We start from the raw sequence: 576,716 nt of genomic DNA on the forward strand, positions 1-576,716 counted from the left end.
TGAGTGGAGGTGACCGCATCCTTCCTGGGGAGCTGAGCTGCTCCAGTTTGAACTCCAGGCCCCTTTCCACCTCTTTCCTATCCACTTTTGGGTTTTAGAATTCAGAGAGGAGAAGGACTCTGAAAGGGACTGGGGCTGCAGACAGGTGCTATCGTGCCCCAGCAAGGTGCTTGCCACCTGTCCTGCTTGGGAAAGACTGCATGAACATTTTTCTCTGCCTGGTCAGCTGTGTAGTTTTGCTTTGGCATGACTCAGGAGCAACTGACTTTGCCTGCAATAAAGACGCCTTGCAAGCAAGCATCCCTCATCCAGAAGGAGGTGACTCACTGGAGATGTGCCTCCTCCCTTTTCAGATGTAGCCCCAGCTGTGATTCTCTTCAGAGCCCTTTTTGGGTTTCTTTCACCCCAAAACATGTGCTGACTTTGAGAAGCAGTTTTCAACATCCTGGGCCAAATTCTGCTCCCATGCACCATGTGTGGGCCAAGTTACTCCTTGGTCCCCTGCAGGCCACACCCAAGGTCTCCATTTTGGATTGAGTTCACGTGTCAGACAGGGATTAAAAGGCACTGTTGTGAGCATTTACTCTGATTTTCTGTGCTTACCATGCACCCTAGGATTTCCTCCAGTATTTCTGCTCCAAGTCTGTAGTCTGTGGCTGGTAGAGGACACAGGTCTGCAGCCAAGATCTGAGGCAAGGGCCTGTCTCTGTAACCAAATATTGGCAGCAGCTAATCATAAAAGTTCTGCACATGGAAAGGCTTCCAAGGCTTTTAAATTACTGACTTCATTGCTGTTCTCACTGACAAAAACTTCTGTTTCTGCAAGATGTGGATGCTGAAACTGGGCAGGGGGAGAAGATGCTTGAGACAAGGAGCCACAGCTGCCTACAAGCAAAGCAACGAGCCAGTTTCGGGCTCTGAGACCCAGGACCTTGCTGAAGGGAAGAGCTGGCCCAGGGTCAGCACCTAAACCCATTCCCATTCCCAAACACCAATCTGCTCCCCAGCAAAACACCTTTCTCACTGCTGTTCTCCAAGGATCCCTTCCGAGCTGTGCACTATTGCTCAAAGGCAAGGGTCTCCTTGGTGCTCAGAGATGCCCCATGAACACTGGGCTTTTAAAAGTTAAGTATTGCGATGCAGAAGTTTTTAAAAGATAGTGTTTCACTCCCATAAAGTGTCACTAATGGTGACAAAAATCAGCACTCATAGCCATTTCTTTTCCTTGCAAAAAGGTGGAGGCTTGGCTGTAAATTACAGCCAGGGAAATGGTTATTTTCTCACCCTAGACATGTGCACCATGGCTTGGCTTGTTGTCTTTCCAGTGCACTTTTACCAACATAAACAGTGCCCATGGAGATAGACCTCTACAATAAACTGATTAGCTTAGAATCTGATTTAGCTTTATATTGACTTTGTGTGGGAGTAGCAGCTGTATAATAACTTTTCCATATTAACATAATTATATTTTGTCTTAAAGGCTCACAAACGTAGGGCTTGCGTTTGTAAAAAACCACACTAAATTAGTGTATAGCACGTCTTAGTCTTTTTCTGCCTCACACTGAAGTACTATGTCAATCAAGGACATAGCTGCAGCAGGCAACAATGTGAATAAAGGAGGTTGCTTTATGTAGTCCACTGAGAAAGGAGAGCATGCTCGGGCGGAACAGCCCCACCAGTGCTAAGATGTTCGGGTTACCTTAGGAAGCTCAGAGATGCTCTGGAAAACAGCAAGAACAAGTTAGCTCACTTCTGAAATGCAGCATCCTCTTGATTTCCTAAAGGAATGGTGGATCCTCAACATTGCAGTGGAAGGATGGAGGTGATTTCATAACTGCCCAAAAAGTAGGTGTAACTGTGGCCTGCAGCCCAAAGCGCGGCTCCCCCGGCCTTGGGTGGGAGCTGGTGACGCCCCACCCACATGGTACCCCCGGGCTGTGCATTGCTTTGGTGGGGTTAGCTTTCTCTCTGATAAACTGACTTATTCAGCATGCCCAGCAGCCCCAGAGAGGCCCTATGTTGGGTTTGCAAGGGAAATGGTAGTCACCTGGGACTGGAGCTGGGGCAAGACCACACCTCACCTATTCCCTCTTGCCAGGGACCTGCAGGTACACCAGATCGGTGTCAGATGAGCATGGGGATGTAATAGGAGCATTTCCTCTCTCTCTCTTTCTTTTTTTTTTTTAATAGCCCTATCTGAAATTGTAGTGACATAAGAGCTAATCTGACTATAAACCATTTAAATGACAAATGTTTAAACATCTGAAGTTGGTTGTAAATGAAGCAAAACCACATGAGAAGCAGCAGTCACTGTTTGTGACTTTATAACCTGAAAGCCAAATGACCTTGGTCACAGCAGAGTGTTTTCACAGGGAAAAACGAACGTTCCCTTTTTTTCAGGCAGTGCTGCATCTTCGTGTGAAGATTTGTCCTCAGCTGGGAAGCAAATTGAGGCATGAAAGAAGACGAAAAGCTCAATTTCTTCCCTCTGTCCATGGAGGGAGAGGGGAATGTGCATGGCTGAGCTTTGCTGCTGTTGAAGCACTAAGAGACAAACAAACGGCAGGATACCGGATCAGCCTGTTGTTCTATCATTTGCGTATGTGGCTCAGATTTGAATACACAGATTTTGATAGTGTCAGGCAGAAAAATATCTGTGGCATAATTGCTGCAGCTACTTGTATTCTTGTACTTAGCTAACACTTAAAAAAAAGTGCTCTGACGTGAACATTGAGAAATGTCTGAGGTGGTGGGCAAAGAGATCCCTGGTGGTCCTCGGTCCTGGGTTGAGGGTGGGTATCATCCCTGCTTGATGGCCAAGCGGCAGCACCACGGGAATGCGGTGCTGCTTCTTGTCCCTGTCTGAAAAGCTGGAGTCTGGTGAGGGATGATGTGATTTTTTTCATGCTCTCTGCTTTCAGTGAGTCCTTGGTCCAGAGTTGCCCCTTATTGGAACCAGGCTGCAGAGAGCCCCAGACCAGGACTCATGGTTGTTGTGTTGGTGCAATGGGGCAACGCTGGTGGGACAAGACTAAATTATACACCCTGCTCTGGAAGGATTTCTGGCAACATGAAAAATCCTGCAGAAGGAGGAAAACATCATTAATTACAGCGCTAAAAGTACATGAAGGGAACTCCAGCTAATGGAGAACCTGGTCATCTCCATTGTACCACATACAGGTGATCTACACTAGTAGCTTATTTTGCTATCCCTGTTTCTGCACACTTGTGTGACTTTAAATAATTACACCTCATCTAATTGTGTCTTTCTGGATAGTTAGTCTGATACCTTGCTGCCTTTGCTGAGCTTTTTGTGCTACGTGCCCTCATTTTAACCTTCTGACACTCAGTCTGCAAGGATCCCTGCTTCTGCCTGAATAACATGCTAACCTTGGATGCCATATGCTTGTTCTACACCAAGATCCTAAATTATCTCTGGCAAAGGCTGGTATTGTCTTAAGTCCACTGAGTCTAATATAAATAATGCTCTGGCCTTGAAAACATAAGGCTGCTGGCAGATGTGGCCTCAAGCTTATCCTCTTCCCCATTTGTGAAGAGAAAGACAGAAATGCTCCCCACCTTTTCCAGCCCCCCCATCAGCTGCCTTGGACTTTGAGGCATCATGAAGGTGGTGGTGGGGGAACTCTGTGAAATGCCCCAGCTGGAATGAGTTTATACTGATTTTGCAAGGCTTTTGGAAGACTTAGAAACTGGTGGTCCAAGGCGTGCCCTTCAGTGGTAATGAGACTCATGCAAGTAGGAGTCTTTGAGGACACGTCCAACTAATTAGGAGCAAACACATCATGGTGGATAATAAGAAATCTGGAGAGAATTTAAAAAGTATATTTAAATATTTAATAATGACAAAGTGGATCAAAAAATTGCCAGGGGAAAAGCTTGCAATCCTACCATTGAAGTGTTATTTGCTAAGAAAGGTCAAATAGCAAACCACTGAGGACACACATACTTAGCCAAAAATCATGTTATCTTTCAGGATGGTGTCTCTGATTTGGTCAGGTCAAATAGTCATCTATGTTTTTGTCTGCTTTCCTTAGACATGAACATTTTAGGAAGCTAAAGCTATGACAAGTATTCAAAACACGTCAATGAGACTCCAAACTGTCTCAAACCTGATTTCAGAGAAGACATCAAAAATTACTATTCTTTTCTTTGCCTTATGGTATTTTAATCCTTTGCTTGATTTGTGTCATATTTTTAAAACTTCGCCTGCAACCAGAAGGTCTGGAAACTTCACTTTAAAAGAATGGGAAAATTTCACCTAATGTGGTCTCCAAACAGACTTTCATGATCATTGAATGCAAACTGAGAGCTCCAAAATCAATAAGCTGGAGTTCAGAAGGGGAAAAAACCCTGTTTCATCATTTATGATTGGGGTTAAGCATACTGGCAGCTTTTCCAGGTGCTCTGTGCTCCACTGTCTTTGTTGGTGTGTCATTATCTAGACAGGTACCTTTCTGAAGTGCTGTTAAATCAGACAGGAATTTCTCAGTTTGCTCCAGTCTAGCCTGAGATTTAAGGAACTGGTCAGTAAGCCATCCTGGACTTCAAATAAGATCTTTGATGTTACTAGGTTTCTCAAGCAGATGTTATGACAGCTATGTAGGTCCATGGTGAGCAGTGACAGTCATACAGGTTATTTCCAGCTATTTTTGTAGCTTGGAGGTGAGAATTTGGAGCCAATTCTCACCTTCTTTCACCTGAAATGTTCCCCAACGATGAGGCTTTAGTTTAGATATTAGGAAGAAATTTTTTAATATGAGGTTGGTGAGACACTGGCACAGGTTGCCCAGAGCAGCTGTGGCTGCCCCCTTCCTGGAGTGTTCAAGGCCAGGTTGGACGGGGCTTTGAGCAACCTGCTCTAGTGGAAGGTGTCCCTGCCCATGGCAGGGGGGTTGGAACTAGATGATCTTTAAGGTCCCTTCCAACGCAAACCATTCTGTGATTCTATGTTGCAAGACACATGCAGGCCCTGCTTGCATTCACCTTGAGTACAATCTAATGTCATACTTCCCAGAAGGTCAGGATCTACAGTGTCATCTCACAGAAGCCTCATATATATTCAACAAATAAGGGCAAGCCACACCTTTGTTTTTTAATGATTTTGTCCAACACAAATGGACACAAGCATGCCATTTTCTTGTGTACTGTATGTAGAGACCAGTGGTTTCAGAGATGGTATTGTACAAACCCGTATATCATATAGGCATAATCAAATACTCTCTGTCCACAGCAAAACAAGGATGCTGGGTTGCATCAACAAGGGCACGACCAGCAGAGATAAAGAAGCCATTACTCCACCCTACTCAGAGCCTGTCAGGCCACACCTGGAATACTGTGTTCAGTTTTGGTCCCTGCTGTATGAAAAAGATGTGGACAGGCTGGAGAGGGTCCAGAGAAAGGCCACAAAGATGATCAAAGGCCTGGGAAGGCTGCCATATGAGGAAAGGCTGAGAGAATGGTGTTTGTTCAGTCTTGAGAAAATAAGGTTTAGGGGACACCTTGTCACCATGTTCCAGTATTTAAAGTGTGGCTACAAAGAAGATGGAGACTCCCTTTTTACAAGGAGTCACGTGGAAAAGACAAGGGGTAATGGGTACAAGTTAGTCCTGGGGAGATTCTGATTGGACACAAGAGGAAAATTTTCTCAATGAGAACAATCAGCCTTTGGAATAATCTCCCCATGGAGGTGGTGGATTCTCCAGCATTGGACACTTCTAAGATTCAGCTGGACAGGCTGCTAGGCTCTCTTGTCCAGACTGTGTTTTTGCCAGAAAGGTTGGACCAGATGATCCTTGAGGTTTCTTCCAACTTGGTATTCTATGATAAGTATGGCCAGAAGTAAGGGTAAGCAGAGCTTTGGCAAGGTGGGACAACACCAGAGTGCAACAGCTCTGCCAATTTCATCTTGAAAAATCTTAACCCCAGCTGTCACTGAGGTTTCACAGGTCTTCTCAAGCCTAGAAATGTAAAATGACCTTCTGTGAGTCCTGCCCTGTGCATTTCTTCCCAACCACCCTTGAAGAATTGGTTTGCCAGAGGTGAGGTACTTGTCCACCTGGAAAGGTAGAGCCTGAAAGAACTCTTTGGTGGATGCAAGACCTGTTTTGGGGAAGGGGGAGGAACAGTCCGCTGATGAAAGACACGGTGGTAAAATTATTGGGTTTCTTCTGTTTTTTACTGGCAGGAGCAGCTGACAAATCCATCCTGCTTGTGCTTTTTGTGTGGCATTACAAAATTAGAAAGTTGTTTTTCAATGAACATGAAATTGCACAAGAACAGACACGGAAGTGCCATAAATAGTGTTGGGCTCTCTGAAGCCACAAAGAGGACGTTGTTCTGCACAGAGATGCCAGTCCTGGAAACACCATTATGCAGCAGCTAGTGTACTTTGAGCATGACTCCCAGATTTGTTTGTGCTGTTAACTTGGGATGAAGAGGAAATAGAACATGTTGTGAGTGGGGGCCTAGAGAGATCCAAGTCCTTCAACCCACCTGGCTCAATGGGTAAATGGTCTTCTAAGGAGACATATGGTAGGGTAAAGAACAGGTCTGCAAGTAAAATTCAGAAGGAGCAAATAGTTTGAGCCCCCTCAAGAGTATTATGTCTCTGTCTTGTCTCAGAAGGGGTAAAGAAGTCCCAGTTCTTTCTCACAGGAGGTATGGCTTGGTCTCCAGTGTCCTTGTAACCACTGCCAGTGGGTTCTGTATTGGGGATGGTGGCAGCTGACACAGTGGAGCGCTCACCTGTAGGTTTCCACCCCTACTGAAACCAACATTTTAGTGCCCTGTTTGAGCTCTTTGGCTCAAAATGCGGTTGAGGAAGCAACAGGCACTGAAGGGGTTAGTGCTGAGCTGGGCTGAAGCCCCTCCATAGTTATACCCCAACACCAGGAAAGGCAAATCACTGGCAATTTCAGTTGGACACAACTTCCAAAGGTGTCACCTAATAAAAGATGGTTGAATTGAGCCCAAACACACACAAGACAACTGTAGAAGTCTGTTATATTTTATCTGGTGCAAATGGGGAATCAAGACTCTATCCTACACCCTTGTCTGCTTTCTGGATGGGTGATGTCTTGGCTTGAAATTCGGAGCTGCTTTGACCCCCCTGGCTGTCCATGACTGTGCCTTGGCTTTGCACAGCTCCTGCTCAGCTTTTGCCACAGGAAATGAGGATGGTCATTGAAACCCGCTGACCTCAAAGGGGGCCCAAGCTAAACCCCAACAATGTTTTTAATAAAAGGTAAGGTGCTGGCCCTGGAGGCTTTTGTCTCATGTACCTCATGCTCGATAGCGACACAAGAGATGCTTGTAAATGGGAACTTTAATAAACTTTATTAAAGGCCTCACAGGAGTGAGGGCTGGGCCTTTCAGCCTCATCATGGGAGAACCACTGCAATAAAACTTAGGTTTTAAACTAGGTTATAGAAATCAGGTTTAAACTCTGGCAGCGTTTTTATTATATGGGTATGCACGGAAATGTTTTCTTAACTAATGAACCCATAGTGAAGTTGTTAATTGTTTTTAGGTGCCTGCCAGCCTCTGTGCATTGTGCTGTTTAATTGCTTGCTCAATTTTTAGTCTATGAACGGTGCAGGAATAAATGCCCTGTGGAACCAAGCTTGAGGTTGGACAATCACAACTCAAGAAGGTTAGACACAGTTTCTCCAAGGAATAGTAGCCAATATCTGGGGGAAAAATCTGCCAAAATCATCAACTGAAGTAAGTAACTCAAGAAAGAGCCAGGCAGGTTTCCAGATCTGTAGGGTATGAGGTAAAGCCATTAGCAGGAATTTTGGTTTTAAGATAATGAGAGATTGCTTTGTGACTGGGACTTCCTGGACTCATGGGGCTTAGGAAATGCTAGAAACATGAACATGAATGGCTTGCCTGGGTAAGTGGGTGCAGGGGCCCACCACCGGCTTTGCCTGCTCCAGCACCCACCCAGTTCCCTGGAGGAGGATTTGCCTGGCAGGGGGATCTGCACCGCACTGGTGCTTCCCCAGCCAAGGGAAGGGTGAGCTTCCCTGTTTGGCCTGGCCCACCTGCCCACTTGACAGCCATGAGGCAATGGCTTGTGGTCTGCACCCAGAAGAGGATGGGGTATTTTTGCAATAGTCCCTATTCCTCCAGTTATTTGGACAAAGGAGCTGGTTCTTTTCAGGAACAAAACTCACAAAACTCATCTGGTGACCATGAGAGCACAACAGGGTGTCTGCTTGCAAACTGCAATTTCTGGGGTTTTTAATGCCAAACTCTGTCCTTGAATTTGGAGCAGCTGGAGAGAAACTTCTGATTTTAAGGGTGTTCTGACAGGGTTGTGCTAAAAAGATGGAGGAAAGCATAAAAATGAATTGGCCATCGACTATCAAACCCAGAGACAGGTTAGTGTGTGCTGGCACCCTGCTGAATAGCCAGCAGCACCTTGGATGATGGATTAGTCATTTTATTGAGCTTCTTATTTGTCTGTGCCCTTAGGCTACTCCTGCTTTTCTGCATGCTGGGGGCTGGAGCTGGCCCTCTCAGATCTGACCCAGAGGGCTGCCATCCTGCTGCCCTCTTGTGCCTGGTGGGCCCTGGGTGATGGGAGCCAACGTTTGCCATGCCCACCAGGAGAGAGAAGATATCCCCTCAAAACCCTCTGCTCTCTCCTCATCCTTTTTTTATTTTTTCAATATGCATGAGGTACACATAGCATAAATTAACAGAGCCAATCAGCCTAAATGAAGAGAGCTATCTTCAGATAGGCATGCAAGATGGAACTGGACCTTTCCTAAAGCACTTTGTTGCAATTAAGTTATGCCAAAACTGTCATGTAGATAGCATCACATCTGGCTGCACAAGTGTTAATTCCATCGTAAAAATGTCTCTTTGCTTTAGGCTCTCTTCATAAGCAAATGAACATTGCAAATCTATTGGTGTGGTAATCACCAAGAGATTGAATAAATAGTAATAAAATAACTAGCTTCCCAGAAAGATAAGGTTAAACTGCACTACCAGATGTGTCTTCACAAACACCACAGCATCTGAACTGAAATAATGTTCAAACCCAAACTACGTGTAATGGAACTAGTTAATTTTATGCCTATGGGTAAACTTTTTCTGTCTGTACCTCCCTGAAGAGTTGGCTTCATCTTGGTGCCTTTCAGGTTAACCAAGGCTCCACAGCTGATGCAAAGATATTGGGCGTTTCAGTTACTAGAAAGGGAGATTAAAATTTGTATGCACTAGTGCTTGTTAAATTAAAACTGTCTTAATCACGGGTTTGTTGCAAGAATCTTAATTCCTGTCTTGACTTAATGTAATCCTGTACCATAACACTTTAATGCCCTCTGAGAAAGCCCCTGCTTGTTTCATTTTTTTCCCACCCTTTCCTGTATGAGGCATGCCTGCCTTACAGGGGCTTGGGATTGTATTGATATATCTTCTCTGGTGTGGACAAGGCTGGCTGATTAGCATCCACAAGAAAATATCCCAAATAACAAGGTTAAAACCAATGAATTCTCCCCACTCGCAGTGACCCTGCTCAAGCAGGAGAAAAGAAATGGGAAGAAACAGTGTATGACGTGAGCTATACTCTAAAGCAGTGGAGGACAATGTTAATGGCTACATCACTAGTGAGGTACACGGGTGGTTCAGCACATTAGCTGGGTGGAAAGCCAGTTACAACAAGTATCACTGCCTGGAGAGAAGTGGAGACTCAGGCCTGGAGACTGGTCCTTTATAGTGAGGGTCCAGGTTCATCCAAAACTCAGGAGGTTAAGAAAAATTTAAGGGCCAAGTGAATGACACTTCCCTAGTTTTGGACAGAGTGTGAAACTTGAGCAAATCAAAGGGGGTTGTGTGATTTTTTTTTTTGAAACCCATAAAGTGTTGGATTCCTATTTTGAGGAAAAATGACTAAACTTTGACATTCACTGTCTTGCCAGGCTGAGTTTCCCACATTCACACACATGTTTTTCCTAGAAGAAATCATTCAGAGAAACAATGTGCCTTTTGTTAAGAGCAGACAGTTGAGTTAAATAATGCTGCTTTCAGACTCCTCCACGATAATGGAAAAAGCTTCGTGACCCTTTGGTTTGCTATCTGCCATCATCTCAAGTTAGGCTGGGCTTTGCAGGCTTTGAAGTGACAGACAGAACGTCCCAGGGCCTCTGAAGAGGTGCATTTGGTTTCTGGAGTATGCACTGAGCAGGTTTCAGCCAAAAGCACATGGAGACACTGACCTGTAAAACCCTGGCCAGGGAAGAGCTGCGGGGTGGGATGAGGAGACACCAAGTCTACCAGCTGACACCTACTCAGAGCCACTCTCCACAGCACTAGAGAGGATTAGAGATGAAAAAGAGGTCTTTTAGGGTCTCTTCTGTCTCAGTCTGTGCCTGGCCACACTTATTCTTGGCCACTGGCTTTTGTTTGCCTCAACTTGTCTTTGGATCATTTCCCACCTCTTTCTCGCCAGCCTTCTCGCATCTATTTCTGCTCTCATTTCTTTTAGCAAAATCAGTTCTTCTCTCCTGTGTTCCCTCCTCTGTCTTCATCGTTTTTGATGGTGGTGTTCGTGAAGGGAAGGATCTGACTTTTTTTTGGAGAATAGCTGTTTCCTCTTTTTTTTTTTTCTACCCTGTAAATCACATTACTGAGACACATTAATGAGGGTGCTCACCAGTGCTAGAGAAATAAGAAGCTTCTAAAACTCACACACTGACGACAATTTCTGTAACAGATTTTATCACAGGTGTGCTCTGTTCGTTCACATAATGTCTCCAAAGGCTCATGTGATAGTTCATTACAAGGGTCATGCTTAGGCATTAATGTAACGGCTTGCTGAAGACGCTTAGAGTACATTACTGGCTTGCTTTAGCAAACTGCTTGTACGATCTGGATGATGCTGAGAAAGGAACTGGGTGTCTCACTTAGGGGACTTGCACATACTGGTAACTGAGATTTAACTTGTGTATAAAGTAACAGTCTATCCATCCTGAGACACCTTAGATGGTGTACTAAAGAGAAGGTATGATTACAAAAGAAAAAGGCTTTGACCTGCTTCTGACAAGTTAAAGCACCAGAATCTTTCAACTGCTTTGTAGATCATTGAGGTGCATTTATAGAGATGTTTTGCTTATATTTTTGTGATTCCAAGTATTAGATTAACAACACAAGATACTAGTTTCAAATATCTTGGTCTCTGGTAGTATAGCCCTCTTCTAACTGAATAATTTTTCTATTCATTTACACGTGGATCAACATTCACAGTTGATGAAGTAAAAAGCAGAGCAGAAAGGAAGCTTTGATTTCATTGCATTATAAAACTTATAATGAGTTTAGAGCTATAATATTGCATGCTAAAAAACCTAAATAAAAGAATTCCAGTGCTGTTCGACATCTTTGTCCAGCACTGTTTAAATCTTTGTTGGCAACATGGACAGTGGGATGGAGTGCACCCTCAGCAAGTTTGCTGGCAATGCCAAGCTGTGTGGAGCAGCCAACACACTGGAGGAAGGGGATGTGCCATCCAGAGGGACCTGGACAGGCTGGAGAGGTGGGACTGTGCAAACCTCATGAAGTTCAACAAGGCCAAGTGCAAGGTCCTGCACACGGGTCAGGGCAATCCCAAACACAAATACAGGCTGGGCGATGAGTGTATTGAGAGCAGCCCCGAGGAGAAGGACTTGCAGGTATTAGTAGATGGAAAACTGACTATGAGCCAGCAATGTGTGCTTTCAGCCCAGAAAGCCAAACGTATCCTGGGCTGCATGGGAATGGCAGGGAGTAGTTTCAGATAATTCAGATGGAAAAAAGTATGTAGTGTTTGGTGCATCAAATTTCCTCTGTGCTTTCTGCTGCTAAACAGAGAGCTTGAAGGCTTTTCACTAAAATGGACTTTGAGCTTTCCCATGAGCCAGAAGCAACGAATTTGGCTGGCAGAGTCCCAGGTGGACACAACCCCCAGATGGGGGGAAAGAAGGGCCAGGAGAGGAGCAGCTGGTGGGGTCACCAGCTTGGATGGAGGTCAGCAGAGGCTCCTAGGTATCCTTCCCCCTACCAAATCTGTCCCTGTAGTACCCTTCCCTGCACTGCCCGAGCAGGAGGGCAGTTACTCCTTTGCTACACCAAATATTTCTGGGATGGGGACAGCATGTGCAGCACTATGATAACAGGGAGGCATGTTCCTTGCTTCAACACTGCTCTGTAAATCATGGCAGGGGAGCATCCCTGTCCCTACCCAAATATATTTCTTTTAAAAATCCAAAACTTATTCTAATTGCCAATTTGGAAACAGTAGTAGGTGACCTTATGGATGTTGAACCAATCCAAGCTGAAATGCAGATGTTGGTACAGATGGCATGGAGCATGATTTAGTCATGACGACAGCAGAAATATCTGTGACACCATTCCTCATATCACTCTCCCATATAACACACTTGCCTAACCAAGTAATGCTATTTCTGGACTTTTTCCAAACCACTGTCTGCATGTAATATTGTCATCTTACTCAGAGAGCCTGGCCAGAGAAGTTAACATAAAATGCTCATTTAATGATTTGAACTGAAAAGGCTGTTGTCAGGAATGGGTTTTGTATCAAGACCTATTTTTTTTTTTTACTTATTTGTGAGATGCATTTAGTTTATAGGTGCTCAGTGAATGTTTCCATCCTCAGAAAGAGGTTCCAGGGAGTTTATAATTTTGGCTTGTGCTAGAAAGAACTAACTTGCATGCATTTAAAAAGAAAAAAAGCTCACAAAATTAGTATTCAGGGAACATACATGTTTTAGTCCAGTCCCCACGCCACTGTTTGTCTGATGATGTTAACAAGCCTCAATTCATCCTGAACATGTGCCTGGGGTAGGGGAGGAGTTTATTTTCTGCCTGTTACTGATGAGTATGCTTACACACAGGGTTGAAGGGCTGAATCTAAAGGGACGATAATGGTTCTGACGTGGTGCTGACTTTAGAAGCAGAGATCCATCTCTGAGCCTACTTGTCCTGTGTGAGGACGGTTTTGTGTTGCGTGGTCCCTGCAGCAGGTCATGGCCATGACATGGCGGCATCCTGCTCTGTGAGCTGAATGTGCCCCCTCTGCCAAGTCTCTCCTGGCTTTGGGATGTGGTTTTTATTGTGGGTAATTTTATTACTGTGGCCATGCCTGGTAGATCTTCCCAGCCCCACTCCTTCATCTGCATGTTTCTACATCTCTCCTGACCATGCTTGTACTGGTACTCAAGACAAGACAATTCAGGAAGCTGAGCAGGTTGAGAATGAGGAATTTGTCCTTTTTTCCCCCTTCCTGCTCTCTCCCCTTATAGTTGTATTGGTACTGGGGGAGCTCTGGTGCCAGATTACACCCAGTTGGCAGGGATCTGCAGCCTTGGGCAACAAGGATCAGCATCTAGTTTCCAGCCCTACCTGGCTTTGCACAGCTCAGCCTGTCCAAAGCAAAACTTTATGTGATGGCTGGAGAATCCAGGGTGAAAATTTGAGATTTTTCTTTTACATTTCCAACTATCAGTATACTTACTGTGAGCTGTTTCTTGAATAGGATCATGCTACAGCTGTAGAGTGGAGGAGACAGAGTTTTTCTGCATGCAATCGCACCAGATGTTCAGACTGATGATGCTGTGAGTAATGTTAAGGGCATCTGTTGGGTTTTTTAAATTAGATTTTCATATGCCTATTTGTCCTGTCAAAAGTTGGAGAACACATAGTCATGAAAAAGAAGTTATTCAAATTTTATAATGTTGTCCTCATCTTTGAAAAAACCCATCACTTTCACCCTGAAGAATGTTGAATCTCTTCCTCAAATCTTGCCACATACACTTAATTGCCAGAAAATGTAGTTATTTTAAAAACATTTTATTCAGTGACAATGCTGTTCAAATTGTCACAAGAATCTCAAAAGCAAAAGCACTTCTGAGTTAGGCAAATTGTTACCTGTTTATTTTGATGATAGTGAACTCTAGGGTTTTTTTAACTGGTTTGAAGACTGAACAATACAAATAAACTTTTAATGCTTGTAACATCAGAGAATAACTTCGTTTTTCTTTCAGGATTGCTGGTGCAGAATAGATACTGCACCAATGTGCACAGCAAGAAATAAACCACTGATAGAGTTGCATTGTAAAGCTTGTCTCCTAGAGATGAAGTCCTTCAGCTGAATGGTTTGCTTTGCAAGTGTATTTTTTTCTAGGGGAATTTGTTCACTTCAACCTGTTGTAAACAATCACACATTGTTGAGTTAGAGACCATCAACATTTCCAGCAAAGAGAATGGTCACATCAAACAGCTACACTGAGAATTGTCTTTTTCCAAGTATCCCTAATAGCACAGTCTCATATGGTATGGAGGGCATCTCAATTCGGCTGATATGGGAGGGTCTTGATGTCACTGGACTATTCCAAAATGCTCAAATGCTCTGGACATCAATATCTATCAATATCTATCGCTCACTAACTAAACACTCAGAGCACCCAGGGTTAAAGATTGTAACTTACATGTGTGATGTTCAGGGACTGTTGGACACTTATTATGTTGGATAAAATATCTTTCACACATAATGGACCATGTAAGATGCTTCCATGTGTTGAGTGCTGTTACTATACAGCACAGACAGGGGCTGAGAGGGAGAAACCTTGAGAAAAGGTTCATTGACAGGACAGGAAAGCGTGTTTGCTCTCCCCAGATGCTGGCAGAATGAATAGTGAATATAAAATGCAAGTTATCGGGCCAAAAGAGACGTTTGCCCCAGAAGCAGAATTATCTAGGAGCTGAACAGCAACTTCCGTTATATTTACAGCAGAAAACCTGAAGAGCTTTACCTGTTTTCACTAAAACAGGCATTTAAAGCACTAACTAAACCCTGAACATTTCCTAATCTAGAGGTTATGCACAACAACGTATTTTGAAATCAACTTTCTAGATTTGATACATGGTCAGGAATTGTATTTTTATTTCTCAATAAATATCTTGTATATTCTCATTTTTATAGGAATGTTACTTATTAATGAACATGATAATGTGCATTAGCCAACACAGCACAAGGCTTGTTTTTTAAATTAATTGTCCAAATAATACTTGTCTTGTAATAATAAAAAAAAATGTCTTAACTATATAGATTAGAGAAACCTTTGGTATTCTTGCATCTCTTAACTGTACTCCCAGCTAGGCATCAGGGTTTTTTGGTTTGATTTTGCACATATAGTGCAGTGTCTAAATCTCCTGTTGTATGCTTGTTTGCTCAAATATTACATCAGTATATTTGATCAGGGACCAGGATCTTTAGTCTTAATTTTATCAGGCTAATGGATAAGCTTTAGCACGACATTCGCAATCATGTTTGACACCTAGTGTTGGTAAAACAAAGTGAGAAAAAAGACTGCTGGGGTCAAAGATTACGAGTCCCTCTTAACTCTCCTTGTACTTCATGCTAACCTATCACTTTTACACATGGTTGTGTGAAGCTGCTTATGTCTCTAGATGTTGAATGTGCTTTGCTCTGGCTGAAATCACATCTGCCTGGGCTTTCTGTACTTTTTTTTTTGCACCTCAGTTACACAGTAATCCTAAATGACTGTGTACTGTTACTAACTGGTTAGTGAGTATGAACGCATTACATGTATAAACAGAACTAGACCAAAATCTGCATTATAAGAGGTATTTAAAATTCACTACTGCTGATGTGACTAATGCTATTAAAGCACTGGCGATAGGTCAGGACCTGTTCCAACTGGCAGCTCTATTCATTCGTCCAAACAGTGCCTTTTCATAAAAACCGGAGTGTGAAAGTGCCTTAGTAAACTATGAGAAGAGATGAAAAATACCTTAGCGCTCTTTCAGAAGGAATGAGTGACACACAATGCTGATGCACACACTGCAATGAGAGCAGCCAGGGGTGCTTCTGTTACACAAAGACACATTACTTGTAAGCATTTTACTAATTTAAAATAAATGCATATTAAGAACTTCTGCAAGTCCCAGGGACATGAAAGAAGTGTTTTGGCTAAATTTCTGAGCAGTGAAAAAACACCGTCGTCCTTGCGAGACAGGGAAAAGCACAGCTGCTGCTTTGATTTCCCTGGTGTAGCAATGGGTATTAAAGCAGGTGAGAGATGCATGGCCTGGGGAAAATTTTGCCCTGAATTGTTACAATTTAGAGAGACACTGTCGGGTCAAATATGCTTTGCAATGAAGTGTTGTTAAAAGCAAAACCCACCCCCTCCTCCTTCTGAACTGAAAAAACCCCATACTTTCATTCATTTCTTCTCCCTTTCTCTCAAAACCTACCAGGAACTGCTTCCAGCCTTTCCCAGCCACCCTCCCGACTGGGCCTGGCCCTGGCCACGGTCATATCCTGTGGGCCCGTGAAACATTAACTGAAACACAACAGACATCTTCTGAAACAAAGAATTAAACCAAGCACTACAGAAAGGTACCTAAATAGCATGACATGAAATACAATTTACAGGGATAATCAAACAAAAGGTTTAGAATTGGATTTACCTCAGTTTCCCTTAAATAGCTCTATTTTTTTTTTACAATAAAGATAACAGTATTATACTGCATGTAAATCTGAGGTGAGAAAGTTTATCCACTCAAGTGATCTAGAAAGTAAAGAGTAGAGTTGCTAATTAACTGTAATAAAATGTTTATTTTCTGAAGGACTGCTGTCAATAAAAGCAGAGGTGGTGAAGGAATTTCCATGTAAAAACACATTTACTAACAGACTTATTAGTATGACAATTTTTTATTCCATTTAGTATCTCATGATATGTTTACAGGACCAAGATATTTATATTTTGAAGTGTACTTCCCCTTAGTAGTTGCATCTGTGTTTATGTGGGTGTACATGTGAGTCAAACCATCACAACATGCATTTGTCCCAGCCAGGGATAACCTTCTCGACCTTCTCCTCCCAATTCCCTTCTCTCCAAACAGGAATTGCATCTTCAACCTCTTTGTTTTCACATACATAGTTATCATAACAATACTAACAAGTCTTTGAAAAATGTCTTCCGTCCTCTCTTGCCATAAAGAGTGTGAAAGCTAGCCAGACTTTGAAACACATCCTAAAGATGGGACATTTTGATGCTCTGGTAAAGATTTTTGATGAAGGAGTGATGGAGTAGAGAATGATCACCAGAAACTGGACCCTTTAAAACACCAACGGTTGTATTTAACAAGATCAAATTAATTTGCCTCCTCCCCTCCAAATCTACTGCTTGCAGTGGGGTTTGAGCAACTGTGGGATTAAGAGAAATATTACAAGTGAACTACTTAAATTCCTCCTTCAGATTTTTATACGTACTCTCCCTTGACTTTTTAAATTCAGTTACTCTCAAATAAATATCGGCAGAGTATGGGTGATGATGTACATCCCCTGCCCCAGCTTAATTAAATCATACATTTAATTTGTAAGTATTCCAGAGTTCTTGATGCACTACAAGGTATCTGTTCTTCAGAAAATAAAGAGGAATTATCACCTCATGGAACAAGTCAAACACCAGACGATTGAATTACAAATTAAGTCTTTATAACTATCCTGGATATCAAATATACCCCAACACAGATATCTTGCTAAAATAAAAATATTTTTTTTCTCTTTTCTTTTATAATAAAGAACTTATTTTCTCATGCTTAGATCTCTCCTCCTGTTTCATTTTTAAGAGACCCAAGCAAAACAGATCATGAAGGAGCTCTAGCAAAGTGTTAGTAACTTTTTTGTCTCTTGACCGAAAAGGCACCTCCACATAATGAGGCCATCCCAGGGATTCTGGGCAACAGTGCAGCAGGACAGCATCATCGGTCATGCAAAGAAGACACAGCAGTAGTTCCCTCCTTAGAAATGCTGGCTGTTGGGCTTTTAAGACCATTTTGACCCTTTCCCCTTAATTTTCACAGGCAGAACTAAAAGAACCTATTTTTGTTTTGTTTTCCATCTTAACAGCCACTTTCTCTAGATCTGACAACTCTGAGCACCGTGCCTGATCAGATAATGAATGTTTACACGCGACGGTCAGTGTTTCCAAACCGCTCCATTGTTTTGAGAATCCAGTGGTGAAGCGCCGATGCCTGTCAGAACAAGAAAGCAACAGCAGAGGAAGGAAGGGTTTCCTGCCTGCAAGAGCAGTCCTGTTTAAATTAGACATGGAGTTAACTACCCATTCAAACATATGCACAAAAAAAATACTGAAACAGCTTGCCTGGCTCTGCCTTACATAATATTCTCGAATCCCAGCAAACCGTGTTTAACAAAACAGGGTGAGATGATCCCATAGTGCTGGTAACATGGCAGGCAGAGGAATGATCACAAACTGTCCTTTATTTATTTGGCCCTCTGGAAAAACATTCGCTCTGTTGTCATCCTGCTATTTACCTCCGCACTGCTGCAACTCTTTGAACGTGCTAAATTGGTGGAGAGATTTTGACTGAAATTTTACAGCCCGGCTGTCGTGCAGATTTGGGTTGCTTTGCTGATTAGAGAACAGTATGTATTTTATTAATAACTGTGTTTATCCTCAGCTTTTGGGTTTATATCTCCAACAGGAGTGGGTTTCTTCTTTGAATTCACGCGCCGTGACATCAGTGATGCTTAGGCACTTGACAACATTGTAGATGTGAAGATCTGCTGCAAAATCTGAGGGATCTCTTTGGTATCCATGGCAATAAAAGACCGACCTGCTGGTAGTGTCCTCTGCAGCCTAAGGAGCAGAATGAGGGAAAAGACACAATTACCATTTCAAATTATCTTCCCTATGACAAGCCAAGGTTCCTTAAGAATGGATGCTTTTCCTTTTAAATACCTTCCCAATCCACACCGTTCAAGTTGTTGTCGCAATGCAGTTAAAGGCTTGGGAAAACAGCAGTGGGAGGAAACACTGAGAGCAGCTAAGTCACAGAGGTCCTTTCATCAAGACAATCAAGTGTGTTTCTAGAGATTTCTGTTCATGTCCTCTTTCTGACGTGCAAAAACTCCACTGTGATCAAGGTATCAGTGACCCCATGGGGTATTACCACAACTGTTTTTCTGAGGGCAGCTAGAGATTTACTCTGGAAATTAAGGTATTTACTTACTCTAAATAGATTACCATGAACCCCCAGATTTCAGTTCAACACCTTCAGTGATTCTAAATGTGCTCTGTGTTTCCTCTTAGAGATCACAGCAGATTAGATGGAAAGATATTTTTCTGCCAGTATTAGCCTGACACATTTTTATTCCCAGCTTAACCTTCTTTAAAAAAGCCAAACAAGATACATATTACAAACCCCATCTCCCTCATGTCCAGTCAGCAGTCTTGGAATTTATTTTTTCACTGCTTTTAAAGGAGGTTATGCTCCACACCATTTCTCCAATGCTAAGTTAAGTCTCACTTTTAAAGTGAGTTTTTAAAAAAGCTGCAGACAGAGAATTCCCTTCTCCTTCCCCCATAGCAGTTACAGGAAGGCTTTGTCTAACTCTGCATTTCCACATACGCAGAAATGCATTTCAGTGACAGCATTGTGTGGATTTTCCATACCCAGCGAACTAGGCAATTATGAGATCTCTTCTTACACAGCAGGATATGGTCAATGCTTTTTTTTTTTTTTTTTTTTAATTCCTAGCAGAAGTAAAAGGACTTTCTGTAATTATAATCTTTCAGAATGGATTCTCTTTTCAGCCATAATGCAGCCCTGATGTACAGACCTGCAGACACAACTAATGGTGGCTGTGCAGCTGCATCTTTCAACGCTTTTCCTGACTAAAACTATGTACCAAGGGCCAATTCCCTTTGGGCCTTCTCTCGTTCTGCTCTAACTGAAGACTCAAACAGAAACAGAAAAGGCTCTGTTGATATCTGTGGCTATACCAGCTTTTTGCTGCATGTACTGGTCAGTCCTCAGTGCATGTGGAACCGAGGGACACCTGGGAGAGAGTTTCCTTCTTTTCCCCTATGCCCAAACAATTTAAAGTTATGTAGAAGCACTATAAAAGGGCATATTGGCTCAGGCTCTTCAAAGAATTTATGTCTCTAACACAAGGGGAGTATCTGAGCCAAATCTTTGGCAGTTTTGAAGACCATTAAAGTCCAGCTTCTCTTGCTTTAATATCTTTTCTTAGGCCCACACACATTCAAACCACATACTGGGCAATGGTAAAGGCACCATATCTCTGACATGATTATTACATATAGGGACAGTACGTATCCTCCAGTGAGAGGATGGCTTTATGTGCTCCCTTCAGATGCACAGAATGCTCTGAGCTAGCAGGCCGTAAGGGATGTATGCAAGGACCCATGAACAAGCCTCCTCCATGACACAAGTCAGAAGCTACTGCTTTTTGATAGTAGATATATAAAAAAAAAAGAGATTGATGAAAAGCTGGACATGAGCTGGCAATGTGCACTTGCAGCCCAGAAAGCCAACTGTATCCTGGGCTGCCTCAAAAGAAGGCCCTGTAGTGACAGGACAAGGGATAACAGTTTTAAACAGAAAGAGGGTAGATTTAAATTGGACATAAGAAAGAAATTTTTTATGATGACAGTGGTGAGACACTGGCACAGGTTGCTCAGAGAAGTTGTGGATGCCCCATCATTGGAAGAGTTCAAGGCCAGGTTGGGCGGGGTTTTGAGCAACCTGATCTAGTGAAAGATGTCCCTGCCCATGGCAGGGGGATTCGACTACATGATCTTTAAAGATCTCTTCCAACCCAAATGATTCTATGATTTTATGATCAAAACCTTAGTACAGAATAGCAGCATGGGCAACTATACCTAACTTGACTGGAATAAAAGCATAGTTTAGATTTATGACAAATGGAAACAAAGAAAATTATATAAAGCATAAAAAAACCCCCAAAACTTACCTATCTGCCTGGTCTCCTAAGGATCCTATAAATATGGCAAAAGCATTGACTTGAGCATTGGTGGTCAAGACCTGGGCAAACCTTGATGGCTGAATACCGTATCGCTCGAGATTTGCATCACTCAAGACGATAACAAAATATTCATCAGCCTCTTCCTTGGTGATTTCACGAACGGCATGTTCTGTCCCTTCCAAAGTATGGTCTCCACTCATGCAGAACTGAGCATGGGCGTGCATGATCTACGTGCAAAGCGTAACCAAGTGGAAATATGTGAGATGACTTTAGGAATAAACATTAATTTCAGCTGGCACAGGAGGGAGTAAATATTCAGTTATGCTATATTAGGGTATACTTCAGAAATGTGGACAGTGCTCCACATACAGCTTTTTGTACACAATATGTCTTATTTTAATGCAGGCATCACTTCTTAAAAACGCAGTGGGTCAAACAATCAAAACCCACACATGGACGTAATTAGCTTGTGCCTTAAAACACTTTGATCAGCTGCAGTTTGAGTAGCTACATTCCTATGTATTTAAGGAAAAAAACAGGGTTTAGTTTCCTAATACTGTGACCAGCTCCTGCCTGTTTATAATTTGCACTAGACTTCCAAATCTGTTTATAATTTGCACTAGACTTCCAAACCCTAGCAGTGTCACAGTTATTACCAAATATCTGACTCCTGACACTGGCAGCAAGGTTTAAAAATGTTGAAAAATTTTGTTTGAGCTTTTATGAAAGAAATACACTGTTTTCACTGATGAAGATGTTTCCTATGCAGAAGGCAAGGAATTGTAGACGTTAGAAAATCCAGTCCTTCTAACCCAAGTAACTGCCGATCTTTTAAAAGACTTTTTGAAGGAAGATCAAATACACAGTTATAACCTATCAAGCTGCCAACCAGGTATATCCTGAATATACTCAATTTTTCTTCATCCTGTTACAGTACAATCTTGATGAATACACTCACTTTGCAATTGTGATTTAACATGTTTTCAATATAGCATTGACACATTTTCCCACTGTTACGCATAACTTCTTGAAGATACCAGGTTAAATCACTGACCTGGGATCCCTCTACAGTTTAAATTGGTCACTTTCACACTAATAACATGACCACATGATTTAGGTGGAGCTATCTATATCACTGTATAATGCTTGGAACTTCCTATATCCTTTGACAGATGGTCAAAATGACTATTTATGACACAGCAGTCCAGAAAAAGCTTCTACTATTTTGGCATTATTTGTTTTCTGGTATGTTTCTGGAAGGTCCTGTTTCAATTTTATGCAGATATGTAGATTTTGATTTCTTGTCTTTCTTTTATTTTATGCTCCTTATGTTTTGCATTCTGTGACCCACCTATAATTTTAACTTTGCAGTCATAAAATCCTTAATTATCCACCATCACTTATCAGTAGGATTTACCTTAAGAATCTCTAATCTTTGCTTATTGTTCTTGGGAACTTTGTCACTCTCAACCAAGGTGATGTCGAAGCCATCTCCTGAATGTCCAACAATATCGTACTGCAAGAAAGAAACTTTGTCAGTCATCTGTTAGTAATGAATGGCCCTTGGGTCACAACGACAAGAGACAGATCAAAGGCAATTTGCTTTCAACAAGAAAACCCAAATACTGTTCCCTGCATCTGTTTATGAGCTGCTTAAGTGAACTACTTGCATTTATCACCAACATGAAAACATGGGAAAGAATTGCTAAATAATAAAATTAAAGAACAGTTACCTATTTCCATGGTCTGTTTTTCACATCATCCCACCAATTGCAGAGCAGGGATGAATAAGATCTAGACCTTGCCCTCTCACATTGTCTGTATTTTTTTAAAGTAGCAATTTTTGTCCTTTTGAGTCTGACAAACAAGAAGGGCATTGTTTGAGAGTAGCCCCCATGTTTGATGGTTCTTTTTGTGACCTCATTCTGCTCTGAAAAAAAAGTACTACAAGCCATCTTTTCTGAAAATCAGCACTCCTTATTTTTGTGCACAACAGATCAAAGTAATTGCTGAAAGTATGTAGAGAAGTAAATTCCAAGAATACCTTTGTGTACTTTTTCAAAGGAGATGGTGTGCACATCATTCTCCTGTAAAAGTTACCGCAGAAATGACATGTAGAGCTGTAATAGTTCAAATAGCCTGTTGAACAAATAATGTAATATTGGAAAGGCCTTTGTTTTATGTGAGAGTTTTATTGTTGTTACATGAAAACCAAGACAAGCTGAGTTATGGCAAGGTCCTGACCTGCCCTTTGTGTTGTGGATGTGGCAGTCACCCCAGGGAGAATTGATGAGCAAGACAGAAGTGGATATAAGAGCTGTCTACACCAAGTAATAGAGCACTGTGCAGAAATCCTGAGCCTGGAGAGACTTGAGCTGGCAATTCCTCAACACGAACATGCCTGTGTTTCTTCCTGACTAGCTGGCACAGATCCGTCTTTGGTTGACAGGGAGCCCTTGTGCAATATTTTGCCTTTCTGTTATCTTTTATTCAAGTACTGCCTACAGGTCCCTGCCAGGTTCACCATCCCTAATTCTCACATAATCATATGGTACAGGGCAAGTCTATTCCTCAAAGTTTTTCTATCCTATTGAAGACCACTTTATTTGGTATAAGTTGGGTCCTGGAGACTGGAGAAATGGCATTCTTTATTGGTAAACCTCTTTTTGTTTGTTTTCATATCACTAATTTGCTTAAAAATACATCCAGAGTGAAAGCAAGCTATAGCAGCTGGAACAATTTTAAAGGGGACACCTCTCTCTGCAAAACAGCAAACATGCCACATACTATAGATTATTTCACTCAAGGTCAGACCGTTTTATGACAGCCTCATATAACCCAGGCCTCCTTCCCCTAGAAATATAATTTAGTCCCCTCGCAATCTCATTTCTTTCTGCTCTGTTGGCTTTTCCATTCTTGTTCTCCTCAGCTCTTCCATTTCTAGTATTCGCTACCCAGACTCACATAAGGCTTCCAGTCTGACACATGCTTTCTCTTGAAAACCTATTTCTTATCACCAATAATGCTTCAGACGAAAGAATATTTAGCTGCTGCTTCTGTTTTCCTCAAACTGTTATCTTTCCCGGAGAAAAGACATGGCAAATGAAAACACACATATTTTGATAATAACGTTGAGGTTACATTCAGTATACTTCTGAATTAATACAGGAGTAAATCCAGAATGTGAATTGCACACAAAGAGAGCATGCATGCATAACTGCTTTAAAAAATAGAGGTTATTTAAATCAGAGGAACTAAATAAATCAGTGGTTTAATGGAGCAGAAAATATACAGAGCTAACGTGGTTCTTAATGTCAGAGATGTCCACAGATCTTCAGGGTAGGCTCTTAAGTGTGAAACCCTGCACATCATTTGCTGAGAAGTTTTGTATTTGGTATCACTTTACAGTCAACAGTTTAATTACGTAAAGCAAAATGCTGTCATTCCCCTGTGTATAAAGAAGACCAATTCCTTTGTAATGAGCTCCTTCTCAGCATTTCACAGACCTCTCCCACAGGGCGTCCTGGTATCAGCTCGGCCATGCTGAGTTCATGCAAATAGGCCAAACTTTTCTCGTTAGGAATATAATTTTGGTTCTTGGCACACACTAATAATACAGCAACCTTACATCTCAAAAAGGCTGGGTTTAAACTCAGTGTGACAGTTTGTGTAAAGGGAACTGCTGTAGCTCCTAAATGAAACACCAGAGGTTGACCCTATGGTTGGGACCCCTCCACATTCTTGCAGAAGGAGGGAACATACAACCTGGGTATGGGCAAGGTGAGGCTGAAATGACCTGAGCAAACTATCACAGGCACGTAAAGGCGTTCACCTGGGAACATGATGTCCTCTCTGCTCCCTCCTCAGCTAGCTGCTTATTATTCTCCGTGTGTGCCCATGCATGAGCCCGAGTATGTACACTTACTTTTAACAGATGTTATCTGTTTTCTTGTTTCTGCTGACAGTTTACTATGCTATCTGTGATCAAAAAAAGTGTGGTGAGGTAGCAGGGAAGAAGTGGCTGTTTGCTTTGTCCTGGCTGCTTCATTCTGGGTCAAGTAGGATCTCCTGAAAAGCAGGGTGAGATCCTGCTGTTCTGTGGAAGAGAAGTGCTGCAGTCACCAGACTTCATGTGCTGGTCCTTATGGTCCTCTGATCCCCCTGGAAGTCAAGTCAAGGGCCAGGAGCATCCAAAACCTAACAAGTATGAGGTTGCTTTTGGGCAGCTTACTCGCCAAACTAGGAGGTTGGATGAGTATTTGTGCCCCAGCGAAGGAGGGGACAGGAACATTAGCAACACTGACTTGGATTGACTTAAGTCACCATAGGACTGGAGCCTGGGACACCCTCCCTGAGAGGGAGGGATGGGAGCAGGCTCGCAGCCAAGCTTTAGAGGTGACAGAAGGGAGACATTTGCCCAGGGAAATATATGGAGTCTACCACAATTCACGAATACAGAGTTTGGGACAGGAGTAGAACTGGAGTGAAGAAGGGCAAGGGCAAAGGGCAAGGGCAAGGGCAAAGAAGGAGGATTTAAGTCTGTCACCCAGGTTTTCTTTCAGTAAATTATTACCTCCTCCTGATTTGTGTCCTAGTAAAATGAATCCTTAGTGTAACCGATGTTATCTTGGTGCGCTCATTTTAAAGAAAAGGTGCAGACAGCTCCACAGCCCTGGCGGACTGGGAACCCCAACACATGCAGGCACATGCATGCTTTGTCAAAACCAGTTTTCTTCCTTTGCGCTAGTTAAAGATGAGCACCGAAAAAAGGCCTCTGAGGAGCTAGGATCCGATGCATTCTTCTCATAAATTTCCTAGGAGAATTTATGTGGATGGAGTTACAAGTGAGAGAAGAGCTGTGATACGATCTCACTCGGAACTGACTTTTGTTTTTCAAAACAGATTGCAGGCACAGGCTCTCGGGACAAATCCAGCAGCAAAATATATGTTTGCTACAGTGCAGGCTTAATTGAATGAATATATTATTGTGGTACACAGCAGCTCATTTCCCAGTAGCCTCAGGTACATTGAGACAAGAACTGCTCTATTCAGAGCTGCGAGTACACAACATGTAAACACATCTCTTGAAATAGCATCATTTTGTTGGTTTCCTTCCTTACAGGTTAAAACTATCCTTATTCCACTGTCATATTTTGCACTGAATGGATGGTTACTGATGCCTAAAATGGGTAAAATGGAAGACTTTGTCTTCTGCAGCTGCCATGCCAAAAGGTTTAATTTCTGAAGGCATTTACAAAGCTGAAAGACGCATGCTGAATGTAAAAGGCCGTGTGAATCAGACAGGCCTCTGCTGGAGGGCTAGATCTTTATAAATTCACTTCTTCTTTGGACAACACTGAATGTTCTTTTTTTTTTTAATTTATTTCAAACCTTTTGTTTATTATTTAAAACAAACTATTCTGCCAAGCATGTGGAACATTTCTTCTTTTTCTGAATTAACAGTGCTTCACATCTGTACATACACACGAATGTGCATGTACATTCTCAAATAACTGGCACCTAAAATGAGATGTACAGGGATGTAAGAACTTTAATCTTGCAAAACAACTTGTTTATTATAACATACGTGTAAGTGATGCTTCCTCACATTTAAAGGGGTCAAGGGGCATTTTTAGGAACATATTTAACCTCCATTATCAGGATAAGACTGAGAATGTGGCTTCTATTATCTCAGTCACTCCCACTCTTCTTTAATAAAGCACTTCAGAGGAAGCGTGGATGAGATGACATTGGAGGAGGGCTTTGAAACACGGCTGTTAATTTAAATGGATTTCCCGACTGTGGGATGAGCCTCCCATTTCCCCCTTGACAAGGAATGATTCACTGCCTGCACTTATGGGAAATGGAAGCAGGTAGGTTGTCCTACACAAGCATAAAAAGCTGACAAATACCTGTTGGCACTTGTCTGACTTTATGAAGGACAACTTTATACCTGATTGGTACAGTCACACATAGTCTTCTGTATAAGAAAGCAGGGAGAAAGTATTCTCTACCTTCACTCAGTGCTGTAAAGACCAATCACACAATCAGCATCATCAGTGATACCAAGGGGTACCACACATGGGGAAGCTCAGCTGGTAGGATAACTTCACAACCAAGGAAAAGCCTATCTGATTAATTCACAACCTTATTTAGCAAAGAATCAAACCAAGCACCAGCAGAAAAGTGATCTTGAGCAAAGGCCAAGATTTGATTTCCAAAGTTTGTACTGCAGTCACATAGCAGAAGGGAGCTTAACTATGTAAATCCCCTTTGAATGCTTTGCTCAACAAGACTGATGGTCCCCCAGGTTCAACATACGTTGTACAAGAAACCCCTCAAATTTGCAGCACATGTTGTTATGACCCTTGCAGCTGGGGCTACAATAGGGACAGATAACAGCAAAAAATTCTGTTTTAATAAAACCGGGTAAGAAGAGGATAAGGAATAGAAAGAAAAAAGTGTTAAACTGCAGATTTCTCATTGCAAACTACACAGTTGTGAGCTCTTTTATCTTTTTTCAACAGTTCCTCTTTTAGAAATGAGAAATGTATGCTATTTTTGCAGACATACCGAAACTTCAGCTTTGTCCTGAGAAAAATTAGCAGCATCTTGCAAAGTGTCAGTGTTTTATAGACTGGAATCAGTGGTATTTTAGAACACTCACTGGTGCTCTTACTTTCTGAAGACCTAATTACACTTGTTAGAAACTGAGGAACTGTCATGAGCTCTGGTTATCGATCACATTCATGCGGATGTAGCAACTGCCAAGCCAGATTATACACCAAAAAAATCCATATTTTCGAGCTGGAGATTTCAGAAATGCTATTTATTTTTATCAGAGGAATTACTCAGAGTCCATCAGCACATGCATGGGAGACTTCTCATATGAGAGGACTGTGTAATGTAGGTTGAAAAGAGATACTTTGGCCTAATCATTGGATCATGTTAAGAACACGGTTCAAACGTAACTAGTTATTAAATGCCTCTTTTTGTGCTCATTTTGGGGGATGACCTCAGTGGTCAGTGAAACATAAGGCCACATATTGTTTGCTGTTATAGACACCTCTGGTTTAATCTTGTCGGTAGTATGCTTTGAATTAATCAAATCCCAATGAGGCAGCACAGAGACGTGTGGAGGAAGAAAAGTATTTTTGCTTGTGCAAAAGCAGCTCTGAAGTTGACAGAGCTCATGCTGGATCTGGCCAGCCTTGAATCAAGGGGCTATTACTGCCCTCACCAAAGTTCTCTATCCAGTGGAAGGAGCCCTTATAAATGGAGGACAGTTGCTCTAGAGACAATCAAAGTCAAACAGCTCTAGAAGCTGATGACAACATTTTTTCCTTGGCACCTCACTAAAATTTCCAGCATCTTCTTCACCACTGGTCTTTTAAGTATAAGCTTATATATAAACTCTCGAATCAAAAATTGTAAGGATCACATTACTACTCCTGTCTTACCATGATAAAGAGTGGCAACATTCACATTAATAACGGGATATGGTTTTTGTGTAAGTGTTTTTATAAATGGTCAATGGCTGTTAGAGAGATACATTTACAGTTACAACGAACTGCATTTCAAGCTATCTGGTTGGCCAAATATGGGCTTTCATCTATGTGCAGGGCAAAACACTGGCCAATAGCAACTATTACCAAGGAGAATATAATAATCTGTAATAGACACAGAGGGATTTGAAAGCTAATGAAACATAACTTCAAAATCCCAGAACTGAAGACAGCTCCTAATGATCTTACTAATTCTGCACAGTGGGCTTTCTGTCTGCCTACTCTACATGTTATTCCTTTACCATGCACCTGAGGGTCATGTCTGGGTTCTCAGCTATAGAGCTGCACTGGAAATAAGGACAGCTGGTTATCTACCACTATGCTACAACTTTTTTCAGTGTCGTCACCTTCTAAGCCACTGTCCTCTGTTGTGGAAATGTAAAATAATTCACAGTTCATAACAAGCGCAGAATAGCTGTAGCAGAACAGAATGAACAACTGTGCCCTGGACACTGTTTCCATTTTACTCAAGATTTTATCAGCTCCTTGATTTTTTACCTTCTCCAAACTGAGCAGTTCTTGCCTACTTAGACATTTCTTGTACAGGGACACTTCCATACCCTTTGTAATCTTTGTCATCTTCTCTTGTTCAGCTCTACAAGAACTTTTGTGAGATGGGGTCCAAAGTTGCACACATTACTCCTGATGTGAATGCCCTATGGATGTTTACAGTGACATTCTGATGCTTTCTGCTTTGTTGTCTGTTCTTCTGCTAATAGTTTCTAACATTTAATTAGCTCTTTTTTTACAGCTGGTGGACACTGAATGTTAAAAAGAACCATACACCGTAATTACAAGACTTCTTTGTTAAGCACTAATGTATAGCAGAGACTGAGCACTAACAGATAGCTGAGACTTTCTCACTGTGTATTTAAAATCAGAATTGTTTTATTCCATCTGCAGCACTTTACATTTAATAGCACTGAACACCATCTGCCATTTTATTTCCCAGTCACCATTTGTGGCCAGGTCCTTCTCAAACTTCTCGCACCTGGATTTTCTTTTTTGTTTTCCCAAATAACTTAATACAACTAACAACTTTAGGCACCTCATTATCCACCCCCTTTTACAGATCACTTATGAATATGCAGAAAAACATAACAACATGGGGTCTGGCACAAATCCCAACACAGTTCCACCAGTGATCTTACTTCACTTCTTCACTCTAAAAAAAATGACTTAGTCTGTTTTCTACATTTTTAGCAGTAGTTAATTTATCTGAAGGCTTTCCCTTTTATCCCCAAATAGTATCATTTCTCCATGAGCCTCTGGCGAGGGACTTTGTCAAATGCTTTTGGCTAAGGATCCTATCAACCAACCTTGCTTGTCACATACACAGAGATTCTTCAGAATGCATTACTTCTCTTTACAAAATCCATGTTGACTATACCCCACTATATCATATTTATCCTTGTGTCCACTACTTCTGTGTCACCTTCCTTTGTGGAAGATCCTGCATTTGGCCATACTAATATGCGTGTTGCTCAGATATGCCTGATTTACCAAGCTACACAAATTGTGTTGTATAATTACACTGGCCCTTTTAATATTTTTCCTTAACTTTTCTGTTATCAGTAAGCAGGAGATACACGAGCAGCTGAACCAATAAACTCCTTGTTTCCCATGATCTTCTTAATTATAGTTGAGTTCCCACATGGCTTCTCTGGGCTAAGTTTACAGTTACCACATTCTTCTCCAACAGGAATACAGAGAATTACTCCACCTGACCTATTATCATGACATTTGAAGGAATTTAGTGTCTTTGGGAAAAAAAACACGGTTTCAAGTTTGTTTAAAAATGTGCAACATGCTCTGTTTAAGCATGTTTAAGGGGGACAAAGCATTACTGTCAAAGAGTATGGCAGTGGACACCTTGTTTCCTTAGGAAAGTAGGCTAAAAACATAATGCCTGTCTCCCTTTCACAGCTTTTTCCCTGACAAATGGAAGTTTGCATGATTGCACTTTAGAAAGCATTCTAGAATTGCATGCCTCTGTATGGCCTGTTTTTGTACAGGAGATTCTACAGAACAGAAACCTGTAGGATTATGCTGTCAGAGGAACAATGTGAAGTAGACCTGGCTGAATTGATCTGGACTAAGTTTTCTACTAATTTTCACAGAATCACAGAATCATCCAGGTTGGAAAGGACCCTGGAGAACATCTAATCCAACCATTCTTCTAGCACAGTTCCCACCTACAGCATATCCTTAAGCTCTAAACCGACCCTACTCTTGAACACCTCCAGGGATGGGGACTCCACCACCTCCCTGGGCAGCCCAATCCAACACACAACAACCCATTCTGTAAAGAAATACTTCCTAATATCTAGTCTGAACTTTCCCTGGCGCAACTTGAGGCCATTCCCTCTTGTCCTGTCATTTTCTACTAGGCTAAAGAGGCTCATCCCCAGCTCTCTGCAACCTCCTTTCAGGGAGCTGTAGAGGGTGATGAGGTCTCCCCTCAGCCTCCTCTTCTCCAGATTAAACAACCCTAGTTCCCTCAACCGCTCCTCATAGGACATATGTTCCAGACCCTTGACCAGCTTTGTAGCCCTTCTCTGGACATGTTCGAGTAACTCTATGTCCTTTTTGTATCGAATTTTGTTTAGGAGTATTTTTGTTCAGATGTATTTTAAGTCTTATGTTTGAGATGCTCTTCAGCAAAAGCATTGGACCTCTTTATTCTTCCATTAAACACTAAGTCTGTCAAGAACTAACTTGACACTGGCCATTCCTGTCTTTTTTAAGGTCTTGTTTAGGCTTACTGAGACAAAAAAAGGTATAAAACTTATTTACATTTCTTTCGCGGGCTACCATTAAATAACATTTGGAACCTAGTATCTTTCAGTACAAGAAATTATTTTCTTGCTAAGTTTGGTCTTTTCCCATGACAAAGTACTACTGTCTGTACTCTGGGCAGAGAGAAAGGAAGGGCATCTTTGCATGTCCTGAAGCTCATACTTGTGTTCTGTAGGCTTAACTGTTTCTGCTCAAAGAAGGAAATAAACAGATAAATACAGAAAAAGTAAGCAAATTTCACTAAATCAAAGTCTTAAAAGTCTTAGATTGAATTCTCCCCTGCTGAAGCTTGTAATGTTTCTTATCTATTCACTAGTATTATTATTCAGGTTGCTAGAAATAGATTAATGTCTTTATTTCCTTGTGGGAATGAATAATGTTCTTTGGCTAGACTGACTGCTGAACCACTTTTTCCACTGCTCCACACAGCCTGTTCAATAACCACAGAGCTCCCAGCCCAGCTGTAATTACCTTGAATTTGTGCTCATAATTCTCAAAAGCTTCCATGACCATGCAGACAGCCTCCATGGAGCGTTCCAGTCGTCCATCCACCCCGTTAAAGCGGTACATGCTACCGGAAACATCTACCACCAGGCGCAAGCGTTTAGGTTTCTGCTGGGGGCTCCCAGGCTGACAGGGAAACATAGCAGAAAGAAATCCAATATAACTGGGAAAGCTAAACATCGGTAACGATAAAACATTCCAGAAAGAGAACCCAACGCACTTTGCGAAGCAAGAAACTTTTATGCAGCAAACACTGATTATGTTTTAGAAAAAGAACAAAAACATTTTAACCTTTTTTCTAACTGTTTCAAACCAGTTACTTGGCAGATACCTCAATTCATTCTTTCCCCTCACCTTCAATGACTGGAAACAAAATACCTCAAAAAATTCCACACATGTTTGTCAGGAAAATACTTTTTCTGTCTCAGTTTTGAGTCTTAACATTTTGTTTCAGGAGAAAGACTCTCAAATTTGATCTTTCTGCCAAGGCTCATAATGGATATGCTTTTCCTTGGCTTATGGTACTAACAGAGACCCGTATAAGACTGTAAAAACTTGTCTGCTGGGGTTAATAACATTCCAAAAATGTTTGAAGTCTTGTTCTGATTAACTACTAGTTTCTTCTTCATTCTGATGTTGAAATGATTATTTTTTCCTGAAAACAATCTCCATCTGTTTTAACAATTTTTGGCACACTACATTCAGTGGAGGTGTTTTATTTAGTGTGCAATGAGATGAGTCTGGACTCAGGTATATGGCTATTAAAGATCATCTGACAAAAAACCAGTCACATTAAAGACAAAAAACTAAAATGTTTCTTTTACATGTAAAGGGTCGCGAGCATTTGTGTGGTTTATTCTTTTAATTATTTCTTAACAGACTGTGGTATCCCTGTTCTCTGCAAAACAAGGGGAGAGAGAGTGTCCATTAAATCCTACATTTACTTTTTAATTCAAATCTTAAAGGTGTCCCTTTTTTTTTTTCCCTAATTAAGCTATTTTTACAAAGCCTTATAACTGATACATTGAGTAAACACATTTTGAAAAAAATGAGAAATGAAGATCTAATCACTTTTCCCTTATTGATCTTTCACACAAACAGTACCAGGTTCCAGAAACTGTTCAAAGCAACAAACATCAGGACCAAGTAGCATAAAAAATAATACCAGGGATTCATCAGATGTGGGTAGCTGACATGCAAAAAGATGTTGCATTCAGCTATTTAAAAAAAGTTCTTAGTGTAGTCAAAAATTGCAATCTGTCATTAAGTAATACTGTTAATATTATGGACCAGCCCCACCAGTTTTGGCCAGGTTTTGTTGGTCTGATTCAAGTGGTTTTTCTGTTGCTGACTCACATAAGCCTAACCATAATGTCTTCTAAGGCATGGCTGAACTGAGTCATAGGGCAGATGATTTTATTGTATGTTAATAGCTTTTCCTCACACTTTTTTCCCATTATCATTTTTCTTCTTGTAAATCCAAATATTTGTGAAAGCTGAAATTCTTTGCATATCACAGAAGGGGAGGACATTTGTAAAACACTTGTTTTTTTAAACTTCCTAGGACATCAAGGTATTTATTAAGAAAAATTAAATTAGTGAGAAAATATTTTCCTTTTTCTTAGACAAACTTCTCTGCTAATTGCATTAATCTCATTAAAATATAAAATATGAACTTAAAAACATAGCACTGTCTGGATCAGCATCCTCCCTCTGAGGGTGGCCAACAGCAAATAAGTGTGGAAGATTATAAGAAGAGGTGAAGCAAATTTTCCACCTTGTGGTTGCCTCTGTCTCAGGGACTTCAAGAGCCAGAGAAGATTCTTAAGAGTTTCTCATCTCTGTAACTTACTCAAACTCCAAGCATACATATAGTGCAGCCCGTATGAAACCAGCTGACTGGATAAGCTCTTTTCTACTCTTCCCTGCTACTTCTTGGATACTTACTTGTGGCTCAAGTTCTCCCCGTCGTTTATATATGGCTTTTTCTCCTGTCAGCCCATCAATGATTTTGGCATCATCTAGCTCTCCAACAGCTTGGTGTCTCAGCCATTGTCTTTCCTTACCCTTGGCCTAAAACAGAAAAGATGCCTTAATTCACTCAGTAATGCAAGTGTATGCTAGACAATTTAAGACCTACCGAACATGACATATGCATGAATTTTCTTTGTAATGATGTGATAGTTTTGACATAAGTCAAAGAAATCCAAATACATTTTCATAGCCGTCCTGCTCTTTTTCTCTGAAGGAAAAAATAACACTGACAAAGAATATGTTCCCTCTGTAATTCTGTCTTTTTTAAGTTGTTTCATATATGGGAGTTTAACTGTGGACTGCAGAAATGTTAACCTTTTTTCTTGCGAATATGCTGGAAATCTGTGTAACGAGCCTCTGCAGAAATACATACAACCAGAAGGACATGCATAACTGACCATTTGTTACCTGTTATCCATTCAAGCAGTGCAAGAAAAAAACACTGTGTGACTTAAAGGTAAAATCAAGCAGTATTCACCTTAGGTAACGGTAAATGGTATATTTTAAAGTAATATTCACAACAGACTATATTTATGTTTTAAAATAAAAACCTTGAAAATTGTGATACTCATGAGACAGTACACTGAACGTTTCTATTATTTCCTTTAAAAGAACATTGGTTGTCTACAGTCTGGCTTGATGAACATGCAATACAATCCAGGAACTCAAATATGGAACCCCTGTACACAGAAGAAAGTACTTAAGAATGAAGACTCAAGTGTTTTAATATCATAAACAATATATTTAAGAATGTTTTCAATGGATAGCTTCATCGTGGTTCATGTAAGATCCATCTAAAGACAGCAAAGTCTGCCCATATGGGTTTCATAGTTTATTTCATTTCTGCTTAAATCTTCAGGTTGAGGTTGCTCATCCCAGTAATAAGCCCAGCATGGAAAGAAGATTTTAAATTTGTATATGTATAATGCATTTGTACTCTCAGCAAACTACTGGTCAGCAGCTGAAGGCAAATCAAATACCCAGCAGGACATAAACTGCCTTCAACATTGATTCTCAGGAATAAAACTCAGTTGCTCTCTGTTGAGCAGGAAGTGTTACATTACAAAACCCCAGTAAACTGCAGGCCTGGGATCTGAGAGGACAAATCATTACAATTTTGATCACTCTGAGCAGTCAGCTGATGGCTTCTTAAGCCTCAGAGAATCTTTAATTTTGTTTTGGTCAAAATTTATGATTTTTTCTTTTTGTTGTATATGGTAGAAGGATTTTTGCACTACTGTCTATTGCCTATAGTTACTTAAGATAATGGACTACTTACCTATGAAAATAAGTGTGCACAAAGAATACAAAGCCACAGTACAGAATTTTCAAGCTGTGACGAACACAGTGTCAAAAACTTTACAGATGCTTCCTGATGGGAGGCAAAACAATGGCAATACAAGGAAACCTCAGCCTTTTAGTAAACCACAGAAGGGGAAAGTGGAAAAGATTTCTTAGGTTGTGAATTCAGTCAGTTGTGCCCTCTGATACATATTCACGGTGCTACAGTCAATCTAGCTTTAACCCACTTTGGCAGTGGGGCATCTGTGAGTTTCTTTGCACCACCAACTAGTAGTTTCTACTACCACTAAATATTCTTGGGATGAAATTTGAAGTCCCTTCTTCCATAGGATCATCGATTCCTTTGTTGCCCGAAGAGTTGTGTAACATCACAAAAAGCTACCTGCAAATTCCAGGTGACCTCTACATGTTCCACCAAAATATCACACTGTAGGAGTTTTCCTGCTGTGAAAAACACAGTAGGATACCCATGGCAAATTTCAACAACACTCCAACTAACCATTAAAAAATTGCTGCTGGAGACAGTGTGCTGCTGAGTGAGCAGAACCTGTCTGAAATGGGTCACGCATCTTCCAGGATGATGCAGATGAGATGACTGTTCCTAGTCACCTTAGCCACTATAAGTACTGGAACAGAGGTAGATCCTGATTGCCTCCTTACGGCTGCTGTTTTGTCAAATTTTTGTCAGTTGTTTCCTTTCAGTAGGCAGGAGGGACAAACAACAGAAGGTTATAAAGTTTAAGCTTCATTGAGCAAATTCTCCATCAGTTTCACCACTGTTTTCATAGACAATGCTTTATCTTTGTGGCTATTTGCCGTTCAAGGAACAGCAGTGGGAGGAGAAAATTGTTTTAACTATGGGAATAGTTAAAAAACATTTAATACCTTTTGAAGCTTATGCAACAAAAGACAGTATTTGAGCTGAAATTTTACTGGAGGAACACAGAGTTGACATTGTCTCCTAAAACAGGAAAGAATGCTGACAAAATCTGACTTAACCTCTTTACAAAATAATGCTAAAATTATTTAGACTACTTTGCATCTGCGTCTCCCATGCAAAATTCCTAAGAATTTATTTCCTTTTATAAAAGCTGAAAAAAATCCCCTTAAAAATGTGTTGTACAGTGCATGTATTTATTACAGAAAAGCTTCAAAGCATTTTCAATATATAATTTTCATAAACTTGAAAGCAACATAAGTTTAAAAGCATTTGTAATTTTAAGAAAAAAACAGAACTATTACATATATACCTTGCTTTGATATTTTACTGGAAAGGGCATACAACTCATTACTACTGCAATATACTGCAACCATATTGATGAAAAAATATTGTGTATATATTAATTGTGCCGCTTTCAAAATTAGAAAAATGTGCTAGACACCATATGTTATCAGCATGGCAATGGCTGACCGCAATTCTGCAGGAATTCTTTTCACTGAAAGATATCAAACACATATTTACAAAAAAACCTGCAAAATGTAACTGTGATGTCTGTAAATACCACAGAAAAAGTTGTGTATGTGAAGTGATCACAAATAAATATGTAACTCGTAATGGTATAGGTTGGTATGAAATACTCCCATTTGTTTCTGGGAAAACATTATGCATATGTTCCCTTAGCTGCTGAAATCAGAAAAGTACAACTGACAGGGCAGAGGGTTTTCACATTGTCAGCTCTCTGAGCCATGTTTATTATAATAGGACTGCTACTGTTTTATTCTTGCTGCTATGACCAGACAGTTCCCACACGGTCTAAATCAGACAGAGCCCTATTAGGGTCAGTGACTCAGGCTCAGGTTTGCCCAGTTTAAACGTAGGGGCCTAAATGATGCTTAGAAGCTACAGAGACAGTAACTTCTAAGCATCAGATTCCCTCTCTAATAATCAATAGAAAGAGAAGTACCTTCTGGAAGGTAAGTCATCTAAAATCTAAGGCCTTTCTGAGTGACTGTCTGACTGTAAGCTTTTGAGTCTGGAGTTCAGACAGACAAGCTTTACTCAGGGTTTGGCCAGCAAAAGGGGAGAAAAGAAAGCTCATAATTGACTGTATTTCCTGGACTTCCAGCTTTGCTACTTCTACAGAAGATAAACAACAACTTGTAATGTTTTGTTAATGTTGTTCAAAGACCTGACAGAAATCAGTGCAACGCAAAATGAACAATGAAATTACATTCTCAGACTGTATTTATCTATCACTTTCAAGGATCAGCCTATTCCAAACATCTCTTTCTGCTGCTACTAATTTTTGTGAGCCATCAACAACTGGACCTGAATCCCAGCCTCTGATTCTTGGGATGTAAAATTTAATCAAAGGAACATGTTTTAAAAAACCCCACAAAGCTAACAAAAAAAGACATATGTTGAAAAGAAAATCCAGGTTAAATAAACATGGACTATATATTTCCATTATGTGAACACATTAAGTTTCAAATGAAGCAAACTCAAAGATTTCTAAAAAGCCAAAAGTGTTCTCTAATGGGAAGGTAATATGGGATTTTCACAAAGTTAAAAACACACAGCTGCAGAGTTTACTGCAACTAAATGTGCCACTGACTTCTTGTTTGAGAAATGAGGAATGTGTGACTGATAACAGAAAGAAAGTATTTTTAGCTAAGAACCACTGGTGTACATAGCACTATCCAGAAAAAAGGGGAGACAGAGGCACAGTCCTTCATCAGGGTTCAAAGACTTAACATGCTGAAGAATTCAAGATTTGTTGTTGTTTGGTTTGTTGGTTTTCGTTTGGTTTTTTTTTTTTTTTTTTCTTCCTCAAAAAAATAACAGGAAATGTGCTTGGACTCAGTTTCCAAACTAATGGCAAGCATTTTGCAACTAAATAATTCCTGTTATAATTTATCTTAATCTTTCTACTGCATCTTCCAATTAAAAAACCTACCAAAATCTATATAAAGATTTATAGTTAAAAACTCGCTTTCAATATTGCTTTTATTCTATGAGCTACCTTTTCTAAATTCAGTGAATTTGTTTTTTCATCATAAAGTACATTTACTATCTCCATGGTTCGCTGCTATAGATTTTGCCAGGAAGCTAGCAAAGTCTCATAAAATACTGAGGCTTATAAGATTTTGCCTTGATATTAAAATGACCTTTTTAACAAAGAAACAGGATATGTCTCCTTATATGAAAACATGTTGTATTTTGATTATGATTAACGTGATCCCTTGGCTCTAAGGGACAAGGCAGACTAAAAAAAGACTTTAAACTGAAGATTCACTTATTCACTTCACACCTAGAATGTGCTTCCAATGGCATGTCTACTAGAAATATGGTAAAGAAAGCACATAGATATAAATGATGCAAGGAAAACTGAGATTTATATCTAAAATTTTTCAGTTGAAACCTACCTTTACAAGCAAAGCCTATATCCTGAACTGAAACACATATTAGGTGCATGAATCACCTAATCATGACCATCTTAAATGTTCATTCTATGAGGATCTCTCTGAATTGATACATTCATAATAAAACTGGCTAATGGTTCTCTGTGTATGTATGTGATTACAGTAGCATTGTTGTAGTCACAATACCTTAAAAATGCAAGTAAGACAAAGAAAAATGTACCTTTCTTACTTGCAGTACCAGGGGATTGGATTTTTTGACACAGGAGGAGTCTGTTGATATACAAACTAATTTCTTTCTCTCTTTCTGTTTTATTGCTGAAGTAAGGAGACAGATTAGACACTGCACAGTGACTACCTAATAGACTAAGATATATGTATACCAGTGGTTGGTAGCCTTCAACAGAAATATTTTTAATCAGAGATAAGGAGTAAAATTAATTTTCCTTCAATTTTCACTGAAGATCAGCAGATTCCTCCTACAATCAATTTACTTTTTATTTTATTTACCCCATATATGAACACCAGTGTTAATAAAACCTGGAACAATCGCAGGACCAATTACTAGAAGAAAGGCAAACTCGTGGTTCTGGTCAACTTCCACTTAGATTTGGGCTACATCTATTTTTATTAGCAAGAGTTAAGAGTTAAACCTGCAAAAAATTCATGTTTTCAGCTGTATATGCAGTAAAGCTCTGACCTGGAGTGTTTCTTTTAAGGTCTATAGCATTTGCACTTCTAAGCTAAAAAGTCTTCTGGACAGGAGGTAAAGACAAAGGCTGTGATCTACACACCATCACATATTCTTTTAATAATGTATAGTATTTTCTTTCACAAAATTGTGCTCCTGAATAAGTAAACTCTGTAAGCTGTGGTATGGGAATGCTGTAACTTGTAGAAATGAGCACTGGGACCCACTTAAAAGCTGCCTTTGAAAAAGTAATATGAGACTGTTTTTCCTGACGATGCTTATAACCTGAATCTGCTTTTAGCCCTCAAAGGTATGATCGTCAGATGGTAACAGGATATTAGCAGGATAGTATCTGAGGCCTAATGTAATGAGCTCACCATGTTCCTTATCAGTGAATCTAAGATTACCTGCAGGTTGTCTAAAATGATGCGGAGTGACTGAACTTGACGTCGGACTGCTCCAGAAAACTTTTCATAAGTTGATGCATCATATTCACTCATCTGAATCTCTTTCAATCTAAAACAAAGAACAGGGAGTTAAGAACAGTTTAGGAAACAACCATATCATCCATTTTTGTATGTAAATTACAAGTTTATTTACTTGATAACAGGGAAATTCAGGCTGTAATAACCACACACAAGAGACAACTCAAAGAAGTGGCAGCTGCTTTTTTAAATTTTTGACAAGGCAGGTGATCACTGATGTCTACAGGGATTGCATCACATTAAAACTTATTAAAGTTACTAATCTTTTGTCTCTCTCCTAATCTGCTTTAATGTTTTGGAAGTAAATCAGATGTTTTAAAATCTGTGATCAAATTCTAAAGGTTTTATTGGTTCAGGTGTTGCCATCTGTACATAAAAGGATCATGAGTGCCTATTCATTACTTCACTGTCTGAGTATTTTAAACATATCACGATCCACGCTTTTTAACACAAAGGTTAAGTAAAGACACACTATAAAATCTGTCCTTGAAGACCTACAACTAGTAACTCTGTCTCAAATACCTATCTTTGTGCTTCATAAAATGATGAAACCTTGAAACAAAGAAGTTTTAAATAAACATTAACAAAAATGTACTCTCCCACAAAAAAATGAGTCATGTCACCAAACACTATCCTGTCCAGAAGCCTAACAGAGAGTACACCATCTGCACCATATGCTTTTTCTATAAGTTAAGATTTGCTCACAGTTCTGTGTCATTATTCTCAACATTGTAGCTAAGCAGATACTCTTAACCTGGTGAAACTCACAACTGGAATGTAATTACAGAGGTCTAACAGTGAAGAATAAGCTAGAGGACAGGTGGGTATGCTGGGTGTGTGCACCACTGGACATTTTCCATGATCCAGCATCATGTAGCAAGGCAGCAACGGTGTATCTGGCCACGCCAGCATCCAGCATGCGGCTGGGTTGAGTCCTGAGTTAAAAGTTGGCCTATCTGTGCACAGCTCATTTCAAACAAGCACTTCCTAACAGCATAATTTTGCTCACACTGTTTGGAAAATACTGATTTTTGAATGAACTATAAATGTAAAGTATGTATAGACTAGTCGTATTTCTACTGACAAGTGTTTTAATACCATCACAAGTTACTTGCCTGGAACATACAGTATACATGAGAAATGTTGTTTAGACTAGTCCTTTAATGCCAACATTAAAATCAAACATCAAATCTTTGTTGTCTTTAATATGACTATAACTTTTCCTATTTTGAATTTTGCATAGACAGTCATTATAGCCAACTATTATTCATTAGAGGCAGGACAAAGCAACTTTCAGTGCTGAAACTTTATTTCATGGATCCTGCAATGGAGTTCAGTATCTTCACATCAATGACGAAAACATTTTGCTTCAAACAGAAAAAACCTCACATGTAGTTCTACTTTGTTAGACTTTACATCAATCCACAGTGAAAGCTAGTTCAGAAAAATACCAAGAAAAATACTGCATCTATTCAAGAGCAGTTTCTAACTTCATTCTAGTGAAACAGGGCAATTTAAAATGTTTTCCACTAGAAATACTATCTAGCCAGGAAAGCAATTAATAGCTTTCATATTAAAATTCCCCCTTCCAGAAAATCATGTATAAACACAGCAGTGAAGTCAGCAGTACCCCTTGCTTTTTTAGTTCAGCCTGAGGACTCCAACCTCACTATTCTTAATTTTATCTGTTCCCACAACTATCCAAGAGGTAAAGAATAAAAATCCATGTCAAATGTGGCTTCAGAATAGGCTACATTTATAGCTGGTAGATGCCAGGTCACTGGTTTTAGCAGGACATGAATTGTTAACTCATGTACAGATACTCAGAATTTACAGGACACAGCTGCACTGTTTCAACAACATGTAGCAGTATTCAGGAATTTTCTCTAGCAAGAATTTTGTAAATCACCATACAGGCAGGTAGAAACTCATCAAAGCATGCCATGTGTGTCTATGTGCATATGCACAGAGATGTACAGTAGCCAAGACCATACATATTGTTTCTGTTATGAAGCAACTGATAAGCACTTTTGAAGAAAGGGGATGCAGAAAGGGTTAAAAGTAGTCCTCCCCACCTGCTCCCCATAAAGCACTAGGAAAAAAGACAAAACAAGCTCTGCCTTCCCCCTGAAAACAAAACCTTAAGTGACTATTTATAATTTAAATTTCTGTATGTTGCTTGTGTAAATTAGATCAGTATTAAAAGTTTTTTTCTTTTCAGGATCTTTTCCTGTGAAGCACTGACATAATCTATACATTTTCCTTGTCTTTATTAATCACTAATGCTCTAATGGCAATGTTAAATGCTCCAGGTAATTCAGTAATAAACCCATGATTAAGAAAGAAACTTGACCTGAATGCAATAGGTAATAGCTGTTTTAAATACAGTGGTGCACGTACAGTGTATGCTCTATGCTTAACAGCCTAATTACACATCAGTTGAAGCAAACGGCAATCTCACCTGCTCCTCACAGCATCCACATTTGCCCCTCATTAGAAATTACTCCATTAATTGCAACAAAATGTGAGCTGATTAAGCTGCTTCTAAATTTATTTGGTCCAATGTTTTAATCTGTGTCTAGTATGCTCTGCTTTCAGCCAGATACAAACATTGCAATATGTTTTGAGCTAAAAATTCATTTGGAATGACTGTCAATACACTTTGCTTGTTTTAATGTGAAGTATCAGAGGTTGACCTGAGAGTTCAGCTGGTGGAAGAAATCTGAACCTCTGTGCACAGTCTGGGAAACAGTTGATTAGTAACCATGCATTACCCTAATGCTGGGAACATCTGTGGTTCGGGGAAAAGTGTCTGCTGAGGTTTGATAGTTCAAATCATCTCATCATTTGGCTACTGATCTTTCAAACAGAAGCAATTTGCTCGTAATGGTTCATTCTGAAAGACATTTGTTAGGTGATTAACTATTCCTAACAACACACAATCTTGATTCAGCATAATTCAAAGAAATTTTCATACAGTAGATCTCTTTTTTAAAAAGATAAATATTGACATCAGTCTCCTTATCTGCCTAGCTATGTTTTAGTCTACCAAATCACACAGTCATTTTAATAGTGTGGCTTAGGTCAATAAAACATTCTATACATCTTGTCCAGAATAGTTAAACATGTGCTGGTAAACTTTGTTAAATGATAATGAATACTGAAAGGCAATTGATAAATGTAGCTGAGAAAGAAAATTCTTTTCAGTCATCTTTTTCAAATTCTTCTGGGAAATGGAAGGGAAAATAAGGACTTTCACATTACCTTTGTTTAAAGGCCTTTTCACCCATCTCTCGAGCAGCTCTCTTAACCTCCTCAGGAACAGCATCCTTTTCAGCTTGAGATATTTGGTAAACCCTGTGGCCAGCATCTAGTCGATACGGCCCACCTTTGCCACCTAACCCAGCAGTGTCTCTCCCACCTAACATGATTGAGAAAAAATATTAAGAATATGCCTTTGATAACAAATAAGAATACATTTTCTTTAAAGCTTCCACTATCATATCTACAAATGCTCCAAAAATGTTGCCAACAATTCCCAGCAGAAATTTTTATTGCCAAAGATTTTCAAAAACAAGCAGCTCTCATGGTAAAGAAGAATTCCAATGGAATACTTTCTGGAGACCAGATTCATAATGATTTCCGTTTTGTACAAAGGGGACTAGAGATCATGTAAGTCTTGCACTTCTTAAAGCTCCTAGTCCTTAAAGTCATTCATTCAGCCTCTGTCTTCTCCCTAGAACTTGCTGATTTACACCTGTTCCCAAACCACTTTATCTAGTGATCCCTATCATGCTCTTTCAGAATTAGGAGGCACTTTGCCTATTCTGTGTGCCTCTTACCTACACGATCTAAATTGCTGCAGCTACAGAGACATCTGAGAGAATGGCAAATGACTCAGCCCAGTTTCTGTGGCTGCAAGCTTCTGGTCCTCTATGTGGCCGATGTAAAGATACCACAAAATGTAACTGAAGTAGAGATCTGCTATACACAGCTTAAGTTAGACAATTCAAATACTTCTTACTGGCAATAAAGCAACCTTGTATTGGGCAAAATAGCTCTAAGCAGAAGGTGGCTGTGGCAGGTGCACCCGCCCAGTGAGAGCAGAGCTTCTTGGCTGCTGAAGTGTAGCACCTCGGGGCTGCCTTTGCTCTCAGGGCCTCGTGGCAATGGGGGCCCTCGGCCAGTGGGAGCCACTATTGACTACAGGTCAGATTGGGCCTGGGGATAAATGGAGTCCCCTGGGGGAGCCATTTTGAGCTCGTCCCCTGGAGCAGCATGCTGTAGTAGAGGACTCTCCCCTTGGGTTAGGACACCACCCAAGGAAACTCCTTGAGGTGACTTGGATGGGGACACTGCCCTGAGCAGGTCCTCGAGGTTGAGAGCCCTCACTTGCCAGGTGAGTGATAGAGCGTTTGGGGTTGTCGTTAAACCCCAGGGAGTGGGGCTTTGTCTGCGTTTTGGGTTGCTTAAACCCTAAGGAGTTGTGCTTTGTTATGCATTTCAGGTTGCCGTTAAACCCTAGGAAGTTGTTCTGTTCCCCTCTCACAGACATCTGAACCTGTAATTTACAGAGAGCTAGTTAATTCTGTTAATAATAAATTTTTAATTTTTGGTGGATGGTTGTTTATTTGAGAGCCTCTGTAACAGTGGCCTTGTATAAATCCATTTTTTGATAGTCACAGCATCTCCTTTAGACATCTGTCAATGATACATTAAAAAAAACAGAATGAAAAACCTGTTCCACCAGCCCAAGTATTTCCACCAACATGTGGCATGTTGTCTGGATCCACTTTTCCATGTTTGGGGGAACTGACATCCAAACCACTGTCCCTCTGAATGGTTATCTGTAAAATAAAAAATAGAGCTGTACATCTGTCATAGCAAGGAAAGCTGCTCTAACAACCTATTAATAACATATTAGGTCTGCTAAAGAGCTGTAGGAGCATTCAGTAAATGCAACATCCCACCTGATGAGGAAGACAGGATAAAGCAGAGTAAAAGAGGGCTCCTGAGTGGCATGTTAGACCCACACCAGATCTAAGATTACTGCCACATCCAAACTGCTCAGTGCATACAGTTCTTATACACACTAGAAAAGTGCATACTGGTAATAGCTAACATAATTCTAAATCCCTCTGCAGACAGGATCATCTGCAGTTTGAATGCTTCTCATAGTACTGCATAACCATAGTACTGTACATCCATTTACAAATTTGATGAACACAAAACTACAGCTCTGCATTCTTTACTGATGGGAAGATTGATCTTCCTTTCATGAGCAGGGACTAAAGAAATGACATGCTCTTCTCTGAGATTCATCAGTAAATGGCTAGTTCAAATGACATGCTCATGCAATCCTTAACTTCCCTGTCATGACCACAATAGTCTACAGCAGTGGGTTTTCTACACCTGTCTGCTGACTGTACCTTCCCCATCAACTCGCTGCACAGCTGAACAGCTGTCAGATGGTCAGGCCTGAGTCACCTCAGGCTGGGGCTAGATTTAAGTGGGTGACTGGAGGTAAAAATACTCCTTCCCATTACCAACTCTGAGTCATGTAGCGAATCAATGATTCATGTGTAAACTGCCCTTCAGTTACTAATTTTCTATAATTTAATGCCGCTTTATTTTTTTAATGAAACTTAGTGACAGATATCTAAAACTGATGTCTTTAACCTCTACAAATTAACTTTCTTCTCATCTACCATAATACATTTAATTCTCTGATGAATTTATGTGCCCCAATAACTACAATTTATTGCCTTCTCAGAAGTTCCCTGGTACTATCAGGTTTTTCACTGGGACTATAGAGCAGTTTAATCCTTGAATTCACTGTCTTGCAGACTCAACTTCATGCTGACATGAATTCCATACATGTTTCTGAACTGAAAACATGTGCTCTAACAACAGTGTCTTGGCAGCTGTTCAAAATATCATTTTCTTTCTCTTTATAGAATTTATATTAGTTCAAAGAGCTACAATACATCTTCTGTGAACCATGTCATTAGTGTAAAATCAAGATCTAATCTGATAAATTACATTAATTTATCGTTTGTATAGGAAGAAAGACACTTAACCACAACCGCATGTTACCCTTAGGGTTATATACCTTTTTGGTTTAAGGGATTTCCTCCAAAATAAATAGGGTTTTTCTTCATAACTGGTAGATTTCAAAACTATCAGAAACACAGGTCAAAAAAAATAGCTGAACTTAGTTTAAAATAAAATCATAAAACCAAAATGGTAGTGTCAGCTTCATGAATCAAACCAAAATATTATTCTGTAAAGAGAAACAATAAAATGGAAGATTTTTTTTATATGTTCATCCTTCTGGGTTCTTCATGGACAATTACCCAGAATTCTGAAAAAGGAAGCTCTGTGGGGCAAGCATAACCATAATCAGTGACACTAATGTCATATTCTATTTTTGTCAATTTTTTCCGTTGAAAAATTTCACTAAATATTTTGAAATTAGAAGCATTGTTTAAATTTTAAGTGAAAAGTTCTGTAGACAAAAGAGCTTTATCACTCACATATTTGTCACATGTAAGTTGCTCAAAAATAACACTTCTAGTACATATGCACAAGATAAGGTTTTCATATAAACCTATTTTACAGTGGTGTTGATCTGATTAAAGCAGGTATTTGTAACTTTGAAACAGCATGTGGTAAATAGAAAATCTTTTATTTTATAATGATTTGTGACTTTTTCTTGTTAAAAGGACAGCAAAACATCCAACATTTGATTTCTATTAAAATCAAATTTGAAAAAGATTGCTTGAGAGAGAGAAAAAGAGACAAGTGGCATAATCCTATCATAGCTTTAAGAATCAGTCTAGTAGCCTTGAGTTTCAGCTATGAGTTATGGTTCAGAGTAGGATAGCTAGAAAATCTATGAAAATTTCCTTCTGAGATTTCCGTTTGATTTTCAAAATAACCACCATTTCCAAAACACTCACAGCACACATATTTCAGTTGTACATTATCTAAACTTGTTTATATATATATATTGGTAATTCACCAGCAGAGCATGAAGGCACTTTTCCACTGCCTGTTTGGACAGGTTCTTCTTCAAAGTGTTCACTACACAAGAAGCACAACTGCCATCCTCTCCTGGGATACACGTGATTCTTATTTTGTTCTCTATAGAGTCCAAATTCTCAGTAATCATCAATGATCTTAAGTCCCTGGTTCAAAATATTTTTGTTCTCTTCTTTTCTTTGACTATATTATATTCTCAGGCACCAATGGGTAACAGGTGCATTTGAAAGGACTGTGGATGGAGGCTCTGTAGGTCTTCCAAAGTCAATGAAGCAAACAAACAACAATTTTATGTGAGAAGAATACGAAGACTGCAGGTCAGAAAGCTGCTAAAGGAATGTGCTTTTCTGAAGGGTCAGTGGTATGAAAGAAGTGCTTGAGAGAAAAGGAAATGAAGAAACAACAGCAAATACCAAAACTTGTTAAAGCTTTGACTTAATTTTCTGGTTCTGCCTCTTACACATCCATTCACTCCTGACAGCAAGGGCAATCATGCCCGAATAGAACTAAACGCTCATTTGACAGTCAGTGAGATACATGGTATCTGAACAAGTCCCTCTGTATCAGTTCTTTCTGACATACATGAATAGCTGCCAAAACAGCCAAAATGGCTACACTTTTTTTTTTTTTTTCCCTGACAACACTGGGATTCTAGGATTGAACTGAATAAGAGAAACTGACACAAACACATTCAGTTTGGAAACTAATTGATCATATCATCCTTCATGTAGTAATGCAAAGAAGATAAAGAGGCTCAGAGAAGCCAGTTACATGATTTAATGCACTCAACACCACAATGAAACCAGCTGTTTCACATCTGTGTCATATTTATGCCAAACAGCTATTAAATTCATACCAACCTGCAATAGGGGCCGGTCTGAAGATGAGTCAAAAGCTGGTAGTTTTGTCTAGACTTCAGCTGGTCAGGCAAACTATGGTAAGGGAAGTTTATATTGTGTACTAACCAAATCTTAACTATGTATGGAAGTGGATCTAGAACCACAGTCATGCCACTTAAGTGAACATGGAATGGAATTCTATTGAATTCTGATGTGAATTAATCTAATTCAGTAAAATTAACCCCTGCAGAGTAAGAAAGGACTGGCATACAACACATTTTGATACTTTTATCATCCCTCAGTAAAAGACAGCAGTTGAATTTGTTGAGGATCACACAGCTGACCCAGATACACCATATATTGTCTCTGTAAGACTCTGTCACAACTATGGGAAGAAATGAGCTTGAAATAACCCATTAACAAAAGTGTGTGAACTATGGAGAGGGCTGCTATACACTATTATTAAAATGATTTATGTTCCACACTTATATCAGTATTTCATTCTAATATATGAGCTGTTTTCACAATTACAGTACTTCCCTTTTGAGCTCAGAATTAATTTTCTTCTAATATATTTCAAACAAATCTCTCTGACTCTATGAATAAAACTAACCAAAAGCATTATAAAATTTAGCTGCACCTGATTTCATACAAGTGAGCTTAACGATATTTTAGCACCCAATAATCTTAATTATATATTTCAAATAAAACTGAGAAGAAAAAAATGTCTTTAAAAAGAAGCTTCACCACCTCAAAGGCAGTCCCAAGTAGCACAACTGTGTATTTCTGTATCTTAACAAGTGTTGGTTGCACCCAATTTACTTGTGCCAAGCAAATAAATAACATAAAAGAAACAACAGACAGTCTTCAGTATGTCACATTTATATGTCTGATGGCAATAAAACCATTGTTAGGTGACTTTTTATGAGAAGCTTTTAAAGAGATATTCAAGGTACATTTAGACCGAATAGATATGAATATCTCTATTATTAACATATTTATAATAGTATTAAGTTTAATGAGTAAAAGACACTTAGCAAAGTCAACTGAAATGAACATTTCAGTATATCTATTATTCAATCATACATGTGTCAGAGTATTCATGACCTTCAACACTGCCACCTCTTCACCAAAGCTTTTTAAGCCCATACATACATCAGCTCCTCATTGTTCAAGTCTGTTACAATAAACTAAAGACTAAAATTCCAGGATTTATCTTTATTATGGAGACAGGGGAAGAGGAAGGGAATCTCATCTCCACCTTTATTTTTCTACTTGAAATTCTCTTTACTTCTACGAGTTTCATGCAGGAGATCTAACCAACAGCTCTCACTGTCTTAGATGCCCATACCTCCATTAGAGTCTTGTAAAAAGCTGAATCTCTAAAACAAGGGACAGAACATGTACTTAGACTTAACTGCTAGCAGAAGAAGAACATGCGGTTAGAGGTTAGGAAATATCTTTTAAACTTTGTAAGCAGAAGTCAGATAAGGTTGAAAATATTTCTGGCTTTGAACAGAAAAGTAATAAATGAGTGATGACTTCCAGTAAAATGAGAGTTTTTCCTTGGTACAGTCGGGGATGTGTCTCTGTTGTAGATTGTTTTTTCAGTCTTAGATATTGTTGTCATCCTAGCCTGTACAGGACAGGCTTCTGTTCAACATGGCAAGCTCGCTAGAGAGTATATGGTCTTTTAATACAGGAGCTTACTTTTGTATTCCGATGCGGTTAACCTCATTAGAATTCCTGAAGGGCACAGGATGTGTCAGTGCCTCCCATTCAGGAGTGCTTTCCAGAAAAGCTCCTTTCCTGTGCTCACAGCAACAAAAGCAAGTTTCTGCCTGAGGACTGGCAAATAAACTTGTTTCCAATGGGGGAGAGCTGCCTCATGTACAGGGAAACAGACCTTTCACCTCTTAGTTCTAATATCTCTGGCTGTGCCAGGACTAACTCATATCTAGTCGTGTTATCCAAAACACAGTGCTTATTTTAATAACCCAGATACAACTTAAAAAGGGGGAAAAAAACAGAAAAAAGACTCTAATACCAGGCTAACATCCTGCAGGTGTAAAGGGATGTAATTTGTACTTTAAGAAATGGACTACATTTCCATTCCCCAAACCTCCCCAAATAAAATTTTTCTTATCCTATCAGGTATATTTAAAGAGAGCTGGACATTCCTTATAGGATTTTACATCTTCATAACAGAAATAAATGGAATTCCTTCATGTTGTATGCAGTGACAAACATGTACCATCCTTTCTACTAAGCCCTTTTAAGCATTCAGTGGATCATTCTACACACAAAACATTTACTAAAGCTGAAACCAACATGATTTCATTTGTTAATAAACACATACAATTGGGCAAAACATCATTTTAAAAAATACAAGCAAACAGGGTCAGAGCTGCAGTATTTACAGCTGTGGAGAATATTTATGTAAGAGGATTTTTGAAAAGAAAAACACTAAGATGCCCAAACAATAATTACTTTCACAACTATTTTCACTTATTCTAGTATTAGTAATAATACTGCATTGTTCAGTGTTTCTTACTGTTGATTAGAAGAAAAGAGGAAAAAGAATGTGTACACTAAGATTTGAGGTAGTATACAATTTGCACGATTTAGGTGCTTAGTTTAATGTAAAGTAAGGAGTTGTGCAATCGATTAATTATTTGCATGATTAGACAGTCCTGGAAAGTAGGCAGATGAAGTCAGGACCTAGGCTGGCAAGATCCCATTCTTTATTTACTCTTTTTATCATAAAGCAAAGAACCCTGCTAAAAGGCAAATTATCCTAACATACCTGGGACATGGAGGGAAAGAATTAATCTGCTATTCTGCCTTTTCTTTAATAAACAATATATTAAACAGGACAGTTTATAGTCAGTGAAGAATATGGGTTACTTTCCATACAATGCACTGAATTATTGTCGAAAAATACGAATTACATTAATACAAATCCACTATAAATACTATGAAGTTTAAATACTGATGTTTTCTTAAATAGCTTGCTTTCTTCATTAGCACTGTGGACAAAGACTGGGCATGTATTAGAAGAGCATTGCAGGAAAAGAAATTAAAACACCTTAGACTTTTCTCCTGTAGGTGATTTGAGAGTTGTTAATTTTTTCATCAAAATCAGTGAAAAATCTTTTAAGAAAACCATATAATATTATGACAGAAGATTGACTTTGGCTGTAACAAAACATGACTATTCTCGGTGTGAAAAAGACATTAAGTAATCCATTCCACAGTGGCACAAAGGATTAGGAAACGTGTTCCATGGAATGCAGAATGTATTTCAGCGGATGTATAAAAACCTGATTTTTTCCTGAAACAAAATCTTTGTTTTCTTTTACTCCCCCTCTCCTCCTGCCAATAACCTTAAAACCTCAGTGTTACCCTAGGCTGCATTTAATAGGTCACAAGAACATCCTTTCCTCCAACAAATTCTTTATCAGCAGCATGAATACACACATTATTTTCTCAAAGAGTATATAAAAGTTCCACATCAGACAAATCAAAGGCTAATCTGCCTGTTCCATGGTGGCTTTACATTCTATCGTAAAACTGATTCTACCAAAGACAGAAATAAAACATTTTATAATCTACTTACACAAAGTAGTGAAATGCAAAAATAGGCAAAAAAAAAATAAATCTAATAGCTTCTATTACTTTTACTTGAACCGTATCATGTACAGCTTTTTGTTATGTGTTAAAAACAAATAGCACAATTTCTATTCACAACAGCACAAAACTGACCCCACAAGTCATTCTTCCACAGAAAGGAATATTCAGTATTAGATAAGAAATAATAATGTATGAAATACATTCTGTTTCCTCAATTGTAACCTGAAATGAAAAAAACATGTCGCACTGCAGTATAAAACATTTAATAGTTTTCTTCATTCATTTGGCCTCATTTTGATTTTCTATCTTGTCTGTAAAACTGCAAGAATTGAAAATGAACTAATGAAGCTTCATGCATTATCTGACTCCTGTGAACATTTCTCTCTAAAAGCAGCTTTTGAAATTCACACAGGCATTAAACTTCTGTCTCAAATAGCAAAACTGTTCAAAGCAACATAGCTTTAATGGAATTTTAGAGAAGTGCATCTGGGTGGGGAAAGAGGTGGAGATTTGGAATGAAACACATAAAAATGGGTATCTGCCTTGCAAATGAAGTTTTTATACACCAGCTAAAATAACTGAAACTACTATACAAAGTGCAGCCATTGCTGCTGTGGGTCTTCTTTTGAACTAAATGCTGGCACTATAAGAACCAACTCAGAAACTCTGCTGCAGCAGCAGATGCATTAGAGTCTTTTGTCCATGAGCATGCACTTTGTGGCTTAAAAGCTGGACAAACTAAATGAAGTAATGAGAGAATATCACACATTCGCTTCTGTCTAACAGACCCTCTGCTATGTTAACGCCTGTGTAAAGTCCAGTTTCCTCTGTTGTTATTAAAAATTGCCTAATTAATTCTTTTCAACTAAAAAAGGTGAGGTCATTACTTTTTTAGTGTGTTGATCCACTACAAAATATTATCAGAGCAGACAGACAATATCTAGCTTGATTATTTATCATGACTACTACACACCTCCTAACAGCACTGAACTCAGAAAACACTGAATTTGGTTGCTTCTGGAGTACCCTGAATAATCAACAGCTAGGAAGATGGGATAAGTGAACAAATCATGACAATTTGGAATAGTCTCAATAGAAAACCACAGGGACATTGCATGATCAAAAGTAAGTTGAAAAAAAAACCACATGTGGAAGCAGAAAAAACCTTATTTTCTGTAGACGGAGGACCTTGTGAAATCTGTCCTTAAGCGTAAGTTATTAAAGATCAATGATGCTGGTTTTTTTTCTAAAGGAAAGCCTCCTATATTTAGCACTACTGTAACAGATCAGATGATTTAAATTTTCATTACATTTGTCCTTTCACTAATCAGGGAACAACTTTCATAAGGGCATAATTATTAATATGCATTTATCTCACTGGGACAGCAGAATTTCACCTCTGTTAGGAGCTCCAGCCTTTAAGTCAGCAATGTGCACTGCTGCAGAGTTTTGGAGATCTGAAAGATGGCATCTTGAGGTTATTATATCTTCTCCCATGAGAACTGTAGGCTTTCACAGGAAGGTCAAAGGAAGAAAGGGGAACGTTGTGCTGGATCAACGTGCTCTAACAGAAAATTAAAGTTATTTCCACTCCTGCTCTTAGTCTGCTCTAATTAGACTGGAATATCTTTAGGAAAGAGAATGTATTTCAGACATGTTTGTATAGTGCTTCCAACAAGGGTCTCATTTCAGCTGAGGACATTCATATAAGAAAAAATATCTGATAGAGAACCAAGGATCTTTATCTGAGTTGCTTTATCCAGTGGAGACTTTTAGAGATATGAATTTCTTGAGCTCTGTGGGTTTGTGGCTTTCTAGTCTTACGCATCCCCATACTCATGCTTTGATTCAAGAGGGGGTATACGCCTGCTATTCTTCACTTTGCTAAAATGAATCATGAAGTCCAGGGAAAGGTCACAGACCTAAACTGTATTTGGGGTTCATGGATCTCAGAACTGCAAACATTACCAAACTCTACCTTGTAATCCACTTATTGACTAGGTAACTGTAATCTGCAGTATTTCACGTTTTTCAGGATTCCATGCAGGACTGCAGAATGCCATCAGACAGTTATTCCAAACTTACAAAAACTCTCCACTGCATGTATTTTTCATAATTTATGGGGTTTGCACCACCAGCATTTAAAAGATAAGAAAAATCACTGTTATTAGCTCACCGATGCCCTCACGTGGTCAGAAAAAACTACTTGGTCTAAAGTAGAAAATACAGAACTGGGAGTGGTGGTGGGGAGGACTAGACACTCTTGCTATAGGTCATGCTTTTATCTCGAATCAAGAACTGCAGCTTTGTCCAATTCAGTCTTAACATCAGGAAAAGGCCGGAGTTTTGTGAAAGTGTTACAAAGTAAAATGTCACTTTCAAAAAAAGGAAAAAAAAAAAAAATCATCAGTGTAAAGTAGATCCTGAGCAGTAAATATAAACAAGTTGAGATCACTGAAACTCCTGAATCAACTATTCTTCAGATAAATAGCCAAGCTAAAAAATAAATTTCATCACATGAACTTGTATTAACCTAAACTTTCAAGTACAAATTGCAGCTTCAGAAAATCAAAAGGAAAAAAAAAATGTATTCAATAAAAACAAAATATTAATTCACTGGAAGTTTGAATAATTCATGTAGAGTTCTGTGTGATTAGTTGAGTGGAATACAGATAGAATAAACAAGACTATTTAAGGAAGGGAGTAAGATGATCATCACCCAAAGATGACAGAGAATCAAACAACTATGGATTTTCTGGTCTCAGCCCAAATAACAGAGAGAGGCATAAAGGAAACCCCTTTCTATTTCTAAGAATCCATTTCCTTACATTCTTAAATAAGGCCTTGCACGTTGAGGATGGGGTTTGGATCCAGACTGTAGACAGCTAAAGGGTAGGTATCTCCCAGGTAAGTCAGGTGTCTGAGATGCCACTACAGGCAGTTGTGTCTGAAGAGCCATACAGTGTCTCCTTCAAGGTGAGCTCTTCAGGTTTTCTTGATCAGAATGGAGCTCACACGCTTATGTCAGAAGTAGACACTGTAATGCCTATAGGTCTGGAGTTGGACCCTACTCCTCCTCCTTGTTGTTACTCTTCAGTATTTCCAAGCACAGCCACAGCACAACCTGCCTGAGCTGCTTGCATCCAAGTACATGCAACCATTGTTTAAAGAAATGAAACTGAACTGCTTTTGCCTGTAAATCTAAGCCTTATTTATTAAGTACAATATACCTGCTTCTTTTTTTGATCTAATACAGTCTTTAAAAGAAACAGGGCAAAGGGTATAGCTGACCATGTCTATCCTTCTTTGGGAGGTAAATGATTATCTCCTGACACTCCACTAAGGCTCATGGAAGGCTGTGTGGTGTTTAGAGAGCATAGGTTTCAGAGAAAAATTGTAACAAAGAAAAGGTGACCCTCTGTAAACAAGCTAAGATTTTAATAAAACAGTTTGATCAATGATCTCCTACGAGTTAGCTGAATTTGAAGCATGTTTTCAAAGGGTTTATCCATTAATAAACCAAGGCATGACTGCTGTAAAGGAAAACTGACATTCACTTCATACAAACGACAGCAATCTTTTTGTTACTGTTTTATTTCCACAACTGTACAGGTGATTCTCAAAACCCTCTAAGGAAAGCACCCACATCATATTATGAAAACTCAAAGGCAGCTACACAATATTACTTTTGTTCTGTATACAGCACTATGATGGAATGAGAGAAACTAATGGGAGTCCTTCCAAAAAATCAACTGTAATTAATTCAGCACTGAAAGCTACTACTACCTATCAGCCACATTCTCCTTGCCCTTGTTCTGGCCATACAATGGAGAAGTCAAACTGTAAAAATTGTTAATAACTATGACCTTTTTCCCCCCCCTCTTTTTAAAAAAATTCCCCTGTAGATTTTACTAGACAGTCTTTTGTATATGTATCATCCTGCATTCCTGACAATCGATCTCCACATATTTAACGATGATTGCTCTGAACCTCTTGATGTTGCTATTGGAGGTCAGTCCAACTGTATCCACCCTCTTCCATACTGAGATTAAAATGCATCTGGGAAAAGGAGGCTGTGAATACATCCATGGAAAGTTTCTCATTTTCCAAGGCTGGGTAGGTATCTCAGTTATATTCTAGCTCTGTTATCAGGCACACACCAGCTAAAATAACACCTTGGGTGCAAAAGCCAGACAAGGAGCAGGACTTGTGCCAACAGGTCTGTTACCTGGCTGACTACAGACAAGGACCTGACAAAATGAGGGAGAAGTATTGTTACATTACTCATGGCTAAGTATGTCTGTAACACAGGGATCCCAAGATCTTTTTCCTAAATTGCTCTAAAATCTCTTTTGGAAAATCCACTTCCAATTCCTGTTCATTATGAAATGCAGTCCCGGAGGGACTGTGTACCTGCAAAGTTACGATGATCTCCTGAGGTAATTCTAATTCAAGAGAGTCAACATCCAGGTATGATATCTGGGCAAAAACCTGAACTGTGTGTGTACCAACATGTGTATGCATGTGTGCCTATACATAAATATATATGTGTAAATATATACACACACACACACACATACAACTACATATGCACAACACCCCCACCTAATTAAACATGAATGTGTTTCTTCTAACTTCAACAATAAATCTGACATTTTTGGTGTTATGATTACTTCAAAAATGCACTCAAATTTGACTCCAGTTCAACACAGGCATTATCTGAAGTTTAGCTAGGATAGGAACACATTTTAAATATATTTCTAATGATGGACCTGGCATCCCATAATAGCTGCTTAGCTTTTGCCTTTGCCCTCAACAGATCTAAAGGTTAACCAATGGATTGCAGAAGTCTGAATGTTGGGAACTACTGCTGAGTGCTGCTTAACTCATCAAAATGCTGGTTTTGGCAAAAAGCCCTTTCATCATGTATGATTTGAGCAGTTAAAACACATGAAAAAAAACCACACTTAATTTTTTTAGCTATTGGTGATGAACACATATACATTGCTCTTTTACGTTACTGACACGAACCATATGTTTCTGTCTTCTAGCTATTTACAGGACATAGAACAACTTATGTGTTCTGTGACAATTTTTGAGTGCTGCTGTAAGACTGCAAAGACAGCCATTTAAATAAGAGAAAAATATCTATTTATTGCATTTCTTGAGTTTTGCTGAATACGTCTCTACTCATCGTAGCTAAGCATGTTTCAACCCCAAGCTATCTATAGTTGACATTTGTTTTCTTGGGTGGCCGCACTGCATTTATATGCAATTTTTTGCCCAATTTAAGGTAAGTTCATACTGACTGCAGCATTCAAGGACATTCAAGCTACTCAGCTTGGCAACACAGGTACAAAGTATGTTTATATCTCCTTATGGGTGTATACTGCATTTATCCCACCTCTGACACTGCAGTGTGAACATACAGCATGAACCTAAAAAAGTGACCTGCCTCCTTATGCCTCAGGTTCCTCCTCTGGAAAGCAATGATAATGCTTACTGGCTCCAGATATTGCAATAATAAATTTTTAAATGTTTAGGGGTGTCTAAATGGAAACGGTTAAGGATTGATTAAGTAATTTTTTTTTCATTTCTCCATTTAGCTAGTTACAATAGTTCATGCATTGTGAAAACACTATATCAGTAAAATGTTAATTAGTCACAGCACAAACAAAGGAAAATGCCTCTAGCACTACTGGGAAAAGGAACAGCAATGTAAGATAAAAGCATTCATTTCTGACAGAAAACTATTCTCTCAGTCAGTTCCCCAGGGCAGAAGATCTTGAATGAAATTCCCCCAAACCTTAACTTAAAGCCTTCCCTATTCTTACATACATTTCATTCATGTCTCCTCTTAATGCCAAAGCCTGAAACATATCAAAAATACATCCAAGTCATGCTGAGCTGCCCACCTCTAGGATCTCTTTGAACAGAATGAATCTGGGTCAGTACTGCATGAATTTCTACACATTTACTGCAGAACTGTCCCTTGTGCATTTGTTGTTCAAACCACTGGTGAGAAGTAAAGATTTTTTTTCTCATTCATGTGTTTTTCTAGATTCATTCCACCATCTCAGTTTTGTTATTCTGTGAACTCTAACATGACTTAACTGTTCAGTTGGCTTTTTCCTAGAAAATAGACAGATCAGGTCAAGTCACAAAAGCAAAAAGGGGAAAAAAAAAAAGGGAGAGAACATTTCCAGGCTGCTTCTTGTCTCTGGAAGGGCTTGGTTTTATATTGAGGAATTGTCCAAATAAAGGTATGCCCCCAATAGATGGACTATTATTGATAGACACTATGTGAATGGTCTTCAGTGACATGGGCTGTCAAAATATTTTGAGCTGTTGACCAGGTAGAAACCCGCCCTGAGCCGGTTTCAGCATCTCTCTTACACTCTTCCTTCGGACTGCCCACCTACATAATTTAAGCTGAATGTTGCTCATCAGTCTTGAGACTAAACAGCTGGGATGATGGAGGTGTTGTTCTACGCTGCACATGCACGTGCTCATGGGTGAGTATAGGTGTAATTTTACTGCCTGAAGCAGATGAAACTTCTGGTAGATGAACTATCAATGCCAAATACTTTAACTATTTTTAAACAGCTGGTAGTAGCAAGGTTGGTGCCCACTCAATTTGCATTTGCTGTATCTTTCCTCTGTTCTGTCCTACAGTACGTGATCTTAACATTATATTGGCTGAATATGGATCATTTAAGAAACCCACATGAGCTCTTATAGCAGACAAAACCTGAGCCAAACATTTCAGAGTTTTGAGTTTCTGAGGAAAACACACATTATACAAAACACCTATGTAGAGTGGGCTTCTGTCATAGGCCAAAGCGATGTAAGCAATAACCATTCTTGAAGAAGCAGAGTACTGTAGAACAGGCAGGCCTTGAGCTGTAAGATCTGGGATCTTCCAGGAGACTGTGACCCTGCTTTAGGATTACAGGAGAAAGATGGGAAAATGGAAAGAAGACTCTTTGTTGTTGTTGCTGTTGTTGTTGTTAACTATTCACTTAAATGAAAATATGATTTAATTTCCAACTAGGTACCTGAATGTTTATGAACAAGGCTTGCTATACTGAAAATGAGAGAGAAGAGTCCACAGGAAATCAAGAGTTGCAACTACTTAACTCATTAGGCCTTTATATATAGCCACAAACACACAACACTGCAATTTCAGAAACTTATCTCATGCACATGAGACGATGCATCTACTGCAGGTTCCACACATACATCAAACAACATGGATACCAAAAAACTCGACAAAATAAGCCCCAAAGAAATCTCAGGTTACAACAATTTGGGGTTTTTTGGATCAATCAGATCACTTCTTTGGACAATCTTGGTACTGAAATAACATGAGCCTATCCTCAGCTTTGGGATGTCATTTTGCATGGTGGTATTGTCTAGATCAAGACCACACAAGAATTGCCAAAAATGTTGCGATTCAATCTCAAGGTTCGGATACATATTATCATTAATTAGAAGCCAATGCTTTTGTAATCTTTGCCCAAGTACATTTCTATGTACTGAACAGGTTTGGTTATGTCCTGGGACTTCTGAAAACAATACTATTATGAGTATAATCTTTACATAGCATAAAAAATTTTGGGCAACATTCTACAGCAAGAGAACTTTAAATGGAACGAATACAGAAAGAAATGATTTTTCTGATAATCACGGATAAATGAAAAAAGATTTCATTTTTGAGATTTCAAGTGTCTAAAGGGCATGATGCTTTACCATCTATTGAAATACCTTTAAATGATGCACCTTCTAATTATTTTTATGTAAGCATTTTACTTTATCTAAATGAGACATAACAGTAAACAATGCTTACTGAAAAACAACAGCCCAACTATATAAGAATGTAATCAGTGTTTCTTCTATTTAATTTCTATCAATAACCCTTTGATGCAAAAAGTAACACAACTATCAGTGTCTGACTACTACCAAGAAACATTTAAGGCAAGATTTTAAAAAACAAATTGACTTTCAAATTCTTTTCAGATATTTGTTAATGAAGTGACCTTGTTCTTAGAAACACCAAACAGTGAAAACGCTCAACAATTTTTGGATTTCAAATAAGAGTTTATAACTTTAGGAACTCCAGCAATTTGTCTGGGGTTTTGTATTTTAGGCACTCCAACTTAATAATTTCAGAATATTGTAGTCATACTTGGAGTTCAATAAATGAAGAAAATTTCTGACCTGCCTATATAAATGCAAAATTATGTAAACATAAACTGTATTTCCAGAAACTATTTTTGTAGCCTCAAGACTTCAGCAGTTTGAACTCTGCTGAGTATATCAACAATATAAAACAAATGTTGACTATTTTTAAGACTGCCACATTATATCAAGGGAACCTAATTACTGTTTATAAGTGGAACAGCTGTTTATTTTGTGTTTCATTGCTTATGTACATCCAGCCTGTTTATAAGATCTAATGTGTTTGTGAAAGTCAAAATGCAGCCCTAGAAGACAGTATGAATAGTTCCAACTGAAGCCTGGTTGAAGATTTGTTTCCAGTTCTTTGAATCTATATTTATATTGAAAGCCCTCTTAATTGTTTTTCTCTCAACAGCTAGGAAGATTCAGAGAGATTCTGTGTGCTTTTGCAGAACAGTGGTTACCAACCACCTAGACAGGTCCTCTGCTGGTCTAAGAACATTACCCTGAAGGGCTAATAAGCTTTGCTAAGCCTGTAGTAGCTTTGTGTGATGCATCAATGACAGCTTTCAGGGAACGGAAAATTGGGGGTGGGTGGGGAAAGAATTCTAGAGATATGTGAAACACTGACAATTTTCTTAAGTGAGCTTGTTGCAAGATGATTTGGAATGATAAGTTTAGTAAAGGAATTAGAGATGTATTATTAGACTCCAAGATACTTAACATGAGCATGAAACATTATACAAAAGAAGATGATTTTCATACACTTGAATGAACAGATCAAGACGTAGCTGTAAAATATCTCAAATTATGTAAAAGCGGGTATCAGGAAGTATTTAGCTGCAGCTTTCTTAGAATAGTAATAGTCTTTAGGACAGGAAACACTGGAGTTCTTGCTATGATTACCTTACACAGGGAATCTACATGAGTATGTTTTCAAGCTGACAAAATGCTTTCATTTCCAGAAATTAATGCCTTCACAAAGTACTGCTTTTATATCCAGGTCCATTGAAAATCTGAGTTAGTAGGAAAGGTGAAGGCCATCATCTCCAAATAGCAAAGTATAGAGTTTATACAGCAATGGCATATCTATTATCTTATTGGAGATGTACATAAAATAAAATAAGATTTAATTTATTGCTTATTGCTCTGTAATGCCTTTGTAAAAAAAGTTTCTTAGGTCTCATTATCTTCCCACTTAAAGCAAAGTGTGTAAAGTAGAGAAACAGAAGTTAGTGATAATCACTCAAATCTGAAGATCATATAGATGGGTTTGTTTCAGCCCTTTAGCTCAAATCAAATAGTATGTCAGTTTGAGTTCTGACAAAACACGGACTTGAGCTATACTGTGTTGACAGAGAAAACAAGAAAGATACTCTAAGAAGACTTTACCCTGGAATATGCCTACTAATTAGAGAGGCAGGTGGTCAGGATTGAGAAATTCTGTAACTGAACTTGAAAACTGCTTTGTGACTGTGGGAAAACTCCTTTGCCTTTTTAAAAAATGGTTACTTGACATTAGTAGTTAAACAACTAGTTAAAAGTTTCTGATGATATGTACTTTCCAAGTCAATATTCTCTAATATTTAGTTGACTATGATTGACAGTACAGTAATGCTGTTGAATAAAACTACAAGTTAACAAAAAAAAAAAAAAAAAAAAAAAAAGGAAAAACAACTATTAAAACAAGTATAACTCTTAACTCTTTCTCCTGGCTCTTTAGTTTTCTACTAATCAACTTTATCAGTAGATGAAACTGGGCTGGTGTAAGCTGACTATATCTGACCATAAGATGGTGCTAATGCTACTGCATTGGTAATAAAAATGGCACTGGTAAAGCAACAAGCATCTGCACAAACATGCTACTGGGTAAGTTTCCTTTTCACATTACTTTTATAAAAGGCATTTGCTGACATCCAGTAACAAGAACACGTCAGTTCTTGCACAAGTCTCCGTAACTGCAGAATGTCTTGTAGAAAGGGAGCTCAGAATGGGAAAAGAAAGGGAAAGAAAAGCTATGTTTTTGACATAATAGATCTCATTCACACTTGAGAAACCTGGACACCTTGTAAACAAAAATATAGAGACATCTAATTCCAAAAAGACTTATCCTGTTTTCCCATTCTAATGTACCGTGAAACTGGTTACAGAAATTAATGAAACTGAAATAACTGCAATGGTAGATAGAGACAGGATCTTCCTCGTCAAAAGTGGAGAAGCACACTAAAGCATACTCTAGTTCTTTCAAGTGAAGTGATACCTTCTTCAATCATTAACAGAAATTAAAGATGCAATTGAACAGTCCTGAATTTTCCCTCTGTATTGCAATGATGATCATACATTAGCACTTGTGTATACATACACAGAATAAATGTATATGCTTATGTTTTCAACATCTACGTAAACACCCCACATAAGAACACGGCTGTATGGAGACCCTTGTAACTCTGCTCAGCTGGAAGAATTTTTAAAATTATCAAAGGCACTACTGTGAACGCAAAGCATCTTACACCTAGGTTTCAAGTTTCTTTTCAAACAGACAAACACAGTAATTTTTTCCAAGTATCTGAACACTGGAAAAGTATACACTTTCCTTAAAAATTAATTTCATTATTCTACATTTTGAAAGTTGCAGTTAAAAATCAGCAGGAGATAAAGAATTGATTTGCATTTAAACGTACTGGAATTTGGCAAAAACACAAACACTGCAAGACAAAGAGACTGTCAGTAACCATAATTACAGGGGTCACAAATAAGCTTTTTAATTAAGCTGTTGTGTCTTTTTTTTTCAGTGAAGACGTCTATTCAATTTTTCTCACAGGCATATTTCTAGTTCACTGTGTTTTTTGACACAGTTCTCATCAACCATCTCCCAGCTGAAAACTCATCTGCAACTCGTTTTGTTAAATCTTTTTCACTTCAGCTTTGTGAACACCTACCTGCACAGGACGACCATCTTCTTGGCCAATCATGTTCCTCCAGTCCTGCAGTGAGCGCTGAAGGCTGTCCAGCCCTGTCTCCCAAACCCTCACACCGCCTCCCATGTCCACACTAACCAAACCTACTTTGCCCAGTGGTGCCAACAGGGCATCAGCATCTGAGATCTTAGAGAGCCAAGATGTATATGGAGAGAGAGACTGTGATCTGAAAAACAAGAATTAATTAATCTTTTCCTTGAAACTGTAATTAAAAAAAGGATGAATATTTCTGCAGTTAAGGTGACAATTAAATGAAATTACATCCTCATTCCATGAAAGACTATAACTAAGCCCTGCAGACCCACTATTTTTTCTGAAACATTCCACCTGCTGAAATTGCATATGACCAAAAGATACTTGTCAGTACAAAAAGCAGTATTAAAGACCAGGCTGAAGGCGAATGTGTTGCCTAACCCACTGCTATATTTCATCTATCTGAAAATAGTCAGTCTTTACAAAAAATTATATAACAAATATGAAAAATTTAAAAATTTGTTATAAAAAAATATAAAACTACAAAAGAAAAAGGAAAGAATATGACCTGGGCACTGAGGAAGATGCCTTTCCATCAACTTAAAGTAACACCTTTCTCTAGTGCTTTAATAAAAAGCGAAGATTTAAGCACTCATTTAAAGATGGCACAGCTTTACGCAGAGAGAATTTTAGTACTGTTTTACCCAGTCATCTTGCAGACAAAAATTTACTGCTGAAACAGAGGGCCTAATAGCTACATAAAATGAAGGGAAATCTAGATAAAGTAGGAAAGATTCTTTGTACTTTTTCAGTACTGCTAATGACATGCATAATGACTTGGCAACTTGCTCCAATACTACACCTAATAATCTTCAAAGATAAAAGAAGCAGTAACATATATGCCTCTACCTATGACCGAAACTGCCATGTATTAATTCATCCGAAGAAGAATTATCTTAGGATCTGACCAGGCTAACTATGCCAGGAGAAAAGGTTGTTAAGATTTTAGCATACAACTGTTCATATACATGAAAAGTCCTTAATGAAGTACATTTTTAAATCTTGACTTGTGCTCAGATATGCCATAAATAGACTAAAACCTCACAGTAGGTTAAGGGTCATGATGTTGAAGTTTGGCTTTGTAATTTTTGTAGTTTCTTATAGAATCCTAGTGTAAAAGAAAGTGGGATTCCTTACTATTTCTGTGTTAATGTCTTACATTTTTGAATGACTGTGTAAGATGCAAGCCAATGGATCAATTATAAAATGGTGAACAGTCCAAAATTAATTCTCTACTAAATCAAAATTCCCCAGATTTTTTAATGAAGTAGAATTAATTTAAATGAAAATCAATGTTGTTAAAATGACCACGAAATGGGTAGGAAACAAATAGTATAAAATTCTTGATGTGTGGGTTTCATACATGTGCTATTTAAACATGTGAAGTTGAGAGATAGTTAGTAAAACAAAAATGTTTATTATTATTGCAATGGAAAATGACGATTTGTAAGCAGAATGTATGTTTATATGATAAGAATTTTCAAATATGCTCTACAATGGCAAGAGATAGATGTTAAAACCAAACAGAAGCCACATAATCTGACTATTTTAATGTATCATACAAGATGCTTGAGTACCATGCAAGATACTTTTGAGGGAATGTATACTTTCCCTCAAAAACATAGAGAAGCTCAAGTTATTTTAAAGGTGAACTTTATACTGGACCAGAATTTGATTCCTGGTTTCCCAACACCTAGCACTGGATCATTCTGCCTGTCTTTGTTAGATCTAAAGATAGAAAAAAGGATGAGAAAATAAACATAGCAAAACAAAATGAAAGAGGGTAGATGATGAAGTGGGTAAAGAGGGGGAAAGAGCAAAGGGAATGAAAATCAGAAGGTAAAGTTACCTTTCATATTTACTAAAAAAAGCTACATTTTCATTGGTAAACACATAAAAATGTTGACAAAAACATGCTGCAACAGTTGCAGAATTACACATGCTGGGTATGAATTATTCTTACTTTCCACATCAGAAGAAGTATTTACTTATCCTGAAGTAATAATACACACTAAATTCTCTTTGCTCTTCCTGTAAGACAGAAGCTGCTCTAATCAATAAAATCAGTTACCTAGGAATAGCAATGTATTTGATTTTCTTTGAATTAAGATCTGTTACTTCCAAATATCCAGCAGCTTGTGGAGGAGTGACATCTGAAAATAAACAAACATGTTATTTTCCTGCTGCATGTTTAACTGGTTATTACATTTGCATTTAGCAGATTAAATTTAAACATTTCATTATACAGTACCTGTCAGAAAATGATAAGCTTCCACATTCAACACAGGAATATAACTTGCAAATACAGAATTGTTTTTACTGTTATGATAGTGAACACCCAGACGGGCACAATTACAGAAGAACAATGCATCTGTATAGCAAATGTCAAAATTACACACAAATATAGCACTACTCACAAAAACACTAATCAGGCATTACTGCAATCCCTAACTCACAGCTTTTATCTGTCACTAAAGACAATGCCAGCTGTATATCTGGCTTTAAAATCATATTGAGGAACATTTCAAAACATTGTGCTTATGATTCCCACTTGAAAATTTGTCAATAATATTAACCTAAATGTTGTTACCTTAAATTGAACCACTCTTTTTTGCAGGTAGATTCTCGGTACGCAAAGATTTTATAATTTAGCAGTGAATAGCCCTAGACTATCAGGCATTTAATATTCTGTTTATAGACAGTTTAATGAATAGTGCTAATACTATGGTCCCTCACTCAGAAATAGTTGTGCATGTGTGTGTGTGCCTACACTGGCTTTTGCCAACATATGAGTACACTCTGCTGGGGCTCAGAAGTGAATTTCAGTTAGGAGCTGACTTTCATCTGTCTGGAATAAATTGAGGAACTTAAGTTTTTCAGAAAAAAAAAAAAGGAAGACTGAATTACACTGCATAGTATGGGCACAAAATATCATCGTCACAAGATGCAAACAAGTGTAGATTTCCTTCTAAAACAACGTATCTTTTACCTTTTTGAAATGGAAAGCCTGATGTGACCTGCAGAAGTGTTAGTGATTGCATACGGCACACTCAGAAAAGACCAGTAAGATCAGCAGTAAAGAGGATCAAATGAGCATAAAGAATAACCTATAGCAGCACTTCATGCATATCACTGTATCCACGTATCTACAGTATGCATATCTACAGTAGCACATCTGTTGACTTTAGTCATCTTCTTAAAAATGGAAATATCAAACATGTGGGAAATAGGAGAAAATAGTCTGGAAAAATGCAGGTTGTGGGCCACAGAGCACTTTTTGTTTTGCCTAGGTTTTGTTACTGGTTTAAAATGTGCACTCTCTTATGGTACTAATGGAGAATAAGATACACATTAAAAATTCTGATAAAGATCTAGAACATAGAGCTGATATTGAACTAGAAGGAGTAGAAATGTGGGATAAGAATTAAAAAATAAGTTAATAAATTAGAGAGAGAACACAAAACAACCAAATTAAATTATGAAAAGACAAAGGATTGCAAAGTAGGAAGCTGAAAAAAAGGTAATCAAATGTTTAAATGCAACACAGAAACAACTGGCCAGGCCCCAGAACTGCAGTCAAGAATCTTACAACAAAACATGAACCTCAGACCTAAACAAGTACATCTTTTTCCTCTTTTGACAAAGCCTGATGGAGAAGAATAGCTATGCGCAGCTCTAGACATCAAAATTCAAGGAAAACACAGACACACAAGATAGTCCTGGGGGTGACAAAGAGGCTAGAACAGATGAGCTATAAGGACAACTGTAAGGAATTAACTTTCCTTTTGGTCTAAAAAGAGACTTTTTTTTTGAAAAACGCATGTCCCATAATATCGAAAAGATCCTTATAAAGAGAGCAGTATTATCCTGACTGAGTGGAGGTGACAAGAAGTATTCAGTTTTGTTTACAGCAAGAAAAGCTGGATACTAGGAAAGTATCACAAGGAGAGTGAAGCATTGCAATAGGCCAATTGTTTGACAAGTGTCAGTTAAGAAGAGTCTAAACATGTGTCATCCTGTCCCTGTATAAATAGGTGGACCAGATGATGTGTTGAGATTATTTCTGTAACTGTGTTACACTACATGTTGTTCCAGTTCCTGTCACACTAATAGAGGTACACACTCAATAATAGACTGTTATTTTATATTCATATATAGAAAGTGCTGAGAATCTAAGTAAATATTTGCTCTCAAGTAGTGCTCATTTCTATAGCCTTGTTTTTAGAATAAACATTAATATTTATTTGCTACATTCTGCCATGATCTCTTGTCTGAGTTTATATTTTGTGGCCATACATCTATTTGTCAGCTTTTGGGGAAATTATTACTTGTTGTAGTTTCTTTTCAAACATAACTATTATCCTGGTTTGCAGTTCCAATAAAACATAAAGGAAATTATATCTTTGCTTGTTGTTCCTGGAACAGTTTTGGTAATATATACTGGAGTATGCTAGACTTTGGCTGAGTACTCTGAATTATTAATAGAAATGGAAGGCTGTGTGCCAGAACTGACCAGTTGTCCAAGAAGATGAGAAAGAAAGCCTGATAGATATGCAAACTGAAGTAAAAATATAAAACAACTCCTCAAAGGCAACAGAAGACACTAGTGGAAGATCTTCAAAGGACTGCTACATCCTCAAGTTTATGTCATAGGATGCCTTTACTTCCCTATACCATCTCCCAGGAAAGGATACAAAGACTTACAAAACTTTTGTATGTGTCTAGAGGTTTCCAATGCAGAAACAAAGCACAGACAAATCACCGAACGTCCAAAGGACCCCATGAATAATGCAGCACAATCAGGAATAAGCAACACTGAATCTCCAAGGGACCAAGACTGTTAAGCAGCTACTGGTAGCAGTTAAATAAATGTGCATTCAATTAAATACTCTGTCTACTAGTGAGATTGAGAGGCAACTCCAGCAGAAACAATAGCCCAGCAGAGAGGGTTGCAAATACTGGATCTCACATAGGCACAGTAAGGACTAGTACCTTATTATCTCACCTTCCAAGTGAGTACCTGAATGCATGTCTCTCTTCTTCTGTCTTTACTTTTTCACTTGGAAAGATTTTGGATTCATGCCATAACAATGGCAATACTGCATCCCTCTAATCTAGTATCCTGTCTCCAACAGTAGTCAGATGCTTGAAAAGTGTAAGAATAGACAAGTACATGTGGTATTTTCCTTAAGTCAGCAACCAGTTCCAATCTAGGGGCTTCTTAAGCTGAATGTGGTGTCTATGTTTGGTTTTATGTCTATGTATTTAGTAACCATTCATCAGCTTGTCCAGTTTTCCTTTGGATCCATGTTTCCTCATCCACAACATCCTCTGGGAAGCAGTTTCACAGGTTGGTTCCCTGCTCCGCAAAGAAATGCCTTTTTAAGTTCCTACTAGCTTCATTAGCTGCCTAACTCTTGTACCAAGTGTAAAAGTGTCGCCTTTTCGGCATTTCCATGCCATACATGTTCTTGTAAAAGTCCACCATATGCCCCTTTCTTGATCTTGTCTCCACCTGCAGGAGATTTGGCCGATGTAATCTTGCTCATCCTTGTTGGCCTTTTCTGAACTTATCCCAGTTCAGCCTTCTCCCACCTTGAGATGGAGTATCAAAACTACACAGTGTTAAGGATACATGGATTTACACAACAGCACAAAGACCTTCTCTGTTTTTTTCTCTGTTTATTCCCTTATAGTTCTTAATAATGGAATTGCTTTTTTTTTGGACTGCTACTGAGCTTTGAACTGACACTTTAATTAAGCTATCTGTTATAACACCAAAATCATGTTCCTGAGATGCACTGATCTGCTCCATCATTTCAGATGTAAGATTAGGGCTCTTTCTTTTTTCCTTCATGTACATTATATTTTTCTATACTGAATTTCACCTGCCATTTCTATTGCAGTCAGCACTGTAGTCTTTCTGAATCTGTCATGGTGAATGCTTTCTACCATGAATAACAACCAGTATCATCATCAAATACTGTCACCTCACTCTTCATTCATTTTTCCCTTTTTTTTCATGACCATGCTGAGTAGCTGGTCTCTGTAAGACTCTGCTCATAACTCCTCCTCCACTAGAAAAACTGATCATTAAGTGATAAATGGAAATATCTGAAGTCCTGAAAAAAGGCTGTGGAATAGAAAAACTAGCGTCTTGCTCAGGTCCAATTTAATTGTATCAGTAAGGTCAGATTAACCATGATTCCATTAAGATCAGTTTTGGTAACTCATAAATTAAAATATCATTTAGAAAATAAAAATCAATGATAATGATCTTCAAACAGGCCTTAAATCTTGCAACTTAAATGGCCATAAAGCACTGTACAAATACATTTAAAGCTATCAATCACTAGTCATTAATATAATTCACCATAGTTGAGGAAAAAAAATTATTATCTTGTTCAACTATAACAACAGATATAAATTAAATTGGTCGGTCGGTCAAACAGAAGTCAATTCACAGACAGAAAATTTGCTCAGGTCACTGGTATCCAGGATTCATAAAGAATGTCCCTTGGTTTTTAATTATATTAATCTAGCATTATAAAGTGTTATATACCACAGCAACTTAAAAGACTTTTAGAAATAACTGTCATCATCTCAATTTTAGGTATCATTTGGAAGCACTCCCTCCCAAATTAATAAATTAATTTTAACAAAAGCTCAGAAGATTTACCTTCTGAATTTTTATACCATTCACTTCAGAGTCAGATTATTTTTTTTACCACAAAGGCCTAAAAAAAAAGACCCAGTCCAGCCCTTCAGCAGTTTATAAAGTATGTGAAGACTACAGCCTGAAGTGGCATAATTAGTCTCAAGATCATCATGCTAACTCTATGTTTTATTAAGCTGAGTATTTTTAAAAGCTAACCTTTACTACTGTAGGTAGCTTCAATTTTCTAGCCTGTTTATATCCTTGACTTCACTTCTTTAGTCAGGTAAATGTTTTAACTTTTTAGTAATAGATAAAAGGATTTCTCTATACAGGGCAGCTAATCTGTATTAAATGAGGGCAGACATATGAGATCATTTATTTTGTGAAAGGGAGTTAATTTAGAATAAAGCATTTATTCTGGGACAGAGAGGTTACATACAGAAAAATCAAGAATAGCTTCTTGTGTTAATGAATTAAAAAAACCCTGCCATTCTACCATATACAAATATTTTGGGGGTTTTCTCTTTTGCTAGTGACCTTTCCCTGGAGATTTTTAGAGGTAATTAACGCAAACTCACAAATGCTGTTATTTAGCACTAACTGGTATATTTTTAATTACTGGCTGAAGAAGCTAAAGATGCAGTGACAACAGAAAGCTTGGCATGGCAGCACAAAATTCTGAAGGTCTGTAGTCTATACCTGCTTTATTAGTGTACAAGTGGAGGATGGTTTTGCTGTACATGAATGTTGCTCATGCAACATTCTCTTGGACAAGAGGACTAAAAAGTCTGGGTCTCTTCAGTTTGGAGAGAAGGCAGAAGTGACTGAAGCCTTGAGAGTCATGAAGGTGATGGTTAAGGTGAATGCAGAACTGTTATTCACCCAACCCTACAATGCAACAAGCGGCACTTGATAAACCTCGTAGATCACTTGATCACAGAGAGCAGTGAACTTGTGAGCTTGCTGTGGAGACACACAAGTTCAAAGAGGGACCAGACAAACCTTTGGACAACAGGTCCATAAAAGAAGATTTCAAGGCTGAGGCAGGGATGCCCCCTCCAACATCCCTAGCAAAACAAATGTTGAGGAAGTATAAAGGAAAAGACACAGATGTGGCCAGGCTCACATGCGTTCCCCAAATAATCTTTCTACTGGCCCTGCTGGGGACAGCATACTGAACTAGATGGACAACAGGTTTGTCTTATCACTGTGTGGCTGTGTGTTAGTGAGCAGAGGTTGGAAATAGTGGTGAAGGCTGTTTGCTGACCTGGAACGATCATATTCCTGTAGCTGGTCCCCAGTGCAGACAGAATGAGATCCCATCTACTGGGATATTCACACCTTAGGTAGCCTGTTAATCCTTCAGAAGTATAATTCAGCATGTTAATAAGATCCAAATTATTTTTAAAAATGAGGGCAACTACTCTTGTTCCTCCTCAAATGCTTGCTTTGTGATTCTTTAAAAACATTTTGGAAAAACTCATGAGTGACTGCGGTTCACAAACCAAAAACAAGTGAGTACAGTTGTTGCAGCACAAGTATATGAACCTCTTACCTTTTGGGTAAATGTCTTTCAAAGGCACATCTCCAGGTGCTAAAATTCTGACTATTTGATTAGAAGCCAATAAAGTTACACAATTGGCTTGTTTTGCAGCTCCTGTTTTCCTCCGGGCTCCATAATAAAATTGATCAGAAGGAGAAGCACGTTTGTGACTCAGAGAGGAATTTCTTTTCCAGCTATACACTTCACTAGGAGACTGCAAGAGAGAAGGAGTCTACTGAACAAAATGTTACTATTATTGAGCCCCAAACCAAATGTTTCTTGATAAGCTCTTCTTACCTAATTTCATATCAAACCTACTGTGGTTACCTCTCATGTCATCACATGACAAGGAAAAGACCTGGATTATTTTGTCATTAAAAACTCCTATCAGAGTTAAAAACAACAGACCACCTACACAAATTTTAGGAATTGAGACTCTTTGAAGATCTGAAGTAGAAACAACACTTTTTTTATGCTGAACCAGGAACAGAAAGCATTGAAATAATCTAACCTGGAATCAAACTATGTAACAAACTGTTACCATAATCTAAGTTTACACTAATGTAGATAAATGCAAACATGTATTTCAGTAATTAATTCAAAGCTAGGCATTAAGGCTAATGTCTAAGGGATTTGCCTCCGGGTTCAGAGACATAAATGCAGGTGTCCACATGTGAGCCACATGCTTCATCGCCCCCTATAGAGACTAAACAATAAATCATCTCATCTTGAAGAAGGTCTCTATGTTTGATCAGCTGAGCATTTCTACTAAATAGTTCATATTAAATATCTATACCATTAACAGTAAACATTAAATCTGAGGCTTTGTCCCATCATCCTCACATTCACCTTTAGCGCTCCCTCTTTGACATTCACATGGATGTCAAAACCACATATAAGGAAAGACAGGGCTTCAGTCGATATCAGGGAGAGCAAAATGCTTCATCACGAGTTTTGGTATTGAAATGCGTAGCATCTTTAGTACTCTCTCCTCTAGACTAACCCCCTTTTCCAGCACTAAACTCACATCTATTATAAATAATATAAAAAGCTAATATTACCAATCTGGTAATATGAATCCAAATCAAATAAAACTCAAAAGCTATTTGCAAAGACAGGGAATGTGTTATTGACAAAAATATATTTTTGAATCATTTTGGATTCCAGAGTATTTTCTTCAGTCGTTTGGCTTTCCCAAAATTCATGTCTGTTAACAGTTACATTTTTTGATTTTCCCCAATTTTTTAAGAAAAATGACATAGAATTATTTATTCCATAAGCATCTTGTGATATTAGTAAATATAAATAAATCCAAAGAATTAAATGTGCTGCTTTTATTTTCCCTGTGTTTGCCTTCAGTCCTTGCAAGAGCCTTAGTTGTTATACTGTTAAGTTTCACTTCCTTTTCTGGACCTTCCCTAAATTGTGTCACAGAAGTGAGCAAAATTACATGCAGTATTTACACTTAACTACATTATTAAATAGTGAAGGGGCTGTAAAGCTTTGTTTCCATTTTCTGTGTCTTTTTTCTTTTTCTTAAATCTAGAGTCTTGCTAGCTGCTACACACTGAGTAAACAGTTCACACTGAACAGTCCAAAATGATACTGATAACCTTTTTCTTAGTGATTATATTTTAGTAAAAATCTATAAAATCACATGCTTTAGAAAATATTCCTCTAGCCAGCAATATTCAGAACTTATCTACAACGAATTTTGTCTGTGCTAGATATTATGTTGTCCAATTTCTTATTCTTTCAAACCCCACTGAAATTGCTCTAGATTAGACTACTCCACCAAATGGTGTACTCTACATGGATTTATCATTTACTGCCATTCCTTTCTTTTTCCATATCATTTGATAAACAGGTAATTAATTGGTTACAGAATAAATGAGATCATATTACTTCATTGTATAATAATGCTGAGTATTTACCAAGAGGTCTGGGAAACCAATAACAATAGTAGCATAATTATGTTCATCTGAGAAAATCCTGTTGGGGGAGCTGATCTTTTGTCCCACAGCTGCACTGAGGTTTTCTGAAGATAGCTGGTCACTTGAAACTGCATGTGGCACACACAGTTCTGACTCTAAACAGGGAAATTAAACAAAATGAAAGTCATTAAATCCAGATGTGCAATCAAAACCAATATTAACTGTAAAAGCGTTGAGCACTGACCATCGTTATTACTTTGAGCATAAAATTACACAAAAGCAGAAGATTTGATTATACTATACTATAACACAGAAAAGAAGTCAGGAAAAAAAGTTACTTTTTAAAAGTTAAATACTTAAAATCAAGAAATACTAGCTTTGTAGTTGCTTATACCACTTAATTTTGCCCTCTACTGTGCAAATGAGGCAGGAAGCCTATGGAATAGAACAGCATGGGATCTCACTGAAGACTGTTATAATGCAAAGGCACAAAAAGGTAAAATGTAGGTTTGCACTGGTAAGAGTCAACGTAACATTTCTTGGTAGCTGGCTTGCTGTCTTTGCAATTTAAATAATGTTATTTGTAACACATTTCTGGTAAATAATGGCCTAGTTTTATTTTTCTTCAAGCTATGGAAAACTAAATTTTATTCTGTGCAACTTTAACAGCCCTTTACCTTGCCTCAAATTATCCACACAGTCAGAACCTGCTATCTTTAGTTCTGCAGCATACACTGTTTCCACTTCAATGAGCAGACTATCTCGTTTACCTGGCAGCAGGAGAAAATCTTTCCTCCCTCAAAGGATGAATGGGCTACTGGTTTGGGTCAGTGGCAAACCCACACTGGGCTACTTTTTCTTAGTTCTCCTGCCATAGGTTCTGCCTCAAAGAATGAGAACAGGCTGAAGATGTTACATTTGGGGATTGCTGGATGATTTGGAAAAAAGCGGAGAGGGGACATCTTTTTAGGTTGGAAGAGAAGAAATAAGATAACAAAGGATAAAAATAGCACAAAAAGCATGCAGCAATAAACTGTCCACAAATACTTTGAGAATCGAGATTATAATAACTTTTCTACGCATCTGAGGAATGATACTCTATCATGGTTTCTAAATAAGGTAGCAAGAGGAAGGAAACTACTGTGCTCTGATGAAGCTTGATAAGTTCATAGAGTAAACTGTACAAGAGAGAAAAAGGGTCCTATATATTTAAGCTGTGGTTAGAGTCTTTGGTACCCAATTTGTTGCTGTTTGTATAAAAAAAGCTGTATTTGTTACTTATCAATAACATTTGCTTGTATCTTGTTTACACTGTATTAATCTCATTCTTCATACTTACGCTAGCCACAGGATCAGGACAAAACTTTTTCTCTCTTTAACACATATAAAGTGGTTTCTCTATTTTTTTCCTGTGTCTCTCTGAGACACACTGGAGATAAGCCACAGCCTATAAACTGTTTAGGTGGGATGCACATGTACTTCCAGTGTTATTAAGCCAGGTAGACTAAAGATTTTGTGCACCGTGATCAAATCCTCAGGGTTGAAAATGTCATCAGATCTGAAGACAGACAGACCTTACCAGGCAGAATGATGACTACTGGAGATTTCTGCCTTCTGTAGCTCAGACATGCCTCAATGCCTACCAATATCTGGGAACTTTATTGAAAAAATTCCCCCTATCTTTTAACAGGAGGCCTCAATGGCCTCCTGCACACTATCTGCAGAACTTTAGAAACTGTGACTTCTGTTCTAATAGTAGGTCTTTTGTAATTTTTTAAGTGTTGGGAAATGTTTTCTAGACCATCTGAGTGTGTGCAACAGACCTGCAACAGTCTACAGACTGGACTCATCAATATATTTAGTCCCTTCTATTCCTATGTTCTAATTCGTGCCCAGTTGTCTTTTTTCCTTTTCTATTCTGTATGCTTGTATGTCTTCTGAAAGTTCATGGCTGAGGGTCTTAAATGCTACAGTGAAACAAAGATGCTTCATTCAAACAACCTGAAGTTTGAGCATGGAATTTGCCATGCTTTTGTAAAAGTTATTATTAACGAAACATGATAAGGGGAGGACAAAAAGAGAATCAGAGAGAAGGTTACCCAGACCTTTAAAGTAAAAGAGCCTTGTTTGTGCAGCTGCAAGCACAGAAATTATTTAAAAAAAAGAACAAGCCAAGCTTGCATTCAATACCCATTGTTAAGCCAAATCCCATGTCAGCTGGCTCTTCAGTCAATGCATACAGCTGGCAAACCTCACTGTCTTCAGCTTCCATATGGGCACGCTTGGTTAAAAGAAATTTCCTGTAAAGGATACACATTTATAATAATTGCGGATTAGGCTTGTAAATCTAAACAAGGACTTTTATCTTCTGAAATAGTGAAAACATGCTGCATTTATATAAACAAAGTTATCAACACCTTTTTCTAAAACTAAATGCGATTTACCAAACATCTAAGAGATAGGACAGGATAAGCCAGCAAGTGGCAGATTTGTCTTCTGGTAACTATTTACACACTTTTATTTGCTGTGCATTTATAAAAATAAGACAGCAGAGTAATATTTCTTTCATGTGACTGTGAAAGTAAAGCAAGTAGGCACTAACTCTGGATGATGTGGCTCTATTTCCAAAGCTAGGTCCACCAACATTCTCATTTCTAAAGATCAATAGCACCTCAGTAAAAACAGTATTAAGATGTATACAATTAAAGCTAGTCTAGATTTTCAGAGCCATGAATTTAGACAGGCATATCTTGTTTATTTCCTACTCTAAAAGCCTACCTGCACTTTCACCAGAGGAAATCTGCATCTTAAACACCAACTGTTTAAGTCTAGCCAGTCTCACAAACTGAAAAAAATACTCTGAGACCAGGAGTGAAGCTCCTGAACATAAACAAGACACAAACAAGAAATAATGCCATAAAGAAAACTAGGTTTAACTAACCGATTTGTTTCATTTTCCACCAAGAGCCACCGGTCTTCAGCTGCCAGGAAAACAGATTTCAGATTGATCGGAAGTGAGATGGTATGAGTTTGACCCTCTAATACATCCAGTACAATAAGGCGGTTTCTGTAAAATTGGAAGCCAAGGAAAGCATGATCAGATAGGGATGTACATGAAGAGATCTGTTACAATACAAGAATATAATTTACTCTCACCCTGTTTCTTTGTAGAACACCAGCCAGTTTTTGTGTGAAAACTCTCGGCACATTTTGTAGTTGCTCTGTATAAAATACATCATACAGCAATTAGTATTTGTTAGATTTGTCCCAATGAGTTTCCCTGACTCCCCTGAAAGTGAACTACATTTTTCCTTTATTTAGAATAATCCATGGCATTAATTACCTTTCAAAATGCTATCTAGCCTGCCTTGTCATATAATTGCATCATAATCGGGTTCATTATTTTGGACATAATCCCTTGTAACAAAATGTTCCATTAATTCCAGTTCTAGCTCCAAGGAGGGATATTTTAAAGATACATATCCTCAGACAGTACTCAACTTACATTTTTCATATCACTATTCCATAAAAATGCTAGTTTATGTGAAAGGCATTTAAACATACATAAGAGTAAACAATTAAACTTTTGGGCCGTAAAAAGAAAAGGTAAATGATCTTGGGGCAATTTATCCAATACTGAGCTTTGGTTTAAAAAACCCACTTAGTATAGTAGAGGCAGGTGCTATTCCTCACCATCTCTTCTTTGCTACTCCACCAAGACGTTCTCTTAGGAGATTCCTGAGCATCTGGTAAGAGCAAAAGTCGGCGAAGGGCACCACTGTTTGTATCCAGCAACAACACAACATTGCTCTGTAAATGAAAAGCAGATCCATGCACATCTCAAGCCCATTTAAAAGACTACAACAAATCTGTCTGAAGCACTTTTGCAACTCTAGCAACTTAGGAAATTTTGAAAAGATGATCTAGATTTTGTTGGAAAACACAGGCTGAATCTTCTTGGTTAATTTCAAAGCTCATAGAGAAATTTAATTGTAGAAGTTCAGTACATGCATAAAGGGCTGGAATGATATTCTAGTTTTTCCATAATGTTTTATCTATACATCTCACATTCACTTCTGCATAAGCTTTAGGAACTAAACTACTATGTCTTACATGTCCAAGCTGTAGTCAGCTAGATGTGAGAAACATACCAATTTAGTTTTGTCAAGTCACTAAAATATTTCAGTTTTTATGTTTTCTTAGCATTCCTCTAAAGTACCCATTACTTAAGCTACACTGAAGGTGAAAAACTGGTGAGAGAAGAAATGGCTTAGTACTTTCTCTCCAAGTTCATACTTCTGATATTGTGGAGCCTATTAAATATCCCAGTGTGTGACAAACCTTCTGTGACGTGCACACTCAGACAGCTTACAGTGTCAGAGCTAGGACAGCTGTTGGAGGACAGCAGGATAGCTCAAAAGGATGGAAATCAGAAGCAGACAGGATATTGAACAGAGTGGTGCAAGTGTCCTCCACATATCACATGTGAAAATACAAGTATGCTCAATTTTGAACTTCGGATTTTGGTTTGCTACTCAATGCCCCAGGGTTCACACATGATGTCAAATGACAGTGACATTTATACATTTCTTTTTACAAAGTACTCCAGCTGCTCCTAATGTGTTTAACTAAGAAAAATCATTCAGGGCCAAACTTAATCGCATCAAATGAAATTTAAAAGGCACAAAAGAACAAGTTAACTAAGCCGTGGGTTGATTTTTGTTTGCCATTCAAGGAAATCTTAAGTTCTGCAAGTACATTAGGTTCTGCAAGGACTTACTAAAAGTAAACTGTCTACGTACAACATCTGCAATAACGCATGATAGACGTTAAGGGAGTAAAACATAAATTCCCACAAATTCTCCTAACTAAAACAAACACAAACAATCTGAGCCACAGCAGTTTTGTTCTTCTGGGTATGCTTCATACTTTCACTAGGATCATTTGGGAGAATGAACTTTAATAATGACAGACATTTGAAGCTAAATATGGTAAAACATTTAAAATATTACCATATTTTTTGCAGCATTTGGGAATTTCAGCTAGAGTTCAGTACCTCTAAAAAAAGAAGTTTGCTTATGTATTACAAACCAAAATTATAGAAATGTGGTTCAGGAAAAAAAAAAAATAGGGCATTTGCTTTGGATGTTGGTTCTCTGCCATGTTTTATTTATATAATTCTGCAACAGCACTGCTGAACCAAAGCAATGCATTAGCCTTCCATGTGAGATAAAGAACACATACAAATCAATTACATTCTTCCACTTAGCATTAAATTTATGAGAGCAGTTGGTAATATAAAAAGCCTCTCTACTCCACCCCTTTTGATGTTAATGGTTTCCTTCTGTGCTAAGTGACTGATGTATATTCTGTCTGTGTTTAAGAATAGATTTTTGCGTCACTTGTGAACACATCCAAGAGCAGCTTTGGCAACTCTTCAAGTGGGCTGGGAAAAGACATTGGTGTGCAATTCCGCTGTGTTTGTTCTTGACTGGGAGAAAAGTAACCTTTGGGCGACCTCCCGACCCCAATGTCTGGAATTCCAAACTCTGGACAGATGCAATAACCAATCTCGTGAAGTGGTGTGCCTTTATTTTTAGTTACTGCAAAGTTTCCCTTTCCTTACTGCTGTTTTTATTTTAGCCGGCATTTTCCTCTTAAAAGTCCTTAAACCAAACAGGGCTGTGATTTCACTTTGCTGGTATGGGAAGTTGTTCCTTATGGTTTCACAGACAGAGAGAAGAGTTAGGGGAAGGAATACACTCCAATTTCAGAGTGTGACAGAACAAACAATTCAGTTTAACCATCTTGTATTCTCCTCCCTGTACTCACTCTCAGTCTTGTTCTCTTCTGCCCTTGATGCTCACATCCTGAGCAAGCAAGCTCATAAACACAGGTTCTTCTTCATTGTCAACTTCAGATGAGGATGATTCTTAGCTTGGGAGAGTAACTCCTCTGTACACTCTACACCTTGCCTCCTGTCCCATAAGCACCTTTCTATTAGTGCAACTCAACGACTCCTTGAGTGGTTCACATGTAACAATCCTGACACTAACTATTAGACACAGATACAGAGATATCATATTGTTCATTAGGTTCAAATGAAAAAAGTCTGTGCAAGAATTTATGGTTTGGGGCTCAGACCTCCATGTCTTCAGAGGTGGGGAATGTATGCAAGTAGATTATTGGTGTTCTAGTTAATGAGTGGCGTCTCGTAGATTATTTGGGAGACTTGTGCTTATAGAAAAGGGAAGTCTTCACCTTTTCTATAGAAGATGCGCACATTTCAATATAAGCACACCTTTCCTTTTCTATAAGGAAAAGGAAACCATTATATAATATCCAAAAAATAAGAGTATTTAATAACATTAACTAGTTTTTGAAGAAACTACATTCTTTTTTCTGAAAACATAAATCAGAATATTATGGGGACTAGAGGTTTCACATGTTACTACTAGTAGGTTGAAGGTTCTTCCATACACAGGTCCCCACTTGTGTTTCAGGCCAGATCACAAACTATTAAAAAAAAGTCTTCTCCTAAAGGATGTTTTCCATCTTCTACACATAGTGAGCAAGGTGGATATCTGTGTCAACTTCTGTGCCACAGAGTCCCTCACTCCTTTGCTATCTGAGAGCTCTGACAAAGAGCTCCAGCAGCATATGGGACAGAGAAAAGCACTTCCTTCCCTCCCTACCCCACTTCCTGACCGAGAAAGATAAAAGCAGAGTTAAAGGATGCTGGCAGGACACTGCCCGGGCAATGCTTGTTGTGCTCCTTGATGTACACTGTAGGTTACTCTGTCTGTCCAGTTGTAGCTTTTCAACAGAGCAAAGTGTTTGTAAGAAAAAATATGTAAGTGTGCAGTTAATTTATATGCAAATCAATTCTCCATGTGCATTTTCCCCTTACAATCCCACATAAAATCATACATAAAGATATCAAAATTATTTTCAGTCTGTATTCGCTCTCCTTCTGAGCAGCAAAAGCAATAGGTGCAGAAAAAAAAGTAAAAGTGAAATAGGCAGGCATGAAGCTTTATAGGATACACCCTGAAGTACTTGCGGGGAGGGCAGAGGCATTGCTGCTTTGAAAAGATGAATGCAATTCCCATCTTATGAGGAAATGACTTGAGATTTCTGAAAAGTCTTTTCAAAGTCAATCAGCTTAGTCTGAACAAAAAGATAAAGTCAAAACATGCTGTGCTCGCTGACACCAATGGCCACCGTGAAAAACAGAATAATCTATTCTTTCTTCCAAGAAGATGTAAAAGTGGCCTAAAAGTAGATAAACCTCTGATTTGTGCTGCTAACTTAAATCCCGGAGGAGTTCAGTTTTAGTAAAATTTTATTTAAAAAGACAAGAAGGAATGGTAACTTTTATTTCACTGGAGGTCTCAATCCAGATGGATGTCATCTGAGAAATAAATCAAACAAGCTTATTTGAAGAACCACAATATCATCATCTCATCCTTTCCAATAAGGTTATAATCTGTTTAAAATTGTTCTTTTTTACAACTTAGTCAGAAACATTCATCTCCAAAGACCTTTGTTAAAACTCTTCAGCTTTTGGTATTGTGTGATTAATGGATTATATTATTTATGAAGATGTCAAATGGACTTTTTAAAATTTAATAAATGCAACTTCTTATCTCTAAAAATATCGTTAATACTTCTTGGTCTTTTTGCAAGTACACATAGACAAGCCTCTAAAGCATCACATACATCATTTACAATACTTGTTTTTCTTGAAGATCTGTTTGATGTACCCTTAGCACAAGTAGCCGACCCTTGGAGCCTTGCCCAAAATACAGATGTGCCACTAATCCTCTTGTCTTAACATGTGAATGCTGCAAATTCTGAGCTTATGGCTGCTAGTGACCTTAGTACATTTGAAGGTAGGCATCTTGACTATATGTCAAGGCTCCTTCTGTAGTCAGTCACAAGAGAAGTGCTCCTCCAGAGGGCGATTCCTCCAGATGGCAATTCAGGATGCTCTACCTTGGCTAAAATGGATTGCTTTTGCAGATCACCTTTATCCTCATAACAGATACAGGAGGTACTTGGATGATTAGCTTAGAGTATATGCTTACCTGCTAACATCAATAATAATGGATTTAATTTCAACAATATCCACCTCATTTCACAGGTGCACAAAGAAAGCACCTGATTTTTCCATGGCTCCACTGCAGGAAGAGTTGGGACTAAAACCTAAGCTCTGTGTGGAAAAATGAAACTAGAGAATCCTTCTTTTGATTCAGTGGGAACTAGAAATGCAGAGATCGTAACACATAAGCTGTAAAGTAAGGAAGGAGAGCAGTAGCTGTGAGGACTACAACAGCAGCACTTGTCTGACCTGTGAGTTGGTGCCTCATTTGAAAACCAATCCCAAATAAATTATTGATATGATCCACTGATATGAACATAAAATACACAAAAGAATCCTCTTTCATAATTTTTTTCTGTGTAAGGCGCTTACTTAAATTCCCCAAGAAGTCTAAAATGACTTCTGAATGGTGTCCTAAGTATACAATGACTTTTTGCAGCATAGTTTATCGAAACGTATTTTCACACTCAGTGAGTAAGATCTATCATAATGTTAACTCTATGTAAAAAGTCCTAAGATAATGCAAAGAATTCAGAACATTGGAATTCTGTATCATTTTCCAGCAGCATAAAATGGGCTTATTTTCAGACAGGATTTGTTCACCTGTAGCACTTGCTAAGAAAGGCAAGACTCAAACTGGCAATGTTTAAGCTTTGCCAGAGAAAAAACATGAGGTTACAGCTCAACTGAAGTAAGCTGGAAAGGGGCACTGAGCTACCATAGTCTCTCCACAGAACAAACTTTATTTCAGAGTTTAATTCACAATGTCACTCAAAAATATATTCCACAAGGACAGGCAAAACTAGCCATAGAGTTAACCACCTAAAGCTTCACAGATGAACCTTTGATAAAAACTTAATTACTGACACTAAATGCTACCATGATTTGGTTAACAACAAAATTAGCAGGACAGTTATTTTCATGGTAGGAAATTCAGAGACTTAGAAAACAAAGAATATTGATGGGCTTTATATTAAAAAACCGGAGACATTATAAACATTCTTAGACATGAGATAGACTGCCATCTGTTTTACAGTCTTCTGCATTGACTTCGCCAAAAAAGGCCAAAGATTGTTTATAACCAAACAAATGTGTTATGTGCATCTCAAAATAGCCCGAATTGTACTTCTATAGCTGTTCAAGACAACCGCACAGGCAATCACCACAAGCAGGTAACTTCACAATCATATTTTTTCCAGTTGGCATTGGAAAGTGTCCAAGACAAAATTAAAGAAGTCATAGGCAGTTCTACTAAAGGTGGAAGAACTGTGTTTCTCATAAGGCATTAACTATAGTGTTTGAGACCAGAAAGTGGCATCAACACTTGATAAATGTTCCTGGAACAACAGTATTGTAGAGACACTAGTTATGAAATGACTGAAAACTACTCCAACTCCAATACCCCAACTCAGTGTAGGAAAGGTTCTTCTAGATCAGTCTCTCACCTACTGAAATATGGGAAGAAATTCAGAACAACGAAAGGAAAAGGAAAAACCAATCAACAATAACAAACAGATTATATGCCCATGTCAAACCACTATGACTGGTAGGTAACATAATAAACCATTATTAACATTAAAAAATGAACAGCAGCAGCACTGTATCAGCTGTTAACTTTTCCCACTCCTAGGCAAAGAAGTTTTGAATTGGAAATATTCCAGTTAGTTCACTGATAGTAATGGAAAGTGGAAAGTATGTGGAAAGCATGCAATACTTGACTTTAAAAAAAAGGATTTGAGTCAAACCAACACTGAGGTTGTCAGTGGTTCTAAATTCTCATTGCTGATACACTAGATGTCAAGGCTTACATAGCCTTCTTTCTAGCCTCGGTACTTCAGATGTTACAGAATGAGAAATAACAGGATTCACAAAACAATTCAAAAATAGTGGCATGAAGAAAATACAAGCAACATTTTACTTTGTGACTCAGAAAATATCTCTTTCATATACTATTAGAAAAGTAAAAAAGGGACAAGATCGGAGAAGAATTTAAGTTCACAGCATTAAAGACCTTACTTCACACTTTGCAAACATATGCTGCTTGACTGAGACTCCTGAACTCAACTCACTATCTCCTTTTCTCCCTTGAAGGTCAATTTCCCTCTTATCGGTAAAAGAAATTAAGATAATCCAGTAGAACCCAGCTAAAAAGTGAGAGAGGAAAATCTCCATATAAAAACTAAAGTTGAATTCAACTCCCAAGCTTCAAATATAGTAAAAAAGGGAATATTCAGAAGAAGGTAGGCTTGCCCAGGTTATTTTAATCTACAGAGGTAGACTCCTCAGCGATCCTACCCTTATGATACTACTTTGCTCATCACTAAACATTTAGCTATATTTTAGGGTTTTTTTTACCTCCTCCTCATGTAGAACCACTTGACCTTTGAGTGGATTTCCCAGAGGTGCCACAGTCACAAAAGGTTGCCAGACACTTCCAACTGTTCTTGGGAAGAGGTCATAAAGATCCAAGAAGTATCCACTCTTACTAGAAATGTTCATGAAGTACAAGGAAACAGGATTGCATGTAGTAACATAAAGAACATTTTCAGCTTCCTCTTCTGAAATAAGAAAATAAAATTAATGAAAGCCTACTGACACAGTGCATTGCTCTTCTTAAAAATATGTATATCATAAACTTGGTAGATGATATAGAAAAATGTACAGAAAAATTATCACCACTGACACAAGGAGATAAGTACAGCAACAGTCTCTTGATACTAACTAAATGTTAACAGGCAGAATCTTGCCACAACACTGTTAACTATTTAAACAAGTAGTCCAAGGCACAATTGTGTAGACATGACTGCAGCCAGCTGCTAATATATACAAAATCCGTACAAATGTTTTTGTTTATAATCATGGTTCTCCCTCTTTCTCTATCCCAATCTCCCTTCCAATTCATGTATTTAATAATTAAACATGGGATGAAAGCAAACTTTGTATGGAACTTTTCACATATAATGCCTTCCTGACTGATTTCAGACAAATCTTGAAATCAGTACAAAGCCACCTAATTTCTGGTTTGCTGTCATAAAAATCTGTCAATATATTTAAATCTAAGGCTACAAGCATAAAAAGCAGGATTCCAGTATTGATCATTAGCAATCTGTTTATAATACACAATAAAGTTTAAACATATTTAATGATGAGCCCTAAAAACGTTTATGAATATTCCCAATGATGCAATTCATGTTGGGACATAAGTAATATAGGTAACTAAAGCAGTATTGATCTAGTGAGAAAGAATTTTTTAATCAGTATAAGCACAGGGAGAAAAAGCACAGCACTCTGCAAGTTAAAAATTTTGTATTAAAACTGAATTGAGAGAGGAAAAGTCAAAGAATCATTTTTGTAAAGTAATACAGTGTTGAACAGACTTGTAATTTTGTGGCTGTGTTCTACTTCAATTACATATATTTCTCTTTGTTTGAGAAAGATTCATATCCTTACAAAGACCACAATGACTCAGTGAAGTTATGCTCCAATTTCAGTGGCTGATTATTTTTGTATTTTGCTTACTGTTAAAAAAGTGGAAAATTATTATTCTTATACTCAATTCCCATTCTCTGTATCCTCCATTCCCATATTGCAATTCCTAGTTTTATTCCTATACTCCATTGCAAACATACTTAGAAATACACACTACTGTAAATGCACCAAAGTGTTGTTATTACAGTTAGAATCCCTCATATTGCCCTTTTATATTCTGTCACTGGCTATTGGCAAGCGCTTATGAAATCAACAGCCTAAAGCTTCCTCACTTTGAGTATACTTTATGTATTTATTTTACATATATATATATATATTTATAATATTAGGGATCATTACAAAAGTTAGTAGTTTCTCTTACTGCACCTTTTGTTACTGTGACATCGCAAACTAAGTTAACTTCACCCAAAGGCAGTGTCCAAAAAGCGAGCTCTTCTGTGAAACTGAGGGACCTGGCTTCATGTCGTTCCAGTGGAAATCCTTGAATATTTAAGTACACAGGGCCCTAAAACAAATGATAACAATGAGGCTTGCTAAAATATTCAACTCACCATTCTTTATGAAAATCTACAAGTCTTCTTCAAGACTCAACACAATTAACAATAGAAACAGACCAATTACTAAACAAATAAAAAGGAAAAGGAAATGCTTTTCTGCAAGCTCTCTGAATGACCATACTGACATTTTTTTTACAGTATAGAAACCATCATGTCTTTCCTCTTTAGTCATTTATTGGTTTCAAACCCTTGTGCTCAGTGGCACGAAGGAGGTATCATGTACTGATACAACACAGATACTGATACACATGTACTGATACATACAAGATAAAAATCAGAATATTTTTGTTTCAAAGAAGTTCAGTGGAAATGTCTTATTATATAAAATTTGAATCACACCCCTAAATCATATTAGCAGTTCAGGTTATTCCTTATTCACTGAAGTAATAACTACTGAAGTTAAGCCAAGAACTCAAAGATGAAAAGGACTTAGAAGCTTTGGCTGCAGGTCAAATTGTACCAAAGGTTCAGATTCAAACTTGGCAGCACCAAAGACCTGTAAGAATTCAGCTGCATGAAAAATAGAAACAGAAAATAGTTTTCTTTTCAGTCTCTGATCTTATCCAAAAATTGAGATCTGGAGCTTGAAACTGGTCACCTCCAAGCATACAAAACAGCTACAAAGTTCCTTCAAATATGGTATTTTCAGCATCCTTATAAAAACCTCTTTTCAAGAACTTCTGAACAAACTTACTGATTTTACATTGTGAGGGCTAGGTATACAAAAACGTTCTTTTTCTAGTCAGTATAAAAAAGCCCAAGAACAGGTAACAAGGATCATGCTTTGTATATACTCTTTTTTCCTGAAGAAATTAATCACATTTTAGATTCTTCTCATCCCGATGCATAAAAACGTTATTATATGAATTTAAAAAAAATTAAAAGACAAACCTTTACATCTATTTTTTGTGTTTCTGTTGAACACAGCAGTTTCTGTTGTGCATTCTGCGGCTGATTGACTTTCCAGTAGCCCATAAATTTATGATCTGGTAATGGCAGTCTGTCAAACAATGTAGGGACAAATGAATTTTTACATTCATTAACCAGCAATTGATATGGAATAAATCATTTAAACAACTGCATTTTTCCAATGAGACCTATCTGAAGATTCTCTTGTAGAAAATGCTTCCTCACTAAAATATTTAAATTTTTTACATTTAAAATCATAAAAATTTTAGCCTTCTGGAATACCAATACAGTCACAACCTAAACAGCATCATAAAAGAAGAAGCAATTCACATAACATGGCCTCAAAAGGAAAACTTTTCCAGTCTGAATTATCTGAGATATGTAATAAAATATATCCAAACCATCTCTTGCTTGGCTTTATTCAGATCAGGCAGGGTATGACAGTACCACTTAAAGGAACTCCTGCCAGTGGCACACACATCTTAAAACCCAGCAGAATAAGCACAGTAAACACTGTGGCAAGTTAACCATGCAATAAAAGTTCAACAAATTATTTCCATATATTTTGTCACTGCTTACATGAACAAAGGCAAAGGAATACAGACGTGAGAGTATCCTGTTGCCTTCTGGCCAGTACACTCTACAGAAAGGACAGGGACATCTTTGAAAGCCTCAGTTGCTTGCCTTGGTCTAATTTCTTCATTTCTGTATCTTTTATTCAGGGAAGAAATATATGGGCCACAGCAAAGCTCATTTATATAGGAAAAGAAAATGCTTGTGTATGCCAAAGTAGCTTGACAGCAAAATAGGGACAACACAGTTTTTACTTCTTTCCTCTGAAGTGATTTGCAACCACTGAAAGCGGTTTGACTTCATTAATTGGCATGAATACCTTCAAGCTAATGAACTAATCACTTTTGGTTTCTTTTGTTTAGGATCAGTTGCTCCTAAGGAGACCTCCTATCAAAACAACATTCTGTGTTACACGCCACTGCACATTATTGTACAGCTACAGGACTTGGCAAGAGAACAGAAGACATTCTTTCTCGCAGTTTCTATAAATATATCCAAAGTCTATTTCAAGGAAGTTCTCTTAGACTGTTTGTTAAAAGTCTGTGCTTGGACTCTTCTGTCCTGTCTGATGATGTTCATTCCTACCATTACAATTATTTCTCCTCTCCCAATCAGCCAACTTGGCCCCTCTAGATATCAGAGGTTTGTTTAATTTCTTATTGATACTCTTTTCAGAATAATAAGGGATCCTGAATCAAAAAATCTCAGTTGGACTATACATGAAACTTGGGGAATTTTATTTTATTTTTTCCACTGAGAACTTAAAGGAAAAGTGAGGGAATGAACGCTGATATCCTCTCATCTCTGCAACTCACGCAGGGAAGCTGCATTAATATTTGCTATATATTGACACCAAACCTCATGCAACCAGGAGAAGCCAGTACTCATAGGCAGGTAGTCACTCAGTTTCCATCACCATTCTGCATTTGGACCATCTGCCAAGGCAGTCAGATAGCCAAAGACACTTTCTGCAAACAGAAAACGGCTTGGAAATGTGCATCTCATGAATTCCCTTTCTTAGTCAAAGAAACAGTAAAGTCTTCACTGCCTGTTCATTGCCTAATTAAGAATATCAATAGATACTAATGTTTGAGGAGTGATTTATTATTTTGCATTCTTCCTCACTTCAGTTTGCATTTTTCCATTCTTTATACCTAGCTAATCTAGCCAGATTCTTCTCAAATTAAGAAGAGAAATTAAGACAGATTAAAAAAAAAACAATGCAAGTACAATATATTGTAGATTTCAATATTCAGTGTCATTAGGAGAAAGCATTCAGGATGCACTACTTCAAAATATACACAATTCTTAGAAAAATTTATTCATGCAGGAAAAAAATGGGTGAACAGTCAAATCACTAGACTAAATGTCTGTTTATCCATGAGCTGGAATTTTATGTCAGACTTTCATTTGGGTTTCAAAATTATTTGTTGGCAAAACGTTGGTTATGGCTTGAGCCAAAACTGCCTTGTGTACAAAAAGAAAGTGGAGAAATTTTTTTTTTTGCTATGTGACTCTGAGTGCTATAATCTCTGTATACCTATAATCAGCAATAATTTTTTCCCATTAGCTCAATGGAACATTAACTTCCACAAGGATTTAGACTGTGGTTTTAATTCCTTACACATTACTTCCATGGACAACATCCAAGAAATCAACAGGTTCACTAATAATCATGAACACTTACAAAATTTTAAAACAAAACATATGTTAATAACCAGCTCTAACCAAATAACCCTGCTTTATATAGTAAAAGAATTAGAGATTGCATTCCCAAAGAAACAAAACATTTCCACTCTGTTTCAGCTTTCTGGAGATTTGTTTTGCTAATAGCTCCTCTCTTCCCTCAGGAAAACTGATTTCTCCTTTCTCCTAGATTCTTGAGGTTTTCTTTTCTTCCCTGTTTCTGAATGATTTAGTTTCTCTGGCGCAGCAGACCAAGTCATCATGAACAGCGAAGAGGAGGGAAAGGTAGATCAGAATTTAAGAATAAAACAGAAAGCAGAATTCATAATACAGAGTTCTCTGTCAAGAGTAACAAGGATCTTGTTCTTCCAGGGCCTGACAATTTTTTTTTACTCTATCTCACTGCTCTCTCATACAAATCTGGTCTAAGAAAGACTAGGAGTATTGAAGAAGCTAGTGGCATTAAAGGTCTGATAACCAGTTTGCCTCCTTAATGATTTTCAGTAGAGAGTGAGGGTGCAGAATGACTGGAACAATGAACACACTGAAAACATGTATACATCCTAGCAGTTTTTCTCTAGTGAATATATATGATACGCAGTGAAGGAGGTAAATTATCTTCTTTTCCCAGGGCTTATAAATAACGAGCAAATTTTGAAGTGACAGTAGTAGTAAAAAGCTTTTTAAGGCATTCCTGACACACTGCTTGTTTCAAATTAATTAAACAAATACGGTTTACATAAAAGGTGGACAGAATACCATGGAAATGCCACCACCAGCAAAAATCTGCTAACCAAAGAGATCTGATGGGTGTAACAAGTGAAGTGGCTAGGTATGAACAGTACTGAAACTCCACTGCTCTCTCCAGCTGGGATGTACACAATGTTCTGTGATTTTTGCTTTCCTCAAAAGCTGGAAAGGGTTTCTAGAACAGAAAAACTACACAACAGACTAGCCATCTTGTAAGAAAGCCAAGACTTAAAATCAAGTTCTAAGGAATTATTCCTGATGAGTTCTTTGATTATGTATCTGTCAAAGCCCATTGCTTAAGGAAAATTTAGAAATACTTCTTAATGTTTATTTACTCTTTAATTTTACATCTTGGTTTTCTACAAGATCACTGCTATCCATGAAATGGTTATATAGGCAGGTATTTTTAGAAGAGGTGGTTGCATAGGACCTACAATTGATGGGACAATTCTACAAAAAATTACTATTTAGCCTGATTTTCTTCATGCATGGTGGTCTAAGGGGAGACAACTTGCCAAAAGGTAATTCTCTAGCATCTTCTGTTTCTGGAAAGCACTACAGAACACAACTTCTTTTCATTTGTATCTTTTTGATTTTAGAAAAGAAATTAATTTTAGATTGATAAAAAAAAAAGACACCAAACAACTGTGTTCAAAAAGTCAATAGAGCCTGCTTTATAATATTTAGTTTTCTGAGAACATACTGGAGAATGGCTACAGAGATCTTGTAAGACTGAAGTTCCACTGAATGCAAATTCTCTATAGCCAGCTATCATACTAGTACAGCTGTGGACATGAACTGTGACAGGCAACAAAGCTGCTTAATACATGATCTTGTAAACCAGCTCAGTGCCGGCACAGAATGTATCGTTCAAGGACTTCAGTAACGGCCTGCGCTCTGTCTAGCTGAAGAGACTTCTATCACACCTAACTGGTTTTGACTTAAATAATGATATAGTTTGAATTCAGGAAAATTCCTTACCAACCAGATCTCCATACTTTATTTAAAACTTTTTGATTAAGAATATAAGCAGTAGACATACAGAACAATCTTATGTTAGGCCTCCCGTTCCCCGACAGTCAAGTGCAGACTCCCCTCACCCTCCATCTTCCCCTGCAATGCACAGAATGGCCAAGAGACACACATGGTATGAGACAGGCTCAACAATTAACTACAGATTATCCAGGGGAAAAAAACCAACCCATTTCAAGAGAAAATTAAAGCTGTTAAAATTTACCTTACATATAAAAAATTCAGTTCACATAAAATGAATACTCAACTTATAGCAAGCACCTGGAAGTGGACAGTGTCAGGAGGAAAAATATGGAATGGCAATTTCATCACGGATAAATGCCAGAATTACAGCTGAATGCTGTTTTACCTACGAACTGCAAATGGTCTGAACTGTGCACCACAATGGCAGATCAACATGAGTTCAGACAAATGTGACGTAACAGATGTCAATGGGAAAAGCAATGTGAAATTGTACATAAAGATAATGATTTAGTACAATGAGCAAACCATTTGCCCATTATGTCTCAGCAAAGCATCATAGACAAGCCATCTGCTTTACATACAATACTGATAGAAATTATATACTATTAAAGAGGTGATTACCAAGAGATACAGACAATAGCATGATGTTATAACCTGACAACACTGAACATGTCAGTGCCTTGAAAAATGGCCATCCTATTTGGAAAAAAAAAAAAAAAAACAAAACATGAAGGGAAAAAAAGCCCAAATAAAGCATTACATTACAGGTCTAATATGTGATAGTAATTGTGGAAATAAATTAAATAGTACCTACAAATTAATCTGTCTTGTGAAAACATAACTACTGAACTACTGCAAGAATTCTTTTCTAAAGGGTCATTAGACACCACCTAATCTTTCCTTCCAAGATAAGGTATATTAATTTCAGAGCTTAAGCTAAAATTCTCATAATGATCACTGGTACCATCTGTTAAACTTCTCCTGAAATTTCAGCTGATACAATTCTTGAAGTTCCTTCTACTGAGACCCTGTATTGTAGTGTGTTGCTCGTGTCTCTCGTGCTTTTGTTCCTATATTTACATCAGTTATGTTTCAGCAGCAACTTAAATAATTCTGATTTATTCAAGCTTTCTTTTAGATCAAGTAATAGAAGATAGACAGACTTTTCCCAATCTTACTAAAATAAAATCAAGATTCACAAATTGTTTGATGCAAGACGTGCCAGTGAATACTTGTATAAAGGAGTCAGCATTTCAGTATAATCATTTTCTTGTTCCAGAATCTCCTGGAAATGCTTATGTATCACAAAATTTCTTAATTCTACAGGATTTGTATTCTTGTCAATAGCAATAATTTTGTTGCAGGACTAACATCCTCAGGAAGAATAGGTTTGGATCATTATCCTAGTTTTTACGTTACTTAATAGAAACACAGAGCAATTTATTATGCTAGCTAGTAAGTCTTAAAAGTCTTGCAAATTAAGACTGGAGCACAGAAGTGAACCTCTGCGGGGCTATGCTGTTGTCACTAGGACACTGCAGAAATCACACCCAGTAAGCCTTCAGATTGCCAACTTGTGAGAGAATATAAACAGGTAGGAAAACAAGCTTAAAATTGAAAGTGATGTTGACAAGCCAGAGAACTAGTCTGAAAAAATACAGGACAGTAAGAAAAGTGTAAGCATGAAGGAAATTGATTACATAAAGTGAAGATGAGGTAAGCGCTATGCAGGATTCTGCAGAAAGGATCTGGAGGTTTGTGTTTAGAAAACCAGACATGAGTTAAACATTGCAAGAAATGCAAACATACTGAGGTTTTTAAAAAGGGACTGCCACGTGAAATACATCTCTATTCTATGCTCTCGTACTACTCTTCTCAGCTCTAGCAGAAACTAAACTGTCCAGTTCCATGTACAATGCTTAAAACCAGACATGAATTGAGAGGGGAACTGTAAAAGAAAAATTAAAACAACCAAAGGCCTTAAAAGGGGGAAGATTAAGAGAAGTGGATGTGTTTAGTCTAGAGATGACTTTCTAATGGCAAGGATATTTAGAAACAAGACTGACTTGCTTTGGGAGGTTATAGAACTCCATCTCTGAAGGTTTTCAGGTATGAATCATGACAAAAATCAGGTTAAGAAGGTTTTTAGATTAACTTGCATCTTTTCTGACGAAAGTGGAATGGACTAGATTAGCACCATTTTCTTACTCTCAGATTCCTGGAAAACAATATAGAAGAGGTCACTACTCTAGTTCTAAACACATAGCAGCCTCAGGAAGTACTTTTTCTTCAGTGGTCCAAACACCATACAAATTATCCTCAATATTTCCATCACGAGAGCTTGCAATAGGGGCTGGAATAGAGTTGGAGAGTTTATCTAGATGTTCTTTTACCCCAGGCAAGTACCCAAGGCAGAATCAACGATCAATAAAAAAATAAATAAACCATTCCTGAAAGATGTGTCTGTAATTCAAGGTGATCCACCTGTTATTTAAAACCTCCATAGAGTTAAATCTCATGATGAACAGCAGGACTGCCTTGGAATGGAGCAGTAGGATATTTGAGGGTATCATATTTGAAAAGTCGTGGCAGTCTGATGAAGTTCCTGCTGACTGGAAAAGGGGAAACATAAGCCTGATTTTAAAAATGGGAAAAAAGGAAGACCCAGGGAACTACATGCCAGTCAGTCTCACTTCTGTGCCCAGCATCATGCAGCAGATCCTCCTGGAAACTGTGCTAAGGCACATGGGAAATAAGGAAGTGATTTGTCACAGTCAACATGGCTTCACTAAGGGCAAATCGTGCCTGAAAAATTTGGTGGCCTTCTATGAAGGCACTACAGCTTTGGTGGAAAAGGGAAGAACAAATGATGTCATCTACCTGGACTTCTGCAAAACATCTGACACTGTCCCACGTGACATTCTTGTCTCTAAATTGGAGAGACATAGATTTTATGGATGGACCACTTGGTGGATAAGGAATTGGCTGAAAAGAGTTGAGGTCAACAGCTCGATGTCCAAGTGGAGAGCAGTACAAGTGGCATTCCTCAGGGGTCAGTATCGGGACCAGTGCTGCTTAAAATGGACAGTGGAATCAAGTGCCCCCTCAGCAAGTTTGCCAACAACACTGAGATGCATGGTGAGGTCAACACGCTGGAGGGAAGGGATGTGCCATCCAGAGAGACCTAGACAGGCTGGAGAGGTGGGACTGTGCAAACCTCATGAAGTTCAACAAGGCCAAGTGCAAGGTCCTGCACATGGGTCAAGGCAATCCCAAGCACAAATACAGGCTGGGCGATGAGTGGATTGAGAGCAGCCCTGAGAAGAAGGACTTGGGGATAGTAGTAGATGAAAAACTGACTATGAGCCAGCAATGTGTGCTTACAGCCCAGAAAGCCAAACGTATCTCAGGCTGCATCAAGAGAAGTGTGATCAGCAGATTGAGGGAGGTGATTCTTCCCCTCTAATACACTCTTGTGAGACCCCACCTAGAGTGCTGTGTCCAGCTCTGGGGCCTTCATTATAAGAAGGACATGCACCTGCTCGAGCAGGTCCAGAGGAGGGACACAAAGATGATGAGGGGGCTGGAACACCTCCCTTATGAGGACAGGCTGAGAGAGTTGGGGTTGTTCAGCCTGGAGAAGAGAAGGCTCCAGGGAGACCTTACAGCAGCCTTCCAGTACTTAAAGGGGGCCTACAAGAAAGATGGGGAGGGACTCTATTGGGGAGTATAGTGATAGGATGAGGGGTAATGGTTTTAAACTGAAAGAGGGTAGATTTAGAGTAGATATAAGGAAGAATTTCTTTCCTGTGAGGGTGGTAAGACACTGGCATGGGTTACCCAGAGTTGTGGATGCCCCCTCTCTGGCAGTGTTCAAGGCCAGGTTGGACGGGGCTTTGAGCACCCTGCTCTAGTGGAAGTTGTTCCTGCCCATGTCAGGGGTGCTGAAACCAGATGGTATTTAAGGGCCCCTTCCAACTCAAACTGTTTTATGATTCTACGACAACCTGAAATGCCAGCTGTGTTGGATGCAAGTAAGGTACTTAGACCAAGATTGCTGGATCATCAGAACCAGGTGGTCAGCCTAGTCCGAAACTTGCATGGTGAGATTTAAGAAGAAGGTGCTTTTATCAACTGTGTGTGAACTGCTCCTGTAGTTTCTCCTCCTTTTGTTTTTCAGTGTACAGAGTATGCACTCATAGCTACCAGTCAAGTGAAGTTTTTGTGGTGGGTCTTCTGTCATCATTGGTGTAAACTGTTGTATAAAACCTCAGTGGATTCAAATGATTGGGTGATTATCCCTAATTCAATATGACCAGATCTTTCTTCTCCCTTCTCACTTCTAGACTGAACATTCCCCATTAGAACAATCCTTCTCTTCTGTTTCCTAAACTGCTGATCTTCTCATTACAAAAGAGTCCTCTCCAGTGCATCCATGTAAACCCACATTTAATACTTCTAAAAATTATATAAAGTGGAAATTTCTCAAAACTTATGGCAAACATAATAATTCTTTAAAATAGAAATTACCAAGTGGCTTTTAGCAAAGAAACTATGGCAAGAGTTTCAAGTGTGTACTGTCAACTGTAGTTGCTCAAGTACTGGTTCCCTAGGCACGTAATTCTTCTGTCATCAAAACAAAAAGGTACACCACAATCATTACACTGCCAATCTTCTTCTCATAGTTATATATAGGATGTTAGATATGATAACAGTGGTGCTCCTGCAGGAGAAACCTACACATGCAGGTAATATCAAGACGCTATGTCATAAGAATCAGTCCCTCCTTAGCAAATATAAAATCTGTATGTCACATGGAAACTCGATTTTCCATATATCCATAAAGCTTTCTTCATGAAAGGGAAATATTTGTTTCTCCATAAATAAATTATGTATTAGAGTTCAAGCCAGAGTAAGTTTTGTAATTGTTTTTCAATATGATCTACTTAAGCCTGTTATCTTAAATTGTATAAGAATGACTTAAATCTGTTCCATAATTTAGTTTTATCTTAGAAAAAAACCCCTTTTTAGATTCTAACCTCTGAAAAAGTATATGGTGTAATATGTCAACTGGTAACATAATTAAAGAATAGTGATATACAGACACATACAAAAACGGTTCTTAGAGCTTACATGCATTGTCCTATTCTGAAAAAGTATTTTTGTAAAGCCTTTTGTGAGTATGTAAGACAAAATCCCCCTACCACTGAAGATAACTTTTTTTTCCTATTGATTTAGGTGATAAATAACAGGACAGAAGTGTGTTGCAGTTCAATTAAAAACACAGGAGAAGAAACAAGTATTTCCCTTTATTAATATATATCTGTTTACCATACAAGCTATCAATATGAACATAGACATTAAAGATTAAGTATTAATAATAAGCAAATACTCTATCATAAAGTAATTAATATTGTTGTAACTTATTTGGAGGAATATGAATTTGAACCAGCGGAGTATTGCCTTCAAGTATTCCAGGTTGTTTTAAAATCAGTTAGCAGCAAGATAACACACTATAAAAAAGTTATCATGAGAGACCTGTCTTCTTAGTATATATCTTATGCTATTCTTACTCCTTGGCCAGTTGTACATTGGTCGGTTTTGCTCCAATAGGTATTCCATATTTGTGCAAAGTGCTGATTAAAATTTCACGCATTTCGTTGTTGTAGGAGTCAAAGTCAAAGACATTTCGAACAACACTTGCCAGTCCTTCAGCTGGAAATTTCTGTAAAGAAAAAAGACCCCCAAATTTCTTTTACTGAGTATCTGTTAAGTAACAGCATATCATTAAATACTTCTAAAATGAGCAATTATAACAGTAACTTTGCTGAACTTAGTGCTCAAGTCATCTTTTTTTTTAGTTTCCAGAATAAAAAAGGCACATCACTTCAAGTCAGAATGAAGCTAGACACCAAACCTGAATTAAACAAACTAGCAGGATACAATTATTTAAACACTCAGCATCATGTTTTAAAGAATTGTTTTCATTATACACATAACAAGATGGTGTAATTATTAGAATATGTAATTAAATATAGCCTGTATTTTTTAAATTTGGAACTACTTTCTGCTAACCGAAAATCAGATACAAATACATATATTCATATAATTCAACTATACAATTCATTTAAGAATTCTGATTCTTAACAATTAATATAGAAAGCAGAAAACACACTGCTTACTAAAAATGACTTTAGGCCATGATGGATTTTAGTACAAACAGAAATTCACTTAAGATTTGCAAACATTTGTTTTCTTAGTGAAGAATACTACTTGAAATGTGCTGTGTACATTAAAAAAAAGTTTATCAAATTTCATTAGCATTTCCAACAAAGAAAGTTTTGCTCCTAAACTGGAGTGATGATTTAAGGCCAGTGTGCTCTTCCAAATTTCAGAGCTGCCACTCATATATTCCCACACCTTATAATTATTGTTGTTCTGCCAAGAAGAAAACATATTTTCCTGCCTCTCATTTCCCACTATGATCTCAAAGACATTAAGACTTAAAAGCCTTGACTGAGCAGTCAACTCATGGAATGGGAATAAACTGAAATGAAGAAGGTTTTTTTGGTACCTGTAAAGACACTATAGGAGTGAAAAGCTGGTTTAGCCTTTCCGCAAACTGATTCCAAGGGCTTAGTCAGTAACTTCCACTGTCTTTTGATTTACCCTGAAACTCCAACAGCAAACATGTACTTGTCCCCATTTAGATTAAGGAAGATTTCAATAAGCATGGACCTTAACATAGGCAGCCATAATTTCAGGCTTAAAACCCCCTTATTTTTTAAAGGAACATTTAGGTAATTTAAACAGAGTATATATTGTGCAAAATTTAGATTTTACCTGCCATTGAAAAAAACAGCTGTTTAAGTTGAACATGTTGACACAGATAAGTCACTCAGCCTTTTGACAGATACTCTTCAATAAAACAACTGAAAAAATAATTCTATTCTTGTAATTTGTAAATGGAGTAAATCAAACAAAAAGTCACCAAATTACTATATAGCCTAGAACTTTACCACCTGTTTTATTTTACATTTTTGGCAAGATATGGGAGTGACAACATTTTAGTTTTAAACTTCTCTCTCTTTCTTTATATGCCTTTTATTCTCAAATACTAGATCTCAGACAAGGACCTGGACACCCCACCTCAGTATGGCACATTTACAGTGATGAAGACAACCATGTGAAGAAGTATTTCAAGGAGTTGAAGTCTTAATGTTTTTTTTCACCATTAGTGAGCAAGGCTGGTAGAAAAACCTTGAAAATCAGACTTAACACAAGTGTCAGAGAAATATAAATGTATTAAAAGTAAATACATTTGAGTCTTAGATAAAAGCTAAAGTAGAAGAAACTAGAAATATTTTGTAAATATTTTGACCTAGACTCTTCATCAAATATCATTCTTAGTCAGGAGTTTAAAATTTTCCCAACTTCATAAATATCTAATCTCTGAAATAAAATTTCTGTGACACAAGCAATACTAAAATTAGCTAGTTGCTGTAGTAGAATGGAATACCATTTCTAAAAATGTTGTACAAACATTTTTTTCATCTGTGGTGTACATATCACAGAGTATTTCAGTAGTAGTGTTGGTATAAAGCACGCTAAACTATGTCCTGCTTTTTAAGCCTGTCCATGAGGAACCTATTAGAAGTTCTGCATTATCACAGCTTAGCAAAATACAAGTTATTGTGGGATAATGTTAAGTTGTCCTACAGCCTGTGCCATTCTGGTTACAATGTCCCTTCCTTACTGAATGAAGCAGGTAATAAAAATAAAATTTCTCACAAAAGCTATTCTAACCAAAGACTTTATAAACATTTCACTTGTAACGTAAATGTGAAAAAAAGTTTTCTGACAATGTTTAGTAGTGAGAGTCCTAACTTCTATAATGTAAATTGCACCTTGGAGGTAAAGTAATAATCATATTGAAAAAAAAAAAAAAAAAAAAAAAGCCCACAAAATTATAAAAATGTACGTCACAGTTAAGTTTAAAAACATGTAAAGCTACTTAGTAATCAGTGTGCGCAGGAGCCTATCTCAGTCTGTTTTCAAGCATATCTTCTTTTTGACAAGAACAAAACATATCCAGAATTGTGCATACTCTATATAGCCAAATCCCTTCCTTAAGTAATTATTTTAGAACATTTATGTTGATCAATACTGCATTTCCTGTGTTCTTTCCTTCTCACTGCTAAGCACAGCCAACAAATTGGCACTAAGATATCTTCTTCACTCATGACTTACTCTTTTACCTGCCCTGCACTAGATACTACAGAAACCTTGGCCAAGTGCTTCAATATCTGGTTTCCCAGTATGTCCATGGTTTACCTGAAATCATTGCATGACTTCTGACATTGATGCCCTTCTCCTCGGTGAATTACCTTAACAGTTCCATGCCTCTTGTACCAGTAGGACATCATAAAAAATTTATTTCCTCAGGTACAACTTATCGCTGCTGTCAATAAAACCTGTCCTGAACAGAAGCCACTTGTCAAAAGGCTCTCTACTTCAGTTATTAAAAAAATCACAACTCTTCTGTTTCAGTCAGAATAAATCCAACTACTTTTTAATAACTGCCTGGACAACTACTTACTGAAGAAAGGCAATGACAGTTCACTTGAAGAAAAAAAGAAAAAAAAGTTGAATGTTTGAGTTGAACATTAAAAAAAAAATCATTTGGTTTATATTGATTTTTAAAACCAGATTACTGCAGAAAAAATTGATCTCTCGTCAGTCTGTCTGGTTCTCATTCATTGATTCCTCCCCTCATAAGTAACACCTCTGTGTGTACCTTGGAGTATTTTCACAGCTTAGATTCTTGACTATTCCTTAAAATAGTAACATAGGTTTTGCTTCTAACAATTTTGTATTTTTATATACATGTATATTTTGTTCTTTATTACAGACTTGTGACAGAATCCTGCTTGGTGAAAAATACATATTTCTATGGACCTAACTTTCCACGAGTACATGTATTTCTATAGTCTGCTTAAAAGCTATCAGCAAAATAACAGTTTCCTAGTACAAATACGGAATCTTAATTAAAATACACTATACACATTGAGGTCTACTGTACTTCTACCAGTGTCCTGAAAACAAAGTGACAAATTATCTGGTATCCAATCTGTAAGGAGTCCAGATTTTAGTTTTAGACTTCTCTCTTGTGTTCTCACTTTCACTCACTTCCCTACACATCCTAGCGCCTTCAGATGCCTGCACATCTCCCATCCTGCCAGCACCATCCCAAGGGCCACCATGCTGTCCCTACCTGCTCATTCCTCTGTGCCTGTGGCTTCCCCCTGTAACTCTGATGCCTTTTCACTGAACACTGCCAGCTCTCTTTGTGCCTCCTCGGTTGTCCTGTCAGCGGGGCAAGAAGCACCACATCTACGGCTCATCCTGCTCGACAGGTATACTAATCGATTAACCAGTGGTCACGTCTTTAGCAGGCATCATCTACTGCCAAGCAAAACAGCTGAATTCTCCCCCTGCCTTTTACTTCACAGGGACACTAATTTCAATCTGTTCTTCTTTGTCACATAGCTGCTGATTTTGATTAAACCAGCAGAAACCTAATTATCTTTGAAAACTGGTAACTGAGATACACTGTGGTTGGCCAAAAGGGTAGAAGGTCATTATTGATGTGCGTTTGGCAGCAAGGTGAGAAAGTGATAGAAGCTATGATCTGATAAACTTAGTTTCCGTCTGAGATTAGGCTGAACAGAAAAAAGTACTATCTTAGCACAAAAGCTTACTGAACGCCTGAAAGCCTGATGATTAGTAGACTTCAGGGCCAGAAAGTACCTTAGACCTTTACTGTTTGAAAACTGAAAGTAGTGCCTACTATTAGAAAGCAATCTTAGATACAAACAAGAAAAAAGGCCTATCATAAGAATCTCAGCTTTCCCAGACTCAATAGAGTTAGCAAAAAAGCCATTTTATTTTATCTGGACTAATGAGGCTTGCCTGATTAATCTACCAGGGACATCGTGAATCTTGACTCTGCAAAACAGCTTACAAAAGGTCTCATGAAAACTAGCAGATTAGATTGCAGAGAAACAGTCACCGCATACACTGGTAGTTATGGGGAGGATATGGTAACCCGACAGAGCATCAGAAGAGCTTCTTAGCTTGCCCATAAGCCACTATTAGTATCAATACTTCTGACATGTGACACAATTTGAAAACCGCAGGCGAGACAAAAAGGCCATATTCAGGTCACCTGCAATCTAGAGCTGCAAGATCCAAATTCCCTACTCAGTCTGTGGGGTGAAACAGTTGCAGCAGCCAAGTTAGGCACCTGCATTAGACAACTTTCCCTATGCCTGCAGTTTCAGGTCTTCAAATTACTTTGGCATCTTGAGCTTCTCCAAAAAAACACTTTCCTTAAGAAAAAGTTAGTATAGAGTCAACCTAGCTCTGAATGCACTGTCTAAGCTACAATTAAATTGCTACAGGTTCTTTACTTGAATAATCTTTATAGGAAGATGCTCTTGTAACTACACTGCAGACACAATCCTATATGTTGAAGACCACAGTTAATCCGAGTGCAGAGATCAGCCTAATAATACGTTGTCGTCACAGTAATCAGAATATTTTTTTACTGAATAGCCCTGATGCTCAGATGTGCTCTCAGATAACAGTAATCAACAGCATTTTTTCTTCTCCAAAACATCCAACCCTTTTTTATAGAAGCAAAAAATTCCAAAATTATGTGAAAGAAATCGACACAATAGTACAAAGAGAGTGGGGCTGTGGAACTGCTGTAAGGGAAATTGTTTAACAGCATGACTAACTTCCCTCCTTCCTTCCTAAGGACCAGCAATTTTATTGACTCATTTCCCTCCTTCCTCTTTCTTCTCTACCTGAAGACCTAAAAGCTTCTTACTTTGGAATAACCATTATGTTTATATTCATTGTTTACATTTGGCTACTCCCAGCCTTTTTATTAATCAGATTGAAAAACAAGTTACAGTAAACAAAATGTTGCATCCTTTCAAAAAGACTGGGATCTTGAAAACAAAAGTTACAGAAGAAATCAAAGCTGCAAGTTTGAGATTTATTTGGATATTTACACTTGGCTTTGAAAGAGCTGAAAACTTAGCAGACAGGAAACTTCCCTGCTGATCTGTGCCTTATGTCCAGGTTGAAGTGACCATACTAATCTGATTAAGTGAAGGAGACAGAAGCAGAGAGTAAGTGTCCTCAAAACAATTAGCAATGCAGCTCTTCCAATATTCAATTAGATGCTGTTCACACTCAAAAAAAAAAAAGAATTAAGCACTATATTTCTGCACCAGTTGGTGACAGAAGACAGTGCAACTTCAGGTTACTTGTAGGTAGATGATGAAGGAAAGAACCTATGAAGGAAGGGAGGAACACCCAAAGAGTATGAAGACAGGAAGGAGTTCATTTAATGAAAACCCTAAAGCACCAGCTTTTCAGCAGCACAGCAACTGTTCCTCAAGCCTGTAATTTTTCCACTTTCATGTCAAATGTAACTCTGTGTTTAGAGATCAGCATGTACATGTTCTATCAGTTTGGTAAACTATCAATTGATGAAGGATCCTAACAAACCACTTTGTTCATGTGTTTGGCTAGATTCCTCAGATTTTAGGTCTGAATTTTGTTAATCCTTAGTACAAAGTTATAAAGATAGCGTTATTTGTTCTTTATATTATTAATATCATAGTGGCACCAATTTACTTCGTCTCAGGATCCTGTTACAGGCTACAGATCACAGAGCACAAAAATTTATCCTCCCCAGAAATCTAGATGAATTTAGGATTTTTACAAGTAGTAATTCTAAGATGCAGGATCTAAATATCTGTGTATATGGATGAATGTATGTGAATACCTTCATAAGCACAAACACGAAAGCACCATGCAACCCCGTTACACTATGCAGTGTTAAACATGAGAACAGTAGGTCAAATAATTTGTGAGAAATTATATTCTAATTGTAATAATTACATTAATATTGTCACTAATTTTTTTTTCAATCTAGGATTCAGTAATTCAATAAATAGTCTATAACTTCACAAATTACCGACTTTATGACTGCAAACAGAATAAAATAAAACCACTGCCCCTTCAAAGAACATTAAGATACTTCATATTTTAAACACTGCAGACAAAAAAGTATTCTTCAATTTATAAAGAGAGAAGGCAGGATCAACTGTAATCTTTAAAAAAAAAATCACCATTAAATCAGAATTCACAATTTCACAGTTAAAATGTGTGTAGGAAGCAATCATGGATCCTAAGTACCTGTTTGCTAAGTTGTTATCCACCTAACATTTTCCAGCAGTGCTGTATTACTGTTATGCAGCAGGAACTTGTTTTCCCCCGGGAAATGATTAAAACCAAAAATTTTATAGTGGCATAAAGTGAACAGTTACACTGCCCTGGAAGTATTTTATGCTGAATATAGAGTTTTATAATGAATGCTAGTATGAAGATTGCATACTGTATTCACAGTAGGAATGTGATATTTTCTCACACAGTAGAAAAAAAGGCTCTCATAGTGGTTTTATACCTATAAATAGACATATAGAAAAAATATCTGCCTGTGTACATCTGCAATTCTTACCCGCAGACTATCTGAACATGCGAATATGATGATTCCGTCAAAATGCAAAACTTGTCATAAGAATGAAATAAAAAAAGCATGAACTATAATGGCATTTTTTTTCTAAAACCTTCAAGCATTAAAAAATTAGTAGCAATGAACTCAAATTTTGAATGAAATCTGACATACTGTACCTGTAAGTGTTTTACAATATTCACAACTTCTCTAGTTGAATAGGGATAGTTAATAATTCCTTGGTCAGCTAAGCTCCTGAGTTCTCCAAAAGCAGCCACCAATTTCTGAAGAATAGGCTCTGGAACATCAGGACCGTATTGTCTAAGCATAGCCAGTTCAGACTGTGGTTTGGGATTATCAACAGCATGGCAACTAAAAATGTCCCCTAATAAGAAAAAAAGGCATAGAGTTAAGTAATTTATAAAAAAATAGCATCACAACAGCCCTTTTAAATTTCATACATCACCTTAAATGGAAAATCAATGGCTCAAGAGGATGCTGAGTACCTGCTTGTTAAAAGAAGACAAAAACTACTTTGAAAAATGTGAAGGACAAACTCGTGACAAAAAATATCAAGGTTCCTGGAAACATGGAGATCTCTCCTGTCATTCTAATGAAGATGACCACAAAGGAGAAATTGACTTCAAGAAGAAACACAAGTCAAATGAATGCAGAAAAAAAGAAAAGAAAAAAAGACTAACAGGTTGAATGGGATCAATTTGTGAACAGCTTCAAAATACCACAGGATGCAGGGAAATCTTGACATGCAGGAATGCCCTAATGCAAACCTAGTGGAGAGGTCTAGAGGAAATACCAGTTTTATCTTTTCTCTCTGCCTGTCTTGAAGTATGGTAAGAAATATGGCAAGATACTGAAACATCTTGAGGCAACGTAGCTGTGTGAATTTCAGATCCAATGAGTCTTTGACACAGAATGCCCATTCACTGGGAACTACATCTACCATGCAATACAGAATTTGGTTTGTACCTGCTTTTCAGTACATTATTATTTCTTGCAGAATAAGCATTATGGTCAAGGCTTACAGGTAACAACAGGTAAATTAAGGTGCCTGCACATAAATGTCTAGGCTAACACAGGTAACACAGTCAGTGGAGTCTGGGGGGTATTCAGTTCACAGCACTGGTGTCACACTGCCAAAGCCTTGCCAGAGGCTCACTTAGGCTAATGCTGAACTCTACAGGCAAATGAATTCTTCAACACTTGCTCCTAAGCAACGTAAATTCTTGCTTTTGCTGTGAGATGAAGCTGTGTGGAATCTTGGGTGATACACAGGATTTTTAGAACCTACCAGCAGCTTTCTGAAATGAGGCTGCTGTTATTAAAAGAAAATGTGATGTGAAATTTGGACGGCTTTACCTGAAACTAGGATGAATTCTATATCTGGTTAAATATATATATTTCAAAAAGGCCTATCACACATGGCCACATGCATGGGGAGGCTAACGAGGAGTAAGAAGCATGTAGCATAGTGCTAACACTAAAACACACAGTAGCCTCCACTGCTGAGAGGAAAGAACCATCCACCAAGCTCCCATCTCTTGTACTGAAGAGGATACCACCTGGCTGTTTGATATGGGGAAAAAAGAAATGGTGAGCAATTCTGTTAATCATCAATGTCAGGTATTAAGCTGCTTACAACTCATGTTTTTGCTATATTTGTAAATAATATATGAGCATTAACAAAGATTTCTTATAACGTTGTCTGTCTGCTGAGTTTGACCAAATCCCATAAAACAAAATAGCTGTAACACAGCTGGCCACATATAGCTGTTCTCTTCAGGCTAAGTTTGGGCACTTTCGTTAAGATACGTAAATTTATACAATAGTCTTCAAGCTGAATCTCACTTCTAGTGTCTTATGTGAAACAAAGTATCAATATGTATAAACACCCTTTCTCTTAATGAAATATAATACATAAAGACAGTTATTGTATTCATTTTATTAAAGATCACCATTTAATATGAATCACTTACCTAATGTGCCAAAAAAGTCATTACCCAAGAAAGGAAATCCAGGTCTATTTGCTAGAACTATCATTCTAAAATCGGGATGAATAACTATTACATTTTCTCTCCCCTCTACATGAGCGTGATCTGGAAAAGAAATAAAATTTATTAATTGCATATTTAAGCTCTGTGATTATGAATGAATTAAATGCACATAATTAGTTTTAGAATTCTTCTTAGAAGAATTCTTCTAATCTAATTATGCTGTTCTTAGAATTAGAAGAACAGTTACAAAAAAAGGCTCAGTAACTTCTTAGCACATCATTCAACTATGAGTGTTCTAGGTTTTATTTTAAAGTTTCATAATTTGTTTCATGAAAATTTAACCAAAGCATTTAATTTAAAAAACATGAAAAAGCATCTGCTCTTCTTGAGGTGGGGGCTACATGTCCTGTCTATATTTAATTTCACCAAAATGCTGAATGGTGAATAAAATAATAAAATGTGGTTTTATATAGGTCTGCCATTATCTGATCTGGGAACATGGAACTGAAATTCCTCCTGGTTATTACAAAAATCTGTGAGAAGCCAGAGACACATGATTCCACACATGCGAAGACTTGTTTCTCCAAAATGAGTCAGACTGGCCCTACTTGTTCTCTTGCAGCATGTTTCCAGTGGCATATGATGTTTGGGAATCCTTTTACCTCCTCTAAAAACTTAACAGTAGTAAGTGAGACTGGCTAGCAACGTTTTTACAAAAATGCCCGCCTACAGTTTATGACAAACAAAACTCAAGTGTTGTGCCACACAAGTGCTGAATGATTGCTCCACTCAGCCATTGTTCCCAATATTGTTAAAGAGAAACTAATTACGTACAGTGTCTACTAACATCAAGAGGGCATCTCAAACATGGTCTCTTTAAAAAAATAATGAAAAATATTTAGTTGCTGCAATTCACATGAATTAAATTCCATTAAATTACAAAATACTCTCATCCTGCAGGATATATATTGAAATAATATAAGCATATGCAATATTTGATTAAGTGAAACCCTAAACAATTCAGCCTTAGATATACTAATATCTTCAATTCTAGATCCGATCAAATTATACCCCAACTGTCCAGATGTCCATAACCAAGATTGTAATTTGGTCAGTTAGTTCTTTATTTATTATGGTGAATGAGAAGCAGAGAAGTCAACTTTTGTTTTGTTTGTTTGTTTTTAATTTTTCAGCAAAATTCATGGAATGCTAATTTAAGAAAACCCTTCTGGCTATTGTAAAAGTAATAAATAAAATGACTGTAAATTTTTTAATTCTTAACCTTTTAGCATAAAGTACTTTTTCCATTTCTCTGGGTCTCTACTTAGTAGTGCAATTGCTGAAAACCAGCAACACATTACATTGTACTGTAAATGATCAAAAAGCTTTCTATCTACTTACTGGCAACAATTCGCCTTCCATCTGACAAAACCATTTCCCCACTTTCTACTAAAGTCTTTAAGATACAGGTAACATTTGTTGGTGCTTTGTCTGCCTCATCAATTACCAAAATATGTCCAAACTTCACCGCTTTTACCTAGAAGAGAAAAAAATCAAAACAACACAAGCCCCCAAAAGACTTGCAAGAAACTGCATTACTGATTTCTCAGTCAGTAGTAGTGACATCTCAGTGGCACTGAGACACAAAAGGGACTCAGAACAGGGATAAGCTGTGACCGAACTATAGCAGAGAGGAGGTTGTGCTAGGGAGGGAAGTGAGGAGCCTGAGCATGAACTGGAGTGCTGAGAGAGAAGTGCAAAAGCAGTTTGCATCTAGACTGTCAACATGTAGCTGAAAACTAAAGAATGGCTGCAATAGCTGTTTGGAGTCCAACTTAGCAGGTAGGTGTGAGATGCTACAAAAGAGGAGGAGGAAAATACCACTCCACCAGTTAGAATGTGTCAGGTTAATACTGAACTATTTTCCATACTCATTTTGTGCATGCAGACTCCCAAGACTATCATCTTCTTTGCATGTGGCACAGCAAACATGAGTAAAAGTTAACAAAACGTTACCACACTCACTGACTGTGACATAAATGTATTCAAATCACACGTAATTTTCTTATTCAAAAAGGCAGCATGTTTAACAACTTGTTTTAAATGAAAAACATTTCCAAATATACAATCCAAATGTTACTACTGACCAGTGGTGAATCTTCATATATAATAAGACCATCTTTAACAGAAGGTTGTAGGGTAAGGCTTTGTACAGTGGTATCCCTGAAATGTGGAAAACCAGACAATATTAATTAAATATACACAGGAATTTTAGCTGCAATAAAATACAAAATGAACAAATGAAAAACTGAAGGCTCGCTTTTTCTAAGAGGAAGAAGTATCTTTTTTTTTCTTTAGAATTCTCGAAAAACTTGAACTGAGAACAACGCCCTGCCAGCTTAGGGATCAAAGGTGAGTATCCTTGTCTCTTGACAGGGCTTTCACAGTAGCTCTCAATTTCTCATAAACCCTGGAAACAAAAACACTGAAAAGTGCATCTCTATCTTTTGCATGGAGGCACTTAACTTTCTAGTTAAGCATGCTTAAACTGTCATTTACATGACAAACAGGTGAATCTCCCCAGAATAACCAAACAGGGATTTGCAGTATAGTATCATAGTCAAATCATTAATGTTTTCGTTGCTCTTTTCCACATACAACCAAGAAAAAAAAAAAGACTAAAAATACTTGTGGAATTCTAAAAATCAGTTATTTTTAGCTCTATCTAAACCATACCAGATGGAATAATTTTTACTAGCACTTACTACATTTTATATCACGGACAGTGTAAGCTCTTAGATGGCACAGAGGCTTTATTCTATTTATGTTTTAAGGGCTCAAATGATTTTTTTCAAATTTAAAATAGTGTTAATTAAAATCTGTAATGAGAATATTCCTTAATCTTCACTATTTTCACCTATTTCAACCTCCAATGAAAGTAAGATAAATAAAAACCAGTTGCAATTCAGAAAGGTTCAGCAACAGACATCACCACATTGGATTTACCTATATAAATTATGTCCATAACCCAGGGAAAAACACTCCTGATTGTATGAAATACCTGTCAAAACCTTTGTCAAGATCTGTAAAACCAAACCCATTTATCTTGGGGTTCAGAGGGACCAATGAGCTAAGAAATAATCCAGAGGTGGGAGATGACAGGTCCCCATGACTCCCACAATCTCATGAGCAATGGGATATGCAATTCAAGCTTAGGGCAAGAAGGTTACATAATGCCTTTCCTCCTGTATTTCAAAATTTGGATTAATCTGCATCAGCAGAATGATGGACTATTCACATGACAAATCCATCAGAAAAGACTCATTTACTCTGCTTGCTTGATAGGTAAGACTGGTAACCTTTGCATTGCATGTGAGATTTGATGCAACAAAAATCTCTTACCTTTCACAGCTATGCTGTATAACAAGACTGTTTGCTTAAGCTAAGCTGACTCACTGTTCTAAATACCCACCTTAGTTCTATCTTTAATTTTATAACACCTTGTAAAAACCCAACAATATTCTGATAAGCTCCATGGGTACAGGAAATCAAACACAGTACTATTTGCAGCAAACTATTAAATGGCCAGTTTCCAACTAGTTTTAAACTGACAGCATAACATGCACATTTCCTTTATTTGAAACGGCTGTCAGCAGGATTTCTGTCCCTAACAACGAATAATTTATTATTTAGCTTTAAACTCATGACTGATTTATGCCAGTGTGGCCCATGCACAGGAATAAAGCATAGGGAGGGAAGAGAGATTTTTAATGTTCAGCTACTTCATCTCATCTTTAATTGAGGACGGGAAAGGTTACAAAGCTGAGACTACCTTCACTTCATTTAACCCTGTCAAATGCAGTCTGTCACAAGCAGCAACTCTCCCCAAAACAGTTATATTCATATTGTATTCACTTGCAACATATAGATTTCAAACCACTAAAATAAGCAGTACCATTAATCTATTATTTTAGAAATCCTAACATGGACATAAAAAAGAGCTTCTATTGTAATCCTGCTTATCTATCCACTGCTATGCTGGGCAGAGAAATCAATAATGGATCCAAAAATAACAATAAACCAACAACTTTTCTTTCTTGAACACAGACTATTCAGGGACTAAATTCTTAGACTGTATGTATCAGCCTACCTCCATTACCAGTTATCATTTCTGGTTGAAGCCTATACAGTTGCAGATGTAAAAGAATTATAAATTGTGTAAATCAAACCCTAGAGTATATGAAGGCACAGTCACAAGTTACTAATTAGTCAGAAATAATGAATGCAAAAGTGTTCTAAGTAATTAATCCAAGGAGTAAAGGGGAAGGATTTCTCAAACCCAAACTGTGATTGTTTTAAAGTAATAGAAAGGTGAGAAATGGGAGGATCTAAGGAAAGCGTAGGGCAAGAACAAGGTAAAGGAAGATGAAGCATTACAGGATGCTTTACAGATCATGAATTTGAACTTAACCAATGCATGAAAAAAAATAAAGTGAACAGAGCATGGCAGGAAAGTAAGATCTCTAGTGGTGGTGTGGATGGGCACAGGTGGCATTAGAAAAAAAGACACAAATGTCAACTGTTTTACTGTAACACAAAACAGTATATTTTACTTTTGGTGAACTAGTTAATCCTCTGGCTCTGCAGAGATTACTTACAAACCTCTGATACAGAATACTAACTTGCACTTTGTATTGCCAGCAGCCCACACAAATCCTTAGGATGATCTAATTCTTCATGGAAGACAGAATTGAACATATCTTTGGGGGAAATAAACACTAGAAGAGTTTAAGGTTTACTTAAGCGCCATTATGAAAGTTGCATTAAATCAGAAAAAAATGTAGAAGGTATCAAAATGAAAGAACAATTTACATCCTAAATCTAGCTTCTAACTTTTAAAGAAATTTTATCTGTGGTTCCCTTCTTTCTTCTACTCTGTTGTTATTCAGCCCTAATATTTTAAGGAAATATTTCAGGGGATTTGCAATGTATTATAGAAGCTAAATATACAGCGAAATATGAATTCCGTTGGCTTCATGACATAAGTAAATGCAAAACTCCTGTACTTTCTTAGGCTATTACATTCAGCCATGTATATAAGCATGATTTTGCCAGGGTTAGTACAGATAAATGTTATTTGCCTTTCAGAATTATAAGTTATGCAACTGGATGTCATTATTTTTTGTTCCTCAGAAACCTCAGAAACACAGTGAAGAATGTTAAAAATAATTTGCCTCCACAGGGATTTTTTCCTTCTTAAATTTCCAGTTTGTAATGAATTATGTAAATGTAAAGACACTGAAATATAGAATAATAAAAATACGGTAAGTCTGAAATATTTCTGAACAATACGGTATGCAGATTTTCCTAAATGTGTCTGGCACTCAAAACATTAGACTGAAGAATTTCACTTCTACAGGGAAGGAAATAAAAACTGTAATTCACGTTCACTTAATAATATTAGCATTTTAATATTAACCAGACTCTTAACAAAAAGACATGAATATCAAAACCTCCTAATTTCATCACATTTGACACCCAAGATGAAAACAATTCTGACACAAAGAAGCAAGACTGTGGGAATGTAGAAGCAAGTGAGAAAAGCTGTCTGACATACTGTCAATCCTACTCAACTAAACTGATTTGTCTTCTCCTGATTGTAAAAGAAAAATATGAAAAGCTTGCTAATGTCTTTCTTAAGAACGCTGTTATATTTTTATCAAGCAAGCCATTCTCACAAGCTCTCCATAAAAAAAAAAAAAAATAAATCTGCTGCTGAAACTCTGCAACTATTCTGACAGTACCACTCAATCTCAATTCATAGAATTCATAGTAGGACTTCCAAAAATTCTTTTGATGATTTTTTGTTTATTAGTTCACATCATTACCTTTTATTTATTTTTTGCTACTAGTGCAGTGCATTGTTTACCCTAAAGGCAGTTCTGTGTGAGGTCTACAGACTTACTTGAGCATATTAGTCAGTGATAGATACTATCTCTTTGACAGCAATGCCTTCTTTCTGGGGAACAACTGTGAGATGTGGCAGGAGAAATTTCTATCAACCACAGAGACTTTCAGTCCATTCTGTACCTGTCAATCTTCAAGATTTACCCAAATTCTATTAACTGAATTTTAAAAAGTACTGCAAAAAGAGAGGAGAGAAACTGCACCTGATACTTATTTTGTTGCTTAGAATAGAATTCTTCTCTACACAAATCCAATCAATGAGTTCAGCATTTATTATTCCATTCATGGAAGACAGAAACTTTCTTCAAGGCTCTTTTCACATGAATATTTGGAGTTGTTTGGAAATGCTGAATATCTCTATCAACAGACCCTGAAACAGGGCAGGATGGGAGGCAAGATGGAAAGAAAGCAAATCTCCAAGCATTCTGCATGTCCTGTGGTGAGACACAGGAGCTGAAACTAGCCAGGAAGAAAAATTAAGGAACAAAGGAGAACGATGTTCCTCTTCAGAAATTTGTGATAGTTCATCTGGAGTTTCACCTGGCTGAAAGATGCTTCTTTGGAGAAATGAAACCAATGCATGCAATTCTTCATTCTAAATGTTAATTCTGTCTATATGACACATCTGCAAATATTCACCGTATGTTTTGACACTTGGCCTCCCCAGAACATTGAAATGTAAACACCAAAACAGAATTTGATCACTGTATAGGTATACTCGTTATCATCTAACTTAAGAAAAGGAAAAGGTATTCCAGTGCTTTATTTTAAGACTTGAGTCCCCAAGGAGGCTCATGCCCAAATACAGGACACAGTGTCAGGACCTCAGTTAATGTTATTCCATATTCAGTGGAATTATTCCATCTTGACAAGTGCTGAAGAATACTGTTGTGGCTTTTGTGTGTACTTACACTGAGGTTGAAAGGGTAAGAAAGTATCTATGGAAGGCAACCTTGGGTTTTAAGGTTTGGTGCTCATAGTAACAAGCTTAGATAAACCAGATTCAGGTTTGGTCTTTCTCTTATTCTCCAAATGGAACTTTATGGTAGTTGAAAGGAAAAATCAGAGGCATGGAATATATACTCTAATAATTGTTGTTCTTTATTTCTCTGATATATCTAGCTCTCTAAATACCTATGTACATAGAGATGGATATATAACTTCTCAACTACATTTCAATCAGACATGGATATGTCCATCTGCTGTGACCTGATTTTAAGAGTATTTGAAAACTAATTAGGCCAAGGGCCATCTGAAGCTGTTAATTGGTTAGCTAATCCACTCATGGATTATTTTAATGAACAGTAGGCGATCTTAACACAGAAGTCTGCACGGCTTTGACATTTGCAAATGAATTTCTTTAGCCAACCTATCATACAGCCATTGCATTTCATAATCTGACCACTATGTTAAGGAAATTCTGAAATATCTGAAAAGCCAAACAGCTTTTCTCTGTTAAAATGACACTGTAAAGCCTTTTTGACTTATCTATACACACTGTTAATTACATCTCTGGATTTTTTTTTCTGCTAGGCCATTACAGCTACTCAGCAGGACATGTATTGGTTTAAAATCCAAGAAATTATTTGGAGTATAAAGGTACTCATTACTCAGCATGACTGCAGGTGGCAGAACAAAGGCCAAAGGAAATTATATGTTTAATTCAAGTTATATGCTTAAATCAAGTTATAGAATTACTTATATGTGATCCATCTTTCAAAACAAGATGCAATATTTTCACATAATTTGTTATAACAACATAAGAAATTCACTAATCCTAATTATAAAATCCATAAATGAAGAAACATGACACCCTACAGATCCTCTTATTGTATATAAGAATGCATTTCACTGAGTAAACAGCGAGAAAAAGTTACTTCAGCTTTAGGGGACAATGAAACAACAGGGTCTTCTAACCTAAGTTATTTCTCCATAACAGCCACACAGCAGGATACTCAAGCTGATTTCAGTTCCTACACAAAGACAAATGAAGTAGCACTCTCACACCTGGAATCTGACAATAGCAGAGCTAGTCAGCCAGCTTATGAAAAGCTAATGTTGGAAACAGAGACCATTAGCTTGCATGAACTGTTGAAAGCTTTGCACTGCAACTTCATATTGATTGAAAATGTATTTAAGAAAAGGGGAAAAACCAGTAAGAGTAAAAAACTATAAAGACACCTATTATATGCTAGCAAATTCATTCAGTGCTTCACAACATAAATCTTCATAACAAAAAACATGCCATCTTAATTATTTCCAAACCTGAGCTGCATAAAGAATAAAGCACATGCTGTAAGGTTACTGGACAACATTAAAATAAATTATTCTAGACATATACATTCAAGACTCAGAATCATCAGGAAAAATTACCTAACCTTTTATTTCTGGCTGCCAACATACAAATCCACAACACAAACACACCTTCACTGTGTTCAGTGTATTCCTCCAATAAACCAGTGCAGCTTAAGACCACTTGCTTCAACAACAGAGATAGCTTTCCTTGGTTATTCATTTTTAAAAACAGACCTGCAGAGCTATATCAGCATTAAAATTGTTTTACGTGGACCTATATTCTTTCAAGAGACAAATGAAATTCTGAGACCAAGTACACTATAATTCTACAGTATCAGGTGCTCATCTGGGTCTTGGGCAAAGGAAGTTATTGCTTCTGAAACAACTTTTTAAATTAGAATTTGAAATATCTGAACTCAATAAAGCTGAAAGGCTAGTTTTAAATTATCCCAATAGGGGAAACAGGTAATTAGATTTTACACTGATTATGTGTGCTGAAAAAGAGGGAAAGAAAATTAACATCTAAAGATTAATGGACAGTTTGTAGTTAAGTATTGCTTGTAGGGAAACCATAAGCTCATTTTCCAATCCCAAACCTCTTCATTAATTTGGTTCTTAAAGATCACAGCAAAATTACGTTTATTTTGAAAACGGTAACATATGCAAATTCAGTTTATTTTGGAAGAAAAGATCATCAGATTACCGTAATTTATTGGGGAACTAGAAAAGGCACAACAAAAAATGTAGTAGATTTTTAAAATGAACTGTGTGTGTATCACACTTTCCACACTAGAATAAACACATTAACTTTGACAGGAAGGTGCAATACCATACGTAAATTCTTTGAAAGGAAATGTAGCATTAGGAAAAACAGAATAACATAAGGTAGTGTTACATCTTCCAAAAAATAGTAAGATTATCAGATAACAAATATAATTTCTATATTAGCATTCTGTTGACAGCGGTGAAGTGTCAAATTTACAGCAAAACTGAATAGCTTTAGCATATATGTTAATGCCTAGAGAAGTGGAAAACAAGTTATCTTAACTTGAAAGTAAAGATATCACATGGAGAACTAAGACTAAATACAGCTAATTTAAGGGCATAAATCCTTTTATTATCATGCTAAAGAATAAAACTTCCTACATTGTCTATTTTCATGAAAAGGCATCAAACCATATTTATTAGCAGTTCTAACTTTTTCGACCTTACAGAGAACAACCATATAAAGATTCATATTCTCTTTTTTGACAATAAGCTAATATCCTATAAGGTTATTTTCTTGATACACAGAAGGAGAACACTTCAAGAGAGCTAAGTTCCATATCTTCTGCAGATTCACTGAGTCTCTGAGCAGCAGCAAATGCTTTCATAATCCATCAATAAATTATTGATGTAGATTACACTGCAGTCTACTCATCAAAAGCTTCTATTTCTGTAAGCAACAGCAATGTTCTTACACAACTAAATAACTGCAGATCTACATACTGAAGACTTCAGAGTTGAGGCTGATAAGTTTTACTTATCACGACTTCAGTGGCTGCATTTGCAGTAGATCAGAGGGGGTCTGGTTCTCCCACTAGTATAATCAAGTTCCCATCACAAGGGAAAGGATCAGTCCTTTTCATCCCTGAACATTTTGAATTGTGTAGAGGAGCACCTGTGATGACACTCTGAAGAGCAGATGGTGAGATGCAGTTTTTGCACTTCCTATGGCTGATCTATGGTGGAGACAGCATAAAACCAGAAAATATCGCAAGAGAAATTTTTGCTCATTATTTACAGTCATAATGATAAATAAGTGTTCTAGAAGTTATCAAATTTACACAATCTAATCTATCTAATTACACAAAAAGTTCTCATTTTTCTTGTTCTGAAAACAATGATGAGTCAGAAGCTGTTTCTTAGTTACCTCAACTTTAAAAACCAGTACATACTGACACATTTGGACATCAGCTAAGGACAGTGAAAATGCTCTCCCCACATGGAACAATCACTGCTGGATTATCTAATTTTATGAAGATAAAATAGCAAACTAATTTTAAACTTCCCCTCCCCGTACTGAACAATTTTGATTTAGCAAGGCATGTTACTACAACATACCCAGCATAAGAGCTAGCTGGGGTCATTCACCTGCTACCTTGCAGAAACTGTTGGTGAATCACAGAGTGGTTGAGCTTGGAAGGGGCCTCTGGAGGTCATCTGGTCAACCCCCCTGCTCAAGAAGAACCACCTAGAACCAAAGTGCCCAGGACCATGTCCAGACAGCTTCTGCATATTTCAAAAATCAAGGAGTATAATGTACACTAAACTTTAAAGAAAAGGTACTGACACAGAAAAATTAAAATTGTGCCTTCCTAAACAAAGCACATGTGCTGTTTGAAACAGAGACATTCTTTCCACAATTAATTTTTCTTAAATCTCTGACTACCCAAGACAGAGAGGGTTTTGTTTGCTGTCAGAGCTATTAAGAGCACAACTCATGATGGCAGATAATAATTTCAGAGGATTCCTGTTGGCAGTTGCTCTTTTTGGCCAATCCAACCCCAGGAGAACAGGGGTCTCGGCTTTCACAGATCTTGAGTTGACACTACGTTCTCCCCAGTAGTTTTCCAGTTCTCTTTAGTTGCCTAAATTAAGATTTCAGATGAGAATAAACTGCATGTAAATATTTTTTCCATTTTTTTAAGCTCATGTATTAAAGACTAGAAGTGTATTTTAATGAAAGCTGAGATCAGATAACATCATATGACTCAAAAACTTGATGTATGTATTAATCCAAATATCTTTAGCATGTAAAACCTAGTGCCTCATTTATACTAGCAGAAACTACTACAAAAAGTGAGTCACTGAATTTTACATATTCCTAGACAGAACCTAAGCTTTTAGGAAACTTTTCTATTAGAAGTCTCTTCACAATCCAAAAAAAAAAAAAAAGCAAGCATCATAAATGAGGCTTGCATTAGAATCAAAAGGATAAATACTGTAGTTCTGTAATCTGTAGTCTACACAAAACCAGTAACTTCAAGGAGGATAAATCATTGTCATCAAAATTTATAAAATAGCTTGTCAGTATGACTTAATTCCAAATAGATGCAAACCTGAATGTTTAAATGTCAGGTAAAGGACATTTTACTCCATCAAAATCATTCTTTGAGCAATTAGTTACTAATTTGATGATAAGAGAAGTAAAATTAATCTTTTTTTCTTTGATCATATCAAAGGAGCCAGCAGTCTGAAGTCCATGATACTTTCTTCTCACATTCTTATGCAGGGGAGCTGGGAACTTTCATTTTTGTATGTATCTATTGCTCTCATCAGTGCTAAGAAGGATTTTACAGTCTTAACAGGGCACATGTTCTTTCCTGAATCTTCTCTAAAGCTTTAATTTTTTTTTCTTCATTTAGTGGAATCTTCTTGGTCCAAGAGACTTCATAATTTAAAGCAAGATATTATCAGTTTCCATGAAAATATTTTTCCTCATTCAATGAAATTTGTTTTACAGACCCACAGTTTACCAAATTTAACTTCAGATTTTTGTATAGAACCATTGGTAATTTTTTTTTTCACATCACTCACATGAGAGACAGCAAAAGAAGTAACAGCAAGGTTCCTAAAATGATGAGGCTTTCCAGGGTTCATGCTTTAGGTGCAACACAAATAGCTGACTCTACGTTACATTTATTTGGAGAACATCAAAGCTTCTAAGAAAATCAGCCAGTATGTGTTTAATTTCTATACAGACCTCTCATTGGCCTATGACTGCACAGGCATCATAGCTTTTCCCTTTTCTAGCAGCATGATGAATGCACACTCAAGGTGAAAGCAGTAAAACCTTGAAATTTTATATTAGGCAAGGTAGCACTATTGTTTGTTCTGTAACATGCAGCTGGTGTCCTGGGTACACAAAATAGAGACAACCATCCCAGAAGGGTAAACAAAATTTAGGATTTCTCAGCTAAAAGTCTTGTAGGAAAGGAGTGACTGGGAAATCCTGGCAGATGAAAGTTCTTCCTTAACATGGAAAAGCAGCAAGATGTTTCTTAAGCATGGTCCTAGGGACAGGCTGTGCAGAGCCTATGCCAAATCACCCGTTTCAGAAAAAGTCCTATAACCCCACAATTAATACAATGAGAGAATAGGGCAACTCCTGATCATCTTCTGATATCAGGAAGTATGCAAGAGGAAGCAGCCAACTTTTTCAATAATTTATAAGTAAATATTTTTCTTGAATTTAATCACAGCTTCCTTCCAGTTACAATTTTTGTTTTTATGGTCCCAAAATAACTTTTAACACTTAACAATTTCAAGATTATAAAACTTTTCAATAAGGTGCTGTAAGAAAGGTTAAGAGACAGGATTTATAACCTCCACAAGCAATCAAAACCTTAAGGTCAGGCTGACCCTTGCCATGTGAATCAGTGGTAGAGCAAGTAAATACAGATGTCAGAAAGGATGTTTGAGGAAAAGCACTCTATTTTTTCCTGTACTCTATCTACTCTCTTCATCTGGAAGTATAAGACATAGAATGTGAGATTTAAAAATTACTCCTGGTAATAGCTCATTGCTTCCAAGGGAAATATCCCCTGAATGTCATTGGACATACATAGTGTTAGACTGGCAAAACTCCTTATACGATTTCATCAAGACAGTAAAAACAAAACAAAACAAAAAAAACACAAACCAAAAAAACCCCCATCCTAACCAAACAATTAAAACCCAAAACCAAGCCAGCAATTTTAGTTCTTTCACATTCCTGTTTGTTGGCAAAAGGGGTGAGGTATTCTTCTATACATGTACATCAATTACAATGCATAACAAACTTTACTATACTACATCACAGCATATTTCCCCCCTATTTACCTCACAAGCTATTCACAAGAAAGTAAACATTTCTGGAATAGCTTCATGATTTTGGCACTTAAATATCACTAAAAAAACTGTTTTTGAAAAATTACAATTAGATTCATAAATCAGAATACTTCTGAAATTTAGTCTAATTACTTTTATCTATTATTTATTCACTACTTTTATTTATTACATAACACTACATTTTTGTAAAGTTCATCATTATATTGACTTTAAAGCTCTTCTTACAGGTCTTCATTATATGAATTTTAAAGGCCTTCTTAGCTTTCCACTTCAGCAGTTTCTTCTCTGACTACACCTTAATTATAGCCACAGACAAGGATATTTTATAGTTAAGGATATATCTCTTTACTCCAGAACAGTTGCAACACCCATTCTGTACTGGCATTATTATACATACATGCATATTACGTGTTTTATAGATAATTATATGAAGTGACAGTTAACATGGATGAATTAAAGAATTCATGATGCCATCATCAGCCATTTTCTGACAGATTCACTACTTCACTAGAAACTCAAAGCCTCAGGATATGCAGCTGACAAGTGCACACTCATTTCAGAGAGACTATTTGAGGTGGAACTAGAGAGTCTGCAACCAAATTGCAAGGACTAATGAGGTACCACCTGTCAGACACATTTCTGAAAGGGCAGAGAGTGTCCACCTTCATCTGACACTGAACTGCCTCCACATTTTTCATGAAGAAAGCATTAATATTATTCCTTTCCCTTACAAGATAATCAACTAAAATGCATTCTTTGAATGTTCAGTTTCTCAAGATCTGTAATTCAGATATAGAAGCACCATTAAAAGTATGATATTTAGAAGTACTTTCCTGTTGGCATGCTTAATGGTATTGATGGTAACTAGCTAGGAAATCTGCAGAAACACCCAGGGCTATCAAAGATGAGGTGCACATTCTAGCATATTTTTTAATAATATACATCAATGCCATAAGCTACTGACTGCATATCTATCCACAAAATATCTAAAAGCTTAGTAATTAACTGGTTTGGGGTTTTTTGTGTATCTGCTCTTATTGTGTTTTGCAATCCAAAAGTGTGCACTAAGAATATCATAGTCCTTGTTTAAATATTTACCCTGTGAAGTTTACCAAGGTACTACATAGACTTGAGTTCTTCACAAAGTATTTCAAAATGCAACCCAGGAAATAGAAATTTCTGATTTTTCTATATTCAGGAATTATTTTTGTAGAACTGCACAGGACTGCTCATAATTTTCTACTTCAGTCTATATCTAAAAACCCTGTAACTATAAACAGTACTTTACAGAGACTACAGAAGTTTGTCTTGACTAGAAAAAAAAGGCACATACATTTTTCCTAGAGATGCATAAACTAGCATGCTCTAACTAACACATTACAGAGCTCCATCATCACCCAAACATTGTTTATACAACATTCTCCTGAGCTACCCGAATTTATGTTACTGTTCTGCTTGACCACACCTCACTGGGGAACAATTTTTCAGAAACACCCAGAAAGACAGAAATACTGTAGTATTTTGTGAAGTAATTAGGATTTGCAAAAATGATACTGTATTTTATTCAGGAGCAAGTGCCTGCTCCAAGAAGAGAAGATGACAGGAAAGTTAACACAAAGCTGAAAGTAGCAGGTCACACACAAAGTGGTATTTCACAAAGAAGTGATGAAAGTCTAGGAGAGGCAGTATAAAGGAAAACAGCAGTAGAGAAATGATGAGAGCGAGCTATCTAAATATCAGGAATACAAAACATTTGAAGACAAAAGCTTCCCCCCAGCTTTTGTCTTCAAATGTGAGAGAAGTGTTGCGGAGACTGTGTTACAGGGCAAAATATCAAAGATGTACTTTTTATTAGTACTGTTTAGAAAACAGTCATTATAGAAAGATACAGGGTGATGAAGCTAGGAAGTTGAAGACAGAGAGATAAAGATTAGGAATGAAGCTGAAAAAAGATGCAGTTCAATTGAAAATTAATCTTCTAGACTTTAGTTTTTATTTCAATCTATTTTACTTCTAGTCTTTATTTCAACTTATTGATTTAAAGTTCATGTCATAAAAAGCAGGCAAATAATTTGATATTATTTCAGCTTTTGAATTGTTTTCAATTGATTTGTTGTCTTGAAGTCTGTTTTCTAGCTTGCATATGAAAAAAAGAATTTTCTAATCCAAATGTTTCTGGGTGAGGAAGAAATACATGTGCTTAGCAGGAGTGCCAAAGGAAAAAAACAAAAAGCCTTTACTATGTAAAATGTTTCTTGTCTAACAAGTGAAATATTCAAACAACCACCTTTGATTTATTTCCCCTCACACAGTACCTCATGCTTAGGGAAATCTCTTCAGAAATGACAGCAAAATATTGCTCTCTTCTTGAGCATAGTTTAACACTCTGACTTCTACTTTCTTTTATATTAAGCAATGTGAATGCATTAGATTCTTGTACCCCCTCCTCAACCTGTCAGCTTATTGCCTCTGCCTATAAAATGGATATATTCCTGTAGTCTGTGTGCCACCTACCACAATAGGGTCTCTGTTCAAACAGTAAGAACACATTAAACTTCAGAAACATAAGTTTTAAAACACAGGAAATCAGATTATAAACACCAAGTATGGAAATATAATGCATTCTTACCTATGCAGCTGTAAATACTCTCTGGGCCTGTTTAGAAGGTGAAGGAATCTGTCAACAATCTTGTTTTTCCCAACACCCTGCAGTAAATAAATATAATATTAAGACATAATATAGATGTACACATTTAAGAGTTATAAACAAAGAAAACTTCTCCAAACTGTTAAAATACTCTCCATATTCCTTTATAGACAAATACAATCTCAATCCACATCTAAAATTTCTGAACACAATTTATTTTACGTATATATATTTGCAAAATACTTATCTGTCTTACTAGGAACAACCAGAGATAGGATTGTGTCCTTTGAGTTCTGTCACACATGACAATGCATCTTTTTAATTAACACCAGCTTTTTCCAGCTCTTTATTTCACAAAGGTATTGAGAGGCTGTGAAGGCTAGGAAGTTGGCTTGCACTTAATAGGAAAAGGTAATTCTCAGTGGTCATAGAAAATATTTTGTAACTGTCATGTGGAATTAGAGCATTGCCTTAGTAGTATTTGTTAATACCTTTCCTCAGAAGTTACCAAAAAAAACCCCAGATGGAATAAGAATTTGGTTGGAGATCAAACTGATCTTTAAGTCTCCTACTGCCGGATGTCTAGCCTTAGCTAGCTGTGTAGAATGATGACGGTGGATTTATGAAGTGAATCGGGTGTTGCTATCACCCTGGTGTGTTTTGTACAAGCAATTCAGAAGCTGGTACTTTAGCCCAGGCCTAGCCTGGTCCAATGGAAGGACTTAGCAGACAGCATGAATTAGGTGTGCTGCTGGAGAACATCCTCCACTTTAGTCTCTTCCTAAGGGAATCCAGGTCATACATCACTTGACACATATCAAACTGCAGAAAAGGAGATTCCCTTCAAAAGCAGATTCATGATCAGATCTAAAATGCTAATGTAGATGCAGACCAAGATGACAGTTCAGATGCAAAAATTATTATCCTTCCTGCAGGGATGTGGCTGCAGATTTGGGAGCTCAGAATGACAGTGAGGGTCCAAAGGAAAAAGGAAAAGAATTTGTAGAAAGAAAAGCTCAATTGTAAACCAGTCAAAAGCTGACAAGACATTGTCCCTCTGCTGAGATTCTCACTCTGATTGCATGAATGCATCTAGTACTTCACACCAGTGTAAAGCAAAGCAGATAAATATAACCCACCGAAAGAATAAAGAGATTAGATTAAACCAACTTGACACTCACTAATGTTTCATCTGGCATTGAAACAGAATAGGAGCAGAGCTGCAAGTTATGACATTTATGACCAAGTTATAGCTGAAGGATGGCAACTGCCAGCTGCAGAACTGCAAACTGTTTAAGCTTCTCAAAACGGGACCACAGTCTCTCATCTGACTACATTTATGAGAACAGAGAATCATGCACGTATGTGTAGTAGTTGAAATCAAAGTCACCACGAGAGCAGAGTTAAAAATACCACAAAAATAGAACTACCTAGATTCTACTGCAGACTCGACTCCAGCACAAGAAAGCCAACTCAAGTTAGTGCTCTACCACACACCTCCTCACGAACCTTCTTCCATCCAATCTTCAGAAGAATCTACAGCTTTACACATAGGTGCAATAAGAAGCTGCAACACACTTAATACCTATCACCAGTCATGTCTGAAAATTGTCACTGGAAACAGTTCTTCACTGCTTTGAAACAGGGGATGAAATTGTGTAACAGATTCTTCCAGGAACTCAAAGAACATATCCATTTGGGGGGAAATATGCAACTTCAGGAATAGCATCAGAAGCATCAAAAGTAACAAGAAACAAGGTAAGAATCCCCTAGAATTGCACACAAATTAATTTATTCCCATGTTTCCTGCTACTTGCAGTCAGATACTTAAAATCATGAATGAGTGAACAAATTGGAATACTCCTAATGTCAAGCACAAAACACCCATGCTGAAAACAGCTTCATTTACTTTTCCTAAGAGAGCTAGGGCAGATGACTGCATGCAGTTTCTGTACCAATACCAAGTAGATCGCATATCCTTTTTGCTGCAGAGTGGGACTGCAGCCAGCTGTGGCAAGTACAAAGATGAAGAAATAGATCAACATATTGAATCAATGTAAAACATACTTAATATCAAACGAAATGGTTACTGTAATTTAAAAAAAAAAATTGGCTTTCAAGTGCATTAACAGGAAGCGCATGTGGTTTTTATGTTTATGACAGATTCTTAAAATTATGCCTGTAAAGAATATTTTCCCAACTATAAAAAAACACTGCTAGATTTTTTTTCTCCCTCCCTGGTCCAATAGCAAGATGACCAAATAGCTGATTTTGTGTATTTCTGTCCATGCTGTTATCACCAAGGGTATTAAGAGGAGTGTACCACACTTCTGCAAGAACACTGAGAGGACACAAGCATGGTCGAGGACCACTGTGGAAGAAAGAAAAGAGTTACCACAGTAACACAGTGAAGTGAATGGGAGTTGTGCCATGACCACATCTTGCCTTTTCTTCATTTGTATTTGTGCATCTCGCCAGAGTCCCCATACACGTTATTTTATTTTATTTTAATTTTATTTTATGTATACCTTGATTTCAAAACGTGATACATTTTTTAAAAGGTGCATGTGGTATTCAAAAGCCAAAAGGCATTCCCACCAGATTTTAGCTATTATAAACACGTTAACATTGCCCAACTTCTAGATTGAACTGCTTCAGAGAGTACATTATGTGCCTTCACAGAGACTGTGGTGTACCACATAAAATCCTTGGCTGGCAACACTAGCTGGAGCAAAGTTCAAGTCAAAGCTTTTTGATTCCATCCCTCCACATTCCTACTTCATGACAAGTTACTACTTTCTTTTTGTCTCAGTTACTCCATTGAGAAGGCACGATATAACAGAAAGGAAGGAAAAGACCAAAGCTATTCAGAAGGCTCTTCAGCACCATTAAAAAACTGAAAAAACCAGCTTGGATGAGTTCATTCCTTATTCATTAATGTAAGGCCAAGAAAAGCAGGTTTACTCCAAATCCGCCTGACCTTCATGGGATAAAGAATATGCCTGGTAGTCTTCTTCAGGTGAACAAGAAATGTGGAAAATGCTAACCCATTTTGGAAAAAAACCCTCTAAAACGAGTTACTGGCACCTTGGAAACAAGAAATGATAAAAATGGCGACAAAGTCACCCCCTGAGTCTATACACAGTGCCAAGGATCAAGCTGGATCTTCTGGATACCCACATAGCTAGCAGTCAACTACGTAAACAGAAAGAATCAGAACCACCTTTCTTATGAACATACTAAAAGACTAAGTAGAACTTGGACTGGATTCAGAATGTAATCATACGTAATTTGCAATTATTGCAGCCTAAGGTAACATTCAGAGGACAAAGTAGTCCGCCATTAATACTTGCTGTATGTTATTTATATACACACTATTGCAGTTACTTAATTTAACAGAAATATAAACACATGCTAATTAGAGTGAAAAGAACATCTGTGTTGGTGTTTTGGCTGAACTGAATAAAAATATTTCAGAAAGCAAATATTAGACAATTTTTATTCTGTCAGACATATGGGACAACCAAAATAGAAAAATGGGAATAAATATCTGCACTAATGAATAACAAAAAGGAAATCATGCAATTAGAAGGCAAAATAATCCCTTAGTTAAAAATTCTCCTAACTGACATCATAAACACTTGTTACCAAGGATAAAATTACTTAATCTTCTAGCAGTAACTGCAGTTTCAAATATAAACGAGGTTGTTACAGGTCCCAGGAGGCATTTTGCAATTCAGGATGCAGCCTTTACAGTAGTGGGACAAATTTCTCCCGGCACAGCCCAACTAAAGTCAATAAAGTTACAGTCCAAAAGAACTGGACTCATGTTTTTGAAATTAATAGTTTGCCTCTTAGAAAAACACACTACTGGAAAAACGATCTAAACCATGCTGTCTAATTTTTATTTCCTTTTAAATGATTTGCAATTCATACTGAAGCAGTTAAACAGGTTGCATGTTGTGCTCTTCAGTACTGGTCTTCAGCTGAGACACTGCAATCACGCCTTTTCCATTTCAGCACACAGTCATCCTTTATAGCAGACCATCTATTTCATTACAAAGGAATGAAAAAATTTTTTAAACTGGTGAAAATGCAGTTTATCACTTTTTTACCTTATGAAATTTTATTTTATAATTAATTTTAAAATTGTATTATTAGGGAATTAAAGACAATATTGACTTTTCATTAAATTTTAGTATACAGAACCCTCACATGAGAGTTCTCAGTTTGTGACTTCCTAGAAAGAGTTATAGTGATAGTGTCATTGTCACAGAAACTTATGGCTGAACAATGAAAATGAAGAAAATGAAAACACTGTTGCTAATATATGGTTTCTAACACTGGGTCTGGCACTGAATCACCTTCCAGGCCCACAGATTGCCTGTTTCTGCCACCAAAAACATTTGCAAGAATGTACACATTTTGATCGAGGCTGTACCAGAGGATGTATTTCTGATTTAAAAAAAAAATGTACTGTTACTACCACAGCAACAAGCAGCACCTATACAGAACTCTCTCACACACTCCAGATGTTATTAAGCTCATCACTCCCTGCTTGGAACAAACATGAATAATGCAGTGTAGTAACTGCAGAAAGTGTGTCACCAGCAGACACCAGAGGTCCACTGCAACAGACATTGCCACTTCACTCAGATGGTAGTTATAAAGAAAACAGTTGTGCAACAGCAGTAGTGATTTAAGTCTTGCCCCGGCTGCAATCTATATGTTCAGTGGTTACAACATTAAGTGTTCTTTTCATTTAGTATGTCTTTATTTTATTATGAGATTATCATCTGGGGCATGTAAAAATTATGGTGATGGTAAAATAATAAAATCTTGTCATAAGAACAAATAAACTTAATTCCCTGATGGAAGTCATGAATGGAATGTTTTGGATATATCTTTGACTAAGCTTGTTGAGTTTATGCCTTTTTCTGACTTGAAGTACAACCTTCAACCTAGAGCCCTGACAGACTAAGTACAATCTTGACATTTCCAGCAACATAAGACAACTGTGGTTCAATGGAAAGGAGCATATGAAAAATTTACAGTAGAAAGAATCTGTGGGAAGAAACATCCAAAAGCAAAATCAATTAACTGATCCTTTTAAAATTCTGGTTCTTCACTGTAACTAGTAAAGGCAGAAAGCAATACTATAAGAACAGACACATTTAAAGAGCGTGCTTATTCTCACATGTGCACATACTGTTATGACTGCATCAAGAGAAATATTTTCCAAGTTTTCCATAAATGTCACACAGAATTCCTTAGGCAAAAATATCATAGTATTTGGCCCAATTTAGCTCATTTGGACTCAGTTTCTTCATGATCATAATAATAAAAAATTGATTTAGGATAGTACATTCTTGCTTTCAAGAGGAAGCTGTTGATTTTTACACAAATTTAAGCAGGGAAACAAAGTCCTTTATTTTTATAAAAGTTAAAATACCAAGCATTTGCTATTTCAAGTTTTCTGGTGGCTGATACACTCAGTATCTACTTAATTCAATTTCACAATGAGATAAGAAGAATATTATCTTAGAAGGAAGATCTATTCAAGCATGTCCTTTTAAATATCTTCAAGAAAGACTCAATCATTTGTTCTACTAAATTTTTCAAGAATAAAATAAATTCCTAGAGGGAGTCCAAGAGTTCATTTGAGTTGATCTCTCAGTTAAAGAAAGGAAGCAGAAAGGATGAAATTACATTATATCAAGGAAATAAATTATTAAATGTGCCAAAAGGCCATTACATTTCTAAGCTATTTTAATGCATTTGTGACAGTCTACTTACTGTGGGCTTACATCAACATTTTTACTAAGTTTTGGCAGAGATTTTGTCATGGTCTTCTTTCAAATTATTCATAACAGTATTTATCACCTTTATAGAATTCTTTCTTATTCTACTTCATATTTCTTTCCGATTTCCCCTTATCTATACATTGTCTAATTAGACTACAAGCTATCCAGGAACAGGCTTGTTTTATCACCTTGCAAAGAGTTTTCCTTCTACATGGGGAAGTAGAGAGGGAGCAATTTTGAGTAAGAAGTACAATCTGAATTGCCACACCATCAAATGAAGGAGGACGTAATTTAAATGCTTTCTGTGTTCAGCAGTAATTTTATCAGTAACTGAATGGGATTTCTGATTATTCTTATTGATTATCAACTTTGTGTTTCTTGTTGAAAAAGAGAACATAAGCAACAGGAAAGCCAGAACAAGATGTGGAACTCCAGTATCCATTAATAATTAATTGTTGAAGACAAGAAATTTATTATTTCTTGTCCTTTTTTTTTTTTTTTTTTTTTTTTAAATGTAGCTCTTCCTTATTAAGTAATTTATCATAAAAGCAGGATGGATACTGGTAACACAAGTATTTCATTTTCAAGGGTAGACCAGCCAGTATCAAATACTGAGAAATAACCATAAAGGTTGCCAGTGAAGAAAACTATAAGACAAAAGAGAAACTGGGAATTCTGGAAAGAGAAGAACAAGGAAAAGATGACAAACAGGGAATGGTCCTGATGAACACTGAGGCTGTCCCAATGTACACTGCATTTTCTCTGTCCACCCTTCAAGAAGACTGACAAAGAGAACATTCCTTATACTTCCAAGAATGGTTATATGATATGGACAGTAAAGTTCACTCAGCCACTTTTCATTGCTATGCTCTACATTTTGAAAACGGTGAAGACAATTTAAGTAAATGTAGAAGGCCAAGCACTGTGTGCCAAAGCTGACAGGTACAGTCAAGCAGAAGGGCACATGCTGACTAAAATGCACCTAAGAATATTGGCTATATGTATTGAAACTTGAATCAAAATTAAAAAATATGTGTTATTTAAAAGATACATTATGGAATGGATAAGGGCTAGTGAAGCATTAATGAAGACATTGCCAGGGACAACATGCAGTTCTCAAGGCATAGCAGAATGCCTGGACCTTGTACAAGCTGCATCTGTCCGGCTACATAAAAATGCAATTGTGCTGTTCTAGATAACTTATGGTAAATAATGGTAGAAGTGTATTTTAAAGATATTTATACACTATATTAAAATTTATAATATTTATGGTTATATTTATACAGTGAATGAAAATAGAGTAACTCTTAAAGTCCAAATGAAGAGAAGTTACTATTAAATACTTCCTGTATGCTAACTATGCTCCAAACCAGAAATGTTCAGAATTCCTTGCTATGACAAAACCTCTTTAATTTATAAGATCAGCTATCTGAACAACTCACACTATATATCATGGAAACAGTAATGTCAAATAAAATACTTCAGTTTTGTTTAACATGTGGTTAGATGTTTCAGAACTTCAGGGCTATAAAGTAAGTCATATGGGACAAAGTTGTGAGCCTTCTCTCTTCAGAAAGCCACAAATCCCTATCAAGTAACTATGAGTATTTTTTTTGGATCTTCAAAGACAGTTGATATTTGACAAGACTTCACCTATGACCAATAAAGGTGAAAACATCCAACACCTCTCTTTACACAACTTCCAAATGCAACAATTTGGGAAACGTTATATGTAAAATTTAAAATTGCAAGACAAAATAAAAGTGTTTCAGCCGCTGCTATTTTCCAAGTTTTTCCACATAAAGAAGTTCTATTTGTTAACATAGCTTCTCTCCTATTTGCCAAAGATAGGAAATTCAAGGAGACAGTAAAAGATACCAAGTAGTGGCCAATCCATGAACCACACAGTGTCCATCACGAAAAATTTCATAAAAACACAGCCTAAAAATTTTCCTTGGTACTAAGAGTAAATACTCCAGAAGAAGTCTCAAGAAGCTCAGGAGCAGCTGTATGTAGTGACTAAATAAACACTCACTGAAAAGTTTGGAATAAGTAACCTTTACTAAGCAGGACTCTTGCTGTTGTTTGCCTGTTGCTTTTAGAGTAATAAATAGCTGCTTATTCTCAGCCAAGTTAAAAGCTGCTTTGAGAAACTATAGATGGTCATAGATAGTCTCACATTCAGACTACAGGCTCATTCAGAAAGCAGTATCAGCAGCCATATTTAAAGTACAGGTATTTCTGTTAATTGGAAGATATTTCATAGCTGAAAATTCATATCTAACCACTGCCTTTCCCAAGGACCCAGAGAAACATGTTTGCTTATATATGAAATGGAAGCACATTCCAGTTAGCATCTAAAATAAATCAACAACCAATGTAAACAAACATTTAGACAAAGCTGTATTTCATGTAATACATTTATGCTGTTAAACCTGGGCCATATAAGCTCCAGGAAACACACACAAATGAAGCGGGTTATAAAGTATTTACTTTAGAAGCTGAACACTTCTGAAGATATCTATTGGTATCTAACACTTGTCTTCAAATTCTCCTTGTTTTCATTAAGAATGCAAGTCCCTAACATTCACCAAGATAATTCAGTTCTGATTTACTGAATTGCAAATACTAACTGTCAAAGTTCATACCTTCAAAATAATCCTGGTAAAAGGACTCTCACCAGGCAGCTCTTAACTAAAAAGAATAGACAAAAGAGACTATGTTTACAGACTCTGAAATAGAGAGCTCTTAAAGCAACAGGAATTTTGTGTCTGTAGATGTGTTACGAAAACAAAAGAGGCAAAAGAGGAAAACGAAGTCAAACAAACAAAACCAAATCCAGTCTCTAAAAGAAGGTCTACAGGTCAAACCTGGTACATTTAATCACAACTGAATGGAGATACTTATACAGTCATCATTTTTATGGACCAAATTATGTTCTAAGGTATATGCCAACTCATTTAAATATCTAGGAAATGACACAAGCATTCAAAGGGGTCTTAGTCATGTATTTTGAAACACTCAGGTTCAGAGTATCTGAATTATTTACACTGAATTTTCATGATTTACTCATTCACCAACAAGAAGTAGAACAGAAAAGAACTCAAAACAGCATTTTGTATCTTCACAAAAAAACAATATATATTTTCGCAAAATGTGAAACACAAGTACACACAGCTATATCAAGAAATCATAAAACCCAACCTTCTTATTACGGAATGAACTGTTAAAGTAACTGAACAGCAAAAAATTCTATTTTTTAATCATTTGCTTTACAAAAAGAGGATGAAAATTCTAATATCTTCAAAGGGAAGGTATCTGCACACATAGTACGAAAGTTTATTGATGTAATACGATTGCTTTTAAAGTACTTGAACGGGATTGATCACATGCTGTAGAAAGTTACAGCAGTATATTTAAGGAATTAGCCAAGCAATTTCTAAATGGTTAGCCATCATCCCTGAGAAATTAAGGATGATTGCTGCAGTCCTAACAGAATGCAGAATGACAAAGTATTTCAAAAAGTCACATATAAGAATAGTGGAACAAACTAGTAAAGAGTAAACCTGGAAGTACTCAGATGTATGTTAGGAATTATAAAACAAAACCTGTAAGTATTGCTGATTTGCCAAAGAGAAATCACAGCAAATCAATCGATTTTCCAACTTAATGGTACAGCTGAGCTGATGTCTAGAATCAAAGCAGTATGTTCCAGTACTTCAATCCAGTTAAATCTTTTAATGCTGTTTTCAATTAGTTTCATAAGCTTGGAGAAAACGTGACACACGTTATATTATTAAAAATGAGTATACCACTGCTGGGAAAATACCTTATACCCTAAAAATCGTACTCACATAGCCTTCAAAAATTTTTGCTAAATTAGTAGAACATACAAAGCATCTGTCAGGGCCCTGAGTGTTCCACTGAGCTCTGCAAGCTCTCCCGCTCGCATCTAGGATTTTACTTGCTGGTGTTGAAGGTCAGCACTGACATGGTGTTGCTGCCTCACTGGGGTCCCCTTTGCCCCCCATGGCTTGGGAGCTGTGTTTACACTCAGGCCCCTTCCTCAGTTCCTTCCAAAACTACACTGCAGTGATGCTGTGCCTGGCCCTGTACCTTGCTAATCCTAGCCTGAACCTGTTGGCTTGACCTTCTAGCTTGGCCTCAGACCTGCCTCATCACCACAGACCTGTCTGGCAGCCACCTGGCTGACCACAGCTGCTGTCCCCAGACCCGCTCTTCTTGCCTGGACACTGAGGGACTGTGAACCTTGCCATTAAGGACACTGCCCCTACCTTCATTCCCCTCTTGCTGTTCCCTGACAGCACGTCCTGCAGGCAATCTGTACTACGAAATATTTTCAATACCAACTCAGAAACTGGCATAGAGAGCACTGTTTATGAAATAGAATAAATAGATCTTTCATTTATTAACCAGATTAATTTCTATTTATGAATAGATAAAACCTTTTGGGAGAAGCTGGCATCATACAAAAGCCTACAGAGGTTAAGTATATCTTCGTAATTCAAGCTGTTAACAAGGACTCTAGATAGATGATACTGTATATAACTATATACTGTAATTTTAATATATGCACATTAATAACAATCAGTATTTTATATTCCTTGCCATGTAGGTTAGACCATTACTGTTTCGTGACAGACTTTTTCCAAAGGGTATTGCAAAACATAAAGAGAAACATCTGCTAGAAAACTATTGTATCCTTGCTAAGGAAAAGCTAAACTAAAGGGAGATTACTTTATGAGGGAAAAAACAATTTGGTAGCTTGGGAAGCATCACATTCCTAAACACTTCAAACATACAGAAATAATCACAAAAGCTCTCTTCTTTTTTTCAGAGCTATCTGCAAAGCATGTAATTCTGTTCAAGTCACCTAACAGCTGCAGTAATATTTTAAGATGGTTCTGAAGAACAAAGACTTTGAAACACCCAACTGGAGAACATCTGCCCATACCTCATATTAGGGAGCCTATAAACTGTTAGAAGGCATCATGAAACAGCAATGACCAACTGAAGAACACAACAGCCCCCATGATCTTGCCAATAAAGTCTCCAGCAAAAAAGATACTAGCCAAAGAATAAAGCAAATCTTTATCTATTTTAGAGAAAACTGATATTTTGCTACCAATAAATAAGATTTAGATAATATTTATGTGTACACCTCTTATCTACCACTGTAGATTTTAAAGGAGAGATTTGATACATGGCCAAGAAGGATAACCAAAGCCATTAACTGAAGATTTTAATGGTAATGATGTTACATATTAACTATTAATGCTTGATTTTTTTTTTTTTTTTCTGATAGCAATGCAAAAAAACATTTAAGATATTTTCCACAGATATGTGCCCATCAAACCCAAGGAAACTAGTAGATAAAGAATCAAAAAATGGGTCAAATACCTCAGTAGTGAAAATTAATGCAATTTCAATGAAGCAAAACAGAGATTTAGTTTCATTATTAAATAATGAGTTTGTTCCATGCACTGTAAGAGATGTTTAACTCACCTGATTGCCAACTAAAAGAAGATGTTCTCCCAGCAGAAAGTCCTTTAGCATATCTTCCATTACCATCATGTGCTAGAGAAACAAAAACACAATGTTTACCCCTGTTTCTCTACAAGTTTATGCATTCACTAATGATAGTAGCACAAGAGGAGCTTTACTTTCAGAATGCCGTATTTATACAGTGGGGGCCAAAATTTTGTTAACTTTATACTTAACAGCTATTTATTTCATAGCATGAATCTCTCAGCCAGTAACAGCAGAGGCAATCTATGCCGTGACTAAAACAATGAAACAAAAATACTAACTGTCCTTATGTATTTCCTCTGCTCCAACTGATTCTGGGTGTCTGACTTCCCTAAATATATTTAATTCTCCGTAATCACTCCTAATGCATTTCCTTTTAGCCTAGTCAAATGCTTGTCACCCAGAGTTTAAGAACTTTCATTAATATGTGTATGACAATTTTCCAGCCATTGTACTGGCAGGAATCAAAATGCATCCTGGTAGAACTTTACAGAAACCAAACAGAGGGAATAGAAGGCAGCTGACATGAATATGTAAATTACACACATTTATTTTATTAAAGATTAATCACTAGGTCTAGCTTAATGACAAATACACTTCCTATTCTAATCAAACTTTATTTTCAAGGAAAACAGACAGAAAAACGCAAGCTCAAGTCTAAAAGTGTTTATTATGTGCCTTACAACTTCTAAATTAGACTGCCTAATTGAAGCCAAAATGCTTGAGATGTATTTTATATATATCCAATATCATAAGAGATAACACACACTGTATATCCTTTAACCTTATCTTGTTCCTCGCAAATAATTTATTTAAAAGGATTGAAAGGATTTAAGGATAATGTGGCAATGCAGACTACTCGCAATAAAGTCGTGTATATTTCTCCACTGTATCTAGTAAAAATAGGTCATCTGTAAGTAGGTCAGACAACCTACTTAGAGAAATGAATGCTTCCCTTTAGATAAACATATAATTTTTTTCACATTATCATCTCATTTTTACTACTTGATTTAAAAAAAAAATCAAATCAGTAGCTTGCTTGTAATTTCTGAGCACAGAAATGCTCAGTTTCCAACTGTGTGAAAGATGTTTTAGGTTTTCAGATCTCTCCAGAACAGAGGCTGGGGGTGGGGGAAGAAACTCTTGCAAACACAGCTTAATACCACAAAATCCTAACCAGGCATGTCAAAAGACTATTGAATACTCAATGCACAATTTAAGGAGAGGACTTCAAGGCAAATTATTGTATTTTTTGGCATGTGTACACACTGGAAATTTATGAATTGATGAGAATGACCAGATAGCATAAATTCTAGGAAGTCAGTTTTTGTACACACACTGATTACATTTTTTACTTTTATTGCTAAAGGCATGAATACTTTCCTCCGATGACTTCTTTTTTTTATCCTAAATTGCACAAATATCTGTACATTATATTTCTCCTGCAGAACAGATTTCCCACAAGAGACAGAACGTACTGAAACTTTTTTTTTCCACCGAGACTTAAATTAGCATTGTATTAGGATGTATGCAGGCATTTCAGATTAATTATTTACATAAATGACTTGTAAGAAGACATATCAATATCACGTCAACTTTAGCAATCCATGCTCCCCAAAGCCTGACTTGAATGTAGCATTTGGCATATCACTTAAAAAATTATTTCCATCCCTACACCTGTTGTGGACCAACAGCAATTGTCTATGGCAATGCCAAATACCACATGTTTCAAGACCAAACACACCATGTATTTCATTACATTGTACAGCACTGCAAAGGGCTGAAGATATATTTCTTCTCTGTTTCAGTTTATTTTTGTAGTTCTTAGATAACAGAGAGGAAGTATTGCACTAGACTCATGAATCAAATTGTTCTTCAGTAGGTTTTGCTGAACAATCATTACAGCATTTGAATGACCAAACCACAAACTAACAATAAAGAAAATCAGAGTAGAATTAATTTATAAATAGGAACAGCTACCCTGACTAGTATTTGGTTATTGTTTCCTTCAGCATTCAGAGTGCATAGTTATCATGGATGAATACAGAGCAGTTCATTCTCCACAGCATTTTAAACACACATTGCCTAAATAAAACATGCATAATTTCTGAATATAGGCTGTGTGCAATTTTCTGAATCTATAAATAAGAAGGTGGAAAAGTAATTCAGGTGTAAGTCCTAGCAAGACTCAGGATTTCTTTTCCAACAGACGCAAATTAAGTACTTTACCAAAATGGCAACACAGAACAAAATCTCACATGAAATTTTAGTGGGGAAGATGAAGGAGACTGTCATCTGTTCCCCTTGCACAGCCTGTCATCACCCTCAGTAGGTGATACCCATGTAGCATAGTCTTTCTGTGGAGAAATTACAAGTGAGGGAGGAAAAAAGGAAAGGAAAGGAAAAGTAAGCAAACCCACACTAGGCCCCTGAAAGAAAAATATTTCACAAGATCATGCTATCAGTGTTACCTTTCAGAGCAAGATATTCTAAAGGTGACTCAGAGAGTAATACTCCTGCTAAGGATACCCCTGTCTGACAGTTTTGAGGCTTCCATGCTAGATGGAGAAGAAAGCTGCAGTACACCTACGTCTACAAAAGGCTGGGGGGGAAAAAAAAACCACCAAAACCCACAGACACCAAGACCTTCCCCCTTTCATTGTGTTCATTAATTACTCTTCACTACTACAAACTAGTTAATACTAGTAACACTAATGACTAATTAATAAGCTAATCTAATTAAAATAAATAATAGCCAATTAATTAATAAGCAATTAACTAATTGCTTTGCTTTTCAAATGTGCAGTGTTAATTCTAATAAAAGGTAGGTACAACTTCATGCGATAAGCCTGTAAAACATGGTCTCAGGATGGACTTGGTAATGTAGCCCTAAGACTGGATTAGTCCAGCAGCAACAAAAAAACAAAACCAAAAATCACTTAAGACAACATCTGATCAAATCATTCTAAACAAAATTCAGTTTCAGTTGCTGTTACTTCATATTTCATGAATGTTCAACAGGATTGTTACAATCTCTTCACAATGGGATGGTGAAGACACATCTGAAATAAGCACCAACTCCTAAAGAAACTACTTCAGAAATATACCCTTAAAACCTAGTTAGCACATTATTTAATATATATGAGCATGCACATTAGTACACATTTAACAAACTTTTTGTACCTCACAAGACAGAGGTTTGTACTTACTTGTGCATTTTCATAAAACAAAACATCAGGCACTTTCATTTTCTCGGTTGAGTTACAAACTGGCATCATCACAGACCCTATCCTCAGAATCCCATTGTTTATTTCACCTAGACATTTTTCAGGAAGCAAGCAAATGCATTACTTACAGCATCCTCTGAGCAGACATTCAATCAATCCCCAATACTCACAAGTGACAATTTACAAATTTTAACAAGGTGTAAATGATTTCTATCTAAAGAAAGTTAATGCTTGAAAGAATATCCATTAAAAAGAAGTTGCATTACCAAGAATTTGAATTCTCTTTAAAATTGCAAAGATGTCTATTACAATTAAAGATGAATAGGTGATCTTAAAGGAAAAGTACCCAAAGAAACACTAGAAGTTGTGACCACTGCCTTGGTTTAATTTCATAATCTCATTTTATTATTGGAATATCACTAATGTCATTAGGCTACATTTCCTTAAACCACAAGTTTTCCCACTGGGAAAACTGTTGTCTCTCCCTGTCCCACTGGGGAGTAGGGTGCAGAGGGAACTGAGGAAGTGGCTGTGTGGGTGCTTGACTGAGAACCACGGTCAACCCACCACAACAGTATAGAGTCACTGTTGATTCTTCCTTTCAGCATTGCATTTTTGCTCAAATGGGTTGATGCCAGAATGTAGATTTAGGTAAACATTTGGTAATATTTTGGTAAAAACTTGCTAAATTTGCAGTTGTTGAAATAACCTTCAACTACAGCTCTGAGAGAAAAAATACATTTCAAAAAATTCTTAGATCAAAAGAACCATAAATTCTGTCCTTAGGAAAATAACAACTAAGTGTAAACAATATTACTGGTTTTATTGCACAATATTGGGGTTTTTTTTGCCACTAATTTCTTAATTTGGTATGGTGCAAAACTGAAAAGAGCCTAAGTTCTAGACAGATGTTTTCAGTTGTTCACCTATTATTCTACATGGTTCTATGAATGTAGAATATTATGAAACAGAGAAACATAAAGAAGCTTCAAGGGATGTGTCCAAATAAAAAAGAATGGTAAGCAGGTAGTATCACACAACTGTCAAGAGTTCAAATTATTTTATACACAAAAAATGCAAATACAGAAACAATATTACATGGATGGCTGCATATGTATGTGTCTGTATATATGTTACTGTATACAGCATGTTAACTGCACATATATATTATACTGTGTATTAGAGATATATTAATGTATCTGTATTTATATACTTTTTTATATATATACACATACACACACAAAAATAAAATCTATAAACCAGAATTCATATTAACTGAAACCAAAGATGTGTTTACTACTGCAGAGATCTAACAGTAAAAACACAGAAGTCAAATACATCACAAAGCTGAGAATAAACATACAGAAGAGTGACAGCGGAGGTAACACTGGTGAAATAAAGCAAAGCAAAAGTTTAGCGAATGGAAAATGGCAAATTGCTCAAAGTGTGCTGCCTGACAGAAGATATGAAAAAATATATAGCTAGCATGAAGACCAGGGGTCATGCGGGAAGGAGAAAGCAGAAGTGAAAAAATGGCAGAGGCAGAAATATATGCATAGCACTGAAGGCTACTGCAAATGAGTACAAGCTGGATGAGGTAAAGAAACAAACACCTGCTTGATAAAGATGACATGTAACAACAGCAGCAATTTAAAGAGAATAAAAAGAAGGGAAGCAAAGAAGTGTGTACCAGAACGAAAGCAAAACATAACCCATGACTTTTACAAGAATCTCGGTGAGAAAAAGGGTGATTTTAATAGTGGAGGGAAAGAAGCGATGGTAAAAAAAAGAACAGAGAAATATTAAGATCAAAACAATGCTGTAACTGTACAGAAGAATAGTTATCAATGATGAGGAAGAAAAAAAAAAAAAGCAAAAGCAGTCCAAGAAAGCCTGAGGCCATGGATCCTATAGACTGGGAAACACTTAAACATGATGGAGAACAAAATTCCATGAGCTGGGAATACAGCAGACAATACAAAATTATCAATATAATGAGAGCAACACTGCATTCTGATAGAACAAATTCAAAGGCATATAACTGGTGCAAACTACATTTAATTTGGGGGATAATTAATACACCTTTATATGCTCAACCATCTGAGTAACATACATGAAGAGCAGCACAAAAGATGGCAGAAGCTTACATGTATATTCCTTTTCCTCTAGTTTCTTCATGTCATCTGGACTTGTCTCAATACCAGCATCCTGCAAATTTTTATGTAAAGCTGATCTGGCAAGGTTTGGTAAAAACCTAAATGAAGAAAAATAATAGGGAGGTTGTATTTTAAGGATTTTTTTTAAAAAAAAAGTTCAGTATTTGTAATCTAAAATCAGTATGGAGCTTTACTTGGACCTCAAACCCTGAATGTTTATTCCTTTCACGCTCAAATAGTCTTCAACATTTCACCCACCCCTGTGAAAGTGAAAGAGCTTCTTCCATAGGCAATGAACTACACTTGTGGCTGTGTGCTCATTTTAAAAGGCTTCAGTGTTACTGATTATTGCAAGGGGGTTGTAATATAGGATAGATTAGGACTGGAAGTATTTAATATCCTCATTCCACTGTCAGTAAGAGCTACAATAGAAACAATGTTTTTCTAGAAATACCTTTACTCTTAATTCAGTCCACTTAGACTCCAGGTTCCAAAGAGAAAGAGTGAGCTCTGATGTATCCAGAGCTAGGCCCTTTCAGTTTTCCAAACCTTTTGATAACTACTACTTTTGGAAAACAATAAAAAAAAACAACAAACCAAAGCAAAAAACCCAACAGAAAACCTAGATGTTCATAACTTCTCTAGATATAGCTTTTAGAACTGAAACCAAGCCACCACCAAACATTTAGTCATACTAGATATTAATATAACTCTGCTTTGAGTGTTTTGAGACAGTAAAATAATGCTGATAATGGTAACCCAATTTATATAATGAAATATCTTCATAAAGATGAGAAAAGAGTACAAAGTCATTTTTACTTACCTCCTAGGTTTGAGAATATCACAGAAATACTTCTAAAGAAATTACAGACTTTAAGGAGCAAGACAGCGACTGTATTATCTACTAGAACGCATTAAAAACTATCTTACATATTAGCAACTGACCAAGAAGCTCTTGAATTTAGACCAAAACTGGCACTTCTACCTGGAAAGGCAGGCTTTATTAACAGCATAGTAAAGGCTTTCATCTGGATGTTGTGACAGTCGACGACAAATTCGCAACAGCTGTCGAGTAGATAAAGATGAAGCCAGTGACTGTGCCTGTCAAAAAATGCAAGGTATTTTAATTATTTGATCTCTGGGACTGGATCTCACGGATTTAAATTGAACAAGTCAGGAGAAAAAAGTAAAAAAGGAATTATTTCCACTTTTCTCCTAATTCATAGGTGCTTTCTGCCTCCTACAGCAGCTTGTGCTTTTTAATCTACAAGCTTGTAATTCTGTAATAGTTGCAGTAATTCACTGCCATGGAAATCATGATGTCATCAAAAGATTAGCCTTATGATTTCACTTGATAAGCAACAGGAAGAAAAATGTGCTGATAACTGAATTTTATTTTCTGTATAAAACCTAACACTAAACAATATCCACAAAAACAAGGAGGTTAGCCACTGTAAAAACATCAGTGTCCTCAAAAATCATTTGGTCTTCACAAACTGAATATGAGCTCCACATGTAATGCTCTGGCAAAAGGGTCTGGCAGGATTCTTGGATGTATAAACAAGACAACACTGGGCAGCAGTAAGTAGATTGTATCACCTCTGCACACGCCTTCTGGGCAGGCTGTTACTGGAACACTATGTCCTTCTGTGTTGTCCACACGTTAAAATAAATGCTAAAAACTGGACACGATTCAGCGATGAATTACAACATCGATTCAATGTGAAGGCAGACCTCAGACAAATACAGCTATATTTAAAAAACAAACAAAAAAACAGAAGTCCAAAACAGGTGACCACGTATTTAAAGAAAGATATAAAGACTAAGAAATAATTCTATAATTATGTCTACCGGATGAAGGCATCTAACACAAATAGGTTCCTTATTTTAGCAGGAAACACACAACAATGACCATGATCTGATAAGTCACACCATGCTTTGCCTGGGTCAAGTGAAATATTTTAATTAGGTAATTTCAAAATGTTTTGTTTTGGTTCCTATAAATGACTTCTAACTGTATTACAATTATCTAAATATTATGCTGCTTCAATTGGAAAAAAATCCTGAAATTTGCCATCCAGGGGAAAAAAATAGAAAGCAACACTTCATGAATTTCAGACCCAATTTTCCCCCTTAATAATTTTTAAGCCTGAGAAATGTCTTAACACCAATTCTTTCCCCTGGAAAACTGCAGTTTTGACAAAGAGGAATTAATATTTGAAAGAAAAAAAAAATCACTTCTATGAAATTGTACATAACTTTCCTCAAATGCTAAGAAAATAAAGGATAATGCTTTTTAGCATAGCTCGGAGCAATGAGCAAGAATGATTTAGATTGAGCTAAGTGCAAAGATGACTACTCCTGCTCCTCCTGCTTTCACTGACAGAAGACTGTGAAGCATCTTCTGAACCACTGTAGTTTACCACCCAGCATTATGGACACTGTGATGTAAATGATGGCATTTCAAGTGTCATTTCAAGACCTACTCAGCCATGTGTGAAGCATGGGCAAAGGAGAGGGGTGAGTGCTGTATCCTTGTTATCCCTGTTCACCAGCCAGAACCCTCACTGCCTTTGGAGATGATATTATCTTTCCAGAAGTATTTTAAACAGCTGTAAGTTTCCTGAATAAATTTTGACAGGTCAGCAATCGTTCGAAGTCACAACCCGTGAGACTGCACTGATGGAGAATGGCAGCTGAGTATAGTAACTGAGGTAGTGTATTTCATACATTTTTCCACCTTGGTAGAGTACAATCTCTAAGGACATGGGCATTTTAAAGTCTAAACAATATATAGCATCAAATCCTGCACTGAAATGAATGAGCATAGAGGACAGGACCACAGAGGAAAAGCTGTATCACATCTTCTGAGTATTTGCAGCTAGCAGTTACAAGTTTCGGGAACAAAATTTCCTCTTTTCTTTTACCTGTTTTTTAAAGTATTTTGTATTTAACAACTGTAAACTCAAAACTGGGTTAGTGACAGTCTTTGTAATACGTATCTATGAGACATCTAATTCAACAGGATCTCGACTGCGTTCCCTAGATTGTATTGTATATCAAGCAAACTCTAACAATGACGCAGACAACACTCACAAGCTGAATAGTCTACAGGTATTCTTCTATTGTTAACAAAATAACTTTAAACAATGGTTAATATTTCAGGATAATTTCTGTCAGAGCCTTACCTACCTAGGCAACTCTATAAATAGCCTGACATACCTAAGGCATATATTTCAGCTCCCTGGACAGGTGTGCTATTCCCAACATCTCTCATGTCACTGCTGATCTACAGGAATCCTCACTCAATCCATACTGTGACTCACTTCTCATTCAACATCATATACTTCATTTAGGTATTTCACAATGCTATAGACATCCACATATTTGGAAAGGATTTTTGTAATGCTCTGTTCAGGCATGGTATGTCTCCATATATGTCAAAACCAATACATTTGCACATTATGTGTAGGAAGCTAAAGAGATAATAATAACAACACTGTCCCAAAGGTGTACCTAGAAGTCAACCTTTTTACTTACTTTTTTTAAGCTCAGAAGAGGACAACAGCCTCTCTCAGCTTCTTAAATAGTAATACTGTAAAAACTATTACCCATGTTAAAATCATTAAAACTAAGGAGAATGGATTACATTTGCATAGCAGTTGAACTGCTGGATTCCACTAAAAATGTTTTACATTTTAGTTACATTAAAAACATCCAGTGTTTTAGTTGCCATAGCAATAATTTCTTTTTCTTTTCACCATGATTTGGCTGTATCTTTTTAAAGAATTCTGTGGTTACTGTCAGCAGAACTTATTTTTCTTGACAAGACTGCTTTAACAGAATAGCCTGTAGCAGTAACCAGGAGCCAGGAGCAACTCCTGTAGCCACGAGTTTTAGAGCTTCCCTTTTTCAAAGTCTTTGCTGTTGCCCGTTGGCATTTTAGAATGGCTAGGGTAGTTCATATTGCCCTAAAAGCCCCAATAATTTCAGCCATCAAAGCTCCAATGATTACAGTGAAGTAATCAAAACATATTTGGGGACACATCTTTATATCCATACCTATTCAAAATGCACCTCAAGCATGTTTCACTGTGAGTCATGTATCTAAACTCACCGACAACATGTGTACTGTTCTGCCTGACTTCTCTACGATATGGGCAATTTCCTAAAAGCTTTACTTATGCAGATTCTAAAAACGTACATCATAAATCAAAAAAGTTTACAGTACGCAGTGCAGTAATTGCCAGCAATAATTTTCTGTGGCTGGTTTTCCAATCAGGAAGCCTTTGAAATAACACTATAGCTTAGCATGCTTCACCCAGTCTTTGTTAAAACAAACAGTCACAGTAAGAGAAAGTAAATTTAAAAAAAAAAAAAGGCTCACCGTGGCATCATTTGTCTCCCGAAGCTTGTGTGTTAGTGACAACAACTGCTCCACAGCCACACTGGGTACGTTTGGAATCTGCTTGAAATAAAAACAGTATTAATCTTACTGCAAGATATGCAAGTTCCGTATATAGCTACATCCAGATGCAATGAGCATACAGTTGCTGCAGTTGCTTTATGTCAACCAAAAGGAATACAGTTTTGACAAAGAGCATTTTTCTATTACAGCACCGTTTAATATCACAATAAGAGTGTTAATTTATGTCAGTACTGTTAAGAGATAAGCAGATATGCTGCTTTGAAAAGCTCTGAAAATGAAGACTCATTTATGCTACACTGAAATAGCAAAATATTTTTAATGTAGTAAATAGTCATGTTCAGTAAGCATAGTCAATAATGTGTAAAACATTGAACATGCTTACCATTTCTTTAATAACTTCTATTTCTTCACTCTTGCTTAGAGATCGAACATTATGAAAAAGAAACAGTGTCAGAAACTCTGGACCCAGCCATTGCTGAGTACTACTTCCAATGACAGGAGGTTCTGCTAAGACCACTATTCTGAAAGAAGGATGGATAGGAAAAATAGACCTGCAAAAAAAGTTTAAAAATGCATTATCTGTCTTAAACAGTGAATATGAAATTTAATTTTTACATTATATAAAAAAATAAATTATTTTTAATATAAAATACTATTTTATATAAAATAGTCTATACAAATAATTTGCAATGAAACTTTATTTTTTAAAAAAGACTGCAAAATGTGACTTGTGATTTTATAAATCTACAATTTTTTAATGCTCAGAGGGGTACTCAAGTCTCCTTATCTGCAACAGTACCTGCATGCCTCAAGATGAACAAACACCAGCAACTAAGGTACAGTCTACTGCATAGTATGTCTGAAATGGTCACATCTCATTCATCTGATGGACTTTACAAGTGCTTTATCTAAATCAGGATATCTCACAGGCAAATTAGGGAGAGAGCACGATCTACCAGAGCTGCAGTAATGAGCAACTTCTTTTACTCAATTAGACTGACAGAAAGGATGACACTGTAAAGATTGCCCTAGATACCATGAAGAGCTGGAATTAGTAAGAGTTTCAGAACATTCTCCTTACTGATGCTCTTTGTGGCCCTTGGAAAATCGCCTGGACTCTTGGGGTGGGATTAATATGCCTAACTTCATAATATTCCTTAAAGTTATAATTCAAAGACCAAACCAGTCACCTCACCCTTGGCTCATTTTAGAGTCACCAGGGGGAGACAGGTGCCTCCAATGGCAGATTAAGAATTTAAGAAATGCCCTACTGGGTGCTTCAATCTACCCATCTCAGCTGGAGATACTCCTTAAGAAAAGCACATAAGCCTAGCCACTACCGGTAGTCTGTCCCACCCACACTCTCCCAGTATCCACAATTGTATCTTCAAAGACATTGGAGGGTAGATCTCTATTTGCTTTAATGTCTGTTTACCCACAAATTTTTCTAATCCCTTTCTGAATTTCATCCTATCTGCATCCACAACCTCCTGTGGCAACACATGCACTGCTCACAGTGGTAGAAGGTACTGACCTGCTAGCTTCAGTCAGTGTCCCCTAGTTCACACTGCAGGATTTGGTGACTGTCTCTTAGACATCTGCCTGTTTGATTCCACTGAAGGTAATAGGAGCTTACTGTGATTAACACAAACCTGAATATACAACTTTTAGATGCATGTGTTAGGGCAGTAGAAGACTGCTGCCTTGTTTTTTGGTGTCTTTGCCTTCTTTACATCTTTTGTCTCCCTTATCTATGTAATACTATCACCTCTTTGGACTGGAAATTCATTGGTACTCATCAATCACATGAGTGACTGATGCAGATCAGATTGATCTAGAAGCAGCAGAAATAACAGAGAGGAACAAATCAGATAGAAAAGCCAGCCAAATTGTGCAAGGAGGACCAGTTTTCAACAGTCAGTTTCAAAGTACTTATTAAAACAGGAGACATTAATTAAATTTCATTTGCTTTTCCCAAATTAGACAGCTTACATTGCTAAATATTCCTGGTATCGTGTCATTTCCCATATAAATTGCTACATTTGAAATCAGAACCTTGGGGGCAAGTATTCTTCCTGGTTAAACTGAGGGAGGAAACGATAGCATAAGCAAGAAAATCTGAAGACAGGCTATTACTATTAAACATAAATTAACAAATCTATTGCATAGTGGGCTCATCTGTTTATCTCAACAATAAACCTGTGATACAATAGAGCAATTATAGCAAACAGTCTCTTGTATCAAAGCAAACACAGGGGGAGGTATGAGTTATTCTCAGCTGAAAGTCATAAGCCTAGAAGCTACTCCCTGATTGATAAAAATAGAAATAGATGTCTGAAAACATCACATGAAAGAGGAACCAATGGGAATGTCACTGTCACTAAGCATAAAAGAAGGTCAGGGAACATTAGCCAACTTTATTATAGAAGAAAACATTTCCTAGATAGGTTAAATACATATACTTCCCGACTCATGTCTCCCCCCATTACTGAGAAGAAAAACAAGCCTCCTCCAGAAATGCACCAAATTCAAAGGACCAATTCTGGTCCTTCTGCAATACCATAAGAGAACACAAGAAGCAGTCAGCTTGCCCTAGTAAAAAGAACACATTTCTCTTGTACCACTTCCATATCACTAACTCGAAGGGCATGGTAGAGACAGCCAGGGAGGGCACGGGGAAAAGTGGGAGGAGAGGAGATGCGAAGTAAGGGCAAGCTGATTTGCTGATATCAGTTAAAGACACTGAAATATTCTCTAGACTTGGACATATCACAACATCACTGCTGTGTTTCCAGTTTGTAAACATGAAGAAAACAATCTGGCTACTTCAAAAGCCAATTGTTTGGACTGATGCGATGCTGAAAATGTCAAGCTAAGTGTATTTTTAAAGCAAATGCCACAAATGAATCAATCCTGCAATGCTCTGAAAGTTCCTAGCTTCCATTAGTGCAACTGAGAAGCCTCAAAATTGCTCCATCATAATACAGATCAAGACTCTAAAGGAATATAATATGGAGCTCCTACATGGAGCTGTATTTTATAAAAAAAGAAATTCTTGACATCTTGTGTTCTTTACAGATGGAGGCCAAGTAAGCACACCTTGTTAAAAACTTGACACCTTTTAAATTAATGAGCCTCAAACACAGTGGGAAGATTTGGTGTTAGTTGATTAATACAGAGGCTCTATCCTTCTCTCTATTAAATGTTTACTGATAAAACAGGTAGCAGAACGTTCTCCTAATAATATGTGTGTCCTTCTTTTGACATCAGTGTTTAATTCCAGACAAGGATTATTGCCACTGTTCTTGAGAGGAAGATCAGAATGCAGTCTGTTCAGGGTGATTCTAGGGAAAGATTTCCTTGTTATTGACACATGGTTCTGAAGAATTGAAGCCTCTCCTAAAGAAAAAAAAAAAAAAAAAAGGAGAACAACATTCCTAATGCCACCTTGCACGACCAAACTGGTTTTGGTCATCTCTTCCTGTAACGTGATTTAATACATCTCATTTTCTATCAAATTTTATGAGTTGAGAATTGTTATTACTAGGACTAGAATGACCTACTGTTGTTTTCTTGCTGTTTTTCTTCCAGTCTAAAGTCAACAGATTACCTGAAAATTTACAAAACTGGGGAAAAAAAAAAAAAAAAAAAAAAAAAAGTAAAAGCTAGAAAACGTAAGCAATTAAAAACTTTTATTGCTTGCTAAATTCACCCCCTGCCACATTTTTTATCTATCTCATCTACCGTGTGTTCCCTTTCAACCTAATCACATAGAAAATAATCTACTGTCTGCAGGGCATTAAAACCACCCATGCATTATGAGTGACTTCTTTTAGCTTTTGAACAATCCTATTATATACCTACTTCTAGATTTTCCTATAATAGCTGCCTTTCTGCTCACTACACCAAGACTTATCATCTCTCCGTGGATGCACGCATGTTGTGGGGGGATATGTACCCAAACAGGTTAAAATACTGCATCATAAGACAAACCAAGACATCACTGCTCATCTTGTAAAGGCTGTGTGCTGCCTTTACAGTATCTGTCTCAGTGAATTAATGGATGATTACAGAAGAAATTCTATGCAGATATTTTGGATATGCACAGTTCTTGAATGCACTTTCTCTTAATCTCTGAACCTGTTCAGGAAAATGAATCATACAATAATTAATTGAATAAGGAATCAGCAGCTGTAACTTCCTTCTATGTAAAAGATCTTTAAGGACCATCTGTCACTTTCTCAAGGGCAACTTTTTTTTTCTTCTCCTCAAACAAAAATACTTAGTTTTCTCAAATGAGTGAATGTCATCTTACTGTGACTGTTTGCTAACTTACCTCCACAGCAAACTGGCACAAGAAAGAATAGAGGAAAATGTACACTGTGCCCTATGCTAGTTACCTTGTAGCTTAGAGGCTTTCAGCAGGCCAAGGAGTATTCCAAAATCTCACATGGGTAAATTTACTGCTTGCACTTGTCAGAGCTGACAGAGCTATTACACCCACCAGCCTGAAGCCTCTCTCAGAAAAATGCTAGTAGGCACAACAGATGTAGAAATGTAATGAAATAATAGTGAACATATAACTCAGTAACAATAATTACCATAATTTAAAATAAGAATATATTTTATTAACTCTTACAAAGATAAAACTTTTAAATGAAGTTGTCCAAAAGTATAATTTATGAATAATACTGCTCTAAACTGCAAAACTTGAAAACAATCTGAAAACCAAACAATAGTTTCCTCTTTGTCCAGCACTGCTAATATCTGCTAATCACTACCATGATTTAAGCACTTTCACATTCACTACTGTAATACTGTTTACACTCATATACAGAGGCATGTGATTTCTTTAGACCATACTGTAATCTCTGAAATACTATCCCTTTAATTAAAAAAAGAAAAACTCTTGATTTATCAGGTTGGAAATTATGTGATGGATTGTGCAGTGTTCTTCTTTCTATTCTATTACACATACTAGTATTATTACCCTTGAAGCACTAAAAATTAAAGGCACTAAAACTGTGAAAAAATATTCACATTTTTTTACTATCAAATATTTTCATATAAGAGCATGAAAGCTCAGTACAAAATGTGTCTTGCTTGTCTGAAGAAGGAATCCCCTAAAACTTCTCCACTAATACCTCAAGTTTTTCTCTTCATAGAAATGGGAAAAATCTTTGGGTGTGTCAAATCCTTTTACTAACACAGACTAAAAAAAATGTTTACAGAAGTTTTGGCTCATTGATTAGGAACAGTACTTCTTTTCTCTAAAACATATTTATATGGAAATTCTGTTTTAAAATTCCACTCACAAAGTACTGAGTTCAAGTAGTCTACTAAAAAGCATTATCAGTCGTTCTTTTCCATTATGAAATAAATATTTGTATTTATGTAACTTACAACAGCATCTGGCCACCACGATCATTAGTGAGTCTTGAATAAAGGGAACAGAGAGTAACTGAGTTATTTTGTATTTATGAATGATTAGAAGTAGCACAGAAGACAGAAACTGCCAACTATACTACAAATAGTCACTGCACTCAAGAACACTCATGCACAGCAAAGCTGACTGAGAGCAGGGGGTAGGGGAGAACTATATACTCCATATTCTCAGTTTCTCGGACATATGGCAGTAAGGGATCAGTCCTTTATCACAGCTGCCTTTCAGGTTCCATCTACTGCTTTTTCTGAAATCCTGAAGATGGCCTTGCCCTCTCCTAAACTAATGATTTTTTAATGAAGTTTTTGGCTTCTTTCTTTCAAATTCTAGTCCATCAGAAATACTGCTTTTTCTCTTGATCTTATATCTCCTCTGTTCATGACTATTTTCAGTTACTTCATTTAGGCCCTGCCTGACTGTTTAGACATTAAAAACTGTCATGCACTTCCACTGAATCACTGATGTGCCTCTCAGTATGTTTTTTCCTCCTTCTATGTTTCATGTAAGAACTACATTAGTACACGAGATCAGATAGATAATAAAAAGGTTAATAACAAAATAAAATGTTACTTTTGTAACTTAATATGTGTTCTATGTACCATATTGATTCCCAATATACAAAATGAAAGGGATTTCAGAAGAAAAAAAAAAGTCAGAATAATCTGATTCAAACAAAACTTGAAACCACTTTCCATAAGGAGCTCTCTTATTGAAAAATTAACAGTAGTGTTAATGTGTCACTCATCAAACATCCCAGATTCAGTCCCAGCAGAACTGGGAATGACAGCATATATTCTCCAAGCCTGGCAAAATGCAACTCTACCGAAATGACTTTAGTCAAATCCAGTAAATCAGTGTAAGTAAAGCTCTCTTTTCATCTTACTCTAACATCAGAAATAGAGCCAAGGACACTAGCCACAGCCATTGACACACAGCAAAAAGAGACAAGATTTCTCATTGATATGGATAGCATCTCCTAATTACAATTCAGAAAGTAAGAATTTGCCCAGTCAATCTGCTAATAAATCCAAGGTACAACATATTCTATATAAGATCTCCACAAGGCAGTATTTTGCAGGCAAATGAGGGATAGCTAGCACCATCATGTTTTCTTAGTCTGTGATTAAATCAGCTGTCAATACCCTAGTTATCATTTGATGAGAAAGTGTCTGTAGAGAAGGGCTAATTCTGCACAGCCATTCTGCAACACTGGAAGGTACTGAAGCTTGCAGTGACAGGTAACTGTTGTTGAAAAGGACAAGTAGCAGGAAGAAATGTAGTTCTGAAATCAAAGAGCTATTGACATTGCATCTTGGAGCCAGTCAAAGGTAGTGATGTTTTCAGAATATGTAAGGGACCAAAACCAGGATGAGGTCCTGAAACACATTCAGTTCCTCAAGGGCTGACAAGAACAGTGCCCTCTCTGCAGAGGAGTGGTTCACCAATGCCAAAGAAGCCCACAGCCAAAACCAAAGCAGAAGATACATGTCTGCATTACTATACCCTGACTTCTTTTCAATAAGTCAATACAGAAGAAAGATGAACAAGGGCCAGATTGAATGTTTCACCTAGGAGAAGGTGGGATTCTCAGCACAATGGATTTCAGCTAATTTGGTACCAAGAATTTTCATGTGTATCCAAGATGGTACTATACGATCACACTAGGCTTCCAGATGCAGGAATGCCTACACAGTGGGATTCTGTTTGTCTGTTTGTTAACATCAAGTACTAATTAGAAATGTATTCCTAAAACAACAGACACCCCTCATTTATGGATCAGAAGGTGAAAGCTCATTGTCAATCAACTCGCTAATCCAGGGCTTGGCAATTAACAACACACTATGTTGCAAAATATTAAGGTGGCCAGGTACATTGCAGTACATTGCAACCTGAAGGAAAGGGGGACAGTCTTCTGAGGAAAGTCAAAAAAACGCTTTTAGAGCCTCCAAAGTAGTCAATAGCAATGCACAGTTAGCACTGAACAGTGGAACCAAAAGGTTATTTGATGACCCTGAAGGGAAGGAAAGTGGGTACAGAGGTGGCACAGTAAGGAGATGGGTTTGCAGAATAGTCATTAAGGAAGACAGCTTGGACAGTTCTCATACAATAATGAAGGTTATAATGGAGTCCACTGACAAAACAGCCATCGTTAGAACAGGGAGACACAGGATCCAGATGTAAAGCTCTAATCTTGTGAGAAAGATTTGATTCAGGAAGAGGGGCAGTACTAAAGATGAATGTTTGATGAATTGTCTAGATTTTTGGAGTATATTGGCATGAACTAAAGGGTACCACACAGTAAGCAAAACAGCACAGTCACTGCCATTCTGCCTGACAGCACCTCTGAGCGGACCATGAACACAAAGCAGGGAGAAGACTCACAAAGACTAGATGTATTTTTAAGTACAAAGTCCAATGCAAAGTTGGGATACATCCAAGATAGCTCCTTGGAGCTTTTTTACGTCTCTTTTCAAAGTCTGGGTTTAAAAACCTGATAAACAGAGCACTTCCCTGATATATATTTCTACACTCAAATAAAACAAGTGCCCATCTAGCTGGGTGTATGGCCTCATCAGTGTGGATACAATTTGCAACAGTAGGCTTAGATTACACCATACCTACAAAAAAAGTCAAAATAAATGCTAGGGAGACTTAAAATTAAGTTTGTTTTGTTGCTGGCTTAAAAAAAAAAAACAACAAAAAAACACAACCCAAACCCCACAGTATTTTGGATCAAAAGGGAACCAGAAATATCAAAACAACCAGGCAGGAGAAGAACAGCTTTTCTAAAGGGTGGACTACGAAGGAGGTCAACAAAAAAAATTGTATTCAGCAAGACAATTGAGAGAAACGGCGTGGCACATCATGAATGCATCCCCACTATAACTGAAAAGACCTCTTCAAAACCTGGGTACATGCACACCCTGCAACGTAAATATGAGCACGGATATCTGATAAAACTTCACCTGTTTTTTCAGAGGTTAGAGCCATTTAATAATCACAGTGTGTTTAGCTCCTTATATATTACTGAATATTAGCTTTTATTTGTTTTGACGTACACTCAACAATATCCCTCCCATTAACTAAAATTGGTCAGCAGTGTTTGACTACAGAATAAGTATGGCCTCAGAGGACTAGAAAACTTTTCTATCCGTGGAATGTTTCTAGCAGACAAGTGGAAGTGAAGAAACAAAAAGAATAAGCATAATGGGTCCCAACCCATCCTTAGGATTTCCTGCCCCATATTAGTTGTAAATTAAATACCAGCTTTCTAGCTAATGAGGCAAAGGAAAGTAACAAGTTGTATTTAACTTCAGTTTAGCTTTATTTTCCAACACTCTTCATAAAATGTTCCAAAATTAAATATTATATACCTTTATATCTATGTTTTTATGAACTTAGAATGTCTTTTCAATTTCTTACTCATTCTGTTAAAGGATATTGAATGTTCTCCTTTTAGTTCAAGCACTCTAAACAGGATATAATTTTCTCATGCCACAAAAAGGAAAAAAGCTCATGAGGAAACTGATGTTTACGTTTCTCTTAGTGATTAGAAGGTATCAATTTAATAGGGAAGCATTTTGCATGATATTTTTGCAAAAAAAAAAATGAGATTAAGTTCTTTACAGGATGAAATGCTGTTTGCATTCTAGAGTCATAGCTGAAGCTTTACCTTTCCTGTAGCTTCTCATCAGAGATCTGTAATCCTTCTTTTAAGTTTTGGTATCTATCTTCCCTTAACAATCTGGTGCCATCATAGAGAGTCAGTTCTCTGTCATGTATTAGTCTGTTTGAAAACAAAGAAAAAGCTTTATTTAGCCTTTGCTTACTTTTAAAAATAATTATATCAACTAATGCTTTTCTTAAAAGCTACCTCAGTCAACATGGGTCATAGTAAAAAAAAAAGTTGTACCAATTTAAGATGCACCCAGGTGTGGAGGTAAAATAATGTGCATAAGTAGTTCCAGTGCATACTCAACGCACTGAAATGCACTGTAACGAAACAGCCATTTTGTTATATGCCTATCAAGTAACATACTTCTGGTTTGCTTCTTGAAACAATATATTTCAGTTGGCTTTAATGATTAACATATATATTGAACCAGTCTTTAATTTTTTTATGCTGAAGTTGATTAAATCTAACGCATGCACGCCGGAAGAAAAATCAGAAGGCAAAGCTAAAATGATTAAAAAGGGAAAAAAAGGCAAGCGTAATTCTCTCTTCTGCCCTTCTGCAGGCATATATATAATAAAATAAGGCACAGAATGTTTTTGCTACAACATGCTTTTAAAGCAGGTGATGTTCTTTTAAGATTGTAAAATTATGCAGGCACATGAAAAAGCAGAAAAATTTGACCTGACAGTACAGATTATTATTAACATAGTATTTGCTATTACTACTTCTGTTCTGCAAAGTTGAATTTACTTTTTATTGAATTATGAAATAATGTTTAGAAAGAGTTCTTTGCAATCAATATAAAGTATGATTTTACATAGAACTGTAATAATTGCGTTTTATTTAAAAGCAGAATGCATTCAAAGGATTTTAAACTTTTCCTGACATCTTCCATTTTCAAATCATTTCAAACTGATGTTTAGATTTCGTAAGTTTAGAGTACAGTCTAGCTCATTCTTTAATTCTGACTTAAATTCTGTATTTAAAAAGAGCTGGAATTTCCTTTAGTATTATAGACTTACAAAGAACATGGAAGAATTGCTTCTGCTTGTAAGTATGTAAAGACTTAAAAGTCAATGATCAGATTGATCTTTACAGTATTCTTGAAGTTATAAAGTGGTATTCACCAGAAGGAACTTAATTTCTCAGCATGCATGGGCTCAACAAACAGATCACGTGCACCCAACTTATCCACATTCACATCCTGTACCTTTGAAGTACAGCTAGAGTGCCAGGGTTAATTCGATGAATGCCATCAAGAATAACAAGCTTTCCTTCCAGGGCAGCAGTAACAAGTGGCGATGGTCTCCAAGCAGTGTCTCCATTAGGAAGAGTATACCTTTGCTGTAGCAAATCTCTAGCCGTCATATCCTGTAAGCATCAATTCATCAGAATTCATATGCTCTATTTTCTTTATCTACAAGTACATGCTTTCTCCTTAAAAAAACTGCATTCTGTTTTTCCTGAGAACATACCCAAAAAAGATTAGCAGGAAATCTTCAATTACTTTTCCAAAGAGTATTAGAAATATGCACTCAAATCTACACACACATTATGTTAAATAGTCTTTGGACGTTCTAGATTTGCCAATATCACCTCTTTGAAGCCAGAACAAAAGCTTTTTTTTCCCCCTTAAATGTAATTCAAGCATATGACAACTTGTACACAGTTTTGTGTACAGAAGGGGGCAGTAATTAAACCTGGAACAGAGTAATTTGTTTCATACAGAAGTCCCCTGAAAGAGCAAAGATTTCATCATTAGTCTTGAACACAAACCAGCATGACATTCCACCTCTCAGCAGTGCACATCGAAGAATAAAGGACAGAGTAAGAAAGAAGCCAGTAGCACACAAAATATCAAAAAAACATAACATATCACAAAATAATGCTTAAGGGAAAAATAAAAACCAAAGGCAAAATCTAGCATATCCTCCAGCACACATATTTTAGCTGTTCCATTTTATCAAGTAAGCACGAGAACAACAACGACATAATAGCCATTTTGTGACCTGAAAGATAATATTCCTTCCTCAGGCTGTGCTGTGAACAGAACTTAACCTAAAATCAGATGAGAAAAATATTTTCTATCATAGCTGTAGCTTTTGCATATGTCCTTTTCACAACTATAAACCCTTTGAACTTTAAAAAATAAAAATAGAACACATTACGTCATATGCCCTGAATCATTTCCTCTTTCTACATTTCCTTAAAAGCCTTAAAATAACAGGACAAAGTGTGGTTCCTTCAGTGCTTCCACATTTGTATAATTTAAAGTCCCACACTGAAATCCACAAAACCAGACCATATTTTTATTGTTGTATTTCTGTTTTTTTTTTTTTTTTTACTGCTGTATTTGCTCTTTTTTATTAATGAATTAGACTAATGCTAGAATGTGAAACGTTTTTATCAAAGCCAGACAAAAATGTGTTTTTAGGACTTGAATCAGAAGTGTGCATTCAGTAGCTAGAAAATGCTGTATAACTGAAGTTTAACTAACACACCTGCTGATAATTCACCTCTAGAGGAATGAAAGAACATACAGTATGAATTGACTGGGAGCCTAGTATGCTATATAGAATGTCCATTTGTAATGCTAACAACCACTTGAGAACCATGCCTTAATTTTCTGGAGATAAACTCAGAAGTGTATTTTGCTGCAAAATATTTTCTGAAATATAAAATGAATGTTTATATTGTGATTTTAATGGCTGAATGAGATTCAATTTAGTGAAGCATTAAAAAGAAGTATCATTTGCTAACACCTGAGCAGTTACTGTAAGGGATTTGTTTTATGGCTAAAACATATGGTATATGTACCTGTGCAGTGATTTATTGTTTCTATTTACTTACTTGAAACCAATTTTTAATATATGATATTAAAAATATAACAGTATGAGATACAGTGTTATAATACTCTAACACTAAAAATCCTCCCTTTGGAGAGGAGGTAATAGGAGTATATGAATTAATTTTTTTCTCCTTATTTTGGGCAAAGGAATGGCAACATTATATTGCCTTGTGAAACAAAATGCTTATTTTAATTTGTAACAGTCATTGTAACTTATATGTTTTACAGTGCATTGTTTATTTTCTAAAATATCTTGTATACAGGAAAAAAAAAAAAAAGTTTAGGAGAGAAAACAAGTAGGATAACTTCTGTTCCACTCCCTTTAACAGCTATAGCAATATAAGACTCCAACCTAGTCATTTTTCATGGCTCGCAGTGCTAATCATGTTCTTGGCAATTATAAGGTGAAAAATCTATGTTTCCTGCTTTTCATGCCAATTTGGACTCATATTTTGTTAGTATTTCTCAAATAAAAAATTGGAAGGAATTTGTAAAGAAAAATTATGAGGTCATGCAAAAAAAAAGAAAAAAAATCCTAGAAACAAAAACATCACAATACACAAACACTAGTGATGTGCTTAAAATGCTACTTTTGCTGGGGAAGAGAAGGAGCAAGTCATGAGAAAACTCTTCTAACATCACTTTGAATACTGCCCTTTTTTTTCTCCCCTGAAACTCTTTGGGGGAGAAAATGTTTTACTTTAAACAATTTAAACCAAAAGTTCCCTAACTACAGTCCACAAAGACCTCTCTGGCTGCTGCTTCTCATTTGCTGTTGCTTAACTGCGGTAAGAGACACCTTAAACCCAAACCTTTCCTAATCAGGATGAGTTTCCTTTGTCAACAATTTGCCTACATGAAATTGCATATCACAAGAAATCCGTATAATGATATCAGATATCACAAATGAGACAGGAATTGTTCTCTGAACCAACTGTTTGTATAAGAGATGATCTATGTGTTCAGAAGGTTTGAAAACCCTTGGTTTAGGTAAATTTGTTTCTTATCTCACAACATAAAAGCTTTTAGAGGCTTTTTTCTGTGAAGTGAATATAAAAAGAGCCATGCCTTTTCACACTATTCAAGCCTTTAAATCAACTTCAGATGGAAAGAATGATGAAGCAAATATTAAAACTAAAAGTAAACATTATATATATTAAAAAAATCTAAGAATTAATTTTGTCACAAAGCCTGAAGAGAAACAGTGCTATTGTTTCAGACCAAGAATAAGTGCCCCACTACTTATTTTTGTGCCTTCAGAAATTATTGGAAAACAAAAATGAACCACAGGACAAATAAAAGCCTCCTTAATTTTAGAAATGGATTTAGGACAATATGGTGTCTCAAAAAAATCAAAAAAACACTTTTTTGAACCAAAGTAGAAAAATCTGATAAACTTATAGCATTATCAAACTTCTCACAGCCTTCATTGCTGAATTATTGTATGAATGAATACATTTAACATTTATTCTGTCATTAAATTCTCCTATTACCTTGCCAGGCAAAGCCCCTTATATGTTATTAGATATTTTAAGAGAAGCAAATAAATTCTTAAAATTTATCAGAAGATTTATAACTCAGCTACATTTCATCATTTTTTTATACACTGGTTCATGTAAAAACTGGTCATTTTTTTATACACTGGTTCATGTAAAAACTTTTGAGATTATGTATGACATTGTACATAGGAAACATCTATACATATAGAAACGTGGATCTTAGGTAGACTTGTCTACACAGGAATTTATAGGGAACAATGAGCTCACAGTCATCTATTTGCCTTAGTGATACTGTTTGACATCACCAAAAAACCTCTCTATAAAAACCCTCTGCCCTTTGAACTTGATCAAAACCTGGTGAAACCAAACAAAAGGTTCACTTCAATGGGAAATACTTCAAATCATTGGCCTAGATTTTATTTCTGTAGGAATTACAAATCCCTCTGAAAGGAAGATGTTTACTGAATAACTAATACCAGCTCTTCTCATGTGTCTCCAAAAAGGAAGTCTTCTGCTCCTATTCAGAGAAACCATATTAATTAAAGGTAGGATGTTGAAAAACAACAGTTATGTTTTTAAACAAATAATGTAATTTTGCTGGTGAATACCCAATATTGTATCATGTACAGCAAAACAAGGATTAGGGTCTGCCTCTCCTTAGGCAGGTTTGTCAAGTTGCAGAAGTTGTTTTCCTGGGATGATTTAAAAATAAGTTAAAACTGAGAAGTGCAGAGAGAAGTATGCAGGCTAGGTGGACACACTCAGTTCTGGCTCAGAAACTATGCACCTCTCTTATTATACCACTGGACAGAAAGTAATAGGCGCTGCTGGGAATATGACTATATTACTACGAATATAATACTGCATTGATGAGGCTATGTAGCATTGGAATCAACATCTGCTTGCACCTGGCCATGTCAAAGCGTAAGAAAAGAGCACAAATCATCTGTCTGACACAGTTTCAGAGTCTGCACCTTTATCAGCTGAAGCCACATAGGGGAAAGGAAGAGCAGTGGGATCCTGTCTGGGGACGTTCTCAATAGTGCAGGAAAACATAAAATGGCCTCTCTTTCTTTTTTTTCATCATCAGTAATATTTCTGATTCCTATCTTCTCTCAGTTTTTGTCTGTTTTAACCCTTCAACCTCACCACCAATTTCTTTCAGTGTATTTGTCTCCCCCCATGCCACTGCACTTCCAAATCAGCTGCCACTGCCACTTCTTCCTTTGGAGGTCTCCATGTTGCCTGACAAAAATTTAAAGCAAAGGGATGGAAGAAAGAGATCAATATGTTGCATTAAATCTGATGCTAATGTTCTCCTGCAGCATTGCCAATTATCACTTACATCTGTAAATCCTGTGATATTTGGTATATTTTGACTCACAAGGTCAAGGACTTCATATTTTATTTGACAGTGTTTTCATTCCTCAAGGTTATGGAGAAAATCTGTGATCTCCACTGTGAAAAGCTAGCAAATTAATTAATTCTACTTTTTAATCTTCTAATTTTTCACTTTATGTCATGAAGTTACAGTGTATCAAGATCTAAGACTGACAATTCTTTCCAGACATGTAGTGAGTGACCACTGGCTGTAGGAGATCACTGTTAAGCATTACAGAGCTTGGGGTTTACAAAAAAATTCCAGTGCCATGAGAAAGCCTGAAGAACTATCCAGATGAAATCAAAGGGAAAAGCCCTAAATGCACAGCAGCCCCACTGTGACACACTTACCATAGTCCAAGACAATTGACAGCTCCAAAACCTTCACTCCCTTATTATTCTGCATGCATGTCCAGTCTTTCTGGAACCAAGTACTGCTACTTCTTTGTTAGTATTTTTAAATACAAAATTACATTTTACTCAGTAAAAACATCCACTCTGCCCTTACTTTTTCAATAACCATAAATTGCTTCTTCCAACTCATGAAAAATGCAGCTACAACAAACTCCTTGTCACCACCTTCAAAGCCCATGGAAATGCTTACCACTTCTCCACTTCTTCCTTCCGGTCATTTTACCCCATGGCTGCCATTTTAAGGCAACTGTGTCAACTGTCTATGTGTGTCTCACACAGTGTTAATGCATGCTTCTCCCCAGATTTATCTTTAAAACCACATCTGTGCTAAGACACAACGTAAATAAATTAGCAACAATTAGGCTAAGAGTGGAAGGTTACTGTCTGTTTGTTCTAGCACCTATGAATAATGAAGTTTATTCATTGAATGTCATATGTATATAAAACAGTAGCCCTCATATTTCTAGGATGCAACATTTTTCAACATGGAACCTTATCTTCTAATCTCTGCTGCAACACAGTCCCACCACAGCTGGTAATCATCAGACTAAAGAGAAATGTAAAAAAGAAAAGTCACAGAATTTATAATATTGATTTATAAAATTCTGCGTTAGACATCAGAAAAAATAAACATGCAAGAGGATATTAGGTGATCTTGACAGAAGAAACACATCAAAAAACCAGAAGAAAGATTAAGCCTATGGAATATGAGCAGTAACTAAAAAAATTCTCCAGAAACATAAAACCCATTATGTATTCTCAATACAATAAAGAAACTGTCTTCCATAACAATAAAAAAATAGTGTTGATAATGAAGAATTTCATTATAATATTAAATAGCATATGGCAAAAAAAAAAAAAGGGGGGAACAATAAAGATCTTCCAGAGGCATTCAACATGCATGAATTACAAGTGGTCACCACTCTGAGCCAAAGGCAGGAAACATACTTCAAAAAAGAAATCCAAAAAGGAGAAGACACAAAAGACAAAGTTTTCTCTATGACATTCAGTAACGCCAAATCACAGAATGAGTTGTCAGTTCTCTGTGGCTAGAAGAAAGACCACTGTGTTGAAAGATCCTACTCACATTTTATGTAGATTACCTCTCTTTCACATTTACAATGAAGTCAATAAAATCAAAGGAAAACAGTATCAGGGCTAGTTTATATGCAATAACATTGTACTATCTATATTGCTGCACAGTACCCTCTCTGTTTAGACCTGCAACAAGAAGAGATTTTAGATAAGCATTCTAACAGAATAAAAAATGCTCTACAATGATCAGAAAACTTTGCTATATTTGAAAACTTCGCTATCTTTTATTTTTAAACTTATATTGGAGATTATCAGTGATTTTAAAAGCTACAGCTACATTGATACTCAGCTGCAGCTTTTAAAATAACTGAGACAGAGAATATACACAAAGAATCGATGTCTGTGCATTATATTTTAGATCATATTTAAAGCACAACCATCAGCAGATAGTTTACTTACCTGGTACAGCATGATAGGTTCTATGCTGTATCCTAGTGTATCAGCAAACTCCTTAGCAATAACTGTTTTGCCACAGCCCTAAAAAGTTAAAAAATAAGAACTAGATTATGTTCTAAGAAACATGGGGAAGGAGGGAGAAAAGAAATTTCAATTCTTACTTTTCCTCCAATTAAACACATATCTTTAACCATATGGGATTGCATCATTTCTGCCAACAGCTGATTATGGCTGGAAGTCTTTATGAAAGTATCTGATTGACGATGCTTTTTTAACAGCCCAGTCCCAGCTGGAACCTGTAAGGGAAAAAAAAAAAAAAATCAAAATGCCAAATAAGCTATACTGTGATAACTCTAGGCTTTGTGTGGACTGGGTTACGTTTCTCCAAAACTATTCTAATATTTTGCTGATGATTGTCATCCATCAAACTTAAATATTTCTGAACTTAAATCTTTTTAAAAAACATTCAGTCATATAACTTCTAATAGACAACCTCCTTCACACCTCCTTTGCTCACTCTTTGTGAAAAAGAAATTAACAAAATGTCAACCAATTCAGTTACAGCATTGGGCTACGCAAAGAACTTGAGGCTGTTCGTGCTAAAGACAAAAATATAAAGATCACCAATATTTATTGCTCATCAGAGAAACACGGAAGAGCTATTTGTATTGTGAAAATATGAAGGAGCTACTTTAACCAGAACTTTGGAAAGTTTCAATCATTCCCCACGTTAAAGCACTTCCTCTTCTAGTCTGGGAGTCTTTGCAGTTTCATCTGCAAACTCATTATGCCCTCCTGTTCTCGCAGAGACATTCTTCAGACCTGTTTTCAGAAGGTATCACCTTCAGGTCAAACAAAAGCAAAAATCTTCACCTCAAAGAAGAGTTGAATTAGGTTCCTATAGACTCAGCTTTTTCTGACAGATTCCCATTTGTCATTGTTCCCCTTTTCACTTTGTCATGGTACAAACTCTATGAGGATATTCCTCACCAATGTTAATATGAACTCTCTTTGACTCCCACTAATTCACCTTCTTTACAGACTCTCCAAATTCAGCATTAACTTCAAATTCTCAAATCAGCATCTGTTTCCTGAATAAGACCTTATTTCACCACCTAGCAGGTCATAAACTTCACTGGAAGAAACTCAAACTAATAATATTTGATGTGATTACTTTTGTTCCATTTTCCCAACATCCTGTGTCGGAACATTACCAAGCACTCATTAGATTTTATTTGAAGTGTAGACAAAGACAGACTATTGTTTTTATTAAAAGAAAAAGGGAAAGCAGCACCAAGAGCATCCTAAGTACTCTCTGTTATTCTAATCCAATAAAAAAATATGAAATTTAGAGGCTTTTCTTTCATCCATTCTTTAGCATTTCTTTTAACACAAGAAACTTAAATGAATCATATGTAGGAAAGTATGAGTTTATGAAGAAAGAAAATCTTGTGTATCCATAATCTAATATTCTGGTATCTAAATGCTTTTCTAATAAATATCATGTGATACTCTACCAAAAAATATTGAGTGCAAATGTGTTTTAGTATCAAGTGTAAATGTCAAATTCTTGATGAGATGAAAACAAGTTAATGATATCTAAAAACATATATAATTTGATGAATATATAAATTCATACCTGGAATGTTACTTCTTTTTCACCAATCTGGACAGTTACATCAGCCTTGAACAGTTTGTTTCCATGTACACTTTCTACTTTTGTAATCCTTCTAGGAAGCAAGTGGCTTTCTGAATCTCGAAGCTCAAAACGCTGTAGAATTAGGGGGTGGGGGAAATTAATTATTCAATACAGATTTCTGTTTTTTAAAAATGTTTCTTCTGAAAACAAGGCCAGAAGTATATTCAAGATTAATTGCTTGTGAAGTCCTAAGTCCTTTTACTTTACTTCAACTTCAACTCTGTCCACATTCTGGATGGCCTATAAATTTTACATTTAAAACCAAAGCAAAAAGATTGTATGCTATGTACTTATTCTGATTGTAGTAGAAGATGTAAGTGAAAATGTCATTTGGTGACTTTGCCAAGTCTTAGCCTGACAGACCAAACTAATAAGAGAAACAGATGATAGCCTTTAGCATGTGTAATAATAGAGCACCTATCTCTGCAGGTCATTATAACCAATTGCAGATTTCAACATCTGGCTACCAATAAAAACAACCATCAAACATTATGTTTACTTAGCTCCACAGCCTTATCATACAATGAAAATTGAGGACAACCTGTACAAATTAAGCCTTCAGCGTGTTCTGGGTACATCAAAGACAAAAACCAGGACATTTGTCTTCCCAATCCTCTTTTGAGCATTATATTCTCTATTTTATGCTGTATATAGAAAGTATGAAAACCATTTTAAAAAATCCTGTAAAAAGTCTATTTTGCTGGGGAAGGGAAAGTCGTATCAGGGGGGGTTTATGCACAAAAAAGCCACTAATTGAAATTAATGAAGTCACAGAGCTATTTTATTCAACAGTGGGAAAGCTGAGTAAACAAGAGAAAAAGGCGTATTATCCAACTCCTTAGATTTTTTAGAAAAAAAGATTTTTTTCAAACAGAAGTGACTAATGTAAAATAATTCTTAAAAGGCCTGCAGTTTTATTACTACCAGGATTCACAGCACCACCTACTAAAGTTTAGAAAGAAAACTCAGATGGATTCATACAAATGCTTTGGCTCATCATCTCTTTGTAAATTCCCATTCTGGAACAAGAGCCTACAAAAATTTCATGTTTAAACATGAATTTAAGACAAATGTGCTTTAGTAAAGGGCTGCACCAAATTACATTATTGTAACAGCTGAGCCCACTTCAGATACCATTAGACGTTCAAAGAACAAGAGAGGACAGGAATGCCTACTGAGTAGTATCTCAGACGATGATTCTGAGAAAAGCTCCAACTATGATTCTGTGAAATTAGCTACAGATGTTCTCACTCTTATGTTCATTAATAAATTGTAATGTTCTTACTAAGTTAATTGCATTTTGGATAGGGCCAAAGCTGCTCATACACAGAATTGCAAACCTGCTTATACACTAAAATCCGTTAATCAGATACCAACAAAGAAAGTAACTGTGAGCAAGCAACAAGATTATCTGCACCAGCAGCCTCTGTATCAAACAAGGAAGATTTGGAGATAGCAGCAGCAGACCTCGTACACAAAGGTCTTGGGAGTCTAAAACTTTTAAGGTATTTTTTGGTTTGGGTTTTTTGTGGGTTTGGTTTTTTTTTTCCTGAGATGTTGTTGAGAGTTCTGCTGCTAGCCTTTTAGACCCAAAATTAGGACAGTGAAAGAGGACTATCTACCTCTTTGCAGATTGTTACTGAATTTATGTAACCTGAATTCATCTAACTGAATTTGTACAATTTTAATTCATCACATATAATCATGGAGATGCTGCTGAACTGTAGTAATTAAACAATATGTAATGCAGTAATTAAACAAGTTGCCACACTTATACCTGAACAGAAGCAACAAACAAAACTGTGGCTTTCAGAGTAAACAGATCTCTCTGACACAGTTCTTCATTTAGAGTTATGATCGCTAGATATGTAATCAGAGAGTGGCATGAAATGAAAGCGCAACACATTCAGCATGCTTCTGCCTGAGCCAGAAGTTGATAGCTACAAAGGAAAAATATTTGTGGCTTGGGAAGGACAACTATTGAGCACATTCAGTATCAGAAAATTTGGGACATACTTAGTGAGCCAGAAGTGGGCAGCATCATTGCCTCAGACATAAGAGAAAAAAGAAAAGACTAGCCACCAAAAACAAGGGAAGTGGTTTGGCAGTCCGTAATCATCAGGCCATATTCTGCATGCCTAGAAGCATGTGAGAAAAGGCAAACTGTAAAAATCAGAAAAAAGGAAGAAGAGGAATTCTGACCACTTCAAAGTATCTAATAATCAGTAATGTCTCAGCATATAAACTGCAAAGAATACACTGGTGACCCAGCTGGTCAAAGGAACAGAGAGCTTAAATGAGGCGTATTTGCAGATAACCCCTATGCTGAACCCGCAAGACAGCTAAGCTATCCAGAAGAGGCTTGCAAAGACAACTGATTTTTCTTGAAGATTCTCTGCATGGGAAGGAAAGAGAATCTTCAAGGAACAAGAGGGCTGAACTGTTTTCACAAGAAGCAAAATACGAACTGCAAGTGCAAGACAGGATAGATAGATAGATAGATAGATAGATAGATAGATAGATAGATAGACAGATAGATAAATAGACAGAGGAAGTCTGAAGGACAAATTCCAGTACAATGTATGCATTGGCACTAAGAGCATTCATTAATGCAAACCCCCAAAGATTATAGATTACTCTGGGGGGAATAAAAGAGAAACAAATTTTTTCTTAGACCAAAATTTGCAACAGAAATATCTTAGAAGTGAAGAGAGTTGTCTAGACAAGACAGAAGATTTCAGTTTTCTGAACTACTAGCCCGCTCTCTATGAGAGAGTGCCTATGTAGCCTGAAGATTCCCTACTGTGAGGCAGGGAAACAGTTTTCAAGGGGAGATTTAAATTATGCAAAAATAAGTCAAAGGGAACAAACAAGCTTTTATTTGATATAAGATCAAGACACTAAACACATAATTAATCAAGGCATGAAAAGAATGAAAAAAATTCTATTAGAAGGGTCTTAGAGCAAAGTTAAACACTTGGATAGTAGGCTGAAAGGGACTTGCTCATTTATTAAGACAAATCTGACCTATATGTTGTTTCTAAAATCTGATGGGGAGATTCTCTTGATTAGAAGATTAAAAAAATGCATGTTTCCAACACTAAGAAAAAAAACAGCACACAAAAATCACGTGAGAATTAAGAATCTGAAATAAAATCCTAAAAGCTTATGGAACAATTAATAAGTATAGAACAGTTGAAGTCTCTTATGAGACACCAAACTCATCCTAAATGAAGATGGCCAGTTTTATAAATGCCTATTGATAGGATACAGGAAAGAAAACTTCAGTGTGGTGGGAGATATCGTATGTGCTTAAGCTTATTGTTTGGGAATGTTAAACTGGAAGCTGTTTTTCTGGAAAGCAGTCATTTCTCTGTATCTAAATCTTCAAGAGAAAAAGCCTAAATAAATTTTTACTTAATTTTTGCAATCATATTTCAAATGTTCATTTGTCAGTCAAAAAATTTGTCATGACAGTATTTCACATAGGTACAGAATAATTTTAAAGGCCAGAATTCAAACTAACTCATATTTTCCTTTTCAAGATATTCTAAATTTAGGATCTTCTTTAAGAATCAGAACAGAAATTGATAGTTACCAAAGTGCAGAAACCTCAAATAATGGTACATAAAGGCACATCATTCTCAAGTTTATTTTGTTACTTATGTACTGTCTGTTGCAAGCTGATGAACTAGTGAGTACTGCAAACTGTAGCCCTTGTACAAATGTTCTGTATGATAAACAGCTCACCAGATCACTGCTGACGCCAGATTAATGTGCAATCCATATGTATTTTTATCGATGCTAACTAGTTTGACGCAAGGAATCCCATTTGTATCAAATGAAAAAGTTGGTTGATAGAAAGAGTTAAGCCTAAGAGGCTTTAACTCTATCTAGATCTGCTCAACAAGATATTTGCAGTTCAAAGCATCTACACATCCAAGAGTAACACCATAACAAACTACTTTCATTCCCAGAGAGGGTGTAAGTCAGTATTTCATATGGAGAATAAGGATTATAATAATACCTAGGTCTTGGTGGAGTCTCAGTGAGGAAGGAGGCACATAAGGAAAAGATTTACCCAAGTTGAACATGTTTGGGAAGACAGTGCCTGAAGAATATGATCTCAAAGAGAATATGCACAGGGTCTAAACAGCTGCCAAAACTAGCTGTTTAGCCTAACTGCTGGCTACCTCACTTCTCAGCTCTGACAGCTGACTGGAAGGGAAGACATCCTGAAATTAAGAAATGTTATCAACTAGATTTACTACTTCCCCGTATCTGTCTCCAAGTCTGATGCCTAAACTCTAGTTTTTATTATATGGACTTTGTTTTCATTTTCTTTAAATGTTAGCTGATGTTAAGAAGTGATCCAATTCCCACAAACTAACCCATCAACTGCAAATAAACTTCAAGTATTTATTTTTTCAACTCTCAATACCTCCCAGTTAAGATTAGTATTTCCTAACTGTATTCTGTTACACTGACAGAAGTATTCAGTGGCAAATATTAGCTGGAAACTCTTTGGAAACCGGCAGGAAGGCAGAGTAAGAATCACCTTGCTTCTGCTAGACTCCTCTCTCTCACATTTCTTACGGAATCTGAAAAAAATAATTTCTTATCCATATTTAATACAGTTCTGGCACTGCTATTACTATAATGTCATTATAAACAGAAGTTTTTCAGTACAAACAAGTTATTTTCTGTATTTCTCAAGGTTTATTGCTTAAAAAGATTTGTTGTGTGCAAACAGAATACAATTCCAAAGATTATATGTACTTCTTGACATAATGAGACAAGTTCATATAAGTAGTGATGAGGAAGAGTATCAAAAAAAAAAAAAGAAAATTAACACAGAAAAATATAAATGAAAAGGAGGTATTTAAAAACAGATGATCATTGAGAAAGAAGATTTTACCAGTCAAATCAACCTGTCTTACAGAGGAAGCAAAAGCATGCACAAGACATAAAATTAAATAAAAGAAGTGCAAAACAGAGGAAACTAAATGTAAAGACATTTACCATCCATAACCAATAGCAGAAACAAAATGACACGAAGGATTTAAAATAAAGGCATATTAACAACAGAAGTGGCTGTTACTGCTCTGTTAACAGATACGAGTCTGTATTTCCACCCAGACAATGGTTTTATGGACAACTTCAATCACCCACACGTGTGGTGGAAGGGCAACACAGTGTGACACAATCAATCTAGATTTCTGACGCTGCCCGGAATAACATCCCAACACAGGCACTACACTGGCTAGGCAGGGGTGATGCACAGACAGCTCCTGCTACTCACAAACAAGGAGCAAGTGGTTGTAGATGTGGCAATCAGTGTCAGCATTGGCTGTAGCAACCATGAAATAACGGAGTTCAAAATCCTGAGGGGGAGCGATGAAGGCAAGTAACATCAACTACAGATTCTAGATTCCAGGCCAGACTGGCTTATTCAGAGAAGTGGTAGGTAGGACCCCACAGGAGGTAGCTTTGAAGGTTCATGAAAGCTAGCAGGTTATTCAGGACAACTTCCTTCAAATGGAAGGACTATCCAACACAATACACAGGAAGACAACCAGCCCAGTTGAACAGGGAATACAGGACTGAGCTCCAATGCAAAAAGGCCATGAATGGGAAATGTCTGCAGCAACGGGCTACAAACATTTCCCTGACATGTAGGCTTGGTTTTAAGAAAAACAAAAATTCACTAGCTACAAAGTTGTTTTTTTATAAATATGCACGTACAAATAACTTCTAATTTTCAGGACTGAAAGATTTGTTTAAGATGCCCTAGGTTGCAAACACTAATCTTCAACAACATATGTAACTCCTACAACATATTCAAAGATGAAAGAAAGCTGGCACCGTGATGAAGTTTTAAAAGGATAAATGTAATAACCAAGCATAATTATAGGCTTTATAAATTATTATTAAGCATAGACAAAACAACAAAACAGATCAACAACAAGCAACAAAAGGCTAACACAAACCAAAACCAGAGACTAATAACCTATAATCATACTATACTGAGTGTATTTTGTGCATGTGGTCTCTATTGTCATTTTAGTATCTCCTCTAAAAAGTCAAGTGCCAGAGGTATTTTTAAAGCATTTGACCACCTAAACCATAGAGGTAGCTACTTTCAAGTTAATGAACCACTTATATAAGAAAAGTTTTTCTGTAGTCTTGAATGGAGCTCGAAACAATCTACAGACCATAGCGGTTTCACCTTTTACTATAATGAATTCTACTACCTTATGAAGTTTGGGGTTTTTAAAATACTGCTTTAGCATCAGCAATAATGTAGCTGGTTAGTTTACTTAAGATTTCTTTTTTTTTACAGAAGTAGCAAAGTAACATTAGTCAGGGGAACTACTGTCATAACCCATAGCTCCCTGGTTTTACAATATATATGTGCAGTACTTACTTTTAACACACCTTCGACTGCAGTCCTGCCTTCCTTTCCAAGGAAAACATTGTAGGGGTAAAGCCGATCAATAACATGCTGGACTGACATCATAGGAAAGGAATCCTAATTCAAATTAAAAAATATGCATTAAAAAGCTTATTTGCTCATTCTAGCATCATCTATTAACCTGAAAATCCTATATAGCGCTGAACTTCAAACTATAAGGGCAATATACAAATGCAGTATTTAATTAGATGTTAAAACAGGCATTTCTCAGGTGCAATTCATTATAACATAAATGTCTAAAATAGATTAGAAGAACTATGTCCTAAAAATTACTTTCTTTCCTGTGCATAAATGGAAACTAGTGACTGGCTCAGATGCCTAAAGACATCTAAGGTTAGGAGAGACAAATCCCACCACAGGAATTCATACAGTTTCATAGTACTACTAGAAAAGAATCAATATGACGGGAAATCTACATTAAAAACATGATCATTCACACCAATTACTAGTATTTAATTTTTATTCTATTACACTGTACAGATTCTACTTAACAAATCAATTCCTAGAAATTTCTGAACAGTTTGATCAAGGCTGTTTTGTTCTGAAATTAGTTACTAAGTATGCTTGCACTTTCTACACAAAGTCGAAAACAACTTTTTTTTTTTAATTATCTCCTTGTTAGTTTTAAGTACTCTTTCGTCAGTTGCTGCCTGAACTAGACAGAGTCAATTCTATTGCTGGTGTAATAGAGAAAGAAATGGAAGTGCCTTTATGAATACTGAAGAAACATATGTGTAAAGCCTTTCATAGTGGAAAAAAGTGTTTCAAAACCCTAAAGCAATGCTTGATTGTTTTTAAAAAAGACTTGCAAATTTTTAAGGACTACTTGTGTGTAAAACTAGTGAAAAACCATCAGTGGACTGGCACTACGTTTTTAAGCCTTCAAAGGAAGTAAAAAGTAACATAATTAAAATAAAATCAAGCAATTTTCAGTTATACACTTGGATTTACATAGGCATCCAACTGAAAGAAGAGTTGCTTAGAAATAAAATTAGGAGATGCATATTTTATGAAATGCATAATTCAATTCATACTTATAATCAGTAATACTATTTATAATGTTCCAGATTAAGAAAAGATCAGCAAAAATAAACCATTTAAAGCACTGTAGTAAATGTACGGCTTAAAGGATCAGGGAGCCCTTTATTTCATTTTAAAAGCCCTCTGTCTATATGTAAAGACATATGATTTGTCCATATTATCTCAAATTAATAATAATTCCAATGGCATGTTTGAAATTAGTCTCTTCATAACAGCATCCTACAAAAAATTCTCCCTTACAGCAGGCAGGAGTTTTCAGCCTAAGAAATACATTTTGGGACTCTGTAAATCCATGATAGAAGATAAGGAACTAGTTATTACAATGCATTCCCCTCCATGCTTTTAAACGGTTAAATCAACCAAGCTAGAAGTAGAGGATGGCTGTGACCCAGAATGCGAAGGAAAAATGCTGTAGCTAGAATCACTCAGAACAGTCAGCTTAGAAAACCTAGTGATTAAAACTAATTCTAAAAGAAACAGTTCTTGTCTACCTAAAAAAGACACTGTCACACAATGATAACACTTCACATTCTGTAATGTAAAATAAAATGCTTCCTTCATTCCATAGCTTAGATAATAGCTTAGGGCTCATTTTCTCTCCATTACTCTGAAAGCCATCTGGCATTCATTTAAAAATAATTTTTCACTACAGGGCTCAAAGAATAAAAAGTTGCAATTTATTTTAAAATCCAACATGTATTTCTTCCTTAAAGCCCTCCAAATACTGTTTCATTTCTCTGAACTTGAATTTTAATCACTTCTTAACATCTGATGTAGTACCACTAATTCAGAAAAAAATGATGTCTGTAAGTATCCAGCACAACTAATGGCACTGAGCATCACAGCAACACAAGTAATTGGTATGTTTTAATGTATATAATTCAATAAAAATATGTAGAAGTAATCTGTCACTGCTAAGTACCATACATAAAATGATTGCACAGGAGACACAACAAAGAATTATCCTAAGAGTCCTTTCTACAGACACCTGCACCTGGGAGAGTGGGTTTGAGAAGCTGTCCTGGTATTTGACCCTCCTGGGTTGACCTCATCTGCCTGCATGCAAAAGGGTACCAACTCCTCTCTCTCTTTATACAGACCTCATCTCCCTGACTTCCTTCAGGAGGCACCTTCTGGTTTCCTTTGACTTTTTCCCATGTAATTATAAAGTCCAAGGGACAAAAATCTGTCAGGGAAAGCAGAAAGACTTCCACAGCTTTAGTCCTGATCTGACAGATCTGCAACTGTGAACTCGGCAAGTGTACAGTTATATTTCCCTATAGACTGCAGCTGTCAGGAAGTATTGCATCTTCAAGTGTGCACAACCTGCAAGTAACCCTCTATGTCTATGTTTATTCTAAATCCACCAGCCAACCCAAAGACCTAATGTAGGCTTCATCTCATACAACTTACCTGTCTCCTATACCCACATTTGAATAGTTGGTTTGGGTCCTTTTAAGTGTCAATGGGGAGTAATAAGTGTCTTTGTAATGCAATCTATTTGATTTAGATGTATACCATTAAATCAGCACTTCTAGGCTGTGATTTTTAATTCTCTCCACTGACTGACTACCTCAGTGCCATCAGGTAAACTACAGATAGCCCTGAAGCCAGCTAAAATGATTTAGCAGAATAAAACTCATTGTTTTGAGCACTAAGATACATTTAATCACATCACAAATCTTGTGTTATGCCATACTTTGTCCTTCAGTATTATGCTACATACTTGGTTAAAGTATTATCCAGAGATATCTGACTGGGGCTTTTCTCCCTCAAACCATTCTTAGTCTTTTCAGGTTTATTTTTCAAATGTTCATGTTAATGGCTTTCTAACAACACGAACAATCCAGATCTAATTTTGAGAAATTTTAAGCCCATACAGTTTCACAGCACATGTGTATGCACATACCAAAATCTGAACTGCAGCCGATAAGCTGTCTAAAGGAAAATCTGGAAGTCCCAATGTAGAAGATTCTTGAGAGCAGAGAGTTGTAGCAAAAGACAGGAGCTGAGAAATTCTGCATAAGAAAAAGTAATTACAGAGTTTTATACATGCTATCTATATTTAAAATACTAAAGCCTAAAATGTTAAATACCGTATAAGATGCTGAAACTATTTCTGAGTGCAAATAAGCAAGGTGTGATTGAAGTTCTAAAGCATTAAGGATTCATTATATGAAGGCTGTATATGAAAAGCTGTGCGAGCATACACCCACACATATTAAAAAATCTTCAGTTCTGGTCTCTATGAAGTGATAGAAGATACAAAAATAGCAAGGAATCCTGAAAGGACATCGCTTTTCTTCATTCATTCCATTTTTTTTTTTTTTAATTATGAAAAATTACCTCTCTGTGGAAATGTTTGATCCAATTGAATATAATAGCTGAAGATGGTCCTGAAAATAGAACATAAAATCACAGAGTAAATTAATTTTGAGATCATACTGTGGGTCACAGCTCATGATCTATGAGGCATTTTCTATTTTTCCCTCTAATTCAGACATGAGGAGTCTACTTGCTTCTTGATACAAAATTAATTTTATTTAAAAAAAAAATAATCATCAAATCTTTCTTTTAGGGTTATACTGTTTTACGGAAGTTATTTTTCTGCTGCAGCATTGCTTGGCAACTCTAAGACTGCTTTTCAGGAATTTATTAGCCCCCAGTATGAACAATACCCTTTAAGATACATTTATTACTCAAGGATTCTTTTCAGAGGTAAGTAAAACATAACATCAAAATATTACCTCTACACAGTACAGATAATCCAGCTCTTCTGCTTCTTACCTTAAAGGGCAGATGATAAACATCTCTAGCTTGAAATCGAGAGCGAAGGGGTGGATCCAAAGGGTTACCAGAGTATTTAGGTACTGGCAGGCCCAATGCAATCACTCGAAAATCTTCACTAACACGAACAATCTTCCATGCATCTAACTCTGATTTTGTATGATCCTAAATTAATAAAAATAAAGCAACAAGAAGAAAAATAACATTATAGCGTTAAAAATTCATGTAGATTGACCAACAGCCCTGTTCCTTCAACCAAAATGTGGTAATGTTCTCATCTTTCATTCAAGGGGGCTAGGCTAGAACTAGTCAAATTTGTGGATGGTAAAAGCAAGTATTTCCAAAATGAACATAGATAGAAGGCTCGATCAGGTGCAGCTTTCAGGCCTGTAGCAATTTGACTGAAGACCCCACAGATGGTCAAAGTTAAAAAGGTATCATTACAACACTGTTTTCACAAAGAACAGAAAATAAACAGACTACAAAATTTATTTTATTCTAAATCATTAGAAGGGGGTTACCATGAGCAAGTTTTCTTCTTTCTTCCCCTCTTATAACTTTAAAGGGGACTAAAATCTGCATTTAAGAAGTTTCATTTACAAATTATCATAAGCAGTAACACAAAAGTAGACTCCTTCATGAGGACATTAAATGCTGTATTTCACTTATAGTCATGCAAAAGATTCACTGCATACAAAAAAATGCTGTCTTTAGTTTTCCCACATCACAGTTAATTCTTCCTTGAAATCACATATGAGTGCATTTCCTGCAGACCTAGATGTACAGCAATTATTCACACAGGAGAAAAGAAAATGAACATTAACTTATATAACACAATATTCCCCAAAAAACAAAACTACAGTATTAGATTTAGTATTGTAGCAAGAGATTTATTTAATTCATATTCTATTAGCAGCATGCCTGAGGCACTCATTTTGAAACATTTTATCATTAGAAAAGTGTTAAAAAGGAAAAAAAAGGAAAGAGGAAGATGCTTTGCATGATTGCAAACTTAATGTCTAAGTTTGAATTTTCATTTTCAGTCTTTAAATACAATTACATTTTTAAAGCTTACTTTTAAAATATAATAATAATGCTTTCAACAACTGCATCTACTAAATAAATATCATTAAAATGCAAAGGCATGGATCAGAAGAATTTTAACCACTGATGAGAGGCATAAGAAATAATGATATATAGAAATCCACGACAGTACTTCACCATAGTTGGCAACTTCGTACAATTGGGATCAATGACAGAAGGTTTATTGCAGATTTCCCTCCTGTTCCACATGGGCCTGAATTATATACCTAACCACAGTTAGGTATGACAGACAGAAACATGAGCAAGCAGGTGTCAGACTGAAAGACTGAAAGGTATGTGATCAGAAACTACAGTACATGAAAGATGCAGAGTACTGCTGGAAACTGACAATATTTTCTGAGGTCCCCAAAAGCCTAAAAAGTATCCACTCATATTTAAGCAGTAGGACTCAAAGCCAAAAAAAAAGGCAAATGGCTAAAGTAGAAATAGCAGCAGACACTAAAATCCCATTTCCTATCAAAAGAAAATTCTCTATTTCCTATATCTTAGATTGACTGCTTACATACACTTCTGTAAATTAAAAGCAAGACAGCACTAATGAACATAGTGACATTCATCTTGACCTCATTTTTTTGGTATCCTAACATTTTAAAAGCTTAGCAACAAGACTATTGCAATGTTGAAGCATTATCTGAACTTCACAGGAACAATTGCAACTTAAATATCTTTTCACAAGTATATTTTAGTTACTCTCACATTGTGGCTTTCACATTTTAGAAACATACAGGTTTCATAAAAGATTAACATGGACTACTCTTTTTCATGTGGACAGACAAGATACAGATGAAAACTTTTTGTTGTCGTTGCCAGCAGTAGTTTGACTTCTTGCATAACTTCACCCTGCCTATTTTATCCTATGTAATAACCCATAAAAAACCCCACAGAAATCTTGGTGAGATTTCCCCCATTTGACTTGTAAGTACTCTCCCCTTCATAATGGTATTCCAGCACTACCAACAACAGGAAAAAAAAAAAAGGAAAATCCAAACAGCATTTCCATACCTGCAGAAGTTTGTCATAACGCTCTGCAGACATGAGAAAACGACCATCTTCAAGCTGCATTTCCCTATTCTCCAGCAAATTGTTTAACACTGGCAGGACGTTCCGCTCAGCCTTCTCTAAACCTTCCAGCACAAGGATTCTACCTTCAGTAGCTGCACGAACTGCACACTTTAAAACAAAACAAAAACAAAACGACCCCAATATTACAATAGAAATAGACATTACACATGTCATTAAATCCTGCTGTAAAAGAAAACCTTCAGATGCTTCCCAAACCAGTATTTATTTCTGTAAGAATCAGTAAGATTCACATCAGTAGTGATGAGGAAGAGTGACAGCTGACTGCCTTAACAGTGCTACACATTTGTGAGCTGGACTTTTTCTCCTAACAGAAGTATGTATTTTGTACCAACAGAATAAAATGTAAAACCTTGAAGACAATTTAGTGTATACTCAGTATATATTAATGTGGCACCCTTTCTTTTTGATGTTGCAAAATATATTGTATTTTCTGGTATTTTAACACCATCTAACAATTCTGGGATAGCTATTTATACAGAAAATATAAAAATCAAGGTGTTTACAGTTGTATTCAGAAAAAGGTCTGGTATTCCTTCGGATTGGCCTGGTTATGCACCAGTGTAACTCACCCTCAGTACATTGCTTTAGTCTGATTAGAACATAAATCTACTGAAAACAAACATGGATGACAAAAAAAATCCTAGTGCTATAAATAATCAGACATTAAAAAATGTGATAAAATTAAAAATATTTAGAATTACATTCCCTCACTGAAAATAGTCTTCTACAAAACTGGGAGAACTTTCTAGAGTAGGGCTGATGGTTGGACTCGATGATCCCAAGGGTCTTTTCCAACCTGAATGATTCTATGAAAATCAGAATAAAAATGTAGACATTAATTTGATAATTCTTTGGATGCCTTGGGATAGAAAGTTACTTCTTTTCTGTATTTCATTTTATTAGTTGTTTATATGTAGCTGTTTATTTAAGAGCATAATGTAGAGCCAAATGTAAAACTAAACTCTGGTGCTGGTAATTTTGTGCAACTTTCTTGCAGTCAATGGCATTCACTCAGGTAAATTAACTACACTTCATATCAAATATTCACAATTACTGTCCAGTAAAAGACTCTAAAATTCAATGCATACTTGTCTACTTCCAATTTGCAGAAGTTTAACTGGATAATGATGGGGCACGTTTAGGCACAGGCAACATTTAGAGGCACCAAAGAGTCTTCTTTTGCATTCCTATTACATTTCAAAACAATTTAGAGACAAGCACAGTTGCAAAGGGAGAACAAATGAAATCTCTTCTCTGCATGTCTCCTATAAACTACTACGGAGGAACCTGTCATATAAAGCCAGATGGAAATTTCTGATGAATACAATAGATGCCAAAAATTAGGACAGAGAGAAAGAAGCAAGATACAAGAAAGAATAATGAAGAAGTACCAGAATAGAAAAATAACAAGGAAAATAAAGAATTACATATGAAAGCAGATGTATAAAAGACAAAAGCATAAGCATAAACTAGAAAGAACAGTTCAGCACAACAAATGTATTACTACATGGTACAAAGCATAAAACAGAATCAGAGATCCATCTGAGAAGATAAAGACACAAAATGATAAGACTAATTTAGATGCTTCTTACATACAATTGAAGCATAAATAACTACTGGCAAATTAGCCATAATGTAAGTTTTTCATATAATTATTAAAATGGAAATAATTCCTGGCTCTAATCTGGATTCAAGCAAACATGACTGAAAAAAGGCACTCACAAATCCTGGTACACACCTCCATAACAAGTTCCCTCTCTGAAAGACATTCTGTATAACATTTTAATATCCAGCCTCATAATCACTATCTGAGGAACCTGGAATAATCCCATTACACAAGTAATAGTCGCAGATTATTTCTCTTCCACTGAATCACCAATTCTTTCAAAAAGCAATCAGTATGTGAACTCTTTTTTTTTTTTTTTTTTTTTGTTAATTCGGGACATCATAATCTACTAACAAGCAATATAAAAGTCCTCTCTCCTCATCCCATAAAATTTGTACAAAGGACAAATTTTGTACTAACATTCTTCTCTGGGAAGGTCACTGATCAAGTCAAAAATCTGCTCCAACTTTCTTGAATAGAAAACCCGAGTCTTCAGCAGTCAGTTCAATACCTGGCATGAACAAAATGCTATTTTGTCTAAACGCAGTTTGAAGAATACGCTTTAACAAACAAATTATTTGCCAAGTTGGTTGGATTCTGCATATTATAAGTCTACGAAAACTTTATGACTGAGTTTTACTAGCCAGAGGAAAATACACATTATGTTCATATGGTTTCAAAATATTTTGAGTATCCATAGACTCTTGTTGACTCATGTTGAGACACACACACTACGGAAGAAGGCTTGCTGAAACAACACGCTTCCAGTATCAACACAAATATCTCTCCTGAACTTGTATATGAATATGATCTGCTGTAGGGGTAGACAGCGCCTATCAGAAAGTATATAACAATCATTAACTTCAAGAAAGAAGATGCTCTCCATTAACAGTGCAATCTTGAGAAGCAGCCTAGTACACTATGTTGCCTGCTGATCATCAGCTTACAGGATTCAAAATTTAAGAGGTACAGAGCTTCTGGAGCTTGGAAACTATTTGAAGATTTTATTCAAAATTCTATTGCTTACTACAATAATATTTCAAAAGACATGCTACAGATGTTCTTTGCCTACCTATATGTACCTTTTATAATCAGCTTCAGGGGTAGCTGAATGAATAACCATGGTTGTTCACTTCTTAATCAAAGACACCCCATAACAATGATAATACCACCAACACCTGGGTGCTAATTTACTCTGTTCAGCTTTCTTCCAAATTGTGTTCCTCATATATCTTCAAAGCATACCTGACATATTGGTAATTGTTCTCCAAAATACAATGAAATAAAGGCACAATTATCTACCTCTGAAGTTCTTGTGTTAAATAGCATAAAGTCTGCTCTTAAAACCAAACCAGCTACCTATCTCTGGCTGAACTATGATATTTCTGCATTCTGGTTGGTAATGAGTAATAAGTTTTTGCAATAAGCTAGGCATACTACAAGGCATCCTCTGAATCATTATTTCAGTTTTATCTGTGTATTGATGGATTGGTATGGCAACTAAAGTGCATAAAAAAATCAGAGGAAGGAAAGTAAGTTCGCAATCTGTCACTGAAAATCATTTTTTAAAAATGCTTCCAAGAAACAAATCTTCATAATTCTATAATGAAAACCCAGAAATAGCTGTGCTGCCTTCCTCTCTCACTAGCCTTGTTCTAAATATTTAACATAAACCACAATTTGACAGGGGGGCTTACATTGTGCAATCTTGATGACAAACCTGAGATTAAAAGTATTAATTCTTGTTAAAAGTCTGAGAGGGATTTGTTAAATGCTTACTTTCAGATTTTCTGTAACTGGAGAGAGGGACTATTTTGTTCATCAGAGGAGGACAGACACTACTGCCTTCCACCCTGCTCCTAGGGCTCTGGGAGCACAGTAACCTGGATATCTGCTCCAGGGAATACCTACAGCTACCACAGGCTGGGAGTAGAAACCCTTCACACAGTGCTGCTCTCCTAGCAATGGCTTTATGCAACACATACGTGATGCAGAATGCTTATCTCGATTTCACACTGCACCTACAAAACCATATTTTTAACTTTAAAGGCAAAACTATCTAAGGAACAAGACAACCCTAAGCGGACCTTCATTGTCTTTCTTGTAGCTGAACCATGGTGAGCTCCTCCACTTGAGCAGTGCAAAACATGCAACCCCAATTTTGACACAAATCAGAGTGTATAAACATATGAAGTTCTACAGTGTCAAAAAAGGAAGACGGAAAGAAAAAAGCCCACCACAATGTATGTACTGAAATGCACAAACACCAAAGAAGGACATTTTAACAAAACTAACCAAAATAGTTCACAAAGGCACAAGAAATTTTAACAGTATAGTTTAAAATACCAGAACTGAAATGGTAGTTTTCTTCTCTCAAGAAAATGCTTATTGTAAACCAGAAAACTCTGGTCATCCTGAAAACCATAAGGAAGGTTCTCAGGGAACTCTAAAGGGCTTTAATTTTTCAAACCCAGGCATCAATCTGCATATGATGTACAGGCTACGTTTCAGAACTGTATTAAAAAAAAAATCTGCTAGAAATTGCTCAACACTAATCAGTAATTGTCTCTCTTTCAGGAGCTACCTCGAGTTAAGCTTGGGGTTTTTTTTTTTAGATGATGACTCGCCCCTGCTCTGAAAATTGGATCCTTGTAATGACATCTCAAGCACAGCAACCGCAACTACAACGTGGAAAAACAACAGTACAAGTAGCTCAGTGAACATGAGAACTAGTGAGGTAAGGTTTCCCCACATCTGCAGCCTACATTTCAGATGTCCCTTCCAATGCAATATCTTGTTCCCACCACCCACACAATATCCCACACAGACTCATCCACCCAAGTCTTTCCATTCACTCCTGTATTTCCCAAAACATCCCAAAAATGTAATGTCCAGATGTCTCTTATGGTGAAAAGAGATCCTTAACAACCATCTGGTAAAAACAACACAAAAGTTTGGTTAGTTTTGAGTTAACACGATGCTGATTGGCTGCAGCAAGTTAACAGAACTTGAACTATTAAATCCATAGTGCAGTCTGTCTTCCAGGGATGGGAGGTGAACATTAATTTGAGTCCCTGTAACTTACCAAGCTACCAAATATCACAAAACTCAGAGGAAATCGATATCTTCTAAATTTCTTTCCATGGGTCAAATACAATTAAATTTTTCAAATTTAAATCATCAAAATTAACAATTAAAGATACCAGGAAAAGAAATGACAGACATGCACAATGCAATATGTTACAAGCTTTTACTCCTCATTTTACCAGGGAAAAAAGAGAACATTGACCAAGACTTGTAATTTACTGTAAGTGCCTCAGGTTATTCTTTTAAGAAGATGAAACAGAACTAATAAGATCATAAATTTTTTTATAATACTTATATGAAAATAGCAAATTATCTAGAAATTTAAAGACAGTCTAAAGACAGATGCTGAGGACAGTGTGGTATATAAGGCTTCTATTAGGAAATCTACTTTGCTAGATTTTTAAAATATTTGCAGAATAAACAGCACATCTAATGGTATGCCTCTACCAAAGATTATCTTTCAAGATTTTTCTTCAGTTTTAAGGCCTTTTAATTCCTTAGTTATTGTTTTCCGTCATGAGTTGAGCAAACGGGAAAGCTGTTGAGCAACGCTGAAATGGGTGAATATTTAATAGACTGAAGTGGTAACATACTTCCTCCAAAAGAAAAGTAGTATCAAAAATTCAGTACTAAGATCAAGGGCTATTAAAAGCTGTGTTCAACCATTTTCAAAGCAAAAATGTCAACTTTTTATAAAAACTCACTGTTACCTTTTTCCTTAAATATTCATAAAATCTTGTTAGGTGTTTAAAATAACATGTATTCAATAAAAAACTTCTGTATGTATAACACCATACAAAGATAGGATTACAAACAGACCTACTATTCATCGAAAATGTGTATTATGGTTTTTGTCACAAAAATTTTCACTTCATAGATGATGACAAACTATAGTTTTGCATTTTACAATTTAGGTCACAAATATACTGAGTGACATATATTCCAAATGCGACGTTCAGGTTTTATTAAAATCAATATAATAACAGCTAATGGAGTTAGTCAGATTTAAAAAGTAATTTAAGAACTAAATAATGTAACCTTTTTCTTCCTCTGTAACAGAGGGGGACAGGGGGCTACATCTTCACTATTCAGCCTGCCTCCCATTGAGTTAATGAAATGTTTTATGGGTGGGTTTTATAGCAAATTTTTCCCCATGTTGTTAGCAAAATTACAGGACAGGTTCATTTACATTGTTAGTCACTCCTTTTTTATTAAAAAAAAAAAAAAAGATGACAGAGAAACTGACATATACCAGAACACTGTCAGCCAGGTTAGGCAGTATCCAAAGAGGGACTCCAGCTGTCCGCAGTTAATGCTTCAGTGAGGAAGTATGGCCTGAACTAGTAAGCACCTAATTCATGATGCAACACTATGGCACAGAATGAAAAGAAACCACCTGAATTTATTGGAGATTCGAATCAGAAAACTAGGCTAGAAAAGTTTGCACTAGGAAGTGAATCGACATATGATAAGATCATAAATGTTAATGTGACAAGAAATGGAATAGACTTTGATTTTATAGTCATTGATTTTAGCTTCCCCAGTCACTGATTTCAGCTTCCTCCACAGAACTTCTTTTTCTTTATTTGAACTACCACACGTCAAATGATCTGTTTTATTTCCATCATCCCTTCCACTAACATAACAGTCAGGTGTTTTTTTCAGCAGTGCCTGCAAACTGTATTTACAAGAGATTATGTCCCCACCTAGGCAGGGTCCAGCCATTTTAGCCACTTTTCACCAGGTAATTAATACAACAGTATATTTATGTCAGGGATGTAAAACATTTTACATCTTGGGCAGAGAGCAGGCCCAGGAACAAGCAATCTGAGTTTCTGAACAGATTTACCAGTGCAAGTATCCACAAAGAAACCTCGGGGGTTTTATCTTCATTCTTGTCTTCCGGACAAGAATAAAGGAGATGGGTTATTTAAATTTTTCTTCCTGATAAGTATCAGAATAAAAAGAAAATTAAGTACTTGATAGATATCTAAAAATGATGAAGTTACTTATCACTTGTAAATCACTTTGACTGAGAGCACCATACATCAAGTTCATATCGCCTATGAATGTTATGATCCCACATATTACAAAGTATTGCCCCTTCCTGCACTGTAGGAAATAATAGCTGAAAAGTGCAATATATATGTAACGACACAAACATAAGAAAAAAGAGCCCCACACCTTTGATTTTAATCTATAAGGAATTATAAATACCCAGACCCTATATTCCTTCTACAAGTTAAGAGGCTACTATAGAGGGGTCCTTATAATGCATTTTCTTTTTAGATACAAGATATACTATGTCAACATTAATAGAGATTACCTTCATCCAAATACTGTTGGTTTCTGGCTAATATTTCCTTCTGTGCAATGTTGGATACAACAAGAAAATTAATAGTTAACATTCATACTGCTGGAGCATTGCATTGCTTGTCTCTTCTTTCTACAGACTTTGCTATCCAGCTCCCTGTACTAGACAGACATATACTGCAGTAACAGTTAGTCAACTAAACTATACTTTCTGACAATGCCTTTGCTGTGGCTAACTTACCAGCTCATCAAAAATCCACTGTCACCTCCAAGGCAGTAAGTTAAAAAGTCACAGAATTACACAATTGAACTCATTGGTTAATTTTTTTTAAGCTGAATTACTTTTACCCATCTCTTTGCTAGGGTACAGAAAGATTTTTGATATGTGTACACAGACTTACATACATCTGTATACCCTCAAATATTATTCTAATTTCATTAAATTAATCTCACTTCTTATTTTATAATTCTCTTTCTAATCTTTTTTGATTAAAAAAACCCAAACTCATGTCTGTGTAGTATTACTCCAGGGGATTTCATGTCATGTCCATTTTACATATAAGATAGTTTAAGCTGTCATTTCTGTCATTCTGGGTGTTTAGTTGATTACTACATGAAGACTCTCAAGCCACAGTAAAAGACCATTTTTCTGGTATCTTGACAATCAATTTTACATTTTATCACTGTATAACTTATGACGGTGCAGTTAGGGATGCAAAAGTATTCTATTAAAATGAGTATGTTCACACAGTTCAAAGATACACCAAAACTGAGTCTAATTCTGTATATACAGAAATGACAGTGATATACATACTTATCCTCTCAGTGGATAAAGCTTAATCAGCAAGTCTTCAAAAACATAACGCTGTATTTGTAATTTTTCAGCAGATAAACACACAATATTTATGTACTTATTCCAACCTCAGTTAGTTTGATTGCCCTGAACAGAAAAGACTGTATACTTAATAAAGTGATCTGTGTTTAGGAAGCTTGTTTCATTTAATGTAAAAGGTGGAAGAATCAGGGTAAACAAAACCCAGCATTCCAGGCAACATGGTTTGTGACACAATCCTGGAGTGATACCCCTCTCAAGCACTAACAAAATGGCTTAGCTGCTCTCCCAATTGCATCCACTATGTTAAAATAATGTAGGATTTTCTTAGATGCAATAATTAATAATGTAGGAGGCTGTAGTAATAAAAGTGTAAACCAGAGGTGTGCCTTTTATAGCTGTACAGATACAATAAAAAATGCATCAGAAAAAAAAAAGAAACAGAAAAACACTCTGCAAGACAAGCTCTTCTATCACTAAAAGCAAAATTTGAAGCTGACTTTTAAATATTTAAGTAATATCAAGTAATTCTAAATAATTATTTGATATATAACATAATTAACCATACAATAAATTACAGAATAAAACAAAAAAGTTACTTGTCTCAATAACATCAATAATTACATTTCTGAGGCTTTTAACAGTGAATTAACAGCTGCAAACCAAAATTGATGGCACAAGGTAAAGACAAATAAACAGAATTTTCTGCTGTCAGTACTTCAATGAAAACAAATAATTCAGCATTACCCCATTATAAGTCCTTTATTTCACATGATTTTAATAGGGAATGAATTCAATGTCTACCTTTATTTTAATGGCCCCCTACTTCTGCAGTAAATGAAAACCTGTTTTTTTTCCCCCTCATCAGATACCTCTTCTAACTTCCTAACTCCAAATCTCCCATTTGCTTCAATCAAGTACTAAGAAATGCTAATATGCAAGGATATTGGATACACTGGCCCTTCAATATACATTTCAATATGGAATTTTAAGTACTGCTTCCAAACCACCATCTTCCAAATCTGTCTTAAAGAACTAATTGCAATCACATTCAGTAATTTCATGTTAAAATACATCAGATGTTTTGAAACTTCTGAGGTATCAATTTACAGTATTTAATCTGTCAGTATTAAATGCAGAGCTATAAACAACTGTAATATCTTAATTACTCACAGACAACTTTGCAAACCTTTGTGGGTCTACAAACCTGATGGTTCACTATATTAAAGTTATTTTTGGTAACAAGATGCCAGCTTTCATTATAATATATTATTACTCAAAGTGTAAGATAACTACATTACTATATTATGATTTGTGTGCAAAGACTCAGACATCTTAAACAACAGCTAAGTTTTATTTGACCCACAGGATTCATACAGTGGACCTTCTGGAAACCAGACTTTCAAGCTTGGCTGTCTTCTCCTGGATCATAAAGAGCAAGCATGAGATTCCACAGGAAGGGAAATGGTATGTAAACCTGAAAAGCATAGCCTGTATCTTCAGTCCCTCATATGAGTTCACTTGCTCTTTAGTTCACCTATGGCAATGAGAGCAGTCCAAGTTCTTTTGGAAATAACTTGTTAAAACTACCTACTGATAGCCTTCTTTGTCTTGAAAGTTCATGGTCTGGTGTTTAAGGAGTAGTTTCTGGCATCTCTAATGTTCTGAATCAGTATAGCCATCTGCAAACCTCAAATTCATTAAATGAACTAATTAAAATTCCAACTCCAGAGTAACCTGTAAAACTATTCCCTTTTATTATTGAACTATAATTAGATCTGTGATGGTTCTAAACATAACTATGTATGATATTTTATGTGTTTTAACTACATTGTAGGATTAGAAAACTTCAGCTGAAATATGAGATTCATCTTTCATGTTTCCAATATTTTAGAAGTGCTCATCTAAATATCAATGATTAATTTTCTGATTTTCCCTTCAGAGCTTAAACATATATGATACTCATCATATGATGAGTAACACACGAGTTGAGAGAAGACATCATGAGTCCAGCTGATTTTAGTACTTTGGTATCTTGCTAAAGGAAAGTCTTGGTCTGAGGTACTGCTGTGCTGGATTCTGGTAAAAACCTTATAACGAAAAACTTCCAACAAATTGAGGAAGAAAGGTAATCGTAGACCTTTACCTTGCAACACTAATCTTAGAGTGTTCTTATTGGAGTGGGATCACTCAAAATAGCTCGTATAAAGTGAAGCAAGCTGCCTCATACTTAGATTGGGATCAAAGTCTTCCAACAAATACAGAGTTAACAGACTATCTTGCAACTTTGTAAGCTTCTTACAGTCCCTAATACAGTGTCTTTTACAAATGTTAGTTAACTAACGCTTTTACACCAGGGGTAAATTACCTTGACTTCCTGTGACAAGCATGAGGATAATGCTGTTCACAACAACAGTTAGGCATGGAGCTAACATGAGTTAATGAGTTAATCCCACAACCTACATAAATGATCTTATCCTCTGGTAAATGAGAAGCCATGTACAGCCCTAATCAACAGTACAGTACTTTAAGTTATCTCATATTGTGCAACCCCCATATTTCCAAAAAAGCATGAGATAATTTGAAGTCAAAGAAGTAGCTAAAAAATCCTGTTTAGTTAGTTGCTATCCTTTCTGAGGATCTTCCATTGCTCAGTCATTTTCAAGAAAATCTTTCTAAAAGTTTCTCTAAAGTTTGAAGGCTGAAAAAGAGATCACTGGGAATTTAAAAAAAAAAAAAAAAAAAAAAGTTTCTTTAAAACAGAGATCAAAGCTTTCAGATTCTCTTTCCTCTCATGTTCCCTTTCCACCCACAAATCACTCATATGATGGTGATATCATTAACCTCTATAGCATCACCAACTGAAAGCTGGTTTAGATAACACATTTAAACTCATACTCATCAGTGGAACTTACTTCTAATTTAATTAGAAACCTAACTTGTATACAAATTTTATCTATCTAGGAAAAGACACATTCTCAATGAAGTTTATATTGCACCTGCATAATCAAAAGGGAGACATGCTATTTGTAACTTAAAAGAGAAATCTTACCTAACCTAAGTCACTCTATGATTGTACTAAATCAGCTAATGGAATGGGGCAATACTGATGGCAGAAGTGTTTAAATCATTATTTTAGTCCAGATCAGCAGTGAGCTTTCAAATAAAATCTCACAATTGTCTCCATTTACTATGCTAGGGTTTCACAGCACAGAGCAGTCTTAAAATACATGAACTAGACTCTTCTTCAATGAACTAGATCAAAAAATTCATTTCAGGAATACATCTAATGTGATATAAGTGTTAGGGAAGAGACAGTCCAAGAGAAGTGCTTGTCTAACTTGCACAGAATAGATCTCACTCGTTGTTACAGAAGCATATAAAAAATAGTCTACCTAAATCAAGCCTGTAGTACTCTTAAGAGACACAGTAATCTTGGATTTGGGTTAAGATTACATTCTTGATAATAACAAGATCAAGAGTGTTACATGAGACTTTCTAACTACATCAGAAACATGTCAGTCAGTCTGTAATTCACATATTTTTTCATCATATAAATCACAACTTCCTTTCAAACTATTTGTAAACAATAATTAGGTGGTGTGTTAAGTGCAACTTGCCTGATCAAGATAAAAAGCACTACCATCTCGGATCTCTCGTCGCTGTTTGAGGTCAGTTTCTGTGGTGTCCCTTGATAGTGCAATATATTCAACCTCCCGCTTTGTTAGCTCCTGTGGACAATAGTCTGAAGTTACTACAAAAATAAGACTATAAACCCAGTAAGTGAACTTTAACAATAGGTCTAGTCACATAATTGTACAAAAGAACTCTAGGCAGCACCATAGTGATCTGAAATAACTGAACAAAATCTAATAGCTCTTATTTTTAAAATGTTTACAGTGTGTTCTGCCTCAAACAAAATGGTTTAAATTTCTGCTCAATAAACTTTTATTTTTCCCAAACCTGTTCTAAAAACATAATAACGAGCTATATATTCTTTCCCTTGAACATCTGTAACACCCTGTAAGTTAATCTTCTGATTCTGGATTCTGAAAAAGAATCAGCATCTGAAAATCATGAATAAAAATCAGAAGTTTTCCATAGAAGTTTGAAAAGTTACAACTCTCACTGTTCAGTAACATCACATGGTGATGCTGTTGTGATTATTACCTGTTCAGGCTTTGCCAGTGCACTGATGAACTAATTGTTCTTATCCTCTCTCCCTTTAATGTTATGAGATGCATTCTGCATCTTTAAAATTCTAGACTACTTAAAGAATGAGAACCCTTGGGTTACTGTTTTCTTTGATTCAATATGAGATATACTTAGAATTTTCTACCTTAAAGGAAAAAAAAACCCAAACCATGTCTTTATACCTGGTGTTCCTGCCACTTCCATATCTGGGTTATCATGTGTTCTGCTAGCAAACAGATTCATGCTGAAATGCTCTTAGCCCTTACCCCTCAATAAAGGTAAGACATAACAGATCTCTCTTAAGAGGCTGCTTTTAACTGTAGTTGTATGAAAAAGTCAAGTAGATATAAAAAAACCCCATGAAAATTATTTCCTTTCCACTTTTTCAGTGGGTTGGTGGAATTACAAAGCCACTAATTCCTTTATGCTGCAGGTAGATACAATTGTATTTTCTTACAATTAAAGGAAAAAAACCAAAAGGTGAAGTAGAGATTTTTCTTCAACAGTCAGCCCTGTGTGTGAACACACAGTAGTAGCTTTGAGCAACAGCAGGTGAAAGTTTTCCAGGCTTCACTAAAGGGACCACAGCATCTATCAGCTCACATGTGAAGACCAGTCTTCACTTAATTGTTTGGCATGGCATTGAACCAGTAAGCTGGAGCCTTTCTAATATAGCTCAGGTGCATACAAACAGGGGTATAAATAACAAGACACATTCTAAGCCCCATGCTTAGATATCGGCTGTTTCCTAAATCCTCTTTTTAGGTTATACCAAAGTCTTCTCATTTATTTTAAGGAACACACTGAGCTATCAAGTTCGTTGAATTAAGAAATCTTTGCTTTCCTTTCCAGAGTTCAAACTCTTGCAGCTTTCTCCTGTATGCTTTGCTTCTGAGAGCTAGTCTTCAAATAATATCTTTTGACTTTTAAAGGAATGGCTGATCTTTATGACAATTGTTAAAACCAGATCCTAGATAGAACTCATGGCAGACAAAATCCAACCCACATCACCTTTTGGGGCAGACAACCCCCTCTTCCTGATCATTTAAGGGCAGCAACAATTTAAACATGAAATTCTGCACATGGTGCTGCCATGGTTCACGCAGATGGACGTAGGCAAGTCCTTCCCACATTCCAAGAGAGGATCATACACACATCTACTCTTTCTAATCACTGACGATAACTGTTCCCAAATGTTACTCAGAACACTCCTCTCTCAAATCCTTTCTTCATTTCTTTTTTTATATAACGAAGCAAAAAACGATTTGTTGTCTGTAACAGTAGGCAGATATCTTAATCTTCTAACATACATAATGCCTAGAACAAACTGTTTCTCCATTTGTGATAGCATATGGTAACACAGTTTTCCAACTCTTTTTTTCCCCCCCTGGAGTTTAAGCAAAAACCCATGTATTAAAATGTCTGTACTTTCTATTCGTCTATAACAAAAACTGAACTTTGGAAAGCACATATATGAAAAAACTTACTTACCTCCTAAGTAGCTTGCTGTAAGATTTTCTAGGACTACCTTTTACCATTTGGATAGTAGATGAATGACTGACTGACATTAATGACCATGCCTCCAAGTATTTAAACCAACATACTTACCAGATATTGCATGGCAATAGATCGCCGGAGAGGCCCAGGAGGACCAATAAGAAAGACATCTTGGCCAAGAAGATCTTTCTGCATTATCCATCTTAAATGGTGGACTACAGACTGGGCCAAAGAATCTGTCACTTTGAAACACAAAGATATGAACACATTATTTAATTTTGAAGAGTATTAAGATACCTGGCCATTCACACATTTCTTTGTTCTTACCTCCGAAAATAAACCAAAGGCACAAAAATGTGCTGCCCTAAAGCTCAAGAGCTGAAAACCAGGGAATTTTACACACAATTTATATTAGACTACTTAATTTACATATAAGTTTATATACCTATCTTACCCATTGCCTTTTTCTCTGCCCAACTTCATCCTTAAGAAACCACCTCAACAAACACCAGAAAAAAAATGTTGATTCTCATTTCACATTAAACTGATCAACACAAAGGCTGGTTTTTATTACCCAATGTTGAGTGGACTTCTCAGCATCAGTTAGCATAATATAGACATGTTATTAATAATTTGTAAAAGATTTATCCAGCTTATAAACCCAATCCTTCTGTGAATCATGAATTTTAAAAAAAAATAGAATACTGTGCTTACATCAGACTAAGATTAATGTTCAGGGACATATTTAATTTGTTATTTTCTTGAAAGACAACTGCACTCCTTTTTACATTTTGACACAATAAAACACAGAATTAAATTACCAAAGAAATACAAACCTTGCAATATCACTACATCAACAGCACGTAGCTTCCAAAATCATAATTAAAAAAACCCTCAAAGCAGATCCACTTATTTCTATTAAGAATACTATACCTTTACTATTTTAAAAAGCAATAACCTGACTGTAATTAAACTAAAACCTTTACCACACATATGCAAATGTTGGCAGCACTGGAAAGCATCATCCAGAAAGCACACACTGAAGGAGGGGCACCGTTCTTGCTGCAGTACATCAATCTATCCCCAGAATAGTCCTTCACATACCCCCTGTAGTGAAGCCTGCCTCTTTCTCAGACATAAGGAAAAAGCACTAGTGCAGGAGGAGAAGAACACAAGCAAGCCAGGAGGGAGATTTATGTATGCATGTATGTATATGGTTGCTTTCAGAACAATCTCACAAGACCGATGATGGGGTTTGAAGCTGGAGCCTCAAGGGTGGTGTCTGGGATGCTGAAGTGCAGTAAGAAAGGAGCAAGAGGCGTTGAAATCTCCAAATTAATACTTGGTTATTTACCTTTTTACAGTGCGATTACTGGAAGCCAACATTTTAAAAAACAAGCCTTAGTTCTACATCAGCTTTCCTGAGACAGGGGAGACAGTATGTGCAGGGCAGAGTTAAGGACAGCAAGCAACAGTGCTCCTCAACTCTGAGGGGTTTCAGTTCAGTGTTGAATCTTTGTATAACAGAATTAAAATCAAATTTTGTAAGATCACAGAAACAGCATTAACTGACTGTATGAAAAATAAGGAAGATTTTTCAAGCATAAAGGTGGCTAAGGAAAACTTCATCAAAAATTTTAACGGAATGTTTTGGTCTGGCACTCAGGAAAAACATTTGATATCTTCCACTTCCAGAGAAATCTACTCTGTCCTTACCACCGATATGAACAGGAATATCATACACATGTAGGTGAACAATCTACGGATTAGGATTATCAAATTAATTGTAAATAAACATTTCAGGTTTGCTTTTTTGTTTTGCTTTCTAAAGAACTGTCATTAATGTGCCCAGGATTAGTTTTTTGTTTACGGTATGGTATGATCATATGAACGTAAGAGTATTTTCTTCTTCTTTGCTGCAATACTGTTTTCCAAAAAGCAATGCACATCACGCGTACCCTGCACAACAGGCTAAAGGAAAATAAATTCCTCACAAATAATAATGTTCCTTTCTACGAGATTTTCAAGAAAATTAAGAAAGTTCCTGTTACATATATTATTTGGGAAATAAATGGTAATACATCACACCAGAAGAACTGCTCTGTCCAAATGGCTACTGGACAGATATGGTAATTTGAAAAGCACCACTCAAATAAGAAGTATTATATTAAAGGTACTATTAGAATTGCAAGACAGGTATCACTGAGAGGCACAGTCATTAATCCTTCTACCTGTTGTATCAAGTTGTCAAAGTGCCTCTAGTTTATTTTTATAATAGATATTCTCCAAAAAAAAGTTACTTAATGTGGACAAATAAGCTTGGAAATCTTGCTGAAACACTGAATTCTTTCATGTCAAAAGTAATGCATTAGAAGCATGGCAAAATCAGCTTTGACATGTCACGACTACAAATGCTTCTGGTGTAATTCACATTAGTATGTGTAGATATCTTTTCTATTTTTAGGATGGTCTCAAGAAAAAACTCGGGTTGGACTTTAAAGCAGTACTATAAATAGAAACAGGATTTAAGAATGTTCATCAACATCTGCAAGACAAACTGTCATGTAAAAGAGAACATGAGTGTACAGCATTCAAAAAACTCCAAAATTTTAGGAATCTGATCCCCCTGCAAACTTTAAGGAATTTGAGGGCACTTATATTCTCATAATTGTGTTTAAACAATCTAAATTCACTCTGAAATTTTAGTTTGAAGAATGCAACTTCAAAAGTCTCCTATAATTTCCTAACTTTGCTTTTTTTGAGAAAAGGACATGAAAGACACAATTCCTTATCGCTAGATTTTCCAGAAAATTGTTTCATTGCTTCACCATTCATATCATTCTCCTCACATATAGATTACAGCTGGATCAATTATAATACATGTTTTCAATCACAAAGTCAGCATGCTGACCATCTGCAAACTCACTCAAAGCCTGTTACAAATAATGCTGACAATTCAAAGCAAATATACCCTAAGGTGAACTGTCACGACAGCAGCTTCCACTTGTCAGTTCCTTCTATTCTAACATGTAATATCTGTACATTGCTCCAGAAATTAAGCCTACTTCAGCTTCCCAGTTATATCCTTCTAAAAATCAGAATATAAAATTTTCTTTGTATGTGCACTCTGTGCTATATGAACTGTTTGCAAAGGAGAGTATGCTTTTCAAAAGCAACTTCAGATGCACATACACACTATCTTGTATATTATTTCTATGCATTTAGACTACTTGTACAGTGGTATCTGCATTGCAAAGCTTTTACGTTTTCTCTAACATAACTTGAAAAAATTCCTCTCTGTTTAAAGAACTGAACATTAACTTTACTATAAGCATCTCATAATAATTTTCTATGACATTTAGGAGACAGGACGAATTAGCTGAAAAAAGCATCAGCATGTATATTACAGCAATTTTTATTAATTATCCCATGAGTCAGATAGCATCTCATGCAAACTGGGCTTGCACAATCTGTTTAGTGGCACTCGGCTGATTTGCAGTAGTTGAGTAGCTGGCCCTACATTCTTAATCTGCAGGATGGTGCGTAGGAAGCTTCTAAAGTGTATTCTCAAAGACACCATCTGGCTCATGCAGGATAGTAGTCGGTGCTACAGTTTGCTATTACTGTGTATCTAGGATGGCCAGTTGAAAGAAATTGCATTCTATTGCTTTGTAATATGTAGGACAACACCTAGCAGAATCTGCTCAAACACTTTGTAAAGTGAGCAGTTGAAGCTGAATGGAGAAATCCCCGAATAAGAAAAGAAGAAAATGTTGTAGATAGATTTTGAAGCAAATGAAGCAGCTGCTCCTGTTTGATCCACAAATCAGCTTTTGATAAAACCAAGACTAAAATGGCTATGCTAGCCTCAGAAATTTTCCAGTTCACTCATACTTAAATTCTTGGCACATTTTACACACACTGAAGCCGTAAGATTCACTGGAGATAGCAGACAGCATCTGCTGGCAAGTCCTTGTGTCCCACCTACAGAAGAAATCCCACAAATGAAGGAGACACCTACCTCTTCCCAGAGACAGACAGTTAAATGAACTGATTTCCAAGAACATCTATTCCAGATGTGGTACAAAATACATTAGAGCTCATGTCCCTGTATGACTCTAGTTTGGTCATCACATAATAACCAACAGGCCTTTAGAAGACATCAATATATATAACTTTCAATAGAATAAGAAGACTTCAGCATACCCTGAACCTTTGCTACAGTGCACATTCAGAGATTGAGAATGGCTTTCTTTATCAGGGGAGTCAAAAGTTCATGAAGGGAAAAAGACCTTCCTCTCATCCAGTTACCAAGGGGGTCCTTCAGCTTTCCATGACAGTTTGCAGTACATACAGCACAGGGCACAGCTGCCATAAAATATGGCTAAGGAAGAAAGATCATCTCCTCCAAGCTGAGGAGCGATGCATCCCAACAAAGAGGAAGTCAGGCAAAAATTACAGGCCTGCGTGGATGAACAGAAGTGCCTGGACAAACTCAAACACAGAAAGGAAGCCTACAGAGGGTGGAAGCAAGAACAGTTAGCCTGGTAGAAATACTGAGAAATTGTCCAAACAGCCAATGACCAGGTTAGGAAAGCCAAAGCCCTGATAGAATAAAATCTGGCCAGGGATGTCAAGGGCAACAGGAAAAGCTCATATAGGTACACTGGTGATAAAAGGAAGACTAGGGAAAATGTGGGCCCTCTCCTGAAGGAAATGGGAGACTTGGTTACGTGGGACATGAAGAAGGCTGAGGTACTCAACAACTTTTCTGCCTCAGTCTTCACCAAAGAGTGCTCCAGCCACACCACCCAAGTCACAGAAGGCAAAGGCAGGGACTGGGAGAAGGAAGAATTGCCCACTGTAGGAGAAAATCAGGTTTGAGACCATCTAAGGAACCTGAAGGTGCAACAGTCCATGGGACCCAATGAAATGCATCCACAGGTCATGAGGGAACTGACAGCTAAGATACTGTCCATCATATATCAAAAGTCATGGTAGTCTGGTGAAGTTACCACTGACTGGAAATGAGGAAATGTAAATTTTTTATTTTTAGAAAGGTAAGAAAGGAAGACCTGGGGAACTACAGGCCAGTCAGTCTCACCTCTGTGTCTGACAAGATCATGCAGTGGATCCTCCTGGAAATGGTGCTAAGGCACATAGAAAACAAGGAGGTGACTGGTGACAGCCAACATGGTTTCAGTAAGGGCAAACTGTGACTGACAAATTTGGTGGCCTTCTATGATGGGGTTACAGTGTTGGTGGATAAGGGAAGAGCAACTGATGTCATCTACCTGGACTTCTGCAAAGCATTTGACACAGTCCCACATGACATCCTTGCCTCTAAATTGGAGACCTGGATTTGCCGAATGGACCACTCAGTAGATGATGAATTGGCTGGATTGTTGGACTGAAAGAGTTACGGTCAATGGCTCTATGTCTAAGTGGAGACCAGTAAAGAGTGCCATTCCTCAGGGGTCAGTATTGGGACCAGTGTGTTTTAACATCTTTGTGAGTGACATGGACAGTGGGACTGAATGCACCCTCAGCAAGTTTGCCAACAACATCGAGCTGTATGCTACAGTCAACACACTGGAGGGAAGGGATGTGCCATCCAGAGGGACCTGGACAGGCTGGAGAGGTGGGACTGTGCAAACCTCATGAAGTTCAACAAAGCCAAGTGCAAGGTCCTGCACATGGGTCAGGGCAATCCCAAACACAAATACAGGCTGGGCAATGCGTAGATTGAGAGCAGCCCTGAGAAGTACTTGGGGGTATTAGTAGATGAAAAACTGACTACGAGCCAGCAACATGTACTTGCAGCCCGGAAAGCCAAACACATCCTGGGCTGCATCAAGAGAAGTGTGGCCAGCAGGTTGAGGGAGGTGATTCTCCCTCTCTATTCTGCTCTCATGAGACCCCACCTGAAGTGCTGTGTACAGCTCCGAGGTCCCCAGCAAAAGACAGACATGCACCTGCTCAAGCGAGTCCAGAGAAGGGCCACAAAGATGATGAAGAGGGGCTGGAGCACCTCCCTTATGAAGACAGGCTGAGAGATTTGGGGTTGTTTAGCCTGGAGAATAGAAGGATCCAGGAAGACCTTACAGTGGCCTTCAACTTAAAGGGGGCCTACAGGAAAGATGGGGAGGGACTCTTTATTAGGGAGTGTAGTGGTAGGATGATAGGATGAGAGATAACGTTTTTTTAACTGAAAGATGATAGACTTAAAGTAGATAGAAGGAAGTAATTCTTTCCTGTGAGGGTGGTGAGGCCCTGGCACAGGTTGCCCAGAGCAGCTGTGGCTGCCCCCTCCCTGGCAGTGTTCAAGGCCAGGTTGGACGGGGCTTTGAGAAACCTGACCTAGTGGAAGGTGTCCCTGCCCATGGCAGGGGGGTTGGAACTAGATGATCTTTAAGGTCCCTTCCAATCCAAACAACTTAAATTCTATGAAGAAGGGAACAAAAACGCAGATCTTTATACATTTCAAAAAGGGAAATTGTTAAAAAAACAAACTGAGCTCACTGAAACTTATTTCACAGTTTATTCACCCTGAGAGACAATGGAGTGAGTTGCCCAGAACACAGTAAAGGAGGCAGCATGGCCAAGGTGAAGAGTGAGGTACTCCTATGTGACCTGCTTTCAGCTGCTTTCATTTAGCCCTTCGCAAGTAAAACATTGCCGCTCTTCCAATTCTATGCTAACGTACAAAGCTCAAAGTGTTTTCAAAGTCTTATAACATGGTTACATCAGAGAGTTTTAACTGGAATACTATTTTTCCTCATAAATTTTTCATGGTAAGAGTCTTCATTCCAAAAATTTTTGTTCTTGCAGTGGTAAGGAAACAAGTTCCGAGTCTTTGCAGGGGCTTAGAAAGGGGGAAGGTACTTCTTGGATGAGACTGTAAAATCATTTATCATTAATTACCCTGAGTCAATTGCTTCACAGGAAGGTATAAGATGTACATCGGTAAATCATATTTCTCCATCTGAGTATAAATGAAAAGAGAATATAAAGGAATCATGTAAAACCAAATAGCTTTCTGGAAGGAACCCTTAATGGAATTCAGAAGTCTAAGTTTCTCTTAGTGACATATAAACATGGAATAAATGAAACTATTCTTAGTTGGATGTGCAACTCATATGGAAATACACAGCCAGAACAGTTATCTGTAGCTCAGACTCCAACTGGAGGGACATATTGTGTCTGCTTTTGAGCACAACAGCTCAGTCCAGCACCGAAAAGTTTGAGAGATTCTAGAAAAGAGCAGGAATAATTATCAAAAGAAACTGGACTTCAGTCTAGAAAATAATTGACTGAAAAATAATAACTACTGTTTTCCAATATGCAAGACAGAATCAGAGGCATCACAAAAAGCTTTTTTCATAAAAGAATCACTAATTCCTGGAGCAAAGCGTTCAGAGAGGTTCTGGAATCTATGTCACCAGCATATCTGAAGAACAAGGAGTACAAACATCTCTCAGGAACAGGTTGGATTCTGCTGACCTTGCTTTGAGGCACAAGGAACAGTGCAGACAACTCCCTGAGCTCCACACAGACCTTTGCTGTAGGTTTCCATGTTCCCGTGTATCCTGGTGCCTCACTCTCTGTATAGACAAAATGGGGATAATGGTCTAAAACATTCAGAGCTCTACCGACAAAAAATCCACTATTTCAGATTCTAGATTAGGTGGTAACAGCCAAGTAGCAGATCAGCTGGCAAGCGTACATGAAAACTCAAACTGCTGAAATAATCACCATCTCTGACAACAGACATCTTTCCTTAGGCTAGGAAGGAACAAATGTAGTGACAAAAGTCTTTGTTAGCATAAAATTACAGTCATCCTGCAACACAACCTGTCTCTGTAATGTATTGCACTCTGACACTCTAAGATTTAAAGTTAACAGAAAGAACACATGTTCCAGCACAAATCTGAACCTACTTTCCTGCTCTGAGCAACAACTGAACACACATGCTTCTCCCTGCTTTAGCACGTGGTGCTTATCATTCTGGGAGAAGGACACGGGGCTATCTTACTGTTAAGGCAATAGTGATCTTTCAGTTGAAGAATAAATAACAGGAACTTCTGGTACCACTGAGCCCACTACAGAGAAATAACCCCAATTTCCTCAACGTTAAAACAATTCACTTTCAAGTACAGAAACCCCTTTAGTGCTACTTTTCTTCTATTTCACTATTATATGCACAAACCTGTTTAAATTCCCCATGATAATTAGTCTTCCATGTATCTCAATTGACAAAACTGACAGGATTTATCACTTAACGCCTTGTATACACGTATGTCACTTTTGATGACACATTGGGGAGTGTGGACTCCGGACACCTGGCACAAAATCACACAGTGTTTGAAAGTAATCTTCCACAATTCAATGCAGTTGCATTTAATATGACTACAGCCCAACTCCCAAATGCACTTGCACCTTCAGAGAGAAGCAGAGCCAATGTGGTGTTGCAAGAGAACATCCCTTTTCCTGTCTTAACAAGGATTTGCTGTCATGAACAAAGTGTCCTGGAAGAGCTATGTTAGGAACAGTTCTGTCAAGATTAATAAATACATGAAATATCAAGTACATTGTCATTTTCATAAAATTTACAGAAATCATTAACGAAAGTAGTGCACTGATATGAACGTAAAAAAAAAAAAAATAATGTGCGTTCTCACAATTCAATTTTGGATCTAAACTATCATGGAAAGCCATATGAAGTTTCTCCAAAGTACAATTAAAGAAACAATTGGGCTTTTCAGGTGAGATTTCAAAAATGTAGGTGTTCTTTTTACTGCTAGACAAACAATCAGTGCAAAAGTTAAGTGCTCTCTTTCTAGATCGTGTCAGACACAGTTATGACAGAAATCCCATTAACAAAATTGCCTTGTGTATGACTTGGTTTTACTTGTCATTTACAAAAACAAAAAGAACAATGCGTATTTTATGTACTTTTAATTATCATCTTCCAAGAAAAAGCCATTTGCCAACAACAGCAGAACAAATGAGTATTTTACACTAACAGACAAAATGGAGTGCATCATACAGAACCTGCCATGTATTTATCCCTAAGGTAACCAGCAGTACCTATCCTATCCATTTCTGCAAAATCTAACAAGGTTCAATAAAGGTGTTAAAAATCAGTTTAATTTGGTAACACACAGAATGAAATATTTTGGTACCAATTATGTGACCAAATGACAAAATGTAAAGCTTTTTAGGTACTTAATACATTTATATTCCTTCTTGTGTTACGATTTTTTTTCCAGATTTTTAAGCCTAGAATAATAATGCTGAGTTTAGAATAAGTTATAACATCCTTAGAATTTGCTGTAAAATATAGATAGGCACTGTCAAAAATCACTGAATTTTAACATGACTTTTATCTGGTAGAATAACAAAAGCAGAAACATTCTATTCTACACATATGATGAGCTAAAAAACAATATCATATGGAATACTAGTAAATTGAGTGTAACTGCTTCAATTCCCTCCTCTTTATTCTTATTCTACTTCAACGCAGACATTACAAAGTCTGAGACCTTTTCAGGGATATTTTCCACTTAAGTGGATGACCAAATTATTTCTAGTCTTAGTTTAAAAGAAATCAGGTAAGTACCTTGGTTATTTAAATGTTTAATTTATTTAAATGTAATTTAAATGAAATACAATTTCAAAATATACATTTCAGTTTATAAATTAGTATATACATGAAACTAAGTTCATCTACTTCACACCAAAACATTTTATATCTACAGCAGTCATTTAAAGAGCAAAACAAAAAGTACTCTTAAAACAAGAAAAAATGTGTTAAGTAATGCACATACTCTCTAAATGACTCACAAAAAGGAGATAATTGACATGAAGCCAATACAATTTACTTAATTTCACTAAAGGAATGTAACTTTGTTCTCAACAGTAACATAACCATAGAACTTAAGCACTAAGGGATAAAAAATCTTCTACAATTTATACAAAGAAATTGTATTGATTTAATTGATTGAAATTGATTTTCTGCTACTAAATGCATGAGTATTTTATCTTACTTAATTTTAACTAATTTAATATTTACATTTATAAGCAAAATTTTGTATGTTAAGTAATCCTACTGTAAGCACATGAATACTGATGAACAGTATCCCAAGCATGACAAAGGCTCCTTTCAGTCATGATTACTAAAAAATCCAAAGAGAAACAACTGATAATACACCCAATATGTGCTAATAAACATCACATTTAGTTGTAGTATTAGATTTTAGCTATCACATCACCCTAATAACTTTTCTGCTATCAGATTACTTTTCAACCACTTTTTCCTTCTTATAATCATTAACTAGAAAAATATCAGATTCTTTGATTCTATTAAATGTTTTCACAATTCTCTTACCTTCCCAGTGCAAAGAACCAAAGAGATGCTGTTATAGGAACTTAAAGCTAACCTTTATCTCACTGAAAAGTGTGGATTGACCAAAAAATGTAGTAGTGACTGGCATGGTGTGGAAGAGTGGAAGGCAGGGAAGCATTGTTAAAATTAACACATTTGGTACAGCACAGAAAAAAAAAACAGAAAGCAAAAAAATCTACAAGAAATGTAAGTAAGTGATGCAGATCATGTTGGTCATTGACATAGAGAACTGATGTCCTTCATTATCAAAATGAGAAAACAGTCATACAAACTAAATGCGGAAAAGCAAAAATCTATCATTTAAGCTATAAAAAGTAATAATACAAAGCAGCATTTCTCAACTGTTTGGCCATATTCCCAGGGAACTCACAAGGTACGGGAAGTGTCATTACAGTCTCAAACAGAAACCCTTTCCTCATGGGCTACCCTGTAACAGCAATGGCTGATACCCAGCATCTTTGGTACCTTAGATTACCTGGTAGGAAAGTGTCACAGTGTGATGGCTACTGGGTTATGGGGAAAAGCAGCCCCCTATTCAGATGCAGATCAGTGATCTGGCCTGCCAGACTACTGGCCGACTTCACACTAGTCAAAGACTGAAAGCAAACAAAATTTTCCTCTCTGTATTGCTCTCTGAGCAACTTCATCTAGTTGAAAATGTCCCTGCTCATTGGGGGGGGGGGGGGGGGGGAGGGCGGGGGGGGTTGGACTAGATGACCTTTAAAGGTCCCTTCCAACCCAAACCATTCTATGATTCTATATTCCTGCTACACCTCTCAAAGGACAAACGTTTCAGAAGAAATACTGCACATTAGAATAAAGAAACAGTAATCTAAACATGTCAGTAGTAACACAGGTCTACAGAATGGCTGAGATTGGAGGGGACCTCTAGATGTCATCTTGTCCAACCCTCCTGCTCAAGCGGGGCCACTTAAAGACTGATGAACTTAAGTACTACTGCCTAAGAACACAACAATATAAACCTTCACACAGCAGCTCCTGACCTTTCTGATACCGTACCAGTAGCAGTAGCACTCCCTGTGCATGTGTAACATCCTTCTTGTCCTCAGCATCTCTCTCCCAGCAGGGAGATTGACATCCTGCCAGCTGTGCAGTGGCAAATCATATTATCAATGCCATCCTTCTAAAAGGATAAACAAAACCAAAAAACCCCAGTGCTCTAGGAGTTTTCTTGGTGTCTGCTTCAAAACTCATGGAATGAATTTAGACGTGTTGAAAAGCAAACTCACTTGAAGTGAATGACTACAATCAGTTTCCAGCTGTAGAACCCTGCAAGCCCAGCAATGACAGTCACTGGGCGCTCTCAACGCTTGGCCCTGTCTAAGTGTAGTACAAGACTTACGTACCCCTTCAGAATGCCATGTGTTCTTGGTTTTGGTCTGAAATTTTTATCTGGGTGGAAAAATTGTTTGTCGGTGGGCTTTTTTTAATTTAAATTTCAGACATCCAGCAGCCTACACATGAAAGTGCTGAAGAAATGGCAACTGATGATTTTGGATCCTCAGGAAACAGTTGGCCTGTACTGTCCTATGAAATGCCACAACGAAAACATGATTCACTTCCTGATTCACGGTGCAAAAGAAGCAGCTCAAGAAGCATGTATTCTCAACAAACAAACAGGAAATACAGATGGCTGCAAATCCGTGGCATTTTTAATAAGGCATCAAAACATAATGTGAATTAATTGTAAGTACATGTATGCACATTGTTAATGTGCATAATTGGCTGTGTCTTTGTAAGTAATTGATAGCATTCTTTATCACTATGCAATTGACTTCATTAACTTGACAGATTCCAAAGATCTGTATGTTTGCTGACAACAATAACATGACGATCTCAGAATACTAAATAACACAGTAGAAAAACACCATAAATCTGCCATACAGCAGAAAACTTCTAGGACATATAATCATATTGTCATGGAATCATAATTTTAAACTACCACAGTTTTATGACCAAACAATTTCAGATTACTGTATTATTTTTAGAAGTAATTGCTAGATGAGACCCATTCTAAACAAAATATTTAAACATAGACAAATGGCCCTTTTACTGTCCCATTGATGAATGGGACAAGTTACATTCAAAGTTAAGAGATTCCTATATAACCAGCTGAACCAGAGATACAGTAAACTCAGCAAATACAACCTTCCCCAAACTTAAAAATGCTTTTTCAAAATATATTTCTTAGATAACTTCAGTTAAAGTCTGTGGGGTAACTTGAGTGAGTAAAAGTTTTTTGAATAAAGCCTTGAAACTCATTCAAAAAGAGAACAGATTCTTACTGTAGTTCTGTGGAACAAGTTCGGGGTTCTTCGGTATTTTGAGTTTAAAAGACACATCTCCAATAGTGACAGTATCACCTAAAAAAGATAAAAGAAGTCTTTTAGTTCCCAGATACTTCTAAAGTGCTTAATGACCTTATATTAAAGTTTAAATCATAGGCCTGGTGTGGTAAGGCTGACTGAATTCACAAGGCAGCATCTAATGTGGTTGAGAAATATTAGTTTACTAACTAGGCTCTGCTGCTTTTCAATAGATCAGGTACCAGAACAACTTACATTTAATTAGTATTCCTTTTTTCTTTTGTTGCTGCTGTTATAATCATAACTTACTTTTTCGGAAGCTATGAAATTCAAGCTATATAACCCCTATCCATAGTGAACCCCATTCCAGTTACCATCGTTGATTTATTGAAATTAAATCTTTAGCCTGCCTGTCTGCAGAACTAGCATTGAGAAACACTTGTAGGGGTGATGATTTTCAAGTTTTCAAGCAGCCTGAAACAGTATCTCTTGGAGGTACAAAATGACATATTCATGTCAAGTGTGCCCTTCCTGCACTCTCTGACTGTATGGCTGAACCTGGCACCCTTCCAAGGTTTGAGAAGTCTCAAGCACGTATTTCTTGTTCTGGATTTCACCAAAACTAAAGCACCTGGCCATTTTACTTACTGGTGTATTACTAGGACCTGCCTGTCTTATCTGTCTTTCTGCAACCACAGGCTTGAACTAAATTGCAGGGCATGCCCCGAGTCTTTTCTCATGGAAATCAGAAGTGAAACCGTTTGGGGCCAGGAAATGGGCAAGCACCAAGGTGGCAGTGTTCACATGGAAAACAGCACAACATCCAAAACCTGTGAAACCAAGAAAATGAGCTGCAGACAGGTAACAAACTCAAAGTTTGTATTTTTCAAGAGACCATCTGGGCCATGCAAATGAGTTCACAAGTATTAAGACCATGAAACTAAGATGACGCTTGTAAAATGATGGGTTTTTTCCATTACAGTTGCTGAAGATAACACCACCTTCACTGCCCAACAGGCTCTGCAGTGCGTGCATGAGGATGGAGGGGATTACTGGAGTAAGACAGGTGCACAGAGGTGCAGTTTTGCCACAGCACTGATTACACTACCTTTCCATGAATTGAGGCAAAGTTTTGGAACTGTTTCTTGTGCTTGTGCATTTCTCAGAAACAGATGTAGAACATACAGAGCCCAAAACCAAGATACAACTTCTAAAAATCCTTTTGTAGATCTGCACCTTGTCTGACTCCATCCCAAGAGGACCCAGTCTACAGCTGCCTATCTCCAGCACCACATAAGGAATCAAAGAGTTTGGAAGACCAGTGCTGGAACCAGAGAGTGAGATGCTGAAGAGGAAACCTGTCCAAATTAACAGAGCCAACTAAAATTCCTCCCATACAAACAGCGGCTCTCCTTTCAGTCAGCGGTGACGCTAGTTTTGCATTCAAATGCAGTTCTCTTCCAGCATACCCAGATGTTACCGCTTATCTCACAGGACTGAGAATCCCCAGGTTCTGACATGACTCACACAATCTATAGGAAAAGTAACATATCTAGGACTAGATTTATAGCAGCCAGAGAAGAATCACCTACAGCAACAAACTGGAAATGGTGAAGAAAGGATTATAGCTGATTTCCTCCCAAATTTAGAAGTTTAACAACAATGTTGAGACTGGGATTCACAGCCTGTCGTACATGCTTGCACATGCGTCTTTATGTTGCTCCTGAAGTCCAAATAATCAGCCCCCTATTTTTAAATTAAAATATTGGCAGAAGGCAGTAAAAGCTGATGGTTGTTGCCACATGTTACGCAACATTACAGTGCTTCAATGGCTTGTCAGAAAGTAGGAGAGTTAAGCAACAGCAGTACTGCCAAAGTTTTATCCCTGGTCCTAAGGACAAGCAGCACGAAGCAGTTCCCACTCTTCCTGCTAGAGCTAAACACTCTTCTCTGGCAGACCTATGAAGCAGCCAAGAAGTAGAATGGTCCCAAACAGAGCTGGGGCTAAACTAAGGATTAGGCAGGAGTCTAGGGCTCATTTCCTAGCTCTCATGGAATTTGCAGTTCAAAGGCATCTACTGTGCCACCTTCAGCCTGAAAAATTCACAGACACACAGAATCATCTAGGTTGGAAAAGACCTTGAAGATCATCCAGTCCAACCATTAACCTGACAGTTCCCAACTACACCATATCCCTCAGCGCTGTGTCAACCTGACTCTTAAACACCTCCAGGGATGGGGACTCCACCACCTCCCTGGGCAGAAAATTCCAACGCCTAACAACCCCTCCTGTAAAGAAATACTTCCTAATATCCAGTCTAAACCTTCCCTGGTGCAACTTGAGGCCATTCCCTCTTGTCCTATCACTTTTTACTTGGTTAAAAAGGTTCATCCCCATCTCTCTGCAGCTTCCTTTCAGGGAGCTGTAGAGGGCGATGAGGTCTCCCCTCAGCCTCCTCTTCTCCAGACTAAACACCCCCAGTTCCCTCAGCCGCTCCTCGTACGACCTGTGCTCCAGACCCTGCACCAGCTTCGTTGCCCTTCTCTGGACACACTCGAGTCATTCAATGTCCTTTGTGTAGTGAGGGGCCCAAAACTGAACACAGAAATCGAGGGGCAGCCTCACCGGTGCCGAGTACAGGGGTAAGATCCCTTCCCTGTCCCTGCTGGCCACGCTATTGCTGACACAAGCCAGGATGTCATTGGCCTTCTTGGCCACCTGGGCAAACTGCTGGCTCCTGTTCAGCCGGCTGTCAATCAACACCCCCAGGTCCCTCTCTGACTGGCAGCTCTCCAGCCACTCCTCCCCAAGCCTGTAGCGCTGCTGGGGGTTGTTGTGGTCCAAGGGCAGCCCCCGGCATTTGGCCTTATGGAAACTCCTCCAGTTGGCCTCAGCCCATGGCTCCAGCCTGTCCAGGTCTCTCTGCAGAGCCTCCCTACCCTCGAGCACATCAACACTCCCACCCAACTTGGGGTCATCTGCAAACTGACTGAGGGTGCACTTGATCCCCTCATCCAGATCATCAATAAAGATGTTAAACAGGAGTGGCCCCAAAACCCAGCCCTGGGGGACACCACTCGTGACCCGCCGCCAGCCTGGATTTAACTCCGTTCACCACAACTCTTTGGGCCCGGCCATCCAGACAGTCTTTTACCCAGCAAAGCATGTGCCCATCCAAGCCACGAGCAGCCAGTTTCACTAGGAGAATGTTGTGGGAAATTGTGTCAAAGGCCTTGCTAAAGTCAAGGTAAACAACATCTACAGCCTTTTCCTCATCCAATAAGCAGGTCGCCCTGTCGTAGAAGGAGATCAGGTTTGTCAGGCAGGACCTGCCTTTCATAAACCCATGCTGATTGAGCCTGATCATCTGGTTGTCCCACATGTGTTGTGTGATGTTACTCAGGATGAGCTGCTCCATCAGCTTTCCGGGCACCAAAGTCAAGCTGACAGGCCTGTAATTTCCCAGATCATTCTTCCGACCCTTCTTATATACGGGTGTCATATTGGCCAATTCAAACTCACTCCAAAAGAAAGTCCTGCAACAGCTTAGGAGCCTGGTCCCCATTCTGGGAACTGCTATATATCTTAAATTAAAGAGTTACCGGACAACAGACAGAACCACTGCAGGGAGTAAATTCTAAGCTTTGGTTCTCCCACAGTTTTGCCCACTTCTCTAAGTTTTAAAGTAAGAAAAAACATTATTTTCTTTTGAAGCCTAAGCTTTATCTCCCTTTCCCTTTGTTCTGCTGCAGCTCCAATCACTCTTTCTCACTGGGGAACAACTAAAGGATTGACCAAAACGCCTCCAAGTTGATGAAAACATCCTAGGAGCCCACTGCTTCCTGCAAAAGTTGACACCTCTTTCATTAGCTGAACTAGGAAGAATTTTAACATTCTAAAAAGAGCAGGTTGCCTGATATATCCTTAGGAAAGTAGTGCCAGTTTATTTTCTCAGCATTCCTCAGCCAACATGCAATGAGACAAGAGTATATATGACTAATTAGCTCCTAGCTTAAATCACCTCAGCTCAAGCTGTAAATATTCTTTCATGTACGCAGTCTTCCAAAACACAGTAGGGACAAGATGCCGAAACAACAAGGTGTCAGACTTTTTCAATACATTGGAATGATGATATCATCGCAGGAGAGAATTTTAAATACCTATTTTATTAGCACAGTACTGAAAAAGCATAGTTGATTTCCTGTACTCCCTAAAAAAAACCTCAAACCCACAACTGAGTTTGGTCTAGGCATGCATCTCTTCTGGTGGTAATTATGTCAGTCCATAACATGCTAACCCTTGATCATTTAATCATGTCCAAAAATTCCACAAATACTCTAACCATCAATGGACTCTACAAACTTTCATGAAAAATGGGCAGGGAGGGAACTATATGCAAGATGTGGAGAGAGCTGAGCACACAAAATCCCTAGCACAGAGTCAGGTCTTACAGCTTTTAACAGGTTTGTTGCTGCCTGGAGACAAATGTTGCCTCAAACTTGCATCTGTCCAAAAAGTAAAAATAATAGCAGTATTTAATAGAACTTTAAGCAACAATAAACCAACAGCAGAGTCTATTTTCCTAGAAAAATGAGCACAGGGGGGATTAGCTCACCAATCTTATCACACACTTCCACCTGAGCTACATTTTCTTGTCTCATTTGTTTCTTCTGTACTTGTTTAAAATCACATGTTTTGTTACTCCATTTCCATGGCATTTCCAAACTCTTTGAACAGAGATGTCATCCCAGACAGGCTCTTTCCAGTGTTTTACCAGCTGGCAAGGAACTGACAACAGCCTGCTTAGTAAAATGGTAGCATTAAATCACCAAGACTCATAATTTGAGAACACATATCCCAAATTATTTGGCTCCACTGCAAATTATGGAATAGCCCATGAATACTCCAACCCATCTCACAAGCTACTACCACACTATTGTGGACAAAAGCTATACACACAGAGTTTTGCAGTGGAGACTTAGTAGCTTGTATCAGGCTTGCATAGGCAAGCAATGAGAATGTGCCCCTGGTTTCTTATCTCTCACACAGAAAACAGTAATCTTAGGTATCACGGTCTTTGGGAGGAACAGCGGGATACAAGCAGTGCTTGATGTACACAAAGAGATTGTGAAACAAAACAAGTGCCAAATAAGCCAAAATCCAAACAGGAAGGGGGACATCCCATTCAGTGGGCAGACAACATACAGGCAAAGCATGTCGTTTAAGAGCCCATGCAAAATGAGTCAGAAATTGGCAGCACATAAAGATTGTGACCCAGTGATGGGACACTGAAGAAACTCTCTGAAACAAGGAGATACGAAGACAGCCTCAATACGTGCAACGAGCTCTTTCTACTGCATCTGGAATAGACAGGTGTGAATTGCACCTCTGGCAGAATGGCAATTGGCACATGCAGCTAGCCAGTAACTGCAATGCACAGAACCTGATGTGCTCTCTTCTTTAGAGCTATATTTTAGACAGAAAACAATATTAATACCTACATCTGATTTTTACAATAACTGACAAGGGCTCTTCAGGCGAGCAGGCCCATTTCTTCTATAATACTTAGTCCACTGAGGGCTGAATAAAAAGGCACCACCTCCAGCTCCAAGCCCCTGAGCTGCAGAGGAGGCAGCTGGAGGCTGGGAGAGCACTTTGGCAGAGCACCCCTGCATGAATACCCTGTGCTTTTACTCTCCCCCAGAATCTCTAACTCACTGTTCTCTGATACAGAATAGTAAGACCCAATGGACCTTTGTTCTGATCCACTGTGGATGCTTTTATGTTATAATTTCAGTAAAAAGGCTTCCTGAAGATGCAGCTTTACTGGTACAGTTGGCACCTTTGACAGGTCTTGTATTTAAAAGCTAGTAACACACCAACTATCTCAACTACAATTTAAGAACTTAAGAAGCAGGAAAAAAGTTTTATTTCTTCTACTCACCATTTTTCTGGTGAAATAACACATTAAGAAAAAAAGAAGGACATGAATAAATCTGAAATGGCTATTTTCCAATAAAGAAATCCTACAGCAAAAGAAAACATCCTGCACAGATCTATATGTGTGTTTAGTTTTTTGAGTGCACAACAGAAACAGTTCCAATCTCACTTGTAAATCTTTATATTATCAGGGGTTTTATAAGACACTACAATGAAGTTTCAGGAACACTGAGTTTTTAGGTGGCTGAAATTACGGCATTTTGGCCTCTTTAGTCCTCAGTTTATGTTAGATTAACAAACTCTAACAGTCATTTTAGTATATTACACATTCACTTGTACACAGACCATCCATCTGGTCTCAAAAGCCAGTAACAGCAAGAGCATATTAAAACTGTGAAGGTGCTAAGTTCTGCTAACATTAATTTCTGTGTGATAAGATCACACCTGTTAGAGGAAAGTTCAAAATCTATATTATGTTCAAATGTATATTTCCAGGTCTTTATTTCATTCTAATGCAAAAGAAAGAAGGAAAAAAAAATGCTTTTAACTGATATTTATCCAGCACATTTCCATAAGGGCACAGAAAAGAGTGCCAGCCTTCATCCTTGAAGAGCCAACTTGTTTTGAAGAAACAGAAATAACAAATCCTGGAAAGTGTCTTTTCTTTTTCCTTAACTTTTTTTTTTTTTTTTGGGGGGTGGGGGGGGGGAGGGGGATGCAGCCCTACCTCCACAACTTACCTATTTCTCTCATTTCATACCAGCTCTTACTGACCATCTTCATGGCTGCAACCATTACACACAGTCACTGGCTAACAGGGTAACCTATTCCACATCTTATGTTGGTACTGGTGGCCTCCCAAACACGAGTATGAGGGACAGAAACCTATTCCCCACACTCAGTAGGTTTGCTCCTTGACCACCACTGCCTTCACATACAGATGCTGACAGCTGATGCTGACTGAAATAGATGGAGGTTTACACAACAAAGGCGATCTCCAGTCTAAGCAAAAAAATCCATTTCACTGAATTCACTTTTTTAGTGAGCAAAAGAAGGAAAGTCTTTCCCACTAAGAAACCAAAATAATTACTTCAAACATAAAATTTGAATATTACTCGATTTCTACTTAACATTATTGTTAGACCCTCTATTTTTTTAATTTTCAGTTTTGACGCTAATGCTTGATTTTTCAGTTGTTTACTTCAGGCTAACGATTTTCTTCACTGATTAAAGTCCAAAGTGTCATTAAAACAAAATCTTAGTATTTACTCCAGGAAGTAAACCTTTTCCTCCATTTTTCTGCATTAGTAGAAGTTCAACAATATGAAGGGGCAATCTTATCTGACATCCAGTCATGTAGGAAGCTTACAGTCATTTCTTTACAGTGAGCTATTTTTCATTTGGGCCAGTAGCATACCCTGAAGGTAGAGAGTCTGACGATGATCAATTACAAAAGTGTTATAACGTGAAAAGTCAGTTTTAAATTATGATCTCACATATACTTGATACATAAATTTCAGAATATCTCTTAGTAATACACTTACCACAACAAAGAAGTGCTAAGCTGCCCATTTCATCAGTTACCAAACCACTTTAGAAATACTGGTCATCTTTTCCATCAGCTTACCACAAAAACGTGATCTGATGAGCTGTGGCTCTGGCTGACTGAGTCTCAAAAGCCTTCAGGGACGGATGTTCCATAGTCTTCTAGCCAACCTCTTCCCTTGCTGCACTAACTTCCTAGTAAAAAAGTTTGTCCTATTGTCCAGTCTGAGCATCCCAAGCCCCAGTTTGTGATGACTGCCTCCTGATACATTATCTGCCACTATTTAAGTAGAGTTCAATCATTTGTGTAATTATAATTGTAAGCTATCAACAGATTTCTCCTCCCTTAGGCCTCTCCTTGCAAACCTAACAAACCAAGATCCCTCAGCTTCTCCTCACTAACAGGTGCTGTAGGTTCCTAACAATTTTGGTAGCCCTCAAGCTGAACTCCATAGTATCTCAGTATCTCCCTAGAACTACCGAATACAAAACTGGACACAGCATTACAGGCAGAACATCCCCAGTGCTTTCTAGAGATAAACTCTCCCTTTATCACTGCCCATGCCTCTCCTAATGCAGCCCAGTCTGTGGTTCACCTTATTTGCTATGAGGTATTGGCTCATATTAAACCAGACATCCACTGCAAGCCCACAGCCTTTTCAGCATAGCTGATACTCAGCCAGTCCCTCCCCAGCCTGTAGTGACACACAGCAACACTTAAGTTCAGTAGCAGAACTTCGTACTTCTCCTTCTTAAACTTTTTGAGGTTTCTGTACCCCAGTCCTCAAGTTTATCAAGGTCCTTCCGGACTTAAAGATCTACAGTTTGACAGATGGTAGGCATTTTGTCCCTGAATACCAAATAGCACTTTTACACTCCTCTTCCATTGTCTGCCCTTATTTCTACTTTTGTGTGCCCTCTTTTGTGTTTTAGTTCCCTGCTTGGCCAAGCAAGCAGGCCTCATGCTCAAATACCAAATCTTCCCACACTGTGGTATGGTTCATTTATGAGCTGTCATTAAGTTCTCTTTTAAAATCTTCAAGCTCTCCTGGGAACCTTCTTCATGGTTGTTATCCAAGGGATTCTACCTATCAATCTCCTAAGTAAAAGCCTACAGTCCTTAAGTACAGGATCCTAATTCTGCTGCCAACCTTCCCCCCCCTTCCTCCAGAACCGCAAGTCAATAACGTTAGCATCACTGCAATCCAGGCTGCCATCTACAACCAAACTGGCTACTGTTTTTCCTGACTTGTGAGCAGCAGATAAAGTGAAGAGTTACCAGGCTCTCTGGCACATGTGTTACAAAATTTTTACCAACACAGTCTAGAAACTACCAAAAGCAAATGCACAATGCCAAATTGCCCTCCTAGCAAGTATGTGGATGGTCAAAATCCCCATGAGCACAAGGTTGCATGAGTGGGAGGTTTCTGCTTGCTGTCTGTAGAAAGCGATATCCACTACCTCCTCTTAGTCACAGGGTAACAGATGCCCACCGCATCCCCAGTGTTCCCTTTCAAATCTTCTGTGGACAGTGTTACTTACGTGAAAAATGAGCTCATAGTGTTTTAAAACTGTATGTAGATTCCTGAAGTACAGTTTGCTCTGTGCAGAAAAGCCTATCAGTCTATTATAAACTGAGCTTAGGTATCTAATACATAATTCAATAATGTATTCCAACTAAAAAGAAACTACAACTGAAAATCGATAGAATTGTTTTTTAAAACTTCCCACTTACTGAAAAGATAACCAAAATAGACAAAACAGCTTTAAAATTCACTATGGCATCTCCTACGCAACTATCCTGAGTCCTTGAGTTTGCCAAGCAGGTTCAACTACAGCCTTATGGAGAAATGGGCAGGACTTGCTGAACACATCAACAGGACTGTAACAGTTGCTAAATAGGAATATTTAAATTTTGAACTACTGCCACATATTAAAACTCCGTAGCTATTTACTGACATCTACTCATAGAAACAACGGTGAAACCCTACCGAAGAGTGTACAGAAGCTTATCTGCCTGACAGCTCATCCCTTTCTTCTAGCTATATCAGCATGACTAATAAAAGACGCTATTTTTTTGCCACCAACCTTTTCTCTCTTAAATGTTAGAATAATTTGAAATAACTCAAGCATAACTCTGCAAATTTTCACAACAACTGGCTCCGAAAATTCCATCTTCGTTTGCTGCCCTTTCAAGTTGTTCTGACACAACAACTGTTCATAAGGCCTCACCATAAATCAAATAACTGGAATTGTTTCAGTCACCACAAAGCAGCCCCAAGTACAACTACAGAGGCAATGAACAATAGCAGGAATGTTAAGATGAAGGAATGATATCTTCTAACAGGTTTTGCCAGTGAAAAAAAATATTGCCAGAACCACACTCCAAGCTGTCAACATAGGAACTTCTACGAGATAACAACACAGGTAAAGTGAGAAAAGGGAATGTGCTGGAAAGCATTTACATTCATCATCAACCAGTTTTTTAGTCTTTGGACAGGGATAGACCCAGAAGAAGAAAACACCCAAACCCTTCTAAACACATGGTCCCATTCATAGTCTTCTTTCAGATTATAAATTTTTACTACAATCCCTTAGATCCTGTACGCTATTAACATTACAGGATTCTGAAGTCTGATACAATTTTCCTAACTGACTGTGCAGATACTCTTGTATGTATTACGGAGATCTTTTAGGCTTTAAATTTGGGTTTGATTAGGAACTGGGACTGACCAGGTCTTGGAAAGCATAGGAAGTGAAACCAGAGAGACAGAGCTGCAGAAACAGTGAATGAAGCTAGTATGGTCTACCCAAGGGACAAAGTGTAATTTGTTTTATGTACACTGAGCAGCAAAGCACATGAGAGACCCTCATTTGCCTGTAATATCTGACTGGCAATGATTTTTATTTTTCCAACTCTTCATTTTTCAACAAATTCCGCATTTGTTCCCACCAACCCCTTAAAGCATCTCTGATAGTGTATTCCATCAGATTTTTTCAAAAGTTTCACATTACATACAGATGTATGCAAATAGTCAAATGTCAGCGAACTGAGTTACGTAGAACTTCTTTGTTCAGCTCATGCTGTGTTTCAAATAATTAATCACAAATAACTCGACAGTCAACAAAAGCTTGATTCTTTTCAGTATTTTGGAAGGAAGCATGAAACCTGCATTAAAAATTAATCATAGTCATCCTTCCACAACATTTTTTACTACAAATTAAGTTTCCCTCATTAATAAGTTGTACAACTCTTCCTAGATATTCCCACCACCCATTAGACACTGAGTGACTCTGTCTTTCACTTTTGAGATTTCTCTTAAGCTTTACCAGTAGACAGTTCTAGCAGTTCCTCCACAGCCCCCAGTGCACCAGCAAGCCATATTCGCATTACAAAGACAGAGATGAAAAACTAAGCATGGTCCTTCACATATAGCAGGACAAAATCAGGCAACAGATTCTCCCTTACACTTAAAAGGTACCATCACAGACAGTAAATCTGATCTGGCACGGATGTCAGATCCAAATTACTGGGTAGAAATCAATTTGCTGTTTACTTGACTGTTAACAGCGTTCAGCCTTTTCAGAAATATTTTCTTTATCAGTAGGGCAGAGACACGCAACTTCAACACTGCTTATAACAAGATTTGCAATTACAGCAGCTGCATAGAAATAGAAAAACCAAGCATTACATGCAAAATTTCAGACCATCTCTTTGAAACTTCAGTAACCTCAAAGGAGTGATAGGGCCTGCAAGACGACATGCATCTTTAAAACAAAATTAATTTTAAAAATCCAACAAAAAACAAATAATAGTTAGTATTCCTAATATCAAGGTCCCAAATTCACAGGAGCACAGAAAACACTATAATGAATGAGATGTCTCGGGTGATGGGATGGCAAATATCCCTAATATTATCTCTTAGCCTGCCTTTAACGAGATACAAGATTGTATAGAGCCTTTGAGATTTAAATCTTTGTACCAAAACTATTACCATCATTGATTGCAACTGGGAATACTCCTATTATTCATATAGATATACAGTGTATTAATGCATATTGCTAAATTACACTCAGTTACGCTCCATAGCACATGGAAATTATTAAGTATTTTTAGGAATACTGCATTTGCTACCATTCCATTTTGATTAATTTCTTCTTGTTCTTAAGTTTACCCATCCCAACAAAGGGCTGTAAAGTACTGAGCTACCTTCTTCAGGTGCTTGTTTCACACAGAGTTAACTGCTCCCTTTTATTCCTATTTGCTTTAAGATAAATAACCCTGGTTTTCTTCGTACTTTTCACAAATAAAATATTTTCTATTCAAAAATTCCTGAAAGAATTTTATGGTTATCAATTATTCAAAGGCTTCCTTCTTGAGAAACCTTTGAGAAACCAAACATATTTAAAGAAATTAACTAGTCAACTAATAAACAAATTAAAAAAAAAAAAAGTGAACGGTTTCAAAGGGGTGTAATTAAGAGTTTTAGCGAGGACCCCACCATCAGAATCACTTGCTGTCATTCTATCTCCCTAATTCAGAGCTGCTTATCACTCGCTCTGTATTTAGTAGCTTTGTTGCTTTTGGCCTTCATCCAGAGAAGTGCCAGCTACCACAGAGATATGTCACCGTTTCTAAACGCCACTTCTGGTCTGTACGGACGTGTCATCTGTCTCAAAGGTCACCAGAGGATATTCCAGGACAGTTCAGGTCATCCTTCCTAGCATGTGCAAGCTCAAGGTCATCCCCCTATCTCATTACCGTCGGCTGCGAGCACATCCAAACACGCAGCAGCCTTGGCAGCCCCCGACACGGCTATGGCTCTGCCTGAGCGGGAGGACAGTGCCAGGCAATGCAGAAACGGAAAGCATCGCAAGGTGGTAATAAGCCGCTCGATGGAGACGAGCAGTTCTCACAGGTACAGGCTGCGGGGCCGCTCCTTGGAAACACTGTGGGAGAGAAGCTGTGGAAAGCCACACGGAGCGCCCCTGCGAGCCTGCGACTGAACTCCGCCCTCTCCTCTCATGCAATACTCACGAGCACGAGAAGAAACAGGGACGTTAGCGCCAAGTGCGCAAACCAGCAGCCCGTGAGGTGGTAACCCGCCTCCAGGCCTCCCCCGGGCCCGGTGTCAGGGCCCGGGGGCTGGCCGGGGCAGGGGGAGCCGGCGGGAGGCTGTAAGGGGGGCCCAGGGGCGGTTACCTGAGCCGTGCAGCGCCCGGACCTCCAGGCGGCCGGACCGCGCCGCGGCCGCGCCGCCGCTCAGCACCTGCCGCAGGAGCAGGCGGACCCTGCGCGCAGCGGGGCCCCCGGCCCCGCCGCCCAGGCACAGCACCCGCGACTGCATGGGCCCACGGGAGACCGCCGCTGCCGCCGCCGGGCCGGGGAAGGGAAACGCTGCGGCACAAAGTCCCGCCGGAAACGAGCGCCGGGCCGAGCGGCGGCCGGGGCGGGCGGGGGCCGGCCTAGGTCGCAGGGGCGGCGACCGCGGGCCGAGCCTGTCTGTGCCGCCGAGGTGCCTGGGCAAGGCGGGGGGGCTCCTTTCGCTCCCAGCTCGGAGGAGGGGTGGGGGGTACCTTCCCGGTAGAGGGAAGCAATGGCAGGGGGAGCCCTGGGCCCCCTCAGCGCGGGCCGGAGCGGCAGGCGATGGCGGGCGGCGACCCGGGCAGCCAGGGGGACTGGTACCCGCGGTGCGTTCAGTCAGGAGGGTCGGGGCGTGAGCTCCGAGGACGACGTGATTTTTTTTATTTTTTATTTTTTAATATGAAAAAGGTTGAACATAGCTGGAAACATTTAAAACACCCTGGAAAACAAGGCGTGGGCAGCGGTGGCTGAGGTAAATTGATGCGCCAAAGGTATTTCCTACCTCTGATTTCTTAGGTCCTGCTGAATTCATGGGCCCTTCTGTCCCAGTGCCACCCCTCACCTGTGTTCTTTAAGAAGAATTTGAACCAGGTTGCTCGGGAGTGACGTTTTGCACACGCATGGCTTAGATGTGGTATTTTTGTAAAAGATGATGTTACTGAAATAGATTTCAAAACTGGCTTGTTTCAACTGAAGTTACTGCTCTTGCATCTGTGTGAAATCTTGGGAATAAATTTTAGATTAATTTGTGAAAGGCTGAAGCTTTTGCGATAATGAACTAAGCCTAGTTTCAAGAAAAATCCAGTTGAGCCTTGGATCTCAGCATCAGTAAAAAGACGGTGCATGAGCTTTGCACAAGGTAGAAGCCAGAGTCAAGTCACCATCTTTATGACCTGTATTTGGGTTTTCAGGTGTCTCAGTGTCCATGGGGCTGGGAGAATTCTCCAGTAAATTTCCCGCTTCCTGCATGTTTTCACCATTGAGGACAACCACTAAAGAGTGAGCTAAGCATCTGTTTAAACATAGACAACTCAGACTTCTAGCCCACAGAATATACTATGGATGTTGATCTAGTCCTAGGTGCATTTCTGCAGCTTGGTATTAGGTGCTTTAAACACTTAAAAGAGGTGAGATTTCATGATCTTCAGTGTTTCCCATTGGCTAGTGTTAGCTGGGTATAAACTCGATTCTTAGTACCTAATATAGGTCTATGAACCTGTTTTCTGGGTCTAAGGCAGGGTAAACTAAATGGAAACATCCTTTTATGGATATTGCCCTAATTTCTTGTAAGCTGAAGATCACAAATGCTGGAAGCTAAAGATAGGCTAAGTAACAAGAAGGTCTGGTGGAACAGGGTAGAATTTTTTATTTTGCAGATGAGGCAAAATAACAATGGACTCATTTATTAATATTACATTGATCCTTTCGTAATATCTATAGCAAAAATAATAAATAGTAATAAATTGCAACAGATACGCAAGCAATTAAATGCATAACCTGCATACTGAAGAGATTTTATGAGATGCTGGAAATAATGAAACCTTTCAAAATTTTGTACAGTTTCACAGTAATTTCACACTGCTAATGTACAAAGCCTCCTTTTACCTCTGTGTGTGTATATATATATATACTCCTGACAAGATAAATGCTTTACATTTCAGCCTTTTCTGAGTCATTTATCTATAAAATGTTTCGCCTTTTAAAGTATTGTCTTAAAATTCTGAATTAGTCAACTTTTCCAAAACTTTAAATTCAGCCTTGAGTTCAGCCTCCAACTTTCCATTTGCAGCAAAAGAAAATTATATTTACTGATATTTCAAACCATTGCTGGGAAAGTTATAATGGAAACATTGTTATCTCTGTGCATAATTACAGAGAGAGAAATTTTGTTGAATATACATGTATACATGCATACACAAACAATTAGATGCACAACTTGAATGCTGCATTGTTTTTATGCTATACTGGCAGTCATGACATCACTCAAAATGTAGTGTAATTTAATAATGTGAATGTATAGAACCTAGTTTTTCTTGTCTATATATGTGTATACCCACAAGTGAAATTTTATCTGGCTATACAGTATTACATTATTGCTTGAATATGGCTTATGCTTTGCTTGCTAATCAGAACTGATGCATATATGCTTTACATAACTGGTACTTGCTCACTCCTCTCTATGGAAAGCACGCTTCCATCAGTGGTTCAGTGCTGTCATGAAGTGGAAGGATTTAGCAGTCTGCATCTGGTGTGTTTGTGAAGCCTTTCACAGATGATTTACAGCACTAGTAACAAGCAGCTATTTCATATTTTCATTCCCTGGCTTAACAGCATTCTTATCTGGAATGTGAAGTTTCTTAACAAAAATACTTTTCCTTTGATTAAACAGAAAAGAAGTTATTCCAAAGAGTGAGAGCTCAAAAAGCATCTCTGTGAGTTGACAGTTTCCAGACTGTTCTCTCTAGTAGCTGTCAACTACTTTGCTGTGTAGCTCTAGCTGTAAGACTAAATTAGACACAGGTGCAGAATATAAAGAACAATGCATCATCTCTGCCTAGTTGTAGTCATTTCTCCTACACAAGAACAGAGAATACAGCTGAGATGAAATCCTGGCTTTGTCTGAAGTATGTAGGAAATCTCCCATTGAATACAGCGAGGCCTGAAATTTACCCAAATGTTCTGGCTGAACTAGAGTAATAGAAATCAGTCAGTCTTAATTTACTGTTAAATCTTTGTGTAGAGGGTGGGTCTAACATCAGAATTCTTTGAAACTATGTCCAGAAAAAGGCAAAAAAGGAAGTCTTAGACTATACAGTTCTGTAGTGGTGTGGGTTCCATCTGGTGATACTAACAGAGAAGGTCAAGCCATAGAGGCAGGCCTTGCTTACCTTTAATTCCTGAGATCAAGAAGTTACTTTTGTATCTTTTTTCAGCTAGGCAATATTAGTTTCCTTGGTTCAAAATTTATAGTTGTTTTTTCCAAATTATCAGTAGCCACTGATGGATTGCTTTAGATACTAGATGTAGGGAGAGTCTGGCTTGTTTTCTTCTGCAGTGTATCAGTTTTGAACGAACGTAAGTACTGATTTCCATGGAGCCACTCTAATTCACTATAATGAGTCTTTGTAATAGCAGAAAGTGCTTCACTTGTATGGAATCCATTGGGAACAGTATAAATCAAATAAAAATGGAAATGCACAGCTGTTCCTTTGTTGACTTGAACCCTAAATTTGTTCCCTGTTTTAATCCAAGTTGATTTAAAAAATGGATCCACCAACAAGATACCAAGGTTCTAATGTAAACTGTCATCTCCTGGTTCTTGCCAAACTGGCTTTCATTCATAATGGCTTTCTTTGCATCTAAGGATTGTTAGAATATCCACCTTCTGTACTATTACAAAATAGGCAGGAGTCAAAGCTAGATTTTCTTCTACAAATGATGTTTATAACAGATTTTCCACCCCAGAAGAATGTATAGTTACTGCCTTATTAGTTAAGGATTGAAAGGTTTTTGTTCTCTGTTTGTATGACAACTTCTTTCAAGAATTAACATCCACCTCATCAGCTTACTTAGTATCTGTTCAGACCCCTCTGTCTCTTTGTTATTCCATGTGGTTTGCACTGTTACACTGAACTAAAACAGCAAGCAAGGATAAAGTCATTATTGATTTTTGTAAGAAATAATGACATCGAGGTAAGGAGGTTCTTGCCATCTGATTGCTCACTGGAATGTTGACCTCACAGCCTCTAGCTATTCAGAAGTACATTTCTTGAAGATCATTATTGCAGTCATAAAACCTGTAGATATATATATTTTTTAAAAAAGGAACATAGAAGGTAAGAACAAGTACTCTTCTGAGTGATACTGCATATTCACATTTATATATGTGTTACAGTATAAATGCTCAGCAAGTATAAAGGCCATAAGTGATGGCATCTGTAATTTCTTATGCCAAACTCCATCTGTTTTCAGTAGTTTGTAATTCCACCATTCTTTAATAATTTGGGCAGAAATTTCTCATGCTGAATTTCTGCCTCAGGCTGAAATCTTCTTTTGAAAATTTGAACAAAAATAGCTTAGCCACTTTTCAGAAAAGAAAAAAAGAGTGTTTTACTCAGGAGCAGTTATAACCCTTATGTGACTGGGAAGGCTACACAACTGAGCAGCCGTATCACATGAAGGAAATGCATACTACTTTACTTGGTGCTACTGGGGAGCTGAGGGGAGGCTAAGGGAGATTAAAACCTCCATCCTGCCTGATAAATCTGCATCTGATTTTACCCACATGAAAACAGTTCTTAAACTAGGAGCTTCACCATTCCTGAGATTTAGAACCAAGGCTGGAATTCTTCTAAGAGAGTCATTCTGGTTTTAGAAAGATGCTTTATGATGACCCCAATGTTTTGCTAAATCACAAGCTTCTGAAAACTGGGGAAATATATTATAGTTTAGCAGCTAACTCATCATATTCTGTTTGTATGAAGTGTGACCTAGAATAAGACTGCATCAGTTGAGCCGGACTTCCCCCTCTTATTTCTCCTTCAAGGCCAGAGAGCACTACAGACAAAGACGCTCTCTGATGTGCTTTCAGTGCTCCTCCTTTTCCCAGGCTGAGGAAGCAGAAGGATGAGGAACCAAGCCTGAAGGGACAGTTAGAAAATGGTGAATTAAGCACAAGGAACCCGAAGGGGAAGTGGTGGGGGAGGGTGAAGCTGCTATATGGATGTAGGCTGAGAGTAAAAAGCTACATGAACTAAAGTAATGAAGGCTGAGGTTAAGATGGGCTGAAAGCACCGTGACCACTATGTTTTGCAAGTCCTGGACACCACTGGAACCCCTAGTATTCTGCTGCTCACAGAAATATGTGAAACCTGCTGAAAATATACTGACCTGGTTCACTCATGCTGTTAGTCTGAGTGGTAGGGGGATCTCTGCTGTCCTGTTGATGCATTATTTGGACTCTGGGGCAGGAGGGTTGTTTCTAGTTGATTTCTGTAATTACTATTTATTTTAACTCTAGAAAACTAAAAAATGTTCCAGTAAACTAATATAGCAGTTTAGTGAGTTCAGAACTGCATGAAGTCAAATGTTCAGGAATTAAATGCAAAAATGGTATTGTTAGGTTATTGAAATTAGACTGCGGTTGATATGAAAATTTTCACACAGAATTAGAGAGATGATCAGAGACCCTGTTTTCATTGGCTTCACAGATATTCATAGCCTGATAAAGCCTAGCATGCATTAACAATGTGTATGTTATCCATTAACAATGGGGTTAGGGAATACGTAGCATAGCGTTGACACTAGAAAAGACAGTGACCCCTTCAAGAAGAGAGAGACAAAAAATCCACACATTTAGATCCTGTCCCTCCTATTGAAGAGGACAGCACCTGGGCAGTGACTCCTTCAATTTGAGGAGCTCAGTAATGTGTGTTTTAGAATCATAGAATCATTTAGGTTGGAAAAGACCTTTAAGATCATCAAGTCCAACCGTTAACCTAACACTGCCAAGTCCACCGCTAAACCATGTCCGTAAGTGCCACACCTGCACGTCTTTTAAATACCTCCAGGGATGGGGACTCCACCATGTCCCTGGGAAGACTGTTCCAATGCTTAATAACCCTTTTGGTGAAGACATTTTTCCTGATACCCAGTCTAAACCTCCCCTGGTGCAACTTGAGGCCATTTGCTCTTGTCTTGTCACGTGTTACTTGGGAGAAGTAGACATCCACCTCTCTGCAACCTCCTTTCAGGGAGCTGTAGAGATGGATGAGTTCTCCCCTCAGCTTCCTCTTCCCCAGGCTAAACGACTCCAGTTTCCTCAGCTGCTCCTTGTAAGACCTGAGCTCTAGACCCTTCACCAGCTTCATTGCCCTTCTTTGGACACGCTGGAGTGTGTCTTTCTTGTAATCAGGGGTCCAAAACTGAACACAGTATTCAAGGTGTGGCCTCACCAGTGTCGAGCACAGGGGGACAATCATTTCCCTAGTCCTGCTGGCCACACTGTTTCTGATACAAACTGATTGCCAATGTAGGGTATCAGCTCATTTGATTTAGCTGTACTTGCATCAAACATATGCTCATTGGCAAAGATTTCTGGTGTCCTTCATGACTGTCATGATTTTCTAAGACAACTCTTGCATGCTCTTAACTCATCCCAACACTGATGTAAAGTATCTGCTAAATAAACTTCACTGGTTCATATTCAGTGTTTTACTTTATAACTGGGGTGGGCTACAACTGTACACAAAGCTGGTGTGTAGAGTGGGTGGGTAGTATCTGGTGTGGTAGTTCCATTCCAGTCCTTATGCCCGTATCCTAAAGCTTTTCCAGACTCAGCCCACGACTCTAAAGCAGCCACAAAATATTAGTAGAGCAGTTACATTAAGAGCTAAGCAAAACATCTGATCAAAGATTACCTGAAATCTTTATCTGTTTTCATATTGAATGGTAGGTTTCATTCTTCTTAAGTTATAAACACCTTGACTTTTTCTTATGTGTTGATGGATTGTGTTTTGCTGTCTACAGAATATTGCCCAGAATAATCTCTGAAGGGTCACTGGCAGCATGTGCTGATGACACATCATCATCAGTACAATGCCCAAGTTCCTGAAGACAGTATTAATTTTATCCCCTATAATTCACTGTTGTCCCTGTTAAGCACAGGTTAATTCCATATATGACAAAGGTTATTTAAATTTCAGTAAAGTGTGAGGCGATCTCACAAGCTCATGTTTGCCGTTAAGGAACAAAACTTTAGCTGAGGAACTTGTAACATTAGTTCAGTAAGGCCTGAGGCCATTTATGGGGCTTACACAATCCCAAAAGATGAAAATACTTACTGCCTCATTCCTGAACCTTTGAACTCTCTTGTAGGCATTACTTTCAGGAAAAATCATCAACCTGCCTGACTGGCCATGGAATAGAGCTGTGGGTGACACATGGTGAAAGATTTAACCCAGAACGAAGGCCGAGGTGAGCACCCAACTGTTCCATTTAGACACTAATATCCTAAATCCTTGCTTAAGGGAGCTGCCAGTGAATCCCCTGCTGGCGTATGTTCTGGGTCCATCTAACAGAAAAAGTCATAATCAGCAGCCTGACCCCTTGACCTTGTCAATGTAAATAAAATACACAAAATTGTGCCTTCTGTGCTGTCATCTGTGGGAAGAGGCGTTATGGCCTGCACATCATGACTGCATTAGCATTGCATGAACACCAAGTGAAAACCTTCACAGGCTATGCATGCACAAAAGTGCAGATTTAAAATAGCTCTAAATGATCTGGTCTGAGATTTGAAATCCCACACAGAGTTGCATTGATATAATCTCTTGTGTTTAATACAAATTAGAATGAATGAGATTATTTTTTCCGGGAATTTTAAACTGAAAACTGATTAAATCTGTATTTAAGAATGACCTAAAAAAATCTTTAAGAAATAAAAAAACCCAAACCATCTGTCATGAGGCCATGATGGGATTTTCTTTCCGAAAGAAAAGACTTGGAAGGTGTTTGATATTCATCTCTCATAAAGTCCATATCTGAAGTGAATTACGATCTTTACTTTCTCAGGACCAGACTATTTAACACAGGTCCTCCAGGGAAACTCCGACTTGATTAGAATTCTCTTAGTGTTTCCAGTAGACCAGCATTGTCTTTTACAAACTAGACAAAGACAAACCTTATACAGTCTGATTGTTGTGTCAGCTTTTTGTTTTTCTTCTCCATTATGTTCAGATGAAATGATTCAAACTGAGAATTAGAAACATTAACTGCACTGAGGATAGATTCCAAAAGAAGTGGCAGGAGATATGAAAACCTCTTTCTTTTTAGGTCAAGAATTACAGTGTGTGTGAATATGCAACTTACTTTCACCTGCTTTCTTTGATGTACTGTAGCTAACTATATAATTTCATCAGACAGTCTGTCTGGGAAGATTCAATTTTATGACAAGTGAATGAAACGTGAAAATGAGGAGATTAAAGCAATGCAGTACATGCTTAGCTTATACATTAGGAGGTAGATTTTTTTTCCTTTCTTTTATGAGTGGCTGTAAGGTTTTTGCTTTTTAAAATAAACACTTTTAAAGCCCCCAGTGGAGCCTCTTAAATAATAAAAGATCACAAATTCCTCTGAATATATTTTCAGAATTGAGATATGGTATCTCTCTGTGTTGGAAAGAGTAACCCAGCCCATCTCAACTTTCACTTGCTGTCCTGAACAATGGTCCTTTGCTGTCCTATTATCTTAAATGGATTAGTGTTCTAAGACTGCTTAGATGGGATTGTGGAGCTTTCGTTTACACTTAGGACACTATTCTTCATTCACAGTTCCTTTCCCAGTATTCAGCATTGGTTTTCTCTGAAGGTCAATTTAAGGACATCTTAAAAGCCTTGCCTTCCTTTTTACTTTTATTTTCTTACTTCATAGTATGCTGAAGTAGTTCAAGAGCACTGCAACGCATGTCAGATGAAGTTTTGTCTTCAAAAGCTCAGAATTTAAGGGCTTAACCCAGTTTGCATGCGACTAGTCAGTCATACTTTGATTTCAAAGAATGAGCACAGTTATTCAAGTGGGTAGGCGTTAGCAGAATTGGTCCATGCAGAACAATAAGTGAGTTCATGAGAGGAAGGATTGTTTTTTTGTAAGACTTGAGTGTGCTTGGCCTTGATTTATATTGCACAAAGAGTGGCTGACAGCCCAGCTGCTGTTATGTTGTGTGGTATGGAAGCAGGTGGTACTGTAGGTAATGAGGGGAAGGTAATAATGCCCTCTTATACCATTTGTCATGCTAAATCAGCATCTGAAATCTCTTCGTAGGTAGATCTGCGAAGGGGAGTGGGGATAGGTATGAGCTCCTCTCTCCACTCTGAGCTGGTGCAAGATGAAGCAGCTCAGCTCGCTGCCATGTGAGGCAACGCACCCAAGTAAAAGTGTGCTGGCTCAGTAACTCGGTATGCAGGAACTTAACAGTGAGTTTTACTGTTATTGTTCTTCATTATTATTCCCATTAGTACTAGAAAATATTTGAAGGAGAGAAGGTGAACAGGGAACAAACGACCTGGGTGGCACTTTACAAGCAGTTATGGAGTGTGGCTCACAGCATTTATCTAACTTCAGATTTAATTGTTCAGTTAATTGCTTAATTATAATATAATCTATTTAATGTCCTACTTGAACAGCAGTGCTGTCTGGAATGAGCATGAAAGGCAAGAAAATCAACAGTACAATTTGAATGTATTCACAAGAAAAAACTTGTGGTCTGAAAGAGGTGTTCCCCTTTGGACATAGCAGTACCAGTGGTCATGAACTTTTCCTTCTTCAGATCTCCATCTGTAAACCTGAAATCTTTCCTCTGCCTATAAAATCCCTGCTGCAGTCACAAAGATGTTCGGCAGCCCATGCTAATACTAATAATATTCAGCAACTGCTGTCAGTTCTCATTACCTCCTTCCATTCCCACCTTCTGCTTGCTCAGTCTACATCTTTGGCTGCCCTGCCTTTTGTAGTGTAAGGTCTTTGGGGCAGGAAATTGCCTTTTCGTTGTGATTTATAGGTGTTAAACACAGAAGGGCTCTGATCCACCACAGATCATAATGTAGCTAATACAAATGAGCCCAAGACATATTCTATGTTTGTTAGAATTAAATATATTTTTCCTCCAAATTGCAGAAGGAACCTTTGAAAAATAGAGTAGGCTGTGTTATCTTTTATCCATCAAACATTAGAATATATCTATGTTGCTGAAAGATTATACTTGCTGGAGGCTTAGAAAAGGCATTATATATTTATGACATGATTTAACTGTACCTAGCTTTACTTTGTTTCACTAGGTCCTAATTTAGACCACTGAAAAGGCTGCTTTATGCAGACCTCCATCTGAGCCGGTTCTTGAACTGATTTGAGAGACAGAAGAATGACCAAAATGGTATAGTTATGTTTCTTTAAAGTGAGAAGAGGGTTGAGAATGCTTTGCATGAATTGTAACCCAGACATCTGATACCTGGGGAAATGGGAATAAATATAAGCTTGAAAGATGCAGTTATCAGGGATGGAATAAAGGCATCGCTGTGTATAGATTATTCAGTTATAATAATAACATTGTAGCCACACAGTACAAGTGAAGAAAAAAAGAAAAATGATTGAAGACTCCTGACACACCTAAGGCATAATCCACTAGAGGGAGACAAATTGAAGAAACCATTGCACTGAAATCACCAAAAAAATGAAGTTTAAGAAATAGGAAAATGTGTACAATTAAACACAATAATCCCTATTTTTTTTTTTGATGAGTAATTTACTCAGCATTCTTACTTCTCTTACATCCTTGTCACTATCAGGAAATCTAGATTTTAATTTTGATTTCTCACTAATTGTGTTAGCTCAGGCAAAATGTTGCCATTAAAAATACAGATGTCATATTTCACAAACCCTGTTTCTTGGTACTGGAAAGATTTCTCATTGTTAACAAGTCCATGTGAAAGAGCCGTCATTTAGATTCCTACTGTTTCTTGACAGAAGGAATGCGTAATGCAAAATGTTTAATTATAGCGGTATTTTCGATTGTTTTTATAGCTCCAGGGGGTTGTAAAACATTATTTATCAGTCTTTTAATTCAACAGGATTGACCAACATACAAAGTCTTCCTGACAAATAGGCAAAATAAATGATTTTAGTACAAGACTGACCAACACAGAAAATTGTGGTGGATTGACCCTGGCCAGCAGCCAGTATCCACACAGATGCCTGCTCATTCCCTGTCTCCCGTGAGAGGTGGGTAAGTGAGCACCTGTGTGGGGGTTTGGCTGTTGGCTGGGGTCAACCCACCACCGTCCTTCTAGACCCAGTACAAAAGTCTTCCTCATCTCAACAAAGTTCTTGATTTGGTGACAGTTTATATCCTGTGTTGCCTTGAATTGCTCTAACCTGAACAAATAGAAATTAGTCATCTAAGTTTGAGCAGTCAACAGAAGGTCCACCTTATAGTCAGAGAAAAGAAATAGTCACGTTAAAAGGGTAATTTATCTTGACCTAAGGCAGGTACCTGTGTTCAGACTAATTGTTCTCTTGACACATCTGTTTCTTTCTAATGAGAACATTAACTCACTAGCTCCGGTCTGAATAGGTTACTTCAGACACCCAAAGGCAGGTGAGACAAAGCCAACCAACTACACATCTATCTGACTTGAATTTCTCCTTCTTGGATGCCTTTTGTCAGTAGTGTTGAAATGTCCTGTATTCTGTGTCAGTTGTGTCCCCCTTTATGCCAGAATTAAAGATTATCTCCTACTTTGCTTTTATATTCTCAGTAATTTTTCTGGGTTCTGACACTATTTTTAATAATATGGGCCCCTTTCTTCAGTAACAGCTACTAATTATATTAGTTGTAACCTGCTGTACTGATTAAGCTGTAGGCTGAACAGGCCTAGCAAAACAGAAAAAGAACTAAAATTTCATCTGTGTCTTGAGCTAAATTTTCTCAAGTTTACTTCCCTGTTTCACAGCTAATCACCATATGTGGCTCAAAGTATTTGCACTTCTTTACTGATCAAAAGGATATTTTTTGTTGAGAAAGAGAGAAAGCTTGTCAACACAAGATACAGATACTGTCCCACTTCTGCCCAAGGAAATCTAATAAAACGATGTCACATTGGTTGTAATTATTTTAAAGCATTTATTTTCATCGTTTTTTCTGGCACAACTGGAAGCCCTAAAATTTTGAAGAATTGGAACCATGTTCAGGAGGAGTTTGGCAAAACCCCTGCCCTCTTATGTTTTACACCCGTCCTTCTCACCTTTCTTCCTTCTCTTTTTACTCATTCCCTCTTTTGTCCCATCCCCCCTTCCTCCTTCATTCCTTCTCTCCTTCATTCTTGCTTTCCTCTTTTTCTTCTCTCTCAAGCCTTTTAATCTGCCAGCTCTTTTTTAAAAGATGTTTCCCACATAACCACACTTCTCATTCTCCTACTTTTCTCTATACTGCCTTTGTTTCTCCTCCTGCACTGTATTATCTTACTACTCGTGCATTGCACATTAGAAAACCCACATCGAAATCTAGTCAATAGAAGTTAGATTTAAAATTTTGTTTGAGGGCAGGTCTCGGTCCCAGTTTACTGAAGTCAACAGCCGATCTTTCCCTGCCTAAGCCAACCATGCTATCCTAACTCACTTTTGAGACTCACATTAGAGAATTGCAGTAGGTTCTGAAACTTTTAACCTGCAAGACAGGAAGTTATTGGAAAACAAGCTCTTGTTTTGCAGTCCCTCGTGTATAACACCCACTTGGATGAAGTTGCCATCTGTTGTTTTCTTGGATCATGTCAGAATATGTGAAATAAACTGGAAGAGAGAGAGGCAAAACGACAGACAGATGCAAGTGGGAAAAAATGTTTGGAAATTTACTGTTGAGGTTCTACAAAGCAAGAGAAGGACATGAAATGTTATATGTTAGATGTGGAAAAGACCTGCTGGGGCAATAAAGGTGATTGCACCAATCACCAAAAAGTGGCTGGAGCATAAAGAAAGATCTTTGGCTGCCATAGATCCATCATTGGTTTTTATTTCTTTTTCTCACAGTTTTCTAGGCAGAAATGGGCAGAATTCTGGCAGTGGGAAGTGGGACCAGAATCATCCTTCAGACTGCGGCAAGAAGGACAAAGTAGAAGAGCAGTCACAGTAAATAACTCGTGGACTTAATGATGGGAACTAAAACTGTGATATTCCCATTAACCTCTTCTCTTCGGCAAGGCATCAGTAATGATGAATCCAGCCTCTATCTTATAACCTGTCTCCAGTTACAAGACAGGTAAAAAGACCAAAAGTTGAGGTATAATCAGAAATTTCATCTGGTTAGTGATACCACATATATTTTCACTTAAATTTAAATTTTATATAAAGTATTTTAGGATTCAAAACCAAAACATCAGTTCCCTTGGTGAAAATGAAATAGTTTTGTTTATCCCTGTTAAAAAAGAAGCATAGTTTTCTCTGTTTTCTTTCCTTCAGCTATCAATGAATACAGACCTGTAATACATAAAGATACATATGTGCAATATTGCACAAGATCCCAAAATTGGTGTATCGTACAGAAAGTACATTTCCTGAAAATATTTTCAGAAATGTTTTAATAGCAAATGCTTCATCGAGCTGTTATATCATGCTATATACAGGAAGAGGAAAACTAACACAGAGTTAGTTCATCTGCTAGCTTCTGAATTTAAGCAAACACTTAATATACAAGTAATATTTATTGCTGTTAGAAGATGCTAAGCATGTCTGTAAGTAGTATTTAAATCTGGTTCTCTTAAGCTGAAACCGTTTTACTGACTCAATGAACCAAGCATTTCCTGAAAAATGACTTATTTCCTGTATTTTGTTAATATTTGACAGCACTGATCTTAAACCAGTAGCAACATGACACTGATTTGTAAGACAGATTTTAAAGTAAGGTTGAAATTCTGTATTATTGTATCCCACATAAACTCATTTAATGAGCAACAATTCCATAATAAATTTCATTTAAAACCAAAAATAGACCCTGTTGTCGTTATTTCAGTCACAGAATTAAGCAGAGTTAAAGGATCATTCTGCGCATGAGCTCTCAACTGACAATGCTTTGTGTCTATGCACCGAAGTTTCCTTAGCTTCAGAGCAGGCCATCAGCAGAAGTCGACTCCATGTTTTGGTTGCCTCAAGAGAGTAAGTTTTGCCCTCAGTGCTTAATTTGAAAAAAAAAACCAAAAAACCCAACCAAAAAACAACCCAAGGAAAACTTCCTAACTAATCTTCACAGAAGGGACAAAGCTCACTTTGGGATATTGCAACCTTTTTCAAGTTAATACCAGTATTGGCAATTGCATTCTGATTTCAGCAGGGAGACAGTGGGAAGTTTGCGCTCAAAGAACTCTGACATTTACTTGGTGTCACTCAGCAGGAACATCTCGTCTTTGAACTGGCACTACATGAAGTCAAATTTGTGCATAAACCTTCACAGAATAATCCCTAGTCTGAGGTCAGGTGTCTGACCATGTCTGAGAGCACACCCACTAAAATAATTGGATTAATAAGAGTGGAAAGAAACACATAAGCAGTATTTTCAGCAACAAGCTCCACCTTTTTGTCACAGTTTTCCTCCTTGCTCAGGACACAAGGAGATCCTTTTGCATTAACTGTAGTCAAAATACAAATATCAGAAAAGAGCCCCTCAATCCTTATACCTCCCACAGAAAACTAAGAGCATATAGCAGGAGCCTAGATTGATCAAGAGATTAAAAAAATAGGCATTGCAATAGAATAAAACAGTGGGCTCAATCTTCTTAGCTTGCCTAAGCAGAAGTTTGATTTAGATTGACCACAGTTTCTAATTCCTGCTACATGGAACAGTGGGTTAGTTACAGAGGAGTCCTTCTTCCAACAGCAAAAGGTGCAGGAAATTCCAGTGATCAGAAATTAAGGCTAATTTAGACAGTGGAACAATTTATCCAGATAGTTTTGTAAGCTTTGTAACGTTTTAATCCTTTTTTGGTGACTCTTTACTGGACACTCACAGTATCTGGGCTAGTCTCAAGGCTAGCCACTGTATTATAGTGACAGTTGCACTAGTGTCAGAGATAATAGAGTTTCCTATTATACAGTAAAGATTGTGTCCACCTGTACTAAGAGGATCAGGCTGAGAGCATATGTTCATCCTCTAGCTGCCATGACCTCAGACACTTTGCTTTATTCTTTGAAGTATTGTTTTGTACACAGCTGCCCTAAAACTTTCATAATTAGCTTGTCAAATGTTTGAGAGGGCTCAGTCATCTTTATTCTGCATTATTTGCCATTCCTGGAAACCTTGTATCATCAGGAAACAGTTATAATATAGTATGCTTCTTTGCTTTGGAATTACTGATGATAATATTATACTACAGAATAAGAGCCAATCCCTTTAGGACCTAATAAAACAACCCTTTAATGATAATAAGGCACCTTTCAATTAGTGTTTTTTTAAACCACTAATTATTTTCTTAAATTTTGAGTGTTCTAAATGTGGACTGGAGACAAAATAGAATAAGAAATCAAAATAGAATTGCATCTCTAATGATGTAATTTTGATAATATTCAAGTTAAATATATAATGTATGTGTATCTGGTCTCTCTGAATCATGTAGTCACTATTTTAAGGTGCAAAAATCCCAGGTTTTAGTCCAGTGCTATAAAGTAGTTTCTGCAAAAATATTATGTATTTTCACAATATTAAGGTGTGCCCCAGATAAGCAACCTAGACCTTCTCAAATTCAGGGTTTCCCTACTGCCAGAAGAGGATGATATCTGCATGTGTTTCATTTTGTACATTTACAAAATATTCCCTTTATTCTTCATCCTCTATGTAACTAGTATCTGGCTTTTTCGGTAAGACTTGATGGGTGAGGGCTCTGAAATTCTCTTGGCACCTCTTCTTTAAATGCCACCTAACTTTATCCTGTCATGTTGTAAGAATCGGGTCCTTTTTCCTGTACTTATGAACAACTAAAACTACTTGCCTGCTTATGATCCTAGGCATTATTCTTTCTCTTTTCAAATTAGCTCCCTCCTTCCCATTTCCTTTTCTTAACCTCTTCCCTGCGTTGCATTTACAGCTGAGGCGAAGTCATTGATCACTTGCCCCAGTACCCAGAGCCCATATTGCTACACTGGCCATGGAATCTTTTTGCCTAGTACTTTCCCAGGTAGATCATAATATAGTCAATTCTTCTAATAATCTAATTTAAACCTCAGAATTCAGTTCCATATTACTAATGGGTTTGCTTTAAATCCTTGTTGCAAAGATTTGCAAACTCATTTTTTTGGTTAATACACCATAAAATAGACCTCTCTTTCTATAAATGCCTATAAAATAAAAACTTGGAAATCACATTTTGTAAGTATATTTATATATATGTACATACATTTTAGTAAAGATTAGTCAGTCCTATTCTGAGCTGCTTCTAGTATTTTGAAGTCTGGGTTTTTTGCAGCAAAGTAACAAGGGCAATCACTTTTGTGTAGACACCATACCAATGACAGAGGTAGTTTTAAGAAGTCTGGTGATAGACGAGTAGCAATGCACGATAATGCCAAATTATACCACCTACATCATACCACTTGACACATGAAAGGTCTTTTTGTAACATCCAGGTGAATAATAGATTGCAGTCTCTTCCCTTCTTCTCTCTGGTGAGATCCACAGTTTCTTGTTGGGCATATGTCAGATTTAGCCAAAAATGTGAACAAAGAAACAAAACTTCAGTCACGCAGTACAAATGTATCTAGATTGCTTTTATTCTTCTGATTGAGAAAAGCACTTTTTCTCTTAAAAACATTCTCTCTACCAAAGGGTTTTCATTCTACTTCTATGCCAAACAACCTGATATAAAACATATTATGCATTCAGCAAGTCAAAGTCTTTTTCTAAAAAAGAAATCATATCCACCACATGAACTGATGAAAAGCAACCATAGTATTTGTGGGAGCAATAACAAAGACCGCTAATTCTGTTTAGGTTTAGTCTTTAGTAAGATGGGACAATCTTTACTGACAGCTGGTTGGCTTGCATTTCTCCCAAAATTGGAACAAAATTCAAGCTTCTCTGAAAAAAGGAGAAAATATGCTTTGGGTCAAAAGAAATATGTAGACAGGGAAGAAGAAAAATAGTAAGTTAAGACTTGTTCAGTGCAAGAGGTTTGTTCAGACTTTTTCCAAACAAGATGTTAATTAACAACTCACAGGGGTTATCTTCCAAAGGGAAAACTTGCTTAGGCAAAGCAACAGATGGTACAATATAGTTTATGTGGAATTTTGCTTCTAGGTGAGCTAGGTGATAGCATAGTACTGTGTTGCATTAAGGAATGTTTTATTGTGTAGCATGAAAATGATGAGTTTTGACAAGTTAACATATTGCCATTGAAGAAAGGGGTTATATTAATTTAAGGGAAGGAGATATATATTATTCTCCACACACCCCTCAGTCTACAGAGGCACTACCAAGAACACTGAGAGAGGGTTTTACAAAATGAAATTAAAATAGACTGCACTTCTTGAAATTAGCTGCTATCTTTATTATTTGTCAAATATGTTAACATCACATTTGACAACCTATAATGGCAAGGAACATATCTTAGGACTATTGCTATTTGTGCTCCCCTTTCCTCCTGAACCTGGGAGAGACTGCAATATGCATACGTAAATTAATGGCTTAAATTCAAGGATCTGAATGTGTCATGCAGGCCATTTAATTATGTCACGCTGGCCAATGAACATGGCTTGGGAGGGATGGAAATGCATTCTGCATGTGTGAAAGGCAGCAGATGGATTCATTGACTTCAGATGCAGTTGGGACACAAAGTGACATTTATTCCTTAAGAACCAACCAGAAGCAACAGAATTCACTAGTCTGTGTATCTATGCACTAACGCAACAGATTGTGACTGAAAGGTTCGACCTCCTTATGTACTTGTGTTTAAGTTAAATCAGTTATTATTGTGTTCAATGTTTATGTTTCTACCCTGCTAATCCGACTTTTTGCAATTTTTTTTGTTTTGATTACTTTTTATGAAACAACCTGAATTTGCATTCTGTTCTATATTAAAGGTTCCTGACTTCCAATTCTCCTTCACCTCAATGAACTTTTTATTCCTTCAGGAAGAAAATCTAAGGTTGTATTCAAGTCATGGACATGATGTACAGCAAAACCTAACAGATGGATGCTAGGCATAGGCAAAGGAAGAACACAACAAGACTGCATTGACCATTATCCATCAGAAAGTTGTCTGGCGTGATGCCTCTGCTGCCTTTCATGTCTCTCCAATTTTCTTCTGTCTTGAACAAATAAAAATTGGTATAATAACTTTGTTTGTTTTTCCTGTAGTTTCTGGGTTTACACACCTTTACAGTATTTTTGTAAACTATTTTTCTAGCTTGCTTCAAATGGAGGTACTTTTAAACTTCCATTCTATCACTGCAGCTCTTTTCCACCCTTTTTTCAAAATAATTCTCTCATTTGTACTAAAATTTTCAATGAGATATTTCCTTGACCTTGCAGAATAACCCTGATCTAACAGAAGGAAACAAATAGAACACTTCACCCTTAGGACTGAGCATAAACTACATTGCATTTTATGGATGCCTAAAATTCACTATGCAATACTGCAATCCATGCATGAAGAACTAATTTCAGCTTCATTGCCTTCCATGGAGCTGCAAAAATGATACATTTAGTCTGATGATTTTAAGAGTGTGAAAGAGTATATTTTCCTTACATTCTCTTATTTCTCTCTTCTTGTATCCACTTGCTTGAGGTGGAAAGGAATCGGTATGGTTGAGCGAATTAGAAAGCTGTATGTGAAGAAGAAACCTATATACTCTTTTCACTTCTTTGCTGATGGGAAGTCTACACAGAGGCACGTAGAGCATGACACCAAGTGTAACATATGTATGGACAGCATGGTAACTGTTGGATGCATATGGTCCTCTGTTCAACTCCCATCTTTCCCTTCCCTATAACTAGCCTTCAGTAGATTCCCATTTGCATTTTCTTTCCTCAGAAATATTTCCTTGCTGCTGCTCAGTTCCACCAACATACATCTCCTCATTACTTCCACTTCCCATAATGGATAAATAGAGCTGAATAACTGAGTGCCTTGGCCACTTTTACATTGTGGTCCCAGTCACCTGTGGTAACTCTCACTGTCTCAGGCATAGACTTTGCCCTGCAGAATTCAAAACCATGTAAGCAGGAGGAAGTATGAAAGGAGATGCCACTCTGCCCAAGTACAGAAAGTAGAGAGTGCTGAAGTCTGCCTTCTTATAGCAAAATGGGTTAATGTGATGGGACTGATCTTCCCATGCATGCTATGGCGTGAACTGGCGTGAACCAGCTTTGGATGAATGATTGAGGTCTTGGACTTCTCCCTTCTACTCTCAGTGTGAAAGTTGTCTGAAAAAAAAAAAAAAGGAAGCTCAATGCACCCTTTAGGGAAAGTTAGCTGATCAAATCACGAATGAAGTACCTCTCTTTTGCTGTTCTCAATTCTATTCGCTAAGCAAGAATTTTCATGAGTCCGTGTGGTGCCTTAATTTAAAAATGTTCCATTTTTTTTTTGGCAGCTGCAGCTTCCTCAGCTTCAGTGATTCAGTGTGTAAAATTGATATCAGCACTAGGCAGGCTCTGCATGCTTTTACACTGTGATCTCAGAGAGAGCTGATCTTGTCCCTGTAACTGTGGATTACTAAGGCTCCCCAAGAAAGTGGAGGCTACAGACACACCTTTTTAGACAGGTCCACTTCAAAGGAGTTCTGTCTGGAGTAGAAAGATACAAGTAAGCAACATGCTTGATCTCATAATAAACAAACAGCATATGAAAACAGTAAAAAAATAATATCATCTTACAGTTTCTGCACAGCCCTCTTTGAAGACCCACTCAATAACATTATATAGAAAACACCAGCTCAAGGCAAAGCTAGGAGGTCTCCTTCCCCGCTCTGAGAAGCCTCCCCTCTCAAAGGCATTGGTCTTAGAGAAGCCTGATAGGGCTCATCTTCTTCACCCCAGATTTCCACAACCAGAACAGAGTGCCTGAGGGCTGCTTGGAGCTATGAAGCTATTTTTTTTTCCCCTGTTAGTCTCACAGAGGGTTTTTTTTTGCCTGTTTTAATGGTAAGGCAGGTTCTGCAAAGTTCTGCATGTCAGCGTCATATTTGTTACTGAACCTGTTGTTGTAACCCCATCCAAAATAGGCAATTTTTGTGGATTTTAGGAAGTCAAAACCTACAAGTTCTATTTATAAACCTAGATGAGTTGATGAAAGGGGTTAACTGTATCCCAAATACTTGGAAACATTAATCATTGCATAGTTAATAGCAGCAGCAACACTTTGCATCATCCCTTTAGTCATCTGGTTTTCTAATGATTTCTCAAACAGAATATATTTTCTTCCCTGTTCAAAGGGTTTGGGTAGTGGGATTTTTCTCTGAAGCCTGGTACTGATAGGTGCCTGCTCATAGAAAAAACACAGACCTGGCATTTGGATGAAAGTGCTTCTCCCTGGGACCCATGCTATACAGTTCAATTCTCTGAAACCAAGAAGGATGATGGAAGGGGGGATACTAACTGAAGAGCTTTGGTGAGTTGGGAGGCAGGATTTTGTAATTCCCCCAAGAAAGTAACTGTACCGTGTAGTTCAAAGGTGTATAGCTCATGAAAAGACACTACTGATGCATGGATTAAGTTTTCCTTTGTAAGGCAGTCGTGAAGGTGATGCTATGAGGTGGAAAAAGAGCTGGTAGCATCTTCAGGCTTGACTTGCCTAATATTTTCCACTGTTAGGGATACCAGGGCCTTGTTTGAAAGGAAGTGTTTGGAAACAGAGCAGGGGCGTTCCTTAAAATGCAGATTAGTTATTTTTGCATGTTTCATGAAGATCTGAACACAGCTTTGCCACACTAGAGAGGGAAGGTATGCGGAGAGGACCAGAGTAAACATGGTTCGTCAACTAAGCCATGTTCACGCTGACTGACTTCTCTACTTTTAGTCCATATGGATAGGAAGTAAAAGGTAATGTGTCAAGCTACTAAGAAGGGTTAATACAAATGAAGAATATAAAGAAATACCAAGTAGCTTCTCATCTGGTGAATAGCAAATACCTGTAGTTGGAATGAATGAGGAGAAAAAAGATAGGCTGTAATCAGAGATTGGCTCAGACTGGGTATTTGCGCAACAGGACTGTATTCAGTTTGCACAGACTGCCTTAATTTTGGCATTTCTTACCTCTATGACTGCTTCCTTCTGTAGCCTCAACATTCTTTTAAGGCAATGCACAACTCATGAATTTATGCAACTTATTTATGGGGGCACATAGTCTTGTAGTTGAATACCATGTAGGTTAAGGAATGTTAAAGAAGAGTGTCTTGGGGAACACATGGGTGGTATTCCCTGGAAAGCATCCTAAAGTATTTTTAGCTATGTATTTTCTCAACATGGGATGAAAAGAAGCCCCCCAAAAAATTAGGCAAGACATGTCCTATGACTGTATGAGAGACTGCATTCTGAAACTACATGGGAATGGGAGACCTTGGACCTCTTGGTAAAAGAAGAAAAAGATGATCAGACTTTCTTTATTTGGTGATATTTTTATTAAGTGGTGCTTTCAAGGGTCTCCAAAACAATACTCCAAAACCTACCCAGTAATTTTGTGAATTTTGTGCTTTGAGGACTTAGCACGCAACTGTTCTAGCTACATGGAAGTTAAAGCCTCTTCATAAGGACTTGAGCCTTTGTGGATTCACTTAATAAAAGCCATGTGAAATTCAGCAGATCAGGTGGTGACATTCTCCTGTCTGGGACTTTTCCATGCCCTGAAATGTCTTTTTAAAATTCATTTTCAAAATGTAGAGGAATGAGATAGAACTTGATCTGGCTTTCACAGGGTCAAGTTCATCTGCTACCATGAAGATCAGTGGTCTCATTCCAGATTTATATCGCAAAGACTATGCTCACTATCTGTCCAGATTTCTTAAAGTGCTTATTTCTCATACTACCTACATTGTAAATTCTGTTATTATAATTCCAGACTGTCCAAGCCATTCATCCTTAAAAATCAGTCCACCAGAATTCATTACTATACTGACCATACTAATGCCTATATTGCTGGGTTTTATGGAGTATTCCCTCCCAAGCTAGTTTCAAAGTGCATCTTTGTCAGCATGACTCCTTCCAGCTTTGAAAAACAATATAATCGTTGTGGCCCAACCTACAACCATCTCACCTTTATGGTTTCTAAAATTGTTGAGCCAGCTGACAAAGAAGTTATTCATTCTTGCAGGTCATTCATTTACTACGACTACTACCATCCTTAGAATTAATTGGCGTGCCCAGCTCACACAGCCCAAACCTCAGAACTGAATGTAGGTCAAACATAAGGGAATTTAACCTCTTCCAAACAGTGGTCTACATATAAAGAGACACAACTTGACTTTGAAACAGAAAGTTCAACGTAAACCATCCTTACCTCCGGCTGTTTTCGTGAAAGTGTTTTGGCTGAAGATTTTTGTTTGCTTGTTGGTTGTTTTTTTTTTTTTTTCTTTTCAGGAATCACTGGCAATTTCAAAGGTATCCCAGAGCTTGGCAATACTACCATTTCTGGTTGGAGAGCAGGCACAAGGAGATTACTTTTCAGTGTCTCTGTTTTAACTCTCAGTTCAGCTTGGCTCTCAAGCTGTGGTTTGACAATACAGTGAATCTGTGTTTTGGGACAATTAGTGTCAGATCTCAAAGCCACTGTAATCCTGTAATCATAAGGATGCAATATACTGGTACAGAGTTTGTTAACAATACAGATTGTTAACTGTTGTAGATTTGTTAACAGTACATTGAAGAGAGAATTTTCTCCTAGAAGTTTTAATGTAGAGCATGTATTCTCTGTCTAGGTGACTCTAACTTCATGCTGTCTTCCTGCAGCCAGCATAAAATCAACATAAAATTATAAAGTGAATGTAAACACGGTGCTTTGTGCTCTGGCTAAACCAACCAAAATGGAATCATATGCTCTTGCCTGATTTTGAACAAATTTGTACTGCTAGATGACGTACAACCGCACAGAGTTGGTAATAAATGATCACAGAACCGCTGTCTCAGTAGTCTACCAAAGCGTCAACTCCGTGGTTAGAAAATTAAAGACACTTCATCTTAACATCTGCTCTTTGTTTAGAATTACAAACACCCTCATCAGTGGAAGCTGTTGTATCTAATAAATAGACAACTTCAATCATTACCATGTCATGAGGAGCCTAAGATAGAAAATGCAGAAAACGTGCCTCAGCTGTAGGATTCTTAATGCTCTGGTTTTTATAGTGACCCAGACCTCCTCTAATTTCAAAAATATTTCTTTTGGGACATGATGAGAATATTTGTATGCCCCTATTTGCTCTAATAAAATAGATTTTTTTTCTAACCTTCAGAAGATATATCATATTTCCATGATAATAAACTCAGAAGGTTCCCTGATGATTACCTAGTCAGTAAAGATTATGCACTATATATACTATAGAAGATTTTTCATGCGCAAGTCATAAGATGCACCTGAGTCTGAATGAGAACTTCTTTTAAAACAACACCCATTTTTGCTTAAAAATTTTGAACCACATACGTTGATATGTTATTCCAATGATTTATTTATCCTTGCTTTAAAATCTGTCTTTTTTTCTAGACCTAATTTTAAACTTACAGTATGTAGAGTTCCTGATAGCTCATATGTAGAGTGAAGAACCCCCTTAACCTCTTTCCTATTTTGGGACCTCCAAGCTTTGATTAGAAGTCATCTCTCAACTTCTCTTGTTAATTTGAACAAACTCCTTGAGTCTTTAACTATAAAGAATGTTTTATGGTCTTCCAGGTTGTGTTGGTTTAGGCCCTGCCGGGACCAGAGACCACGTTGCCGTTGTCCCTCCCGCACCCTCGGACACAAGTAGGGCACAAACCTCGGGTTAAAATAAGAAGAAATTTAATACAACAGTGTAATAAACAATCTGAACAACAACAGTAGCAATGATAACAACAATAAACAGTAATAACAGTAAACAAGGCAAAAGATATACAGAGGAATTCCGCAATGGTTACAGACAGCCCGCCGTGTGCTCCCCGTCACCAAAGCCACAAAAGAAAAAGTTCCTGCTTCTGCGCTGGACCTGACGTCAGCATAGTATGAATAACCCGGCTGAAGATCCCTTCCCCATCTCTGCTGGGGAAACTTAACTCTATCCTAGCTGAACCAGGACACAGGTGCTTTGCAGGATCTTCCTTGCACCCTTCCTGAACAATAATCATCTGTCTTGGACTGTGGACCAGATGTGATACCATGGCTATGTGCACCTCAGTACCAAGCAGAGGCAATACCACTCACTTACAAGTACCGGAAATTCTTCTATTCATAGATCCAATTCTACTCATAAATCCATTTTACCATTTGATTCTGGCTGTAGATCTCACACAGCCTTTTAATCACCATGATCCCTAAGACCTTTTCAAAACCAAGGCATCCCCTAAAGAATTCCCCATAAAGATAAGTGCTTCCTACAGACTTTAAGTGCACATCTTTGCATTTGGCTGCTTAGAAATATATTTGCTTATGTTTGTCTCACCAGCCAATCAAAATAATTTATTTCAATTATTTACCTTTTTCATGATTTACCATCCCCTTCATGGTCTTCATGACATCTGCAAATATTATCACTTAAAGGCTGCTTGTCTCTGATTCCTTCTCTGCTTGTTTCCATGGGATTCAGATGCTTTCATCTTAGAAACTGGTGCCTAATAAATCTGGTTGACCAGGAACTGCTCAGTCTCTTTTAAGTTCATCAGGTTGGTACTTTTCCATTCAAACCACAAACCTTTCCTCCTGGCATAGCTTCACCCACAGGTCACAAACATGTAACCCCTTCTAAGTTTCACAAACCTCACACAGGAAAAAAAAAAAAGATTGGTTGTAAGTCATATCCCTGTTCCTATACTGTATGAATGCAGAAAAACATAAAGCAAAAAAGCATCTCCAAACTTTATCCTTAATTTACTCTTTTGCTATTTATCTGGTCTAAAATGTATTTGCTAGTCACCATTTTGCCTTGTTCCAACCTTCCTGGTGAGGGAAGAATTAGCTCCTCGGGTATTTTGCAGCCCAGCAGATCCATTTGCAGTGATACAAGCAAGCAGACCCATCTCCCACCCTGTGCATCATCCCAGTGGTACTACACTCACGGAAAACAGGGAGGCCAAACACACCTTCCCCACCAGCAGGCACACTTCTTCTTCCATCCAGCGATGAGAGATTTCCGTTATTGTATTCCATTATTGTAGGAAAAATCTGACAGGTCTTACCTTGCCTCCCTGTGAAGTAAGGTTTTAGGACTAACCAAATTCCAGAGAGTTTGGTTGGTCCTAAAATATGAAGGAGGAGGGAGAAGTATACATGCATGGATATGCTTTTATTTGGCAGCAGTAATGAAGATTGGTAATTTCTATTAATAAACTACTTACACCTGTAAGGCCTAGTATTGATACATACTTGTTCATTGCACCTCATTGTAGTACTAACAATATCAAAATTTCAACTGTGCAAATCTTCAGTAAGACAATACAATATTTTTCCTTAAAAAAAAGATAAACATTATTCACATTTGACTTCCATGGTAAATGACAAGATGAAGTCAAGTTCAGAACATGTTATCTTTACCATATTCAATAAAAGTATTTATAATATTCACTCCTGTACACTTCAGCTTTATTAATCTAAAATACACAGAAATGTCCCTTTTATTTACTTTTTCATTTATCTAAACTAGGCTTGGCCATGTCTAACCAATGTTAGTTTGGAGCTCTCCCATATGCTATGGCTGTCTCATGGATTAAGACTCTTTCTTTAAATTATAAATACAACTTAAACAAGGTTAAAGTAGCAAAAATGTATTTTCTTTTCTGGTAAGTCATGTGCCATCCTCTCTTTATTAAAAAGTAAAAATAGCTATGCAAACCGTCAGATGGGATCCCTTGAAAGTAATGTGGGAACACTATTAGAGCAGTGCCAGAATTTCAGCTCCGCTTTAAGTAAGTTAATAGACTCTATGAAAAACTTTGTAGAGCAATTTGTCCCTGAGATAATTGAATTTGAATCACAGGAATTATAGTAAGGAATAATTTAATCTTGTTATACTTGGCTCAGTTACTAAAAGCATCAGTTTTACTTAATATTGGTATTTGTGGAGTTACTGACATTTTTATTTGCTACTGTCAGAAAACTGTATCATCTTAGAAAAGTAAAAAGATACATCCTTCATTCTCTGCTCTGATTCTCATAGCCATCTCCTTTCCTTTCATGCTTTCTCTATAGATCAAATATTTTTCTTCTCAAATCTGTCAATTTGCAAGGTTCCCCACTGAGAGTATGTGATTTCAGCATGTGCTGGAAGTAAAATAAATAGGACAAACTGTGTGCTTAAAAGCAAATATATACCTCATTGGCTTGGCCACAAAAATGCTCTGCAGTTTTCAGCACTGCATCTACCAACTCTTGTGAAAACTAGGGGGTTTTTGCTATGACAATAATATTTGGCTCAGTATTCTCTACCTCATCTTCAAAGAAGATCAGGACCATGGCCACGAGTCCATCTTACTTATTCAGGATGACCACATGACTGCATTTATATTCCCCCACCACTTTGCACACATCTTGTCACTTCTTCCTTTTACCTGTGCAAGCAATAAAAAACTCCAGTGGGTTAAGTCTGTCTCTTTCCTCTATCAAGTGGGGTGTTGGGTTTTTTTTTAAATATTTCTTTTAATTTTTATTTGAACACATACCATGATAGACTGCAAGAAGAAAATCAAACAAAATAGAAATTTGTATATATTGATCTGCTGTAATTGGAAAGCTCCCAAATACTGTGCTTAGTAGAACACAAAAAGATAAAAGGAATGGCTTCACCTCAGTGCCAAGTTGTTGGGTGGGCTAAATTCTTTCCATTTTCCATACAAATAATTTTGCCACCTGTTTTCTCCTTTTTAAGCATCAGGAGGGAGAAAAAGCTCTTTTCCCCCACCTCAATTTTGCCATTATAATCCTTTAGTGGTTTAGTGATTGTATAAATAAAACATTCACTTTTATTCTGTGCATTTTAGAAGTAATATATTTAATAATTTGTATGTGATTTTAAAGTATTACATTAGTAAACTTTAAGCTTTACAATTTGTTTTTCTTTCTCTTTTAGAACAAATGTTTGTCAGAAACTTGCATCTGCAGGGTCTGAATGAATTCAAAGAAGCAGATACTTAAGTTTGTACCAGGCTTCCCAAAGTCTGTAACCACAAATGCAAAACTCCATCAGAGTAAAAATGTAAAAATGAGGTGAAGATACATCCTGTTCAATTCTTGTATTGTTAAATGAAACTTTAAAAAAAGAGAAAAAGGAGGATCTCAGGAATTACTGACCCATTATATAAAATACAATGCTCCCCAAAATAACAATAAACTATTTGTAAGTACTTAGAAGCTAACAGGGAGGGGTGTAACAAATACAGTTTTTTCTAGGACAAATAATGTCAAATATTATGGGGTCCTGAGGGAACTGGTGGATGAAGTGGCTAAGCCACTATCCATCATAACTGAGAAGTCATGGCAGTCTGGTGAAGTTCCTGCTGACTGGAAAAGGGGAATCATAACCCCCATTTTTAAAAAGGGAAGAAAGGAAGACCTGGGGAACTACAGGGGAGTCAATCGCACCACTGTGTCCAGCAAGATAATGGAACAGATCATCCTGGAAATGATGTTACGGCACATGGAAAATTAGGAGGTGATTGGTGACAGTCAACATGGCTTCAGTAAGGGCAAATTGTGCCTGAAAAATCTGGTGGCCTTCTATCATGGTGTTACAGCATTGGTGGATAAGGGAAGAGTAATTGGCAACATCTACCTAGACTTGTGCAAAGCATCTGACACTCTCTTGCATGACATCCTTCTCTCTCAATTGGAGAGACATGGATTTGATGGATGGACCACTCAGTGGATAAGGAACTGGCTGGATAGTCTCACTCAAAGAGTTGTGCTCAACAGTTCAATGTCCAAGTGGAGAGCAGTGATGAGTAGAGTTCCTCAGGGGTCGGTACTGGGCCCAGTGCTGTTTCACATCTTTGTCAGCGACATGGACAGTGGGATCGAGTGCACCCTCGGCAAGTTTGCCAACAACATCGAGCTGCATGATGTGGTCGACACACTGGAGGGAAGGGATGTGCCATCCAGAGGAATCTTGACAGGCATGAGAGGTGGGACCGTGCAAACCTCATGAAGTTCAACAAGGCCAAGTGCAAGGTCCTGCACATGGGTCAAGGCAATCCCAAGCACAAATACAGGCTGGGCAATGAGTGGATTGAGAGCAGCCCTGCAGAGAAGGACTTGGGGATATTAGTAGATGAAAAACTAACCATGAGACAGCAAAGTGTGCTCCTGCAGCCCAGAAAGCCAAACGTATCCTGAGCTGCATCAAGAGAAGTGTGGCCAGCAGGTCGAGGGAGGTGATTCTCCCTCTCTACTCTGCTCTTGTGAGACCCCACCTGGAGTGCTGTGTCCAGGTCCGGGGCCCCCAACATAAGAAGGACATGGACCTGCTCAAGCAGGCCCAGAGGAGGGCCACTCAGATGATGAAGGGGCTGGAGCACCTCCCTTATGAGGACAGGCTGAGAGAGCTGGGGTTGTTCAGCCTGGAGAAGAGAAGGCTCTGGGGAGATCTTATAGCAGCCTTCCAGTACCTAAAGGGGCCTACAAGAAAGATGGGGAGGGACTCTTTATCAGGGAGTGTAGTGATAGGATAAGGGGTAACAGTTTTAAACTGAAAGAGGGTAGATTTAGATGTAAGGAAGAAATTTTTTACTGTGAGGGTGGTGAGACACTGGCACAGGTTGCCCAAAGAAGTTGTGGCTGCCCCCTCCCTGGCAGTGTTCAAGGCCAGGTTGGACGGGGCTTTGAGTAACCTGGTCTAGTGGAAGGTGTCCCTGCCCATGGCAGGGATGTTTAAGGTCCCTTCCAACCCAAACCATTCTGATTCTAGGAAATCAGACTTGCGGATGGGGTATATGCCATGTACATTGATTTACTAAAGCTTTTGACACTGATGTGGTATTTTCCTAGGAAACCACATCTCAGGTGAAATATTTCCTGGAGCTTACAGATCTAACAACATGCTGTCAGAAGGAAGCCCTGCTTCACATATAAGTTGGAAATATGTTTCAATATCTTCATTAATGGTCAGGATGATCAACCAAGGAGCATGTTCATCACACCTGGGCAAACTCAGACTGATGTTATTTGAGGTGAGGCCTCAGCTGGAGCATGATGCCCAATGGGCACGACATGTCAAGCAAGGCACAGGCAACACCTTTGGAAATGTGAGCTAAGAAATCAGTGATGGGAATTAAATTGGGCTGCTTTAAGGTAGAAATGTGTGACAACAGCCTCCAAACAAACCAGAAGTTATCACTGAAGAGGCATAGAATGGGGTCTCCATGTTCACAGGGGATGAGGTGAAAATTGCAGCACAGCAGATTTAGGTTGTTCGCTAACTACATCCACTAGGAAAGATGTAAAGCCCTGGTCATGAGGGTCTGAACAGGCAATGCCTGTTGAGGATTATTTGGATACAGTTGGTGTTTCCTTGGGCCAAAAGATTAGAGTGAATGACTCTTTCCAAAGGTATTTTTATAAAATCATCCGTGTCAAGCTAGAATGCCTTGAAACCAGTTCAGCAATATCCTTAATCAAAGGCATTAGTACATGCCAGAGGCACTGGCAGAGGTCATTAGTGAAGGTTAGCAGCAGTTTAAGAAATTGCCACCTGCAGCCATCTGTGCTCTCACGACATTTTAATGCAGATTTTCAGGGTACCTGTTGCAACTTCAGCAGCAAGTCAGGGTGACAAACACACCCCACCCAGATGTCTCTGAATGAAGTCCATAAGGGAAAACACACTTAAAGGCCGTTAGCCGCTGGTGCTACCACTCAGAAGGAGGCACTGAGTATCCGCACCAGCAGAACAAGCAGAAGATGTTGACACTGGGTGAGGGAAAAACTGAGAAGGGAAGGGTAATAAAGTGGTTGGTGGATTTTTCCTCCACAGCTCTGCTGTTGCTCCAGTAAAATACTTTTCCCCAAGGCTTTCTTCTCACTGTGATTTCTTACTTCCTAAAGCTGTTCGTTTAGAAAGTAGAAAAATTTCTTCCAGCTGCATAAATATTTTTTCCCTTCTGAAACCCCAAATTTCAGGGAATTGTTTAAAAGCATCCTGTCTCTTACTAGTATGTGCAGAAGAGGCTATTAGAGATATGAGAGGAATATTAATAATGAAGAGAGAATGCGCATGGTGTTGAAAGTTTATGAATGAAAACTGTAGGCTAAAAACATTTCTCAGGTGCCACATGCGAGACAGTCCCAAGCAGCAGGCATTGTAAACTGGGAGAAATGCAGAATTTCTACAATAGTTTGGATGCTCTCACAAACAGTAAGAAGTGAGTTTCAAGGCAGCTATCAGGATCATGTGTATAAATGTTACTGAAAAAATATACCTTTATTTTTTGAAATGTTTTTCTTAGCTCATTCTGTTACTTCAGTTCTATCTGAAAGGTTACCAGATTGAGAAATATGTGTGTTTTGCTCTGCTTTTAATAACTTTATAATCTTAATGACGCACTGTGGGTTGTTACTACCTGTCTGTTTGGCAGGAACTGTGCAACTACATAAATGTTATGCAAAATTATTTAACAGAGAAAAAAAGGCCAACTGGCATGTTTACGATGAAGAGAATGAAGAACAACATTTCCTTGAAGAATTGATTCAAATTAGGCTTGCATACTGCGTGCCAAGAAAACAAGGAAGTTTCATGTTAGCATAAATTTATGAAAATTAGTGTATACTCTTTATGTGATATATGCTAAAGGCAATGCTGGTGGAAAACACAGAAAAATGTAAAAAAGTTCATTCTTTTAAAGTCTTTCTACCTCAAATTATGAAAAAATGGAAACTTCCTTGTTTTTTCCACCAGGGAAAGGAAATACTTAAAGAGGTGGAGACTTTCTTGTGAATGTCTAAGCATAGCATTGGAATCAAAATCTGTATGTTTCAGTGTGTCCAATATATCCAAAATATTTTGCTTAGAAAAGGCAGGCATGTGTTACTATTTTCAATGCACTTCATGTAAAAAAAAGTCAATAATGAAACATTTGCTTTGTTGTTCCAGTTTTCACTGAGTCATTAAGGGTAGGGAACAGAAGAGAGAGAGGGAGATGAGGCATCTTTGAACATAGCAGATAGAGCAGACTACCAAGAAATTCAACCCCAAATGTCTAGACTAAGGGGAAAAACTTGAGAAGAATAAAAAATTCAAACAATCCAAACATACAACGTGACTTGGAACAAAATCAAAAGATCAGAATTAAATGAAACCAACCCCCAGGCTGGGTTGGAGATGTTTTGATGCAATTTGGTACACCAGCTAGGAGAATCAATGTCTGTTCCCGAGCCAGTTGCAAAGACCTGCCTCTGGTGAGCTCTTCTCCCATCTCAATGTCCCCATCTTCTCAAGGCAACAGTCAATCACTCCTCATTTTACCAGGCAGCTCCTCTCTCCTCTACCTGTCACTTATCTGAAGCTTGTCCTTGCCCTGAGCCTGACATCAGTTCCCTTGCCCCTCTGTAAAAGTGGCAGCACGCCCCTGATACCCTGTGATTCTGACATCGGTCCTCAAATTCCATGTTGACTTTGACAGAATTACATTTTTCAGCAAACTGCTTTACCCATGATTCTCAGCCAGTTCAGCCAAGCAGCACAGAGACCTCAGTCTCAGCAGAAACTGTGCTTTTCAACCTGGTGAACAGAGCTCACACACAGGGAAAATCATACAGAACAGGGCTCCTCAGCAAGGGCCAAAATCTGTCTCCTTCATAGAAAGAAGTGAAAAATCAAATCTGGCATTCGGGATCCTGAAAGGGCAAGGCTGAGCTGAAGTTGCATTGCATGGGCTTCATTTAGACCTAGTGGGATCTGTGCAGCAGTTGATGTCTGTCCCCCTTATCTAACAAGACCTTGAAACGTACCTTCAACCTAAGTAGGTCGCTGTAATCTTCTGGGGCCTATACTAGCTTTCCACTTATGGAAATCAAACTTTGAACTCGGGGGGATGAAATGAGGTGAAGGTAATTGCATATCTAGTCACAGGTATAAGATTCAGGGCACATGAAACACAAAATGGGGCTGAAGGCACGGTGAGAATCTTAATTTCAGGGCAAAAGGTTACATACAGCACTTGAGCTGAAGAAGTATCTTCAAGTCACTTAAAGTTTCTGTATATGAGTCTTCAGTTTTTGTGGTTCAGCAAGCAAGGAAATGCGAGGTGCTAGCATGACATATATTTCACGGCAGGCCACTTTTGCCACAAAGCCCCAGCATGGCCAAGGCTAAAGAGGCCAGATGTCGAGAGGTATAAACAACCATCATGTGAGATCCTCTGGTGCATCATGAGGAAAGGAGGGCAGCTGACTAATCTTACTCTGACACTCGTTCTTAGTGTAAAGCCCTTTATAGTATGACATTCCTCAGCAATATCTCACACTCAGGGGACAAAGGGAAGGAGACCAGACATCCTTGGACAACTGTTGCTCACCATCAGCTTTACAAAGCTGCCTTCCAAAAAGCTCTAAGTCATCTTGTTTGCTTCCTTCTGAGGTTACACTGTTGCCATCAAAGCAGTTCATCAACAGACCACTGATAAACTTATTATCAACAAAAATAGTTCCTTTTTCTACTGCTGGAAGACATGCGGCAATTTCGGTTCCTCAAATGAGCTATATGGCTGTGACACTTATTTGGGCCTGGCTTAGAGGTGCCCCATCTTTACTTTATGGGATTTTTCTATAGGCTTAGTGAAATGCATAGATAAGACTTCACCTTTTTTCAGCAATAGCACTACTTTTTAAAATTGCCAATGTATTTTGCAAAAGCTGAAGCTCAGGTGGCAGTGTGCCATTTTTTGGTATGAAAAAGCTTTAAAACACAAAGAAAACAAATACATCTAAATAAAACTATTATAAGTACAAATTCATTTTTTCTTTCTTGTGAAATTCAACTCCTTTTCTGATGTTTGCACTATCAGGTAGATGACCCAGAGATTACTTTTTGTAATCGAGCATGAGAGCTGCAAATTCAAAAGGGCAGGCTGGAATGAAAAGGTATCTAGAAGAACTGGAGTGAGGAACACCGTTATTTTGGTCGGTGACTGAGCTTCATTTTCTCACTCTCTTCCCTAGTCCTGCTCTTTTACATGTCCTGCTACTCTGCAACAACGGGTGGATACAAATGAGTGAAAGTGTTGAGTTTGTAGGAGATATGACATCCACTTGAAGAGTCTTAATACATTGGCTGGTGTTCAAGGGTATGTTGGTAACTAGTAAACTGAGAAGACTGAAGTGCAGATACTGTGTATTAATAAAAGGTGTGATGGAGGGCAGAGAAACCAGCTACTTCATAAGGTAGCAGTGGTGGCCCTAGAAATGAAAGGCACCCCGTGTCAGACACGGCCTACGCAGCTGTGCTGTTTTTCCCACAGTGGCCACCCCACGTCCCAGGTCCTGATGGTCTTAAGGTACATGTGGGGGCCACCCGGTGCCTCTGTGGGGAGAAGAGGCCGCCCAAACCGTGTTACAACGTGCGGTCCTGCGCTCTCCGAGCCTTCGGACGGGAGCAGAGGGCTGCCTCGGCACCAGGCCCCCGGCCTTGGCGCCTCCTGGTCCCCGGAGAGGGCTCGGCTCGGGGCGGCGTGCTGCCCCCCGGGGCGCCCCGGGACACCCAGCCGGGCCCGTCGGGGCCGCAGACCCCGCTCGCCGTCCTCGCACCAAGCCGGCCGGGCGGGGGGAGAGGGAAGGACGCGTAACCCCAGCGAGGCATGAGCGGCTCCCGGCACACCGAGGGGGTTTCCCCCCCCGCCAGCGCCGCGGGGAGCATCCTCGCCCGCCGGCCCCGCCGCGACGCCGAAGCGGCTGTAAACCGGCTTATGCCCAAGGCGATGCGCCCGTGATCCGCTGGGTTTCCCGGGGCGGGGATCGGAGTGCGGGTGGTGCACGGCGCCCGGGGACCCCCCCACCCCCGGGGCGGCGGCGGGGGCGGGCTCCGCGCCGAGCACCGGAGGACACGGCGGCGGCGGCGGCGGCAATGTGAGCGGCGCGGCGGCTGCAGGCCGGCTCCCCCGGGAGCCCGGGCTGAGCCCGGTGGCCGTGGGAGGGAGAGGAGCCGGGCAGGGAAGGGGAGGGGGCCTGGACGGGGCCGGGGGAGAAAAAGGGAGGAGCGGGGCCGGGGGTGGGGGGGAGGAAAAGCGGCGCTGGGGAAGCGCTGCCAGCCGGGGGAGCGGCGGCGGCAGGAGGGAGGCGCAGCCCGGCGTAACCTGCTCCCGCTGCCCGTCGGCGCCCTCCCCGCGGAGGCAGGGGACCTGCTGCGGGGTGATGGAGGAGCATGGGTACCCTGCCTATAGCGCCCGCAGCCCTGCCTGGGAGGAGCTGGTAGGTACACGCGTGCCTTGCAGTTGCACAGGCATTTCCTACCCTTTTTCCTGCTTGTATTGTTCAGCCGGGGGGTCGGGCTGTCATCCTTATCGCTGTCCCCTCCCTCCTCCCCTTCCCTTCTTCCGACCCCGCTCCGCGCCAGAGCCCTGCCGTCGGCTCTCGTCCTCGGGTTGGGGGGGGGGGTGTGTGGGGGGGGTGTGCGGGAGCCTTTCTCCCCCGCCGTGTCCGGCCATTTGCTGCTGGGCTCGTCCCTCTGGGGGACGAGGAGTTCATTGCCCTTTCCGAGTTTCACTGCCCGGGTGGAAAGCCTGGGATTAGCACCGAGAGCCTTGCCTCCAACTTTGCCGGGGGGGGCGGGCGATTCGATGTTCATACAGTTAAACGCCTTCTCTTAGCAAGCAAAAGCAACGTGTCCAGCGTTGGGAGGCAGTTTCCAGAGAGAGATACCTTTTTTTTTTTTTTTTTTTTTTTTTTCCCCCCACTTCTTCTGTAGCCAGGCTGGGAATCGCTCCCGTCGCGGCAGGAAAGCAGGCCGGGGCTGGGGTACCCCGCTGCCACCCTGTTTTGTGGGGTGCGGGGAAAGTGCGTGGCTTTCGGCTGCTACAAAGGGAGGGGAGCGCCCAAACTGGCCGGGAGGAAAGCTGCGGTATAGTGGCTTTACGGTTTGCTTAAGCAGCTTGGAGACCCTCCTTGCAGCCGAAGGAAATCATGTCACCGGCATCCTCAGCAGACGATAAAAATCAGATTTCCCTTTTCAGGGCCGTCTGGTCCCGCTCTTGGGCTTTTCTCCATTGTGCAAACACACACACACATCAGGCAGGGAGGGCTAAAAATAGGCTTTGGGTAGCTGCTTGGGAGATTTCAGGCTGAGAGGTCAAGGCTAGGCTGTCTCTGGCCCTGAACTTGGTGAGGCGGCGTGAAGCACAGACCCATGTCACTGCCAAGCTCCCCTTTAGGTGGCCGTGCCATGTTTTGCTATCTCTTGGTCCAGAGCCCCTGGTTTTACTTTTAAACCCAGTTTTAAAGAGCAGTCAGGGGAGAGCCATGCTTTGCCTGGCTCAGTGTGCTCGCTCCCAGGAAAACAGCAGCCCAGCCCTGGAGATACGCGTGGTGAACTAAGTTCACCCCCTTCCCTGTTAGGATTTGTAGTCCTCCAAAATACAGTTTTAATAGCTTCATTTTTGTTGTGAAGTTGAACATCCCCCTTCACTGCCCTCTGCAGTCCTCAAGCCCCAGAGCTGCTGCTGGAGATGCAGCTGTGATAGGGAAAACAGCTGTATGTGTGTTCCGGTAACATGGAGCTGACACTGAAAGGATCAGGCAAGGGAAACCTGAGATTTTTGCCTGGAGAGATGAAGACGTCGTGGGAGGAAGGCGGCAAAGCTGATTCCCGCGAATGCGTTATCCTATTAAACAGTGACATTTAAATTGGCTGCCGTCATCTGAAACTCAGCTGAAACTCGGGAGGCAGATGGATTACAGCCCCTTCGCTTGGAAATGCAGAGTCCTGGCTGAAGCATCCAAGCCCGTTTCCTACTGTGCGAAGGGCTCAGATAAACAAGAAGCACATCTTTTTTTTTTTTTTTTTTTTTTTTTTTCCTCCATTTCCCCCTCCCCCAGTAAGGGCCAGGATTTGGGTCATGTTTATCATTTCATTGCTGCAGTTCTTAAAAGAGTACATCCATGAATGCAGTTTTAAGGTTAACCACTGCACTGATTTCCTTTACAAGACTCTTAATTTCAGCTAAACCATTCAATCCTTTACCTGGTAACCTGCTGGTAAAATACAGTCTTTGTGGCAAAAGCCGCATCGTTCATCCTTGTATCTGCTCATAAGCAGGCTCAGGCTCTTTATTATAATGGGGGCAAAGGGAGGTTTAGGTGAAGAACTGCATGATGAAGGGGAAAAAATGTGCCCAGACCTCTCCCCCACTCTCAAAACACAGAAAAAGCACAGCAGAATAGGAAAAAGAATTTATGCAGGTTTTGAATCTGTGCAAGTTAATTATCTATGCAAGTTGTCAGAAGTTATTGGGAAGTGCTGTTCCTATAGCTGTTCTGAGAAATAAGTGATGGATGTCAAATGGAGCCATAACTTCTCCTTTGCCTGTCAGGGTTGGACTTGTCTGTGTGCAATTTCAGATTTCTATAAAATCCTTTCCTGAATTCACAGCTCACTTTTGAATGGAAAACCTCTTCCTGTGAGAGTTGCATTAGACCCTCCATGATGGAGCTAAATAAAAGTAACGGAAAATGTAAGGCTCATCCTGCATTCTTCCAAGAGAGATTTGGTGGCTTTGTAATCCAAATGTATGACATAATATATGTGTTACAAAGTTCTAGTTCATATTTTATATGGGATCTGAGTCTTGACTTTCCTTGAAATGCATAGATGGGTCCTAAGACATTTGCAAAGTAACTCTATTTTGATGACCTCCATTGGTTTACATCTTTTCACTCTGAAATGTACAACAGGTTTTTGTAACCTACAGGTTACATGATTGCCTTGGCTACTCCTGAAATAGCCACAAGCAATGTAGTTACTCTCTTTAACAGTGCTATGAATACATTTTATTATATTTTGGCTTCTCCTTTGGTAAGTAAGGAACCCAAATTTACATCTCTGTAAACCCTATTACATCTCTAACTTGATCTCCTGATGGAGTTCAGACAGGCAGATCGGAAATGAATTTGCTCTGTGCGGGGAGCCCAGTTAAAAACTATAGTTATCATTAACCACCAAAATTAGGAAAGGTTCAATAATATTTTTTAAACATGAAGAATAATACATATACCAGTTTTCATCCAGATCCCCTCAGAACAACTTTTTGAGGTGGAAGAGAAGTTTATAGATGCCAAAGTGACCTAGGGAGAAAGAGGTGAATACACATGTTATGAAGGGAATTGATATTAGAGCTGGAATAATTTATATTCCTGGAATAAAATAATGCATTAATCTGCATTATAAACTGTAACTTCCAGCACAGCTAGAGTGCATGTGTGTTTGGATTTTTTTCTACATGGCATATGCATTTTAGCGACACATATTCTCTTATTGGGACTGGATGTGGTTGAGTTAAAACATTCTCACAGTGCACATATATACGCAGCACTTTGAGATTCTTTGAATATAAAGGGCAGATCATCAGCTGATATCAATTGCCGTAGCACAAATGATGTCAGCGGAGCTGTTTTGTATCAGTTGAGTGTCTTTCTTTAAATGCCAACTTTTATGCTTTTCACCAGTCTTCCCTTGCTTCAGTTAGGAAATTTAAGGCAATTACCAAGAAGCATGAAATTGAGTATTTTAAAAGAAAGACATAGCGCATGCAAATATTGTATCTGTTTTTAATGGCTGCATATAGCTCCATATTCTTCAAGAGCCTGACTCGCAGAAGTCTAGTGGCATCATTCATACCACAGTACTCATAGCTCTACTCACTGAGCTGAAACGTGCTATTCAGTATTTCTCATATTGAGTCTGACATCGATCACCTGGGAAAATTTCAGCTGTGAGATGAAGGGATGGAAGTGAAGTTGGCAAGTCCTCATTGAGATGAAGTTTCATGGCTTTACCGGGGTAAAGGCTGGAACTGGACCCTAATTATCTATTAATGCCTCTGAAAAGAAGAACAAGTGGGAACAGTGAGATCTTTAAAACTGTCTCTGTGCACAATGTATACATTTGTAGAAACAACCGTCTACGCTAATGTGAATTAATAACTCGGGTATGTTCAGCAATGCTTAACACTTGCTTGGTTTCTCCATTTTGAAAAACTCTGTAAACGTGAGGTGACTGTGGATTTTAGGGCCTGCAGTTTCACATATTCCACTAAGTACTTCGATGAAACCATATCCTCTTTGAACTGTACTTGCGGGACATTTCCTATCATTTGCAGATTGAGGTTATTACCGCTAAAATCTTCACATTAAGTGACCTGAGAGAACATTCCTAGTACTTTTTTTTTTTTCACAGCACTCTGAAGTTTATCAAGATACACTGAAAAATACTTGCTTGGAAGTGAAAGGCTGGTTCATTTTCTTCTTTTAACTCAATTTTTGTGTTGGGACAGTCAGGACAAAGGAGTAGCCCACGCAAGGACACATGATGCGTTCTGCATGAAGTGGAAAGTGCCCAGAAGCTAGGGCTGATAGTTAAGCTCTGAAAGTCAACAGAAGCTGAAGAATTGTATTTATTGCTCATTTCACCTGCAGATAGTCTTTTACCAGCTTTTACGTATCTGAGATGAAATCTAGTGAAGGAAATCTGAGCTGGCTATAGAGATACCTAGGGAGATCTCCAGCTCCTCTCCTGGCATTGTAATAGCCACTGGATGTCATGGGAGCTGTTATATTTAAACCCCAAATTATTAACTTTTCTATTTTTCTAACAGGGATGAAACAATGTATTTACATCCATTGCTAAATGGTCCAGTGTTTTATAAAATTCAAGGCAAGTTTTTAAAATATCTTGCAGTGTAACCAGTTGTGAAACCAGTTTGAAACCAAACTAGATTAGTGTCTTGCTGGAAGATACTGGTGCCGTGTGTTTATTATTGCAAAACTTCAGGGGAAGGCTGGTTTTGGAAATACACTTTAACCACCTACTGTTTTTAGCATCAAGGTCTAAATATGCAACGAACAAGTGACCAGATGATGTTTTATTAAAAAAAACGCCAAACACCTAAAGGTGCAAATTTGGGGTCATCAATAGAGTCAACTTCATGATCTCCCTGAGTTCAAACGTCCTAATCCCTAATCACTTGAGTAATATGATGTCTTTATAGCCTCTCCCCCTCGACCGTCTTGTCTTTCCTTTTCAACTGAATTTGGAAAGATATTGTCTGTGGGTGAAATATCTCCTTGTAAACAGTTTGGCACATAACTTTGCACAGGATCCTAGCCCTGTGATACAAATCCATAGCAGTCACATGCACCAATATTTTGAATGCTTTTTTAGTATGGGAACAAATCTAACAGTAACCAGTGTTGTTCAGCTAGCGCTGTTTAATTCAGTTGAATTAGATGGAGTTAGTCTTGCTAGCATTCTGTTAGCACTAAGTGTTCCTCAAATCACAGTCACAATTCCATGTAATACGTGTTAGCATTAATTAGCAAACTCTGTCTTCTTGTCCTCTTGCAATATTCAGTTGTCATTTACCTTCAAAAGACTCAAGGAATTGCAGTGTGACCTGTTCTGGTGTAATTTGCTGTTCCTGAAATTATGGTGGAGAAGAGGAAGAAAGGAGGGTGGAAGAATAAGTGTTCATAAACACTGCTCTTGACCTATCTTTCTTCCTAGCTGGTGCCCTACATTAATTCACAGAGAGCAGTACATACTTGCGCTTGCCCAAGTTTGATCCCATGTTTTTGAAAAAGGAGAAAACCCTCTCAGGTGATGAGTGAGACAAGACACAATCATCCCTTAGTTTCACAGTTAGCCTGTAAGGAAAAGGGACTATATAGGAACTTCATCTATTTTAAGATATGGTATTAATGGCAGGATTTAGGTCTTATTTGGGAATGTAGGCAATATGATCAAAATTTCTTTAAAATATAACTTAATAGAAATTTTGACTTTTTTTTTTAAATGTAACTCGATTGAAGTGATCCTACATGAAGGAGGGTAGTAGATTTGCATTTGAAGTACTTGGTGCACTAACACGGAACTAAGCCACAAGACCTGCAAGGCTTTATGGAAATATTTAATTTCCCCTACTATGAATAAAAGTCCCCATAAAGGAAACGGGATACTCTGGATTATATGAAATTGAGATTGTGGCAAGGTGTCTGCAGCGTAGGATAGGTTGTACACTATGGGTTTGGGTTTTTTTCTTAACTGCTTTGTATTTAGGGACTGCGGCATTATATTAGCATATTAAGAGATGTCAGTTCCCTTTCTAGACATATAAATAGAATTGTGGGAATATAGAAGCCACAAGAATTGATTGCTTTCTTATGTTTAATCCGGTCCATGCAGCTAGGAGCCGTGTGTTTTATTTAGTATTGCTGTGATTTAAATGCTTATTTTGAACACTGACTACATACAAGCCACAATAATTTCGAAGTCCCACAATTTGGAACATGTGGTGACATTTCGAGATCGTGTGAGCTGCCAGATCTGAGATTAAAAGGGAAAACTGACCCTTTCTTTCCCCAAAAGTAAAAGCTCCTCTTTCACAAAGACAAAAATGAGTAGAGTAATAAGAAAATTAAACTAATAGGAGAAGACAGCTGGAAAGCGACGTATGCCTTTGCCAAAATTGTCCCAGGGCTTTGGCGCTGAAGGATGCCAGGGGGTTGACTGGTGGGCGGCATAGAGAAGGCACCCATGGAGTAGGACATGCCATCCGTCCCGACCCCAAAACGCACCCTCTGCTCCCACGGGAGAGCACCGCAGCCCTCAGCCGCGACGGGGCAGCGCGTGGGAAGGCCGCCCCTGCTAGCGCCGGCTGGGCTTGCGTGAAGCGGGTACACCGCGGCTCTCCACCGCCCGTGGACCCTCACCCGGTTTTACAAACCACGGGGGTGCTGTCTACGGGGGAGGGCCAACGGAAGGCGCTCACCTGCCACGGGCCGCTCGCTGCCTCTGCCGCGTCCCCCCTCCCGAGCCACGCGGGGCTCCCCCCTCGGGCGCGGCGGGACGCCCGGGGAAGCCCGGGCAGGTGCGGGGGTCCTGCCCCCTCCCGGCTCGCCTTCGCCCGTTTCGCCTGCTCGGGCTCACCCCGGCGCTCACCTGCGGCGCGGCCCCCCCGCCACCCCCAAGCCGGCGGGGCGGCACCGGCACCGGCCGCCGCCCGGCGCCCCCTGGAGCCGGCAGCCCCCCGTGGGCCGGGCCCGTCCGCCCCGGCTCCGCCCGCCGGCTCGTGGCGGCGCCCCAGCCCCCGGGCGGCGGGGCCGGGCCGGGCCGGGCGCGCGGCCCTTCCCCGTCAGCGGGGGCGGCGGAAGATGGCGGCCGGGCGGTCCGCTCCGCTCCGCCAGCGCCCGGCTCCGTCCCCGCCGCCGCTGCCGTCCCCTCCCCCCCGTGCCGCCTCTTTCCCCACCCTCCCGCACCGCCTCCTCCTCCTCCTCCTCCCCGGGGAGGGGAGCGGCAGCGGCTGCCCTGGCTGAGCCGGGCTCGTGTGCTCTCTCTCGGCAGGAGTCCGGGAAGATGGCCGGGGCCGAGTCGGGGATGAGCGGCGCCGGGATCCCGCAGCAGCCCCAGCCCCAACCCCCGGCGGCGGCGGGGCCGGCGGACGAGTCGTCGGACAGCGAAGGGGAGCACGAGGGCCCCCAGAAACTCATCCGGAAAGTGTCCACCTCGGGCCAGATCCGCAGCAAGGTAAGGGGGGCAGGAGCCGGCGAGCCCCGCTGCCTCCGGGGCAAGTTTCTCCATCCCCCTGCTAGAGCGGGGCCGGCCCGGGGCCGGGGACGGCCGCTGCATCCCGCCCGCATCCCCTGGAGCGGTGGCGGGGGGGGGGGAGGCAGCCGTGCCTCTTCCTTCCTTCCCTCCCTCTCCCTCCTCCCCGTCCAGCTGTTGCGTCCACATCTGTCCCCGGCTGGCAGGAAGAGCCCCCCGGGGCGGCGGGGCTCTGCGGGGCCGGAGGGGAAGCCGCCTGCCCCGGCAGCCGCCCTGCCCTGCCTGGCGTCCTGGGTGTGGGGGAAGCGGCGGGCTGCTCCCCTCCCTCCGGCTCCTCTTCCTCGGTGGCGGGCACCGCTGCCGCGGGGATCCCGCCCTCCTTCCCCACAGCGCGGCGGGGCTGTTTCGGCGAGCCCTTCCTCACCAACTTTCCGCCCCGTCTTCTTCTCCCGGGGGGGGGGGAGCCCCGCCGGAGGGGCGGGCAGCGGCGGGCAGGGAGCCCGTGGTGGCACATCGGGTCCCGTTTGGGAGCGGGAGTGCCGCGGAGGAGGGAAACGAGGTTTCCAGTTTGAAAGGCACCTCGCGGGACGGGAGTAAAGTTGTGTACATCCTCACTCGTGGGGCTGGATGTGGAAAGCAGCTGTCAGAATTTCAGGTTAATGCAGTTTTTTTGGCTGGCTTGGGCTGCCGACGGCATTCTGGTGGAATTAACTTTTTGACGGATGGTATATTTACATCACTTTTTTCTCTGTAAAATGAACTCCAACAAGCATGCATTTAAAAGTATAAAAAAAATGAGACTGGACCTACTTTCTGTGTGGAAGGATCCCGTGACCTCCTGCAAAGTGTGGCCCACATTCAGTGATGGGGTCTGCGCAAAACCCCTCTGGGGTAAGCTTACGGGTGCAGTGACATCAACATCAGAGTTTTTGCTGTAAGCGTCTGGTCCAAGGGGACTCCGTGCACGCTCAGACAGATCACGCTTACATTTTGATTTCTACTCAGTAGGTCATGTGTTTTTCTTTCCTTTTCTGAGCACCTATTAAAGTTAGCAAGGAACTGTTTGTGGAGGCCTCTTGGGTTGGTGTTGTTCTTCCCTTGAGCTTTTGCTTCACACACTACATCCAAAAGGCCGCCACCTTTAAACAGAAAGCATTGGTTGTTAAACAGCAGCATTAACCTATTATGTGAAGTGGAAAGCCGTTTTTTCCCCAAACCTAAGCATGAGGTGTCATCCCATTTTGTTGCTGAATGTTAATTTTGCGTTTGTGAAGCCTGGCTCAAGGGTTACTATAATAAGTAATAGACAACTATTGCATCGTCTTGAAACCATAGCCCTACACAAACTTTCAGCTTTAATACCTCTTCTGTGTGACGGTCTTCAAACTGTGTTAAAAGTGGCAGAACGTGGTGCTTTATTAGCTGTAGAAGTGTGAAGTGTATTTGAGGGTTTGCTCTCATAGAGGTTGATCCTTGCATAAGGAAAATAGGTGGATTATGAACGTTATTGAAACAGGTTTGTGAGCATGAGATCTCAGCCAATTCTTACCAGCTGTCACAGGTTGGTGGGATATTCTGTATCTGAGGGTTGTGAATGAATGAAAAGCTGTGCTTGTCTGAAGTTCTAAGACAGCCCTATAAGTGATGCTTTCGCTTATCTTAGTTTGTGTCTCAGTTCTGTTTCTGTGAATCATATATATATATATATGTATAGGAAAAAGTGACTGCTGACATAATTGGAGGCATAAAGTGTTGCTTCACGGGTTGCAGTTTACAATAATATGCAACCCCGAATATAAACATCTTTCTCTCCATTTAATTAAAAGTGATATATCTTTGTTAAAGATGAGACCCATGTTAAATAATTCAGTAGCACTTTATTTTATAACTCACGATGCATTATTTAAAAGTAGCTATATTTAGACGGACAACTCCCATTTAGTTTAAGGGTGTTGTATGTTTGCTGTTGTAGTAGTTGGTGATCAGTGGTTACATGAAACCACTAGAGTAAGGAACATGAGGGAGCTGCTCTTTTACCCAGCTAGTCCCTTTCATTCAAATTAAATTTGTTAGGCTTCACTTACTCAGTGAATGTGTTTGTAAGCTAAGGTTTTAATTAAATGGATTGGGTTTGTCTTACAGCTAAGAATAGATTTTTGAAAGAACCTAAAACATGTATATTACATTTATCATTGATGCTTGTGGGCCATTTAATGCTGTTCTATTTTTCTCTGGAGGTTGCTTATATACTTACTTGAAGCATTTCAGCAACGTGGTATTGATTCCTTAGCTCAGAACTATACCCAAAAGTCTGCTGGTAATTGTTTTTATTTTACTTAAGGAAGATGATATTTTTAGATGTTTTGGTACAGTTGATCATTTGTGAAAGCTACCATATGGTGACACTTTGCAGATAGAATCATTTGGGAGTGGATTTTTTTTAACACGTGTATAATAAGATTTAGCAAATGTATGTATAAGAGCAAACCCCTTTCACTAGCACAAACATAAGTCTAAAGATTTCTAACACCTGTAGTGCTCAAAGAGAGTTTTTAAGCTTTGTCCTCTTCTGCCTAAATAAAAACAATTAATTATTTGGCCAAGGGCAGGGGTGAAAAACAGAATGGGAAAATGAAAAGAAAGAATACTATATTGGCAGATGTAATTATACTGAAGTTCATTGCTTGTTTGTGATATGCTAATCATATGCTCACAGTTCTGCGTAGAAGTCTGTTGCCCAGTTTCACCATAGCTTGCCCACGTTGAATAGCAACTTCCTCTGCAAACTGCTTGCTTGATTTCAGTGGAACTACTTTTATAGTAAATTGTTGTGAGAAATGTCCAGCTCCATAGCCCATCTGTTTATGTAACTTCTATTATGTGTCTATTTTTAGTTTATGCATATGTATTACTCACATTTTCAGAGTACTTTAACAGCATGTCTGTGTCAAAATATGGCTATTATTAATTTCCCCAAACAGAAAACTTGAAGATCAACATGTTTTGGTGTCTGCAAACCTGAGGAGAAGAGAACAAGTTGTGGTGCAAAGGACTAAACTATTCTTTGGGTCAGGACCTTGTTTTGTTTTTATGAAGACTTTGGAGAGCTGTAGTCAGACAGTTTTGAACCAGTATATATAATGATGTACAAACAGTGTTGTATTGGGATTGATGTTGTGGAAGGTCCTCTGTGCATCTGCATTAAACTTGGTTTCTTAACTTTTAAAGATGCTGACTAAGACGGGCAGCGTCATTGCCTTCCTTAAATGAAATACATGACTTCAGTTCTTGGGGCTACAGCTTGAAAACACTACCTGGCATCAGCTGGCTTCTAGTTTCTTTAAAGTTAATCACTGTGGTGCAAAGTACATTCCTTAAAAAGATGGCCTTCCTTCAGTTCTTTAGAACTTGTTGAGAAGGGAAGGTTCAAATTAGAGCTGACACTTTTTAAATTCTGCTCATTTTGGGGATGAGCACAAGATTAGCAGATTAAATAGTCTCTGGATACTTGGAAGTTAAGTTGTCAGATGGGCACAGTTATAGTTCCTACTCTTGTACTCTAGTACTCTGCTAAAAAGTGGATATGAAGAATAGCACTTTCATTGCTGACCTGGCTTCCTACTTTAATGGGTCCATGTGCAGTTAATGGGAAAGCTCTGCTGGATACGTGTTTTACTCTCAAATCTATGATTGGGTATCTGGCCTGTGTTTATTTTGGATGAAGCAGACATTCTGGAGCAGAAGTATAAATCAGGAAATGCAGGAAAACACAGTGTATTGAGAGAGATAAATACACTTGTAATGTGTCTGGGAGAATGCTTTCTTCCTCTCCTTCACTCCCAGTGGTTTTTGTTCATAATGAAATTGCTGTAGTGTGGGAGATCTTCAGAAACACGAGTGTGTTACAATTAGTGGAGATGATACGGTGTTGTTTAGTTAAATGGCAGGAGTTGTTACTAGAATTATCTGAGGTCTTAATATATTTTTTTAGAGATCCTAAATCATTATGGAGTAATAAAAGTAAATTAATTAAATTCCCCACTGTGTTTTTATTGGCCTTAGTGGATAACACCAGCCATTTAGGAATGGAGCCTTCAAAAAGTTTCTAACCTCTTCCATATGGTGACATTTGACAGTGCCAAGTCCCAGTAGTCACTTCCTGTTTGTTTCTGGTATACATTTCTCTCTGATTACCATGGCTTGTTAATTCACCTAAATGTAAAGTGTTGTGGTTGATACCAGCATTAGACTTCATGAACATCATTCTCTGCGATGTAATCTGCTTTTTCTAGCTCTGATAGTTCCCAATTTACTCAGCTAAGTAGCAGCTGATTCCTTTCTGGGTAAGGAAACATGATTTTTATGCACCGGAAGCTCTCAGGAGAGTGCCACGGTAGCAAAGTTAATCCTAATGGGGATCCTTCATGTGCATTAGGATTGTCTGAATCTGCACAACTTCCAAACTGCAATTTATTCGGCAACTGCAGTAACACGCATAGTATTGCTAAACTATTATCGTTGCGTTTATACAGCGTGGGGCAGAACTAAAGTGGCCAAGTGCACAGAAATTGTCCTCAAGTTGTGGACACCAGGCGGTGTCTGCAGAAGTGATTGAAGGGTTCTGCAAGATAGCTGTCTTCAGGATTCATATTTTCTATCATTTTCACTGCAATTAAATTAGATGGACTGTATATCCATCCTTAGTAAAACGTTTCACCAACTTTTTTTCACAACTGTTGTAAAATCTGGCAAATTTGATTCCCTCCCTAAATCCTGGTGAACTTAAACCTTTTTTTAAAGTTAAATATTCCAAATCAGAGCATCAGTTTATGTTCCTGATACGTGGAGACATGCATACTTATGCACAAAGAAATATATTTTAAGTTTTCATATACATATACTTTCCAGTTCTAGAGTATGCCTGGACAAAGCAAACCAGTTTTTAGCATGAAATGGTGTGCAGTATTTGTTGCTTCTCATACTTGCTGTACCTCTACATAAGCTTTCAAAAATGGGTCCATAATGGAAAATTTCAGCCAAAGACATGATTGTTTGGGGAAGTTAAAAATGACTGAATGCGCTATGTAGAAGCAAGCAGGATTAGAACAGAAAGAGTTACAGTATTTAAGGCACGGTGGTCATTACCACTCCAAATGCTGACACGTGTGTATAAAACTGAATTGAAATCTGCTAAGGCATTTTAGTGATGCATGTATTGGCAAAGCTTAAATTGCTAGTGAAGTACCAGAAAGGATGAACTTTTAATGTTTTTCAGTAGATATTTGCAAGCAGGTCTTCAAAGAAAATGTTGTTTTGGTTACTTTTTTTTTTTTTTTTTTCTTTCTAGAATCTTTAAAGCATTAATGTTATTTTGTATTGAAAGATAACAGGAATTATACCTCCCCCCCCTCCCCCCAGCTAGCTGGTGAGCTGTGAATGTGAAAAAAGACAAGATAATCACACTTTCATCTTTAATATAAGAGATTTTGATTTTATGTTTTGTTCCAAGTAGCTGGGGAGTGCTTTTCTGCCAAAGAGATCAGGTGAAAGACATTGAGCTTATTGTGTAGTTTAGAGGGAATGTCTGTTTTTTACGAAGCACAAGAAAAGACTAATTCAAGAATAAATAAGAACGGGGAATCCCTTTCTGAGATGCCTTATCTTGTGAACTTCACACGCAGAGTCCTGAAGACGCATAACAGCCATGCCAGAGCTCAAGAAGGAACTATTCTATAGCTGGGTCTTTATCCATGTAAGGCTACATAGATAATTTGTGGACATTTTGAATTTTTTCCAGCAGTTACGTCAGAATCCAATATTCAAGGCTGTTGTATGACTGCTGTATGACTACTGTATGACCAGCTCGACTAGCCAAGTTAGTTTGGATATCTGTAGCAGAATGCATAGAATTACAATGATTTTGTAATTGAAGTAGTGATCAAAAGAATAGTCTGTTTGGCTATCACAAAGCCTTTATCTGAAGGGAAGTGTTGAGTCCTCTTGAGTAACTGAAGACAATAAGAGGCAGCTTAGACCAATGTTCTTGCTCTGGAATGCTCCAAAAGGCTATTTTTTTTAAAAAATCCCAATATTACTCTCATTTTCTTTGAACTCTGACCAACTGTGCTTTAGAACAACGTGTATAGCCTGGAGACCTCAAACTCTAGGCGCAGCAAGAAGGCAAATGTGTGTCTGTGTGTGGATTCACTGAAGCTCAGAATATGGAGTTTTGGGTATAAAAGAATACTTCTGTTGTCATTCTGGTGTTTTGGATGTTTTCCTCTGATAGGGATAATTAAGACATAGTTCGGTGTCTTGTGAATGTGGTTCACTTGCAGAGGAACCACAAGACCAATATTTTGTTCTGTTTGGCCATTAAATTTTTGAGATTCTTTATAGATATTTGTAATGTAGGTGGATATGATGTTATAAAGTTAGTGACAACATGGCTGGCTTTGTTATTTTTTTTTCAATTTGGTACCTGGACTTTGTCTTTTATGAAGAGAGACAACTCCTTCTTTCACCTTTGTGTTTGCTGACTTCTTACATTACTGTTTTATCCTTTTTATCCTATCCTGCCTCCAAAGAGTAAGTTGCGTTTTCCAAAATCTTCTTTTAAAAACCTAAGAAGAGGCTACTAAATCACAGTGTAGCAACCATAGCTGTATTATACCAAGTTCAAACCACAATTTTCAATTTGCTAGCAGTGGCAAAAAAAACCCCTGGCTTGGGGGTATCCGTAGCTTTCATCGTCTAGATTATAATAAAAGGAAACCTTATTCTTAATGTAAACGTTGCATTTATCACAGCAAACAAGCTTAATGCTGATGCAAAATAAACATTAATTGATATGCTAAAAATAAGACCACTGCATTAGGTGATATTTAAAATGAAATAAGAGCTTTATTCTAGTAAAACATTTAAGCACATACTGAAACACTTCAGTCGTCCTGTACACTTTTTATATGATTAATTACTTCTTAAAATTAAGCCAGCACTTAAGTGCTTGTTGGATGTGGGCCATAAAAATTTCGTATGCGAAGTCAGAATGTAGTTGACTTATAAAACTTTTACCGTGTAAGAAATATCCTGATATATTGCACAATTATGAAGAAAGAGCAAATAATTTTTTTTTTTTCCAGCTAATTTTTTTGTTGTTTGACTAATGTTTCTGTTTAGGAATATTTCACCATTTCAATACTGAAAGCATGATAACAAGAACCTGAGCTATACTCATGGGAGAGTTAACATTAATTGTAATGAATTTGGCAAGGTTTTACACTTGATGAGAATTTGTTTGTTTATTAGATGGGTGGCATGAGATTTATGATGATCTGAACCATTCATTTCCTTGCCTTTAAACGTTTGGGGTTTGCAAATGGTGCGAGATCACATTACTTTATTGTCACTTAGCAACCTTAATAGGGTTTTGAAGCTGAGCAGTAGCTTGTGGGTGGTGAGTCTCCCTATGTATTTGCTGGGTGGGAAGCAATATGAGTCCCTCTATGGGCAGCTGCCGGGAGGATGTGTGGCCAGCCCATGCCAGGGTCTTTCTAGATGTGCTCACTGAGGAGAGCTGGCTGTGCCCTCTGTGGTGTTTTGCACTTCTGGCATAGTTCTGTGCTGGGAAGATCTGCTGAGGTTTTTCATGCCTGCAGAGATCTAAGTGGATGTAAAGGGCTGTCATGCTGCTCTGGTCAGTTATGTCCTGTTGTGCGGTTGCTTAAATTTAGCAACCGAGTTTGACTGTCTTCAGTTTGACAGCTGGTAGTCCTTCTTGCCGCTGTGACGCTCTGGAATGAGAGGGAGGTCGGTGGCTTCCCAGCTCTTGGTGAGAAGGGTGGCTTGCTCTGATTCAGCTAAGGATCAGCGTGGATAACCAGCAGTCCTGGCCGCCCATCAGGCAGAGACTTCTTCCCTCCCTGTGCGCACACGCTGTTGATCGTGAGGACGGGCACATACTTCAGTGTTTGTTTTAATGCTTCCATAGAGACATCTTGCTTCTTGTTCCCTCCCTCTTTCCCTGCCTGCTGCTGTCACAGTTCCTTCAGGAATTTGAACAGAGAAGGGGTGACATCCCTTTTCCTTTCAGCTTGTGCCTCTGCAAGGTTTCTCCCAATAATCCCCATAAAGAGAAGAACTGCCCAAGACCAAAAAGGTTGTTGGGCAGGCGTGGAGTCTTAAAGAGGGTGCAAATACATGAGGCTGATCCTCTGGATTGTTTCACTCTGGACTGCTGCCTCCTTCAGTGGTACTGATCAATCTTGGGAGCAGATGGTTCACCGAGGAGCTATTGACTTGAAAATTAATACACCCTTTTTGCTGATTTTTCAGCTATTACTGTCATTTTTTGCCTAATATCTTGGGGAGCTTCACATGAGTTACTCTATAGACAAACATGGATTGGCCTCAGTCTCAGAGGTCTTTAAAGTGAAAAAAGAGAGCACAAAGGGTAAGAGGGGGTTTGTGAGCCAAGGATCCCATCACTGAAAGAATATGGTGGTGTGCATGGTGTAAACAGTAATTATTTCTATTGTATATTAACTTGATATATTTGATATATGGATTTTGCCTGGGAAGAATGCTGAGAGGACACAGGTCTGCAACGGGGAGCTAGCGTGAGTTACTTGGATGTGAGATGAATGGCCAATGTTTCTGATTAAACTCCAGCTTTTAAGGAAATGAAAAATGTTTTTATCATTTACACAGCTTCTCATTACAGACAAAATAAATAGGAATAACCTTCAGAGAGATCTATCTGATGTTAAACTTGATTTTCTTTCCCCTGAGTGAGTGCACTTGTTTAAGTAATCTTTGCATATAACCTAGAAGTCTGCATTTTGTAGGGGAAAAATGGAATTTAAGAAAACTTCTTCATGTAGATCCGTTGACTTCATCTTGATTTTTTATTGTTTTTTTTTTTGTTGTTGTTGTTATGAGAGAATGCTGTGCTAATACACATGTTTGTATGCTGCTTCTTGCCTGCTTCTGGAAGCAGGCAAGCTTTAGGAAGCAAAGAAAGGACTTTTACCTGCACTGAGTCCACTGGTTAACATTTTGAAGAGAGAATGTTTTGGTCAATGTGCCTCAAGACTGCAGGCAAGATAAAATTTATATCTGAGACACATTACTGCTTAGGTCTGTCCCTGATTCACTGGCAAATAAGCTTTCAAAAATGCAAAAGCAGTTACACAGATGAGGGTCTGTGCTTGTATCCTGTCTGCTAGATGACAAGCTCTTTCCTTTGCCCTACTTGGTAATTTTATAAAATACATTACAAAAAAATACTCTGGGCTTCAGAGGATTGTCAGATTTCTATCTGTGCCCCTGATGCTGCATCGCAGCACTCTTCTGCTGCTTCTTCAGCTTTTGAAGGGAAAAGAAGATCCTAATAAGTACAGAACTTCTGACAAGCTCTTGTCAAAAGCAAGCTTTTCAATGTGCTAGCAATGTCAAGCTGTATGCTTTAAAACCCATCAGTGCTTTTGTGTATTATCTCATGTTACCTTGTGTTGCCAGGTAAATGCAACTGCAGTGAATAGCTTTTTTTTTTTTTTCCTAAAGCATACAAAATCTTTATTCCAGTTTCTTAAAGCTTTGCATTTTTCCATGGTTCTGATTATGTATGTATGCTTCAGATGATTTTATTTCTGGCATAAAAAGACTGGTAATTCTGTGCACGTGTGTGTGCGTGCAAACCAATACTGAATTTTTTTTTTTCTTACACTGTTTAGGGTAAAAAAAAAAAAATTAAAAAATCAGTTTTCACTTGGTGACTCTATACACCATTGAGGAGGAGATAAAAGGAGTTAACATCACAGGTTCTATTCCTTCCCTACCCTTGGTCAGCCAGGGTTCTGCTGCCAACATTTTTACAAAGGGTTCATATTTCAAATTACTCTTTAAGCCTGTGATAAACCTGTGTCCCTGGGAGGTTGTCTCACAGTGAGGAGCTGGAAATGATTGGGAAATTTTATGTTTTTATATTCAAGGAAAAAAAAAAGTCACAGCCAGGGCAAGAGGCGAATGAACTTCTGCTGAATTTTATGCTAAGGATGATTATACCTTTTCTTTGAAATATACACCGAGGTTATTTATAACCAATCCACAGTTTAAATTACTGCATGTAGGTGTGAGAGGTTATAGACATGGATTTTTGCTAGAAAAAAATATTTATGGGGGTTATTACAGAATCATGATAGTAATTTGGGTTGGAAGACTCTTTGGGAGGTCATCTGGTCCCACCCCTGTCCTCGAAGGAGGGACGTTTTCAAAGCAATAGAGCTGTGTCTCTCTGAATGTCTTACAGATCGCTAGAACGTGGTTCCTGATTTATTTCAAATTAAGTATTCTCTCTTCTTTTACACAGGTGTAGAGGATAACCTGTGTCTGCTGAGGAAGATTTTTCAGTATTTTAAGTCCTGGTTAAATACCTTCAGAAGCAAAAAAAACCAAACAACCCAGACTTCTTTTTAATGGCGCAACTTAAAGAAAGATCTTAAAAAAGGCAAAGTGCCTTTCTTCTCCCCCTGCCCCATACCTTATAACATGGAACAGGAGTGAAATGGTGTGGTTGCTGTCTATTTATAGATTCAGTAATGTGCCTGTGTACACTTATTATACCTAATTAGGAGTATTCTAAATAACTTCTTGTTTGCATTACAGATAAAGGTATATGGTTGCAGATCAATGGCATGGAATCATGTCATGCCTTATCAAGGTCTAAAGTCTTTTTCCTCTCTCTAAATTAAACCTCCCTGGACTGATTGCTCTTTTCAGATAGTTTCCCTGCTATAGCCATGATTTATTTGCCATAAGACCATTTGTATGCCGCTTTAGTTAAAATCTGAAAGCTAGAATTTTAACAGGTACTCAGGGGAACTGGGAACTAAACTAAAATTTCCTACAAAAGAAAGTTGCAAGAACTTAAATCACTTCCCCATTTTCTTTTGTTTCTGGTGTCATTCTGCATCATGTTTGATGATCTAGGGTTTGACTGAGATGCAGTTGATCAAGATGCAGCTGAGGGTGACTGGATAGGGCTGCACCATCTTCACCATTCTTACATCACTGGGTTTGGCCAGTGGAGGTGATTCTGCACCTCTTGCAGGTGGTGACAGATGACCTAGAGGTCATGCGTACAGTACAGAAAAAGACCCATCTAAATGCAGCAAGGAAGTTCTTGGCACAAGGACTTGATAAAATGTAGACTTTTTGGTGGTTTGTGTCCTGGATATACTTTTATTGCTTTTCCTTTGGTAAATTGTTTGTTGTGGAAGTGATTATAAGACTTCTCAAACTGTGCAGTTTGGTTGAAAGATTGTATTTCTCCTGTCTGAGCTCAAGCCTGGTCTTCCATTTTACTTGACCTTGGACCACTTAAACTTTGTCGGTTGTTGCTAATATGACTAATGAGTTTTACTGCAACATATGGTAATGGAGAAATACCAGTTCCAACTCTTCTCCCCCCCAAGGTGTTAAACAATACTGAACCTTGTACTCTTGATGTGTGCAGAACTTTGTCATGTATGGAAAAGCACTTCTGTGTTTTTTCTTTCATTGAGAAGATATGTAATGTAACTTAAATAAAAATAAATTTATACTAAGCTGTATGACAAAAATAACATGCAGTGTCCACAGGGAAAAAACTAGTGGGTAGCACTGAATTTTGCTTGAAAAAATTGATCACTGATTAAGCCTAAGAATATGTGCAAGGCTGTATTAGAAATACATGTAGTAGAACTTCTGTTCTCTAGGTAGCTACAATTGTTATTCATCTTGATAGGTATAAATAAGGAAAAATGTTCTGACACCTAAGGTTTAATGGTGGCTTTTGTTTTAATTGTAAAATTACCTATTTTTAGATGGAAAGGTTGAAAATCACTAGCAGTATCTTGTTAAGTGGTATAATAGGCTGAGTTTTTCTATTCTTTAGAGTCTCCTAAATTTGACTGAATCTGCACTTAATTTTTACCCTTGGGAATGGAGCTTACAGGGGGTATTTTTATACATGCTATCTGAAAATTGCTTATTCTCAGATTTTAATTTTTTTTTTATTAATCATTGTGTATAGCTTGGCATCTTTACAGATGTTTCTTTCAGGTTAAAAATTCAGGAAAAGCTGTGCCAGGCATGAAGCCTGAAGTTCAGGCAGTTCCTTGACAAAGTTCAGAGTAGTGCCTATTATAGAAGCACTGTTTATATAGTTCTAGTTAAGAACATCATAGCATGTCTATTACAACTATCTCCTTTTATATATTGGCTATAAAAACTAATTCTAAACTGAAACAAGAATGTGGTCTTGATGTTTTATTGCTTAGAGTTAATATATAGTGAAAACCCTTTTAAGAGTATTCAGGAATAAATGCTGCTCATCATTGCAGTCTCTTGGCAACCTGTGCTGGGTTCATTGCATATAGGCAAGCAGCTGCCTGAGCACTGGTGGGAGGTTTTTACCTTCTTTGTTATTTTCACAAGTTGCATAGAAGAGAGTACGATTTGAAATGTCAGCATCCTGGGATTTGGACAATGGAGATGGCTATGCTTAGCGTTCCTGAAAGCTTCCATGCAAGAGAGTGAAGGATGGAGAGGGCAGCCAGTGCTTTTCACTAGTGCAGTTTAAATGGAGTCTAATGTGTGGGACAGCTGCCTCCTGAAGCTAGAGATCAAAGCAGCGGTAGAGAGTTGTTTGCAAACAGCAAAGTCACTTGGAACAGCTTCTTGTCAATGTCTTGGAGAGCTGGAACTACACATTCCAGTAAATGCTTAACATGACTGCCTCTTTCAGTGACCTCTGAGTCTTTTGTTTTGGCCTGGACATGGCCATAATGTTGCAAAAGAATGGACTATTGTAGCTTCTAAGGGTGTCTTCATGTGTCATCATAACTAACAGGCTTAAATGAAGGCTCTGTGGAGGAGAGGGTGTTCCGTGCATCAGCAAGAAAGGATGTAGTACTCAATCCACTTGTGTGTAAGCTGCCCCAGGCAGGAGCAGCTCCAGTAGGAGTGAGAGTGTGTATGATTTTAGTGCTTTGTGCAGTGTGCTTAGTATGCACCTAACCTTCTGTGTTCATAGTAAGCAGACCACACTGGTGAATTTTATAGCAACCAAGAAACGGTATTTTGCCCATAGATTGTGTTGGCTGCTGCATTGTGGGGTGTCTTGGTCAGGGTGGTGACCTGTGGGTGTTCCATCGCTAGCACCATATCAGGTATTGCCTGTTGTAATGGCTTTGTAACAGCTTTTGTCCCGGAAGCTAGTGAGGCTTATGGGACATGCTTATTAATGTCAGTGAATCTTAAAAGGGAGGATGTTGCCTGGAGGGCAGTGAAATCTTTCATTATTTTTCTGCATCTGTAGCTCCCAAGGTACTTCATTTTTTTGTTTTCGTATTTCTCCTCAGGTGGGTCCCTACCCATGAATTCATGATGATGTTTCACTTAAGAGTATATTTTTAATTGCTGCTATTGGAGTCCAAATAGTAACACATGACTGCCTGTCTTCTTAAAAAATCCAGCTAACCCCTTCCATCTTTCAAGAGTGAAATGAAGATGTTTTAAGCCTTGTATGTCTTCTGAGGATAAGAACTTATTTTAATTTAAAAACATTTATTTCCCTAATTGTTTGCTACACAAACGTGGAAGGCATAGTAGCCCAGTGGGATCAAAGGACTGGGATGCAGATGACCTTCTGTAACTATAAAAAATTTTTATTTTGCAAGGCATATGTGTTCTGAAATGTGTATTCTTGTGTCATAGTTATCTGTACTTATGAACTTGTATTTTAAAGCTTATCTGTCAAACTAGAAAGGCTGGAAAGGACAGAATTTTTTTTTCTTTTTTATTTCCTCTCTCAAATGAGCTTGGAGATTCTTCAGAAAATTTATTAATTCCTGAGGAGGAAGTTACAACTCCTAAGCTGAGACAGGTACTATAGAATCTACTGAACACTTGTTTAAAATGCCTTTCAATTTTTTTTTAGTTGAATTGTATATCACTTAGCCATTATGTCAAACCCCTGTGAGGTCTGTTGGTTACAGTGGTGGGAAGGGGGAATGGTTGCCGTGAGTGAGCTGTTTAAAGTTGTTTTCTGTTCTTATGGCTTTTTTTTTCTAAAACAACTGGATAGCTTCAAAGGACTTTTGTGTTGCAGTGAACACCAGGGTTGGGTGCTGGGCCTTAGTGATGATGAGATATGGCAGAACGCCGATCAACAGCTATTTTCTTGGCTGGATAAACATCATGACCTGTTGTGAAAGCAGCAGTATAGGAATCTGTGCTAAGGCAGGATCTGTGCTTACCCTGCTTCTCAAACTGAGGAGCTCCCTTCCAGCTTTGGTAAAACAACCGACATTTTGGGGCGTAGTTGGATGTTCTCACCTTTCTTTTTTACAGCATGTATTTCACAACTACCTTTCCAGTGAAACTGTGCCTCTGCCTGTGGTGATGATAATGGTGCTGATTATTATATTTAATGTATTGCTTTACCACTTCAGTAGATATATCAAGGAGTTGTCGATCTGGAGGACAGTAGTGCCATTCTGAGGTGCCTTAGCTAGCCCTAAATGAACTTGTTTGCCTTCTGCATCCAGTGCAGCCTTCTCAGGCTTTGTTCCTAACGGAGCTAATTAGCTGGGGTGTTACATCATGCTAAAGTGGTTATCTTGCTTCCAGTTCCAATGTGCTTCATTTAACGATAGCTCACATATCTCTGAAAAACACGGCATTGTATTGTTTAGGCCTGTCCCAAAATACTTATGAGGAGAGATTTATAACAGGGTGCTCAGTTTTGCTTCCTTATTTCTTTGGTCTCTGCACAGTGGTGAATTAGGTGCTCAGTTTGGGATGATTTCTTCTATGTTGCTGAAAACTTGTTTTTCACCTCCTCTTTTCATGTTTGTCTTAGTGTGCCTCACCACCAAACTCACCTTTCCACATCCTAATGAGCCCTCGGTGCTTTGCTTACTCACTCAAGGTAATGATTGCCCTAGGAGCAACCTGCCCTAGTCCCAAGTAAAAATGCCCGTGCTATGAGGTGGTCTAATAAGGATCAGAGCTTCCCTGGTTCAAAATTTTCCAATGTGTGTTTGTTGCTTTCTTTTTTTTTGTTTGTTATTTTAAATTGTCCATTGACCTAAGAAATACAGTTATTGTCGTTAACAATACTGTTATAACACACACTGACAAAATCCAGATAACTCGAAGTTGGGCTGACACTTGATCCTTTACTCATACTATTGTTCCATAATATTTTTTCCTCCATGACATCATGAACTATGAAAGTGCCAACATCTTTTTTTTTTTTTTTTAACCGCCTAGCCTTTTCTTCCTTCATGCCGTAACCTTTATGTTTAAAAATAACAACTTCTTTTTTTTTTTTTTTTTTTTCTTGTATTTAGTGCACATTTCAAGAGGAACCTGATGGCCATGTGAGAATGTTTAACATCTGCGGTGGTTTTACCACTGCATATTCCAAGTACTTGGCACATGCATTTATTTGCAGGGGTACACTGACGTTTTTCTCAGCAGCTGTATCCATGACAACAACTGGAAATGTCCATGCCTCCTCTTTAGTTTTCAGAAGAATATGAGTTCTTACCTTTCTAGTGAAAGGCCTGGAAGCAAAAGCTGTACGATTTTAATCATGGCACATTGCCTTCAGCCATTCAGTAATAGCCTCTCCCAAGTGTTTTAGTATCCTGAAAGTATCGAAGAGCAAAATTAAAACACATGTATCCACGTGCACAGAGAGAAGAGGGAAGTCTCTGTTTTGTGATAACCTGCTACAACCTAGGATGAATAGTGCAAGTGTTTGAAAAATGAGGCTACTTGGGAACTTAATTTTATTTTCAGTGTTGACATCTGTACAAAGTATGTAATTTAAACACTTAAGTTCAGAGATGTGAGGAAGAGTGTATCATTATGAAATGCATTTCTGTAACACAACAGAACTGTTCTCCCTGTACGCCTAACGATCAGAGTTACTCCTGAGTAGTGCACTGTTTGTCTATCAATGTCATCTTTAAATCCAGTGAGTGGTATATGAAGTGGTCACAGAAGTAGTAGATGGGGCAGCTATTCAAGAGCACTCAGCGTCCAGCAAATCCAAAGTGACATATTTACATGCCTAACTGGGAGTTGTTGATACTGAATGCACTTGAAAATATTATGGTGTTTAAAGCAGTCTCTTATCATGAACAAGCAGAAGCTGGAGAATAAAATAAAGGGCCTGGGTAACTTTCTTTTCGCTTAAAGAGAAATCTGAATTCAAGGAGGAGGCCAGTATACACATCCTGCTAATATATAGGCTACCAAAAAGTAATGTTTTCTTAGGAGCTGAGATTTTGATTGCTGTGAAAATGAAGTTATAAGACTTGCTGCTTTGGGAGACTTAACATGCATATTTACACCTCTTCGCTATAGTATTTACTCTGTTCTCACAAGGAGTTTCTGGACCTCCAGGAAGAGCCAACTATACCTCATACCAGGTTTTCAGATCATTTGTTGCTTTAGGAAACAAGAAGCACTGTGACAGATGGTAGAGGTATTTAAATTGATTTATTCATAGTTACCTGTACAAATGTGGTCTATTTTTTCTTCAGATGAACGGGAGTGTGGAAAACAGGGTAGAACACATCTTGCTTACCATTTTCTGCCTCTTGCTCTCTGGCAAGGAGAGGGGAGGGAGGGGTAGTTGGTGTCTTTAGCTTTTGGGAATTTACAGGGGGACCATAGAAGTGATGGGAGGAGATGGAATGAGAGACGACTTAGAAGCCCAGAGAGGCTTCTGAACAACATATTGAGGAAAGCACTGAGAACTACTGGTCTACAAAGCAGAGACTTGGCCTTTAAGGCTGTATGTAGTTAGGGAGAGGTTTGTGTGCAAAGCTTTTGAATGTTTCACTTGGCATGGTTCTGAATTTTCACTATTTATAGGTATATTATCTCTTATAATAAAGTATTAGTTCTGGGGTTCAGAGTTGCTTGGTGCCTTTTCCTATGCCCACCTAAAGGGAAAGAAGGTGGAGACCATCTGGCTAATGGCTCTGTCATGCTACCAAACCTCGGTTTATGACTTCTTAGACTAAGATCAAAAGCTTTTCCGTTCCCAGGCAAGAGGAAGCAGCTATGACAAACTCGGGAGTCCCCAAGGACCACCTGTATCCCCTTCTAGGGATAAACCATTCTCCAAAAGAGAGAACAGCATGACTGTAGAAGCCGTTACAAAGCCATTACATGGAAGACTGTCAGTTTTCCCATCAAGAGCATGAACAAGCCTGGCTTATCTGATGATTTGTGAGAGAAGCTGGAGGCAGGATAGAAGTCCTTGGGAGGGGAAGAGGTAGCCAAATGTATGTGGGTTTTGGAGTGGAATAAAGAAAGGTCTTCTGCGCCTCACTGCTCCATGGAAGGAAGATCAAAAGACTTCTTGCTGGGAAGGGTGTTGGGATAGTTTCTGTTTTGTTTTGAGATCCCAGACTCTCAGCAAAAGACCTCAGCAGATCTGCCCTGGTGATTCAAAACCTGAAGCTTTAATCCTTTCTCAGGAGCAGCTTCTCGTGAGAGTTTAGTGAATGAAGTAAATGGAAGTTCTTGCTCTGAACAAAATCTTGGGTAAGATAGAGAATATGGCCCTTTTATCCTTGCAGGAAATGAGGAAAGCGTTGGAAACCAATTAATTGGAAAACCAATTAAAAAAAGATCACTTCTGTTACATGAACATAGTTGCCTCTAAGAACTTTGATTTTACAGACAAAGGAGGCAGAATTAAATGTTTTATTTCACTGGGATAAGAACTGGCTATTCTTTTTAAAAGCTCAGTTGCTGAAGTAGTTCTTTACCATGAGGCTTGTGAAATGTCTGCAGTCCTGGTGATGCATCCACAGATGCCTTTTCTTATAATGCATGTTTAACCAGAAGAAAAGGATATATAGAAACTGTGAGCAAGTTTTCAAGAAGGTGACCCCAGGGAATGACCTTTGGATGCAGCTTGTAAGGCTGGGCGTCTGCAGGGCACTTAACGTTTCTCTCTGTTTCTCGGCTATGGGTGGCATGGCTGGAGGGGTCACCTTCCCTTTTGGGGGGTGGGAATTGATAGGCAGCGCCTGCCGCAGTGAGTCAGCAGGGCTGGACTGGCACCAGCCACGGCGTTCCTGCACCTGTTGGGAGTGGGGGCCAGCCAACCTTTGACAGCGACAAAAAAAATAACGATTCAAGAAACAGTGGCGGCCACCACAATCGGTGCTTTACTGCTGTGCCCTTGAGTTAGTGCCCTAGAAATCTCCTGCCGTAGCCATGTTATTTGGAGCACTGTGCTTGCTTCTCTTTCACAGCTTCTTTTTCTTTTTGCTTCTACAGTTGTTACATCATTTTGTTGCGAGTGATACTTGGTTTATGCTGAATGCATACCTGATGGAACTACTCATTTGGGTGCTTGGTCTCTATGCCAATAAACAATATACATTGGCAGTGCCCAGCATTTTTTCCTGGTGAATGTGTCAATGGTTGCAGGGACTGGATGGCAATAAAAACTCATGGATGATCTTGAAATAAGATGCATATCTTTAATGATTGCACCACCTCTTTTTTTTTTAATGCTTTGTAGCTATTGTGTCCAACAATTTTATCAAAGCAAGTACTCTAAGTTTTCTCAGAAAAAACTGTATGCAGCTATAATTCAGCAGTTCAATGAACTCCTTTGTTTTAAACCTCAGTATTAGTTTGCTGAATCAATTTATCAATAGAACAGGCTATTTCACTAGAAAGATCTAAAAGAAGGATAATTAACTCTGTAGCTGATTCTGTCTGTCTGTCTTTTGTCCAATGGAGTCTGGAGTCAACTTAATAGAATATAAAGTATTTAAAATTTCATTATCTAAAATTGCTTTCCTTAATCCCATTCACTTTGGATGTTGCAACACTGAATTAGTGTGTATTCTGTTCAGAGCTGCTAACAAACCACGTTCCATTTACCTGGTTATTCCTAGGCTTCTCTAATAAAGTCATGAACTAATAAACTTCAGAGCTGAGGTACGGCAGATGTATCTGGAAAAGTGTCTGGTAATAATGGATTGATCTGTATCTGTTTTGTTACAGAAAACGTGGAAAAAGAGTCTAAACTAAGGGGTTTTTTGAGGAAAAGGGATCTCTGTTTTTTGATATGGATATAATTTTCTATCTAGATCTTCTTACCAGTTAGTTTGGCATCATCCACATATCATGTCCATGCAACATTGCTCAAGCAATCTTTGAATAATTGCTTTTAAATACTTATAATTTCATAAATACAAATGTTAATACCTCTTTCATTAAAGAATTCATACTCCTTTTATCATGCTTTGCCTTCAAGAAACTGCTTTATGATGCAAATAAATAAAGATGATATCTGTCATTTGAAATGCTTTTAGCCATCAGTCTGAATAGGAAACCATAGTGCTGAGATGAAAATAGATTATCAGAAAAGCTATAGGAAAAAAGAATTAAAAAACTACTTTGTTGAACTAAGTCGTTTTACATAAAAATTGTACAATACATACATCTAACGGGATAAAAGAGGGAAACTTAGCTTTTGTTTTGTGACTATAATAACTTTTTTTATAACCTCTGAAAGGAGTAGGTAATGTGGGATTCGTTTCACTGACAAGGTTAGTCATCTACCTTGTCACCCAAGCTCCCTCTATCACAGGCAGAAAGGAAAAAGTGCCTCTCCAAAGCAATTTGTCCTATTTCCCTGCTCCCCACCATTTTTTGGGCATCTTTTTTTTTTTTTTTATTGCTTTCTATTATCTAGTCAGATTTTACTTTATCCACATGACAATCAGTTGGCAGTGGAACATGCTAACATGGAGCCTAATGGATGCCAAGGGTTTCCATAAGATATTACTGCTTCCCTTCTCCTTCTTCCCAGTAATTTAGTTTTGGGTGTGCATTAGCCATTCTGGGGTGCATTAATTCTCTTTTCCTATAATATACATAATTTCTCCAAATAGTTGGAGATAATCTGCTTTGCTCCCAAAAAGGTGACTCTGTTGGTGCTCGATAGGGAGGAAGTTAGCAAGTCCTACCTAGCATTTAGGTCACCTGGTGAAATGCTGTAATAATTACCTTAGAAGAGCAGGTTAAATAAGAACCTGAACAAGGTAGCTGTGTATTTTGATAGCAAGAACAATTCACTCACAAATAACTTTCTGAATGCTCGTGATCATGGTTTCACTCACTGTTCAAGGCAAATCTCACAGATCTAATCTTTCCCATGCCCTTTTCCACTACATGAAAATGACTTTTGGTAGGGCAGTTCTGCCAGTTTAAGACGGCTATGTAGAAGTACAAAGTGCCAAGCGTTTCATGATTGATTTTGTTAATATCTTCATGGAAAGTATGAATCAAAATAACATGGGAAAGAGAATTGTATTTTCATTCACTAAATGTATCGGTGGATTGAATTTACACAAGATTTAGGAGCTCAGCTGACTTTTGCAGGAATGTACCTTCTGGCTGTGTGGTAGGCATTAAAAAATGATACTTGCAAACAGGGAAAATGCATCTTGTAATGAACACCTAAGCCATTTCACTTCCTTTATAGGTAAGTAAATAGATAATACATGTATGAGGTGCATTTAATGAGAACAAAGGCAAGTGCAGTTCTTTGGTGCTGGAATATAAATAACTGATTTTTCTTTATTAGAAGATTGCTTTAATCAACTGCTGTTTTAGACAAGAAAAGTGATTTTTAAAAATATAGGTGTTAAAGATGTTAGCAGAAGTTTTTAGGATGTGTAGGTGAGTCAAAGTTTTAGCTGTCAATTGGCTGAGGTGACCTTGGGAGACAGAGGACTTTTGCTTAGTAAAGGTTCCAGTATTTCCACTTCATGTTCCTTCCATGCTTTTTCTTTCTCATGCTTCACTCCAGTGCTTTTGGACTTCAATCACATGTGCCATTGCATCCACCCCCCTTTTTTCTTTCTGTGTCTCATCCTCCACCTCCCCCTACCGTTCTGTATTTTGGGTTCCCACCTGTATCATTTGTGCCTTTCATATTTGAGTCCTTAAATTACCCATAGGATAGAGGTTATCCATTGCAAGAAGGCTTTTGTGTGAACATGAAAGCTGTTGGAAGATGAGCAGGAGTGCTTTCTTTTTTGTGTTTCATTTCTTCTCCTCATAGCCCCCATCTTACCTGATCCTGGGTAGGCAGTGAGAAGGAGCAGGAGGAGTGGCTGCTCTGCTCCCTCCTTTGAACTCCTGGCTGGTTCAGTCTCACGTTTCTCTCCAGTTTGAACTGCACCGATGCTGATAAGAAATACAGATGTTTAAAAATATCTCAAATAGCTGAAAATACTTGGAGTGTAGCTTTTTATTTACTCGTAGATGGAAATTTTCTTTTCCTTCAAAGTGTTGTGCTCATGGAACATCCCAAACTCGAAGCTCAAAATATTGCTTTATATAGAAACATTTTGCTGTGCAGTTTAGCCAATCGGGTGAATTCTTTCTATATTAGATTATGTGGGGAGTAATAAATCTGACTGAGGGCAGTAGCATATAAAAACCTTGAAAGGCAGAATAGCCACAGTACATACTTGAAATCTTGTATTTAGCAGATTTGTGAGGAAACTCCTGGGAAATAAGTTAGACTAGACTTCTGGTTTTGTCGAAGACATAGTTCTAGAGAATCGGTGAAGCAGTAAGTATTGTAAGAAAATTAAGCCTGCAAACTCTTAAGTATATATATGTCAGACCAGATTTCTATGTAAAGGCAAATGTGTCTGAGAATGATGGATTTTAAAACTTAGCATTTTAAGTTCAGTAAATTTGTGCAGTTAGCATCATTTCTTCTAAAATAGGTTTGTTTTATGATCATCAGTATATTGGAGGAAATCACACTGGTCTCAGTATTTCTCAGCTCTTTCTGATATTGTGTCTATACTTTGTCTTTTGTTTCATTTTCTTCATTATATTTTTAAAATCAATTTACAGCTGTCTTTATCTTTGTAATGTATGCTGTTATCTGTAACTGGTTTATTTTAATGATATATAGTGGTTATCTAGTTCTTCATATAGCACTTGTCCTCTTAAATTTTCTTTAATTTGAGATATATAAATATCAGTTACCTGAAACCATCTTCCCTGCTTCCTCACAATGTTTTCTTGTCAAACTTATAACATACACTGACAGTAGCAAAGATCCAGAATATTGCTCTGCAGAAATTAAAGATTTTGTGTTGCTACTGGAGATACAAAAGTATTATCCTAGTTTTATTTTGATCCCTGTTTCTGTGAAGATGAAAATGATTAGTTATGAACACATAGTGTAAAACATTGCATAATGAGTTATTACAAGAGAAATGCTCAGTGGTTTGTGACTGCCTTCATACTAATTTTCTTAATTATGATGTCAATTTTAAAAAGTACATTTTGGCAACAGCTAGATCATCAGCTTCCTCTTGAAGCTTTTTACTCAAAAGACAAATACTTGGGAATCGTACTTTACTGAAATAACTATGTACTTGACATTGCAGGAACAGGTATTTAAAACCTATTAAGGAGAGCATTCACCATGTTGCTGAATACTTACTGATCTGTACTAGTAGATAAATGGATAGTTTAAAATACCTTCTTTTCGAAACACAAAGAAGTAAAATAACAGTTGCCTGTTGAACACATAGCTGCTTTCTCCTCTTACATGTTTTAAATGTAACTATTAAATGTCAGCTTTTAGCATTGTATAGTATTAAACAATTTAAAAGGTTTGATTAATTGACGTTTCTGTTATAATCTGTATTGCATAATCTTCATTGCTGTGAAGCAGAACTGTGCTCTGGCTATCACCATCATCAAAAATATCTTCCTTAAATTGTTCATTAAATGCTTCTAGTAAAAAGCTGTAAAATACTAACCATAAATTAAGTCTAAGAAAAAAAAAATCCAGTCTCAGTCCTGACTAGGTAAGTTTCGCACCAAAGTACTATGAAAAGTACTATAAAAATGGGAAGCAACTGGAGTCAGTCAGTATGTTCTGAAAGTTGCTGGCATCATGGAAGCATCCCCCACAGGAGAAGGAGGTTATCTTATATTATCGTATCATGTTACATATTATCATATAGATGATTTCTCAAAGATTAAGGTAGATTAAGTGCAGGAGTTGTCACTGGGATGCTTAAGTGTTTATGGAAGATTAGTTTGCTAGGATGTAGAGTGAAAATGCAGATAAGGAAAAGAAGAGCAAAACCTGAAATGAACTCATCAAAAAATGCATTGGGAATAATTTTACAGAAGGGCATTGTATTGTTTGCAGAAGGGGATTTTGGTTAATTCAAATTTGCATCAAAGCTATGAAAACCAGAAAGCTCCAATATACACATATACACAATGGAGCAGCTCCTGGTCCTGTGTTTGATACATCTGCCTTGCAAAAGAAGTTGCTCCAGTATTGGTAGCATGGTTACATGACTTACTAACATGTCTGAAAATACCATCCAATTTTCCCTCTTCCCAGTTTCACTAAACAGGATACTTTAATTAGAAAGTTTACCCATTTTTCCTGGTTTGGGCAGAGCTTTGGAAAACCACTAGGAATTGCACTTTCCTCTGATTTTAAGTGAGGTTTTGCAAGCTCTTTTTCTTTTGTGTCTTTATTGCAGTGTTTTGCACTCAAACTACCATTATGGTGAAGCCATACTGATTCTATTCACCATTGGTATCACCATACAGAGATGAAACCCTGTTAAGAAATTTATGCTTCCCATGATGGTCCTATGACTCTTTTTTTTGGTGTTGCCATTTGATTTTCTTAGTTACTCTGGTGCAGTTTCATGGTTTGCTCTGTAAATGAGATTTTTGACATGATCTGGGCTGAAAATCTGATCCAGGAAACTATAGACCTGTCAGTCTGATCTTGGTGCCAGGGAAGGTCATGGAGCGGGTCATCTCAGGTGCCATTAAAAGTCATATAATGGGCAACTAGGGGATCAGGCACAGTCAGCATGGGTTTATGAAAGGCAGGTCTTGCCTGACAAACCCGATCTCCTATGACAGGGTGACCTGTTTATTGGATGAGGGAAAGGCTGTGGATGCTGCTTACCTTGACTTTAGCAAGGCCTTTGACACCGTTTCCCACAGCATTCTCCCCAAGAAACTGGCTGCTTGTGGCTTGGATGGGCACACGCTTTGCTGGGTAAAAAACTGTCTGGATGGCCGGGCCCAAAGAGTTGTGGTGAATGGAGTTAAATCCAGTTGGTGGCCAGTCACGAGTGGTGTCCCCCAGGGCTCGGTGTTGGGGCCACTCCTGTTTAACATCTTTATTGATGATCTAGACGAGGGGATCGAGTGCACCCTCAGTCAGTTTGCAGATGACCCCAAGCTGGGTGGGAGTGTTGATGTGCTCGAGGGCAGGGAGGCTCTGCAGAGAGACCTGGACAGGCTGGAGCCATGGGCTGAGGCCAACTGGAGGAGTTTCCATAAGGCCAAATGCCGGGGGCTGCCCCTGGGCCACAACAACCCCCAGCAGCGCTACAGGCTTGGGGAGGAGTGGCTGGAGAGCTGCCAGTCACAGAGGGACCTGGGGGTGTTGATTGACAGCCGGCTGAACAGGAGCCAGCAGTGTGCCCAGGTGGCCAAGAAGGCCAATGGCATCCTGGCTTGTGTCAGCAATAGCGTGGCCAGCAGGGACAGGGAAGGGATCTGACCCCTGTCCTCGGCACTGGTGAGCCTGCCCCTCGATTCCTGTGTTCAGTTTTGGGCCCCTCACTACAAAAAGGACATTGAATGACTCGAGCGTGTCCAGAGAAGGGCAACGGAGCTGGTGCAGGGTCTGGAGCACAGGTCGTAAGAGGAGCGGCTGAGGGAACTGGGGGTGTTTAGTCTGGAGAAGAGGAGGCTGAGGGGAGACCTCATCGCCCTCTACAGCTCCCTGAAAGGAGGTTGCAGAGAGCTGGGGATGAGTCTCTTTAACCAAGTAACAAGCGATAGGACAAGAGGGAATGGCCTCAAATTGCAGCAGGGAAGGTTTAGACTGGATATTAGGAAGTATTTCTTTACAGGAGGGGTTGTTAGGCGTTGGAATTTTCTGCCCAGGGAGGTGGTGGAGTCCCCATCCCTGGAGGTGTTTAAGGGTAGGGTTGACATAGCGCTGAGGGATATGGTGTTGTTGGGAACTGTCAGTGCTAATGGTTGGACTGGATGATCTTCAAGGTCTTTTCCAACCTAGATGATTCTGTGTAAATATCTTTTAAAAATAAATTAAAAAAAATTTTTACCTCAATGATTTTATTGATCCAGGTTGCATCAGCGTAGTTGCCAGGGGGGTGAAATACAGGTCAGTATATGGGTGATGGGCGGTGGGAAGGAGAGAATGAGCGTCTTTCGTCTGAGTTTGCATTCAGGAGCCAACCTGTTGTGCAACCAAGTGAAGTTTCCTACCTTGTCAGGGGAGAGAGGAAGATGCCTCTGAAGGCCTCCAGAGGGAGATCCTGTCCACCTCAGCTGAGGTGCCTCAACTTTAAAGGGGATTCAGAGTAAAGCTTGTAGTGTAATTAAGATTATGAGTAAATTCTGTAGCAGCTGCTGCAGCTCCATTGTTAAAGAAACCCTAAAAATTAAGTGGATTGATTTCCCATGAAAAAAATCTGTAAGTTGCCAAGTCATAATAATCAAATTTTTAGTTTAACCTTACGATGCTAAATTTCACTCCTTCTCAGTTCAGTTATTCCTATTTATAAACTTAGAGTTCCATAGCCCTAAATGTATGTAAAACAGGGGATATGTTTTATTTTTCATCTGCGTAGCTCTGTGTCGATATCCAGATTGCTATTTAAGGAAATAAACTGTAAAGTAAGGCAAAACAGCTAAAAATAGGACGCACTAACTAATACACGCTCATCCAAGTAGAACATGTGGAAAACTTCCGTTGGGCATGCTGGAGATGAATTTTACAAAAAAAAAAAAAAAGAATTATGTTAAACTGGGGATAAACAGAGGAGGGGAGCTACGTCAGTCTGTTAGTTTAAAACTGGAAAGGAAATAGGGAAAGGAAGAGGGAGGTTTGTTCAGCCTGCATGGTGAACTAGATCTGGCTCAGAAATAATCAGGAAAAAATTGGGAAATGTAACTAAGTGAGAAAAAAAGCTGGGATATTTGCTTAGGTATTCTTGTCTGTATATCTATCACTTTTATCCAATCTCAGCCTGATGGCAAACTTAAACAGAGTATATCCAGTTGTGTGATTGGCGTTTAGAAAATAAAAGTAGAGATTTCATGATGCCCGTACAACTGCACTATCATAGCAAATACTTTAATTGTATTTTTTATGCTTTTTGCACACACATTTTTTTAATCCTTTTTTTTTTCTGTCCAAGCAATTGTTTTCATCTAGATACAGTGTTTTCTACCCACTCATGCTACGAAGTATTTTCTTGGATTATTAAGTCTAATTAAAAAAGGTCAGATAAAGGAGAAACAATCTGTTTTGAAATGAGATTGGGAAAAAAAGGCTATAGAAAGGAAATGGATTTTGTTGAAAGAGCAGAAGTCTAGATAGAATGAGTAAGAGGGAAAGGCATGATCTGCCCTACCAGTGTTGGTTGTTACAACCGAGCAAGTCGGGACAGACCTGCAGTGCACCAGGAAGTGAAAACCAGTTATTTGAAGAGCATTAATTGTGTGGGAAGAGGAATAAAGTCCAATCTTTCTGTTTCATTTAACCCAAGCGCTGAAATTTGTACAAAGGCCTAGTTTAACTGCCATCCTGCTCTATCACTCGAGCAAGACTGAGGTTAAAATTTCCATCAAAGTAATCTAGTATTTTGACAGCGGAGTATATTCCAGTATCTTGAATTCCGTTGTTAATACAATTCACAGTTTAATAAGTATACCTCCTTATTTTGGGGCTTTTGATAGTATAATCAGTCTTCCCCAGTAGGTTCAGTTCTACTTGTAGAAATATGAACAGTTTTTGAAATACAGGAAAAAAAGGAAGAATTTTTGCAACAGTTTTAATATCTCTGATTCTTTCAGGAAACTTCTTTTGAAGAAAGTTTCATTAGTCCTTTTTTATAGGATATGGACCTACTGTTGCTGTCAGGGGAACCATTTCAGCTTGTACATACCAAAAAACATAGAGGGGAATTTATTCTCTAATTGAGAAATTAGAGAATAAATTCAGATCAGATGATGTTTGAGGACTGGGATATTTTATTTCTCATGAGTTTGTGGTTTTTTTTTTATTTAAAATTTGTCCTAAGAGGCTTACCAAGGTGTGGTTGCTTATTTTTCCAGGAGAAGAGGTATATACATGGGACCATATATACAGTAAGTGTCCGTAAAATTCATATTGTACTGAGGAATTTTACAGTGTATGAAATTCTGACACACAGAACTGAGCCGATTGACCATGCTGATCAATAAAAACAGGATACACGATTGCTTGACATAGAATTGAGAGCGTTTACAATTTGTAAAAAACCCCAAAAAGTAGTAAGTGAATGCAAGCAAAAAGCAGTAACTTGTAGGAAATAGTCATTCACTCTGGAGACAGGGAGCTCTTGCTACTTGTTGTGATTACTCTGGTTTAATAATTATAACTCCTTCCATGTTAATTCAGAAACCAGATGTTAAGTTGATGAGAACTAATCCATTGTTGTTTTACCAGTTCTGTGGTGATTATTTTGTTCAACTTCAGTAAATAAAGTCCCAGTGCAGTTATGGAAATCTTGGGGCAGGATTCAGATGAAGTCCCCAGACTCTGCCCAGCTTCCCTTAGTGTGTTACACAGCTGGATGAAACTCTGCATCTGTGAAATGGCAGTGATAACCCTTCCATCTATCTCCCTGCAGGGTGGGAGTGCTTCAGAAGTGCATCAAATGGTCTAGTGAATTGGAGGTAACCTGGTACTGCACCCTTTCCCCAAATCCACTGCTTATCTCCATTTTTAATAGTAGTTTATTTATGTTCTTCTTTTGCTCATCTACTTCACCTACTGCCTGTTTTTGATGAAAAGTAGGGGATCAGCACCTGACATGTGGAGTAAAAAACCCGTTTTTTCAAGAAACAGGTGATTTTTACAGGATGGGGTGGGGAATGTGATGTAGGGGTAGAATTGGAGAGCTTAATTTTCTTTGGGTGTAAGTAATACTTAAAGCTGATGTTCCTTGTTTTGTAAATGCAAATTTACATTTTTCTTGTATGTTTTGATAGCTTGAAAAGTATTTAACAGTTGAATAAAATAATACAATGTAGCAATTGAGTTAGAAATGTAGAGAGGCCAGCAAGTAATTCCGTCAAAAAAGTAAGTTTTTCCTTTGCTTCAATTAAGTTTCAGATACTCACTTTCATAAACATCTAAGCTATGGTCTATGAAGTAATTAGTGCCTTTTGGGGCTTTGGAGAGAGGAATATTCACTGTAGTAGCTCTCCTTATTTCCAGGATTGTCAGTACTGAGCAGCAGTGCGAAAAAGAGGCCTGGAAGTAAGAGTGGTTAATGTGTTCTACTGTGGAAACAGGTAACAGTCCAGGTCATAATAATGATATATTAATAAATAATATATTATTTATTATCTGGTTCTCTTCAACCAAACTTAATCTTATTCATGGGATGCAAATTTTGAGAAAGAGACATGGCTGAGATTTTGTGTATGTATGTGCACATATATAAATATATATACAGATACAGATATTTATACAGAAATATATACACAAATATACATAGTTTTTAGATATGTGTATTTTAGAGATTTTGTTTTTATTATATACATACATAGCTATATTTATACACATGCACACTGTACACACGTGTGTGTATATATATGTGCACACTATATATGTATATTAGACATGTATGGACATTTTTAGGGGTGTTAGGGGTTTTGGACATGTTTTCCTGGCAGAGAAGCATGTGTCTGTTTTTGTTTCATGTTTTCCCCACTCCTTTTCACCCCCAAAACCATTGAGGTAAATCAATATATAGTGGCATTCCTGCTTTATCTCAAAGAGGAGAAAATTGTTTGGACGTTAATGTTGATTTGAAAGGCCGTGTCTTCATTGCAGTTTTTAAACAGATGTGTAATTGGTGGATAGAGTTGGCTGCTTTCTGTCAATATTCTGTTAGTCACTACAGCTGCAAGCTGGCAGGATCTTCTGGATCATGGTTGTTTTCTAATTATCCATTTCCAGTGTCTTCTCTTTTAATTTAATTTAATTTGGCTTTTTTTTTTTTTATGTGGTTTAGACTGAGTTATTAGCAGTGTAACTGTCCTCTAAGTTTCTTAATTTCGCTTGTAGATGCATATATTTTAGGTACTACTCAGTAATTACCCATTTTCCATCTTTTTTGGGGCTTGCATAGCTAGTTACATATGAGAACCGAGGGCTATGTTTTCCTCTGAGGCTGGTAGGGAAATAGTAAACAGAATCGTGGCTTTAAATGGTCTGACTGCATTAATTGGGATGCTGTCAGTTCATTGTAAGGAAATATTAAAACCATTAAAGAGGGTCTGAGGGCAAATGCCTTTTCTTGAACAAACTGGTGATGAATACCTATACAAGATCCAACAAAGGATTCAGTGAAGTAAGGTAATCCAGCTGATAAAATGTTTCCTTTTCATGTATCTACTTGATTATGTATCTCAAATAATTTTAAGACACATGATTTTAGAAAGTATAAGCCTTTAATGTATTTTTGTCAGGTTGTTAGTGCAATGTTCCACCATAATCTATCCACTTTTAACTATTTTTATAGTTTCACATTGTATGTGCTTTCCATGTACAACAGCTTTATCTCCAGCGTACAAGCCTTTCCAAAACTGGTTGTGTTCTATGTTAAAAGATACGCAAACCTTGGTTTGATCTTTAGCTCTGATTTAAACTTAAGTTTGTTGTGGTTTTATTCTGGATGGAGTGAGAAGGTAATTGTGTGGTATATTTTTGATCCTCTCATTTAACTTTATTTTGCTTATTATCTGCTGAGTAATATTGCTCATAATCTGCCTTGATTTTGCTCATTTATTTTGCTATGTACCTTGATAATTTTTAGCGAAAAAAAGCTTTAAAAACTTGGTTTTATCTGTGCCTGGTTTTGTTTGCTTTTTGTAGTGCTGTATTAAGAACTGTAAGGCAGTATACACTTTTAGCATTAGTTGGGGATGGTTCTCCTAGTTTTTGCAATTTTGCATTTAAATTTCCATATTTAATCTAAATTTCTGCTGAAAAGCTAATGGAGTTTTATAATTATCTGTTTAACTTGCTAAGGGAGTTTTTATGCACTGAAACTGCAATTAAGGCAAGTTTGTCTTAGGTAAAAAAGAGGTGTACTTTTACTAACCATAAATTTTGGAATTACGTATTCTCAAATTGTTTTGCAGTTTACTCAAATTTAAATGTGTTCCTATAACCTATTTGAAAACTGTCATTGATTAAACAAACCTTTTAAATTTCTTCCCTTTAGTAGATAGTACATCTTAATTAAAATGAAAGTAAGTTCCTCTCCCTCCTTCTCAGTCTTCAACGTAGAGATTTTTTTTAAATGTAGGGCTGTATTGCCAGTTACCCTTAGTCTTTGTGACTGAAATGAGTTATAAGAGGTACAGTTATTTGTTACTTGGAGAAACCTTGGGTTAACATTTTGAATAAGTACATTTTCTTTATGTTTCCCATTTTTCCTCAAAATGCTAGAACCTCAGTTTTTAATTTGTAGGATTTGTAGATACTTAACGTGTCTCTCTTAAAAGTTAAGTTAGACAAGTAAATTAGAAAGTGAATTAGAAAAATGTTAGCCATAAATCTCTTCATATGTGAATTTTCAACTGGTCAGCATTAGAACAACTCTATGAAATTTGAAAACTGTCTTTGGGTACAACAGTTTAATAAATGATCTATTTCTCATTTATCTTTTATATTACTTTTATGTTTTCTGTGTATGTTCGTATGCGTACAACAACAGATACTTTTACCTGACAGCTGGTAGCATCTAGAGGAAAGTCATCCATGTAATATTAATGTTACTTTTTTTCTAAGAAAAAGCACATGTATAAATTGCTAGAATAATCTTTTCAAACAGGCTTATTTTAAAAATTAATTTCTGCTCACTGATGCTCCGTGATTATTCTGCATATCATTGCTTTGATATGCATGGGTTTTTAATGTCAAATTGATGTTTGGGTAGAGAAGCTGCTTGTTAATACAGAGTGACACAAAAATGTAAATTCTCAAATGATAGAAAAGACTATTTTTAAAACTCTGCTTTAATGTTTCAGTGATTTACTTAGGAACAAACACTTAATTTTTAAACATCCTGCTAGATACAACTTTTACCAAATGATCTGGACTGAGACTTTTATGTGCATCTTCTCGTTGCTCTTGTATGCTCTATGTCCAGATACCTTCTCTTTACAGCGTACAACTGTATTTCTAGTTTGTGAGGTTATGTGAAGGCTGACAGATTTCCTAAACCTGCCTGCGGTTATCTGAAGCATGAGATTAAAGGCTGAGTGTCCCCAATAGAAGGACTATTTGACATTTGTGACTTCATTAGACATATGACTGTATGTTTTGAAAAGTTTAAAATTGCATTGCTTTAAATAGACAATCCATCAAGCTCATTTGCTTGGCCCATGTAATGTTTCTAATGAAGAAAAAGTGCAAGAAATTAAGAGAATAGGGTTTTTTAATATCATTGACTAAGTTAATCTGAGATTTCCATCTCTTCAGAATTATTGATGTTAAGATTTTTATAGATTATAATTATTTTTTTCTTAAAAATAATTCAGATATATTTGATTTAAGCACTGAAGCATATATAGAACAACATAAAATACTCCTTTCTTCATAAAGGTCTAATTTAGCCCTGATAATTCTATTTATGTGTTTTTGTGGGTGACCATGGTGCTCCTCTCTGTGTCTTTACCATTAACCATGAAATGTGTGAATTGACATAGTCCCTCCCTTCTGAAACTGAATACCTCAGATAAAACAGCAACTTAGGGTTGTTAGCAATCTGCTGAGGCTGGGACTTTTGAGATACATATGAAGACTATTTCAGCTGCTTGAATCCCAATCTTAATAGACTTTATTAAAGAAACAGAATATGAGAGATAAGTGTTTTGAGCCGTAAAGCCTAGGTCTTTATCAATTCGTCACCCTTTTGCAGTGACTCTAATCCCTGCATTGGTTGGGTGCATCATCAAGCTCTTTGGCAATTTGTATGCAGACAGGAATCTGCAAAAACAAGTCATCTGCTTGGATTTTCTCTGTTAGGATTGGCTTTCACCTGCCTTGATCAAAGTAAATCCTGAAGTGTACCTGTAACCAAAACCAAAAGCTAAATTTATAATTAGCTTTTGTGTTCATTAGTTGGATTGGGGTGACGGTGATTCGTTTTGATTGGTCTGTGTGGGCTTTTTTGGTTGTGGGGTTTTGGTGTTTTTTTTGTGTTTTTTTTTTGTTTGTTTTTTTTTTAAACCAAGATACAGTATTTTCATGCAGAGAATCCAACTGACATTTGGTAATAATGAATCTCTGGTGGTAGAAAATAGTTACTGGGGTTTGTAACTCGGAGAATTGACAAAGAGAAGCAAACAGAAATTAGAAGTGTACAGGTTATGGTATTCAGTAACAGGAAAAAAAAAAAAAGGCAAGGTAGAAATGGGTCTAGATTAGGAAAAAATGGCAGTCAGAGGTAATACTCATCTTGCCTCACATTGATCTGGTCACTTCCACTTTATAATCAGTGAAGAGAAACGGGCACCTTTAAGTTGATGTCTGGTGTGGTTTAGATGCCTACTTCAGGGTAAAGCACATCAAATGGTAGAAAAACCTTTTCTCCATTTTGTGCCCGGTCAGGCTAGGGAGACTGGCTGCAATGGATTCCACAATATTGCCAGCTACTTGCATCAGTTTTGCAAGGATAACAAAAGGGTATCAAAAAAGATGCTTTGTGCTCAGAGGATCAAAGTCAGGCTTGTGATATAATCACAGGTGGGATTCTGAATTACAAAGGAAGCAGCCTAATGACTCACAAAATGAAACTCGTTAGAGGAAGAAGTCTTACAGGATCCAGCAATAGGGAGAAACCTAATGAAGTGATGACAGAAGGTAAAATAACATTTTCCAACTTCATCTTGCTAGCAGAGTTCATTCCATCCTTCCAAAAGAGGATCCAGCTGTACTCTTCAGTGTGCGTGTTTACCAAGTCCATTCAGAAAGCACAGTTAAACGTTAGCCATTTTTTTTCTTGAGTGTATTAGACTAGAGAAAGAGCCTGTACCTTTTTTGTGACCGAATAATCTATTGACTAAATTGTTCTTACGCTTGATTTGAAGGATGAGAGGTGGTTTCCTCTTGCATACTGTTGGGTAGCTTTTCTTTCCATTACTACTGCTGGGGAAGACTTACGAGGGGGACAGTGGACATACCAGTCCCTTTTTGTTCCCCACCATTAGCATGTTGAACACTGATCACCATAGGGGTAACAGCTGTATAGCAGTTCTCTATGTCCACATTTTGTCTGTGTCTAGCTGTGTCACTTCTGTACTCTGCAACTCCTATTACTCAGTTGTTTTTTAGGGACAGCTGAGAACTTGATCACAGTTCTCAAAGATGTTAATGGATCAAGTCATACCTCTGTCAGAGACTGCCTTCTGTCTATACTTAGCAAAATAAATTTGATTCTAGTAGCTAATTGGACATGGAGGGGGGAAAGTGCTTGAATTTCAAGGAGTTACTAGGCTAAGAATGTTCATTTTGTCCTCGTCCCAAGAGAAGACTAGATGTGCAGAGAAACACAGATCTCATTTCCCTGTTGAGTCATTAGCAAGACCGTGCTGGCTGATTTAGGACAATCTAATGGTATATTGATGCTTCAGAGTAATGAATCTCCTGCAATTCAGAGCCAAATCAAACCTGTTGAATACATTTAAATAATGAAAGTTTTGAAGAAAAATGCCTCTGTGTGGATGTTTTGTGAATGCCAAGAGGATGATTTGACAAGAACACTGAAAACTAAGTCATTCACACAGCTTTGAAAGAGTTAGTCATCATCCTGTATAGTCCAAACTTATAGACTTTAAAACCCTCCTTAATGTAGTTGTGCTGAAGAAGGGGGTTGGGGGTGGGGTGCTTTTTCACTGGGTTTAATATTTTGAGCACCAGAAGAAGGAGATTTCGGTGTTGTACATTACAGAGTTTGGGGATTTTGACTGTTTTTTTTTTATTTTTTCTCCCCACAGCTGTTTATTTTTTCTCCCCACAGCTGCATTGTAGAATATTTTCCATAGAAACCTCCATGGAGATTTCTTTGTACAGTTTACTTTGTAGTTCAACACTTAGGATCAAAATTGTGTGGCAGGGTCTACACTTCTGGTAGCTACTGATTCAGAGATTGAGTCTCTCTTCTCTTCGGAATTTGAGCTCCTAGCTGGTTCCCTACTGTTTCCCTGCCTTATCTTTAGGGTAAAAAAACCAAAACATAACAACCTGTGAAAGAAGTGATACAGCCTCAGACAGCGTTATTTTAATTGCACATAGTTGGTAGACCAGGAAGAGTGTGGGATGGGAAGGGAAGAAATGAGGTCGACGTTGCACAGATGGGGAAGTACCGTTTCAGGTGAATTTGAGATTTGCACATTATCTGGCACTTAGCTACTGCTGCTGTCTGATGAACTACACTTTTAATTATTTTTTTTAAGGGTACCAAGAGTTTGCGGTTAATGTCCTTTTATTCTAGGCTAGGTTGCCTAATAGTTTCCGTTATAAAAGATTTTTGTAACACTTATTTTTTTAAAGGACATTCTATTAAGTCTGTTATTTACTGCAGGTCTTTGAAATTCAGCAGAGATAACTGCAAAGCCAAAAAAAGTGCTTTTTCTTTGTTGCTTGAAAACCTAGAGTGTTTTTTTAGCTCAGTTACAAAAGATTGAAAACAGATATTCTTTTTCTCTTGTTGCTTTTGTTGTCTGCAGAATTTTGGCAGCTTGTCAAAACACTGCCTGAGCATAAATATTCTTATCAAAATCTGGTTCCATGCTGCTGTCAGCAGTGCTCAGTGCCTTACTGGGAAGGAGGGCAGGAATGGTAATGCTGGGAAGCTGTGAGAAGGGCAGGTTTTTTATTTAGTGATACATGGTTAACAGATTGGCAGGGCTCAAGAAGTTTGGTGAGGGCAAGACTCTGGGGCTGTAGTTTGAAGGTGCCGTGTCTCACCTGATAGATCACCACGTGTGTAGGGAATGAAGCCAGAGATTAGAAGGACAGGTAGACTGTTAGATGAATAAATATCATTAGATGAATGATATGCAGAGGAGCTGTTATATAAGCCTTGCTTCCTCTTTAAAGGATTAGTTAAGGCAATGTTAGGGTGAATGGCCACTAAAATTGCAAGTCATCCCATCTTTGGATGCTATTTACAGCAGAATTGGACTCTTACCACTTCTCCTGAGGTCCATGGGAACATTAAGTGCTAAGTCCATCTGTGCTCTATGGCAATGAGCAATCTGTCTCAAGAATCTGAAACTGTGAATCTGTGACTGGAGACAAGTTCTCAAGTTCTGCTCTCGGCTCCATCATTGATTCACTGTCTTTATTTATAAAAGAAGAAAGGTAGTGTGTTCTTATTCCACAGGGCAGATGAGAAGATAACACGCACTGATGTTTGAATGACGGGATGCTGAACAGTGCCTTATTAAAAGGAAATTAACAGTTCTGAATCTAACATAGAGACTAAATGGCATGGCATCCCCAAATGATCAGGATAAAAATAAATATTTTCTTGCTCTTTAAACATACTATATCCTGCTCACTGCCTCACCTGCCTGGAGCGAGGCTCCAGTGGGAAGAAATAGTGTATTATTTTGTACAGATTTAAAGATCTGTAAAAATATGTGTGTGATTTACAGAGCTCAGTTATGATCACTCAGTCAAACTATTCTGGTTTTAGTTAGTTTCTGAGTGCCTGACTTTGTCCCTTAAAAAAGTGTTCAATGAATGTAATGCGATCATATTTTTGAAATAAAGATAGAGCCAGTATAAATATTTGTTTCTTGTTCCTCTTTTTTCCCTGTGATTGTAAAATACTTCTCATGTTCTGAATAGTAACATTTTTGTTGCTAATACTGATTGTATAATAAGGGCTTTTAATTTCCTGTATGAAAAATGGGAGTGGGTTTTTATTTTGTTTGTTGTTATTTTGTGTAAATAGCAAAGTGTTACAGAGTATAATTAGATATCTCTGCTTGCTTGTCTTATTCCAGGCAGTAGCTTCTCTATTTGGTTTTGTATAAAGTCTGGCTAGAAGTGGGTATTTTGCAGGCTGCAAGGGGACTGTATCAAACTTTCTCTCCAGCTTCTTTCAGCTAGAGTTGTTTACCAAGAAATTCTAGTAATAATTTTAGTAGGAAATTTTTCTAATTATAGCTCTCTGCACTCTTGTGTTTTTTGTTGTTATGTTCCTAGACAGCTTTAGGAACAAAGGAAAGTACATTACCAAAGTCTTCCTTATATAGGCTGCTTAATATACTACATACAATATGGTGAATGTTTAAACAGGCTTTTTCTCTCCTGTTTATTTTGAGAAGATGACATTACTTGTTTTGAGGTGAGTACTCAGCAGGAAGCACTATCTGCTGCTAGAAGGGACGAGCAGCTCCCAGTTACAAACTCATGACCTCCTTAGTCCCAATTTTATGGAGAATGTGACTGGTGTTCAGGATTTTCCAGAGTGTGCACTGTATTGTAGAATTGATCCTCCTCTTCTCTATATTCAGTTTGTGGTTTGAAAGCAAGTATTTTGCATAGCAAAAGGAAAGAAAATTTATATGGAAGGGAGAAGACATTAAATACTTGAAATCATTCTCTGATTTAATTGATTTTCTGCTCTTACAGTGAAATCTCTGTGTCTGGGACATTGCTCTGTGAAGAATTGTCCTCTGAGGCAGTTCTCCAAGCTGTACATGGATATTCAAACCTGTTTGGCTACTGAACCACCATTCATTGTTTGATTAAACTAAAATTATTTATAAACCTCTCGGAGTTTGGTTACTTATTATATAATAAGAATGATCCGATAGCCTGAAGTGCAGTGGGGGTAGAATATTGTTTTTATGTCTCTTGATTTCCGTCATTTTTTTCTTTTATTTTTTATGTTTTATTGAGAGAAGAAGTAAATTTTAATCTGATTTAAAATACAATTTGATTCTTTAGGTGTGCCCTTGTCACAGACTTAACTGAACATTGGAAGAGTTCCTCATTATAAGAGGAAGTGAGAGAGCAATTAATGTCTTTCTCTTTAACAGTTTTCATGTAATGATTTCCCATCTGTGCAGCTTCCAAATTCTTTTGGTTTTGTTGGCTGAGTTAGAACTTTCTTTCAATGGAAATTCGGGCACTGAAGGGCAGTTGGCAAACTACAGAGTGTGGATGTGGGAAAGGAAAGGGAAAACGGAAGATGGAATAGAACGGGTTTAAATCTTGCAGTTTGGTAACCAAGAGAGATGAACTGAGCTTTCAATAACATCACTGAACCACAGAAAAAAGAAAATATATTAATGAAATATGTTTTGGACTAGGGTGATATCCTAGAGCTTACTTTTGTTTAGCAATATTCTACATTTTCCTTCTTTCATTAAACACTTGACCCCCCTGTACAGAAGGCTACATTAGGAGAATTTAACCTACTGGGTGGGCTTTATTCAGATTTCTCATATCTTTTTGAAGAAAATTGGCTTTATGACCAAAGAGATCTGGAATATCTGCTTCATGAGGACAAAAAATCTTGTGGTGCTTAACTTGTTGCAGTGTACACACTTCAGACTTCTGCTGATAATAGTTACATGTGTTAAATTTTATATACATGACAGATATACACGAAACTTTTAGCCAGTAACCTAAAGCAAAACTTTTCAAAACTGTATCCTGTTCTAGTAAAATTGCTGGACCAGACATTACATGCAAAGTAGTGCTAGTTCTGACAACCTCCCACTTGCATAACTACTAAAAGTATGGTTCACTTAATACCCAAGCCACAATACAGCTGATTTTAATCAGCTGTAAATAGGAGAGGACATAAAAGAAAAAAGTTTAAATCACAGATGATATACCACGTTTTGTTGATGTGATACATTAAGTCTGTCTTCTAGCAATCAACTCTACATAGCAGGTGAATAGGATCATGTTATCTCTTCAGTTCTTTCTTTTAGTCCCTAACATCCTTAAATTCCTTTGCAGTCTTTGTAGGCACAGCTTATACCCTGTGTTCTCAGGCAAATCTGTAAAATGATATACCGTATAGTGTATTTTGTTTATACTTTCTATTGGCATTGCAATATTTAATTGAAAAATCTGTTCAAATGCCCACTGATACTTGCTATCGTGAGAGCACATCTTTCAGTTATGACCTTCAAATTCATAAAATTTGTAAATAACCCATATTACTTTTTTAAATGTCTTGTTTCCATTTATATTTTCCCCAAGTAAAGTTTCCCAGCCACTTTTACAATCGCTCAAGGCTAACAACTTCTCTTGTGGTGAGAATGACATGAGGGATTGTCAGAAAGTTTTAGAACGTGTTGCTTTTGCTGTACCCACAGGTTTGTTACCCTGTTGTACTTTTCAGTATTTTCCTAGGAAAAATACTTTGCCCATTATTCTTGGCTCTTTCTTTAATCTCTTTTTAGACAGGGATGATTTTTATCTCTTTGTACAGGGAATGCAGGGAAGCTGTACTTCCCTGACTCCTTGACTTCTCAAAGGTTGTTGCTGATGTTCTGGCATGAATTCTGTCAGACTGCAACCAAACTTTGAGAACTGATGTCTTTTGCCAGTCATTTTTGGGAAGGTGCATGAAGGGGTTTAGAGTCTGTACTTGTGCAACTGCCACTTGACAGCTTTAATTTTCCTTCCTCCCCCTTCCCCAGCAAGAGGAATCCTAATCTCCCTGGAGAAAAATAAGATCTACAGGTTGGTGTTTTTTTTTTGTTTTTTTTTTTTTTTTGTTTTTTTTTTTCTTCATTGCAGTTTTTTCTTTATGTATTAATTTTGTTTTAATGACTAGCTGCAAATAGAAAAAAATGATACAGTGGAAAAGCTTTCCATTTGAAGCAGAGTCTCGGTTAGAATCAGATTAAATGATGAAATGATTGTTGTTTAATGGTCAGACAATTTCAGGAATAAATGTCATGTTGCAAAAAATAACCTTTTTAGTGTCCTTTGGTTATCTTAAGGTTATAAGCTCATTTGCCTATGTCTCTCTAGTCTGGAAATCAGTGTCAGCAGTGATAGCAAGCCATAATTACTGGTTAGTGGCAGGATGTTGAGTGTGAAAATAACTGGGTGTCATTGAAGAGGTTAGATTAACTGTTAGAGCTGACAAGATATAATTGCTTATGAACCACTTTCTTTAACAATGAAAATTGTGTTACTCGAGGCTGTTTCTTCTTAGCATTGTGTCTGTGTCTGGCTGTAGAACTGGTTTTAATTAGATGTTGAAACAGCTGAGAAGTAAGCGCTCACTTATTTTTAGCCAGGATAAGTATCAACTAAAGCATATTTTCCTCAGAATTATATGAATAAAGAGTAATGACAGACAAATATTTGAAAATGGAGACATCGGTAGCTTAGTTGAGTTTGAAACAAATGACTTCAAGCCCATAGTGTATATATAAAATGTCTTTCGGTTGATTTCACCTTGATAGTGCTGAACACTGAAATTATCACACTTTAACCTGAGTTTCTTGATTGTGTCATTGTATAGACTCTAAACAGACCTTTTCAGTGGTCGGGTTGTGAGTAGCAAGTGAGAGGTTTTGGTGTAGTAAAGTGTAAGTCTCACACACATTGTCACAGCTGTCTTACTAGGTGCAGGTTTGAGGAGCAAGTATTTGTGTATCAGGGCTGCTGGTGGATGCTAATGAAGTTCTGGGATTTCAAAGTTATGACAAATGATGTATACAAAGAGGCCCCAGTTAATTTTACATATTGTTCTGGATTAATGTTATCATTAACCAATGCCTGTTTCTTCTTTGTTATTTTTTCTTTCTGTGGAGCAGTACTCAGTTTTCTGCACTTCACAGGGACTTTAAGTTCTTCAGAGTCAAGAGTCACACTTACGGCTCGCTTTGAACATCCAGAATCTGTTGAGGTTTTTTGCCTGTCTTGTGCTCATGCCTTTGTATCAAAACTACTCATGTAATAGGAGAGAATCCCCAAAATAATGTAAAAGCCCTTCCCATAATGAGTGGTGGCCGGAAGGTGACTCATAACATGGAGCTGGTCCTCATCAAGCTGGGTGCTACATGAATTGTTCAGGGAGGATTATGCCTATTTCTTAGATCCAGGATGACTTCCTGGTCTACAACATGAAAACTTCAACACACAGCCCCATCCTATGTTATGTTCAGCACTAATATGGTGGATCCCCAATTTTTGAAACATTTCATGTGACAGTCAGGAGTGCATAAGATGTGCATAAGTGATGTGAAGTCTACCATTTCATAGTCCAAATGCAAATAAGCCTTATGTTTTGATGAAATAAGTATGGAAAGAAGTTTTGCCACTCCTTTTGAGTTGACTGATTTTTATATGACTCTTTACAGCTTGGTCAGCTAACTGTAAACATTCTTATATGTTATTAGTATTAATGTTTCATCCTGTAGACTCTATTTTGCTGAAAAGTAGCTCAACTTTCTACTGCATTTTGAAGAAAATTTGTCAAGGATTTTAGGAGAAAACCAGCAACTTAGGGCTTATCCCTTTTTTCCTCCGTCTTTGAAATGACCAGTGAATTCAGCAGCATCTTACAAAAAATTTGCTCAGGGACCGTTAGAATGGGTTCTCTGGTCTGAAAGACTCCTTGGCCTAATTTTACCTTTTCCTGTCTCATTCTGATCTCTCTCTTCATCTCCATGTGTGTAGACAATAGAACTGCACCTCCTATGGCTATGTGTCATGGAGAGGTTGGGCAGGTCTTAAAGCAGTTTTAGGAGAAACATGGAGTTATACAGTGCTTTGGGTTGGAAAGGACCTTAAAGATCATCTAGTCCAACCCCCCTGCCATGGACAGGGACACCTTCCACTAGACCAGGTTGCTCAAAGCCCCGTCCAACCTGGCCTTGAACACTGCCAGGGAGGGGGCAGCCACAGCTGCTCTGGGCAATCTGTGCCAGTGTCTTACCACCCTCTTTGTAAAGAATTTCTTCCATATGTCCAATCTAAATCTACCCTTTTTTAGTTTAAAGCCATTATCCCTTTTCCTTGTACCATAATTTTTTCAATACAACTTCATTAAAACCAAATGTGACCCCCAATTTGTTTTGCTTTTGTGCTCAAAAAAGCGGACAAAAAACCCCAAACCAAGAATTCGTAGAAATCTAGAGTACCAACATCTGGACTTGCAGACAAGTTGTACAGATTAATGTAAAACAGCATTTCAAAACAGTTTAGCTGAACTTGAACCAATCCTGTGTGACAGTGCTCAATAGTTTAAATTTGGTTCATTTCAGTGTATAGTATCTTATCTTAGTAAAACATACTGGTGTGAACAGACTGGGTAAATTTTAAACTAGTACGCATCCTTGGCTAGATCCAAATTAGGGTTTAGCCTAACTTTAAATGAAACTCCACCTTTAAAAAATGTCAATATGTTCTCAGGACATCAGCATAGCATATGTTGGCTGGTAGAGGAGGAACCTAGTGCTGGTAAAAAATTATCAGAGCTGAAAAACTGCCAGACATTAATCTCAGTGCTGATTTTAACCAGGCTTCTGCAAGTCCTAACTGAACTTCTGCAGCGAGAACCAGAGCGGCAGGGGACTGGCAGAAAGCATGCAGTTCATCAGTGGATGCTGGTTTGGAGTTATTCTACTAGTATTGAGTGGGTAGTCTTGAAAATATGAGATCACTTTCACAAATATAAGGAACACTTTCCCAGAAATCTGAACTTGCCTTAGAAAGATAGAATCAGGCTATCAGTGCTCTGAGGCAGGCAAGGAGCGTAAAACTTATAACCTTGACATGTCTAGTTTACTTCCCATGTGCTTCTGATGAATAGCTGACCAGGTTGATGTTGGTAGGTGGGAATTCAGACCTACTGTATTGAGGAAGTCTGCACTGTTATCAAAGGATACTTTTATTTCCTGGTGCAAGCTGGAGGACCATACAGAAAGTTTTACTGGTAGGATATTAAGGCTGAGCTTTCTGATTCTGTTGGCACCATCAGCATGTCTTTTCCTGGAAAGAAATATCAAGGTGAAATTATTGAATGGTTTAGATTTCTTTTATAGTGACAAAATTTTGCCTCTGTAGCCTTTTTGAAAGGACACATGGGTGGTAGAAAGGTGCTGCAGCTATTTTCTGAGTAGTTATGGAATTAGAACAGAGTGTGCATTTGCAAAACTGAAAGGTGAACTGAGATATCTGATGGCCACATTCTAAGGAGAGGGAAAATATCTGCCTTTCCCTGCATGCTTTCTTTTTTTTGTTTTGTTTTGGTAAGACTATTCAGAGAGCAAGGAATCTAAGCCTGTGGATATTGGGAGAGATGGGTAGCATAATGAGCTGTTTAATGAATGTTAATGAGCCGGAGGGACTCTTTCTGAGGATCAGATGCCAGGAAACATCTTGCTTTGCTTGTATGTGAAGCCTCATTGGCAACACTGCCCATGCTGGTGCATGCATTGTGCAACGTTGGAATGCTTTATGTGAGATTAACAGAGTTCTTCACGAACTGCTCCAGCATGGGTCCCTCCCATGGGGTGCAGTCCTTCAGGAACAGGCTGCTCCAGCGTGGGTCCCCCACAGGGTCACAAGTCCTGACAGAAAACCTGCTCCAGTGTGGGCTCCTCTCTCCACATCCTGCCAGGTCCTGCCAGGAGCCTGCTACAGAGTGGGCTTCCCACAGGGTTACAACCTTCTTCAGGCATCCACCTGCTCCAGTGTGGGATCCTCCACGGGCTGCAGGTGGAGATCTGCTCTGGTGCCTGGAGCACTTCCTCCCCCTCCTTCTTCACTGACCTTGGTGTCTGCAGAGTTGCTTCTCTCACATATTCTCAGTCCTCTTTCCAGCTGCATTTGCACAGGTTTTTGTCCCCGTTCTTAAATATATTATCACAGAAGTGCTACCACTGTTGTTGTTGGGTTTGGCCTTGGCCCATGGTGGGTGTGTCTTGGAACCAGCTGACATTGACTCTATAGGACATAGGGGAAGCTTCCAGCAGCTTTCCCTATGTCCTATAGAGTAGCTCCTTTGGTGCCAAAACCTTGCCATGCAAACCCAATACAGAGTCAAGATACTAATATAAGATCCATGATAGCAGAGCTTTCTGTGAAAGGGAAAAGCATTAAGGCAATGCAGGAATGGAAGGGAATCTCTTACTGTCTGCAGCTGTAAAACAGGACTTGCTTGGAGAGCATTAGAGAACACATCTAGTACCTCAGAAGCGTTGAAAGACCGAAGACTGCAAGAGTGCATTTAAAGTATGAGATAATCATTAACCATGTGATCTTCTTGTTATCATCCAGCCAAGCTCCTCCATTTCCAAAAATTACATCTGGGAGAATCATCTATTCTTTTGGCTCTCCTTAAATTTGTCTCTCCTCATCCGTTCTTTTGTCTCTCCTTTGCAAAGCCATCCCTTCAAATTTTCTCTTCTTCCTTGGAGATACCAAGAATTCTTTGAACAAATTTGATTCTGCATAGGTGATTTACCTGATATTAAGGAAGTGCCAGCAGCTGTAATAATAAAAAGAGAGAGTTGGAAGCTGATTCTGCTTGCTCTCACCTGTCTTATGACAACAGAATGCTGGCTCTCAGGAAAGTGTCTGACATCGTGACTTGGAGTTGGTTTCATAAAAAAATGGGATCTGGATCGGACTGCATTAGTCTCATGACCTTTAAGAAGTATGCTTGACCAGATGTGACGATTTTATGAATGGTCTGACTGACAGTCTCATCCCTTGATATTGTGTTGTATCATCCAGCATTTGCATTCGGATTCATGGCCTTCATGGGTTTATGTCTCTTGGTTTTTCTTGGTGAGAAGATCCAAGAATTTTATTGTTGTTTTTTTCACTGATGGGAATTTCCCAGAAAATGCAGTGGTTGAGCAGTGAGATGTTTTTACAGTAAATAATCTCATCGATACTGCAGCCCCAAGAGCTATATTGGAAACTGGAATGTTATATTCTAGCTTGTTAGAGTGAGTTTCTCAAAACCCAGAATTTTTCAGTTTGTGTCTAAGGGGCACAGCTTCCAAAAAGTTGTAGAGAAGAGCAAGCCTATTTTCTGAGAGTGCAAAACTGCTATTCAGAGTTCTATACCTTTGTGTTGGGGCCTTGAGGTAAAAAAAAAAGGTTGAAAACCACTGACATAGAGCTGGACTTGAGTACTCTGATCCTAAGCAGTGATCTGGAGATTTATCAACAAAGCAGGGCAGAGTGCAGATGGACTTTCAAACGCTTCTTCACAATGGCATGGTAGTCAAGAGGCCACGTCAGTACTCAAAGGATATAACACTGCATATGAGTTCTTCATCATAAATAGTCACTGATTATGTGCTCACACTTAAATACTAAGTTAATGTTGTCTTCATAATTACCTAATATGACATATAAATTCTCTAGCTTCAATGATATTCAGATTAAAAAGCTGGGCTGGCCAAATAGCCAGAAAAGCATGAGGACTAATAATTGGAGGACTTGGCAGATAACCAACCATTACTTTAGGACAATTAGATATACACATTTACTTTGCTGAATTTGTTGGTTAAGGTACTTCAGTATCAAAATACACTTTCAAAATTGATATAAGGACTTGTGTAAAAAGTCAGATGTTTTATAGTAAAAAAAATTAGTAAATTTAAATTACTGTGTTGCAGGTTAACTTGAGTGATTATACTTTTAAACTGTCAGTAACACTTTAAGCTGTAAGTACTACTGGGAACATCCCTCAGTCAGTTACTTGATCCTGATGCTTTGCTTTGGATTAAAACTTTATTCTGAGCTTCTGTCTATCTGAGCTTCATAGCATCTGTTACCTAGGTTAGAGTATCTGGCCTTGTTATAATTTTTAGTTTCTGATCAGACTGGAACAACTCTGTAGGTATTAATCTAAACAGTCTCAAAACATTCTTTCTAGAGTTCCTGCAGCTAAAATCATGCTCTTCATCTAAACAGTTCAGATGAAAATTGTCTGCTTTGTATAAAGTTTTTTAAACATACACAGAAAAAGGTTTTATATTTAGAAATGAACTGTGTATTCTCCTCTAGAAAGTCCCTGATTAGAATTATACTCTTTCCCTGTGTAAAGGTAAGCAGGGCTCCCACATTGGTAGACTAGTGAAATAAATTAAGAAGCTTTTGCCATCTGTGCAGGTATTGAACTGACTCTAGATGCTTCCAGAAAATATAAAACTACTTTCTTAAATTATTTAGGACTATAACGTTAAAAACATTTAATAGGACAATATCCTATAATACTGTGTTAAATTCATCACACCATACAGTCTTTTCACTTCTCTGTAAATCTTACATGAATGCTCTTTAAGAGAATAGATGGTTCCCTTCTGATTGTTCAATAAACTGCAGTATAATTTGGTATTCCATAAGGATTATTTGAAACTTAGACCTGCATGTCTAACTTATTCTGGATATTAGAATGACTCGCATGGCTGTTGTATCTGAATGAATCATCAAAATAACTAAATTTATCTTTTCCCCGTTCTATGAATAAAAAAGTATTTTTGCTATTTCCAACTGTGAAATGAAGGTAAAAACGAAGTGAAAAGTTGCCTAAGGCAATCGTCAGGAAATCTGTGGCAGGTGGGAACTGAGTTGCCATCCCTGATTCACAAGTTGTGCCTTTGCCACACTGTTTTTCCTGGGCTTCTTACAGTTTTGTAAAATTCGTAATTTTTCAGTACTGTCTATATTCCATAAGAAGTCTGTACTCATTAATTTACTTCCAGTTTTGACATAAGATTGGGCAGGGTATAAATAGCATTTCCATCCACTGTGTCTTTCAGGTTCCTCTTTTGTGAGGTGACATGGGCAGAGTCACTGAAGCCTCTAGACTTATTGCAGTTGCCCCATGTGAGCATTTGTAAGAGGTGTTGTTTTTAGAAATACTGTGATAAATACAAGCTAAGAGAAATAGGTGCCAAATACAGAAACCTTATTTGCACTTTCAGGCTATTGTTGATGCAAAATTTGAAACCTTAACCTAGATTGCACACGCTGGTTTTGAAATTTTTGTTCTTCAAGACCAGATGCCATAGAATAACAAGATTTTATGTTCTCATGGGTTCCTGGATCAGGTCTGATTAGGTGCTGAGGATAACTTTTCAATAAATGTTATCAGCAATTTATTATCTACAATGTAAGTGAAAGCCAAGATGCCACAGTCCTAAATGGTATCCCTGTATTTTGGTGCTATTTTTTTTTTCTTCTTTCTGACAGGAATGTTAATGAAATAACAACATAATGGGAAATTGTGTTTCCTAATTATATATGATTGGCATTTTATCCTTGGTTGGTGACTGTTTAGAAGGAATTTTAAGAAAATATATTTCAGGAGATAGGTATTACTTTACTTCTTAAGAGTTAATATGCAGTGTTGTAGGTGTATTATCTCCATTTATTTAAAGAAAGAGTAAAAAAAGAGTTCTTTTCAAATACTATTATTTTTAAATTTTTTCATGGATCTAATGCATAAAACTTCCTTTTTATTCTGTTCCTGCAGACTACAAATAATTTAGCAAACATGATTTGCAAACCAGTAAGTTGCGGAAGACAATATGTTTGTAACATTTTCTGAAAAGCCGTCCCTATCCCAAAGTATAGAAAAATGTACGAATTTAGTCTCTCACATTGCTTTTTGTAACAAAAAGTCATTCTGACTTTAGGTGGCAAGAAAATGAGGTGTGCCAAACTCTTCTGGTCTGCTTTGAAGTACAGTAGGCAACAGATGGGGTAACACAGATGGTTAATTCTTCATGTGTGTCTGAGTTAGTGTAAAGTTCTGGAGTGCTCCCAAATTTGCATTTAAATGGAGTATGCACCCCATTTGATTACAAGGGAGCATGGAGATTCTTATTTTCCTATAGTTGAGCTGAGAAAAGGAAGGGAGAAGATGAGATGGGATGCTGTGAAAAGCCATGTAGGTCCCGAGGTGAAAAGGTACTTTGAAGGGAAGTTGAACTGTGAGTTCTTTGGCAACCTAATCCTCCTCTCATTGTAAACAAAGGAATTTTTGCTGTTGACTTGGAGGAGACCTTGAATCAGATCTGGGCACCTATCTTTGGGACTGCTGTATCAGTGCAGAAAAAGAAGCTGTGGTCTCTCTTGGGAGCTCATGCTGGATGAAAAATTTGGCAGCTGTAGTCAAAAATGCTTCCCTGTTCATGACAGTAGTATCTGGATCTATAGCACAGGATATCACGTGCTTTTGTTGTGCCTTAAATAAATGTAATCCTCTCCCTTGCCTTGGTGCTAAATGACTGTGTAACTCTTGAAGCATCTATTTGGGATTATCTGCAGCGTAGACATTAGAGCGTTAACCCAGTGGAAGGGGATTGTTTTTTTCTGTGCTAGTTCATTTTAAATAGATCAAAGTTTCAGCAACCGAAGTACTTGTAGAGATTAAAATAGACTTGAAAAGTTGTAAAGTGATGTGCTAAAACCAGATTATTAATTGATGAATAAGTGTTAAATATAGCATTGCACATTCAAAAGTAGCTATTTTTGGGTACTGCTGGTTATTTTAAGGTAATTGGTATTTTGACAGCATAAGAACAATAATGACAGGGAACTCAGAAAGTTACAGATGTAAAACTGAGATGCTAATTTACAAGATTTTGTGGTCTAAATACATCTTTAAAAACAGATTTTTATTATTCTGGAAGTAAAACTGTTGGGTTGGGTTTTTTTTGGTAGACTAAGTCAAAGTTTATGGATTCAGTAGAGGTTGAGTAGCATTTCTAGAGGTACTACAGCACTTCCTCACCAATTCTGGATAGGCAATACAGTGCAAGGTCATATTTCTGCAGAAATAGAAGGAAAGTAAGGACAAAGCCAGCAGAAATTACTGGCTTTCTTATAACTTCAGAGATGCAGATTTTGGTTTAAAAGTTTACTCTGGTTATGTTTTTAGACATCGAGCTCATCTCCCCCAAGAGTTAAGTGGCACAAGACATAATTATGATGTTATGGCCTGAAAATCATAGTATTAAGTCCACAAAGGGATGCATCCAATGCAAAAAAATACATCACTGTGTTTATGCAGTGGTCGTATAATGTACACTGCATAAACAGTCAACAGAGCAGAGATCAGAACCTAGGTCTGATGGTTTCTGGGGAAGTATCTGTTGGCACATGGAGTCAGGCTATTTTTTTTTTTCTGAAGCCCTTGGGTGTTACTAAGAAATCTTTGCCAAGTGGTGCAGCTTCAGCTTTGCTGAAGATGGTTGCTTCATGGCTAAACATCTTCTAGTGAAGTTATTGTCTTCAAAGGGACATATGGCTTTGGTCCCCCTTCAGCTGAAGCATGGAGGTCAATCATAGGTTTCTTGCATCATGGGCCAGTACTTTAAACTGTGACCTGCTGGACCATCAATCTTTTTGTATGTTCCTCAATAGAAGTGATTGTGATGGCTCTTTTGTGAAAATTTCTTTCTTGGTGGTATGGTGTAGGTTTTGTGCACAGTTATGTTGACAACACTTTCCAAATAAGACACTTCTGGGATATTATGAGAATCCCAAGCATGTTTTGTTGTGAGGGAGCATCTGGACTGCTCACTGCTGCCAAAGTTGGACCCAATCTAGATGCTTGTAGAAACAGAGCTTTAGTCCCCCTATACAGTATTTTAGTATTTGGAAACTGACGAGTCTGAAGAACCAGGTGTTTGTTTTCTGCAGTCATGTTTTGGACCTTAAATACTTGATAGAAATTGTTTTGTCCCAAATCAGAGAAATCAGCTTCTTACTCTATTAGCTTAAATGTCTGTGGAGGGTATTTGTCAGCTATCAGGCTCATGCTCTGGTTTGGTTTTTGTTTTGGATTACTTGGGAGAAGAGCTTTCAGTTTTTGCGTGCTTTTCACCTACATGCATGGTTTCTGTTGAGAAAGGCTTGCTTCTGTATGTCCTTCTTCATGCTAAGTGGACATGAGGAGAGCAGAAGGCAAGCGTTTATTAAAACTTATGTTTGACAGTGTGTTTTAAGGAACATAGATTTTTAGAAATACAAGGTACTTAGGGTATGAGTTATCTTGAGTGCTGACTGATGGGGTGAACTGCAAGCAGGCACCGTACTTTCAAAAGTACAAAACAACAGCTGCATCAGTTGTGGCATTTACAGATATGTTAAGGTAGCACGTACACTTTCCATGACTGTAAAAGTCTATTCCTTTACCTCTTACAGTCTTGCTGGTCTAGAAAGAACAATAAACAAATAAAACTTTTGGAACATAACCTCTCTGTTTTCCAGCATCGTTCCCTAGTTTGTCATGAAACCACTGATTTTGCTTGTCCCCATTCATTGCTCTTATGCTGTGACAAGCAATCAGACATCATTGGGATGGGCGACAGAGCAGACCTGTACAGTGGACTTGCATCCTTCTGCACAATTTATTTTTTTCTCAACACTTCTCTTTTTGATAATATATTTGTTCAGGCTATTACTCACGTGTAGGTTGAAGTCTTGTATAAGATTCAGGTTCTGTAGGTTGTGTTTTCTGTGGTGTTACTACATGGAAAATTATTACAAGGGTGTATTGAAGTTATGTTCATGCCTGAGAGTCAGTGTTTTTACTCGAGTTTTTCATATTTAGGAAGCACATGTATATAAGGTTAGTCTTTAAAGTGTGTTCCAGGCTTGAACTGTTTGCAGTATGATTATGTGAACTTTGCTCTTGCCTTTGGGCATTTTGTTGAAAGGGTATTAATCCTTCTTTCTTCTATGTTCCCATGTTTGTTAATTGTTCAGTTATCTTCCAGACCTATGATGCAGTCCAGCATTATGTCTATTGCTATGTTTCTTCCCCTTAAACAGATATATGCATGTAAGGTATGTAGCCACTGTAATGCTGCTACTATATAGTTTCTATGAAGAAAAGCTAGCTTTTATTATTATTATTTCTGACATTTATCTTTATCTTTGATTTTTTGCTAAATGGAATTGTGATTCTTGTTAAATACTGTGTCTGTTTACTGATGTATTCTTTCCAGATACGTCTGTGTGGGACAACTAGAATTCCTGGAAGAAGTGTCCCTGGTCAGTGTTGCACCTGAATATTAAGCTCTGTTTGTTAAATGTGAAGTTTATCTGTATATTTCTTTATTGAAGTAATTTATGTCAAAAATTAAACGCTTTTTTTCACAGCCCCCCGTGCCCCCGCCCCCCCCCCCCCCCCCCCTTTATTGGTACACCCACAAAAAGAAAAGGTCCAAATTAAGCACTGAACTCTTGCAATATGTCCCAGTGTCTCCAATGTACCTGTTTTTCATGCTTCGATTTCCAGGTGCACAGTAACTGGGACCAATAACTTCTCCAGTTTATCACTTGAGAAAGAAAACCTTAGCATGTGAGTGTAATCAGAAGCATGATTACGTGAGTCATGAACATTACATAGACTGAAGACTTGCTTAGGGATTTGGGGTGAGGGGTTTTTTTTTATTATTTTGCCTTTTTTCACTTTACCTCTGGCATTTTGCCTGCTTGACCCTTAACAGTGTCAGAATTTTGCCTGCTAGGAAACATCTCTGTATTGCTAGTGACAGATTGTTTTTATTTTGGAGTATTTATACATGCTGCACATTCTTTGGGAGCGCAGTATTTATGATTCCCTTTACGGAGCCACATTCTGTTTGTGCTTGCCTGTGTGTGCACCTTTGGTTAACGGGGTGCTGGGAGCAGCACAGCTGCAGAGGAGGAATGGTTTTCGTAAAGTGGAGAAGTGGAGGTTTTGGCAGCTGCTTTCTGTTCCTGACTGCCAGCCTTCCTCTTTAACCTTACACTAGTCACAAGCTCTTCTGTTTCTCCTAAGTGTGTGGTGGGGTTCCTGCTCCCCCATATCCCATGCTAAATGAATTTGTAAATGTGTATAAGCAAGCGCTTTCAGGTCGTCTGTTGAAAAGCTTGCTATTAAGCTTTAAAGATTACTAAGACTGCTGTTAAAATGCCAGCTGTCCATCAGCAGCAGGTGTTTTCATAGTAATGGAAAAATCTTGTTTTGAATAAATCTACAAATAGAGCCTTTGCCAATCAGTCATGAATGGAGCGGTAGTTCCTTGGAGGTGTTTGCTCATCTTGACTAACAAAATTCAAAGCTACATCTCATTTCTGACTGAGGTGTCAAGGAAACGTATGCAGGAGAGATGCATATTGTCCTTCTCGTGAACTGTGGCACAGAGAGTGTGAGTGGGTATTTTATGGTTACTAAACAAATACAGTATGACTGGTGCATGTAACTAATGATGTCTTTTTTTTCTTTTTTTGAGAAAGAAATTGCTCTACTTAAAGCCTGAGATATTAACTAAATCCTCCCACAGTGGGTCACATTTTACCCTTGGCCTCTGTTTCCTGTGACCATGATGCTTAGAGATGTAAGGTTGGGTTATTCCATCATCTTGACATAGCCCTGTGCTGCTGGCTATTATCCAGAAATGTTAAAGAAATATTTTTTTCCCCTAAAAATAACAGCCCTTGAATTTATTTTTTTTCTCCATGTAGAGATGTGACAATACAATCTAGTTGAGGCCAGATTGCATCAGTCTTGTGAATAAATTATGTCTGATATAACACTGCTTAGCCCTATTTCTCTTGTGCTGTGAGATAATATTCTTTGTTGTATCCCTCAGAGTTTAGTTTACTAAATTCTCTTGAAAATCCTTCTTACAACTTGGTGTTTCATGCCATGGCAAATCCTAAATTTTACTTCTAATGGCAATTTTCATTATGTTAAACATTTGTACCAGCTATTGAGTATGTTGACTGCCCATTTAGAAATGTTCTGAGGTGCTCTTTAAACTGCCTCTGTTCTCTCTACAAAAGTTCACCTCCCACCACTGAACTGCGTAGATTATGGAGTCTTGCCAGTGAGAATTCTTAAGGGAAAAACACTGTGTTCAGAGAATGCTGCTGTATTCGGAATACTAGGACTTGTTCTAAAAATAAACTTAATTGAAAAGATTTGTTTTCTTTTCTAATGTGGTTTACATCACTTTTTATTAATATTTAAATAACAGAATGTCGTAACCCGGAGTACAGAAATACTTCTGTACACAGCTCCCACCAGAATCTTGGAAACCTTACATGAAGCATTATGATGTTTATTTTGCCACTGGCAATTTTCTTGGTTTAATGTTGCAGTATAAAGGAAGATGAAACTCTGGGCTTCCTCCAGAATGAAAACCAGATGATTAATGGGTTAAAAAGAAAAGTAATTAATTTTACCAAGTCATTATGCATACATGTGAATAAGGCTTTATTTGCCAAGGTTATTACTTGTGAGAATCTCTTTAGAAATTGCTTGGAAATTTTTGCATTTTCCCCCAAGCCACCAAAAATCTGACACTTGGAACACAAAGAGTAAACCTGCTACTTTTCTTTGTATCCATAATATTGCAAACATAAATGAAAAAAATATGGATGTGATATGTTCTCAGATATATCTGCAAAAGGGAAAGTCAGGTTTGAAGAACCTGGTCATACATAGCTTCTACAGGTGTTCTGGCATAACATGTTTTTAATATAGAGCTACCAAAGGGTATGCTTTTTAGCTGAGTAGGAATTGATAAAATTATACATCTTTTTATGTTAACTTTCGTACAGCAGACAGCTAACGCTAAGCAAAGCCCTCTGAATTTAGACATGGGTAGCAACAGAGAGTTTTAGACTTTCCCACTGTTATGCAAGAAGGTGGATGGGTGCTAACTGCTTGTCTCATTTGACTACTGAAAGCTGTATGAATGATACAGCCAAGGTTTCCTTACAGGTGTTTTTCCAGGGTATGTGGCATGGAAATAAGAAATTTGCATTGCAAAAATTCAGGAAAATGGCTTCTGCTTGATGGAAAAACTGATTTTGCCTGACTTTCGGTTCCAACCCTTGTTTTACAAGGAGGATATTTAGTCTTCAGAAGCTTCTTTTCCTCTGAGACTTGGGTCATGTCATGGTTTAGGCCCAGCTGGCAGAAACCACCACACAGCTCTTCACTCACCCCTTCCCCCCCAGCACTGGGAAGGAGAAAAATGAATTAAAAGGTTCTGGAATGGAGATAAGGGGGTGTCTCACCCATTACAGTCACAAGCAAAATACAGGCTTGTTAGGGGAAGGAAAATAGACATGTGTTGTAGCTCAGAGCACTAACAACAACACTTAACAGACAGAATGGGACAGTGAGAAGCACTACCATATATTAAAAACACCACCCCACCTCCTCCCTTCTTCCTGAGCTCAGCTTTGTTTCCTATATCTCTACCTTCTCTCCCAGCGGCGCAGGGGCAGGGGATTGGGGGTGCAGTCAGTCCCACCACTTTTTCCTGCGAGCAGGGGAGAGCACTCTTCTCCATTTTTCACCCTGCTGCACGTGGTGACCCTCTCACAGGAGACAGTCCTCCACAAACTTTATCAGTTGTGAGTCCTCCCTGTGGGCTCCAACCGTTCCTGGGCTGCTCTGGTGTGGGTCAGTTCCACATGTTGCAGTCCTCCCAGCGCTGAGCTACAACAGCAGAGGCTTCTTCCCATAGAGTCCCAAGGGTCCTTCACAGGCTGCAGGCTGTTGGGGGGGGTGTTGGCCCTGCCATCTCAGCACAGGATACAGGGGGGCTCCATGATCTGGCACATTTTCCCCCACTTCTTCCTCCCTCCTTTCACTGACTTCAGTGTTCGCATAGATGTCCTTCTCGTAACTTGTCCTCAAAGCTCCAAGTTCCAATGCCCTCTCCCATTTCCCTTCTTAAAGACGTTATCACAGAGGCGTGGACACCATTGCTAATTGGCTTGGCCTTGGACAGAGGTGGGTCTGACTTAGAGCCAGGAGGAGCTTTTCAGACGGTTCTCACAGGTGGCCACTGCTGTAGTGCCCCCCCCCCCCCCCCCCCCCCCGAGACACCAAAACCCCACCACACAAACCCAGCACAGGACAGAAACTGTGTTGTCAGTCAGACGTAGCCACTAGCAGCATCCCTGCCTTGGTGTAACCCCTTGCAAAGGTGTTGGGGAGGGCATGGGGGCAACTAAGTAATATTTTTCTCTCTGAACATAAATACTTGCTTGTGATCAAAGAAGGGTGCGTTACTACTTGAGTGAGCTGGGTCTTGATGGTGAAGTGATCAGCCAAATCGCATGCTGGCTGATGAGCAGGGTCAGGGTTTGGTAAATCTTAGCTCACCAACTGAGCAATTGATCCAGATCTTAAAATGAAACTGCCTTCTGCCTTAGTTTCTTGAAAAATGCCACAAAGTGACAGAAGACACATCCCTCTCTGTCCCTGGGCTGTGCTTTGAGAAGAGTATGTTCAGCTGACTGGCTTCAGCCTTCCCAAAGGCTTCACCAGCTGTTTGTCAGGTACTTGGAGAGAAACTAAAATAGAATATTTTATTTTAAAATACAGAAATGGATGCTCTACTTGTCTATCAGGATCAGAGAGTCACTACTTTTTTTTTGTCACTCAGTGTGGTTAGAAATTAATATGTGTAATCATCTTAACCAAATTCTTTCTTCTTACATTTAAAGGACAGAGCCTTAAAAAAACCCCTTTTTTCTCTGCAGTTTTGTTTTAATATGAAGACTATTGAACCAATCCTTACACCCTGACAAGAAGGTGAATACAGATAAGGCAAAGTTTTATAATTTATATTTTTAATTTGCAATTATTTCACCATATTAAACACAAATTGCCTAGCTGCCTATCTTTTTCCAAACAATTATTATTGTTCTATATTGTCTTTCAGTAATTTTAAGTGAAATAATTGGATTGATGCAAAACTACAACTGGCTTGTAAATGAAAATCAATTTTTGCAAGAGAAAACATTATTTTTAGTAACTTCAGAATTGCAGCTTCAACTGAAAGCTTATGGCAAACTGGCATCTCTTCCAGTGGCTACTTTGGATTTATTAATGTGAATTTATTTATTTTCCTGCTGTATTGTCCTCCCATAAGCTAGTATGATTATTATAAATGTGGTCATGATAAAAATTAGGTGCTTGATAAATTCAGATGCAATGAATCTAAGGTCAGTTCAACATCATCAGGAACTTGCTTAGGAACAGGTTTATGACATAGGTTTTATCTTGCAAAGCTTGAGTGGGAGTACAAGAGCAGTTTGGGGACCAGCCAGGGATCTCTCTTTGTCTTTGAGTACTAAAGTAACAGTGAAGTGGTGAGCAGTGGTGAGCAATTACTTTGTATGTGTGTATAAAAGTTTTAGTTTTGTTACTATTTGATAATTCAGTGTATACCTGAGGATTTTCTTTAAATCATTTTTTAGCTATGTGAGAAAATAATTAGACTGGAATTGATGGCAAAAGTGAAAGCTTTTCTTAGGGCCAAAGGAAGTCCTGTTCATTACTCTTTTTAAAGTAAATCATTACTTAAATGTGATAAAAATGAACCATTTGGAGCCTGTATATTTGTTTCAACTCCAGGCATCCATCGTTGACTGTTCCATTTAAAGTGATGTTGAGTGGTTGTAGATGTAACGTGTTTTAATGAACTTTTTTTCCCATAAACCTTCAGCTGTAATTCTGCTGTTGCTGATGGAAGCTGCACCATCCTATTATATTTTAAAGACATTTTAACAGTGTTTTAAAATATTGAATTATCTAACATGGCAATGTGACATACCAGTAGATGGAGACAGAAATTAAACCAGACTGTTGTGAAGCCAAGTTACTTGTATCTGGAGTCACCTCCACTTAAAAAAAAAACCAAACAAAACAAAACATTGTCATTTTTCAGCTGTCCAGTGCTTCAGATGAGCTGCTATTTTTAGCAAAATATAACAAAATTTAGTTGTTTGCCAGAGATCTTATCGCTTGCTGTGATAAGATCACTTAGCTAGAATTAATTAGGTGATGGCCTTTCTTTTTCTTTTCGTACTCCCCCCCTTAAGCTGTGTAGAAAACTCACTGTCCTGTCCATCTGCCTTTTTGGAAGAGGGATCAATGTGTGTGATATAATAAGGAATGTTCTGGCTCTGATTTTTCCCTTCATCCTTTCCCTAAAAACCTCATTTCCCTATTTTCTGCAGCATTAGGATGTATGTGGTGTGCAGTTCCTCAAACTTCCATGAGGTGGTCTGCAGGTGGTTTTTGTCCCAGTTCCCACATATGCTCTTTTGTTGGGTGGTCTGAACTTGCTTATCCCAGATGAAGACAGGTGTCATGAAAGAGAAGTTACTCTTTCTGAGTGACAGAATAAATCTGGTCGCTCAATGATGCCTACAGAGGAGGAGATGGAGATGTGGCCTCTCTGTATGTAGATATGCTTGCAGCATAGCAGATTTTTGAAAGCCTTATGTGTATTACTGGTGCTCATGAGCTCACACTCATGTATCCATAAGAAAACCTCTTCTTCTTCCATAGTTCAGTGACACTGGAAGCTGTTCTCTGTGTTTACCTCATGTATATGTAAGAATTTTACCTAAGCCTTTTAGTGTGGGTGTAAATGTTCAAAAAGACTGTGTTTCCTTAGGAAGCTATTAAAACATTTGTTTTTAAATGATCTCCTGATCAACAATAGTGATAAGTTGAAGTAAAACCAATGAAATACAATTTCTGAAGATTTATTGAAGTAATAATTTGGCATAAAGTATCTGAATAATGCAAGTGTGGGGTGAAAGTTTCATTTGAAATTGTTGACAGAAATGCACACCTAGTGTCCAGACTTTTCCAGTTTTAACAGGTTAGTGAATTTTAATATTTTCTATTGCACAACTGGAAAGGAACAATTAATTGAAGTAAAACACTTTTTTGAATTTGATTGAAAAACAGGAAGAAATGTCAGAGCCTTCAGAATCTTTAGTCAGCTTTTATCCTCATTTTCCAAATCACTTTTTCCTGACGATGCTAAATTTGGGGACAGTTATTTGTTTTTAATTTAAAATGGCCTGATGGTTTGAAATTAGCCAAGTTACACAGAATTGTTTTTGGTTTCCCGGTTGCATAAGCCTACCAGGAAGGTTGTGAGAGGTCATGCTGCTGGGGAGAGTGTGGCTGCAGTTTGGGTGTGCTCTGGCTGAACTAATCAGAAAAAAAATGTTTGTAAAGCAGGGAGTGGTTCTTTGTTAGTTTTTGCATGAGTAGAGGAACTACTTGCATCTATTTTTCTCTGTTTTCTAAGGCACCAGGAGAGGGCTCAGTGAGTGTGGTAATAGAGTGGTTTTTGCACTGACTTTTATAGGCACCTGTAATATCTGTCTTTAGGTTCCTGAAGTGCCATAAACACAGAGTTTTATAAAATTCATAAAAGCAGTGTTAGGGACCTGCTGTTCCACATTATGAGTAACATGGCAATTTGAGAAAGTGATATTACTTTCTGTAATACTGTCTTATTCTTGTCGTCTTTGCTGAAGAATCACAGAATCAAAGAATGGTTTTGGTTGGAAGTGACCTTAAAGATCATCTAGTTCTTGCCCATGGGCAGGGACACCTTCCACTAGACCAGGTTGCTCAAAGCCCCGTCCAACCTGGCCTTGAACACTGCCAGGGAGGGGGCAGCCACAGCTTCTCTGGGCAACCTGTGCCAGGGCCTCACCACCCTATAGTTTCAGCAAATTTTGTACAAAGTCCTCCTCAAGTAGGGATGTACTTGGAGTCATCCTCTGCCCTTCCCTTGCAATCAGCATTCCATTTACTTGCAGAGACAGAAGATGGATAGATAACCTGAGAATATATTATTTCAGCAGCGAAAGGTAGATCTAGCTCTATTCTGCAGAGCTGGAGGAAGTGATTTAGCAAAGAAACTGTTGCACCCCTAATTTTGTTGTGTAGATGGAGATGCAAATTTCTGATGGCAGTAAATAGAATATACTGATTTGTGTATTCCACAGTTAGAGACATGACACATCAGTGGAAAAAACCCTGTTCTCTGCATGCTTGAAGGCTTTTATTAACTAGCCTTACCTAGTGCAGGCATCTACTTTATTGGTGTAACTGAGAAAAAAAGAGCAGAAAAATTGTGCTAAAACCTGTTTCTTTACATGTGCCATAATATGGAGATTTTGCACCAGTGTGATATTAAAATTACACAGTGATGACTGTATTACACCTCTACATCCTCCTGAAATTATTATGTTTCAGTTAAAAGAACCCCCACACTTCTCAAATGTTTTCATATTTTTTCTACTTATGAAACTGATCTTCCATTAGACTTTGTTAAACAGGCCAGTCTTGTGGTATGAATAGTCCCATTTTTAGAACATTTGATCATAAATATTTTGAACCAGCAATGGATAATGCACATATTTTGGAAAACTGTGGATCTTAAAATTCCTTTTTATATATATGGTCTATGTTAGAAAGACATAGGAGAAGGTAGAAGGATACTTCTGCTTCTGGAGGTAATGACTATAAAGCTGGATATTCTAATAAGCAAAAAGTAATACTTTCTCTATGACTTATGATTGTTTATATCCATTGCAGCATGCATTGAAAATAACCTGGCACGCTGTAAAATGTGTGGACATCAATCTGTGTACAAGGACTAAAGATCTCCTCGCTTTCTCTGACGGTGGAGGCATTGTCCCCACCTCATATCATGGTTAAACTTGGGTGCTGGAAGATGTTAAAGGCTTTTCAAGGTTACTTAATCAATCAGTGGGGAGGGTTTTTGAATCTGGAAAGCTTGATCCCAGTCTTGGTTTTCTAAAAAAACCCCAACATTTCTTTACTCCAAGACAAATAATTGGAAATACAAAATTTTTTTTAACTTGTTTCAAAAGCGCACCTGTCCAACCAATGAATAAGGTAATAATCTTAATACTTGTTTTACTGCTTTAGGGTATTATGTGCTTTGAGCTGCTTTGTTTTTTAAAACAGTTATATATCTTTTAAGCAAGAGGAGTGCTTTTACCACTGTATTAAATATGTAGTCTTTAATTCAGAAGTATTTTCTGTCTGTGTGTCAGAAGGCAGTGTGGAAGAGTGCAGTCTGGGCTAGCATTTTACAGAGTTCATTACTTCCATGTTCCTGCATTAAATACCTTGCATTTCATAAAAATTTGTGGACAGTTGATACTGGAGTTGTTCTTCTGGAAATGGAACGAGAAGGTCTTGGATTTGGATATTAGTTCAAACTAATTGAAACCCTTTGCTCTGTCCAGGTTTATAATTATGAAGAGAGTAGGGTATGCAGTCTGATAATCTAACATAGGTTTGTCAAATCTGACAATTTGGAAAACCTTTTTGGACTTGATTCCTTCAGATTTAGGGTTAGACAAGTGCTCTTGTGGAATTTGTTCAGCCATTGTTTGTGAATCTGCACAGAGGTTTGGAATCTGTGAAACCCAAGAGAAACTTGTGTCATTGTGAGTGTGGGGTTGGAGTGTGATTACTTTTATTTTTTCATCAGGAATCTAAACAAACTATATCAAAAACCACCAAAAGCTTCCTAGCACAGTTTGTTAAAATTCTTTCCTAGTACAGCTTATAATTCTTCAGACATCTGATATAATTTATGTTGGCAAAAATTCAGTTTGCTAATATATCTGTCTGACTTTCACAGCATCTGTGAAAGTCTGTTATCATACATACATGTGTGCCATTACAGCTCTACCACTTTCTAATGCAACTAAAATGGAATGGATTTGAGATTGCTGTCTTAACCTTAGTGGAAGTTCTCGGTAGATTCTTCTTCTTCTGTTTGTCTTCTTTCTTCTGGTTTTTGAATGTTTTCTGCCATAGTATACCCATGAGTTCACAACCTTTTTCAAGGAGTAGCCCATAACACCTCATGTGCTCCTTGTTAGCAGCTAATTTTCCATCTCTCAGCAATTGGTAACAGAGTGAAGAGGTGATGTGTAGGAAGGATGTCCAGTGGACCCATAACCAATTACTGTTCTTCTCTATTCCAAATTTTGTGTTCTTTACCTTTCTTTTTTATATATTTGAATTTTCTCACATACAAGGTTTGCTTTAAATATTTTAAAATATATTCTATAAATATAAACAAACACAACAGACTAATTGTGTTGTTACAGTCTTTCAGCTACTTCAGAGGGCCTCACATTCACAAGGATGTTCTTTAAACAGTGAACTAACCATTTCATAGCCTCCAGACTGCTTAACAGATCACAGCCAGGTGATTTTTGCTCTAGAAATGTAATGTATGGCTTAAGAAATCTTCACATGATGACTATCTCCAGGCAGAATTTCACATCTTTCCTACTTCCCATACTGCGACTGGTGGTCCAAGCTGCTGCAGCCTTAGGAGGTATGAGGAAATTGTAACAGAATGATAAGAAATTCAACTATTTCCTATATCAGCAGTTAATATATTGACAGACTAGTTTTTGTCCCTTCCTTTTGGTTCATTGATGAATGAAGAAATGAAACAGAATTTTGAAAATGGAGCATGGCTGGCAAATGTCAGCATTTGAGGTAATGTGGGAAAGTCTATCTGGCTCCTTAGTGCCCTTCAGAGACAAGTTTTGGGTTCTTCCTTAACCTGGCGGGTCATGTCCTTTGGTACCTACCAACCATATGGAATTGCCTTCACCCAGCCCTAAGACCTACATGGCTTCTGTTGTGCAGGAATGTGTTTGCTGCATTTATAACACTCTTCATGACTCCCTCAAAGCTTATAACCTTGGCGAGTGAAGCAGCTCTTACTCCTCTCAATGAAGTCTGAAACATGAAGGTTTACTGATTTAGATAAAATGCAGAAGGGAAGCCCTTGGTATTTGCATAGACTCTTGATCTATGTTGTCCATAACAGCTGAAGGCAGAGTGAGACACTGCCCTCTTTTCAGGAGATAATGCTGGAGCTTTCAGTGATCAGATCCAGGCTGAGTTGGTTTTCTTTCAGATGACTTCTTAAGTGCTTTTTCCTTCAGGGAACTTTCCATGAGATTGAGAGCACAAACTTTCTTAGGATCTTTGCCATCACTTATTAGCACCTTTTGGCATTTTGAAATGGTCAAGTTATTTTTTATGAAAAAAGTCTTGAGGTATGTTACTTTTTTTTTTTTCTTTAAACCAGAGCAGCTGATTCCTGAAGAATACTGTGTATTGATTTATAGATATGATGATATCTAGGTTTTAGCTAATTCATTTTGCGATTGGGCTTTTTTGTAGAAGCATCTTCCTAAAAAGATGCATTAAAACTTTTTTATATCAGTCATCTGGAATGCCCAACTTGACTATTTCATCTAGCGTTAACCAAGGATATACAGTATGACACGGGAAGTGAGATCACAGAAGTTCATTAAAAAATAGTGAAATGTTTCCTTGACTGATTTAAAAGTGTGGGCTGTAATGTGAAAAATTTCATTTACAGAAGGAACTTCATCGTTTGAGCAGGGTATTGCATAAAATATAAGCAGAGTAACTGAATGTGGGAAATGAGTCAATCCAGTAGTTTAAGAATGGGATTAGAATTTCGATTCACTGTTCTGTTGGTGCTGACTCACCATGACTTTACGCAAGTTGGTTAAGTTTTCTACGTATCAGCAGCTCAGCCTAAAAATACAATATTTCCCCTACCTTCTTTTACTGCTTGCAGACTTCGACTGTTGCAAATGAAAGAGCAGAAGTACTTTAAATAATTCTAAGAAATTTTCGATACTTGTCATGTTCTTAAAACACTCTGTGGTTTTTTTAAGTTGCATTTTCCTGTTTCATTACTGTTTTGCAATGTCTTTCTTTGCTGCACTGTGGAGAGCTTTACAAAAGGAAAGAATTGACTCTTTACCATATTTTACAATTAAAGCAACTGTTTTGTAAAAGATTGAGCAAACACATGAAGTAAAAATACAAATAGGTTTTCTAATCCCCTTTGATTATGGTCATTTTAAGCTTGTTTAGCACAGGCATTTTAGTTACCAACATAGTTATTCCTGCACAAACTGCTTATCCTCGTCTGGATTTGGAAAAAGGGTATTAATTAACAAATGAATCCCTTAGGTATTACAGTGGTAATATTAATTAATATTATTTTATTATAAATCGGTGAAATTATTCAGATAAATTGAGATGACAGCATGTTTAACCAGGCATTTGAAATTCCTATTTAAAAGCAACTTCTTCTTCAGAGAGAGTTGATGTGGCACATATGTTTCATGCTCTTGAATTTTGTTGTGTTAATGGTAACTGCTGAAGACGATGCTGCACTCACTTGTCTGCCTTGACTTTATCTGTTTTTACCATGAGATGCCTTACACCATTCTGACCTCTTTTTTTTTTTTTTTCTTCCTGTGTTTTCCTTGGGTTGTCAGAGCTGAATTTGCTCTGTTGAAGAATTATTTCAGTCATAGCTGTTGATTTAATGAATCATCCTGACAGCAAAGACTGAGTTCTTTAGCTGGGGATTAAGCAAAACAGGAATGTGATGCTTTTGCTTGAGGGTAAGAGTGACTGCACATTGGTTTATGGAACAGCTTTTACACTTCAGTGTCAAACACTCCCATAATCTGCATCAACTTTCAAGTCTGGGCAAGCCCTTAACAATACTTCTTTCGATTTTAGTACAAATGCTGCCTGTATGCAGATTGTAGGAAGGCTTCGCAACATATTACTTGCAAAAGCATTGGGGAAAAAAAAGGCTGGAGAGGAACTAATCAGTGGCCTGTAGCTCAGCTTGGTTTGCCAATTTCAAGATTTCTTTCTTTTTCTGCCTGTATTCTCTTGGCAGTCTCTGACTATGTATAACAATGCTATCAAACACGTTTGGGATCCCTATATGTGTAAAAATAATATATTTGTAATACATGTTATTATATATCAAAAATAGAATATATGTGAGTAAAATAATAAAAAGTGTGAATCAACATAGCTGAATGAGAACAAATCATATGGCACAAACAAATTGTTATAAGGCTTAGCTGTACTGTGTGATCTTGTATGTACTCACAGCTATTTATATAGCAAATAACCACTTTCACCTTTTTTCTCTATTATGTTTGCATGCAGTATGGATCTAATAAATATTTATATATTTAACTTAAAAAGACAAGTGACTTTCACAAGACCAACTCTTGTGAGTTATTTATGATACCAGCTGATGTAACTAAGAGCAAAAAAGATTGACCTTATTTTACACTAAAAAGAGAATAGGAATTAACCTTTCTTTTTATGAGTAAAGCCCGAGCATTGTCTTTTATGTATAAAAAATTCAAATCTGTATTGAAAGCCAGAAGTGACTAACCGCTGACAGCTTGCTAACTTGCCTTACCAAAAATGTTTACTCTTCTGTAACTTACGGACTGAAAATGTCATCTTTTGGTAAATGACTGCCAAAACTCTTTTATATATTTTCTCACTAATCACAGGACTTGTGACTGTTTTGGTTTTCTACACGTCCTTTATAGAATGAAATGATGATTTACAACACTTCTTCCCTGAACCTCCAAAATTTCAGGTTTTGATACTGCAATTGGGTACATGTATGTATGTCCTATAGTTAAGTATATATGCTATAAAGAATCAAAAGTCTGCTACAGAAATGCACATATTTCACTCAGCCACTAGACACGTTGCTGTCTGCTGCCGGGCGCAAGACACTGTACCTGAGCATTACCATCACACTACTACCCCCACGTGGTCATTAGCTATAATCCAATTTTTATAAAAAGGAATAAAAGATTTTGTGGGTTATTTTCATTTAAAAGGAAGTTTTCAGGACGCTGGGTTTGTGTTTTTCTTAATATTTGTTTAAGATATTAGATGTAGAGTTTTGGGAGATTATAGAAATCAGCACATGTTCTCCTTTTCACGTAATACTGTGACAGAGTCAGTATTACTTAGGAAGTTGCTATAAAAACTAGCTTTTCTAACAGCTTTTATGGCTTGATTAGAGAAACAACACCTGGAAATTTCAGGTGTAGGATCTACAGTCATTTTAATAACCTGTAAATCATTAAATGGAACATATATAAAGATGATTAACATGAGAGTTCATTGGCATCAGCTATTTTGTATTAAAATATTAGGCACAGTATTTGCTTCCAAAGTAGTTTTTATGTCAAGAAACAGTCTTGCATTGGAAGTGTCTGTGACATCCTGCTATGTAAAAGATGTAAGGATCAAGAGTATTCAGAAGGATATGCAAGAGACATTAATGAAATAAATGGTTCAAAGCAATGGTTAACTTCTAGGAAGGTGTGGAAATACTCTTTGTATGACTTGTCTATTTATTGTAGAAAGCAGAATTACTAATTCTGTATCACTCTCTGTGTTTCAGTATTGATTCAGTTTGCTCATTGGAAAGGTTTCTAGGTAGGTGAATTACTAGGTAGGTGAAAACAGCTAAGCTCAGTTTTATGATTTTAATGACATGGTGTATCAAATTATAACAAATGTTAATAAATTTAAGCAGAGACTCTGAAGTGTAGGCTTTTTTAATCAATTATTTATAATAAATATGATTATTCATATGAATAATTCTTGATTATTCATAGCATCTGAGAATGGTTACTGTAAATCAGAGCATGTAGGCTCACACTGCAAGAAACCCTTGCTGATCTGTGTGTGGCTTTTCATTATTGACAATGATGTTAGACTTAATAATCTTGTCTCTCTTCTTCCTTGTCCTTTTTTGTGTCAGTGCTTCTTCAAGGATCCTCTTTCTCATTTCACACATATCATGCTAATTTTCTCTCTGCATTTAAATGCCTTCATCTCCTTTTGGTATTCAAGCAGTAATACAAATTTTGTTGTTCCTTAGTTAAAAACTGATGTAGTCCTTCCTCAGGGTGCCTTAGTGCATCCTTTTTGTGTCTTGATTGTTTAAAGCTGCAGGCTCTTTGGGGCAATAACTCCTTGTTTTGTGCCTTGGACCAGATTCAGCACATTTTTAGTCCAAATATAAATGTCACCAAAAGGATGCTCCAGGGCTCAGCATGCTCTTTGGTGATTAAGGCAGCAGAAAGTAAAACTGTAAAACTTCTTAAAAGAAAGCCACTAACCTGCAAACACTCCCCCCCACCGCCTGCAGTCACTGTGCTTTATGTGTCAGAATATTTATTTTTAGTTATGTTTTTCATTAACCTCCCACTCCATTGAAGTTGAGTCTCTTAGACAGAAGATTATAAATAATAATTCAAAAAAATGTATTGGAAATGTAAAAATTACAGCATTCCTGATCTTTGTCTTAAACTTGAACAATCAGGTTTTTTACGTACGGAAAATTAGTATTTTCATTCTGTCAACCGTAAGGTATATGAGAAAACACACAAAGAAACCTTCAGCCTTCTCATTCAGAATGATAACCCAACTAGTTTTTAGCGCAGATAAAAAGCAAAAGACCTGGTGCCTAGCAGGACCCATTAATTAAATGGGCTTCTATGGCTCAGTGCTGTGTTCCAGATAGATGGGGTGGGCACAAGGAAGATGGAGGAGCCCATTAGCCTTCAATAACCAACCTACCTCAGGGCCTCCTGCCATCCTCATTACCTATTAGCTTGTCAGTGCCTGTCCGTGCATTTTCCCCCATGGACTTCTCCTGTGAGTTTAAGACCTTCATTAACTAACAGTTATATAAATTAAGCTGTGACTTCCAGTGGAGAATAAGGAGGTTTAAGACTGTTGTTGGTGATGGCACCCGTGGTATTGTGTTGACAGGCTATTTACCATGCTAGTTAATGGAAGGGAATGTATGCCTAGACCTTGATATATTCTGCCCCTTCCGAGGGTATGGAGCTACATTTTGAAGTGCAGATGAAAATCTCTACAGGTTTAGCAGTTCTGATTTGTAGTTTAGAGAGAAAAGTCTGGTGAGAAGTAGTTTCTCTTTTGTATTTAAAATACCTAACATTTTTATTGTTTGTTCATATTGTGTATGGAAAACCTATTCAATGTCTTGAATGATAGTTTGAAAGCAGAAACTACAGCGTCATTAGATGAATAAATCTCTATGAGTTTGGGTAACTGTAGAACAAATGGGCACCCTTAGAGGCTGCTGCTCAATGAAGCTTGATCAAATGCCTTCTTGAAATCTCTGGCTGCTGTTAAGCTGTTTCACTGATTGATCACCTTTCAATTGGCAACCTGAAAATCAGCTAGTAGCTGTGGTGCTGGAGGGAAACACTTGTATTCTCTGCTGCTGATGGGGATAAATCAGTGAATTGCTTTAAAAATGAGCACTGCTGCCTTGAAACTTGTCTTACATTGTAGGAAACATAATTATTTTTTTTTTGCGGTGTTAACTGTTGTGTCTGTAGAGTTGCTAGCGATGGTAGTTTCAGCCCAGATAAATAAAGCTAGTGTATCATACATATTAATAAGCAAGTGTAGTTTCTCTTCTCTTTCCTCATATGAATCAGTGGGGCTAGCATAGCAAGATATGAAGTGTACAGATGTTTTAACTATTTGAGAAGCATCACTTTAGTGTAAAAAAAAAACACCAAAACAACCCAAACCTCAAACCAAAAGGAAAACAACACCAAAAAATAGGAATATTAATCATACTTATTCCCAGGTTGGAAGAAGTGAGAGTGATAAATTCAGGTGACTCAGAAATTACTCTTGATGTGGGTGCTTTGACTTTGTTGTCACCTTTCTCTCATCCAGGCCCTTGTGATCAGCATGTCTAAGTAGTGTCTGGAACCAATTAATAAAATCACAGTATCTTTATGCAAATGGGATTTTAGACTGATGATTTTCTCTTTAAATATTCCATTTAAAGGGATTTTCATTTTTTAACAAGAAAAACTTTATAACAAATAGCTACAATTATTTTTATTGGAATTAAGATGGCATAAGACTACACTTATCTAGCACTTTTTTTTTTTTTGAAGCCTAGCTAGTTTGAAAGAAGACTGAAGATCATCCTGTATATTTAAATTTTTTATCATACAGCTTAGATCTGATTGATATATTTTTAATTATTTTAGTTTGTTTTCTATTGCTTCCTCTGTGCGTGGAGAAAGTTCTAACGTAACTCAGGCTCTAACACAAGTGTTCAAAGAAAATGGGATGCTCTGGCTCAGAAGTTTTGGTGGGTTTAGTGCCAAAGAGCACCTGCCCTGCCTTTCTGCTCCAAATCTGGTCTTGAAACGTGTGCTTGTGCCTCAGTCATTGAAGCTCCTAATGGTGTTGTCTCAACTTGGGCTTAGTGTTGTTGGCTACTTAACCTGAAATGTGGCTGCAACTTCCCTTCTGTAACTGTCACAGCATAGGAGACAGCATGGGCAATATTTTCTAGGGTTTACCTGGCAAGGTCCTCCGGCTCTTATCACAGGGAAAAAATAACAACTGCAAACATTCCTTAAGTACTTAACTCTTAGAAATTGAATGAATCTCGAAAGTTAATGGTACCTGTATTAAACACAAGTAAGCAGTAATGAGAGTAAAAGTATTTTAAACAGAAGAGAGTAGATACCAAAGAAACATGATCAGGAAACGTAAGAGGAAATCTGATTAGCCACATCTATTTTTAAAAAATATTTTCCATGCTTTCCACTTTTATGTGAAAGGCCAGTGAAATAAATAGGACACTCGATCCAGCTCCCAGAGGAGAGTAGAGCTTCTTGCTCATAAATGCTCTTGAAGATGGTACTTCATAAAGAGGTTTCACATAGCAATAATCATATCTACCTCAAGGTGATTATGCCAAACCTAATCTTAGTACATAGCAGGATATAAGACTTTCATAATCTGTATCCTCTGTGGAAAAACATTGCAGTTCTCCATCTTTGTTCTGTTAAAAATTACTTTTAGATGTAAATTGATTCGTTTAGTCTCATTTAATAACTGTGTGTTCATAATAGTTTCTCCTGACGAAGACTTAGTGTGATTGGAACAAAAGAAATTTGGGGCTTGCCAAGTGAAGTGCAGTAACAATCGTCCTATCAAGTGATTGCTGTTCTCCCTGTTTTTCTTCTTACAAAGTACTGTGAATTAGGAACTGCCTTTGAGTTCATTTATTGACATTTTATATCGGTATTGTTGTCCTACAACAGCACTTTATGGGTTTAAGGTGCAACAGGGGAGGTTTACACAAGGGAAAACATTTTAGTGGTAGAGGATCTCTGTAACTGGGGGCTTTAAGACCATTTTAGGCAAATGTCTTATGGGAGTAGGCTAAGGATGGTTGACAAAGGCAGGTGCAGACCTCATTTAAATAGAAAGGAGAGAAGGGTGGTGTATTTTTGTAATGACAGTCAGGTCATATGAAAAGCCAGATTTTAGACCCCCCTATCATTCTGTCTGGGGATTCCATGATTGGGAGATGGACATGTAAAGATTAACTCTAAGAAGCAATGAATGCAGGCTTGTGAGATGCAGTGCCTCTACTGCTCATGCTCATCTGATGCTGGGACAGAAAAAAATTTCAAGTGAAAAAATAGGACACCTGAATAAGATGATAGATAACCTGTTTCTGCAAATCTGTATACAGTTAGTATTACCTTGGAAGAAAGTGTGGATTTAAAAGATCTTTTTGTGTCTATTTTAGGTCCTTTGAGTCTTTGATTTTGTTAGTGGGTATGGAGGATACATTGTTAAACAAAGATTTCAGAATATTTTTGACGTTTTATTGAAGCTGAAATAGAATTTGCCTTTTTTCAGCTCCCCTGGAAAGTAGCTTTTGCATCATAGTCTGAATGCAAGCACAATGTAACACATGTAAATGCTCCTACCTTGAAGGTGCCAAATCCTCTTATACAATGCATATGTAAAGTGACAGGTTTTGTAAAGCTGAGAATTTATTTATATGGAAAGTCTTTTCCTCAATAAAAGGAAAAAAAAAAAGACAACTAGAGTCAAGGTTTTTTTAGCACATTTATTTCCACATTTCTAGTTTTACTTGGTTTTATACTAGGGCTGTTTTGATAATAGCAATTTAAATTGTTTAAATGGGAAGAATTACCATCAAGCTGTTTAAAACTGAAAAGGCAAAGTCTTAACTGCTCAACTCACCTAAAGAAGAAAAGTGAATGACTACTACTTTTATTATATTTTAGCAATAAGAGCTGCTGAACAGCAGGTGGAATGGAGGGTACTATGCTGTCTGATGCAGGGGTCTTAGAAAAGATTCCACGGCGTTGAGACATGATTTAATGCTCACTGTGTCCAGTTACCTTGTCCTTCACATGCCCAGAAATAAGTTTCAAGAGGATACACTTCCTGATCTTTCTATGGACTGAAGTGAGGCACTGCATTGTGTTCTACAAGGGTTTGGATGTGGAGTAAGAGCTGGAGCCTATATAGAGCTGGAGAAGAAGCTCCTTCATGGATAGACAAGCATGAGTCACGCTGTATAAAACTCTGAGAATTACTGATCTGCCCCATTCCAGTCAGAGACATGTGTTTTGGGAGAAGAAGCTTTACTGTGTTTTTTGAATGAAGGAAAATATCATGTCCATGAATGAGCCTGGTCACAAAGGGGATGTGAATTCAAAAGTAATTACAGGCTCTTATTTCCTGTTAGTAAACAGAGGGGAAGGGAGGGTCTGATGTATGTTATTCTTCTGCTCTCCAGTCTGGTTGTCTCAAAAGGGAGAATTTCCTCCTCTCGTTGTAATATGAGAATTCTGCTTCCACCAGGGTTGCTGCTATAGACTGGGAAGGAAAATAAGATTTTACCATGAGAATAGCTAGTAACAGCCAAGACCGTCCTTTACTAATACTTCCTTGCTGCTTTGCGGAATTCATGAGCACTCTTGTGGTAATAATCTGTTTCCGAAATTTATAGTGGTTCAGTAGGTATCACATGTAATGTTTATATGCAGCTGCACAAACAAGTGAATGTATCAGCAGAGCACCTCTTTGAGGTGAGGAAGTAGTATTCCTTTTGTGCCTGTTCGAAATTGAGGTGCAATGAATAAGTCACCTCCCAGAGGTTACAAAGGGCTGTTAGTGGACTAGAAAGTAAACTTCAGATCTGTTTGGCACTTACTCAGTACTGTATCACAAACTGGTTTTTAAATTTTATTCCAAAATATGCCAATCTATAAAACATTTACCTATTAAATTTAATAACTCCAAATTAATTAAAATGCAGTAACCAGAACTGGGAGTTTTGGTGCCAGTTTGGGCTCCAGACATTGTCTAGAACTGCTAGATTTTCATATGGGAAAATCCCAATTGGGAAAAATTGTGCAAGGCATACCTCAATAATATTTGTAAGGAATTATATGGAAAAACTTAGAAAAATGGTGTGGCTTTGCTACAAGGAATTTAACTTTTAGAACTAAGAGAAGGTAGAGTGAAAGACAGAGAGTCAGAATCTGGCTATTTGTGATAGTCCTGAATCTTAAGGGCACTCTACTGCATGGGTGAACAAGGCACTTCCGAAAAAACTCAGACATAAAAAAGCAGCATACAAAAGGTGGAAGCAGTGGCAGGTGACCCAGGAGGAATTTAGAGAAACAATCATGCAGGGATGGTGTTAGGAAAGCCAAAGCCCATCTGGAGTTGAATCTAGGAAGGGATGTGAAGGCCACCAAGAAGTTCTTCTACAGGTACATCAGCAGAAAAAGGAAGACTAGGGCAAACTTGTGCCTGCTGCTGAATGAGGCAGGGGAAATGATGATAAAGGACATGGAGAAGGCCAAGATACCCAATGCCTTCTTCGCCTTGGTCTTTAATGGTAAGACCAGCCTTCTACAATCCCATGTCCCTGAGTGGGAAAGTCAGGAGCAAGGAAGACTTACCTTAGGTGGAGCAGGATCAAGTTTGGGAACACTTAAACAGCATGTACGCAAGTCCACTGGACTTGATGGGATACACCTCCAAGTACTGAGGGAACTGCTTGGCAGCATTGCAAGCCCATTCTCTATTACCTTTCAAACGTCATAGCAAATGGGGAAGGTTCCTGAGAACTGGAAGAAAGCAAATGTCATTTGTGTATTCAAGAAGAGCAAGAAGGAGGATCTGGGGAAGTACAGACCAGTTAACCTCACCTCAAGCCCTTGGATGGTGATGGCACAAATAATCCTGGAAACCATTTCCAAACATATGAAAGACAAGATGGTGGGTGGGAGGAGTCATTATGGTTTTATGAAGAGGAAGCCATTGGCCTGATGGCATTCTGCAACCAAGTGACTAGCTCAGTGGGTGAGGAGAGAGCAGTAGATGTTGTTATCTTGAATACAGCAAGACTTTTGACGCTATCTCCCATAACACCCTTATAGACAAACTGCTGAAGTATAAACTGGATAAATGGATGATGAGATGGACAGAAAACTGACTGAGCTGCCAGGCTCAAAATGTTGTGATCAATGGCACGAAGTCCACTTAAAGGTCAGTTACTACTGGTGTACCCCAGGGGTTGTTACTGGGGACAACACTGTGTAACATCTTCATTAATGACCAGGATGATAATACAGAGTCTACCTGCAGAAAGTGTACAGACAGTACAAAATGAGGAGGAGGGGCTGATGTGCCAGATAACTGTGCTGCCGTTCAGAGGAACTGACTGGAGAAATGGGCCAACAGAAACTTAATGAAGTTCAGCAAAGGTAACAGCTGTGTCCTGCACCTGGGGAGGAAGAATCCTGTGCACTGGTACAGGCTGGAGGCTGACCGGTTGGAAAGCAGCTTGGCAGAGAAGGACCATAGGGCAATGAAGGCCAACAACATGCTGGGCTGCATTAGGAGGAGTATTGCCAGGAGGTCAAAGGAGATGACCCTCTCTACTCGGCACTGATGAGGCCAGAGCTGGAGTGCTGTATCAAGTTCAGGGCTGCTCAGTACAAGAGAGACAGAGATGTAGAGAGTCCAGCGAAGGGCCATGAAGATGCTTAAGAGACTGGAACATCATAGGAGAAGAGGCTGGGAGGGCTGAGACTGTTTAACCTAGGGAAGAGAAGGCTCAGGGGGATCTTATGAATATGTACAAATATATGAGGAACGCAAGGAAAACAAAGCCATACTTAGTGGTGCCCAGTGACAGGACAAGAGCAATGGGCACAAATTGAAATACAGAAAGTACCATTTAAACACAAGAAAAAGCTTTTTGCTTTTTTTTTTTTTTTTTTTTTTTTCCTTTTATTTTGGGGATAATCAAACACTGGAACAGGTTGCCCAGGGAAGCTGTGGAGTCTCCATCATAGAGATAGTCAAAACTCAGCTGGACATAGACCATAGACCTGGGTGAACTGCTGTTCCAACCTCAACTGCTATGTGATTCTGCAGCAGCTTATTTGTGAATATGTGTAACCTGAACCTACAGTACCGTTAGTTACAGAGTACAAGTATTAAAAAAGTCTGTTTAATTCCTTGTCTCAAAATGCAGATTTTTATCCTACAGCTTTATTTACAGTTCTCTGCTTTTCAACATTTTTTTTGTATCATTCTGATCATAAAGGATAGGGACTGTGAATCTTTTTAGTTCCTCACTTATTATTTCTGAAGTCCCCATCATTCAAAAACTCATTCATGAGCAAATTTGATTAAAATCAAATGCCACTTCTAGTGAAGCGCTCAATAAAATGGTGAGAAATCACAACTAGACTCTTGTGGAGGAGAATAAAGGTATTTTTTTGCAGTGTGGAGACCAAAGAACACCCAGTAACTGTTTTTCTCCAGGTCACACATAAAATCTACTGTCAAACTGGGAATAGATTTCCAATCTATGGCATATCCTATATTTCTTCTTTTTCTAAATAATTTTGATGATCATCAAAAGATTTTTCACTATCTGTTATACAGTAGCTCTTTTGAGTGCCTGTTGCTGTATATTGCTTTTTTTCCCTTTTTGTGTGTTTCACTAGTATAATTTTACCGCCGTCACTCAAATTAGATTCCCAGAGTTCTCACTTTAAAGTGAATTTCTCAATAGTAGGAAGTATGTTATTATTTGTCTCCTTATGCCTGAAAAGTTGTGGAAGTAAGCAAGAGATTCTTGCTTTTGAGTCAGTATGGAATTAAAGGTTTTATTGATTTAACTATTCTAGAAGTAGAATATTAAGCTAAGGCTGTTAGTGGGAAAATACTAGAAAATGTAATTCAAAACATGATTAGTGTGTATTCAGGGTTTTACGTGCCATCCAATAAAACAAAATTACGGCCAATGTAAACTTGCAATGGAGTGCAGCCACTGAATTAGATTAAAGCATGTAATCTGTGCAGCAATTGGAAACACTAGAAAAAATCAGGAATGCTTGGGTATTCAGTTAATAAACTGTGATTCTAAATGTATCAGGAATTTGCAGGTCACAGGGCAATATCTGTGAAATGGTGTCTATTTGTCTCTATAGACTTGAGTGTTGAGTAAGATATCAACTGCAATGACCAATCACTTTCTAACAATGACTGGTATTTTAGAAAAGGTTAAGGAGTGAATGGATGGGATGGTATTTTTACATTTTTCATCTCTTCAAATAAGTGAATAAAGATTTTAAGAACTTACTAGTTTTAAACACATTTGTGTTATACTGAAATTTCCTGAAAGGGTATGTTTACAATGTATGTGTTTTGGTCTAGATTATGGTTGTAGGTCCCTTCCAACTGAACTTTTCTATTTTAATCTATTCTACAACTCTTTCTGGCCTTGTGCGAATTCTGTTGCTAAAAGTGTTTTCTCTGTCCTAACTTGATCGGTGGAAGTCAGGTAGAGGTGTGGAAAAAGCATACAAGAAGGAAATGGGTTGTTTCCCAGCTTTCCCTGGAGAGTCACAAGCTCTAAGTGGCTCTGCATAGGCTCCTTTCTACCCAGTATAGCTCCTAGGAAGTCTGACATCATCACAGGAATTTGTTTAAAAGCTCCTGGAGGGGCAAAAATTAAAACTGCAAGAAGTAAGCCACAGAAGGCTTGTTATGACCAGCTTAATTTATGATTTATTTTCACAAATGGATCACTTAAAAGTTTGTAGCAGTGTTTAATATATTTTTGCTATATGATGCTTTTGCAATTTCCTCACGTAATTGATCAACTATTATTTGTATCGACCACTGGATAGAACTTGAGGAAGAGTTTGCTCTTTTCTGTGGAAACTTAGTGGGATTTTTTTTTCCCCACATTTTGATGTGTGAGATGGTGAAATGGTTTATTTTGGACCTATACTGCATATACTTACAGACTGGCAAGTGTGTTGAGTGCTTCTCCCATTTAGTTGAGACCAAGACCTAAATAACTCACTCTGGTAAAGAAGGAAATCTTGCCAGCCGAGTGCTTTGGCTGTTTATTATGGGTTTCAATTTTTCCATTTTTTTTTCTTCCTGAGATACTTACCATTTATATTCTACTGTCTCAAAACCAGTTAGACTTAGTTGTTTTAAATCTCTCTGCTCAGAGCATGTGTAATTTAAAAGGAACAACAGAAGCTCCAAACAGTAGCTGTAAAATACTACTCTAAGACTAAGTTAGCTGAGCTGTGTAATAACACCAAGACCCTTAAATCTTTTGCACTAAGTCACAATCCTATGAAGTGTTTTATCCTTTTTCAGTGTATTGCAGCTGTGATTAATGAGAGCACAGAATGAGATCAACATGTTGCACATGAGTGGAAGTTAGGAGTTTAATACTTGAACTGCAGATAAAGTTTCTTCTCCAATTCTCAGGCTAGTATCAAGTTTATATCTAAAGTAGTTTTTTTGTTTTTAATTCCCAGTGTAATGTTTCATCTTAATAAGGCAATATGCTATTAATTTTTTGGTATGTGCTATAACCTCTATTTTTAAATCAGTGTGTTCATTGAACTACACCTTGCTACCAAGACATTTTTATTATGTCAATTTCTCTGCAATTTCATGCTTACTTCATGTTTTACTACTGTATCATATATTCTAAGTAGAGGAAGCAGAAAGCTATTTTTTAAAATTTTGTTTTAACAACAGTGATGCAAAATCTGTTTCCTCAGCGTAGACTGGAAGGGAGCATGAAAGGAGAACAAAGTTGACAAAAAAGGGCACTGCATAAGCTGTATAATGATCAAGACGATCATACTGATTTTCAATTTTATTTTGTCCATTTTTAGCTGCATAAATTCATAGGTATAACACAGTTTTTGGTTTGGTTTTAATTTTCAGATGTTAGGCTCCCTTCACTATGATCAGGAATCTTCAATAAAAATGTAACCTTGAACAGAGCAGCTGATGAAGTTATTATTCCCGCTAGATAAAAATCTATTTTTATTTTGACATAACTAATGATAAATCTGTCAGCGTAAGTGGCAGTAATAGTAGCTGCTGTACAGAGATTGTTAAGAAAATCACAAACTTGGAATTTCTGGGTCATAATTTTAATTAAAATCAAGAGTTTGATTGTCACATTTCTTAATAATAAATAATTTTATATTTACTGAACACGTGGAATACTTCAAGGGGTTCTGAGTTAACATAAGCTATGAGACTTTACCTTGTGATGTAATGAAGACTCTATCTGCCTAAAGCTGTATCTGTGCAGATGTGAAAATGTACCAAACTCTCAACGATACTAGAAAGAAGAGGCTTGGTTTTATTTCAATACTCAGCTTTTCAAAGTCTTATGAATAGGAGGTGTCACAGGAGGACATTAAACAATATCAAAGACTTTTTTTTTTCTTTAATGACCTGTCTGTCAACAATCCAAATATTAATTATTTTGGTAAATGAGAGGCTAAGTCCACTTACAAACACAAACATCAGACTTTAGAGCAAAAGAGATACTGGCAACATAGAGGGAGAAATCTAATCTGAGAAGTTTTTTGCTGGGTCACACAATAATCCACCTTCAACAGTAGACTAGGAAAGGCTGTTCAGGAGTGGCATGTGAATCTGGCTGCTATGCATTCCCCTAGAACTTCCCCATGGTAGATTAAAGGGACCATGTACAGAGGCGGTTTGCTGGAATTTATCTAATCCTATTTTTTGTACTTGCTGATGCTGTCTGCCTCTACAATCTCTTGTGACAGCACGCTTCATAAAATCCCTACCTGATATGTAAAGCTGTGCTGCATTTTACCTTTAAGATGATCTCAATACAGTTTCATCACACTCCTCCTTGTTATAATCTTGTGGGATTTAGTGAGCATTCTGCATTCACCATCCTCTGCTTTAATGCTTTTATAATCTTTGATCATATTACCCCCTTGGTCTTCAACTGAAGAGTTCCAGCTTTTTTATTCTCTCTTTTTAAGGCAGCTGTTCCATCCTTTGAATCATTTGAGTTGCTCTTCTCTCTACCTCTCTTAACTCTGTTTCTTGAGTTGGACTGACCAGAATTGTGTGGTACACCTGTGACTTACATAGCAGCAAAATGACATCCCCTGTCTTTGTGTTTTCACTTGGTGACAGCCAAAATTTTACAGCTTTTCTGGCTGTGGTTAAGCACATAAAGCTGTGAACTGCAACTCCCAGATTTCTTGTCTACTCAAAGCTGATGTGAGAATATTAGTGAGGTTTAGATTTTTTCCCTGAAGCAGAGCATCTTGCACTAACCTAGGCTGAAGCTTTTCTTCTGCCTCCTTGCTCTCTTTCTCAGTTCTATCACATCCTTTGAATTCTTCAACATTGGCATGGAATTTGACTACTCTTTTGAGCTTAGTATCTTATGCAAATCTGAAGATTTCTTTGTGTGATCCTTCTTTGTGTCACTGAATTTTAATAAACCTGATTTGTGGGAATCCAGAAGAGAAAAGTGAGTGTTAAGCCCTATTTGTGCTTCATATCCCTTGAGCAACTTTCAGTCCACAAAAAACCCCTTTTTACAATTCCATTCTAACTTAATTTCTTTAATAGTCTTTGGTGGAAAGCCTTGTCAAAGGCTTTCTGAAGATCTGAGTGCACTGGATCTTTGTTTATCCACGTTTTCCTCTCTACTCCCTGAACTCCCTGCAGGTATCAAGTCAGTATTTTCCTTTACAGAAGTTCTGTTGATTTTTTTTTTTTTTTTCCCATCAGATGTGTATGGGCTCTAAAAGAATATTGTATGGAGTCTACTATCTTACTAGAATTGGAAGTCAGTATCAGTGGTTCTTTCAGGACTTTCAAGTCTCTCAGGTCAATGCTATCTGATCCACCTCACTTAGTGATTTGGCTGCTCTAGTACTTCCTGCTTTATGTTGTCACTGTACTGATGTTATAAAGAATCTGTGTGAGGTACTGTCTCATCATCTTCATTGGTAAAGTTAGATGCCAAGAATTTGATGAGCTTCTTTGCTATGATCTTCTTATTGTTGAGTACCCTTTTCATCATCTGCTGAAAAATGATCCTGCCAATCCCCTAGCTGTCTTTCATCTTTCAAAGTATTTAAGGAACATTTTAGACTCATCATGGTCATCTGTTGCAAGGTGATCTTGAAATTCTTCTTCCTCTTAATGTTCTGTTTATATTTGACGTGCCCTGTTTTATGGCCTTTCCTGTTCTCATTTTCATTCTCCTCACTTTCAGAAATTTTCTGATGATCTTTTCTTCACACTCCTAACACATTTTGAGCAGCATGTCCACTTATGTACCTGAAAAGGAATAGAGGGGAGAGTTTAATCTTTCATTGTTCTAGTTTGCAGTTACCAATAATGCATCCATAGTTTGTTTACTGTTTTCTTTTCTAAATTCAGAATATTTTCTGAATTCAGAATATAATTTTTGAATATTTAGGGCCACAAAGACGACTGGGAGGCTGGACTACCTCCCTTATGAGGACAGGCTGAGAGAGTTGGGGTTGTTCAGCCTAGAGAAGAGAAGGCTCTGAGGAGACCTAGTGGCCTTTCAGTATTAAAGAGGGCCTGCAGGAAAGATGGGGAGGGACGTATAGGAAGTATAGATAAGGTATATATAGGACGTCAGGAAGTATAGATAAGAGGTAATGGTTTTAAACTGAAAGAAGGTGGATTTAGATTCAGTGTTAGGAAGAAGTTCTTCACAGTGATGATAGACACTAGAACATGTTGCCCAGAGAAGCTGTGGCTGCCCCCTCCCTGGCAGTGTTCAAGGCCAGGTTGGACGGGGCTCTGAGCAACCTGGTCTAGTGGAAGGTGTCCCTGCCCATGGCAGGGGGGTTGGAACTAGATGATATTTAAGGTCCCTTCCAACCCAAAACATTATATGATTCTGTAATTCTCCTTTCTTTGGGTCTTCCTAGCAGCACCAGAAGTAAAAAAATTGACTTTTGTCAAATGTGGGACTTTACAAATTGAGTGAATTAGAAACAAGGCAATGTGGTTGGTTGTCTTTGAAATTGGGGATGAGTCTCTTTAACAAAGTAACAAGTGATAGGACAAGAGGTAATGGCCTCAAGTTGCACCAGGGAAGGCTTAGACTGGGTATTAGGAAGCATTTCTTTCCAGAAGAGGTTGTTAGGTGTTGGAATGGGCTGCCCAGGGAGGTGGTGGAGTCCCCATCCATGGAGGTGTTCAAGAGTCATGTTGACATAGTGCTTAGGGTTATGGTGGAGTTGGAAACTGTCAGTGTTAGGTTAATGGTTGGACTAGATGATCTTCAAGGTCTTTTCCAACCTAGATGATTCTGTGAAAATTAAAACTGCTGATTTTGAATTGTAAAGTGTTATATACTGAATATTTAAAAATCTGGTACAAAAGATGATGCCTCTCATTTTTTAGTGATGAAAATATCCACAAATCGCGTTTATTTTTGTCATTTGGATTATGGTGGTGTAGAGACACATTCAACAGTCTTGGATAATTGAACACATATGTACACCTTGGTATTATGAAATGTGGCTATGGGTTTTATAATTAGATTTATTGAGGAAAATATACCACTGTGGAGTACAGTGATGTTGTGATTGTAATATTGTGAATAATTTTCCTACTTGTTAATGGCTAAAGTAGTAAAAACTGTTAGTGATTCTATAGTAGTGATTCTATTCTATTCAGTTCAGTTCTATTCTTGTTATAGTCCCATACTTCTGGAGGGATATTGTATCCCTAAATGATGCAGGATGCTCTATGGGGAAGTCAGAGGGTTTGGCATGCAGATGAGAGGTGATTGTGTAAAAGTGAGAAGTAGTGTGGGATTGTGGGATGTGCACTTCTTGTTACAGTAGAAAAGTAGTTAATCTAACTGGCACTGATTATTGCTTACGCTTCAGTTTTAATGTCCAGCTGAGATTAATTAGAAGAAGGTTTCTCAGAACAGCAAGGTCTTGGAGCACTTTCCTAATTGCTGTTAGGAGAGGAAAAGGTACCAATTGCTTTTTTAAAGTGTAACTATAGCCTGATCAATGCTTTTTAAAAACTTTACATGATCTGGTTGTAGGCAATAATGTGAACTGAAATTCAGCAACCTGAGAGATCACTCCCAATCTCAAATTACTGTAAGTGCTGTGACTTGTGCATAGATTCAGGAAAGCATTATTAGCAGATTACCTAATGACTGAGTTGGCAGCTGGAAATTTTTTGCACATTTTAAAGGCTAAATGAAGTTAATTAAGGGTATCGGGCCAAAGCTTTATGTTCAGTTTTGATGCTTGCAGCCATGGAATTGTCTGTTTAAGATGCTCAAATCTCAGCCCAGTATATCCATAGGTGGAAAGTGTTAACTTGAGATGTATACCTCATGAAGGGCTTAATATTTCTTGGGTAAATGTTTATCAGTCCAGTATTTTTTTTTTAACATTTTCATACAAAAATACTTTCTGTAGAGCCTGCATGGTTATTTAGTGCCAACTTGAAGGGATTAATTTTAAATGGCTGATTTGCAAAACATTTAATTTTGAAGTTACTGGTTTTGTTTTAGAGATACTGCTGGTTTAAGGGATGAATAGAAATAGGGGAAAATGGCTTATGTAGGCATAAAAATGATGTGGAAGAGTTAATTCTTTAGTGAGTAATAGCTCAAGGTTTAGGGAGATTTATCTTCTTTGAATAGATTTTTAAATTATTGAAAATATTCAGTATAATATATGTTCTGTGTCTCCTAGTACAGGTAGTGCATTTTAAGAAATGTGGATTTACTTCCATTTTGGAAAATTTTCCAGTAAGTCAGTGCCTGCTCTGTATGTGGAGTACTGTTTCCTTGGAATTGAATTTCTCTGGTCTTACATCTTCTGACCCTTGATAAACACACATCATCTACTCCCATCCATGTGATGAGCTTCCAGAATCTCAGAGAGCAAAATGAAATAGAAGTGACCAGAGCTTTGAATAAGTGTTCATGTTCACTAACTGATTGCATCTATTTATATCATGTAAAACTGGTTTATCTTAGGGTCTGATCAGAAAATTACAAACAATCTTAAAGTGATGTGTGGTGAGCAGGCGCTTTCAGCTGAGAATTGCTACCCCTTAGCTAGAGCAGGAGGGCTGACTGAAAGCTTTGGTTCAGATTGTTGGCATGTGAAGTAATTTAACCTTTCAGATGTGATGTTTCATCTGAGAGGGCTGAGAGCATGAATTCAGTTGCTTTGTGATTACTGGACCATATCCTTAGTTTGTGCATTAGGAGGATCTAAATGAAGGATGCGATGTATGTACGTAACAATGTTTCTAATTTCATGGAAATGGTAGGAACGTTAAAGTGCTTTCTGCTTTTTCTGTATTTTTATTACTTGCATTGAAGTTAAGGAGAACTTGACATCTGGTAACAGAAGTAGTTGTTTATGAACTTTAGGTCAGGTCTTGGTTAAGTCTCTAAAAGATCTAGAATAACTTCAACTGACGTTTATATCACATTGTCTAGAAATCGCATGATAAGATTTGCATTACATGATTACACTACAAATCAGAAATATTACTGACCATTTTGGAATATAATATCCAGATGTACTTGCTTGTGCTTCACAGTTAATTTCAAGACTCCTGCAATTAGTATGCTGTGTCATGTCATTTCATCTCATTAAGGGGAGAATTTCTGTAATCGGTTGGATGAATCTCACACGTGCTGGCAAAAGCAGCATACACATTTAAAATACACTAATTTTTGTTTTACACATTTCAAAAAATGGGCTATATTTAGGCAGGGTTCAGTCTGCAGTGGAAAGGTTTAGATCAGTGAATTGTTTTCTGACTAAAAATATTTGCCTAGTAAAAATATCTCTAGCTGTCACTGTTCTCACAGTTTCCATATGACAATTATTTCTAATGCTGATTTCATGCTGAAGGCTTCAGTTGAGCACTTGAAGTCATGCATGACTTTGCATCATGCTGGATCATTCCCTCTATTTTAAAGGCATAGTTCATGTCCTTGAATCAGACACACACTTAAGTAACTTGTTGACTTAGTGCCTATGTGAACATTGGTTTTCTCCTCAACATAATCAAATTTGGAACTGGAAATTACTTTATGTGGATGGGTTTTTTTTCTGTTTTTTTTGTTTGTTTGTTTGTTTGTTTGTTTTTTTGGTTTTTTTTTTTTCTGAATTGTGCCACCACCAGTTGTTGCTCACTTTAATATTTGTGGGTTTGCAGCTATCCAGATAGTAGAATTATTTTGTGTTAATCTTCACAATAATTATATGCCTCTCAACTGCTGCCTTTTCAGTTTACATGTAAAATTAGCATTTTGCCAACATTGTTATTGTTTAAAAAATAGTGAGGCAAAGTCTGTTGTTCAGAGAGTCTCAATTTATTGTGAATAGATACAAATTTAAATTCACAGTCACATGAGATGTAACAATTTTTTTAAAGTCTAGCTTTGATCTAGGTGCGTAGCTATTTAGATATGTATTTACCTTGGCTTCTATATTTTAATACTTTTCAGACAAGTATAAAAGAAGGATTACTACTGAAGCAAACCAGTTCTTTTCAGAGGTGGAAAAAGCGTTATTTCAAACTTCGAGGTCGTACCCTTTACTATGCTAAGGATTCAAAGGTAATTCTATGCTATTAGTGTCTAATGCCATATACCTGTAAGTTCAATCTTGTTTATAAGTGCCATAATAATAATAATACTTAAATGATTTGTTAGTGATTTTTTTTTTTTAATCAAAAAACTGTGGTATGTAAGATGTAGTGTGTTAAATCAACTAACTAAGGAAGACTGGTGATTTGTTTTGTTTTAGTTTTTTTTTTAAATTAAGTTAAAAATCATGGGGATTTTTTGGGGGTGGCTCTCAGACAGTCAAATTTACCATTTTAAAAAAGAAAGTAAAAAGTAACAAAAAAACACCTCAGAAGTTATTCCTCAAACTGAATTCCCTTACAACTCTTTTAGTCTGATACCCATATTGCCATTAAAGAGATGGAAATGGTTACATGAAATCAAGATAGGAAGATTTTCTGCCAAAACTGATATACAAGGAAAAAAGCTGTTTTCCATTAGTTGACATTTTTGGTGGGAAAATTGGGGGTGGGCAGAGGGGAATACTTGTCTTCTTTCAGAAAAGGCATTTCCTCCCTCACCCTCAGGGCCAGGACCCAAGAGCATTTTAGCTTGTTGGGCTGACTCAAATTGTGCTGTTCCATAGGGGTGGGCTTTTCTTTACCCTATGGGGTTGCAGGCACTTATGGGAGCTGTAGGTGATGAGCACCTCATCTTCTATAGCCTGGCCTTCTCAATAAAACTATACTAATGCATGGACATCTTTCTTTCTAGGACTATATGACTATTAATTGCATGGTGCACAGTTATGTGGCTGTGGTGAATCAAGGAGAACCATCTCTCCAGGGAGGCCAGTGCTGAAGTACCTCTGTTGTCACACTTTTCTGCACATGGCACTACCAGCAGCAGTTTATATAATATATAAATATAATAAACATGACAGAGCTATGAGAATGGCAATGTCATCTGTGCTATGAAGATGAGAAAAGGATGTGTCATGAGTAGGCAATTGTACAAATACTTTTTGTACAAAAAAATTTACAAAAATTGTACAATTTTGTACAAAAATACTTTTGTACAACAAATATGTCCCAACATTAATTCTTCTTCCCATGGCATGGAAGAGGAAGAACATGGTATGGCTCAAAAAAAGGGGAAGGCATTTTTGTTGGTCTTCCCTTCTGTGCTTCAAAACGCATCATGAATTTAGCAGAACCTAACTAATCCTTTGCCAGAAGCTGGGTGTTTAAAGAAGACATACATTTCTCTTGCTAGAATATCAAAGGAGTAGAAGGGATCTCTTCAGGCCCTTGAGCTCTGTTTTCTGGTATGGATACTTGTATCATAGATTCCCCTTCATGAATTTAGAATTCCATCCTAAAACTGACTAATTAATTTGTATTTTATGAAGTGTGAATCTCTTTCCTCTGACACCACATTTATGCTACACTGTAGACAGCCCAAAGATGCATCTATTCAAAAAAAAATCTTTAAAAGAAATTTTAAAGCATTATATATTTTGGAACCACTTTTTTATGCTGTCATGTACCACTTAAATAGCAAATAGGACTGTGTTTAGGAGTCAAATAGGAAGTTTTATCAAGTTACCAGTATTTTCTATTTTTTCACCTATTTTTGTTCTGTTTTTATTTTCCGATTGGAATGGACACAAGGAAATGAAAGCATAGACTGTAAGCATACCTGAAAGTGGTCTCAGACTATATTTGATGTTTTTATGTTCTTTTCTATTCACAGTCTCTAATATTTGATGAAGTTGACCTGTCAGATGCCAGCGTAGCTGAATCGAGCACAAAAAATGTCAACAACAGCTTCACAGTATGTAATCATTATAATACCTCTTGAAAGCTGTGGGTAGACTGTTACTAAGAAAATCAAGAATCCTCTGAATTGGTTCTTATTTTCCTATTTGAAAATAAAATGTCTTTTATTTGGAAAAGGTATAACATATCAGAACAGTGTCACATCAGCTATTGATAATTTTATTTCTGTGATTTTTTTTTTTTTTTAGCAGAAGTTAGAATGTTTGATAACAGTTGCTTCAAAGGACGATGATACAAGGCATTAAAAATGTAGCAAGATTCAGTATTAGTACTTGGTTAGTACTTATTAGTACAGCTTGGTTTTATGCTGAAGTTTGTCTTTGAGATAAAATGCTGAATTGATTCAAATGTAATTCTGTTATTGTTTTAATTTCTTACAATAGCATTTTTGGGTTTCTGTCATATTAAAGTGTTGGGTTTTTTTTTCATTGCTGATCATATCGCTGTATGTTTCCAAGTCATGTGGAAAATCTGTCTTCACAGTCATACCTTGATTCTGATACTGGTATAAGAAGCAAAGAGTGTTTATAAATCCCTGTTTCTGTAAGTCCACAAGTGCGTTTTACACACAGCTCTTCTAATTTGTTTTTTAACTCCTTTGTTGGAACTGAATGATAACATCTGACACAGTTCCTCTTCTGATTCTTAACCTCTGGAAAAGTAAATTTTTTTGAACAAGAACTAGCTAAGAGGAAGACTGTGGGTAAAGTTGGTAAAGTTGTCCTTCCAAAGGTCTTGAGTGCAATGCTGACTGCAATGGCATAGTTTTTCTTAAGCTGCAAATCCTGTTATTCTCTATTAAAAGTTTGATTTTCCATTTTCCTGAGGATTTTAATTTCACGGGTGGTCCATGTTACTATGTTGGTTGTTCTTCTCCAAGGCAGTACAGTGCAAGCCTCCTGAAAGCTTCATCAGGTCTTCTTTGCTGTGGTACCTCCCAGGCAGCTACTGAAGTAGTCAGAGTACTTCAAAGATGTGTTTGCATTGGCCTGGACAGTCCAGCGTGTTATGTCAGTCTGAGTTTCTTTACTGACTAAGAATGCAATTAATAAAAGATTACTTTGATGGAAGGGTTCCGATGAGGGGGTGGCTTTGTGAGGTACCAGCTTGCCTTTTGAAAAGGTTCTTGCTGTTGCTTAGAAGCTCTGCTTCTGCCTCGCTTCTGGCAGAAATCAAGCTGTCATGCAAGGATCAGGATAGCTGAGGAATAATGAGGCAGACAAAGATGATGAGTTGAGGATCCCAGCAGTCATGACTGTCACTTGTTGTTCTCAATGGGATATAAGGCTCAGCATCCCCTAAAGATCCAAACTTCCTTAACTGCAGCCTCCATTATGGGAAAAAGAAAATTAAGAGAAGTCTGGCTATAATGTTACTACTGGTCACTGAAGCATGAAATAAGACATTCATCTAGAGATCTAGGTAGACCAAAGAGCTGGACAATCACCAATTATATGAGATTTAACAAGGGAAACTGCTGGATTCTCTACCTGGCATGGAGTAATCTTGGTTATTTGTACAAATTGGGGGAAAAGAGTCTGGAGAGCAGGCCTGTGGAAAGAGATCTGGGGGTTTGGGTTGTTGGCAAGTTGAATACGAGTCAACAGTGTGCCCTGGTAGCTGCAAGGGCCAATCATGTCCTGGGGTGCATCAAACACATCATAGCTAGCTGATCGAAGGAGGTGGTTGTCCCACTCTACACTGCACTGGTGCGGCCCCACCTCAAGTACTGTGTGCAGTTTTGGGCGCCTCAATATAATAAGGACATCAAGGTGTCCAGGGGTGTCCAGAAGATGTCCAGTGGAGGGCAACCAAGATGGTGAAAGGCCTTGAGGGCAAGACTTAGGAGGAGCAGCTGAGACAACTTGGCTTTTTCAACTTGGAGAAGAGAAGGCTGAGGGGTGACCTCATCTCAGTCTACAACTTTCTCAGGAGGGGCTGCGCAGGGGGAGGTGCTGATCTCCTCTCTCTGGTGAGCAGCGATAGGATATGAGGAAATGGAATGAAGCTGCATCAGGAGAAGTTCAGATTGGACATTAGGAAAAGGTTTTTCACTGAGAGGGTGGTTGCTCACTGGAACAGGCTCCCCAGGGAAGTGGTCAGGGCACCAATCCCGTGAGAGCTCAAGGAGCAGCTGGACAATGCTCTTAGTCATATGGGTTAGTGTTAGGTAGTCCTGTGAGGAGCAGGGATTTGGACTCGATGATCCTTATGGGTGGGTTCCTTCCAACTTCAGATATTGTCGATTATATGATTTGGTGTGATTTTTGTGGGGGGTATCCTTTATAATCCTCTAGGCCCTTTCAGTATCTCATTCTTCACCAAAGGCATATTTTACATCTACTGTCAAGATTTCTGGGGAAGACGGTAGTGAAAAAAGAAATCTCAGAGGCTACAGATTTAACAGCTTTTGAGACACTATTTTCATGTCCTGGGTAATTTAGGGCGAACTGTTTTCTCTAAGGATTCTTCAAATTAATTTTGAAAAAAAAATTTGGATTTAGAGCTCTCTTGGATTGCAATGTCATCTGTGCAGTACGGTAATAGTTGTCATCTTGCTTAATCTTTGGGCTTTTTTCTTTGTGTTTGCCTAACCCAGTCTCCCAGCAACACAGCTCAGTGAAGTAAGATGTCTCTGAGTTACCAGTTGCCTTGCCTGCGCTGGTTTGGAGTCAGTGGTTGGGGATGGGGTGGGTGATCAGATTTCCAGCAATCCTCCTTATAAATAAAACAGAACATTTCTTTTTGCTTCTTTTCCCCTCCCATCTTAAAAAAGATAATCCAGCCTTTCTTAATATTACTTTTTTCTTTATGTCCTAAGTGCCCTGTTAGCATTCTCTTTGTTAAAAAAGCAAAAATTAAATCCTTAACTTCAGCTTTCTAGAGTTAATATAGTCTTTGTTTTGTTGTCCCAATAGAGAGTATTTTTAAGACAAATTTACATAGCTGAGATATACACCAAATGACCATTTTTCCAGGAAAACACACCTTTAAAAATTTACATTTAAAATATTATTTTTTTTTTTTAGAAATACTTTTGTCATTTCACTTAATTTCCCCCCCAGCCCTTCATTCTGCAGCCCCCAGCTTGTAGAAGCTAGTGGTTAGTCTTCTTTTGCCCTTTCTAGTTTATTTGTTTGGAGACAGAGGTGTGCGTGTCAAGATTTTTCCATGCTCTTTTTCTGGGTAAAGCTCAAGTCCTAATATTCGTCATAACACACAGATTTAAGGTTGAGTTTATTTGTAATGCACATGCTTGCAGAATATTTTATGTAACTAAATATCAGTGTTTATTCACAAGAATTACTTTTCCTTTCTTACTACAAACAAATTGAGGTTAAGGGGAAAGTTGAGATAAATAAATATCTTCTAATTAAAATGAGATGCTGCTAAACTTAAACCAACTCATCTGTTTCAGTTTTTTCCTTATTGCTGATGATACTACTTTTCAATGAACATCCAACTTATTTCTAGCAAATAGTTCGTGGTGCACAAGCTTGCACTAGTGTGCCTTGTAATAGATTATAAGCATTTTGTTCTGAGCATCCTCATCTAGAGGCTATTAAATAGAGGAAAAGGTGATCCTTGACTTCAGAGTCTTTATATGAGACCCTCAAGGCCAGATTCTTCCTACTTGCTTGTTAGGTACCAGTCTCCTAAAGCTGTGGGAAGAGAGTGAAGAGGCTCGAGAAGCCAATTCAGCCCATCAGAGATATGCATCATGCTCTCCAATCAGCCACGTCAGGAGCCAACGCGGGCTTTTGATCACCCCATGCCTGCAGTTCAGTGGTGTGGGTGAGCACTGAGTTCTTGTAATGGTATTGGGTACTCTGCTGAACGTTTTTTCCACATTTCTTTGCTTCTGCCTCAGAGGATGGTTTATGTTGTCGTCTCATCACAACCACAGAAGAGTGTAGCTTCACAGTATGTTAACTTTTTGGGGAGGCTTTGGAGATGAATCAGTCTCCCATCCTTTGTTGCATGCAAGCAGATTGAGCAGTGACAAATTCTTCTGAGAGCTGTAAATCATTATGTGTTTTGGTTTGCAGCAATGGAAGATGGCTTATTGATATCTGAAGTGCATTTAGAAAAATCTCTTTATTGTTCTCAAAACAAGAATTGAGACTGAATGAGGCTGAGTAGTGCTCTCCAGCATGCAAGCATGGGCACTTGGAACATTGATGGTGTGCTTTTGTTCTAATAGGTATAAGGAATGGTATTTTTAAACACTAGAATGATTTCTGAACAGGCATATTCAATCAATGAAGTTCCTCAGGGCAACAAAGGTGATTACGAATTGTGATTTAAAAGAAGCTTTTGATTTAGGTTAGCTTTTGACTTAGGTTGCTACCTCTGCCTTGCTTTTGATGATGAAGAACTGATGCACATTGATGAGGAAAAAAATCTGTAGATACTAACCATGCTGCCTTTCAGTTGTTGAGCCACATGAATGTATAAATTGCCCTGGGTTATTATAAGTCTATCCTATAATCTCACATAAAATGCACAGGCGTCATGTGGCAGCACCTCTATTTAATTCATCCAAACTGATGTTTGAAACATTTAATTCAGTTATGAGTTTTTGTGTTAAATGTGATGGAAAATAATAATTTTAGGGTAGAAATATTGGCTTTGAGGCATTACTTTTTATAGCTGGCTTTAGACATTTGACTTGGGTTAGGCCAACTTCTAGTGCATCTAAGAATTACACAAAGCCATGGACTCTCAATTTCTTACTATATGTATATTCAGAAAAGTGATAATCCCGTGCAGATTAATTCTGTTATCTATTGTGTCCGAGAGTAACAGAAGTCACTTCATTGTTGTTCTCTAAGGTGCCCTCCAGGAACATAAGAATTAACATACTAGATGACACTCAAGATGGGGATTCAGCTTACCCTAATTTCAGGCTGGGACTCAATGATGGGTTTACAGACCCCTAAATTTAGGTATCTAGGATAAGATTAATAGCTCTTTAAAGTAGATTCCTGTAATTGCTCAATTCAGTGTAGACTCCACTGATTATTAACTAAATCTCCCTTAGATGCAATAGGAGCTTTGTCATTCAGGGCACCTAAAATGTAGACCCTTGATTTCAGCTTTCTGAATCAATATTTTTGTTGAATATGCATCTTCTGGAAGTGGTCATCCTGAGAGGGAGGAAGCTGCAGTAAGCAGATTTGCTGTCCTGGAAAGCCTACTGCAATTCTTAATAATTAGAAATTGGCTGGAAATGAGACTTTATATTCCAACCAATACCAGTGATTACTAGGATTCTGTGTATGCTTGCAAAAATGTCTAATATCATAAATTTTTGCTGATTTCTTAGTTTTAGTGATGCTATAGACCATTCAGACCATAGAGTCTAATTATTTATTCTGTGGAAAAAATACTTCCTTGGAGAAGTCTTAATGCGCTGGGCTTTATTAAGTATTCTCACCCAGTTTTATGAGGCAAAGGCAGCAGAAACCTGTAAAGTGTCTGTTCTTTATTTTATATTTTTTATTACCTCCTTTTGATTTGACTGTTTTTCAGAGTAATCTTTGTAAACATTTTTTTATACTCTTTCCCATTGTTGCTGTTCTTCTGACTATTATTCTGCAGCGTCATCTTGTAACTCAAGTGACCAGTTTGGCACTCAGGGAACACAAGTCATGGATATTTGGGACTATTTTCTAAATTAACGCTCATTTACATTCCTTATGGATCCCACATTTTGTCTGTTTTCTGCAACAACAACACATTATGCATTTTTTTACCCTCTGTAGTGACACTAAGATCCTTTTCCTGTTAATTTGGAGCTGTTTGTGATACAGAAATACTTTTGTGATACATAAATACTTCTATGCTTCTGTGTTTTTTCTCTGGTGTGTATATCTTGTTTTTTACTAACACTGAACTGTTTCAAGTCACTACCGTCTCTTTAATACCTCACTTGGCTCAGTCTGAAGTACCTTGGTGATCAAAGAGGGGAAACTAAGAAATCAGAATTTTGTAAATGTTCCAGTATCACTATTTTAAACTTCTCTTCCAGTTTAAGAATTGGACCATAAAATTTTGTTAGAGGATGATAAGGTGCTTATTATCTATTAATCTTTTCCCATATTAAAAGTTCCCATTATTCCTTCTTTTTTTATGTTCCTTAGCTTTTCATCTCATTGCATGATCAAGACATAAAAATAATTGGTCTTTTCAGTTCAGTGATTGAACTAAAAATAATTATGGGTTGACCTCATGTTTTAACTTTTTTGAACAGAAGTACTTCATTTAGTTCAAATAAAATTTTGTTTTAAAGTATTTTTTTTCGTATTATATAAAGAAAAAACCAAAACATGAATGACATTTCATTAAAGTTAGTCCCTGAATATAATTTTGTTACAAAAGTTTAAAGGTTTGTATTTCTCTGATTTACACATTTTTGGTCAGACTTATCAGTTCACTTTGACCTGAAAGCAGATGGTTCTGCTTAATATGTTTTTAAACAAAAAAAATCTTTATCCAGTTGTCTGCAATTTCCTTGATATTCTGTAAATTTGGATAAATTTTGAAAAACTAAAAATTTATATTTGCTGATTTTCCTTTGACCTGTTATTTTGAGATGGTTAGGTATTTTTATAGGTTAGTGATGCCAAATGGTCTGTTGGAGCAACTGCGCTTCAACTATGGTTAAAATTTATATTGTTTTCTTCCAGTCTATATTCTTTTCTTCCAGAACTCTAATTACCCTATTCCTATCCATATTTTTGAATGTAGCATATCCTATGTTTTGGCTGGCGATGTAAAGTTTACTGGCATGTAATTTATGTGGAACCAGCTTAAAGTATAAACAAATTCTTTTCATCTTCAAATCCTCCTGTACAGCCACTGTTTTTGATGGGAGGTTGCCCAGTTGTACTGGAAACTCAATTCTTGTGATTTGTCAGAATTTCAAGTTGAGTATTACAACCAGGCCTGAAGGCATATTGCTTTTTAGCAGTTTATTTCAGCCCTGTTGCTTCTGACATGAGTAAACTCTCTGCTCATCATTGAGATAGCTGCTTCTAATTGGTTTTAGAAAATTAACTTTTAATATTCACAATGGGCTTGGAAAACAGAATGCATTGCCAGACATTTCCAGTATGTTGGAGAGATAACGTTAATTTCTTAGACTTGGACATATTTTGCTTCCTTTCACGCCACCCAGATTTTTTCACAGTTGTTATTGAGACTTTTCTTCAGGGACTATGAGAACTTCAGGGAATGTGAGAACTGCTTAACCTTCCCCAAGCCACATCAAAAGGAAATGAGAAGAGCCTTTTCCCAAAGGAGTTTAAAACCTTTCATCTCTGAATTTGGGCGCTCCAGTCATCTGTCTTTTCACATATCAGAGATAAAGAGAGATAGTTCCAAAACTGGGAATAATTATCCTAATACTGCTTTTTAAATTTTATTTAAATAATAAAACATCAATTCAGTTTTGTTACAGACTCCTGATTTGACCAGAGTTTGGGATCTTGAGCTTTATTTAAGTACAGAAAAGCTTATGGATGCCAGTGGAAGTACTGCTCTGATGCTGTTCCACTTGTTTACCAAATCCAGTTTACTGTGGTTCGGTCTCAGTGGGCATCAGGAGATGGTTTCTTTACTCATAGCCTTAAGCCTTTTTCAGATACTATTCTACCTCAGTCTGTTTTTCCCCAGGGTCTGCTCACCTAAATGTTGCACTGACCTTTTCTGGGCTTTCTGCTGCTTCTCTTTCACCATCTTTCTTATTTCTATAGTTTGGTGAAATCATCTTGCTACTCCTGAGTTGGGAGAGTCCTGGGATCATAGGGTTAGCAACCACCTGCAAGGCTTTGGCTTGTTCCAGGCTTGGAGTGGTTTCCCCTGGTTCCAGCTATTACTAAGCAAAATTTTTTCAGTGCCTTGTTCTTAGCCTGGATGATTGCACTTTCTGGTTTGCTCTGTAGGAATACTCTGGAGCACAGCTATCTGCAATTTTTTTTTCTTTGTGAAAAATGTATTTTGAGCAAATTTCTACATATAATCTCTGCTGAGACATTCTTTCTTCATTTCTCCCTTTAATAAACCACAAGGACATGAAAGGAATGGATTTGTGTTTGGAAACATGTTTCTGTTTCTTGATAAATTTACATAAACCAAGTTTCAAATAGTTTACACATTAAATTTACTTAACTGAACACAGTCTTGTGTGAACACTCTTTAGTCTGCATGAACCTCTGCTATAGGTGTATCTTAACTGCATACTAATTTTAATCACCATCATTATCATTATCTGGGTATAGATAATGAGCTTACGTTAGTATTGTGAAATTATTTGTGTGAAGAAAAACAAGTATCAGTGAAGTGCTAGGTACCGTGTGTGGTGCTTTCCTTAGGATTCCTCCCAGCATACTTTAAATCATACTTATCCTTTGACAATAACTTCCTGGGTTTGGGTATACGTTGGAGTTTCTTTTGCATTCTAATTAAGTGTTAGCATTGCTAACAGTATATACTGATGATGGTGGGAGCTGGCACACATTTGTAGAAGTCTTTACTTAAAATACTTTCCCCTGTCTGCATCCCACCCTCAGAAACATTGCATTTTAAATTTTGCCCTTGGCATTATCAGAAGGGTCATTGTGTGGCACTGTTTGAAGATGGGGGAGTGGCATATCCAGACATTCCCCATGCCCTGTATGCAGTCTAGCACAGGGCTGACAGAGGGCCTGGAGTGACATCTGTGAATATCTCCAGGCCTCTTGTTTTCACCAGGAGGTTGAATATGGTTGGAAACAGCTCAAGTTCCTGTGCTGGCCTCACCACTGTGACTCAGGTTTGCATGGGTAGCTAACTCTTGGGATGGATTTAGTTCTTCCCTAGTTGTGAACTATCTGCTGTTTCATACAGGTACTGACTAGCCTCTCGATGACGAAGGCTTTTTTGATGCTCCCAGACAAAGCAATACCCAAACCACAGAAAGAGAGGGGAAGTGCTTTGTACTCCACTTTGTTCAATTTTCCACTCAGGGTGTTGTTTTTTGTTTTTTTTTTTTCTATATTCAGGCAGTTTAGAAACAAAACAAAAACTGAAATAGCAAATTAATATGCTGAGAGGAAAAAAAAATTAGACAAAAGCAATTAGTGTGCACTTGTGATGCACTTAGGGTTTTTTCCTCCATTTAGCATTTGCTCATTTTACCCCGCCCTCTGACAGTGACAAAAAGACGTAATGAAGCTGAGAGCTCTTTGGGTAGCTTTGGGTGTGACTTCGAAGTTTTAAGCTTCTTATCTCTGACTTGATGTACTGTCTCCCTTTCCCTAGAGTGTCTGGAGATGTTGAAGCTTTAAGTTTCATTATGAAAAAGCAATAAAGCATTTCAGCTGTGAGTCTAAAATCCATAGATAAATCACTTGGGATTGAGCTATTACAAGAAAGCTGAACACTTTTCAGAAGAGGAAGACAGGGGGATGCTTAAAAATGTGACCATCCTGGTCTGTATTGTACATTTTGGTTCTTGTTACATTTGTTTGGAGCTTGTTTTCCACAGATTTCAAGCTTCAGCAGAAATTTTTTGAAAATAGTTCACAGAAAATGTCTCTTATTCTTCTTGTAGTTTTCTAAGAATTTCTTTAATTTGTGAAACACAATGAGATTTACACAGAAGTAAATGCATTTAAAATAACTTACATTTCCTTGTCTGAACTCGTGGTATAGCACTGATGAAGCAGCTGGGGTGTTTAGAGAACAAGCACTGAGGATTGCCAGATTTCATTCTTGCAGTTTTACACTTAACCTATCCTTTGATGTTTCTTTCTGTTCTTGGGTTTGCTATATTTAAATACTGATTTAAGATAACTTTCTAATTCTTCAGTCTAAATTCACAAAACTTTCCTACCCTGCTTCTTCTAACTGTCTCATTATAGTTATACTTCTGAAAGAATAATATTTTTTTGTTAGCAGTTGATTGATGTTGGATACATGAAGTCAAATTTGGGGAACTGTAGATATCTGACAAAGTGACCTTTGCTGGATACTTTTTGCATCTGTTTTACAGTTTGAAGCTCTGCATGTTGTAACTGGATTACTTGATTTACCTGGATTCTGTTTTCACAGAATCATGTAGTGATTTGGGGTTTGGAAGGGACCTCTAAAGGTCATCTGGTCCAACCCCCCCGCTGAATCAGGGTCGTGTAGAGCAGGCTGCTGAAGCAGGGTCATGTAGAACAGGCTGCCCAGGACCATGTTCAGACAGTTTTTTAATATCTCTAAGAATGGAGACTCCATAACTGCCTTGAGCAACCTGTGCCAGTGTTCATTCATCCTCACAGTAAAAAAGTGTTTCCTGATGTTCACACAGAGCCTTCTGTGTTTCAGTTTGTGCCTATTGCCTCTTAGCTTGTCACTGGGCACCAATGGCAAGAGCCTGGCTCTGTCCTCTTTGTACCCTCCGTTCATGTATTTACATATATGAGTAAGATCCCCCTGAGCCTTCTCTTCTCCAGGCTAAACATTCCCAGCTCTCTCAGCCTCTCCTCATATGTCGGATGCTCCAGTCCCTTCATCATCCTTGTGGACCTTCCCTGGACTGTGTCCAGCATGTCCGTACCTCTCTGGTTCTGAGGAGCCCTGAACTGAACACAGCACTCCATGTGTGGCCTTACCAGTGCTGAGCAGAGGGTTGCTGCAAGGGCACATAGCTGGCTCATGTTCTATTTGTTGTCCGACAGGACCCCCAGGCCCTCTTCTGCCAAATTGCTTTCTAGCTGAGTGGCCCACAGAATACACTGATGCCTGGGGTTGTTCCTCCCGAGGTGCAGGACTTTGCACTTCAGCTTGTTGAACTTCTTGAGGTTCCTGTCAGCCCATTTCTCCAGCCTATTGAGGTTCCTCTGGATGGTAGCACAGCCCTCTGGTGTATCAGTCGCTCCTCTCAGTTTTGTGTCATCAGCAAACTTGCTGAGGGTACGCTCTGCCCCATCATCGAGATCATTAATGAAGATGTTAAATGGGACTGGACCCAGTATTGACCTTCGAGGTACACTGCTAGTTACTGGTCTCAAACTAGACTTTGTGGTACTGATCACAAAGCTCTGGGCCTGGCCTTTCAGCCAGTTTTCAGTCTACCTCACTGCCTGCTCATCAGCCTCTCTATGAGGATCTTAAGGAATAGTGCTGAAAGCCTTACTTTATCCACCTCTGTCTCTTCATTCACCAAGCTGGTCATTTCATCATAGGTTACCAGGTTGGTCAAGCATGACTTCCTCTTGCTGAATCCATACTGACTTTTCCCAATCACCTTCTTGTCCTTCATGTGTCTGGATGTGTTCTGGGAGATGCTTCTTCATTTTGCTAGATGTGGCAAGGCCACCTAAATTACCTGGTCTGGATTCTACGGCAGAGTGAAGTCAGAGTAGACTTTATACCTGTCACTGTGATGTAGCCACTTTTGTCCCACCCTTTAGTTAAGGCCACTTGTCCTGGTGTACTGGTGCAGGAGATGATGTGTGGGACTAACCCTTTTCTTCATCCTCCTAAGAGATTTTATCTTGGGGGCCAAAATCACACATTACTTCATTACTTGTGAGCTTGGCAACAGTGAAATAGGAGAAGGCCAGGAAAAAGAGGGAAACAACATTTTAGTGGAGTAGACAGAGCTAAGTGTTCTGATTATAAATTCTGTATTGTACGCAGGCAAATATAATAGCCATTTATTACTAGCCTTGCTTTTAAATCCTCCACTCCCTTTGTAATTTATACTTTTGCCTGGCTTGGCTCATCTTGAAAAATAATAATGACGATTCACCCTAAAGCACCAACTACACCTTTGTCAGTGACAGTGTTGTTATCATTTATTTACTATCCTGAATCCAAGAAACTAAAGTACTGTAGAAAGCTGCCCAACTGTTAGCACTGTGATTTCTGCAGGTAAGTTCTGGTAGGTATGGGAGCATCAATGACCCTAGCAGTCTACTCCCACCACTGTGATGGAGGTGCATTCATCCATCACATTCATATGGACCCACCTGCATGAGGACAGGGAAATGGAGCATCAGACAGAAAGCAAGGGAGGCATAACATGGTATGCAGGTATTTGCCAGAACTCACTTGCTGACGTCTAGAAGGACAGAGAAGCTACAAAGCATTAAATCTGTTATGTTCGTGCCCCAGACATTGGGTGCGGTCCCTAAGAGACGAGGTGGGGGAGCTCTCTCTCTTTATATCACCCTCTCTTCATTAGTTCCAGAAAGATATTTTAAAAATATCTGTTCACAGAACAGGAAAACCATTTCCCCGCCCATTTCAGATTCTAAATGATGTTTCTGCATTACAAAGTCAATTCAAGATCAGCCATATAAAGTGCTATTAGGGTAATGCCTGATAATAGTTTAGAGCAGCAGAAGGTGCTTTAATGCAAATATCATGTTGCAGGAAGCAGGGTGCTTTACAGTAGCTGCTATGTTGCTGCTAAGCTGTAGGCCATTATTTTCTTGATTAGCAGATGTAGTGTCTGCGTTTTTCTTTGAATCGGTAAAGGAAAACAGAAATGTAGCCACAAAGCTTAGGGAAATGTATTTTCTTTTATATTGCTGACATGATAAAATGTGTTAAAATTAGGCAGTTTGCTTTAATTGAGCTCTTCATGATTTCATTTTACAGATCATAAGTCTAAACCCACTGGGTTGAAGGCGTATAGAATGTTATCTGTAAAGTTAGTCCCTTTGAAAGTGAAAGATGCTTTAAAATTTACACTGAATTTAATGGCAGTTTTATTTCAGGATGTTAAGCTTGTTTCTAACGAGTCCTGTCTGAAAGAAAAATTGCAGTAGTGGCCCAAAACTTGATTGTAATTTTCATCAAAGTAAGTTCCATATGCGTATGTACATATATATGAATATGCATATATTTTTAGAAGCCAAATTATCCTAGTGTCAACAAGTGTGAAAATCCCAATTTATGGCAAGACCTATGTGGTGGCAGACTGAACAATGTCCTCTTGTTCTCTCCTTCATTCCCCACTCAAAAAGCCTCCTATTTTTCTGAACAGAACAGGAACGGTATTGCAGTAATAGGCCATTTTTCTTCCTATCCAGACATACTTTATTTTCTGTGATGTTTTAGGACTTGTGTTGTTTGCCTTCAGCTTTTAAGACTGTATATGCTCACTCTTTCCCTATGCCTACTGCGTTAAAAGCATTTTTTATTCCCACTACGTCAATTCCGTTACTTTCCAATACACTGCAGTATCTGGCTTTAATAACTCCCTCTTCCAAAATCAGCAATGACTTCTTCTTGGCTACTTGACAATGGTGAAAATTTTCAAAGTAACTTAATCTTCTAAATTAAATCTACTTGATTTATTTATTTTTGAGGCCTTTTGTCTGTCTTCATCCTTCTTGATTTGTCTCCTGCTTTTTCAGCGTGTGAACCATTCGCACCTGAGTTCCTCCAAGAGTTAAGAATTTTCTTATTCTTATGTTAACTCAGTGGTCTTTCAGTGGTTCCTGTGACACTTCTTTGTCTCTGTATTATACATTTTTTTCTTGTCTGTTGAGAGTTTAGCACAGTGATATATAAATAGTAATATTTGGGACAGTGAGCATTAATTTTTTTAAAAGAAGGAATATATTGTAGAAGAAAAGATACTGACTTTGGTCCATAGGAAAAAAAAATACAGGACTTCAAATATGACTACATGCAATGAGATAAGATCACTAGTAAAATCCAAACTTACATGGCTGGAAAATAAAAAAAACCCAATTAAATCCATTTTAATTTTGATTATGTCTGCATACAGGTTCAACTGTCTTTAAGGAATGCATTCTAAACATCCCACTTCTGTTATTTAATTATAATTCTTTAAGCATCCATAAGAACACATGTGTTCTGTGTAAATGCAAGTAAGAAGGTATAGGAGGTCATTCCCACTTAAGGACAAACAGGAACAGCTATAGTGAGTTAGAATAAAGATCATAAAACCATACTGAAGCAAAGCAGTATAATAGCAGTAACAGATAGTCAAGAAAGTATAAGCAGCAGAGCATGTACAGTGATTCTTCCTCTTGCATAACTTTCCAACGTCCACTCATTGGATTTTGATGACTTGCTAGTTTGAAGGTTTCAGATACTGTGTTTTATAGTATATGATGCATCTATTCATTATGAATTTGGCAAATACCTTTTTAGACATTTATACTTCTGGTGTCCTTGACGTCCTTTGGGAATACTTTTCAAGTCTAAATAATGGGTTATGTTTAGGAAAAACCACTTCTTGCTGTTTGCTCATAATTTCCTTGGTTCCCTGAGTTCTTATGTTACATGAAATATCTAATAAATAATGGGAGTAGATCTTGTCCGTGATTAAAAGAGACTAAAATAGATGAGAACCTAAACAGACAGCTTAGTTTCTCTCTTTTTTCTTTTTTAAAAAAATTCCAAGCATTGTCAATATTTTTGCATATAATGCATTTTGTCTTTTTTCATGTTATCATATACCTTCTTGAAGTTTGTTGTTAAAAATAGGTAAATCAAAATTAATATATTGTTTAATCATCATGTTATAGGTGCTATATTTACATATATGTATGTCTTCCAACTTTCCACTTTATTTTTATAGCACTAATTGCTCCTACATGTGATCATCAGTGTATAATCTGCCTTTTAGACTGTTAAAATGATCTGAACTTTATTGTTTGTTATGCTTTGAATTTATTAAGAAGTTGGGATATAGGAATTTCTGGTAGGTTTACATGCATTAGTTAGCAATGTTTGGTGACATGTTTTGGTTGCCAGTACGTGGGGGTGTAATACCTTTTGAGATGACCTTTGGTGTCCCACCTGGCTTATTTATAGCTGTTCTGGGAGCTGTGGTCCTTTGTCATTTACCAGCCCCATGCTGATGCTTTGGATACCAAAGGACATCTCCATTGGCACTAGATAACTATGTGTAAGTAACTGAACTAAGGCCCCGATTTTGGGAGGGGAGAGTGGGGGGATGCACAGGGGATTTCTGTGATTAGTAGTATTGAAGACATGAGTAATATAAATAAACATGAGTTAAAAAAATCAAGATTGTCAGGAGTCTTCAGCAATAAATGCAGCTGTTGTTGCTTAATGGCATTTCACAACATCTGGTTACAGTTTACCATCAATAATCAAAAAGTGCAGAGTTTTGGATGGACTTGTCCTCACTTAATCCGTATTATAATATCATACTATATAATAGGAAATAATCTGGTGGGTGTATTTGCCCAAATAAGATTTCTGAGTCGACTGAAACCTGGAAATTCCAGCAGAATGCTGATTGTTGTTGGAGCCAGGGTTATATTATGATTTAATGGCTTTTCTGGGCTTCATTTGATGACCTGGCCTAGAAAAACATTTTGAAGTAATAAAGCGTCTATTTGGCTCCAAACTAATGAGAGGAGCATTGCTCTTTGCATTAACTGTTCTTTAGGAAGAGCCGTGGAGAGCTACTAATAAACCCTATTAAAAAGCTTAAGCAAGATTGAAGGAAATAAAAACCAGAGAAACTATTCCATTCCATGTGAAGTGAGTACATCAAAAAAAAAAAAAAAGCAAGCCCACAGGGTTTTTGCCTCCCCTCCATGTGACTTGCAGCTTGCTGCACTTCAGTTACGTTGCCTCTGAGATATGTTGAAGTGCAGCTCAGTTTAAATGAAGAAGTGGATAGAACAATTCAAGGCTAGAGACTATCTAGGACAGAGGTTGGGTAAGTAAATGCAGCTGTAAATATGTGTTTATTAATACTGTGCAAATGTTACAATATCTAGCCTTTAAAACAAGACCCTGACCTATAATTTTTTGGTGGTTCTTTTTTTGTTTTACTTTAGTAATTTGCATGTGTGGGTGGTACATACTATGCAATAGATTTATGTATAAGACTGATAAAGGATTTAATTTTATTTTTCAGACTTCCTACTACAAAGCAAATAACTTTAATTTCATGGACTTATTTTGTTTTAAATTCTTTGCTGTGTAAGTAACGGCTTCATCTATTTTAGTGCAGTGCTCAAAATAATTTCAGTGGGAGTTAGCTGATAGTTTCTGGTGCCTTCCTGTTATTTTAATTATTTTTCTGCTGGTGAGGGAGAGGGGAAAATAGCTTACATTCTGAACCTCCTAGATACAGCATTTTTAGATTTCTAGAATTCAACTCCAGACCACTGAAAACTCCCGAGCATCAACTTTTTCCAGGAATTCGTTCAACCATCCTAGTAGCATATTTCAGTTGTTTGGTTTTGTTCTCTGTGTTGTTTTGTAGAGATTTTTATGTGTTCTTATACTGAATTTTATATAGAAAGTTTTGTTTTAAATTTATATGTTTAAATTTGTGTAAATCTAATATCAATATACAAGATAGAGAAATACGATGAAAGCTTTTGTTGTCGTTTAAGACTTCCAGGCTTTTGATTTGAAGTGTTTTTGTCTCTAGCAATTGGAAGGGACCTTGCAGTTGCTATAATGCTGTTATGAAATAGGATTGCAATCTTAGTCAATTAGTGAGTGCCGGAAAGGTTGTTTTAGCAGTTTCAGTGCCTGCCATTTGAGTATTTAAATCTCAGTGCATAGACAAAGAGCCGAGAAGGAGGAATGATCAATATTTGTTTTAATGACCTATACTGAAGCCTGATTTGAATCTTGGGAGCTGAAAAAGGAAAAGGAAACTCCTTTATTGTTGGTAGTGTATTAAAGAAAATACTTTTAACTGTTTAACATCTTGTGATCTAGGGAGTGTCTTCCTTTCGCAGGGAAGAGTACGTTAAATATCATAGTCTTACCATGATCTTTACTATCTGGATTAATCAGAATGTGTTATCTTTTTCAGATAATCACTCCATTTAGGAGGCTAATATTGTGTGCTGAGAACAGAAAAGAAATGGAGGACTGGATAAGCTCTCTGAAGTCCGTTCAGTCCAGGGAACACTATGAGGTAAGTTGTCATCACTCATGGTGCAACCTATTCTAGCTCAACAGATCAAGCTATAGGACACACAACTGGAGTATTCAACCTCCTTAGTGTAAAAAGTGTGTCTAATGTCAGAGTGAAGCTTCATGTTAAGACCTTTACTAGCAAAATGAGAACTTATTATCACACTTTTGTTTAGAAGTGTGGAGGGATAGCAGGCTAAATACCCTTTGGAAAATACTTCTGGTGAACATTGCATTGATGTCCCCTGTAATATGGAACCATAGGTAATTTCAGTCACCGTAGCTGTGTTCTGTACTTGCAAATTTGTCTTAACTTCTCCTTTACTAGACCGCACAGTTTAATGTGGAACATTTCTCAGGGATGCATAACTGGTACGCCTGCTCCCATGCCCGACCTACCTTCTGTAACGTGTGTAGAGAGAGCCTCTCTGGAGTCACTTCTCATGGCCTGTCTTGTGAAGGTAAAATAAACACTTTCTTCCCCCTCTTTATAATTCTGAGTATGTAGACAAATGGCTGAAAGTTTAAGACAAGTAGTGATTCTGAAAATAATGAGAAAAAAAAAAAAGCCTGAAGGGAAAAATCTATTCACTTCCTTTTGGGCGGAGAGACTGCTAATGATCTGGCTCACCTTCTTCGTGTTCCAGGTGCCTTTTTCTAATGCATCTCAATAAACTGGTTCCTTCTGCTGTGGTGACCAGTTCGGAATGTGATGGGTGGGCTGTTTGCAAGAAAAGATATGGTTTGATTTGCCTGTCGTGAAATAAAATAGTCTTACTGGTTTGCAGAATAAGCATTCTTCAGGAAAAATATCATAATGATAGTTTCTGCCCAAAATATATAAAAATTCTGAACACTTTGTTCAGTGCTGTGACTACTTTCCCTGCAGTTCTTGTTTGCTCTGTTGCTGCTGCCTGATCCTGCAGTACAGGCAGGACAGATGAGGACAGATTTATGACTTTAAAAATTCTCTCATGTAGTGACGGGGTAGAGATGTAGATGCGTTTGTGTTTTGGTGATTCAACGGATGAATCCAGCACAAAGCAAAAGGAGGTGTGGCTAAGACTTCAGAATTAATCATATCTGGAGAAACAATATTTTTGCAAACAAATATTTATAATAAACTTGAAACACCCCTATTTATTTTCTTCTGCAAGTTCTGTGAAAATGTCGTAACAGTCTGGTTGTCTTAGAATCCAGAAGAAAATAAAGCATCCATGTGACCTTACAATAGATATGAAATGTAGAGATATTTAAGTACCAAAGTAGCTAACTGTCCAGACAAGAGTTACACTGTTCAAAACTTGATTTTTTGGATGCATGTTACCCAACTGCAAATGCATTTCTGTTATTGACGCTGTTATAATACTTGAGGTCTGAGCATAATAATGTGTATAAAGGAAATCTTACAAAGGAAACATTAACCCACAGTCCTGAATTGTCCATGCTTTTAATGTAGCTAATGGTGTAGTTGCCAAGGAACAGGACAAACCCGTTTCATAGAAATCAGAAGTAGCATAGTTACTTCCAACTTCTCTGGTGTATGTTTTCCATTGAGCATAAGTTGTGTGGACAGTTTTAAGGCAATTATGGTATTTTCAGTGTCTGATATTGGCAGATTGAAGTGTCGTGCTTAACTAAAATGCAGTTGTATTGCCTCTGTGTACAAATAGTTGTATTTGCTCAGGCAAAAGAAAGGAAAGACTTCTTTCCTAAAGAATTCATCTTTTCATACTCTTTTAATACTACAGCTATTTTAAAAGGCCGTTCAGTAAGAATTATTCTTGTGAGGTTATCAGTATTAATGGTTGTAGTTCATTGTTTACTGTTTTTTAGTGTCTTATTTTGCTTCCAAGTATGGTTTTGATTTCCAAGGTGTTGGCATTAATGTTACATTAAGGAAATTTCCTTAATTTCCAGATTTGGACTTTGTCACTTTTCCACATAGTATATTACAAACGAATGCTACATTTATCCACATTTCTGATGCCAGTTGATCTTTCAGCAGTTTTTACAGATGGCTTGTGAAGGTAGTTTGGATTTGCTTTCACTGGTCCACAGTTTCATAAACATATATCACCTGGGTTGGTTTATGTGTAGATACTATGATATTCTTTTATCTATTAAGTTTACCTCTGCTTACTTATAAGCTACGTTTATACCTATTTTCTTCATTTTCTCCCAGGATTTTTTAAAATAAAAGGAGAAATTTAATTATGCATGTAATCTAAATTATTTGACAGTTGACTCTTTTACTGGAATACTCCTACTTTGTCCCTGATTCTGTATACCTGTGAAAATCTATGTTAACTGTCCTTCATTTCTTCATCAAATAAGTTTATTTTGGTTTGATACTACTTCTTTCTCTAAAATTCTTAGGTGACTGAGTTCATATATACTTGCTTCTGCCATGTGCACTTCCAATGTGTCTACTGGAATTGCACTTCCAATTTGTCTATTGGAAAATCATAATTTTTTTACTTAACCTGTGTTTGCAATATACGTTGTTTGAGGAGATGATGTAGGAATCTTAAGATTCCCTAGACACGTTCCGTGCTACTTTTTCTCATTACATCTTTAAAAAAACTCTTTAAATATTCATGCCTGGCATCTGAAACCTCCAGCACTGCTTTACATTGGGAATCCATTTATATCTATACTAAATTCAATTGTTTGTGTGTTCATTGATCTTGGGCTATTCTATTATGTCTTGTATTGAGAAGCATGAGAGGCGGCTTCTCAAGAGATATTGGAGCTCTTTCTCCTCCCAGTGATTTGGGTTACTGGCACACCAAGTTATCTTGAAAGTAGCTTCTAGTGTTTGTGCTCTTTGTGGTCTGATTCTTGACTGTTAACTGTAGGTAAAAATAATTGCTTGGAGCTTACAATTCTTGAGAATATCCATCTTGTAATTTTTGATTCTCTTAAGCCTGCTAGTCACCAGCAACTGCTTTTTTTCAGACTGACCACACAACAAGCCTATCTCCCTTTTGGAGATAAGATGGGTGCCTTCTTTTTTCATAGCACCTTCTCCCACAGTAGCCTTCAGCAAAGATTGACCAAATTAATTGCAGGCCACCCTGAAGATACTCCTGTAAGTTTTGTGGAAGTCGCTGTAGGAAGAGAAGGTATGTTAATACCTTTTCTAGGGAAAAGGTTAGTGTGAACTTGTGGCTTTTAAGAAGTCAAAGAATCAATATGTATATCAAACTGAAGGTGTAAATTCATATCAAACTATGCTTTGTTCTTTCTACCGCTCAAAAACCAATTGACTTTTAAAAAATTCAGTCATACAGTCCTTTGAGATGCAGTAGTATTCCTCCCACCAATTCTTGCGTCTGTGTCTTCCCAAAAGATAATCTACTTTTCAAGTGTTGGCTGCATGTTGTGTTGCTCTAGCGAGCTCTAAAGGACTGATCTCCGCAACATACGTCCACAGTCTTTACTAGGACAGAGAAATTATTTTTTTCCTTGCTTTTGAAATCACTCCAAACAAGCTGATTCAAAAAACAAAGGCTTTTGTTCTTTGTGCTCCTCAAATATTTCTCTTATTCAGAATTTAGCTTGCTGTATGCTCAGGAGTCTAAGCCTAAGGAATTGTCAAGTAAACACCGGGAAGCATGAAATGTTTAGGCAAAGAAACCTAAAGAAATATAGATCATTATCTACAGAAACTCTTTCAAAGCTCTCTAGCCTCAATTACTCTGTATTAATACAGCACTTCTATCCAAGCCATTGCCAGTGGAACACTGCCTTTAGGATTATTCTCAAAGATGCATTTCCTCATGTAATGTTTTCATTATCATGACTGAATCTTGATTGTTGAATATCAAATATACCTAGTAAACTGGAGATCACAATTTAAATGAGATGCTTTCTCCTGTGATGAATTACACAAACAGGCAATACTGAAAAAAACACTTTAGAATTGTGAAGTCAAGCAATAAGAAAATATTGTGATTAAATTGCCTCTGCAGGTACACTTTGTACACTTGGTCTTTTTTCATTATGATTGGTGGGTCTTGCCCACAAAACCCTGTTCTTATCCACTGCACAGGGTATTGTACACACACTCCTTGGGTAGTCATTGTCTCAGGGATTTTTGCCACATTTCCTGCACAGGTTGGAGACTGAATACTGAATGAAGAAAGGAAGAGAAGGAATGTTCCTTGTTAAAGATTAAAGAGTAATAGAAAAGCATTTTCTGTGACTTTGTTGTCACATTGTGCCCCTCTATTATCCTGGGGAAATCACTTGAATAAGTTTTTTTATCAAATCAGCAGTTGTGTGTTCATAATCTGGGACCTATCACAGAAATGCTGAGTTTTCTGTAACTGCAAAAATCAGTTGAAGCTGTTCTGAAGTCATGGATAATTTGAAGATATATGGTATTGGAAAAAAGGTCTTAATTGTAGTAGTACTAGGTGTAATGATAATTTTAAAAGGCCAGGAAGAAATGATTATTGGTGTCTAAAAAGCAGTATTTCACTAGCTTTTGGCAAAAAAGGCAAATACCTGTTGAAAATGATTATGATTTTAGCACTCTGTAGTATCACATTAATTTAGAGAGTTATTTATTTGTTTGAAAATAGTAAAAACTACCAAGAAACTGCTGAATTTTGTGCTTTATAACACAGACTTAAGCTTCAAATTGGAGTGAAGTTACGTTGCTGCTTTCATGTGAGTCACTTCGTTTTCACTGTGTATTGTCTATCCATCATGTGATAGTATTCTTGGAAACAAAACATCAGGTTTCTTGGAATACCTGAAGACAAATCCTTCTGTCTTGATAACTTAAACTATAGATACCAGCTCAGGGATCTTCAGATCAGTTTCAAGACCTTGGCTTTTGCCTTTGAAGTTGGAAAAGAACAGTTGAAGCTAGTTCTTCTTTGAAGGACACAGAAGAGAAATGCATCGTAAAATAGGTGGTAGAGTGATAAGTTTGGGAAATAAAAAATTGAGTGTCCTGCCAATGTAGTTGATTTAATTGATGGGTGGCTAGAATGAAAGGCTTTTGAGACAGAAGTGTTCTATAACAAAGGTATATATTTTCAATGCAAGAGATCCTATGATAATGTTTAGTAATGTTGACTTTTCTTCATTATAGATAATAATAGCTCAAGATTTAATCACTGTGTCTGACAGCAGATGTTGTTACCAGTGTGACAACTGTTTGCTAATTAAGTGGTTCTCTTGGTTGGCTTTCTGAGAGTCCTGCTTTGTATTCCCTAGAAACATTTACGTAGGAAATTAAAATAATGTTCTATGAATATTCTACCTTTGGTTTGGATAAATTTTTCATTTTCTCCTCTTTTAACATTCATTGGCGAAGTAGTATGTCTGCATGTTTCCAAAGAATTTCAGATGGACTGATTCATGAATGGGACGTAGTGTCATCTGAGACAAAATAAATTAGGGTGTAGTGGTAACTAAGGTTGAGATTTGATTTCAAATTTTCATTTCTATACTTTCGTCTTCTGTACTGCTACATATTTTGCTTGAAAGTTACATCTGTGTCTTAAGGTCATTGTTTTTGGTAATGTTTAATGCTCAGAGTAATGTGAATTGTTCTTTGATGATATTGGGGTGACACAGGGGTGACCTACAGAAAGTCTGATTTGAGATTTGTCTGATTTGAGATTTGAGCTATCACTTGCCATCCATGGTGTGGCTTGATGCAGCTCTTCAGATCCTGGTTTTGAATTGTCCTTGCCTTGTTGAGAGATCAGAGATTGAGTACATGGTCCTGAGATCAAGTTGAATTGTAGCTCAGTAGGATTTGAAAATTCCCTTACTATGTTAGGCCTTTTGGAATTCCCTATTGCCTCTCATCCCTGATTTATTGTATTTTGACCTGTGTGGCAAAGACAAATGCGTATCATTTATGAGTAGGAAGCTGAATTCAGTCACATATCTTCTCCAGAACATTCCAGTGGCAAAATTACTCAAGGCTCATCACTTGAAAATGCAGCCTTTATTTCTGTGCTTCTGTGAGAGCTGACTTCTTCAGATGCTTGGAACCGGCTTAAGTTGGCAAACACGCAATATGATGCTGCACTGTTTTGAAAATGCAAGCCTACCCTGTTAGTTGAGGGTATGGGATATTTGCAGACTTTGAGTCTATGAATGCTACTTTTCAAAATGACCAGGGGAGTTTTCTGTAAAAGCAACAGAACTCCTTTTTCCATTTCTTTCTCTTCCACTGAGCTAAGAACATACTTTCACGCATCTCCCAGAACAGTGAGGATTACTCTCAAACTCAGATGTTGCTTATGTAGTCTCAATTCACTTTTAAAATTGATCTGGCAATGGATCAGTGGAATTAAAATGAGAAATTTATGATTCACAAGACCTTTTGTATCATGGCTTAATGCTTTTTAATGGTGGACAAGCGATAGGCCAAAGCTCTTGATAGTTTCCTGTCAATTATTTGTTTGAAAAGCGACTACTACTTCTGGTTTGCTGGCTAGTTCTCATAAACCTTTAATGGTCTTTGCCAAAATAATTTATATAATGCACTCTAAATAGAATGATGTCATGCACTTCCAGTAACAGTTTTACCCACAGTTGGGTGCATCAGTCTGTTTGGTCTAATATGATATCATTAACTAGTCATATTAATTGAGTTGAACAAAATAGAAATAGGTATTATTTATTGTTAAAATTCTGCCTGTACCGCACACTTGTGCTGAGTATTCCAATTAGTAGATCTTAATAAACAATCCAGTAAGAAGTCAGTCTCTTCCTCACTTAATGTAATGGAAAATATTGTAACGATTAGTTCTTGCTCTTGGGATCATATCGAAACCTCCCCTGACACTGGATTGGGACAATCCTGAATAAATATATCACCACCTAATCCTTCACTTTCTCAGCTTCTGGGAAACAGGAATAGTATGGTGCCCAAAAATGATCCTTTAAGCAAAGAAACATTGCTCCTGAAGCAAAATACTTCTGTGAAACACTCTCCCATCACCTCTTGCAAATTTAAACCAGGTATATGAGTTGTATCACTGGAGGAACAGAAAAGGCAAATACACAGTTAAGATATATTTGTACCTTAGTACCTTGCATTGCATCTGAAAAAAATGGGAACTGACCTGGATTTGAGGACACACCTAACATGGACTACAGCTAAGCAGTTAAGCTCAGTTTAGAAAGATAAAGCTGGAGTGACTATGAACTGAATTTTCTTCTAGTTGGGTTGTCATGTGTGCAACACTAAGTGACATATACTTGGATGTTTTTAGTGGAATATTTATTTTTAATTTTTTTAAAGATACACATCACTAAAATACAGCAAATAACATAGTATACATGTTTGTGTGCCTTCCAGTGTGTAAGTTTAAAGCACATAAAAGATGTGCTGTCCGCGCAACAAATAACTGCAAATGGACTACATTAGCTTCAATTGGAAAAGACATCATTGAAGATGAAGATGGTGTAAGTACTATTTGTATTTACAGTATTTTCCAAAGCTGTTTCTTCTTTATGTGGGGAAAAAAAAGGCTAAGCATAGAAATATTGCCAGGTGGCACATCAGAGTTAATGGTAGGTTGCTATATTCCTGAACACTTTTCAAAGATTAATGTGGTATTTAGAACGAAAGTTATATTCCTATCTCACAAGACACATACAGTATCTGCGGCCACTAGATTGCAGCCGTGTGACAAGATTCTAAAGGCCACATGCAGAGAAACTCTGAAGCTGGAGAATTGCTCTCAGAAGTTCGTACTGCTCTTAAGCACAGGTGGTATTTTATACTCTTACCACGCTCTTTTGGCGATCTGCTTTGTGTCCTCCTTACCAATAGCTGTTCTTCAGGAGGCCTGTTTGGAGTTCACTGACATGTGGGGAGGGGTTTACTGATGAAAGCAAGAATTTTAAAATTAGCAGGAGAAATTTATTGTAATAGATAGATTATTTTTGCAGACACAACTATGTATGTGCCATTGACATTAAACTTCTTTCTAGAAGGTGAGTACTAAGTTGCCCACCTACGAGTGTCTGGAGTTGCCAGTGGTATTAATGGGATAAAGAGTGCACTGAGTAAAGCTTTGCACTGCATTTAGGGACTGTTTTATAGAGTTGTGACTTAACAGCAGGGGTGTGCGTCTGTGTGTTATGAAGAGCCACAGAGCTATTCTGCTGTCCTGCCTATTCTTCTGAATTTTAGTTATTTTAATTGTCTTGTATCAAGTAGTCTACATTAAATGAATGGGTACTTATTTGAATTACAGAGTCTTTAGGTTTAACTGTCCTGTTGTTTTGTAGTTAGTTGCTACTGTAGTACCATGAATAGCTGAATGAGATGTGTCTCCCTTCTTCAGCTGTCACATTTTCTGCCTAACATGTGAAATACCACCATAGTCCACATTCATAGCTGTTGCCTTGGGAGCGTCAATGTCCCTTATCCTGGTCAGCCACACCTGCTTCTTTGATGAACAGGTAGAGCTGTGGGAAATAGATTAAGTTCACCTATGTTTGAGAGGCAAAAGCCTCTAATTTCTCTCTGACAATTTAACATTTATGACTACTTCTTCACAGATAGCTATGCCTCACCAGTGGTTAGAGGGTAACCTGCCTGTCAGTGCCAAATGCGCAGTCTGCGACAAGACTTGTGGCAGTGTTTTACGCCTGCAAGATTGGAAGTGCCTTTGGTGTAAAGCTATGGTAGGTGCAATGAGCCATGTCCAAGGGGCTAAGATTTTGCCAGCTTTATTGCTTGCCTTTATTTTCATTTTGTCATTTCACAACCATGTTTTTGTATTAAGTAGGAGCAGGCTGCATGTGCAAACTCAGGTCTCTCTAACATTCGTCATTTCTCATGACTGACCTTCCTGGACTTCAGTTAATTTTGAATATGCCCATAGATGCAGCTTTTTTTAAATAGGTGTTGTCATCCAGTGTGTTTTCTCTGCCTTCTCCTAAACGATAACAGATTCCTGTTCCTTATGCCTGATAATCATATGTTACTTTCCTGTCTGTCTTATTACAGATATTGCTGTAATAATATTTTAGTAATACTAGTAATATTAATATTTATTATTATTAGTGTAGTAATATTTTTATTAATGCAAAATCTTGGAGTTCTCTTCTTCAGGACACTCTGTAGGTTGCTGATTGATACCCTATAACATGCTATTGCTGTTTCCTCAAAATACAGTTTTCTTGTAATTTTTTTAACTTGTCTAAGCATGTGGGGTTTATATGCTAGGGTACAGAAGTGGATAGTCAGCAGGTTTTTTATTGTGGAAGGTTTCGGCCTTTAGATGTCCAAGGCTCTATGTGTAGGCAGTGGGAAATGATTGGCATCTCCAGAGGTGATTTGAAATTTAGGTGAAGTGCAGAACCCTCTGAATGTGCCTGGTTTTCCAATAACTATGGAAGAGACCTGTACCATGCATAGTTTATGGGACCCACATTTGATGAGTTGGTCTGGCTTGGTAGGTGTGCTAGCTTTTGTGCACTTACATCTTCCACAGCAGCCAGGTGGACCAGGCACATACAGAGCATGTGCACAGTGTGCTGGCTGCTGGGAACTTGGTCTTCCCTTGCTCATGGATGGATATAAGTGATTCCCTTGAAAGGACAATTCATATTTGCTATAGGGATAACTGAAGGTGAAGTACTACAAACTTGCGTGGAGTGAGTTAGAAGCCTTTGTGGTTGAACGCTCATATGTCTTTTTTCCAGTATTGCTTCTCTTCCCTCTACTCCAGACTGTTATATATTAGTCCATTTTTGTTACATAGATACTGTATCAGTTTTACTTTCACCCCAAAATTCCACTGTAGGGAAATAATTTTTCTTTCTTTTGTAGGTTCACACTGCCTGTAAAGATCTGTATCCTCGTAAATGTCCACTTGGCCAATGTAAGGTATCGATCATACCTCCAACAGCACTAAACAGTATAGACTCTGATGGTACGTAGTATTGCAGCGTGTATAGCGGTAGCTCTGGACTTGCAGTGCCTAGTGAGATCTGTATAACTAAACAAGGCTAAAATCCTTCTGCTGAGCAGGTGAATTCAGTCTTCAAACTTAGACAAAAGTATAATTTTCCTTTTAGCTTTTTAGAGGATTATTTAACTGACATGATTTAAAAAATGTTTTTGAAAGTTCCCCCGCTAGACATTTTCTCCTATTTTATTTATGACCATTGGAAACTTTTCAAATGGATGACTAGAGTCCTTAGGTGAGGTGGGCTGATGCCTGCCTGGCATGCACCACTCGTTCTGTGAGTTCTCAAATTTTAGATAACTGCTTTATGCAGAGGTAAGCCAGCTGAACAGCTCAGATCCAGCAACTACTTTACCAGGCTAAGGAGAGGAATTGCTTCGATAGCTTCTCTAATTTTCTTTTAAATATAAGCAGTGTAAGAATTCTGCAACACGCAGATAAAAACCCAGCAAATGTTCAGAACTCAAGAGATGATCTTTAGTGGCTCAGGATAGAGCACTTAAAGTCAGGGAATTTATTTAATAAGGAGTGTCATGAAATCTAACTGCTTTAATTTTATAGTTTGTGTTGGTGTCAAATATAGACCAACAACTTTAACACAGTTTAATGAATTTTATTGTATGAAGTAAGTGAAAGTGATCATTTATGCTGTATATATTCACTCTATTTACTTGCTGTGTGGTGTCTTAGACAAGGGCGTCATGCTGCTGTTTATTATTCATACTGGGAAGATTGTTCAATATGTGAAATGATTTTCCTTGGCATTTAAATAAATTAATCAAACCTTATTTTAAATTATACATAATGATAAGGTAGAATTAAATTAGCATTCAATGCCAATTTTTTATTTGTAATTTTAGTAATTGAAAACAACATGGTAATTTTGACTGAAATAAATGTCAAAACCTATACCTGTGATGTCTGATTTTGAAGTGTTGCTGAGAAACCACTATTTCCATGGACTGGTCATGTTAGTGACAACAATGTTCATTACTACTACTCACTAAGGGCCTTACAGAAAGCCTGCTGTGATTAATTAAAACCTGCATTGACTTTAATAAGCTTTGGATCACAGCTGAAGGTCTGTTGTTCAGTGATTCTATTACAATTAATAGTATAACTTCAGTCTAAGAAAAAAGTTCTCATGCAAAGTTTCATCTGGGAGCATCTGAGTACAGTAACTTCTAAAATGTCTGAGTACTCTTAGAAAGTTCAGATGTGGATGTTCCAGTTCAATCCAGTAAGGTTAAAGAAAAATCAGATTTAAAACCAAACACTTGTAACTGAAAGATATATATATTTAATTTTGTGAAAGTCTGTGAAGATGAGATTTGAGAAGTATTCTAAAAGGTTAATAATGTTTTTTGCTGTGAAAAAACAGTAAAGCTATTGTCTTCAGGATTTTACTAAATTTGGCACTGAAAATACTGGAAAGAAAAAAATGAACTGGTAAATCTTGAGCAGTTATGTTTTCCTTGCAGGGCAAATACTCAGTTTAGCATTTACATTATGCATGATAAAATGTACTCCTTTTGTTCTTCATCCCTTTCTTCCTCTTTCCCATTATTTCTTTTTGTGTTGTTCATATTAGAAAGCCTTATTTATTTCATTCTTTCTAACTATGTTCACAGGTTTCTGGAAAGCCACATGCCCGCCATCCTGTGCCAGTCCTCTTTTAGTTTTTGTTAACTCAAAGAGTGGAGACAATCAGGGAGTAAAGTTTCTTCGTCGATTCAAACAGTCGTTAAATCCAGCTCAGGTGTTCGATTTAATGAATGGAGGACCTCACTTAGGGTAATGACCTTGGAAATCTTGAGCAATCCTTTTTGCAAGGGAATTTAGTGCAAAGTATAGTGTTGTGTTTTCCCCTTGTTGCTCTGATTCTACCACCAATATCTACTGTGACTTCCTGATTAAAATCTAAGAGGTAACAGAATTTCAGTATGAATTCTGGTGGGTGAAGGGATGGTAGGTTAATACTTTCTTTTTTAGAAAAACTCACTTGAAAATTCAAAATCAAAACCTATTAGCCCAAGTGTTTTGTGGCTTTTTGGCTAGCTTTGGCTTCTGTTAACTGGTAAGGTTCAATACCATTACAAAAGTTTAGATGCTTTCCTGAATCAGAGCCTTTTTGCACAGTTCCCCAGATGCTTTTTGTCCATTTGATGTGCGTAATTTCAGATATTCCTATGACTTTGTTGTGAATAGCTATGGAATAAAACTATTGTCTAAACGTACTCTGAATCTTTTTGAATTCTGAACACAAATGTCCGTGGGGGAGTCTGCAGTGGGTGATGGATGAGTACACCAAAACTTTCGTCATCTGAAAACTGCATTCAAAATATGGCTTAGGCAATGTATGCAAATGGTCAAGAAAATTATCATCTCACAAAATTTGCAGCAAGAACACAAAGCCATCAGGCAGTCTACAAAATCGCAGGGTTGATTGTTGGAAAGATAGAGATGAACTTAGCATGGAAGTGGCCACAACCCAAGCATCTTTGCACATTCATAAAGATTAAATTGATGCACATTTGTCTGTTGCCTAACTTCATTCCACTCACATGTAGCATTTTGGTTAAATGGCCTGTTAGTTACAGCAATTAGAAACACTAATTTTTGTACTCTTAAAGATGCAGAATTATGCTTGCATGTTAAAAATGTAGACAAAAGAAATGCACAAAAATTCAGTTCAAACAGTGGAAATAATACAAATATAATGAAATACAGCTGTGGATTTTCATAATTAGTACAGTGTTATGGATGTATTGCAGTAATTCTCTAAGTTGCAATATTCTTTTCATTATAACACATATAGTCTCTTTTGGCTAACATGTTGTACATGTAATTATAATGATAGATAAACGTTCATGTTAATTGGAGAGACAATTTTTAAGAGAGGACACTGAAAAATATGTCTGTCTATTGGCAAGTTCTGTTGCTTCATACAGTTGTATCTAACAGCGGCATGGTTCAGGAGGCTCATTTTGGTTTTGCACAGCAATTATAGGTCAGGTTAGTTGCTTTTAAATGTTTTTCCCACTTTCCAAAGAGAGGTCCTTAGCAGTTATTCTGTCAGGTCATGCTGATGTCTTCTTTTTTCTAGTTGATCTAAAAAGTAGAGTTGCATTGTTTGAGATAGTGTATTTCTAGTGGTTTTCTCTCTTTTCTCAGGAGAGGAGAAATTGTTCTGGTATCAACATTTTTTTCCTTAAGTATCTACATCTTTTATTCTGAATAGATATCTGTCATATACAAGTGACATTATTTTCCTCAGAAAATATATAAATGCTTCAAAAATTTGTGATCTTAATATGTTGCTTTTTAGAAATAGTTCTGAGTTTATACATATTCTGGAAAATAACATGCATTACAATTAAACATTTATTTTTATTATTTTAAGAGTGTACACTTTCCAATTTTTTTTTTTTTTTTTTTTTTTTTTTTTTTTTAAAGTTTAAATCCCTGTTGTTTTTACCTCGGGGCTGTTTCTTTACATCTCATTCCCCTTTCCTCTGTGCCTCAGCTTTCTGCTTGTTCTGTCTCTCTTATTCTTCTTTTCTGTACTGCCCAAGTGTTGTACCCTGGAGGTGTTAAAATTCAGAGAACAGGAGGAAGAGCCATAGGAAGTAAAAGCAGGATATGGCTTTAAGGATTTAATATGGAATTGTTATATTACTTGTCTTATGTTGTTGTGATCACCTTATGTGTAATAATTGCCTCCAACGGTCCTTGCATCTAGTTAGTCACATGTTGGCAAAAGCCCACCCATGTTGTGGAGCACATCCTGTTGTGTCTTAACCTGTCCTCGTGAAAAATCCCCACTGGTGCCTTGTGCTTCTGGCTAAAGTGGCAACATAGAGTAGTTGCAATTTCATAGCTTAGAAATTTTTTAATAATATTAATAAAATAATATTAATAAAATCCTGAAAACAATATCAAGGGAATGTTTTTAAATAAAACATTGCATGTTATTTATCAGAAATGGCAGCATATGTGGAATATACAGCAAGAGATGTGATGCAGATAGGTTTATTAAGTAGATGGTTGTATCTACATACCCTAGAACAAGAAAAGAAGGACCGTAAAGGTGCTGTGCACCATATTTTCTTGTAACAGCTGCTAATGATTATAACTGTTCTCTTGCTAATGGACGTAACTGGCTCTAACAGGCTGTGTTTTCTCTGCAGTTTGCGGTTATTTCAGAAGTTTGACAACTTCAGGATTCTTGTTTGTGGTGGTGATGGAAGTGTGGGTTGGGTCTTGTCAGAAATCGATAAGCTCAGCTTGCACAAACAGGCAAGTGTGCATTCTTACTTTCCTTGACTGTATTGATTGACTAGACTTAATTTTGTGTGCTTACTTTTTCTTGACTTGGTTCTTTGCCATATCTCTGTATATGGGCCAAACTCAGTAGTTACTGTTAAATGAAAATTTTCACTTGTGTAAACAGGACAAGTTGTATTGGGATTACACAATTTGATTTACAAACTTTAGACATCAGCTATATAATTAACATTTGTTGCTTGAAATAACAAGCATTTGTGATAGTTTGTACTTTTTAGTTTTCAATAGTAGATTTGCTCCTGTATTGTGTTTCAGTGTCAGTTAGGAGTGTTACCCCTTGGTACTGGAAATGACCTTGCTCGTGTCCTTGGTTGGGGAGGATCCTGTGATGATGATACGCAACTTCCTCAGATTTTGGAGAAACTAGAACGAGCCAGCACGAAAATGTTAGACAGGTAAACCTAAATGTGCATATACATGATTTACCATGAGATTCAAATTGTATTTGGGTTTCTGATAGCCTAAATCCATCTTAGAGACTTAGTTAGTGTTCAGTGGTTTTGTTTTTTAGGGCCCAGATCATAATTATGAGGGAAGCCGAGATAGTAATGGGGATAGCTTTTCAATGTCCTTTTTAATCTAAAGAGTCAGAGGGGAGAGTGGTTGATGAAACTAGGAAGTGTGTTGTCCAAAGATGAACAAAAGGTGACAGTTTATTGCATAACTGATGAAGCTTCATAACTGCCTATTACAAGAAGTTGTAAGCATTACAAAATTGTATAGATTCAGAACTGTTGGGGGCAGTTTTACGGACTCCAGGCATGCTATTAGATACCATTAAAGGTAGCATCTTTATTTAGGAAACACCTGAACTCTGTCCTTGGATGTGGGGAGAACTCACATCACATGTTTCACTCTTCATATAATTTCCTGAGGCATCAGCTGTGACAAGACTCTGGGTTAACTGGATCTTTGGCTTGATCCACTATTAGTATTACTGTTTGAGGCATTTTCTTAGTCAAAACCAAGAGATCTTGCCAGTCCTGTTGTGTGTGGTTTCCACCCATAAAGCAAAGGAGCAATCCTCATTATAAAAAAGTGAGAGATGATAGTCATGTTGTGCCAGTGAAGGCATAACACTGTTTTTGAGAGTATTTCTTACTCTTTCCTTTCTCTTGTGGGTGTTTCAATTCTTGTTCTAGTTACAAACACTAGAATGTCATCAAAGGGGATTTTATGGAGTTTTTTATGAAATAGAGAAACAAGTCACATTTCATTTTAAGCTTTTCTGCAGACTGCTTGATCATTTTACAGCAAAGTATGTAGAGAAATGCTTGTTACTGATCCTTAGAAACAATTGTTGGCCTGGGCATTCTGAAAGGTTTGTAGATTCATTCATGTTTGTCTTTTTCTGTACTGAAAAAAAAGCTCAGTTTGATTTTTTGCTCTAATCTCAGCAGACTTGCTCCCAAGGCCATCTGTGGTGATTACTTGTTCTTTTCAGCAGGCTTTGAAGGATGGTGCTATTAGCGGTTTCATACTATCCATGCTCTAGAGTAGTGTCCTTTACCAGGGGAAAATGAATATATATGTCAATGAAAATACTTCACTATTGGCTTTGTTCTCATGTCTGCCTCCCCTAGTTGAGATGAAAAGCTAATGTTACCTTAGAGCTTTTACACTAGGAAGATGTCTATTTTCCTTTGACTTCTGTAGTTAGTTTTCCCAAATTCTTTTATATTGTGAATGTTTTGATGGAAAATCTTTGTTGCCTGCATTGAATATCTTATGATTTGTTCACAAATAAAGCTCATCATCAAATCGCTAACAAACAATGAGATCAATAAAACAAATTATTACTGTTAATCTCAAATATTTTACCCATATGCAATTAGCTTACTAAAAATATTTTTGAAAAAACTAAGCTTTTTTTTTAACAACTTACTCTGTGATCATTCTCTGAATATTCTTTATGTTGATATGTTGAAGAAAAGATAAAACTAACAATCTGAAAACTTAAAAGCTGTTATGTTTCTTTCAGGTGGAGTATAATGTCATATGAACTGAAATTACCAGCAAAGCCTTCTATTCTTCCGGTGACTGCAGAAGAGTCAGAGGAATGCCAGGTAGACTTTTACTTTTGTTTCATTGTTTCATATACTTACCTTTGAGTTTATAGGGTGACAATGTTTGTAACTGAAGCACTCGTCTGAAAAATAGAAACACATTTTGTGATCTGCTAACTAAACTGAATTAATGTCTGTTCATGGCGTATATCTCAAGTAATTAGGGTTTCCAGTTCTGTATTATTTGCCAAAAATGAATGAAGGTAAGGAGTCTTCAGCAGAGCAGTCAGAAAAATTTCTTCCTGAAAAACGTATTTCTATATAAATGTTGTAAAATAGTTTAAATATTTTATATTATATTTCATATAAGGCTATAGCATTGTATTACTATTTAATACATTATATATTTATGCAATTATTATATGATAATATAGCATATTATTTTGTATGTAATTGTATGATTCAGTATTGTTATTGTATAATAATATCTATACTACAATAATACATATAAATATATAAAATAGATATTATATATATTTAAAAGCAAAATATTTGTTATCTTGAGATTGGAATAACCATTGGAAAAAACCCAACATTTCTAAGGCAAAGGTTGTATTCTGAAAGGAAGAGAGAAGCTTTTTGCGGTTTGAGTTGGATCAGGTGATACCACCCAACTTTCTCGTTGTTCTTTCGGAGAGCTCGAAATCATAAGTGACCTCAAAGGAAAGCTTAGTCTGTTTTCAGACTAGATTTTTGCTTGTACTATCTGATGAGGTTTCGATTTTGAGAGAGAGTGAGATGCTTAATTAAATTAATTGCATGGAAAGTCTGACTACAAATGAGAAAATAATATATTCCTAAGAAAGTGAATGCATATGAACTTTTAAATGTACTTGTGAAGCAATAATTAATCAGCAGGTTCTTGAATAATTTAATAATTCAGGCTTTTTTAATTGGCAAGGAGCCAAGTAAGGGTGTTGGTTATAACCTTTGACAGCTTGCTAAATATAGAGATGCAAAAGTGCTGGGGCTTCACTGGCTGGGATTTTCATAGAATCGTGGAACAGTTCAGGTTGGAAGGGACCTTAAAGATCATCTAGTTCCAACCCCCCTGCCATGGGCAGGGACACCTTCCACTAGACCGGGTTGCTCAAAGCCCCGTCCAACCTGGCCTTGAACACTGCCAGGGAGGGGGCAGCCACAGCTGCTCTGGGCAACCTGTGCCAGGGCCTCACCACCTGCACCGTGAAGAACTTACACTGAATCTAAATCTACCCTCTTTCAGTTTAAAATCATTACCTCTTGTCCTATCACTACATGTACTTGTAAAACGTCCCTCCCCATCTTTCCTGTAGCCCCCTTTAGGTAGCAGAAGGCTGCTATAAGGTCTCCCTGAAGCCTTCTCTCCTCCAGGATGAACAACCCTAACTTTCTCAGCCTGTTTTCATAGAAGAGGTGCTCCAGCTCTCTGATCATCTTTGTGGCTCTCCTGGACTTGGTCCAACAGGTCCATGTCCTTCCTATGTTGGGGTCCCCAGATTTGAATGCATTACTCCAGGTGGGTTCTCATGAGAGCAGAGTAGAGGGGGAGAATCACCTCCTTCTTGGGTCTGCTCTCAATCTCCTTGTTGCGCAGCCTGTATTTGTGTTTGGGATTGTCCTGACCTATGTGCAAGACCTTGTACTTGGCCTTGTTGAACTTCATGAGGTTTGCACAGTCCCACCTCTCAAGCCTGTCAAGGTCCCTCTGGATAGCACATCCCTCCAGTGTGTCAACCGAACCACATAGCTTGGTGTCATTGGCAAACTTGCTAAGGGTCACTCCATCCCACTGTCCATGTTGCTTACAAAGACGTTAAACAGCACTGGTCCCAGTACGGACTCCTGAGGAACACCACTTATCACTGGTCTCCACTTGGACATCAAGCGCTTGACTGCAACTCTTTGAGTGCAACCATCCAGCAAATTCCTTATATGCCAAGTGGTCCATGCATCAAATCCAGGTCTCCAATTTACAGGCAAGGATGTCATGCAGGACTGTGTCAAATGCTTTACACAAGTCCGGGTAGATGATGTCAGTTGCTCTTCCCTTATCCACCAACACTATCCACCAACACTATAACACCATCATAAAAGGCCACCAAATTTATTCAGTCACGAATTGCCCTTAGTGAAGGCACGTTGGCTGCCACCAGTCACCTCCTTATTTTCCATGTACCTTAGCAGGAGTATCCACTCCATAATCTTGCTGGGCACAGAGGATAGACTGACTGGCCTGTAGTTCCCTGGGTCTTCCTTTTTTTCCTTTTTAAAAATGGGGGTAATGCTTCCCCTTTCCTAGTCAGTGGGAACTCTATCAGACTGCCATGACTTCTGAGATATGATGGATAGTGGTTTAGCCACTTCATCCACCAGTTCCCTCAGGACCCATGGATGTATCTCATCAGGTCACATGGACTTGTGCACCTTCAGGTTCCTTAGGTGGTCTTGAACCTGATCTTATTCTACAGTGGGTGATTCTTCATTCTACCAGTCCTTGCCTTTACCTTCTGTGTCTTGGGCAGTGTGGCTGGAGCACTTGCCAGTGAAGACTGAGGCAAAAGAAGTCATTGAGTACCTCAGCCTTCTCCATGTCCCAGGTAACCAGGTCTCTTGTTTCCTTCTGGAAAGGGCTCACATTCTTCCTAGTCTTCTTTTTATCACCAACACACCAGTAGAAGCTTTTCTTTTTGCCCTTGATGTCCCTGGCCAGATTTCATTTTATCAGGGCTTTGATGTTCCTAACCAGATCCCTGGCTGCTTGGACAATTTCTCTGTATTGCTCCCAGGCTAACTGTTCTTGCTTCCACCCTCTGTAGTCTTCCTTTTTGTGTCTGAGTTTGTCCAGGCACTTCTTGTTCATCCACGCAGGCCTCCTGGCATTTTTGTGTGACTTCCTCTTTGTCAGGAAGCATTGCTCCTGAGCTTGGAGGAGTGATCCTTGAATATTAACCAGCTTTCTTGGGCCCCTCTTCCCTCCAGGGCTTTATCTCATGCTACTCTGCCAAGCAGATCCCTTAAGAGGCCAAAGTCTGCTCTCCTGAAGCCCAGGGTAGAGAGCTTGCTGTGCGCCCTCCTCGCTGCCCTAAGGGTATTGAGCTCCACCATTTCATGGTCACTGCAGCCAAGGCTGCCCTTGAGCCTCACATCCCCCAACAGACCCTCCTTGCTGGTGAGAACAAGGTCCAGCGCAGCACCTCTCCTCATTGGCTCCTCTATCATTTGGAGAAGAAGTTATAATCCACGCATTTCAGGAACCTCCTGGATTGCTTATGCCCTGCTGTGTTGTCTCTCCAGCAGATATCGGGGTGGCTGAAATCCCCCATGAGGCTTGTGAATGTGAGGCTGCTCCTGTCTATCTGTAGAGGGCCTCATCTGCTGGGTCTTCCTGGTTGGTGGCCTGTAGCAGACCCCTACGATAATGTCACCTGTCCTGTCCTGCCTTTAGTCCTGATCCATAAACCCTTGGCTGGCTTCTGATCCATGGCAAAGCTCCATGCACTCCAGCTGGTCACTGATATAGAGGGTGACACCGTCTCCTTGTCTCCCTGCCTGTCCTTCCTAAAGAGCCTGTATCCTTCCATTCCGGCACTCCCATCACAAGGAGCAATGGTGTTGCTTTGCACACAGCTCTGTTTCTAGTGTCTGCAATGCAGACTAAAGCTTTACCTTCTCTAATTTTTCAAACCAGTAAAAGTTTTCAAGTGGAACTTCATCTTGTAAAGGAAAAAATTTACATTTTGTTCTAGTTAGTTTGGCCTTTGAAACTGTGTGTAGCCCCTCCTGAAAATGCAACTGCTCATACAAAACTTCTTTTTTTAGAAAATTAGCTCTGTAGACTATAGTTACTCTGAGTTGGACAAAGCCATTTTCTATTGAGTACCCTGTTCAATCTCTATTTTAATGTTTTTTGCATTGTTTATTGAGTTATGGTATTTCAGAAAAAGCATAATTAACCTTACAGTAGGTAGTGTATTAAAGCACAATTGAAAAAGTAAATAGAAGTACATATCTGATTCTTTTTTTTTTTTCTTCTTTCCTCCAGTTTCAGGGGACTTATTTCACTTGTTTTGGTTCCAGTATCTTATACTGATGTTTGAAAAACAATAGTTCTTTCTCACAGATTAGAAAATTTTATCTTGTATTTTCCTTGAAATGAAAACTGATTTACTGTCAGAGTTCTACAACTAAGGCTGAAGTTTAGGAGAAAAAAAAAGGGTGCTCTATCACCTGCTCCATATCAAGGGCAAAAACACACCAAGAAATTAGAGAGATTCTTAAAGGAAGCCATCAGAAAATTTCAGAACTACATTTATTTTTGGCTTCAGATTTAGAATTTGATTAGATTTTTTTTTTTTAAATAGAGATTGGATCTGTATCTATTTTGAGACAGGATATAGTGTGTGAGAATGCATTTCTGTTTCTTTCCAAACCTTTTCCTGAGTATTTCAGAACTTAGAATTATTCTGTGCAAGAAAAGATGGACAAAGCTCACATTCATCCTCCTAAACATTCTTGTAAAGATTAAGCCATAAATGGTTTACTCCTTAAGGATTTGTTTTGATTACATAATACCAGTTTTAGCAGCCCTTGTCAGCAGAGGTACTTGTGGATTAAGAGCCCATCTGACAGTAAAAATAAAATTCAGGATTATAAAGGCAAACTTCTGATTTATTCTTAGTTGAGCAGCTTGGTTTGAGGAAAACTTTGCTTGTTTTAGAAAAAAAAATATTAGATTTTAATAGTACAGCTTGTTATAAATTTAAAAATAAGGTAGATTTTTTTCTGCCTCATGGACTATTTTTAGCCTAGAAATAACTTACTGTTTTCTCTACAAGAGGAAAAGAGCTGTGGATCAAGTTCTCAGATGCAGTGTTATTTTGAATATTAAAAATCTGGTACATAAAATACAGTATGCAGGTAAAATCTGCATTGCCAGCTGCTTGTCCTTTTATTAGATCTGAAATGGAAATCCTGCTATTTTTGGAGCTGTTGTAACTCACTGCTTGGTGTTAAACTACTGAAAAGTGTGGAAATTGAAGTCTTTTTTCTCTCTGTTTTCAGATATCTGCTTATGAAGATTCAGTTGCTGCTCATCTTGCAAAAATTCTCAATTCTGATCAGCACTCAGTTGTCATATCATCTGCCAAGTGAGTTGATCGGTTTTATGTACAATGTGTGGGATAAATCCCCTGTGTAACATCATCACCATAATAACCTTCTGCCTAAGCCTGGTTTTCTTACAGCTGGCCTGACTGTCTTGGCTTAATGTATCCTAATTTATGTCTTTTAGAGTGGATGCCTTTTCTGCAAAATTTTTATATGGTATAATTGTAATGGATAGCTTAATACTAAACACATCAGCATTTAAAGAAATCGCATAGTATTGATATAAATTGATTTTACATCACTCCAAATCAGCATGCATCGTAAATATGAAACTTACTAATGTGAATATGTGATCTACTTTACGTTTCTTCTGGTTTGTTTTATGCATATCCATATCTTTAAGAGGACAAAGAACTTCTTCACCAATGTGAAGCAGAACTTCGGGCTAGGTAGCTTTGTTGTAGCTCTGTCTATATCAATTCAGTCAATAGGGTTTTTTTCCCCAAACTGAAACACTCAAAAATTAGAGATGATTACTTGACAAATCATGGACATCATCTAAAATCAAAAGTCTTCTGTGTATACCTTTTCTGTGGAAAAAAAAATCTTATATTTTACAATATTCAAAAGACCAGTTGTAGAATCTTCAGAAATACATCTGAATGCCATTACACCTCTTTTTTTTTTTTTCTGCTGAAAACAAGGTAATAAAATTTCATTTTAAAGTATGCATAGCACATGTTGAAAATTAAACTGCAGGATATTATTGTAACTCCAGATTCTAAATTGGTTCTGTATCTTGTTAAATCTATTTAATTTCTGTCAAATAAATTTCAACCAAATGAACAGTGCTAAGCAGTTATCCACACCTTGTTAGTAAGTTTTCTGTCTGTCTGCAGTGTAAGTAATAAGAACCAAGTCTTTCTCTAGTTTAAACAATGAAAATTCATTGCAGGGTCAGCTGTGGTTCAAAAGCATGAGTATGCAGTGGGACCTGTGTGGCCATGTGCTTTCATCTAAGTGCTCCATTAAAGTCAGTAGATTATCTCTGTGATTCCAAGGCTCTGTATTTGCATGGGAGTTCAGAAGACTGTGTGAAGAAGTTAATCAAAGTGAATGCAAGTTTGCTAACTCCTCTAGAATAGAAGGTGTACAAGCAAGGGAATGGATAAAATTAGTTGTGTTTATTTCAGTTCTTAGAAATAAGAGACTTGGATACCATGTGTGCAAAGACTTAAATAAAAAGGAGGAAGAGGGTTTTTTTTTAAAGCTTATCACTTGGATTTTGCAAGTCATGGAAAATAGTGTCATCTACTTTGCAAGTATGATTACAGAGTTCAGTTTCCAACAAGAATGTTCTCTATCAGTATCCGTATAAATTGCCATAAGGATTGAATACTCAAATGTATCTATTTTATTTAATTTGATTTCTCCCATCTTCTTTTTTATCTGAAGAATATTATGTGAAACTGTAAAGGACTTTGTTGCCAAAATAGGGAAGACTTACGAAAAACCAATGGAAAATGCAGAAGAAGCTGATGCTATGGCCATTAAAGTAAGACTATGACTATGTTCTGGTTTAAAGTTGCAGGTTTTTTAAAGTTTAGAGTTCATGGGTGTTTAATTTTCTAATTGCTCCAGGATGCCCAGCTTGGCTTTCATTTCAACCAGTGACTTTAAAATTCTGTTTTTCTTATTGCATAGAACAGTTATTTACAAACCATCTTTAAAGTCTAAGATCTCTATAAACTCATTTACACCTTTTTCCTTCATACACAATGAAGTTTGTAGTAATGTACATAGAGATAAAAGGAAATATTTTGCGTTAGGAGTTATACTTTTAGGGATTAAGTTAGCTACAGGAAAACAACGGGATAATGAAGAGAGGATATGCTGGGGGAATGAAGGGAAGAGGGACTACAGTGTTAAAAGTAATGGTTTAAGCTGCAAATTGTAGAGAACATGTTGCAAAAGCATTGGAAAAAAGAAAAAAAAACAAACCAGAAGGATTTGATATGAGGCACAAAATTTACATGAGCTGAAGAGGGGAAAACAAAATCACTAACAAACCCAGAATCAGGAAATGTACTTGCTAAATGGCAACTTGTGGTTCATGTTTCTATTCAGTGCACATTTTAGAAAATGAATTTTTATTTTTTACTGTTTCAAGGCCAATGTTGGTTTCCTTTCCTTTAAGCAAGAAAATCATCTCTTCTCCAGTGTACCTAAAGAGAACAACTGCTTAGTGATGGATAGAGGTGTTTGACAGTGGTTGGTTCTGACTTGAGCCTCTTTGCTCTGTGACAACTCACTTGCTTAAATGTCCGGCTGTGTTGCAAAAACAACCCCATGTGTCTCAGTCTAACAGCTGGGCATGTCCCTGTAGATTATCTCTCCAAACTGGGATACTGAGCACCCATGGTTTCTGATAATGCATGGTATGGGCAAATCTGTGGTGGTTCTCCATGCTGCAGTCCATCAGGAGAGGAGTATATCTGATCTGTACCCTAGTTATGTGGCAGGCTGAGTTTAGCATGGTGTGTTATTTTAATCCTAGTGTAGAGTTTTTTCGCTGTAATTAATCTGTTTGGATGTCACAGGATTTGTCTGAAAAAAAAGATGCATACCTACTCATGAGATGATATTCCGAAATGTTGAACCTAGGTTTAGATTTTGCATAAACAATTACAGAGATGCTTAAGACACCAAAAATGTTAAATATAATCTGGTAGTTTATTTCCTGAAAATGTTCACACGTTCACTGTGTGTGTGTATTCTTTTCTGCTTTGTCTTAGTGCTCCGAGTTAAATGAGAAGCTAGACCTATTGCTCCAGGCTCTTCACACAGAAGCCCAGGCTGCTCCCATTCTCCCAGGCATCACTCCCCCCATTGTAGAAGAAGAAGCAGAGGAGTTTTCAAGTGAAGAATCCTTGTCTGAAAGTAAAGAGCAATTAGCGGAGTGTGTCTCAAAGTCTTCCACCCAGAAACTCTTCAAACCAAGGGAACAATTAATGCTCCGGGCAAACAGCTTGAAGAAGGCTGTGAGGCAGATCATTGAACAAGCAGAAAAAGGTGCACATCAGCAACGCTTTGATCCTTACTGATAGAATAATGATGCTTTTTTATTTAAACTAGCAAAATTTTCATTATTAAAGTTTGATTTGTACATTCTTACATAGATAAAATTATGTGCTTATTACAAGCTGCAGGAAAAGAAGTGCAGCTTGTTTGGATGTTAATGACTGACTGTCTGCATATATGAATACATATGCACATGACTGCTCATATAAAAGTGTGCTGCTTTTGTAACTATTATCCTCCACAAAATGAAAATTTCTAGCAGCATATCTTTATCAATGGGCAAAGGATTGCTAGACTTTCACTGAACTGGCAATAGAAATCTTTTGTTAATATTTTTAAACTTAAGGCTACAGAAGAAAGAAGCTAATTTTCCATGTATGCAGTTTTTCTTTAAAAATCTTGAAACTTTGTCTTTTTTTTTTTTTTAAATAAGCAGTTGTGGATGAGCAGAACGCTCATAGTGAAGAACAAGTGAACCAGTCTCCACTAGAATATAACAAAGAATTGGATGAATCCAAAGAAGAGGAGAAAGAGGAAGATACAAAGGAACTTGAGTCCATATCAAGTGAGTAAATTAGGAATAAAATAATTTAAAACTAGTCCTTATAGTTGCATTATGGAGGAGAGCATCCTGTTTCATTGGAAATTAGTCACAAATTTTAATATATTTGGATAAATAAAAGTTAGGGGAAAATATGCTGGAGATGACATGAATAGTCTTTTGGAATGTATTTATAAAGCTGAAAAGATATCTGTTGGGGAGAAAGGTGCCTGCATTTAATTCTGTGTTTACACTCACCTTTCTGCATAAACCTGAGTAGGGACTAGAGCCTAGGTAATGGTGGCAATAGCATGTCTCAGTCATAGGCATTTTAGGGCATATTACAGGAATTTCTGTAGAAGGGGTTTCAAATTGTGTGAAATGGACATATTTATTCATTGTATTAAGAACAAACCCCTGATGTTTCAGCTGGGAACTTGCATGGAGACAGTTATTGGAACAGAGAGAATGAATATTTAAGTCTTCTATATGAAGAGGAACAGTGTAAAGCAGGAAAGAATATCATAGAAACTGGAGCATGGAAGTCTTCTGAGAAGTGGCAGTACTAAAGTCACCTCCTCTATTTGTCTAATCCAGAACAGAAATTTGAACCAAAGTCTTTGATATCCTATAGCTTCTTCCCGTGGAAAATTTCTTGTGTTGTCCCAAATACAGGTCATAGGTCCGACTAGTTCCTTGCAGCTATTGGCTGCCATATAGCAAGCCACTATACCAAACTACTCTTGCTTTCTGAGGTGTAGAGCCCCCTACCTGCCCTGTCCTTGGTTGGATGGCCTTTATCAGCTGCTGCTCTCTGATCACTCCTGTCTTCCTGTAGGAGCATCATCCTGTCCTCACTGTGGGGCTCTTCAGGTTACTGCCCACGAAAAATGAAGACAACGTGGGTAGCCCATGCTGGGTTTTAAAATGCAACAGAAAGAACCCAGTTGTATCATTTGTATCAATAATTGTACAAAGCAATTAGAATATTGAGTGATCTGAGTTTCAAACAACTTGCTTGGAAGGTAGCATTTTCTGAAAGTAAATGGGCTTCATAAAGCCCATTTTGTCACTAAGCTTTCCTTTTGGCTATTCACTGTTTGGTTACTGTGTGTAAAATGATATTCAGAGAATACTCATTTCCTGAAATAGCACAGTACTAATTCCCACATTCAAACGATAGGGTAAAATCTCTCCTTCATGTGTCCTTTATGAAATCTGCCAGTGAGTGGCTGCAGTGGAAGAAGGAAGGGTGGTTTGTCTGTATGGGGCCCTTACTTACCTCCTCCCTTGCTTGGTTTTGGCACCAAGCCAGTCCAGCCAGAGGTCATGTTTGGACATTTTCCATCACAAACATCAATCCTGCATTTTGTGTAGACTGGTGTTCGTGTGACCAGTTTGTTCAAGAGTCTCAAGCTGTGGAGTAATTTTAGGAAATCTGCTTCTTACTATAGGTGGAAATTTCAGTCTTTGCCTTACTATTAGTGCACTGCAGATGAGGTCTCAAGATGATCTGTGAGTCATGGAGAAACAGTGGTAGCTGGTGGGCAGCAAAACTCATCCTCTAGGTATTTGTTGTGCACTTCCTGTGGCAAAATGAGCAAATTTGTTTGTGATTTGCATCCTTTCTGTTACCCTAACCCACACCAACATCCTTAGAAGGTGGTGTCCTCATCTGTTAATTCAGAATCTCACATTTCCTTTCCTCCAGGAATGGATGTCAGACTTTCTCCAGTGATTATCTCTACATTGGCCCTTCTCCTTTTCCCTTGGCTATAGGACTCAATGCTTGTTGGTTGTCCAGTTTCAATACTAGCTTATAAAGGGTGCTGGCCCTACGGATGACCCAATCCTACTGCCATAAATGTATAATAAAATAAAAATACACACATATGTATATCCATATGTAGAAATATATATAAACCCCTTGTTTCTTGGTGATAAAATTTCTGTGTTTATGGGGAGCTGCATTACTCTTCATACATCTGATATGTGTGAAATAGAGTGCATATTAATGCCGTCGATGAAAGATAAGTGTTTAGGGACAAAGCATAAAACATGAATTCAATTATCTGCAGTGAAACATCAGCTTTACTCATTAGGGCTCTGTTGTTTTTATCAGAGCATGAACAGCAAAAGTTTATCTTTATTGCAGTTATCCCCATGAGTCTCATCTGTCAAATAAAGAGCAGCTGCTCTGTTTATTTTCCTATTTAATATAACTGCCATGTTCCCAAGTACAGAGAGAACAGACTGTGTGAACAGCGTTGTGAATTTTTCAGTAGCATTATGAAAAATGAATGTTAATTTTGCTCTGAATATTGTATTTTACCCTCTGAGGATCTTCCTGGCCATTTGATGGAGGTAATATTTTTCCATATGTTAATTACCTTCACCTAAATATTTAATAACTCTTGTTACATATCACTTGCAGTTTTTATTCCTTTTCATTTCCTTTTCAAACACTATTAAAGTGGTTTGTCTTGCACAGATACAAATCATTGTGTTGTATTGTTATCATGCAATACTATAGCATGTTGTGATAATTGCTAAGGCTGTTATACAGATGTTAAAGTCAGAAGGAGCTGTTAGTCCACTTGGTCAGAGCTTTCATATAAAACAGTCCAGAAAATTTCACCCACTTATCCCTGTCCTGCATCTAATAATTTCTGTTTGGCTTAAGCAAGTCATCCAGAAAGATGCCTTATCTTATTTTTGGGATACATGAGGGTGAAGAACTTGCCATTTCATTGACCGTTCCATGCTAGATTATTATCAGTTTAAAAAAAGTGAATGCCCAAATCCTGGCCTGAATTGATCTGACCAAAATTTCTAAACCCTTGTTCTTGTTATTCCCTTTGTCTCTGGATTTTCCCACTCTACATTTTCTTTCATTAATGTTTTCATACAGCACACCAATGTTACTCTCAGGCTGAGCTATCATGATTGATATGAACTGATCTGTCCCCCTCCTGCCACAAAACCAGTATATTTTATCTTTCCCACCACATTTCTATTGGTGTTTTTCTTCTACTCTCTTGGTGCTAGTCCTAATTATTCTATTTTTGCTGAATTAGTTTTCAGGGTTTGAGAGGACTATGAGATCACTTGGAAATAATTTCATTTTTCGTTCTGAGCTTCTTCAGATGGTCAAGACTGAAGGTGTCCTAAGTTGAAGTACTTTTTAACATGTGACATAATTTGGAGCAGAGGTAGCCAACAAATGTCTGTCTATGGTCATCTGGTTTGCAAAAGCTTTGTACATGCACATGGAAATGCTATAGCAAAGCATCTGGTAATACACAAACTTTCTTCCCTGGGGCACCAATTTCTGGCTATGTCCAGTGGGGCTGAATTTCACAAAGATGAACTTCCCTAGCTAAAGCACACACTAGCATATTCTCTCAGCCTGCATGAAACAAAATCTGCCAGGAAAGTAATTACAGCACCTGGGATCAGCCCTCTGAAAAGCCTATTCTTCGTCAACTCCAGAGCCACCACCAGGAATAACTGGGCTCACTGAGCTACCACTTACTCTTTGTGAACATCTTCCCTTTCCCCTTGATTTTCTCCCCCTTCTTTTTCCTGAGCCTTTGTCACCAACAATTACATCAGCTAACACACCATGTTATCTGTCACAAAGTTTTATTAAACTCTCTTCTGAAGAATTTTAACAAATATGTTATTTCAATTATTTTGGGAATTGCTGTGAGGTTTTTTTGTGAAAAAGATGATGGGAAACTGGTGCTCCCATGATCTTTCTAACTGCAGAAGACAAGTATGTCTGAACATGTCTTTTTCCCTTCCCTTGCAGTTTTCAGTTTGGCTGTAGATAAAGATGTCAGAGTTTTTTCTCATGTTTTCAGAAACCTGATGCAGGCAGGGGGCCCATTTTAGCTGCTTGAAGCAAATAGTGTGGTTGTTGATCATGTATTTCCATGGCTTATGGGTCACAATAGCTATCTATGTTAAAATTGTTATAAATAATGTACTATATGATATAGGTATATTTATAAGTAAGTATGGATTGAATTTAAGGTTAAAGTCATATTACTTCATTAACATGTTTATCAGAAGCTTACTACAGCATTAAATACTATTGCTTTTTAAGGTAGGTATAATGCAGTTTTTGCTAGTAGCTTGAAGTATAAATCAGGAACTCCCCGTATTGAATGCTGAGCACACTTGTTCATTTTAGTTTGTATTTGTCACATAATCTGTTTCTGAGTTTTCTTCCCTGTATTTAGAAGAAAAGCTGTGGTGTGAGGAGAAAGGACATTTGTCATGAAATAATAATAGATTAATGGTTTTGAAACATTTTCAAGACTGTAAAAACTATGTATTTGGTAGTATAATAGGTCTAATAAGTGCTCTTTTACTTATTCTGCACAGTTAAAACTGCACCAAGATCTCCAGATCGACGTACAAGCAGAGGTATCCATTCTCAGACAGGCTCTTTCTCTGCTCCAGCTTTGGCTGCAAGCAAGGAGAACCTCCCAGTGCTTAACACTAGGATTATCTGCCCAGGTAATTATGATTTTGAAATCTGCTGTTCCTATACTACTTTAATATTGCCTTCTGTTCCCCTTCTTGCTGTCAAATAACAATTTTTATTTCATGCCCTGAATTGGTTTGAGCCAACACACACATCTTTGTGTTGAATCATATAGTAGGAGATGCAAGATAATGTAGAAGGTTCCTAAACATTTAGCACAACACCAGATGTAGCAGAAGTGTTGTGTTTGATTCTGGAGGATGAAAAATGAGATTCAGGATCTTAGAATCATAGAATCACACAGTGGTTTCGGTAGGAAGGGACCTTAAAGATCAGGTAGTCCAACCCTCGGCCACGGGCAGGGACATGTTTCACTAGATCAGGTTTCTCAAAGATCTGTCCAGCCTGGCCTTAAACACTTCCAGTGATGGTGCAGCATCAGTAACCTGTACCAGTATCTCACCACCCTCATCATAAAAAATTTCTTCCTTATGTCAATCTAAACCTACCCTCTTTCAGTTTAAAACCATTTCCCCTTGTCTTGTCACTACAGGCCCTGATGAAAAGTCTCTCAGTCTTTCTTATAAACCCCCTCTATGTTTTGAGAGGCCACAGTAAGGTCTCCCTGGAACTTTCTCTTCTTCAGGCTGAACCAACTTTCTCAGGCTTTTTTCATAGGACAGGTGTTCCATCCATCTGACCATTTTCTTGGCCCTCCTCTGGACCCACTCCAACAGGTCTATGTCTTTCTTGTGCTGGGGACCTCGGAGCTGGACACAGCACTCCAGGTGGGGTCTCATGAGAGCAGAGTAGAGGGGGAGAGTCACTTCCCTCGGTCTGCTTGCCACACGTCTCTTGATGTAATTGGCTTTCTGAGCTGTGAGTGCACATTGCTGGCTCATGTCCAATTTTTCATCCACCAGTGTCCCCACTTCCTTCTATCATTCACACTAATCAGTGAGGCTGTGAAGCGGCAGAGAGGGACAGATGTATGTGAAGTTCAACCCACTGGATAAGAAGTCTCTAGATACCTCTGTAAAAGGGGATAACTGAAACTACACAAAGCTGCTGTGCAGTAAAAATATTTTTTAAAACCCCATGTTATTATCCAAATGTAGTTAATACTAGGGAGCACTGGTAAAACACGTGTTTTAATTAACTTCATTAGTATAGTTAAAACATAATGGAACTGAGCTTACATTTTTCTCTAGGTCAATTTAAGTGAAAGCTTTTAGAAAATGTTTTTCTTTGTTTAAATGCTTTACACAGTGTTCTGTATAGTAACATTGATATTAGTCAAGGTAGGCATGGTGAAGCTGTGATATTCCCACAAATTAAGTTAAACTATGACTTGACCAGTTCTAAAAATGATAAGGGTATTCCTTAGGAATATTTTCGAAGGAAAGGACCAAAGGAAAATCATGGAAAGGTTGGAGAGGAAGATCAAACTAAATGAAAAGAGCTAGTAGTCTTTTTGGATTTGGTTACTATGCCAGTCAGTGATTGTTGGCCTGAAATCCTGAATTTTCTTGGGTTTTTTTTCTTTCTCAATGGTGGTATTTGAAGACTCAGCCATCACACTGCAGCATAGCTGCCCTTCTGCTCAAGAGAGCCAGACACCTGAAAAGATAACCAATATAGGTAAAAATTGAAATAGAAATGCAATCATTCCCTATATGGATTTATTTTAATTAATTTTGTCTCTCACTATTTGGCTTATATTATGACAATATATGTTTCTGTAATTATAAAATACAAAGTGGTTTTTTGTTATTTTTTTCTGTTTCCTTTTTAATCAGGTTTGAGGGCTGGTCTAGCTGCTTCTATTGCAGGAAGTTCAATTATTAGCAAAATGTTGCTAGCAAACATCGATCCATTTGGTGCTACGCCATTTATTGACCCGGATCCAGACTCCCTGTAAGAAATAATTTTTTCCAGATTTACTGTTTTGCTTTAGTTTGCTTTTCTTAAACTTTTTTTTTAACCTTTTTGTAATCTTTTTTGAATTGTAAAGTTCTTGTTTGCTTCCATTTAGACATCAAGTTCTGAAAATGGGTTGGATTTGCCATTTTAGTTATGAGTAGCACAAACTGTCTTGAAGCAGCAGAAATAATAGGAGATGTTTGCTCACAACCCTTGCTTGCCTGCTCTGGGAGGAGGAGGCCAACAGTCCTTCAGAGCTGTGTTTTCCTGCCCAAACTGCTGGTCTGAATGCAAGCTCAGCTGCCAGCAAGATGTTGAAGCAGGTCCTCCATTGTAGTGGAGGAAGAAGAGTGTTCTAAGTACTGGAGCAGTGAGATGGAAATTTTGTGTCCTAAGCTGTCTCTGCTTCCCAGAACAGGATGCAGTGTTGGCAAAGTCTTATGGATGGGATCTGCATTGTGGGCCACAGTTCCCCTAAAATAAACCACTGCTGTGCCATCAGCCAAACACCTAGTGCCAGCATGCTTAAATGCAGCCTGGGTGCTCGTCCTGGTGTGGTGCTGCTGTCTCGGAGCCATGCCCAGGGCAGCTCTTTCTTCGTATCCCACTGTTATTTTGGGTATGGTGGAGATAGTGCTAGATGGGGTGTAGTACAGTTTCTTCTTTGCCCTACAGGAAGTAACTTGCATTTGCAAAGGTGCTAGCAGCCAGCCTGTTTCTTCTACCACCATTGGTTTTCCTCAGGGAGATTCAGAGGAAACATCTCTTGACATCTCTTGGTTGATGTATCTGTTCTGAGACCAACCACAACCTTGGTCAAAGCTCTGTGTGTCCAGATACTGTACAAATGTACACCTAATTATCTCTTTTGTTCTAACAGGGAGGGATATTCAGAAAAATGTGTCATGAACAACTACTTTGGAATTGGGTTAGATGCAAAAATTTCACTAGAATTTAATAACAAGCGAGAAGAGCACCCTGAAAAGTGCAGGTAATATAATTGTCAGTAATAGAGCCAAGACATTTCAATTATTTTTTTCCTTATCTCTTTATCTGAATTTCTTAACTTTTCTCATCCTAAAAATACAATACATACTAATGTGTGTATTTCAATATGTGAGTCTTGTTTTACCTGTTTTCAGAAGTCGGACAAAAAACATGATGTGGTATGGAGTTCTTGGCACAAAAGAGCTACTGCAGAGAACTTACAAGAACTTAGAACAAAAAGTTCAACTTGAGGTAAATTTTATTTATGGGCAGAATGAGTATTTTTGCTTCCACAATGTGTAATGAAGAATTGGGGTTTCCTCTTGAAACCTTCTAGAGTCCTTGTGTCAACCCAAACTGACCTCAAAGGCACTGTGTAAAAATGTGCTATGTAAGAGGTGGTTCCCCAGCTGATTTTTTTGAGGAAAATGCCAGTCTTTAAATATTCCAAAATACCCAATATAATGTTTCTTGTAATTACTGTTTTTTTTTTTTTAAATAAAATTATTGGATAGATAGGATATGTTTCATAATGTTCCCTACAGCAAAGGGGGAGATCAAGTTTTAAGGACAATAACAACAATGAACATGCACTAAACAGAAGGAAAGAGATAAGGAGTCTTAATCCTTCAGGTTCATTTTAAACTATCTCAAAACTTGATTACACATACAGGGAGAGCACACAGATGATCTTAGTCAAAAATTCTGACAGAAGAGGGGAGATTCTGAATGTGCATCACAAGAAGCCCAGCTACACCAGTAAAGACTTTCTCTAATAGGTGTCTGAGACAGTCACACAAAAGAAGCAAGTTATTATCACAGCAACAACAAATGCAGTGTAAATGATCTAAACATGTTTATTTTTTGTCTTTTAAGTTCTAACATCAAATTTAAGTCTTCTTCACATTACTGGGAACTTAAAGGAGATATAAATGATTACCAAATGCAGAAAAAGACTACAGGGAGGTTACAGTTATTTTCACCCCCAAAATATCTAGACTGGGTTTTGATAGAAAACATATGTAATTTCTCTTTTTACTTCATGCTAAGTATTTCAAATGAAAGTTCACAATATTTATATGAAGATAAAATTTTAACTTGAAAGAATAATTTTAAGTTACTGGAACTCATTCTCACTCTGATATTTAGGAGGATTTTGTGTAGTAGTGGCAGATTTGCTGTTATCTAAGGACTGACTAATTATCAAGGAATTATGCAGTAGTTATCAAATATAATGACAGGAAAGAATGTTATGTATGCTGCAGATAGAATTCTAATTTCAGAATCTTTTGAATGAGATTCAATAAGGCATTCAAATCTGACCTTTCCATAATTATTTTTGAATATTTCTGGAAGTAAACCAGCAAGTAGAAATTTCATATTTAGTATTGCCTTGCATAATATTAGCTTCATGCTAAAATGTGTGATGAGGTGCAGAGCACTGGAAAATTAAAAATATCAATTTCAGAAATTGGAGGCGGACCTCTACAAAGGGCTGTGCAGCATCTATTAATGTCACAGCATATTTTGGATGCTGTCATATTTTGATTAAAATGTTTAATTCTGTCTTGTTGCTAATATTAAATCATAAAAAGAGAGCACTAAGCACGTTCTGGAAATAATTTTACATCTCTTTCTCCTCCTGATAAAATTGCTACAGATTTTGGCCTTATTTCCTGAGTATTTCTATTGCATCTGTATGATATTAAGATCATTCTGTGGGATTGGTAACTTTAAAGGCAACTTGACCCGCAAATTCCTAATCCACTAAGCGACGCCTGCATCCAGCATTTATGACCTTGTGTCGTGGTTTAACCCCAGCCACCAATTAAGCATCATGCAGCCACTCACTCACTCCTTCCACCCCAGTGGGATGGGAAAGAGAATTGGAAAAAAAAAAAAAACCAAACAAAACCAACTCGTGAGTTGAGATAAAGACAGTTTAATAGGACAGAAAAGGATAATAATAATAATAATTGCGGAATATATGAAACAAGTGCTGCACAATGCAGTTGTCCACCACCCACTGACCAATGCCTAGCCAATCCCTGAGCCACAGTGTCCCCCAGACAACTCCCCCTGGCTTGTATACTGGGCATGACATCATATGGTATGGAATACCCTTTTGGGTCAGCTGTCCTTGCTTCTTGTACACTCCCAGCCTCCACTAGCAGGGCAGTATGAGGAGCTGAAAAGTCCTTGACTTAATATAAACACTTCTTATCAACAACTAAAACATCAACATTATTCTCATCCTAAATGGAAACCACAGCACTATACCAGATACTAGAAAGAAAACTAACTTTATTCCAGATGAAATGAGGACACCTTTTATTTTCAACTTGTCTCAAATCCCTGCTTGTGGCACTGCTGCAGGACTGCACTTTTGACTCCCAGTTGAATGGTTTGAGGTCATTGGGCTCCCCTCTGAAGGCAGATATACTGCTGTAAGTTAAGAGTGATTTCACTGATGTCTGTAAATTTACTCTTGGCCATAAGTAGGGTGACACTGACTTATGTTATCCAGTGATAGTGTTGAGTAGGACCTGGAGTTGCTTATGAGTTTTGGACGATAAAGTGATTAAGTCTGAGTGGTCAGTCATAGGAGCGACATCTTACTGGCAAAATCAATAACTGGCCACAGCCAGGATAACAACTCTGGGATCAGTCCTAGATTTGTTCTTGCATGTTTGGGAGGAGAGTAAAGTTTTTCTTACAGGAAGCTAAGCATACCATGCTAACAACACTTGCATTTATCTACATGTTTGTGGCTATGCCGGAAGTATTCTTGGATTTTTTTACATCCCCCCCACCCCCCTTAATGGATTTACCTAAAGAACAAGTGTATTGTAATTTTGGACATGATGATGTAGGATGGAAGACTAATTATCGAATGGGTAGATGAAGCTTGTTGTAATGTCCATGCACTCAGGGAGATAGCTTTCTTCGCTGAAAAATGATTTTTAATCTTTGATAGACAGAGTATGGTCTAAATGCATGAAGAATTTCACAATAAGGGATGCAAAAATGTTTCTTTGAAGAGTCATGAAACACCTTTGCTGTAGATACTACAGTATCTGCATGTTTTTCAGCTCTGGAAAAATTGGTGCAAAGATTGGGGAGAAGAGGTTTGTATTAGAGGTTCTTCACATCATGGAGGGAATGATTTTCTCTGTCCTCCCTGCCAGCACTGTTGAAGCTTCATGTGTTAAAAATGGCTCATTACTTTTATCACATTATCTATATACTGAATGAGTTTTATCCATTACAGTGTGACGGGCAATACATCCCCCTTCCAAGTCTGCAGGGCATAGCTGTGCTAAACATTCCCAGCTATGCTGGTGGGACTAATTTCTGGGGTGGAACCAAAGAAGATGATGTGAGTAACATTAAAAACAAGTAACCTTCTGGGCAAAACCAGCATTAAATACCATGAACTGCTCTTCTCATTTAATTTTATTAGTAGTAGCATATAGTTTGGATAGCAACTCTTATTCAGGGAGGCTGTTTCAGTTTAAACACTACTTGTTGATTTTTATTGAAAATATATGCCATGATTTTTCACTGTTTATTGCCTTCTGTCATTTCCATTCCAATAAAATGTTCATAATAAGGTTTAATGATTTTTTTTTTAAATGGCTCTATGAGTATTTTTAGACACTAACTTTATAAACAGACACAAATAGTTCCTCTCTATGATGTTTTACAAACTCCTTTAAATAAGGTTTCTCAAAGTATAAATTCCTCTCTTTGCTATATTCTAACTTTAAGAAAGTTTTATACCTGAATTTTCCTCCTATTCTTCAAACAGCTTTGGTCTAAGGGATGGTGATTCAGAAAATGAGGACTGATACATTTAGTGACTCATTATTTAGTGAGGGTAGTAATCTGTTTTTTACATATTATTTTCAATGAGCTTCTAAAATATTTTAAGATACCTTTTCTTCCCTTCTTTCTCACACATCCTAAGAAACGTTACACTACACAGATACCTAAATGTCTTACAACTTGGAGCAGTCTTACTGCTGCCATCCACTTCATGCATAGTGCAACAATTGTAATCACTAGCTTATCCTAATTCTACATTTCCTGATGTAGTGCATGTGAGGTCCCAATCACTTAAAACTGTAGTTAGCTTGTGATTTTAATGCAGACAATCCAGGACTTTTTTGCCAAAATGCTTTTGGTTTCCTCTGAATTGTTATCCTTTGTTTTTATACATATATATATATATATACACACACAGAGATATATATAAATGTCACAAAAAATATTTAAACATATTTCAATGTCTTTTTTTATTTTTGGTATATGTCACAGGATGGCAGTTACTTTTGGCTATGAATATTTGAAGTTTTTATATAGTCTATGTTCATATTAATAACTTGAAAGCAGCTGTAACATCTGCTCAGCTCCTGTTCGGGAGTTTATTTTTCTCCCTGAACTGCCTGACTGAGAGAGAAGATCTGTCTTAGCTGTCATACTGGTATACAGCAAATGTGTGTGTCTTGGAGCAGTTCTACTGTTACTCTTGGTCTTTTGGTGATCAGGTGTGCCAGCAAAGTGACATGTTTGTTCTGGACAGAATTAGGAGCACAATTTACTGCTTTAGTGCAATCTTGAGTGACTGACCATCAGAAATGATGGTGGTGATCTGCAGTGCTGCTGATTCTGCTTATCTGGAGAAAAGAAAGATGTTGCCTTGACAGCTGTGCCTATTCCTGAAACATTGTTGGTTAGACAAGCAGGGGAGTTGCATGCCAACCAACTTGAAGAGGGTTTGTTTAGATATGTTTGTTGGTGTCCAGAAGACAGGCTGGAAGTATGACCTGTGACAGGAAAGAAGGGAATTGTTTCTTGAGCGTTGGTCCCTAGATATTTGGTTGTCTTTTATAAAAAATAACAGGTTTGTTTTCAGTACAGATATATTTTACTGATGGAGAGACACAGTAGACTGGGTTGTGGTTTGTCTCCATCCTTTTTCTAAAATGGAAACACAAAAGAAATTAAATATTAAAACTACTTAAGCAATGCAGAACTAGCCTTGTAGACATCAGGTATACCCGTTAAAGCTGGATCAAGGACTCTCCATACTTTTTATCTTGGAATAACAGAATCACCATCTTTTCTCTTTTCAAGAAGTTCACATCCCTGTGTGAAAACCAGAAGAATTCCTATGAAAACTGGAAAAATTCAAGTGGAGAACCCTTTTGCTTCAAAACATTCTAGATTCAGTGAAATTGCACTTTTGTTCTTCGACACTTACCTGCTCAAGACCTATTTATGCAAGCCTGGAATGTTCTGAAGGGAAGTGCCATCTGGATGTGGCACTGAACTTTGGCAACTGTGCTGTGCAGCCCTTCCCCTGAGAAGCCCTCCTCAGCCTCTGGCCAAAGCCACCGCTCACTGCACTGGGGCGAAGACTTCCTCTGGCTTGGTGGGCAGCAGGGGCCAAAGTCTTCCACCCTGTTCCCCATCCTCTCCCTCCCTGAACCATTGCTGCAGACACTATCTGGATTACACAGTCCTGGATCCACACCGTCTTATTATTCACTTCCAGGAAATCCTCTGTCAGGGGACAGGACTACAGGACTGGACTAGTGTGGCTTTTGAGCTCCTTTCAGGGATTTTCTCCAGTCTGGTCTTGGGTGTTTCTGATACAGCTTACTCTGCCCAACATGCCAATGCAGTTAGCCTAAGTACTGCTCAGAGGCATAATCTCCCTAACCCAATAAACTCTTACTGGAGTGATTTCTCATGCTACTTTTTCTCCCTGTTGCTCCCTATTGCATATCAGGATGAAATGGTCACCCTTAAAGTGACCTTAGTGTGGTATCTCCTGCCAGACCCATTTGAACTCCAGCCTATGACTTGTCCTGTGGCGTGGCTGAATACCTCTGCAGGACACCAGGTGGCAATGGCACATGCAAGACTTTCTGCGCTTTGTGTAAGCTAATGGAAATTCAACATCTTGTCTGGATATCATGTTTGTTCCGTACAGAAGCTGTTTTCATATTTACAGTGGATAATTGCATCCAGCACAAACAAGATCCTCTTCAGCATGAAAGCTGTATTTAACAGAGCTGAGTGTGGACTCAGAAGTTGGCTTCCAGAGAATTCAGAATATAAGAAGATAAGCACTTCTGAGAAGAAAGACACCATTACTCCTCTTAACTTCAAGAACCTCTTAGATATTAAAGTACATTAACCAAGCAGAGATTTGAATTGGCCTTTCATCTTGCCTTGAAAAACAGTCTGCATGAAACACGCCATCCTTCCTATATAAGGATAAGTCCTCGTCATTCAGATAGTTGAAGTGCAGTTAGCATTACTGTTTTAATATAATATTAACCTACTGCCTGTGGTATCTTAGGACTTTAGAGAGACAATGTAGTTATTCTATACTAAATAAGTTAGAGCATTTAAATGTTGAAAATGAAACTGTAAATGAATCTGTGTTTCACTGAACATGCAATATAAGCACTAGAATTACCATCAAAAATGGAATATTTTATTTTCCTTTCAGATATTTGGAGCTCCATCATTCGATGATAAAATCTTAGAAGTTGTTGCGGTATTTGGCAGCATGCAGATGGCAGTTTCAAGAGTCATCAAACTGCAGCACCACAGGATAGCTCAGGTTTGTTTTCTCCTTTGAAAACACACAACATGGTTGGCAGCAGTTTGGGATGCTGACAAGTGGCAGTACTCTTGATGACCACCACCCTATACATTAGAGTACTGACATTGTTTAAATTTCAACGGGTAACAAATTATCTTCAATGATGAATGAAGTATAAAAGTGCTTCATCCTTGAGACAGTCCTGGAGGGAAGCCACAGCTCCTAGTAATCAACATATTTCAGGTAGCCTGTCAGTTTCGTTAGTATTTATTGCTCTGTAAAATAATGTGTTTGTTCTTTTCCAGTGTCGGTCAGTAAAGATCACCATACTTGGCGATGAAGGGGTTCCAGTGCAAGTTGATGGAGAGGCATGGATCCAGCCCCCAGGAGTTATTAAGATCATACATAAAAACAGAGCTCAGATGCTAACACGAGACAGAGTATGTTGCAGAAAGTGTGTTATGAGATACCATTACCAACATTGGTTTCTTTAGTAATTTGATTCAGTTACAATATGAACAAAACAGTGCTTACAAAAATGTGTTATAACTATTTATATAACTTATGTAATTATGGTTATATAATTTATATAATAAGCTGGATAGAGAATTGTTCTTTTGTATAAGTGAAAAAGCTTTGTTAGCTTTTATCAGTTTTATTAGTGCTATTCCTGTATTCTTATTAATAAGTAGTAAGATGGACAAAGTTTTCTATTTTATGTTTTCTGTTTTCCATGTTTTCTGTATTTTCTATTTTCTGTATTCCCTGCCTCCCTCCCTTCCTTCCCTTCTTCTGTTGCATAAATAGCAAAGTTCTATAATGTCCATTTTTCAGAACAACTTTCTGCAGATTTACCTCCTGTCTCTCTCTGTCCTACTAATCTTCCCTTTCCCCCATGACCCAATATCTCAGACAGGAGAGACACAAGCAGAACCTACTCACAGAGCCACTGAAGAATTCACACTTGTCTAGGATTACTGTGTGAAAAGCTTGACTGCCCCTCAGTTCTCTGTCCACTAACTGGATGTTGAATTTAGGGTGGAGTTAATGGCAATTGAACTCTCTTTTAGTAAATTTGTAACTTTTCCCCACCATTTTTTAGGTTTCAAGCCTGTATTAGTTTCAGGTTTGGATCTTGCTCTCTGAACAAAACGTATTATCACTGTCTTTGTATTCATATTGTTTTGGAAGACACTTTTTGAGGATAATGGGGGGCAGACAGAGCAAGCTTTCAGAAGTGACTTATTCTCTGTACTAAGTTAAAAAAACCTGAATCTAATTTATTGTTTATACCTTGTATCATTTATATAAAATTTAAATTAAAAGTTGCATATTTGTTAAATTAATTTTATTTTTAATAAATTAAGATTTATGTAAAATATTAAATTGGTTTTTTAATAAGTAAGAAAACTCTAAGTGCTGTGAACTGAATGTATAATTCATTTTGATTAGGCCTTTGAAAACACCCTGAAGTCTTGGGAAGACAAACAGAAGTATGATTCCTGTAAACCTGTCATTCGATCTCCCTTGTACCCTCAGCAGGCTGTTGAGTTGGCTACAGAAGAAGAAGTTGCACAGATTCATCTGTGCTCACAAGCTGCAGAAGAACTTATTACCCGGTACAGTAAAATTAATGTTTGGATTGGCAACCTAGTCACCAAGACTGAATTATTCATGTAAATGCATAGATAGACTTAGAAGTGTATAATTTCTGGTTTTTATTAATATTTAGTTGCCACTCTATCAGTTACTTGATTTTTAAAAGTTCATTTTATTTTATTTTTAAGGCTCAACTCATTTATATATACTCTTCTTACATAATTTTATTTTTCTGTGTTTATGTATTTTTTTTTCTTTTGAAAACCTTTCTGAAGGAGCAAAAACGGAAATGGAAAACAGGAAAGCTTTTTTGCAGAGAGGCTTTTGATTGAACCTTCTCGTTTTATGCAAAAGTAAAAATATATTTTTTGAAAAAAAAAAAACCTTAAAGTGAACTTAAGAAGTCAACAGAGTGCTTGTATCCATCTGACATTAACTTCTTCACAACTTATTTCTCCTTAAAGCCTTGTTACTCACAATTTCAAAAAGATGAGCAGTTAATAAACCTGAAAGTTTTCTTAAAATACTGTACAAGTGAATAGTTAACACACCAGCGTTCAAGGACCCCAAATTGCCAGATAAAATCTTCATAACTTTTTGCATTCATCCACTTATTCGTTATTATTGCAGCTTTCTATTTAATTCCTAATGCTTAAAGTCCTCATCTCTGTGCCCCTGGACACTTCAGTAATTTGTATGGTTTGAGGTGATAGTGTGCTGATGGTATAAAACTGATCCCACAGCCTTGCTTATTTTCAAGAACTACTTTCTTCCTGAGATGCAAATATTTTAATAAAGAAGACACTTCAATTTTCACAGAAAAAACCCCCATTTTTTTAAGAAAAGCTTTTTTTTTTATTCAGAACATTTTATAAAGCTGCTGTTCAGTTCATCATGTTAACAGATTATTAAAATTCATTATCAGAATCAATTCTTGGAGTATGTGTTGTGTTGCACTGATAATATAAGAAAGGATTTGAAAAGCTACATATTCTTTTTATAATGTACTGGTGACTTAAGTAGACATAGAAGAATAATTTGGGTTATAATTACCCAAAGTGAAGTTTAACAAAGACAGCTTCAAAACTTTGCTGTTCTAGAGGTAATCCTGAGGTTATAATTACAACTGGACATCCTATAATCTCAAATGATTGCAACCAATTTTAATGTCGCATCTGAAGGATATGCCTTGTGAAATAGGTGTAATGGTTTTTAGGATAACTTCAGGTAAGTTATTGTAATGCGCTAGGTTTTTCCTCTTACAGTTTATTTGAATTAATAGTCCCAACGTTTTTTGGTACATTTTTTGCGTAGCATTTGTGTTCTAAGATAAATAAATGTGTCTCAGTATTCTATAGCAGAATAAATAATCTGTGTTATATCATTTGTATGAGGTGATGTATTGCTTGAAGAGTTACTTGTATTTCAACTCTATTTTTCAAATTTAAATTGTATTTTTCTCTTTTATATTTTTCTAGGATCTGTGAAGCAGCAAAAATACATGGCCTCTTGGAGCAGGAGCTTGCTCATGCTGTTAATGCATGTTCACATGCATTAAATAAAGCCAACCCAAGGTTTCCTGAGGTAAAGGAAAAACATAGATTTATGTATAAGTAAATAGGCCATAATATTAAATTAATTATGTCCCCATATTAAAACAAGTGGAATAATAATTCTTGAAGTTTTTGATTAAAAAAAAAGACTTCTAAATATACATAGACATGCTCAAATTTAAATGAAATTGCTTAACAAATGAATGGATGTTGTATCTTCTCTCTTTTTTTGCCACTTCTCTAAGGTGAAAGTAAAGGGAAAGTTACTTCTGATTTGGAAGGTGCTGCTGTGTATAGCACGTGCTCTGCATACCTCACACGCATAGGGAAACACCCCATAGCTGAATTTGGTAGAGCTCATGCTCAGTGATTCTGAAATTTATTAGTAATACCAGGAATGGGAGTGAGGAGAACTGCCTTTCTACAGAAGTATTTAAGAAGAGAGTCCCCTCCTGGTGTTAGACTGATATAATGTAATATCTGAGAAGGCAGAAGATGCAGTTTCTGCCTTCATCAGTGTCCTCCCCAGATGATACTCTCTTTTGTGAACATTGGATGTTAAGGATATTAATGACACTTAAAACGCAGACCTTCTGGGTGTTGTTGCAGGGGGGAACGATTAGTCAAAAAGGAGATAGGGAATTTGGATTAGGGCCAGGGTAAGAGTATGTCTGTTGCCTTTTGGAAGCAGTCAAGAATTTGTTCCATCTGCAACAGTGGTCCACAGCCAGGGGTGCTCATCCTGAAGTGATGCAGCAGTGTTTATTAAATCAAGTGAGGTGGTGTACTAATGTGGCTCTGAGCATGAATAAACCAAACTCAGGTCAGCAAACAGCAAAAATAACAGGCAAAGTAAGCTTACATCTGCTTGCAGACAACTGTGTAGGCATGTCCCCAGAGACAGAGCGGAGGCATGGCAAAGCTGAACAAATGCTGTTACTACATAAAGGTCAATTCTTGTGGATGCATTCACAGAAATTTTCATGCTTAATTGTTATCCAAATGCTATGCAAAGAATGCTAAGGGGGTGAGGGGAAATGAGTTTCCTGTTTTCTCTCTTCACACTAGACAGTCTGGGTGTTCAGGGATTGGACCCAAAAAAGATTAATTATGTAGAGGCTGTCTATATCTATCCTAAATTTATGTATGGTAAATATATTAGTTAACCTTTGCTTTTTAAAATATGGCTAGCAGCTTACTTCTGCTAAGGATAAGGTGAACAATTCAGATCAACAGTCATTGTTTTCTGCTGGCCTTTGTCATCCATAAAAATCATGGATTCATCTCACAGGTGGCTGTTCACTTGATGATCTTCAGGCTTGTATAAGGTCATATTAAATGAAGTTTGGGAAAAGATATTTAATAGATACTACATTTTTGTTTTCTGTTCTCAGTGCTGAAGATGTTGCCAGTGTAGAGCTAAATTGATGTGTTTCTCCTAGACTAGAAGTGTCTTCACTTAAGATCTGTGCTGTAAGCCCAAAGTACTTATTCTCAGTCTGACTTGCATCACTTCAAATAATGTTTATGCTTCTTATTCCCCCCAGAGTCTTACCAGAAATACTGCTATGGAGATAGCTGTCAATGTGAAGGCCTTGCATAATGAAACTGAATCTCTGCTAGTAGGGAGAGTTCCTTTGGTAAGGTCACAAAATACATCGTTTTGTTCCCTCATTCAGATTATCTGTGATTTGTTCTTTGCTGATTTTTTAAATTGGTGCAGGATTTATGAGATGCTGCAAGAAGCTCTGTAAGGCCAAATGGAGAGTATTACACTGCATTTGGGGTTTTGATCAGAATGAGTTATGAATTCTTGTCCTAGGTTGACATCCATCTTACCTCACTTCAAATATCTAAAAAGTCATTGAAAGGTCATTGCCTGGGCTTTTCCTTTCAATAGTCAGTGGAGTGGAGAGAAAAAAGTATCCCTGTTGAGGTTGATTCACACTCAGCTGTCTTGGAGACCTATCTTAGAAAAAGATAAATCATCTTCTGGAGGTGTAGCATTTAACAGAACTTCTAAAGTTCTATTATGTGACCATTCTCAGAGTTTAAACAGAACCTGGGGTGAGAGCTGTTCAGCTTCTCAGCTTCAGAAGCTGTTCAGCTTCTTCATTCAACTTCTACACATATGATATTATGATATAGGCAAGTAAATCTCACCCTTGTTCTAATACCTGGCAGGAATTATTTTATAACCTTTAAGTGGTAAGTGTTCAGTAGACCTCTGATGGTACTTGCAGACTTGGCATCATCTTCTTGGGCTACTGTTTCTATGCCTTAAGTGATGAAGACTGCTCAAAAATTGTTTTACCTGGATTTATAATTAGACAATTTCTGTATGTGCTACTGCGAAGAGAAGAAAGATGTCAGGTTTTCTATGCTGGTCTAGTTTTACATTAAGATGATAATCAGTAGGAACAGTTACATTTTCTTTGGATTCAAAAGCTGATTTATTACTAATTTACTGTTTATTTAAGTGTCAGATTAAACATGGATATCAATAGGAATGTTTTCATTTAGCTGAGTTAGGGTAGGTGCAGGTTCACATACCTTTTTACACATGTGATAAAGTGTACGAGTCGGTTCGATTATAAACAAAAGTTAGTATGACCTAGAGCCTAAATAACCATTTAATTTCTAGAAATAGTCAAAGATTAGGTTCATATGATCTATTTTATGAGTTTTTGGAAGGGAAAGTTATTCGTTAGGTCCAAGACAAGGGAAAAATATCTGCTCTTTTTTTCAAATAGCTATTACTAATTCCCCATATTTCATATTGAATGGGGAATCAGAGAAATTTGTTTAAATTTTAGAATAGTTTAAGAAAAGGGATTAGAAGAAAAGGTTTAAGTTGGTGATGTCATACTAGGACTAGTATAATTTATCATGGCAGTCTGGAAATAATGTTATTGTGGAAACCTTTCCATTGAAACATTACCTTTTCTATAGCCAGTTGTGATCTCATTGCGTTGTCGAACTGGTCCCTTGTTCAGGCTCCAAAGCTTAATTTGATCCATTTGTCCATTTCTGATTTTTACATGTTGTACTTCTGCTTATCATTATGGTCTGTGCAAATGTCTTTGTGAGTCTCCATCAAACCCATTTTTTAATAATAAGGCCTTTTAGAAGATAGCTAGATAATCTTCTAGAGATGGCCATTACACTCATTTGACAGCATGCTTGTTTAGAGCAGTATTTCAGTTACAGTAACAAGGCACCCTGGTTAACCTTTTTGCCACGTATTTTATAAATGTCAAAGCTGCATGTATGTTGTCCCTCACTCTATTAAAATAGAGACAGATGAAATGTAAGGTGCTGCTTGATTCAGTCAGCCACTGCTATCATACACTTTTTTCCAAATTACCTTTCTCCTCTGACAAAGACATTCTTTCTTTAATATCTTCTTTTTTTTTCATTTCTCCCTCACCCCTCTTTTCTGTGATCAAAGCTTCTGATAGCAGTAAATTGATGCCTTTGTTGCATATACTACTTGGTAAGCTTTTTCTTTATTTGCCATTTATCAGCTCTTGAGTCCTTCTCTTATGGCTTCTGAAGGCCACAAAAGAAATGTAAATACATATATAAGGAGACTGTGATTCCTGCCATCTCCCTTAAGATATGATTAACAAAGTTCATACAACAGTACTAGCTAGATGAGGTCAAATGGTGAATTAGCTGTAAATGCCATTTTTAGTGAAGTGATAAGATGGGACAATGAAGCTGATTTGTGGAATCTTCCAGATGGTTATGGCACAATTTTCCAATGTATGAAGGGAGAAGTATGACAGAATGTTTCACCTCAACTGAGTGAAATAATCTGAGCTCACTGGAATAAAGTATTTTAATATTAAAAGTTTAATTTGTAAGGAATTGAAAAATCTTTTATTTTCATTGTTTCGTTCATAGTGTTAATTTTCATTGTGGAAATAAGAAACTTTTCCAAGATGTTGTAGAAGGAGAATTTACACTAAATTGCTGACTGTTCCTTTACCAGAACTGTACTATTGTTTTGGGTTTATTTCAGGAGCAATATTGTCAACGCATGCACTTTCTCACCCTCAGATGAGAGTTGTTTTGTCCCCAGGCAAAATCAAGCAATAATCAAGCAATTAGATAAGGGCTTGTTGCAAAAGACAGAACTCTTTGTTTCATTCATTTATATAAAATAGGTGCCTTAAATAATTTCTTAAAAATGGTAACACAAGAGAAGTTGTAACTTTTTCAAGGACAAGCGCGTCTTCCACTGTGCTCCAAATTAACTGAACTGTTCAAATTAGAAAATAAAACAAAAGCAAGATCAGAGTCTGCTTATGGGCCCTGAATTCTGTGAGCTTTAGAAGAGCAAATAACATGATAGCAAGAGGGAGCTTATATTTCCAGTATTACTATACTAAACAGCAACATCTTACTAAAGATGGTCTCTCCTTTGAAAAGTGATAACATATGTAAACTACTGAAGCAAAAGAAAGGAATTTTTGTTAGGTGGGATAAATTAATGGGGGCTTGTAATTCATCACCAAACCCCAACAATGTCATAATCTTTTTCCAGTGCTAAGGATCAAAGATTCTCTTACAACTCCATTTTAAAAATGCATTCACTAGGATATAACTTAATTAGATCCTTTCAAAAGAATATTCTGCGCTGCTTTGGGACTACTTTTGCTTCAGAGGGAGGAACAGATGTTCAGATTGCTTTATTAGTGATTCCAAGCAGCTTGTTCCAGGATTCAAATCTATATCTTAAAATGGTGTTTCAGCAACACCAGGTAAGTCCAAAACAGTGTTGCCAGGGATCAACTGCCTGCCTTACCTCTTCCTCACAAGTTTGACTCACACAACAGCTGCAGAATAGTTTTCATTTACTGGGGTTTGAAGGAAAACTGGTACCTCCATGGGGTTCTCAAGCATTGGTAGAGCCAAATTCTTATGGAAGACCTTTGGCAATTAAGAATCTTTGTAAGATCCATTTTCTCTTACTTGACCAGGAGAGAGTGATCTATCATATGAAGACATTTGCAAATAATAACTCAGGCTTACTACCATCTATTCAATTTTTTTTTTGCACCACCTTTTATACAAAGATTTTCCAGGCTTCTGCTCTTCTGGTCCAGTTTTAGCTCACGCTGGTAGTTTCCATTTCTGATGTATTCTAGTATTGGTGTTATCAGGTAACTTTTGTTCTATAGAAGACTCAGGAGTGCACTGAATGATGACACTGATTGACAGCTCAGTCCAGCTGGCCTGCACCAAAAGTCTCAGCTGTCTCAGTCATCCCTTTGTGGTTGGGACCATACTAAATGTAGTGTCAGGGTGGTCTGATGTATCTCTGAAGGAAAATCTAAATTTGGACGATAATTTGTTTTCACCATTTGTTTACACTCAGCAGTTACCTGTTTGTGTGTGGTAACAACATACCTAGATTTAAATGATGTGTCTTAATAAAACTAAAACCACTATTTTTCTGGACTGTTTATTAACAGCAGTTAGAAGCTCCCCATGAAGAGCTGTTGTCTGATGCTTTACACAGCGTGGAAATAGAGTTGAGAAAACTTGCTGAAATCCCTTGGCTTTATTATGTTTTTCAACCAAATGATGATGAGGTGAGTTTGATTAATATTTCCTGTCTCTAACTGAACTAAGTTTAGGACTTCTTTTGAGTCCCTTTTGTGAATGTAAAGCTTTTGAATGGTTATCTAATGAAACATTTATAGAGTTAAATCCTGACATTATTCTTTATGAAAGTAAAATTCAGTCTTTGTTTTTGAGATTAACCATGAATTACCATCTCAAGCATGTAATTTAGCTGTTGTTTTCTGTTAATTGCGGGTAACTGTCTCTTCTTTCATGCAGGATCCCCCTCTGGATTATGCTAAAAGAAACAACAGAAGTACCGTGTTTCGCATAGTGCCAAAGTTTAAAAAAGAAAAAGTTCAGAAGCATAAGACCAGCCCTCAGCCTGGTATGTGTTTTGAAATTACAAGAAAAATAGTAGCATTTGGGGAAAACGGGATTTTAAGGGGGTTTTTTGGTAAGAGGTGACGTGATGCACTCTACCTAAGAGTAAAGTCAAACTAAAAAGCAACTGAGCTAACTGGCATCTTCGTTAGGATGAAGACTTCTTTCAGTGCATTTAGAAAGCATTCGGTAGGACCCCCAGATATCCAAGTGAATGAAAGAACTACTGTGAAAATATTCAGACAGTTTTATCAAGCAACAGGACCTGTGTCTTAGCTGGTGGTTACATTTGATTAACTCACAGCCATACAAGCCATAAGTAAACACATCATTTCCCTGTGAAGCTCTAGTTCAGGTTTTTCAGGTTAGTTTCAGAACGTGTGCGATAGCTTTTATCACACTGGTTTAATTAACCAGTTATTCTTAAATTTCGGACGGGTTTTAAGTTCAGCAAATGAGACAAATCAAACAAAAAGCCATGATAGTGAATACTGATTTTTTTTTTTTTTTTTTTTTTATTAGAAGCTGAACAAACTCCACTCTCCTCTCTTCCCATTCTTATCCATGAACTTACTTCCTTAAGATTATGTCCAGGAGTTAATCAGTGATCAGATGGTCCTAAAAATGCTACTGCATCTTTATCTTTTTTTTTGGACAGTTGGTCATAATCTGCAAAATCTTGCAGTTTTTGATCATACTTTAGATTTCAGATTAGATTTCAGATTTCTCTTCACTGTAAAACTGATTAGCATTGAATGAAGTTGCAAAATTAGAGCAATAAGTAGCATAACTTTTTTTTTTTTAAATAAATGTTGTCTTACTAGGACTAATGTGGGCAACTAACCTTAGAGAACAATGTTTTACAGAGAGCTTCTTAATGGCCTATGTAACACAGTAGCTTAAAGAATACTTGTTGAATTAATTAAGACTACTATAATCTGTTAATTAAAACTGGACTTGCTTGCTGCCATTGCTATATTTAAGGTATGGTTGATATTTTAATTTTACATGTTAATTAGTTTTTGAAGGCTTCTCCTCTCCTGGATGACTACTAATAAATTAATGGTATTAAGCAGAACAACATTAGACTTTGCGTCACTGATCCTAAGATGGTTTAAAGTGAAGTTGTTGGGACTTGAGGTTTTAAAGGCTTTACTGAAGATACTGGAGTAAAGCCGAAAGCATGGCTGCAAAGCAAAGAACCCCAACTTTGTTTAGATACTTTCTCATGTTAACTGCTAACCTGTAACCTGCATGTAAAAAGGAGATTGTCAGTTTTTGTGGAAATGACACCTCTAACCTTTCCCTTTGCTAGCACGGCAATTCTACTCTGTTTTCCACTCTCTTTGGCCTAACCTTTGCTTGTGATGCATTTGAGCATGTAGAAATTAAGGGGGTTTTGCTCTTAACTTTGGTAGTTCAAAAATGGGGCACAGATGAAGTTGCTGCTTGGCTGGATCTGCTCAGTTTGGGAGAGTACAAAGAAATCTTCATCAGCCATGACATCCGAGGCTCTGAGCTTTTACATCTGGAAAGGCGAGATCTTAAGGTATTTCCTTTGTGCTACTTTTCTGCTATTGACCATTTTCTTTGACAAAACAACAACCAACTTTTCTTCTTTCCCTGCACTTGTTATGTGCTTGTAGCTTGGCTTACACTGTGCAAATACGCAATAAACTAATATGCGCTGTCCTTTGGCCTGATTTTCTGAAGTGCTGACTTGTACTCGCAACCAAGAATATCTGTGTTATCCAAAATTTCCTTTTTTTGCACTTTATGTAGAATGATAGCATTATCATTTAGGTCAAAAGGCATAGGAAAAGCATGTTTAATATCTTACTGACATCAGTGTAATATGTTATCTTCAAGAGTTCACTGTTTCCATTGAACAGGATCAGTATGAATCAGTTGAAGGTGGTGATAATAATTTTGAAGCTATCTGCTCTAAGGTCAGCAGCTATGAGCAGCTGACCTGCTTCAAGTGATTTATTACATATATATATATTGGATATAGTGGGTGTGAGAGAGATAAGCAGCTTAATAAATTGTGGCGTTGGACTTACATGGCATTGGTGTTTGTATGTCAGAACAGACCTTCACAACAGGTTTGCTTGTCCCTGACCACCCCTGCCTGATTTTAACTGTATAGATTTAAAAAAGAGCACTTTCTTTTGACTCCAAAATTGTAAAACTTTATTTCTCTGAGGTCAGATTGATAGGTTTTGCAAGGAGAAATGTTACCTAGCGTCTGAGACTGTTATTTGAGCTTGCTGGTCTTCTTCAAGAATGACTTAAGTGCATCCATTATATGTAATAGAGACTATATCTTTGGGGATTCATTACATTACTTTTTTCCGGGAACTCAGTAGTAATGAGTTCTTGATAATAGGTTTTGCAACTGCTTTTAGCACATAAGAGAGGAAATAGGATATTGTAGAAATCACAAACATTTACATTTAGAGTGCAAGTCATTGCTCTGGTCACAGTGCAGTAGTCTCCAGATAGAGGCAATACTTTCATACAAATGTGCCATTTGTTTGTAAAGTTTCTCATATAGTATGAAATACTGATCTTAAAAGGTAGTGCCTGCATTGTGTGACTGTTGCAGCAGAATGCAGCTGCTGGAGATAGCTGTGTTTGAGATGATCTGTTTGGCTGTTGTGTATTATTCCTCCGCTTGGTATTAGATTGCCTAAGCTTCTTTCCATGGAAGCTAAATTCCTTTCCTTCAGGATAGTTCCTGACATGGAGGGACAGTTTCCTGCAAAAATTTGGAAACAGAAAACTGTCCAAGCAATCCACCACAGTGTTCCAGTGGTGGATGTTGCAAGTCCAATTCTGAATGGGCACTGAACATATTTAAAACTTAACTGGGAAACTCAGCATCACACAATGCATAGGTTTACTAAAATGTTAAGAAATCTTAAAAAAAAATGCCAAACCTATATCAAATTTGTTGGCATAAGTGATGGTGGGCAAGATCAGTGTTAAATTGGACATGGCTTCTGGCTATGCCTCATTTCTGATGGGTACCAATTTGACTGCATGCCCAGAAGACTGGCACTTCAACAAAGTAAATAAATATCTGCAGCAGGATAATCATCAGCGTGTTATCCCTGTTGCTAAGACATGCTGATTCAGCATAAATAAGTCCTAGAGCCTACAGAGAGACAGACTTACTGTCCCCTCTACCTAGCGCTGCCAGGAAGCATGTATGAGGTTTTAAATTGCTCAGCATAGCTGGACAAGGAGTTGTTCTATGCCAGTTGCCTGTGCTAGGAGAAGTTTTGCTCTAGAATCACTCCATCTGCTTGTTGCAGATGCTGAGAGCTTCCAAAGCAGTACTGTTCGTAAGATAGGCCAGGCTTTTGGCCAAGCATCACTTGCGCTCTATGTAGCAACACTGAATTTATGTAGCAGAGTTTAGCGCTCATCCTGTTAATTACATATAGGGCATGATCTCTGCAGGGAGCCAATTAAAGATGGCTCATGGACCCTGCGGTTTTCTGACCAGTGACCTGAATTGGTGTCAGGATGTGTAATGTGGTACCTAGGAAATGAGGAACACATCACAAGCTGCCATGCTAATTTTTCCTCCCTTTGGCCATCAAGGTGTGCAGATGAGTTTTCAGTGCTCTTATGAGCTATAATGTGTCTACAGCCTCTCCTCCAGTGCAAGGCTTGTGCTTCCTGCCAAACTAAATGGGCTTGCCATTGATTCACAAGCTCTTAAGTCATGTGCAATAGATTTACCTCTATTACCTCTCATGTCTACAACAGGAAAAATCATTGCCTCTTTTAATTGAATCCTCTGGGCCCACCTTTCTTTCTGTGGTCAAAAGTAGAGATAAAAAGCAATATGGAAAAGGATTTGATGAAACTCCCTTCCTTTGCATTCATCACTGAAATAGATCAATACGTTGACTGAAGAATTGGACACCTCTAATTGTATTTTTGTGTAGCTTGCATATTCCATTCTCAGTTAGCTCTGTGTGGTGACTAGCAAATGGAGAACACCTCCAAGAGGAAACGGATATCTCTCTCTACCAAGCCCCTGCAGTAATACCCTTTCTCGAGCCTCCTACATCTGATTTTAAGGGGCATCAAGACTTTTACACCCATGTGATTTCCTTTCGCTTGAGGAAAGGCTTGGCATGAATTGTGAACTATGCTGTAGAAACTGTAGAAAGAAAACTTGTCACAATTATTTCTTTTTAACCGTATTTTACAAGCAAATTCATTGAAAATTAGGCTGATTTTTCTGAAATAAATGCTGGCATTCTTAGCAGTGGTAACCATGTTCCTATGCATGTAACTTAGTAATACTCAGTACTGCAACACATTTGGTAGGATGAGGATGATGTCTCCTTAGAACTCTATAGCAGTGTTGGTTTCCTTGGAGAAAGGGTTTTCATGCCTCATGTCAGCTTGATGAGCAGTGCTAGTCAAGCTGAAGTCCATGCTGAGGACTGTGGCATTTCACCTCTGTGTTTCGCAGTAGTGTGTTATGAAAAAGTTCTTGCATGGAAAATGTTTTCTAAGATTTGTTAGGCTTCAGGCATGCTAGATGGCTTTTGACACTGGGAATGCAAGTAAGGTAGGTTTCTCATCTGGAAGATGGTAATATCAAGGAGTGTTTATATAAATTGTTTGGTGGTATGACAATGGTGGTATGTTTGCCCAAAATCTGTTGGGCAAACCTGGAATAAATGGGTTCCTGCCTAAGCAGACAGGGGCCTGATCACCATAATACAGTGCAAATGAAGAACTCCTGAAAGCTGTTGCAAGAATTTCCATGATATTTTCTTGCCCAACCTTTTTTTTTTTTTTTCCCCCCATAGGATTTTTTGAGCCTTACCTACTGAATGCCTTGAGATGTGAAAGTGGTTAGGGAGAGCAGAAGGGAAGGTGATCCTGTAGTTTTAAGGCCATAGCTGGGGAAAAAGGAAGGCTATTTTCTTCCTCAGACTCTGGCTCAAGGCTTGTCATCACAACCATATTTTAGTCAAATTGAATTTTTGTTACTTAGATATAAATTAAATATGGACAGATTATGTAGAGCATGATGAAACTCATGCATGCACAAAAATGCAGAGATCTTTGGGGTCTTGCTTTTTCAGTGATGCATGATATGCTGCTGTATCAAATCCTTTTAGTCTGAGACGAGAGAATTTCTGGAAACTTTGCTGCATCAGTAGTAAACTGAGAATACTAGATAGTGTTTAGTGTCAGGAACGTATAAATTTTAATTTCCTCCAAACCAAACTGCTACATGAGCATCAAAATTCAGAGTTTATCTTGTTGCTTGGGGATTTTTTTACCCTGGAAACATCACATAATTTATCAAAAGGGCCCCCAAAATTATGATGAGGCTCTTGAGTCTTGCTGTTCTGATCTACATTACAGCAACTTCAGCTGGAACGGAAATAAAACCAGAATGTCTTGCCTATGAAACATAAGCAGTGTTGATGATTCTTTGTAAAGGTTGGTGGAAAAAGTGGCTGAGTTTTCTGGGAATTTCATAATATGATTCTTTCCTCTGATCTTTGAAGTCTGGAAGCATCTTGCTATGTTGCTTATCCAACAGAAGTTCTACTTGTGAAAAATGTTTATTCTGAAGAATTTGCAAATTCTTAACCTTTAACATGTGTGGCTTCTCTTGGTGTGAAAAGTATCCTTATGGGTTTTCCCTTATGTAGAATTTCCTCCACATAGCAACTAGGGTATTTCAGTAGTTTCAAAAGTGGTATGTATTTTTGATTCATTGGAAAATTAAATTTAGCATAAAAAAGAAAATATTCTGTAAACCTAAAATGATAGATATTAGTGTCATTGTGGGATGAGTTTAACAACTACTGCCTACATCAAATCTCTTAACTTAAAAATTAGTACTATTTTTTCTTATAAATGACATGACCATTAATGGAAACAAAATATAAATTGATGTGATGTGGAAAATCAGAAGGTTTTTTTCAGATAGGTTTATGAACAGTACTTGATTTCGGGACTTTTATGAACATATCTTGAACTCTTTAATGCTGACACCTTTTTGCCAAATGTGCTATAAAGGATGGTCATGTATTTATGGTGCTAATAGTTTTCAAATGAAGAAACAACCAGGGTTTTTTCATCTCTGACATATCCAGAATTCAGTCTTGACTCTCTGAAAATTAATTACCTGTTTAATCTGTGCTGTGCTATCTTTACAATAAAGTAATTAATTCATGGCCATCTTACTACCCCTTTCTTCCTTTGGAGAAATGCAAAATGAATTGCATGCTAAAACTTTTAAGTAATATAAAGTACAGATTTTCGGAGGTTTCTGTGGCTGTAGAAAGGTAGATACAGTCTTTGTGTAGAGTATGTACAGAATTTTATATATGGTTTCATTTTTCACTCAGAATATTTCAAGCTGCTTAATTACACTCCTTTCCTTCTGATGTCTTCATAATGGAAAATCTTCCTATTAAAATGAAAGGATTTCTATTTCAGAAAAATAGATTATGAAAACTTTCTACATTTTTTTATTTAATGGCAATCTATTTATATAAGGTTTATTCTACAGATAATTAGTGTTTGACTCTGTCACTTGCTTAACATCACTAACACAAGGATTTTAAAGAGCTTTTCAAAGCTGAGTTTTACAGATAAGGGAAGCAGATTTCCACCAAACTTGAGCTCAAAATTCATTAGCACATTTGGGGATCATTAGTACAGCTGGGCATCCCATTCTGCTCCTCTGACCATTCGACCAGGCAAAATTGGAAAAGGATGCTGTTAAAGTTGTTACTAATGTTGGAAGAAGTTTGCTGCAAAAAATCCTTGTCTGTTGTCACTCATATGGAGACGGGCCCCAGAAACCAATATTAGAAACACTTCAGCTGATGTGATTTCTTTAGTGGTGGCTACAAGGAGACCTACACCTGTGCTTTTTACATTTTTCTTGGGGATGTGACTGTCAATGTCTGAGAATTTTTCTTCCAGCTCTCTAATTAGGAATATCTATGTTAGGAGATGTAACCTTTTTTGGAATGAAAAACAAATGCTTATCTTTTCTGTTGCTCTCTGAAGGGAAGTTGTCCTACATGCCTGTAGCCGTTACATCCACTTTCCCTTGAGAAACTGGGGATATGTGTGTTTGTTGATTAAAACAGACATCATAGGGCCTCAGATCAAGTGACATTGCTGGACAGAAGCTCTAATCCATCACATCATACTAAGCATTTGATTGCTCTATTAGAGAGGAGGGGGAGATTGTTCTTTTTTTTGCCAGAAATTGTGAAAGGCTTTTGAACTTAGAAGTCAAGTGAAAGATGTTTTTGACATATATTGCATTGCCTTGGGTTGTCATTATTGCAGGTAAGTAATTTTCTGTCTGCAAGACAGAGAGGAATTAATTGTATGCTCTAAGCAATATTTTTGTTAGGCAACACTTGCTAGTGCCATAGAATCTTTTCCAGTTAATGTTGATTGCAGTGAGCATATTTCTAGACATCTGTTGCATGGCTAGATCATAATCAATAGGGATTTTTTTCATTTTTGTAAATAAGCCTCCTTCTTTTTCTCTCTTTTTTTTTTTTTTTTTCTTAATAATTTTGTAGGACCTGGGGATAACGAAAGTGGGTCATATGAAGCGAATTCTCCAGGGAATTAAAGAGCTCGGCAAGAACACCTCTTTGTCTGAAGTATAATTATGGTGGTGCGTCCCTAGAGAGAGAAGGGCAAGTTGCTGGAGAAACAAAGCTGTTGCAGGCACTTAGCTGTCTTTGTAGTTTACTCTATGGAAGAATAAGCTCCAGTGTTTGTACAGGCTAGTAGCTCTGAATTCTTGTATGGTGAAGAGCTTGCTGCAAGACTACAAAAGGATTTGTGCCAAAAAAAAAAAAAAAAAAAAAAAAAAAGGTGGTATGTTCTGCGAAGATGTTTTCTTGGTGTGCAAACTTGGCCAGTTCAGATAAGCACATTTTGGTAAATTGATTGGTTTATGGTGAACTGCACTGACTGGAAAATATAATCAAGAAACGATTGCTTTGCTTACATGCAGCTCAGTATGCCTCTCTTTATGCTGCAGCAAGATACCACTGTACAGCATGAGGTTGCCTGGTTATCCTTCCAAGGCATAGCTCCATAAAACCTCCTGTGCAGGAGATCAGGAGGTTTTGGAGGTTCCACACGTGGGCCTAGCAGTGCCGCAGGTACCCAGCGCTCACTCACTGGCCACGCAGAAGGGAGGAGAGATACCTTGTGATACCATGAATGCAAACTATAATGCATGGTGTGCCTGCCTGAATTGTCTGTTGTTCTGTTGCATGACACATCTGATACTTTAAACACTTGAACAACTTTTATATCGGTTTGAATGAGATTTAATTTATTACTACTTGAGTGTCTTTTTTTTTTTCCCGTTTCAGGCACTTTTCTATTCTTCAGTGTTGTGTTATGCCTAAAATGTGTTCTACGGCAAAGGATGTGTGGGTGTGGAAACTTAGCATTTGTGCCATATTCAGCAGATTATATGCATTATATATGATTGAAACACTGTACAGTTAGATTTTTAAATATACCATGTACAGAAGGTATATCAGGTAACTAACTTATGAGTATTTTTGAAAGACCGGTACCTCACAAAAATATCAGTTGGCTTCCTGCATGGAAAATGATAAAGAATTTTCTCATGGTGCATTTTAATGTAGTTATTCTGTTATCTTAAACATCTGTAGCATATTTGAACTTTTAGGCACTAATGGTTTTATTTATTCTGTTTAAAAAGCAGGTTGAAAGATTAAAGAAAATTTTGTACAGGAAAATTAATTCTATTTATCATGCATAAGAAGAGTTTTAAAATGTAGCAGCTGATTTGATTTTTGTGGGGTAAGCTTTTACTCATTACTAATTAACTATTAATTTAAAAATGTCTCTGTATGCATTTCTTTACAAAGGTATCAATTTGTTTTTTGTCAGCATTCCTACATTGGTAGGCCATAAAAATTTAAAAATGAACTCTGAGGTTTTACACTATGCATGCAAAGATGAATCACATGCGAGACAGTAATCCATGAGTGTAAACAGGTTAAAAAGTGAAAATCATCTTTATTTAGAAATTCTGTCAGACCAGAGCTTATAAGGTTATTTACAGTTTACTTAAATGAAACATATCTTCATAATTGAATTTCCTGTTTAATTTTTTAGAAAACTATTAATCTAGTAGAAAAATAATTTGCATATATCTACAGAGAAACCTACTTAAATGTTTGAGATGAGATGATATTGCACCACCTGCCAGAAAACTTGCACGGAATCGCTGTCTCCTTGCTGTTCCTAACAACGTGTCATTGCAGCACGAGGAACACTTGACTTTTACTTAGTTGAGTGGCTTTGACATTACTTAGAGTTAAAGAGTATCTTAATATATATTTATGTTTTCCTCATAGGCAGCAGAGTAAGGTTTCATTTGTTTATTGCAAATCTTATTTTCCCATTAAATGGTTTTGCCCTCCCATTCTCATGAGTATGATGGGAGTTGTTCCTTGGGAAGTAGGTGGGAATCATCCCTTGGAAAGTAAAATCTATTCCCCTCATTGTTTTATTGAAAAAAAAAAACCAAAAAAACAAAACCAAAACTGAAAGGAGCAAAACAGGCTTTGTTTATATCCAATTATAGTACTGTGTGCTCTTACTGCTGTAGGTTCAACAGGCACCACTCTGGGAGCTCTGTGGACATAATTGATTATTCTGGTAAACAAATAAAAGTAAAAGGCTATGTTCCATTAGGTTTTCCATAAAAAAACCAAACCAAAATCCCTTTGCCAAGTGACATGATTTTCATGCTGTTGTATGAAAAGCATATGCAAACAATGGAAAGATTATATGGTTTTTTTAATGTACTTGACATTCTCTGCTTTATTGATGTTCAGATGGCATCTGTCCAGTCTTTGCAAGTTGTATTTCCTTTTCTCTCTGTTTCTCCATAAGCTATGCTATATTTTAATGTGTGGCAGCATTCTAATATATGGATGTTACAGTAGACTGTGTAGTTAATCTTCCTGGTCGATTCAAGGACATAGTACGTGGAAGAACCTACTTTGCTTTCCTGATTGTAGGATACACTCTCTTTACAATTTTCAGCCTTGCTATATGCAGTGTGTTAAGACAGGCTATGGAACAGATCTCTTCAGGTCACTGTAGAGTTCTACGCTGAGCATCTTAAAAAATGGGAGCTGCTTTTAGGGAGGGAAAATGGGCAAATGTTGTTTGTAACGCAACTTTCATAGGGCACTCCTCAAATTACCTCAGTATAGGACAACTGATCAATTGTCTTTTTACAGTTGGTTTGTTTTGTTTTGAAATGACCACCAAAGAATTTAACTTTGATTGTCCTAAGCAGAAGGTTTTTTTAAACATGCAATGAGAAAAAAAATTGGAAGCATTATTTATGTTGTATTTATTAGATGCCCAAGAGAGCAAATTTTATGCAACCCTATGCCTTAGACTAATGTTGGCTATCAAATCCAAATGCATCTGACAAGGAGACTCAAAATATTTCATGGGCTTTCTCTGCCAAAGTCATGGGTCGTAACTGTTTAGTGATCCGGCTTTTCTACAGACAGACTTTTGAACACAGTGTTACTATCAGATGATTATTATAATTTCCAAGTATCGGTTTTTTTCCTTACTGTTGTAAAAGTCCCAGCTCCCAGATCTAAGGACACCCATAGCTACATTTTTAACAAACTGAATTCTTTATGATTTAATCCTGATGTTTAAAGTGCTTCAAAGCATACATCCCAGTATTTCAACAAAAATAAGGTAAGCACGTGCCCCTAAAAGTAGTTAGTTTTTTAGAAAAGAAGTTATCCCAATAGATCTTGTGGACCCCAATTCAACATGCTAGATTCATCAAGAGTCAGTCAGCGTACCTTAAAATCTGAAAGGAATACAGCACAAACAGCATTTTTTTGAAGTTGCTGCTATTCATATAGATGAAGTACCCTACACCTCAGAAAGAGGAAGAGGAGAAATACATGTTTTAAAATGGCAGCAGATTGCTAAGTGCATGTTTCTGTTTTGTCATTTTCTAACAGGATTTTCCCAGTTCACTGTATTCAATTGCTGTAGCAACCTCTGACTCCGGTCATGCAAGTATTGCCTTTATAATGCCTAATGCCTTCTTAGAAACAGAATGAAATCAGGCAAAGTCATGGTTGTAGGTGTTGAGGATTTTTTACAATACTTTAAAGAAAAAACTTGTTCAAAAATGAAATTTTTTGTATGATGGCAATTGCGACTTTTCTTTATGACACATTTTTATGTACTTCCCCTTAACCATTATTTTTTCTCCCAAACATCTCTATCTTTCAAAGAAAAATATTTTAAACTTGAAAGAACAGTAAAATGTAAAGAGTGTGATCAAAAATCCTACCAGACTGCTTCAGTCCAGTATTTCTTACTTTGGGACTGGAGTAAACATGCTTGGTCCTGTAAATAATAAATAGGAATAAACTTTCTCTCTCCATCCCTGCCCCCAAAAAATTAATACTGCATTGTTGTGTGAGTGTAATTCAAACAAGAGAAATTAATTTTTTTTATAATGGCCCATTTCATATTTTCCTATGCTTTTTGTAGAAAAATAGATCATCTGCTAATTTTGACTTTTTAATTGAACTCAGTGATGCTAATTCACTTAATGAAAATTTCATAATGCCTTGATAATGAACAGATCTTATTTCAAGGGTGAACTTATCAGTGTTTTTCAGTACATCTAGTCTTCCTTTTGGAAAGACTGGCAGGAGACCTTCTTCACATGTAATGGAAAATTAATATATAAAGTAAATATGAGAGGATGTTCCATAGTCCCACTTTAAAAATAGATGTAAAACTACATATTATACCTCGGTAATTCCACAATGGACATGTAAGACAAAAACCCACTCAGTGATTTCATTTTGCTTGATGCTTCCTATTAATGATTGCATTACTAATGTTTGCTACTGTTTCTCCATTGCTCTCTCTGTGCCCCTAAGTATTAAGTTCTTGCACATAAGTTTGACAGCTCTGGTAACTAATATTTAGCAGTGCAAAAAGTCTTTGTGAAAGGTAAAATCACAAGTGATATATATTGTTGAGGATAACCTAGCTGCAACAATATATTTAGCTTACAACCAGGAAATCATCTTGTCACTTGTGTAAGTACATGAAAGCCACAGAAGATTATATGAGTAATTATAAACTTATTTTTTCACCCCAATAACACAAGTACCTCTCAACTGCAGTCTTCTGAGTTTTACGTTTATACCACGGGCTCTCCCTTTTTTTTGATTCTGTTTTCATAGATTGTATGTTTTGTGGTATGATATTCATATCATCGAGGTTTGATGCTGCTTATTCTAACTGCGAAGATTTCATGTTTGCAGGAACTGTACATGACTGTATTGCTGTCTTAAGTAAAAGAAGGAGTTTTTGATGACTTCAGGAAGCTGAAGAGTTTGGACAGGACTTAAAATTATCTCTGCTGCCTCTTCAGAGATTAATGGTAGTGACAGAAGGATTGATAAAGCATCATTTGGTAATTATCAATAGAAGATCTTTACTGGTTGTATAAATTCCTGTGTTTATATATAGAATATAGTGTGGAACTTGATCTTTTTTACAAAAAGAAAAATATTTTCTAGTTCTTTTCTACTACTGTTGCATTAGGTTTAATAGCTCTGTTAAGGGTTAGCTTATGTACTTGAACTACTCGTTTCTGCCATACAGAAGCCCAGTCTGTTTCTCAGAAATTATACTCTATTTGGAAGCCATCTGGAGTCTTCCAGGAGACTATTTCTGTAGCCAGTTGGAGCTAATACCAAAATACATAGCAACTTCTGTAGACTTAATAGTGGTAGACCTCAAAATTTTAACTGAAAAAAAAAAATGGTTTTGAAAGGTTGGGGGTTTTTTTCAGTCTGTAGCATTAAACTTAAACATGATCCCCTTATCATCTGTAAATAATACTGTTAACACTTTGGCGAACTAACAAAATGCTGGCAATTACAGACCCGAGAGATTCCTGGACAAATTGTAATTAATTTGTCAGTAGGGTGAAAGACCTACCAGAGCAGTCAACAGAAAGTTCATACATGTACACGGTAGAATTATAAATGTCTATTTGAATAATTGAAGACTTTGTCTCCCAGTTGACAGAAACCCTTTTTAAATAAACTCTTTGGTGGGATTTTGAGTTCATATAACCTATTGCTTATGTTAGTGAGGGCAGAAGAAACTGGTGCAAATTAATTTTTAATACAGGTTATGTCTCTACTAATGTTCCCACACTGCTTCCCAGCTCCTGTGTCTGGATGACTTCCCAGCCGCTTGGCAAGATGAGACCCTCGCAAGTCTTCCCCAGTTTTTTTCAGAAAAGCTGAACAGGCAGGCTAGGAAAAAGCTGTAGGATGCTCCGGGAGAGCTAGGTTGACCAGGGCTTCAAGTTCCAAAGACTAGCATAGCTATGGTGGACTAAAATCCTTTAAATTATACTCTTGTGATCCCTGCCGAAAGCTGTATTTAGCTTGCCATACCACTAACAATTTACACTAGCTACTGGCATGCCCTTGGAAAGACAGGCATTTTAGCTAACTCCATCAGCTGTGTAAGACTTTTGAAAATACTAGAAATTGTGGTAGCTATTTAGTAGGACAAGTATGGAAGTGATTAATCTACATTTTATTCTATGGAAAAAACACTTCGGAAAAATATATTTGTAGTGTGATTGAAAGATTAGTGTTAGGATTGAAAAGATACTGAAGGTAAAAGCAACATGGTACAAAGTTTGAAGTAATTTGAAATTATTATTTTTTGAGATTCTTTGGAAACAGTTCTTTTAGGCAGCTGTGTTTGATCCAGGCATAGCTGTGTTATACTATAGCATGTGAACTGGAAGATGAAACCAGGAAGAAATGAACTAAAAGTAAAACTGGGTAGTTTGTTTTCATGTTGGAAACCATATGAAAAGCCAAAAATAAAATTCACACCATGCCCCAAATCCCCACTATGAATATTTAAAGTGAATTATCATTTTAAGTCTTACTTTTATTAAACTAAAGTATTAATTGGATAGAAAACCTTTTAGTTTAATTACTAACCTGACAATGTCATTAAAAGGGAAAGAGTTACAGATATGGCTATGTTTTTCTCCCCATGTTAGCTGAGGTAAAACCCTGTTTGGGACTAACTCTCTTTGCAGTTACAATTATTATGTAAACACGGAGGTTGAAGAAAGCCGTTTGAAGCTGCTTGGTCTTGCTTTTCCGGGACAAGGAGAGCACATGTGCTGACAAGTAGGATCTGGGGGCTTTTCATTAAAATTTTAAGAATATAAGATTTTCTATTGGGACAGATTGTGAAGGTTTACAACAAGCACACAGGCATGTGGATACTCACTGTGAAGCTTTCTGGTGGCACTGTCCTCTCACAAGATGCCATCTCTATATATTGCAATAAGCGTTTGGACTGTTCTGCTTAGCCAGATTTCAGAGGATTTTCTACAGGCATCTGTTACTTGTGGTGTCTGTACTTTCTGTCCTGGATTTCTGTCTCCTTAAAACATGTACTTCGAACAATGCATTTCTCCATATATGTCAAAAATTACCATTTTTCCCCTTAAAGAACACAACTTGTGAATTTGTCCTGAAAAAGCTAGCCACTCCCTTACATCATGTCCATTGAATCCTAGAAGAGCTGAAATGTGGGACCTCCCTAGAGCTGCCAGTTGTATACCTAGTAATTTAGTTTGCTGAAACTTGTATGTTGGGTGGATCATCAAAGGGCAAGGTATTATTCACAGCAGAAGATGAGATGTGCAATAGATGGGATTTTTACATAAAGAGTACAAGCCGTTGAGGACTTTCTGAGAGGTGAAGAGGGCTTGATCTCTGCAACAGATATCTGGTCTTTCTTCATTGCTGCTATCACACATGAATCATTTAACGCCATCTAATAATAGCAGCTTCCTGTCTTAATTCACAGTGATAGCAAACATATCAGTTAGGAATAACAAAACTTCTCACTGTTGTAACTGTATGTCCAGAGCAGGTATCTTTAAATGCTGAGCACTGTGGAATCTCATGACTGTACTTGCAGTATATGTTCTGGCATTTAACAAAGCAAATTTAATCAAAAGGTATTTTAAAGGTCCTGAGACCAACATGGGTGATTTCTCTCATTAGCCAGGCTTGTCACTAAAATTAGTATTCCAGTCAAGTACAGCTGTTAGTTAATTCTGTATTAACATCCACTTACTTGCATGAATGAATGCATAAAGTGCACATGGAATTGTTGCGGAGATGTGACACTGTGTAGTTTTCTATAACTCATATTTGTGTCTGACTTATGTTTTGTAGCAAAAACCTGAAACACACAATTTCTACCCAATTCAAAAACATAGTCAATAGAAAATGAAAGCATCTAATGTGATCTGTACTGGTTTAGGTAAAAATTGCTGCGTGCTCTGTAGTTTCTGCCCTTCGTTTCCTCTGTTCACTTCACAGGAAAATTCATCATCTTTGCAAACATGCAGATCGGTTGGGACTTAGGCATGTGCTTTAAACAGCACTTCAGTCCCCCTTGGAGATTGCTCATGTATTTTAGTTTTAGCATTTATTCTAAGCTTGCAAAGGTTTTGCGTAGGTAGAAACTCTTCATGCATAAAAGTTAACATCAGACTGACCATCGGTAGACTTTTAAATGCCATACCTATGAATGTTGTTCTCTTGCCAGTATTTACATGTGCATGTGTGTATATATGTAGTATTTAGTTTGCAGTGTATATGTGCGTGCACACCTGTACATACATATGTATATACGTACCCTGGTTCTGCCCAATATAACGATGCCAACTTGTGTGTAGAGCCAAAAAAACTTAAAACTATACAATGCTTGAGATGCTGCATTGTTTTTATTATAGTATTTTTTATATGAGATGAATTGCAGGATGTTTACAGATGCTTACAGATGCTGATTAATATTTAACTTATACAATAGAGTGGCAGGATGTTTGTGATTGTTGTCAGCTAAAGAATTGTATGATTCTGGGTGAGATTTTGGCTTTGATGAAATCCTTGGCAAAACTCCCATCGATCTCACTGGGGCCAAGATTAAACCCCTCTGAATCTGTTGTTTACTGGCTATTTTCCTACTGTGATATTTTTTTTTAAATGAGTGAAATGTATTTATTTTTTTCCCAATGTGAAATCTGCAGTTCCTATTTGGATTTTTCTACAGAACCTGCAAGCTACAACACAGGTGGGAATATATGCCTCAGAGAATATACAGAATTTTTCATTGGTCTGGTCCTTGAATATACCTAAGAAAATACCTTCTAAAATAGCTTTTGTAAGATTTAATACAGAATCTTCTAAAACCAGATCACCCTTCATACCTCTTTCTACAAAGAGAACATGCAGCATGGCAGGTGAAAATGAAGAACTATTTATTGATGAATAAAATACTGGTTTCATACAGCTCACCTGGCTCTGCAGATCTGGAATGAGACACTTGAAGTACCATATCCAGAAGTACCTTATCAGAAAAAAAAAAAAAAAAAAAAAAGCACTATATAGTATATGGCTTTAAACTTCTCATCAAGACATGGAGGTATCTTCAGAGCCAGTCTAGAGAATGATTATTTTATTTCACAGATTAATAACATTATTGACAATATTAAGTGATAAGGCAAATCAGACAACTGCTTGACATTAGAGAAATCACTTGTTAAGTAACAGAAGGATCAGTTCTTCAGTAGCACCAAGGAGGAAAAATACCTTAATGCAGCGCTTCCTAAATCCCTTTCCAGGGTATCTTTTAATTGCGTACACTCTTAAGTATATTCTTCCTGAAAAAAGACACAAGGCTGTGAAACAGCTGAATAGATGCATCTTAATTTCTTCATTTAAAGCTAAAAATACCATTTTCAAATGAGCTATCGTGCACTTTGAAATATATGTGTCTGGAACAGGTAAGTTTGTATTAATCATAGATAGTCATCCCACAGATACAGTAGGATTTGTAAAATTAGATAGTTATGCCAATGTTATCAAAAGCTGAAGAAATAGCAAGCCAGTCGTATTCTCCCGTGAGGCTTTCTGAAGTCATCTGTGCAGAATGCCCACCACTTGCAGGAGTCTTTTGCTGTAATTTTGTTTTAAGAAAGGATCATATTCAGATTCTTATGCTTCCCCTTGCTAATAAGGAAGTAAATATGCACCTTGGCTGAACTTTCCAGGAGTTTGTTGGCTATAGAAACAGACCTCAAAAGCATGAACAGTCAAGGCAACCAGTAGACTCATGGAGGATACACAGGGCTCTGCCTGGGCTCACTGGCCAGCTAATGTGGATCTCATTACAAATTTGAGGGAAAAAAGCTCCTATTGTGCTCCTGCTGTGATCAGTGGCAAACCTCCATGGTTATTAGTGGGAGCAGATGGGCACCCAAGTGAGCAGAGAACTTCCTTTTGCATGTTCATTATCTTTCTGTAATTATAATCAGGACTGGAGTTCAGGACACACCATTATTTGTCTGAAAGGCCAGGACAAGTAAAGGATATGCGAGAAAATGAGGAGGAAGTGGCTGGAGGTCTGGCTTCTGCCTTTAGTTTCCTGCCACAGAGCTGGTGCAAGACTGGGGGCAACTCAGTTAGTTAACCTTTGTGTGCCTCACTTTCTCCGCCCGTGGGAGTAAAGATGCTTTCCACCTTTGTACAGCCCCCTCGAGACCTGTAGGAGAGCAGTGGTATATAAGCAGCTAAGTTTTACTGACACTATTATATGTAGTATAAATAAATTACTTTTGTCCGTAACACTGCAAAAATTGCTTTTCCTAGTTTCAGTTCTGACTATTTCATGACCTACTACATTCTGGGTAGTCAGTTCTGAAGCTTAGCAATTGCTCTAGTACTTACAATTACACACATAGCGGGCTCTGTTTGCTGCAGAAAAGAGTAAAACTTTAAACTGCCTGACAAAACTTGCCAATGAAGTATATCTAACAGAGCAGGGGTGTAACTTTTGGCTTTATTTACTTGTAATAATGGTAAGGAACAGTGAATTTTGTTTGTTTACATACTGTTTACAATGGCACAGTTTTATTTTTAATATATAAAAAAACAATTGAGGTATTTATTGCATATACTATTTTAAAGATGTTTTATGTGTTTTCACCTTTGGAATATATTGTTACATTTCCTTGTACAGATAATTTGGGTGGCTTTGTTAATATAGTTAGTAATTTTTATGACTACTAAGTGACCAGTTTTCCGTGCCTTTTTATTGTTGGATGCATGATACATATTTATTATTGTATGGAAGTCACTGAGATGTGTATTTTTGTATTCTGCTGGAAGCAATGGTTGATTTTATTGTACATGATAAGAGATGCCTTCCATAACAGGCACTCGTATGAGATCTTCCTTCTCAAATAAACAGAATGCATTCAATGTATGTAAGTCCTTGAATTGTTTCTGCGTCTGCAAATCGATGGAAATCCTTGAACATCATGACACTGAATTTTAGATACTATCCACTCAGAATGTGGGCTGCTACAAATGTCATCAAATCTAAAACAAAATTCCCCATTGAAAACAATACAATGGCAAGTCTTTGGCACACTGTAAGCCTTTGTACTCTAGAACTCTGTATGTTTAAACTAAATAAAATTTGGATGAATGACTGTCAAGCATAATTTCTATTCAGTCTGCCACACATTGCCTGAAAATTGTTTCATATTAGAGGCCTTGAATACAGCTTTTAAACATACTTTATATGGCTATGTGCAAGCCCACATGTAAGTAGGTCACTGTGCATGTAGGTGTTTACATTTGCAGGGATCTTGCTGGCATATGGTGTATTAAATGTAAAAATAGATTTACATTTGCATCCATAGTAACAACAGTCGTTAAAACAGAATATACAGTAGTGCCCATTTTTCCACAGTAAGTGGCAGTAAAACAAACACATTTTTCCTTAGTAGTATATACTGAACCTCTCTAACACCAACCCAGATAAACACTCATTTGAGTTGATTCCGTGCCAGGATCTGAAGCCAGAGGGCAATTCTGCAGGCAATCATCCACTACCATGTTGTAGCTACTAGGCTGGTACTTAACACAAGACATGATGTGAAAGGAACTACAATCAATGGCATATACAGAAGGAAAAATATAGTGTATAGTAACCTAAATCAGTTGATGAAGGCAGTAATCTTGTGGTGGGGATCCTATTGTGCTGAAGTGATCATACGTGGGAGAAGCATTTTTATGCATAACCCAGAATGCTAGGAGGTCAGCACGGGCAGTTTTAACACACAATAAATTCCTGGTGATTACACATTTCTTAAGATTGAAGTCTGTACTTTAATTTTGAGTGTTTCATGTGCATTCAATTTCTTTATCTAAACCAAAACGCTTGGTTGTAATAATGAAAGCTGTGGCATGAATGAGAGACTATATTAGGAGAAAGAGCCAGTGAGGTAAAGTAGGGGACACCACTGGGGATGGCACTCTGCAGTGCATAAGGAGATGTATGATGCTGTTGACACTGTGAACTCTCCACAATTGCTTCTAGCAGTTAGACTTAACAATAACATGGGCTTCCCATAGTTCATCTTGCCTGTATGTTAGGTTTGTGTGAATAAGAAGTCAAAGAATATGGAAAAAGTGGTTGCATTATAAGCCTTAATTTGGGAGATGCACTTGGAGAATTTTTTAATCGTTTTAAGAAGAGTTTGAGAAATGAGTGAACTTCGTACCACAATATATATTTTAGTAATTGTGATGTATAATCAATCTCTTTGTACTGGTGACACCAAGTAGCTGATGATAAAGACTGAAATTGTGCTAATTTTTAACTCCCATGACTAAATTCTTAAACATCTGAAAAAAGGGTTTAAATCAGACAGGATAGAGTTTAAATTAGAAGTCCCAATGCAAATCCCTAGAAGCAAATCTAGTAAGAGTTACTGCTGGACAGTTTAGCAAAAAGGGCCGTATGGATGTCTTGTCTAAAACACAAAATCTAGTAGTGAATTATTTAAAGAGGTTTAGTTCAGATGGGGTGACAAACTACAAAGGCAAAAATGAAACTGCTGGCAGTATAAGCAGTTCCTTCATTTCCTGTTATTAGAATATTAGAAAAGTGAGCATGAAAAAGTGGGAAAGAAAGTTATTTTAAAATTATGCCATTCAGGCCACTGAAGGTTTGTGTTTAGATTAAAATCTACCCATCCTGGAAGTGGATGTGAGTACAGCATTAGCCTGAGTTGTCTGTGTATTTAACTAGTTGTTAGTACCATTTCCTTTGGAGTTATTGCAGGCTATTTTCTAATTAAATAAATGCAGTTCTGATAATATTTATAAGCATAGCTTTTGAAAATAAAATAACCTGTGTCAGCAGAACCATGGCCTTGATTATCTCCGGACAGAAGACATTATGGATCGAATTTGTACTGTGAGCATGACAAAACACAAGGCAGGTGCAATAGCTTCTGTCTTGGCCGAATGCACAACCGATGAGCGAGAGCAGCAGCTGGCCCGAATCCTTCTCTTTTAGCTGAGAACCGAAGGGATCTACACGGAAGTGCATCTTTCTTTTTATAGCGGGAGAGATGGATGGATGTCATGGTGATGAAATGGGACATCCTGGGATGTGGCAGATGCCTCGTTGAGGCAGCAGGATTTCTGCTTGGGCTTTAGTTTCCATTTCCTTTCCCTGACAGCAGTGCACAGCTGTGCCTGCACTTGCCCCTCTGAACCCATTCCTCCACTCTGCCCTTTAGCTGTTATTTGCCTCTCCTATACCTCAAAGCTTTCAGCCCTTCTCAGGTCCCCAACCATCATTTCCCAATTACACTTTGCCAAGTGCAATTTCCTTTCTTCAATTTCATTGCGAAAAAAAAATCTGTCTGCTGCCTAGTGACATCAGTGTAACAGCAGGTATACGTTCTCCTGGCAGTCACGCTATCCTCTGAGTAAATCAGTTCATTAATTAAAAATCAGACATGTAATACCTCTGAATCTCTAATTCAGTGTCCCTGGTAATCTGCTAATGGCATAACTATTCAACAAACAGCATGTTTTCCCTCGTCCTGAGGGAATGCTGCTTTGCTGAGACTTCCTGGGCACAGCTTCCCCAACCCGCTGTTGAAGCCATCAGTTCTCTGAAGGTCGAGTCAGCAAGTGTTCACACAGAACCCTTTGAGTGCTGTGTGTAAGAGTATGTGTTTCTGATAACTTATTTTCCATCTAACTTCGCTTAAAAGCATGAATTTCATCATTTGGAAACATTAGGGACTGTTTTCAGATGAATAACAATGAAGAAAATGCAAGAGTGGTTGAAGATGCCATGGAGCTGCTTCCAAAACATCGTTTCTTTGGAGTGAGTGGAAGCTGCTTTTTTAAGCACAGAAGGTTCACACCTGCACGAAAGGCTTGGTAGGTAGTGGTTTCAGGCCATCCTTTCTCCTTTGCCAGCTTCTACAAACACTAGGAGGAGCAGGTGGGTTCTGGGGCCAGCTCCTCATCTGAATCAAGAGTGCTGGTGTGGAGGAGGGTGCTTTTGCCTGGAGTTGTGTAGGCAATCCTTTCCTAAAATTAAAACCCATATGCTTGAATAAAACAGTATGTTATAAAGTGAGTTTTTCTTTTTTAAGCACTGACTTTCTAAGGAGGTGAGCATTATGTGATTCTGCCCCATCATTTGGTCTCTCGCTTCCTCTCTTCTGGGCCTCCACCTCCCACGCCACCATGTTTTGAGCACCTTCTCTCAGGTCATCTGCACTCCATAAACCCAAGGAAGTGTTGGTACAGGAGGGACATGACAGCATCAGACAGCATTGATTGCCTCATAAAATCCAGTGAACATCTGAGATTATTTTTCCAGATGCCAGTTAAAGTCACATCTGTCATTTGTTATCTTATTTATCTCATCAGAAGAAAAGAATTGAATGAGTTTATATGTGAATAAAAATCAAATATGTTCCTTAAGGAGTTGATAAAGGAATTAGCTACACAGAGTGAGATGGAGTAGACAACACCTGTGCCAGCCCTGCTCCACCAGGGAATCAAGAAATGAGCAGCGTAAATTTTACAGTTTCAGTGTAAAACCTTTCCAAAGTTATCTTAGGAAGGTATATAGTGCTTTACAAATCAAATGTCCTCGGTATTAAAATTTTCAGTATAATTTCATCTCCCTGGGGCCACTCAGCCATGAAAATGATTACTCTGTAATTCCCAGAATCTTGAGCTTATGAGCTTATCTTATTTAAAATATTGATATGAATATTAATTAAATCTTCTAAACATTGTGGAAAGAGTAGCCTGCACAAATGAGCCTAAATTCCTGAAAAAATACAATAACAATTAATTATGTCAGGACAATCAATTACCATTTATTTCTCAGTCAATAAGAACCATAGCTAATGGCTGGCTAAGTTCAATTAAGGTTTCAGGAAGTGGTAGTTTTTAAATAGAAGTTAAATTATTAACATGTATCATTTGCTAGCAGGATCAACAATAGGTCATGACTTTTTTTTTTTTTTTTCAACAAAAATCCCTTCTCAAAATGTATGTATTTTGAAAGCAAGATTCAATGTCCTGTGTTTTCTTAGATGGCCAGTCAGTTTGGGATTTTATTAGAGATGTTTTTTTCTAGCTGGATTAAATGGAAAAAAGCCTGGAACACAAACTCTTGTGGTTCTTTTTACATCTGTTAATCTAATACCCAGTTTGAACACTTCTGATACCCAGACTAATCTCTGGGAAAGTGAAAATAAAAAATATTTTCTCCTAATTTAAAGAGGACTCCTATCCTTATGTCTGTAGACCTACTCGTTTTGCAACTTGTGGGAGGTCCTTTGGGTAGGCAGAAGGGGTTTGCCTGGAAGGAAGCACAGCACTGGCAAGATGTTACACGACATTTTGCCAACCTGTTATTGTTCCCATTCTGGCTGCCAGACTCGTTGCTGCTGTCAAGTTACCACCTCCCACATTAAACAGAGAAAAATGAGAATTTCAGGGTCTGTGCCACGCTACAGTTCTGCTGCACCTTAGTTTTGGGCTCTGGGTGATTCTGGCACCTCATTGAGTATAAGGTGTGTATAACAATGCTGTTGCAGTTTCTTGTTAGAGTCCCTTACTATTTCAGCAAAGCTTGGTTTGCTTTCAATATTAACTTATTTCTTTTACTTCAGTGGTTCAAGACCTCTGTAGTAAATTGAAGTGTTCTTTTTTGTATTGCCTCTTTTTACTGGCTTAAACCGGATGTCATTCTTTTTTAGAGATACACAAATTACATATTTTAGCAGGACTTTCCCAGAGGACATGCAATACCTCAGCTAAAATGCAGTTTCTCTTTCTGAATCCTGTCTTTTTTTTCTTGTCTTCCCCTTTTGACAGTCAAAAATAAAACTGGAGCAAAAAGCCTGTGGGTAACACCACACTTTGCAGGGCTGCTGTATCTCTTACCTTCCATTCTCCTCTGTTCCTCGGTGTCTTTGAGGGCATCCAGCACCAACACTGGTGGTGTCTCTTCCTTCAACCCCATGATTATAATTTTACAGAGGTGCTGAAGTTTTTTTACTGGATGGAGTATGAGGATGGGGAAATGCATTTCTGAAAACACAGATGATATTTTTTCAGTGTACAGATTTAATCTTTAATGGCTGCTGTGGCTGTTGCATTGAAAATAGTCTCCAATGACTCATACTTATGATCATGTCATAGGATACTGTGTCAGCTAAACTGTGGTAACTGCATCTCTCACAGCAACTATGAAGTAATTCAACTACATCACTACGAAAGAAGTTTAAACTAAGGTACAGCAAGAGCCTGTGCACAGGTTGTTTTCATTTACCGATTTGCTCCCGTGTCTAAACAATCTGATAAATCACCTCTAATATTTATGGAGTACAGTATTCTGTGATTTCACTGCACCACGTAAAAAACCAGCTGATAATCCCCGAATTCTTCACAGAATAGCATGATTTACAAAATAGATGCAGAATTTGTGTAAACTACTTTTAATCCTCTCTTGCACACTGAAATGGACGGGATTTCTCATTTCCTTTAAGAGCAGGCCACCTAGTGCTTGCAGAGCTTCATCACAGTAAGAAACCTACTGCAAACAGCTTGGTTTGCTCCCTCATTTGCACTTCCTTTAAATCATGGAGCTGGTCACCTACTTTTCAAGACATACTATGCTATAGTGCAGTTTAAAAGAATATCATTTTTAGGTTATAATTTCACATGCCTTTCTCTGTCTTGCTCTCTGCTACTTACTTAGCTCCAGCACCGTTTTTTGTCAGACCTCTTTGTCAAACAGCATAACTCCCTAACATGGTAAAGAAGAGTCAACCACAACATGGTAGGGATCTGCTGGGTTAATGAACTAAATCAAGTGATAGAAGGATCTAGCACTAGGACTGGCCCAAGGAGGAGGTAGTACTGGAAGAAACAAAGAATGACAAATGGGAAAGAGAGCACGGGAAAGAGCACAATCCTCCCCTTTCACCAACAGCAAGCTGACAGAAACTGCACCCTCAGCTTCACCAGAGAACAGAATTAAGTTAGAAACATGGGCAACTTCTTCTCCAGAATGACACCAAGGCACTATTAGAGGAAATAAAATGTCCCAGTCCTTTACAAGTGCTATTAAAAAATCATGAGCTAAGTAGTTTCCATATCAGAATGTGACATCTCCAAAGAAAGCCAAAAAGCATAGCTTGGAATGATGTTACTAATTCTGTGGCTGTCTGATTAGACATGTAACAAGTGTCCTGGGAAGATACTTTATCCCAGTATTTTGCTGGAGCTTTCCTTCCTCCTTCCAGTGAGACAGGAGAAAACCCAACCATCTGCTTTCATTAATGATCCTATAGCACTTCTCATAGTGTGTCTAAATTCTGGTGATGGTCAATCCTGTCCGAATTTTGCATTGGATAAGTTGGCTGAATCTCTCAGTGATCTCAAGTGAGAGGTGAGTTTGGGGCTTTTTGTGCATATGTAAGAACTGCAAACACGGAGCTATTCAGCTCTGTATATGGTATAGCATAGCTAAATTCAGCCCTGCACGGCTGCCAATGTATTTGGCAACATTCTCTCTCTCTCTTTTTTTTTTTTTTTTTTTTTTTCATGGGTTTAGCCTTCCAGTTAAAGTGAAAAATCAGTAATTTTTCATTCTAATCTGCTTTTAAAGAAGTGCAGAGCTTTCACTTTCATTAAAAAAAAAAAAAAAAAAAAAAAAAAAGCTAGAGGATCAAATCTGTATCACTAACAAGAATATTTGTAGAACCCTTGTGTCTCAGACTGTAAAACTTGAGAAAATTATTGTCAGAAGTTTAAATTAATGTTTTCTATATTTGGTGTTCATTGGATAATAGGCACCTTCATGTAACACATCTTTTGTTAACTATTGTCACAGATGGAGTATGGGCTGGACTGTTGCATCTGGGATAGAAATGCTGAGATTTATACAGTGGTAGAAAGTTTACTAGAAGGAGAGGTCTAAACAAGCTTCTTTCAGTCATAAATTTCAGAAAATTACAGAAAGAGTCTGAATATTAAAGCAAGCTTTGCATTCTTCAAGAGCAGTGTGTCAATCTGTATTATATACTACTGTGTGTGTGCTTTGTGTAGCTGTTTGTCAGGTATTTCAGAGGAGACCTGTTATGTCACACTGACTGAATATTTTGTCACTGGTAAAATAGCACATGTGTAGATGGAGAAAAAAAAATCTGTAATCATGCTTCTCAGTGATCTGTCCTGTTGAGAGAACTTTTGACTTAGGACCACCTCACATTAGTTCTGTATCGTCCATGGTAAAAGGATATGGAGAGAAGAGAGGTGTGTATGATCACACAAGATTAATTTCAGAAAGGTTTTGGCTTTTTAAATATATAATGAATATAGTCCAAAAAACAGTAGTCCTTTATGTATATACAGTACATTAGTATTTTTAAATCAGGTTTTTTCTGTCTAACAAATCAAGACGTACTTTACACGGAGCCGTACACCAGCACCTCAGGATTGCTCTGGAGATCACTGGGTGGGGAGAATTTATGAAGCACTTTGGAGTACCAAGGGAGGAGGGTGCAGTGCACGGTAGCTTTAAAGTCACTTTCTGCCTTCTCCCAGACACTTCTGAAGGCCGAGGAACCATAATGGTCTGTCTATATGGTACTCTCTTTCTCAGTCCACAATGTGAGCAGCACTCCTAGCTCTGACAAGCCTCCTTCACCTGCAGTGCACATCATTATCTTTCCTGAACAGAACTTGAAAACACCCACATGAAAAATTAAAGTCCTCAGTGGAACATTTTAATGAATATAAGGTATTTTCTCTAGCACAGTGTGTATTTTTCTCTCACATACACATATATACTGCCCTCAAATATGCCATATAGGTATGCTAAGCTGCAATTTATTTTTTTACATTAATTATAAATATTAACTTCAAATTTTAAAATAATATCTTAAAACTCATCCTCTATAAAAGTCAAATTAAGTTTACTTAGAAACTCAGCCTTAACATCACCAATATATATCAGGTTTCTGCTGTCTCTTCAAGTGATAATTAACATAGAAAATTATACTCCCCTGACATACCTGGGATAGAAGGGGACAAAATAAATGCCTTGAAATGAAAAACAAACAAACAAAAAAGGCAGCTATAATCTGTACTCTGGATCCTGGCACATTTCCCATTTCTCAAGTTTAGGCTCTTCCCCCATCACATACCAGCTATCAGGAGTGGACTTGTGTGCTCTAATGCTGTGCCTCATAAAAACCTCTCTATTTTGTGTGATAAGCAAAATCAGACATTCAGAGCTGCAGAGCTCCAAAGGGTTCCCCCTCCCTTGCTGATGAAGGAGGCAGGAGGACAAAGAATGCCTTCAGGCAAACCTGCCTTGCCAGAGCCTGAGAAAACTAGGGTGGGAATACAAAACATTATGTCCTAACAAAAGCCGCATGCAAACTCTTCAGTGATTCTTCTGAAACCCTGAAGTTCTTCCCCACATGAACATTCATAACAATCAGCTTTCAAAGGTACAAAAATGCTTCAGATGCCTTGAAAAATCAACATCATTTTGCTGATGAATAAACTAAATCAGATTAATGTAACTTTGTTTTCTGATATAAAAACGGTAAAGTTAGGCTTGTAGGGAAAATGAAATCCATTTCCATTTTTATCCTTTGGCATGATGTGTTTTAGAGGGTATATTACTAAAGAGTCCATCATAAGTACATTATTGTAACTTACCCTTCAGTGACTTTTATTATACTATTAACTTCAGGTCATGAAGGATCAGATGGTTCTATACTTATGACTGTCGTAGGCTTTTTAGCATAAAGAAATATGAGTATTATAGAGGCTTCAGACACTAATTTCTTCCCTGTACCCCATCTTCACTGCCCCTAAAGAATAGCAAATCACAGTTGGTCAATCCTTACTTAACTTTTAGTAGCAGGAAAACACTTAGGAAACCTTTTGACTGCAATCTCTCAAGATAACCATCTTGCAGGGACAGGCCTCGACATTTCCATTTATTCAGAGCTGATGAAATTAAATGCTGCTGGTAATTCTCGAAACATTTTGGCAGATAAGGAAAAAAATAATTTACGATACAGCTTTCAGGATCAAATTCTGACTTATCTATAGCCCATGCAGCTTTATTACACAGCATGTGACCTGGGCAATTATCTGAAAGTAAATATTAATTCTCATTTTCCATTCATTTATAGATAGAACAGTGTCTTATCATTTGTAAATGATGACACATTGTTAAAGTTCAAACAATTTGATTTTAATATACTTTATTACATTTTCAAATATTCCTAATGCAGTTTTTTACAACTGAGCAAGCAGAAAATGGATTATTCCCCTTTGCACCGATGAAAAATGTTAGGTTTTTATTTATATATATTTCCACAGCTTTAAAGCATCAGTGACCACAAAGAAGAGACTTTCCTTTGAACAGACTTAAAAATTATTTTTCTTAATTAAAAGAATACCTAATGCACCATTGGCACATAGTCTAGAGTACCCAGTTATGCATGTTCTTACCCAGATGTATAATTTCAAGCTATGTTTGACTCTTGAAAAACTCAAATTTACTGTCACAATCAAGTGAGCTGTAACTATTGCTAATACTATGTACCATTTTTGTTGCTCTGCAACAGGTACTTTATTTCCTGTATGTCACATTTTTGCAACAAAGAAACACGAAGACTCCTTCTTCGAAGCTATGATCTGTTCCATTCCCGTGCTATCTTACTGGTCAAAGTGAAATCAGGGAGCTGCTTCTTCCAGAAAGTGCCAGGCTTGTTTTTTTCCAAGTTGCACCTTGACTTGATGACAGAATATTATAGACATTACTGTGATCATCATCCACATATATCTAGATGCAGAATTTTTTTAAATCATTCTTATTTAGACTCACCTGCCCATTCCATTACTGACCCAAGAGCCTCCAGATGCTGTAACCCATACATGAGGAGTACAGGGGGTTATCTTCACTTCCTATACTTTAGTTAAACTAGATATATTCTGGAAATACATTTCAGATTTTGTTTACATTTCTGCTCTGATCAGGTTCAGTGACAGTCGAAAAGTTTAACTTACTTGGTTCTCAATAGGCCATGTAAATGTAACATTTTTGAGCCGAGAAATTTTCCTGGAAAAATTTTGTTGGGAAAATGAAATAGCTTTCAGCAGTGGTAGCTCAGAAACAGCTACTCAGAAATCATACAGTGTTAGGGAAGATGTCACAGTATTTCAGGCATTTCTATTCTTTGTCTCATTCTGGGCAAGATTTTCCATCCTCAAACAGTGATTCGTGAAGAGGTCCCTGGAAAGGAGTGTTGCAGTGTCCATTTTTCACAATGTCTGCCCCCCAGGGTAATAATTCCCTATCTCTGACATAAGGCTTTTGGGGATTCTTTGTGGCACAACGAGCTTTTACACAAGCACATGGGCGGATGAGTGAGACACTCCCTAGTTTGTCTTAGGCTACTGATGCCTTGTCACTCCTAGTTTCTTATTTTTTTGAGAGAACTGAAAATGAAGTTTGGGAGAAGCTATTAATACTCCTATTATTGCTGAAAAGGTGTCACCAAGCAGTATAAGGATTTGGAAGTTCCCTTCAATATTTTGATGGAAAAGACAATAACACTTTAATTAAAATGCGCTCATGTTTAAAGACCATTTCTTTCATATACTGAATCAGGGAGGAAATTAAATAACCTCTGAGTATGTGGTAACACTAAGGAAATGAAGAAGGAGAGAGACTTAAATGACACATGACAGCAGTTATTGTGTGTGGAATATAAACCCAGGCAATCCAAATGGACATATTGATTGAGACTGACTTAAACCTTAAACATATGCTCAAGTTACTGCATCTGAGATGGAAAACACATTTTAAGATATGTTGCAGCAGTGCACAGCAAACTATATAATAAATCCACCAGGAATGAAGAAAAAAGCACACCGTGAACAGCACATTAGACTATTTTCATTGTGGGAAAAGACTCACAATGCAAAGTATTATTTCCAGTTCAAGAATAAACTCTGTAAAAACAGCAATAAACTAGGCTGTGCACAGGAAATATAAAGGTCAAGGAAAAGCAAAGCAACTGCCATAAAATTCATTTTGAATCCAGACAGTAAGAGGATGCGATTCACCACGACTGCTGTAGTATCTCTGCAGCAGTTGAATTTGAGACAGAAAGTAAGAGATGGGTTTATTTACACATGGAAGGAACAAGATTTGAAAAGTAGCTCCATAAAGCATCTGTTGTTCCTCTTATTTCACAGCAGGAGTATTAGAGACTACTTAAATAGATGAAATTGCAGAAAATTTAATTACCACTAAACATTTACGAGGGAATTCATTGTTCCCTGGAGTTACCACAGTTGAAGTAACGAGGGTATATGACATCTCTGGGCTTTAAAGAGGAAGTACACGCAGCAAGTGGTTGGAAACAAATGAGAGAAGTGTAGGCAGTGTACAGTATCTGCAGCTATAAGAAATTATGAGATTTATCCTACAACAGAAATTATCTAAATGTTTGAAAAAAGCAGATACCTTTTATGATGATACCATAACCGTAAACTGTAGGAAGGCAAAGATGTAATTTTTTTACAGAGTTGTCTGATACCTTTTCCAAAGATACACCAAAAGGGAAAAATAACTGGAACACTGCAAGAATTCCACAATAATGTTCAAGGTTACATTCAGCAAACTTAGCACTCGAGCACGACTAGTTCTGACAATGAAGGGGGCTCTCCATACCAGTATTGACCTCAACATTACCAATTACCCAGTAAAGATCAGTAGCTTTTATCTAGTTCAGAAGATATATTTGCCTCATTATTGCATTTCTGGCAAGTTCATCCTAACTTAAATTCATCCACAAATATGAAGACAAAGAGACAGTGTGTTATCTGACAACAGGTATAAGAGTTTATTTCAATCTAAGAGTGTATTGTCTGCAGTAACTGTACTTTCTGGTTAGCAGGCACACACAAGCAGATACCATTAGGTATTGCTGGCATGCAATGTTATTTGAATAACAATAATCAAAAAATTAGCAATGAAGAGCATCCTGAAAATTCCCACATGGGCTTAGGTATCATCACTGATCCTTAAGGAAACATTCACTGATTTAACCCGCTTGTTCTAGCAATAAATGGTGTGCATAAATCACATGGCAAAAGCTGAAGAAATCCATAAGGAACCCAAAGTGCAGTACAGTTACATTCTTTTCTGATAGCAGTCAGTTATTGAGAGGGTGTTTCACCATTTTCTAATTGGACAGATTGGCACTGGAAATGCTGGATTTTCCTGGTTCCATCAAAACTTTCTACAGAAGCTTAAGCCATGTTCCGGCTGCGGCTGTTGGTCAGAAATCCAACCAAGCTAGCTGCTTACCGTGGCTCAGCTGACTGGCTATCTAGCTCCCTGGCAATATGCCAACTGCTCAGTTGGTTTCTTGGCTCCCCAGGCTTGTCAGCTGGCAAAGAAATAGATTGTTCCATTTTTGCCAGAAAGGCTGCAGAGCCAACACGTTTTGTTCCAGCACTCAATGAAACAAAATATTGACAAGCTGGAATTTCCTGTAGAATAAAAATTTTGCTTCCCTGCCAGCTCCAGTTATTATTGTACGCTCTTGTGTAACACAGTGACGGTGTTATCGCATCCTCTAAGTAAACACAATGCACAGAAAGGATGTGAGTCCAGAGAGCCTTCCAAGCCTCTGGATAAGAATCTCGTAGCAGCTGAAACCGTATCTATGCAGTACAATGCATCTTTTGATAAGGTTAGTTTGTGACGCTTTCCATTTTGCAATAAAAGGCCTATTAAGTTGGCTCTGAGAACTTGTTTGTCAGCAGGACATAACTGGCCAGCTGAGGGATGAATTCAGTATACAGCCTGTGGTACGCCCTTTATACATATTGTTTTGGAAGATGACTTGCAGAGGTTACAGATCAAACTCCAAGGAAAGAAAAAACAGTAACAGCTGCAACATAGTTACATACATAAAGATTATTAGGTTTTCACTGTTGAAAAAAGGAGTTAAAATATCCGTGAACACTCAAATAAAAATGACTTCTCAAAACATGTCAGTGGAAACAACAGATTGGGAAACATTCAATGAAAAGAAACCAGAAAATGTCATTGCATTATACCATAATGCCAAAACTGAACCCTTTGTCAGAGACAAATGCCGTGGTCCAACCCAGGTCAAAGATTTATGACAGGATGACTAATGAAATTATGCACTCAAACGAAGAGTTCCAGTTTTGTAGTTGGTACATGTGTCAAAAGTGTTTTCAAGGAGACACTGAGCAGGATCTAAACGGCAAAGTAAGTCAGCACATGGGTATGCCCTCGGTGGCAGAACAAGCCCATTTAAGCTGTTTCCCTTCTTGGTTGTCTCTGTGCTATCCTCAGTGCCACGCTGACACATTTATTATGTTGGTTGAACTGGATCAGCAAAAAGGAAGAACAGGTTGTTTTCTGGTCTTCTCAGTCCAATCTCATTAACTGCCTCATTTCACAAATGTTCATGCTGGCACAGTCCAGAAGCAGGGCAGACGTAGAAGCAGGTAGCTGGGCTGGGGAGCAGAAGGGTATGTTAGAAACAGAGAAGTCACTAGAAGTCCTTCATGAAATTATTACATTATGAGCTTTAGTTGTAGGGGGGTGAAATAGTATCAAGCATGGAGGATCCTTCCCAGCTTCTTGCGAGAGGATCAATGGAAAGGCTTCCCCAGGTTTTGAGAAAAGAAGCGTATACTATGCCTCCTGTTAAGGGTAGGTAGGAATAGAGTATACATTACCTACCTGCCTTTGAGAAGGCAATCTGTATTATTATAAATTACATCAGTGTAGTTTATTGGACGTAAATTAAAGTCTTGCCTGAACTTAATAAAGCTTCAGTTATAGAGGGACATTTTTCAGAGGTAGTATAATAAAGAAAAAACTCACTGACACAATCATGCAATGGTGTAGTTTTCATGTACAGAGGAAAAAAATCTAAAGGCCTAGTAAGAAAATGGATGGAAAGCAGCCATAAAGTCAGAGAGTAGTTCTTCAACACCTTTTATAGAACTGGCATTCAGTACCTTAGAGAGATGACATACAAGTCAGTCTGAGATAATCTCTCAACTAGTTGCTCCAAGCCAGTGATCCTGAAAATATCAAGCTTAAAAGACAGGTGCAGGCAGTGACTCAGGATAGTTCCAGGGACATGACAGTATTTCTGACAAAAAGATTCTCAAGATGCCTATTATTGACACTGAAAGAGTAGGCAGAAAACACTCCAGGCGCATGACTCCAGCCAGTTTCGCCCGATGCTGGTTCCCCTCCCTGGGCCTGATCCTGACCCCCACACATGGACTGACATCCCAGCTTGGCCTTGACCCATCACTGTCCCCACAGACGTGCCCGATGCCCTGGGCTGGGGCTGGCCCCGGATTGCTCTGCTCGCTGGCTGGAGGTAGTGGGATGGGCTTCGGCTGGCCAGGCCCTGCCTTGAAAAATATAAAACTGAACAGGACACAAAATAGTAGAACCCAGAAACTATACTCTATTTCTTCATAACTAATATAAATTTTAAGAAGTGTTGGCTGACCAGCCAACTTTCCTGTGCTTTTACATAGGCAGTATTTAAATAACTTGTAAATAAAAAAATAAATCACTATTGCAAAGCTATCACTATTTTTATTATTGTGTAAAAAACCATCTTTTCTGACAAACAATGGCATGCTGTGGGTTATGTTTCATAGTTTCCTGATGAGGGTAAATCTTGATTTATTTCAAGGTTTTGGCAGGGAGCCATAGGAACTCATTATTCTGAATAGTCTAAGGGGAATTATGAAACAAAGGGAATAAAAGGATTGAATTTATTTTTAAAGCATGCTTTCGTGTTTTTACATTGCTTCCAGATCTATTTTGTTTTGGAAATTTTTACTTACTGTAAGTTTTGATATATGAAAGACAACAAAACGCTCTAACAGAATTTTTAGTTATCACTAAAACTGAAAAGTGTTTTGAATGGAGTTAGTAAAAAAGAGCTATTTTGTCGGTTAACTGAAGATGTGTGAACTGTTAAAAGTGCCTTTACTCAAATGACAGTGTTTTTCCAAGCTAGGCTGGTCTCAATGGGCATTGAAATGATGGCTAACTTGAGTTAAATTTGATTCTATTATTAATTTACTTTCTCCCCATCCCATAGGGACCTGCAGTCCTTGGCAACATGAGAAACCTTTTATTTGTCTCACTTAGCTGACATTGTGACATACTTTAGAACCAGCAATCCCTTGTTTCTTATCTACCTAGTCTGTGCATGGTTTGTGGGCTCTGTTGCAAAGCTTCGTAGTTTTTAGGGTTAATGAAAATGTAGTTTATCTACCTGTTGACAAAACGAGTAAGTGAATATACATCCATCCCTTGACTTCTAAAGTGTCTAAAATGATTACTCAGCCCAGAAACAGCCTATGATTAAGGACTAAACAGATATAAAAGCCACAGCTCAAGTAAAAACAGAAGCTAGGCAGAAGCAGCAATTATCCAGAAAAATAACAGAGATCCAGTAGCAAAAATTCTCATATACTTTTTATAGGGCTCAGGTAGTACCCTGAAGAAAAATGCAATTTATAAGGAGGTCAGGGTCATCCCTCTGTCTGTCTGCCTTTCTCTCTTTAAAGTGAGGCAGGTTAGACTTTGAAATCCCCCAGTACTGAAAAAGCTACCAGGCTATCATCTTATGATTTTTTTTTTTTTCTTCCCTACCCCCTCAGTATGCAAAGTTTCAGACTCTTGCAGAACCCAGCTTTGGGGGCTCTTTCTTTTCTGTCTTCCAGAAGCTGTTGCAACCACATGTTGCCATGTCTGTGCCCTGTCTGTTGTCAGGTTAGTGTCTGAAAGAGCTGCTGCTGAAAAGGAGTTATGTTGGGAACCTACCAGAGATAGATTCCACGCAAATAAATTCCAAGCCCCAACTGCACATACACCTAAATATACATGTCCATCGTAACTCATGATAATTTGAAAATCAATTGCATATTTGCCGTGGTAAGTAGCCCACCTGATGAACAGTGGAATCTGGCAGCATTGAGTTTAAAAAGGAGTGGTAAGGGAGGAAGGGCGTAGGGGTTTCAGACAGGGTTTGGCAGTCTTGTTTGCGCCTCGTCTGACTAAAACCAGACTCCAGCCTCTTCTCCTCCTCCACCTACCCTGCTGAGCCAGCCCGTCGGCTGGAAAGCAAACCTGGCATGAGAGGCCTTCACCAGCAGCCAAAGTCCCGGCTGACTAGGCAGGAACGGCCCACCTCGCGGGCACGCCACCTCCCCAAGGCTTTGCAAAGGCCCCAACTACCGCGCAAGGCACGGAGAGGAGCGCCAAGCTCTGCACCGCACCGCGCATCTGCCGCGGAGCAGATCCTGACCGCTCGTTACCGTGCCGGCCCGCACCGCCGCTGCGGATGGGACCGAGCAGGTGCAGGTGCGGCTGCAGCGGCTCCGCGGCCGGGGAAAAACCGGGGAAACCCCCCGCGGCCGGGCGGGGCAGGCCCGGCAGGGAGACGCGGGGTGCCCCACGCCGGGCGGGGCCGCGGGCCGCCGGGCCCCCCAGCCCAGCCACGGCCACAGCGGGCCCGCGCGCCGCGCCGCGCCGCGCGCCAACCCAGCCACGGGCGGTGCGCAGCGACCCCACCCCTTCCGGGGCGGCCTCCAATGGCGGCGCGGAGGCAGCCGCCGCGTGACGCCCCTCCCGGCCTCTGGGGGCGCGCGAGGCTGCGCAGGGCTAGTGGGAAGTGTCGCGAGAGCGGCGGCGCGCGCTGGGGGCGGGGCGGGGCGGGCCAGGGCCGCTGCGTCGCGGCGGTGTCGGGGACAGCGGGACCGGGGCCGGGCGCTCGCTCCCTCGCTCCCTCGGTGCGTTGCTTTTGGCGGTGAAATGGCCGCGGGTGCCGAGGAGTCAGCCAGGTACGGGGCGCCCGCTCTTCCCTCCCCCCCCCCTCCAACCATCCCCCGCTGCCCTGCGGGCGGGGGCGGGGGGAGGTGGTCGCCGCTCTCGTCCCGGCGCAGGGCGGGGGGCAGCGCTGAGGGTGGGGCGCAGCCTCCCGGCCTGTCAGGCGGGGCTGGCGCCCACAGGTGGCCGCTCCCGGCGGGCGGAGGAGGCGCAGAGCATCCCCCGCCGCCCGTCCCCGCGGGGAGGCGGCGCTGCTGGTGGCACCCCAGCGTGGCCTGGGGCAGCGCAACCTCCCCACGGGCCCTGCGGGGCCTCCGCGGCGGCGCGCACACACCTGAGGAGAGCAGCGCGGGTCGGGGCCGCGCTGCGCGGGGGGCCCTTGTACCGCAGCACGGAGGGGGGACACAAGGCGGGTAACGCAGCGCTTTGGGCCTGAGACCCGCGGGGCGGGGCGGGGGAGAGGCGGCCAGCGCTCGCAGCATCCCTCCGTCTTCCCCGGAGAGCCCCTCGGTAGGCGCGGCGGCCTGCGCCGAAGGCCTGCCGGTGAAACGCCTCGGCCGGGAGTCTCGGATGGCGAGTGATTCGTGCCTCTGTTGTTGTGGTTGATGCACGGAGACTAAATACGTTCGTGTTGCCTCCAGCGTTGGTTGGCTTGTGGTTGATGCACACGGGTTAGATAAGTTCACCCCGTTCTCAACATTTCGGTTTTTAAAAGTGTCTCCTCCCCCTCCCTCCCCACCTTCTCCTCCCAGTCTCTGTCTTCCCTGAAGAGAGGAGGAATGAGTATTGCTCGTTTACTTTCTTGGCTCTTCTGAGGGGCTTTATTACTACCTGAAAGGAGGTTGCAGAGAGCTGGGGATGAGTCTCTTTAACGAAGTAACAAGTAATAAGACAAGAGGTAATGGCCTCAAACTTGCGGGAAGTTTACCCAGGGAAGGTTTAGACTGGATATTAGGAAGCATTTTTTTTACAGAACGGGTTGTTGGGCGTTGGAATGGGCTGCCCAGGGCAGTGGTGGAGTCCCTCCCCATCCCTGGAATCGGGATGACATAACGCTGAGGGATATGGGGTAGTTGGAAACTGTCGTTGTTAGGTTAATGGTTGGACTGGATCATCTTCAAGGTCTTTTCCAACCTAGACGATTCTGTGATTATGATTGAAGTACCGTTCTCCGTTTTCCCCCATATCCAGAGGGGCAGGGAAAGTTATGAACTGTAGATCTGGTATTACAGCCTTCTTATGGAAGCCCTGAGATATTACCAGAGTGAGATGGGGAGGAAAAGAAGTTCTGTTGTATCTGGGAAAGATCAGCTGTACTAAAATCAATGGTAACACAATACACTATCTCTGTACCACTTAGGAAGAGGCTTACATTGCTTCGTATTTGCAAGATTATCCTACAGTTAGCCTTTAATAATAGATACTGTCAATATAATTAATTTTAGAAATGAAGTGTTTTTAAATAATGTTGGGCCCATTTGTCCAAGGGAGTTTCTGAGTCTTCAGGCAAAGTGATTTTTTTTCGAGGCATGGTAATTGAATGATGCCATCTTGTTTGGTGTGTTGTAATTTCTTATCCTTCAGGAATTCTTTAAAACTTGTTGGCAGCTGAAGAAGTATAGTGGTGGAAAGTCTTATTCAGTATGGAAAAATAATAAAATAGATTAGATTATTCCCTCTTTCTGTTAATCATTTTGTATGATACAATCTAAAAAATACCCAAACAAAAAGCCAAAAACTACCTCCTAAACAGGGTATTCTCTGGTGAAGTTTTCTCTCGGGGGAAATAAGATCGCATGAGAAAATGCTACTGCTTAGAAAATATTACCACCACCATCCCCCCTTAATTGCACAAACCACAAAATCTAGACTAATGGATATTTCTGGTACATCAAGTGATATTTTTCTTCCCAGGACATATTTGTGAATCCAGACCCAGGAGTGGAGGGAAGGTGGGAGTGATGATTTTAGTGGTGATCTAGGCAGTGAAAATGAAGTGTTGCTTTGAAATTCATCAAGCTTAGTATTCATGTCATGTTCTGTGTAACAAAAGCACAACATAAAACAATTAGAACCAAACAAGAAAAAGAAGATCGAGCCTTTCAGAACTGTCATTAATGCTGACCAACAATGTGTATGCCACACACATCCCTACCCTCCACCCTGCCTTTTCTTAGTGTGGATGCGGCTGCGGTCAAGACAGCTTGTCGTTTTATAAATGGGCTTTTTCAAAACTGCCAACTGAATTAGTGAAAGTGATAGATCATTAGAAATGAGGAATAGAGAAGGATCCATTAGACAGTTCTGCCTGCTTCTTTAATTGGTTTTCAATAGCGATTGTCTTGCTAATGTTATAAAAGAGTGTATATTGTTGTTTTTAAGGTATTTTTAAATTTCATATTTTGAATGAATCTTTTGAAGCTTAGTATTTGATTAAACCTGCCTTTTGCAAATCATCAGCAAAGTTCTCGTGGTTGTTTCAGTTCATCATGTTGAAAGTGAAAAAAAAGCACCTTTTCTTTAAAAGAAAGATGTCTTTTTTTTTTTTTTTTTTTTTAAACAGTACTATGCAAAAATACTTTTTAAAAACAATCCTAGATGTATTGTTGTCATTGTCTAGAATCTTTTGTTGGAAATATAGTTTCATAAGAACATACTATATATATAGTCCAAATTTATTGACTATACAGTTCAAATTCCTCATGTCCTTGTATGCCTTTAACATAGGTGTGCAAGTGTACACATATGCCCCTAAAGCTGTTTACTCAGCACATCTGCCCTTTACAGAAAAAAGATAAATTTTCTTCATTTCTGTCAGGTAATGATTGTCAATACATGCTGACTTTTAATAAACTTATGCACAAGCTAAATTTATACAAAGGGGTGAAATCCATGGCAGAATTCCTGTTGGATTCCCTTAAGTTAATTATTTAATTTTACTCCTTACATAAATTCAAACAAAACTGGAAAAGCTAACTAAATGCTTATTGCATGGTCTGATGAGAAGGGTGTTCCTTAGCAAATCACTGGAAAAATGGATTTATAAATCACAGAGTAGTTTGGGTTGAAGGGACCTTTAAAGGTCATCTAGTCCAACCCCCCCTGCAGTGAGCAGGGTCATCTTCAACTATCTCAGGTTGATGAGAGTCCCATCCAACCTGACCTTGAAGGTTTCCAGGGATGGGCCATCTACCACCTATCTGGGCAGTCTGTTCCCAGTGCCTCACCACCCTCATTGTAAAAAATTGCTTCCTTTATATTTATTCCTTTATATTTTTAGGCTCTGCTAAAAATTTTGTTCCCATCTTTATTACAAGCCCCCTTTATATATTGAAAGGGCTTTATAAGATCTCCCTGGAGTCTTCTCCAGGCTGAACAACCCCAACTCTCAGCCTGTCCTCATAGGGGAGTTGCTCCAGCCCGCTGGTTGTTTTATGTCGCTCCTCTGGACTCACTCCAGCAGGTCCGTGGCTTTCCTGTGCTGAGGGTGCCCGAGCTGGACACAGCACTCCAGGTTGGGGTCTCACAAGAGCAGAGTAGAGGGGGAGAATCCCCTCCTTCGACCTGCTGGCCACACTTTTCTGGGCTGCAGGTGCACATTGTTGGCTCATGTCCAGCTTTTTGTCCACCAGTACCCCCAAATCCTTCTCCTCAGGGCTGCTCTCCATTCCTTCATCCCCCAGTCTGTACTGATAGCAGGGGTTGTCCCAACCCAAGTGCAGGACCTTGCTCTTGGCCTTGTTGAACCTCATGAGGTTCATGTGGGCCCTCTTCTTGAGCTTGTCCAGGTCTCTCTGGATGACATCCCATCCCTCAGGCGTGTCAACCACACCACTCAGCTTGGTGTCATTGTCAAACTTCCTGAAGGTGCACTCAATCCCACTGCCTGTGTCGTTGATGAAGATATTAAACAGTACTGGTCCCAGTATGGACCCCTGAGGGACACCACTTGTCACCGATCTTCAGAGTCTACTAGCTGATGCCACAGGAAAATACTTAACCTACTGCCTACCGAGGCAGTGTAACTGGTAGACTGCTGTATCTGAGCAAATACTGCAGGACCCAGCGTGGTTATAGTGTCATCTCCCTGATTTTGCTGTGCTGAGCTTTGTTAAATTGCTGCAAGAAGCAAATCAGTTCAGAAATGCAGAGCTCAATTGACTTGACCCTATGTGAGAAACCAGCTTTTCTCATAGGTGGCTGCTCTTAGGACAAGGATGTGTCTAAGAGTTATTTCCCTGTTATGATTAGATGAACAGAGTGGATTAGCCATTTAAGGTAGAGCAGAGGGACAAGTGAGGAAGGTTTCTTTTTCTTGATATTGTTTCATGACTCTCTTTTTTTTTAAAAAAAAACCCCACATGAGTCTTAACAGAAGCATCGTTGTGTTTTTTAATCTCCATCCACATAAGTTTACTATGATTTGAATTTATTTATATTTTAATATATATATAATCTGTCTAACATGTACCTAGCTGCTTCAATTTGTTGTCTTAATTTTCCAAATTTCAGACATCCAGTTCAGAGAGATGCTGTGTTCCAGAGATTGAAATATTGCAGTTTATTTACATAAGTGTAACTTTTTTTCCAAGATTCTAGCAAGTTTATCTTTATGAAGGAAAGCAGAAATCAAGGTGGAATGTGAATACATGTGAATAATCTCTTACTATTGTGTTCTTGAGGAGGTTTTACTTTGAGGTGCTGGGGAGGAAGATGAAGAATACAGTTTCTTTATGCCACTACTCATTTTACGATTTAAATTACATATACTCAAGGACAAACCCATATAGAGATTTCTTGCTCATATGAAGGTTAAATATAGGCTCGAGATGAGATAGAGAAAACCAAGCTGGTCAGTTGTGCAAAGGAGACCTGTACTCTGATATCTTGGTTTTTATTTTTTATTCTGCAGTCATTTTTACATGTATTTGCTCCTTACCTGGTTTGTTTTGGATAATCTAGGAGTTCTTTATCCTGGCTAAATTGCATGACCATGGGAAAAGATTAAAACTTCCAAGAACTTAAAAGCCCAGCACATGCTTTCTCTTTTTATTAATACCCTCTATTTATTGCCTGTTTTGGGGGATGTAGAGTTGACTGAAACAAGATAGATTATTCTGATTATTTTCGTTGCTGCTGATTAAACAGGAAAACTTGAAAATCTTGTTTGGATTTCTTTGCTGCTTTTTTTTTTTTTTTTTTTTGTTCTTGTTAGAATTAAGACTTAAGATCAATAAGGGTAGCTGACTGGAGCAGAAACGCTTCTGACCTAATTTGGTGAAGTAATAGTGCTGGTAAATGCATCTTTGGTCTGTTGTGTTTTGCCGGCAGAGACAAGACTGCTCAGAGCAGTGCTAGAGAGCAATATTGCTGATACATGTTAGCCTGAACAGGAGTCACATGTGTTTGTCTGTAGTACTTACAGTTGACAGAAATAAATAGGCCAGTTGTTTGAGTGGGTAAGTACTATGTTTTCCTCTCAAGATTGTTGAAGGGTAGTTCCAGTGCATTGTATGGTACAGGAATCTGCTGATAAACTTCATTAGAGTATCAGTGAGAGTGAAACAACATTTAATGTAACATTCTCCCCCCTTCCAGTGCAGCTTTGAAATCTAGTTAAAGAAAAATGTTGGAACTAACTGTAAGGTGTGTGTTTTACATTTTGTGCATTGTTTCAAAAATTGTTAAGGCAGTACTTTTTTAAAGGGAGCAATCAGCATGGATTGTGTGCTTTTTAATCTTTCTCAGTTTTAAAATGCTTTTTAATTGTGTTTGTTTTTTTTTTTTTTTGGTTCTTGCTTTGTCTACTTGCATTTTCAAAATGTATACAAACCAAATGGAGAAACAAAATAATTAAATATAAATGTTTTTTGTAGGTATTTTTGAGCTGACTTCTTTCATCGAATACTAAGATTGGTAAAATCATGGATATGTACGCCAGGGCTCAGGGCAATCGAATGAAACCAAGAATATCTGTGAAAAAGGTAATTGTATTTTTTAAGACATATTATTTCAGAGCTTTTAGATCTTTACTGCAGCAGTCTGATAATGAATCAAGTAAACTGCTATGACTGGTTGGAGTGTTTTGGTTTGTGTTTTTTTTTCTCTTTATATGTTTTAAGCAGACATGTTACATGTTTTAAGCAGATTTTGTTGTTTTAAGGAAACAGTGCCTGTGGTATAGGTTCTGTAGAAACTGCTTGAAGGCAAAGGTTAGCGTTATTGGACTTCCAGGCAGGTAATCAGTTGTTCCAGGTCCTGATATGGAATGTTAACTGTCATACGTTAAGCAGTTTGTAAGTATGGGTGATATTCTTTCACTTTAAGACACACAGTATTGGTTTATGAGAAATCTTCAGCTCAAATAGAGTTCTTATAACTACAGCATTCTTAACCTGAACATAAACCGGATTTTAGAGGACTTTTAGTCTGCCCTTTGTTTGTTTTTCTTCTTCAATTTTAAAAAATCAAGCCAAACAAACCAATGATTCCCCCCCCTTCCCCCGCAAAGTTTTTAGACCTTTGGGTTCCTGAAACATCTTTCTGATAATGACAGTGACTGGTGATTCCTCGCTGATTCTAATGGTTGCCTAAAATATTAGCTCTGTGAACTGCTGCATTGCCATTGAGCATACTGGACTGTGTAGTTCTGGGCACATGAATTTGACCTTTCTCAGGTGTCTTGCACAATTCTGCATTTTCATACAGGCAGACTCCAATGTTTTGGTCTGTGGCTACTTCCTCTTGACGTTTCCCTGAGGGGTGGCTACTTAGATTGTAATGTGAAACTTTCTTTCTCACAGAGACAGGCAGTAGGGTGGTCAGAATTGCACTGTGTTTCATCTTCTGTTGATTCACAGCTTGCAGTCTGATTCACGTCCTCTTCATAATACTTTGTAATACTTAACAGGAATTGTTGCCGTAGTAGCTCTTTAAAAGTCAGTGCATGGTTGTGGTATGCACATTTAAAGGCTAAATTTCCATTTTTACAAAATTACTTTAAATATTCAGTTCATTTAAATCTTGCAGCACATGAAATCAGAAAGAGCTGCTTTGGTACTTAAGAGGAAAGTAAACATGACTCTCCAGGACTTGATTTCTATGCGGATGGTGGCATCTTAGAGGTTTGTGGATTGTCTGAAATGTTAGAGAGCAGTTGTATAAAATAGTTCATGAGACCAAATAGTACAGAATTTCTTCTAGTGTACTGTGAAGGATCCATAGGTAATGACTTCTTGATTTGCTGTTCACAAAGTAGGCAATGTAAACTTTGAATTGCTCATTTGAACTAGAGGCATGACAAGGATTTTCATTGTTCAGGTCCATTTTCCCCTGCATAGATTTGAAGATATTTGTGTTTTTCCCCTAGCGTGACTTGGTAAGTCTTGCAACTGAAATTGGATTTCTTGAGAGACATGTGGATTTCGAATTTCTGTGAGGAAGGTGTACAAAGGCCTAACAAACAGAGCTTTATAGACTGTTTGTGGTTTGGTGGGTTGGTTTTTTTTTTGGTCCATGTGTTGATGTATATTGGAAGTAGTTGTACTATTTATAAAAACAAATGACATCCTTTTGTTGAAGATGACCTCTTGTCCTTACCTAAATTGAGCTGGTAGTCTTGGGAACTTGCTGGTTTTCAGTTTTTAATGTAGTTGTGTGTCTCCTAAACTGGGGTTGTGAGAGAACTTGCTTTCATTGTCTGTTGGATAGGAGGATTTCCCTGACATTAAATCCAGTCATTTGCTGTCACAGTCACAATTTTGATAAAAATATGAAAAAGTTATTCAGTATAGTCTCACAGTTAATGAGGGGACATAAAAAAAACCCCTACTGCTGTTTAGATCTTCGAACCACACTGCTGTAATAGCTAAGAATCTTAGGAGTTCCAGGCTGAAGCTATTCACAGCAAATTTATACCTTTTTGTTTATAGTTATCATTATTCTTCAGCTTAAATATTTTTTTTTCTCTTGCTGATGTTCACCCTCGTGATGTTTTTACAGTTGATCTGTCCTCCGTTGGCCTTGGTTTTTGGAAACTGTGTAAACTAAGGTTTTAGTCTGCTTTTGTATGAAAGCCTCTGCATTCCAGCGATTATCCTTCGTAGTCCTACTTTCTGTGCTTGTTGTGATTTAATCTTTTTACATGTGGATGATACTGTATGTACAGTTATGCAGGATGTCCTTCTCAGTGATTCTGATTTCAGTTCCTTCACTAAAGGATACATACTAGGATCATGTTTACTGTTTTCAGTGCTGTATCATATTGACCATTCATTGCTATACTGTGATCAACAAGTCAGCTCAGGTCTTTTATTTTCGAGCTGGTGAATTCACAATTCTATTTTAAAGCTTGCTTTTATTTTTTTAAGGATATAACTTTGTACTTCCTATGGTTGTGTTTTAAAATACTCTCACATTGAGCAAGTTCTTCCTGTATCATTTGCTGTTCTTCCTCTTAGCTGATGACATCTGTTTATTTTGAATTATCATCCAGATTTCATCTCCATATTTACTTTTTTTTCCCCCATTAAATTTATTAATGATGATAGTGCTTGACTTGAGTCTCAAGATAAGTCTTGAGGAAGTGAGTTACTGGGTTACTGACCTACATGTACTATATCCTCAAAAAAACCCTTTTGATACCTCCATTTGGACAAATTCTTCTTTTCCAGAAACAGGTCTTTTAGTAAACTCTGCCTTTTTCTGGTTTTGTTAACTCTTCATGTGTTTCAGTGTAAATAATCAATGGAAGTCCAGATGAGATCTTTTCTTTATGTATGTGTTGTGCCTGTTAATTTCCATATCTCTATTCTTTCCATGTTCTGAACTTTTTAATGTTCACTAATATGATCATAAAAACATGCATTACTTCCTTCCTCTTCCTTTTTAAATATGGATATTTTCTCTTCAGTTATGCAGTGCCACCATGAGTGTACTACCAGATTTACATGTAGTCTTAATGCTGATTCTTCTATACCCGAGGGAGATTTTTCCAGTTCTTGCATCTTTCTTCTTTTCCCACTTCAACTTAGTATTCTCCAAAATCTTTCCTTCACCTCAGTAGTTCTAATGCCATACTCCTGTTCGAGTTACCCATCCTGACTTTCAGGGATAGAGAAAATACTTGCTTATAAATAAGGTATATGTAATAGTTTGTAGCCCCAGAAAACCTAACTACTAGAGAATAACGATGAGCCCTTCTCAAACTGAATCACTGTTGGTGTGCAGCATATTAGCAAGTCACATTGTATGACTTTTTTAATTACTATTTTGAGTGCTGTGATTTAGTAAATCATTGTAGAAGCTGAAAATGAGACATTTCAACATGCTTGCTTGACTTCACAAATGGCTTTTGTATGAGATAAATGGAGGAATTAGTGGGGAAGAGTCTTTGAGTAATATTGGCATTGCAGCCACCTGTGAATTTGGAAGATCCAGAGAATCAAAGGGAAAGATGCTGTCAGCATACTTTGGAAAGTACAAAAATATATAACTGAAGTGTTGAAGGTAAATTGCAACAAAACGTGGTAACAAAGTTGTAGATGAAAGTGGAAATCAGATGAACACTTCATTAATTTATTTCAAATGAGCTAATAACTGCCTCAAAGGCATTTTAAAATAGTTCAGCTGTTACTTTTCCATAAAAATGACTGTTTTGACTGCTTTAATGTCACTTGGCCTTGGCCACCAGAACATTAGTCTGAGCCTTGTTTGTTAACATTCTGAAATGTATTTTGGTGTTTCAGGGTAATTTCCTGAAGCAAAGTTTCCATTTTGCTTTTCTCCATTCTAGAAATACTTTCCTAATTTTGTACTGACATGATGACACTGACCGTGCTATAATAATTGGGCTTCTCATGTAGTAGTACTTGATGCCATTTTTTGGGGGGGGGGGGGGGGGGGGGAAGAAATCTTGAGGTTTAACGGTAATATGCAAGATCACTTTTTACCTTAAAGGGATTGTTTTTCCTGTGGGAATATCAGAAATGCAAAACATTCTCTGACTACATTTGGCCATCTAGCACTTAGACTATTGTTTAAGAAACTATGCAAATTTGAAATAACTCGTCATAAATTGGACACACTGATTTCTCACTTTGTTTTTAACAGGGTAGTTGTGTAGAGAAGAAATAACCAGATTAACAATTTATAACTATGTGTAATGGTCTTACTTTTCTTTTTAACCCACTTGATAGAGAAGATGACAATTTTTTTTTTAAAAGTTGCTAACTTCCTAAAACAAATGAGAGGGTCTTGTATTTTCACAAGCTGAGTGAACCAGCTTTTGTTGTTGCTCTGTCTTATTTGCGTTCAGATACCAGGGATGATAATTCTTTTGTTCTGCTGGTCTTCCTTACACTGGGAGGAAGTCTTAGATTCTTAATCCTTTTTTAGCCATCTGTGGGTGACTGCATGTCACCATAAGCATAAATATAAGAAATGTTACAAGAAGTATTTACATGGGATTAAGTTACAGTTATTTCACATTCTTCAAGGAATGGGAAAGGCGAATATGTGTGGATTTTCTTGTTTGTTTTTTTTTGTTTGTTTTCTTCCTCTCTGACTTTTGAAGCCACCTCCATTACTTTTCTTGGCTAAATTTGCTTTTCGTCCTTTTTAAGGAAAAGCCAATGGAAAAGTTCCTTATACAGGCTTTGATGCAAGGAATTACATGGGGCTTGGATTTCTTCTTGGATTCATTTATTTCTTTTTTCCAAGTCTGCATGTTCTCAATTTTTTTTTTTTTTTTTAATGCAGAATGGTCAACTTCTTTTGGAATAAAAATATTGCTTGAAGAAAACAGCTGTTTTCAGTTGCATGTCATGAAGTAAATTTAAACTTAAAACCTGGTGATCTATATACAAAGTAATTTGAAATAGTACTTAAAGTAGGGAAAACTATGGGGGCAGGGGATAGATGGATGGAGCCTGTATCCAAAACTGGAAATGTTTTTCTTTTTTCATTGTTTTTCAGAGTTTTGGTGAAGGTGTACTGCATTCTATGAAGTCACTGCTACACAGCAGAAAAAAACTATGCAATGTATCAGCAGAGGAATGTCTAAATCGGGAAGAACAAGATAATTTTATTGAGGTTTGGCATAACTTGATAATTTATATATATTGTGTGGCTATGATAGAAAATGATTTAGCTTGAAGCAGCATGGAAAGTTGCAGGGTAGTTATTGTGAACAATACTGCAAGTTACTGGCCGTAAAATCTGTACTTTCTGCCATTGCTGTCATTCTTTAATTAAGTCACTGTAGTCTTGAGAAGAGCAGTGACATTGCAAGGTGGCATTTCTCTGCTTTGTAGGTTTTGTGAAACTAAAAACCCAAAATGTGTAGATAAATGATTTTGTAAGAATTATATAACTGAGTGTACTGCATTTGTGAGCACTCCTGTGATCCAGGTTGTATGGATGGTATCCTAACAAAGTAGCAGAACGTTTTGATCCAGGTCTGAAGATGAAAATTACAGTTATTTCTCTTGTTTGCCCTGTGCTCAGCACTAAAACCTGAAGTTTCAGCATTGTAGACCTAGACTACTTTTATATTAATAGAGATGTGCCAAAAGCTGGATGAGAGAAATAGACCTGGACAGAATGCAGGACTGTCTAGGTAAATCTCAAGCTTTGAGGAGGAATAACTAGAGCTCTTTGAGTTACAAGATGGCAGCTTCTCCAAAGGGGGAAAAAAAAGAAAGAAACAGTGTGTACCAAGTATCTCGTATTAAGTGTTTTAGAAGACTACTAAGAAGTAGTTGACAGGCCTGACAAGGAGCTTAGAGAAAGAGAGGATGATGTGAACTAGCCAGATGGAGTAGCTGAGATAGGGAGAAATGTAGCAAAAAAGACTCAGGAGGTAGTTAGGGAAGACTGATAACTGGATAAATAGTAGCAGCAGAAAGGGAAGAGGCAGATTGTGTCACCAGGAGAGATGAGTTAGGATTGCTTGGATAAAATTACAGGTGAGGAAGAAGAGCTAAGTAGTGGAGGAGTGGGGCAGAACCTTGTTTCTGTCTGTTCAGTCAGACCATGCTCTAGAATATACAAAATCCCTCAGACATTGTCAGCACACACCCCCCTTTTTTTTTTTTTCTTGTAGCAAATAGCTGGCAACGTGTTTTATATGCCTGTAATGATGGTCCCTATGGAGCAAGATAGCTGATTATATTTAGTTACCTTATTAGCTCAAGCAATTAAGAGCCCTCTGGTTGAAATGGAAGAGGGTCAATATCCTGCCACAGAACAGGTTTTTTTTTCTTACAAAAATATAGGAAAAGACACCTATATGCAGAATAACATTAAAAGAACACTATTAGGACTGCAAAGATAATTACTCAGACTTACGAAAAACAGAATTACTGTTTTCCTATACAATTTTAATTAATTTCCTCTGTACCCATGGTTTACAATAACCTTCAAATGCAGTGTCTCATACACTAGTTTAAAGAAAAGACTTGTGTTACCAATTGTTGGCCTTTCTATCTCCGTGATCTACTCCCCAATGACTTTTGAACTGATGTACTAACTTTAGACATGTTCAAAGTATTAAAAGGTGATTATTTTTCTGTGAAAACTGGAGGTTGGACGTGATAAATCTGAATTAGTAGTGTTGTTGAGGCAAAAATAGGCAGACTTAGCTGTGATGTAGTCTCTTTGACAGCAGCCTGCTGGCCTGTCAGTGTACATATGAACTAGTTGGCCTTCATTTGTGTGAAACATTCTGCCCTATCTTTGTGCAATGAGTTATCTCATGGGAGAAGGAAAGGGTTGGAATCATTAACTTGAGGAAGAGGAAAGGGCATGTAAGAAGACAAAAGAGCAAACACCCATAAAAACCCCACAAAACAAACTACCAAAAAAACCCCAAGAGAAAAAACCTGAAAGCCTTCCAAAATGTTCTTCAGAGGACTTTTTAAAGGACTTAGGAAAAAAAAAATTGTTTTCTATTTTGCCTTTTCTGTGGAGGAATTCAGTTCATATTGTAAGTACTGTACAGATAAAAAAAGTGTAGAAGTTGAAAGGTGTCTTGCAGATATTGTGAAGATAAAAGATGCAAGAGCTGAAGGAAGGATGTATCAGTTGAAGGGTACATTGCTCAGACGGGATTGTTTCATAGTTAACACAGTGAATATGGTGTTGGAGACCTGTAATTTGTCTGGAGCTATTTGGAATGCTACTGTGAACCATTCTTTCATTTATGATGTTGTCATAACTGAAATAAGGATAAGTGGATGTAAACAGGAAGTTATTTTCTGGGGACACAGTATCTTCCCAGCATGAGACCTCCTGAAGTAAACAAGACAGAATTTTTCATATTTTAATATGGTTTCAGTTTAAAAGAAAGTTTGGGGGGTTTTTTTGGTCACACATTGAAAGAACATATTCAAAACTGAAATACAATTTGAAACAGAATTGTTCTTCAGCCATTTCTTTTTCTAGCTCTGTCCCTTTCAGAGATTCTGTGTATGCACAAGGAGGTACATGAACCAGTTAATAATAAATGATTATAAACATAGCACTGTTCTTTGCTGTTTTTAAACTTGAGAACCAAATGACTACCTTGGAGTAACAGGGAGTAGCTGCTACAAATTTAGTATGAGCTGTGGCTTGAATACATAAAATTCAATCTATAGCATAGTGCTCTGAAATAACTGAATCCAAGCCATATCAAACTTAAGTCCAAACATCAGTGGAAATATTTAATATTTATGCTTTATTCTGTACAAAATAGAAGCAAAATTCATTATTCTACAACCCTTTTTGATTAGGGATATTTTTTTGAGCATGCAGATACCCTGTTGATTTGTCCTTAGGGAAATACTAAATGAGAACTGTCAAAATCTGATGTTTCAAACAAAGTTTGAGTAGCAGATGTAAAATAGATCATGATCTGACACTGAAGAATGAAGGTAAGACAAAATACTGACTCTCTTCTCTCACGGGTGATTTCAGCCACCCCGATATCTGTTGGAGGGGCAACACAGCAGGGCGTAAGCAATCCAGGAGGTTCCTGAAATGCGTGGATGATAACTTCCTTCTCAAAGTAATAGAGGAGCCAACAAGGAGAGGTGCTGGGCTGGACCTTGTTCTCAACCACAAGGAGGGTCTGTTGGGGAATGTGAGGCTCAAGGGCAGCCTTGGCTGCAGTGACCATGTAATGGTGGAGCTCAATACCCTTAGGGCAGCGAGGAGGGCGCACAGCAAGCTCACTACCCTGGGCTTCAGGAGAGCAGACTTTGGCCTCTTAAGGGATCTGCTTGGCAGAGTAGCATGAGATAAAGCCCTGGAGGGAAGAGGGGCCCAAGAAAACTGGTTCAAGGATCATCTCTTCCAAGCTGAGGACCGATGCATCCCAACAAAGAGGAAGTCAGTGAAAAATGCCAGGAGGCCTGCATGGATGAACAAGAAGTGCCTGGACAAACTCAGACACAGAAAGGAAGCCTACAGAGGGTGGAAGCCAGAACAGTTAGCCTGGGAGGAATACAGAGAAATTGTCCAAGCAGCCAAGGACCAGGTTAGGAAAGCTAAATACCTGATAGAGTTAAATCTGGCCAGGGACATCAAGGGCAACAAGAAAAGCTTCTATAGGTACATTGGTGATAAAAGGAAGACTAGGGAGAATGTGGGCCTTTTCCAGAAGAAAATGAGAGACGGTTACCCAGGATTTGGAAAAGGCTGAGGTACTCAACATGTTCTTTGCCTCAGTTTTCACTGGCAGGTGCTCCAGCCATCATCACCCACGACACAGAATACAAAGGCAGGGACTAGGGGAATGAAGAACAGCCCACCGTAGGAGACGATCAAGTTCAGGTCCATCTAAGGAACCTGAAGGTGCACAGGTCCATGTGACATGATGAGATGCATCCTTGGGTCTTGAGGGAACTGGTGGATGAAGTGGCTAAACCACTATCCATCTTAGAGAAGTTGTGGCAGTCTGATGAAGTTCCTGCTAATTGTAAAAAGGGAAGCATAACCCCTTTTTTTAAAAAGGGAGAAAAGGAAGACCCAGGGAACTACAGGCCAGTCAGTCTCACCTCTGTGTCTGACAAGATCATGGAGCAGATCCTCCTGGAAACTGTTGTAGGGCACAGAGAAGATAATGAGGTGATTGGTGACAGTCAACACGGCTTCACTAAGGGCAAATTGTGCCTGACAAATTTGGTGGCCTTTTATGATGGGGATACAGTGTTGGTGGATAAGGGAAGAGCAACTGCTTTATCTTGTGCAAAGCATTTGACACTCTCCCACATGACATCCTTATCTGTGCTGTTTAACACGTTTGTTGGTGACATGGACAGTGGGATGGAGTTCACCCTCAGCAAGTTTGTCGATGACACCAAGCTGTGTGGTGCAGTTGACACACTGGAGGGATGTGCCATCCAGAGGGACCTTGACAGGCTGGAGAGGTGGGACTGTGCAAAACTCTTGGAAGTTCAGCAAGGCCAAGTGCAAGGTCCTGCACATGGGTCAGGACAATCCCAAGCACAAACACAGGCTGGGCGATGAGTGGATTGAGAGCAGCCCTGAGGAGAAGGACTTGGGCATAGTAGTGGATGGAAAACCATAATCCAGCAATTTGTGCTCACAGCCCAGAAAGCCAGCTGTATCCTAGGCTGCATCAAGCAAATCTAGCAGGTTGAGAGGGAGGTGATTTTTCCTGCTGTACTCCACTCTTGTAAGACCCTACCTGGAGTTCTGTATTCAGCTATGGAGCCCTCAATTTAAGAAGGACATGGATGTGCTCATGTGGGTCCAGAGGAGGGCCACGAAGATGACGAGGGTGCTGGAGAGACTTGGGGTTATGTGAGGGCAGCCTGAGAGTCTTGGGGTTGTTCAGCCTAGACAAGAGAATGCTCTGGGGGAGACCTTATAGGAGCCTTCCAGTACTTACCTGCCTACAGGAAAGCTGGAGAGGGACTTATTACAAGGACATGTGTGATAGGACAAGGAGTAATGGTTTTTAAACTGAAGGAGGGTAGATTTAGATTAGATATAGGGAGAAAGTTCTTCATGATGGGAGTGATGAGGCACTGGAGCAGATTAACCAGAGAGGTTGTGGATGCCCCCTCTTTGGAAGTGTTCAGTGTCAGGTTGAATGGGACTTTGAGCACCCTGCTCTAGTGGAAGGTGTCCCTGTCCGTGGCAGGGGGGTTGGAACTAGATGATCTTCAAGGTCCCTTCCAACCCAAACCATTCTATGATTCTCTCATGATTATATGAATCGTTGGTCTGTTTGTGTTGAATGACACAAGATACCTGTAGACAGAAGAGAGGGACAATATATGAGAAATAACTCCCCTGTCCACAGGCACAAAAACCTGAGGTAAAGCTGATACTTCTGACATATTCCAGGCTCCCGAGCCTGTCAAGACCTTTTATTTTTTTTGAGATTGACTATTTTAATTCCTTTACTTTAGGGGTTTGTCTACTGAGATATTGCGTACAAATATCTGGCTTAAGTAACCTCTTGTGTTTTGGCCTTTGGCTAATCAATTAACATGGTAAACTGTATAATGTGTTGGCATTATGCTCTCTTTAGTATATCCTTTGTATCACAGTTTGTTAGCATGGACAGATTTCGGACTGGAACTGTTTTATATGTGTCCAGCCTGAAGCAAGGACAGATGAGCACTGATCTTTGCAAAGTCATGTTTATTTTAACAGATAGAGTGAGGCTTCTATGTGTTGCTCAGTGTATACCAGCTGGTAGGCCACTAGAAAAATTTCTTTGTAGTGGGTTTTAAATGTTGTATATGCTCTCTAGTCAGATCTGACCTTTCACACATTGAGTAGTATAGCATTACTATTCTTTATGTAAGACTATGTGCAACTGTCTGAGCAAGCTGTGCTACCCTAAGGTATGGTTTTCATGGTGTTAGAATGAAGCTTTATGGTAAAGCCTGCTGAATTTTTAACTCTTAAATATCTGCAGAAAATGAAAAAAATTTTTTTGTACTTCAATATGTTCACATATTTATTTTACAGATTACATTTATAGGTTTTGCTGAAGAGATGGGTACTGCTCATTTGCAGGTACAGTATATATCTATCTATATTGGAAAATAATGTTCTTCAGCACTGATGATTTCTTCTAAGTAGTACCTAGGTTTTTTTAGGTGGAGGATTTTTGGTGTTCAGGAAACTAAATATATGTATCTTGAGCATTTAAAACCACAAGTTTTAAATATCACTGAAACGTTGAAAATAATTATTTTAATATGATCATTACTGTTTTGTATTGGTGTGATTTGAGCCCGAGGGCAACTGAGCGCCACACAGCTCCTCCCTTACTCCCTTCCCCTCAGAAATGGGAATGAGAAAAATACCTCAAAAGGCTCCAGAGTTGAGATAAGGACAGGGAGGGATGACTCATGTGTTATGGTCATGAGCAAAAGATAGACTTCTAAGGGGAAGAAAAAGATCATCAATTTAATTCAAACACTAACAACAACACCACCGAACAGACAGAGTAGGACAGTGAAAAGGATAACCACATCTTAAAAACACCTTGCCTTCACCCCTCCCTTCTTCTGGGACTTAGCTTTGCTTCTGATTTCTCTACCTCCTCCCCTCCAAGTGGCACAGGGGTGCAGGAGGTGGGGGTTGCCATCAGTCCTGCCACTTCTTCCACCTCAGGGAAAGGACACCGTACACTCTTGCCCTGCTCCAGCATTGGAGTCCCTCTCATGGAACACAGTTCTCCACAAGCTTGCTCCGACATGAGTCCTTTCTTCCTACGGGCTGCAGCTCTTCACGAACTGTTCCACTGCGGGTCACTCCTGCATGTTGCAGTCCTCCCAGCACCAAACTACAACAGTGTGGGCTTCCCTCAGAGTTATGGATTTCTTTGGGTGCATCTACCTGCTTTGTCGTAGGGTCCTCCACAGGCTACAGGTGGGCATCTGCTCCACTGTGGACCTCCATGTGCTGCAGGGCACAGCCTGCCCTCGCACCACGGGCTGCAAGGGAGTCTCTGCTCTGCTGCATCTTTCCCACCCCCTCCCTCCTCCTTTCTTCCACTGACCTTAGTGTTTGCATAGGTGTCCTCCCAACAGCCCCTCCTCACAATTCCAACTCCTCCTCCCAGGCTCTCCTTAAATATGTTACCAAAGAGTTGGAACCACTGTTGCTAACTTGGAACCAGGGGAGCTTCAAGAAGCTGCTCACAGAGGCCGCTGCTTATAGCCCCTTCCATGGCTACCAAAAGCCCTGCCACTCACACAAACCCAGCACATATATAAAATATTGCCTGGGTCAGTCTTTGTGTTAGAATGGTCTGGAACAACTTACTTAAATTGGGAGGAGGGGATTTTATTTGTGTGTGGGGTGTTTGGAGAGGGGAGGGACTTGGTTAATTGTAGGGTTTTTGTTTGGTGGTTTTGGTTTTTGTTTGTTAAAAACTTGTGTGTATTAGTATTTTGCCTTCTACCTTCTTGGTAGAGTTGTTCTTATTAATATGGTACAGTTGTCATCTGCAAAGCTAAAACTTTACTGGATTGACTGCTAGCTGTCAATTGCTGATGGAGGACCAGGAGTCAGTATTATGGTTATGCCTTAAGATATTATTCTGTAGAGTTAGATGAGGAAATATTAATTTAAAAGGGGAAGCATGGCAAACTAGTGGAGGTGTGTTGTGCCATTTTAAGATGTTAAGGGTTTAATGTTTCTGTGCAATGTACAGAAGTAAAACCCATAACATACCCATTTACAGTGCAATTCCACACTTCTCCTTTGTCGAGATCTTAGTAGATAGAGATTGCTGTAACAGTTTGCTTATGTTTAAAAATGGAAAGCAGAAGCTCTGAAACCATTAGTTTTTAAAGTTGTATCAGTGTTGCTAATTAACCAAATGATAATAGTACTAGGCATTCTTTCAAGTACAGGTAAGAACCATTCATTGTCTATAGTTAGGTGAAATTGAGAGAAAATTGGGCTGAATAAGTTTGTGGAGACTTGCTTTGTACCACATGGATCAGCAGTGTTTAGACTGTTTAAAAAAAAAAAAAAAAAAACCATAAATCTTTCATAGGCCTTTTCTATGTTAGGTAAATCTAAAAGTTATCCAAGATCATGCTTGAAGAAGTGCCTTGTCTCTGTTTTTGTAATAGGTGTCTAAAACACCATTCCAGTAAAGCAGACTAAAAGCATAGAGAGATCTGTTGAGAGCCACTGTTAGCCGAGTTCAGTGTTTTCTTTGTAGTTGCATATCTTGTAGGATGTGCAACTGCTTTTCAGTGCTTACAGGATTGTCCTTTGTGACTTTTAAGCGTCTCTGGCCTGTGAGAAACAGTAGAATTTCTTTTGGTAGAAGGTGGAGCTGGACATGAGTATGGACTGAATTAAAGCTTGTTTACATGAGCTTTACACCACAGTTTGAGAGAATAAGTGGGGGATAGGGCAAGAAAAAGGGAAGACAAGAGGAGCCTTACCAAAATGAGCATCTGTTACTATTTAGGGGGGATATGAGATCAAAACCATCATCATTTATGTGTTATTTTTTTTTCACTTTATATTCTCAATGTGTTTATGTATTTAAATCAGGAGTTGGCAGCTGTTTCTGTAGAGCTTCCAGATGTTCTGAAATTGCTCCAGTTGTGCAAACTACAAGAAAATGAGGTTATATTTCTAAAAGATGTAAAGAAAACCTTGGCAAAACCTTATGACTTGAAGCATCAGGTAAAAATTTGTATCTTCTTGCACGTCTTAATTACCAAAGCATTATATTTGGCCTCATAAAGAGTTTAGTCATATCACACCTTGTCTTGGGCCACCTTAGGCACAGTGGTATTAATGTTGTTACATCTCAGTGGTTTCTTTAAAATGAATGTTAGAAAATCTCAAACTCAGTGCTTTCAAGTGCTGTATGATTAACAGAAAATATTTAACAAATATTTAATTATGGTGCTGATTCCATGCTTCTGTTTGGATATAGTCCTTTTCACTGTCAGTTTGGAAAAAAGAAGCTTGTCTCTCTGATCAGGTATAGCTTTCATCCTTCGCAGACTTTTCTTCTTGAAACAGAGGTGCCAAAAATTACGAGAATGTCAGGTGTTCCTAAAACTCAGTGAGCTCTTTTCTTTCTAAAAATGTTTTACAATTATAATGCTGTTAATTATATATTTTTCCATTATTTCAATATTATTACTATTTTGTTAATTATATTATTTTCAATTACAAATGTTGTTAATGCAAACCTCTTAAAGCCATATTGGCTGATCATGCATGTTAAATATAATTATGTTGTAAACAAGATAAAAAATAATGTTGAAGAAACAATTATCTATAAACTGAAGTGCTATTCAGTATAAAGATGCTTTGAAATACTGTCTTCCTCTACAGATTTTTAACATGCATTCTTTAATAGTTTCTTGAACATGTATTATCAGAGTTGTATTACACAACCTTTTGTTTGTTTTATTGCAATGATTTATTCAGCATGCAGAAGTTATGAAAACGAGTGATTTTAATTATGACACGACACAAACTGTTCCATTCATTTTCTTATCTTTAAAATATTTGTGAATTGGTTACTGTTCATAAAAAATACATAGAAGGAATCCCTTGCTACTCCTGACAGTTAACATCATTCTAAGATTGTTATGTTTGCTTTCTTGTTTCTCTCTTTTTCAAGAATCAACTTCCTGAAGTGTTTTGTGTGGTGAGACTGTCTCCTTCTTTCCCAAGGATCAAAGCTGATTATATATTTAACTTGCTGAGCAAGTATACCACAGGCATAAGATACGCAGTGGAAATAAACTCATTGCAAAAACATCAAACAGAGACATCCCATGGAGAAGATGATGATACTAATCAGTCAGTTTCTTCAATTGAGGATGATTTTGTCACTGCTTTTGAACACTTAGATGAAGATGAGCCTTCAAAGATACAAAGTGCTGGTAAGTTCTTGCATGCTATTGACTGCAGAAATTGTAATTTGAAATTTAGGCTGTCAGGATTTCATGAGAAAGTAAATGTAAATAAATAGTAATTTTTTTATATTAATCATGTTCTGTAAAGGGATATTATGAAATTGAAAATTTAATTTTTTTGCTATTCTTTTCACAACAGTTTATCAGTTCATAAACCAAAGATTCTAATCTCGGTGTTGAATGTAGATTGAATAGAATCTTGTTCTACTTTGTGTACTAAAAAATACATGGATTTGTCAGTGATTAGATTAGTATAATAGGATTTGAAAAAAATTAAAGACTTCTTTAATTATAAAAGACCAGCTAGCATTTTGCAACAGTAACGAACCCAGCAGTTGCCATCAAAATCTGTCAAAATCTGGTTTTCTGTAGTTCTGTAGAAATTCTTGGTTTTGAAGGCATCTTTCTTTTTTGGTTTGTTTTTTTGTTGTTGTTTTTTTTTTTTTTTTCAGGTGCAAGTAGCTTTACTTCTCGAAACCATCGAGATGCTGCTTCACAGACCATCCCTGCTCAATGTTTAGAAGCTACTGACTCAAAGATCCTTGTGGGTTCTGCATGTCGAAAGTCATCTGCCAGATCTTCTACTTTGATTGATATTTTGGGACTTAAGGAACTGTCCTCAGTAAAAAATTCAGTCACAACCTCAATTTCTGATCCTTGGATACAAAGGAGTTTCTACAAGCCATATAATCCTTCTGATCAAGGTGTTAATTTTTTATGTAAAACATTGTTTTCTTCCTCTCCAGCTGAATCCTCTGAGTCAGATTGCTCCAGCCCAAGCCCCATCATCTTCTTAGATGAAGAAGGGTATCAAAAAAGCTTGAAGGCTAAACTTCAACTGCCAAAAATTCCAGTAGTGAAAGATGGTATAGAGGATTCAGACTCAGAAGTAAGTGAATTTTTTGATAGTTTTGATCAGTTTGATGAGCTGGAACAAGCCTTGGAAAACTCTTGTAAAGTTATTAGGGATCCCATCCTAGGGAATCCCTCCCAGAAAAGGAGGACCGCACATGAACAGTTGTCTTCTGCAAGCATTACAATGAATCCTCAGAAATTCAAGTTTGATCGTCCCACTCTCCCAGCCAATGTAAAGAAACCGACACCTCGTAAACCAGAATCACCATATAGCAGCGTCTTTGATGTCCCAGATTCCCCTCGCCCATTTAAAACATCAGGGGAAGAGAATGGAGGCTTGTTCAGCCCTATTAGATCATCAGCTTTCAGTCCACTAGGGAGCTGTGGTTCTTCTGAATGTTTATGTCGAGTTAGTCTTGGTGGAGATGGGGCAGGTCAAAATCACCATGATGAAGTTTATAATAGTTATTCAGCATATGCTGATAGTGTTTCATTTGAAATATTGGGTTCTGTTTTTCATTCTGAGTCCTCAGCAGAACAAGCCTGTGCAGAAAATGATTCGAAACACAAAGGGATTGCTTTGAAAGAGAAAAAAGGTCAAGCTGCAGATCTTAAAATGAAAACTAGTAAGGAGCCAGATATACAAGCAAAATCTAAACATAAGTCAATGATTAGAGATAGCATTCAAAAATTTGCAACTGAATTAGTTGAAAAAAGTTTTGGCAGTGCATTTAAAGACTTGCAAAAAGGCGTTTCTTCATGCACCAATGCACTTTGTCATTTGGCTGCTAGGTTGACTTCCTCGGTCTTTCAAATGGCTTTTTATGAGATTGGAAGACGTAGAGCGATCTCCCTAAAGGAGCGTGCCATTAATGGGATAGCAAACTTTTTGGTGAGTGAAGCTATAACTGGTGCTTTGAAAGAACTGCGGCATGTGAAGAAACAAATTTTTACCAACACTGTTGCACGGTTTGCGGCAGACCTTGCTGAAGAACTTGTGTTTGAAGGAATCATGGAAGTATGCCAGTTTTCATATCCATCGACACCTACAGCTGTGCAGCCTTCATCATTTGATTATGAAGACAAAGTGGTAAGATCCTATGCCAGAGATTTGTCCGAATCTGTCATTCAGGAGGCCTTTATTGAACTATCTCAGGTTGATGTGACCTTCACAACACAAGCAGCCATTAGTGTTTCCATGGACAATATTAAATATGTGAGCGCAGAAAGTATGTTAGAATCAACACAGACTTCCACAGTTTTTCCTAATTTTAATGACAGGGTAGCGCTGAAGCCAATCCAAGATTCCAAGAAGGAATACACAGTACAGCAAGCTCTATTTTGCACCTCTGGTGTTGTAAGTTCAATACCTGTGCCCTTAGCTGGAAGAGCTCTTTGTCAACATCAGGTTTCCTCTGATGCTTATAAAGTGAAAGTATCCACTGCTCCGAATTCTGATGATGATGTGAAAGCATACAAAGACTCCACTTATACATCTTTTAGAAGCAGAAAGAGAGAGGAGAAAGTCGCTTCTTTCAGAAATATATACCTAACTTCCGATCACAGTCAAAGTACTGAAAGTACTCCATCACTCTTACATAACCAAAACAATACCAAACAAACAAATAACAGATCTGGAATGAACAATAATTCAGAATTAACAAGTGGGTTGAAAGGCATTAATACTTTCTCTGGAACTATGGTAGATATGATAGTAAATGAAGCTTATGAAGCTATAACCTCATCTAGAGTAACAAAAGCAGTAGAAGAGTATACAGATTTTTTAACAAGAAAAATAATAGATAAAAAACCTTACATGCAATGTATTGGTGAAGATTTCCCCAAGAATACGTTTGCAGATCACTTGGCCAAGTATGTCATAAAACAGTCCGTGGATGAAAGTAAAACTGTATTATGCAACTCTAGTGAGAATGTAGCATGTAATGTGAACTCGCAGACTTACACAGATATCTGTAGAAAAGAACAATGTGTGATAAAGAAGCAAGAGGCTGAAAAACAAAGTAATGTTTCTGTAATTGTGGGGCAACAACAGATGCTTTTGAGTAATCCATGTAAATTTCTTCTTACTCCAACTCATTCTGTTCAGTGTTTTTCAGAGTCTAAAGATTGTTGGCAGGAACAAAAAGGACACAGGTTTTCTTCAAAATCACCACCGCCTTGTTCCACTGGGACACTTGCTAGGCATGTTCTAGAGGATTTTACTGACACAGGAAGCTGCTCAACAGCATACTTAAACAAGCCTTCAAAAAACTGTGATACTCAGAAACCATCAGGACCTTTGACTTACAGGCAGGCTGATTGTTTCCTGCATGCAAATAGCTTTTCTTCAGCGATGTTTGGCAGTGAAGATGCTTTGCAGATGGAAGGTAAATCAAGTCTCAAAGATGGAAATACCTGTGTAATGCCTGATACACCCCCACCAACTCCTTTAGTACCATGTCAAGGTAGTTCTGAAAGAAACCTAAGAAAACTATCTAAGAAACTCAAGGGAGAATTAGCAAAGGAATTTGCACCCGCAACACCACCTTCTACACCGTATAATCCATCCATTACTGGTTTGTCTGAAACGGAACATGACTCTTTGGAAAATGAGGAATTTATGCTAAAACTTATGCGGTCGCTTTCTGAAGAAGTGGAAAGTAGTGAAGATGAAGATCATTCTGAAATGCCCATTGAGAAAGAGGAGCATTCAGAAAGAACGATTCAGTATGCAGATTGCTTAGCTAGCCATATAATTTCAATAGCGACTGAAATGGCGGCTTCCCATTTAGATGGTAAAACAAATGAAGGAGAAGCTGATAGACAGGTTCAGTTAGGTATGCAAAACAAAAGATGTGGATACACTGCATTTATAAATATCCCAGAAGAGACATGCAATTCTTTATGGAATTATGCAGGTGATGTGGCAGGAAAAGTTATCAGTGAGGCCAAGAAAATAGTGAAATCAAGGCATTGTAAACTGTTGAGGTTGAAGAGGGTTAACTGTCAGGTGGATTGCCTTTATCTGAGAAAAGGTGATAAAGATTATAGTTCAAAAGAACAGTGTGATCTGGTGCGGGACCAGTGGCCAGGGGAGAGAGATTCATCTGTGCTTCCTTTACCACAAGGTTCAGGCATGACTGGTTTGACTTCCAAATACCCAAGCTGTGAAAGCGTGACTGATGAATATGCAGATCATATTATTCGAGTTTTGAAAAGAGAAGGTGGTAACGCTGAACTGTTAATGGATCAGTACGCTAGCAGACTTGTTTACAGGTCTATCAAATCGGGCTTACAGCAAGCTGCGAGAAAAACTAAATTGAGATACAACAGAAAGACGTTTCCTGGGCAAAATGCACAGGTAAATGGTAAGCTGGAGCTGATCAAAACAGTGAATAAAGATACAGTACAGCAAGTGAAGAGCAGCATTCATCGCTGTGAAGACCAAATGTATGGAAGGAGCACCAGCGCACGGAGAACAGAATGTACAGAGTTGTTACATTTTTCAGAATCTCTTGCTCGCAGTATTACTTGTGATGTCAGGAAGAAATTGAAAATGTCGGGAGCATGTTTGCCAAAGTCTCTAACAGACTCCTGTCTATATAAAAAGTCTGCATTTGATGAAGTCACAGGGGATGTTACTAAAACAAGATTTTCTAGGACATTTCTTCCTTTCTCCCCAGATCATAAACTGTATCATAGTACAGGCAGTTTAAATGAAAATGGCTACAGTGAAGGCATAATTCAAGCTATAGAACAGTATGCTAGGAAAGTAGTAGATGATACTCTAGAAATTAGTTTAGAGTCGGCTGTTCTCCACGTGGCTGAAAACAGAAAAAATGGGGATAGGCTCTCATATACTGAGAAACTGTCTCCTTTTTCTGGAACTGTCTGTAGATGCTGCAGTATGAAGGAACATCGGTACTGTACAGAAAATACATCTCATCGTCTACCTGTGCAAGAATCCTCCATTCCAGTGAGGCGTTTTGTTCATTCTGGATTGGGTGGTGCCTGTCAAAAATCAAGAGTGTTTCAGCTTGATATTCCTAAAATTCATGTTGATGTAGAACAGAAGACAGTGTTTTCTGACAAGGGGGCTACTGCCGCTGTAGAGAAAGCAGAAGGAGAGCTGAGTTACACAAGTTTGACAGCTGACAGTGGTATTGGACAAGATGGAGTCAGTTTTGCTGAAAGCCTTACTACTGAAATAATGACATCAGCTATGACTAATATTGGTCAGGCAGTTAACATAAGGTAATACTAATTTTCTCTTATTTGTTGCATTCTGTACCAGAAAAAGAAGGATGTGCTCAGAAGGAAATTTAAAAAATAATTTTTTTAGAAATGTATACTTTATATTCTGAATGTTTTCTTTTTATTCTGGTGATACTTAAATGATTTAGAACTAGAAAAAAACCCCCAACTTTTTTCCACCTGTGGGAGCTTGAAACCAAGGTTTCTATATATATCAGCATTGTATACATTCAAGTAGGTGACTAGTAAGTAGAACTTATTATTTCAACTTGAAATACTGTTATTTTTACCTGCAGTAGAGAACAGAAGACCTTAAGGGTTTTGTTGGTCTGTGAGCCATGACAGAATTCAGGTTTGTTCCCTATCGATATTTCTTCTTCTGTGCTAAAAAATAGAAGTAATTTATTTTTGCTTTTGTCAGTAGGACCAACAACTGGTACTGGCCAAACTAACCGTTTCTTTGTAGTGTGAAGGCTTTATTTTGGTTATGTCTGTGTTGTGATGGTGTCCCTATTATTGGAAGAAAAACCCGCAACCCCTTACTTTAAGAAAAAAACAACTTACTGAACCACACTTTAGCTTATGAAATAATAATACAGTAGACAAGGAACTGACTTTCAAATTCTTGTGTATTTAGCCAAGGCTAATATGCTGTTTATTAGGCCTATAAATAGGAAATACATGTCACAGTAACTGACAAACAACAACTGTTTCTTAAAACAGACTGCAGTAATCAGAGTGACTTAAAATCTCCTCTTCTTCAGGTCCAAGAGCACCATGTTGTTTTTTCCAATGTATAGTAATATTTATTGTCCTACTTTTTTTGTTTGTGTATGAATTCCTCACACTATCCACAGGTTTCTTTTCCTGGTTTCTGGAGGAGCGTCATGATGAATAATAAAACTGGGTTTTATATGTTCAGTGGCTAAAGGCCACAGAGGGAGTGAACTAAATTTTTCAAGGTTTGATATGAAATGTGTACATGCTAGCAGCATAAAAGTGTTCATACGTTGTATATTGTGGTGCTCTGCACAACAGTGTGACCAAAAAACAAAAGTCATGTTTTTCTATAGCTGGAGTATCAAAGATGACACTTTGTTTCTGAATCACTTCTTAAAAATATTATTTAAAATTTCTAGTTAGAATATGGCAGCAATAAAATGCAGCGTTCACAGAGATACTGGTTTTTTTTTTTTTTTAATCTGTGACAAGGAGGTGATATTTCGGGGGGGGTTTATGACAAAATTTCTAAATGTTTCTTATATTGTTATCTAATGTATTATATTTAATGCATATGTTTCTTGAGAAGCTGCCTTGTGTGGTGAAAAGAACTACTGTTAATGTTGGTAGAAATGAAAATGAGGAAAAAATAACCTTTGTATTACCCAGACGGATTCCAATTGAAGCTGCATATTTGTCTGCACAAATTTCGTGGCCACTGGAGCAGTGTTATCAGTGATGTGGTCAAGGTTGGCTTTTAAAGTAGTGAATGTTACAGTGGCTGCTTGCTATGGGGGTAGTATGATGATCATTTTTCTTGGACTTTCTACCACTTCATCTGTATATAGATAACCAGTTTGCCCCCGAAAGTTACTTCATAACTGCATGTTCTCGTATTGTAACTTTTTTGTAAGGAGTTCAAACTTCTTTAAAGTTATCAAACTGGATCTTTTGAAGTGTCTTTTAAAGACTAGCTTTTATTGACCGTACTTACTTGATTGGTTTTGGGTTAAAAAAAATTATTTCCTGAGGGAAAATTTCTGTGCAAGTCATGTGTTGCTACTCTTTCTTGAGTCAGGAAGACAAAGCTTTATCTACAGAAATACCTTTTTAAACAGCAGCACGTACTTAAGCACTTTGCCTACAGTAGTAGACCCCCTATATGGTTGTACCAGAAGCAGACAGGGGAAAATAGCCAAATTGTCCTACGGTGAACAAGTTCAAAAATGGTAAGTCTTCTCCTTGGAATGTGTACCTTGATATACAGACTGTAAGGCTGCAATGCCTTCGATGTTTTAGAGCAAATAATCTTCCAAATGAGAGAATTATTTGTACCATTCCCGTTGTGTTCTAGTGAAATAATTCCGAACAGCAATCTGTGACCTAAGCCTGTTGCAATTTCAGATTTATTTGATTGCTCCATTTCTTGTGTTGAGAATAGGATACAAATTAATGGATCACCCTCCATCTCCCCCCTTTTTTTTCCCTTGGAATATAATGTCTTTGAAATGCTGTAAAATTGCTGTAAATGAACTAACACATTGTCATGAAATGCAATGATGTTTTTATCTTAAATTTTTGTTTAGCTCTGTTGGAAGAGAAGGATTTCATTCTGTTGAATCTATTGTTAGCCAGCAGATGAGTCTTAGTATTGGTGATGATAGCACTGGGAGTTGGTCCAATCTCAGTTTTGAAGATGAACATCCTGATGAGAGCAGCAGTTTTCTTCACCTCAGTGACAGGTAACTATAAACATGTTAGTATAGTTAAACAGTTATCTTGACATCAAATAACTTGGCATCAAGTGGTTTTCTCCTGGGGGTTGGGGGAGAAGAGACTATTTTGTCTTCAACACACAATGACACTATTATTAAAAATGGCTCTTATATCTTGTTTGTGTGTTCTTACAAAATGTTGTTGCCCACAGCTGTTCATACTATACACTCTGTAAAGTATGTTGAGTATGCATTGTCAGGGAGCCACATCAAGTAAAACTGTACATATGTCATTTAAGTATTAGCAAAAGATGCAGGCATTTTAAAAACAACCATCTGAAATATTAAAACTTAATCATTGAGAATGTGTTTTATGTAAATTCATATATTATTGAAAAGATGTAATTATGAGCTTAATTTGCATGAGGAGATTTAACAGCAATTTTTATATTTTTTGGGACTTGAATTAGTAAGCTGTTCTGACTGATACTGATGGACTATTTACGTACTACTAACCATGAACTTACTGGTGTGTAATACTAGAACTTACCTGTTCTGGGTAGTAGCTTTTTCCACAGAGCTTCTCACTGCGCTTCCCCTGCCCGATTGATAACTAAGAAAGATTAGAATGGGAATTTTAAAAATCTGCAATGTCCCTTCCTGTTGCCAGGGAGAATTATATTAAGAGTTGTGGCCTGAGTGTCTGTATAAGGAATGTGAGGAATGAGTAAACTTAGTTTTCTATGATTGATATGCCATTTATGTTATTGTAGAAAGTTCAGTGTTTCTGTTGAGAATAGCAGAAATGGGGGAGAGGTTCTTTTCCTTTTTAGTTAGTACTTCCAGCATCACTGACATTAAAGAAAATGTGGGAGATATGCTTCCTTATGTAATACACAAATAGGTTATTTGATACCAAAGTAAAACTGCTCACAATGTTTGCAATATTTTTCATATATTGCTTAACTAAATATTTTAATCAAACCATTACTATAATTTGTCACTCATACAACTGGATAATTTTGTAAGAGAACGCATTGCCTTAACGTTATTTTAGTAAAGCATTTTCTTTTGAATGAGTGAAAGTGAGTTACATGATGAAATTAGAGGAGAAGGAAGAATATTCAGCATACTGTCAGTTACAAATAGTGAATAAAGCATAGGTTAGTTGATACCAGCCATACATGCCATTCAGTTAGAGAGGGTCATTCATTATGCAGTTACAACAGTTGAAAGTTTGGGGTTCTGTTGTTTATTTTCTTGGGTGTTTTTTTTTTATTTTCCTTTTGGTTAGAGCTGTCTGTTTAAAAAATATTGTGCTGATTATATGTAAACCATGCCAATTTGAAACATTTAAATGGACTATCTGATAGCATTGCTCCCCTGGCAGCTGTTTCTTCATGGAAGTGGCTTCCTTGTGACTACGGGACTGTCAGCAGTCTTGCTTGTGCGACCTTTGAGGTACTAGATATCATTAGACCAATTTTTTTGTAGTGCTGCTACAATATAATTAAGTGGCATAGTGAACATTAAGCAAGTTTTTACTTGGTGAGGGGGGACCTCTCCTTTCCCCCAATGTTTTCCAGGCTGTTTGCAGTATTCAGTGGATACTGCTACTTGAAACTCCTTTAGCTGACGACATTTTGGAAATTATCTTCATAACGATAAACCTAGTTCCATTAATGGTAGTTGAAATGTTTTTTGAACACAGGATCACAATCCCCAGAAAACAATACAGCAATACAAGCTACAGTGGTCCAGCTCAATTTGCTTTGCTTTTCTTTACTTCAGGTAAAAAAAGACATTTTTTGTAGTAACTCGGCTGGAACGGTACATGCCCTCTGTGTCTCAGATCAATATAAAAATTGTACTTCAGTACTTCACAGAGGAATAAATGATGTGTAAACAAGAGCGCAAGTCAGCTTGGAAAGAATTATCAAAGCATGATCTTTGCAGTTCCATTTGAATCGAAATAGGAATGAAAGTTCTTTAGTGGACTTGGTAGAGTTATTTATGCAGGGGAGTGCTTGTATCTTCTGCTTTGCATGCCCCATGTTAGCAACTTAAATATAGAAATAAAATAGTTGTAAGCTTTCTCTGTAGTTAATGTATAGGTATAGACATAGACAGGCTTTTCCAGGGGATGGATTGGAGCATCCAAGTCAGGTTATAATTCAGAGCAGAAGACTCTTGCCTTCGACTGTGTGTACGTAATGCAGAATCTCAAGGCAGATGATCTGAGTTGTAGTTCCCATATATACAGTATATATATAAAAGTTGAAAGGTTTTCTTGTAATTCTCCTGCTGGCTCATGTTGAAGAGCTGCATGAAGCATTATAGAAGCATTATAATGCCTTTGCTTATTGCAGGACTTTATTTTCAAGACTGTTAATTTGGCATCGTAAAACAAAACAAACACTACATTACAAAAATGTCTCATACATTGCTATGCGTTGTAATCCTATGGTTCAATATATATAATTATTTCAGACCAAATTTGACCTCTGTAAAGTATATTAACCTTTTACCTAATCAGAATAGCAGTATGCATGAGGTCATTCTGTTAAGATTGCAAATGTTTTTTCCTTTAGCCTGAGAACTGGGGCAGCTTTTACTTCCACTTATGTTACGCATCTGTAACTTTCAGTGGAATAGGCTGTTTGCGTGCAAAGCACTGTTTTCAATAGGCTATATTAAATCTTTTCTATACCTGTAATTGAAACCAAATATGGTATTTCATATATACTGTGATAGTCTCACACAGAAGCTTGAGAAATGGTTTTAAGACCATGTTTGCATTGTTCATGCAAATCAAGTTGGTTTCTTTAGAAGTTTCTGCCATTTAATTTTTTTTTTTTTCATAATGGGAGAACTGCTTGATTGTTCTTCGCACATGTAGTCTCAATAAGGTGGCAATGTGCTGAATGAAGCACCTGCAACTTTTTTTATTTTTTTCCTCTCCTTCCTGTTAGGATGTGTTCATATTGCAGGCTTACTAACCTGCTGTTAACTGTTTTGAAATTAGGATCCAAGCAGGCATACTAGGAAGCAAAGAACACTGATAGCTGATCCTTTTACTGACAGGCTCTTGAAAGAGATTAAGGTCTGTCTCCTGAAATGTTTCTTTATAGCATTTGCAGTTTTTAAATTTTATTGTTTGCATTGAGTGGAAAAGAGGAGCTTTAACGGTCACACAAAACTTAGGTGAAGAAAGTGTCATCTTGCAACAAGTTGTTCTTTGGAATTAACTTCATGGCTTGCCATTCCATCTATAGGAGACAATCTAGCTTTCTCAAAGAATGCAGGTTATCTTGAAATCCTCTTCTGAGAAGACTTCCAGACATGCTCTGGGGGAGGTATGAAGTTGAGGAACAGAGATTTAAGCATATGAGTAGCTCAGTCTTGTACATAAGCAGAGGTTTAACAAACTCTGTTAATTATAATGCCTAAAATGTACCAGTGTAAGGACATGCTCAATTTTTTCAGTTCTTTGCATTGGCTTGAATGTAGTCATGGAATAAATGCAGTATGTTTGTGATCTGTGAATGAAGTGATCTTTTTAGTATTGTTTTCACTGATTTTATAAAAGGTCGGCTTGTAGAACAATATTCAAAATTAAAAAATAAAATTATTTCCTCCAAGAATTCCTTCTCATCAGGCTGTTGGAGATCATTACTTGATTTTTGGAATGAGATGGAAGGATTTTATTTATGCAGTTGTCTTCATAATATATAATTTTATGAACTCTTAGCTAGTCCTTAAGCAAATATTACAGCTGTAATCCTTATTCCTATAAGTAATCATATTGAAATTGTTGAGCTTGTATAAATAACGAGCAATGTGCTTAGACCTGAGGATAGAATTACTGCTAGCACTGATCTGGAAAATTAATGATACAAATTAATATTTTCACCTGTGTACTGAAACTTAGCAGTTTTGCACTGTTTTGCACATTGCTGCTCTGAATAGCACTGGCAATCAGGTTTGTACTCTGTTCCTGCAAACCTGTTCAGTTTCAGTGCTCTTGCATTAAATATCTTGACAAAACAGCCCAAAGGAAAATAGAGGTTCTAGTTTGAGCTATTGTTCTTTTCTAGTTCAGCTGTGTTCTCTTCTTCTCCTGGCAGTAATGGTAACAGCAGTAGCTGGAGCAGTCTTGGTTTAGAAGGGGATATGTATGAGGAGAATTTATCCTTTCCAACATCAGACAGGTTGGTTGAGATGAGAAAAATAAACCAGATGGGTTCTTCATAATTAATGCATGAAATCATCATTTTGGAAAAATAAAAATGCAGTGCATTTTTTATGCTGATACATTATTCACACTCTTCTCACTTAATCACAATATGATTTTTCATTAATCCATACTGAATGGTTAAATTTTGCTGTGCTAAACTGATGAATGTGTTCTGCTTGCAAAATGAAAGGTCCCTTTTGTGCATGTTCTTGCTTGCAGTTATACAAGTCTTTAGATTTACTTTCATGCAAACTAGAGCTTGCTTCCTATAGGATTTCTGTTTTTTCCTTTAGCTTCTGGAAACTTTCAAAATTGCTTGGTAATTGGTTTTTATAGAACACTATGACTTAGAGCTTTGAATAACCTATAGCTGTTCATACCTGTGACATAAGATGGCTCAACTTTTTCACATAGGAAGCAAAACTAAACTGTCTTCCTAAATTAAAAATCAGTAAGTTTTCTTCTTATTTTAAAATGTGTTCATATTACAGTCCATCTTTTTAACACCATTCTCTTGTTTCTCTCCTCTCCCTTCTTTTCCTAAGAGGAAATCATGTGAAGTTGATGATAAATCTGTTTGCAACATGAAATGGTGTGAGAAGCAAAGCTTCTTTTCATGATCACTTCTTAATTCTTTTATGATCTTCTTGTCCTTTAACCTTCATTGCAGTCTTAGGACTGACTACATTTATTGTGCATATGTTGGATTTTTAAAACACTTTTGTTTTATTTTTAAAATACAGTGATGGAACAGAAGATAAAGATGAAGACTCTAAGGATGCTGTAGAAGGTAATGTCAATTCCAGCATATACTACTGTTCTTGACCTGTGCACTCTACATGAATTACTTTGTTAATTCTTTTATTCTATAGTCTGTAAAACAAAGTGACAATCCCTATTCATCACAGTGCATGTCAGTCAACTGTTAGAATATATTCTTCGATTAGTACCCTTCATATACCTCTCAATGCACTGAAATTTGCAGCCTTTGGGAAATGCTAGTCTCTGATGCTCACACATGTACTTAATAACATAAAGTAACAAACTCTGATCAGCTTGTTGAAAGTGTAAATTTATGTGCATAAAATAACTTCTTTGTAAAATATTTGATAAGGAGCCATGGCAATGCATCTGCATGGCTGTGTTTGAGATACTAAAGAAGTTACTCAAACTGGGCACGTTAGCCTTGGGAGAGGAGTCACGAGAAACAATGAAAAAACTTGGTTTCAATATATTTGCTATAATCTCTTTCTTCTTAGTGAAATGTAAAACAAGATCTATCCAGAATCTTGTCAGAGCTTTCTGGTTCATAGAAGATCTCTGCACTGGTTCCAGTCTGATTGAAGTGCCAGAGGTTGTTAACTCAGATGAGAACAGCCTGAATACAGAGTATATGAGGTTGATTTAAAGATGAGCTGATGTTAGAGCAAGCTGTAACAAGACCTTTTCTTTGTGTTGGGTATATTTTAAAGATGAAATAAACATTTCGGGAAAACTCAGCTGCCCAATTACAGAGGTTATTCAGCCATGTTGCACATCTTTGAATAGTCTTGATGTAAGCAGAAAGATGTGTGGTTATTTCTTTTGGTTTTTTTCTTTCCTCCTTCTTAAAGCTTCTGGAAAAATGTATGGAAATAAACCACATCTCTTTATTTTTATTTTTTTTTAAAATCTGATCTGACTGTAAGGTTATAAGGAAATAAAACTAAACCAAATTATTGAGTATTTTTTCCTCAGAGTAATGACAACAAAAATATTTTCTGCTCTGTAGGTTTCATCTAGGTTATCAATATACAATTGTTTTCTTTTGATCTCAACTTTAAAAAATTGTAGCATCTCAAATGTTCAGATTGCTCAATTAAAATAGTGCTTGATTTTATTTCTCTACACAGTTCAGATGTCTCCTGAAGTGCAACAGACTGCTTTATACTGTATTAAGGATTTTTGAGGGAAATTTTTCCAGTTTAATTTCTTCATCATCTCACTATTGTTTTGAAAAGACTCTTTCTGTTATTTTCATTGTAGGACAATTTAAATAGTATTCTAGGTAGAAAATCTTCGTGCCTAGTCTTGTAAATTTGGAAGCTCTGTTCATGCCATACCTAGAAATGTCTGGCTTTTTCTAAGCTGATTGCACCTTGTTCGCCAAGGAATTTGAAACAAAGCCTTGTTATTACCAAATGTCCATCTATTTTATAAAGCAGTGGTAAATTGTCACAATGCTTTCCATCCTCTAAGTGTCACACTTTTTTTTTTTTTTTAATAATTGTTTCTTTTTCCTATTATGATGCTAGATTTTGGGCCTCCTAGACAGATACTCTATTATCCACCAAAAGCACACTTATGTTGACAGTTTCACTATTTCATTTTCTCTCTACCTCCTGGGGGAATCAATTTCATCATGCTTAACTTTGCCAGTTAGGAATAAATACCTTATATACCTCAATTTTCATAAGCTTGATTGGAAGAGTAATGATATTGAGGTAAACTACATGTCAACATATGTTTTTATTGCAAATATATTCCATGTATCTAGAGAGTTAAGTCTAGTAGTCTGGAAGTAGAGACTTAAGAACAACTTGGAGAGCACTACACCCTATGCTTAGTTGGTTCTGAGAGTGTGACAAAGGATTACTGTGATAGCTGGATACAGAAATTCAGCATGGGAACAGAAGATGACAATACTGCAGTTTCTCTGTGTTACTAGTGCAACTACTCTTTCCATACTGTGTTAGTTTTTGGAACTCCTGCTGTAAAGGAAATGTTGGAAAAATGGATAAGTAAAAACAGCGCTATGTTTTGGGAAAACTCAAGAGGCAGCCTGTACAGGAAAGAATTCCGAAATACATACTTTTAAAAAATTTAGTACATGAAGGCATAGCAAAAAATAGCAATTGGAAATGGAAAAGACTGACGGACAATGTGAGAGCCATTGCCATTCAGATTATGAAAGGCTGCGTTAAATTCCTTGTCATTTGAATATACATTAAAGTTTAGATGTCTTTTAATACACAGGTATGATGTATGCAATTATAAATGGGATAAACACTACTTCCTTATGTGAAAGTAAAGAAACACTTCAGACCAGCATGATTTTTTCCTTTTGTATTATCTGTGTGTAATAAATTGAGGTTTTTAAGATAATATGGTCTAAACAGTGAACTACAGAGACTTTTTTGAAATAATTTGAAGCTATAGATTTGATGATTTTATTTTTAATGTTAGGTTTGGAGCAAATACGAAAGATTTTAGTAATAGTGAATATTGATCTGGAACCAAATCTAGTGGACCCCCAGCTCAGAGCAGCACTCCAGTGGCTGGCAGCTTCTGAAATGGAGGTGTCTGATCTTCACTTTCATGACACTGCTACAAGGGAATTTGTCTTTGTAAGTACTTGGGTTTAATGGGTGGTGGGGAAGAATTTGCTTGATTTCCATTTGCTGTAATAACACTATCTACTACTACTTTATTTGTCCCTCAGTAATAATGAGGTAGAGGAAAATCATTATTTAAATCCTGGGAGTTCAAAGTGAAACAGTGTTCAGCCTGTACAGGTACCATACATAAAACAGTATTACTCAAAGCTAAGTAGTTGATAAATTATTTTCCTTATTTTATTCCAAAGAGGATACAATTATGGCATTTTTTTAGTGGAAAATACATCTTTTTCAAGCATGTTTTACTTAGTATTTAATTGTCTATGAATTCAATCTTCCTGAGAACTTAGTCATGCAAATTAATTCCTAACTTAATATGTTCTACTGCAAGTTTTTTCCTAGTGAATGCACGTTTTCTTATCAGAAAGAAGTTTAGTTTCTAATTAAATTTAACTATGTTTTTTATTCTGTAAGCAACTGCAACCAAAGCTATTAAGAAAGAAGGCTCAAAAAGACTGTTCATTTTTAGGTACCTTTATTTTGGTTTCATAGATAAATTTAATATGTGACCAAAGAGCGGAAGTTTAAAGAATTAGGCTGTAGCAATTTGTGTCTTTTAGGGAAGGGTCAAAATTTTGGTGTATGTACTGACCCGAGTATTTCCATCTTCTTATTCCTATAAAATCGTAAAAATTATTCCTTTGTGGCTACACACCAAACTGCACATGGTAATCTGGCATTTATTACATTTGATCTGGTTTTTTTTAATCTTCTACCAAAGAATTGTTTTAACATTACCTGGCTACTGAAAGACTAACTTAATAGATATATATGCATTTTCTCTAATGATGAGGTTGATAGGAATGATAAATTATTACAGATTTTTATTTTGTGACCTGGTAATGTGAAAAAGCATTAATGTGATGCCATTAATATGGTTTTGATAATAAGATCTTGGCAAAAATAACTTAATGCATGTATCAGTATATTAAGGAAGGAAGAGCTTACTCTTGGTTCCAGAATTTAGTATTAAGTCTTCAACTTGGTGCTTTCCAAAGCTCAAATCCCCATTTTGGCAAAAAAGGAGAGTGACTGGGAGGTAGATGTCAGTATGACAAAATAGACTCTCAAACTTAGATGAGTGTGTGCACCTATGGTGCTTAGTTACTGTAGACTTGTTTTAAGAGTGTGAAAGGGACCTAGAGGTCCGTCCAGATCGTCCCTGGGCTGGATTTTCCTGAGAGTGGCTTCTCCCTTTCTAGTCCAGAAAAAGAATGCTAGTTTTGTTTTCCTTTTGCTTGTGTAACTGTGTGGTATATGTATTCGATCTCAAGGGTAGGAAGTCTTGCATTCTTATTTTAAGTAATCCAGAAAATTGGGAAATGTTTATTTGGATAAGTTGGAATATATCCCCTGTGCTCCTTTTCTGGAGGTTGTTAGTTTTGATGTAGAATTGTTTCAGAAATACGTTTTGTTGTACATCAGTTCTGACACTTAGAGTGGGCTTCATGCTTTCATAAACCAGAAGGCAGTTTGAGAATACTTTTCTCCATTTCTGTTTTTATTCATAACTGCTATCTTTAATCCTTATATTCGTTTGTTCCTTCCCTTTTATGGTTTATAAGTGTCTTAACATGAAGAAGAAAGCACTTTTTCTGTTCTCATATGTCTGGCCCAGAATTTGTTGAAGTTCTTTGGATGTGAATGAGTGGGGCTTAGTGAATTCTGACCCTGTCATTCTGGGTCATTCTGACCCTGTGAGTTGTTGTTGCCATCTTTTGAAGTTCTATCCATCTATTTTGTGCTTTTTATATGTGAATTACAGTGTTGCAAATAGGCAGAATAGTGGTAGGACCCACAAGTGTTAATAGTAACTTGTGTGTATGTGTGAGAGACCTGTGTCTTACACTGCAACGTAACAATGTAAGACAAAGAATGGATGGCAGGTGCCTTTAAAAAAAAAAATAATTCTGCAAGTCTCCCATTCTTTGGCCAGCTCTGACTTATTTCAGATTTCAGAGTTGTGATGCTACTATCTGAGCCAATGCCTGAAAACACACAGGGAAGATGTTAGCTGGCTGTGTATCTGAACACCACTCTAGCTGCCTCAATAAGAGAATATACTGTGAAGAGCACTTTGCAAAATAGCAGTGTCTATTATGTATGCACTTCTAAAATATTACAGTGTTTTTCTACTTGACACTTCAGTCATGGATTGATACTGAGTTGACACCTAAAGATAAAACGTAAGACCTTCAGGCAGGCAGTAGTCATGCAGTCCTGAAAATGTTACAATAGTTAATTGAGTCACTTAGTTTTATAGATTAATTTTTAGTTCTCCAAAGGCATTTATGCTAAAATGAATTGAAATACTGTTCCCCCCCTCCCCGGGGGCAGGGAAGGATTACCTGTTTTTTATTCCATCCCATTTCCCAACTGGAATAATCTCTACCCCAAACTGAGGTTTTGTTCTGTCACTTGTAAAGCCAGACAAGCACCTCTAGAGGGCACTGCAGCCCAGCAGAAAACTAAACTGACCTCTGTATACAGGTCTTTTACCAGCTATGGGGTTTGATCATCTCATAGGGTGCTTTGGTAAGTTACCTCATTTACATGGAGAATGAACCTGGACTTTAGATCACATCGAAAAGAGTAATTTTCACTATAAGCGGTTGGTGGGTTCTGGAAGGGAGGAAAGGCTTGTGTTAGCTGATCCCAGCAGGATAATGATGCGATGTGGCTGTATAAAAGACAAAAACACTTCCACCATGTGTCAGGCCAGGTATTACTTGCTGCAACTGGGCATGAACTTTTACTTAAGGATACATGTTATGCTCAGCAAGGCAGAAGAAGTTAAGTATGAAACTAAATACGTTTGTTAGGAGCTAGAACAAGAAACTAGTAAATTAGAATAGATCTTGACTTCTTTGAGAAGCCTGACAGCATGGATATTCAAGTGCCTGGATTAAAAACCCAAATATATTCAGTTTTGAATCAGACCTTTTCTAGCTGTTTTAGGATTCCTGGTGTCTATTTTGAGTAAATTCCAATATTTCATTTCTCTGACAGTAAGAAACAGATCAGTCAGCTAAAGAAACAGTGGGACTGAACTTTGAACTCTAAATTGGAGAGATTAATGAAGCCAGGTGCCAGCTCTGTCATCTTGCCATGGTATCTTTAATAGAGTCTCATATTGCAATCTGACAGGTCTCATAGAAGAAACATTACAAATTTTTAGTTTTATAGCTGTGGAAGATATTTTGCTGAATGCTGTTAATGACTTTTTTAAAAACAATATATAGAATATCATGGTAGGGACTCTAGAACAAGTGTATAAATTGTGTTTCCTAAATGCAGCATAGACAGTTAGCCAGAAGGCTACAGAGAGTAAAGTTTGTTTGTGTGGGTGTTGGTTTTTGTTGTGTTGGTTTCTTTTTGTTTTTTTTTTTAAATTAAAAGATTTTTTTTACTTCTGGGCAAACTGGCAAATTCATCCTTGTCTTAGGGTAGTCTTTCTTCTATATATAGCTGAGCTTGACACATAAGCAAAGGAAGAATTTTTGCTTGGACCCTGGGCAAAAAAAATGTTTTCAGCTGCACTGATCTCTACCCAAGTGGTAGTTTAACTTAACCCTCACCTTTTCCTCTTCCCCAAGATGTTATAATTTCCCAACTCTGAAGACACTGTTTTCATTGAGGGTAGCATCCGTGCCACCCAAACCACACTATATGTTGTGAAAGGAAAATCCACATCCTTTTATTAAGACTGAGTTTTGTCTTTTTATATGTGCATTATTGGTATGGGAGGGGTGGCAAATGTTTTAATCTTGTGTTCAGAATTTCCTGTTTTCTGCAGTCTTGATGAACCACAGCCCTCATACCTGTGGCACCACATCATTTGAAAATGTCACTGCCTCCAGAAGAGAACTTTGTGAAAACTGCCCTAAAGAAAAGTGCATGATTCTTGCGGAAGTTTTTGTTTTTATAGATGTGGGAATAATGATTAACTCATTAGAACTGATCTCTTATGAGCTCGTGTTTCAAGAATAACTTTTGTAACTGTTAATCAGGATGTACCAGTCAAAATATTTTGTTCTGTGTTCCCCTGTCTCCCCTTTAGCTTTCCAGAAGACTGCGAGAAAGAGATTGGAAAGTCGGAGATCTCTTGCAAGCAGTGCTGAAATACTGTGAAATGATAGAGAAAGCGACTGATGGAGAGCCAGTTCTAAATAAGTCTTTGGTTGGTTGGCTTCTGGAAAATGTCTGAACAATCCAAAGATGCAACACACTTCACTTCATTCCTCTTTTGAAAGGAGATAGAAACAGAGATAGAACACAGTTATGTAAAGTAAAATTCAACCAATGAATGTTCAAGCAATTGTCAGCATTTAAAAGACTTTGAGATGAAAGTCAAAATAGCTGTGCTGTGCTTTGTGATACTGTGCACATAGTGTGTTTATTCAGTCCATAATAGGTATTGTCCACCCATGCATAACTTGTATTTACTGCTGTGTTCAGACCATGGAAATATTTATGAAACAATCCCTTGTGTATGGTAGTAGTTCAGAGGAGATGGTCTCAGGCATGTTATTCAGGATTCCTGCTGTGCCAGGATGGCTCTTTTTCCCACTTGTTTGTATGCTGTATTCACAGTGGGACTAAGAGCAGTGATGTTCTGCAAAAACCTGTTCCCGAAATCCCTTGCTGCAGACAATGGAAAAGATTACTGACATTGGCCAGGTGTTATGTGCCCAAGGGCACCATTGCCAGGAGGAAAATTGTGACCTGCCTGAGCAGCCCCATAATGCAGTCCAGCTTCATAGCCACCTTTATCAAGTTTAATTTTATGTCAAAATGTGAGAGTCTGCTCTGAAATTGTTAAGGTGCAAATACGTGTTCCCTTTTGTTGACTACTATAGATAGAGATGGTAACTTTTGGTAGAAGGGCAGAGTGGGTAGCTGAGCATCATTTCATACGTAACTCTTCAGCAAGGTTTCCTGAAGCTTGCCAATCAAGTTTAAATTACTAAAATTCTTACTGAAGCTTTTTCTATGGAGATACTTCTATGACATTAATTCTGTGTCGAAGAATTTGTATGTTAGTCTGTCACACAGATGTGTTAGAAGTAGCGAATAGAAACTTTGTTTGAGGATGTTGGCCATCTTTTTGACTTGTCTAATTCTTTAGATCTTTGCCTCCATATATAAATTTTCTTTTCAATAATAAAGAGAATTTTTTACTCAGTGAGCACTTAAGCGTTTAGCAAAGAAAGCTAATTAAAACATAAAGGGGAAATTTCTTGCAAATTGATTTTTCATTTTTCTTAACTACCTTCACTGAATTTTTTTTAAAGGCACTTTTGGGTCTTTTTAGCAGTCTGATCAGGTTTCTCACCAGTGATGCTGACTTGCCTTTCTGTCTGAAGGGAAATCTGGACCTTTACATATCCTGTGGCTTGAAAATGCTTTTTGGGTTTTGTTTTTTCACACATCCTTTGAGAGAAAAAGGCACGTGCTGGTAATTATAAGGTTGCCACCTCAAAACTCATATCATTTGCAAGAGAATCGTGGAGTCTTACTTGTTTTGGAGGAACAAAATAATCTTAATAGCTTTTTTTCATAGAAAAACTGTACTGTTGATATGGTGTGCAAGTTTTTGATCCCAAACAGAGAGGTGAAGTCTCTAAATCTGTCAATTAATTTTAATGGCGTATGTACAGTTCTGATTTCCCCTACCTCCTGTATTACTGATGTGTCACACTGGTGAACTCAAGAGCACTCTCCTTGCAGTGTCTTTATGTTTCAGGAAGTTGTTCCACTGGTCTTTTTACAGAGACCTGATTTGGTTTAGTCCTCATTTGCCATCTGTATTTCTGCCTTAGATCTCACAAAGTTTACCTTTCTCACAGAGTTCAAGACTTTTAATGTTTTTGTATATGCACATATGTGAGATCTCACCAGTATGAACTTATAATGTAAATTCTTACCGCTAACTTAAAATTCTATTATGCCCATAGTTTATTACCTCACTTCATACATCATTTCACGGAATGAAAGATCTATGTATGCCATGTGACAGAAAGATCAAAAACCATTACAAGGTCTTTTGTCTTGTTACAGGTAATATAATGCAAAGCATCAGGAATTGTTTTTCTGTAGAGCCCAGAGTGGCACGGGGGAAAGTTATCTTAATTCCTGTATTTGGAAGATAGAGCTAGTGACAAATATTTTTTAAGAGTTGTACAAAAGTTGTCTGGATTTTTTTTTCCTCCCCCAACCTCCATATTCCTTTCTTCCTTTTTTATAAGGTTAACTTTTGACATTGTTTCAGACAAAAATTTGAAACTATTCTCTGGCTGTAACATCTTCCCTTTAAAACAGCAATAATGTACAAATTTACCTATAAAATTGAAATGACAAGAAAATACAGTATAAAACCAGTGCCTCAGGACTAAATTTTGCTCTGGGGTTTGGACCCTTGCATTCTCAACAAGTGGAATTTTATGACATGAGAATACAAAACCAAATTGAGTAAGATATTGAAGGCATTGTAAATGTATAAAAGCAGTTGAAAAAAACCAACAAAACAACACCCCAGGAGCTGCCCTTTTTTAACTGATTTATTAAGTATGTTGAATTTTATAGAGTTGGTGAACTGGTTTTCCGTTTTAATTAATTTTCTGGAGAAAGGCAGAAGATTGTGTGGTTCCCAAAGCTTACAGTTAAGCAGACAATAGTTGCACTAAAAATTATTTTAATAAATGGAATCTTGTTTTCAGACTAGATCATATATATTACATAACTACTGGTTAGTGTTCTGTTGAGGAAGAGATTGATTTATTAGCCTCTGAGGAAAGTAGCATAGTTTCCAAATTGTACATGAGAAAAATATGTTATAAAATATTTAATTTTTAGTTAAACAAAAAACCCCAATTTTCTACACATTGTTTTAAATTTTTTCTGGATGACTTGACTTTTCTCCTTGGGTATCAAAATTGGGAAGGCGTTAAACTAGCCTGGCAAAATTATTGTAATTTAATAATTTTAACAGTCTTTGGGAAACCTTACTCTGATTGTATTGTAACTGGTGCTGTCTGCCATATTAGTGAGAAAGCTGTTCTTTGCTAATGCAAGTCTTAAATTATGCTATTATTTGGTTTATTTAAAACTCCTGACCACAGATACAGAAGTCTAAATGGAAACTGTAAAAACATGAAGGGCCACATTTTGGTCCATTTAAACCAGACAACTCTACTTTATAAACAGGCATAATAAAGTAGAGGTGGTTTCATCTTGCATTTTTTCTATATGGGAAACCTGATTTGGTAATTTAATTTTTAAGTTGAAGAAAATATATAAGATGCTATTATTGTTCCAAAAGACACCCTGTCTCAAACATTTCATAAATCTATTCAGTGTTCTGAAAAATGTGTTCAGATGTTTTGTAAGATACTGTAGAAAAAGCACTTTGAAAATAGTCCCTCTATAAATTAACAATTAAAAGTGGCCATATTTAAAACAAGTTTAAACATTCAGAACGGGATGCATAAATAATACAGAAGTATGTACAAAGCCTTAAAATAAAAACCAAACAAAACTCAAACCCATATGCTAAAATTAAAGAGGACTTGCTGTCTCAAAATAAGGATGTGAAACAGTAGCTAAGACCATATACTTGAATGCAATTTGTGTAGTATCTTTGTTCTTGACTTTTAAAAGATTATGTAAGCTTTTTAAAAAAAAACACAAATAAAAACCAAAAACCCAGCAACCCACATTCCGAGACTAATTAGGTCTCTCAAAAATGGTATCAGATTTTAAACGTTACATTTTCTAATGTAACTTTGTCTGGGACCTTTTCTATAAAGAGCCACGTTTTGTTGGAGATGGGATCACTAGTAAGTAGTAAACACCAGCGCAAAACCCCGTAGTTTTACACAGTTGATTTGCAAAGAAAAACACAAGGTTCAGGAACAGATTCAGAATTTAGTGTAAGAATTTTGGCTTTTCAGCAAGAGCCACTACTGTTGAGCATTTACTGTACTTGAGCTCTGAAGAGGCAAGTACAGAGCCCAGCCACTGTAGTCACTTTATTTTGTACCATCTTTGTACATTCCTGTTGTATAGCTGGAGTTGTAGTTTTAGAGGGCCTTTGTTCTGTTGTAATGTCTGAATAGTATTTAATACTAAAATTTATTATATTTTGCTGGAACTGCTGCTTATTTGTGCAGTGTTACAGTAATTCACAGCCCAGTTAGTGATGCAATTGTATACCAAAAGCAGTTTGAATAACTATAAATGTTTATGTAACTGTACTCAACGAATATGAAGGTCTTGTACTGTATAATGGTGATGAGTTTTGCCATTTTAGTAATTTAACTATATTCGGTTTTCAGATTATGAACTCCAGGTTGCACTAAATTTGTCCTTGTTTTAGCAGTGGCTTAAAATAAAACACATTTCACTGGCTTTGAGAGCGCTGTCATTTCTTGTAAATTCATGGAATATTATTTTTCTTTTAACGCAGCTAAGATTGGTCTTGGTCAGTGGTTGTGTGAAGGTGCTTGAACAATGGTATAGTATATAGTGCATCAGTAGATGGCATACTTCTGACAGAATTAAACTGGTGTCCAGGAAGAATTCAAGAACAGTGTTTTACCGTATGGATGGAAAGATAAACCCGTAGTTGCAGTTATGTGAAGTAAAGTATTGCATGGATTCTGTGAGGAGAGACTGAGCAAGAAATCTGCTCTAATATCTCAACACAAGTAGGATGTGATAACCAGTCTACTTCAGTGTTGTCTTGCCTGGAAACTAGGTTAGAGAGGTTGGCATGATGGTTCCGCGTGGACTGAGGTTGGTCTCTGGCACACCGTGCAGTATTTGGGGAATCGGCGTAAAAGCCAGCTTTAGAGTCTTCTGGACAATTGTAAGAATATACTGCTAATGACATTGTTGTAAGAAACATGAAGTTTTATAGGCTTATTCACAATCCTCAAGTGTTTTGGTATCACGAAATCTACCAAATAGCATATTGTCAAGTACCCCAAAATAGTAATGCTGAGCAGACATGTGCACAGATACAATTTCTAAGATTTAAGACATACTGCCATTGCAAATAACTGTCTTAATGTTTTTTGATGTATATGTTGTGAATCTACTAATCTCAGCTGCGTTTCATTTCAAGAACTAGGAAATTTTTGCTGAAGTTACTTTTAAACCAGTAAACATGTGCAGCAGCTATCCTTGGGTCTTTATTTTTCAGTGGTTGTTTAAAGGATGTTTCTGTAGTATTTGAGATTACTTCCAAAAGGAGCATTCTTTTGTTTCATTACCATATCTGTTTCAAAGACTTTTCTGTTTGGATAGTGCCTCACGTTCAATCATGTAGAAAATGCATGTTAACTGAACCAAGTAAACATTTAACTTATTCTTAAAATATTGTACAGACAAAAAAGACGGGTGGTGAGTTTGGGAACAAAAAAAATTAAAAAAAAAAAAAAATTTTGTGAAGGGAAAGAAGAGGATATTCATGTGGAAGCTTTGTCTGAACTTTTTTCTTCCTGCCTGGACTTTATTTTTCTTTCTTTCAGCAGTCTGGTTCTGGCTGGCTTTATTCAACCACAGAACAGTATCCATGCACTTTGTTTAACCTTGGTGTATTAAATTGAGAGTTAAGTCTCCAGCTATCCCGTAGGGTTCGCCCGGCATGAATGCTACTGTAGCTCCTGCTGCCGTTGCTTGGACCTTCCTCTCGCTCCATAGCCTGAGCTTTTGGTGTGACTGAATTCCATGCTGGTTACTGCCCCAAGCCTCTGATTGGAAGGTGGCTATGGAAAGTGAGTCATGCCAAGGCTGAAGAAATGTACCCAGAGCACTAACCTTACTGGTTATTGAGCACCATATTAATCAAATGCTGTCTCTTCCCCTGCTGTTAAGGCAAACCACAAAGCGTGTGACTGCTTGGGGCAAGGCAACTAACCATGAGAAGCATGAGACCATGTCTGTGGTCAAGGTACTGGCTATCTAGTCCATGACCACACAACACCTTTCCACAGGAATTGTGAAAACTGAAGTTGGGGCCTTTATGTAGGCAAAATATATAGTCTGTCTTGCCTTTGTTCCTCCAGAAGTTGCTGCTGCTTCTAGGACTGTGAAGGAGCTTTGTGTGTGTGTATTTGATGTTTTTTGTTTGGTCTTTGTTTTTAATTAAGAATGGACAAAGGAGAATACTTGTACGAGTCAGCTGACTTGGTTTCCTGAAGTTCCAGGGCTTCAGCCAGGAACAAGACAAATACTGAGACAAGAGATTGTGTGATAATGTGGTAATTTTTTCTGCCATCTGTCCCTGTATCCCACTTACTGCCAATCTCTTATTTTGCAGTCTCCACCTTGTATAACTTCTAAGTCTCCTCCTACATTTTCCTTGTGGCTGTTTCTGGTTTCTACTTTTTTTCTGACCCTTGTCCAGTCTTGTAGTGTGGCTGTCATCTTCTGCTTCTTTCTTGACCCTACTCTGTTGTCCTGATGTGACTTCTGGCCTTCTTATTCTTGGCTGTCGGAAGTGGTTAGAAACCAGCAAGGGGAGTCTTCTTAGCTGGGAGGCTACGGAATAAGGCTTGCCTACCAGAAATCATCAAGCAGTGAAGAAGAGCTAAACTTGCTTTTGGCTGAGTTTTTCACTCCTGTAGGAAAGTAATCTGTGGTTGCTTTGGTTTGGAACCCAACTTATTGCTTGCAAAACCCTGAGATTTTATGCTGATCTGAAAGTAATTTTTAAGCTGATACTGAAGTATAATGTAACTCTAACATACTAGGTTATTCATGCAGATGTGTATTCAGTGTGCTGCATAACAGCAGCTTCCAGACACAGACAGGGCAAAACTCATTCCTTTTGAAAGCTGGCAAAATCCCAGCTGTCTCACCCACTTACATCAGGTCTCACTTTAGATAGATAGTAACCTTTAAGAAGAAACAGTCAATGTCTCTGTTTCTGAGAAGAACGTGTTTTTATAGTTATTGCCCTGTATTATTGTGCTCTGATCAGATCTTGCAGCTGGATTGATTAACCACATAAAATCAGACATACTATTCATGCTGCTACAAAAATGCTAACGTGGTACGAACAGAAATAACAACAAAGAACCATCTCCTCATGCTGGAAGTCGTAGATCCTGTTTCTCTAGGAAACTGGAATATGACTCTGGAAACCAAACTCTGAAAAAAGCTGATCAGAAGGTAGTTGTTTAGAGAAATTATGTCAAGAGAAATGGCAGTGCTCAGCTGTCCTGTTGAACAGAACTCTTTACAGTATGTTATGCAGTATGTATCAGAGAAGAGTTAGAGTTCACAGCTAAATCTGATGGGGTTAAAAGGCACTGGCCATGAGAGAGGTCCCAGGCTAACTGCTGCAGGACTGTGAGATGGTTAGCTAATACTTCTGTGGCAACAGATCATACACATTTTTCATCCTGTTATCTTAAGAGGTTTGGAATTTGGCTTATGTCCTAATTTAATGCAGTAAACTGCGACATGAAGATCATATCTTCAGAGTGGTCAGAGTCATCAAAGGGTTAAGCCTGAGACATCCTGACAAGCTGAGTACATGCTGGCATCTTCAACAAAACCTCTTTTCCTGTGACTGCCTGAGAAAATAGAGGTGGGTGTTGGAAATTCCCCAAGGAGTCTGGAGGGCCCTCATCTGTATGATCAAAGTGCTTTTGAGAGGCTCCTAGAGACATGGTTTCAGAGAAGGAGTAATAGTAATTTTTGTTTAAAATTATTTTGTCAGATTTTTTTCTTCAAGTGTTGGAATGCCACTGCTTGTGGTATATGCCCAGCTTGTGTTTAAAATTTGACTTATTATATTTCTCTGTGTATTAGTTTGCCACAAATGTTAAGAGAAAATTTAGGTACATAAAGAAGCCATGTTTGCTGTAGTCACACAAATTACACTGTATGAGTGGCTTAGATTCATTAGGGAAATAACCATTAATCTGAATACACGTCAGCAATGAGAAGGTTGTTTGTTACCGTCGTTGTTTTTTAATTTTCTTTCTTAAAATGTGAACCTTTTTTCAATAATTAGACTGGAAGTACACTAAAGCTAAAGCTCATGTAATTGCATCTAATTAACAAGGAGAAAAAGAAAGAGAATGAACTGTGGTCATAACACAGTCCTGACCCTGGCAGCTCACTTAATTTGAACAGAAATTAATTTCCTACCAACTGTCTTCTGTTTGCAAATCTAATGTTCAAACACACAGTCATGTCATAAATTCAACATCTGTTTTTATATTTGCAGCTTCTACATCTTGAGATGTTGAGAAGAGTAAAGGTTGCAATGATTTTCTTTCTTCTTGGTTGTGGTGTCCTTGCTGGGTGGGACATTTTAGCCAATCCACCTTCCCAGTTTTGCAACTTTCAGCAGGGCTTGTGGAGTGTATTGACCCCACGCGGTATCCTTGGGACCTTTTGCGTCTCTGACTTGGCTTTCATGCTGCTCTCTGCTCCTAAAGGGTCTCCCAACCTCAGGTCCTATACTCCAGACACTCCTCCAACCCTGAAGACAGTCTGGGACCCTCAAAGAAGGTGAAATCTCCTTTAGGAAGAGTCAATGTGGACAGGAGCACAGCGGTCAGGCAAAGGCAAACAGCCAGCCCTTGACTGCTCAGCCTCTCCCTTTCTGTTGAAAAGCGCACAGTGAACCACCACCGAACAAGACTCAGTCACATGGCTGATAAAAATCAGCCTAACTTACTGTGTCAGAGGAGAGACAGACAAGATAGATGAGACTTGAAGGGCTTTGTTTTCAGTTTGCTTGTGAACCTGGGTTCAGTACCTACCTCTGCTGATGCCTTGCTTTGGAGGCAAAGTGTGACCTTCAAGGGCCCTTGTATGTCCCCTGCAGTAAAGTGGAACAATGATCCCCATCTCTTCTGAAGAGTTTTGGACTTTCAGAATGAGGAACACTCCTTGTATTTGCCAATCCCACAATAGTTAGCTTGCTTTTTTTTTTTTTTTCCTCCCAAATTTGATCAAATAAATATTTTACAATTTCAGAATCTTTCCTTTAATAAAGCTTGAAAACTGTGTGCCTCTTCAGGCAAATCAAAAATCATTCAGAGACTGTCCCAAGCTGGTTGCATGTAGAAAAGCCCTCATAATTTGGAAACCGCACATTGACTCTTTTTTTCCTGACTGATTTGGAAACCTTTCTGTGGTGAGTCATAAGGATGAAATGTCTCTCCCTGTTCTAGATGATGGCTCACCTTCAAGGTAGTAGAAAACCCATGGCTACATGGCCAGAAAGTCTAGGAGTTCCTAAAAATAGCACGAGAAATGTAAGAAACAAGTTCTGTATGATGTTATCCCTCTTTGTATTGTTTTCCCAAGGTCATGACATTGGCATAAAACCCAGAGCAGTAAAGATTGTGCTAAGGTGGATGACTAACGCTGTGGTTGGCTGGAATAAGTTCTATACAGCTCTGACATGGGGCTTCTGGAGGGTCTTTTAGGTAGGTCTCCTGTCTTACACTTCTTCATTTCTCATTTTGTGAAGCTGACTGACACTTACTGCCCTTTGCACAGGGAGCTGGTGGGAATTGTCTCCCTCTCTTTTCCATGCAAATGAGGAGTCTCTTGCCAAGCTGAATTTGATTGATGAGGCTCCAGGGAAACAGGTCAGGAGCAGAGGATGATGTGTGGCAGATGGATGTTAACAGGCATGTTTAGGAGCTGCTCATGGATTAATTGAGGTGCACATAGCTAATTCAACAGCTAATTAACCACCTCTTGAGAGGACCTGAAGTAACCATTTCAGAACTGCAGTCCTCTTCCACTGAAAAAGCGTTACAGATTGCCACAAAATTGAAGCTTAAAAGGTAAAAATATTCTTTAAGTTATGCTTAAAAGAATTTAAAATTACTGTAAGTAGATTTATGTAAATAACTGGGCGCTATTTCCTGCTTGGTATAAGGGAGTTCAGACTGAAAATGCTCCTTATTAACCTTAGAATGTGTTCTGATGCCTGCAGCCCCTCCAGAGAATGGTTCTTCATACACTCTACATAGGGCTGAGTAGATGGGAGGCCTTTGGGATGGTGCTGAAGCACAGATAATGGCGAGAAGGAGATAAAACCATCCTGGCAGTGCTACTCACCTGAAAAATAATGTGTTCTTAAGAAAGCCACAAAAATGTTTTGAAGAAAGAAGCATAACCACTTTACTGCTGGTGGTTTGGTGAACCTCACGGGGCGGCCCGCAATCGGATGTCAGCCATACTTTCCAAACGGCAGTAGGGCTGGTCAGTGGTTTGTCATGAAATGCAGCCAGGCTTGTGCTTTGGCTCCAGGTAACGCTACCACAACCTGTTTATAACATTTGCTCTGTTTTTATGGTTAGCTGTGGATGTGTTGGCCTAGCTGGACCATCATAAGCACCTTCATGATGAACTACTTTATAAAAATTGCCCTGAGCCATCTTGATCTTTCTTTGGCTGAACGTCATGTAAATGCTAACCACTCGAATTTTTACCCTCATTGAAATACATGGTTTTGATGCTATAGGCTTGCATGGTAGCAAACTTTGCCAGGTTTTCAGGGAAGGCCAGTATATTAAATTATAGTAAATGTCGCGCATGCTTCTTTCTGTAGCTTGATAGCTGTAATTTGTTAGCTAGAAATGCACCATTACATACATACTGAGGTTTTGTGGATTTCCTGGCTTCGTTGTTACAATGAGGACAAGTGATTAATCATGTAACATGTCAAGTGATGAGTGAGTACATCCGGTCCAGTTTCTGTTGTTGTTTTATATTACTTCATTTTTCTTTACCTCTCTAGTTTGTACATGGTTTTATACCAGTTCTTCTGCTCAGCTTTAATCTTTGCACTAATCATTGACAATTCCAACAGCGTTTTAAGGAGAAGAATGACGCAAAATTAAGACTTTAAAATGCTATAGAAAGATTGCCTATACTCAAATGTTTTTCTTTGGAGTTATAATCTCTTCGTAGGTTGGAAGTTTCAAATGGACATGTCTCTTATCTTAAGGGTGAACATACAACCCTGAAGTCTAAGGTAGAGTTGTGCTTTTCTGAGATCTTAAGAAGCAAACATTTCCTATCAAACCCTTACACGTGAACCATATCTGTGTGATAGATGCATCGTTATTTTCAGTAGCCTTAAGTGATCTTCCATGCCTTCCACCTGCCTCCCACCCTCACCTGACCTTGAAGAAAATATTTTGTACCAAAACAATATCACAGAGACTCAACATCAACAATATCCCATAAGTAATGTTCAGGGATCATATATCCTCTAAATATTGACCCATTTTTAGGTTTTTACATTCTTCTGCATCTCCTTTTAATCATTTTGCTCTAGAAGTGACACTAAAATCTGGCTCACAACTGAGTTTACTCTTAAAATCCTTGGTTTGCTTTAAAACCCTGTTACCTGCCTTCTCACCACAGTAAGAATGGCAAGTCCAGATTATAGGAAATTATTGTAAATGTTATGATTAAGGTTGTGATTTCAATGCTAGATTTAAAAGAAAACGTGCATTTACCAAGCTGTGAAGATGAGAGATGGGTTTCTGGAAAGGGGGTTTTCCTCTTTGATTAGTGTTGCAAGAGAGTGAGAAGAACAGTTGTCCAAGAGGTGGATGAGGTTACCCACAGGCATCAGTGGTGCACCCAGTATGGCTTGATTGCCAAATTACGGGTCAGCAAAAAGGCGGAGAAAACTGGAACAACTAAGAGGTGTTGGAGCTGGGGAAATTACGTGACAGCAAAAACCAGGCAATGTAACATGTCAGAAAAACGAAACCAGACAACTTTGCTGTAAAGTGAGTGCTCGATAATGAATCTTTGGAGAAAGGTATGGATCTTTCAACTTGTACGTGCACACCTCCAGCCAGCGTACAACTAAAGGAAAAAATGCTGAGTTTGCAGAACCAGAAATAAAAGTCCCGATAGAGGTTTTAAGTTAAAACTACAGGCCTGGTAAAACCCAATAGTAGTAATGGATTTTCAAATAAATTTCTACAGAAATGTTGACATTTAGTCTGGCCCCTGTAAAAGGGATCAGTAAAATGCAGTTGTCAAAATGAATGCCTTTTTGGAAAATGGCCACTTTGGTACATTAATGGGTCAGAATCCAGAGGAAAATAAATAGCTAGGGCCCCTTACTGGATTACTGGCTTTTTGGAGGTTCAGAATCAGAAATAAACATACAGAGGTATCATCGGATTTATTTTATGAGACTGAAAAATTACTAGCAGAATTTAAAAGCTTTGTGTTTATGTAGACAGAATCTGTTTCTTCTGCTAGAGGCTAATTTTACAGCACTTCACTTTTACTTTCCAGAAACATTCAGAACAATGTCCTTAGCTCGTGTATAAGTATCGGTACTTGACAGTATAGGAGCATGCACTGCTTCATGCTGAAGATGGTATCAGCCTGTTAGAGAAAAACAGACATAACCCAGCCCCAAGCACATCGCTAACTACCTCTGTCGATTTGTTTCTCCTCAGGTATGAAGGCAGCTTGAGACTATTGATGGACGGGCTGAGAATCAGCCATAAGTCTAGTTCAGACAGACATCCCCACTGAAAACTTCTGCAGTGAACTTCTGAAGGGCTAAGAGGCTGAAACACCTGTTCTGCTTCTGGATATTTTTATTTTCATATAACATCTTGCCTACACTCATTTTGGCATGGCTGACAACTGTAAAGCTCCAGCCAGATGAATAGTCAGGCCAAGATCTTTTTGCTAAGAGGGACAGGGAAAGACATTTTCCAAAGCATGTAAGTCTTATTTTCAGAAATGGGCCAGAGACCGCATTTTGGCAGCTCTGTTACAACTGTTTATGCATTTTCTCCAGATCAGCTTAAACAGAAAGTGTAAAATTGCATAAGCAAGCCTAGAGGAGAGACCAAGACATTCACTGTCTTTAGGGAAGATGCCAGTTTATGGGGTTACAGTCAGATTGCTCTTCTAATTTTTATTGCTCATTCCATGATATCCACAGGATATTTTGCAGCAAGTAGATGAGTCTTGGTTAAAACTGTAAAGTCATATTCAGCTATAGAGTCTATCCTTTCTGGGAACAATGTTCCTACCAAGAAGCAAGTATGTGCAAAGCAAAGGACATCTCATTTGTTTTCTGGAAGGATTTCTATGAGTTTGGGTCCTTTAGGCGTTGCTTAAGCAGACTGGATCTGGCCTTCCTAGTGCATTTAGTAGGGTTTTGGAGCCCTTCTTTCTCCAGTTTGGAACTGCAGCAGAGATTTGGAGTATGGCTGAGACCCTGACCATAAAACCTGCAATGTAATAGAAGACTCCTACTTCAAAAGCAAAGTCCTGTCAGAGCTGAAATGTTGTGGTGGAGTCCCCATCCCTGGAGATATTTAAGAGTAGAGTCAACATAGCGCTGAGGGATATGGTGTAGTTGGGAACTGTCAGTGTTAGGTTAATGGTTGGACTGGATAATCTTCAAGGTCTTTTCCTACCTAGATGATTCTGTGGTTCTGTTTGTGAGAAACATAGGCACATAAAGGGTGATTCACCTTGCTGGAGGACTGCAGCAATGTTGAAATTAATTGCCGTAAGTTCCCTGTAGTAGTCAGTGAAAACAAAAACAACTGGAAAAGTCTCCTTCTAGGGCATGATTGATCTCATTTTCCTGTAGACATTTGAAAACAGTCCAAATGAACTGAGCTTTATGTCTTTTAATCATAAAGGAGTCTGGATTACATATAATATGTTGATATATCGTATAATCACAGAATAACGCAGGTTAGAAGGGACCTTGAATGATCATCTGGTCCAGTCTTTTGTGGGAAAGGGAGCCTCAAGGAGGTCATCTAGCACCCTGGCCAGTCACATCTTGAAAACCTTCAGTGATGGGAACTCTACCATGTCCATGTGGAGGTTGTTCCAGTGAATGACTGTACTCACTGTAAAATTTTTCTTTCTTATATTTGGATGATTATATAGTAATTATCTGATGTTAGTAGAGATGAATCCCACTCTGGGCATCTGGCCCTTTGTCTCAACTGCTCAGTCCCATAAGATATTTGCACTAAATTTCTCTCTATATTGACCTGCTTTTAAGACTATTTTTGGGGCCTGTTTTGAGATTACCATATTCCTGGAAGAAACTGGGACGAGGGAATGGACATTCATTGTGCTCACTGCTTGAAGTGGACTTGTTTGATAGTGCAGAGATACTGTCAAGCAGATAAAGGACTGGCGTTTTTTCTTGTGGGAGCTTCTTCCTAGAATGTCTGCCAAGGGAGGACTCTGTGTTGCCTTCTCTGGGACAGGTGGTATTTATAGACAGTCTGAATCTGCCTGCAAGAGGCAATGTAGAAAACCAAGTGACTAGTCTTGGGACTGTTCTAGCAGGGAGAGGGTAGAGAATTAAATCACATTAGAAAATGCAACGTATCTGAGCACTTCTGAAGAATGTACCTTTGCTTACCAGATGACTCAATACAACTGTCAGCTCATCCTGCATTACTTTTTCCCCAACCCTTACGACTCAGCTAAGTATTTTGATAGGAAAGCCCAACTGCTTAACTTTATTTCCACCAAGAGGACAATTCCAGGACTCTCTAGCCATAGGAGAGAAAGTAATAAAAAGCAAACAAACAGCAGACTGGATGTACTTGTGTTCTTTTCCATTCTGCTCACTTATCACTGGTCTTGAAATATTGCAAAATTTCTGTGGCTAACAAAGTTAATCTCAAAAAAAAAAAATCATAATGTCTATCAAGGGAAAGACCTATTTATTTTACATTTGATGCCTAAAAAAAAATAAAGTATTCCGATAATGCGGAAGAAATGTCTTGGATCTGGGAGAAGCTGTCTCACCAAGGAACCTCAGCCCCTAGCATTGGATGCCTGGCATGAGACAGTAAACCACATGTTCCTTGGGATGAGGGATTATTAGTGACAAACAAAAGCAGTTTTGGCAACCCCAGACTTTCAACACTCATGAGTCAGGACCCTAACCAGTCAAAATGGAGAGAGTACAAAGAATGTGTTTTATGTTGGTTTTATTTGCTTGCTGGTGGTTGAGCGTTCAGGGGGTCACATTTTTGTTTTCTTTGTAAGATTTTGAGACAGTGAATGAATTCATGCTGTTGGGTGTTAGTGGGAAAAGGGCTAGTTATCGTGATACCTATGATGAAACCACAAAAGGTTGCAAATGCACATTGTTTGTTTTGAACCTGAGATTTCTTTCCGTTTGCTAACCAATGATTGCTGACGATTATGGATGTTTGTTAACAGTTGCTTGGAAATTCTGTCTTAAAAATGGAAAATGTGGTTCTCATCAAAATCAAAATTTACCACAGGAAAATGGTTTAATTTCTTTTTTCTGAAATGTTTCCATCAACACGTAACATTTGTTGCCTCAAGTTGGGAGAAACCAGAATGCTTGGTAAGTTGCTTGATAGAGCTCAAATGAAAAAAAAAATAAAATAAATTAATTTAGTATTAATGTTAATCCATGTCCTCTGAAATGCTAAAGGGATTATTTTTTGAGTCCTAAAGCCCCATTGTTTTCAAAGGGCAGAGCTTTCCAGTTGCCATTCAGGGCTCATGACATTCTATAATTCGTCTTCTCTGTGAGATGTATCACAGATATCTGTGGCTATCACATAGCATGAAGGTATGTTCTGACTTGATAGACTAGCTGGTTGCCTGAGCTGTAACTTTCGTAAAATACAGGTCTAATGTTTCTTCCCCTGTTTGGAAGTATGAAGATATTTGGACATATCAAGTTTTCTTACTGAACAGAAATTCCTCTTTTTGGTCAGCTGTGTCAGCTGTGTTTGTAAGTACTATTGAAGCTGTTTGCACAAAGACATTTTGGCTTAAAGATTGTTGAAAAACTGTTCATTTTGCCTACTCACAATGTGTGTTTTGTCATCAAAGTAATGCAAAATGTTTTCTTTTCTGATCAGAAACACTTAGAGTCAGATAGTAATTAAAACAAATAAGGTATTTCTGGTTGAAATTTCAGATAAACTAATGTGTTCTAAAATGCTTGAAATGTTATTGACTTTTTAGCATCTTCATAAATACGTGATGGCTCTTCAAATATTTGTGAAAAAGATATTAAAATCTCACAGGAATCTCAGTTTGTTCCTCTGTTTTGTAAATTACTAGATTTACAAGATGATTTAATCACCAAATTGCCTCGGCTCTATATATCACTATACCCAATGGAAGGATAGAGACATCTCCAAAAGAAGACAAGGCAACTTTTCCAAAATTTGAATTTGCTTCTGGTTGTACTTGTCCATTTCCACAGACAGTGGAAGGATTCTAAAGGTATGTCTATGTTGGCATATAAAAAAGAGCTGGGAAGTGAGCTTGAGCACTGAGCCCCAATCATTCATGGTAATGGAGAGTTGGCTTGCTCTCCAATGCTGTTTCAGACATCTCTCAGAGCCTGTCTCCAGGGCAAACCTGCTATGAAGGGGCTTAGACTTGTGCAGTGAGGACAAAGGCCTATCTGGATTTCAGATCCCAGTTCAGGCACCTGGCCTTTCTTTCTTTATCTCTTAAGACACGAAACTGTCCAGGAAAGGTGGGAATCTAACATTGAGATGTTGCAAAACTCAATGCTCTTTGGAAATCCAGCTCCAAGTACAAGCAAATCCCTACTTGTGCTGTATCAGCAATTCACCTTTTGTCTTCTAATCAATCTCTTCTGAGTATTTGTCTAACTTGTCATGTTGTGTAGTACTGGACTATTCATGTCAACTGACAACAGTGGCCTCTAATTTTCAGTGCCTCCAATATTTGGAGAACTGACTAGAGACCAAGAATTTAAAGGAATCTGGAATCAAGGTCAAGGAGAACTGCAAATAGTTATCACCTTTAAAAGCATTGCTGAGGATGTCACATTAGGTGGGCATGAGAGGCAAGGCACCTACATTTAAAATGCCTAAATTTTAAAAATCTTGACTCCAAGACCACACAAGCAAAGGAGGACAAGAATGGAGATTCAGAATTTCATCTGCACCGCAGTGGTGCTTTTGGGAAGTGGCAAAGTGCTACATAATCCTAATGTTTAAGGTTTCCTATTGCCTGGCCATCCCTAGAGATGTGGATGATCTTTGATGGTATTTGAGATAAGACTCTTCTTTCATCCTTTAGTCATTCAAATTAGCCGTAGTTCTACTTTAACATAACAGAACCAAATTGCTACACAGTTCCAACTTGAATTGTTTTGAATTCAGTTTTTGTGTTCCTTGGACTGGTCTCCCAAACCCTTCCCTCCATCTCTTCCTTCTTATTCCTGCCTCTCTCTTCTTGTCATGTGCAATCGTGTTACAGCAATTAGTAGATGCTGGCCTGGCAGTCGTTAAAAGTTGCAAATGCTTCTTGTGCTTGGCTATTACACACTGGTTAAGCCAGACCATGCAGGACTGTGTGACAAACCCGTAACATCTGTGTCCTGCCCCGTCATATCATTAGAATGTATGTATTCACAGAGTATGGTGTGCTGTTGGCTGGGAGTCTGAACAACAAACCATAAATAGGATAATGGCTTTCCTCAGTACATTATCATTATTCAAAAAACAAAACCTCAGTTGTTTTTGAGGACCTTTTTGGTTTCTCTAAATTTCTCTGTGGATATAAGCTTTCTACTAGGGATTGATGACAGAGGTGCGCATTTGTTGTCATCTTAACCACTAAAAACCCTGTGCCCTGTCTGCGGTACATGACATCCTCCCTGTGTCTCCTGTTACGTTTTCCACCCTGCGATGCACAGTTGGTCCTGGCACTCTGTCAGGAGGACAGGCAGTCGCTGGCAGCTCATCTCCTCTCTGCTCAGGCAAGCTGTTTAAGCTATATAAGGATGCTCTGTAAATACAAACAAACCCTGTTACCTTGAGGCATGAGGAGTTGAATGTCTGTTATTTATTATTGCATTTTGACTCCAGCAAATGAAATCTCTCATGCAACCAGGCATCTGCTAATTCTAGCATGTTTTTTAAACTCACTAAATGTGGAGATGATGAAGAGGTTACACTGCTTGTTAAATGGAAGCCATGAGCCACGGAAGTCTTGGTGCAAATGCACTCCCATACTGGTATGAGGTATTTTAGACTTTGTATATATAGTAAGAGGTAAGTACACTTATCTCAACCAGGTGAGAGGAATTAAAACTGCAGAACTGCAGCTAATATTTTTCTTTGTGTCCCCCCAAAGGAAGCACAACGTCTTGCTCTTCCACACAGTTAACACTCAAGCTGGCCAGTGCTTTTGCTTGCTCTGAAGGGAGAGATTCTTCTTTCCCTTCCCTGCAATGGAGCTACTGTAGTGATTGTGGATGTGGGAGAGAGACTTGGGCTACTGAATTTCAAAACTGTTTTCCCTTATTTCTTATCTTGCTTTTCCATTAATTTCCTAGGTTTTAATGATATTTAGCGTGTTTCAAGATGCATTTTATAGAAAGTTACCCAGTGTATTGTGGGGTCCACAAAATACTGCATAGATTTTAACTGCTGCAAATAATTACAGTAGCCAAATACCAGTATTCTTACTATAGTCTGCAATTCAGCTGTAGGCCTGGTGCTGGCATCCTGTCTAGCACACACAGCAGCAGCTGAAAATAATACTGAAGTCTTTAAATATATATATATATATATATATATATAAAATTTTTTTTTTTCCACCAAGGGGATACAAGGGAAGACTCATAAACGTGTCAGTACCACTGAAGTAAAATAATGACAGGCCCACTGTCTGATCCCTAGCATCCAGGTCCCAACTTTTCCTCCTATGAGCTAATGTCACAGCATATATTGCCCTGTCTTGTCTTGAATTGTTCTGACACAGATAGCTGGAACCTTTATGCATGGAGTATACTGTATGCTATCAGGAAGCTTTGCTGTGCTGCTGCCTCCCTAAGCAAGAGTGGGAGACCTTGCTTCAGCCTCAGCGTCAGCCTTTGCCTTCACAGCCCATGACTGAATTTGTGCATTTAGCTGATCCTTGAGGCATTTGCTCTCCTTCCTCAGTGCATGCGTGGGAACTGAAAAATTTTGTCTTTGAGTTTCACACTTTATTGAACGTAATAGTAATGATATTGAAAGTATAATACCTGTGATTCCCACATGCAGATAATTACTGGAATTTTTAAAAATTCCCCACAGGGGAACATCCACCTCTTTTGAGTAGAGCTTTATATTAGTTCTTGAGCTTTATTTTCATCACTAGCTATTGGCAATTTAGAAATCAAAAGAAAAAGCTTAAAAATATCACCTGGTCCCTCCCTGCTAGCAACACCTGTACCAGTTAGCACATACTGTCCAGGCACTGGAGGATATGGCCAAGGAACTCTTCCTAACAGACAGTATCGAAGAAGTGGTGCCATTGTGGGATGGAAGAGTTTATATGTGCAGAGATGAATTATGCCATGCCTCTTGGTTTTGGGCTGACAGAAGTAGCAGACAGGTACCTGGGGATATAGTAATAAAGAGAAATGATCAGGAGGAAACATTTCTTTACTGTCATGGGCAGCAAATGTTTCCCATCACAGTCCTTACACAACATTTGGATTTTGAAGGAATATCCTATTTGGTTTGGTTATCCCTTCCTCAGAATATTTTAGAGAGTACTTTGATCAGTTACTATGCTGGAAATACTCTTGCCTGTAAGAAAAAGATTATTCAGGAACATGACAGACAAGCCTATTCTAAGGATGGTGTTTAGAGAAGAAGTGACATAATTCTGACCTTAGATTATTCATGTGCTTCTGGGGGAATTATGTGTTTATATGCATCACTTTTATCATTGTGTTTCAGTAACAAGAGTTAACCTTGGTTTGTCATTGAAAACACTCATCCTCGCTCTTTCTGCCACTAGCATTGCTGGTTCCTGATCGTAGGCAGACATCCTGTTCTCTTGCTGATAAATATTGTGAGAAAGGATGAGCCTACAGTGCCAGATTGAAAAGGAAATGCACATTTACCCATCTGTAACGAGGAAAGAACTAAACTCTGACACAGAGAAAATGAATCATGCATAGGAATGGGCTCTTCCCCAGTGCCCAGTCCCATAGGAGAGAATGAAAAACCACTTGGATGAGATGCAGAAAAGGCCATTTACTTACCTATAGACACCATCAACACACTGGGCATGGCCTGATGGATGAACTGAAGGGATGTGGGTCACAGAAAAAGGCTGAGCTGCCAGGACAAGAAGTGGAATGGGAGAGGGGGTTGAGGTATCCCCTGTCTAGAGCATGCGAGAGCAGTTCCCAGGCAACAGCTGGAGCAAAAAGCTGACTGAGGCACAGGAAAGGGAGAAAAAGAGAGGAAGAAGTTCTCAGCTGCAAAAAGATTGATTGCATGTGGCTATAGGGGCAGCTCTCATCAAAGGCAACAGATGCAGAAGGAAGAAAAAACAATTGTATGACTCAGAGGAAAGGTAATGAGCTACTTTATCAGGACCTCGTGCATCCCAGCAGGCTGTGAGGACACCAACGATGACCACAGTGTGATGCGGGAACCCCAAGAGAATCAAATGGATGGGGAGGCCTTTGTTTTGTCCTGTCTTGGTCTTCTGTAGGGAACAAATGGGCTTACAGCCTTAACAAAGATGGAAGCATTTGTTGGCTCTTGTAGTGTGCATGTGAAGAGATGATTTAGAGCCTCAAGGACTTGTGCAGTTGGTGCATGCAGATGGGGTGTGCTGATTTAACCCGGGGCAGCTGTAAAGCTGTGGTTTCATGGTCAGTGTTTTCTCCTGGCCACCACCACCATCCCTGCCAGATCCACCTTGGCTTCCCTACACCCTCTCTTATGCTGACATTGGTTCTTGTGGCCCTGTGGCTGCTCCCATCAGCAGCTTGAAAATTCATCTAGCAAACGTAATTTAAAAGAACCCAGTTTGTCAAGGCAGAATGTGCTTGCAGACTGGTTTGAGCTAGGCATGCAGCATTTAGTGCTGGGCTGGGGTCTGCTCTCATGAAGGTGGAAGTCTATCAGTTGCTGGAGAGGAAAGAAAATTTCCAGAGAGAAATACCACCTTTTGACTAATAAATATACATAGGCTTCCATTAACACAGCAAATGCAAAGTTGCTGTTAGTGTAGCAAGAAACCTTTTAAGCTCTTTGCAGAAAACTTTAAAGTAGGTATTTTTAAGGCCAGGCATGCACTCTTAGCCCTTCTGTATCAGAAGGGGCTGCCAATAAAACATAGTTCTCAAGGCAGATAGCCCATTTGAGATATCGATGTCCATTTGGAGCATAAAGTGAAAAAGTCTGCAGGGCAGACTGTTAGATTATTTTCCTTGAGGCTTTGAATGGCAAACTGGGGATTTATAGTTCTGTATCTTCAGTCAGCACTTTTTCAATACACCTGGAGGCAGCTATCAGTAAACCAGATGGCTAGAAGAATGGATTGCTTAGGTAACCATTAAACACACTGTCACTCTTCTCATGTTGTGACACATCTTGCCAGTGCCAGGATACCTCTGTGCCAAAACTGCTTAAGGCAGGCACTAGTGGTTCTGGGGAACATAGTGCTGCATCCAGAAGGTGCAATGTACAAGGTTTCTTTGACATGAACAAACACCAGCCAACTCACACTCAATTTCTAGGTGTCTCAATTCCCACCCTAGCCACCCGCCCCATCTCACTCTGCTTCAAACCAGCCTAGTCACAGCCTCAGTCAGGCTTACTCAGATTGAAAGCAAGCAGCAGGGGAGGCCGGAAATTCGGCAAATGCCATGTACCTGCCACCCCAAGGCAGTAGCTGTGTGTGGTCCCTCGTGGCAGGAAATCTGGAAACTTTCTGTCTTCAATGTGCCAGTTCATTCAGTACATGAGGTATGCTTGTAGCAATTTGCACTGACGTGCAAGGAGAGACCATAGGTTGCTGAAGGAATCGTCCTGGGTAAGAGCATCCAAGCTGGTATCGGTAAAATTAATATTTGAGATTATCTATGGATATTAATTTTAAAGAAAAGCTGGCTAATATAGAAGAACATGTTCTGTGGGCCACAAAATCCTCAGGATTGGAAGAACCATTCAAATTATTAGTGACAAGCAGTAGCCCCATGTGCTCAAAACCTGAGTTGGCCTCCAGCAAATAAAGACATTTGCTTAAAAATCATAAGGCTTCCAAAATAATTCCTCCTGGGTTACTTTTATTTTCTACCTTTATACTTACATGCTTTCCTCTCCTCCGTTCCCTCATGGTTTTGCTCCCTCTCCAATTACAAGGGCTTTCAAATGAAAGTAGGTGAAATTCTCAGGTAATAACCTGATTCTAGGGATGGAGGCTTTACCAAAACAAAACAAATACACTTAGGCCCAACCATTAAACCACAAACACTGGCAATACTTCAAGAGTCATATAGGAGTTTTTTTCATTGTTTCCAAGTTGTCAGAGAGCAATGTCTGGAGCCCTCTGGCCAGATGTTCAGCAAAGCACTTTATTCAGATCCTGCCACCAGGCCCATAATTTCTTAAGACAGTGTTTGGACACAGCATAGGTTGGGGTTTTTTTTTGGTGTGTTTAATTTAGTTTTTGAGCACCTATGCCTCTACAGTCTCTCTGTCTTTTTTTAATGTAAATCGGACAAGTAGACCCAGCTTTGTCACTTCTGGGCAAATGGAAGGGAGTTGCTAAGTTCCCTCTGCCTCAGTTTTCTCATAAGTAAAATGGGAAGTGCCTGCTGTGTGTGTTTTAATAAGTAAGTAGCCATATAGTTACTGTTATTATTCAGCAGTACTGCATTCAGAAGACAAATCCAGTGGTCAGAGCAATACGCAACCTTGAGGGACATCACTGATTGTTCCCTACCAGTGTCATCCTATGTATCTCCTTCCTTGCTATTTCACAACAGAGGTAGGTTGGGTTTATCCACAACTTTCTGCTCCAATGTCCTGCATTATTTTTGCCACACCCTCATTCTGGCTAACTGGTTACCAGTAAGAGGTTTGGATCTTTGCCCAGGGACCTGGGAAGGCCTATATGACAACAAGGTAGTGTTTCTGCATAGCTTTCACAGCCAAGATGAGAGATGGACACTTTTCTTGAAAATATGCACTCTCTTGGGTTCAATCATTCCTCAACTTTTGGACTGAAAGATTGAGATGAAGAGGAACATTCCCCCTGAGTTTTCTCTGCCTTCTCTCAAATAGTGACACTGCACTTCCCTGGCAATTTTCCCACCCCTAGTGGGTATCAAAAGCTTGGCAACGCTCTTCACCAGTGTGCTTCCCATCTACCACCATGGTTTGCCATTGCAATGAGTTTGTCCCCCTCAGCCACTGCATGTGGCCTGAGTGGGTTTATATCAGAGCCATCTGAGTTTAATTCCAGTACATCATTTCCCAATAACATGCCGGAAGGACTATTTTCCAGAATTTTCACCAACGACATACCAGAGCGTTGAGGGTCATGTTGACCTGAGTTGTCTGCAGAATGGTGGAACTTACCTTTACTCACAGCACTGACTATAAAAATTTCCTTTCAGTGTGTTTGTCCATGTCCCACAGGTGCTGTTTGACTGCCTCTACTTCTGGAGGCTGACAGACCAGACTTCAATCTGCCACTGAGATGTCTCACACTGGAAAATGGTGAGTTTTGACCAAATAAATAAATAAACTAAGTCAATATCTGCAAGGAACATGAGACCAAGTTGCTGGGATTTTTTTTCATATGAGCTAGGTGGTCAAAAAATTAATGCTATTTTAGTGGCAGCTCCATACTAATTTGCATCTGCTTGAATTACTTCTGTCCTGTGAAGAAGCTGTATCTTGAGTTCGTTACCTTTTCCCACCTCCCACTCTCTGTCTCTTCTCAATGGATGGCCACTCTACCTGGATCACAGATGATATAAAGTGGTAATTGCTTCTCTAAAATAGTCACTGGGCTTTACAATGGAGTACTGTAAATGGGGAGCTCCACTGGAATTATAGCTTGGCCAGGAATTGCTGCTGAGAGGTAAGAGTGCAAGCGTGAACCTTTCCTCCCATGAGCTTATTTGGACTACACTAGTGTTAAATCCCCAGAATTTTAAGCCATTGAATGTTTTCAGTGTTGGCATTTTCTCTCTCCCTGGACATGCAAATAAATGTAGCTATCAACATTTTCCCTATGACAGTGTTTAAAACTACCTTTGTCTCGGTTTCATCTGGGTTGGAGTTAATTTTCTTCCTATCAGCTGGTACAGTGCTGTGTTTTGGATTTAGTGTGAGAATAATGTTGATAACACACTGGTGTTCTAGTTGTTGCTAAGTGGTTCTTATCTGAAGTTAAGAATTCTTCTGTTTCCCATGGTCTGACAGCAAGCAGGTGCACAAGAAGCTGGAAGGTGCACAAGAAGCTGGAAGGGAGCATGGCCAGCACAGCTGACCCAAACTAGCCACCAGAGGACATCATGCTCAGTATTTAAACTGGGGGAAGTTGGCTGAGAGGGGAGGATCACTACTCGGGTATTGTTCAGCAGGTGGGAGCAATTGCGTTCTACATCACTTGTCTTTTCTTGGGTTTTATTTATCTCATTTTGTTATATTTCTTTTAATCACAATTACTACTATTATTCTTATATTTTCATTCTTATATTTTTTATTATTGTATTTTATTTTAGTTATTAAACTGTTCTTATGTCAACCCCTGAGTTTTATTTTTGATTCCCCTCCCCATCCCACTGGGAGTAGCTGCATGGTACTTAGTTGCTGGCTGGGGTTAAACTGTGAAAGTCATAAATAGTCATGAAGACTCTGCAACATAAAATTTCAGTTTGATACTGTTCCTTGTTGCTTGTTTGGAGCATGTTCTTGTAGTTGAATTTTTCTCAGTAGAGATGTTTAAAGCAAGGTGGTGTCAAGCATCAGGAAAAAAAAAGAAAAAAGGCCTCTGACTAAAACCCCAAAAATTTAAGAGGAAAAAAGGACTATTTGGTGACAAGCATTGAAAGGCTGCTAAGGGCTTAATGAATTTGCAGTGGCTGTTCTAACCTGATGGGTTTCTTTCACTGCAACTGTAGCATACTGCTACATGTCCAGCTCTATTCCCAGTTTGCCTGTTGTATGTACAGTGCTGTGTCCTTCAATATGCAGTATGATCCTTGTTGAGTCATAACTCAATATATTTATGAAAGGAATCACTCAGTTTCAAAAGATCTGATCACTTAATTTAAGACCACATGTCCAAATGACTCCTCAGGAACTGCCATTAAAAGCTGTTGGAAAAATCAGGGGATTGGCACGTCTGAACTTTCTCTGGTTTTACCTTTCCCCAGTTGTATAGCCAAGAACTGATGCTATCAAACTTTTGAACAGTTGAGTCTTCTTCTCCCTGTCTAGATTTCATGTTAGCAGATCTCAGTCACCTTCATCACCACTGATTCCCTTCATGGTCAATGAAGAAGCACTTCTATGAAGATATTAATCTCAGTGACATGTAAAGTAGATCAGAAGAAAAGGGTGGATGACTGTACTAGGAGGCTAGCTCAAGTGCTGACTACCACATGGAACTGATCTAAAGCTAGGTGAGATGCAGGGCACAGTCAGCGTTGGTATTTCTGAAAGCAGGTGAGAAAGCAGAGGATACTTTGTGTGGTGTTATGAACACTGACTTGTTTCTTGGGTTTATTCCTGTTGTGCAGACATGATGTGCTTACAAAATGCAACTTTGCTTGTGAATGGCAATATCTGGTTGATAGCTGTTGGTACAATATGAGAATCTTATTTCAACAGCTCTGCAGATACTACCCATCCCTTGCAGATGTTTTCAATAAAATTGGCTAGCTCTTCACCTGGCCACTAAGTGCCCTAACATTTTTAGCTGCTGTTGTCTTAAATTTGAGTTGTTTCTTGGAACAGTTTTGCAAAGCCTCCTTTGAACTGTCTTACAGAATTAAAACACTGCAGTCACCTGATGTTGGGCTGGCTTTCATTAAAGTACCAGCTGATTTCTTATTCTCAGTGAGTACACCTCAGTTAAAATAAACTGTACAAGACTGTATGACAAACCCACAGTGGTGACCCAACCTGTTACAACATTACAACCTGTATTTCACAATATATAGTACCATGTCCTCTCTGACCCTGAAAAACAAACCATAAATAAGATAATGGATTTCCTCAGTGCAATATTACTACAGAGACAAAACCTGTGTTATTTTGAGAACATTTAGTTTCTCTGAATTACCTCATAGGTACTTTGGTCTTTTGACTGTCATTTTCTGCAAAGAACTGATGACAGAGGTGTGTATCTTAACCACAAAAAACTCCCTGGCCTCTTTCTGGTACATGACATCCTCTTTACGTTTCCTCTTAGTAGGTTCTGCCCCGTGGTGCACACACAGCTTGTCTTTCTGTGGACAGGCAGGAAGAGGCATGACAGATGACTTTGTCTGGCTTCTGTTTGACACATTTGGAAAACAGGCTACAAAATTGTATGTCATGGAGAAAGAAGAACCACATTCTTTCTTATCTGTTTCACCAAGGGCAAAGCAGCCATCATCTCTTTAGGTTCCTTCTCCTCCCCATTCACAGTTCACCTGCAGAAACTCCTCACTTCCTCTCATCTTGGGATTAAGTCCAAGGAAAATGGGGGCCTCCTCAATGCAAAGATATTGCCAACCAGAAGTGGAAAGGGATTTAGATGCCTGTAAGACATCCTCAAGAGAGGAGCCCAGACCCTGATGTGGTTACTCTGGACATCCTGTATTATGGAGTTACAAGCCTCTACCTGGGATCCAGGAACAAACATGCTGTTGGGGAGCCACTTTCACCTAGTCAGGAGGAAAGGCTGAGGATGCAGGTGTGGCTTAGACTTCACACTCAGTAATTTTATTTTATTTTGTTCTAAACCTATATTATTTCCCATAACACAGACAGAAGATGGTGGGATGAATGACTAAGCCAACAGATCTTCAGTCAGTGGTGGCAGTGAGCTACACACAGTAATAATCACTGAACCCTGAGTTGGGGAAATCACTGGTATCAGTGTAAACTGGGTGATGAATGGATTGAGAGCAGCCATGCCGAGAAGGACTTGGGGATACTGGTGGATGAAAAGCTGAACATGAGACAGCAGTGATCCATCAGAAAGCCAACTGTATCCTCGGCTGCATCAAGAGAAGTGTGTCCAGCAGGTCGAGGGAGGTGATTCTCCCCCTCTACTCTACTCTCATGAGATCCCACCTGGAGTTCTGTGTCCAGCTCTGGGGCCCCAAACATAAGAAGGACATGGACATGTTGGAGTGAGTCCAGAGGAGAACCATAAAAATGGTCAGAGGGCTGGAACACCTCTTGTATGGAGAAAGGCTGAGAGAGCTGGGGTTGTTCAGCCTGGAGAAGAGAAGGCTCCAGGGATTCCTTATTGCAGCCTTTCAATAGATAAAGGGGGCTTATAAGAAGGGTAGAGACTTTTTTCAAGGGCCTGTAGTGATAGGACAAGGGACAACAATTTTAAACTAAAAGAGGGTAGATGTAGATAGGACATAAGAAAGAAACATTTTATGATGAGGGTGGTGAGACACTGGAACAGGTTGCCCAGAGAAGTTGCAGATGTCCCATCATTGGAATGGAATGGAAATAGAATAGAATAGAATAGAATAGCATATAATAGAATAGAATAGAATAGTTGGAAGGGACCTACAACGATCATCTAGTCCGCCTGAGCAATTTAGGGTTGACCAAAAGTTAAAGCATATTATTAATGGTATTGTACAAATGCCTCTTAAACACAGGCTTAGGGCATTGACCACTGCTCTAGGAAGACTGTTCTAGTGTTTGACCACCCTCTTGGTAAAGAAATGTTTTGTAACGTCCATTCTAATCCTCCCCTGGTTCAGCTTTGAATCATTCCTGCACATCCTATCACTGGATACCAGGGAGAAGATCTATAGAGAGCCATGAGGTCACTCCTCAGCCTCCTTTCCTCATAGGACATTGCTTCCAGACTTTTCACCAGCTTTGTTGCCCTCCTCTGGACACATTGAAGTACCTTCACATCCTTCTTAAATTGTGGGGCTCAGTTAGAACTGCACAAAATACTCAAGGTGAGGTCGCACCAACAGTGAATACAGCAGGATAATCACCTCTTTTGACCAGCTGGTCATGCTGTGTTTGATGCATTCCAGGATGTGGTTTGTCCTCTTGGCTGCCAGGGCACAATGCTGACTCATATTGAGCCTGCTGTCAAGCAGCTACCCCAGATCCCTTTCTGCAGGACTGCTCTCCAGCCAAGTGCTCAAGGCCAGGTTGGATGGAGTCTTGAGCAACCTGATCTAGTGAAAGATGTCCCTGCCCATGGCGGGGCATTGGAACTAGATGGTCCCTTCTGACCCAAACCATTCTGTGATTGTATGGTTCTGTGAACCCTGAACACCTCAACAAATGTCTAGCAACTGGTTGCATTGACTGTTCCACCTGCTTGGGGTCCAGAGCTGTAAATCCTTTCCCAAGGGCCAGCTTCTCTGCTGGAAGCCATGTTGGGCAAGATCTTTGCTCTTGGCTTGGTGCTAGAGGTAGGACTGGGAAGTAAGGACTTGGGCATTGCTTTCAGACCAGCTCTTTGCTATGTCAAAAGCATGAGACTGCCTGTGCTGGTGCTCTCCTAACCCTCCTGTTCAATACTACTGCACAGCAAGGCCCATGAAAGTTGGGGGAAGAGATGTCAAGGGTAGAGAGGACAAAAATATAACTCTGTAGCTTCCTAAGCCATTGGTTTGTCTGTGTCCTTTGAATGCAGCATACTGGGGCCTTCACTGCTTCTGTCCAAAGGGTGAACTGCTTGTTGTACTGGTGGAACAGCACCTCCTGCCTTGCTCCAGGTGGCCCCTGGTGCCTGTGAGCAGGTCAGTAATTCTCTGTCGTAGCCTTGTCTGGCTGAGATGTGCAAAACCCTCATTTTGCCTTTTTAAGACACAAGGCTAACAGAGAGTATTGCCTCTCTGGCTCACCCTTCTCAGTCCGGGAAGAGGCATTCAGGGAGCCAGTCATTCGGGTCATGGACTAAAGCTCTGGCAAAGTTTTTAATGAGTGAAAACTTGACAAATTGCTGTTGCAAACACTTGGGTTGGCTCCCTTGTAGGCTGGGGTCATCTGCTGAAGGCAGCAAGAAGGGAAACATTTTTTCCTTTTTTATCGTTAAGCTGCTGCCTGTAGAACGTGAGACTTTTAGCTAGTGTGCTGACTCTGGCAGCAAGTCAGCCCCAGTGTCTGCATAGCTGTTGGCAGAGAGCGACTGGGCTCACAAGTTTTCAAAATATTTTCTTTTTCTCTCCTCGTCATGATTTTCTTTGTTTACCCAGGAGAAAGAGATTTGTTGGTAACCTCTGAAGATATAATAGTGTCACATTTCATTTGAGATCAGGGCATGCAAGCCATTTACTCCATTTAAAGCTATTGTATTCCAAGATCTATGAAGTACTGTATAGATTATAATTGCCTCCAACAAATATGTTACTGAAATTGCAGTGTTTCAGGGTGAAACATATAATCAGTCTTCTTGGAAGTTTTAGAGACAGGAGTTAATAATGGGTTATCTTCTCAATTACACTGTGATAGACCATTTCCTATCTGGAAATAGGTCATGTCAAATAGTGGCAGCAGTTATATTTTTGCTATTATTTGTAACATTCAGTAGCTGCTATCAAAACAGGACCTCATTTTGCTGTGTGTATCATATACATGAGAAACAAAAGCAGCCCTCAGCCTATAAACTTTGTTAAAAGGAAGATGCAATGAGTGGATCAACCACATAGTAGTGGATTAGACATAATGGAAATAATAGCAAGAAACATATTATTATGAATGCTCATTGCATGTGCAAAACAATTTACCAGCTGCTTATCTGCTTGCCAACAGCTGAATGATCTGGTGGTACCAGAACAGGCATATGGATGAAGAATGTACACATGTCTGGATGATTGGCTGTAGCTGGCAGAAAGCTCCAGCACCCTTTTAAAACTTTGTCTGATGGATGCACTTTAGCTTTCTGCAGATACAAATGACTGTCTTGAAGTGACCTTTGCACTGCTAGGACCTAAAGGTGCAACATTTTATTTAAATGAATTTACAATTGGGATGGCATCTTTGGGTGAGGTTTCCATAAGCATCCTTGTTGATCAGAAGATAAGTCAAGAGCTGTAGGCCTCAATCCTGCTTTCACAAGTCCAAACCTACACTTATGACAGTGGAGCAGGATATGTGTCACACAGCTAGGACCCGTCACAATTCTCTCACACTTCTGAAAAATGTCAACCCCATAACCAGACAGCCTGTAAGCTTTGCTGGTAAATTTGAACTTGGTTAATGGGAGATGATCTTAGGCTACCTAAAGGTGCTAAGTGTGTATTTTTTGGTATGTGAAGATGAAAATGCACTGCCTACAGTAGTATAACAAGGAGAAGCTTTTATTTCTTTTCCTCCGCCCATCTCTCACTTTTTTTTTTTTTTTCTATTCTGCAAAATAAAAAAAAAAAATTCAAGGGAATCAGAATTTGCAAATCGGTGTGAAGTTATTGAGCTTGAATTGTGCTTCGCTTTTGACAAATGATGCTATAAAACCAGTGATGTGCAGTCCCTTGTTAAAAGTGTTTTTTTGACTCAGTGTCATATGGACTCATTCATAAACAGTTTTATACATAATACAGAGAAGGGTGAGAGCATGCTCACACAAAGTCATCTTTACAGGCATTTAGGAGCAGAAATCCTCTTCTCAAAAAAGTCTGCCATCACATCTTACTGTAATTGTGTTCTAATACAGGACATGGCTACAGATGGCATCTTCCCTTGAATGCCCTTGCATTGCTTATGTAATTCTTAATGTCAGAAATACAGGACCATAAATCAAATTGCAATATCAAAACAAATGCTGAAGTGCTAAGAGAGGAGGAGTCCCACACCACCTAATGATGAGTTACGTTTTGTTGTGTCTAAAAGCTTTGAGCACACCAGCATTTAACCATAGATAGCCACCTTTGCTGAGAGTATTTCCAGCTACCTCCCTGTAGCAATTTAGGTTAAACTGGGTCATCAGAAGGTTTCAGATACCACAAAGGGCTGGTACTTGATATATTAGAAATGCTGGGGCAAATCCCAACCCTTTTGCTCACCTTGAGAACCACCTTACTTTAAGTGCAGCCATATGAAAGAAGTAGAGCTGCTTCAGAAATATATTGCTGCTTGACTTTATGCTCTATGCTACTATTGCCCTTCAAATTCTGTTGAGGGTGGAATCAAGAACATTCCCTCCAGTAATGTAAGCAAACAAGTGAGTATTTTTTTAAAGACAATACTGAACAGGAAACAAATAGAGAAAACCACTATGTATTAATTCATTATAGTAAAAATATAATACACAGTAGGCCACTTGTGGCTTTGCGCAATTCAGGGTTTTCTGATGTGCTCTGACATCTTGGTATGTGAATGAGGTTTTCTGATGCAAGTAAGTGCAATTTCCTAGTTTGATGTTAATCTCTTCTAACAGAAGGTGGAGAATAGTGAAAAGTTATTACATGAGCTTCAGTGCTCTCTCTCTTGACTAAAGGAAGCTCCCAGGTGGAATATAGTAGATTTTTCCTGTACAAATTGATAATTTGTCAAAACTCAATTTTTGGTTATGAAGGAAGGTTTTTTAATTCAGCAAAATATGACCCTTGCCACTTCATTGTATCAGATATCCCCAATTTGTCTTTTATAACAGAATTTTTCTGGACCCCAGGTTTCCATAGTGTCCTGCCCAAAGTGCCAGATCATGGTTCTAAAAGTTTGTAACACATTTTTTTCCCCATTAAGGGAAATGCTTTTTTTTTTCCAAAGCACTTCTGTCTTTCCTGGATCAGAAATGTTTCCAGCTGGAACACTTGAGGGCTTATTTGAACAGCAGCTGGCAAGCAGGTATTTTAGACAAAGTGAAATTGCCATTTAGGCATCCTCTGCCTTGTCGTTACGCTGTTACCCCCTTCAGCGATTAGCCTTAAAATCCAGCATATTAGAAGTAAATGAACAAATGAATCCTGCTGTTGTTCTGCCTGCATAGGCATTGCTTGGGAAACACATCCACCCAGGTCCAGCCATCTCACCAGCTCTCTAGGAAAGACCTTATTCACGCTAGTAATTAAGATTGTAAACCTGTCATTTCTTCCTGCATTGCTCTTTCACGCTGCTGTCACTGTTGAGCCTCTGTGGCTATTCCATCCTGCCCCTACCAAATCATTCTAGTCACTTCTTGTCAGAGCTCCAGCTTCTTTCGCCCGTGCAATCTGTTTGCTTGCTTTACACATTCCCATATCCCTTAATCCTGCGCTCTCTTACCTAGCTATTTCCCTGTCCCCTCTTGGTTCCTCTTTCATACCACCCAGTCAACACTTCTGGACCAAGCTAGCATCCAACCGTGGTTTTCTGCTGACTTTTTTCACCTTGTCAGGAACGTGCATAGAAAATGGGGAAGCGTCATCCTAACTGAGACAGAGGGATAGGATTTCTTCTTATTGGAAACAAGCAGAGACAGCAGCCCTCTTCAGAGGCAGCTCTTTAAATTATTCATTCAAAGGTTTGGAAAAGCAGGCAGTCATCTTTCTCTGGACAGACTTACCCTTACACTGCAATTCATGGAAATGGTTGACCATTGCGGATGAAAGTCAAAAATTCATGGGAATATTTTTGGATTTGAGACTATTAAAGGCTCTTTGAAAATTCTCATGTGAACAGAGCTGCCAGAAAAATTTGCTGTGTGGCAACTTCTGAGGTTTCAATTGTTGTTTCCATTCTGCGCTCACAGGAAAATAAAAGTCTTCGATAAAAATGGGAGGTGGTGGGTTACGGTCTAGAGACTGGCAGCTGATAGACAGCTTGGGATAAGACCAACACAAGCTCAAGTGACTCCTCTGATTTAGTAAAATCAGAACTGCATGGAGAAGGAACTAGACCATGCTTCCCACAACAGGTCGACAGCTGCCTCTACTCCCCCTCCCCGGATACAGGAAACTCCCAGGAAATCAGTTAAGCGGTAAATGTGAGTCTTGGAAATGCAGGGTAAGGTGACAAATCTATGTCAGCAGTCATAAGCTCCATCCTTCTATCTGCCAGAATGGAAGGGCACTATTTCTTGATAAATCTAGAAATACTGAAGAAAATGCAGGAAAGGGGCAAGATACTGCCAAAACTTGCAAATATTGTGCAAATCTTAAAAATGCATGTCTATGTCTTTTTACCTCTATACTCTAACCCTTCAACTGAGCAAATGCACAAAAGCAAAGCTTTGATTTATATAAAAACAAAACCACATTAAGAATTCCAAGCCCTTACGGCTACATAAAACCCTGTTTTAAACTGTGAAGCCCCAAACCCTGAAAAGGTTGAATAAGGACAACTCAAATCCATAACATCTCAAAAACTTGATTTTTTTAAGGCTATCGTTATTTTGGGGTCCTGTTTTATGATTCTTGAATGTCTGAGGTTATCAGTAGCGTTATTTCACCAAATGGGTGTCCAGTGAAGGGTACCTTTACAGTACAGCCACATATTGCTGGGTGAGTATAAAATCAGAAAAGGAGAGAATAACTCAAGCTTGTGCACGAGGCATACACAAGGGAGCGAAATAGTGAAAGAAAATGCCATTGGTAGCTGGTAAGAGAAACTTCCTGGCAGTAAGAGCTGTTATTTTGTTGTTATTTTGTCTGACATTAGCAGTGAGATGAACTGAGTGATCTAGGAGTGTTTTGTTATCTCTTACTTCTAGGAACCCTGGAGCCACAATGCCACTTGGACTGAATTTATAGACAGCTTTTCAAAACAAGCTGTTGAAACATGAACGTGCATCCAAAGGAAGTTTGAACAAAAAGCCTTTGGAGTTTTTCTTTCTTTTTGCTTGCTGGCCAAAATACAAACATTTGAATAAATTAATAATTAGGCATCAGTTTAAGAGTTTCATACACTACAGTGTTAATGTTTCATATGCTACACGTGCTTTTCAGTCACTTAACCCCCCTGCCCCCCCCCCCCCCCAATTTCTCTGTAGCTTTTGAAAGAAAGATGCCATTTTGTAAAGAGAAAAAAATTACAAGATGATGTTTTGAAAGTGGTGAAAAAAATGGTCTGAGTTTCTGTCAGTTGTCACTTTTCTCAGAGGTCACTACTTTTTCAACTTCAGCTTAAACTAATGAAGAGATTTGAGTCCTGCTCAACTGCATATTTGAAAAAAGCAGATTCTCAAATATGAGCAGAGGTACAAATGTGCTTGTGCCTAAACTGTGCTCTTAAATAAATTAACATAAATAAATAAATAAATAAGTAAATTTGTGTGGGCACTTCTGAATGGGATATGATTATTTTTAGCATGTTTGCAAATGCTCCTAGTTTTTTTTTTGTTTTTTTTTTTTTTTTTTTCTTCTATAACTGTTCTGTTGTTTTGGTAAAACTTCATGTTTTACAACTCGAGCCTCATAAATTTAAAACAATTTGCAAAAAATAACCTCACTGCTCAGTGATTGAGATTGCACTGATGTATTTAACATCCATGATAAAACTTTGCTCCCGTTGTCCATTGCTAGTAAATCAAACATTTACCTATAAAATTACCCACTGCCTTGTTTAAGTCTTCTTGATTTTTCATTAAGCTAAAATGTGGGCAAAGGATAGTCAGAAGTTCTTGAATGGAATTCATCCATGTTGGCAACGCAACCCCATTTAGATTGCATGTCTAATTCCAGATATTATATACCAACAGACGTATTTCATGCTGCTCAATTTAAGCATGATGGGCTTTTTTTTTTAACCTATGCATTTATTAATTTTGAAAGCCACAGTGACATGACATTTATAAAAATAAACATACTATAATTAGTCTTCTAAGTACACTTAAAAAAATTTACACTTTGGACTGGAAATCTTGCTTGCTTATTTAGAGAAGTCAGACTCATGGAATTTTGGGGGCAGTCTTATCTGTGTGTGATAGTCATGTGGAGCAGCTTTCTTTCAAGCTCACCAATAAAAATTTGCATGGGCTTCTTTACATTTCTGGATTTCTTGTAGCTGTTGTTTGTTGCTTTTGTCTGTATTTTTTTTTTTGGCTCAGGAAAGGGGGACTGTTGGGCACTTGTTTTCCTTCCTTATGATCATTGCCATTAAATCCTTGGAGCTTATAATGTTTTGTCAAATCAATTTTTGTTTTGTTTACAGATTTGATTTTCCTAAGCATTGACCTGTAGTCTTGGGTGGCTATTTTTAAAATTCCTTTTTAAAGCATTAATACATTTACTTTAATATTATTCTAACTGAATGTGTGGTTTATGTGGCATTCTTACATCCAGCAAACATAAATGAGTAATATTATATGTACATGAAGGAACGACTTAGCTTTCTTTACTTCTTCTGGTATTTGTGTAAGCTTCATATTAAACATATTTAGGGCATTCAAAGCATGCAAACTCTCCAGATTAATTGCTTTCCTATTGCATTGGCCAATCATATTCCTACTGCATCCAGAATGAGCTTTATTGCATGTGGAGTACACTGTTAGAAAACTGCTGTATGGAAAAGACATCTATCATTTGGCAGAGGAAAGCACATGCTGCATCACATGGGTTGGGGTAATTACAGTGTCTCTGGAGCTGTAGGCGTTCAAGATGGCCACAAGCAAATTTTATGTGAGATGCTGCAGAGTGAGAAACCCTGTGTCATCTACAAATTTAGAGCTGACTTTAAAAAAAAAAAAAAAAAAAAAATCCAGACAGAACATTGTTTCCTGCATTTGGGGCCCAATCCCCCAAACTCTTATGTGAATCAATCCACAAGCTTGGAAAACTACTGTGGTTTTCTTTTTTTGCATTTCTTTTATCATTGAGCATTCACATAGTAAATACCAAAGGACAAAATACAGCTTGTGCAGGCTGTGTCTGTGTTGTTAAAGTAATTACAGGCACAGGCTGACTGCCTTTGTGGTCTCTTGGCTAGTTTAGGGTTCTGCACATGCAGTCACCTGGTTCACACATGCAAAAGCAATTTTGTTAAATTAGCTATGCAATTTCACTTGGGATTTTAACACACAGCTGGAAAAGCCCCAGTGATTTTGGAAAAAAACAGTGACTCTAAGAGAATCACTATGTATTTAATACTTACCCTTCTGTACATTAGCAGACTTTGTCTTTATACTTCTTTCTAGAAAGTGCTGGGCTCCAACAGTACCTTACTTATACATTTGGAATATATAATGCAGCAATCACTAGAAATGATCAGCTTGCTGTGCCCATACACCTCTGTCCATCATCTAGATCACACATAATTCTGTAGTTTTTGGCAGCGTGAATTATTCTTGTTTTGGAGTTACATGATTATATCACCAATCTGAATTCCATAAATACATGGTTCACTGCCTCTCCTCTTTGGAGTAACCTCATGCTTCCTACCAAAATTAGGCAGTTGATGTTGGACTCAAAAATCTCCTATTTTTTAAAAGAACTTAAACTTTGCGGAGAGCTCTGCATTTTTTTTTTTTTTCTCCCTGCAGCTGATTAATCCCTTCCATTTGTTATAATCTGACAGAAGTTATCTGAGACAGGAATCAAAGGCTTATCAGTCAAGAAAGCCGAGCCAAGACAGGGAAGACTCCTACCTGTAAAGAAATCACCTCCCCAAACCAACATCCCCAAAACATCTAAATCCTGAAATAGGATGACAGAAGAGGAAAAATAAAATGGTGAGAATTGGAAATGGCTGCATTCATTCTGGCATCTGGAAAGGGGATACAGGATACTACAGTGGATTATAGCCCAAAGACTTTCAAAAGAAGTATATTTTGTGGTAGATAAGGTCATAATGAAAAGCAAAACTGAAGCTTCACAATTGTTCCTCAGAGTTTAGTTCTTAGCAGGATGAGTTTGGCGCTGCCAAAAAACTTGCTTTGAAGATATCCATTTGTCATTTCTCTAGTCCTTTTGCAGTGCACGTGCCTGTACTGGATTTACATGGCCAGGTTTTGGTGGTGGGGAGGAATACAGGGGTGGCCTCTGTGAGAAGCTGCTAGAAGTTTCCCCTATGTCTGATAGAGCCAATGCCAGCTGGCTTCAAGATGGACCCACTGCTGGCCAAGGCCGAGCCCATCAGTGATGGTGGTAGTGCCTCTGGGATAACATATTTAAGAAGGGGAAATAAACCCTGTGCCATAGAAACTGCTTCTGGAGAGAGAAGTGAGAATATGTGAGAGAAACAACTCTGCAGACACCAAGGTCACTGAAGAAGGAAGGGGAGGAGGTGCTGCAGGCACCAGAGCAGAGATTCCTCTTCAGCCTGTGGAGGAGCCCACGCAGGAGCAGGTGGATGTGCTCAAAGGAGGCTGTGACCCTGTGGGAAGCCCACGCTGGAGCAGGCTCCTGGCAGGAGCTGTGGACCCATGGAGAGAGGAGCCCACGCTGGAGCAGGTTTGCTAGCAGGACTTGTGACCCCGTGGGGGACCCACGCTGGAGCAGCCTGTTCCTGAAGGACTGCACCCCATGGGAAGGACTCACTTTGGAGAATTTTGTGGAGAGTTCTCCTATGGGAGAGACCTCATGCTGGGGCAGGGGAAGAGTGTGAGGGGTCCTCGCCCTGAGCAGGAAGGAGCAGCAGAAACATTGTGTGATGAACTGACAAAAACTCCCATTCCCCATCCCCCTGCATCACCAAGGGGGGATGAGGTAGAGAAATTGGGAGTAAAGTTAAGCCTGGGAAGAAGGGAGTGGTGGGGTAAGGTGTTTATGGTTTATTTTCTCATTATCCTACTCTGATTTGACTGGTTATAAATTAAACTAATTTCTTCAAGTCGAGTCTGTTTTGCTTGTGATGGTAATTGTTGAGTGATCTCTCACTTTTTTTATCTCAACCCATAAACCTTTTGTTAGTTTTTCTCTCCTCTGTCCAGCTGAGGAGGGGAGTGATAGAGTTGCTTTGGTGGGCACCTGGCATGCAGCCAGGGTCAACCCACCACAGTCCATCAGCTATGGAGATGTTCCCCATCTTCCCTTACCTTTGAACAACCTTATCTTTCTTGGCAAAGGCAGGTGCAGGAGAGAAGGTCGTATCCTGAAGGTTGCAGCTACCTAATTGCATTCTGATAAATGGAAAATACTTGTAGCTGTGCGTGGCCTTAAGATCCACACGCACCTGGGGATATATAGATTTATGTGTCTATGTATGTAGACACTAAGTCTTGAACAGAGGCTCTAGGAGCATTTTGCAGTTCCCAGATATAGGTGTGCACTCATCCACATCCTGACTCCATTCTGGGGTGAGATACTGCCTTTACTGTGTCTTCCACCTTCTCACTCCTCAGATATTTTATTTTCCTCTTGGGAAAAGGAAACTTAGTGAGGTAAGGCCACTGAGGATGCATGTCATTCTTTGTATGGTCCTGTGTCTGGAGTCCTTTGGAATATTTTTGTGAAAAAATATTATTCACATGGAGGGGGGTTAATATAACCCTTATTTTGTCTGGAAGGATAAAGAAAAAATATATTTTCTGTGTTTTTTTAATTTATTTTAGAAATCTGTGTGTCCTATTCTTGTTTTTATTTACCAATAATAATAATGCCATAGATATTGAAAGTTTCTTTTTCTGTGCTGTAGATACTCATGTATTTTATCATAGATGCTATATTTCACTTTAAAATAAATTTTAGATGAAGATATGGGTTGTAGATTTTCAAATAATCTTTCCAAGGACATGTTTGCAATTTTTTAAATATCTTAATATGTTTTCAAGAAAGAATAATATTTCTTAAGTATATTAGTTTTTGTCATAAAGATTAAAACCGGACTAAATAAGATAATAGTTTTATTTTTCTTTTCAAGTGAAAGATTTACAGAATGAGGTTGGAAAATTGTGTGTAGGCTGATGTTTTATGTTGTAGCTGGTTATTACTCAGTGAGTCACAGTAAGTTTCCAGAGCTTGCCACACCTTAAGGTTAAACTGCCTCAAACCAGGCAGCAAACTATTAGCGGAGGTGCTTTAAATGATATATTTCTTTTTTAATCTAAAAAGACATATTTTTAAATAATGTGTAAAACTTTGCTGAGACTATTCAAATCCTGTTTCCTTAGAAAGCATTTCCTTCTCACCCTCTGGTTCTTCTGATAGCATTAGGCATGACTAAAAAAATTATTTAATTGAGATAGTTACTGGTATTTCCTAGGAAGAATTTAGAGGCCTCTCTATTGATTTTGGAAAGACATGTCAGAAATTCACAGCATACACTCAGGAAGCATGTGGAGAGAGGTGAAGCAGAAGAAATTAAATATATGGAGTGGACATCCATCTTTTCAGTATAATACTAATGCATCAGTGTCTGCTTGGCTTAATGTTGTGTGTGGTATTCAGAACAAATACTGAAACAGGCAGTTCTGGAAACCTTACACTAAAAGAAATGTAGTATCAAATTAACTATTAATTACCCAGGTATTCAATGTCATGTACTATCGTATACCTTTTTTCATCAGGGCTTCATTCTTAAAATTACTGGGTGCTTCAGTACTGGCTAAACACAGAACATGAATCAGCTTAAAGGGTATGAGCTACTCTCCTGGACTCTGAGCAAGACCATAATCGTACTGTGGACAATTCATCCTAGGGAGATAAAAAATGAGATTTGCTACGGAAATATAATTCAGAACTTAGTTTTGCACTTCCTCAGTGAATGGTGGTAGAAGTTGGTGTCCTGCCTGTGATTCCAGCCTGACAAATTGAAAGTCACAGTACTCCTAAAGTTTGATGCTTTTACATGTGCTACTTGAAACTAGGGTATAAAAAAAATTTTCCTACAGCCTTCCTGCAATGGTTTACCCTCCACTGTATCCATGTGCTACCCAGTACTGAGGCACTCCAGCACTGCACTGGCATCATACAGACTAGTCTCCTTCTGTGCCCCAGTCACCTCTATTGGCAACACCCTGCTCATGGCAAAAAGATCATCTTAATACAGGCATAGCTGAAAATAATCCTTAAAATACTCCATACTTAAAATAATCTAATAGTCAAGATCACTTATTATAGGAAATAAAAGACAAAATAACCCGTCCAGTGTCCATAGGACTCTGTATGTGCCACATAGCTTTGAGGAAGGTTGAATGCACATCAAACAAACGTGTTCCAAAAATTTGGTTGGATCATATTCTGAATTTGATTTTGGGGGCATTGACCCCTTATTTGTATTTTTGAGGACATTAGGGAAGATGTTTCATAGTAGAAGTGGTAATCACAATAGGTATTTGTAAACAGTTTTAGAGCCTACCAGACCGCCATAGTTGCCCTAGTCCAGTCTGCATACTATTTTTCCTATTGGTTTCTTAAAGCTTTCATTTTTCGCTGTGTTTTCCTGTGGGTGCTGTATTTTCGAATATAAAGTTTATGGTATTTTTAAATGCAGCAGAATCTCCCCAAAATTTCCTGTTCCTATTATAAAAGAATGTTTGCAAATTTTCCATTTAAAGTTACCTTGATAAAAAGAATAAAAATGGGAAAATAAAAACAGGTTAAGTAAATAGGTGTTGAGAATATTTGAGAATATTCCCAAATTAGATTAGAAGTGTATTCAATTTGCCAGAAGAGAAGAAGTGTTTCACAAGGCAAAAGTCTGTCACAGTAAAAAAAAGGCAAATCCCACAAGAACAGATACGTAAGAAATCTCTAAAATATGTATACAGGAGGAAAACGCAACACCCACCCCACTCCCCACCCCCCCACCTCCCTTTTATTTTGTTTCCTGGATATTGACATGTTTTTTGCTTGTACTGGTGGAGCAATGGAATTTCAGAGGATTTTCAGAAGCTTTTCTGCAATTTTCCAATTTATTTTATTGTCCATATGCAGGTGTTGAATGTTAGTATTCACACTAGTTTCAAGTAGCTACACAGACATATAAACCATATAAACTAGTAAGTGAAACAGGGAAAAAAACATTCTCCCAAGCTACTTACCATGCTTCTTCTCTTTGCACATTTAATGGTAGACACCGACCATCTTTTAGCACCCAATACTGCAAGCCTTCACACCACACAGCACCAGAGGGACAGTAGGGAATGTTTTCTTTTTCTTTCCCTGTTTTTATTCTGTTCAGTGACTGCCAATGCCACCTGCTGCTCCTTGGAGAACTTGTCCTGCAAGTGGGAGCATGGAAGATGGTTTTGAATTTACTTTCAGTTAGAGGTAAACATTTTCCACTTTGGATTACAGGCTAGTACTTCAACTTTTGCTTTTTTAATGTAGCTCAGATTTTAAACAATTAGCCTCTTAGGCATAGCACAGTAGGATGTTAGTGAAGAGAAAGCTTATCTGGTCCTATGGAAGGGGTGTTATACGCTAACATGCGGTAACAGGTCTCCTTGGTAACTTGTTAAATCTTCCCCAAGGATTTTAGTGGTGGTGTTGTCACAGAACCCTGCAGAAATGAAGTATTGCACTAGATTGCTGGAGTGCCAAAAAAAGCAGCAATGCCTTTGAGGAACCCCGGAAAATAGATTCACTGAGTGGAAAACATGTCTGAGCAGTTTTTCTCTCTGTGTGAATTAAAAGAATATTTTTAATATCCACTGCCAGGTCTGTAATTCTCTGATAATGGCAGCTGAAGCAAAGACCGGTGAAGCTGCTGTTGTACAGGGTGCTTCTTCTCTGTTGGCCTTGCCATGTTTGACTTGAGGGTCTTTCAGTAGAGGACGTATTTATGGGCACCTCATGCCATCAGAGCCCGTTTGCCTCTATTTCTATGGCATATTGCAAAGCCACCCAAGTATACAGCTGTCAGGCAATAATTGCAGAGACCTCTTGAACAGCTCAACCCATCAAAACCAACGTTGCTGAACAGAAAAGCCTGAGACCGTGTGAAATAAATGTTTCAGACTGAAACCTTCCTTCTCATTAACAGCTACTCACAACAGCTGATTGGATTTTCAGAGTGAGATTCAGTTCTTGGATGCAGACACCTCCAGGGTCTAAGCATTGACCTCCTAGCCATGAACCAAGCTGCTGGTAAGGTAAAAGTGAGCTAGTCAGCCCCATCTGTGCAGTCAGGAGGGCTGCTTGGCTGGCCAGATGTAGGTGTCTGTTTCAGGGAGAGCAGGGAGAGCAGAATAGCTCTCTAGACTCCTCTGCCCATACTGACTAGTCTGTACAGTGGAAGCTCAGACACCTGGATCACTGAAGACACTCACATTTAGAAAGTATATTTAGGTGTCTACAGTCTGGGCCCGAATATCAAACACTTGTGGCTTAGGGATTCAGCTGCCTAAACATAGAAGCCCTGTGGTGTCTGAGACATCTAAGTGGGGCTGAGGGGTAGGACACAAAGCCTACGGGGCAGCTGTGCACAGGGAGATGGAGTCCAGGCAGGACACTTCAGGGAACCTCAAGTGCCTCTAAATATTTATGTGTGGGCAACAGACTTGAGTTAGTGATACTTCACATTTATGGATGCCTTCTAATCGTGTTTCTTCTTTTTTTCTTTTTAGTCTTGTGTTGGCTTTTTTTTTTTTTTTTTATATATATATATATATCCCATTTTCCATGTGAAGTGTATCTGTTAGTACAGTCAGGAATTTAGTGTGACCAACTACAAAGGGGAAGCTAAAACTTTTTTTTTTTTTTTTACCTGATGCATATTTATTAGAGGCTCCATGAATTGGTGATTCATCTCCCTCAAAATAGAAGATGCTCTCTTTGTCCTTACTGCCTCCTCATGCCTCTCCCTTCCAGATAAATCCAGAGAGAAAAGACAGTGGAGGTATGCTAAGGCTTAAAAGAGAAGTTGCTCTGTAATATATACTGAACCAGAATTTTTTACTCAGTTTGTTGTTTTAAAACAATTTTCTGACACATGTCTGCATCAGTACTGGCCATGGGACTAGTTTTGGGAAGCAGGCTGACCATTGCTTAAGTGGCTTGAGAAAGCTCTCTGAACATCTGACATAAGTGAACACATTGAACAAATAAACAGATGTGGAGTTTTCCCCCTCAGTGAACTTTCATCTGGGGCCCCTGCAGCTGGGGATGGAGAAACTGTTTAATGGCAATGTCATAACTACTCATATGCTTCCTGCTCTGTTGTATGCCACAGTCGCATCCTATATGATTTTCCACATGGTGGGATGAGAAGAGCAAACAGGGTCTGATAATCTGTGGTCACTTCAGACATGCCATGGATTCCAGAAAAAGACGTGTAAGGGAAGGGATGATGAGCTCTTATGACACAAGAACACCTGTAAACCCCTTGCTTTGCTCTGAAAAGTTGGAGCTTTTTTCCCCCATGCTTTAAAAACTGTCTTAGGGAAAGGTACACCTAGGGCAAGCTGCTGAAAAAAAGAAGCAGAACCCCAAAATTAATAATCTGCTACAGGGCTTAATGTATTTTCTGTTAGTAGTGGCAGAAAGAGTGCCAGGGCTTTGTGAGAGACAGATATGATTAGAAACATGACAGACCCATCAATGACAGCTCATGAGGGTGGGTTAAGTTTGGTGCCACATGATTGTTAACAATAGAAAGACTGAAAACATGTTTATTTTTCCTTTTTTACAAGGCCTTCTTTTTTTCTGGTGTCCCTATTCTCTCACGGTTTAATATTCTGTTCACATTGAAAGCAGTAGGCACAGACTCAAATTTCCTTTCTATAGCTGCTTTAAAGAAAGCATTAGAGCTGAAAGAAGAACATGATTTCAACATTCACAATAGATACTAAAATAGAAACATGAAAAGCTCACATCCAAAATAGGAGACTCTACAGTCAATTTCCTAGACAAGATAACTCTGATTTTTCAAAGGCTGTATTTTCCGTGTTGGCAGCCTCACCACGGGGTCCAGGACTTCAGAGCACTTGTCTCCAGGCCATGAGAGGGCTGAAGCTCAGTGCCATAAATATGTGGTGCCTCACTGCTGAGTGTATCTTTTTGAATAAAAATGCAGTTATTGTTCAGTAAGAGTAAAGCTGAGCACCCAGGTAATACCTTGGTCCTTAATTTAATGCCACCCAGGCAGATTGCAGTAGGGCCCAGGACTGAAGGTATTGGGTTGGTCTATTGACATTAGATAGGTATAGGTTCACTGTCATGAACAAGTGTAGAAAACAGATAAATATCCAGATAAATGTTATTTTGCAGCTCAGAATGATATCTCTTCTGCAATGTGTGTGTCAGTTCTAAAGTTAAAGATTGGTTACCAGGAAACAGAAGCTAATTGTTTTCAAGCTTGTGAAAAATCCCAACACAACATGGTCCACCTAATTAAGATGATGAAGGTAAAACCTCATATGTCTCCACAATCAGAGAAGTTAGACAACAAGTGGGTCTAAAAACAGCTTGTTCCATGACGCATGCCTGTGCCAGATTCTGTTACAGCTTGGAGAAGCAATTATGTAAATATAGATTTGCAAACAATTTCACGAAGTGACAAAAACAGTGTTAATTACCAAAAATGTTAGTGATCTGTCTAGCCAACCACAGAGTGATGAAATCATGGTCATGTTAAAAATGAAAGCCTGATGTAACACCCTGTTGGGGTTTTTTTGGGGGTTGGTGTTTTTTTTTGTTTGTTTGTTTGTTTGTTTTTTTCAGGAACATCGTCTTTCCTTGTATCTGTGACTTAACTCTCAAGATCATCTGGATTTATTTATTTTTTAAATCTAGGCCCAGGAAAATGACACATATGCACACAGTCAAAATAATGTGTCTATTCCTGTTAACAGCAGGGAATGTCGTGAGTAGTGCCTTCATAGACCTAAGAATCAGTTCATTTGTGCCTAAATTCTCATTCTGAACTAAATAAGATTTTTACTTTATTTCTGAAACAACAAAGAAGCAGTCTATTTTCTGTCAATGTGTGAAAAAGAAATGTTGATAGTAACTATTTCATGTTTTTGTCTTGCACAAAGTTTTTTACATCACATTGTACATTGCAGTATAATAAAGTTTTACTTTAATCTTCATTCAATTCTATATCTGGCTGCCTGTAAGCTCAGCAATTCAGTGTTATGATTTAAAAGTCTTATTTTTCAAGAATGCAATCAGTGTCTTCATTGTACTCATTGGTTACTTAGGCATTATAAGCATAATTGATAAATAGTAAGAGACAGAGTACATCCTACTGGTACTAAATACTAGTATCCAGTTACTCTACTTTCCCCAGATTATGGCTATGGATGTCATACAAGATTGACTAAAAACATTCTTTGGAAGAACTGTTGAAGTTCACATCAAGTTTAGAAAAGGTTCTGGATGCAGTTAACCATAAATAATGGTTATTTTGTAATATTCAGAAACATCTTATTTTCATGGATAAATTACTACTTTCTCTTTCTCTGGTGAAAATTTAAATAGTAGCTTCAAACAAAAGCTGCTTCTATTCCTGCCATAAGGTTATACAACACAGTGTTGATGATACAATTTGAAGAAGTTGACTTACTGCTTAAAATATGGATGCTGCATATGACTTAAATAATATGAATTATATGCTGAAGTCATTACTGAGTTGTTACCCAGGCAAAACATAGCGTTGCTTCAATAAATATTTCAGGATCCAACACTGTATTTCTTATGAGACATTTTATAGAAATAAGATGGATAGTAACTTTAAAATTGCTGTTGAACTAATATCTTACTGTTTAAATATTTAGCCAGAAGCTTACTAAAATAGGATTGTTTCTCCATATATTTGTTAACCAAATAGTAAATTTGCAAAAGACAGATCATATGTTTTATCTTCTCCCTCCTCCATTAAATAAATGAGTAATAAGAATTCATAACTGTTCTTCTAAAACTCTGAGCGAATCAGTATAACTGCCTATGTCATAGCATGAGAGTGAAGTTTTGATGACAATCCGTATCTGTGAACAAAAATAATCTGATCAATTCTGATCTTTAAGATATGGAAAATAGTCATATCTTTTAACCATAATAGATTTTCTGAAAAAAAAAATAAAAAAAAAAATTGAAAAATCTCACAGAACATTACCAAGGCTTTTATTTCTGTCATAGTAAGAAGTGGTTTCACTTCTACAGAAGTGGAAATTCAGGCACAGGAAGATGGTGTGTTTTTGATGATAGGCCATAACATTGAGCTTCTGCATTTCAGTCTCTGTTTAGGGGCTCCAGTTTGGGTGACAAGCTATGTTGAAGATTTCCAAGTGCTTCACAGACAGTCAAATGCAAAGTCCAGAAAAACTCCAATAATTTTGACATTTCTATGTCTTGTCATCCATAACTAATAAACCAACTAGCAGAGGATATAATTCAGCCAATTAGACATGCTATAGCATGTTGTTGCTCCTTGTTAGATCCTAGGATGCACACCCAAAATGTACATTAACTCCCACCTGTGTTTAAAGGCTGCAACATCTGTACGCATGCCAAAGATAGAGCTTTCAACTGAACATGTGACAATACTTTTAGAGGATCAGGCTCTTACCTCATATCTACATATGTATTAGCTAGAGAGACCAGGTTAATGGGATTCCCAACTTCCAATTATAAAGATAACCAGAGGAAAACATCTCTGTACTTTGAGACTAGTAATGGAAGAAGGCAACCTTTAATCTTCACTGTTTAATGTACTAAAATGTGGTGGGTCTGGTCCAAAACAGTAATTCAGCAGCAAGACTCCCACTGATTTCAATGGGATTTGAATTGGGAAATGGTCTCTAAAATGTTCTGTGCCTCCTGCTCAAATATAAGAAGCACAAAATGAAGGGAGAGAGTTTTTAATCCTCTATTGCCTAGTGTTTGTGATGACTCAGATACAGCAGACTGCTAGGAAATTGTACTTATACCACAAGGACAACACTTATTGCAACTCCTTAGTCATCAGAGAGAGAGAGGCTAAATTCAGTTGTAAAGTTTGGTACAGGATCAAGTCTGGAGCTTTTGGATTATTAATTTACTTATTTAATTTATTGTTTTTTTAAGATCAGTCTTATCTAGGAGTGAAAATTAAGGTGCTGCTAAAATGTATTTAATCCAGAATTTGTGGACTAGCAGGTTACTTTAGTAACATCCATCATTTCCAAAAGCTGATAAAACTAATCATGCAAATGAATCTGGTATCATACTTTTACCAAATATCACCACATCAAATAATTAGCATGCATCAGGGATAAGAAGCTGCCTCTTACAATTGCTTAACACAGGAACTATCCTCCTTTTTAATCTTGATTTTCAATCTGTTTGAGTCTTGTTACTCAAAAAGAGAAGCTGCTACATTTTATCCATCTTCAGCACTTGTACCACTGCCCATCACTTTGGTATCCACATTCACATCTCCCCAAATGGATGCACTACAAATCTTTGCACATTTGAAACCTTTAATTTAGTGGAGTGAGCTCAGATTTTGGGCTGTGTGCAGCCTCAAGGATTTCTTAAAAAAAAAATTTAAAAAATACAGATTTTAATATCTATTTGATATTCACAAAGAGCAGTTTGGCTGTGTCATGCTGTGCTAATAGGCTGAAGGATTTCTTGGTTGGTTTGACATTCTGCTGCCCCTAGGTAGCAAAATGCTGCGGTCTTCAAGGACAACCCTCAAAACTCGAAAGAGCTGGGTACCGACTCCCAGCGGGGCTTCCTTTATGTGAACTCAGCCAACCAACAACTTCATGACTCCAGCAGATGTTTTTGGCCTTCAGACCGATGGATGAATTTATCCATCTTCCCTCATTCCCTCAGTCATCTCTCTGGCTGAAGCCAGCATGGTTTAACCTGGATCCCTGCCGAGGACAATCAGAAATGAAGCACTGGCCCAGTGAGGTTTTCCAGCATGTACCAAGCAGATTATATTCGGGGGCAAAGGGTCCATGCTATATAAATGCCGTAGGGCCTGTACCAGTGTTCTTGGCTCCCCGTTGTGCTCTCTCTGATTGCAGGTTTTAAATATGTCATATATTTCCAGATGCATTATTTATGTTTGCTTGTGTTGTTGTGCAATTTGTGGCAGAGTGAGGGGTCTACTGGAAAGCTGCCCTTGGTTTAGTGGCCAGCCCTGTAGCAAAATATTAGTAATACAGAAATCTGCTGCCCTAAGTGAAATTTGATTTAAACATAGATGACAGAAAGCATTCAAATAATTTATTATTTTTTTTTAAAGTTGGTGACATTCAAAAGTGATTAAAACTGTAGCCATTTTAGATTCTTCTCTTTTCTTTCTTGTCTTGACTCATCTTTTCTTTCTCCCTTTTCTTTTTTCCCTTCCCCTTCCCCTTCATTACGGTTCATGATAGGAGTAAGGATACAATTTCTAGCTTGATCTGGCAATGCCCGAGCACTATCAGATGGGTGGAAGCTGGTGGTGGCTGGTCACCCCTGTGGCAGTGGTTAAAATTACGTTTTTTTTCAGCCAGTGTGGGTAGCAGGCTGCGTCTGCTTCTGAGTCTAGACTTGGATACCATGAACTATGCACACATCAGCTGGAGTTTAGGCAGTACTCCTGCCATAAAACTGTACCTTCACCCCTTCCAGAAACAGAAGATAGCACAGCTGAAATATAGTGCCAACTTTTGACACTGGTGTTTCACACTCAGTCATCCCAGTGCTTATGGTTTCCAACACTGTTTAGCTCTATTTGCTTTCTGGTTTGATTTACTTGGTTAAAAAAACAGATTCTTCCTTCATATACATATTGTCTTGCAATCAATGGAAGCATTTAACCATGACTGTCCTGGCTTTAAAGAAATGTAGCTTCCAGAAATGCATGTTTCATAATGTATTCTAAAATAGAGCTTTTTCTTTCCCATCCCAAATAGTTTTAGAGTAAATGCTTATTTATACAAATGTGTATAAATAATATAAATTAATGTGTATAAATTCCAGGAGTTTGGAAGCAAATGTGTACTTGAGGCCAGATAATATGTGGTAGACAATAGCTAGCCTTGGTTTTAATATTTGCCTTGTTATTTTCAAGCATGATTTCATCTTGATGCAGTTTAATTTTTGGTGTTCCGTAAAATGCTTTGTCTTTCCACCTTGTCTATTGTCACTATAAAAAAAATTAAGAAGCGAAAACAATCTGTGAAGTTACAGAAGTGGTAAGTTGATCACTGCATGATTATGACATTTTTTTTTTACCATTGACAATTAATTTGTGTAAACTACTAACTTTGTGATCATCCTGCTGTGAATGTTACGTACTGTATATTGAAATTCACCGTACTCCTCTCTGTGACCACAGAAGGAATCCCCAAGGCCATATTTAATTTCACAGTCAAATGCACTACTTGTCTAGAAGCCTTGAAACCAGTGTGTATCCTATAGTTTGAATCTCCTCTGGGAACAGTACTGTGCAGTTAATTTAGCTATTTTGCTTTGTACACAAATCCCAGCAGGAATATGGGGTGAGGTGGGGGTGGGGGGTGCGGGAAGGAATTGGGGAAAAATATATGTGCAAGTTAAAAAAAGAGAAAAAGAAGAAGATAGAGCAGAACCCTTAATGTTTTTTGAACGAGGTGTAATCAGTTGCCATAATACTGTACTGTTTGTTTGACTTTTTTTCAGTGTGGTTACTGTTACTTCATCCCTGAAAGGTTTCCAAGACAAACGAGGGATTGTCCACAAGATAATCACCGCTGTGTCTGACTCTTCTGTGTGTAGTATGGTGTGTCACTAAGACGGAAATGTTATCTATATGCAGCCTGTGAACAAAAATCAAGAATACTAACTGGTAAGTATAACTTCAGCATACGTTGTTCTGGATGCTTTCTCCAAGAAAGCTTTGTTGCTGCTAGGTAAAAATAGTTCTGTCTTTTCCAGTATCAAAATTTCAGTGTCTGCTCTGTTTGCATGTAATGGCATCTTCAGGACCTTCAATGACAATTTAGGACAAAGGCAATTAACAATTCCTGAACTGAGTTTCCTACATGTCAGGCACCAAGTCCACTTGTGATCCTAAGCTGGTGTCAGGTCAATCCAAGGGACACGAATGACTATCCCAGCCCATGCTCCTACGCTCTCAGAGGCAGCCAGCTATAGCTGCGGTCCCTGCTGTGAGCTGGACTGTCCCCACAGATAATCTAATTCTTGCCCTGCCTGCAACACGGACATGGATGAATTCCCCAACCCACAAAACAAAAGGCAGAGTTTGCCAACGTGGTGTTCTCATTCCGACATACAACCACCTTCTCATCACACATAAATCCATGTTATGGAAGTGGATGTTATGAAACTGCCATCTTTGAGGTGGGGCCAGTCCCTGGCTCAGGGGTGCCATCTGTCAGGGGCTTCACTCCCTAAGAAATATTGAGCATCTCACACAAGCTATGAAGGCCACCAGGGTCAACTTTCAGGTGGGCATGCTTAGTCCTCAGCCCAGCACCCAGAGATGTACACAAGTAAGAAGCTTTTTGATGGCTTTTTTGTATATTTACGGTGGGATCTATGCTGCCCAGTTTAGAAGGCACCTCAATTTGACGTGCTCGATGAAGTATTCATTCCTAATAGGGTAAAAAATTCCCTCTAATCACCAGGGAGAGGAAAATGCCTCTGGAGACATTCAGAAGATTGAGCTATCACCCAACACGGTTTCAAAAGTCAGGCTGGGTGCTAGCCTGTATCAGTATATAAGAATTATTTCAGGGGATTTTGTTTTTGTAACTGTAGTTCTCATTAACTAAATAAAACTGAATCATGATAGTCAGTTTGTACTGAAAAGTCCTTCCCTTCACATCAACAGAGTTTACTTGATGGTCAAATATTTATGCTTCCAGAACTGGGTCCATTAGAAATGTTGTGGGTTTTGTTATCATTTTGCCATGATTTATTTATGTTTCGGCATCATGGAGGAGCTTGCTTTTATAATCATAATGGAAATCAGTGTGATGAGAGATGAGTTACTGATGGGTCTGCAAGTAAAATCTACAGATATTCAATTTTAGAATGATTATTTTTCAAAAGCTGCAATGTTGGTATTAGAAAAACGGTATTTTAAAAATATTTTTAATACTTATTGGAGGGACAGTAAGTGAAGTCCAGCAAATAACAAGATAACATTTATGTCCAGTGCCAGGTCTTTATACCTTTACTAGCTTGAGTAGGTTTTCACTTCACAGATGTTCTTATCACAGCAAATTTCTGCTTGTTGTGCATCAGTTCGCAAGGTCTGAAGAGTGATGACTGTTGGCCACTAATGTAAAATCTGACATGACTTTATTGTAATCAATTCATAGGTAATCAAACAGCTGTAATGGATCCATATGAATGATGAAATCCAGTCTTCTGGTGTCAGAACACCTTGCAAAAAAGTTTTCCGTGCCACTTCATTTTATTAGATTTTCTACGGACCAATGAAGAAGGTGATATGTTTGATGTATTTTATGTATGTCAGCACTTTTTGGCTAAAGTTGCAGCATTAAATACTCTGGTAGAGAAAAACTGCTTCTATATTTTGAAAATGTCCTTGCAGATTGTTAAGTCTGTGCAAAATTTGAGTGATGATAATTAGTAAAATTGATGAAAAAAATAGCAAAAAGGAATTATGCAAATTAGCAAAGATGGTTATAAAAATGTTGCGTAGGAGCAGTTTGGAAAGAAAGCCTTGACTTTGTTATTTCTTTTCAGTCTCATGACTTAAAATACAAGCCATTGCTCCTACGTTGATGGGAAAAGTCAAAACATATGCTTTTCAGCTAACAAAAAAACCCATGCAAAGCATAATGTTATTGCAAGTGTAAAACTAAATGGAACTTTTCCATAAGCCATATTCAGAGCAATGTTGATGGCCACAAGGCCAGCTTCAGCTTGCTTTTGGGGGTGTTGGAGCCCACACGGGCCATAAACCAAACACAGTGGAAATACAATACAACGTTTTCCCCTCCCAATGCTTTTCACGAAACCACCAGAATTCATGCATCAGGATCACAATATATCAGTCTAGCTCAGAAATTCAGACTTGGGAAAACAGCTGGTAAAACTGCTTCATGCATCATGCTTTACAAAACTTAACTACTTTACATTTGAAGAGGCATAATTATCTGTGCTAAATATCAGTGGTTAAAAGCCGCATTGAAAAAGAAGTGACGTTTTGATGGGTTGTTAGGGCAGGGAGAAGATGAATAGTTTTTGGTATTTTGACAAACAATAATTGTGTAATTAAATACCTCAAGTCGCATTCTTTAGAGTGACTATGTGAAAATGGCATTTCTTACCCAGCCTAGCTATTCTTGATGCAAATTTAGGCATTTATTAATCAAAAGAAATGTTTAACAGTTTTAACAGGTAGAAATTCTCCTAAAACATCACCAAATGGTGAGAGTGAGCTGGAGGCTCTTGGATTCAGTGCTCATCAATAGCACTGTTAAATAAGCAATGACTGACAGTGTCTCAGCCCTTTATCTGCAGGAATAATATTTACGTCCTCACATGAAATCCTGTGGAATAGGACGGAAAGCAATGGCAAGGAGCTTTTGGCTTGTAACACCACCACTGATGGTGTTAATCAGCAAGCCAGGCAAAACATGGCTTGGCTTTCAACTCCCCAGATGTGTTGACAGAGCTGGCAGTTAAGAGTACTCTCTTTTTTTAACTTGTGAAATGAATGTGTTTTACCTGGAATCATTGAGTCACAACAAATATGGAAAAACCACTCCCATGCCATTTCCCAGAGTAGAGCGGTCATTTAATAATAGCATGTTTATACAATATTTGTTTCCAGTGTCCATGTTAGGGCCTCAACTACTTTGCAAACATTAATAAAACTATTCGTAATCCTTTCTAGCTAAGCAATTTATTCCCACTTTGTTGACCAGAGCCATGAAGAGACTGTTAATATTTTTTAGCTGTTACATGAAGTACTTCTAAGCTGTGGCTTTCAATGGTCTTTGAGAAAACCCTCCACATTATCATTAAGCCCATTTTACAGATGGAGAAATAAGGCTTTAAAGAGCACCAAGACTAAATAATGGCCATATAACCAATCTGTTGCCATAGTAAATACTTCTCCCCCTCACATGTCCTGGTACATACACATTAGCATGCTCATTGTGTATATTGTTCTCCCCAATCATAGGGAATTTCTGGGGCAATGGGAGGAAATAGGCATGTCCTGTGATCATGTCAGCGTTCTCTTTTAGGTTGCCTTTAAAAACTTGTTCAGTAAGCACATCCCAAACTGGAGAGTCCTGTGTATGCCCACATGGTGGGCAGCTACACACATTCACATTGCAGTAGAAGCCCACAGGAATTGCACGTTGATGCTATAGGCCCTGTGGTACTGACAAAGCCCTGTAGCAATTTCTTCAGGGCTAATTTGTTTGATATATATATATATATATATATATATATGTGAGAGACGAGAAACCAGGCCTGAGAGAAACTAAAAAAACCAGCCTGAGAAAGCAAAAGTTGAGGCTGATTGAAGTAATGCCTCCAATACTCGTAAGACAAAACTATGAGTCACAGGGTGGATGGTGTGGAGGACGAAGCTGATAAGGCTGCCCGAATAACGCAAGATGCAGCTGGAGGGGGGAGTCTGTGAGACAGGATGGCCCTGCTCTGGGGCACAGGGGCAAATTTCAAGGGCCATCTGTCCGGTGAATGACCTTTGCTTCATTATCCACAAAATGCATATTAAAGTTAACACTCCTCAATATGCTAACGAAGGCTAACATGATCATGCTAATTACATCATCCCATGAAACACCTTACCCCTCCTCGTACATGGGATACGTGGGTGTGTGGGTTGACCTAGGGGACGGACCCAAGGAAAGTGGTTATAAATCAAAGAGGGCAAAGAGAGGGTGGCAGGGGCCTGGAGAATGCAGTGATGTGAATAAGACAGATGCAAGCAAAAAAGATGGCTGCCTCCTGGAACCCTCGCTGGTGGGATCAACACAGAAACTCAGACTGGTGATCTGTATTTCCTCATTTCCTCTACCTCCCTCTTTTCCCTTTCCCATTAAGAAATGCAAGGCATATTGTATTGCTCACCACAACTTTCTATACTCTTAGCCAATTATCATGTGTTCAATTACTACATTGTGGGTAGTTAATAAATGTTTGGACTTTGAGACTTGTTTTCCACTCTGTTGGGGATTTGTCACTCTGAGTCACTTGTGTCCCTCATCTGAGTGGGATGTGACTATATATAAATCATATAAGTGTAAATATATACATATAACTCAACCATGCAGCCATATGTATCTTATATTTCTCCAGAGATTTTGGGAGCAGGATTGCTTGATGGACATGGAGACCTCCCTCCATCTTCCTATTTTCTGGCTAAAGACTGTGTGTCTTCTCCTTGGAGGTGTCCCATAGACCTAGTTTGGGATCTGTGGTATTCACCACAAGCCTAAGCACAGGCCTAAAAATGGCCAAGGACAGGTGTGAGGACACTGTTCTTGTATTGAGGGACTGTAAGTGGGGGATTTTGGTAACTGAAGCTTTTACCTCAAGCACTGAGTCAAAGTCTCTTATCAAGTGACACACACTATTCCTGGCAAGAGGCAAGAAATGTCGTTGTCTTGGACAACACCATTGCTATTCCAGGTTGTGGACAATGAGCAGATTTTTGAGCCGATGGCCTTGACAGCTTGTGATGGTCTAGATATCACCTGAAGCACCATAGATGGCTGTCACCCCATTTTGAATTGCTCTCAGCCCATGTCTTGCTGCTATGGAAATGTGGGCTGTATGGAAGCTTCTTGTCTTCCAGTGATTTAGGAATGAAGCTGTCCCTTGAGACACTGGAGAGGAGTGGCCAGGGGCTGCAAGGTGCTGGGTGGCACTCTGCTTCTTGCCAGTCCTAACCCAGGGCTCATCCAGGAATCTTCAGGCAGTGGCTGCAGTGGGCTGGGGGAGCTCTTAAACTTCCTTCCATTGTACTACAGCTGGGTTACTCTCATGGTGGCCCTTAATATACTGCAAAACCAAAAAAATGTGGTAGATAAGAAATTTTCCTTGATGCCTTTGCTAAAGATGGCACTGCTAATGATGCCAAACCAAAGCCATTTAGGAAAGCTTAAGTTCCCAGTTGTTCTGGGTCTTTTTCAGTTTAAAGGGCATTTCTGTGATATGTTACTGAATTATCCAGATTCTCTTTAATTATGATATGCTGAAGTGGGTTCTGACCAATACTCTTTCTTGCCATACTTTTATTTACATTGCTGTGGACATACTTGCATTGTCAATGCCTCTTGGAGAAAAGAAACTGCAATGTGTGTGTATGGTTGGTTTTCTTGATACTCTGTAATATCCTTTGACTTCTCTAACAGCACTGATGTATAGGTATGCTTTGATCCTCTTATGATGATAATTCTCCTTAAGTGTTTCTCTAAATTCATTAGACAACAGGAGTCTGCAAAGCAGATAGGTTATTTTTTCCTCTCTTTTTAAGCTTATGTTTAACTGAAATGATTTTCATAAAAGGAGGCTGTATTAGCACCTGTCCCTGTACTGGAGAATCATGTTAAGCAGTCTTGAGAGTGAAGTGTCTTGGGTTCCTGGTTTCACCTTGGAGTTTCAAAGGATGCGGTCTCATAGCTGTTGCCTAAACAGAGTTCAAAGCACAACTCTTCAATTAATACTTGTCAGAAAGAGCTGTTAGGTTTGGGTCCAGGATATCTTCACAGAATCACCCTTCCACCATGACTCCATGAGTCATCAAACTTTAAAAATAATTACTAGATGTTGAGCTCGCTGTCTGTGAAAGTGCTCTCAGAATTGTGCAGGGAAATGTAGAGGCCTCAGACTGTGAAGTTCAGATGATACTGTTAAATCTCCATCAAAAAATAATGTAGGAAAAAAGGTTCAAATCTGAATATGTATCAAAGCTATACAGGTCAGCTTTTAAAATTATATTGCACTTTAATTTAGCTTTATTAATTGTTGTTTTAGGCTCATACACCCAAAGATCACAGACATAAACGGAGGCATCGTAATGGAAGTGACAAGTAGTCTTCCAGCAAGATCTTCATGGATACCTTTAATTTCTGCCCTTTGAAGTATTTTAAAGAATAATTGCACTTGCTAAAAAAACCACAAGATGGCAGTGCTCAGTTCATTAACAAAACAAAGCAGAACAACTATTTTGCTGTACAGTGAAAATGAAATAGAGAAAAAAATATTATCACACACAACTGCAGTGGGTTCTTAACCCTTTCTGCCCATCCCACACTAAGACAGTTTCCCCCTAAAGCGTACAAGAATGTGTCAGTAAAACCCACAGTGAACACCCACAGCCTTGAAGAAGAGCCAAATTCTGCTTTGTTACCCAGAGATACAGAAGTGTTTTGCTTAGCCAGCTAATCTTCAGAACAGCGAGAAAAAGTGAGAATGACACCTGAATTTGTCCCATTTTGTAATTTATGCATGTATCTCTTGTCTGTGCTTGAGGCTTAGAGCTTCCAAGATTACACATACCCAAACTGCATTTTTTTGTCTTTCCAAACACAATGTAAGATAACAAATAGGTGAGTTTAGCCTACTCTGTGCTTCTCTTTCCCCTTGTTTAGTAAATGTAAGGATTTCCTGCATCATCACAGTGCAGCATTGTATTATCGTTTTTTTATAGAGAATTTTTTTCTTAATGAATTTTCCTTCTGAGTGCACAACATCTCTGTTAGAACGTCTTCATTATTTAGCTTGGGAGCTGTTTGAAACACGCCAAGTTAAATATCTAAAAATAGATAGTATGAATTCTTGCTTAGAGCATAATTTCATAGATGCAGCTAACTGCTGAGAAAACAAAACCCAATCAAGTCACCTAGGCACCCGGGTCCCAGTATCTGAAGATCAGTGCTTGGCTTCAAATCCATTTTCCTGCTTCTTAGGTTATATGCTGTATGCTGTAGCAGGTAAAGGAGCAGGGAAGCCATCAACCTTTCTGCTTATCTTTGTGCTGAAAGGACACAGGTTCAGCCCTGCCTGGATGAAACTACACAGTACTATAAAACTGTGTCTTTCACAATACCCCATCCCCTGCTTATGGTGCACCCAAGACTCAGTAGGATGAGCCAGTCCCTTACTTGTATTCGGGCAGCTGGTACATCTGATGCCTTTGTCAGGGTCATTGTGAAGCCATCAAGGCACCACAGCACTCTCTCCTGAAGAGAAGGGGACCATGTTTGGGGGGGGAGGAGGGGGAAGCAATGTATAATGGTTACAGGTGCTCAGAGATTTCTGCCAGAGATTTCTGGTGTAGGGAAAAAAAGGTGGCTAAAACATATGACAAGGTCCCAAAAGGGACCCGAATCCCCTGAGTGACCAAGCCCAAGTGTGTGTGGACATCCTTAACCTCTAGAAGGGCAGAGGACAAGGTATTCCTTGGTCCCCAGGATACTTCCAGAGACATGAAACTTCTAGCCACCTAATGACGACCTCTCTTAACTGGAAACACAGTTCTGGGAAGTGAGAAATGCCCTTCTCCAGTATCATCCCTCCCCTCACAGCAGTCCCCACCCGGCAATGGGCTGCAGCCAGCAGGGCATTTTAGAAGTGCTCTTCACACAGTAATGAGCTACTGTCCCCAGAGCCATCAGCTTTTTCCAGCCTTTTCCTCCTGGCAGCAAGCCACCACTTTCAATCTTCAGGGGGACATGGTAAGCCAGACCTCCTCACAGGCAAAGCCTTCTGCTCTCAGCCCCAGTCCTGCAGGGTGAAAATGCCCCCTCTGACTGTGGCAGCCTCTGCTCAGTGCCAAAGCAGAGCTGGGGCACATGTTGAGCCAGCGTCCTGGCGGACAGTCTCTCCAAATGGCTTAACTTCTGTGCTACCTGGCTTTGCAGCAAATCCCAGCTTCCCACAGGTGCATAAAGAGGCCTGAAATGTGCTGTTCCTCTCTACTGCACAACAGTTTGGAACCAGGAGTAGACAGACACCCATCTGATACCCTGGGAGCTGGATTGAGATCCAAAACCTTACATCGTTGGGTGATTAAAATAATGCTTTTTTTATGCAGAGGCAGAAGAAATAGTGCATCTGGAATAACAGGAAAATATTTGTTTGTCCTTTTTATTTTTGCTGTGCTAATGAAAATGGTTAAAATAAAATACCTTCTATAACAAAAATATTGTTTGAAAACCTACCAGTCCTTTAACATGTTCTTAAGTTTTGTTAAATACATTTTCCTCATAAATACAGATATTTCATGTGCTATTCATCTGCATTCAGAAGTATCAAGTTATTTCACTTTACAGAAAAGAAAAAAAAAAAAGGAAAAAAAAAAGAATTGAGTCACCCAGCACACCTATAGAATAATGGCAAAGTAGTAACATATTCAAGAAATGAAAAGACAACTGTTCCAAAATCAGCACCTGCTGCTTTGAGTTTGGTATTACTGTTTTTGCTGGTACTTCCATTTCTTATGGTTTGTAGAAGCAGATGTTGCCATTTGGGAACGTCTTTAGTTAACAAGACGTCTCGTAATCAATCAGAACATCTTTCCAACAGTTTTATTCCTAATGGTAATGTATGCACTTGCACAGAAAATTCACTATGCACAGGATCTGAGCCAAATGAGTGTAACATAGTTCCCCAACCCTTCAAGCAATAATAGCAAATGACACAGTTAATGCAGTTCCTCATTAAGAGAATTCAAGGACTGATAAACACTTCACTCCTTCACATCTGAGACCAAGGCAATCACATTCCCACAGGACATCAGAATATTTTCCTTTACCCTTGTCAAAATTGCAGTCAGAAGGTAATATGGCTGTCTCCCCCAGGCTACTCGGCTACGTTGGCAATGTTTTTACAAGGGAAACCATACTACAGTGACTCAGTCTGCAGTACTTGTCTGTTCATATTGTGGGATTATGCTGCTTGTTTTCGCGTAGACAAAGTGAGCCGGCGTACTCACTGTTTACAAACAACACATCAAATCAGTGTTGGTATAAATGGAAGCTGAATTTGATGGAGCTCACAATGTAAATCACTGCTGTGGGATTTTATTCTGCTTGCTATTCACTGCTTGAATGGGCTGCAGACAAAGGTGCTGAGCTCGTCTGGAAAATCCATGACCACACGGAGGAAATGAAACCCAGAGAGTTATTTGTGGTTCTTACCACTGTAGCTAAGCGTGGCATGAAATTAATTGCTTAAAAATTGTGCCTTGCTCTAACAGTCACTGTTCAGGCATGACATTCGTCAGATTAGATTCATAGCCAGATAATGTACTTGGAGATGGTGATGCAGGTGTGTGCCTTGCCTTTTTCCATAGCCACAGCTCTTAGTGGTTTTGTGATAGCTGAAGATCATGTACGCTGAAGATGATGTGATCCAATTCTCCTTCCCTTGCCCTTGAATGGCCATTCTGATCCATTTCCAGTGCTGGTACTACTGAGTGTGAACATGTGGCAAGTCAGTTCAGGAAACTGATATAGTTAAAAACTGACCTGTCAAAAAAAGCTACCAAATTTATTTGTCTCAGCCAGATATGTTTCACGAACCACACACCCTGTGATCACAGAGATCACAACCTGGGACACAGCTGGTGGGAAGTCAGTCACAGAATGTAACCCCTCAAATGAGATGAAGAGACGTGAGTGTCCATGAGTACATTCAATGAGGACAGTTGGGATATGCTGATACATTCCTGTTGTGATTCCAACTATTTCCAGTGTAGGAGGATGGGCTTGATTTTAAATGTAGGCAGAGAAGACAAATGTCTTGGGCAGTTTTCTCCCTACTTTTGTCTCTGATAGAGTCCTGGAAAGGTAGACATGCTGTTGAGGCATGTTGTGTGGCAGCTTCTGCTGGTGCTGAACCCCTACAAGTTGTTACTTTATGCCTTGTTTCTCCTAAGCAGTAGTGCAAGCCACAAATATGGCTATGCAAGACTTTCCCCACCTCTGCTCCTTTTGTACCAGTCCTCCCTGGAGTGTCGTGACACTGGCTGAGTGCTAGTTTTAACCATACTATCAGCTCCCAGCTCCTAAAACTCAACTTTCCCCTGCTCTGCGGAAAGGCTTAAACTGAAGTCGAAGTAAATCTATGGTCATCCTAAAAAGGACCATAAGAAGCAGATAAAAATTATCTTAATGAATGCAAGGACATGTGAGACACTAGTAAGTTGCTTGTCTAGTCATGTGCTAACTTTTTATATCAAATGAGTTTCTTTTTACTGAACCTACCTTTTTCAAATTACTGTTCTCTGTATGGTTGTAGGAAACCTCCACTTTCCCCATTGATCCTAACTTTTCACAGCCACTCTTCTTTTTTAATGCCATTTTATTCAAGACAACACGGGTCATCCTAAGCCTAAAGTTAACATCAAATGCTCTAAAATAGTTTGCTACCTTTGGCCATGCTTTAGCAGAAATTAATGTGGCCTAATTGTAGGACAAGGAATAACTCTTCACTGAGAGGGTGGTTAGGCTGGAACAGGCTCCCCAGGGAAGTGGTCAGGGCACCAAGACTGTCAGAGCTCAAGGATGATCTGGATAATGCTCTTAGTCACATGGTTTAGTGTTAGGTAGTCCTGCAAGGAGCAGGGAGTTGGACTTGACGATCCTTATGAGTCCCTTCCAACTAGAGATATTCTATGATTCTATGAACTCTGTTTCATGCTTTTATGGACAAAGTTGGAAAGCAGAAGAAAACAGACAATCAAATCCAGCTTTAAATAACTAAGGGATGGCCAGATATTATGCTGATGGGAGCAAGTTGTCCCCATGGCCAAAGGTAGACTGAGAAAAAGCACTCTGCCAACCTGTATTGACAGGACTGCTGGGATGGATCAACATTTTTTTTTATTGAAAGGATACATTCCTCTACCCTGTCATTTTGTTACCTGACAACTTTGCAACCTCAGCCCTGGATAGAAAAAATCAGACTTTGTCTTTTTCTATCATTTTCTGCATTCCCATGAAGACTGAAGATTACATGCCTGGGACTTGGCAATAACAGCATCCAGCAAGAAAAGAAGCAATAAACTTATGTGTGTCAATAAAGTCAGCAAGTAAGACTTGGAACACACACATGGAGCAAAACTGCTGAGTAAGGGAGAGTGACTTTTCCAATTATAACAACACATAAACATGTAGGTCAGAGGTTGAAATATTAAAAAGCAGTTAAAAGGTCTCTTGAGAAGCACCAGTAACACACAGAAGCTCTGCATACTTGCAGACAATGTAAAAAGCCACAACATTATCCCTTAAAACCAAACACTTATGTGCAGAGCTCAATTAGTAAAAGCTGTTCAAGAACTGAAATGTTAGTTCTGCTGGGAGATGCCCTGCCTGGGAGCAGAAGTAACAACACTGTGATACCCTCCAGGAGCCAAAAGTGCACTGCAAGGGAAGGAGTCTGCTAAAGGCTGAAGTAAAAGCTATCAGAAAGCCATCAGCTGGAGAAAAAATTAATGGTGATGATGCCTTTTAACACAGATAAACGACCCTTCTCATGACTGGACTTGGGTTTTTTATTGCCCCAACTGCTTAAAGTATCAATGCTTTGGTCTTGATAATCTTAAATCCAATTTCAAGCACGTCATGCACCTCCAATTAGAGACAGATTTTTTAACAGAAAGCTCTACTCCCTTTTAGTTAATATAACCTGAGTATCTCTTACGGTTTTTACACAATTCATTACTATCTTCCAACCTACAGACAGCTGGACTGAGTGTTACTGGGAAACAGAGTATGTGTCCTTCACAACCTCTATCTGAAGGGTTCTTATCAAATATATTTTCCAACATGAATTATTTGGTGTAAGGGGGTGCAGGAGCTGTCAGAAGTACCCCAGGCTCCATGCATGACCTGCCTGAGCTCAGATGTCCCACCTATCTCACAGCCCTATGCTATGGATGAGCCCATAGCCAGCTTCTCTGCCATATATTGTTTTATGATTTTCACATCTTCTCTAGGGCACATATGCAGATGGACTAAGGTCAGTATGTAGGTCCATGATAGTTTCTAGCTTATCTGATCTGCGTACACATAGAGGGAGGGTTCGAATTTTCTGTGTCGTGCTCTGAAGTTGTTTGAGCAGGAGCTTAATTTCATTCTGTTTGAACATACTCTGAATTTGAGATCACTATATGTGCATCCATGCTTGGCCTGAAGATAGGTACACATGTGAAGTGACAGTCTTACTAGCTATTCTCTGGTTTAGGGAAGAAACTAAGTCACTGTTAAACCATATTTGCTTACTTAGTATTACGCTGTAACTGCATCTAAACCACTGGAGAAGAGGCCTTAGTTTGTCTGTAAAGTCCATGGCCTTTGAGGTTTTGTTACAATGATTTCATGCCCTGAATTGAAATAAATTGGAAAATAAGAGTCTGTTCTAAAGCCCACCCAAAAGATTGGTGGTCTTCCCAGCACACAGATCAGGAAATATGAAAGGAATGCAGAACCTACATCTGACCAAAACAGTATGTAACCAGAGTTTCTGCATGCGCCATGCCAAAAAAACAAATGCTGAGCCTAGCAATTTTTACAGTCAATATGCTCCATCATCTACATGATAACGTGATAGATGCAGTTAGATCAAAGGTTTCCTTTCAGTCCCAAAGCAGAGGATGTTCTACAGTGAAATCATGACAGTTGTTTCTGCTAAGCAAAGTACCGCCTGGCTCTGTCTGAGATAAAGCTCTGTCTGTTGGAAGGAAAATCTCATTCATTCTGTGGCTATGTCATCCTTGCTCTGGGTGGAAGCTGTTTTGATGGGTAACAGCTGTTATTTTCATTGAAATCTGAAAGACCTGTCTACATGTTTTGATGTTTTTTTTCTTCCTTGGTATAGGATGTGAGGGAGGGAAAAATAACTAAACTGACCTTTCAGTTGACTGAGATGCAGTGTAAAAAGACTCAGATAAATGAATATCCTTACAATTATGCATACTAAGGCATTCTTACTCAGTTTTTCTCATGTAAAGAAAACCAAGAAAAACAGAGCTATTATGACTTTACCCACCTACAGACAAAGCCTGAGAAGATCCTATTTCTCAGACCTTTGTCAAATTTTCAGTCTATTTAGTGGGAATTCTTTTTCCTCCCTTAAAAGATAAATATGTTAAGTAGTCTCAAAGGACAATAGCTTTTCATCTGAGAAAACAAATGTCATCATTCTCTCTTGTTCTCCAGTCCTGTCTTCCTTCTCCTGCTCCATCTTTTATTCCTAACGCTCTGGCCACAGGAAAACATATTCTCCTTTGCCATTAACCTCTCTTCTACTGGGATCTTATAACATTTGGGGACAGTATATAGTGAGACAAGAATTGCACGTTAGGAAAATTAGTACAACTGTAACATATCTTTCTGTTTGATTTTAAGTAATATGTAGTAGAAAACATAAAAAGAATGGGAGACTTGCAGCCATTTAAATAAAGAAGTAAGCCACTGATAATGAAAAAATATTTAAACGCATCATTGAAACGTCCCGAATCCACCAACAAATTCACGTTTGAGAAAGGGGAAGGGGAAAGGGAGGGGAGGGCAGGGAAAGGAAAAAAGGAAAGGAAAGGAAAGGAAAGGAAAGGAAAGGAAAGGAAAGGAAAGGAAAGGAAAGGAAAGGATATTGATGTTGAAAATTATGAAAATTCATATTACAAAACCAAATTTCTGCTCATGGAAATGGTACAGGAGGTAGGTAGTATCTTCAGCCCCTGATACAGGAGCTGGTGATGGCTTTAAGACTTGACTTTTAGTACCAGAAAGGATCTTACAGTCGTTTACACATAAGAATTCTCATCTATTGGTTCACTATTATTTTATGACCCATAGCATGTTTGGATCATGGGTCATTTGCTGGGGTTTTAGGACATGACATCAGCATATGCTGTTGTGTTGTCTGCTGGTAAGCCAAATTCCCACCTACGGGGAAAAAGTAAGCTGGTAGGGGCTAATATTGACGGACGGTCAGACTGTTTCAAGGGTGCAGCCCCAGCCATTTACAATTCATACTCTGTGGCTGGCTCTTGTGCATATGGTGATGTTGTTGTGTAGCAGATGAAGTCAGAGGCATTGGCCAGTTTGCTTGGTCTGTGCACCATATGAATGGCTCCTCCAGCTCATCTGCAAGCTGACAAGCTTGCCATCTACACAGGTAGATACTGAAGCAACAGCATAAAAGTGTGAAAGTTTCTACTGCAACCAGCTGTGTTGCAAAACGGTGGCAGCAGGTTGTCCTTGGCTGCTCTGCTGCTCTAGCCACACAAGCACGATGGCAGGAACTGCTAATGTTCCTGACCTTATGCAGAGCAAAATCTTCATGAAGTTGATAGCCACAGGAGGTTCAGCACAAACCTTGGAGCGGTAGAACAGGAACTCTGGGAGTTCACAGCCAGGAGATACTCAGGGATCTCCCATCTCACAAGGGGATGGTCTGGGTACACAGCTGAGTCCCAGAAGACCCCACTACTTTGGGACTAAAAAAAATGTGTGGAGGCATATTTCTTCCCACTTCTATGGGGTGACACAACATACTTGGTGGGAGCTGGTCTTGAATCGCTTGAGACTTTAGAGAGACAGTTTGGCCAGTTCTGCACAACTGTCTACATTCTGATGCCTTCCCCAAAACATTTAGATCCCCAAATAAGGACTGCCAGAAAATAAACAATAAAAAAGTACCTTAACAATGAAAACTATGTATGACTGATATATACAGAAAGTTCTATAATGTACATACACGTTGTATGTTTCCTAAGTTCCTTAGCAATCTTTTCTATTCTCTTAAAAGATCTGTATGTCTCCTTCCTAGATTTTTAAAAAAGGAAACTGAAAGGATAGAAGTCCCAGTGCTCAGCAGCATTGTGCAACGTGAATTTAAGGGACTGGAACATTTCGATCTAGTACACAGGCTTCTGCTATTTGAACTAAGGGAGAAACTGACTTTGTGGGTAATTTAACGTAATCACAGGGAAAATCCCTTAAAAGCCAGATACTGAAACATCTGTGGAGCTAAAAGACTTCTTGTCTGCCAGCTGCTAATATCTCACTAACCCTGTCCAAAATAAATGGTTTTGACTTGATTTTTTTTTTTTTTTAAGTTACCCTTAAGTTGGGGTATAGAACATCAACAATTTCAACATGGAGAATGAAAGATCTACTGACTGATCAGAACCTAGATTAGAATGTTATAACAAAAAGTGTTGAGCAAGCCTAGAGATAGGCAGAACCACCTTCAGCATTTGCCTAGGTGAGAAAACAAACCCAAATACACTTCCAAATTCAGGATTAAGTCTCAAGGATGTTGCTTTGTGCAAAATCACAATGAGTCTGTTTATTTTTTTTCTCTTGACCTTTCTCACTTCTGCTCACTTGAATTCTTTGATATTCATTGCAACATATCTAAAACTGGATTACAAAGCTGGTGCTGATGAGGCTGGATAATATTCATATTTCTCGTTATAGCTGCCTTACTTTGGTATTGCAACTACCAGTTCATGAGTTCAAGAGAATGAGATATGATTTAGGCTACCTGTTACCTAAGAAAACCAAACTATCACTTCATATTCAAGAAAGAGAGGGAAGGTGTTAATGATGCACAAACTCCTTCTGCAGATACTTGGCATTGACTTCACACTGAGAGACAGAAAATTGAAGCCTAGACTTCATGTATCACTCTTTGGATCACTGTCTCTTATGGCCCGCTCTACTGTAGACAAAGCTGATTTCTCCTTGATGCCTTATGAAACAGCAAGCTCAAGATGAGATCTAGAAGAAAAGCCACGTATGGGCATTTTAGGTAATCAGCTGTTTTCCCACCACCCCCTCTTTGCCCTATAGCTTGTGTGTGGAAAATGGGAGCTTTCCTCCACACAGTTCCTCCCTACTTACAGCTATCTGTAAATGGACTCCTGCAGCTGTATTGCAAGACATGCCGGGTTGCAGACTCATCGATACTATGCAAATTTACCTTGTAAGTATATTACCTGTTACTGTGGGAACAGACTAACCTGCATCTGCCACATTGCTTTCACTTTTACTGGACAAGGTTAATGATGAAAATAAGGTTAATCTAGTAAAATGTTAAATGCTTGATTATAGAACAGGAAATTGAGTTACAACGAACTAAAACTATAAAATATGATGCTAATGTCTTAATTTAGAGTAGTTTCTTCAGGCTTTTCTTTCAGCATTTTGAATCTGGTTACCACTTGGAATTTGGAAAAGTCATATTTACAGATTGGCAGATATTCTATACTAGTAAAAAAGATTTGATTAATTTCTATGATAAATAACACTATTTTTAAGATGGAAAAATAAAGAGTTATAAAGAAGGCACGTAGTATCTAACCCTATGTATTCTTGGGTTGATTAATTTTTATTTTAATTGGAACAGAATCAGACCTTTAGCTGTTCCAATATTATCTTCAAGACTAAAAAAGGGTGGAGAGCACACAGCCATTTGACACTGTAAACTAGCTGCACATATGAGATTACAAATATCAAAAGGTAAATCCTACAACAAAGGTATTTTCCTTTTTCTCTTTCAAACTTGTCTGGCTTGAAGTGTTCTAAAATACCTGTTGGGGACTACTGTTGCCCACTCTTTCTCTCTTTTTTCCTTTTTTTTTTTTTTTTTTTTAATATGTCGACTGTATCTTACAGAACTACTTTCAGGTTACTTTTAGGCTTAATCCACCTCTCTGCCCCAAAAATTCAGCTACTAGTGACACCCATACAGACCATGTAATGCAACTCTAAAAACCATACCTGAAATGTAAATTTTAACACAGTTTTAGAGCGAACAACACTCGACCTTTGGGAAGCTCTTAACAGAATGGAGTACTGCACTTGTTTTGTGATAACTACCTCCCCAGGTATTGAGGTCTACTACTGAAAATGGCGTATTGCAAGCAAGCGAAAAGAGCAAATAGAAACTGCACAAACCAATTTGCTGTTTTCACTTATGCTTCAAAGCTCTGAATGTCATCTTGGGTGGAAAATGTCTTAGCAGTTTTCTCTAGCCATCTGAAACCATTCTAATATATTGAAAAATGGCAGTGACATTTCCCCAAGATGTTTTTACATTCAGTACTTGGTCAATCCTAAGTAAGAAGGGAAAAAAAGGGGTCCGATTATAAACAACTGAAGCAGTGTCCTAGGTAGAACTGCTCTTTTATTTCCCCCATAATATATAGGTATTTTTCTAGAAGAATCCTTTTTCAAAAAAACCTGTATTTTTAATTTAGAGATATAACTCTGAAGTAATATAACCTCTCCTCTACTCTCATCTCTTTTCTTCTCTATTTTCTTATAAAATATAGACAAAATAGAAGCTGCAGCTATAATCTATTCAATTCTCTGGTCAGGCTGAGCAGATCCTCCAAGTACAAGCTCTTTGATATCAGCAAAGGCATTTGGAATGGCAAAAGAGTCTAACGATTTTTAAATGGATATTTTCCTCTCTCCCCACATGGTGATGATTGAGCTGTAAACAAACTAGTGCACTTCAGGTCAATTATAAACTTTAGGTAAGTATAGAAAGTGGGAAATAGATCCAAACCAGCCCTGGAGTAGCAGCTTCCACATATGCCAGGTTATATAGTATCTTAGGGGTGTTGCCTTGTGGGAAGTGTGGAAGAATTTTTTAGCCAGTGCCAGATAGAAAGCTCCTTTTCAGGTTTTGGATTCTCCTGGAGTGTCTGGAGCAATGCTGGATATATCTGTTCATGTTGCAGTTAAACAGGCAACAGCTAGTGACACAAGGTGCTATAAATACTTTTCAAATTATAAAGATTCACACATGTCCCCTAGAACCAAGGTGGAGTAAAACATGTCGTGGAGAAGCTGGAGGCATACATGCACCTCATCTGGAAGAGCAAGATGACTCCACAGTCCCATCAGCATCAGGTAACAGCCCCCATATTTCTGAAAACAAATGATTTAGGATTAGACCTCAGCCTGCTCTTTAAGAATTATTGTCACTGCTTAGAATCATCTAATCATTTAGGTTGGAAAAGGCCTTTAAGATCATCGAGCCCAAACACTAACCTAGCATGGCCAAGTCCACCACTAAACCACGTCCCTAAGCGCCACATCTACATGTCTTTTAAATACCTCCAGGGATGGTGACTCCACCACTGCCCTGGGCAGTCTGTTCCAATGCTGTTCCTTTTGGTGAAGGAATTTTTCTTAATATCCAACGTAAACCTCTCCTGGCACAACTTGAGGCCATTTCCTCTCATCCTATCACCTGTTACTTGGGAGAAGAGACTGACACCCACCTCGTGTCATAACCATAAGGTCTTCCCTGAGCCTCCTTTTTTTCCAGGCTAAACAACCCCAGTTTCCTCAGCTGCTCCTCATAAGACTTGTGCTCTAGACCCTTCACCACCTTCACTGTCCTTCTATGGACATGCTCCAGCACCTCAATGTCTTTCTTGTAGTGAGGGGCCCAAAACCAAACACTGTATTTGAGGTGTGGCTTCACCAGTGCCGGGTACAGGGGAACAATCAGTTCCCTAGACCTGCTGGGCACACTATTTCTGACACAAGCCAGGATGCCATTGGCCTTCTTGGCCACCTGGGCACACCGCTGACTCACACTCAGTTGGCTTTTGACCAACATTACTAGGTCCTTTTCCACCAGGCAGATTTCCAGCCACTCCTCCTCAAGCCTGTAGCATTGCATGGGGTTTTTGTGACCCAAGTGCAGGACCTGACACTCAGCCTTGTTGAATCTCATACAATTGGCCTTGACCCATCAATCCAGCCTGTCCAGATTCCTCTGTAGACCATTCCTACCCTCAAGCAGAGTGATAGTCCTGCCCATCTTGGTGTCATCTGCAAAGTTACTGAGGGTGCAACCCAATCCTCTCATTCAGATAATTGATAAAGATGTTAAACAGAACTGGCCCCAAAACCAAGCCCTGGGGAACACCATTTGTGACTGGCCACCAACTGGATTTAAATCTGTTCACCACCACTCTTTGGGCCCTGTCATCTAGCCAGTTTTTTACCCAGCGAAGAGTACACCTGTCCAAGCCATGAGCAGCCAGTATCTTCAGGAGAATGATGTGGGAAACAGTGTCAAAGTCTTTACCAAATTCTAGGTAGACAACATCCACAGCCTTTCCCTCATCCACTAAGCTGGTCACCTTGTCACAGAAGGAGATCAGGTTTGTCAAGCAGGACCTGCCTTTCATAAAGCCATGTTGACTGGGCCTGATCACCTGGTTGTACTGTATGTGCCATGTGATGGCACTTAACATGGTCTGCTTCATAACCTTCCTTGGAACCGGGGTCAGACTGACAGTCCTGTAGTTCCCTGGATCCTCCTCCCAGCCCTTCTTGTAGTTGACCATCACATTTGCTAACCTCCAGTCAATTAGAACCTCCCTGTTTAGCCAGGACTGCTGATAAATGATTGAAAATGGCTTGGTGAGCACTTCCACCATCTCCCTTAGTACCCTGGTATTGATCCTGTCTGACCTCATAGACTTCTGTGTGTCTAGGTGGTGCAGCAAGTCACTAACCATTCATCCTGCTCCCTGTTTCTATATTCCAGCTCAGGGGACTGGGTACCCTGAGAACAACTGGTCTTACTATTAAAGACTGAGACAAAGAATGCATTAAGTACCTCATCCTTTTCCTCACCCTTGTCCCTATGTTTCCCCCCCCATCCAATAAAGGCTGGAGATTCTCCTTAGCCCTCCTTTTGTTGCTAGTATATTTAGAGAAACATTTTTAATTGTCTTTTACAGCAGTAGCCTGATTAAGTTCTAGCTGGGCTTTGGCCCTTCTAATTTCCTCCCTGTATAACCTCACGATGTCCTTGTTGTCCTCCTGAATTATTTGTCCCTTCTTCTAAAGGTCATAAAGTCTCCTTTTTTTATCCTGAGTTCCAGTCAAAGCTTTCTGTTCAGCCAGTCCCTTCTTCTTCCAGCTCATGTTTCAGCACATGGGGATGGGCTGCTCCTGTGCCTTTCAGATCTCCTTCCTGAAGAATGTCCATCCTTCCTGGACTCCTTACCCTTCAGGATGGCGTCCCGAGGAACTCTGTCAGCGAGGCTCCTAAACAGGACAAAGTCTGCCCTCTGGGAGTCCAAGGTAGCAGTTCTGCTGGTCCTGCTCCTTACTACTCCAAGAATCAAATACTCTATAATTTTGTGATCACTTGTCACGTCCCGCTCAGACGAGGGGGACAAGTGACTCAGATTCGCAAATCCCCAGTGGAGCGGACAACAAGTCTCCAAGTCCAATCATTTATTAACTACCCACAATGTAGCAACTGAACACACGATAATTGGCTAAGTATATAGCAAGTTGTGGCGAGCAATACAATATGCCTTGCATTTCTTAATGGAAAAAGGAAAAGAGGGAGATAGAGGGAATGGGGAAATACAGATCAGCGGTCTGGGTTCCTGCATTGATCCCACCAGTGGGGGTTCCAGGAGGCAGCCATCCTTTTTGCTTGCATCTGTTTTCTTCACATCACTGCACTCTCCAGGGCACCCCCTTTTTTTCCCCCGCCTTTGATTTACACACACTTTCCTTGGGTCCGTCCCCTAGGTCGACCCACATACCCATGTATCCCATGTACGGGAGGGGTAAGGTGTTTCATGGGATGATGTAATTAGCATGATTGTGTTAGCCTTCGTTAGCATATTGAGGGGTGTTAACTTTAATATGCATTTCATGGATAATGAAGCAAAGGTCATTCACTGGACAGATGGCCCTTGAAATTTGCCCTGGTGCCCCAGACCAGGGCTGTCCTGTCTCCAAGACTCCCCCCTCCAGCTGCATCTTGCGTTATTCGGGCAGACTTATCAGCTTCGACCTCCACACCATCCACCCTGTGACTCATAGTTTTGTCTTGCGTGTGTTTGAGGCATTACTTCAATCAGCCTCAACTTTTGCTTTCTCAGGCTGTTTTTCTTAGTTTCTCTCAGGCCTGGTTTCTTGTCCCTCACATCACTACACCCAAGACAGCCTCCAACCATCACATGACTCATAAATCCTTCTCTGTTCACAAACAAGAGGTCCACTTGCCTCACTCACCATCTGTGTCAGGAAGGTGTTTTCCACACACTCCAGGAACATCTTAGACTGTTCCCTCGCTGCTGTATTGTAATTCCAGCAGACATTTAGTAAGCTGAAGTCCCCCATGAGAACAAGGGCTATTGTGAGAATTCTCCTGGCTGGTTATAGAATATTTCATTTGATTCTTCATCCTGGTTGGGTGGTTTATAACAGACTCCCACCATGATATCTGCCTTGTTGACCTTCCCCCTGTTTCTTCCCCATAAACAATCAACTCTATTGTCACCATCATCAAGTTCTAGTCAGTCAAAACACTCCCTAACATAGAGGCTGACCCCACCGCCTCTCCTTCCTTGACTATCCCTTATGAAGAGTTTATAACCATCCATTGCAGCACTCCACTTGTGCAAGTCATCCTACCATTTTTCCATGATGGCAACTATATCATAGTTTTCCCACTGCACAACGGCTTCCAGCTCCTCCTGTTTGATGCCCATGGTGCATGCACTGGTGTAGATGCACTTCAGCTTGGCTATTGATCCTGCCACCTTTTTGGGAGCATCAATAACCCTTGCATCTTTGCTGCCACAAGGTTCTCTATCCCCTACTTCCACTGAGACAGCAGACTGAAGGACCTTGCTAGCACACTATCCCTCAAACACTGGCATGCTGTCCCCAGGCTTATCTCTAGCGAGCCTGGTTTTATGCCTTTCCCCCTTCTGGGGATGTAAGCTATTATATTTCTTGCTGAATGAAACTACATCCCTTGTGCCTTTTTTTGTGTGCATATATTCTAAGATAATAAAGGAATAATTTATGCTGTCAAAAAGAGTCTTAAACAATTATTTTCCAAGTGATATTTTATTTTGGACTGGGATCAAGTAGGAGTTACTATTATTTGTGCATTTCTCACATAAAATCAGAGATAGGATTGGACCTTTACTGAACGTGTCAGAGGATTTATTACATAGCCAGGAAAGCCTGTGATGTAAAACCAGCAGTGCTGCTCATGGACATACAATTTTTCATGTCTGTTTATGAGTTCCACTCAGTAAAGAGCAGAAAATCAGGTGTGAGAGGACTGGAATGAGGACAAAGCTGTTATGTATCACTTCAGAGGGTGAATTAGTGTCTTGATGCTTTATTAGTATTTGTATACATGTTCTTGATGCATTGTATTGAGGTAGCACTGATTTGACTCTCAAACAATTACAGAATCACAGAATTGTCTAAGTTAGAAAAGACCTTGAAGATCATCCAGTCCAACCATTAACCTGACACTGACAGTTCCTAACTACACCATATTCCTCAGCGCTATGTTGACCCCACTCTTAAACACCTCCAGGGATGGGGACTCCACCACCTCCCTGGGCAGCCCATTCCAACGCCTAACAACCCCTTCTGCAAAGAAATGCTTCCTAATATCCAGTCTAAACCTTCCCTGGTGCAACTTGAGGCCATTCCCTCTTGTCCTATTGCTTGTTACTTGGTTAAAGAGACTCATCCCCAGCTCTCTGCAACCTCCTTTCAGGGAGCTGTAGAGGGTGATGAGGTCTCCCCTCAGCCTCCTCTTCTCCAGACTAAACACCCCCAGTTCCCTCAGCCGCTCCTCGTACGACCTGTGCTCCAGACCCTGCACCAGCTCCATTGCCCTTCTCTGGACACGCTCGAGTCATTCAATGTCCTTTTTGGAGTGAGGGGCCCAAAACTGAACACAGGAATCGAGGGGCGGCCTCACCAGTGCCGAGTACAGGGGTAAGATCCCTTCCCTGTCCCTGTAATTACATGGGCTGAGAGCAGACAGCACTGACAAATGGGATGTCCATGGGATTTGTCAGTGGAAAACTCATTTCATTACATTTCTCAGCTTCTTGATAGAGTTGAACTGGTCTCCAAACCACCCCAAGTGAACATGCCTCCATTTTCCTGTCTGTTAGATGAGTACAATGATACTGACATGTTTAAAAACATTCCTGGAGATTCATGGAGCAGAGAGGAGTGCCAGCTGAGAAATGGGAACCAACATCTTTAGTGTTGCTACTACCTCTATTACCTTATAGACATAATTTCCTGGCACCTTAATGTCTGCAGTGTGAAGTGATCATGGATACAAAGTGAGGTCAGCAGAATGGAGAATGCACCCACACCCATAAAAAAACCCACTTCAGGCACAGAAGTGCCCGAATGTAAATAATGTGCAGCCTTGTATGAAAGTAGGAGTGAGACCTGTGAGGCCAAGTAGCCCACTCTGAAAATCTCAGATGAGAAGTTATTGCTTGTTTGTTGTTTGCTTGTAGTTTATTTTTGGTTTGGGGTTTATTTGTTGGTTGGTTTGTTGTTTTTTTTTTTTTTTTCTTCAAGGATGTGCATGATGACTAGTGTTTATTCAGATAATCAGCTTCTCAAAGAAGATTGGGAACATGAGCTGGATTTTATCCTGACCAGCATGCTTTCTAAAGAATCAGTAAAGTGATTGTAAGAAAGCACTGGAAACATGATTCCTGGAAGTAATTCCCAGCTGTCATGTTGAATTACAGAGACACTTAGAGCTGCTAAGTTTTCCTTGTCTTTGTTTAATCTTCTGCAAAGTGAGTAAAGTAAAACATATCTCAGAAGGATGTAGTGAGTTACCAAAATGATATTGTGAAAGATTTCCTGTCTCTTTGGAAGAGATGAGTTGTCTAGTTCAAGGTATTAGTGTTCTGCTGTGGTGAAGCAATTCTCTCTCCAAGATAAAACAGCAAAATCCTGTAACTTGGTGCTTCACTACTGATGACTGACAGCTCACTTTGAATTCATAATTATAGTCAAAACCCACATCCATTTCTTCATAATAAGTGTTTGGATTTGTGTAATTGTGATGTAAGAAGAAAATGTTTAGACCACTTCTTTAATTTCTGTAAAGAGGAATAAGGGATTAGCATGAGATAATGCTCCAGTTTCAAATAAGCACAATCAAAAATAATATTTGTATTTTGCATATGTTACACATTTTCCAGGTTATGTTAGAAATACATATTCCCTTCATATGTAATGTATTTGTTATTTTCTGGTTTTCCTCCAAGACATTTTGCCATTATCCTGCCAGGACTGTATGTTGTCTCACCACTTCCCCATTGCAATTAAGGATTGAAACCACTTGCTTACGCACAACGGAGACCATCATACCTAACCCCAAAGGAGGCCAGAAACTCCTAGCACACTGCATTTCCCAGACCAACCAGGAGGCCCAGGGCACAGAAGGACAGCATGCTATTTGCAACAAGGGCTGGCATACTGACAATCCACATGTGTGGAGCACTTCAAAATAAAGAAAAGAAAAACCAAAACAAACAAACGATGGGGGGAAATTTAACACATCTCACAGAGAGGTACTGCCTGAACTTTCATAATAAAATGAGTTACATTACTTCAAAATCAGTTGTTAAGAATACGCTACCAAAGAACCAGCCTCAAGGAGTTTTGTTTAACCAGAAACTTTTCGTCAAATTATGCAGTATATATTTGGCAGTTAGTGTGCAGAATGACAGGCTTGTTCTGAATGGAACATGAAGCTTGCACAAGCAACACAGCCTTCCCCAGGAATTTCAAGTTGTCCTTCCTCCCCATTCCCTGCTTTTCCTCCTTTCTTTCTCTGGTGCCAAAGTCAAAAAGGAGGAGGAGAGATGATGCCTTGGGGTGCTAGAGGTGGGTGTGAAAGAGAAGGAGGCAGTCTCTGACTCTAAATGGAAATATTTCATCGACTTCGGTGTGTTTTGAATCAGGCCCATTGTACTCAACAAACTTAAGTGACCAGTATGCAATAAAGTAAGATTCAGAATCACATGATCTGACAAATTAAAGTGATTGATGAATCCAGACTACAGTTTTCATATGTGTGTGTGTGTGTTTGCACGCATGTGTTTGGAGCTGGGGATAGTACTAATCAATCATATTTATCAACCCATTGAATTAATCTTTAGTTTCTCTTGTCATATGACAGAGCTGCAGTGATGCGTGTGTGAAACTGGTAATCTGTGCTGAAAATAATCTTTGCAGCCATTTGTCCCATGCCATTTGTTTAAGGACTTTAAAATGAAAACCAGTTGGATCACCAGAGAATATAAAATAAGTGAGCAGTTTCAAATTGTATTAGATATCTAAGACCACGTGGCAACATTTTGGAAATGCTTTTACACAGTTATAGCGTGAGGACATGATGTTTTCTTAGGATGAGGAAACACTGGGAGAGGAAGAAGCCTCTCAGATGACATACTGGCACAGACATGCATGCATATATACAGAGACCTGAGGTGTGGGGAGTGCTCTGTCTACATGCAATTTAGTTTGAAAGTGGTTCTGTTGAAAAGATCCAACTGAATAGTTAAGAGGAAAGAAATTACTACATTACCTTTTTTTTTTTTTTTTTTTTCCCCCTCTAAACTTTCATATTAGTCTGAAGCAAGCCACAGTTTGAACATAAGAAGCTGTTCAGATTTATTGTGTTCTGGAGCCATTAATTACAGTGTGTCCCATTTCTGTTTATTTGTCTTAGTTCTTCTTGGTGCTGAAAGACTGACCCTCATGGACATAAAAAAGATTATCTAGCTTCACTGTCTCACCATCCTCTGTGGCTCAAGTCCTTGTGGTAGGGCACTTCCCCAGACTACATGACACAGCCAGATGTAGCAATTGGATACTGGGCTATGGAATAGCACTAATTTCAGATGCCAGCCTTCACACTTCATAAAACAGGGAGCATATTACAGTGTACATTAAATTCTAGAGCAAATAATTCCAAAAGTCTACGCAGATGTATTGTAGATTTGAATAATCTGGCATACTCTCTTTAGAAATATTCTCTAAATTTCCTCTGTCCCTGCCCTGAGACTGTGGTAAGTAGCACAGAGACCAGCTGTCCAGCCTTGTTTTTCTAAGTCATTGACTAAACAGTGAGTTCAAGATAACTGTGGGGAACCAGTTCATGAACTTCTTGAACTCTGCTGTCCATAAGTGCGGTGATGGGATTGAAAAACTGACATTTAATTAATGGTGAGTCTTGTAACTAGAAATGAATTTTGGGCCAAGTGGGCTTTTTTCTTTAAAAGATGTCTGGCCAGCAAAAATAACTAAAAGTGCTAAGCTGGCTAAGCTGTTGACTTTTTGCCAGGGAAAGACATTGCTTTGTAAATGAGGGAGATAAAACCATCACCTCCATATACAGCCCAAAGACCTGCAGTGCATTTTGGCTTCAATGTCAGAGCATTTGCATGGAGCAGAATTCTCCCTGTGCTCCTTTCCAGATTCACTTCCCAATTTGCAAAATGATTAACCTGGAGACCTTTCCATCAGTGGTGTCTGTTTTACTGCAGGAGTTTGAAACTTCCCCTTTTCTTTGTGGGATTCAGTTCTGTGCTAATTACAGGCAGAATAGGGATGGTCTCTGAGGGAAGAAAGCTGCATAGAACTGACAGTTGCAATCTTGTATTGCTGTCTCAGACTCTAAGCCTTTCCATTCATGTTGATAACAACATCTAGATGTTGAGCTTTGTCCAATACAAGCTCTTTCATATTATACTTTTAAATAGCATGAAATACAGCCATATTATATAGATCGACATACTCTGCTCCCCTAAGCTAGAAACCATATAATTCCACTGTGCTTCAAGGTGCATGCACCTTGCACAGGCAGAGAAGCATCTTCCTCTTAGTGTTAGGAAGTGCTTGACATGCATAAACAGAAGTCAACACAGAAGATAACCTTCTGAGATAGACTCCTGCTACCACAAGACTTATAAAATACTTAAATAATTCCTTTCACAGGTACAATCAAGTTTATCTAGTTGAGGTTTCTAGATAAATTCCCTGTCCCTTCTACCCTAACTGGTAGGTTAATCCAGAACATCACTCCTTAAATGGATAAAAGAAGAGCAATTAAGTTAGTGAAAGGTCTAGAGAACAAGTCTTATGAGGAGAGGCTGAGAGAACTGGAGTTCTAAGGAGACTCAGGGGAGACCTTATTGCTCTCCACAAGGAGGTTGTAACTAGATGGATGTTGATCCTTTTCCCAAGTAACAAGTGATAGGACAAGATGAAATGGCCTCAAGTTGTACCAGGGGAGGTTTAGATTGGATATTAGGAAAAAATTCTTCATCGAAAGCATTGTCAAGCATTGGAACAGGCTGCCTAGGGAAGTAGTTGAGTCTCCACCCCTAGAGGTATTTAAAAGACATGTAGACGTGGTGCTTAGGGACATGGTTTAGTGGTGCACTTGGTAGTGTTACGTTAACAGTTGGAGTCGATGATCTTAAAGGCCTTTTCCAACCTAAATGATTCTATGAAAGCCTTCTTCTGATTTCCTGCTTAAATATATTTCTTGCAAGTTTATATTAGTTTAGCTGTAGACCTTTAGCTTAAATAAGTTTTTTTCCCTCTTATATCCCTAATGTATTTATGGCTAGCAATTACACGCCTTCAGCCTTGACTTTGAAAGCTCTCCATTCCTCTAATATTCTGGTAGTATTTCTCTGTTCTGTTTCCAGTTTGAAATGGTCTTTCTTTAATGTGTGTACCAGATTGAGACAGACTGTGAGATGTCACTGGTGACTTAACCCTGCCCCCCCCCCCCCCCCCCCCCCCCTTAGAAATAAAACTGGAACAAAAGCACTGTATTTGGAGTCTCGCTCAACTTCATCAGCTTGGTGATAATTGCCTTTGAGTAAATAAAGCAAATGCAGACATTTCAAACTATAATTAGTAGGAAGTTCTCAACTAGTGAAGTATTATTTTCACACTTTGCATTTATAGGAGGCATCAAAGAATTTTATGATATGTAATTAGGACCCAGATCTTCCATAGTGTGACAGAATAAACAGCAGTGTTTCCTGTTTCAGTTCTTTCTTTTATTGTGATTTTGTATGATGAAGCAAAATAGGGTGTATTCATCTGGCAAGTAGCTATTCGTAAAGAAACTATACTATTTCTTCAGGTTCCAAGATAAATGATGCTGGTTTCTACTTCCATTATGCCTGAAACCATTGCTGATTCTGTGTACTCTTTGTGCACTTGTTGAAGAGGTTATACAAGTTTTAGCACTACTGACCTACAGATAACTCATTATTACAAATAAAAGTTAACAAGTACAAGTGCCTTTCTTTGCTATTGGCTATGCTAGTGTTAGGTGGTCTCATTCTGTAAACCATGCTTCTGTTTTGTATCACTCTTGGGCAGATTTTACTATGGTCTTTATTTGAACTGTTAAGTGGCAGTGGCTGCAGGATCAAATGAGATTATAAAGGCGGAAAAAAAATAGTGGATGTATGTTTTGGCAGGTTACTCCGGGCTACTGTGTAGGCTTTGTTCATCTGAAGTGCATTGGGGCTGCCATGTTGAGCACTGTGACACCAAACTTCATGTGATCCTTGCCAAAGCACTGGCAGACACTGTCCTGAAATGGGTCTGCAGTCTATATTCTCCATAGCAGGTACCTGGAATGAAACTTTCAGGGATTGATGATGAGCAGTGAGTTCCCTTGTGTTGCATGGAAAAAGCAGAAAGAGAGAGCAAGCCTCATAATTAGAGCAGGCATCCGCAAAGAGAGACACCTCAGTCCTGTATCACTGCTTTCAGGACGTACATTCAACATCACATCATAATTTACATTAAACTCTTCTCCAAATCATGCTGTTTTCTTTTTGCACTAAACATCCTACTAAGTCAGAAAACCCCAATGTGCTTTCCTTCTAACTATTCCAAGCAATGTTGAACAGCTTTGACAGGTGGGTTTACACAAATGCCTTTACTCCCACATCAAAAGAGCAGATGATTGTACTACTTTCCAAAGAAGTGGGACATGCTACTGTGCCTTCCTTCATGGAGGCAGAATTGAATCCAGATGCTCTTGTCCCATGCTTTAACCACTGAAATATGTGAAGAAAAGAGAGAGATTAAGACAGATGGTCCAGATGGGTAGATATTCTTTCTAAGGCAGATGTTGCTGCCATACACACACACACACACACACACATATTGTCCTTTTTCCTGTCCCCTTACACTTCCAAATCCCTAAAAATGCCACGCAAACTGGGAAATCCCATTCTTCAGCCAGCTAACAGATGTGTGGTTAGGATTTCTTCTTGGGGATCCTGGAATATGTGTGGGCTTGAATCTCACTGGCAAGAGAGGAATGCGAAGGCAAGTCTCTCATATCCTGGGAGACTTTTAATCCATGACCTAGTAGATGAAACTCAGTGCCTGTGGGAGAACTCAGCATCTCCTCCCCAAGAGCTGTTCTGTGCCAAGCCCAGTCCAGTGCTCTGAGAGCACCTACTGACACAACTGGTGAGAGCGAGATGAATGAAAAAAAAGTAGTTTGTGAAATCTGATGGGATTAGATGGGAGCATCGTCAAAACTTAAATGGGAAGAGTAGAGGCACTGCATTTTCTCTTCCAAAAGAAATCCTCTTTCCTCTTCCCATATGCCCTGGGAATGCCATGTGCCTTTTGTAAGATAAAGATTTATCTGCATCAAATGGACTGTTAATTTATCTCCATCAGCTTCCTTTCAGACATTACTTTGTACTTAGCACTAACAATGGCAGTCATATTTAGGGACATTATTTTTTAATAAGAAGCTTCTCTACTGTGTTGACCTCCAGTGTTTCAGTGTTGTTTTGTTCCCATGAGTCTTCATCCAGTATTTAATGTTTCCAGGTCTTCCCTGTTCAGTATCCTCTCTAAGGGATCTTTGCTACATCATCTGGGTACTCTGTGTCCCCTCTTGTGAGCCACAAGCACTCCTGGGTGTGTTGGACAGCTTCTGATTTATATTCTCTGTTGTAATCACTGCTGTGTTACATCTTTCCTTTTTGTGTCACATCTACTTGTCCATGCCCCATCCAAGACTCAGCTCACAGCAAGGCTCCATCACATGTAACACACACCATCAGAATCCTCAGGCATCTTCAGGCACAGTCTTAAACACAAAAAAAATACCACCACTGGCTTAGGACAGCTCTGAGCCACAAGCTGCTGGGGTGTACTGGGAAGTCTAATTACATGCTTGTCCTGTTCTTTTATTTTTTTCCTGGGCATAGACTATTGTCTACTTCTACTTCTGAAATCAGAACGTTATTCTCTTGTCTTAGCTGGGTTTACTCACTATTGATTTTGAGGCTATTGGTTTCTTGAGCAGCAAGAGAAACTGGATATTGAATGAGCATGCAACTGTTCTACTGCCTGTCACTGTGGATGGCGAACTGCAGGTGCTAGGGCATGATCCTGGGTTTGGGTTTTTTTTGGCCTGAATCACTTTCCAGACAGTTTGAGAGTCTCAGATCCAGAAATTCCAGCGTGGTGGCTAGAGCTCCAGACTCCACTTGATTAACAAAGCTGTCCCTGTGAAGCACAGACCCCAGGGAGCTGCAGTCTTTCCAAAGAGCAGGGCTTGGGCTAGCCACACTGCTTTCCACAGCTGGACATGGCTACTCCTATTCTGCAGAAGCTGCCACCCACACAGGCAAATGTGAGCTAGATGGATCTCCGTCTGACTCAGTACTTCTCTTCTTATCCTCTCCTGTGAGAAAAACTGTCCTTTGGCACAAATGCTATCAACAAATGATTTGTTCTCAATTATATGTATCAACTAAATCTGATTAGTAATAGCAGCAACAGCATCAGAGCAATTCCATCATTTCTAGGCAGTACTGGAAGCAGTAGATGTGTAATAGTAGCTCGAAAGATGGCCAGAAGAATGTAAAGTTATACAGATCCTAACTACGTTGTAAATTGGAATCTTAAATTTTAGGCAGATTAAAAATCTTAATTAAAACCTAGGGCTGCGTGTATTTCATCATAAATTTATGGAGAGGGAAAGGCTGTTCAGCGAAACTAGATAGAAGGTGTTCAACTAATTCTGACAACACCACTTAGTAAAAAATACTATTTGTGCAATGTTTGATTTAATCAATTGATTGTATTGTATGGGGTTTGCTTTGGTTTATTTGGAAAAATAAAATTGAAACATTTTGAATTTATAATTTGACCAGAGTGACTTTATTCAATATCAAACTCTTCTGACAAAGTGCTTCACTGACTGTGCTCCTGGGACGGATTGTAATCATTGGAATGGACTCCCATCTGTCACTGGGATGCCTCCCATCCTGAGGCATCTTACAGCTCTGCATGTCATCTGTAACTCAGTCATGGACCTTGAGGCGAGGATACTTGAATCTCTGGCGCTATAAAGAGATGTGCTATGACAGTCAAGTGATGCTAAAGGAATCTTTTCTGCTCAGAAATGTTTCAGCATATCTGGCTTAAAGAAATACCCAGAAAGTCCCTCTTCTGCAAAAGAGGTGTTGAGGTCATGTAATCCCAATGTGTGAAGCCTGTACAATGCAGAATTAAATTGTGCAAATTCATATAAGGTGACTTTGAGTCTCCCAACTGGAGAAACCTGATCCAAAACCTATTAAAGTCCTGAAAAATATATTCACCAATTTCTTTGGGCTTTTAAACAGGCTCTGAGGACTCTGGTTACTGAGAAGCAATGCGGGTTTTTTTTGTTTTACCAAATGTAGACAAACATGAACTTATTGCTCAGTATTTTCCCCAACCCCCTGTTGCTGATTTCAGTTCTAAAACAACGTAAGAACATTCCTACAATTTCATTTCAGATAATGTTTTCCTGAACAGGGATAAAAGCTATTTCTACTACCTTAATTTAAGAGTTTTTACATAATCATAAAAGACTTTAATATACTAATTATTTCTGTTGAGATTTCAAAATCAGCTTCATTGTTTTGACCTTTGTCATACCCACCAGACTAGAAAGAATCAGAATGGCAATTGACTGGGAAATTTAAATGACATTTTAAAACATTTTTCCACTGTTTTCAAATATAGTAATAATTTCCTGGTATATCAATTGCTGTTTCCCAGACTTTTCTAGAATACTATTTTAAATAAAAGTTTAAGTTTTCAGTGAGGCATTCTGTGTTTTTTGACATATTTTGACACCCTTCTTTTTACAGTCATGCATTTACTTATATTAATCACTGTATAGCATGTGGAGAAGTGAAAAAATGGTTAAGTCCATTTCATCACAATTTCAGAGGTTGTAGAATTTCGTTTCCTCCTAACATGCATGGAAAACACCTCTCTGCATATTTTCACTACTTGCATCAAAATGTCCCTATTCACACTAAGTAGATCAGAGTTTCAGTATAGGATTCTCTTTACATCACCTAGAGTCTGTTCTATTCTTTGGAAACCTTATTGTCCAAAACTTGCTCAAAACTGATATATCTGAATTAAATATTTGTGCCAGGTCCAAAACAACCTTTTGCTGATGAAATAATTTTGCCAACAATATTCCAACCGATAGTCATAGCAGAGAAGTTAGTTATGAACATTTCTCCACAGAACAAAATCTTGCCTGTGTAAGAATATAACACTTGTTTAACAACCCTTGTTAAAAAAATGACGCAGTTGAATGGATGGACTTACTGCTTTACTGAAATGGAATATTTCAACTGCATAATCTCTTTCAAGTTAATAAATGCTGATGTTGCCTTATTTGAAGTGTAGGTCGGGAGAAGAATTTTTAGTGATTCTCCCTATTATGAAGGAAGACAAACTAAAATTTACAAAAGGATTTTTTTTTTCCTAATGTTTTGCTTTGACCTACAGGCTTGCTGCTCTTTGATGTTTTCAGATTTTTCAAGACTTTTGACTTTGCAATGAGAATTAACTTTGCAAAGAGAACCTACTTTCAACACAGTCTTTTACGTAAACACTGTGTTTCCTGTTTTGCTTCAAAGTAAAATGATGAAAAAATCCTAGCAGTTATGCAGTCTTATCACAACAGGTAGTATACTCACGATCGTCTCCTGCAACACAAGTGTATTGTAGACAATAGCAAAGAGCTGTGTTCTGCTCAGAGTCCAACAGCTGGCATTACAGAGCCAAGACTTTGTCACAGGAACTGCTACCTATCACATTAGTCCCCTCAGAGTCCAAAGAAAGCCACATTTTTTAGGAAGAGAATAACTTTTATTAGGCCAACAGATACAGTTGGGTGAAGCAGATATCAGATAAAGCAGATATGTTTTCAGGTAGATGAACTACTCTTTGGGTCCAAAACATAGAATATGAAGGTAATTGTAGTTGTTTGCTCTGTATTGAACTTAACTGTTTTAGTCAGTTGGACATTTGAGAGAAAAGTGGTTGCTATTTTGGGAGCAGAGGGTGATCATGACCCTGCTAAGAGTATAAGAAATGACAGAAGCTAAATGATCAGAGAACAGTAATTCCATCAAAGACCAACAAGACTTGAGATGTAAGGAAACTCAGAAGTATGTCTCAAATTCATCTAATATGGTGTCTGGTATCTGATAGAGTTATATATTTTAGATCTGTGGCCCATCTTTGATCTTGCAGTGTCAGGACTAGGACTGCAAGGTTAGAGATGGAGTAGATGTTTGGAGAATATAATTTTCCAACTGGTAACTGGGTGTTGCTGTTCTTTCCTAATTAGGTGGCACATGGTGGTTGGTTGGTTTCACCCACAGTGCTCCCCAAGAGCAGTGAATGCATTGTGTGATGCCTATGACATTTCAGGATGCACATGTGTAGGATCTATGGATCTTCTGGTGTAGCAGGCATTTATCATGAGAGTTGTGGCAAAATTTGGATCTGATTTTCTCAAGCTATCTGATTCTAGCCAGCATACACAAGTTTGCTGGAAATGTGCTTTGAATGATGGAAGTAATGATGCTAAGTGTCAAGGGAAGGAGGGGTGTTTCTAGGATAAATTGTTTCAAGGTATGATTTTTTTCCAACATAAGTTGTAACTTGTTAACATTTTTCAGTATACATTTATTGCACATTATGGTACGTGATACCCAGAAGAGGATTTTCTTTCTGTATTATAATAACTTTGTACAAGGTTTAGGTGGCTTCTTCAAATATATGATCCGAGAAGAGTGTCACTGCTGGATGAACATCATCTGTAGCTTTATGAGGGCGTGTCATGAATGTTCTCCTCAGAGCAAATGAGGTGATGTCTGTGGGTTGGTTGTATATCAGTTTTTCTAGTGTGTTTTGGATAGATGATGGTTTGTGGAAGGAGGTGTGTTGGTCTGTGGATTTTCTCCATATGGTAGTTTGAAGGTTGCTATTTTTTATGTTGACCTTGGTGTCTAGAAAGTTGATGCTGATGTAAGTTTTCCAGAGATAGTTTGATGGACAATTCTGGTCGCTGAATTTGTGGTAGAAATCAATGAGGGAATCCAAGTTTTCAGTACAGATGTCATCTATGTATCCTAGTGTATCCTAGGAACTTGCACTGGTTTGGTGGTAAGGTTAAAGTCTTTCTCTTGAGGTGACTCCTGAAGCGACTGATATCCTGGTGCTTGTATACAAGTACCTGGGTGATTTTAGTTGCATCTGTGATTTGGTGAGGAGGAAATTGTGGATGAAGATAGAAAAGATGGGCTTGATATATATAAGATGCCTGTTAGAAGGCTGGTATCACTTAGGCATGAGGGTCAGGAATAATGCTTCCCTAGTGTGGCACAGTGATGATAATACGAAATATGGTGCCTGTAAGAGGATAGTTTATGAAGCACTAATCCCGGAGAAAACATGTTTCTCTGAAGAAATCTGATTTCGTATGTAACAAAGTGTTTAAAGATGGTGCCTGCAGATCCTCATAGCTCTTCAGTGAGAGTCTCCTTGGGTTTCCTTCTGTAAGAATCTAGAAAAGCACATGAAAGTCTTAAGGTGCAAAGGGGCTTATACCGTTTTTTCCTTCTTAATTAGAAAGAAGTTTGAGCTTCAAGGTGAAAAGAGCAGAGGTCTTACTTGAATGCCTTCTCGTACGAAAGCATCAGAAATCATCTGCTATATTACTGATGTTATCCTAACTTCTCCTTTATCAAGTGTTTAATGACTAGTTGGTGACTAGATTTTAAAAACTACGTAGACTCTTAAAAAAGCCAGTTGTATCTTCAAATAAATTATTTCACTGTTATTCCTCTCCTGAAAAAATTGTTATTGTAGACTGATGTAAAACTCATTCAGGGGTGTTCAGCTCAGTATAATGTGAAATTATTTTCATGGTTATTTTGCAGGGGATGGTGGCTAGTTTACTTACTTTTTTTTCTCAGAAAAGTTGAGACACACTTAGAGAAACAATTCCTCCAATTCTCCACAGACCACAATGCTACCAATGTTTCCGAGCATAAATGTAAGCATTTGGAAAGAAGAGATAGGGGTAGCTATCCAAGGTTGGGGTATTGCTCCATGACTTCCTGGTGGGTGATGCTGGGAAGCAGGTGCTTTCACCATCATTTCTCAGATGTGTCTCACTGTTGGTGAAGTAATTGTTATTGCACTATTTGGGTCCAGTTTTCAATGGTATCAGCTTATTTTGATAGTAATTTGTTGCATGGTGGTTTGGTATATTTCAGACAGTTTCCTTTAATTTGTTGGAGCGCGTAATCATGTCTGGTTCAGTCAACCTCTCTGGGAGGTAAATTTTCTCAGTTTCTTTGCTTAGGCAGACCTAAACAGGATATTCCGTCATGTATCAAGAGCCGAAAATTATACTGTTTTTCTACAGTCAAAATGACCTACATGGATCTGTGTCATACTCCCATGTTCTTCAAAGTCTGAGCCAGACTTCAGCTCACTTGCTTTTATCTGGACCGTTTCCCCACTGAATTTTGCAGGGCTGAAGACCTAATATACCTGCACTGCCTTTGCAACAAGCACTTCCGTAGGATTTAGGAGAATGCTTTCCACAAAGTGATCTAGTCAGGTGCATAAGATGGATCTGCTGAAGAGATAGTTGTATCTCCAAAAGCGTAAAACTGATGAGCGAAACTCCAGAGTGAGGAAAGACTACATGGAGGCAGGAAAGACTATGAATAGACTAAATGAGCAAGTATGTGAAGGGGGATTGCACCCAAATGGGACCTCCAGAGGACCATGAGAAAGAAAGAGCCTACAAACTGTAGCATGACTTTACGAGAAAGAGGTTTCAGTATTGAATGTAAGCTGAGGCGTGGGGAGCGCAGAAAGATGTTGTTCCTAATCAAGCATTGAAACACCTCTGTAGCAGACCGGCCGCCTGAGGGGAGATGGAAAGGGTCTGATCTGGTTTCAGAGGCAGCCAGTGGCCAGCACAGCTTTCTGCCATTTCTTCACCCCAGTCCTTTAAAAAGACTGAACTGTGTTGCCTGTTTTGGACAGCGCAAGCCAACACCATTCGTGGTCATTGCCAACACGGTTCGTGGTCATTTTAGCCTGGCCCGAGTGAGGAGCGAGTTAACTCGTGAAGGGTTCACAGGCCTTTGGTCCGCTGAGGACCTGGACCCACACCCGAGGGGCCAGGGGGTGACGGAGAGGGCCCACACGGGGTGCACGCTGCTTCCAGGTACCCCGGGATCTGGGGGAAAAGGACCCTCCAGGTGCGACCACGGGCTCAGAGAAGCCTCGGTGCCGGGGCGCACTGCAACCCTGAGCGGGGCACGGGTCAGGGGGTGGCAAGGGGACGGCGGCCGGTAGCAGCCGGCCGGGCAGGGCCGCCGGTACTGTGTTCGCTCATGGTGGAGGGAAGGCGAAGAGTTTCGCTCCGCGAAGAGGAGCGGCGCAGACCGCGACCGCTGGGCGACCGGCCCGGCGGCGGAGGCCGGGGCTTCGGGGGCAGGGGCGGGCCGGGCCCCGACCCTCCCCTCCCGCCGCGGCCGGCGGGGGCCGGTCTCTGCTCGGGGAGGGGAGGCGAGGAGGGGGCGGCGGTGATGTGTGTGGCGGCGGGGAGGGGTGAGCCGGGGGCAGAGGCACGCCGCCTGGGGCTGATTGGCCGCCCAGTTTATAAGAGGTGCCCGGCCGGGGCGGCGGGGTTGTTTGCCGAGGCCGGGGAGCTCCGCCGAGCTGCTGGCCGCCCGTGGAGCCGTCCGAGCGGAGCGATGCGGCGCGCCAGCCGAGACTACACCAAGTACTTGCGCGGCTCCGAGGAGCTGGGCAGCGGCGCCGCCCACGAAAGCGCCCCGCCGCCGCCGCCGCCGCCGCTGCCGGCCCACCCGCACCCGCCGCCCGCCTCCCGCTCCCTCCTCGCCGCCCTCGTCCTGCTGGGTCTGGGGCAGGTGGTCTGCAGCGTCGCTCTCTTCCTCTACTTCCGAGCTCAGGTGAGCGGCGCCTCTGCTGGCGCCCGGGGACGGTGCCGCGGTGAGGGTGCGGGGGGTCGGCGCGGCCTCTTCCCGCCTTCGCGGCGGGCAGCCGCGCTGTGAGGGAGCGGCCGGGCAGAGCGGCGGCGACCGCCTCGCACCTTTCAGACGAGGGGAAAGTTCTCGCATCGGTGGGATTGGTTAAAATAAGTTAGAGAGCACCTTTAAGTGGCTCTGAAGTTGGGCCAGATTTGAGAAGGAGTCGGGCCGGAGGGCTTCCAGCGCCCTGCCCGGCCTGTGCTGTCCGCCGGTCGCTGGAGCTGCTCAGCCTGAGGTGTTCTAGGTAACGCTCTGGCCTGTGGGTGCTATTGGGGCGCGGGGTTTCTCGGCGAGGTCGGACGTGAGGGGTCACTGGCTTGGGAAGTAGTGTAATGATTCTTCACCAGAACTCTTGTGGGGCTTTGGTTTTTAATGATCAGCTTTAAGCTCTTCACTGGAGAGGCGTTTGACATGGCTGGGGTCTTTGGCTGCCATAAATGTTTCAGCAAGGGGAGGAATGGCTTTAAAGAAAAAGAGAAGCTACCACACACCACCACTTGAGATCGTTTGTCCTTCAGGGTGCGCAGGGGCACTGCGGAGCGGGGTCTGTGCGTTAGCGGGCATCGGCCGGAGGTGCCGGCTGCATCTCAGGGGCTCGTTTCTGAGGGCGAGTGCGGCCCCTGGCCCGCCAGGCCGCAAGCCTGCCAGGGGCACGACGCTTCAGAAGAGGTAGCAGTGCGTGCAGAAAGGGGCACAGGGAGTTTATCGCTGTGGGGGAGATGAGGTGACGTGCGGTTAGGCTTTCGGAGAGAAGAGGAGCCCGCTTCTTGGAAATGGCTCGGCTGGCTGGCTGGATTCGCTTGCTGCTGTGTCTTACCCTGCACAGCTGAGCCCTCTCAGAGGAAGTGGGGGGCTGCTTGGCTGGTTGCTTCTCCGACCTAGGTGTAAGCTTTCTGCTTGGCTTCTTCGTTGGATGCTAATTACTTCTGTTAATACGGGTCTCACTGCCTTCATGGAAGTGGTACTTCTGTTGTGTGTACTTTTCATTTGAGGTCAGTGGGGAGTGGAAACCTGTTTCTTTCGGTTTACTTTCTAGGTAGATGTGCTTGATCTTGTTGTAGCAGATGGGATTTCTTAACAAAGTGCACTTGAAAACAGATGTTGCACGAATGTATATCCACTGAAACAGATGAATGACTATCAAATACACAATAATGCTGCTGATCATTTATTATGCAGACCAATTTATATTTTCTTAGTGGCAATGGCTTTGTGTTTGCCATTTTTACAAAAATAAAATTGAACAGCAATACAGTACTTATTTAATCATATCCTGTATGCTTCAGAAGAGTGACATTTAATTTCTGGGACTCACTGTGAAGTAGCTTAAAGCTACTTGTTTACTTGACACTGAAATAAATTAATGCCTACTTCAGCTTTGTGGCAGAAAAATGTTTTTCTACTCCAGATCTGCATGAACTTGAAAAGACATCTTTGTCAAACCGTAGCTCATAGAAATGCACAGCTATGTACTGATGAGTACGCTAGAGAGCCATTGCTATCAACACAACTAATCAAAGTATACTTTTTGAAAACCTAGATTTTTCCACTGTCTTTACCTTCTCCTACCCCCCCCCCCCCCAATAAGGACTCTTTCTGTTAGGTTCATGTCAGTCCTTTGCACATGCCTAACAAAGGGTAAAAAGAGCTTTCTTACCATAATGGCTATTTTTCTTCTGCTTCCTTGATTTAAGAAATTACATAGTCTGGGTGTAATTCTGCATTTGGCAGCTTAATTCTCTTTCCAGTTTCTCAATCCTGTAGAGTTGGAGTAATGCTGTTGTATGGAGTCCTTTGTAAACTTGAACTTCTGAAACATCTAAAAGAGACCATGTAGCTAGATGTAGACTTAAGTCATTGCCTGAAAAATTTCTAATGGATAAAATGTCTTCTTTGCCATCACTGAAAAACAGAATAATAAGTATACTTCTGAAGTAAGTACATAATTCACAATAGTAAGATATGGTAATCCGTACTTATTTGTTCACCAATTTCTTCTTGTGAAATAAGATAGATGGAAAAATATAGTAGGTCCTGGAGAAGTTACATTTTACTTAACTGTCTTGCAGATTGTTTTATTTATATGGGACATGATCTGACCTCGTTCTTCTGAAAAGATTGTTGTCAAATTTAATTGTATTAAGCTATCTCAATTTGTCCTTTTCAGTACAAATTTCAGCTATCTGATTTTGTACTTTAATAACAGAATTTAAGTATTGCAGTGTATTTTGTTAAAATAATAAGTTTAATAGTAGAAGCTGTGCATCAGAAGATTTGAATTGTTTGGTTGGTGAATTAACCAAATGTGAATTAGCAAGATTTGATTGTATAGGCTGATACTAAGAGATATTATACGTTTTGCAGGCTCTTTAAAACTCTACCTAAGAGGCTGAGTAAGCCCTGACTCAGTTTTACCATACACATTTTATCTGTATTTGCATAAAATCATTTGGGCTGGATCATGACACAATATGAGCTGAGACAATAGTTGAGGTTTTGGTTTTTCCTTAGTTCTGTTTATTTTGTGGCTTGAGCATTTGGAATTTCACAAGACATGTAACTAAGACTGACACTAGATTTTCACGGGTAAACACATGTTTGTGTCCAAGAAATAATGCAGCACAATGCAAATAAGACAATGAACTGGTATATCTAAAAAGAAAGAAAAAGCTAAGAATTGAATTTTACCAGTATTCTCGTAACAGTGTTCTGAAATGTAAAAACATGAAGGTGTTCTGGCTTTTCTTTTTGGACCATCTTGTGCAATGTACTGAATCCAAGAAATTAAGCACTAACAAAATGTATTGGTCTTAAGTTTATTATGCTTATACTTCATGAGGAATATTTGCTCATGATCAATGAAAATGCCATGAAAATTTAGTTAGATACTCAAAGCAGCCGGAGATCATCACGAAATAGACTCATGCACGACACAGGGTGAGAGAGGAAAGTGTTTTATTTAACTTTCACTGGCAAATGTATAGTCTCCAAAAGCTTTGCTTCCAAATTTTTCTTTCTGGCCTGTTTCGTCAATGTACTTAGATCATAAAAGAGTAGGAATGTGGTTAACACTGACTGAACTGGAGGGCTGTGGAACAAGCTGGAAGTGCTCAAATCCATATGCAGGTGCTAGATATCTAACTCCCATAGTTTAATTCAGAACTCCAAAATTTTTGATTTTTCCTTTTAAAAAAACCCTATGTACAAATGTTAGGTATTCAACCGTACTAAAGAATTCACGCTTGGATAAATAGGGACCTGGAAGTCAGATTTGTGGTGTTTCATGCATCTGCAGAGCTCTGACTTCCATTACACTGTCCTTTTAAACAATCGCCTTTCAGGCTTCATCTAAAGTACTGTCAGCATTCTAGAGCAGTGACTACAGAAAACAGCTTGCCGGGAGTCATTAGCACTTCTTGGAAGCCTGAAAAAATCCCTTCTTGAGGGTTAAGAAAGATAGATCATGGAGTGCAAAATGATATTTGATAGTCTGGAAATTGATTTAAGTTTGAATTAAGTTAAAGTGTAAATGTTAAAACATTTATTGTAAGGAGTAAGTACAGGACATGATACTGTAATGTGCCGTATTTGAGGTAACATTTAACAGGTAAAGGTGGCTGGAATGTATTGTGTCTTTTAAACTCAAACGGAATCTTTTTAACATTGGAAAATCGGTTCTTAATTCTGTACATTCATTTGGTCTCACCTCCCATGCTGGAGTTCATTTTGGCTTCCCTGAGTTAGGTGAAAAGATTCTAGAGATGCAACTAGAATGATGAGAGATGCTGAAATCAAGGGGCACCGAAAGATTTGATTCAAAGGTCAGACACAATGGATATATACGTAATAGTAACATAGGAAAAATAAGCTAGACACTTCCCTCTTTAAATAGGTTAATTCCTCTAGGATATTTATTTGAATGTGTTATAAAGATTCTCCAATATTTTTGGTTGCATCTTGATGTTTCTTCGAGGTATTAAATCTGTAGGACTTCATGCTGTAGGTCTCTGCCTTACAAGTTAGCAAGATGCTTCCTATTGACCATTCCAGTATTTCATTTGGCTTGTTAGAAGTTCTTCTCAAAACATGTCCTTGAAACTTCTTGTGCAGCACTTCTTCCCCACAGTTTCGGTCTCAGCATTTGGTAATGTCTGTTTACAGCCATGGCAGTTCAGTACTTTTCTTTATAAACATGTAAGATGCAGGATTTCTGAGAATGCCTTTTCAGACAAGCAAGCTAATTTCCATGGTTAAATGTGGTGAAGACAAGGTATTCTTTGAAAAAGGTAAGGGCAACCAGGTAGGTTAGCTAGTCCCAAGATTAGAGCTTCACCTTATCAAACACTGAATCTCTAGAGACTTGCAGTTTGTCAGGGTAGGCTTCACAGCTTTAAGTTGCTGAAGCTATTTGTTACAGTGTTTCTATTAAGCCTTCAATCTTTTAACTGTAGGTGCAGAGATGGTGGTTTTCTGTTTTAAGCCTTCAGCAGCTAAACTATAATCCGAGTAAGTGCTTCTGTACAATCTGCTGTTACTGTTCTGGCACAGTGTGGTGTCACACATTTGACTGATTGCTGATGGGTGATAGCTGTAAATCTACGCTACGCATGATTTATCATGCTGGATGCTCAGGCCTTTAAAAATTTCATGATCTTTGTGTGTTAAAACCTAGTTTTCTTGTCTACTTTTGAGAAGATGTGTTTAAATAAATCCAAATCTGGGATAATAGTCTCTCACTAGTAGAATTGCTGATAAAAATGAGTATCTACTGGCAGTTATTTGATGTGGCTTTCTATCTCCTATCTTGCAACATGTGTGGAGGGGAGAAGACCGAGATATCCAGATACTGCTGAAGACCTTAATTCCTTCAGGTCTCTAACAGCCCCAACACAAGGGGCTACATCTGGAATAATGGGTCCCTCAGTACCAGAGGCATATCAACAAACTGGAGGGAGTCCAGCAGAAAGCCACTGTGATAGGTAGGAACCATAGTGTATCAGAAATGGAGAACTGGATTCTTTGAACCTATTGAAGAACAGACTAAGATGAGGGAAGCTAATCACCGTTTTTAGCTAAAGATGGAGCCATGCTCCTCAGAAGTACACAGGAAAAATAAGAGGCACAGTCATACATTGCAGCAAGGAGAACTGTAGCTGGACATCCAACCCAGTGGTTTTACACAATAAAAGTAGTTAAATTGTAAAACAGTTTGCCCAGAGAGGCTTGAAGTCTCTGCTGATGGAGATTCCACAAAGCTTGTCTAGACAAGGCCTTGACCAACCTGACCTAAGTTACAAGTTGACCCTGATTCAAGCAGGGGGCTGGCCTAGAGACCTACCTTCCAACTCGAGTCATTCTGTATTAACTGCCTTTCAATAGGTGTAGGTAAACATTTTGTGTTTCTTTTTTTTTCTGTTCACAGTTGATTTTTTTCGAGTTCTGGATACTAGTGGAACATACTAGGAGAAATGCTTTTAGGGTGCAGTCTTACTGTTGTTAAGACTAGTGCTGCCTTCCTGCTTTTTCATTCCTATGCCTGTCCCTGTACTGGCTCTGATGCTTGTCTGATACCTGGAGTGAGTTAGTTTCAGGGTACTAATCTTTCAGGAAATCAGATCGGCAAAAATTCCTCCCAGGTTATTGATTTAGAAGCTGAGATTGAGAACCAGGATTTAAATTTTGTGGTGGAGAGAACACAAGGGTACTGGTTTAGATCAGCTTAAACAGTTAATGGGGCTGCATTGCATTAACTGACTTCAGGAGTCATTAGCGTAGTTTTAAGTCCTCAATTCATAGAGCTGTAATGGCTATACACGGATTTTCTTTTGGATTCAGCTGTGTCAGCCTATTCTAGGAAGATGTTACTGCCTCAAAGCTGTTCTGTAACTCATCTCTACCCCTCTGCTCAAAGCCACAGCATCTTATCTTCAGGTGAACCTTTTCTGACATGTTTCATTCCGAATCTGCAGGGATAGCCAAGATAGCTAAACCAGGTCACAGGGACAGTGACATTGGTCTGAATGAATCGGGCAAACAGCTCTCATCTGGAGACTTTAGCAGAAGGATGGTGATGGAGGAGGAGGCGTTCAGTGTTGCCATCTGTGCAACAAATGTTTCTCTGCACTGTGTGCCTGTTGGCTGGCTGGTGTAGACCTAACTTCTGTAATCCTAACCTCATGCTTTTAAGTTAACTCAGGGTTTTTTGGGGCTTAGGGGGTTGAATTTATGTTTGTGTGAACAAATGATATGACGTGTTTGATTCACTCTGTATTGTATTCTACAAAACTTGATTTTGATGTTCTGTTTTGTTCAGTGCTATGTTAAAGGAAACTGAACACTGGTCAGGCAATATCCATAATGTCTTGGCATCCCTTCATCGTGATTACAAATCATGTATTGTCTTTTGTAATTTTCAGATAAAATTGTTCCTTTTTCCTTCTACCTTATACAGAAAGGTAGGAAGAAACGTTCTTTGTTAGACCAGCTGATACAATTAGAGAATTTAGACAAGATTTTGAGTGCACAATCACTTCGAGCCTGAAGTAAAAGTGAAATAAATACAAGTTGAGAACAATTGCTGAGAGTCTTAGGCCGCTCTGAAAGATAGTGGTTAATATCTCTTGAGTGTAAAGTATATGGAGTATGGGAAGAGAGGGTGAAATGTCTTAAATGATATTTATGCAACTAAACTCTGCCAAGACACAATCCTAATCCTTGGAATATCCTTCCAATTTATTTAAGTGATAGAATTCAGGAGTATTTCAAACTTACAGTTTAAAAGTATACTTGTTTCAATCACAAAGACTGATTACTAAAAATATCTTGCAGATATTCTAAATTTACCGGTCTGTCCCATGAAGTAGAGCTGTTTTGTGGTACAGTTTTATCATCTTTTTGTCTTTCTGGATTTGTGCTGTCTTTCTTACTGACTACTTCACACAGCACTATCTCTCTCCCATAAAATAGTTTCAGTGATAACTGGCTTCTGTTCTTCTGTTTCTCCCCTTGAAAAAGCTGTGCTAGTTGTTGAACATACTTTCCCCAAGTTCCTCTACTTGACATTTGTGTTTCATCTTTCAAACTATAGTTTTTACAGATAGAATGGCTGTGTATGTTGCCTGCTAAAATAATTGTGATATTGCACTGAATGGTTGAAAAATGGAATTCAGGATTATTGATTTTTACTGTAAGTGTAGGATTTCTCTCTTAACTTTTGAAAGTCACATATCTAGTCTAAGCTAGCAAAGTAGGCATCTCTATCTCACATGCTTCTTGGATGAAATAAACCTCCATGTGGGAAACTTTTTGTCTCTTCATTGTTTGCAATGAAAATAGACAATAAACTTAGCTAGGTGACTTTTAGATGGCTGAAAATTCTCCCTGACTTAAATGCCCTTCATGTCACTTGGACTGACCTTAAAACTGTGTTTGTGCTTATATTCTTGTTCCAGATGGACCCTACTAGAATTTCAAAAGAACATGCACACTGTGTCAGAACACTTTTTGGACATCAAGAAAATACAGATTTGCATGATACATCCTTTGAAAATCAAGAAGTGAAGTTAATGCCAGAATCCTGTAGAAGCATGAAACAGGCTCTCCAAAGAGCTGTGCAGAAGGTAAGTGGCAGACTGACTTTATTTCATGCTCCTGTTGAACTTAGAACAATTTTTCCAACATCTGTATTCGGAGGTGAGTTCTATAGAGTATTTTCTGGTGTTTGAAAAATACCTGAAGTTGCATCCAAGGTCATACTGTGTTTGCTTGTGAACATGATAGCAGTTAACCAATTCTGCATTCAAACACATTTTACTTATTTCTTTTTTAAGAAAGGAAGACTTGAAGTTGCACTGAGAATAATATGATTGCAATTAGTTGATTTGCCCTTCTGGCATTTGGTTGGGCCTGAATGGTAGTTATTTATCCTAATATTTGTATAGGTTTGCCAACAATTTGAATGTTCATAAAAAAGAACAGTTCCACATTTTTTTCAAAGCAGTCTTCCTGACTGTGTTTCTGACAGGATTCTCCCAAATCAAGATCATCAGCAAGCAAATGATTTCCTGAAAGACAGAGGACATAGCATTTGCTCTCATTTGCTCTTGTTTCTTACACTTTCTGCAGCCCAAAATGACGGATAGTATCTCCTTTTTTTTTTTTTTTTTTTTTTTCTCACTTTGCCAGTTCTGTTCTTCCACACTGGCAGAAGAGCTACTTTGCCATAGCACAATAACTGGGCAGTCTTTGCCCAGCAGTTGAGAATGATAGCTTGTTCACAAACACAAATAGCAAAAGTAGTTGGCTAAAGAAGTCAGCCCTAATGAAGAGGCCTAGACAAGCTAGATATATGTCCCAATTACTGCATTTACTGCTTTTGATCTCTTTGCATATTCATGATAGTGTTTACTTTAATTATGGGCTATTTAACAGCTGAATGTCTGCTATGGTATTTGGTTTTCCTAGCTTACCAGGTCCATTACAACTTTACTTCTTCCTATCTGCATAGAACTGTCAGTTTTTCATAAAGGGTACTACATTAGATTTGAGCTGAACTTGCATGCGCTTTACAGAGTGAATTGTGCTTGACTTAATTATGTAGTACTTTAATTGTGCTAATGTAATGTTTGCTATTAACAGAGTATCCTGAGTGACAGATTTTTTTGTGAACAAAACTTAAAAGAAACCTAGGAGTTCATGTCTTGTCCCTTTATCTAGCAACCTCCTTTAAAAATTTAAGGAGCAGAAAAAAACCCAGGTTAACTGTGTGGGATTAGTTCTTTTTACAGAGTCTCACGCTATACCTACTTCTGTTCTGTGTGCTGGTACTACTGCTTGCTCATGCACCTCCCATGACAGAGTAAGGATCTTGTTACAGTAAGTGAATGGGAAGCCCTGCATTCTGGTCATTCGCTGCTGGTTACTCAACAAAGGCATTGGCTTTAATTGAGGCTGCATATCCTGTCATTCTGGATGGAGGTTAAATGCTGCAGTGTCTGTGGCCAAGATAAGTAGTGAGCAGGGATAACTTTTTTGGCTGATGACCATTAGTTTGAGAACAATAAAAATTCCCTTGCCAAAGTGTTCAGACTCTGAATTCCCTTTGAATGCAACAGAATGTATTAAGTAGCTGTGTCAGTGTTCTGGATGCTTCGTCTTCATAGATTGATGACACAGAAAAAAAATAAAAGATAGGAAAATGCTTGCCTGGGGCTACATTTGCATCTTTTTGGTATATGAGAGAAGTGAAGGAAACAGTGTTAAGGCAAAATTATACTTCATCATATTCTGTAAGCTCTGCCTTTCATTGGCTTTGCTACAAGGAAGGACAGAGATGCAGCTGAATCTTCCTTCTAGTTGTGCTAGTCCTTTATGTGTGGGACTGCAGCTAATGTGACTTGAAAGAGGTTTCCTATTGTTTGTGCTTTCTCCAGTTTCCCAGAGGAGAATCTAACCTGTGTGTGCTTTAAGAACTAGTATCCTTATTTGAATTGGCAGCATGTTAAGTAACTAAAATGGAACACTTTAAAATACAGTTTTGTTTTTTTTTTTTTAATATTTTGTCTTTTGCAGTTCAAGCTGTTCAGGAAATGAAAATAGACAATTTGCTTTTGCTCAGGTTTATGGTCTGGTTACATCTTTAGCTCACTGTATTAGTTCTCATCTGTTTTCTTTGCACACCTGTAGCCCTAGTGCTTAAATCTAAAGCAAGGATTGACATTGAGAATGAAAAGTGCTCTTATGAAAACCAGTGTAGCAGGGCTGCAAGGTTGCATCTATAAGCAGGTGTCTCGTGAAAAAATAATAATTAAAGATTTTCTTTTAGTCAAAATCTAATGGTGAATTCCTTAACATATTCTTGGATAAAAGTACTGCTTAGGGAGCAGCTTATGCAGTAGAAAACACATTTTTAATATTGCGTATAAACTTTCAAGCAGACAAATAACATACTTTCCTAGCCTGCCTGTTTGCTTAATTTTTTTTTTTGCATGTAGCCCTAAAAACCTTTTGGCAGTCCAGATGTACTAACCACAGTTCTTATGAAGTCTGTTACAAGCCTGAAGTAGGAAGAACTACAAACACGTCTTGGGTCAATTCATAAGTAACTTTTCTTGGCGATACTCCCAGCTTCTAGCAGCTTGGACTAGTTCAGGCATAAACTAGTCTCTCACATGACAACAGAGTACTTTGCTAGACCTCCAAGGCAGCACTTACAAAGAGATCTATATACTTAGCAGACATTTAAAGTGCATGTAGTTATGGACAAATTCGAGGTTTCACAAGTGATTGCTGTAAGTTGTTAAAATTTCAGTTTCCATCTTACAACCTTACATGCCTTTTTTCTTCTGCAGGCAATAGACTGCTTATTTGGTAGAGGTTGTAGTGCTGATCTCAAACTATATTCTGATGAATATTGGTTCATATACTTTCACTTCCTTCCTGATTAGCATTCTTCAAATTGCTGAATTTCTGGCAAGATAATCAGATACTTCTTCCTGGTATTAGCTGGACTTAAAGCACTTGGGTAGTAAAAGAAATAACTGCATAAAGGAGTTTCAAGATCACAGCTGAAGCAATACATGAGTGTCCAGAGGGGTTCTCTTCAGATTGGTCTCAAAGGGCTACTTAAAGCTGCTCAAAGTAGATACTGATATTATAAAAGACAAAGAAGAGGAAAGACTGTTCACAGATGACATGTTCAAATGTAGCCTTGTGTCTGCATCCTCGACATCGGATATAACTTGAAAAGCAAGAGATGTTTTTGTTTTGAAGCTGCTGAGATGTTAAAACCTGCAGCCTGCCATGGATGAGGAAAGAGCAGTCCCCAACTTCCCACGTACTTAAAGTGTGATTTTTAGCTTTTAAAATGTGAAAGCTTTGCAGCTTCCCAATGGCCTCTTACATTTTTGAAATGGAGGAAGATACATTTCTTGGTTTTGTGACTGGCTACTTGTCTGTAGTTTAAACAGTGTGAAGGAGCATGGAATGTGGGAAGCAGGCCAGCAGAGTTGTCTTGGTGGGCAGTGAGCAAATGACACAAAGGTGTACAAGTGCAGCTTATCATAAGACTAGCGGGATGGTGTGATTTTTGTGTACGGTTTTTCTAAAAATAGCTCAACAGCTTGGTAGCACACATGGTTCTGTGGGTGGCAGTCTTAAGAGAAGTCACTGGTAATATTTTGTCAGCAGTTCTCATGCCATTATAGCAGTATCTTAGTGACAGATTCTGTTGAGTTGTCTCTGCTTTCTTACTGGTAGTGTACATTGTGATTAAGTGTGAGGTGCTTAAAGACATTCAGGTGCTAAAGAATGCAGTTGATACTTTAAAGATTTGGAAAATCCTACTCTTAATTCCTTGCAATAAAGATACCAGGGGGTTTTTATAATCTCACTAACAGGCCATCTTTAAACGTGTGAATATCTTCAGACATCCACTGAAGGATGTGATCCTTAAGTCCTTCAGGGTCAGAAGCAAGTACATGCTAAAATGCTTTTCTAAGGTAGGTTGCGTATCAGCACTTTGGAACTGCAGAAACATGAAGAAAAAAGGCCCAAACAATAGAAACGTTGAACTCTTTATTTTTCAGGAGACGACACACAGCTCCATATCTGTATCCAGGGACTGGTTCATCTATTTCAGCTTCCTTTTGGAAGCCTGGGAAACAACAGAAAAGAATATCAAAATTTTGTGGGACTGGCCAGAATCAAGTAAAGAAATTGACACTAGTCCAGTGTTTGGAGAACTTGGCTGATGGAGGGTTTTTGTTTTCTGGCCACAGGCTAGCCACTTCTAATCCAATGGCAAGCACACAGAGAAGAGTCAATGAACATGAGCCAGTCTCCAGCTCTTCTCAGTGTGTTCGTGTGGGGCTCATGCTTATAATTGCCCTTTTGTTCTAATGACACTTGCATTCCTAATTGTATGGTAGCATAGCTTTAAGAGGTGTATGGGAGAGTGTTCCTGTCAGAGGCATGCTCCTAGGTAACAGGAAAGTAGGCTCAAGGCCATCAGGACAAGGAGAGTTGTAGACCCAAGTCTTCCTGGGTAGCTGTTGTGCTTAGCAAGTGGTGATGTTGCAGATGAACAGCACCACTGACAGTCAGAAAGAAGGCAGCTCAGACTGCAATTCATGACTGCAGAGAAGATGAGCTGAGTCAGGCTGCTAGATCTCAAAAGGTGAGGTAGTGAGATATATAATTATATATATAATATATATTCTAATATTATATATAATACTGCTACTACATAGCTGCTGAAGCTAGAGCCTCTTTGGAAATGCTCAGAAGCAGAAGTCTGTACTCCTAAGAAAAATGTAGGTTAAGAGGAGGGTAGTAATTGGGCAGTTCAGGGCCTTCCAAGGGCTGTGCATTTAGCAGCCATGGGGTTTTTTTTAGTACCAGTTTAGATAATAGGAGATTAAAACGTACATAGGTCTTTTTGATCTGCCCAGTAGGGTCTCCAGGCAATGACATTATCACATCCCCCCAGAAGGAAAGGGTATGAAAGCAGACTCCACTTCTGAGAAGTTTCCAGTAATAATGCAAGAAAACAAAGGCATCTTTCTAGGGAAGGGGTTGAGAGTAGGTGTGATACTGCAATCTCTGAGAGTGTGGTCCACTTCCCAGTCTCTTATACCTTATGTCCTGTTCTCTTCAGAGGCTTTTCTCACTTTGCAGTATCTAGTACTTGCA

The 576,716-nt window shown here is 38.4% G+C and overlaps 4 protein-coding genes and 3 long non-coding RNA genes across 14 annotated transcripts in view; 4 read left to right on the forward strand and 3 right to left on the reverse strand.

Annotated features, from left to right (window-relative positions):
- Nucleotides 1–16,649: 16,649 nt before the first annotated feature.
- On the reverse strand, nt 16,650–211,118 carry VWA8 (von Willebrand factor A domain containing 8). Its single transcript, XM_074912506.1, has 45 exons — nt 210,958–211,118; nt 198,248–198,325; nt 185,645–185,775; nt 183,463–183,573; nt 171,924–172,091; nt 169,818–169,982; nt 169,377–169,426; nt 168,940–169,048; nt 165,942–166,046; nt 159,455–159,586; nt 157,977–158,111; nt 157,819–157,896; nt 151,394–151,554; nt 150,181–150,294; nt 141,447–141,615; nt 141,023–141,100; nt 137,621–137,736; nt 136,627–136,733; nt 134,462–134,568; nt 131,229–131,300; nt 119,881–119,957; nt 106,265–106,340; nt 105,519–105,654; nt 104,100–104,219; nt 102,285–102,490; nt 95,087–95,238; nt 85,491–85,599; nt 84,409–84,547; nt 82,909–83,111; nt 76,143–76,259; nt 75,606–75,670; nt 75,391–75,516; nt 74,640–74,749; nt 72,450–72,604; nt 70,528–70,729; nt 64,386–64,467; nt 62,243–62,447; nt 44,345–44,453; nt 42,871–43,027; nt 39,529–39,637; nt 33,682–33,807; nt 31,702–31,860; nt 22,284–22,382; nt 20,855–21,093; nt 16,650–18,713 (listed from the first exon to the last, which is right to left on the reverse strand). The coding sequence occupies exons 1-45, from the start codon at nt 211,100–211,102 to the stop codon at nt 18,605–18,607; spliced, it is 5,718 nt and encodes a 1,905-aa protein (XP_074768607.1). The 5' UTR covers nt 211,103–211,118; the 3' UTR covers nt 16,650–18,604.
- Nucleotides 211,119–211,134: 16 nt separating this feature from the next.
- On the forward strand, nt 211,135–224,724 carry LOC141963323 (uncharacterized). Of its 2 annotated transcripts, XR_012634083.1 has the most exons (4): nt 211,135–211,270; nt 211,528–211,591; nt 217,996–218,094; nt 223,696–224,724. It is a non-coding gene; the product is annotated as an uncharacterized LOC141963323 (long non-coding RNA). The 2 variants fall into 2 exon arrangements; XR_012634081.1 differs by lacking the exon at nt 211,135–211,270 and having other exon boundaries at nt 211,282–211,591.
- A 20,069-nt stretch (nt 224,725–244,793) lies between these two features.
- On the forward strand, nt 244,794–409,192 carry DGKH (diacylglycerol kinase eta). 5 transcript variants are annotated; one of them, XM_074931282.1, is made up of 31 exons: nt 244,794–244,874; nt 252,358–252,540; nt 334,264–334,374; nt 336,079–336,159; nt 352,996–353,100; nt 353,428–353,560; nt 360,439–360,545; nt 361,650–361,775; nt 362,926–363,028; nt 364,696–364,858; nt 367,255–367,363; nt 367,667–367,806; nt 369,393–369,477; nt 374,521–374,606; nt 376,021–376,120; nt 377,361–377,637; nt 378,083–378,211; nt 382,580–382,714; nt 384,482–384,599; nt 385,486–385,596; nt 385,748–385,844; nt 388,864–388,971; nt 392,119–392,232; nt 392,520–392,654; nt 393,667–393,833; nt 395,292–395,397; nt 396,914–397,006; nt 400,850–400,969; nt 401,220–401,328; nt 402,743–402,873; nt 408,926–409,192. In XM_074931282.1, exons 2-31 carry the CDS (start codon nt 252,370–252,372, stop codon nt 409,013–409,015), a joined length of 3,660 nt encoding a protein of 1,219 aa, XP_074787383.1. In that variant the 5' UTR covers nt 244,794–244,874; nt 252,358–252,369; the 3' UTR covers nt 409,016–409,192. The 5 variants fall into 5 exon arrangements, with proteins under 5 accessions (XP_074787383.1, XP_074787372.1, XP_074787392.1 ...); XM_074931271.1 differs by lacking the exon at nt 244,794–244,874 and adding an exon at nt 245,040–245,216; XM_074931291.1 differs by lacking the exons at nt 244,794–244,874; nt 402,743–402,873 and adding an exon at nt 245,040–245,216.
- Nucleotides 247,768–251,932, reverse strand: LOC141963331 (uncharacterized). Its single transcript, XR_012634084.1, has 3 exons — nt 251,786–251,932; nt 248,715–248,839; nt 247,768–248,084 (listed from the first exon to the last, which is right to left on the reverse strand). It is a non-coding gene; the product is annotated as an uncharacterized LOC141963331 (long non-coding RNA).
- A 22,598-nt stretch (nt 409,193–431,790) lies between the features above and the next one.
- Nucleotides 431,791–436,296, reverse strand: LOC141973122 (uncharacterized). Its single transcript, XR_012635486.1, has 2 exons — nt 435,943–436,296; nt 431,791–433,468 (listed from the first exon to the last, which is right to left on the reverse strand). It is a non-coding gene; the product is annotated as an uncharacterized LOC141973122 (long non-coding RNA).
- Nucleotides 436,297–436,712: 416 nt separating this feature from the next.
- AKAP11 (A-kinase anchoring protein 11) lies at nt 436,713–481,377 on the forward strand. 3 transcript variants are annotated; one of them, XM_074912538.1, is made up of 12 exons: nt 436,713–436,837; nt 442,700–442,807; nt 447,798–447,914; nt 453,813–453,860; nt 456,369–456,503; nt 457,459–457,723; nt 458,209–462,865; nt 465,172–465,327; nt 469,428–469,511; nt 470,281–470,327; nt 472,763–472,923; nt 477,035–481,377. In XM_074912538.1, exons 2-12 carry the CDS (start codon nt 442,748–442,750, stop codon nt 477,179–477,181), a joined length of 5,877 nt encoding a protein of 1,958 aa, XP_074768639.1. In that variant the 5' UTR covers nt 436,713–436,837; nt 442,700–442,747; the 3' UTR covers nt 477,182–481,377. The 3 variants fall into 3 exon arrangements, with proteins under 3 accessions (XP_074768639.1, XP_074768657.1, XP_074768647.1); XM_074912556.1 differs by lacking the exon at nt 469,428–469,511; XM_074912546.1 differs by lacking the exon at nt 453,813–453,860.
- An 82,343-nt stretch (nt 481,378–563,720) lies between these two features.
- TNFSF11 (TNF superfamily member 11) overlaps nt 563,721–576,716 on the forward strand; it is a 22,884-nt gene continuing 9,888 nt past the window's right edge. Inside the window, exons 1-2 of the mRNA XM_074931331.1 lie at nt 563,721–563,948; nt 571,478–571,645. Of these exons, the coding sequence (XP_074787432.1) occupies nt 563,730–563,948; nt 571,478–571,645 (387 nt within the window). The 5' untranslated portion in view covers nt 563,721–563,729. The remainder of the gene's footprint in view (nt 563,949–571,477; nt 571,646–576,716) is intronic.

The sequence above is a fragment of the Athene noctua genome, chromosome 1 (assembly GCF_965140245.1).
Source record: "Athene noctua chromosome 1, bAthNoc1.hap1.1, whole genome shotgun sequence".
NCBI classification, from domain to species: Eukaryota; Metazoa; Chordata; class Aves; order Strigiformes; family Strigidae; genus Athene; species Athene noctua.

What these genes read in the sequence shown, in the direction of transcription:
- VWA8 (XM_074912506.1), bottom strand. Translation starts at nt 211,102, where the DNA reads ATGCAGTCGCGGGTGCTGTGCCTGGGCGGCGGGGCCGGGGGCCCCGCT. An exon ending in TACTTGGGCTGGTGGAACAG is followed by an intron (nt 43,028 to 44,344) that starts GTTTTTCATTCT and finishes CAATCATGTTAG; the next exon opens with GTGGGAGAGACACTGCTGGG. An exon ending in TCATTTTAGACAACCTGCAG is followed by an intron (nt 33,808 to 39,528) that starts GTAATCTTAGAT and finishes TTTCTGTTTTAG; the next exon opens with GCCAAGGGTAAGGAAAGACA.
- DGKH (XM_074931271.1), top strand. Translation starts at nt 245,160, where the DNA reads ATGGAGGAGCATGGGTACCCTGCCTATAGCGCCCGCAGCCCTGCCTGG. An exon ending in AAGAGTCAGAGGAATGCCAG is followed by an intron (nt 369,478 to 374,520) that starts GTAGACTTTTAC and finishes CTCTGTTTTCAG; the next exon opens with ATATCTGCTTATGAAGATTC. An exon ending in TGGAAAGGCGAGATCTTAAG is followed by an intron (nt 402,874 to 408,925) that starts GTATTTCCTTTG and finishes ATAATTTTGTAG; the next exon opens with GACCTGGGGATAACGAAAGT.
- AKAP11 (XM_074912538.1), top strand. Translation starts at nt 442,748, where the DNA reads ATGGATATGTACGCCAGGGCTCAGGGCAATCGAATGAAACCAAGAATA. An exon ending in TGGGTACTGCTCATTTGCAG is followed by an intron (nt 453,861 to 456,368) that starts GTACAGTATATA and finishes TATTTAAATCAG; the next exon opens with GAGTTGGCAGCTGTTTCTGT. An exon ending in TCCTTTCCAACATCAGACAG is followed by an intron (nt 469,512 to 470,280) that starts GTTGGTTGAGAT and finishes TTTAAAATACAG; the next exon opens with TGATGGAACAGAAGATAAAG.